This window comes from Rhyacophila brunnea, unplaced genomic scaffold (assembly GCF_057557595.1).
Source record: "Rhyacophila brunnea isolate RB1 unplaced genomic scaffold, BYU_Rbru_1.0 scaffold_22, whole genome shotgun sequence".
In the NCBI taxonomy this organism is placed as follows: Eukaryota; Metazoa; Arthropoda; class Insecta; order Trichoptera; family Rhyacophilidae; genus Rhyacophila; species Rhyacophila brunnea.
Genome location: NW_028232882.1, coordinates 6,885,588 through 7,462,303, shown reverse-complemented (window position 1 = coordinate 7,462,303; position 576,716 = coordinate 6,885,588). Strand labels below are relative to the sequence as shown.

Genomic DNA, 576,716 nt, shown 5'->3' with positions numbered 1-576,716 from the left:
GTACGATCTGAAAGATCTAGAACTCTCTATAGGATTTACAAAGGCACACCAGTTGGCACTCGACCTCTTGGCCGCCCTCGACGGAGATGGGCGGACAACATTCAAAGGGATGCGGAAAGGCTGGGGATAGTCAACTGGGAAGAGAGAGCGCTGGACAGAGATTCCTGGAGAAACGTTGTGCAGTCGGCCATGGACCTGAACGGCCCCTAGCGCCAGTTTAATAATAATAATAATAATTATAAAAAGATGTGTATCTATTTTGGCGCCAATTAATAAATATCGTCATGCTATGGTACTTATTTTAAACGTTTTATTATAAAATATCCTTCAATTCTATATATACCATCTAAACGACGATTAAACAGTAAAGAATACTTTAAATCAAAGATATTCTATAAAACCCGCCTTTTATGCTGATAAGCCATTTATAAATCTAAAAATGTTACTACGAGCCTGTGAATCGTATATCAAAAATAACTCTTCCGGGAAAATGTATTTCATGATATTTCATTCGCTTGATGTCTATGAACTTTCTTAGAGCTTTTTGCATACTGTTATGAATATAACAAATCTTTAATAGTAATATTATAGCATATTAATATGTTTACATGTTTTCTATTCCAAATACAATATGACAGTCGATTTATTAATAATTTTACATTTTCCAAAAAAAATAACCTGGACACAGGTATTCTGCAGGCGCGCAGTTCGAATTTCAAAAATATCAAATGGTGACATACCTAACACACAAACAAATAATTACAAGATAAAAATAACTTTTTATATACCACGTTTTTAAATTTTCTGTTGAATCATATAAATTGACAATTCTATTTATTAATAAATACTTTTTTTTGTACTTGATAGAAATGCTGAATAAATATAGAATACTGAAATGTCGTTTTGACATTTCATATTGATTTCCATAGTAACGCACGTATATATTAATAATTTAGTTGCTAGGACCCCCTTAGCAACCAATAATAGTGTTTTACTTTTTAGGATTTTTTTTCCGAAATAACTTTCCATACAAAATTAACTGAAAATGAATTCAATTCTGCTTAAAGATGGCCAAAATTATTAAAAGAATGCATTGTCGTCGTGTTCTGATATATTCTAAAAGTTTCAAATGTCTAGATAGTGGGGAAGTTAGTTAAAAATCTTCAATCGTCCAATACAAATCTTGGACAAACAAGAAAAAAATTGTACTGGACAAACAAGAATAGGAGCTAATAAAAACGTGGTAAAAAATAGACATGCTGTTATTCGCACTGAAAAAATAATTAATAATTAAATTATATTATCGCGATTAGTGATGGTTTCGTAAAATAATGCTGAACATTATTTTTACAAAGCTTAAAAAAATATTAGAAGATTAATTTAAAAGACATTTTAGACATTTGAATAACTTCATTAATTGTCATTAATTTGAAAATCATATTTTTAACAAACGAATGACCATTTCTTTGGCAGTGGTAAAATAAATTTATGATGGGATTACGTACCTCCAATAGCGTGTTCTTTGGTGCAGACGACGCAATTCAATCATTAAAAATATAAAGGGGCCTAAAAACAGTTCAAACCAGTCAGATAATTATTAAATCCTAATACATTTTAAAATGGTGCGTATTTCTCGCAAATTCAGTATCTATCTACCTATAAAGTATTATCTACCTAGTAAGTATTAGGGGTACATTGGTACGACCGCGTTACAAACACCCGAGTTTGTGAGCAGACACAACAGCCTTCGGTGATTGAAACTATCACGAAGAGACGCTTTACGTGGCTTGGACACGTATTCCAGATGCCGCCAAAGAGTGCGGCACTTCGTACCCTTGTGGCACAGCCTCAAGTGCTCCGTCACCGTGGCCGGCCCTCCCTCACCCTGCAGCGGTGTTACAAAAGCGCCCTACGTGCTGCAGGTCTGACATGGCAGGAGGCGGAATAGTTGGCGATGGACTGAGGGAAGTAGCGCCAACTTGTGCTTGCCCTATGCCCCAATGTTGGGACGTGACAGGGTGGAAGAAGAAGATGAATAAAGTACTTATTACCCAAAGCACAATAAAATCAAAAAGGCCTATATCATAACCACGGAAACAGATACGTTCTTCTATGAAAAACAAATAAACCACCTATATTATCATATCTCACCAATAGCATCTTCAATAACTTTTGATATAGAATAACAAGTAGTTGGAGTTATTGGCTTTTATTTTATTTTTATCGTGGAGGGCTTCAAAACCAATTAGTGTCTCGGGCCTTCAACTCTTTAAACCCGTGACTGGGCACCAACTTTATAAAGGGGAATTCAGGATTTTGATCCTTTATTTTATATAATTCACGTTATGGAATTACAGATACCTACACCAGTTCCTAATAGTTAACAAGAATTAATATATTTTTTTCGTATATCTTTGGATGGGATTTATACTTAGTTTTTATGATATAGTTTTAATGGTTGGGAACCATCGGTGTATAGAAAGAATTCAGATGGAACGCAGCCTTGACAAGTCTGCCATGTGTCTATGACGAATGTGTGTATACTTGTGTGCGAGAGAAACGCTTTTGTGTTGGTGCGGAGTTTCCAGACGTATCCGCATTGCGCGCGCATCATGTTTGAAAACGAATTTTCACTGGCTCCCAAATTATTTTTAGAAAACGTAACATCTGTTATTTATAAATAATTTACTATTGATATGAACTGAATAAGTGAATATATGTTTTAATGCATCCGTGAATCAAGCCCAGCAGATGATCATAAAAATTATAACTGATACTTTCCACACACGATGTTCTATATATTTTTGGCGTGAATCCTACTGACTTGGTCCCTACAACGGGGGGCTGACAGGGATGTAGCCTGGGGGCCCGGGACGGCAACGTGGCGGGTTGATCAGATAGGTTAGATGAACAGGAGACAAAAGGCAACTTTATAAAATATTCACTTCTGTTTTGTCCATCCAACGATTATTTTATTAGGCACATTGTTTAATCATGGTACCAACTTTTAGTTTCGTCTTTGTGAAGTATAACCATTTATAATACTATTATACTCTATCTTTTGCCAAATTAATAGTAAAACATTATACTGCTACGGCATATTCTTTCAAGTATATTAACATATAAAATATATATCATTCTTCTTCTTCTTCTTCTTCTTCCACCCTGTCACGTCCCCAACATTGGGGCATAGGGCAAGCATAATTTGGCGCCACTTCCCTCGGTTCAACGCCAACTCCTGCGCCTCCCGCCATGTCAAACCTGCAGCACGTAGGTCGCCCTCGTAGCACCGCTGCAGGGTAAGGGAGGGCCGGCCACGGCGACGGAACCCTTGAGGCTGTGCCACAAGGGTACGAAGTGCCGCACTCTTTGGCGGCATCCGGAATACATGTCCCAGCCACGTAAATCGTCTCTTCGTGATAACTTCAATCACCGAAGGCTGTTGTGTCTGCTCACGAACTCAGGTGTTTGTAACGCGGTCGTACCAATGTACCCCTAAGATTTAGCGGAGACATCGATTCTTAAAGCTCAAAAGCCGAGACTTTTGAAGCTTAGTAAGATGCCATGTCTCACAGCCATACAGGATCACAGGTAGCATGCACGCGTTAAACAAACGACATTTGGTCTTCACAGAATACAGCCTTGACCTTCATGCGACTCCAAGTTGGTTGAACACAGAGCCCGCCACACCCATGCGGATTCCAAGCTCACTAGAAATACCACCATCATCGGTAACCGTGGCACCCAAGTATTTGAATCCGGACACCAGCTCGATGGGCAGACCGGAAACCCGGAGAGGAGTATCGGCGTCGATGCATGCAGCATTGCACATGGATTTGGTTTTAGCCGCATTCGATGAAGACCCACACGTTTCGAGTTTGCGGTGAGCTTGTTCATGGTTACCTCCAACCGTTCGATCGTCGAGTCAAACACGACTGCGTCATCTGCATACTCCAAGTCGCACAGTCTTTCTTCACATAGATCGGTTGTGTCATCATGATGTAGGCGTATCCCACTGTCGGGGCAAACCGTCTTACGCATTATGAAATCCATCATGATGATAAAATGAAAGGGCGCAAGTACTCATCCTTGCTTGACCTGACGTGATTTCAACGAGGTCAGAGGATGTTCCGGCTGCTCTCACGCGACACTCTGTATTGGTGTAGAGAGCACTTATCACGACGACCAGTCTCAGTGGGACACCATAGCCTAGCATATCATACATAATTTTAAAATACCTCTGAGAAATACCGACAATTTACTTTTTGATGTAATGAGACTTATTAGCGCACGCGGTCGAAGGCGGTGAAGAGGCGAAGTCCATTTAATTTTAATATGTATATGAGAATGTGGGTTATATGTAAATTATACGTAAAACATTTCACCGTAGCACAGTTCGCCGTGAGCTTTCTTATCGGAAAGATTAGGTTAAATATGAATATTAATTCAATTTTCATAGCTAACCTAACCTAACCTAACATATAATCCAGTATATCAGCTGTTTTCGAAATTTGTTTGTAGCTGGCTTTCTGTAAACCGACAAGAACCGTGTTTTGTTTAGATATGAATATTATGTCAGTACTATACGACCCAAAGAAGATCTTTATTATAATATGGCCATATATTCTGATAAAACATTTCACAGTGAAATGTATATGTACAAGTTTCCGGACACGGAGACTGAAGCACTTTTATTAAATTCTGATTATATCGAAAAAAAAACAACAACCTTTTAAATGATATCAATATGTTATCACAGAAGTAATAATTTTTCGGTACACGATAAAAATTACTAAACATGTTTATCATGTTGTCAAAAATGAATATCATTCTCATTGGAATCAAGTCAGACGATACCATCCGAATTTTTCAAAGGTCGAGTGAGTTACCGGATTTAAAAAATACCCACACGAATTATTTATTTATGGTCGCTTTCATTTATTTTTTATGTCAAATTGGGACAAATTAGGCTGCCGATTTTTGTCTTACGTTTTGTGACGATAAATGTGTGACTAACAATAAATTTAATAATACATAATATCTTATATCAGGGTTGGTGAACCTTTTTACGCACGCGTGCCAAAATTTCCCATATAAAATTTTTCGGCTGTCTGACATGCCGAGCAGTTTTTCGTGGGGAAGAAAAGTTTTCAAGTGTTCTATTAAAAAAAATGATGATGTTCTAGGTATCACTCACAGAACATAGCACACATACAGCTTTGTCACTTTTTTTCAATTACGCCATACATTTCGGTCCACCAATTTTGAAACTGTCTACCAGAATTACTACTACTAGCTCCACCAATTTTTGTTTCTTATTTGATGCAGGATTTTTTGTAGGTGGAAATAATTAATAATTAGTCTGGTTCCTTACGCATATATTGACATCAGAATTGCTTCGATCAGATGAGGCATTCTCTCGTTACAGTGGTCTCCAGCGTTGTAAATGGATCAAAATTAAAGGTTCACGACGCAATATCCCCCGCCGCCTGATAACGTTAGTGCGATAATATTATATGTGAAGATTAAAGCCTAAGAACTGAATCATGTGATTTTATACTTATATGAAACGTATGATTATTCTTGAATAGTATTTGTCTGCTATTTTTCATACAATGCGATCTGTCATTTATTATTATTATCAGGTTTTTTTTCTCTTCAAACGCGTGGTGGCACGCGTGCCATAAATTCGCCACTACTATCTTATATCATTATAATATTAATTCGTTCGGTATGAAGAAGTTTTCCTTGTCATATATTTTCAAGATTCTGCAATACAACACGAAATAATGTTGTTACAAAACAGGCCGCGCAGGACAATTACGAAAAAAACACATGTTATTTAAGTGAATGGAATAATACTTGTTCTTCTTCGTCAGGACTTCATGACTGAGGATCGTGACCCAGATGATCTGGCTATCAAACAGCGTTCTCGAAGGGTTCGCTCTACTCTTATTGGCAGTAGACGTCACGCAAGGCGCGTATCAGTGAAAGACCTGTCCACTCATGGATTGATACAATCATTCAATCATTCTTACGTACATACTTCTCCATAGGTATCCATCCACACAGTGGAGGTTTTATGAGAAATGGATGTTAGCCATTTGCTCAATCTATTAGGTTTATACTCTGCGTATTCGGAGGATTCGAACCTGTAACTCACTACATTGATGGCATCTAATTTTTGGTTTAATATTCTGACGCAGCATGTCTAAATGATAAAACAGCGCGGTTGACACAAACAGACACTATTGATCCTAATAATTATTTTTAATTTAAAAATATAATATTAACAGAAGGCAGGTACTTACAAACTATAATATATTAAGCTACATCGCACATAGAAGCTGCAACACGTCGAATCTGCCAATGTGATTTTGTTGTCATTCATAAAACACGTGTAAGTTAACATACTAGCGCACATAGCGGCGGTGTAAAATTTTTGTAGAAAAGGAAAGCATTAATTATTTATTGCTTGTCGCGTGTAACAAATTTCACTCTACTTGGGGCGCAGGTAGAAAATCATAATGTCGCATCGGCGCATATTAGCATATATAGCTTCTCCTCCTTTCCCATTATTTTCGACTAGCCACATGACGTCACTTTCCCGACATGGTTTTGCCTATATGCGCGGTAAAGAGTTGCAACATTTCCAGAAACTTTTATTTATGGCCATATCCCATTCAAGACAATTTTCTAATCATCTCTGTTCTGGCAGAACACACTAACTGGAGAATACTAGTTTTGAGTAATTTGACTTTGAAGTTGTTAAAATGTTTGAAATGGTCTATCATGTGAGTTTATTAAGTAATCGTAAAAAGGATGACTTTAAAATAAAGACTGTTTATTTATTAAGAAGGTTTCCAGACGGTAAAGTTCGAAATAAGGAACATTTCATAACATACACAGTGATATCACAAGGCTACATGACACCCTTATTCAAACTGAAAATGCCGCTCCCTACTAAAAATAAAATTTCTATTTATATTTAAAATCATTAGAAATCATTTTGTATTATTTTTTTCATCTATGATATATAAACAGAACAATTAGTAAAAATCTTGAAATATTTCTCAGGCGTTTAGATCCAGTTAACTTTGCAGCAGACGAACTTACCCGTATTTTTGTAAAACGTTTTTATTTGTATTATATTTTCACTTTTTTCTTAATTTACCGCGTATTTAAGCCGGCTCTCACCTCATCTGCCGCACAGCCATAAATTTCTTCCTTCCTTCCCAAACCCTCCAAGAACGTCAATCCGACCGCGAAGACCGCGCACGTAACCTTCGAAACGTATAGATATTTGGATGCGGCGATCGGCGAGCCGGTATAGGAATGACCAATTCGTGGGTGTTCGTATGCAACTTGTCGATTGCAAAATTAGATTTGTTTTTAAAACTAAAAAGTCGCATTCCACCAATCTGCGGAACTTCATTTGGCAACGTGTGTTTTGTGAATAACGATGACGTAACATCTACGTATTCGACACGTTGCAGGTGAGACGAGTTTTGATGTGAGAGCCGGCTAACTGTGCCGCCCTTAAGTAACGCGTGGCCTGCCTTACCCCACAGAATTTCACTGCTTATACAACGTGTAATATGTTCGAAAGTTTCAGTACCCAAAATAAACAGCAATGTTATAATAATATAAACTAATTGCAATCATTATGCGTGATTTTAGATATTTGCGAAAAGAAATTCGTCGGTTTTATTTTTGCAATCTATAATAATTGTACTTACTTATTACATTTTAGTATCTGTCTTGTCTTTTGTGGAAGGTATAGATAGACCCTAACACTATGTCCTGTGTATCTATAAAATATACATATGTTTCACAACCTAAGTGTACATATTAATCGAATCATAAAACCGTCAAATTATTTGAATCCTTATAAGAAGACGAATTTATCTCAATTGTATTTTATAGCGAAGACGATTTTTCGCTTCACGCACCTAAAACCAATTCTTATGGTCTCGTTATGTTTTGAAAATTATTTTATATATTAATTTAAAAACAAAACATTTTTGGTTATAGCAAATCAGAAGTCTGGACGTTTACATATCATAATTATTGGAAATATTTGCCACGAATGTTTTCTTTTTCGAAATATGTTAATTCATCGCGACAATAATTCTATAAGTATATTTGAGGGATTTTGTTTTATTATTATTTAACTTTGTTGGTTTCAGTGAATATATTTGCGTTTATGCAGCATTAATCTTATACACCACTAAATTTAATATACAAAATAGTACATACATAATTTTTAAAAACACTTTCTGAAAAAATATATTATAACCAATAGAAAAAATCTTTTTGAAAAAAGTAAGCCACCCCGGCAGAGAATCCCAGTCCGTCATACTACATACTAATTGCGACAAATTTTAACTATTGGCCTTTTTAATACCTACTCATCAGCGTCCTTCTAAATCAAGCTAATTTGGCAATTGGTTTTTGTTTTTATTAATTGAATGGTACATTCTTAAATCTTGTGAATTATTCGTTGAATAAAAGAAATGGTTAATTACAATATAGTAGTAAGTAATGAACAGAATAACATGTAATTCATTTTCTAAATACTTAAACGTGTATGCTTTCTTAATACTGAAAATACCAATATTTCAAATTTTTGAAACCGGTATTTCGGTATCGATAAATTATTAAATACCGGTAATGCAATCCCTACTTGGGTGTACGATAAATTTAATGTGAAAAACGTTGCAAATTTCAACTTATCCTTTTTATTTTATATCGTAATTAAATTAGAAATATAAATTATATGCATTTTAATTGTGAGTTTTGTTTATTTTTTGCAAAACTCAATTTCAATTATTTATAGACAACTGCAAATACCATTTTGGGAAATACCTCGCGAATATTAAATGTACTTTTTTATAATTATTACATCAATTTGGTTCGATTACCATACCAGGGTGACTGACGCCAAAATGTTATTAAAAACTGGTTTTAATTAAACCATTTTGGACGACAACAAATAAAATGTCCAGATCTAGTCCCGAGACATAAAAAAAGTTTATATTTTCTACAAGCTAATTTATTATGATAACTACAAAAATTAAAATCAAACTCAACATCCTTGATTATTTCATGATATTTAAAATTATTCCAAAAACTGGTTTAAATTGTAAGAACCACAATAAAATTTAAATATTGATTAAAACAAAAAAAAATTTAAAAAAAAACAATTCAATATTTAATTACACAGCATAATTCTATAATTTGACGTTATATTTATAAAAGCATTAAAAACAAATGCCTTGACTCCAATAATTATTTAATTGTTGAACATACCTACATAATTTTGAAAACAATTCTAAGAAAATATATTATAACAAAAATAGAAAAAATCTTTTTTTGAAAAAAGTAAGACCCCGCAAGAATCGAACCTGCATCTCTCGGGTATCATGCCCACGCACATAGTCCACTATGCTAAATGAGTCATACCTATTGTTGTTTTTATTTAATAAAACGCAATTTTATGTAGTACTTATTCCACTTTTAATCAAGAGATTAGGACCGGTTTCGTCCGCCTCATAGGGACATTTTCAAAATGATTGAAAATGTCCTTCTGAGGCGGACGAAACCGGTCCTAATCTCTTGATTAAAAGTGGAATAAGTACTACATAAAAATTGCGTTTTATTAAATAAAAACAACAATACAATGCAGTTCCACCATGAATTGACAGTTAACAAAATAAAAGAGTCATACCTAATTACGACTAATTTTAACTATTGCCTTTTTAATACTCATTGAAGCGCTTCCCAAATTCAGCTACTTTATGCGATCTTGAGATGATTTAAATCTTGTGAATTATTCGATGAATAAAAAAAATAGTTAAGTAATTAAAAATTATTTAATTGTGCTATTTTTTTGATCGTTTTTCATCTAATATTCTATAGTAATTCTATCGATATAAAATATAACTAAAGATTTCAGTCAATAATAAAGTATTTGTCTTAAACTGACATAACTGAACTTATTACAATATTATTTATAATGAGTAGTCGATATCGAATCTTTTAATCAAGCAGTTCACAAATAATCTCCCAATTGAATAATCATTCCTCGCATACTGTGTTTTCCACAATATACGTAAAACTACCAATTTAATAAAGCATTACTATTAAAATAGACAAAATAATCCATAACAACAGTTCGTGTTTATTAATCAAATATGTATCCATATAAAAAATAATAAGCTTAGTACTTTGATGTAATACCAAATTAAAATATAATTGGTTAACGAACAATTACAATTCCACCACTGAATTAAAACTTCATCCAACTCATTTCGTTCTTCTTGGTCCTTCGTGCGTATGCTGGGTGGATACTTCATGCCACCTGTGCCTATTCCAGACCGACACACGAGGTCTGATAAAAAAGTTTTGGTAGTATCTGATTATATCTTCTTGTTCAGATAATGGTTCACATTTCTATGATATGTGTTTCAATTTTTATCCATATTGAATGCGTTGTTTGAAATATACAAGTAAATAAGTAAGACGCATTTTGGTGTGCTCACTGATTTTTTAAAATCTTACTGCAGAAAATTAAATTTTGTTTTAAAATCGTTTATTTTACCATTCAATATATTAATTATTTTTCGATTCAATATTTATTTATCTATTATGTGATATATCGACTATCTGTATAGAATATGTAATTACAAACCGAGCCAGGCAATATTTCGTAAACATATAAGTAAAGATTTTAACCCCCACATAAAAGACCCAATACCACTCGGATCGCCTTAGGGCGCCCAAGGCCTGAACAAAAACGAACCATGAGTGCGAATGAGAAAGCATTCTGCATGCTTATATCTCCGCAAGATGCGTTAGAGTAAGATATAATTTCTACGGCTGACTTAAATATTTTTTGAATACGTAGCCGGTAAATAGCAATTTGAATGATTACATTAATTTAAAAACTGCGAGCACGTGCTGCTGAAATTTATTGTTTTTGCGTTAAATATAAAGTTAGTGGTAATTATTTTGATTTAGTTTAGTAGAAAATATGTTTAACAATGTTATGTATAAATTTAGTAGCCGTAGTGAGATACAACATGATGGTATAACGTTTCATCAGTGGCAAAGGGTGACTTTTGGAAAGAGGTAGGCTGTGGAGTGTGGGATAAAAAGAGCACACTTGTCAGGTATACTTACAAGAATAGTACGATATTTACCACTAATGAATAGGTACACACTAATTCAATGAAACTTCAAAAACTCATTGACGACATAAAATGAGCGATGTGTTTAAATTACGTATTTTTCAAAACATGTGTACCCATCAAAAATCATTAGATATAATTTATTTTTATTTTTAAAAACAATCTATACTTACTTACTTATTTATTAATATTCGATTAAGCGCCGTTGAAATTATTTTTTTAATTACCTAATTATTATTGATTTTGGACAAAGTGCGCAGTCGTGACAACAATATTATGCGCGAACGTTTTAGGCTCTACGATAGGAGCTTACCTTATTTCATACAAATCAGCAGACTTGCTGAGGTTACGAGACGTAAAGTCCATACGAAAAAAAAATCAGAATTATTTCACACATAATTGGAAATTTATTTACGTCGGGATAGATGACGCGCTGTAGTATATTTTTTAATACCTTTGCAGATTGTTTTGTAAACTGTGTAAAACTGTAATACATTCCTAAATATACGACATCTCTCGTTTGCAAAATAAATTATTTTTATAGAACATAAAATAATGAAGTGATTAAGTATATAAATATGTCAATATGCAATTAAAAAATATTTTTCTTAAGAAGGTAGGCTTTAAATATCGCCTAGTATGGAGTCTTCGCCACTGCGTTTCGTAGTTAAGTTAATAATAATAAAACTGAGGTTCTGCTGTGCATTATACACCAGAAACAGGGCTTCATTTTGTTGAACAATAGCCTCTCTCTATATATTATTACTCCGAGCCTTAGATGTTTTTTTCTAGTCAACAAGGAGGACCACCACGTCTATACATTTTTGTAAGACTTAATTGACATGAGATGTTTTTCTCCAGTCGGCGTGATTTTCTTCGGAACCTCTCCTGTCTTCGGCATTGAGAAGGGCTTTTGGATCTCTACAATACTAGATATTGTTAATCTGCTGAGGTGAATTTATGAAACTCTACGAAATGTATAAAACTTCAGTTTTTTACATTCTTTGTGGGAGTAAATTCCTTCATTTACTTGTCTATAATGTACTTGTCATGGCGCATTGCATTGTAGTTGTATGATTATAGTAAACGTGTTCTCAGCTTCATAGTTTTAATTATTAAACTAAAGGTAAATAATTACAAGATAAAAAAAAACTTTTTATATACAACGTTTTTAAATTTTCTGTTGAATCATATAAACTTAACTTGACTAGCTTGAACGATCAAAAAAAATTGTACTTGATAGAAATAATACTGAAATGAAATGTTTTGAAATTCATATTGAACTCCATAGTCAGGCACGAATGTATTAATAATTTAGTTGCTAGGACCCCAGACCCCTAGCAACCAATAATAGTGAATTGGATTACGGATTTCTTCCGAAATAACTTTTCATACAAAACAGAATTAACTGAAAATGAATTTAATTCTACTTAAAGGTGGCTAAAAGTATTAAAAGATTGCATAGGCATCGTGTTCTGATATAAGAGTTTCAAATGTTTAGCTAGTCGGTAAGTTAGTTAAAAATCGATTGCAAGATTTTTACTAGATAAACAACCACCGGACAAATAAGAATACGGTCTAATAAAAACGTTGTAAAAAAAACACTACGCTATCAAACGCAATACCTGTAAATACAGTAAAATGATATATTTTTCGGAATTCATATTATATGACATAATATTTCGTTGCAACTTGTTATAATCAAATAAAAAAAATCGGTTTATCGAGTTATGTTGAATATATTAAGTGTTTATTAGTCATGGTTCTATCGTAATATGCATTGACTTTTTAATACTAAATAATAGCATGTCCTCAAAATATTTCTATAGTTTTCTGAATAACAATTCTTAGAAAAAAAAATATTGCGAAAATCCCAAAATCACATGTTTCATGCTAATTATTAAACAAGTTAACACATTCTATGTCACTCACGTAATAGTGGATGGAATAACATTAAATAATATCGACAGTGTTTAGGAAAAAGGGCGTAACCCTCACAGAACAAATTTTACAAGAGGAGCTAAAAACGTTTTTTGAATGATTTTGGTTTAATATTAAAAAAAATAGGCACAGACATTGGTTGCATGATGATTGATGATTTAGTGTAATATTTTTTCGATCTAATAATAATTAAAGAAGTTATTAACGAAAAATCATTAAAATTGAGGGTAAATTCTTTTAGCTCGATTAAAACCTGAATTTAGATAATAATTCAGCATTTGCGGCTTACTTCCTTTTTACAGAATGTTTATTTAATTGTATACATTGTTGATATCTAATAAAAGCAGTTTTCGAAAAATCGAGGGTTATCCCTTCTTTCTCCTAACACAGTCGATATAGAACTGTGGTGCCTGCAATACAAAATATCTGAACCCAACTACAAACAATAAAGTTCGAGTGCTCTGTAGGCACTCTCCAAGCTATAGCCCGCGTCGAGAAGACGGTCCAGGAAGATGACTATCAATAGTATGTTTGCAGAGACGTCTTTAGACAAAATTGCGCCCTTAGGCAGCGCCAAAATACCGCCCTACTTTTTTATACAGTAATTTTTATCATCTTTTCATAACTCCAATATTTAAGAAATGTGCAATATGGACACATTACTAACAAAATATATACCACTAAATCTAATTTAAATGCCATCTCTATTTCAATAGACATTATTGCGAATCCACGGTTTCAGATGCATTTAAATATACACCTGACGACTTTCGAAACTCGCGAGTCACTGGCAAAAATATTTGGATAAATTAATTATGTAACTATGTACCTACCTACCTATAATTCAAATATGATTCGCAAATCTGCACGTGTCATTTCTGGTCATCAAAGATGTGACGTCCAAGAAAAATGGAAGTAAACTAGACATCGCAAACCCGACAAAAAAAAACTATAGTCCTGTCAAACCTTTTATGTTACTAAGTTAAGGTACCTATTTCTATATATATTATATATATCTAATGATTATTCTCGATTTGCCGCCTTTCGAGTAACTGCCGCCCCAAGCGACACTCAATCTACCGACCCCCAAGGGACGTCACTGCATGTTTGGGTGCACGTGCGAAAAACATTTAAGCTTGTTGGCAACAACGTCACATCTGACCATCACAGCCGAAGAGGATCGACTGTCTGTATGGGTACCTGAAATAGCTTATGAGGGTCTTAAAAATGGATAAAACCAGAAAAGATTCTCGTACATGAAAAGCCTTCAACAGACTTCGAACTAAAGTAGACCATACTCAAGATTATGCGATTAAATGAGGGATCTCTGATACCCAGCCTGCATTGCGGTGAGATACAAATCATTAAACACCTGTTATCATGCAAGACATCACACTAAAATGCAACTTCCACGAGATCCTATACGCTGAGGAAAACGGGGTTGGTTGTACCTACTGTTGAAGTGACGTGTTATAGTGGCTGAAGATTCAGACTCAAAAAAGAGACTTTATAGAACTTGCAAAAAATGTCTGTATGGTGTTACAAATATAGTAAAATTGTGTCGATGGATTTCAAAATCAGCCAAGTCCATAATAGATGAATATGAGAAAAACACCTTTCTGTTTTCTCAAGTACATAGTCACAAGGGTGAAAGTTTATATTATTTCGATTATAGAATATTTAAAATTAATAAGTTCCACATTTTGATAACACAGAAATGTTAAAAAGTAGTAGTTCTTCAACAATTTACGAAAAAGTCAAAAATACCTAAAGGTGGACTTCGCTGATTTTGAAATCTAGCGCAAAAATTATGTTTTCAAATTTTTTGTACCTTTTTAAGATATACTTTCTGACAAAGTGCCACCAGTGTAAATACCGGTTGTTAAAGCTACATGTAACTTTGTGTAGCTGCCATATGTCTTTGCTAAATATTACGCATGCACTAGTACGACACCACCACGAACACTAGAGATAATCAATTGCGTCAGTCAATCAGTAGTCACGAAGAAAAGCCTCAATTGGTTTGCACCATATACTTGTTATCGCGAGATACATGAGACACGTAACTCAATATAGTTAAATGGCGCAACCTTGTGCCTGCTTTACGCTGTGAGACTTGAACGTGATATGGTGGGATAAGAATGTAGATAAAAAAACTCTAATGAATAACCATTAAATGTAAAAAGCAAGATTAACAAATAAGCTCGCATCATCAAATTGAATATAGAATCCAGGTTATATGTATCCATTATATATTAATATTTTGTCTTAATTTATCTGTCTGTAACGCAACGCAATACAGCGCAGCACACACATACTCCGTATCTACACATTGAGGGCATTGTCACTTAGTATTTTTTGTAATATAGTTTAAGAATATTTTTTATAAGTTATAAATTTTCAATAAAAAATATTCACATTTTTATTTTGACAGCTACAAAATAGGACTACCGAATTTTGGCGGCAAATTGTGTGTTTGACCTATGTGTAAGAGATGAACTTGGATCATTTTAATCCTCAGTTCCTCAAATTAGCTATGGCCATAGCAGTAATCTTAAATAATGCGATAAGCATCCACTTCTGTGTCGTAAAATTATAAAACCTGACATTTTATATGGCTAAGCGAGTACAATTCTAATACGCCAAGATGAACAATAATATCTGACCGCATCTTTTCGGTAGCTGGCTCTCTACATTTTTTTGCGGGTCTCCTTTCCGCATAACACAACAGACAATCATCGTCATCCCAGCCATTTTTCTCGCGTTAATGTGTTTCGAAATAACCTCTCGGCAAGGTAATGCCACCTCTTCGCCACCATAACACTTGTAGATAAGAGGAACGACGCGAGCCGACCCCGCAAAACACTTTCTCTAACGACATTTACCTCATCCGGCGGTCTTTAGTCGCCATTCGAGCTAGCGCGGCTGTCGTGTGCGCACCTCGCTATTTGCGGCCAGCTGTGTCCCGCGCGAAACAAACTTCCCGCTGGTTTTCCATTCGCTTTTCAAATTTCCCGCCCTGTCAAAATTACGTGGTCGGCCACAATTAATTCACTATGAATATTCCATAAATAATAATCACGCAGTATAGAGTTTTTTTTTCGTTTTTAAAAGTGGTGATTTTTTCACATTATTAATAATTAACAATATTCAGTGAATTTAATAATTATTATTAATATTGTGTTTTATTCGTGTTAATAATAATTATATGTGTTTATTTAAGTAAGTTTTTTTGTGTGAACGGTGCCATTTATTTTACAAAAGCAGAAATGATGAGAATAAGGTAAAAAAATACATACATAATTATATTTTACTATTTTTTTAATACTTATTCATAATATGGTCCACATTTTCGAATAAGAAAAGATATTTTGTGTCTGTCGGCTGTTTTTTTTTTTTAGTGAAAGTTGAAAAACCCGGTTCTATCGCAATGAATAAATTTTATATTTTAAAAAAATATTTCGACATACCTGTGCGAAATCTGGGTCTTATATCCGAAATTTGGTAAATCACCATCGAATTCAGCTTTACAATCCAATATGTATCTTGGGCAATTCTTGAGAAGGATGCTTACCTAATAGTTGTTTTTAAATAAGTGTTCGAATAATAGTAGTATAGTAATAGTGAAACAATCACTGAAACGCCCAGGCTTTGATAAAATTACATAAACATATTTTGACCCCACCGGAAATCACGCCCGGAGTGCTCGAATGAAAATCCATCGTTAATCAGTGGACTATGAAGGCAAAGGGTTGTTTATTATTAGGACCATACTCTAAATATAAAAACACATTTAAAAAAAAAACATGTGAATTAGCTAGATTATGAATTCAAATATGTGACCCATGACTTCAAAAGCAAACATTAAATTACAATCAATTTTATAAGTATAAAAATATTAGACACCTACATAAATAAAGCTATATCAATATTTTTTTATGTAAATAAATAAATCATTTACAAACTTTTATACCAGATGCTTTTTTATAAAACCGTAATAGATACCTATTTAAAATAAAATAATGATTGTTGATTAAAAAAGCTCGTCAGCTGTTATACAGGAAGTATGTACCCACAGTACGTAAGATAAGCACTTTTTCATCATTAAAAGTTTGAGTTTAGTTTGGTTTTTTTGTCTGAAATGACAATGCGGTTATACCCAAACTATTCGATAATAGTACATAATATCAATTCCTTTCTATTTCGTAATAAATTTTTAAAGCTATTATTTTTAATGAATAGCTAAATCATAAAAGTATCATTTAAAAAAACTAATAACCTCAGTTTTTAACCGCATTAAAAATATCAAATTACGTTCCTGTACTGCACAGAAATATTTTTATATTGTATTTAATCAAACACTTATATTATTATTCAGCTTTATATATTTTTATAGATAAAGATTTATAGATTAATAAATATTTATTTTCCGGATACATTTTATACATTTGAGATCATCAATTGAATATTACATCATCTATTCAAAATGATCTACATCTGGATGAAGACATTCAGTATATATTACCTACCACAGTTTCTACCGCCTATTATCACAAAAATCAATCAAGTATTCGATTCATATCCTTTCAGGATAATTATGTATCCATAAATATACATCTAGTGGAACATTGTATGATAGTATTTTTCAACTAACTTAACGATATACCATCTAATTTTCATCGTCACTCTAAGTTCTACAAGGTTCCACAGGTCTACAATCCGACATGGATCTTCAATGCTTCCAGAATATATATTCTTGTCATATACGGAAACAACAAGCCTTTTAAATTATTCAATTTTAAACCCTTAAACCAGTTTAAAAGTCTAATAAAGATAAATTTAGCAATTATCAATGAAATTCTACAATTTAATAATAAATCAACTCAGACATTTGCGTATAGAATTTAATAAATTACTAATTCCTGAATTGGTTATCTATTTGAGTTTAAGTACATTAAAAAAACACCTTTTTTACATAATTATAAAGAATGCAATAGAAATTCTACATCAAATGCCTCTCATCGTTAACTCAAAAAACAAGTAAGCATATAATGATTTTAACCGATGTTTTTGCAATTTATAAATACCTTTAACTTAAAAAAATAACATGAATTTTCCAGGCACAGAATTGATACAAGTTTAATCGACATAACTGTTTTCACATTCATCTAAATTTTAAATAAAACTTCTCGGGGTAAGATTCTAAATACTAATCATACTAACTTGATTTTTTTAACTTTCATCTAAAACACAGACTGAATTAATCAAATCTGTAAAAAAAAAAATAACAACTGATAAAATATTTTTCTAACGATTTTAATTTACCTGTTATACTGTTATATAATAAAACATTGTTTAGGTAGCAAAATAACATTGGACCTAATTTTACTAGATAGAATCAGTAGCGTGGAATATATTGATAAATTGTAGATACATTTTATGCGTACAGTGTACAATAAATACGTGTATAATGAAATCAATTTGCAGAAACTACTTACGTGTTAACAGACGTATTGAAAAATGCTTTTAAAACAAGTGTTATTTACATAAATATTTTAGAGAGGACATTTTTTGCTACAAACCGGTAATTCGAGAAAATTAACATTAATGTGCATAATATTCAGCCTCGAGCCACGAAACTTAATTAATTTTTCTTCACTTGCCGAGAATAAATATAAATTTACTTGACTCCTGTATTAAATTAACGCCAAAACTTGTTTTTAATTAGACTATCTAATTGTTTTTCACAAACATTCTGATTTCGCTTACTGATATTATTTAAATGAGTACGATAGTTCTGTCTTAAATTATCTAATAAAACGAATCTTAAATTTTAGTTCAAAGTGCTAACTATTTACTTTTGACCTCAAATTAAGCAGTCATATACAGTCATCATCATTAGCCGGGGTTGATCCACTGTTAGATGAAGGTCACCCCTAACTCATTTTACGCTCAGTACTTCCTTTCTTCGCAGACACTTACTTTCGACAAACTTAACGAATTCGTCGATACAGTGAATTTTAGGACTGCCTTGTGTTTGTTTATTATTCATTGCATACCTTAGTATGAATGCATTATTTATGCAGCAAGTATCCACCCATTGCCATTTTATCAACTCGCAGACCTTTTTAACATCACGTACATTTACCTACTTCTTTACACATTGCTTTATTTTGTGTTCAATTCATACTATGCCAAACATGCACCATTTTATATCACATTACGCTATTCTGATTAAAAAATATTGTATTATCTTAATAGAATACCAACTTCCCGGTACTGCTAATTATAGGAGACATTGTGATATACTGTGGGACTTGAAAATGGATTATTATTATCATCACTAATTTTAACTAGGTTCATAAAATTTTTCTTACGCCTACGGCTAATGACGAGCTTTGACACTCGGAGTCCCAAGGCACTGACCTATTTTAAGACACACAATGAAAAGTAAAATAAAAACCATAAATAACTAACAACGTAGGTACCTAGTAAAAATAACAATGTATCTATTCTCAATACAATTATTATTGAAGATGATAGTGAGATTTATAATAATAGTATTGGCTGATGTTTAATTTACAAATGCAGGATTTTTATAATAATTTGTGAAATATGTTATACCTAATTCGTGAGAATTAAGATTTTGTTGTAATTTAATAATTTTATGACTGATTCTAACCGTTTGGAGGTCCCTTTTTAAATCTTCTGATGTATCGATTGCGTTATCTGCTTCAAATAAAATCATAGCTGCCCATAACAGTGCCGCAACATTAACATTCTACATTTTTTACAACGTTTTTCTTAGCTCGTATTCTTATTTGTCCGGTAGAAATCTTACAATCGATGTTTAACTAACTTCCCGACTATCTAGACATTTCAAACTTTTAGAATATATCAGAACACGATGCCAATGCATTTTTTTTAATACTTTTACCCATCTTTAAGTAGAATTGAATTCATTTTCAGTTAATTCTGTTTTGTATGAAAAATTATTTCGACACCATTATTGGTTGCTAGGGGTCTAGGGTCCTAGCAACTAAATTATTAATATATACGCGCGTTACTATGGTAATCAATATGACATGTCAAGTACAATTTTTTTGATCGTTTAAGCTAGTCAAGTCAAGTTTATAATATGGTCCAATAGAAAATTTAAAAACGTTGTAAGTATATAAAAAGTTCTTTTTATCTTGTAATTATTGTATTTAAAATTATCTCTCGTTGAATAAAATAAAAACCATACATTAAAGAGTTACATACATATATCGGTTTTAATTAATATTATATGCCAAACTTTTAGAGTGTGTGATAATAGCTACAGGTATCAGTATATTATATTTTGCCAAATATATATATAACTCGGCTTAGAGTCATTCACCTTAAAGCAAACAAGGTATTAAATTATATTACACGTCGAATAAATTAGTGACGGAATTTTGTAATACTTAGAAAGATCCAAACGAATTAAGCGGTATTTCAAATTAAAATATTAATTTTAATAAATAATCAGACAATACAAATTTCATTAAATTTAATGAGCAATATTTTTTAATTATTAATTATCCAACCACTAAAACAATGCGTGATTAAAAATATTACCACAGGATAATGGAATATAATATTATCTTTACCTACGCACGTTTATATAAATAGTAGTCTTTATTCAATATAATATGATCTATAAAATTGATAATAGTATAAACAATCATTTCATGAAAGTGTATAAAAGTTTATTTTATAAAAAAATTTACAGCAGTTTTTTATTCTCGGTTTACAGAAAGAAATAATTAAAGATTGAAACTCATCTAATGAAAAATAAAAGTTTAGCACTTTTTATAAATTTAACATACATATCGATTGTGGAAAGGAAAAAGGGCGTAACCCAGACAAATCAAATTTTACAGGAGGTACAAAAACGTGTTTGTTATGGTTTTTGGTCAAAGTTAAAATACAAAATAGATATAAGTGCATGATAATTAATAATTTAATTTTTATATCCCTAATCTGATATTAATTATTGAGTTAATTATTAAAAAAAACCAGCACAATGTGTTTGTAGTCGTGTACAACGTTATTATGCAATAAAACTTATTTTGAAAAAACTGAGGGTTACGCCCTTTTTTCTTTCTAAAGTCGATATATTATAATTTGAAGGTTTTACGATCAGTTATCATTCAAAATTTATTGGTTTATTTAGATATGTCACCTCAATCGCTAATAGAGAGTAGTTTAATTGTTTGTAATCAGCGTTTGCATTATTTCCATGATAATTTTTATTTATTTTTCTTCTTTTCTTTTTTTAACACTACAACATGAGGCCCAAAAGGGGGAAGGTGTTCCATGTCAGCTATTTTCTGGTATTTTCGGAGGTTAAGCCTGAATCTTACGTAAGATTTATAGAAAAACTATTTATATAATTATAAAGCTTATTCATCGGCAAATATTTATGTTAAACATTTGATAACTGCATAAAGTATTTTTATGACGTAAAATAATATTCTTTGGAACCTTGAAATGTAATAATGGACAACGAGGCCATATTTTTGTGACATTAATGGACTGTGTTGATAACCGTTTTTTCCACTAAATATTATGTCAAACCGTTTATTATAGATAGTTTTAATGTTATCAAACATAATGTAGTAAAATATATTCAGTATAATTATAATATTTGCAGTTTCTGTTGGCTCTAAATCTAACGGAATCGACTGGATATTTTGTTATTAAAATATGCGATAATTATAGACATTCCAAATAATCTAAAGCTACGTATCAGAAGGGTTATCATTAATCATTGAATAAATGATGAAATATCTTGTTAAATATAAATTTATAATACTAAATAGATACATTTTAAAAACAACCATTTCACGAAATATTTGACCAACTCGATGGGACGTCAGACCGCCTGCAAATTTGGCGTTAGATGTATGGAATCTTTAGCTGGTGCTATTTTCACTTCATATGACCAAAAAAATACGCCAATCCACGAATATTGTATAAAAATATGTTTATAAAAGTGAATGCTACAAATTGAGCACAAAAATAGGTGATACAAACATAAATTCGGACAAATTATTCAAAAGGAAAACATATTTTGACATTTGAGGACAAAACAAAAAAAAATCTGAAGAAATTTGTATTTGCGTCAATTTTACGTTATGTCATACTAAATCATACATTACAATTTTTAACACTGTTGCAATCTATTTTGCCTAATATTGCAACATAGCAATCAGTTTTCTGTCCCTTTCTATAACTATCTCCCTCTACATTCAAAATAATTATGATTGTAGTAGGTATGTATTTTATAAATTGTGATAGATTTTATTTTATTTCAGTGAAATATATCAGGTCGTCCAGTATTGCCATATCTACTAAAATATTATTGGATTGATATTTTAGTAAATAATTGAAAGAAGTTTTTCACCATTTGTATCTACTATTAGTTTTACTATTTTTATTTAATAAATAATACACATGAGGTTTTACGAATTTCACATTTGTTATTAAACATACTTACATAATTTAGAACACCTCAAACACATCGCGAAGTAAAAATATCTATATTTTTTACTTAGCCAAATTATGAATCTACCTAGGTTAGGTACCTACTGATATTTATATTACAGAAAATTTAACTTTTACTAAATTATGAATTTGCGAGATTATAATAATACAGATGATTTTAAAGAATACTTTCATCAAATAACATAATAATGGATGCCTGTACTTACATAATATTTTCCAATGTAATTTTTTTTTTAAAAACTAACTTTAATTTCGAAAGTTTAGCCTGGCAATACTATGAACGTCATTTATTTCAGCGGGAATGCGAAATTTTCATCCTCGGTTTTTGACATAGGTACCTAACAATATTATCACAATTATTTATATCGATTGTACTTACAAAAAATGCCACGAACTCACTATCCGATGGCTGGAAGTTCCAAAACAAGGCGTAGGAGAAAAGATGGAAATACTAATACATTAAAAACACAAAGGCTTGAAATTATTATTTTATAATTTGACATAATCATACATAGTTGAAAAAACCACATTTCACAGAAAATTTTGGTTCACAATATTTATTTATCTTGCAAAAGGAAGTTTTGCGTATTACTTATTAATACACACAATTAAGTATAATGATCATTTGTACTTATATTTTTTTATATTATGTTTGTGCCACGTCTTATTCGAAATTAGTGTGTCTGTGACAAAAATTATAATCTGGTACAATAATTAATACCAGCTATACATTTTGTTTTCTGTTAACTATCTAACTATCTACTAAACTAATATTTTTGAATGTATTATAGTATTGATATATTGCCGAAGACTATGCCTGAGCATGGAAATCCTCAAAGCATACTACCTGAACCAGAATTTCATCCCACATTTGAACACGAACACGAAGAATTTATTATAGAAAATGAAATTGAAGATTCAAGTCCTAAATTCCGTGTAGAAGGCCGTAGAATTATAGACTTTTCATATTTTTTCCAACAACTTCAATTAATTAGCCACCATGATTCTCCATTTAATTGTAATTTATCACATTTAGAATTTTTTGGGGAAAATCGGGAAAACTTTAGTAGTACATTTTTTATCCAATGTAAACTTTGTGGTAAAAAATTAAAATTATATACCACTGAAATGAACGAAAACAAAATGAATCTGTGTGACGCATTTGTATCCAGTATAATCAGTATCGGCAGTGGATTTTCAAATCTGGAAGAAATGTGTTCTGCAATTGATGTACCATCGATTACAGCAAGAACATACAGAAAGAGTCAACAGAAGGTGTACGAGTGGTTTGAAGAAACCAAAAATAAGAGTATGGAAAACGCTGCGAAAGAAGAGCGACAACTTGGAATTGAAAATGGTGACGTCGATTCTTCTGGTATTCCCATGATATCAGTTGTTGCAGACGGCTGTTGGTCGAAACGTTCATACAGATGCAATTATTCCGCAGCATCTGGCGCTGCCACGATCATTGGTCAAAGAACCGGGAAGATTTTGTACATGTCAATGAAAAATAAATATTGCGATTTGTGCGCCAAAGCTAAAAATAAAAATATCCCTGCTCAACAACATAAATGCTTTTTAAATTACACCGGTCCGTCAGCTGGAATGGAATCTACAGCAATATTAGAAGGCTTTAAAGAATCTATTAATACACATGGATTGATTTATTCAAAATTGATTGCTGATGGAGATTCCAGCACATACAAAAAAATTCTTGATTGTCACCCTTATCCGAATGTAACTGTCGAGAAAGTTGAATGTAAAAACCATTTAATTAGAAATTATTGTGGCAAAATAGAGGCATTAACCAAAGACACAAGATATCCCTTGAATGTAAGAAAAATCATTGCGTCAAGAAAAAGACGTCTGCGGAAAGCCGTCATAGGTGCAATCAAGTATAGAAAACTACAAGATAGTACTTTCGAAGAAAAGGTTATCGCTTTGAAAAAAGATTTAATTAATGGACCGCACCATGTTTTTGGAGACCATACTTCTTGTCTACCATATTTTTGTACAAATGAACCAAATACAGAGGACATGCTTGATGTAAATTATGTACCAGCATTAAAAGAATGCAGTCTATTTTCTCAATTAATGATATATAATTCTCGTTTGGTGCTAAATTCAAAAAGTTTAATTTATAATTTTTCTACTAATATTTCAGAATCTTTTAATAACATGATTGCAAAATTTGTAGGCGGCAAGAGAATTAACTACTCTCAAAGACAATCGTACATGGGACGATGTGCAGCGGCGGTAATCGCATTTAATACAAATAAGTTACATTGCACAATTCAAAAACAAGTTTATAAAAATAGCCCAAAAGCCTTCATAAATCGCTTAGAATCAAGAAGGTTGAAAAAAAATAAAAAAAAAATAGGAAAACCTTGGCGAAAACCAATACATTCTGTTCCTTTATCTAATCCAGATTATGGAGAGAGTTGCCAAAAACCTGATATGGACAAAAATCAATATCAATTGTTAAAAGAAACTTTTTTGAAAAAACTCAAACTGACAAACTATGAGAGGAGGGATATAGAAAGACGCACTGTATTACAATCTGAATGTGCAGAATGGCTAGAAAGGCGACGAAACCTTCTTACTGCCTCTGTTTTTGGAAAGGTGTGTAAGCGGCGAGAAAATACAAAATTTGGGCCTTTGGTAAAACGTTTATTATATAGCCAATCATTAGCCAACGTGAAAGCGGTAAAATATGGTAAAGAAAATGAATCAATAGCTTTACAACAGCTTAGTGTACAAGAACGAATTAAGATTGAGAGATGTGGATTGTTTATCGATGATGTGTATGATTTTATCGGTGCAACGCCAGATGGCGTCAGCGATGATGATACAATTATTGAAATAAAATTTCCTTTCTCAGCTGCTGGAATAAGTGCAGATGAAGCTATTGTACAGAAAAAAATTAAATTTTGGAAAGTAGATAAAGACAGGAATATGGTAATAGATAAAAATCACGATTGGTACTTCCAGATTCAGGGGCAGCTTCATATTACTAAGAAAGATGTCTGTTTATTTGGAGTTTGGACGGGACATAATTTTCCTGTTAAAATAGAATTAATCAAAAAAGACGAGACATTTTGGATTGAAAAAAAGATATATCACTTTTATATGAATTGTCTACTGCCAGAAATAGTAGATCCCAGAACCAGTAGATCTATGAATATTAGAGAACCAAAAAGGCTGAATTTCTAAATTTTTATTTTAAATTTTATTATGCTTAATATATTTTCAACAAGTCTATATTACATCACTATTTTATAGTTCATCAAGATATATCTAATTTACTAATATAGTTTACTGTTACTAGACACCCACAACGAGTGTAATTTTATGAAATTCAAAATAATATGTATACTTACATCTAAATAATGATACCTAAAGATCTTGCTGGCGATTCCACTGTGCCATATTTTGTATAAGCATTCGTCTCTGCAGCCGTGGAGTTTGGTCCCGTGTAAAAATTACATTTTGTTCTCAAGGTCAAAAACCAAATTGGTTGTGCCAATGGCTTATAACCATTCCTCATAAATGATTATAACTGATATCACCTCATAACTGATCAGTGCCATGCACGAGTTAACTCGCGGGATCTTTTAAACATCATAACTTCTGAATGAACTGTTTGTGTATATTTTCTTAACAATATTTATCATTTTAGTGTAAAAATATTCACGTTAAACATGTTGATTTGGTAAATTTTCACAAATATTTATCATTCTATTCTTATTTCATATTTTTTAAGGGATTCATTTTATTCCAAAAATAACTGACCTACAAGTACCCACCTGGTAAAAATTGGATTTGGATTGGATGGAATTTCCTAGTAGATTTTCCAACTAAACAACATGACGCTTTCTATATATTATTTACTGTTAGTTTTGAAATTATTGTATTTGAAATAAATAATGTATCAATAATACACATAGAAATCAATAGATATATAAAATAGATATCACAATTTAAAAATCAGAAAGATCAATGCATATTACCATTGTTTATGTTACAATATAAAACAACATTTATCATTGAACGTAGGTACCAAGAAAAATAGACTTTATTAAAATGTGTCAATATAGTATATACCCGATATAATTTTATAAATTATTATATTGTTAATTACTCTGTGGGGTCCATATATATTATATACTGCTTCAATTGTAATTTAATTTTACAGTATAATTATTTATGTTAAGTACTTGATTTACTTATTATATGTACAAATGTAATATACTTACCTACTTATTAGGATATATCTTGGTGAATTTTAAAATAAGAGGAAATTAAATGGAGGTCATCGTGTCTAACTAGATATTTATACATTATTAAATTGTTTTTCTGTTTTTTATTAATGTAAAGACATGGCATGTATTCAAAGTAATAACAAATTAGCTGTGTACTATTTATTTAACTTATATTAAAACCCCAAGATTGATTTCGTCTTACGACATATTTTATTCTTCTAAGTTTTACTATGACATTGTAATATGAACCATGGATATAGTATAGTACTTAAAAAAATCAAAACTGGTAATATATTATTTCAATATTTAATTGTCAATTTTCATTTGAAGTCAGCATTTAATTACTGGTATAACACATAATTATTAACTGTTATCTACAACTTCAGATGGACAAATTAATTGATATATCATATTATCAGTTTTCATTTCCTTTCAACAATGTATTCATTCTAGCAGTTATTTTGAATATCTTACTAGTTTTTATGTCATGGCACCTTACAAAGGCTCCGAGCAACCGTATACTGAGCTTCGAGAACAGATGTTTACGACGGATACTGGGTGTGCGGTAATTTTAGAAGTAACGGGAGATAAAAGAACGCACCAAATAGCCTCCCATCACGCTGAGAGTGAATACGCAACTTTGTACCTGGCCCGGCCACGTGCTGCGGGTGCCTGAAGAGAATCCCAATCTGGTTTGCCTGTTCTTCAAGCCAACCGGATTCCGGCGTTCTGGATGGCCGCTAAACACTATCTATATAGCATATCTGGCAGAGTTACGGGCTGCTAGTATGACCTGGAACGATGCAAAAAAACTAGAGTGACAGATATTCTTGGAGGCGCCGCATTGTATCCATATGCTGCAACTAAGATGCGGATATAGCCGAAGAGAAGAAGTAATATACAGCATCTAGAAAACTTAAAGCCTTTGAAATGTGTGTGTATAGATACATGCACCTTTCATTGGTGTTGAAAAGACAATTTTTCTAATATCAAAGTGATATTGAGGCTGAAAAAGACAAGACTTGGAGAGTAAGCTCTACCAAATGACATACCTAATATGATACAAGTAACTGATATGCATAATTATATTATATTTTATATTATGAATCAAAATAGCAACTTTTATATCATTATCGATAATAAATTTAGTGCAAAAATGTTTTTATAAAATTGTTTTATTTTTTAAACATTAGTCACTTTATATTTACCTTGTGTAATTGTACTATTAAATCTATAAAATGGGTGTATATGCTTTATGGTCGACGTCATAAATCACGCCATGTTCGAATCGTACGCCGAAAGTCGGATTTATTTCATTATTAATTAAAAGATTTATTTCATTCCATCTTATTCATATGAAACCGTCGACAAGCAAAGATCTCGGTAGACATTTTCTCCATCTGCAAAAAACATAACATAGGAACTGTTAATAGTGTGATTTTTAATCTTTTATAGTTGGCGACTGTTTGAAGAGTGGTAATTAAAACGGATTAGTGATAATACAAAGCATCAAAAAAGATTGATTAACTAAAATAAAGTAATCAGGTAGGTAACATGTTTAATAACAACTAGAACGTCTTAGATTATATCAAACAAATATATATGAAATCACAGGTTTTATATAATTCTGGAATGAATGTAACTAACCTCAAAAAAAGGATTGTATTACGTCGGAATTATGAAACATTGAAAGTATGTATAGACTAAGAAAACAATAAATAAACACTTGAATAATATATGCAAAACACACAGAATACTACGATAGTAATAAATAACATAATATTGTACTTACAGATAGTGTTTCTTATTCCTGATATAAAACACAATTGTTTTAGGTACCTTGCAATTTGCAAACATAATATTTGACAGCAGAGCAGAGAGATTTTTCTACTAGTCTATGGCCAAAAATACGGATTTATTTGGCCGGCTAAAAAAAAGATTTTAAGATAGCAAGAACATTTTAAATATGCGACAAATAAATAAAAGTATATATAATATAGTTGTTAAAAAAATCTGTGTACATTATAAAATATATTTAATATTATAAATACATATATTTTTTAAATTTATGTTATAATTTGTAAACGACGAAGCACGTCAGCTAATACGCATAGTAAATGTTTAAACTTCGGTAAACAAATTCGAATGTGACAGAAAGAGAAAGAATAACTTTTTAATCATATTAGCATGCGTAAAAGAGATGTAACATAATATCACTTTCACTTTAAAAATCATACCTAGTATTCAATGTCATAGTTCAACTTTAAATGAAAAAACAGAAACTCTAGGTAAGCATGTGTGCCCTTACATAGTGGTCAATGCATGTGGGCGCCAATCCCGAGAGAATGGTGTTTTTAAATGATGTACATATGTTCAATAAAAAGAATGCTATATTTTTACATCTTGTGAATTATTCGTTTGAATAGAAAATATTTAGGTAAGTATTTACTATTTAGTAATAGAAGAGAAACAATCGCACACAGCCAGGCTTTGAGAAAATCACATAAATATATTGTGACCTCACCGAGGATCGAACTCGGGGCCGCCATGGTGTCTGTCTATTTGTTATAACTAAAAAACTATTCAACAAATACTGGTGTAACTTAAACAGCTTATAGACTACATTGTTTGTTCGCGAATTTCTCAAAAGAATCCGATGTTATAAAATTCGAAAATAACACACTCGCAATAAGTCGTTAAGAATGGTAAAAGTGCTTAAATAGCAGCGGTGGATTGATGGCGTGAGGCATGGGTAGAGAGGTTGGCGACTAGATTCAACTGCTGTATATATTTCAATTCTAAATAAATCAAATTCGACTATTTCTTTGTTTTATGTACCTACTTACCTATCGCCCCAACCATGCCAAAGTCACCAATGTGTAAAATAACACTACATTTTTGGGTGTTCATTATATTATACTAGGATTATTATGAGCCTAACAATTTATTGATTTAAGTATATAACAATATGAAGCGCCTAGTTTCAAAAGCCCCTAAAACGATTTTAGGCAGTTCTGAGAAAAATGAAAAAAACTATTTTAGGTAGTTTTGAGAAAAATGAGAGAAAATCATATCTATTAAATCTGTGAACTTTATGTATTTATTTTTTAATTTGTAACATTCTAATAAGTATTTTGGCTTTCCATTTTAGTGGTATTTGAAAAGCACACCCAACCATTTTAGCAGGCTTTGAAATTTACCCTAATTTTTGATCATACGTAATGACGGTTTTTGACGTCTTTTAATGTTCAATATTTGGCCATCATATAGGTAACAAAAATATCCATCTAATTACATATCTAACTCAAAAATTTTCAAAAACCGTTTTAGGGGCTTTTGAAACTAGGCGCTTCATATTACGTATTTTGGGTCTTGTTGTCTATTATATTATATTATCTTTAGCACGTCGAAAAACAGCATTGTTTATTTTTTGCACGAATGTGCCACATTAATGCCTTTGGCTAATTTATATTTCGTATTTAGGTGCGCTGTTTAGTGAAAAGTAGTGTCATTATGTCGCCCGTTTCAAGAGCCAGTAGCACTTCTGGTCTTTGGCATATTAAAATTATTTCTAGCATTTCCATGCACTTAAGTCAAATTAGCCAAAATGTCACATTCGTGCCTTTGGCTCCATTGGGACGATAATATTATCTGTGTACAGGATACTTTGGTATTTGACACAGACGAAGTTGCTTGCAATCGCTAATGATAAATATCACTCGTCATTCTAAACTATAAGCATGACTGAGCTCTATATATTAGTAATATTTAGTAAACCTTTTTACAGTAATAAAGTTAAATATTCATATTGTGGTATTACTAACTATTTTAATATGCATGTGGGCTACTTTTATTATTCTAGGCGTCTCATTGAGTCAAGAACTACGTCATAGTATGTTACCAATAATAATTACGCAATGATTCTGAATAACTGCAGAAATTTCTGCATTTTCATAGTATTTACAGTGGTTCTCAACAGAAATTTTCTTGTTGAAAATTCATTATATTCCATTATTTCAATTTTCAATAAAAAATATTTTTTAATCCCTTTAGATCATCAGATATTAAATTAATTTAATAAATATCTTTCAGAATATAATGGCAATACAAATAAAATTACAATAATTCTATTAAAAATACATCATTTTGAAAAACTTCATATTAAAAAAAAACCCGTAGAATAAAATGTAGGCATTGTGGTACTCTACTTTCCAATCTTTTACTGCCCGGAAAGTCACATTATTCTTTCAGAGATCAGTCTATTAGTTGTGTCATCATTAGATGTACTTCAATCCGCCAAAGTAAAGCGACCAGCTTTGTGATTAATTTGATTAACTGTCAAGTTTTCTAGATTGAATTTCGTGGGTCACTTCTGCTCATAAAACATTTTTGCCTACTATCACGAGGGATGGTTTCGAATCCTGGCGTCCTAAAGAAATTAAATTTATGTGCGCCTGTCAATTATTACCCACGAGGTAGCAGCCATGACCTAATCTGGGTCAGAACTGTTTCCTCGAGTCAAGCCTATCAAACACCATTAGCGAGGGGTGAATGAATCTAGAAATTTTCAATGATGTACTTTGAATTTTGTTTTTGAAACTTTATTTTATTGTGTAAAATTGTTTATGTTTTTTTATTATTATAATTTTTTTCTTCTTCGTGGGAGTAATATTTGTTATAATGTAAATATCATGCTGTGGACGTCCTAAATTTTGATTTGTTATTGCCACAATGTTTTGTTTGGTACAGTTCGGTTATGAGGAATACAGCGGAAAACACATTTTGAAAATACCCGATTTACTGGATTATTTATTAGTTTGGGTTAGTTTAGGTTAGGTAAGGTTGGGTTAGGTTAGGTTTGGTTAGGTTAATCTAACAAATAATCCAGTATATCGAGTATTTTCAAAATGTGTTTTCCGCTGTATTCCTCATAACCGAACTGTACCTTTTGTTTTTTAAATATATAAATAGGTAATAATATAATGGTGTCTACCTAAATGGGTAATTTTCCCGTGCGCGCGGTGGCCCCCATTTGCAAACCGCTGCTCTTCGATCAACAACATGGAGGTGCTTAGTATGCGGAAAGCCTAGAAACAATAATAATGAAAGTGAAACTATATCACGGCGCCTGAGTTGGTTACATCACCGTGCACGCGAGGCAATAGGCGAACCGCGTAGCGACTCAAATGTTAATTTTCGTTACACTTGCTTACCTCTGTCAATATGCTTCCGTTTTTTCTATGTCAATCGGATGTAACGTCGCAATACTAGTCACCCAGTCTCATCATCATCAGGATCTCATCCACCACCTGATTAAGGCCTCGTCTTACTATCTTCACTCTTTTCTTTCGATCGAAACACATGAATAGTGTGTCCTCACCGGGATTGAACCCAGAACTCTCGGGTGTAAGGCCAGTGCCTTACGCACTGCACCACAAGAGCCCCCCTTCACGTAACTTTGCAATTTGGAAAAGATTTTTTAAATCATTTGATGAAATTAGCCAATCAGTCGCCTGGCATTTACTAATACACTAATACGTGGAGGATACTATACTTCTACTAAACTTGTATATTTCATTTTTATTATATTAGATTTTTTGTAATGGTTATAATATATTTTTGTAATGGTTATAAAGTGTTTTCAAAATTATGTATGTTCAATAATTGGAATGTTACATACTTAAATCTTGTGAATTATTCCTTGAATAAAAAATAGTTAATTAAAAAATATTAGCAAGTTCAAGTAAGTTACAACAAAAAATCTTGGAGTGATCCGTGACGTCGGTTAGTAATTAAAGTAATAGGTACCTACTTTGATTTAAAATACAAAAGCCTATCGCCATTTGGAAAGCGCTTTGGTGAGTATTAAATGACATTAGTTAAAATTTGTCGCAATTAAGTATGGCTCATTTAGCATTGTGTTCAATGTGCATGGGCGCGATACCCGAGAGATGCAGATTCGATTTCAGCCGGTGTCTTACATTTTTCGAAAAAGATTTTATCCATTGGCTATATTTTCCCGTGAGTGTTTTCAGAAATGATGTTTTGTTCACATTATCGAATAACTCATAACATTTTATTTGCGTTCATGGGAAAGTTTTTGAATATATGAAAATATATTGAAATCACTATTCCAATTTATTCATGATATTAGCAATATTAACAAAATGCCCGTACACAAATGAAATGTGATAAGTGTGCGGCCGTGAAAGTGTACTAACAAAGTAGAAAGTCGTGCTTGAAAATGACGTAAGCGATTAAGTTTCGACGCACTGTGGGACGAGTGCCGCGGCTCACGATCCATTATTTTCAACATCCGTCACACGATTATTATTACAATTGTAATTTATATTCTGGACCGCCAACTATCCATCCTGTGACCTTGGCTTTTGTCATTAATGCATTTGCTTTAAAAAAAATTCTAATCTGCAGTCTGTATTAAAATCATTATATTTTATTAATCGTTTTAAATACGTCACAAGTGTAAATACTATAAAATAAACAATACAGATTGGCCTACTTATAGAACATCATTATCATCAGTCAAGGTCGATCTATTGCAGGATGAAGGCCTCTCTTACATCCCTCAACTCTTCTAAAACCCTAGTTTTTCGTTGCCAAATACTTTCAATGATCCTGGGTATACCTGTATGACTACACCTGTCCAGCGGTTATTCTCTCACCGACCGATAGCGATAGCGACCACTAAATTAGATTACGTACACTTATCAGCGCTCTTATCTATTCATTTATTTTGTGGTTTTTCAGCGATAGGCGCAACATGCATCTGTACATAGCGTCTTTCGCTACTTTTAATTTATCAAGCAAGGCCAACTTTGAGGCATTTGAAAAATTTGTTGCAACATATGGAGGACGGATTCTTCCTTAAATTCATCACTTTCAATTCCTCTTTCGGCAGAGTTTCAGTACACGGGTACAGAGGACACTTAATGTCATTAAAAATAAATTACAGCAGAGCAAGTCAAGAGTTTTTTTTTTTTTTTTCTAAACTCTTTCTTTAACCACCAAGGTGCATGGTTACTACATCAGTCCCGTGCAGCTTTATTTCGAGACAAGGAAGTGTGGCACTACAATCTTTTCATATTAACACGTTTATAGCGTCATGGAAGGCGGCCGTGCACAAATCGCGGCTGTAGCGGGTGGAGATGGGGTAACTCAAATCATTGTTGGATTTATTTTACATTACATGTTTCACGTACACAAGTAAACACATGTACCATACATCTCACGCACGTCTTCTTGCAGTCCCTTTTGACTACATTATTCTAATACTTGTATACATTCCATGGCAGTTCCGTTCGATTCTGCGAACATTAGAATTAAATTAGAGTATTCTGTAGGGACCAAATGCAGATGCTCAACGCGTGCATAATATAATGATGAGTTGTGGCATCTGATAAAAGCTCAACGTTCTCCACTTTTGATTTTGAGAATCGATGTCTCCGCCAATATCACAAACCTAGGGGCGGCAGGTTATATGAAAGTATGGTGAAGCAAGCTAGTATGGCAAAAAAGTATGGTGGGGCGGACTGGTAATCAATTTGTGGCAAAATTTGAACCTTAACATTATATTATATGGGTACGTTACAATGACCAAAGTAAATCCTCTGTGATGCCCTGATTTTTTTTATCGCGTCGCTATTTCTCGTAAGTTATCGGCTATTGTTGGCCTGCTTCATTCAGCTGTATGAGAAAGTCGATTCGTTTCCCCTCTTTTAATTTAATACCTCGATGTCACAAACAGTGGAATCTGTGAGGACTTATGTATGTATGAATTATGAATGTATCACGGATTTCGGATTCGTAACCGATCCTGCGTCACTCTACAAGTCTACAGTATTGCTACAATAACAATATAAAACACATTATTATCAAAATCTCCATCATTGCACGTACCAAATTGTTAACATCAAAAAATAAATGATGTAAGTACTCTTAATTAATATAAAAAATAATAAATAAACAATAACAACATTCCTAGCGGATTTTTAATATGAATACAACTTTTTAAAAGTTATTTAGTATTTAAAAATGCAGTTGGATAGGTATCGAAAGTCAACATTATCTTGAAAAGAAATACAGTATCGTATCCATCCTGTACACAATGATGTCTCTTTATATGACCCTAATCATATAAAAAGACGCCACTTTTGTTTCTGATGTCATTGGTTGTATGTATACACCTAATATGGTATGGAGAAGGTTTTAAAATTAAATACGATTTTAAACATGCGTTATATCTGTAACACCCACGGTGGCTGCGCGGCTTAAGCGTTGGACTATAACGCCGTGGCTCCCAGGTTCGAATCCTGGGTCTGTAAAGTACACATATTGTTTTTCAATTCGTGTATGAGTCGGGGTATGGACCTAATAGGTTGAGCAAGCGGCTGACATCCATTTCTCGTAAAAACAAAATCTGTCAATACAAACTTCTACTCTGTAGACACCCATATTATGATCCTATTAGGATCGGACATGGTCGGAATGAATGGAATACTTGTATTTATTATTGTATGAGTATTTTTTGCGTAGATATTTAAATAGTTTGGCATAAAAATTCGATAGATGTAGGTTTTGACACTAATATGCGATGAAGATCTGACATGTCAAGAAGTAGATACTGTAAGTATATACTTCGATTTTAGCGCGTGACATACTGAAGCAAGTACGCAATATCCCTTGCAACACGTGGTGGTATTGTATCTATCCCATCACAGCATTTATAATACTATGCTAATCTTTGCTATCTAATGCACGATCATAAGAATCATATAATATAAACATTTATGACTCACTGTTTATATGAAATGTAGAAAAATTTCCCAGATTAATTATAGAGCTATAGAACACTGTTTATCTGAGATTCTAAGGCGTCGTGTAAATTCCACGATGCATCAAATATTGGGAAATACACCATTGCCAACGTGCGGATTCTTATAATTATGATAATAAGAATATCATTGTCTTGTTGCTACACGAATCTTGGAATTTTTCGTGATCATCCTTCGGACATTACCGATGATTTTCGCATAGTTTCTACGATTTTTTTGTTGTTGACTGTGACTCTGAGATCACTCCGGCGATTTTTTAAAACAGGGGTCAGGCAGGTGTCTGTAATCTTATAAATAATGAATAACATATTATCATCATATTGGCTATAGTTATACAGTAGACTCACCATAATTCAATGCTACTCATAGTAGTTGTTTCCCATTACGTATGTGTGGCAATCATTGATATACTACTAGATGAGGAGTTCCCATACAAGTGTCATTTTAAAAATGTACCACAAAAGAAGATATTATTATTACGAATATCGTCTAATAATATTACCTTGTAGGTATAATGCGTTAAGACCATTAACATGGATTTCCGAATTTCACCCGTATTGCCCTGGCTGTAAAGCTTAATTTGCGTTCGTGGAATAGTGACCCTAAGGGTGCTGCAGCCCAAAGCTTGCAAGCTACCAAAAATTCATATCTGAGCGGACAGAGCAAGTCGTCATGCGCTGACAATTAGTTAGAGTAAGATGCAAGCTAGATCGGGCTTACTCATAATTATTGCCAGGTCGTTTTAACCGGTTAAGTGCCCAGAGCGTCTTTGCACGCCTTAATTACACCGATTCTTACGTTAATTACTATCAATTAACTAATTGCGGCATAGAAAGGATTAAGAGATAAATATTAAGTGAGCTTATATCGGGTTAAGTCCGCTGATATTAAAACAGTAAGTTTTAACACTGGGCGAGTCGCTGAAAATCAGGCGTCATTTTAAGAAGTATATGATTCATCCAGTAGTATATCAATGGTGGCAATCGATTCATTGAAAGTACCGACACCTTACTATTTTTCACAATTTCTGACAAGATTTTTTGAATCATTTCAACATCTAAACCAATCCGTCCCGCACCACAATCGGTCTTAATTGAGCATATCATAAGGCCCAACGTTTGATGAGAAGCACCAGCTGTTGTTTACGACTGGGAATGTCTCAAGAGCTAATACCCAAGTCACCACGCTCTCAAGTTAGCTTTGAATCGAGTTTACTGAAAGACATAATTTAATAAAAATTGCCATGGGAAAGAAAGGCACGGAGACTTAATATTATGGACAAACAAAAAAACTCGTTAAAAAAAATATTTTTTTAATGCAATATAATTAGCCTTTGTTGCCGTCCGATGGGCCCAACAGCTGGCTGGACCGACTTAAGCATCTCTTTCCTCTTGGACCACATTTTCGAACATTCCCAGATGCTGTGGTTTGCATTTTGTATTTCTCCGCCACATGGACGTGTTGGCCCATGGAATTTGAATCATGTCAATCTGATTTATTGCATAAAGGAGTTTTTCTTCATGTTTTTACAATACGTAATCATCATCACCATTATAACCCAATGTCAGTCATGGCTATTTCTTGAAACGTTTCCACTCCCTTTCGTCTGTTGCATGCTCTCTACACTAAATTATCCTAATGGATATTGTGTCCTCTTTTACAATATCCAATCAGCGCTGTGAATTATTGAATATATTATGTTACTATTTATGTACAGCAGAATAAAATTGCATTTTAAAAAATTCTCGTACGAATGCCAAAGATGTATAACCTCATGTAATAACAATTTGACTCGTGAAGCGTACACTTTGATTTCAACAAAATTAATTTACTGTTTGAATGTGTTTATTTGTCGGACTTCGACAATATTTGCGCATCTTGGAATGTTGCAAAATTATTAATATTTTAAAATAAATTATAGTTTTTTTTTTATTAAATGAAATAGTAAGGTTATCAAACGCTTAGTTTTCCAATAATTATAAATTTTATTACGGTTATTGACAGGAAGTAACTTTGGGTAATATATTAAAAAGATTCAAACAAAAGATATATTACTTATCTACTTTAGCTTTACCACAAAAAAAATCTATTAAAATTAAAACAATCGGTCTAATTACTGGAAGCCAGGCAGGCAATTTTCATGACCGATTGCAGCAAAATTCATGAATTCAAAAATGATAACCTAACCTAACCTAACAAATAATCCAGTATATTGGCTATTTTCAAAAAGCACTTTTTAATTAACTATTTTTTATTCAACGAATAATTCACAAGATTTAAGAATGTAACATTTTCAAATAGTTAATTAAAAATTATTAGCAAGTTCAAGCAAGTTACGACAAAAAATCTTGAAGTGATCCGTGGCGTTTTAGTAATTAAAGTAATATCTACTTCGATTTAAAATACAAAGCCGATCGCCAATGTTGCTCTATTTAGAAAGCGCTTCAGTGAGTATTAAAAGCCAATATTTAAAATTTGTCGTAATTAAGTATGACGCCTTTAGCATTGTGGTCAATGTGCGTGGGCGCGATACCCGAGAGATGCAGGTTCGATTCCTGCGGGTTTCTATTGGTTAATATATTTTCTCAGAAGTGTTTTCAAAATTATGTATGTTTAATCATTAGCACGTTTGTCTCGTGTTATTTTCAAATACAAAAAAAAACTACACATTGCATTTGTTCATGAAAACTGTATTTTTTTACTGTGGTAAGTACTAATTACAATTTATTACATTTAATAGCAATACCCTTACAGCTACTTAATTTTTTAATTAATACACTATCAGAGAGTAATTAATTAATATATATTTTTATTCTTGTTTTTCTGATTAATAATGCTAATTGAAATCAACTTTGTACTCCAAACGACAAACATTCTTTAGTATTAAAGTCAACTTGATTAACTAGTACCATATAAAAAATCAATTCATTTATTTTATATGTCCTTGATGGAGATACAAAAAAAAGTGGCTGCCTAAGTAGTCCAATACGTATGGAACTCACTTTTCGTACGGGGGGCTAATAGATCCATATTTCTTCAAAGATTATATGTTTGTTGATTGTTTTACTGCTAAAAATAAATCACATCCCCCTTTCTACTATTACACGTACATCTCAGTAGCGTAGGGTGGAGGTAGGCTGTTATGATCCGGCATCAATAGTGCACATTAAACTTTGTTAGTCATACACCATCTGTAAATTGTAGTCTTAGTTAAATGAAAACAAATAAGTATGACTGGCAAAGTTTAATGTGCACTATTCATGGCGGATCTTAACAGCCTACTTCCACCCTTCGCCACTGGACTACATCCCTTTGTGACCGTTTGTCTTTTCATGCCATGTTCAATGTATCCAGTACATCGGGCTAACTAGTAAAAAATACCACAAATTGTTTATTTAAGCAACCAGCTACTGTGTCAAGAGCGAGGTCAGTTTTAGAGTTCAAATCCCTCTGGGAAATACGTCCTTAGCCATTCTAGAAGCTCTTTTTTTGCGACAAACAAGATAAGATTTTATAGTGCCAGTTAGCATTATTTTTCAGGAAACGTTTTCTAAGAAAAAGTCTGTCATATTTTTTTTAAATACTCATGAAAAAATAATTTAAACTTTTGAACTCAGACATTAGGTAGTTCGCGAGCGTGGTTTAAATTTAAAATACCCATAGAGGTTTGGTTCTTTTTGCTAACCATAGCATTTTGAATAATTTCATTATACTATATGAAGTCAAGTAAGCTGTAACTGAAACTTGCAATTGATATTATATTTTTATCATTTATGATAACAATCTGAATAATAGAGAAGGTACTTTTAAAGTTTTATACAGGAAACTCAGAAATAATGGGAACTGAATTACATAAAGGTAAGGACTAGCAGGTAAGCAATATCGAGTAAGGAATAATTCGAGATAAACTTAAACACGTGTCAAGAATACGTCATACGTCGAATACTGACAACTGCTCTCGGTTTATGAATTGACGCTTATTTAATATTGGTTTATTACACACACTATAGTGCGTGGTTCATTTTCGTAGCATACTCACACATTTAAAACCCTGCGTCAAAATTTACTGTATCGGTATTTAGCCTATCGGAATTCTATTTATTATCTGTTTTGTGGTTTTATAATATAAAAAGGTACATATCTTATTGTAATTTTAATACTGACGTTATATTCGATTTTAATATAATTCATGAACACAAAATGGTTTAAAAATGTTAAGTAAAATGGAGGCTGTTTACACAAATTCTAATATCTGTTTGAGCTGAGTGGACGAGAATCACTTGTCCGGTACGAAAATCAAATATATATACTTACTTAATATGTTATGAAAAATAAAATAATAAACAGTTTTCATAATAATACAAAATAAATCTAAGTACATAATGAACATCGTCACTGTTATTCAGGTTTTGCGGTTCGCAGCGGATATGGAATGCTTTTATTATTAAATATGTCCGTCAGTTAGGGAAGGTGGAAAAAATTCTTAGAAAGATAAAGCCATCTTGTTTATAATGACGCATATTTTAAACTCTGGATTCCAAGATATGTCAGACAGAAACTGACGATGTCACGTTTTAAACTTAATCAGATAATATAAGAGTTTTATAATGTTTCATTTCTGTAATGAAATTATTATTAAATAGCAATAACTACATGTGTACAATGTATTATAGTGCATACCTATTTACCCCTAGAAAACTTTTGCTTTTACCTTTTCTTACCTAGGTGGTTTTGCTGTGAAACCACCTTTTATAAGTTTTGATTTTGATATGATTATAATCTGATTTTGGGGAGCCAAAACTATGTATTAAAAAAAAAAGATACAACATTAGATTTATATATATGGGTGGTTCACAATAATTATGGATCAAGTCCATCAAAATGGAACCTGAGATATTTGGTCCTAAAGTTAAAACTCCTTTTGTAAAATTCAGGAATGTTTTCACTGTATATATTTACCATGTTTTGATAATACATGGATCAATTTAAATAAATAGTAAAAACATAAAGTATATTCAGGCTTTATTAATATTAGCAAATTAATGTTGGCAAATACCTCTTTATACTGCTGAAGGAACTGTCAAAATGGACATGATTCACATTCAAGTTGATGTCTTATCAATACTAATATTGCCATTTATGCGGAAAATTGTAAAGTTACGATTGTGATATTAACACACAATATAGAAATCTGACGAACGAAAAACGAATTTTATGAAAATTGGACTTGATCCATAATTATTGTGTTTTTATTTAATAAAACGCATTTTTTTTGTAGTACTTATTCCATTTTTAATCAATAGATTAGGACCGGTTTCATCCGCCTCAGCTCAGTTGAAAATGTCCTTCTGACCGGTCCTAATCTATTGATTAAAAGTGGAATAAGTACCACAAAAGAAATTGTGTTTTATTAAATAAAAACAACAATACAATGCAGTTCCACCATGAATTGACAGTTAACAAAATAAAAGAAACCATCCATATATTATTATACCTTCGTCAAACGTTTTAAATATATGGTAAGCCGTTTTAAATTTTCTTTTATTTGAAGATCTTATTTCTTAAACTGAAAAGGGTTTAATAAAAAGTCATGCATTTTTACACTGTTATTTAGCATATATTATAATAGAAAAAAACACATAATCTTTGACGCAAAAATATAATAGTAGAAAAAACACCTTACCTGATAATTTAACATAACAACAATTGTTTTACCCTACTTTTATGTGATTTTTTAGTAAGTAAGTATAAATAACTGTAAGAATGTATTTTTTTAAATCGGTTGAGAATATCTTGCTCTGCTTAGTAGACGAAGCTTGTTTTTTCTCAGTTTATAAGATTTTTTTAAATGTTTAAACCCTTGTTATGAAAAATATCTATTATACAATTTCCATTAAAGATATTTATTACCTTTGGTGATTCTGCGTTACATATTGTATGCGTGGTACTAAAAAAATAAATACATGGCTTAGATAAGTATTATTCAATCAAACAACAAAACTACTTTGTCCTCGATTTCGCTTGATACAGTAACAGCTGTTTAAAAAGTACACTACTTATCCGAGAGACAGAATTGTACCAGTTATAATAATGGCTATTATAACACCATAGTCTAATAAAAAAAATGTAAAAAACCCCTTAAAGTTAAATAACGTCAAAATAAAACTGACCGGAACCGATTTCGTTGCTATGACAATCAACATGTGGCTCAAAGAGACAAGTGTTTTTTTAAAATCCGATGTCAAACATTGTCAAGAATCTTAATATAAATTTTAATAATAATTGTAACTTAAGAATAGCGCCATTTCCATCTGTCCATGCGCTTTGCCAGTCTTGTTCTTATGTTTTCAGTAACGGAAATCCTTACCACGCCCTGTACCTATTTTTAGATAACTGCATTTTTTCACACGACAGACGAACGTTTTTGTTTTTAAACATTCAAGAGAACACAAAGCTCGCGCGGATTTCAAATAGACCACAACCTTTTTGCGGCACACTTGGATAGGCGGCATATTTCTTTATAATACTGCAAAAATTCATAATATAACCACAGAAGTCGATGTCCAGTAAATACGCTACATTTTGATCCAGGGTTTTGAATGTGTGAGTGTCCTACAAAAATGAAACACTGATTATAATGTTTGAGGCTTTCACGGTTGTTTTTTATCGAAGTATACTTTTGGGTTTCCACCGTGTGTCTTTCTTCCTTCTTTACTCGACGTTTCGAGCTCGTTGCAGAGTTCATTATCAAGAGATGATATTTTTTATGATGAAGATGTAGTGTAGGTATATGAATGTGAACGTTCCTCTAAGAATGTCAAAAGGAATCCGATTAAACATAACAACGTATCATACGTAGTCTCAGACCTAGATTGAGACTGCTTTGTTAATAACTTTGACAATCGCTGAAGATCGGCATCTCAGGAGGCTGCAAGTGAAATTGGACGGTAAACAAATTTGAAAGTAAAAGTTTGTTATGCCTCTGCGAGAGTCCAATAAATTATTATTTGTCCTTTCTCCTCGCAGTCTTGAGATTGTACTCGGTTTTTACCGACAAAACGTGGACTCAGACGTCATACAGGGATATTATGAAATTGTTACTTACAACAAAAAAACTTTTATAAATAAAGTAGGTAACACATTTTCAAACTATTAGTCTTTACATATCGAAAGGTTAGTGCATGGACATTGCATATTAACTAGTGTGTGTTCGAGACGTGATATTATTTATTGAAACAATATATTTTGAAATAGGTACTGTGTTTGAACGTTCAATGTGTTTATACCATATATATGCATGATGCAGACAGCCTTTGTATATTTAACATAATAGCACTTCAAATATATAAGTCGAACCCGCGTCTACTGGATTATGTGCTTTACCAATTCAGTCACGTGTGTTATATCTAACTACGACGTAAGTAATTAGTATTAAGTATATTTTTACATCTTGATGATGTTAACAAATTGAGTTATTTTTGACAATCGATTTTTTTATAATATAATTATTTACCAACGCTTAATGAAATTTTACAGTTAAATAAGGAATCAACCTTAACAATCCTGTATAACAGTGGTTCCCAAAGTTGACTGGGCTCCGACCCATCTAATAAAAATTTCCAATCTTGGGACCCACCTCTTAGCTGTCTTAGAGAAAAGAGGGCATAATAGTAATGCTCAGATTCCCTAGTGGCGAGTCGTGGAACTACTTAATGCTGTCTTCTCTAATTGTTCTCTGTTCTAATTGAAATTGTATTGCCAATATGAATGAAAGACTGTTGAAATAAGAAACACAACTTAAATAAAAAAAAATATTACTTAAATACCTACACCTGCAAGGTTTTTTTACAAAGTTATTTCAATGGGAAATATCAAATTTATCACTTCCTATTTTTTTAAATTCATGTATACAGTGGCGAGGGCCCACTCAATATTCACTCGTGACCTACTGGTGGGTCGCGACCCATAGTTTGGGAAACCATGCTGTATAGAATAAAACCAATACTTAAGAGCGTACACAAGTGAAACGGCAAATAATTTTCAACTGTATGTCGAACAAAATTACGGCCGCCTTGCCATTCGGAAAGCGATAGTCGAGGTGTCTGCACGTCGATTCGTTTTGTCATGGTGTCAGATGAAAATATTCTTAAATCGTGTAAAGATGACTAAAAAACTTTACGTATGTACTTAAAAAAGAAAACATGTCAATGAATGTACTATTATTATTACGAATATAATAATAAACATAACATAAAAAGGACACATGTTGAACTTTTATGACAAATTATATTTCGTTCGGCTTGCGTCATTTGCACCCGCGACCCGCAATCCGCGCATCGCCTAACCACGATTTTTTTAGACTCAGCTGAGGTATAAGCTTTAATGGGCCATCCACATAATTTTATGCTCTACAGGAGATTTTACTTATAAGGCAAGCGCCTGACGCACTGCACCACGAGAGCTGCTTTCTGCGGGAAGTTTGATATAATGTGATAATTTATGACTGATTTAAGGATAAACATTAAAAAAAACTGTTTTTCAACGTTTAGGGGAGGGTGTCAAACATATGACGTAATATAAGTAGGGGGCCAAAGGTTACGTGACGTTAAAAAATAGACAAAATTGTTAAATTTAAAAAAATATATTTTAATTTATACTATATCATAATATTATAAGAAAATTAATTCAAAATAATTTCTGATATCAATAAATGACTCATATACCTTAGAATTAACCAAAACTGTATTTCAAAACCATTATAAATTTATCAGTTGTAAAATAATATACCTAGCCGTTGTAATACTGCTTTAAATTGTGTTCACTGTACCTACTGTGTTTATATAGATATAGTTTTTAGAACTGTCAATATATACCGCACAAAAATGCAAGTGGAAATAAAAACTTATTTCATCCTGTTTGTGTCTAATTTTCCGCATGGCATATAAAATTTTTGCGGTCATCGTGTACTCGATATTATATTTAGATTGACCGGTTGGTATTAATAAAAGTTGTCTGCCGCAATGGAGGCGAACAAAGCTTTCCTGTTATAACAGTCGACAACGAAATAGATACTTAGGATACTCTTGCACACAGACACAATGGTGAATAGACAGACGTAATTAATAATCATTGATAGAAAGTGAAAACGCGTTGTTAACAATTAACAATATCCAATGAATGACAGTGATTCAATACTAAACAACTATTTAAACTCACCTTTAACTGGTAAAATAAAATGTGGTTTTTTTTCAAACTTATATAAGAATATATACTTTCTTTCTTCATCTCGGCACTCTTAAGGCTATACCTCAGTTGAGACACGGTCTAAAAAGATCGTGGCTAGGCGATGCACGGATTGCGGGTCGCGGGTGCAAATGACGCATACCTGCATATAATTTGTCATATAAATCCAACATACGTCCATTTAATGTTCTGTTTATTGTTCTATTAGTAACAATAATAATATATTCATTGACATGTTTTCTTTTTCAAGTAAATGGGTAACGTTTTTAGTCATCTTTACACGATTTAAGAATTAATACCCCCGTCGCCACACGATACAAATTGACGTGTTTCTAGCTCAACGTTCTCTCTCCGAATGCCAGCGAGTCCAAAATTTCGTCGCGCCTATAGTTGAAAATTATTTGCCGTTTCACTTATGTATCGTCTTAAGCATCAGAGCTCAGTCAAGCGCCATGTCTCACGCCTCTTACGATATCAGACTTGCATAACGTAGATTGTTCTTCCAGCACTGCTTCTTAGTGAGATAGGTTTGGAAACGATGACAGAATCTACAAAAAACATAATTTTTTATTTAATTTGTATTTTAACTCATAATTAACGATACAATATATCAAAACAAACCATTTTGTATTGAATTTTCGTAGTAATTAATTATGAAAATTAAACACTAAATCTATTGTTTTAACTTATTTATTTAAATAGCTTTACAAAATACTTTATTATACATTATCATACTTATCCATTATTTAGATTATTTTTATGGGATTCTATTAACCTTAGTTCATGTTAGCTTTGACTCGTTGAGTTTTAATTGATATAGGTACAGTGATGTCCCGTGGGGGTAGGCAGATTGAGCTTCGCTTGGGGTAGCAGTTACTCGAAGGGCGGCAAATCAAGTAAAATCATTTGTAATATATAGAAATAGCTACCTACCTACACTTAGTAATAGCGAAAACATCTTTCCATAAAACAATTCAACTCACTGGTTTTGTCGGGTTCGCGATATCTAGTTTACTTCCGTTACTCTTCGAAGTCCTTGGTGACCAGAAACAACACGTGCAGATTTGCGAATAATATTTTGTTAGTAATGTATACATACAACACATTTATTAGATATTGGACTCATGAAAGGATGATAAAAATAATGTATAAAAAATGTGGCAGCATTTTCGCGCTACCCAGGGGTGGCATTTTATCTAGGGACGTCACTGTATAGGTATTACTCATTTTTGTTCTTGATAGAATATCTCGGCATTCACTGATCACTTTGCACCCCCAAAAATTCTCACATATTCTTTTTTAGTTGCCTTCATTTCACTCCAGTCCACTTCACATCATATATTTCATTCCACTCTTTTCACGTTCACTTTGCCTGTCTATTTTTTTTAAATTGTGAATTGTTTTCACCATTTTTAACGCCAAAATTTCTCTTACTTAAAGTGTGTTTGTGAGTCAAAGGAAATGGACAATATTTCAAATATTCGTGCAATGAATAGGTATTTATATTGATCGAAAAAAAATGTTTAAAAGTATAACACACCATTCAACCCCTTAGACTATAGCTATTTTTTTACGTTATAGTATTTTTATGCGGTCAAAATGCAACCATTAGGTAAAGATATCCATAATTTGAATTATTTTAAAGAAACACTGGGTCACTTGATATTAAAATATATAATAATATACAAATAAATTATCACGAACATGTATCAACTTACCTATGAAACGTAATACCATCTTCTTGCTTATCAGTATGGCTACCACATTTTAATACAACACACAGAACCATCTTTTCTACTTAATTAACTAAAAATATTTACCACTGACTTTATGTTTAACACAAAAATATCAATTTTAGCAACACGCGCTCGCAGGTTATCAACGCTTAGTTAAGCAACAGACTAAGATTTGGTGGCGACACCATAGCAAATCATCTCACACATCTGCAAACTTTTTATCTTACTCCAGCGCGTGTCGTAGAGATTATAAGGGTTCCGAATACTTTCTCACTCACACTTATGGATCGTTTTTGTTCAGGCCTTGATTCACCCCTTTTTTACTACTATAGGGACATTGTTTCTCTTTTTTTGTGTGTTAGAGTAAAAATGCTCTCTAAAAATGTGAAATTTACATAGTGTACAATCTAATCTCTGTATGAATTGAGTCCACATTTCTTTTTATTTCAATTATGCCTACTTCATTATTAACAAAACTTTAACGATATTTGCATGAATGTTTCGACATTAATTGCAAAGTGGGTAACTCCCAAAGCGATACAATATAATATGTGTTATGTCCGTATTGAATTCGGTACAAAAATAAATAAGAATTTCTCAATCGCTTTCTTTAGCCCAGGGCCATTTTCGCTTTTTCGCGAATAACTTTTACCTGTAATAAATTATTCCAAATTACTGTCAGCAGCAATGATCCTGATTTTGAGATATATGGTATTTCAAAACGTTTATTGAAATATACACGAAGAAATCAACTTCTTTTCTTTATTTAGGAACTATGTACACTCGCTAATTGCAAATATTATAACAACGATTCTGTTATATATTTGCCATGAGTGAGTGTACATCGTGCCTGCAGATGCCAAAGGAAAATTCAAATATAAAAGGACAAAACTAAAATCACTTAATATATTCGTATTTGTTTTTAGTCGAAATCTAATTTATCCTCAGTTATCTTCCTCCAATCTGAATCTATTTCATCTTATCAAAATACTTTATTTGATTAATTTATTTAACAATTGTATAAACATTTATATATGTATAAACAGGTATTTAACATCAATCAAATCAATTTTAGAAATAAACTGAGTTTGAATGAAGTTTGATTTATACCCATGTGTAAGTTGCCGATTCATTTTATTTTTTCACATAAATTAATAAAAATGAGAAAGATTGGAAAAAAATAATGCTTAGCAGTATAAACAAAGTAATTCCACCATGATCTCATACGTTTTACGGCAGTTTCATATTTGGCTGATTAATTAGATTTATGAAGCGGAAAGGCCATAAGTACACCATGATTTGCTTTACTATTTTAAATCTCGCTAACTCATTCATTAAGTCTTTACTATCAGAAACAGCAATCTCATATTATAATCACATTAATATTTATATGACAATATTATTTACTAAATTAAACTTATCAATGTTAATTGTAAATATAATAATTTTATATTAACAATGGAAAAAATGCCAATCCCGGGACCCGGGATTGTCAAACTGCAATCCCGAAATCCCGGGATTAGAATTTTGGCTGGTATTAGATTCCCTAGTTACCATATTAAGTAAGTTTCACAATAGACATATTTTATTTTACCTGCGATATATTCACACGGGCATTGCTTCAATGAGTACCTGATCAATAGATTTTTCACAAAGAATCATAAATATCGACCCCATGATATACATCACAATTTATTATTACTTCTTACAATAAAACTTGTGGGAACATGCCTACTCTATAAACTCTCACAAAAAAATTCTAATTATAATCGGTACTTATACTAAAAGGTATCCCTTATTTATTGATTGGAAAACGATAACCTTGCGATATCGACAATATTATAACATATTACTGTGGGAATCTGGTCAGTTATTGACTTACATTGTATGATCATCATCAGCTGGGGTTAATCCACTCCTGGATGAAAGCCTCCCCAAGCTTCTTCCAACTCTCTCGGTCCTGTGTCGTTCGCTGCCATGTATTTCCGCCGAACTTTATCAGTTCGTCAATCCAGCGGGTTTTAGGGCGACAATGTGGCCGTTTCGTGCCCCTTGTGTACCTACCATTGGATGACGGCATTTGTCCAGCGGCCGTCTTTTTGGCGAGGAAGGTGCCCCGCCCATCTCCATTTCAGCTGTTTGGTAACGTCTATTACATCGCGTACTCCTGTCTGCTTCCTAATCCATTCGTTTCTCTTACGGTTCTTTCGCGTGATGCCCAACATACACCTCTCCATGCCTCGCTCTGCGACTCTTAGCCTTTGGACAACTCGCGTGTTGAGTGTCCACGTCTCGCAGCCATACGTGAGCACGGGCAGCACACATTGGTTGAACACCCTACGCTTAAGACATAATGGTAGGTCATTCTTGAAGATATTATTCAGACGTCTGAAAGCACTCCATCCCAGCTTTGTTCTACTAGCAATTTCAACATGCATGCTTCCGTCTATGGGCACCTGCTGTCCAAGATAGACGTAGCTGCTGACTTGCTCGATTGTATGATATTAAATAATTATATTGGTTCACATCTTATTCATTATCTTACCTAATAATATTTCTTAACAATTTTCTGGGATATCACTTAGTAATTCATTTTCTTTTGGATTCCTAAGTAACATTAATTGTCGACTGTATTTGTCTTCTGATTTCTTTCCATATTATGTATGTAGGTTCGTAATAAATAGTTTTCCTTTTGTCAATCACAAACCAAAGTTATAAAAAGTTTTATGACAATAACCACCGATAATAATATAAATAGATAATTACAAAAAAGTTCTTCTTTGCGGTATTTTCACTTCCTATTTTATTGCGGTAAGATGATTTATACGTGATATTTTATATCATGACAGACTCAATGAAAATACTTTTATTTATAAATTGTTTTAACCATCAATAATAATTATATATGTTATGTTATTTTTAATTTTGAAGAGTGATTAATGATGATTAATAATACCAAGGTAATTGACTTTAACAATATAAAAAAAAAACTAAATTAACTTATAGGCAAAAAAAATATTTTCGCATTGTTAACACTGACAGTGAAACTCTGCCTATTATAGTCGCGCATCGACGTAAAGTTTTTATATAATATATTGCAAAATTATTCATCATAATAATCAATTATCTTTGAAAGTGATAAATTTATATCCGTCAAAGAGTTTGAACTATTTGAAATAAACATTTACATACATAACTTGAAAACAACTCACACAATATTATATCTACTAGAAAAAATAACATTTAAAAAAAAATACGACGTCCAACTGGATTTGAACCCGTATATCGGGTATCGCGCCAATATATGCTTTAGGTAATAAGCTACGGGCCTCCTACTTGATTACGATAATTTAAACAAGTAGGACCTACATAAAATGCTTATCAAATTGCGTTCTTTTTGACTATCGGTTTTTGTGTTTTAGGAATCATTAATTACTAACCGACGCCCGGCTCTCGCCAAATAATTAGTTATAACGTCTACTTGCTGAAAATTTAAAATAAACCAAGATTTGAAAATGTAACATTTATATATTGAACATACATAACTTGAAAACACCTCAGATATACTTTTTTTTTCAAATGCTTGTCCGCTTCTTTATCCATTGGTTTCATTTGTGATTTTATTATACAATATAATGTAATATTTTTGTTACCAAGACCATGGCTGAGCCAGTCCAACCCTATTTTTCTCTAAAAAAATTCTTTGAAGTACCACGGTGCATGGTTTTTACATCAATCCCGTATGGCTCCGTATCGGGATAGAAGAGTGAGCACGTCAAATCTTTTTCTTTCAGACACGTTTTATGCAGTATCCTGTATACACTGGATAGACAGTATTTAGTGGCTTTCCAGGACGCCGTAATCCGGTTGGCTTGAAGAACAGGCAAGCTAGGTTGAAGTTCTTTTCTGGCATCCGCAGCACGTGGCCGAGCCAGGTCCAACGTCGCCTCTTCACTCTCAGCATAATGTGAGGCTGCTTGGTGCGTTCTCTTATCTCCTAGTTACTCCTAAAGTCATCCAGTTCACAACCAGTATCCGTCGTAAACATTTGTTCTCGAAGCTCAGTATATGGTTGCTCTGAGCCTTCGTAAAATACCATGATTCGCTACCGTATAGTACATTATCATCTGAAAAAAATGTTTACATCGCAAACATCATAATATTTCTCATAAAAAAACTAGAATATTACACAGAATTTGCTTGAAAATCAATATAACATTGCCATTTTCTGCCGTATTAAAGAATTGTTAAACACAGTTTTAAAATGATGGCAAAATTTCGTACCCGCATTATTCTTTTAGTTGTATGACTTTATTAGTCGCGAAACTATGAAGTATTTAATCTTTGTTCGTGTTAAAACAATGTTAATAATTTAATTTTTCTTGTGAAATGCTGGTCTTTCAGTGTACTAGATTATTATTTTACATTGTATACTGTAAGCAGTGTAAGCTCTTTCGCGCGTGTCAATGTGCTTGAACTTTAAGTAAACAAAAGCTCGACGAATATATTATTATTTCTGCAAAATCATTAAGGGGGGACATGCTCGGCGTAGGTCAAATGGAGCTTTTATTGCATTTTCAAACCATGATCCTGGACATTCCTTAAACGTTGTAGATAATCTATTTATATAATTTTGAAGCTTTATTATTTTTTATATTTATTTTAAACATTTGATGACTGTATAAAGTATTTTTATTACATAAAATAGTATTCTTTTAAACCTCTCGCTCTAATTTTTTAGAATATAGTTATATTTCGGTACATGAATGTGCAGTGGTGTTAAGATTTTTTACGTTTATTAATTTTTAAACGCATTTATAAAACCATTAGTATAATTAATGACGAGATAATTTTAGTAAAATATTCACGATAAAAAATTATATTGATAATCTTTGTGATCCCAAATTTGACAAGAATTAGACATTTTTAGGCCTAAGTAACATTAAGGGCGGACGTGCTCAGCGTGGGTCAAAATGGAACTTTTTTTCTATTTTCCCAAATTTGACAAGAATTAGGCATTTTATTATTCAAAAAATGAGCAAGATTAATACATTTGCAGATAATTCTAAAGATACTGATTATAAGCTATGTCTTTGACCATTCAAGATTGATAAATATCCTACGAATATTGATTGCTTTATAATAATTATTGACCTAAGAATAAGGTAGTGTTTTTTTGAAATACGCCATTTCTTTTGGCATTCCCCAGTGGTTAAGCTACAACATACGGCCGTAGCCATAAATTGACAAACTATAATTAAAGTAGGGAGTAAAATTATGTTAACGCGCATATTTGAACATGTACCTAACCGATTTTTTTTAAACGGTACATGTTTCAGAAATCATGTTTCAAGAAATCAGTAACAATGAGAGAAATGACAAACCGCTTGAAAAATATATATAACCGGCCGCAAATATGTTTACCACGTACGGACAATAATAATTATTATTTGACATGTAAATAATAAGTTGACGTTAAGAGGTCCGTCCATAGCCGACCGCCGGTGAAATTTCTCATTATGAAATGGGAGAAATTCGCTTTCTTCGTAAATGTATTGGGCAACACTTTTACTGTCATGGACGCTATGTGGTAATGCGGAATTCTTAAATTAATTTATCATTATCATTTGACGCTATCAAATTATAACTTGCAATAATTACAAATTAGACGCATCAATTTAATTGGTTTATATTAATGAAAAACTTCCATCACTTTATTATTTTTAACATTTTAAATGCACAACTGACGTATTATAATAATAATTTTGTGATTGCAGAGAAAAAGTAAAGTAACAGTTACTTGTCAAAATTCTTTAAGAAAAAAAAGAACTTTATCATTTCATCAATCCAGCGGCCTCTAGTTCTACCTTGCGGACGTTTTGTACCTCTTGGATACCACTGTATGACTAAATTTGTCCCAACAATTGTCTCTTCTTTGAGCTATATGTCCAGCCTATCTCCATTTGAGGCTTTTAATGAACTCGCAATCAAATCGCAAACGATTGTCTGCTTCCTTATCCATTCATTCCTTTTTGTCCTTTCGCGTTATGCCCAGCATGCACCTCTTCATACCACGTAGTGCTACTCTAAGTTTCTGGATCACTCTTTTACTTAGGGTCCATGTTTCACACGCATTTGTGATTACGGGATGCACACACTGGTTGAACACTTTGCGCTTTAGGCACAGTGGAAGGTCTCTTTTGAAGACATTATTCAGGCGGTCAAAAGCACTTCAGCCTAGCTTTACTCTGCGAACAATTTCATCAAATATACATCCATCTATAGACACTTGTTGTCCTAGATAGATGTAATTTTTCACCTGTTCGAGCTGAGTGCCATTGATGAAGATCTCTTTTTGTGTGATACGGCGAACTGTTTACGTACAAGTTTCTGGACACGACTGCTGGGACTGTCTCAGCACAACTTTAAAGGGCGCCTAACATGCGATGGTGTAAGAAAGGCATACTTTCATGATAATGAAGGACAGGCTGCATGATTCATTATTACATATTGTGCTGTCAAAAAAGGACACAAGCCTACTTAGCTCATCCCACATATTCTGAATCAACTTCGCTATAGAGTTGATTCAATGCAAATTATATTATACATCCACACTGCATCCGGAAAGGCGGCACTGTTTTAATTTACGAAAACAAATTCAGACAGTAGGCCCATTTACGTCGTGCATTGTGATCAATTACAGTTACTAAAATGCTCTCATGTTTATATAAATAATATTTTTGCAGAGTAATGCAGGCAGCATATGATTTAATCACTAATATTAAGAGTCCACTTGCTATAGAAAAGTATAAAAGTTTATAGGAAATATTATGTCATTATTACTCAATTGTATCTCAATTTAGAAAACGCTTCAGAGAGCCATTTTAGTTAAAATTTGTCGTAATTAAGTATGGTACCTTTAGCATAGTGGTTTATGTGCGTGGGCGCAAATCCCGAGAGATGCAGGTTCGATTCCTGCGGGGGTTTTAATATAGTGTTTTCAAAAATGATGCATATTATTAATCAGTTCACATTAGAATTTTCAATTGATTCATACTTTTTGAGAAATTATAACATTTCGCGACCTATATTTGCCATGGTATAATAATATTATATTGTATAATATGATGATTTTATCTCAACTTACATTTGAAATCACCTTTTTCACATAGATATCCCCCAAACCGACTGATTTTAGCTTTTTTCTTAGCTCGTTTTCTTATTTGTCCGGTACAAATCTTGCTATCGATTTTTAACTAACTTCCCGACTAGCTAGACATTTGAAACTCTTAGAATATATCAAAACACGATGCCAATGCATTTTTTAATACTTTTGGCCATAATTGATTTCAATTTCAATTAATTCTGTTTTGTATGAAAAGTTATTTCGGAAGAAATCCGTAAAAAGTAAAACTATTATTGGTTGCTAAGTGGGTCCTAGCAACTAAATTAATAATATTAATTTATACGTGCGTTACTATGGAAATCAATATGACATGTCAAAATGACATTTTGGTATTATTTCTATCAAATACAAATTTTTTTGATCGTTTAAGCTAGTCAAGTCAAGTTTATATGATTCAACAGAAAATTTAAAACCGTTGTACTTATATAAAAAGTTCTTTTTATCTTGTAATTATTTACATAATATGGATAAATGTCATAAAACTTTTGATGAAAAAGAATTCACCAAACGTAAAACATATATTTAGCTAATTCGTATTACCTAAATATATTATTTACGCATTTACCACAAAAATGTCATAAGTATATACATCAACTGAGTTAAATTTCATTGTTTTCTCCCCCCAAAAAAATGTTGTGTTAAACATCGCAATAAAATGGTTAAGTATTTTAGCTTTTTTTGTATTGTCTACTTTTATAAGGCAACCCTTAAATAATTATTATTATTATATAATAACCACTATCCAATCCGCTATGTATATCACAACCGGTATTGATATATCATGGGTATTCATGAGACACAAAATATGATGGGGAAAATCTGCAGTGGTTTACGTCTGGTATATGGTTATGTACAAGTATCAAGAGCAACTATCCAAGACTTAGGTCACCACGCAATCAAGTATGGCTTTTTTTGTAAACGGCCAATAAAAGATTTTTATGCACTTACGTGAAAGTTGAATATTCATTTTTGAGACGATAGCAACACATTTGTAATAATATTCTGGTATTTGAATTGACGTAAACCTGAAACTAGAATTACCTGTTATTCACATAAATATTTGCAAAATATTCTTTATGTGTGTTTAACGTTACAACCAGCATGACGATTGCAGTGTTATTCTGTAATTTATCACTTTACGTTTCACTAAAAATAAAGAGATGTATTGGTAAATAAATCACTTTTATATTTTGTTGAAATATGTTAGGCAAACAATTCATGCTGGTTTTATAGCCTGACTACATGGCGCGAGTTCCACCGCTATTTAGAGCCGTTTCAGCCGTTTTCGAGCGGCTGCAGTAACACATAAATTAATGGGTGCATTCAGAAGGAGACACACGAGTGTCGCATTCATTTATACGTAAATGCGTTATTTCGACACACCGGTGGCTAGACACAGATGTCCCGTGTCAAACGGGCCTTACGCTCGAGTATCAGAAATGCCTTCCATATAGATACAGCGTTTCTGCGCGTTCCATTTGACAGTGAACTAGCTAGGTGGCGTAATTCATTTTTGAATCGGCATAAAAAACAAACGCAAGTGTAGAAAAAAGCTTGGAAACTCAATTGTGTTCCTCGTTTCTATGAGATTTTATATTTCGGGATAACTCGGCACTTTACAAGCTAGGTGACGTAATTTATTTCGGAGTAGCTGTAAAAACTATCGCGTTCGAGCGCCAGGCGGTCGTCATTCATTTTGGAATGGCTGTAAACGCCGCAATCCTTCAGAATCTAGCGATTGTCGCACGACAGTCGTCACGGCGTGAGTGCTTGTGAACGGCTCAATGAAGTCACATATACCTGGAGAACGCGCAATTTGCGCAATCGCGCGACAGGCTCTTAGTCACAAGTCTGAGAAACTACCACAATATGGTGATATACCTAATGGTAAAGCACACAACTTCATAAATCACAAGCCCATGGTTTCTTTCCCTAGCCACTGACGTTTGGAGACGTTTATCCTGTACCTATGCATTTGTTTTCCATAAAAAATTTCTGCTTTACTGAATTACAGCTCTAACAATGCCTCTGTATTATGATTTTGCGTTGTTTTTTTTTCTGTATATATTTCTACATTGTCGACTACACTCTTCCACCATACGAGTAAACGAATGAATCTCTTAATACTATTGTTATAATAATCTCGTTACTATGCTGTATAACCTCTATATTATGTATTGTTATTTCCATGTAACTTTTCAGTCTCGAGTTTTGATTAAAATGCAGACATGTTCTTATCTGCAAGACCACGTTGAGTAATTAAAATCACCTCCTGAATGGTAATAGCAGAGTTTATGTGATGCTATTGAATCTCAGAAAAGAACAATCCATCATATGTTTATTTTGTCACGTTGCCGAGTCACGAATCACTGTGTGTGCGAATGACAAGTGTGCAATTACTTGGCCACTAGTGTGGTCTTGAAATTCATGGAATGTTGAAACAGCTCTTTACCACTAAATTAAGCACACGAAAAACAAATAATTAAAATATCTACTACTTATTTAAATACTTCGTTAAAGCGTCGTTCAATTCAGCATTCAATACGTTTCAAGTTAAATTCCTACATCGTATTAAAAAAGCTACTTATCGAATTGATATTTCAACGTTTTTTAGGTATTCGATTTGTTGACTGTTAAATATGACGTATTTTCATCAAACTTCAGTTCAATTATTTTATAAGTATAATGTTATAATATGTCAATATGACAGTGGTAAAGGATGGAGGTAGGCTGTGGAGTTTTGACATACATAATGCACACTAAACTTTGTCAGTCATACTAAGTATTTGTTTTCATTAAACTAAGAATACAAATTGCAGATTCGCACCCAAGGAATAATAGTGACACAACTCAAAAAAACTTGTTTTTGCAGGAGACAGTTTGAATATTTTATTTTGGTGTGTTAAATCAATTTTTTTTTAAATTTACTTTATAATACCGTGAACTTAGCACACTTGAGTCATCTCATTTTGAATGTTATCCGCAATAACAATGGCACAATGATCATATTGCCACTATTTCTGCTTGAATTCAAGTAAAATGTTATAATATGATAATGACAAAAATGCTTTTAAGGCCACCATTATATTTTTAATAATTATGCCGCTATTTGTGCGGATGGAAATGATATCTTGGAATATTTCTGCATACTTAACTAAAAAATGACAAATTTGGACTTGTGCCACTATTATTCCCCGGGTGCCGATTGTACTGGTTAGTTTTTAAAATTCAATTAAACCCTACCTATACTAAACGATAATAGTAGAATTTCTGGTACTCTACGGAGATCCTAAAAAAATAAACCACACTTTGTCAGATATATTTATCTGTTTTCATCGAACTAATAATACAAATTGCAGATGATTTTTAAAATTTGATTAATCCATGTCTTAAACCAAACCATAAAATATAAAAAATATTTTCTATTTATATAAAATATCTAAAATTCTGTATATTTTATATAATTTATAGAAAAGAATATTTTTTTAGCCAATTTGCTTTAGGAAGGGTTTAATTGATTTTTAAAAATGATCAATACCAACTGCAATGTATATTCTTACATTGTAAAAGTGTTTAATGAAAATAAATACATAAGTGTGACTGACAAAGTTTAGTGTGTACTATTTATGTCGGATTTCCATGGTCTACCTCCACTCTTCTCCACTACCATATTATGATATTTCATCAGGGAACACATCAAAGGTTCCCTATCGATGACCCATAAATACTGGATTAATATCTGGTGATTTGAGGTAGGTGACAAAAAGCGACCATAATTGGCCCAACCACTTACATAGAAACAAATTGCCAAATATAATATCTAAGATAATTCAAAGGTAACGTGCGAGGGTCAAAATTATCACTGGGTTATAGGTTGTAAAGTCATTTAATAATGTAATATTACATAAACTATTTAACAGGTTATAAATAAAAATAATAATTTTATTTTACTTGATTTATTATTATGTACAAGTTCAAACTGCATTTTTGTGATTTTATTTTTTTTACAAGAGAGTCACGAGAAACTTATAGTCAAGATATTTTTTACTAAAAAAATCACGTCTTGTACAATTAATCAATTTAAAGTGTTGAGACTTCATTGCAAATTGGTGAATCTCTTAACGGACTTGCAAATTGTAAATTTAAAAAAAAAAACAAGTTAGTAGCAATAAATAATAGATTTATTAATATCTTGTGACTCTCAATTGCCTCATGGAAAAGTTGTTAAACACAACTTTTTAGATTCTGGATTCAAAGATGACTAAAAAAACTACATGTTAATTTATCAGACGTACTTACACAAAATCTTGTTATACGATTAAAATTTTATCTATCTATGATATCTCATAACTGTTTATTTATTTTACTTGGTTTTAAAACAAAGTTTTTTTTCCAAAGTATTTCGTACTATACCCAATTATCGTAGAATTAACAAAAAACTTTGTTTTAAAAACAATATAATTAAGTTCTATGACGTAAACGCCAGATAAATAAATAAATTATTAAATTCATCACTCTACAGCAGTGCATCTACTCTATACACAAGACTGCTATTGGCGGTTATCGAGGGTAGTCTATTATTGATTCTCTAATAGCCAATAATGTAATGAGAAGAATGAAACTGTTTTTCCGACCGTTCAAAAAAAAAGATTTTTTTTCGGTTAGGTACATGTTCAAACACGCGCGTTAACATGTTCTTACTCCCTATTTCAATTTTAGTTTGTCAATTTATGGCTACGGCCGTTTGTTGTAGCTTAACCACTGGGGAATGCCAAAAGAAATGGCGTATTTCAAAAAAAAACTACCTTATGCTTAGGTCAATAATTATCATAAAGCAATCATTATTCGTAGAATGTTTATCACACTGGAATGGTCAAAGACATAGCTTATAATTAGGATCTTTAGAATTATCTTCAAATGTGTTAATCTTGCCCATTTTTTTGAATAATAAAATGCCTAATTCTTGTCAAATTTGGGATCACAGAGATTATCAATATAATTTTTTATCGTAAATATTTCACTATAATAATGTCAACATAAATTATACTGATGGTTTTATAAATGCGCCAAAAAATTAATAAATGTAAAAAATCTTAACACCACTGCACACGTATGTACTTACTGAAATATGACTATATTCTAAAACATTAGAGCGAGAGGTTTAAAAGAATACTATTTTATGTAATAAAAATACTTTATGCAGTCATCAAATGTTTAAAATAAATATAAAGGATAATTAGGCTTTAAAATTATATAAATAGATTATCTACAACGTTTAAGGATTGTCCAGGATCATGCTTTGAAAATAGAATAAAAGCTCCATTTGACCTACGCTGAGCATGTTTAAGAGTTTTTATTGATATTCATAATTGAAAATGTTTGTTCACTTTTCGAGCAGAATCTTTAAGGCATTCGAATATGTCCGAATTAAGAGTGTAGTAAAATTTGCAGATTTCTTCTCGACGGTGCAATTCATGTATATTCAAATTTTATTTTTAAAATGCGTTACAATGTAGAAAAAAGTTAACTTTTTCAGAAATACGATTAAAGCTCGCGGGCCCCACTGAAATACTTGGCGAGACGTAGTTTGCCCAAGCTTGGTCTACAGTAACATTAAAAAACATTTTGAAAAATTATAGATTTTGAATTCTCATAAATTTGATATTTGAAAGTTCTTTAATATACAAACAGAACCGTTATAATTTCATACCAAACAAATTATTTTTAATTTTTATTATAAAAAGTCATAAGTAAACAATTTAATAATATTAACACAATAATTATTTAAAATGGCATTTTTATAGTTTAAATATGTTAATTTAAATGCATTAATTGCGATATTTCTCTTAAATTTATTTAACAGCTAAAAATAACAATTTAGTAATGCGTAAAGTTTTTGCAACCGAAACATGAAATTATATGGATAGGTATATATAGTTTATTTTCAATCTGTTTTTTCTTCATATTGCATAATATTGATAGTTGATATATAGTTATGTACACATTTCTTTAATATATGTATATAATATAATCATCAAGGCATCAATCCACGCAATAGCCTTAAGCGTCAATTACATTGAGCTTTTTACGAGCTGATTATTGGCAAATTTATAATCTGCCTGTAAATTCGCCCAGTGTAATCATCGAACAAGCTAATAAGCAGGTTGTAAACACTCCACCGAGAAAAGTTGAAAGCCGGTCAACTTTATAAGCTACAGCTACACGCCGGCTTGTGGGCGTATCGCGTCTGCGCAGTAGAGCGTGGTGGTGGAAAAACGAACTACTCATTTTGAAATTTACCTTTTTGACGTTTAATGGAAACATTATTATGGAGCGTAGCGACCTCCCGGCAAAAAAAAGAACTACGTTCCGTCAAAATCGCTCGCTGGCTTGTGGCTTATCAGCGAATGGAAAATTTTGTGTGTAATCATGAAATCGCAGTAGCTGAACCGCCCGCTTTTAAATTTGCCAATAATCAGCTCATAAAAAAGCTCAATGTAATTGACGCTTTAGTGACGTCCTTAGATAAAATGCCGCCCCATTTTTTATACAGTAGGTATTTTATTACAAAAATGTAGCATCAGCACACGTGCAGAGCAATTTTCTCTTTTTTTTCGGTTAGCTACGTGACGTCACTATCCCGGTATGGTCTCGCCTATGCGCATGGAAGAAACTTGCAATATTGTCCTAATTATTGACTTATTACCATATCCCAGTCAAGACGATTTTACAACGTTTTTCTTAGCTCGTATTCTTATTTTTCCGGTGGTTCTTTGTCCGGTACAAATCTTGCAATCTATTTTAACTAACTTACCGACTAGCTAGACATTTGAAACTTTTAGAATATATCAGAACACGATGACAATACATTTTTTTTATACTTTTAGCCATCTTTAAGTAGAATTGAATTCATTTTCAGTTAATTCTGTTTTGTATGAAAAGTTATTTCGACACCATTATTGGTTGCTAGGGGTCTGGGGTCATAGCAACTAAATTATTAATATATACGTGCGTTACTTTGGAAATCAATATGACATGTCAAAATGACATTTCAATATTATTTCTTTCAAGTACAAATTTTTTTGATCGTTTAAGCTAGTCAAGTCAAGTTTATATGATTCAACAGAAAATTTAAAAACGTTGTATATAAAAAGTTCTTTTTATCTTGTAATTATTTTATCATCATTTCATGACCCCAATATTTAAGAAATGTGTTGTATGGATACATTACTAACAAAATATATAATACTAAATCCAATTCAAATGGCATATCTACTTTAATAAGCAATATTACGAGTCCACGGTTTCAGATACATTTAAAAATACACCTGACAACTTTCAAAACTCGATTGGAAAAAATATTTAGATAAATTAATTACGAGTATTAGGTAAGTACCTATGTACCTACCTATAATTCAAATATAATTCGCAAATCTGCAGATGTCATTGCTGGCCATCAAGGGCGTGACGTCCAAAGATAACGGAAGTAAACTAGACATCACGAACCCGACAATAAATACAGTCGTATTAAAGCTTTTTTGTTAATTAACACATTTTGTTTCCAACCAGTGAGCTGTATTTTTTAATGGAAAGATATTTTCGTTATTAGGTACTAAGTTTAGGTGGCTATTTCTATATAGTGTACCTAATGATTCTTCTCGCCCTTCGAGTAACTGCCGCCCCCAAGAGACGTTCAATCTGTCTGCCCCCACACGGAACGTCGCAAGCCTTTTGTCTGACCTGGTGACCAAGACTCCTCCAGGGATGCTTACATTCTGAATGACTCTACGATGTGCTCCGTATTTCAAATCTCACCACACTCGCAGAGTGGAGACTCTTTCAAGCCTTAGTTATACATCATAATAAGATTATAAGCACACCTGGAATGCCCATAATGAATTCAGTTCAGACACACGAGCTTTTCATTTAATGGCTTGCTCCTTAAGAAGTCATTAAAGCTTTGGTCTATGGTGACTGTTCCAACTTATTGATCTGTTTGACATACATTGTGAAGTGTAGTGTAGGTATATGAATATAAATGTTGCTCTAATAATTTCAAAAGGAATCCGATTAGCTAAGAGCAAACGTTTCTCAGAGTAATGTGTCAATCGTTACGACCAGAGATACCAGAGAACATAATATCATCTCTTGATAATGGCCTCTGCAACGAGTCCGAAACGTCGAGTACTGAAGAAAGAAGGACACACGGTGGAAACTCAAAAATTTGCTACGATAAAAAAACAACCGTGAAAGCCTCAAACATTATATCTATACATTGTGAAGTCTGCTACAAATCGATGTGAAATGCGAAGTCACTCGCAGCTAATTTCATTACCTATTAGTCTTACTAACCTTTTTTCAGCTTCAATTTTATACACTAATGCTCCATCTATATAAACAGTAAATAATAGACTATTCTTGTGGGGTTGCTTCCAAAACGTGGTAAGTCGTTAATTGCGTAGTGTATTTTCAAAGTGAACTTATTCGAGCTTAATTTGAGCTTCGATGATGAAATAATGCTCGTAAATAACTGACATAATATTTACGCCAATTTATTGTCAATGATTACTTATTAACTTTTATGGCTTAAATTGTTAAACTATATTTCTATTGGTTTCACGTTTTACAGTATTTCCAATATAAAACTACTACAAAGGCCTATAATATTTCATAAGGTATGTTGAATAGCCTTGTGTTTGTCGCATGGTGTTGCATCATTGTCTTACATAGTCGCTGGTCTCAAAGAGACTTAAATACTCGAAATCGATTGGGCACGAACCATGAAGGCCGCAAAGGCTTCTTTTGTAACAAAAATCTTGACGTATTATCCAATTTCCAAATGGTTCTTAAGGCGCGTGCCAGTTTTATTCATCAGGACTACGACTCCCAACACACATAATTAATAGTAATAACTCGCTTATTGCGATCACGGATATAGCGAGATCTCGGATGTAATGAGGAAACATTCGTTGACATTTTAGTTTATGATTTTCTCCATACATTTATTCGCTTTTATAACGAACAACTTATCGGATATACCGAGCTAAAATATCGTCAAAAAATTTCTTAATGTGTCTATCGTTTAAAAAAATTTCGACCCTAAGCAATAAAATCCGACCAGACAGGATGCCGCCGGGATTACATTACGTTTATGACACTAGTTAAGTGTCTAAGTGCATACCTAATTGGTGTTTTCGCCGACAATATTGAAAAACTACCCACGCATATGATTGAAATAAGTAAAAAATCCAAGGTTTGTGAAATCAGTAGGTACCTACCAGCGCTCATTACAAAAAACAACTTTTTTTGTAGTTTATGGCTTCAGCATCAGGCTTCTTGTATCATTCCAGGTCATACCAGCATCCCCTAGCTCTACATAGCTATACACTATATAGATAGTATTTAGCTGTCTTCCAGTATACCGGAGTTCGGTTGGCTTGAATAACAGGCAAGTCAGGTTGAGGTTCTTCAGGTCCAACGTCGCCTTTTCACTCTCAGTGTGATGAGAGACTGCTTTGTGCGTTCTCTTATCTCCTCGTTACTCCTAAAATCATACCCACCGCACACTTAGTATCCGTCGCAAATATGTGTTCTCGAATCTCAGTATACAATTATTGCTACGTCTTACGCTTACAGTCAAGATATATATTTTCTTTAGACGAAATTTGTAATTTTTTCCTCCATTTTGAGTTTTTCTCGTGACACTATTAAATTTTTACTGTTTTAATATTAAAAAACCGTTGTTTTTTTTTGCTTAAATCATTAATCAATATATGTGTCTAAAACATTTGAATTTCACGGAAATAAAATTTATAGCTAAAGGTCTTTGACTCGAATAAAATTCAAATTTTGTAAAATATAATGTACGCAATGGAATTCGCTTTATTATAATATTTTTACAAGATACCATCTTTATGTTATAATTTTGTTTTATTTTATTTTGTAAAATGTGCTTTTTGTGTTGTTTCAAACATAAACGCCACATGTGCAACTAATTTAGCAGACATCATATAAAAAAGTCATGCGTCATATTGTAATCTTTGAGTTAGCGTAGTTTATATTATTATAATATGTTGTATGAATGAGACAATGGTTATAAAGTGGTCTTCTGAATAGTGCTTTATTAAAGACACTTAATGCAATGCCATGTTAAGTAGGTATCATTAAAGCAGTTGGTATTCAAAAACCAGTACAATAAATAAATCAGTAAAAAAAAACATTACCACTGACATTTTAACAAAAAGATGAATCTTTATTACATATATTTTTCTAACTGATTTCTATATTAAGTTTCAAGAACTGATTAATATAAAAAAATATTTAGATACTTTGCCAATAAATTGACTTATTTAAACACTTAGCGGTTTATTGGTATGATACTCGTACTTCCAATATCTCGATTAGCCATTGTTTTAATAAATTTTATATTTATACTTATTATGGGAGACAGGACTTTCATTCAAACCATCAATCACCGGAATAGGTTAAGTGGTTTTAGCATAATTTCAAATACAATGCGGAATTATTAGTTTATATATTATTTGTATTGATTTATATCCATAGATGATTTATATGTCTGCCTGTAACTCAGATGGAGAAAAAATAATCATATAATATGAAACTGTCCAAGAGAGGGAGAGATTTTTTCTTGGTTTTTCTAATATGTATTATTTCCATTTTTATGGTCGTATTCACGCAATTGTGGGTTAAATACCTTATCATTCAAGACCATTTATGTTATAGTGAAAAATTTCTATAAGTATTTGTTATACACTTGTTAAGTCGATTATAAAATTGTATTTTCTTTGATCGAATAATCTTGCACTACAACATATCTGTGCACTAGGCCATCGATTATAGAGACGTGATTACATCGCTTGCATAGTAAGCCGGGTCGCACATCTAAACTCACATCGACGTATTTAGCCGGTATTCATAAAATACCTATAATTTAATGTATCGCCGCACACAGCTTGATTGCTACATTTTAGTCCCCCCAGGTATAGTACAAAAATGTCGCACCAGCACACGTGCAGAGCAATTTTCTCATTTATTTCGGTTAGCTACGTGACGTCACTGTCCCGGTATGGTCTCGCCTATGCGGATGGAAGAAAGTTGCAATATTGTGCTACTTATTGACTTATTACTATATCCCAGTCAAGACGATTTTACAACATTTTATTAGCTCGTATTCTTATTTGTCCGGTGGTTGTTTGTCCGGTACAAATCTTGCAATCAATTTTTAACTAACTTCCCGACTAGCTAGACATTTGAAACTTTTAGAATATATCAGAACACGGTGCTAATGCATTCTTTTAATACTGTTAGCCATATTTAAGTAGAATTGAATTCATTTCAGTTAATTCTGTTTTTTATGAAAAGTTATTTCGGAAGAATCCGTAATCCAATCCACTATTATTGGTTGCTAAGTGGGTGGTCCTAGTAACCAAATTATTAATATATACGTGCGTTACTATGGAAATCAAAATGTCATTTCAGTATTCTATATTTGTGTGTTTGTTTGTTTTTTATTTACTTCATATCAAGTACAAGTTTAAGCATATTGAGCATAATAATTCAACAGAAAACTTAAAAACATTGTAAGTATATAAAAGGTCTTGTAATTATTTAATGTGCTAACTGGACTAAAGGTTTGCTATTTGGATGCCAAGGAATAGTCATGCTTAGATTAATTTGGATATATTATGATAATGGTATAGACCTCAAAGGACCACGATGCTATGCAGTGATCTTTAACGGGTTACAATGACTTATAGGCGTGATGTTTAATCGTTTGAGCGCGTGACGTGATGACCTTTCTATACAACCGGCATCCGGGTCGCTCGGTTGTGTCTCGCAGTAATATCACACTGAAGGATCCAACTAGACACAACTCCGCAAAAAATATATACATTATAAACAATCGACTTGATGATCAATTCGCTGCATTGCATTACCCTTTAAAATGTAAAAATCAAAACGTTCACAACATGACATAAATAATAAGGGTAAAAAATAATTAAATAAAAATACTGGACTTAAATCGATTAGAATTTAAATTCAAATTCCGTCAAGTACCTACTTACTCTCAGTCGATAGTATTAATTTTGTATATTTCGAGGGTATACTGACAGAAAGCATTAACTCATTAAAACAAGTTCTGAGATAATCGCAAAAATGACTTTAATTTTTTTTTCAAAGCGTTCTCCCACATAGATTTTTTTATGATTTAAAAACATTTTTTCTACATTATTAAGACTAACGTTTATGGCAAACACAATATACAACATGTTACAAGTCCTGTATTTTGTATACGCAGAACACATTAGGTCATTATCATGCTTTCTATCAGAATAAAAAAATAACAATATGATTTAATAATGTTCCTATTTTCTCACCATTATATCCTATGCCTTTGTGCATTTTACCAGGAAGTAGAGCGTAAAATTGTATACATTTTGGCATTTAAAACAGAAAAACACCACAACTGAAATAATGCGTTCTGTCAGTATACCCTCGATTTATAAGTATGTTATTTTAAAAGCTAATCTTACCAAATTATATAATATCAAGTATTAATATGAGATTTATTTTTACCATATTTTGTTGCAATCTGTAAGTTCTAAGCACAACCTTGAGTATTTTAATACATTATATTATGAAGCCAATAGCATCGTGGGTCCCAAGTTTGAATTCTGGATCTGGAAAGTACACATATTTGTTTTTCAATTTGTGTATGAGTCAGAGTATGGAGCTAATAGGTTGAGCAAGTGGCTGACATCCATTTATCGTAAAAACAAAATCTATTATAATTCAAACCTCTACTCTGTGGAGGCCCATATGTTCTTATGAGGATCGGATATGGTCAAAAAATATATATGAAGTAACCAAATTGGGTAGTTTTTTAGTTAATAATAATGAAAGTAAATCTATCCAAAATCATCGTTCTCTACATCGATTTGTTACTAGTTTATAATTGTAATTTTATTACTGAAAAAAAAAATAACCAAGCCTCACTGTGTAATAATAATATACAAGTTGGTCTCGTGATTTGACTAACTCGTCTTCAAATATCTCTTCCATTTACTAATTTGCTATAATTCATTGTTTTAGTAATAATCTCTTTGCTTCGGGCAAAACGTGTTTTGTATACTTTATTATTATTGAATTTGCTAAATAATTAAAACATGCCGTCTTTTCTATTATATTATTTGTTTTCAAATGAACTATTTAGAATATATTTAATATATCTACGATTTAATCAATGAAAACTTTTGTATTCGTGTAAGGATATAAATTAATGTTATTAAACTAATACTATAGATTTTTAAAACGACATAGCAAGCATTTTCTTTTTCTGATTCCCACCAAAATTTAAATTTATATTCAATATGGCTTGGAAAATCATTATACACAGCATACCATCGTCATCAGTCTGAATCTATCCACTGCTGGATAAAGGTCTCTCCAAGCTGATTCCACTTCTCTCTCGGTCCTGTGCATTGCGTTGCCACGTACTTCTGCATAACTTAAACATTGCATTGTTCCAACAGCTTCTAAGTCTACCTTGCGGACGTTTTGTACCTCTTGGGTACCACTGGATGACTGGATTTATACAGCGTATACAAATTGTTAAAATGTATTACAACTATAATGAAATTCTATTCGAGCAACGTTTCTGGCATTATGTGAAATTTATGATCAAAATAATTGACCTACAGAGCTTAATATACATAATTTAATTAGAAAATTCGAGTCAAATGGTAGTTTTTGCTATGTTAAAAATCCAACCCGTCAAAAACGTAATCGTACTGCTGAAAATATCGATGCTGTGAATCAAAGTGTGGATTAAAATCCAGATCAATCGATTACTCGTCGTTCTCAAGAACTTGGACTTTCTAAATGAAATATTATTCATAATTATTTGCATGTTAATGCGTATAAAATACAGTTATTACGAGAACTTAAACCTAATGAACATATGGTGCGTCGTAATTTTTCTGATTGGGCTTTGGAGCAACTTGAAATAGACCCATTATATCATGAAAAAATCATCTTCAGCGATGAAGCTCATTTTTGATTAAATGGATTTGTAAATAAGCACAATTGTCACGTTTGTAGTAATACAAACCCATATACTATTCTTGAAACATCTTTACAACTATAAAATTTAACAGTTTGGTGTGGTTTATGGTTTGGAGGTGTAGTTGGACGTATTTTTTTAAAAACGAAAATAGCAATGCAGGTTATTGTCAATGGAGAACGCTACAGAAACATGATTACTGATTTTTTGGCATGAATAATTAATTAGATGATTTTGATCTGGATGCTATCTGGCTCCAACACGATCACCCTATACAGATCGTGACGCAATTAACTTATATTATTTCAAATAAAAATATATATCTTTTATTTGATATATATATATTGCAGAATAAAATGCTGTTCAAATTATAAAGAGCATTACTATATTATTAAAACGTATATATTATAACAAAAACAATAGAGCATAATTCAAAATTAAAAATCGATCTCCATTTTGTTTGCTTAGTTCCAAGAATGGAATGTTTTAATAGCAAATATAATGTAGTTTGTTTTTTTAGATACTTCAGTATTGATCTTTTAAATGAATTACACTATCTAAATTGCAAGATACACTTATATTTTTTAAATAATTAATAATTTTAGTTAAATTATAAAATAATAAACCCAATAAGCGATAGAATTTAGATAGAAGCAAAGAAAACAAAAAACATTGCAGTTAAGTTAGTACAATAAGTAAAATTTCATCGTTTCTATATTATAGCCAAGGTCAATTCACCACAGACAATTAGTTATCCTTTCAACATTATATGACATTCTTTAACCTAACTTTGCTCTGGTTACGTGGAGGTATTTTATCGTAATGTCATATTGAGAAAAATATGTATCAAAACTATTTAATTTCAATCCAAAATCGGAATTAAAGTATTTCTTTTGTTATTGTATAGTGATTTTATGTATCTAGCAGTCATGTTTTTAAACGTCATATTGAAGCATTAATATAAAGCAAACAAAGAAATACCTAAGCATATTAGACCAATAACTTTATAAGTACTGCCATCATGCCTACCACTGTCTCATTCTGAATAAGTCTTTATAATGTGACCAACATAACAATGAATAAGTGTGGCATATGTAAACGGATGTAGTATTATTATTCGAATGTAATTTGTCAAACGTTCCCGTTTAATGTTAATTTAAAATCTCGCGCCAATTTGTGTTATCTATAAAAAATTCTTAAAATCGCCATTTATGGGCCGTATGAATAGTAAAGAAAAGGCAAAAAGTGCCGAGGCTACTTTATATTTACCATTTAGTATTTAAAAGTCTTTATACATACACGTTTTTTAGAACCACCTCAAACGCATGCATACGTGTGAGACCCAAACATTGGCGCTACTTTCTCGTCATGTATTTATGTGGTTCATTCAGCGTTTAGCGGCGTTACTTTAAAAACACCATTTTGTAAGGACTCTAAGCCATACCACTATTTTTTGAGGTGAGTAAGACATGCCTCATTGTGAAGCCTGTCTATATTTTAAATGAATGTATAACTGTGTAGTATCGTATGTATTTTTGTTGTAATAGTAAAATATATTTTATGAATAATAAATAATACCGTATGGTGTTTTACAATCTTGATCAAAATCGATATTTTACAGGAAACCTCAAAGATATATGACTCTGTGTCTAAATGTGGTAATAAAATTAGAAACTGAATTTGTAAAAGAAAAAATCTGGTATTACAAACGAAAGTACATAAATAAATAATATACCTACTGCTTTTTATTGTCATTGTAAAGTGTTCATCTTCCTAACATAGTTTTTTTATGATTTATCTTCACAATATTGTTTTTATTTATAAATAAGGGTGCCTCTTATAATTGGGGGTGTCTTGTAATTGATACAATACGGTAGATATGTTTTTTCGGGTCCTATACATAAATTCTAGATTCATTTTTTATAATTTAATACACTAACTAGGGAACTCAGAAATAATGGAAACTGAAATACACAACGGGTAAGGCGTTAGCAGGTAACCGACTCGAGTAAGGAAGAATCCGGGTTAAACTTACACATGTGTTTAGAATACGTTTTACGTCGAATATATTGAAAACTGCTCTCGGTTTATGCATTTACGCTCATTTAATGTTGGTGTATTACACACACTATTGCACGTGCATAATGCGTGCTTCATTTTCGTAGGACACTCACACATTCAAAAACCTGCTTCACCATGCGGTGTATTGAATATAGCGCATCGGTATTCTATTTATTATCTGTTCTGTGACACTAACCCTCCAGATTTAAATCTCGTTTTGTAGCTTTATGTCTAGTGAAACATAAACCTTAGTATAGAATTTTACATATAATTTGCAGTGAATTACAATATATTATATTACTATTAAAATTATTATTTTAAATATAGACATAATACTATAATATAACGTAAAGCATTAACGGTTTATAATAAATAGCATCTGTTTAATACATAGATATATTAGTAATTGATAAACAATGATTATTCTGACGTTAAGTCGTGAATAACCTCTTACAGTTTACACAGTTTATTGTAGAATTTACAAAGTTGATTATTAATAATGGATAGATTTTGCGCATGGCATAGGTATAATAAGTATATGTATTTAATAAGCATATATTATATATGACATAGTTACATACCATGCAAAACACTCATTAATTATTTGAATCCACTTTTCCTCACTATTACTCCCAATAAAGTAACTACGAGTATAAATGCAGTTTTTCCTTTTTTTTTCATTTTACGAAATAGAATTAGTAAAAATGCTCATGCTTTGAGAAAATTACATATATGTCGATACACCACCCCAGTTCAATAGGGGAACAACTCATAAAACCTTGTTCCAAGATAATGGTGTTTGAATTTTTTGCAGTAATTCTGATTATAATTTTAAAGCCTTGATTTCGTTGAAAGTGTATGTTTTTTCATATTTAATTTAGTGAAATTCATCAATGCACAATGAAATTATACATTTTAATAAGTAATTAACCAATAAATTTGATTACATAACGGAATTAATGATTTATCTCAGAAAGGGTTATTCGATTTTATGACACATTGAAGACATTTTTGATCATATTTTTTGCTGAATTATAAAGAGAAGACTTTTTTTACATCGAATGGCATCCTTAACTCAAAACCTTTAAATTTTGAGTTGTTCCCCTATTGAACTGTGGTATCGATGTATTCGTATTGTGACCTCATTAGTCACCGGGATCAAACTTGGAGCCTCTTTATGATACACCAGTGCCTTTCGCGTATATTATGCGAGATATATGTGTCAGTATATTTTTCAAAATGATGTATTGTCTATAATTAAGAATCGAACATTTTTTAATCTCGTGTGTTATTTTATGTTTAGTTACTGCCAAAAGCTGATAAATCTCGAAACCATGTTACGGAGTAATTGCAACTTAAAGTTTAACATACGAGTACCTTACCATTACTCTAAAATCAGGCATAATAACAATTTCTTTATGATTTATTTCCACGTTCTATATATCGGATGATTTTGATTTTTTTAGAATAGATACACATTTCGTTGGTGTTTTGTAAAAAAGGCGAATTAACCAAAATGCTATTTTACAGGAGAAGGATTTTTAGCTTTTTACATTTATTTATTAATTACCTGTGGATTCTTATAAATGTCTAACAAGTTTATAATAAAGCTTAGAAAAAATACTGTCTTTATTATAGGCATTATAATATAATATTTTAAAAGGCCTAATATGACACATTCGCTTTTTATTCGTAACAATAAATAAGTATTCTCCCTTACGATTAAGTACCTTCCTGTGGAGATACACATTCGCCGTTTTTACACAACAAAGTGTCATGTTATTTTATAACATAACACACTAAGTCAAGGAAGTCTTTACGAGGGCAACACTACGCAAAAGTACGACCGGATCGCGCCTGCGCACGGGATAGTTTGTACGGAGTTCGTGACACTATTTCCGGCGCTATCGGAGCTAGCGGGCTTTTGACACGTAGGCGAAGCGAGAGTCGATCTCTCAGTCTTGATCGTTCGAAGGAAGCAGACGTCTTGGCCAGTTCCGAGCCTCGGACCCTGGGCTCAGGGCTTTCGATTTCCTGACGTTTTGGAGACGAGGACGATGGCCATCTGAAGGACGTCCCCCCCACGCCAGGAGATCGGAGGAACTCCACGGTCCACACACGTTCGAAGACGCACTCCTCGATTCCGTCCTGGAAGGAATCGAGGGCAGCGAATAGGCTGGAGAGCCTTTTGTTTTAATTGGTATTTATTGTTCATTTATGTTACGGTCCACCGAAGTAGTCTTTGTTTCGAATTAGCTTTTGGGTTTTTGTTCTAATTTATTTAAATATTGTATCGCATTAGGTGCTCGTGAATCACTTAATAATTATACATTTTTATACACTGTAGCCCGAAAGTTATCTTATTTATTAATATACAATTGTTGAAATTTCTCTACTTGCTTTTCATTTAATTATCCTTCACTATTGTCTCTATGCATCATCATAGAGTGGCGCTCAATCCGAGATATTTATATTTATCCCATTTATTATGCCTTTTTATTAATCTAGGAACCTACACGAATGAGTATAGTAACCGGACAGGTAACTGAGGTCTTAGAGGTAATAAGTCAAACCACCCACGACCCTGCATCCCATTTCCCCGAGTCTCATGCTTATTCCTATATCCCCAAACCTATCCCTATCCTATATCCCGTTCCTGATCCCATCCTTCCTTAACCCCCCTTAAATCCTTTTTATATGACATTGGCACCCAACAAGCATCGTGTTTCTTTTTGAATATTTCTTTTCCAAAACACGATGACTTACCTCTTAAAGACTCGCGGTTATTTGTTTCGGATTATGAACTCGTTCGTTATTTTGTCCTAATGTTCTAAATTTTACTTGTTCCGATTATAAAACTTTAAATTTTGCTAGTCACGATTTCATACAATAATTGTTACCGTAACGGTATTTTGTTTTCAGAGTCATTAGTTCTAATTATACCGATTTTTGCCGGCTCACTTTTAAATTTTTTGGTTTACCGTCGTGGAGTTGCAAGCGAATCCGCACGGCGTGATTTTAGACGCATTTTGATATTTTTTTTATCAATAGTACTTATTAAACTTATAAATTAATTAATGACAAATTAAAACGTATTATTTGCGTAATATTTTTCTTAAATTTTTCTGGTTCGGTGGTCGTAACTATGTGTGTTATATTTTTCATATATTTATATAGTCTTTTATTGACTTACGCGGTACTTGCAAGAGACGTCGGACTAGTCTATGCGGTATGCGCAGGATGGCGATCTAAATGATAGAGATCAATACGTCAATTTTATCATTGTCCTTGTGGAATTTATTTAATTTTGTGTTGTAAGTTACAATTATTCCTTCGCAAATTAATATTAAGAGTGTTATATATGGTTTACACCTAATTTTGAAATACAATTTGCACATTTATCATCAATACATATTTCTTCTATAATTTATGTGATACCCACATTATTGGTATGGAAATGTCAATATTTGGGCATCGGAATTTGTGTTAACCATTGATTGTTTCAGCAAAAAGTTTGTTTAATGTTTAGTATGGTGCTATAAGTGATTTAATAAAGTTCCAAAGGAGAAGGAAGGATGTTAAACTAGGACGATATCGACATGAACATTTATATACCTACTGGATGACAAGAATTATTAACCTCAAATTTGACAGAACCATTGGATTGAAACATACTATGTGGATGTAACACCAAATCAATTGGACAGCTGGATGAACCTTATTATGGAATGGAGTTTACAAAAGGTCCTTTCGTTCCATTTCTATATTGTGAATAATTAATAATTTCTATATCTCGAATAAAATCATTATCGGGTCTTTCATTTTAGTCGGCAGTCGCGCTGTCATCGATTATTTGAGTGATTTATTTTCATTCTTGTTAAAATTTGACACTAAATTATTCTGAATTCATTTCTTCTTAATTATTAACTTTCTATTCATTTTATTTTGCTATTACAATTAATTATTTGCGTCGGTAGAATACATTTATTTCGGATAATATGTTTTTACATTGTTTTTTCTTACTTGTTTGACAGTTCGATATTAGTTTTTTCAAATCTGTTCTTTTTATAATGTAGACAATTGAAATTATTAATTTCGCGTCCATTATTGATAAAATTGAAATAACCTTTCGTTCATTGAAATAAATTTAGTCATTTTTAATTCCTATTCAATTATTCATATTCCAAATTGATTTCTGGGTAAAACTTTAAACGTCAAGCGCGCTTACATTTGCAGTCGATAGATGACACCTTCATAAGAATTTATTTGAAATATTTAATTTCAAGATTCTGTTCTTTCGTAAGAATGATTATTTATTATACATAAATAATTATTTTTACAGGTGAATATTTTTAATAAAATTTTCCTTCTTAATTCCTATATAAAAACTTCCGTCTACATATTTTTTTGAATCAATTTAATTTTTTCTCTCCTGTCAATCCTTTCTAATTTAAAGACATATTTTTTTTAAAGCTTTTTGATTTCATTCTAGATGCTTTCACTCAACTATATGCAACTTTCCGTCCTCTCCTAATTTTTTAAAAAGCATATAAGCTAACATTAATTAATATCTTTAAATTCTTTTTTTCTCTTTTCAAATCCTAGCAATCAGCTATTTATTATTCATAAACATTCAATTTACTTTCACTTAAATTATTAATTACATTCTTTTTGATTTTGCAATTTTTTTTGGATAAATAAAAAAAAAAAATTATTATTTAAGAATTTTCTATATACGTGTTGCATACATGTTAATTTTGAATTTGGTAAAATATTTCCATTCATGTATAGTTGTTAAATGATATAATTAAATTTTTCTTTGAGTATTAAAATATTTTTCTTTCAAATACAATCTTGAATGGATATTTAATTACATTTACATTTGAACTAACTAAATTATTTTTTCTTTCAATTTAACCTGAATTTAATAATTGATTAATTTTTTTTGCTTGTTTAGCATGCTTATTTTACTGGGCAATATTTTACAATGCTGATATTTAATTTATTATCAACTATGTTTGAAACCTTTAGGAGTTATCAAACCTTCATTCATTATGACATACACTCTGTCAAATATTTTTTCTTTTATTATTATGGAAAGGTGTGTTTCCGTGCTAGTCACACTCAACAAATTATTTTGAATTTTGTCAGGGCCGCATTTTAATAATGCCTATTTATTAATATTCAATTTTTTCGTGAAGGAATTTTGTACTGTTTTGTCTTTTGTCTATTACACACCTCAGATATTTATAAATTATAATTATTATTTTTGCTCTTTTACAAGCTTCTTTTTTGGATTGATTTTCTTTTTATCGAATTAATTATCGCAAATTTTATACATATATTATGTCATTGAGTAATATTTTCTATTATAAAATTCTATATTTCTTTATTTCAATTTCTTTGTGAATTTTTACTCACCTATGGTAAACTATTTCAGTTACTGACTTCTTTCCTGCACATGGCAATACACCCTTGTTCCGGTGAACGTCCATCGCAAAGGTGGTGGTTGCAGACCTTTCGGGAAGGAGGCCTACTCAATTCATACCACACATTCAGCATCTGGACCTACTTTTGGTAAACAAGCACAGTTCTAAATACTACCATAGTGCCAGGATGAGAGTTATGGTGTTCCCGGAAGACGCAACCGCTGTCTTAGCGTTTGGAAGGGCCTGTCAGTTTAGTTACCTAGTGATATAATATCTATATTTAAAATTACCTACAATTGTCTAATTAAGTACATCGCGCTGGTGATCGTGTGATCTTTATTTATACCAGTTGCCTTTGTACTTGATTTTGCGTGACGGTTTTGTTTGCTATTTTTATTATATATTTTTTTTTATTGATTGTAGTGATTGGTTATACTTGTTCTGTCAATGTATCTTTGTCGGTACAGGCTGCGGGGAGATTTTATTATTATTTGTTGGCTGCTAGCTCCTTGGAAGTCGTGGGAACTGAAGGTGTCTCACTTCTGTCCGGTGTGTTTTAGTGATCCGGGGTGCTGAAGATGTTCCTCGGACGCGTCTGATTTTTTTTCTCTAGCAGTCAACCCTCTTGGTATTTGGGTTGAACTATCGGTGCTGAAGACGGTCCCGTTAGTCCCCTCTCTTTTTGGCGTTGGAATCTGCCGCTGATTGTGTGGATTCCACCGCACTCTGATGTTTATGGTGGTGAGTTGGCAGGCGTGATGCGAATAATAGAAGCGATCGTCTGTCAACACTGATGATGTTGTGCAGCGGCCTGGACTGTATGAAGGAAATCAACCTACTTATCAAAATTCCTTGAGGGAAGAAAGTGGACGTTATAATACGATCTCTTTAGCCTTTCATTTTTTATTTTTTGCAGCCCCAACTTGAATGTCGGACCAGTTGCGAACCATGTTGTTCTTTTAATTACGTTTAGTTTCCGATGTGTTCATGGTTTCCTCGTCGTTGCCTGGCTTTCATGTGGTGCTCCGTGGTATTTTCTTTCTGTATCTGGGAGGTCCGTTTCTGATGGGTTCCGGACTCAGATCTCGCGTACCTGGGGCTGGAACACGCCACCGGAAGAAACGTACGTCACCGGAGGTCTCGGGTTTGGCGGGATTGAGTTAGTCCAGAATCTGCGGCGGTGTATTTCTAAGTAGTTTTAAGTGTGATATATTGTACATAATGTAATATAGTAGAGTAGTTTGAAGCGGAGCCGTATATTCTGGAACGGACGATATCTTGTTACACCATTGTAGACTTTAACGTAGTATACTAAAATCGATGATTAATTTTAATTATATATTTTGTACTAGGAATTCTTTTCTAGCTTAGTTTCCTCCTTGTTCGCGTTATTTTATTTGTGGGAGCGCTGCTTGGGATCCGGATCATGGCTTGGAATACCATCACACGTCATTTGTTTCCTACAGGCTTAACAGAGAATCCACATCACAGCTGTTGGTTGTTAGCCACACTGTTATTTTTATTCAGATTAGACATCTGAGAGTAGTATATTTTAGTAATGTTCTTTTTAAATGTTCGGACGGTGCTTGACGCACAGTATTTATTACTTTCCGATAGACTCGCCCTCACGCAAAACCAAACTGGCACTCATTGTTTATTAATTATTATGTTATTTGTTCGAACCAAGTTGGTGAATTTATTGTATTTATTATTTTGTATTATGTATACTTGCCAAAAACCACGGCATATACGATTGAGAATTTATATTTTTTGCTTTGTGCACTTTATAACTTTTGCCAACTATTAAAGGTTCATCTTTTTTTCAATAACTTAATATTATTCGAAATCAATCTATTAAATCATTCATTGATCTATTATTATTTTCAACTTAATTACTCAATGCTTATTACTATTATTACTCAAATTATGGAAGCAATTTTAATTTCTATTAATTACTTTATTATATTATACTATCTCTGCAATTTTATCAATTTAATGAATTGAATTAAATTTCTTGAACTAAAATATTAATTCCTTTATATACAATATATTAATTTATTATACCATTTCATATATTATTATTATCTGAGGTGCATTTATGTAAATTTTTTGGCTATTATTTCAATTTTTTATACTGATATCAAATCTTTTCAAATTAATAATTATTATACAACTCTTCCTATCTTTTTGGAAGCTTTATCTAAATCAATTTTTATATATTCTAAATATTGCAGTTTTACACTGCTGGGTTGAATCCCCACTATTTGTTATGATGTGAATTATCTGTGATAAATTATAATATTTTATATATTTCTATATACACGAGCTTAGGTGTTTTTATATTTATTAGATCTTTTTCAAAATTTATAAATTATTGGTGGACCGGTTAGGTAGGGTAAATCTACGAGACCTCTCCCAGCTCTTCACTCTTCAGCAAATAATCTTCTTCGTTTTTTGGATTCTTCATAAGCCTCTCCCTCTGTCACCAAATAACAGAGTGGAAATTTCATCTATATGTCTCCTTCGCTTCGCCTGTAGCCGCGCTATCTCTAAGCATGCCGTCCATGATGCCCAACCCCTGGGAGGATTGATGCTATCAGAAGACCCCCCCCGAGAAGTTGACAGTCGAAGTCCTCGCTATGGCTTGTCCTTCTCTTACCGAGGTTGGAGGTAATGTCATGTTATTTTATAACATAACACACTAAGTCAAGGAAGTCTTTACGAGGGCAACACTACGCAAAAGTACGACCGGATCGCGCCTGCGCACGGGATAGTTTGTACGGAGTTCGTGACACTATTTCCGGCGCTATCGGAGCTAGCGGGCTTTTGACACGTAGGCGAAGCGAGAGTCGATCTCTCAGTCTTGATCGTTCGAAGGAAGCAGACGTCTTGGCCAGTTCCGAGCCTCGGACCCTGGGCTCAGGGCTTTCGATTTCCTGACGTTTTGGAGACGAGGACGATGGCCATCTGAAGGACGTCCCCCCCACGCCAGGAGATCGGAGGAACTCCACGGTCCACACACGTTCGAAGACGCACTCCTCGATTCCGTCCTGGAAGGAATCGAGGGCAGCGAATAGGCTGGAGAGCCTTTTGTTTTAATTGGTATTTATTGTTCATTTATGTTACGGTCCACCGAAGTAGTCTTTGTTTCGAATTAGCTTTTGGGTTTTTGTTCTAATTTATTTAAATATTGTATCGCATTAGGTGCTCGTGAATCACTTAATAATTATACATTTTTATACACTGTAGCCCGAAAGTTATCTTATTTATTAATATACAATTGTTGAAATTTCTCTACTTGCTTTTCATTTAATTATCCTTCACTATTGTCTCTATGCATCATCATAGAGTGGCGCTCAATCCGAGATATTTATATTTATCCCATTTATTATGCCTTTTTATTAATCTAGGAACCTACACGAATGAGTATAGTAACCGGACAGGTAACTGAGGTCTTAGAGGTAATAAGTCAAACCACCCACGACCCTGCATCCCATTTCCCCGAGTCTCATGCTTATTCCTATATCCCCAAACCTATCCCTATCCTATATCCCGTTCCTGATCCCATCCTTCCTTAACCCCCCTTAAATCCTTTTCCATGACAAAAGCTAGTGAGATAGATAGATGATACATATTGTTTTATCGATTTCGCCAAAATGGTTGATTCGTCCTTTTAACAAAACACCGAACATTTATAAATAGACATATTATCAGTTGTTAACTCTAAATACCTAAATTGTCGACTTACCAACTTTTGGTAGTAATCCCACAATTCAGTATTGGAAAAAATCATTAAGACAATACTTCAGTGAAACGGCAAATAATTTTCGACAATAGATGCGACGAAATTTCGGATTGGCTGGCAATCGGAGAGCGAAAGTCATGCTGTGAACACGTCAATTTGTTTTATGATGGCGACGGGGGAATTAATTCTTAAATCGTGTAAAGATGACTAAAAAACGTTACCCATTTACTTGAAAAAGAAAACATGTCAATGAATATATTATTATTGTTACTAATAGAACATTAAATGGACGCATGTTGGATTTATATGACAAATTATATTTCGGTTGGCATGCGTCATTTGCACCCGCGACCCGTGACCCGCAATCCGCGCATCGCCTAGCCACGATCTTTTTAGACCATACCTCAACTGAGGTAGGTATAGCCTTAAAATTACAACAAATGAAACGAAGTTACATGTAAATTGTACGTAAAACATCACCGTGGCACAGTTCGCTGTGAGTTTTCTAATCAAAAACGGATGACCGTATACCATGAATATAATATTAATATTAGTATTAGAACAATAAATATAACATTAAATGGACGCAAATTGACTTTTTATTACAAATTATGTTTTGTTCTGCACGTTTCATTTGCACAATCTTCGCGTCGCGTAGTCACAATCGTTTTAGACCGTGCCCCAGCTGAAGTATAACCTTAAGTATTTTCTAATACAAGGTTATCAATAACAAACTTGATTAAGTTAGTAATATCATTTAACTTAATTTATCACAAAAGTCGTGATTGGTGGAATTTGAAGTAGGTGCCTCAGTTAAAATGTACTTATAATAAATATTTCATATGAATCATAAAATAAACGATAACTTCAAAACGAAGGCAATCAAAAAGACGTGAGTTCAAGTGCCACTCGGTCTAACTTTCTTTTCTGGAATGTTTTCTAGATTCTGATTTCTTTCATAATTATATATTTTTTAAATATATATTTACACCATGTGCTTATAATATCAATAATTTATTGTAAATTAGTAATATAATTAATTACCATAACTTTAATAAAAAGCAAATAGATATTTCATTAATGACAAACTCTCAGTATCACTAGTTAAGTATAATAATAATTAATTGATGTGGACTGCACTTAATAAATATGTATCTTGAGAATTCTTACGCAGTCAAAGTTGAAGGAAACCCGCTTTTAAATGTCGGTATGTATTGATACCTCATTATCGGTGCAACGATAAATCAAAATGATCGTTGAGTTGTACACATTTATTAATTTAATTAATTTAAATTCTAGTAGTAACCTCAGACATGTTTTAGTGGTACCCCGCAAAATATGATCCAACGCACAAATAAACAATTACATTGCTATAACCTGTCATCGTTTTTTTCTGATCATGATTTATCTATATACCTATGTATAGAACAACAATTACACAGTTTGACAGAATATATCTACTTTGTTGTTTTTTTTTTCAAATACTATTGCTTAGCCAAGGTTTGTGATCATCAGACCTTATTTGGATATGATTATTTTACAAAAAAAAAAAATCAGTGTGTGTACTTATGTACGCGCGTTAGAAGTTATACTACTTTGTCGTAACAAAACAAAAACAAAACTAATTGTGATAACCTAGATTTTTCGACTAGCTCTTAAATATCTTGTTAAATTACACACTAAAGAAAAAGGACCGCTTATTGGAACGCCGTTGGCTTATTTCTATACTTATATTACTAAATTATATATTGGTATCTCGTTGTTTTTATTTTTAAAGTACCAACTGTCACTCGTTGAACTCGCTGAAACAGACGTTTAATCGTTTGTTTACGTAAGGAATTGCAAACGGCCGACAATAATAAATTCACTGCCTAGGCAACGGAACAATTCTAAACTATAATATTATACTGTATAATCATCACGATTGCAGTATCATACTGTGGCGTGAAGGTAGTGCGTTCGGCTGATAACCGAACAATCGGTGGTTCGAATCCAATTGAGTGCGTTTTTTTCGTGTGAAAAAATATATTATGTGTTACATGTCACACGCCAAAAATACATTCTGATCTGATTTCTCAAACGCGCTTAAAGAAGTATAACAAAAAAATTCATGATAATACTTTCAACCATAAGAATGCTAAAGTCAAAAATACATTATATTCACATGAACCTACATGCTTGCTCGCTCACTTCTCCACCACCTACCACTTCTTTTAGTCCATATACCAGTCCTGCAATGCGTAGATTGCTTTTGTAACACTACTTCAGGGTGAGGAAGGGCTGGCCATGACAACAGAACCCTTGAGGTTGTGAAACAATGGTACGGAGTGTCGCACTCTCTGGCGGAACACATGTCCTAGCCACGTAAAGTGTATCTTCGTGATTACTTTAATCACTGACTGCTGCCATGTCCGTTCACGAACTCGACTATTTATACCGAGGTTGTACTAGTGTACCCCTATGAATTGATGGAGATGTCGATTCTCTGGTCTAAGTCTGGTAGAAGAGTCAATAATAAAAACTGACATCCTGCAAAAATATTGTGTCAATTAGGTACCTATTATTTATCACTTCCAAGCCAGTTAACGCATCATACATTAGATTTTGTAACTCAAAAATAAAGTTCTATCATAGGAGAAAAGTTCTATCACGCATGAGGTTGCTGGTGCAACGTGATATGAGTGAGGTGACTTCAGTATAGTTTTGATACATATTATCGTTACCTATTATTTTTCAATATGTATTTGGAGTCAGAGTATGGACCTAGTAGGTTGAGCAAATGGCTAACATCCATTTCTCGTAAAAATAAAAATATTTTAATACAAACTTCCACTAAGTGGAGGCCCATAATGATCTTCTTAGGATCGGAATTGGTAAAAAATTAAACAATATTATTGCAATTACATTTACGTAATTAAAATGAATAAATTAAATAGTATTTATTACTTCATAATGAATCCATGAATACACTAAAAGTTATCTAATAGATTATTGATAATCATACATTTTATTTATAGAGTCAAAATAATGATATCATTTTTCTTGGCATTATTTAAACATTAATCGACATGTAATATCTATAAATTCTACGAAGCCATATTGTTATAATGCACGTAGGTATAAATAGTGGATAATCATTGATGTATTTACACATTATGTATTTTTTTGTTTTTTGTCGAGTTCATGATTCGCTCAGTACTAAAGTCACAGTGTAAACTTGACTTGTTCGGTATTTTTTTTGTGTACGGCTGAGGCTCAAGGCAAGTATTTCTTTCGACATAAAAATAATCGAATAATAATGATAATATTATCATCGTGAGCATCCTAAATGCAAGATCGAATTACTGGTAAACGGTGTCATTAATTTTAACGATCCAATGGCATCATCTTTGCTTAGCAATAAGAATTGATGCTGAGATGGTATTGTTTATTTTCGATTATAGCAATTTTATGGCCGGAATATACAATCACATAGACTAATAAAAAAATTAAAAAAATCAGTTTACAAACATGTAGTGTTCGATGTGTGGGTTATGGTGTTGAGGATGATGATGATGATGAAGAAGTCGAAGATGTATACAGGAGCGAGTTTTATTTGCAGCGTAACGGTCGGTACGATAGTACAAATATAATGACAGTACATATTACGTACTGTTATGAGCCAGGTACTTAGATTCGAATGACATTTTCATAAATCAGTATTCGTAATTTATACAGTCAAAAGTAATCCCTAAACATTATACTCCAGTACATAATTATATTGAACGAGTCAGCGGTTTAAATACGAGTAGCTGTGAATTTTATTTATTATTACAGTCATAATATAATATGATACTATGGGTGATACTGCTGATTCAGGTAAACAGTTGTTTACCGGTATATGAGTCCCTTGGGGATTTATTATTGCGGTCGAATAATTTGATACATTAAAAATAGATATAATGATCAATAATTTACTGACAGCTACAAACATACTAAAAAAAACTCTAAACACCAAAAGGTCGTAAATTGGATGCAATACAACTAATTGTCAATCTGACGGTGATTAAACAATACATCGTCGTCTTAATTCTAACATATCGTAAGTCATTTTTCTTCAGATTTCATGCTTTAGTGATTTCGATTTACAAGTATGATAACGCATATATTTCATTCGTTTAATACGTTGGACGCTGAAGACGCATCTGGCTCGTAATGACCAGGCGGCCGATCGATGTAATTAACGTGCATTTTAAAGGTGGTAATTAAAAACCCATTATCTAGTCAGCAGCAAATGATTTAATATCCAAATATGCAAGTGGAAGAGAGATAGAACATTGTAAACTAACATAACGTATCTCAGTAGTGTCGTATATTATCTATGGTAGTGTCTCGACAGCCAGTCGAACATCACGTATGTCATAAGTTTGCAAGCTATAATTTCAGTGAGTTATCTGCGTTTGACTCAATAATAACACGTAACTCATACGCTTGATTGTTCCAATAACACGTAAGTCCTGTAGATACATTATAATTTAAAAAATATTTAATATTTTGTTTAAAGTATAATTCAGAATAGTGAAAGATTTTCCTACAACCAAAAAAGTATATGCATTTGATTCCGTAAGTTGAAATATTTAGTTTTAACTGCCTCCTGAACACTTAGGTTAAACTGACTTACGATGTGTTAGAATTAAGCCGACGACATGTATTATAGTAGTGGCGTGTGGTTTAAAGATGTTCTAGATACAGCGCACGCCTAGATATTCATATAAAATATGATAACGATAAAAACATAAAAAAAACCCTTGGAAATGAATACATATCATCATAATAATACAAAATTTTAATAGAAAAAATATTATACTAGACACTTATTTCGCTGTGATAGCGTGCGTTTTTAGTGTAACTAAATATCAATGTAATTTATTGTTTATATTTTTCCAAAACATGCAGTGTTCACATTAATTATACATACTTATATGGATATCCAATTCATGTATAGAAAGTTGTAATATTGAACTTGTCAATAGCTGTTTTGATAGATAAAACTAATTGTGATGAAGAGCATGTCCAATTTCAAAAGTCACCGCACACCACTGGTGTATAGGTAATAGAGAATTGCAAAATTAAAATAGATATATGATATGTGATAACAACAATAATAATTTTATTCAACGATTCTCAGTATTACACCTTTTAAAAATTAAGTAATTGATACAGTATATTATATAATGTATAATTTTACGTAATTAATCAAGTATGAGTTCCGAAATTTACATATTATTTCATTTCATCATCGTCATCAGGGGCGCGACAACCCGGTGTGGGTCCTGGCCTCCTCCAACAGCTCCCTCCACCTGTCCCTATCCAGTGTGGCCACTTTCCAATTCGGTACCCCAGAATACGGCAGTCACTGGCAGCTCCATCCAACCAGTGAATCATTGGCCTGCCTCTTCTTCTACGCGCTATTGGATTAGTGGACATCACTCTCTTTGCCGGTTCATTGTCATTCATACGATGCACATGACCTAGCCATCACAGTCTGCCAATATTAATCGATTGAACTGCGCTGCAATCTTCGTACAGCCTCAGTATTATTTATCTTCTCTCCAATTCTCTAATTGGTGCCGTGCTTGATCGGTCCATATATACGGCAGAGAATTTTTCTTTCAAAGATGTTCAGGGCTCGTTCATTTCGCAGAGTTAATGTCCAGGTTTCCGATGCGTAGGTGAGCACTGGCTTTACAAGTGTCTTGTAAAGAGTTAAGTCTTGTAAAAGATTATATAAACACAAAAGTAAGTTTAGGTTCTTTTCACGCTTAACAAAACCATCCGTAAAGATTAGTAATGAATACATTTATAAGTTATCATGCATTATGGACTTCCCATTAGTAATCGCTCTATTTCTTGGAAATGTATTTTTATAATCAGACAATATAATAAATCCCACGGTATATTTATTAAAAATCTAATGAAAAAATACTCACGGCAATTTAAAAAGTATATTTTAAATAAAATTCTCAATTATTACTTCTAATCACGTTCTATGATAAGAAACTTTTGATTACTATTATTTGCGTTTTTTAAATGAGACCATTTATTTTTAATGTCTATATTATGAATATATATTTATTTTTTATAATACATAAGTCTAACTTTGTTTATTACAAAGAAGAATATCCAAAAATTGCAAATAATTTAGCATTATGCGTTTTTTTATCAATCATAACATTCTATTCAAATAAAACCAATCATTAGATGTATAGTAAAATTAACATATCGCTACTTAGTTCTATTCAAATAAGGCTTTAAAACTACATTAATATTTGTATTTTTTTTTCAGTAGAGTAAACTTCAATAATCGTTCTTACTAAATATTATACTTTATAAACTATATTTTAATAAACTATTTCTTTTATTCAACGAATAATTCACAAGATTTAAGACTGTACCATTCTAATTATTGAACATACATAATTTTGAAAAACGCTTCTGAGAGAATATATTGTAACCAATAAAAAAATCTTTTTTGAAAAAAGTAAGCCATCCTGGCATGGAATCGAACCCTGCATCACTGGGTTTATGCCCCGTCCGCGCATTATCCTCTATGCTACAACGCAACGTACTAATAGCGACAAATTTTAACTATTGGCCTTTTTTAATACTTGCTCAACAGCGATCTTCGAAATCAAGCTACTTTGGCAATCGGTTTTTGTTTATTAAATCAAAGTAGGTACCTAATACTTTAATTACTAACCGACGTCACGGCTTTCACCAATATTTTTTTATGATGTAACTTACTTGAACTTGTTAATAATTTTTAATTAACTATTTCTTTTATTAAACGAATAATTCACAAGATTTAAGAATGTACCATTCTAATTATTGAACATACATAATTTTGAAACATACATAGCATGATTCCGAATAGCGCTGCTTAGCAGGTATTAAAAAAGGCCAATAGTAAAAATGTTTCGCTATTAGTACGTCGCCTTGTAGCATAGAGGATAATGCGCGGACGGGGCGTTAACCCAGAGATGCAGGGTTCGATTCCCTGCCGGGGTGGCTTACTTTTTTCAAAAAAGATTTTTTCTATTGGTTATAATATATTCTCTCAGAACCGTTTTTCAAAATTATGTATGTTCTGTATTATAATAAACAAATAATACACAAGATTTTATCATGTAACATTCTTTATTGAATAAAAATACAGATAAATACTTACTAGAATAAATATTTGAAAAATAATACGACGCCCGGCAGGAGTCTAATCTGCATCCACTAGATTCGCGCTAAGGTGCTTTACCAATTGAGACACGTGTGGCCTATCTAATTATAACGAAATTAACTAGCAGTTTCGCTAATTTTGGAAATTAACTTTTGTGGTTTATACGTATTAATTATCTTAATTACTAGCCGATGTCAGGATCTCTCCAAATTTAAATTATAACGTACTCGTACTTGTCTCGCCAGGCGTCATATTTATTCCAATTTTTTTCTTGTATATATATACATTATATATTATCTGTAGTATTTTTAAATTGTGTATGTTTATAAATGCTTCGACGTTTGTAATAGGAATATATCAATAATATAGTACTTACTTAAATAAATTCGCTAAATAAGTAGAACGTGAAAATAACGTAGAAAATATCTCGTATATGTAGCAATTGTTGTTGATCTTTAGTCATTTAAACCATTATTGTTTAAATAAATCATTCATATACTACTTTTATGTGTATATAAAACTCAAATAAGCGGAGAAAATTGATCGTTTGGTAAATCATAAATGACAAACAATTTATCACTTTTTCTATGTAAGAATGCCTCCATTGTCTTTCCACGGACTATTGAATAGGAAAATGGCCACAGATGTAACACAGAGATGTACATACGTACCTACTATCATCCATTTGTGTTGGTTTCACTTCCACAATCCGCATTGCAAGTATACGAGTTATTTACGTTTGCAATTTTCTAGTAAATACTATTCCATATACAGATAACGTGTTTTCAAAGCATATAAGCAAAGTTCAAAAAATATAAATAGGTATAGAATATGATACTATTAATTAAATGTATCACAAGCATCTACGTTTAATCTTAATATATCAACTACCTGCACTATTATTAGGTATGTATTTAGTTAAACTTTTAGAAAATGTTTAGTGTTACGGTGCCTACCTGTAATTGAAAAAGTAATTCTATCAATCATCATCCCGCTATGACTTCTTGCAACGGCATACCTATTTAATATTTTATTATTGAAAATTTCTCAAGATTAAATAATTTCAATTTCAATTTCAATTTCAATTTATTTATTTTTACATATTGTGGACATTACAAATTATAAGTTTAAGACGTTCACAACATGACATAAAAAAGAGATAGATAATATGTTATTAAACAGTAGAAATATGTACATACAAAAATATTAATTATATAGGTACATGGAAATACACCGGATGAGTTAAGCAGACCCTATTTTAAAAATTTATAAAATAACGTCCACCTATACTCATCCTCACGTAGGTGGAATATATCAACACCCGAAGCAATTTCGTTGAACATAGTTATCGCCCTCCCAATTGGCATTACCAGTGGCAGGTTGGTTCTGCACCTTGGGAGAATAAACAACTGATGTTCTCTATTTCTAAGATAGTTATCAGGGACACACAGGTCAACACTGCCCAGAATGGCAGAGTTCTCATTTATACCTCGTATAAGTCGAAAAAAATGCATAGCTAAATAAAGATTTCTTCTAAATTGCAAACTGCAGTATGTAAGCATGCCTAAGAGAAAGTCAGTTGGATAAAGCCACGGATAGTATCCGTAAAACCTCAAATAAAGGAGTCTCAAGAATTTCTTCTGAACCCTCTCCACCATAAGGCCATACTTCAACTGATGCGGTGCCCAAACAATAGACCCACTCTCAAGTCTGCTTCGAACTAAAGAATTAAATAAAAGTTTTAATACCGTAACATCCGAAAAGACCCGAGAAGTACTACTAACGTAGTGACTAACAACTTACCCCTATAAAATTATAATAGTCACTAATAAAAATCATTTCAATTTTAGATAGTATCTGCATCATATTGCATAATAACTTAATGAATTTGTCAAGCATCATTTAAACATTATTCTAAGTATTTTGCGCTACATTAATAGTACTGAACAAATATTGTATTTATCTAGCAATTATTAGATTGTTGATCAATATACCATCTATGGCCTCTACAAGGTGGGGGCTGACAGGGCTCTAGCCTAGGGGCCCGGGCTCAGGCAATTTTTTATTTGATTTCGAACACCATTTATAAAACGCCACTATCGAGCATCAGACTGCTTTTAACCTTAGCGATAGGTAGGGGGTCCCACCAAATATCTTAGCTTGGGGGCCGCTTCAGGATGTGGGGCCCATGTCCATGTCATCCTATCTGATAAGTTTGGTGACATATGTTAAAACATCACGTATTTTTGTTTGTTTCTTTACTAATTGATTAATCATAATGTCATTTCACGTCAACGCCAACATGATCTTTTCTATTTCAGTTATATATCTTATATGTGTGGGCTTTCATCAATTTATAGTATGTTCAAACTGATGTTTTCATTTGAAGAATTTTAAATTTTCCCATAAACTGGGGAACTATACTGTAATGTTAAATTATATGAAATTAACCATCAAATATTATCATTATTTCAATTGTTTCAATTGGCCAAAACAGAATAACTTGGAAAACTTATTGATATAAAATAATTCCATCCTCGCCCCATTGGTATAAAGCAATCAGTGGCGAAGGGTGACTTTTGTAAAGAGGTAGGCTGTGGAGTAACCAAGCTTATCAGATATATTTACGGGAAATAAGAAGATAACCCTACATTACTACTGATGAATATGTACACTAAATCGATGAAATTTCAAAATCTCAATTATTAGTTTGATATAATTAGTTTATAAATAAGCAATTCAATTGAATTATGTATTTTCCTAAACACTTATAAACGTAACATACGCTCAAAATATATTATCTATAATCTTTGAAAATATCTGTTGTTGTGTATAATATGTTCCATAACAATTTATAATTTAACCCGTAAAGTTAGACATTTTAAAATACTTCTATATTTAAAAAAACAGACTTAGGTATAAATAACTGGTAATAAAAATCGCGAGATAAATTATTTTATATTTTAACAACAATCAATATTTATATGTGATTGAATCCCTTAGAAATTATTTTTTAAATTATCTTCTTATTAATTATTTTCAATAAATGTGCAGATGTAAGCGCTAACTAAACATCCTATGATTTTGGAATAAAAAGCCAGACAGGGACTGACGTCAGTGGCGTCACGTGACTAAAAACGCATACAAACCACATCTTAAATTCCCATCGAATATTTCATAACATAGTTGAATCCATGCGGCAGTAGTTATGGTTATAAACCTTACTAATTTATAAAATAAAGCTATGTACGTCTGAATTTTGACGATAGATGACTATCAATTATCTTGGATTTTTCAGTGTATTTATTTTTTTTGATTTAAATTATTTGCTTGAAGATCTATTTTTCTTAGTAGGTAGGCTTTTAATAATCGCCTACTATGGAGCCTTCGCCACTGAAAGCAATATATAGCCAATGACGTTTTATATTAATAGTTTGCCGCTTACTTCACAGTAGACAAATTTGAGAATAGATAACAATTTTTATTAGTATGGGCATATTCATAAACTGCAAATGACAATTTTTAAAACCTTCGTATATATTTCAAAATTACCTACTTTGCATTTATCGTAATTTGACCAAACACTAAATAAATATTATTTGTGTAATTTATTAGTTAACGTCCGTATTGTTGGAATAATTAGGAGCATTTAACTTTAACTAATAATATACTTAATATCAGTCATATAATATTTTTATTACAGTATAACTATTGCAAACAGGCTGTATGCGTTCATTTCCTCGACAGGTTGAGTTAGTATGCAGTCGACGTACATAAAAAAAATGTTCATTGAAAATCGAAAGTCAGGGTTACGCCAATTAATTACGGGTTTGCTTTGACTGTAAAACATGTGTACGTTGTGTATACTTGTACATGTGTAACAATTACATACAATTTTAGTACAATTCACAACCTACCTAATTAATAAAAATATCATGGTAGAGGACACCCAATGAAATAAAAAAAAAACACTTATTTTCGCTATTAAAACTATATACCTCATACATAAGGCATTAATTAAATAGAATGTTATAATATGTACAAAAATAAATAAACGCAAACTTTTAAAAAAATACGTTATTTTGTTTTTATACTTCGTTACGTATATTGGTACCAAGGAATCAAAAGTTAATATGTTATAATAGGCATCGAAATTAAATCAAATTATTTCGTCTACTATTTTTAAGTCTCTGGATACACGGTCAATACAAAAAAAAATCCTGAGTCAGCAAAATATGAAAAATGTTTTAGAAAACTATGGGTTTGTCGCTGGCCCATGCGTTGAAGTTTTCTTTGCAATTTTTATAATAGTCAATTTATTTTTACAAAATTAGCACAATGCCAGTTAAACAATCATATTATATACACATAAAGTATACGCTATACCATTTTATGTATGTCCTGGAAAGTCTGTCTACTTTTTTTTAATGTCACATAGGTACCTACCTAATATGAAGCTTATACTGCATAGTCTAGTTTTCTCAAAATATCTATTATTTACTTAATATTCCAATGCAAGGACAGTTCCTATACTTACGAATATCATATGGTTTTGATAACATTTTTTAAGTGTATTCATTGTTTTTAATCAAACACTTACGTTTCTCTAGCTCTGTAATTCTGTACATATTATCAAATATACTATATTTACCAGTGGCGAAGGGTTACTTTTGGAAAGAGGTAGGCTGTTGAGTAACCACGCTTGTCAGATATATTTACGGGAAATAAGAAGATAACCCAATATTACTACTGATGAATAGGTATACTAAATCGATGAAATTTCAAAATCTCAATTAGTTTGATATACTTAATTAGTTTATAAATAAGCAATTAGATTGAATTATGTATTTTCCTATAAACGTAACATACGCTCAAAATATATTATCTATCATCTTTGAAAATATCCGTTGTTGTGTATAATATGTTCCATAACAATTTATAATTTAACCCGTAAAACTAGACATTTTAAAATACTTATATATTTAAAAGACAGACTTAGATATAAATAACTGATAAATAAAATTCGCGAGATAAATTATTTAATATTTTTAACAACAATCAATATTTAATGTGATTGAATCCCATAGAAATTATTTTTAAATCATCTTCTTATTAATTATTGTGCGGATGTAAGCGCTAACTAAACAGCCTATGATTTCGGAATAAAAAGCCAGACAGAGACTGGCTTCAGTGGCGTCACGTGACTAAAAACGCATACAAACCACATCTTAAATTCCCATCAAATATTTCATAACATAGTTGAATCCATGCGGCAGTAGTTATGGTTATAAACCTTACTAATTTATAAAATAAAGCTATGTACTTCCGAATTTTGACGATAGATGACTATCAATTATCTTGGATTTTTCAGTGTATTTATTATTTTAATTTAAATTATTTGCTTGAAGATCTATTTTTCTTAGTATGTAGGCTTTAAATAATCGCCTACTATGGAGCCTTCGCCACTAATATTTACATCCCTGTAATAATTTACTTATATATAAAATTAGTTTTATCTGTACCATAGATGAATGTGCACAGTACTTGAAAATAACGAAAAGTGAAACTGAAAATCGCTACAAATTATTCAAATGTAAATGTACTTATAAAGTTTAATTCAATTCGAACACTATCCATGATATTATTTTGATAGCTTATTGATTGTTTCGTTTGCTCAAAATTTATTAATATCCAATATTTAGAATTGTCAAAAATTACCGATAGCTTTTTTCTTCTCCATTATTCCTTCAAAACATCAATCGACTGACTGAAAATGCTCCATTACACTCGATAACCATCTGCCTCTCTCTTATTCTTTCAGTTACTTGATTTCAAAAATTAACCTTTAATTTTCTTCTGTTTCAGACCAAGCACGATGTTCGCTTTGCTGGTGGTGTGCCTGAGTATTGCACAGGTACAATCGGTGCAGCGGCCGCAAGGCTTCGACTTGAACGGATATGCGGCCGCCGTCGCACCAGCTGAGCTCAGGAGGGCTATCACGGCTGCTCTCACCGCTGAAAAGACCGACTGGTAATTATAAACAGTAGTATTTTAATATAGTACATAAGTATCGAGGGGGTGAGATCTATCTAACTTCATCTCGATCATTCAAGACTCAATTAAAATTAAAATAAAACCTAGTGATGGGGTCATAAACAGAATTCCGCGTAGTGCAGGTAGGAAATTATCTATAATAGGTTGAACTTACCGTATATTTATTATGTGAACGAATCGTTACAAAATATATTATTTCCTAATAATAATAATATTATACTTCTGTGATCTGTCTCCTACATATTTTTGATCTACGTCAGAAGTCATTAAACTGTCTACAAAATATAACTGGAACAATAAATACATATTTATACCAACCGTGACATTCAACATCCAATGAAAAAATTTACTCCCACATACAAATGTATATACAACGTGTTTGTTTTGATTCATTTTCACCACTCAATGTTTTCAGTGCCACAAACCGATGAATTTTTTTCTTTTGGTGTAATGTTTACGTTAGATTTAGAAGGCGTTAATTATTACTTACAATGGAGAACCACAATTTTTCTAGCTTATTCTAGCTTTTTGCTTGCCATAATGTATGAAATTGTTATTAGTATTAAAAATAGTGACACCAAACTCCATCACAAGTTTTTTTATTAACAGCAAACCAAACGTGTGACCCATTATAAATATTTAGGAATATGGGTCAATGAGAAATGGGAATCGAGATCGCAAGGAGTGCCCTTCTCAAAATAAAATGCTTCCATAGCAATCAAGACCTTAACCTAGGTCTGAGGTTGCGTATGGTACATTATTATCGTCACTGTTCCGGCAGAAGACACTAATTCGAAAAAATTACACATTGAGTTAGTTATACCAAAATGTTCCTTATTTCAAACTTGACCGTCTAGAAACCTTCTTAATAAATAAACAGTCTTTATTTTAAAGTCATCCTTTTTACGATTACTTAATAAACTCACATGATAGACCATTTCAAACATTTTAACAACTTCAAAGTCAAATTACTCAAAACAAGTATTCTCCAATTAGTGTGTTCTGCCAGAACAGAAACGTTATGATCTCTCAATTCTTTTCTCTGGTATTAAAATATGGACGCTAAAATAAGAGATGTGTCTGTATAGGACATCCTCAAAATTTTTTCAACTAACCGGGTGATAAGTGTTGAAGTTCTCAACCAAATGGAAAAGGACCGATAAATTCTGCGTAGTATCAAAACCAGAAAACTACAGTACCTCAGCCACATTATGAGCGGACAAAGGTACAACATTCCCCAAGATTAATGAAGAGCATAGCAGTGGATGACGCCACATTTCGTGGTTTAAGAACCTCAGTGATTGATACTGGAGTGCAGCCCACTGAACTATCCCGTGTGGCAGATGATAAAGCTAATATCGCCCCGATGGTGGCCAATCTCCGTTAGGGGATGGAACAATAAGAAAAAGAATGTATCATCACTACCCTGACCAGAAATACAAATTTTTACAAACGAATATGATAACAAAAATAAGCGGGACGCTACAAAGTAAACAAGATTTCTTCCAGTGGCATATTTTTTGCAATTGATTTCAATAATAGTATATTTAACTATTGACAGTTCATAGCTACGATCTTTTTGTGATCTTGTGTATCCTATAAATTCTTTTACACGCAAGCGACTGCTTGTTATAAATGTTTTTAAATTTTATTTTTCTGACCTCGTGACCCTATCAATTTTGGGGTCCTAGGCAATACCCTTTAGCTCTAGAGTAAATCTATATTTATATATTTGTATATTATATTTTCTCAGAAGTGTTTTTAAAATTAGGTAGGATGTTCAATAATTAGAATGTTACATTCTTAAATCTTCTGAATTATTCTTTGAATAAAAAAATAGTTAATTAAAAATTATTAGCAAGTTCAAGTGAGTTACGACAAAAAATCTTTGAGTGATTCGTGACGTTGGTTAGTAATTATTAAAGTAATTAATACCTACTTTGATTTAAAATACAAAAATCAATCGCCAATAGTAGCTCAATTTAGAAAACGCTTCAGAAAGTAGAGCCATTAGTTAAAATCTGTCACAATTAAGTACGACTCCTTTAGCATAGTGGTCTATGTGCGTGGACGCGATACCTAAGAGATGCAGGTTCGATTCCTGAGGGGTTTCTTACTTTTTTCACAAAAAAGATTTTATATTTTCTCAGAAGTGTTTTCAAAATTATGTATGTTCAATATATTTTGTATAACATTCGAGATTTTTTTTTTAATGGCTCTGATGCATATTGAGTTTAGAGACCACCACGTTTATCTATTGTTTTGTGGCAGTTTTTAATCACAGATAATAGTAATAAAATAATATATCTGTTAGACTTGATAGAAAGCCAGCGTGAGTTGATCATTATCTCAAGCCAAAGTCTCACCGCCTACTCTAAAATTTAAATAATACTAATAGCTGAGCAATTCATTTGACTTGACATTTTTTATCAACTCGATCCATGTCACTAGCGAATCTATTGTTTGCTGGCATTATTAAACTCATTCCAAAAAATACTAGATTTCATTATCAAGTTTATACATCTTTTGAAAGTCATTGCTGTATTTTGAAATACGTTTATTTATTGTCAATCAAAATTTAATTAGGTAAATCAAAGGCGTTGAATAAAACCTTCTCTAAAACAATCCTCAGCGATCTACGGGGTTATTATGGTTACGTGTAAATTGTACGTAAAACTTTTCCCCGTAGCGCAGTTCGCCGTGAGCTTTCTATCGAAAGATAGATGACCGTATACTATAAACTATAACAAATGAAATACTGATAAAACCCCGGAAATAATTGATAATAATAATTAGCTCCATATTTTGTCAGCGTTCGATAAATATTTCGAGTTTTAGTAAAGTATCTATATACCAAAATAACAAAAAACATAGTAATATGTAGATAGGTTCAGTTACATGTAAATTGTACTTAAGACATTTCACCATGGCACATTTCGCCATGAGCTTTCTTATTGGAAAGAGATGACCGTATACTATAATGTCTCCAATTTTATTAGATTCAATATGAACATTAATTCAATTTTCGTAGCTGATTTCGACAAAATTCATGAATTCAAGAATGAAAACCTAACCTCAAAAATAATCCAGTATATCGGCTATTTTCAAAATTTGTTTGCTGCTGGCTTCCTATAAAGTGTAAACTGACAAGTACAGACAATTTTTGACAACATCTTTCTTTAGATATAAATATAAATACATAATTGAGTGCAAAATTTTATCTGCATATTTCTGTTTATTTGCTTAAAGAATGTTGATGTGCAAGAAGGCGTTAAGTTTTTTTTTAACGAAAGCAGTGAGTCAAATATATTTTTGAATCTCTGATATAAATGAATAAAAAAATACTTTGACGACTAATAATTAAATAATATGCTTATTAATTTCTCTTTCTAGCTCATGTGTGGTAAATTTTAAGAAATAATTGTTGCCCGCATAATGTGTGAAAAACCGTAAGCATTTCAACATAATATTTTAGTCTCAGTCAAACAGTAATTTATTTATTACATTTCCATAATAATACATTGCCAAAATAAATACTGATACTTGAATTTGTAATGAACGAATGATATTACTATATTAAGTAGGTACTACATACATAGACCATCTCGAATACGAAAAATAGTGGACGTATAAATACCAATACCAAAACATTTACATTTTTTTTCAACCATGTCCGATCCTCATAGGATCATAATAATGATCCTATATTATAGGCCTCCATAAGGTGGAAGGTTTGTATTTTATTAACAGATTTTGTTTTTACGAGACATGGATGTCAATTATTTGCTCAAACTATTAGGTCCATATACTGACTCATACACAAATTGAAAAACAATATAATGTGTACTTGCCAGACCTAGGATTCGAACCTGGGACCCACGACCAAAACATTTATATATATGGTAAATATCAAGACAGATTGCTTTTGACCAGTGCTCCGCAACCGGTGTGCCGTGGCACACTGGTGTGCCGCGAGACGATGCTAAGTGTGCCGCGGCACATAGTGTCAAAAAATGCAAATAATTTTGTATTTTAGTATACAATACTTACTTAATGGCCAAATTTGCGTGCATGGCTGTTAATATATTTGAGCACCTGAATAAAATTAATAAAAAAATGCAAGGTCAGAATGAAAATACATTGATATGCTTCACTACCATAGGGATATTAAATAAATTCACTATCATTGAAAACAAGCAATGAATTTTGGGTCCGGCCCAAAAGCTTATAACTTTGCTGCAAAAGAAATTTCATCATTATTTTCATACAATCAATACGACTGGATTTGAAACCCTTTTGCAACCAATGCCGGAAATTCTATAGAAGCACTATAATTATATTCGTGAGGAATTTTGTTGAATTGAGGAACGACTTGACGCTAAAAATGAATTTCGCCGATGTTCCATTGGGTATTTTCTGGATTTTGGTTAATAAAGAATATCCTCGGATTTCCGACAAGGCTATCGCAGTTCAGCTCCCATTTTATACGACATATACCTATGTGAGCAACTTTTTTCAACTCAACCTATAATTAAAAATGATAAGCAGTCATACTTGACGGGTGATAAGAACTTCGGGTTTCGCTTTCGTCAGAGCTCTAGTCTGGGGGGCCAGGCTCAGGGGGGACGTGAAAGGGGGGATAAACACAAATTTTCTGTAATGATTAAAAAAAAGTCGCCTGCGGCGCTATATTACTACGCTGATACTAATATTTTTAAATATCCGATTGGGGAATGTTTGTATTAATAAATACACTACCTACTTTAGAGTATCACACTGCCTTTAACCTTAGCGATAGGTAGGCGGCCCGCTTCAGCATGTGGGGTCCATATTTTGATGTATAAATTGTTTTACCTGTGGTGTGCCGCGGAATTCTGGGAATACCTTTGGTGTGCCATGGGTGAGAAAAGGTTGCGGAGCACTGCTTTAGACTGTCAGTCAAGTATTTTGAACTATCAGTATTTAAAATATTTGGTTATATACAATACTGAAGTAATAAAATAGCTGTAAAATATTATTGTATGTACATTATTTAAAATGAATCATGAAATAAGCTGCCATGTTTATATATTGTGCCAACCTGGAGAATATTTTCAGTGGCTACCAATTTAACGACACTAAAATTGGTGCTAGTATTCTAATATTAAAAATTCCACTAAATAACATTGTGTTTTTCTATTTTATTAGGTCTCGTCAGCCACAGCAGTCTTGCACGGAATCAGGTGGTCCTCCATGCCCGCCAAGCAAGTACCGTAGCCCCACTGGAGAATGTAACAACGTGCGACACAGGTCCTGGGCAAACAGAGGAGACATTCTTTTGAGATTGCTCAAGCCTGCTTATGCTGATGGTGAGAAAAAAATAATATATATAAAGATTATTAATATTGCATAGTGTAGACTTTTTTGTGTCAAAAAATGTTACGTTTTGATAAGTAAACATTAGTGTTTTATTTAATAATAAAATTGAGGTCAGGACAGTGTAGCTCTATAAAGGTTGCTCTATAAGATATTTGGTATTATTTTTTTAAATCTGAAATTAAATAAAAATAATTTTAATTCGCTGCAAAAACCCGATTCACTTTACAAAAAGAATATTCCAATTATTAAACTACCAATCATTTTAGAAGTTAATTTATTATACGAAATAAATTATTACTTTGTGTGCACAGACGCCATATATGTATACACACAGCAACAGCATTATTAAAACTATAGATAATAATATATTATTAAGCAATTATTGTTATTACCATAGGGCATAGACAACAAAAATAAAAACAGTTTAGAATCCGCAGCAAATCGAAACTAATAAATAAGTTTAATGGCTCCTCAACTATACGCAATTAAATCGATTGTAATCGAAACTGACTATGATGTAATAATAAGAATTGTTATAATATTATAATCAATGAACGAAAAAAAAACTCCACTTTGACTCCAGTACTCGAAATGGAAAACATAACGAAACGGTATATTTTTTTACACAAAACCATCATTACACTACTCACAGTTGGATAAAAGCTTTCATTAGCTTATTTCACTTCGCTCAGTACATGTTTTTAATGCAACTCTGTGAATATTTAGTTTGCTTTGGTATAATTACATGAGTTGTATTACACATTTTCAGGTATTTTCATAAATTGACACTTTATAATATAATGTTGAATACCCTAGTTTACTCTGTAACACATTAATTGTAGTGTAGTGTTTGTTGAGACTAGCTATCCTTGCTATATTACGCCATCTTTCATTTTCAGGTTTCAGTTATGATTCATAGTTCGTAATATGCATTCGTATACTAAGTTAGTGAACTGAAAGCTATAGTATAGTTTATCTACACTTATATTCTACCAGTTATTACATTGCATTAAAGAAAAAATAACCGCATATTTCTTAATAGGTAACCAATCTGTCCATCAGGAAATACTATGGAAGTTAATGACCCCACTAAACCAAATCCGGTCTTAATCTAGCTTATCATGGGACACTAAATATACATATTATTATGAAATACCATTATTGTTTTTTATTAGGAATATTTATCCAAAACTGAGATCACTATGCACCACAAGTTTGCTTATACTCAATTTACAAGATAATGAGAGAGAGAGATTAATGAAAGATATGAGCACGTAGAGACAAATAATAAACAAAAGCTAATATAAAACTGTCAAATAATTAGACAAGAGCTGGTTTGACCGACTTGAGAAACTTTTCCCTTTACGTACACATTTCAGAACATTCTTAGAAAATGTGGTTTACATCCTGTATTTATTGGCTATAATGCACATGTATAAAAAAATATTTAAATATTAATTTAGATATTCATTATCAAACTTATTGATTTTAGATTTTATAGTTACCATAAGTTATGCAGATTTATTAACATATTGTTCCGGACCGGTTCTACTAGCTACAATTCCAGCCCTTCTTTATAAGTACCTAATGATGAGCTACATAGATTTATTGAGTTTTTAATAAACAGGTAATAATCACGAGGTGTGTGTTTTTGCGCAAGTATAACTAGTTTTTTTTATTATTTTTACAATTAATAATCATTATGTTGATAGTTGTCCATTACCTATCCAACAAGTTGTCTGTTTTTCATTCGCCATATCTTTATAACAATATTTAATTTAATTTTAAAGCATTATATTACTTTATTATTACATACAAATAATATAAATAGCATCATTATCAGCTGGAGTTGTTCATCCTCTTCCACTTTCAACTGTTTTGGGTCTTTACTGCCGCGTACATTCACCGAATTTTATAAGGAAATGAACTTCAGTGGTTTTTAGAACGTATCTGTTGTTGTTTAGTGCCCTTAATGTCGGCATTGTTTTTCCAGCGATTCTCCACTTGCCAACCGACACGTCCAGTCCATTGTCACTACATCTGCTTGACATCCTTATCCATTAGTTTCTTTTGTGATTTTTTCGCGTTATTCCCAAGATGCATCTTTCCATACCGACGCTATTCAACATTTTTTGATTACATGTTTTACAATGGAAAACTATACCTAACTATTTCTTTATCCAACAAATAATTCACAAGATTTAAGAAAGTAACATTCTAATTAATAATACAAAAGCCGATCGCCAATAGTAACCCAATTTGGAAAGCGCTTCAGGGAGTATGAAGAACCATAGTTAAAATTTGTCGCAATTAAGTATGGCGCCTATAACATAGTGGTCATGTACATAGGCCCGAAACCCGAGAGATAGGGATTCGATTCCTGCTGGGTGTCTTACTTTTTTCAAAAAACATTTTTTCTATTGGTTATATAATCTAATAATTAAAAATTTATGAAAAATTTATTTCTTTTCTTTTTCTTTCGACCATGTCAGAACCAAATAAGATCATATGGGCCTCCACAGAGTGGAGGTTTGAATTAACAGGTTTTGTTTTTACGAGAAATGAATGTCAGCCACTTGCACAAATTGAAAAAACAATATCTTAAGTACTTGTCAGACCCAGGATTCGAACCTGAGACCCATGACGCTATAGGTTGACGCTTAAGCCGCGCGGCCATCGTAGGTTTACAGCAAAAGAATTAATATTTCACAATAATTGTATTTACTACAAGAGCAGTTTCGTCTTTAAGATATTTTCAAAAATTTAAAAATATATTCATACTTTATTTTGATTCTTAAATTACTTTTCAATATTGTTATTCAATAGATACAATTAATAACAATATAATGTATAATCACATTAATATATATATATATATATATATATATATATATATATATATATAACCAGAATAGTAGAAGGCTATCCTTATTGCCTGTACCTAGGTACTTTATTACATATTAGTGTACGTAAATAAAATGGGAAAATACAATTTAACTGACCATGAACCACAAAACCTTTATAAACCTGCTCCAGGATGCAGTAAATTCTTCTATTGATATCTTACTGCTTGATCTCCACTTAATTATCAAGCGTTGGAAAAACAGAAAAATATACGAGACGTAAAATATAAAACATGCGGATGTTCCGATCAATGGAATAAAAATCCTTCCGTATTATGGTTCAATCAGTAAACAAATTAATAATGAATGACGAAATTTGTTTGGCGCAATAACGTTTATAGCACAAAACACCGTTTCCCAAATGGATTTCGGGAGGGTAATTGCTCATTTAGATATATTTTTGACGAAAGTATTGAACTAAAAATATTTCGATAACACCCAAAACTTGTTAACGCGGTCCCAATCTTAAATTGTATCAAAAGTCAAACATCACGGTTATAAAAATTTTAAAATATATTCAACGAATAATTCAAAAGATTTGAGAATGTAACATTATAATTATTGAATATACATAATTTTTAAAACACCATCATCATCAGGGGCGCGACAACCCGGTGTGGGTCTTGGCCTCCTCCAACAGCTCCATCCACCTGTCCCTATCCAGTGTGGCCGCTTTCCAATTTGGTACCCCTAGAACACGGCAGCTCCATTCAACCAATGAATCTTTGGCCTGCCTCTTCTTCTACGCCCTATTGGATTGCTGGACATCACTCTCTTTGTCGGTTCATTGTCATTCATACGGTGCTCATGACTTAGCCATAGCAGTCTCCCAATCTTAATTGATTAAGCTGCGCTGCAATCTTCGTACAGCCCGTTGAGCTCAGCATTATATTATTATCTTCTCCTCCAATTGGTGCCGTCCCTGATCGGTCCATATATACGGCGGAAAATTTTTCTTTCAAAAATTTTCAGGGCTCGTTCATTTCGCAGAGTTAATGTCCAAGTTTCCGATGCGTAGGTGAGCACTGGCTTTACAAGTGTCTTGTAAAGAGTGCTTTTAGTTCGTCGAAATAGTATGCGGGACTTAATTTTGAAAACACTTCTGAAAAAATATTATATTATAACCAATAGAAAAAATATTTTTTGAAAAAGTAAGACACCCAGCAGGAATCGAACCTGCATCTCTCGGGTTTCGCGCCCACGCACATATACCACAATTCTATAGGCGCCATACTTAATTGCGACTTAGCATAGCGACTTAAGCCGATCGCCAATAGTAATTCAATTTGGAAAGCGCTTCAGAGATTATTAAGAGCCGTTAGTTAAAATTTGTTATTATTATAAAATTAAAATTCAAACCCGCACACACGCATTCAGATATCAATAATTGGTAATTATTAGTAAGCATAACATTGTAATACTGATATTGTAAAATATTTTTGAGTGATAATAAAAATATTAAAATAAAAGGTTCCTCAAATCAAAATTGTTTACCACATTTTATTTATAAAAATTGTATTTTTTTAGAGTGGAGACAAAAAAAATCTTATTTATCCATAATATGATGACATTTCAATTAAAACTGCAAATATTTTTAATTAAATACATTCGTTTTGTATGTATACTTGTCGTGTTTAGGTTACATAATATTATCTTTATCGAAGTATACAATAGTCAATAATTAGGCGCACAGAATAAACATTTAAATTCTGTCCAGTGTTTACGTAAATTCATTTGACAAAACTGTTACAATTTTGCTTTCAAAAGTTGCCACACCTGCCCCAGATATCCGTTTACTTTGAGCGCCATTTTCACGCTAATTCTCGGTGCAATGTTGGCAAACCTTTTTCGCGGAAAACACTATTATTCTTACCAATGTAGACTAAATACAATAATACTGCCAACAGTAATGATTTTATATTTAACATATTGTCGAGAATTATTGCAGATAGGAAAAATGCAATAGCAATTGTAATAGAATTATAACCAGTGATATGTCAAGCAAAACAAAAATAATGCTTTCCAGTAATATATTAACGTACAGATCTGAATTATGAAACTCAGCAAACTCGTGAAGAAAATAGCATTTGGAGGATCGAGATATTATGAAAAGCGATAGTCACTTTAACGTCCAAGATAGCCAAGTGGTAATGTGTCAGTTTATAATATCGTGGGCCCGAGTTTGAATAATCATGCGTCTGGCAAAAATACTTGTTCATAACATCAATTCAGTAACATCAATTTTTCTTAAAAACAAAACCTTCAAAACAATTCCTTCGACATAAACTAGTACATAATACACAGTACCAAAATATTGAAAAATATTGAATAATTTCCTTTTAGATTTGGTGGCGGGGGAGCAGTAAAGTCCGTAAGCAAAGTTTGCCCTTAACACACTTAGGCATAAAGCCCATTGACGCAGCGAGTGGGGCGCTTGCGCAAAATTTCTACAAGTGGCGCGTTAATCGTCGAAAATACAACGTAATCAAATACGCCAGCGCCCACTGGATTTGACGACGCCTTGTGCCCGCGTGCCGCATGAGTCACCGTTTTTCGCTTCTCAGCGATACGATTTAACGAAAATACAACGGAGTCCATTTATTGAACACAGCAAGCAAAATCACGCTCCTCGAAGCGTCGTCGATAAGACGGGCGAGAAGCCATTATTAAGAACAGTGTACGCTTTGTTTAGTTATTGCGTGTCCGATATTTAATTACAAGCCCCGAGAAATAATATAATATTTTTATTGCTTTGTTATGAGAGACGCTGTAATAATAATTATTTTGTGCTTCTTGGGCCCCTTATTACATAGGTGAAGGGTAATGCGCGGCAAGAGGCGTGTGATTATGGTTATGAATATACGCTTCTTACGCCGACTGCGCCCGCTCGTCCGTCTTGATGGGCTATATGCCTTAGAATACCGCCCCCTTTCATTATTATGTCCTAATTGTATGCAAATTCATTAGACACCTACCTACCCATTTTATTATCTAGCTATCTTAAACAGACAAATGCGACAGAAATGTTGAAAAATTAAATATATTATATTATCACCTTAGATAAGATGATTAGACCATTTCTATAAAACCATTCAATCTACAGTAGTTTTAGGTAGGTACCCTGAAGCACTGACAAATTTGAAAGCCCTTTGTGATTTTTTTGCCCATACCATAAACCACCATGGAGTTTTGCGTTATGTACAATAATAGTTATGTTGATAGGTTATGTTATAATATTTACTTGTGCTTTTTTTAAACTAAGATAATCAGTAGGTACTCTTTGACCGAATCTTTTGCTTCGTGTAAAATCGGAACTGCTTTAAAAAACTGTAATATTCGTATTCGTTCCTTCATATGCTGCCTTTTATTGAGTACCGCCTCTAAGCAACGCATTCCCTGCCTGCTTACACTCGACGTCACTGTGGGGTAGATTAGGATTGACTTCTTTTTCGTCGTGTCGGGTCTTCAATAGCTGCAGTGTGTCGCTCCAGAAGTTGGCGAAGCCAACACTATTTTCCTCGGCTTGGAGGATCTCGTCGAAATTGCAGCTTACTGGGCAAGGCTTGCATGAAAAAAGGTGCTCCATGCTTTGCATTTCACCGCACTCGCAGGTTTGGTCATCAGAGCAATGCACCATGTTGTCTCGAGTGCGCCCTACCATGGTTCTCAGTCTGTTCAGGGCTTTCCATGTACGGTACCCGAGACTGGCTCTGGGTGGGATATGCTCTGCTAGCTTTACCAAATCTTCGAGACCGTCAAAGGCTAGGTTTGCTTCCCACGCAGATAGTCTATCTTCTTCGGGTGGGACGGTCAGAGGTATGGTTTGTCGCCATAAAGCTTCTTTTGGATTTTAGCCTTGTTTTGCACATTTGATACGCACGTCGTGTCGCGGGTCCCTCTCTTGGGCTGCCGTTTCAACTCGAGCTGCAGTTTCGCGTCGGATTGAGTATGGGGCGATTCCATTAAGATTGTAAATACCCAGCGACCCGACACAATTTTATTTAATACTGCATAATAATTGCAATATAATATTTATTACTCTGTATTTGACGGTACGTTACGGAAGTTAAGAAAGGTTAGATTATATATGTAAAAATGCTCTACACAATTATTAAATATGGCGGTCGAAAGCAAGTTACATGATCGTTTACGTTTATAATTATAACATGATTATATAATAGCAGTTCTGCGAATCCATCAAAATCCAGTAAGTATTGCCAATCAATCCGACATGCATAGAATGTTGCCATTACATATTAGCATACGATTAAGATACGGATTCATTTATATTTAAATGGCATAGATACCGATCCATTAATAATGATACTGTCAGTTTGCATCAGTTAAGTCGCAAATCTTAGAAACCCATTTTGGTCACATGCTTGATATCTAGGTAAGGATATTAGATTGTTTTATCATACAGAGGTTGGCAAACGATGTTGGAAGAAAATACATTTGTTACATAAAACCATAACTGCACATATCCATGTTTATGATACTGGTATAAGTACATTTCTTAAAACTGTATGTCTTTGTTATTTACATGAGATTGGTGTGAAAACCACTCTTTAATCAAATCTTGTACCGAAAATTGTTATATCATTATCGGGCATTGATTAGACAATTTTATCGAAGATTATTGTTTAATCAACATTTTAGATATTTTTATTAATACTGTTATGTTTTCGGCAAAGGCAATCCTTTCCAATAGGCCCCGATCCTTCACGTGGTCCAGTGGAAGGTGTACGTCAGTAATCAGACTCAATGGATTGTTAATCTTCAGAGATGTTTATTCGTCAATATTCTCAATTTACAGTTACATAGTGTATAAATAAAAGGGAAAGAAATTCTAATGGATTCAAGCTCTCTACTAATCCATTTATGTCGTTTTTTGCGACCCGGGTTACGCCTTTTGGCATCTTCAGGCGTCGTGTACACTCACCAAAGGGAAACACACACTTCATTGTGTGTTTACCCGGGTCGCAAAAAACGACTTAAATGGAATAGTACAGAGCTTGAATCCATTAGAATTTAAAATCAAATTCCATCAAGTACCTTCGGTCGATAGTATTAATATTAAAAGGGAAAGAACTCAGGAGAGTTCGATCCGCAGTGAAACAACTCGGTGAGCAGAGCTGAGTTAAGTTTGAACAAGTGGAATGGTATCAGAATCATTTACAATAGTATAAATGAATACGTGTATTAAATAAGGCTCTAAGTACCAAAAAGTAGTATTGCCTGTAGTTACAAAATACCGAGTCATTGCAGTAAAATTTCATGAAGCAGACCTTTTGAAAAATGTAGTTTTACAGTGTGAAGCAATCACGACAGCTTCTATAATTTTAGGTATTAATAACTCGCAAGTGTCAACACACCATCGTCAGCTATTTTATATTGAATGCCGTTGACCACTGCACTGCTACTTACACCATTATAAATAAAACACGCCAACGGACTTACAACGTCGACAGGTTTAATTATTTTGCTGTATTTTTTTGACTTGCATGAGGCACTGGCGTTGGCGTTGGTATGTAGAATATTTTTCTATAAAAATGTCAGTTTTTATGTTTTTGGTACTTAGCGCCTTAATTAATACACGTATTCAAATATGAAATAGTAAGTAGGTAATATTAGTGACGCTTATTTTATGTAAAAGGGTGTATATGTGTGTAGTAACAGCTGGATAGGGTGGATAAATTGGGGTTGATCAATAATATAATATTGAGTAGGTACATTGCAATAGTCGAAATCACACCGGTCGAATATTCTTACGTAATTAATAACTTAGGGTGTCGATGAATTAAACAAAAGACAATCTATTGTCATTGGGAAGATATCATAGAGAGGGGAGTTACTGATACAAAACAATAGAGTCTTCTTCAATCTTTCTACAATCACGTAGAGTGGCTGTTCGAGCCTGCGTTAAAATGCCTCACAGTTTATATCTAGAAATAATTAACTGTTGGAATACGCGATATTATAGTATAATATGCATTTTTAATTTTATTGATTTTGAAGATAAAGATTATATTGGAATAGTCATGCTGGTGTTTTAATGTTAAACTGGTAAGCACTACGTTATCATGTTTGCTATCTGTTAATAAATCATAAATATTAAAAAAATATATTTCTAAAAGGTTATAAATTTCTGCTTAACAATATTTAATAATTTTACTATCGATTTTAATATATGCGGTGACATACATAGGATGAATAGTTTTCCTTTCTGAGTGTTTTTTTTTTTGTTTTGTTGCTGTGTGAATGTATTTTTTGAAAAGACTTAGAAAACGAACGTTTGCATGTTTGCACTTCAGACGCAGAAGAAAGTAGGTGAATGATAATTAGGTACTAAATATTTTTGAATCATTAATATTAACAAATATAATACGAGATCTATACCTCAGAGACAGTGTGTCGCAAGTCAAATTTTTGCAGAAAATTAGTTAAATACAGATTTTGTATCCATACTATCATTCAGCGTCAACTCGCCTTTCAAGTAGATTAATATATTTATTTTTTTGTTTTTAACTTTTATATTAATTATTTCGTTTATTCAACGAAAAATTTACAAGATTTAAGAATGTACCATTCTAATTATTGAACATACATAATTCTGAAAACACTCTAAACTCCGAAAATATAGCCAATAGAAAAAATCTTTTTCGAAAAAAGTAAGACACCCGGCAGGAATTGAACCTGCGTCTCTTGGATATCGCGCCCTGTGCATTATAACTATGCTACGACTGATATACTTAATTGCGACAAACTTTAGCTATTGGCTTTTTTTGGAGAGCGCTTATAAGCAGGTATAAAAAAATTGGTCGCAATTAACCATGGCAGTCGTAGCATAGTGGTAATGCACAGGGTGCGAAACCCAAGAGATACAGGTTCGATTCCTGCTGGGTGTCTTGCTTTTTACGAAAAGATTTTTTCTATTGGCTATATTTTCTCATGAGTGTTTTCAGAATTATGTACTTATGTTTAACTTTATAGACGTCAGTTGCATTTTCATAATAAATATTATACACATAATGTGATTGCCTTACTAGATCTACACACTGTCTCATGTTCAAAAATAAAACTTTCAGAAAACTGCAAGTTAAGATTTTTCATGCATTTACAGCTAACGGCTTTATTGTTTTAAGAATTTCGTTTCTGTTATGAATATTATGAATAGACTTAAAATGTGACAGATATGCTAATTTTTATATAAAACTTGTAACTATTTAATTTTTAGTAAAATCGGACTCAATGCAATCTGGCTCTGACGTATAAAATTTACATTGCACTTTTTATATTGTGGTTAAAAAAATATTTTTTTTATATTACAATAAAAGTGGATATTCTAAATCACAGAACAGATAATAAATATAATTCCGATAGGCAGTACTCACACACTACTTACACAACATTTTGATGCAGAGTTTTCAATATATGAGTGTCCTCAGAAAATGAAACACGCATTAAGCACGTGCAATAGTATGTGTAATACACCAATATTAAATAAGCGTCAATGCATTAACCGAGAACAATTGTCAGTATTCGACATATGGCGAACTCTTGACATTTGTTTAAGTTTAGTCCGGTTATTACTTACTGGAGATCGGTTACCTGTTACTCTTTACCCGTTAGGTATTTCAGTTCCCATTATTTCTGAGTCCCCTGTTCCAAATTAACCTTCGCGTCTTTGTTATGTTCTGCTAAATTGTCCACTTATATTGTAATGTTATACAACATGTAAGGCTGTATCTTTTATAAGTAAATCGTACTAAATGACCATTCAACGTTTGTCTAGAATTCATTGAAGGATATAATATACCTACTTAATAATAAAATAGTTAAGATATAGAAAAAATATTTTTAATTTTCACAAAAATGTCACAGAACCCACTTTCAGTTTTGATTTACCTTAACGCTGCAAAATCTTATTGAGTTATAAACAGTTTTAGAACAATTGGTCGACACCTCATTGGTTACATAACATCTAATACCAATATATCGATCAATGAACTCAAAGCCTGTCTTATATGGATAGTAAACAAGTACCGCTAATTTTTAAACAAATAAGCAGGCAGCTTTTTTTTAACTGAAACTTGCTTTATTGATTTTAAGAAGATCATAGAGGACTACATCTGAAAGAAAATCTTTTTGTATATTTTTTTAGCATTAAGGCGATAATTCAGTGAAACGGCAAATAATTTTCAACTATAGGCGCGACGAAATTTTGGACTCGCTGGCAGTCTGAGAGCGAACGTCGAGGTGTGAATACGTAAATTTGTTTTGTGATGGCGACGGGGGTATTAATTCTTAAATCGTGCAAAGATCACTAAAAACGTTACCCATTTACTTTAAAAAGAAAAAAGGTCAATGAATAATTATTATTACTGTTATTAATAGAACAATAAACAAAATATTAAATGGACGCATGTTGGATTTATATGACAAATTATATTTCGATCGGCATGCGTCATTTGCACCCGCGACCCGCAATCCGCAATCCGCGCATCGCCTAGACACGATCTTTTTAGACCATGCCTCAACTTATGTAGGTATAGCCTTAAAATTACAACAAATGAAAAGAAGTTACATATAAATTGTACGTAAAACATCACCGTGGCACAGTTCGCCGTGAGTTTTCTTATCAGAAAGGGATGACCGTATACTATATGGTCTCCAATTTTATTGGATTCAATATGAACATTAATTCAATTTTATTATAGCTGATTTTAACAAAATCCATGAATTCAAGAATGAAAACCTAACAAATAATCCAGTATATCGGCTATTTTCAAAAATTTTCTGCTGCTGGCCTCCTGTAAAGTGTAAACCGATAAGTACCATGTTTTATTTAGACATGAATTTTATGTCAGTACTATACGACCCAGAGAGGTTGGACGGTCTTTAATATACGTCCATATATTTCCGATACAACATTTCAAGGTGAAGTGTGATACGGCGAACTGCATACATATAAGTTTCCGGACACGATGAAAAGAACGTATATGTAGTGTAATGCTAACCATCGGTCGTATTACTCGTAATAGATAGTCAATTCCACATTAGATTATGAATCCCAATAATTTATTAAAAATGAAATAATTGCATGTGCTGGCAGGTGTTACAATATTTTTTTATTTCTAATTTTCTTAATAAACAAATTGGCCCAAATTTGGCAACACTGTTTGGCAAAAAAGTTCATCAATTTTATTGTTTCTCGCAAATCGAATTCGCAATCGATTTAATTGCAACTAAAGTATGCGTATTGCAATAAAAGAAATGCAATTTGTTTCATAAAAGTTCCGATCGAAATGGATGCTACGGTTTTGCTTGAAATAGATATGACATAATCGACAATGTAGAATAATTATACGATGTTTATGTATAGACATGTTGGAGCGTTGCAATGTTGTTGTGTTGTTGTTGTTGCAATTGACATGCAAGACGTATTTAATATTCTCACCAACAATATGAATCATTCAAAATATTATTGTGATACCATAATTATTCTTCAACTTAAGCAAAATCAAAACACAGTTTCAAAGAGCTGTCTTTAACTTGAACTTTCAAGTTTCCTACCGTGAAAAGCTTTCTTTCAAAAGATTTATTTTTTTAATTAATACACCTTACTTAAGTACATATTTACATAATTCGTCACCTCAATGCTACAACTAGATAATTCTGATTTGGTAATTGTTGGGATAATGAAATTTAAACTATACTTTTTTATATTTTGATGTGTTTATTTTATGATGCCTATTGCTATGCTTTGTGATAAAAGCACGTCTTTTTAAAATATTTCGGTATAATTTAATAATTTTATGACTAATTTGAACTGTTTCAAGGCCCCTTTTTAAACCCTCTAACGAATCGATTGCGTTATCTGCTTCAAAGAAAATCGCCGCTGGCAGAAAGTTTAATTGTAGCCAATTAAAGAAGATATTTATATAATATACTACTAATAGTGTTCCGGCTTAGCCACCCCAGAGGAATCTATTAGTGAAGATTTCAGATCGATATGACCATCAACAATAAAAAATAGTGCATGGTGAACAGCCCAATTTTTTTGTTTTTAGACGCAGTAAACTTTTGTTATGCGGTGTTTAAAAATTATGAATTATACGTTTTATACTTTTTTTGCACTCTTCACTACACTGATACTCCTTATTGCCTGATTTACTCGCATAAAATTAGATCAAATGATATTCACTTGTATTAATATAATATGTAGTAATACATAAATACATATATGTAAACAAAATATTTTTGGAATATATTACATCATTTTCATCCTAGAGCCGGAGTGAAAAGTTATGAAGCGTATACTCTAAACATAGTTACTGATACAATTAGTTTTAGGACAGTTTTCTTTTAATAAATTAAGTATTCATCTTTGAATACTCTGATGGTGTGTTCTTGTTTCTTCCGTGTCTCGTCTCCGTATCACCAATGATGATAAAGTTAAAAATTGCCAGTATTGTTATACTTACTAGTCATCCGTTTATTGAACAGACTATTGCAATGCGATAGCCGATTTGACATTGAATGCGTGCCGAATGTGCATTGTGTGTTAATGTGCCACAGCGTGGAAGCGTGTTCGAATCCCATCGGCTTCGCTTTAAGAGACCTCGTGGGACAGTTGCCATTATAACATATTATTTAGTAGGTACACATCGGTGATGCATTGTTTAGATGTATTAGTTGACACCTGTAGTGAATTCATGATTACATTTTACGATATCAATGAAAGAGAAGAATTACACCGCAAACAAACCATAATAACAATAACAATTCATATTTCTTTTGACTAATGATATTTAAAACTGCCATTAGAGCAAAACCTTCTACCTATTCTACCGCCCACCATGAAAGCTGGAACGCCCAGTAGTGGGCGGTAGGAACCAGGTTGACTACCCCTCGTATAGATTAATAAATTTGTGACTATATAAATAAATAATTTTTGCATCTGCAGTACTGTTCTTAAGTTATAAATATAATGGCATAATTACTGCTCCTGATGTCTCACTTATGGTACTTTTATATGCTGATTACTTGAAAGTTATTTTTTAATTTACCGTATCACTACCGGCCAATGTTTACTGGGTGGACACTTGTAGGCCAGTTATTTTTGAAATAAAATAAGTCCCTTAAAAATAGGAAATAGGAGCATAATTATAAATATTTGTAAAAACTTACCAAATCAATATATTTCTCGAGTTTATCGTGAATATTTTTACACTAAAATGATAAATATTGTTTATAAAATATACACAAACGGGTAATTCAGAAGTTATGATATTTACAAGAACGCACGAGTTAACTCGTTCATGGCATGACGCGAAATACATGCTTTGACGAGTTAACTCGGCTTTGGCAGTGGTTGGTTTAATTAAATTAACCACTAAGAATCCCACGTAACCTGGTCGTATCTCTTGGTTAATTTTTCATCACCTTCCACCTGTTGCAGGAGAAAAAGAAAATTTATAAATCTCCGTGCTTTAAACTGAGGCATAGTTCTCCTTACCGTCGCACAGTTCTTATTATATTATCTGTTAACATTACAACAGGCATTGCGGCCCAATAACAGTAGTATAATCAAATAATATAATTGAAGTGAAACAATTATATAACGCCCAGGCTTTAAGAAAATCATATATATATGTGTGTATTGTAACCTCACCGGGAATCCGGGAGCCTTCTTATTTAAAGCCAGAGCCTTATTCACTGGACCACGGTGGGTTGGTTATGTTAGGTTAGGAAAGAATTAGTTTACCAATAGGTTTTATAACGTCATATGCCTTTTATAGATTTTTACTTAATTTCGTACACCCGATCCTCTTTTTGCACGGTTTCCAAATAACACGACTTAAAAAAAGTACCGATTATTTTTAATTATCTTTTATTTACACTGATTTTTTTGCTTTAATACGGTTTAAAAAAAACTAAAAAGAATAAAATTACGTAAAATGTATATTCATAGTTATCAAAAAATTGCGTTGCAATGGACCGCACGCCACTGGTGCATACATATTATGTTGTCATCCGATGCCACCCAGATATACATACGTACATACATGGCGACACTAGTGACCCATTTCGGGTTCGATACGAGAGACGCGCCGCGTGCTTCAGCGTCAGCGTCATTAAATATTTCCAGCGTTGAGAGTGATTTTTCGCCAGAGAAAAACAGCAGTAAACGGGCACTTTTATTGTCAAATAACGAGATTGAATGAATATATTTCTCTATGCTAGATTTAATTTAAATCGAAAACTATGCATTTTTATGTATACATATTTTAATGTATAAATAATAAATAAATTCGATTTATTTTTGAGTTCAAGGATTTTGTATTATGAGTTGATTTTAAGTAATGGAACCTATCTACCATTTTTGCATGGGTACCTTATCGTTTTTTACACGGTTTTGTTTTGCACGGCAGTCTTTGGAACGTATCCCTCGTGCACAAAGAGAATCGGGTGTATATATAACTGATTATTACAAAACGCTACCCAATTTAAATACTCAATATCATAAGTTATGCACGATCCTGTAATCTTAAACAATTTCCACACATAATTGTATTGTCTTTTCACTGATTTTTTTAGAGCGAAACAATAGAAAAAAAACGTTAGACACACACAATAACTATACTTTACTGTGAGAATTGTTTCTATTGATGAATGACAGAGGAAAAGTTACGCAAGAATACAATTCACACAGTTTGCGCGATTCTTTGAATAACAGCTGTTTAGTGCTTCCACTTACATCTTTTTCGAAAATGACCTTCGAGTCATTACTTCATTGTTAATCTTGTTAGGATTTTGAATAGTAATTAAACAATTGAAAGTTGTATTATATTCTATTAAAATAATCTGCGTGCGAAGTAGTCTGTCGTGATTCTTATATTTTCATTTAAATATTCTAATTTATTTGAATACGGGATTATTTTATAACTTGAGAAATAGATTCTATTCTTTCCAATGTATTATTATTTAATTTATTATCCAATTTTTACCACGTTTTTCTTAGCCCGTATTCTTGTTTGTCCGGTGGTTGTTTATCCAGTACCGATTTTTAACTAACTTCCCGACTAGTTAGACATTTGAAACTTTTAGAATATATCATCAGAACACGATGCCAATGCATTCTTTAAATACTTTTAGCCATCTTTAAGTAGAATTGAATTCATTTTCAGTTGATTCTGTTAAGTATGAAAAGTTATTTCGGAAGAAACCCGTAATCCAATTCACTATCATTGGTTGCTAAGGAGGTGGTCCTAGCAACTAAATTATTAATATATACGTGCGATACTATGGAAATCAAAATGACATTTCTGTATTCTATATTAAAATGTGTTTGTTACAAAATAGCAAAAAAAAATGATTTGTTGACAATTGCCTTATTTGTCCTAAATTATTAATACATAGAATTGTCAAGTTTATATAATTCATCAGATAATTTAAAAACGTGGTACATAAAAAGCTCTTTTTATCTTGCAATTATTATATTGTATAAACTAAATTTATTACATAATTGCAGCTTATATAATATCATCATTATGAATAATAATCAATCTACTACAAAACAATATAAATATATGATGTCAAATGATTTTATAAAATAGATCAATAAATTTAAGTCCCAATAATCTTTCATAAAGAATATATAATATAAAGTCTTAAAAGTGATATTAGCTACCCTGAACAATACCGTATCTGGAAACTTGTACGTATGTAATTCGTCGTATCACACTATCTTTATCGGGAAATGTTTTATCGAAAATATATGGCCGTATAGTAAAGACCGTCCAACCTCTTTGGGTCGTATAGTACTGACATAAAATTCATGTCTAAATAAAATACGGTTTTTTTCGGTTTACACTTTACAGGAAGCTAGCAGCAAACAAATTTTTAAAATAGCCGATATACTGGATTATTTGTTAGTTTAGGTTAGATCTTCATTCTTGGAGTCATGAATTTTCCCAAAATCAGCTCTAAAAATCGAATTAATGTTCATATTGAATCTAATAAATTTGGAGACCGTATAGTATACGGCCATCTCTTTCCGATTAGAAAGCTCACGGTGAACTGTGACACGGTGAAATGTTATACGTACAATTTACATGCAACCGAACAATACGGTAGATTCCTAAGATACGAAATGCGGCATTGTCCTATACGAATTTACCATAATCGAGTAATGTGTTCCATTTTTTAATATATTTTTACTACGACCAACTATCATAATTACCTATCTATTCTTTTCTGATTGACCATCGTGCAGGTCCTGTTGAAAAAATTTGCAATTTTTATGTGACGTTCCATCCTCTCTAATGCCATAGCTTATTTCAGCCTTCAGTGTTTCAAGGGTCAAGTCTCAAGGGATCGTCTTTTAAATTTGTAGCATTATACTAATAGATATACCTAGAGATTTCAAAACCGGTATTCAATTATTTATCGATGCCGAAATACCGGTTTCAAAAATCCAAAATACCGGTATTTTCTGTATTAAGAAAACATGGGTACACGTATATGATTGTTCAAAAATGAATTTAATTTTACTATATTGTATATTAAATTTAGTGTATTAATTTTTATGCTGCCAAAACGCCAATATATTGACTGAAACGAAAAAAAAAGTTAAATAACATTTAAACAAAATCCCTCAAATATACTTATAGAATTGTCGAGATTAATAGACATATTTCTATACCCGACATATATAAAAATTAGCAGTTCTAAAATATTATAATCTATACACATTTATTAAGGTCAACGTAGATAGGTACTTTAGGTTGTTATGAAATAGTATTTTAAATAGATTTTGATAGATATATTTATTGATAGGTACTTATTTGTTTCTATAATATGTTTTGACGAATATCGATATTAATACCAATATTCAATAAGAAATACTGAAATACCGGTATTGATAATATATTTATTCGGTATTGCAATCCCTATATATACCTACTGGAATTAATCCACAGTGGCACCGTGGGAAATTCACATGTGTATTAGTATTGCTTGCTACAATTTTGTTTCTATGTTAGCAATAATATATTAATAATAGTTCAGATGTGAACTTTATAATATGGGGACCATATTGTTTTTTTTTTTTCTTTATTTGGAAGCAATTGAGTTCTTCCCTGAATGGAAGGATATTCTGCTTTACAAAAGTATACATACACTTTTTTAACTACAGACATAAATAGTTACATTAAATAATACAGAATTAAATTTTTGTTCACAATTAGGGAATCCAATCCCGAGCCAAAATTCTGATCCCGGGATTTCGGGATTACAATTTGACAATCCCGGGATCCCGGGACTGGTCCTGGGATTGGCATTTTTTTCCATTGTTAATATAAAATTTTTATATTTACAAATAACATTGATAAAATCGGTCAAAAATAAATCTAGTATAATTTATACTAATTAATACATTTATTGTTAATATTATATACGTTCAATCTTGGAAATACACAAGTTTAATGGAGTAAATAATATTGTAATATAAATGATAATGTGAATTTAATATGAGATTGCTGTTTCTGATAGTAAAGACATAATGAATAGATTAGCGAGATTTAAAATAGTAAAACAAATAATCATGGCGTACTTATGGCCTTTCCGCTTCATAAATCTAATTAGTCAGCCAAATATGAAACTGCCGTAAAACGTATGATATCATGATGGAATTACTTTGTTAAAAGTACGAAGTATTGTTTTTTTCCAATCTTTCTCATTTTTAATAATTTATGTCAAAAAAATAAAATGAATCGGCAACCTACACATGGGTATAAATCAAACTTCATTCAAACTCAGTTTATTTCTAATGTAGTTATTTTTTATTAAAAGTATTTTTTCTGTTATATTTTCGCTTTTATTTTATTTTCCATAAAAATTGATAAAAAAATCAATCCCGAAATCCCGGGATTATGTTTATCAATCCCGGGATTCATAGGTATCGAAAATAGCTCGGGATCCCGGGATCCCGGGATTGGAATCCCTATTCACAATATTAGTTCGTCAAACTAGACATTTACGTTACATTTTTGAAGAAATTCATGTACAATTTTCATAACTGAAATATTTGATTTGCCAGGACGAATTAATCGTGAAAGGAAGGTATAACCTGCATTTTCCCAATTTATTCATTAACACCTCTATCTCCTGTCATAGGCATCACATTGCCAGACAATGTGGTTAAGATCTTGAGTGGGTTGCCCATACTGACACTGCGGGCTATCTACTACTTTAATTTTGTACAATGATTCGTTGAGACTGTAATGCCCTGTCCTGCTTCTAGCTATTGTCACTATTACATCTCGCTTTATTTTACAATGTTTATTAAACCAATTTTTAGGAGATCTACTATAATAATTTTGATAGTAGTGGGTTCCCTTTTTTTCCCAAGATTTTCTAAATATTTACCGTATAAATGCATTTAAGAAGTGGGCGGACAAGAGAAATATATAAGAGTCTAATCAATGATATATTATTGAACTTTATTTGTTTATATTAAACTATTTGCGCAACATAAATTAGAATGTAGGTAAGTATCTAAGCAGATTTCAAAATTATTTTATACATATAAATAATCAATATTATCATGACTTTTATTTGTCAATTATTTAAGTTTGGCGCCACTTCCCATTTGTGCATAATTTATTAATTAATTAGATGTAACCTTCATATAGGTTTGACCAGCACGACAAGCGGTTGAGAAATATGCATAATTATAATATTTTAATAATATCTCATTTCATATTTAAATTTAAATTCACCATTACAGGTTTGATTTTTCACAACTTAAAAAATGTTATCTCTAAACAAATATGAACTGGTTTTAAATGATAATTTGGTCACGTAAAGTCACATGAAATTATGCTATTGACAACGTTAATTATTTATAATAATACCAGCGATAGTTGAAACATTGAAAGCAATACAAATTATATGTATTAATTGAGTTAGCATTTACTTGGTAGAATTCCATTTTACAAGAAATGAAAATATAATTAATATTAAATTCTACAGGTTTTTATAAAAGGTTTGTCGATAGCTATTTCGGTTGTAACACCAGACTATCGATAATGTCTTATAATGGTGTTACAACCGAAATAGTTATCGACAAACCTTTTTTAAAAACCTGTAGAATTTAATATTAATTATATTTTCATTTCTTGACAAATTATATGGTTAAAATTTTAATTTATACAGTTAGGATAGCTTCGAAGACGTGTGTTTTAGCCCTTAGTTATCATTAATCATTCTGAAAATGAATTTATAACATGTAATTACTAATTACCTATGAGTGAAACATGTAAGAGCTCCTCAAGTCGATTCAATAAGCTGTTGGGCCCATCGAACCGTTCGAACTAGTCGCCATAAAGACCAATTTTGTTGCATTTACAAATTGAATTTGCGGCGTCGTTTTGTATTAGCTTTTATTACCTACTACATTTTTACAACGTTTTTCTTAGCTCGTATTCTTATTTGTCCGCTACAAATCTTGCAATTGATTTTTAACTAACTTATCGACTAGTTAGACATTTGAAACTTTTATAATATATCAGAACACGATGCCAACGCATTTTTTTAATACTTTTAGCCATCTTTAAGTAGAATTGAATTCATTTTCAGTTAATTCTGTTTTGTATGAAAAGTTATTTCGACACTATTATTGGTTGCTAGGGGGTCTCGGGTCCTAGCAACTTAATTATTAATATATACGTGCGTTACTATGGAAATCAATATGACATGTCAAGTACAATTTTTTTTTTGATCGTTTAAGCTAATCAAGTCAAGTTTATATGGTTCAACAGAAAATTTTAAAATGTTGTATATAAAAAGTTCTTTTTATCTTGTAATTATTTAATATCACCTCTACGTGTTCATCTCTCCCACGGGTACTCTTAACTTAAAGTCATGTAAATTCAATCAAAACACATTTGAGTACATGGTGACCTCAGTGTTGGGTAAGTACTCCTGAGACATTTACACTCATAAAAAATGATACTTCACATCCAATCGTAGGGTCCATTGTACGCCCGATTAAGACCGGGTGTAGTGCGGGGCGAGTATGTTTTGGTGGAGTTATTAACTTAAATGTCAACGTATAACTCAATAAACAAAATGTTTTTTTTTAATGCTTAAAACCTATTTTAATTTAAGCAGCTTACATCGCCGTGTGTCTTAGCCCTTAGTTATCATTGATCATTTTAAAAATAATTTTATTAACATATAGCTTATATACTAAATTCAACATATAACTCAAATATCGAAGAATTAATAAATACATTTTGTTTCACAACTGATTAATATTCAAATGGTTTATCTATTTTATTAAACCCTTAAAATAATGTATGATAGGATAACGTAACATTGCAGCTGCAATTTTTACAGTACATACAATATAATAATATGCAGTTTTAGTTGCACCATACCCCTAAACTATATTGGTTGTACTATACAAGGCAACAAAATTATGTTCTTCATGCATATACTCATTACAAATAAAACATGTAAGTATAATAAAAAATATAATTATATGAAAGTTGTAGGAATGCAATGTATTTTTTTTAAATTATCGTTTCAGTTTCCGGATGAAAAAATAATAAATAAATACATATTAATATTAACATACGTATCTCATAATATATAATTTTATTCTTACTTAATACGTATGTGATTTTATTTTGACAATCAACCTTTATGACAAAAAAATATGTCATGTCATTTTTTCAATCTTCTAATATATTTCGTCGGTTATTATTTGTCATTTAAATATTTTAGAATTTTTATTTGATTTTATCATAATATGCATTGCACAGGTGTTTTGATAGATTTGAACAAAATATCTACCTTTCTTTATTTTATTGAGATTTTAACCATAAAAGAAAAAGAATAACATCGGATTGATGCTTTAAAGGTGTGGTGTTCGAGGCATGTACCCATGGACACTAAAAACCTCAGCAGTTTTTGACAGAAGGGAAAACAGTAATTTAGATAAACTCATCGTCTGTAAAAATATCAAGAGGCGACGCGGAAAAATGCTTTCATTGAAAAATTAAATTCAATAATTTACCAATTTATTTTATAATTTATTCTGAATATTAAATGTAAAAATGCAATTATTTAAATCTTTAATTTTTAACATATAAACCGACTGGTATTTATATTACCTATAGCTTATTAAAAATCTCATCTTTACGATAGCTACTCCAAAATATGTGCTCTTTTATGTATTATTAATATATTTTAGTATTTCTTGTAATATAATATCACCCTTGTGCTGTACACAACTACCAGAATCTTGAATTTTTTAAATTAACAAAACGTTACTTAGAGGCCACTCATAGACTGAAACCGTATAATATATTTCTATGAACAGAAATCATAAATTTAGTATGTTACACGGTTTAACATTTCATGTAGGACCTATTAGTTTAAACTATCGCAAATAAGTAGGAAGCTAGTAGTTTAACTGTTTAAATCACATTGACGCGATACCAGTGATACGGGTTCAAATCCCGTCGAGCATCGTATTTTTTTTCAAATATAATTTTTTTTAGTGGATATATATCTGAGGTATTTTCAAGTTATTTATATTCACATCAATATAAATTATTAAAATCCAAATTAAATAAAGCACCTTAGTCGATTGGAAGTTCAATGTTTACTTATACACTCTCTCATCTTCTTCACAGCGAATAACTGCAACTAACTGATAATCTTTATTTGAAAATATGACAATGTGAATATTATTTGTTATTAATGTTTTATATATCTGTTATTTTTAGGAGTATCAGCACCCCGCGAGGCAACAGGATCTCACCATCTCGTCAGTCCTTCAACTGTAGCGAGGGCAGTCCGCCAAGGAGTCCCCCCACAGGACCATATGTACGTCAATACTTTGCTGGCTGCTTGGGGAGATATGCTACTCCAAGACTTGGTCCAGACCATCAGCCCAAACAAAGTAAGTCAATACAAGAGAAATAAATCGACACAATTAATTTATTAATACTTTGGACGCGGAAGACGCACACGGTGCGTAATGACCAGGCGGCCGATCGATGTAATTAACGTGCATTTTAAAGGGGGCAATTAAAATCTCATTAAGTCTTCAGCAGCGAATTAATAAGCAAGATACCTCATGATTGCGCGAACAAACGCTTCAATGAATTATAATTGATTGCAATAATTAATTTCCAATCATAACTAGGAAGAATAATTCGTTTGTTACTATTATTATTAGATATATATGATATCCGTTGTTAACTAATTCAAACACATCCGTGTGTAACACTTTCATACACGTACAAAGGAAGTAAAAACATCGAAATGGTTACGCCAATTTTATTTTATTTTCAGACCATAGGTACATTTCGCAATGGCTAAATAATAATTCCTTTTTGTGGTCATTATTTTTCACTGCTAAGGATCGCAAACTTCACTGAGCTTAGTTAAAGACTGTACACATATAATTTTACAACTTCTCACAAACGAGATCTTTCATGTTTTTTTGTAACATTGATATATTAATACTTTGTACCTTAAGATCACTTCTCTAGGGTTACATGTAAATTGTGCGTAAAACATTTCACTGTGGCACAGTTCGCTGCAAACTTTCTTATCGGAAAGGGACGACCGTATACTATACGGTCTCTAATTTTATTAGATTTATTATGAACATTAATTAAATTTTAACAAACTATAATCGACAAAAAATATTCTCCTATATATAAAACATCTGGATGGTTTAATGGCATAATTTTGAATATTTTATGGATAAACGAATATTTTTTTATTATTACTTACTATGGCTTGAATTAGGCAGGATTTAATTAAATTTATAAAAATTTACAAACACATCTACACACTGTTGTTTTAGTCCAATGAAAATAAAAAACGTTTGACAGACAAAGCTTACTTTGCACTATTAATGTCGGATCTCAACATCCTACTGTTTCTCAACAGCCTGCACCCTTCGTCACTGGTGTATATGATAATTATACAAGCAATATCAAATATTTAATAATTCATAACATTTGATACAGCAAATATTCTCTCTTTTCACTAGAAGTAATAAACTCCACAAACAACTCTGACGTAACGTACTTTCCTTTTCAAACCACAGCCGGCACAGCGTTTCTTACCATGATGAGTTTAATTTTTAAATATGCCGTCATACGATACTCTTTTTTCCATTTCTCGCGATCACGAGTTGCCGCGTTTTTTGCGTTGTCGCGCTTTTTTTATTCCATGTTTGAAATGCCTCCGGACTTCCGGTATTACATTATGAGACCGCGTGATGGCGTGAATTGCCAAAAAAGTAAATTGGCCACTCAAACTTTTTGCTTGTGTATACTCTGTCATTCTGTTTTAATGTATATTAATGCATTTCGTGTCAAATAAAAAGAAATAAAATTATCACGGCTTAAATGATCGTAATAGCCGAATCGTAGTTATGAGGGATTGTTGTTTAAGTAGCGTTTGATTAATCTATACAAAAATCTAATACTTTTGATTATTTACTTTACATTACCGTGAACCAACTTATTTACTAACATCAATATATTTTTCTGTATCAATTCAATATACCTTGTAGCAGTAGTGAAGGGTGGAGGTAGGCAGTTAAGATCCGCCTTAAATGGTGCACACTAAACTTAGTCAGTGATACATATTTATTTTCATTGAAATAAAACTACAATTTACAGATGGTGTTGGTTAGTTTTTAATTCAATTAAACCTGGCGAAAACCAAGCCATAATAGATAATAGTAAAAAAATACCCGTCTACCTATAAAATATCTAAAATTATGCAATTAAATCATACATAACTTTCGATATTTTATAGATAGAATAATATTTAGTATCTACTTATTATAGTTTGGTTTAATGAATTTAAAAAATAAGCCAACGATATATGCACTAAGTATTGATTTGAATTTAATTTCATTGCTTTTTTTCTCTCTGTGTATATGTAACCCAACGCCAGATGTTTGTCTTATAAATACATTCTAATTGATTTGAGTTTTTTTATTATCCCATTGGAGTCATTTTTTGCAACCCGAGTTTTGCCTTCCGGGATCTTCAGGCAATATGTAGCAAATACACACTGACAACGAATTAAGTTAATTCTTGTTTTTATACCAACAAAATGACTCAAATTGAATAGTACAAAACTCAAATCAATTATAATTTAAATTCAAATTCCATCAATTACCCTAGGTCGATAGTATTAACTTTATAAATACATATTGTGTCTATTTGAGACTGAACATTGCAATAAAGTCAATCATTACAAATGTTTATAAGCTTTTCTGGGGGGAAAAATACCCACTTTTGTGTTCAATCACTGTATTTAATGGTGCATCCTCTATTTATATCAGTTGAGGAGAGTATAAAACTACACTTGAAGACCGTGATCTTAAGAATAGAAGACTTAATTTAAAATTTAGTTCACTCAACTTGGTCATCGTGCAATTACATACCATTTGTCGAAAACTATTTATCTTCTATTATTGTTAAGTGTAAATTCTGGGAAACAAAAAATATGTTTCTGCAAAATACAATTTAATTATTGTGAAATGAATACGTGCGGGCAACTTGAACTCAGGCATCCTTCCTAGTGACAGAGACAAAATCATTGACATTAATATTATAATGATATAAACACACAAACTAAAAAGTTGCAGCTGCCATTTTGAAAGTGCTAAATAAATTACGAATAATAACAATTCTTTGTTTTGTCTTACACGCGGATAAAAAAATATCACGCGCTGCGACATTGAGGGCTTTTTCACCATCTGTTTTTAATCCGATAAATGCTCTATGCTCTGAGATTGATAACAATTAATATTAATTATGTTTACTCAACGCTTCATTTTATACCATCAATTCAGTTTTATTTAATGAATGATATTCACTAGATATGACGTATTTTTGCTGGATCCGGGTGTTGCCATCGTTTTTCCATCGAGTTATAGTACGCGGTCCCAAAAATTATAGTATCTCGGCAAAAATTTAACTTACGATAAAATTACGTAATCACGATGAAGTTCTTTAACAGAATTAGAGTGAGGGCTTGATCGGCAGATCCTCTTCTAAATGATAAGAGGCGATATGATAGCGCGAGTCACAGTCAAAGCTTCGGTAAAATCATATAAAAAGAAGTAATAATATACATTGACACTCGAAAAACAAAGTTCCTATATACTTACGATATATTTATTTAATTATATATGTATCTATAATAATATTTACAACTCTAAGCCTGAAACTATCACAATAAACTTACTTTTTAGCTACTTTTTACTCCACCGTGGATACAATAATCACGTGTATTGATTTTTTTTTATTATTTGATATACCGTGTACCTACATGCAGTTTTTAAAATATAATAAACGTTAATTTTAATCTGTAATAAATTATTTCCCGCGCAATAAATCTGACCGTTTGACAGGTCTACAATATTTCATTATTTTTTTTTCCTGACAGGAAAATCAAGATATTAATCAATTTATTTTGGACTACCGGTCACAATACTAACATAAATAAACATTTTGTTTCTCAAGCCAGTCTGATCAAAGATTGGATAAAATTTATATATGCGTGAAATAATAATATATATTATATTATATAGCTACATAATATCACTATCGCCAGCAGTGAAAGTTAACATATTTTATAATAATAGTTTACCCAAAAATAGGTTTCGTTTACAAAATTCCCGGCGTTAATATTTCTTTATTGACAACGAGACATCAACGCCGGGGCTTATTTAAACGAAACCTATTTTTGGGTAAACTATTATTATAATTATTTTTTAATATTGTATATTGATCTGGTATCATAGTCATAATAGGTATCAGTGGTGAAGGGTGGAGTTAGGCTGTTAATAGTCTACATAAATAGGGTTACATGTAAATTGTACGTAAACCTGCACCGTGAGCTTTCTTACGGAAAGAGATGAACGTATACTATACTGTCTCCAATTTTATTAGATTCAATACGAATATTAACTCAATTTTCATAGCCGATTTTGGCAAAATTCATGAATTCAAAAATGAAAACCTAACAAATAATCCAGTATATCGGCTATTTTCATAATTTGTTTGCTGCTGGCTTTCTGTAAAGTGTAGACCGACAAGAACCGTGTTTTATTTAGACATGAATTTTATGTCAGTACTATACGACCCAAAGAGGTTGGACGGTTTTTAATATACAGCCATATATTTCCAATACAACATTTCATGTTGAATACGGTGAACTGCATACGTACAAGTTTCTGGACGCGCATAAATAGTGCACACGAAACGTTGCCAGTCATACTTATTTTATTAATATTAATACTATTGACAAAAAGGGTACTTGATGGAATTGGAATTTTAATTTCATTGGATTTACGTTTTGTATTGTTCCATTTGAGTCGTTTTTTGCAACCCAAGTTTTTCTTTTTGGCATCTTCAGGCACATGCCCACTCACTAATGGTAAATACATACTGACAACGAATACAGTTAATTCTAACTTACATAACAAATTAATACCAACTATCAAGTCAAGGATCACAATAAAAAATATAACAAACAAATAATGAATAGTTGAAGTGTTTGTAGGAAACCATAATTACTAATAATACAATCAATAAATCCATTAGAATCATACTTATTTTGTTTTCATTGAAGAGCATTTGAGTGCATGGCGACCTCAGTCTTGGGTAACTGCTCCTTAGATATTCCCAGTCATAAAAAAATATGATTCACATCCAAACGTAGGGTTTCGTGATACGCCCGATTAAAACTGTGTGTGGTGCCGGGCGGATATGATTTGGTGGAGCAATAATAATACAATTTGCAGATGGTGCCGGTTAGTTTTAAAAATTCAATTAAACCTTGTCTACATCAAACCATAATAGTTTAGGTATGCTATGGCTGATCCGACAAAAATAGTGCATACTTTTTCTGATACTTATGATAATACTTTGAATTAAGAATACATATTACATATGGTATTAGCTAGTTTTGTTAAATTCATTAATCCCTCGCTAAGCCAAACCATAATCGATAAAAAATATTCTAAATATCTATACAATATCTAAAATTATGCCATTAAACCATGCATAATTTTATGTGACAATAATAATTATAGTCAGTGAGGTGTAATTAGGATTTTAACTTTTGTTAATTAAGATATTTCCAATGCTACTAAAACTATTGATTTTAAAACATACCTTATTTGCGAAGAAATTTAAAAATTATTAAGACACAATTTTTTGGCTAGTTAATTTGTTAACTCTATTTTGTAAATTTTAGAGATCTTTACCAATATATATTTCTCAATAGTTAATTTAACTGTTTTTTTATTGTTTCCAGGTTAAGTGTTGCCATAACGAATCATCTGACAGACAAGTACACAGCGAGTGTTATGTCACTTCAGAAGACGGATGTAAAGAATACTTGAGGACTATCCCTGGACAAGCTGTCGAGAGCTGCAAATTTGGTGAATACATACATATATTAATTTTAGAAGGTAACAGATAGATATGCCTGTCACTGTATTTCCGCTATAATTAATTCATACAAAATCATCAATTTCCTCAAAGTTAGTTGAATGCTTCAGATGCTTGTTTCCCATATATGAATCGGCATGATAGTTTTGCTGAATTATTAATTTGTACAAATGTTTTCGTGCAAATTACTGGATGTCAGATATTTGAAATCAAATAAGTTACTTTGGAAGACCGACTACATTCAAGCCGTGGCACTTAATTTTGAAATACGATGGTAGTGTTAGTTATTAATTATATTCCAAAGTAACGCGATAACATGTTCGTAATAGTAGCACTCGCGGTGCAGTGAGTTATGCGCTGGTCTTCCATCCGGGAGCTTTGGGTTTGATCCACGGTGAGAACACAATATATTTCTGTGATTTTCTTAAAGCCTGTGTGTTTGTGGTTTTTCAAAATTACTAACAACCACATTGTACGAAAAAGCAAGGAGATGGTTTGGTTATTCTTTCGACCATTTCCGACGCAAAGCCGCACGGCCATCGCTACGGGCTATTAAAAATAATAATAAAAAAACTAAATGATGATTTTTATTGCATATTTCGTTCAAATTATTACCATTTATTACATTTTTTTTTCTACAAACAGTTTATCATATCGCATTCAATGAATGAGCAATAACTCGGACTAATAACTAGGTCGAAGTTTATATTTTCATGCCGTGGCTTGACAATAGTAGGCCTTGGATAGGTACTTTATATTTTTATGCCTTATGTGTTTTCAAACATTTCTAGGCTCTACGCCGCGTAGCATATTGTCTACGGCGTAGATGATGCTACGAGGGTGGGTCAATAATTCCTTAGAAAAAAGCATTAAAACAGTTTTTATTTTTGTATTTTTTTTTTATTTCTCAACATAATCTCCTTGGAGCTCAATACACTTGGTCAGACGTTTCTCAATTTTTTTTAAACCGTCAGAAAAATAAGTTTTCGGAAGGTCCTCAAAATAAGCATTTGTCCGATCGATGACTTCTTCATTTGAAAAAAAACGTTGTCCACTTAGCCATTTTTTTAAGTTTGGGAAAAGGAAAAAGTCACTGGGGGCTAAATCTGGCGAATACGGTGGGTGGTCGACCAATTCGAACTTCAATTCTTCAATTTTAGCCATTGATCGTAAACATGTGTGAACACGGGCATTGTCCTGATAAAAGAGGATTTTTTTCCTGTTTAAATGAGGCCGTTTTTCTTCAATTTTGTTTTTTAGCTGGTCCAATAAAGATGCATAATAATCCCCTGTTATTGTTTTTCCTTTTTCCAAATAGTCAACGAAAATAATTTCACGTGCATCCCAAAATACAGTAGCCATAACTTTACCAGCTGATTTTACTGTTTTCGCCTTCTTTGGACATGGTTTGCCTTCGCAATCCACTGCTTTGACTGTTCTTTCGTCTCGGGAGTATAGTGGTGTATCCATGTTTCATCTACAGTCACAAAGCGACGAAAAAATTCATCCGGATTGCGTTGCATGAGCGACAACAGGGCTTTAGAGGCCACCACCCTATTGCGTTTATTGTCGACTGTGAGCAAACGCGGCACCCATCTTGCAGAAATATTTTTCATGCCAAATTTGTCATGTAAAATAGAAATGACGCTACCTTTTGAGATCCCTGTAACCTCAATTATCTCACTCATTTTTAATCTTCGGTCACTTAACACCATATCGTGGATTTTATTGATCATTTCTGGTGTAGTCACCTCTACAGGACGTCCTGAGCGTGGTTCATCCTTTGTTGATGTACGACCACGTTTAAATTCATTTAACCAGTTATAAATAGTTGCAAGTGAAGGAGCAGATATGCCGTGAACTAAATCCAACTCATTTTTTATTTCCTTTGCTGTTAACCCTTTTATATTAAAATGTTTAATAACAGCTCTAAACTCAATTTTCTCCATTTTCCATTTTTCCATTTTCCACAAGCAAATTTTTTTTTTAAATGTACGAGAAACACACAACAACCCGACCAATCTGATTGAAACTTCGCAGCATACTGAATCGGTAGTGCCGCTGCATGAAAACAAACCGCTTACAGTACTAGTCGCGCCACCTGTCGGCTTTTCTAAGGACTTATTGACCCACCCTCGTATTATATTTCTATTTATTAAAAAAAAAAAAAAAACAGTATTATGGCAATACAGTTATTAGTTAAAACGCAACAACACATAGTAAAATACAGATTATGCGATTATAAAACATAAATTAAATAAACGAAATACGGAATTACTAACTAAAAACCTAATATAAAACAGATAGTATAGTCAGATCTTTAGTAATAGGAAATTAGATAAACAAAAATATGTATAAACTTAGGTCACTTATTTAACAAATGGACTTAAAATAAATACATAGTCCAAGAAAAATATATTTACCTCTAATATGCTATTTATTATATAGGTTGGTTAACCGCACGATACACATAATCATACAACATAACATAAAATCATGTCTTGTCATAAAAGAGTAACATGGAAACTGTAGGGTAAAATATGATTTTGAGGTTTAACAATAATTAATCAGCATCATGGCCCCCACATTCTGAAGCGGGCATCCAGGCCAGTATCTTTGACGGGCCCACCTACCTATCACTAGGGTTAATGTTAGTGTGATGCTCTACAGTACTGTTTCCAAAATTCCATATGAGAATTATCATTGAAGTGTAACAATCATCATACCACATCAAATTGCAACGCACAATTACACATTTAAAATATTTAATAGCCCTGAAATAGAATAGCGCCGCAGGCGACTTTTTTACCATTAGAGTTAATTTGTGATGTGTGTTAATCTCACTTATCTGGTCGACCCGCCACGCCGGGTCCCTAGGCTAGAACCATGTCAGCCCTTTCTTGTGGGGGCCATGATCAGCATAATTATAATATACTATAACTATAACATAAGACTATACTTCAAATTGAAATTGAGTCGTTGGAGCAGTATAAAGCATCATACTCGTATCTAAGTATCTATTAGGAGCCTCGTAGCATACTTCAAATGGATAGACTATTATGTGGGTTACTTTAGTGTATCAGTTATGTTGAAAATATTATTTTTTCAGTTCTATTTCCACATAACCAGAAAGAAAACAACAGTTCAGAAATGTTCACCATCGATACAATATACTTTATTGTCCGATCTAAGGCCCATTATAATCAGCCCGCGAAACTATAAACTTCGATAGTAATACTAGTTATTACTCATGATTTTAATAAAATATAGTAAACTGTTTGTATAAAATAATGATTGTTGGATATTGAAAAAAAATGGTAATAATTTGAATGAAATATGCAATCAAAAGTCTTCATTTATCGCGAACAGGTTACCGCATTGCATTGGAAGATAATCAATAACTAGCACTACCATCGTAATTTATAATTCAGAACCACGGCTTGAATATAGTCGGCCTTGGTCCGATCAAGTGCATTGCACTCCGGGCTCAATATCTTTAGCTTTCCTATCATAACGAGCACCATAGATTCATTTTCTATACAAAAATGGTACGAAATAAATAGTTTACCATATAACTGAAGGCAATTCTGAGAAACGTAATATTGAACTGGACATAGCACACTATGGTGCTATTTTCTTATAACTGGCAGTCATTGCACGTGGCATATTTTAAATTTACTACGTTTTAATTCGACTTTTGCTATGTACATGACGAGCACAATTGAAAAGAGGGAAGAACCTAAATAGAAATAAAGATATAATAATTCTTATTTCAAAATTATACGGATTTTAGAGATAATAAATTAATATTAAGCAGTTTGCTGTAAATAAATTAACCATACAAAAGCACATGTACTTTCTTTAACCATTATTCTCAGTAGTGTATTTTCAGTTTTAGTTTTAGTAGCGAAGGGTGGAGGTAGGCTGCCCATTCACTGCGTCCAACGCAACTGGTGCGTTGTCCATCAGGTGGCCATTAGATATAATTAGCATAGTATTATTTAAATGTGGTAATTAAATATTAATAAAAAGGTCAACAGCTAATTAGTTTTAAAATCCACCATAAAAAGTTCACATTGAACTTTGTTAGTCTTACGTATTTGTTTTTATTGAACTAAGACTACAATTGTTTACAGGTGGCATTGGTTAGTTTTTAAAAATTAAATAAACCCTGCCAAAACCAAACCATAATAGTTTTAGTATATTTTGGGCGATACAACAAAATTGTGCATACTTTTTTTTTGTTGGATTATGAATACATATTGCACATATTGTTTGTTCATTTTTTTTAAATTCCTGCCTTACATAATAGATACAAAATATTATTCTATCCTTAAAATATCCAACGTTATGTATGATTTAATTGCATAATTTTAGATATTTTATAGATAGTCGAGTATTTTTCGACTATTATCTATTATAGCTTGGTTTTCGCAGGGTTTAATTGAATTTTAAAAACTAACCAACAACTTCTGTAAATAATTGTAGACACAGTGTGTTGTATTGTAGACACACGTAGATAAAACAAATACGTATGACTGATAAAGTTTAGTGTGCACCATTTATGGCGGATCTTAACAGCATACCCATCGCCACTGATATATTTAGGCTCTGTCTGCCAGAGAAGGTTTGTTTCGATATCTTTCACTAAAATATATATTCAATTTCATTATAACATTTATATAATTTTTATTACAGAACGTCGTGAGCAGATGAACTTGGCTTCCGGATTCCTGGATGGATCAGACTTATACGGCGCCACTGAAAAGGAACTGCGATCAATTCGTCTTTACGACGGCGGAAAAGTTGACCTCGCATCTTGTAAACGGTAAGACATATTTTTACATATTATAATAATATGTTTTTTTTTAAGAATCTTCAATAACATACATAAATAATATTCTCATTTTATATAGCTACTAAAATATAACAACACTACGTTTAATTATCGTTTATTACGGAAGGATTTTTATATTATATTATATTATAATTCAAGGTAACCATTTAAATAAAAATAACGACTATTTTTCCCATAAAAGGCAAACCGGGATATCTTCAGTAAGATTATGTTTGTTGATTCGCCTCTCTATGTAATCTGTGTCGCCAATCGCTATAATTTCTTTTGAATTGTTATGAAATCGGCTTTATAATGCTAAGTTTGACATTTTGTTGACAATAAAGATGCAAATACTTTCAACACAACATCCTGTGTTATACATTCAGTGGATTATTTCATCATTGGGTTTTAAATAAATAACACTCAGTATTTTCAGAGCACACAAAAGTGAAACACGTAAAATTGCAATGTTACGAAACACATGTTTTCATAACAAATAATTACAAGATTTTTTCAAGATTCTTTTTAGAACTTTTTATATACCACGTTTTTAAATTTTCTGTTGAATCATACAAACTTGACAATTCTATGTATTAAAAATTTAGGACAAATTAGACAATTGTCAACAAATCATTTTTTTGCTATTTTGCAACAAACAAACAAATATAGAATACTGACGTGTCATTTTCATTTCCATAGTAACGCACGTATATATTAATAATTTAGTTGCCAGGACCACCCCCTTAGCAACCAATAATAATGGATTGGATTACGGATTTCTTCCGAAATAACTTTTCATACAAAACAGAATTAACTGAAAATGAATTCAATTCTACTTAAAGATGGCTAAAAATATTAAAAGAATACATTGGCATCGTGTTCTGGTATATTCTAAGTTTCAGATGTCTATCTAGTTGAGAAGTTAGTTAAAAATCGATTGCATGATTTGTACTGCATAAACAACCACCGGACAAACAAGAATACGAGCTAAGAAAAACGTGGTAATAATAAAAAATATCTTATGAATAAAATAAATTATTAATTACTGTACGACAACATTATTTAGGCAACAACAGGAAGTCGCTCTTATCGCGTATAGAATATTTCACAGTGTTGTCATTTTTTGAGAAAACATATCCCGCGAAATTAGGTTTTAAGTTTATATCAATTCTATTCTCAGTAAGTTTATAAATACATTAATTTATAAGTCTAATTATTGTTCAACAAATATCAATAGAATTTTTTTTAAATAATTTCACCTCTTAATTATTACTATTATATTAGGTTAATTATTACAGCGTAATTATTGAATTTGGAAGGAAATGTATCATTGAACCCACATTAACTGATAATATTGCTGCAGGTATTTATTAATTAAATAACTAGAACACAAATTATGAGTAAAAAAGTAGAAGTGAAAGATATAACATATTCAATATTATATTGATGACCCAATCACATGTTTTATAATTTACAAATGATGTCTTTATATCGTATTTTTAGTAAAATTGTTGTAGAAACACATACTGTGAAAATAATTTTCTATAAATTAAATTATATCCACCTTACATAAATTTTAAAACAATATGTACCTACTTATCGGTTTAAAAATTAGGAAAAAATAGGACAATTCATTAACTAACTAATGATCATTTATACTTAATTATTATACGTCCAAAAATATTAATAAAATAGATTACGATACACATAACTTTATAATATACAAACATAATTTCCAGTATTTGGGGAAATATTTCTAGTATTACAACACTGAATTTTGACATACCTGACATGACAGGAACCCGTAAAATGGGCTTGTTGAAAGTATTGTATAGGCTCACCTTTTAAATACGACTCTTTTTCTTCTTCGCAATAAATCAAAAGTTTACTGATAATAATTCGAACATCATTTCGTACTGTGTTAGACATCTTTTGAATATAAAAAGCTTCAAATTACGTAAATTGATAGATGCGTCCAATACGAAGTGTCAAAAATGTAATGAAAAATTTGGGGGCGTTCCTAATTTGAAACCGGAAGTTCGATTAGCTGTACGTAGTTCACAGATTTGCCACGTAGCCAAGATGAAGTTACCGGACAATAATTATATGTATTTTGAACATACATAACTTGAAAACACCTCAGATATATTATACCCAATAGAAAAAATCACATTTTAAAAAAATACGATGCTCGACGTGATTTTAACCTTATATCCACTTGACTGGTATCGCGCCAATATGCTTTAACTAATTAAGATAAAGTTGTGATTGTATTGAGATGCATTTCGCGTACTGTCACGTTGTCATGGCGACAAATTTAGTCATGCTTGATGATTTCATCATTTTGCAGAATATTTTAAACGAACTTGATTTCTGTAAATTCAATGATGGATTAATCTAGTAACGAGTATCTGTATATTCAATAATATTTTGAACAGAACCCAACTCACAGACAACATTATTATATAAAATACACAGTGCCAACCGCTAAAAATAAAAAAAACACGCGATTTTGACATGAGTCAAAAAAAATTGTTTTTTGACCATGTCCGATCTTAATAGTGTCATATGGGCTTCCACAGAGTGGAGGTTTGTATTAACAGATTTTATTTTTACGAGAATGGATGTCAGCCACTTGCTCAACCTATTAGGTCATCATACACAAATTGTAAAACAATATGTGTACTTGCCAGACCCAGGATTCGAACCTGGGACCCTCGACACTATAGACCGGCGCTTAAGCCACGCGGCCTTTAGGCATTTAGGCATGTTAAAAATGATAAAAACGTTCATTAAGCTATGCAGGTGTCGATGCAGTGCGGTACGCGTGAGGTGACCTCATTGTTGTTCTAGTGATTGAAACTGACAATGTCCGATTAAAGGATAAAAAGGGATCATCGTTTATGTTCAATATATTATGGAATGTTACATTCTCAAATCTTGTGAATTATTTGTTGAATTGATATTATATTATATATTTATGAAATTTCATCCCCTTTATTTTCACATACTTACCAAAATATAGATTAAAAACATATCTAAATAAGATTCGTTATATATCTCACATCTTTAAAAAATTGTAGCAAACTCCATAATATGGAGGGTATTATATTGAGTGGAAATGTAGAAAAAATCACAAAAATATTATAACTTTTATCATTAAGCTACGAATCTAATAATCTCATTAAAAGAAGACGAATGGATGCGTAAATCAAATTATCAAGAAAAAACTACAAGGTCATTTCAATTCAATGATTTATCACGACTTCTTTATTATTAGATAGGCTGTAAAAATAAACGTGCATAAAAAATTGTTAGGTCCAAAAAGGTCATAATTATTACAACACTCTTCCCTAATTACGTTGTAACGTTTATTTTGACAACATTGCGTTAAAAAAATGTTTTTGTTTATTTTTTATCTCTAACCATACATAGTATTTACCAACTATTAATTGAACTGGCGTGGTATTAATAACTCCATTATAATGGTTTTGAAATATTTTTAACGAAAAAACTTTGTTTTAAAACAATTATTTACCATCTGCCCAATTAACTTAACTATAATATTATATAAGCAGATATTAAATAAAAAATACTGTTTACTTTTTAAAATTATTGTTAATAACGCTACTTAATTTTCGTATAAAAATATTGAGGTAAGTTTTTAAAAGTACCATATCGACTGCTTAAACTGCAAACTCCATTTGGGCTAATTGTTCTGGAAAGAGAAAAAACTTAACAATTTAACTATCGAGCGAAATTTAACAATTCAAAAAATACACTTGGAATTTTCAAAAAATAATCTGCACCATGAATTAATACACTATTTTAGATTCCCTTAACCTTACCTCAATACTACAACTAGATAACTCTGATTATTTGGTCATTGTTGGGAAAATGAATTTTAAACTTTACTTGATTAACATAAATCTAGGCTATAACTATTATTTAAAATAAAAATGGAAAATTGTGCTTTGTCTAATTGGGACTAATTAAATAATGTTCAAATTAAATGGAAAAATATTTTAGATATTTTATTTTATTTATTTAATGCATTTATGGTTTTAAAGTTATCTAATTTTTTCAAACATAAAACTAATACAGTTCCCATTAACTTCTGACTTACCTAGTTTTATCATTTTGTAGAGAAGGAAATCTAAAATCATATTCAATAGCTAGCTCAAAAACAGTGAAAATCAAGTTTTCTAGTTGTGGAATTAAGGTGACGACATATAAAGAAAAAATATATAAAGAGCGGAGTTGTTCCATTTACGATATTGGAAATTTGGCACCTGCTGTTGGGTGTTTTGTGTGAAGAACGATAACGCATTTATGTATATGTTTAGGAGTTAATAAATTAATTAAATAAATTAATTTTGTGTGAGAATAGAAAACATACTTTTTAACAAAATGACATCAAAATCTCATTTTTGTTCAAAAGTGCAGTTAGCTGGTTTGTAGATTAAGCATTGAATATTTTTTAATGACATTATATAATATGCGACGTAAAGATTTTACACGTAATAATAATAAAAGTATAAGAAAAATATTGTCGTTTCTTTAAAATTATGAGTCAATTACAAACTCTAATAGAAAGTTTTACTTAATATACTTGGTTGAAGTAAACGCTTAGTAAAAGGCTTAGTAAACATTAAATTTAGCGTATAATGCGTGTGATAACAAAATAATAATTTGGAAAAAATGTAATAACCGCGGATTTGTTATGAAACAAAATTTAGTTTTAATATGTTTAAAATAATATCTACTATTTTATAATATTTAAATAATATATTCTCTTACAGGGAGAAGAGGTCATCATGACATAATAATGTTTCCGAAAAAGTTAACAACACACCCAAATTTTCTGTCTGACCTATTTAGGATGTTTAGTCCGATGTGACTGCCTAACAAAGAGGTTTCTTAACCGATTTTTTACGAGATATAAAAATGATACTCTTGTTAAACCTATTAAGTCCATGCTTTGAGTCCAAAATATTCATTCTAATTTACAGTTTATTACCTGTTAAATAATTAATCATTATTTATTGTATTTATTCTTCGATACCAATTTTTCTTTTAAAATCATTTTTCTCACATTTTGAAGATTCACTCGAAATTGAATAATTTTGTTGTGACTCTTGGCTAAAATAATACAGCTTTATATCAACAGTGGGTATATTCTATACACAAAGCAGTTATCGGCGGCTATCGATGGTAGTTTATCATATTTATGTATTATAATTATTGTTACAATAAGTTAGCCGTTTAAACTGTCAAAACTGTCTAGCTCACTCTAAAAGTGAACACTGCCAAGAGAGGGACTGTTAAAAGTGGCACTTTTTGACAGTTTAGGCGGTCAACTTATTGTAACAATTAACCGCCCCAATACATCAAATATGATAAACTACCTCGATAGCTGCCGATAGCCGCCCATATATACCCATAGATTTGTGTAAAACATTTTTTACCGAGCATTATTCATTGAATAGGCAATAAACAATAGGTTGACAAATAACTAAACTGATTATCATTTAGAAGGGTAATATTACTTAATTACAAATGTTTCACTTTTTTACCTGTCTGTAATCAAAGATAATCGATCTGACATAATTGATTGACATCACGTCTTGCATAACCGTTTGATTTGGTTAACCCTTGTGAAAAAAATCTACTTTCTGGCATAAAATACGTCTAACTAATTGATGCGATAATTTCGTTACTCTCTGATTAATTTAGAATGGCAATAGATGTCTTAAAATAGCGTGAAATCTCTTAACTGTCCATCCATTGAAATACTATTTCTGAATAAAACAAGCAATAGACAATCTATAAAATGTCATATTTTGTAATTTCTTCATGCCTTTATTCTGTTTGGAGTGACATCTATATTAAGTCATTGAAGTTAATCCCTCCAAACCAAAACCCGCCACGCACCACACCCGGTCTTAATCGGGCATATCACGTGGCCCTACATTGGCGATGTGAAGCATCTAGTTATGTTTTAGGCCGGGAATGCCCTAGGAGGAGATACCCAGGACTAAGGTTGCTACGCTCAGAGTGAGCTCTGACTGAGTTTAAAGTTACTTTCTAATGCAAAGTGCCGGGGAGGAAGAGCACAGTATTACACATATATTAAGTCAGAACCAATTAATTAGTTAACACGTTTTTTATTACTGGTACGGCTTTCAATAACCGTATACCTCAGTGGCGAAGGGTGGATATAGGCTGTTAAGATCCGCTGTAAACAGTGCACACTAAACTTTGTCAGTAATACGTATTTGTTTTCATTGAAATAAGAGAACAATTTACAGATGGTGGTTAGTTTTTAAATTCAATTAAACCCAGCGAAAACCAAGCCATAATAGATAATAGTCAAAAAATACTTGTATATCTATAAAATATCTAAAATTATGCCATTAAACCATACATAATTTTGTATATTTTATAGATAGAATAATATTTTTTATCTATTATGGTTTGGTTAAGCGGGTTTAACTGAATTTTAAAAAACTATTCAACAAGTTGTGTAATATGTATTTTTATTTCAACGAAAACAAATAAGTATGAATGAAAAAGTGTGTACAATTTTGACTGTTCGCCAAAAGCACACCAAAACCATTATGGTTTCGTTTAGACAGGGTTTAATAGATTTTTAAAAACTAACCAATACATTCTGTAAAGTGCAGTCTTATATTAGTTCAATAAAAACAAATACGTATGATTAACAAAGTTAAATGTGCCAGGTTCGTACCCTGGATCTAACAAGTACACATATTGTTTTTCAATTTGTTTATGAGTGAGAGTATGGACCTAATAGGTTGAGCAAATGGCTGACTTCCATTTCTCGTAAAAACAAAATCTGTTAATACAAACCTCCACTCTGTGGGGGCCCATATGATCTTATTAGGATCGGACATGGTCGGAAAAAAATGAATCAATAGTGTCATCTGCATCAAAAAATATCTCTGGAAAGCCTCCAGCCTTCATTCAGCAGTGAATCGTAAGAAACTGAAATGATGATAATGTCCATTATATTATGGCGGCCAAGTACATGTGATTTATATTCACTCTGTGACAGTATCAATAGGTGAAACCTTGGTGACATAACTTCAAAGAATCACTAATGGGGCATCAACCTTCGGCAAATGGTGATGTGTTATATCTAAAAATAAATAATGACCATTCGACGACCTGGCCGTACGGCTGAGTTTTCCGTCGGTTTAAAAAGATTTCCGTGGTTGAATGGGCGCGAAGATTTCGAATTACCGGAGAGGCATCCGCTAGCCATGCGGTTGCAATACCTACCTAATAGCTATCATTACGATTGGGTACGCCTTACAGCGATGGCATTTTGTGTGAAGAAAATGACAAAGGGTTGTGCCAAAGAAAATGGCCATGTTGAAAATATTATATTCTAGTTAGACAGTGGCGCACCCAGGATTTAATATTGGGGGGGCCCAAGTTGGAGAATGTAAATTAGTCCCATAGGCTCTTTTCTTCTTCATATAATTATTTTTACATATTTTCACAATACACGGCGATATATTTGTACAGTTTCTCATAGTCCTAGCCTAAGTGGAGGCATAGTGGCGGTAACCGTTGAGCGTGTCATCAGCGACTGGCGGATTGGAAGTGACTAACAGCGACCAGCGGACATGTGCACCTAGTTTGCTAAAACATTTCTTAAAAATAATATCGGCTGTGCTACCCGCTTGGTCTAGAGCAGTGTTTCCCAAAGTGTGGTACGCGTACCCCCTGGGGTACGGGAAGAGTTTGGTGGGGGTACGCGCTGCACCGGGCTATGGCTACGCCTGGTGCAACAAGCATTAATACAACATCCATGCTAGAAGGCTTATCGCAAGCGGAAGAAGAGCAATTGTTGGAATTATTAGCTTCAGACTGATTCTTGCAAAATATATATAAGGAGTGTACTTAAACATCATTTAGGTTGCAAATGCAACATGTGTATCCAGTTTTAACAGAGAAATTCCTGAAATACATTGCTTTTTTCAACTTCATATCCATAAGAAATTGCTTTTTCAGCATTTGTAGACATTAAGTCAAAAAAAGGAACAGCCTTTGGGAGTGGAACCGCATTTCAGATTAAAATTAATAACCAGGGAACCAAATTATGATGATCTGTCGTTTCATTATAAATAATTTCATCCTTCTCATTTTTATAATGAATGTTATTTTTTATAATATAACTTTTATTTATATTTTATTATGAATGAATTTTATTTTTCGTTTATTATTATTTTGTTAATGTACTACAAAAGGAATATATAAATATATTTTGATTGTTATTAAAGTACTTATATGCATTTTTCTTTGACGAGAAGTACTCAGTGTTACGAAAATTATAGAAGGGGTACACAGATGTCGAAAGTTTTGGCAACACTGGTCTAGAGAGCTACAATATTTATGCCGAATTCCACCGAAAAAAATGTTTTTTTGATTTACACCACCGACTGTAGTGGGTGTAGTCGTTCTTTTCGCCGAATGTTTATCATAGATTTTTGGTTTTTTAATATTGAGGTTCCAAAATATTAATTAAAAATGGACAAACACAACCTAATATCTCGTTTATCGGTCTTTTGTCTATTGTGCTCGGTGTACCTACACCATGGCCCTCATATCCTGAAACGGGCTCTCAAGCTAGGGCAGTGGTCGGCAAACCGCGGCTCGCGAGCCACATGCGGCTCTTTGGCCCCTTGAGTGCGGCTCTGCCACAGATGCTCTCTCCCATATTTGACATGGCTACAAAGAAGAAGCAAAGAAAATGGAAGAGGATAACCGTAAATGCAATGTTGAATAGACCGAGACTTGGCGTTTATTCAAAACTTAAATGGCACCGACATGTATTTATGTGTCGGGAAAAATTGGCGCATTCAAATTTAGAGAGATACTACAACTAAAAACTCGTAATTTTGCACTAAATATTTTGTCGATGATGTAAGGAAGAAAGCAGCTGAGGAGAAGAGTCAAAACCCGTTACCGTTTTTAAAAAAAAATCCGTTAAGTACATGTTCAAACACGCGCGTTAACATCATTTTACTCTCTACTTCAATTATAGTTTGTCAATTTATGTGCTACGGCCGTATGTTGTAGCTTAACCACTGGGGAATGCCAAAAGAAATGGCGTATTTCAAAAAAACAATACTTTATTCTTAGGTCAATAATTATTATAGAGCAATCATTATTCGTAGGATGTTTATCACACCTTGAATGGTCAAAGACATAGCTTATAATTAGTATCTTTAAAATTATCTTCAAATGTGTAAATCTTGCCCATTTTTTGAATAATAAAATGCCTAATTCTTGTCAAATTTGGGATCACAGAGATTACAATATATTTTTTTATCGTAAATATTTCACTATAATAATGTCGATATAAATTATACTGAAGGTTTTATAAATGCGTTTAAAAATTAATAAATGTAAAAAATCTTAACACCACTGCACATTTATGTACTGAAATATGACTATATTATACAACATTAGAGCGAGAGGTTTAAAAGAATACTATTTTATGTTATAGAAATACTTTATGCAGTCATCAAAAATGTTTAAAATAAATATAACGGGTAATAAGGCTTTAAAATTATATAAATAGATTATCTACAACGTTTAAGGTATGTCCAGGATCATGCTTTGAATATAGAACAAAAGCTCTATTAGGACCTACGCTGAGCATGTACCCCCTTAAGAAATTTGGCTCTGTTGATATTTGGCTCAATTGACTAATGAGTTTGCCGACCACTGGGCTAGGGTATTTGATAGGCCCCCTATCCACCACTTAGCTTAGATTAAAGGCAGTGTGAAACACTACATTAACGTTTTTCAAATTGTGTTTTAGTTCAAATTGAGGATACTTATACAGTGAATTAATTATTGGTGATTTTCAATACATCTACTTTGATAATGGAGCTGTCGAGTATTTTTTTATTTCAATTTTTTTTATATAAATATTATGGACATTACAAATTATAAGTTTAAGACGTTCACAACATGACATTTAGAAACAAAAATATATAAAACAGTATTACATAAAAAAAAGAGATAGATCAGTAGATAAATTAGATAGGTACAAGGAAGTACACCGGATGAGTTAAGCAGACCCTATTGTAAAAATTTATAAAAAAACGTCCACCTAAACTCATTCTCACGTAGGTGGAATATATCAACACCCGAAGCAATTTCGTTAAACATAGTATCGACACATAATAATCAGAAAATATATTGGACAATTATATAATTTAAAATGTTCATAGTTATGAAGGATAATAGCGCCGCAGGCGACTTTTTTTACTATTAAAGCTAATTTATGTTGTGTGTTTATCTCACTTATCTGGTCAACCCGACATGCCGGGCCCCCCACAGCCCGGGCCCCAGGCTAGAGCCCTGTCAGCCCTCCCCAGCCATGACCTATACCACTCCGGAATTCAGGTGGACACCGAGAATTTCATTAGGTACGGTTCACTATACAGTTCATTAGGGAACGGGTTTCTCAAAAAACCCGACATTAGTGTTTCGAAATTTTTGTGTTAGAAATTAAAATCTAAGAAATTTTACTGAAAAGGATGCTGGAGAATTACAAATCATTTTTTTGCCGTGTTATTTGTCTAAGTATGGTATAGTTTATTGGCTTTCGATTTCAATGTGTAAAATCATTCTGATGATTTTAATATTTTGGGGGGGGCCAAGGCCCCTTGCCCTCCCCCCCCCCTGGGTGCGCTACTGTAGTTAGATATTCTTATAAATATTGAAAAACCTCAGTAATAACATAGCCAATATTACTACTATCGACCGAAGGTACTTGATGGAATTTGAATTTTAATTTTAATGGATTTAAGTTTTGTACTATTCCATTTGAGTCGTTTTTTGCGACCCGGGTTCAGTGTTGCCATCTTTTCAAAGTGGAATCATAGTACAGAGCCTCCAAAATTATAGTATTTGGGGAAAAAAATATAGTAGGCGTTGTTATCTGTTGAAAATGTATACGTTTTTTGTTTCTCAGAAAAAAAATGACGGAGAACTTGAGAAACTCCGAGACCCGTTTTTATTTAGGTACCTCTTCCAACCAAAAATGCGTATTCAAGAAATTTCATTTTTCGACCAATTTTTTTCCAAGTTCACCAAAACTTCTTATATTGCGAAATTATAGTACTTTGCAACAATTTATTTAACGGATATATCGAAATTTTAGTACTTTTTACATATTTTTTCCGATATTCAAAATTATAGTATTTTGGGCCTACTATACCTGTTTTATATCGTAGATAGTACGCGGACCAAAAGTATAGTACAAATAATATAATTATATTACGGATGGCAACACTGCCCGGGTTTCGCCTTTTGGCATCTTCAGGCACTGTGTACGCTTACTAAAAGGCAAACACACACTGACAACAAATAATATTGACTCTACCTTATAAAACAAATATATACAATAAAGGAGGTAAACTTTATCACCTACCTATTAAGTCAAAGAACTAATAAAAAATATAACAAACAAATTATGAATAGTTGAAGTGTTTGTAAAGAAACCCTTACCTTATCAATAATAATACACTCGATTAGCGTATATAAATCGTCAAAACCTAATAATAGATCATTAGTAATTATAAAAAATAAAAATACTACACTCAAGAGGTGTAAAATCATCCAATCTGGGATAAATGGTAACGTATAGGTAACGGGAAAAGTTTTCCAGCAAATCCACTATAGTCAAAAACCTGTCAATACTTTATCCGTATGTTATTCCCTAGTCAGAGAGATAAAATTGATTCGCCACTAACTAAATAATTTATATTGTTGGGCAATGTATAATATTTGAGCAATTCAAATACATATTATATTAATGATATTAAATGGCCAATTTAAAAACACATCCTTAAAACCCCTGTAGCATATGATTTTTGCTGGAAGCTGTTATTAAGCATTGATGGAATACCTTTTACAAATGTCCCCGGACGCTTTTCGCAATAAGTCTTATTTTAGTTTTCTTGAGAAAAGTTTATATGTAAATGGTCTCAATTATTGAGGTATGTATCACACCAAATTCTGTATGATCAACTATTATAAGTGCCTGCTTGCAGCGAATGGATGGTAACGTCTCCAATTACCATGAATCACTGGTTTGATTTATGAATAGGACATTTTAATTATCATTATTCATTATTTGGTATTTGTACTACATAGCAATTCAAATATATTCATGATATAAAATGGCCACTTAAAAAACACATCCTTAAAATCCCTGTGGCATATAATTGTTGCAGGAAATTCGATTGGATCATGTAATTATTAAGCATTGATGGAATACCTTTTCAAAGTATTCCCAGGTGCTGATTTTAACTATCTCTTATTTTAGTTTTCCTTGAGAAGATTTTCTATCTAAAAGTTCTTAATTGAGGTATGTATCACACTGAAATTATGAGTGCCTGCCTGCAATGGATTGATGGCAACGTTTCCGATTAACGTGGATCACTGGTTTGATTTATTAATAGGACATATTAATTCCTTGTTGAACCATACAAAACCGGTTCTCAACATTATTAATATAATTGGTACTTACTACATAAAGTATTGTACTATAATATAATATCTTTCAATTATGAATTTTGACCATTAGCTAATACCATCAAGCAGTGGCGAAGGGTGGGGGTGGGCTGTTAAGATACGCCATAAATAGTGCACACTAAACTTTGTCAGTCATATGTATTTGTTTTCATTGAACAAAGTCTACAATTTACAGCTGATACTGTCGGTTAGTTTTTCAATTAAACCCTAAGAAAACTAAACCATAATAGATAATAGTCAACAAAATACTCGTCTATCTATAAAATATCTAAAATCACGCAATTAAATCATACATAACTTTAGATATTTTATAGATAGAATAATACTAATAACAATAAATCTATTATAGTTTGGTAAGGCAGGGCTTAATGAATTAAAAAAAAATCAGAAAAATATGTAATATGTATTTCTAATTCACCGAAAGCAAATAAATATGAATGAAAAAGTGTGCAAAATTTTATCGGATCGCCCAAAATATACCAAAACTATTATGGTTTGGTTTAGGCAGGGTTTTATTGTTTTTTAAAAACTAACCTACACCATCTGCACATTATAGTATTAGTTCAATGAAAACAAATACGTTTGATTGACAAAGATTAGTGTGTACTATGCAGGTATGTCGGATCTTAACAGCCTACCTCCACCCTTCGCCACTGCCATCAAGATAACTAATTTCACCATCATAATTTATATATAGGGATATCGAATAAGAGTTATATATTTTCAATTTAGCTCGCAATAACTTGATTTTGTCACAATCTATTTCTGTGGCATGTTGCACCATCTTGTTGGAACCACAGCCAGAAAAAATCATTAATAATGATTCTGTAGAGTTTTCCATTAACAGTAGCTGCATTGCCATTATCGTTTTCAAAAAAAGTACGATCCTATGACTATAAACCACACCAAACTGCTAAATTTTATGGATGTAAAGGTGTTTCAAAAATAACATGTGCGTTTTCATCACTCCAAATGAGACAATGTACTTATTTACGAAGACATTTAACCAAAAGTTTCAAGTTGCTCTAAAGCCCAATCAGCAAAATTTCAATGCACCAAATTGTGATTCGGCTTAATTCTTGTGTGAATTGTATTTTATATGCCTTAAAATGCAAACCTTAAATATTCCATGTAGTGCCATAAGAATGTCCAAGTTCTTGAGAAAGACGTGTAATTGATTGTTCCGGATTTTCCTCCACACTTTGATTCACAACATTGATATTTTCAGCAGTATGTTTACATTTTTGACGACTTGGATTCTTAACATCACAAACATTATATTTTCAATCGAATTTTCTAATTAAATTACGAATATAATCTTCATGTCGATTATTTTTACCATGAATTTCACGTACCTAATGCCCGAAACGTAGCTCGAATAGATTCATTATTGTTGTAAGTTGTCCTGAACAAAAACGATGCATAAGTGCGAGTGAGAAAGTATTCGGTACCCTTATAATCTCTGCGACACGCGCTAGAGTAAGATAAAAAGTTTACAGATCTGGGAGATGGTTTGCTACGATGTAGCCGGCAAATCTTAGCTTATTGCATAACTAAGCGTCGATAACCGTGTTGCTAAAATTGCTATTTTTTGTGTTAAACATAAAGTCAGTGGTAAATATTTTTAGTTAATTAAGTAGAAAAGATGGTTCTGTGTATTGTATTAAAATATGGTAGCCGTACTGATAAGCAAGAAGATGGTATTACGTTTCATAAGTAAGTTGACACATGTTCGTGATAATTTATTTGTATATTATTATATATTTTAATATCAGTGACCTAGTGTTTCTTTAAAATAACTTAAATTATGGATATCTTTACCTAATGGTTGCATTTTGAACGCTTAAAAATATTATATAACTTAAAAAAATAGACAATTATATTTTAATTCTGAGCGTCTAGTGCGAGCACTTTGGGCGAGCACTAGCGAAATGGTCTATGGTCTCGAACATTTGTAGTTCGCGTTCGCTCGCCCACAAACCAAACGCACGGCACGCGGCTTCATTTAGCAATACAACGGGTGGCGTCTAGATGTATCTATAGTCTATGATTGCTGCAATAAGTTTTAACAATTTGTATACGCTATACAACTGTGTATCTTTTCATGATGATTTTCCAAACAATACTGAACACAAATGTCAATTTTGGTGGGAATCAGAAAAAAAATGGCTGCTATGACACTTTATAAATCTATAGTACCTACTCATTTGATAACCTTTTTATTACGTTGACACCAATAATATATATATTATTGAATTTTAACCGTAGTATAAAGGTTGTATAAACATCTGTTATTACAGCCTTTCCAGGCGAACAAAAACACTTTCCATATCATAGAAAATAGGTTCGGCATCACTGTCACGTGCTCAGTGCCATCTTCACAACAGATGCGCGCCGAGTACAATAATTTTCCTAAACAGTACTTGCTCACCTGTTGTACCTGAGAAGTAATGTTTGACATTACGTAAACGACGCTCGTGAACGCTAAATTAAAATACATTGAGGAAGGTTATTCATCCTTTCCAATTTATTGTCTGACTATCGCAGTGACGTTCCTAGTCACGGAAGACATTATGGCTCGTAATTTTATTCTTCTAGTATACACCACCTCACAATTTCAATGTGAAATAACACAATATGACGAGTGTTATTATGATAACCGGACAAAACAGAACATGAATAAACAGAACGCCAAGAATCAGAACAGTTGCAAAATAGAACAGCCAGGGGAAAAATAAGACATTCATATTTGTCGTACCTATATATTTATTAATTAAATACTTATCAAATTTAAGTTTATAAACGATATATATATAAATATTTAATAATATATATAATCACTGCATGTTGGCCATTCGGCGTAAAAACTTCAATTTATCTGCTTGATTTTGGTAATCATGCACAACTCCACAGAATTATTAAACTCATTATTCCATTGCACCTAGTCGCTCACGTATTTTGAACACATTAGATTGATTAAGATGAGATATACCTAGCTTGCCGGCAACACCGAGTTGAGTCCCGTTTAATTGAGGCTTTCCAGCGATTAAGAATGCAGAAATTATATAATTGGTTTTTTACAGCGTATTGAAAACTCGTGTTATTAAAAATCTACACAGCATATTATAGAGATACGAAAATTGTAATATTAAAGGTTATATTTTTCCTGAAAGGTCAAAGTTCTATTTATCGCTGTTCTGTTTTGTCACTGTTCTGTTTTTTTCATGTTCTCTTTTGTCACCATTCTTTTTATTCATGGAATCGGTATTATTGGGCTATTAATACCATAGGTATGCCTCATTACTGAGAGTAGTGATCTCTCAATTACTGACGTTGCCAACAATCTCTTTCCATCTAGATTGATTATGTGCTACTCCTGTTGCTTCAACCACCGTTAATGCATCTGCTTTTTAAAGACTTACAAAGTTGCCGTCGTAAATACCAAGTTTCAATGGCCAACCGGTCAAACTGAGGGTCGGACCGATTTGAGAAGCTCTTCCCTTTCAAGAACCAAAAGAATATTGTATTTCCGACCTTTTTTGTAGAAATTTTTATGATTATGTGTGAAATTTACTATTTAATCTACGTTAATTAGACCGATTTCTTTTCTCGTAAATTTGACATATTATTTAACTCATGTTTTTGTTGTCCTTCTGTACACATATAAGTAATATTTTCCATACGATATACCGTAATTTTCGATACAAGTATCGCTCTTAAGCAATCTTACTTGCGATACCTTCATGAGACACCACTGCTAATATCTAGGTAGCTCATATTATTATTTGTTTATCTATTGTACATCCGCTGTTGAGTTCACGGAACCTTAATTTAACATTAATTAACTTCTGGTCCTTCGCCCGGTTGGGATTGAGGCGAGAGGCCGGACCTCCGGATGTCGTCACGTGGCTCAATGAGCAGTTTTAAACTCCCGAATGTGCTATAATGATGATTGAGTTGTACCTAATCGAGATTTTGTCATCATACATTCTCAGTTTGACCCTTCGTATGGATACTTTTAAAAACATTAATTAACCAATTAAAATGTATTGTTTCTTTACAATAATTTTCTTATACAGATATATTCAAAGTCAATTTTCGAATGTCTATGATGCTAACGAGGAATGTATTATAATAAACGTGTACCAAAGAGAAAGAGTTACTTAAAATTGTTCTAACCTATTAGGCATCCAACCTCATTTCTACAAAAGCCAATTTAACTCATCATCATCATCAGGGGCGCGACAACCCGGTGTGGGTCCTGGCCTCCTCCAACAGCTCCCTCCACCTGTCCCTATCCAGTGTGGCCGCTTTCTAATTTGGTACCCCCAGAATACGGCAGTCACTGGCAGCTCCATCTAACCAGCGAATCTTTGGCCTCCCTCTCCTTCTACGTCCTATTGGATTGCTGGACATCACTCTCTTTGCCGGTTTATTGTCATTCATACGGTGCACATGACCTAGCCATCGCAGTCTCCCAATCTTAATTGATTGAACTGCGCTGCTATCTTCGTACAGTCCGTAGAGCTCAGCATTATATCTTCTCCTCCAATTGGTGCCATCCCTGATCGGTCCATATATACGGCGAAGAATTTTTCTTTCAAATATGTTCAGGGCTAGTTCATTTCGCAGAGTTAATGTCCAGGTTTCAGATGCGTAGGTGAGCACTGGCTTTACAAGTGGCTTTTAGTTCGGCGAGATAGTAAGCGGGACTTAAAATGTCCAAGCCAATTTAACTGCACGAAATAAAATGCAAGTTCTAGTTTGCTAGAACGAAGCTTTCATTCATATTTAACCTTTACTTTACTCTTTTCATACGATCATTCAAAAATAGTATCATTAGGCACACTTGAGCTTATTGTAATGTAATTCTTGGATAATTTCTATTGAGACATTCCCAGGCCTACAAAACTACAGATGTACTACACCAGGTTATGTTTTGGAATACGCCCAATTAAGAGCGAAGCCACACGGGCGTTGCGTACGCACTGCGTCGCGAGACCGCTTTATTCCGACTGCGAGCGGAAGTGAAAATGCACTTGCACACTCACTCCCACTCTAGAGGGGATGTTTTACGGGGTGCGTTTGGTTAGTAGATACCTACTATTCAATTGGATATCAGAATGAGCACGATTTAGCGGCGATTTCATTTGACGCAGATCGCAATCGATTTGTCAGAAGATTTAAAAAAGAGCCTCGAAACTGTTCAAATCAATCCAAATCAAGAGGCCTTATATTACATAATACACATATTATTACAAAACAACTTAAACGTTTGACATGTTCATTAGGTAGTTGAAATAGATAGTATTTATTTTTTATCGTGGGTATCTCAAAATCAGTCAATACCTCGGCCCGTCACGTCCTTAAACGCATCACTGGCATGACCTACACCAAGATGAAAAATTTCTTTCAATACCATACCCTATCGAATATCAGCCACCATTAGGGCTTATTTTGCTTGCCGTCTTACCATTAAATTTAATGATTTTCTCTACTACGCTTTTCATTGATTTTTCCCTGTATTTCTTTCGACCATGTCCGATCCTAATAGGATCATATGAGCCTCCACAGAGTAGAGGTTTGTATTGACAGATTTTGTTTTTACGAGAAATGGATGTCAGCCACTTGCTCAACCTATTAGGTCCATACTCTGACTCATACACAAATTGAAAAACAGTATGTGTACTTGTCAGATCCAGGATTCGAACCAGGGACCCACAGTGTTATAGTCCAACGCTTAAGCCGCGCGCGGCCACCGTGGGTGTCATCTCTGTATAATGTATCGGTAAATGGTGATTTTTTTCCTTTTTTAATATAGCTGAGGTACTATAGTTTTCAGAACTTTTTGGTGTTTTACCATTAAGTTTTGGATGTCAGCATTTGTCACCTTGTCAGTCTAAAGAATTTCGAGGATACGTAACCATATCTGGAAGGTCTTAACTCTTTGTGGTATGTCCTGGTTTAGCTAAGAAGAACTAGCATTACATAGTGATGTAAATTTAGGTTACATGCAATTTAATGCATTTATTTATTATTTTTACAAATTTTCTATACACAACATTGCACATAGCCCCCAAAGTTTATCTAATACCTCGTTTACACGTGCATGACAGTAAGTGTTACCCCAGCCATAACAAGAAAATGTATGAGTAAACATGTATTATCCTGCAGTTGCAAGCTTGCATGCACGAATAAAAAAAGTTTGGAAGCTTCTGAATTTCCATACGACAGTAGGGATTTTTTCGATATACGCCTGCACAGTAGAACGATAGTGGCGAACCTGTCGGCAAAAAAAAACGAACTACACTCATTTTGAGGATAACCGATTTTCACTACCTTTCAACGACAACTTCGCGTCTCGCTTACTCTTGAAGAATGAGATTAGAGAGACTTATTATCACGATAGTTTAAAATACGCACTATTGCTGCCAGTAAATCCATGCACATGTACAGGTGGTATTACTTAAAACCGCAACGTTTTTTTTTATACTACAGTCTTGTTATAATTAGCCAATTTTCCACGTGTGAAAATTTTCTTTACTCAGGTTTACAACCAACGTAATGTCGTGCGTGACATACGAACATATAATGACTACACTAAAGTACAGTGGAAATAATTATGTCATTACAAAAACAAATGACTATACTTAAAATACGGAGGTGTTTTAACATTAACAGTATACGATTTACGCGTTTTGTTAATAAAATTACACAACAAAATCCGTGGCCATTATTCCAGGAGACTTGTTCTTAACTTGATAAAAAAAAATAACATCAGAAGTCACCAATATCTTCCAGTACTGACCATGCTTTGTTTCCATCATTCGCCACGTCCAAAAGTCTTATTGAAAATATTATACTTCTTACTCTGGTGTTTCAAATTTTACACGTCCTTCAGTTATGTTCTGACTAGTCTTAATAGTCATTCTATATGAGAAGAAATAATATAAATGTACAGTACTCTCTCAGTAATCCACCACCTCATAAACCAGACAAGTGTCCAATTAGTGAAAGCGGCGGATTATAGTGCATACATACAAAATATGATAAAATTTAAAACAGGTATTTCGTATCAAATCAAAGTCAAGTATTTACTAAATTATACATATTTATAAACTGAGTTTATTAACTAAATATTAAACAGTAAATCACTTGATACAACCAGTTGATCAGTGAGGCAGATATTTTTGAATGGCTTAGTATTCCTGACTTTGGTGGCGAAACAATGTCACCGAGTAAGAACTGTGAAATCGAATTATTTAGAGTCGTTTTAGTTATTTCTATGTGCTCTTTACAATATTCAGAAATAATAAAAAATCTTTAGCCGTCGTCCTTGATAAATGCACTCAGTAATTGACATCAATTTATATTAAATATTCAACGATATTAATAATTAAAGCTTGGGATAATCTATCACTATTTTTAGGGGATGAATGGAGGAAAATTGGCATCAAGTGTAGTATGTGATAAAATAATTTAGAGTATGCATGGATTATGTAATCATTATAATATCACCTTGATTATCTATACGAAGTGTTAAACCGCATGGTGCATTATCTCGCCAAGTTTGGACGAGTCTGAAAGGTTTACCAACTTGAACGATAAAAACATCGAACTATGTGCAATTCAACCAAGGCTGTTTATTTTCTATCACAGCACCAAACTGCAATGTCCGGATTTTTTTTACTGTAACAAAAACACTTAGCTTTTCCTTCAGTCTATAAATTTAACAATGTTGTAACTATATATAATAAGTTTTTGCATACGCTTCTCAAAAAATACTTAAGTCTGTTGCGTAACTAATTGATTAGGTATTATTGTCCCAAATTAATTGTTTATTGAAGACACAGGTACTTGAATATTACATTAAGTTAATCATCTTTAATATATTTAATAGTGCCTAATATCATTCATCCTCAAACACCTCACGTAATACTAAACAACAAAACAACACAAGAATACTATACAAAATATTTAATTCTGGCTATAAAGAAAATTAAAGATATAGATGAAGGAACATAATTGACTGTACATCAATGTAAATAACCCTCTCAACCACCTTGTGTGAAAACGCAAGACCATGGTTATTTACATTCGTTAATATTACATTCGTATATTTAAATGGGTTTTTTTCAACGTCTTTGAATAGACTTATATACATATTATACTAGTATGGCTCCACCCCTTGGCCACCTTCGGCCATCCATTCGCAACACGCGCAAACACGCATTAATGCAATGTTTAAGCTCCATTATCTCAAAGCCTCGATGACATTGAGCTACTTTACAAGCGGCTTGTTGGCGAATTTAAAAGCGGGCGAGTCAGCTAGTGCGATTGTGATGATGACACACAAAACTTTCCACTCGCTCAGAAGCCAATAAGCTAGCAAGTTGAAACCGTCATTTTTGGTACTATTTTGACTGGACGTATTGAGTAGTTCGTTTTTTTACCGGGAGGTCGCTACTATCGCTCTACTGCGCAGACGCAGTAGGCCCACACGCCAGCGTGTAGCATGTAAAGTTGATCGGCTTTCAACTTTTCTCGGTAGATTGTTTACAATTCGCTTGTTAGCTTGTTCGATGATGACACTTGGCGAGTTTACAAGCAGATTGTAAATTCGCCAACAAGCAGCGTTTAAAGTAGCTCAATATCATTGAGACTTAAAAGTAAATCGACAGCACCCATTTTGTTTACATTTATAACTCTTTCTTTAAGCACTAAGGTGCATGGTTGCTACATCAGTCCCGTGCAGCATCGCTTCGGGACAAAGAAGTGTGGCACTAAAATATTTTCATTCTGACACGTTTATAGCGTCATGGAAGGCGGCCACGCACAAACAAACCCAAATAATTGTTTATATTTATATCTGGAAACTCTCCATGAAGAATCTTATTAGGAAAGGTTTCAAATCGATAATATCTAGAATAATAATACCGCATTAGCACATATATAGCGTATCTTTGCGTAAACTAAAAATAGGCAAACATTGCATGTGATCAAAAAAAACCCGAACAGGAAAAAATATGTAAAAACCTAACGTAACGTTGCTGATTTTAGCTTATCATTAATATTATAAAGTAGTAAGACAATATATGGATGATTTGGTAAAAAATATGGTGTTTCAAAGCATAACGCATTCTAATAATATGTATTTTTTTCTTCTGTACAGATGCAACGACAAGCAGTCAGTTCTCGCCCCCCTTTACACGTCCTTATTGACAGAGCACAACAGAATCGCGAGAGCCCTTTCCAAGTTGAATGCTCATTGGGATGACGTCACTCTCTTCCTTGAGGCCAAGAGAATCATTACAGCCACCCTCCAGCATATCACCTACACTGAGTTCCTCACCACCGTTCTTGGAGAGGTACTGTATACCTATAATTCTTATAAGTTAGCATTCACTTAACTTTATTAATACTCAATTTCACAACAATTATAAAAATTTTACAAAGAAAGATATTTTTTTTCTTTTATTGTGTTAAGTGTCAATATGGTGGAACTGCATTGTATTATTGATTAATTTAATAAAACGCATTTTTTTAGTAGATACTTATTCCATTTTTATTATTTAATAAATTTGGACCGGTTTCGTCCTCCTCAAAGGAACATTTTCAATTGAATAATATTCATAAAACAGGTATTTATCAAAACAAAATCATAAAGGCGCAGGGCTCAAAATGGACTGGAGCGCACCGGAGCGCCGTTCCTGTTCGTGAAATCGGTAAAATTATCGCTCCGTCTCGTGGAAAAAATAATTTGACCGTCTGAGCTAGATAGGCTATATAATAGAAAATCTAACACACATATTTTTATGAAATACACATCAAATTTGATAACTATGTCTTCTAACTATGATAACTATGTATTGTTCTTCAGAAAACTGTTGAGCGCTCCGGTTCGTAAACTTTTACATTTCGAACGCTGTAAAAGGCGACACAAATATCTACCAATACAATGTAGGTAGATAGTTTAATTGAATTTTAAAAATATCAAACTCTATCAACATATTGCAGTATTAGTTCAATGAATAATGTAGACCACAGGTTCTCAAACTTATTTCGACCACCATCCACTTTGAGATAAAAAAAATCTAGTGCCCCCATATTTTTTTATTTCCCTTTTTACATTACCATCTGTTGCGTATCTTAAAAACAGTTATTGCAAATATAACTTTTTTAAACATGCATTATTAATATGGATGGTATTGATAAGGTGAGACCCATATCCTTTTCTGAGATCAAAGAATGTTTCAATGAGAGGAAGTAAAACTCATGCTTATTTACAAGTATTTTTATTAACATTAAAAGAAGGCTTTCAATTTAAAACTTATCTAGTTTGAAGGATGAATCTGATGCATTTCGACGAGTTTGTTAATATCAAGTTCGGTAACTTCCAGCCGATTTCTCTTTTTAGTTAGCAATGTTGCTACAGCACTGAATCCACGTTCACACAAATACGACGATGGGAATGCTATCAGAAATCGTTGATCAACTGACCATAACCCAGGGTACAGTTGAGAGATTCGCTTCTGCAGCCAAAATTCTTGGTATCCATTCTTGAATTTAATTTAATTCGAGTAGTAAATCGCATCTCAAGCAGTGTCGTGTCTAGATTCCGTCGGATTTTTATAGAAAGAATTTATCTGCCGTCGCCCCTCTAGATTTCCTTAACGCCCCCTAATTTTTTTTGAGTCTTCTACTGCCCCCCTGAAAGCCTCCAGCGCTCACAAGGGGGCGTTATCGCCCACTTTAAGAAAGACTGTTTTAGACAAATACGTTTTACTGACAAATTGTAGTGTGCACTATTTATGTCGGATATTAATAGCTTACCTCCACTCTTCCCCACTGGCTGATGATGAATGAATCCACATCCAACTATTATTTAGTATATTATTATTTCAAGGTCGATTCATTACCGTTATATAAATGCTAAAATAATTAAAGAAAGATCAATTTTCTATTACAAAAATATTATTTTATAGTTAATAGCATTTGATTGCATCTTGAGCATTTCAATGCGTAACTAACTTAATAATAACACCGTCAAAAATGTTAATTAGTCGATATTATTTTGCAATGACATTATTCAAGATTTTAAAAATATTTTAATTGACGTGAGAATAGTTTATTAATTATATTTTTATAAAGAAGACAATTATAAATCATTGAACATTATAAATACCTTCCCAACGATTAAAATTAATTACCTTTCATTATCATTAAACAGAATCTTCACACTGTTTTTGTTAGATCATTCATAAAATGGTAATAATTAATGTTATTTTTGTCTAAGAGATATTCGTATCATTTCTCGCAATTATTTTATGGTTCATGATAACTTTGCAGTTTAAATACCTACTAAAAGAGTTGTATTATATTGCAATTTAAAGAGCTCTGTACAGACACGCGCTAAGCGGAGGTATTGGAGGTACAAAGTACCCGGGCGGCAGAATTTATTATATGAAATATATTATATTATAATATAATGAATATATCTATGGTCTAATCTTCTTTCGTCTTTCGACCATGTCCGATCATAATAGGATCAGATGGGCCTCCACAGAGTGGAGGTTTGTATTAAGAAATTTTATTTTTACGAGAAATGGATGTTAGCCACTTGCTCAACCTATTAGGTCCATACTCTGACTCATACGCAAATTGAAAAATAATATGTGTACTTGCCAGACCCAGGATTCGAACCTGGGACCCTCGACACTATAGACCGGCGCTTAAGCCACATTAATCTTAATACTTCGTATCTGACCTATATGACGAAAATTACTTTTTAACGTACCTACTAAAAACAATAGAAATACTGCATATCGACTGCGAAATTCCTATATCTGTAGTTATTCAAAAGACATTTTACAGCCATTTTAGTAATTTCCCTTATCTTAACATTACAGGAATAAACCTGTAATAGCCCATACCTTGCCTCTCTGCTGTCAAGCGTGTTGCATAACCTGTGTTGAATTATTCAGCTCCAAAATGCTATTATTTAAAAGGTAAAACAGTAAATAATATAACAAATTTGGATGTTTATCTTTATATATATATAATATCACATTTTTATTGGATGTTATCATTATATTAGGCGTTATATGCTTTGATTTACCACTTTTTACGTTACGGGCTATTGGCATGCTATATTATTACAACATTTGTGTGCTATTAACAGTCAAATACGGGATATTAAATATTTAGTTTTTTTAGCTTCCTGCACAATTTGTAAAATGTCATTTACGGGATATTAACATTTGCCCATCGATATCTGGATCAAAAAATCTATTAAGCCTATCCGCTATAATAAAAAAGATATATATTTAAATACAATATTTAGATACGCGAACTAGTATGCTGTCAAGTGTTTGAATTTGGAACGAAAATTAGGAGTGACATTGACATCCCATTGGCAGACAGATTCGTGTAATATAAAATGATATTTGGTAAAATTCCAAGATTAAAACAATAATTAAACATAACATTACATAAACTAAAATTTAAATTTAGGTACTCGTTCTAAAGCTCACCATATGGGCATAACATGAGGTGTAGTAAAACAATCTTTACATGTACATCACATGATATCAGAACCCCCTTAGGGCATGACGTTATAATTATAATAGTAGGTACGATCCCTAAAAATACTAAAACAATATTATTTCTCAACGAAACAACAGTTCCACTCCGTCAATGACTAACTACTATGTAAAGCTCATCTTCGCTGTGAGTTTACTAAGTAAATATTTATTAGATACATATTTACATTATACATTAAATGATTTTTTTCTCTTCAGGTTGCTATGTCCAAATCAGAACTTAGACCACTGACCCGTGGACACTTCCAGGGATACTCAAGCGCCAACAGGGCAGGAGTCTACAACGAAGTAGCTATGACCGCGCTTCAAGCATTTAAGACCATGTTCCCGTCTTCCCTGGTAAATACATATTTTATTATTTATATTACATTGATTATAATAATACTTAGGTAATCAATATTACAATTACATCACCATGTTCCATCCTAAGAGAACCATATAAGCCTTTGGCCGTCTCGTTAGAGAGACGAAACCGCGGTAGGAGGATGACCAGGTGTAGAGATGAGAAGCCAGATTGGTGTTTGCTCCGATTCATGGAGGAGCGAATTTTAATTGCGGTGTAAACAGCTTGTACAAAAATATGATACTGTTCCGAGGTCCGAGGCTCGGTGGATGAGATGCTGTGCGGAGCGATATAGAGACCGAGATACTGACCGTGCGGGAAGTTATGATCGAGTTGTATTCCCAATCAATTGTAATCCGCTATTTATCGACATAGGTACTCAGAATCAAAATATTATGTTGAAAAGAATATTTAGGAAATAACTATTAGATATAATTGAGGCAGCTACTTTATATCAAGTTTGCGATGATTGGACATTGGCTGACTTTATATGAGAAAACGGACATTAAGGAAACTATAATTGCGGTCAGCTATTTACCGATTTTGCAATAATTGGACACTGGTTGACTATACCGGAAATGGATATTAAGGAAATCATAATTGCGGTCAGCTATTTAATATCGCCGATCAATATCCTGACACGGCTTGGATTGTTGATCCCCATAGATAGACCTTTATAGAGTTGAGTTTGTATTAACAGATTTTTTTACGAGAAATAGATGTTGGCCATTTGCTCATCGTATTAGGTCCATACTCACATTAGAATACAACATATGAATTTACCAGACCTGGCATTTGAACCCGGGTTCCATGACATTATAAGCCGTCACGTTAAATAAAACTGACATCGATCAATCAATATTAAGTATCATTTAATATCCATCAGCAAAATTGATGATAAAACTATGTAATTGTCTCTACCTCTACATAGAAATTATTAGTTATTATAATGTGATTAATTTTTTTTTAAATATTTTTGAATGTATCATCATTAGCTAGATATAACATTATATTAATCGACGAATCTAATTAAAAATATATACTAATTTCTATTTTTAACTAACCACGTATGATTTTCTGCAGATTAACGAAACCGCATCTTTAGAAAACCTGTTGACCACCCCCGCGATGACTCCATCCCTCCACTTCCCTTCACCACAAGGTCTGCAACCAGCTACTTCATCATCATGGGACTTTGCAGCTCTGCTCATTCACCGCGGCAGGGACCACGGCCTGCCTCCATACGTCGAATTCCTCAACCTGTGCGAAGCCCAGGTCGATCCCAATGTAGATTCTCTCGGATTTGAAGACTTGGAGAAGGTTGGCATTGACAGAAATGGACAAAAACTGCTGCAGGAACTTTACAAGTGAGTAATTTTTAATATCATTTTGCATTAAAACCGCCAAATGCTCGCGATAATCATTTGTGAGTTAACATCTCACTAGTGGTGGCTTCGAGTTAGTTATTCATTGTTTGAATGAAATTGTAGAGTCTTTGTGTATAGGGAATATACTTGGGAAAGTGCGGAAGTCTGCAAATGATGCTATGAGGTAAAGAAAGAAGAGTAGCAATCAGAATAAATAATATTATATTCAGGATATTTTTTCGATATGTAGACCCCCAACCATTTTTTGTATGCGCGCCTTGTATAAATAATATGCATAATAATAAAATAATATAGTAGGTACAATAAAAATGACATACACTGGTAAATAATCAATCGTAAAACTAAAAACAGGAAAATAAAATGAATAATTATTACAGAATAAAAAGATAATAAAAGACATGTTGACTATGTACTTAACACAATTTTACTGTAGGTACTTACTGCTCGAGTGCTTGAATGGGAGTATTGAACATTTAAATAGACGTACTTTGAGAAGAGGAGGGATCCTTGAAATTGATAAATGCACGGAAATGTTTGATTTATAAAAATCAACCTGTAAGGCGTAAAACCCACTTATCGCAGCAAGTGGGGCTCTCGCGCAAAATTTCACAAGTGGCGCGTTAATCATCGAAAATACAACGTAATCAAATACGCCAGTGCACACTGTATTTGACGACGCATTGTGCCTGCCTGCCCCATGAGTCATCGTTTTTTGGCTTCTCAGCGATACGAATTAACGAAAATACAACGTAGTCCATTCATTGAACACGGCTAGCAAAATCACGCACCGTAGAGAGCGCACCGAGCGCCGCGTTGGTGGGCTTTATGCCTAATGGGTCACACTTAATTGTCGAATGAGGATACGAAACTGAATTATACCCACCCCACAATCTCGGTAAATGCCCACTGTTCGAAGCCTTGGTTGTGGTATATACAAATCTGTATTTAACAACTTACTACTTATAGAGAATCGTTTCTGCTTATTTAATAAATATTACTTTCATAAAGTATATTTACTACATAAGTATGAATTATTGATGTTAAATTGATTATCTATTTAATATTAATAAGCACAGTGCGAACAGTAAAATTAAAACAATATCTTACAAAGTAGTATTTTATATTTAACTACTAATAAACTAGTATGTATTTTATCTATATGAGTCTCGATTATCGAATATTTTATCAACCACATCGTATATATTTCATAGTATTATCACTATGGGTACCTATCTTAAATTCAATCCTCCAGTCTACCAGTATTGAACTACAGGTCAAAAACGTGGACATTAACCATCGGTGACTGGAAGAAAATGTTTGGCGGATTGCATCCGGCGACGTCAGTTTTTCCATGAGAGCTGAGAAACCTAATTTGCAAAGATACAACCATAGATAATATCGTCACTGTTCTTTCAGAAGACACTAATTAGAAAAAATGACATATTGAGTTAGTTATACCAAAATGTTTCTTATTTCAAACTTTACCGTCTGGAAACCTTCTTAATAAATAAACAGTCTTTATTTTAAAGTCATCCTTTTTACGATTACTTAATAAACTCACATGATAGACCATTTCAAACATTTTAACAACTTCAAAAGTCAAATTACTCAAAACTAGTATTCTCCAGTTAATGTGTTCTGCCAGAACAGAGACGATATACGATCGAAACAGCTACAAAATCCAAAATGCTGACAACTCTAGCTCAGAATATGAAGCTTTATGTACAGAATCTATTAAAGTTTATTAAATTTTCTTTCACTGTTAATGTCATTTTTCTGGTGTTTGTCGTCGTTTTTCAAAGGGATTTGAAGATCCACACATACATTTGATAATCAGGAGCTGGAAAATACGTATAATAAGAAGTAGAGATGTTTTCTCCTGTCTATTACACTTCTAGCATTAAAATTAAGCTTTGAATTTTAAATATAGTGTAATACGCAATCGCAGACTTTTTCTTTTGCGGCACAACCAGCGCATCTATTCTATACACAAGACAGCTTTCGGCAGCTACGGCAACTATCTAAAGTAGGTATATATCGTCGTTTTAGCACTTATTGTAACAATTACAATAAATTAGTTGTAATTGATACAATAAGTGCTGTGTTTTAACAGCACCTCTTTTGGCTGTGGTAAATTTTAGAGCGAGATAGACAGTTAATTGTTTAGACGGCTAACTTATTGTAATTGTTACAATAAGTGTTAATACTTCGATACAAACATACCCTAGAAAGCTGCCGTAGCGGCCGAAAGCAGTGCATAGAATAGATGCGCTGGAACTTTTCACGGCACACAATTTAACAGACACCGATCTAAGGAAAATTAAAATATTATTAAGAAACCTGCAGTGTACTAATACTTATACGTAGCAATGATAGGATATACATATTAATAATTAAATGATACGGCATTCCTACATTACCGATCCGACGTTAATATAAATAATTTATTGCGTATTCAAAGCTGTATTTACAATCAAAAAGTCCTTGCAATCTTAAATTATATTACTAGCGAAATGGTTATTGGCTAATTGTACGTAGCCAAAACCCGTTTAAAATAATTTATTACATTATAATAATTGTCAAGAATATGTTTATGTTTCATTGTATTTCTGTTTATTTTTTACTCATTAAAGTAGCGTAAATGCAACATTGACAACAATTTAATTTTCCAACAAGCGGTTCGCAGTTTTATTTTATATCTTTCATTATTTTTTTTCTTCTTTTGTACTACATCTACTCAGTGGGTAGGCTGTTAAGGCTATACCTCAGTTGAGGTATGGTCTAAAAAGATCGTGGCTAGGCGATGCGCGGATTGCGGGTCGCGGGTGCAAATAACGCATGCCGACCGAAATATAATTTGTCATATAAATCCAACATGCGTCCATTTAATGTTCTGTTTATTGTTCTATTAGTAACAATAATAATATATTCATTGACATGTTTTTTTTTTTTAAAGTAAATGGGTAACGTTTTTAGTCTTCTTTACACGATTTGAGAATTAATAACCCCGTCGCCATCACGAAACAGAATGACGTATTGACACCTCGACGTTCGCTCTCAGACTGCCAGCGAGTCAAAAATTTCGTCGTGCCTAAATTATTTGCCGTTCACTGACGTATCGCCTTAAGATCTGATATAAATAGTGCACAATAAATTCTATCAGTCATACGTATTTGTTTCCATTGAACTACGACTACAAGTTGCAGACAGTGTTGTTAAGTTTTTAAAATTCAATTAAACCCTGCGTAACCAAGCCATATTAATAGATAATAGTCAAAAAATATTCGTCTATCTGTAAAATATCTAAAATTTTGCCATTAAATCATACATCATTTTGGATATTTTATAGATAGAAGAATAGTTTTTTTCTATTTTGATTTGATCTATCCAGGGCTTAATGAATTTAAAAAAAACTAACCAACGCCTGATGTTATATGTATTCTTAATACAACGAAAACAAACAAGTATGATTATAAAGTGTGCACTATTTTACCCATAGTAGGTATACCAAAACTATTATGGTTTTTTTTTTATTGATTTAATTGTGATGTTTTAATAGATTTTTAAAACCTAACCAACATTATCTGCAAATTGCAGTTTTAGTTCAATTAAAACAAATGCATATGACTGATAAATTTTAGTGCACACTATTTATGTCGGATCTTAACAGCCTACCTCCACCCTTCGCCACTGCGATACACTCTATTAAAAACACTCGCCTTAAAAATCTGTTAATACAAACTTATATTTTTATTATTTACTTACTTATTTACTTAATATTGCCTTGCTTTTAACTGTCGGTTCTATTAATGTCGTATATTTAGCAACCGGTTCTCACAGGATCACTGAATGACATCTCTGAATAATATGAAAATATTATAAACCCGATTCAATAGAATCGCAAATTACAAAGCACATTCGCAAGATTTTGAACAAAATGACAGCCAGATAAACCTGTTTCACAGCCTTGGAAAATAATTCCGAAATGCATATATTGTAGAAATAACATAATGTCAACGTCATATCATAATTCCAACTAATTAACTACATCATTAATTTTTATAACAATGAGCGTCAAACCTCCTCCGACAATAAATTTGGGTAGTTAAATCTAAAACTCATAAATCGAAATGGCATTTAAATACTAAAATTATTTTGTAAGTATTGTAAGACGCAAACATAAATAAAATATAAAATACTAATAATAAAAGATATAATATATAATAAGGGTGGCATATAGCTAGAATATAAATTGTCATAAAATTAGTAATAATTATCAAACGTCATAGCAGCCTTTGTTTAATTTCCACCAAAATTGACATTTGTGTTCAGTATTGTTTGGAAAATCATCATGGAAAGATACACAGTAAGTTGTATAGCGTAACCAAATTGTTAAAATATATAGTAAATGTGCCGCAGATGCCGTCATGAGATTTTATAACTTTCTTTTTCGAACAAACCAAACCTAACCTAACCTAACCTACCCCAACCTAATATTACCTAATATAATTCTTGGTTTGTGATAATGATGCATCAAAATGTATGAAAATTTCAAGTTTTAAATTAACAATTATTGGATCAAAAAGCCTATGCGCCGACAGAAAAAGGTATTTATTATAATTATCTACGTGGAATAAACAGTTTTAAATATAAAAGCTCATGACGGCATCTGCGGCACAATTATTACCAAATATATTACAACAACAATAATGAATCTATTCGAACTACAGAGCTTAATAAGCTATATATTATTAAAATAGCTTATTAAAATTCGAGTCAAATAGTGATATTTGTGTTGTTAAAAATCCAACCTATCAAAAATGTAAACGTACTGCTAAAAATATCAATGTTGGGAATCAAAGTATAGATGAAAATCCAGAACAATCAATTATTACACATCGTTCTCAAGTACTTGGACTTTCTTGTAGTGGAATACTACATGGAATATTATTTACAAAGATTTGCATTAAAAGTCAGAATTTAGAGTCGCCACAGAAACATGTTTTCCTGAATAAGTATTTATTTTCATTCCTTCTTTCAGCAACGTACAAGATGTCGACCTTCTTGTTGGAGCAGCTCTTGAGAGGCCAATTGATGGAGCACTCATGGGACCAACCACTGCCTGCCTGCTGAAGAAACAATTCATCAAGTTGCGAAACAGTGACAGGTAAATAAAAAGATGATGACGATAAACCTGTATTACAAACGATAATTATTGAGATGTTAACTTAATCGACCAAGGCTACTTGATGGAAATTGAATTTAAATTCTAATGGATTCAAGTTTTGTACTATTCCATCCATACTGAAATGGAATAGAATATACAAGAGAAAAAATATAGCCAATAGAAAAAATCTTTTTCGAAAAAGGTAAGACACCCGACAGGAACGAACCTGCGTCTCTTGAGTTTCGCGCCCTGTGCATTACCACTATGCTACGACTGCTATACTTAATTGCGACAAATTTTAACTATTGACCTTATGAATACCTGCTCATAAGCGCTCTCTAAATTGAGTTACGGTAAGCAATCGACTTTTGTATTCTAAATTAAAGTACTCATTACTTTAATTACTAACCAACGTCACGGATCACTCCAATATTTTTCTGTTGTAACCTACTTGAACTTGCTAATATTTTTTAATTAGCTGTTTCTTTTATTAACGAATAGTGTACTATTCTGTGTATGTATGTTCAATAATTGGAATAGTACATTCTTAAATCTTGTGAATTATTCGTTGAATAAAAGAAAAATAGCTAATTAGAAATGGAATAGTACAAAATAAACAGTTTTCGAAAATATATTGACAATAATAGTCATTTAATATAAATTTGATATACCTACAGTCAAATCAAACATACTAATTTTGCTTAATTTACAGATTCTGGTACGAAAATGATCTTCCCCCTTCATCACTGTCTCCAGAGCAGCTTCAAGCCATCCGAAGAGTGAGCCTTGCTGGTCTCCTCTGCTCTACAAATCCAACGTTGACCCAGATTCAACCCAAGGCCTTTGTCATCGAAGATACATACCTGTACGTCACATTTTTTTATATATAAATATACTATAGAATAACTAGTAAATTATGAAGGAAAATTAATGATCTTGAATAATTCAAATAATTATTTATCCAGGAATACCGCCCAATCCTGCAATCAGCACCACCAATTGGAACTGTCCGCGTGGATGGATCAGGACCACATGAACATGGGAGAGATTTCAGGAGAGATGTTGATGAGTGCCGTTGAGAAGGCAAAGAAAGATATGGTTGAAAGGAAACGTCTCGAGTACGAGCTCTGGGAGCAAGGTATGTAAAAAATAATACTTCAATTAAAAATGCGAAACATATAAAATGCATGTGGATGTAACAATAAAGAATAGACTTGCGAATTTTATATGAACATATTATTATCAGTCTCTCATCGGATTCTTTAACATGATATCACTCCTTCAGCTCTTGAATTATTTGTGGATTGTCAGACTAAAACCTTCGCATCGCGTAAGCCAAAAAGTCTAGAGGTGTTAAATCGCAAGATCTGCATGACCAATAGACGTCACCAATAAAATTAAAAGTATAATATCACTATTTCTCTCACATGCAGAGCATAATATACTCTTCAACACAATGGAGATTATATTAACAGACGCTTTAACAAGGAATGGTTTTTAGCCTTTTGTCCCACTTATTTGGTCATTACACAGGATCCAACATAATATCTTATGTATGTAGAAAACAACATGCATTTTTTGCTAACCGTGGGATCGAACCGTGACCAACGTCATCAGAGCCGGACACTCTTCCAACTAGCCCATCATTAATAAACTTACTAAAATTGGAATGTACCTACTAAAATAAGCCCTGTCTTGATGGAACTACATATTTTCCACGCCTATAAGTCTTAATTTTGCTGTGTGTTTAACACATCCGATCTAGAGTAGAAACCCACGCGTTAATTTTGTATGGCTGAAAATAATTACTTGAATATCAAAATAAATGTATGTGTGCTTTACGCGTGCGTTAATCAAAAACGTTGAACGCATTAGCGAAACTTGAACGTCTTTTACGTTTTATTATGCATGTGCCCGGTTTCGGGTGACATTACGACGTGCAGCAAGAAAATACATAACAAAGATACATTAAAACATGTTATAATTTTACATATTATGTTTATTACAGCCGGAGGAGTGGATCCTAAATCTCCAGCCGGAACAGCTGCATCATTCTCAAAGGCTAACAAAAATGCACTCCTTCTTGCAAATACTTCCCTGTTCTTCGAGTACGCCACCAATGAAATCATGAACAGTCTTATGGGGTAAGTTAAAGTTATTCAGTCAATATGGTTGAATTTTTTGCAGTGGACTGTAATTTTAAGATGCTGGTGGATTACGGATCTAGCGGAGGGGGTTTAAACAGGATGGCAGAGACTGACCTTTTATATTGAGAGGGCTGGCGCACGCTGGAGCTGGTTTGGTGTTCACACACCCACGCACTGGTAAACAAACGATTCGGAATGCAACTCTCACGGTCACTCTTTGGGTTTTGGGGTAAATGATGACGACAAAATTAGAATGGATGATAGACGCGACGTTCGCTCAAATAGTATCAGATTTAGCGCAACGAAGGTTGAACAGATGCGTTTTAGATGAGTCACTCTGTGGTTAACACGGCTTCGTCCGTATCGCATCAGATAGAGCGAGATAGAGTCTTAAGCCTCAATTACATTAAGCTTCTTTATGAGCTGTTTATTGGCGAATTTAAAAGCGGGCGTTTCTCGGTAGAGTGTTTACAACCTGCTTATTAGCTTATAGATGATTACACTGGGCGACTTTACAGGCAGATTGTAAATTCGCCAATAAACAGCTCGTAAAGAAGCTCAATTTAATTGAGGCTTTAGCTTTAACGAGCCTAGACTGTCTTGAAGTAACTGAACATAACTTTAATCACGGTCGACTCATGACCCGTGACTGTGGTGGTCGTCTGGTCTTGCGACAATAAATAAGGATTTGAGGTAGGTGGGAAAATAAGGAACGATGGCCACCATAATTGGCCCAACTAGAAACCCTTCTTTTACACATAAAACAAATCATAATATCAAATTAAACTCTGAATCATCTAAATTAAACATAACAATGAATGAATATTAATTATATTTAATTATTTGCAGACAACGCAGACGGAAGCGTCAAATCTTCGATAGCAACGTGTTAGGCTTCGCGCCAGGCAGTGACTTCGCCGATGCCCTACAGAGCGTCGATGTCACCGGCTTCTTACAGCAACAGGGGGGACTCGGGGGCATCAATGGACTCGCCCCAAGGCTCGAAGCAGCCTGTGACGACCTGGAACAGGCGTGCGACCCTGCCGTACCATTCAGGACATTCACTGGCCACTGCAACAATCTGAGAAATCCAACCCTCGGCAAGAGTTTGACCACGTTCGCGAGATTGCTGCCGCCAGTATATGAAGATGGTAATATTTGAATTACTTTTACATCTACTAATAACATTTATCTCAACTGGGCTAGCGATGTTGTTTTTAGTGGTCTTAGTAAATAATATTAATATTAATTGTAATGTTAAGAATATTAATCATTAAACTAATAACTTTTAAAGACTGATATAGATATATCTCATTAATTACCAATACGTTACCATTGTTCCCAGAATGGACGATTTTACACCTCTTGAGTGTAGTATTTTTATTGTATATCTCTCTCTTCTTGGTCGTGCACTCATGGCTGAGGATCGTGACCACATTTAAATTTCGCCATCCTTTGAGCGACCAAGACTTTCCATCCTTCTCGATCTTCCGCTTCTCTCAGGGCAGAATAGATGGTGCCCCCAGTCAGCTCTTTCACTTGGTCGCTCCATCGCGCAGACGCTCTTCCTCTGCTTCGCTTTCCCTGGAGGCTACCCAAAACTATCAGTCTCTCCAGGTTGTCCGGTCCGCGCCTGACAATATGTCCAAAAAACTGCAGAATTCTTCTCAGACATATCGTCGTTGTTTATAATTAATTCCTAATGATATATTATTAGGTTTTGACGATTTATATACGCTTATCGAGTGTATTATTATTGATAAAGTAGGCGGTTATTTACAAACACTTCAAATAGGTATTCATAATTTGTTTTTTTTATTGTGATCCTTGACTTAATAGGTAGGTGATAAAGTTTTTACCTACTTTGTTGTATTGATTTGTTATATTAGTATCGTTGTCAGTGTATTTTTATCTTTTGGTGAGTTTACATAGTGCCTGAAGATGCCGAAAGGCGAAACCCGGGTCGCAAAAAACGACTCAAATAGAATTGCACAAAACTTAAATGCATTAGAATTTAAATTCAAATTCCATCAAGAACCTTCGGTTGATGGTATCTATTAATATTACAAATAAATATAATATTTTATTTTGATTTGTTCTGATCGTAATATTATTTATTGTAAGTATTTCTATACCCGGTTGGTACCCATTTATTAGTTTTTGTCACGATATTATTCACGAAAAAAATGTTCAAAACACAACTACTATACACTATAACTGATTTCAAACTAAAAGTATAGGTACCAATTGTATAAAAAGAGACAGTCAAGTTAGTGGGTAACAAACACAATAGGATTTTCAAGTCATATTATATTTCGTATTTTTTTGCTTACAGGTGTCTCCAGACCGCGGTCAACATCCGTCACAGGAACGCCTCTTCCCTCTCCCCGAGTGATCTCCACAGTCATCCACCCTGACATTTCCAACCTGCACACCAGATACACTCTCATGGTGATGCAGTTCGCGCAGATTCTTGACCACGATCTTACCATGACGCCAATTCACAAAGGTAATTATAATTTCATTTTGTTGTAGGTTAATACATACCTATCTCTAAGACCCAAGACATGCGGTGCTGAAAATTAACGCAGTCTGCGGTACCATAATGCAGGTCTTATTTGATTCCTAATTTCTGCAAGTTAGCGCCGAGTAATTTATATATCTTAAAAATTTATTTACCGTGGTTACTCTAAAGCAGAGAACATGCGATTCCATGGAACGGAGGATTATTCTTTAACTAAGGAATCGGTGTTACTGTTGTTAGGCATTCGTCCGAACTATTAGGTCATCACACTGGATTATACACGCGTTGAAAAACCAACATGCATTTATGCCAGATGCGGGATCGAATTTGCGACCCACGGATCTGACCACTAATAGTGGAGCAATTTAACTTGAATCAGCACAGATGCGGTTTCTTTCTTGCGTGCATGATTTATACAGAGTGAATTTTACTATACCCACTGGTGTGCTATGTGTATACCAATTAGGCGTCCGCATGTACCTACATTTATTATTATGTATCTATATTTAGTGGAATATAACTTTTCAAAGATGTTCAAGAAAATCTTACTTTTGGAGACAGATATACATACAATTGAGACTAATAATAAGGTTACTAAGTCTAAAGGATGATTTAGACTAAAATCACGATTAATAACAGTTCTTTTATGTTTATATTATATAGTTACTAAATCGACTATCTATATTACTAAAATGGGTCATAAATTGCAACCGATTTCGGTTCACTCAATCGTTTATTTAGATCTATTTGATACATTCGTTAGGTATATTATGTTTGTTAATGATTATAGTGTTTAAACATTTGATTAATTAAAAAAAAAACAATTTCACAGGTTTCCACGAATCCATCCCCAACTGCAGATCTTGCGACGCTCCAAGGACAGTTCATCCAGAGTGCAATCCGTTCCCCGTTCCTCGGGGAGACCACTATTACCCCGAAGTGAATGTTACCAGCGGTGAAAGACTTTGCTTCCCCTTCATGAGAAGTTTGCCAGGACAACAGACGTTAGGTGAGTTTTTAGATTCACTCATTTTCGTTAGCATTAAAGGTCATAGGTAATGAGACAACCCGGGTCCTGTGGCTAGCTCGGGATGTTGGTAGAACCCGGGATTCACAAAAATTAAATAATAAATAGAAATAGGTAGCAGTAAAATGAAAAAGTCTTGATTGTTTCGTTCAGAGAACGTGGTTTTTATATTTTGGATTCACAATATTATTCTTACACATTTCCGTCACTTAATATTATTGCTTAATCTCTAATTCGCTTTAACTTTAAACTTAATTCTCTATATCCGTTTCTCTAACTAATTTTTCACGTCCATGCGTGGTTATGTCGTTTCTTTTTACTCTCCGAGTCGTGGGGCCGATATTGCCTCTTTCAATGGCGACCCTCTACTGACTTTTTTCTATCGACCTGTGTTGCCATCCTTCCCTTACATCTTTATTATTAATTCCTTTGGCTTTCGTCTCTTTTATTCGGCAAATCACATTCTTCTCTGACATACTATTATTATAATAAGATACAATTCTTATGTGCTAAGTACATGTTGAATATTTTGACAGTTAATCAAGGAATTTTGGACGTACGTACGCCCATTGTTGACTAGGAGGTCAGGTGACATGGTTATACTTAATAATTAATTTAATCTATCAGGAGAGGCCCAATAATCATGGGTGTGACAATACCTACCTCATTTCAGTTTGATTTTACACTTAGCAATCAAATGTTGATTATTTGATTTTTCGTTTGTTTATGAAACAAGTTATTTTGCATAGGGACTGAGGTTAGTAAGGTTATCATAATGAAAATTGTTCAAACAATACTTGAATAACATAATATCAATGTGGTAATTTATTTGTAATTCTTATTTTAGGTCCCCGTGAACAAGTAAACCAGAACACAGCATTTTTGGACGGATCTATGGTATACGGAGAGAACAGTTGCATCGCACGCTCCCTTAAAGGCTTTAACGGAAGACTTAACTCCACTATCCACCCCGTCAGAGGAAAGGAACTGTTGCCAAGGAGTGACAAGCATCCAGAGTGCAAGACTGCGTCAGGATATTGCTTCATTGCCGGTAAACTAACTGTCAAACTCCTGTTAATAAGGATCTACTCAAAACGTTTCTCGACAAATTTATTTGCATCTTCGCTTCAAGACACAAATTATTACATTATTTCATTACAGATATGATAAAATAAAGTAGATATGTATCAAACAACTAATATATATCCATCTTTCTTGTTTTCAGGTGATGGCCGTGCCTCCGAACAACCAGGACTGACGGCTCTCCACACAATGTTCATGAGAGAACACAACAGGTTGGTAGAAGGTCTGCGAGGAGTGAACCCTCACTGGGACGGAGAGACTCTCTTCGGCCACGCCCGTCGTATCCACATCGCCCAGCTGCAGCATGTCACCTACAATGAATTCTTACCGCGCATCCTCAGTTGGAACGCTGTCAACTTGTATGGGCTGAAGCTTTTACCAGCTGGTAAGACTATTATGAATAAATATATGTTGCTATTATAATTAAGAAAGTCATATAAACTTAGTCAAAGCACACTTGGGTGTGGTGACATTCCAAGGCGTAAAAAAACACTGGTGCTTCACATTAAAACATAGATTCCCATGATACACCCGATTAAGACCAGGTGTGGTGCGAGGCGAATGTGAATTAGGCCATTAATTTCAATGTTAGAATTAGGATTCCACCGATGTGATTTCATCTATGAAATCCGTGACAGCAGTGCAGGGCCGTGATTAGTCAGGTACGGCGACAGCTGAACGCATGTTTCCTGCAGTTGACTAAAAGATGGTCATGGTCAACCAAATTTTATGATTATTAATTTTGCATATTTATTCAAACAGACGGATTACGTTGAAAAATACCTCAAATCACATTTTATTAAGGTTTACAATCCCAGATTCCACTCGATTTGTTGATTCTGAAATCTCTGAATCAAAAATGCTGAAATCCAGGTATTTCGGGAATAATATTGACATTATTTTCATCTGAAATACTTAACTATTTTTGTAAACACTGAACCTAACCTAACATGAACAAAATTACTGGTTTCTCATTAGGTATATAAATCTGTGTAATATGAATAAGTATAGGAAAACAGTCTTGATAATGGTGTTACAACCGAAATAGCGATCGACAAAAGCTTTTTTAAAAAACCTGTAGAATTTAATATTATTTATATTTTCATTTATTATACGAAAATTATTATTTAGCCTTTGTGCACACATTTTCTCAATATTTATTGAAAAAATTACATTCAGTTTTCGATTTTTGTCGGTTACTTGTCATTCGATTTATTGAAATTTTTATTGTAAACATTAAAGCACAAAAAAGCCTTCAACATATAGTGGCGGTTTTTAATGAGGCTGATGACATAGTCGCTTTGCCAGAAAGTGTCAAAAGATGCGAATTTTTTACAATCAAAACTATATCATATTCATACTATCGAACGAAGGTACTTGATGGAATTTGAATTAAAATTCTAATGGATTTAAAACTATATCAATGTGTGAAAAAAATCATAACGTTGTATTTTAGGACTCAGTGACTGTTTATCATACAAGCAAAATTTCGAAAGACGGCCTCCAATGACGAGCCTATCAGTCATGCCTCTACGTGTCTAAATCAGCCTCTGTTCAAATCCAAGTGTTATACAATATTATTTGATTTTATCACAGCGTTACTAATTCAATGTATAACTATTTTTATTTAGGTTACTACAAAGAATACTCCCCCACTTGCAATCCATCCATCGTCACCGAATTCGCTGCTGCAGCCTTTAGGATTGGCCACTCTCTACTAAGACCTCACCTTCCAAGACTGTCTCCATCATACCAGCCCATTGAACCACCAATTCTGCTCAGGGACGGATTCTTCAGAGTCGACATGTTCTTGCAGGTTGATAGATATATAAAAACTATTAATATAATATACATAATTAAAATGGATCGATACTTTTGAGATTTCGTGTTGTAAACGTTTTTTCTGGATACCTTGGACTGCCAGGCGTACCAACAAATACATCATTGAAGAACTAAGAACAAAATATTTATATTCTCCACCATTTATCCCAGACAAATTCTTCAGTACATGTGACTCAGATATGAGTGACAGCTTGGAGATTTGGCACCCACACAATGGAGCAATCAAAAATATGATAGAATCTTCATTTGTGTCGGCAATCCACTCCAAGGACAGCTGGAGAGGAGAAATGTACACAGAAAAGAAACTACTCATGAAAACCACGGTCAACTGAAAAGAATTTTCATAATTTTTGATATTTTGTTATTTCTTTCACTATTCCTACACTAGTTAATACATAATGAACATTATACATAATATGCCTCTTGTTTTCATTTCTAAAATTGCGTTCTCTTTACAGCCATCAATGACTGAAGAGCTGATCCGTGGACTGGCTTCCACCCCCATGGAAACCCTCGACCAGTTTATCACCGGTGAAGTGACCAACCATCTTTTCGAGGATAGAAAGATTCCCTTCTCAGGAATCGATCTGATCGCCCTGAACGTGCAGAGAGCTCGCGATCACGGAATACCATCATACAACAACTACAGAGCGCTCTGCAACCTTAAGAGAGCGTCTTCGTTCGAGGATCTGTCCAGGGAAATCCCACCAGAAGTCATTGCAAGGTATTTTATTTTATGTCATTAATCATTCTATTTTTTAATTAAAACAATTTGATATAAGTCAATCGTGAAGACAGCTTTTTGATTTTGTCTAAGAACGACAGTTTGTCTATGGACGTCAATTTCGGTTGAACACTTTACGCCAGTAGCGAAGGGTGGAGGTAGGCTGTTAAGATATGACATAAATAGTCCACAATAAACTTTGTCAGTCAAACGTATTTGTGTTCATTGAAATAAGTCTACAATTTACAAACGGTGTTGGTTAGTTTTTAAAAATCAATTAAACCCTGCTCAACCAAATCATTGTAGTATTGGTATACTTTGGGCAATAAGACGAAATTGCGTTGGATTAAGAATACATATTATTACACGTATTGTTGGTTCTAAAACTCATTAAGCCCTACCTAAGCCAATTTATAATAGATAAAAAATATTATTCTATCCATAAAATATCCAAAGTTATGTAAGTATGATTTAAATGCATAATTTTAGATATGTTTTAAATTGACTATTATTTATTATGGCTTGGTTTTGTACTCCACGGTGGCCGCGCGGCTTAAGCGTTGAACTATAATGCCATGGGTCCCAGGTTCGAATCCTGGGTCTGGGGCAAGTACACATATTGTTTTTCAATTTGTGTGTGAGTCAGGGTATTGACCTAATAGGTTGAGCAAGTGGCTTGACATCCATTTCTCGTAAAAACAAAATCTGTTAATACAAACCTTCTACTCTGTGGAGGCCCATATGATCCTATTAGGGTCAGACATGGTCGAAAGAAGAAAAGAAGAGAAATGCTAATGTGCACTATTTATTTTAATTTGCACTATTTATGTCGGATCTTAACAGCCTACCTCCACCCTTCGCCGCTGCTTTACGCTCTATATACGAGTCCTTAAATACAGTATAGTATCAAAGATTTTAATAATATCTCCGAGTACCTAAGTAATTATATTTAAAAATGTACATTATTTAACTTTCATTATAGATTGAAACGCATCTACGCCACTGTCGATGACATCGATCTCTTCCCCGGAGGTATGAGCGAAAGACCACTCCAAGGTGGACTTGTTGGACCCACTTTTGCTTGCATCATCGCCATCCAGTTTAGGCAGATCAGAAAGTGCGACAGATTCTGGTAAGTTCACATGAAAATTGAACTAGTCTAAAATAATACTAATCAGAACTAATGAATTAGTATAATACTTACATAATTTGAAAACACATTAGAGTAATATATAACTACATATTAGAAAAAGCTTTTCAAAAAAAATATAAATAGTCGCCCAGAGGGATTCACGCCCATGTGCTCTAACCACTAAGCTATGTGTGTCCTATCTAATTGCGACTAAATTAACTAGTAGTTTTTACAGTTCTCACTGAAGTGCTTTCTAAATTTCGTTATTGTTTGGCAGTCGGCTTTTGTATTTTTAGTGAATTAGTATAAAAAATATATATATTGATTGTTTGCATGCCGAGACTTGTTGGTAAAATTGGACGGTATTATGGCCACGCGGCTTAAGAGTCGGCCTATAGTGTCGTGGATCTCAGGTTCGAATCCTGGGTCTGGCAAGTACACTAATTATTGTTTTTCAGTTTGTCTAGGAGTCAGATTATGGACCAGGTTGAGCAAGTGGCTGACATCCATTTCTCGTAAAAACAAAATCTGTTAATTAACAATCCACTCTGTGGAGGCCCATATGATCCTATTAGGATCGGACATGGTCAGAAATTATACAACAAGGAACCAACCCTCAACATGTAAAATATGAGTTAGTGTTATAATGTGGTTCCCATAAGAGTCAATTTGTTAGGAAAAAATGCCACGTGTGTATGTGAACGCTACTGCCATCTACCGTTGTAAGAACCAACCAATATTCACCTATTGACTGTTTCAATTTTGCAACAAAGAACCAATCAACATTTTTTTGTTAAAAAATGCATTAATTTCCTCAGATAAAGCAAAAGTTAAGTAGTCAATATAAATAAATAATTACTTTCAATATTTTTGAACTCCCAAAATATTAGTTCATGAATACCACATTGTTTACCGACACATAAAACTTAAAGGTATTCTTCTCAAAAGTGGATTTTTGTGGATTGGTTCTTTATTGCATAATACCGTCCAATTGTACCTAATGCGAGTGTGTGTCATAGGGAAAAACCAGTGTCAGTTTTAGGTACGTGGAGGTCCAAGACGGACAGGATTGGAGCCCCCTTGTAAGTTTTTACCAAATGTGATAAACCACCATTGAGTGATACTTGGTCGACTGCTGTTATTGTTCGCAATTGTCATATTGTCATACGATTTCAATAGTTACCTACTGAACACTAAATTATTGAAGTAGGTAATATTGCTAATTTTAATGTATATTTTTATTGTCTCTAATATTCTTGGTTGTTTATGATATCTTAGGTATGAGAATGAAGATGCTGGTGCCAGATTTACCGAATCTCAGATGTCCGAGTTGAGAAAGACAACACTCTCAAAGATGCTCTGCGAAAACTTCGACATCCAATCTGACATTCAACGTGCTGCATTCGACTTACCAAGCAACTTCTTGTAAGTATCAACAATTTTATTACATAGTTGAGTATTGATCTACTATCTATTCAAAATTTAAACCGAAAAAGATATGAGTTACGACAAGAGCACTCACCCGGAGAGTAAAAGATGTGAGTTCAAGTTACACTCAGTACAACTTGTTTTAGGATATTTTAGGAACAGGCAAGTGTATCAAAATAATGCATTCTCAATTTAACATTCTTAAATCTTGTGTTCAAAATTTAATAAAAAATTAACTTTCAAATTCAAGACATAGGTAATAATTTTATTTTTTGATTAATATAAAAATATTAAGCACAGAAGGTACCTTGTATAATAACTAGTATTAATAAAATAATGTCGTGGGTCCCAGGTTCGAATCCTGGGTCTGGCAAATACACATATTGTTTTTCGATTCGTGTTTGGAGTCCAGAGTATGGACCTAATAGGTTGAGTAAGTGGCTAACATCCATTTCTCTTAAAAACAAAACCTGTTAATACAACCTCCACTCTGCGGAAGCCCATATGATCCTCTAAGGATCGAACATGGTGAAGTAGTAGTATGAAAGATAAGTAGTTAAATATGTTTTAAATTTAATCATTCAAAAGGTTTTTCAGGGAATTTACACCTTTTAGATAATAATAAAACTGTTATTAAATTGATATACCATATGATATACATATTATTATTAGTGTAATGTAATTAAATGTAACATTAAAAAATATTGATTGTCTTCTTTCAGGAATCCCCGTGTCCCTTGCCACTCACTGCCTCAGATTGATTTGTCAGCTTGGCGCGAAAGCACCGCTCAGGGTTGCCAGATCGCTGGAAGGAATGTTGCTGTTGGGAACTCTGCCTTCCCGACACCATGCACATCTTGTATTTGTACAAATGAAGGGGTGAGCTAATTTTCTATGCATTATCAATTATATTAATATTAAAATTTCAGTAACACAACATCAGTCATAGAGAAAGATAAAATATTGGAGTAGATGTACTGCGTATTATCAGTACAATTAAATAAAGTCAAGTTTTTAAAACTGCGATAAATTTTTTAATCGTTGGAATGTTTGATTATCAGGGTATTATAATTACTATAAACTAAATATAACCTTATTTTTAGGCCCAATGTGCATCGCTGCGTATAACAGATTGTGCCCAGCTTCAACGCGAGTGGTCCCGCGATGCAATTCTCCGTGACGACGTCTGCTCTGCCCAATGCGGAGGATTCGTTCTCGGATCCGGCGGACTGGCTGTCTCAGGATCGGCAATCACCGAAGACCTCGTTCCGCCACCGCAGAGACAGGGAAGACGAAATGCTTTCGCCGGATTTAAGGTCCCAGACCTAGCTCAGTTCATCGCCAAGTAAAGTGCTTGTTATGAAATCCATGGAAAGGACCATTGTGAAAATCATTGAAAGTGTATCATCTTACCTAGGTACCATAAAAGGTTCTGTTAATGTGTTTAATTCTCGATTGCTATCAACAAATTCTGTCTTGAACAAAATTTGTAAAATGTATCAAAACATATTAGCAATTGTTTCATAGTCATAGACAAATTACACACCACCTTTTATTATAATTTCAGTTTTCACATTCAAAAAAATAAATTCAAATATAGAATTAAAAATGATAGGTGTGTCCACAGAGAAATAATTTTCTTTCATGAGATTTTTTACGAATTGCAGGTCCAACTAATGACCATTGTCTTACATATTGTGAAATATATTATGTCACAGTGTGTGAATATGTGGTAATTATGACACATTTTGTCGACAAACAGCCCCTAAGACATTTATGCCTCAAGAGAAATGAATTAAATTAAATGCAATACAAAAAAGAGACAATTACTTTTCTCTAAATTTAATGTTTAATTTGAAAAATATATCATGAGATTTTTGAGCTGTGTATGTACAGCAATTTATTAATACAGTTATTCCATATTTTGATTGCAATAAATAAAATTTTAAGATTAATAATATACCTTGTAAATCAACAAACTTCTGTCAGAACAATGGCGATATTAACGTTGCATAATTAATGTCAAATTCAAAAATGGAATTCAATTATTATTAATGGCCAGTGGATTGTGCAAACAAAATACTACCAGAGACAATAAATACTAATAAGATTGCTTGGTACAATGATGTGAATTCAGACAAGCATTTGTATTATGATAATTAGTTGACTCGGCTATGTAAAATACTTCCAACATCACACAATATGTTCAACTAATATATTATGACATGATAACAATTGCTAATTTGTTTATCTTTCAAAAACACTGTTTTAATTCTATTCAGAATTGAATATGTTAATGGTTTCCTTTTGACAGCTGCTAATTGTATCTAAAGCCTCGATGACATTGAGCTACTTTACAAGCTGCTTGTTGGCGAATTTAAAAACGGGCGATTCAGCTAGTGCGATTGCGATGATGGCACACAAAACTTTCCACTCGCTCAGAAGCCACAAGCTAGCGACTATTTTGACAGGACGTAGTTCGTTTTTTTACCGGGAGATCGCCACTATTGCTCTACTGCGCAGACGCAGACCGGCCCACACGCCAGCGAGTAGTGTGTAAAGTATTTCAACTTTTCTCGGAACATTGTTTACAATCTGCTTGTTAGCTTGTTCGATGATGACACTGGGTGAGTTTACAAGCAGATTGTAAATTCGCCAACAAGCAGCTTGTGAAGTAACTCAATGTCATCGAGCCTTAAATGAGAAATGTCACACGTTACATTATTATAAATGTAAAACGCTTTACAAATTATGCAACGAGTAAATTGTAATGTAAAGAAAAATAAATTGTGTAAATAATACCTATATTTAATAATTAAAATTAGGTACTATCATTTTACTATATTGTCTGATAATATCAAACAAATATTTAGAGTTATTACTTTAAATATAACTTTTGTCTTGTCTTGTCTTGTATTGTAGATTTTTTCTACTAAAAGTAGAATATTAAATTGTTCTACCAGTTCTATCAGTTTCAGATCTGAAAGATTATTTTAACTTGAGGGCTCGCCAACTTTCTAAACAAGAAAGTCACTTGTTAAATTTATTACACTGCATTTCTATGTACTTCATGAATTTTAAGTAGTAGGTATGTATTATCCATTTCTTATGATTTTTTTTTTCGATGAGTTTCCATTAGTAAACAAGAGATGGAGTTTACTGCAAGAAAATTGTAGAATACTTCTGGAAGAATGTTTTAGTTATTGAAGAGGAAGCCAGTGAGCAAGCAACTGTTGTATTTTAAAATACAAAATCACAATGAAAGCAAAGATCTCAATACTTGTAAATAGATAATGAGGTTTTATATTGGCTTCAAGAACATTTTTACAAAAATATTGTGAAAAATAAAATGTCTTGTTTTCATTTATCATCCTTTTTATAATGATTACTACAAACGAATTCAACATGAAAATCGCTTTGATGTTATATGATTTAGGTTTAATTTTAATGTAATGTAAGAACAAACATCTTCATACGGAATGATCTGTCAATAAAGGTAACTGCCAATAATGACTGCCAGATACAACCGGCAACTGCCAGCTGTTCCGCTAGAGCTTGCAGGCGACATCATGCTAAATCATAAAGATTGAAATATTACAAGCCGAATGATTTGTCATATTATCAAAATCAGCTTTAATATGACAGCATTTGCCTTTTTACTCATTTGCTAAAAATGTGTCAACAGTATAATATACATCCTAATTCAAAGATAATGCTGCCCTGCTTCATTTGTTTCTGACATAATTGACAAATCAATATAAAATCATAATGATTCATGAAGGTTTGGTTTATTTGACACATGGTAACCCTTCACCTTCGGATGTCACAGACTGAATTATTGCTAGTGGTTAATAACACGGTATTTTTTCGTTTTTATGTATATTAATTTAAACTTTAAAGTCACAATAATAATCTTGTTATTTCAGCATGATGTATTATTATTATCATTATGATTAAATACTCGCAATATATACTACATTCATCAAAACTCAGCATCAATTTAGAGAAACCAAAACAATAATACATAATACCTTTTAGTGGCATAAATTAAATTCATATCGGCAATTACCTAGATTGATAGAGAGAACCTAAGTATATAAATTATTTTTATTTGTAAATAAAACCAAAATACTTTTAAAATCTATCGTGTCAAATTAGTTTTGGTTGGTAATCTATAATAATTATTATTACATCAACTACATACTGATTATACATTATTTTCCCAATCCCCTTAATAAACACTGCATTGTAATTGAATAGTTTGATTAAATATTAGTCATTTGTAAAGTTATAGGTTAGAATACCGGCTATCACGATGTGTGTACCTACCTATATGTATGTATTTACCTAATTATGACGCATGTTATTCCTTTATTTATTTACCCCTGGAATACAATTAAAATTGATTCTTTGATATGCTCGTGGAATATGTACTTTTGATACACCGTATTTGTAACTAACTTAAAGATAGATTATTACCGTATCATTTAGTTTGAATGTACCTATTCTAGATACTTAATTTTGACCATCTTTCTTTATTTTAATGAATGCATCCACACCACAACATCCCGATAGATTTAAGTTATACACTCAAATTGTTCACTTGTAATGACAACTTCTTTGTATATCAGAGATTTTATCTGTTTCGCCTGATTCATGTCAGTATATAAAAGAATGAATAACAAAAATACACTGCCAACTGTTATAACATACATAAATAACTAAAATGCGTCTAATAGTTTCAAAAGATGTTAACTCACGATTTCATAGTTTCAAGAAAAAACAACAAAGAATTTAACAAAATATAAAAATTATTATTTATGTAATCTAAAATCATCAGAAAACTTTCAAATACAGATGAATATACTGTAGAAACTTAGGTAACTTAAAGACAAATTACATAATTTCTTGTCATTGTATAGAGTGGAGTAGAACACCTCATATTTGAAACTCGGAGTTAACAATATTTGAAGATAAAAAATAGATTTTTTTAATTCAAGTGGCATTGTGAATTCAATTCATGCCAAAAGAGGAGTTAACAACTTTCGAAACTATACGATTCAAAACCTTTTTAGAATATCGATACAATTTCAATTTTGTTTAATTGAACACTGACTGGTGTTTTCCGTTATGTCTACAATCGAAAATTAACCATCTACTGATTTATAATACTAAATAATCTGATACTTGTTGAATGTTGTCAATTATTCATATCATCATATTAATTTGAAAAAACGTATGAATAATTCAGAGTGGAATCAAGTAATTATATGAATCGTAATTTTCACAGTGCCATCAATAAAAATTATACCATTGTCTTATTGACCACTGTTTTAGTAGGTAACCAATATTGTAAAACAGGTATTTTTAATACAATAAGTTGTAATTATTATTTTTGTATGCATGTAGAATTTATTTTTTATGTATGTGCGCACTATTATTTAGTTTGTAAATAAAATTAACATTAAAACGATGGATACTTTTCATTTTTCCCCTTCGGTTACAATAATAATTGAATTACAGTCGAACTCAGTTATTTACGAGGAAGATGGAACCAACTGGATTTGCTCGTTATAAGCGTTACTTGTTATATCAGAGAATAGGTATTTTTAAATGAGCGGTCACATAACACAAAAAGTCGAAAATAAAAAATCTGAAAACCATCATAAAAATTCCCGAAACAAGAATGGCATTCATAAACTACAAAAGAAGTTGTTTATTGTAATGAACGGTGGTACCTAGGTACCTACAGACTTCACAAACCTTGGATTTTTTACTTATTTCAACCATATGCGTGGATACTTTTTTAATATTGTTTCAATATCCTACAAAGTGTTCACTCAAACATACACCAAATTTACATGGCACACTAGCCCTTAATTCTTACATCAGATCATTTCACGGCTAGTGGACAGCCAGCCTTTTTTAGTAAATATTTAAATCAATTAAGATAATAAATTGTTGATTTATTTCATGTTGGCATTGAAGTAATGCATATTATATCATATCACAACACAAAAATGAAAAACATTATTTGTCTCAGTAAGATGTCTTTTATTTTTATGGAAGCATTTCTATAAAGTAATCATATTGTTACTGTATGTTAATTCCATGGTATATTTTTAAGTCATAATATTATTATGGACAGAAGTTTATCTAGAGAAAAACCATTAAAATTATTGCTTTTAGAATAGGTACGCGAATGTTCAAAAGGTAATTAATTATTCATTCTCAATATGTAAGCACACATTATCGTTTAATTGCAGTAACTAGGTTATTTTTTTTAAGTTTCAAAAGTCAACTTTCTGTTGATGTTAAGTGAATACATTGCTACATTGGAATACAATGACATGCCGATTGTTTACACCGATCGCGAAATGTCATTTTGAATCGTCCCCTAAAGTTGTGGCCAAAATAGAATAGTTATACTATCTTCCTCAGTAAACATACATATTTCATAGAACCTCATATATTTTCACTGTCCGGATGAATGCTCTATCCACTGAGCTACTGTCCTGATTGGTTCATGCGAATTAAATCTTATATATTCAAGCTCTTGAGGTATTACAGTTGCCTAGGAACCTCCATTTAATTACAAAACCGGCCGCTGTAACTTGGTGACAATTTATATATAAAACGTATATATAAGATTAAATTCACATGAATCATAGTCAGGCCAGTACCTCAGGGGTAGAGCATTCATTCAGACCAGTGGTGAACAACCTATTTGACAGAAGGACGGCAGTGGATGCAAGTGTTGAGAAATAATGATATATTATACTACACTAGAAATACATTAATTGTTTTTAATTTAATACATAGTTACATAATATCAGACACGGATTTTGGGCCGCAGGTTGTGCATCATTGATCCAGACAGTGAAAAGATGTGAGGTTCAACTCTTAACTTTATAACCCTAACTTTTTTTTAATATTATGTATGTTTACTAAGATATTTCAAAATTATATATTTTCAATAAGAATATAAAAGTCTTCTGTCCATTCAATATTGAATAAAAATATTATGATGTAAGAATGTTTTCTATTTTTCGTGCACGACTCAAGTCGACAATCATTGACAATTGGATTGATATTCTTGGTAATCGTCGACCCAACTGTCACTGATGGTCGACTGAGTCATGCTCGAAAAATAGAAATTACTCTACTTTGGCGACAAAAGGACCCAAAATGATATTTCACGATTGTAAACGATCACCGTGAGTCTCCTAGTGTAAATTTGAACGTTAAGACAGTGAGACTCTCATACCCCCAGAAAATGCTGTATGTCTTGGATCTACAATGTTTTCCAATTAATTTTAGTAATGGACCTTCTATATTTTTTACAACACAATGGAACCCCTTGAAACATTTTTAAGCTATTGCTAAGTACCCACAAACGTTTTTGCTCGACGATTTATGCTCATTCGAACATGTCTCAACGTGTGTACCATCTCGTTTGATGCTTTTTTGTTCGAAATCGATGTGAAAAAGATTCAAGGGCCGTAATTCTTGCTCGATGCTCAACAGAAATTCATTTGAGCATGTCTCAACGTGTAGCGCTTTGACTGAGCATCTTGTGTCGTGCTGCTCGAACATGTGGACGCAACGAGCATGCTTCCAAGTCAACATGCTTGATCGAGCGAAACCGTCGACCAAAACGTGCGTGGGTACTTAGCTTATCACATGACAAAGTGCTTTTATTTGAAATATCTTTTTCTTGCTGCGAATTACTTTTTACGTTTATGCTCAGTTTCTTCAAGAAATGGTCGCCACTTTAATTCATCGTCTAATACCTCTCTGAAGTGTTACCATATATTTTTTTATTTTTATACCTAAACCAATAATTACATTAAGTTTAATAATATGGAGTTTTAGAATACTTTTAATATGTACTTATAGAGTTCTTGCAAAGGACTTGATCTAGAAATTTACAATGTTTTAGTCATATAAAAAAGGCCGCATAGTTACCTATTTATATCAATATTAATGAATAACTAGCCAAAGTCTGTTATACATCCAACACTCAAACAGATCCTTCATAAAAACCATTTAAAACACGTTTTGTTATTCATATATGAACATCTTCATAATATATGTATTATTAATTCAATTCCTAGCGGATGCACTCAAAAATGTGTACATACAAAAAACAATTCTGTCTCAGCGTAGCAAAGACTGACAACTTACTAAAAAAGCTTGACTTTATATGAAAATAGTAAAGACCAAAGTATGGTTAGTGTTGAGTAATAAGATAGTTTGTCCCCATTCTTCCAGTATTGAATTCAATAGCAAGAACTATTACTAGAATGAAATTAGTCACAGTTACCAGTGCAATGCAGAGTACTGCTTTATCGACAGTAGTACCTGAGACATCTATTGTTCATGTAATGTATTAGCAGTGGCGAAGAGTAGAGGTAGGCTGTTTAGACCATGCGAAAACCAAGCCATGATAGATAACAGTCAAAAAATACTCATCTATCTACAAAATATCTAAAATTATGCAATTCAATCATACATAACTCTTTGAATATTTTATAGATAGAATAGTGTTTTTTATTTATTATGGTTTGGTTTGGCAGGGCTTAATGAATTAAAAAAAAATAACTAATATGTGTAATATATATTCTTAAACCAACGAAAACAAATAAGTATGAATGAAAAAGTGTGTACAATTTTATCGTATCGCCCTAAGTATACCAAAAGTTTTATGGTTTGGTAGGCAGGGATTAGTTGATTTTTAAAAACTAACCAATACATACTATCTATAAATTGTAGTCTTAGTTCAATAAAAACAAATACTTATGACTAATCCAATGTGCACTATTTATGGTGGATCTTAACAGCCTACCTCCACCCTTCGCTACTGTGTATTAGTGAATATTATGTTTAGTTGACTTATTCTCGTCTACTAAATGCCTCTTATAATGATATAATCAACCAGTGTCTATAAAGTAGATACATCCTTCTGACACCATCTTGTATAGTTAGTTCTTCTAATTTTAGGGCCTCAAAGGCCAATCGGCCCAAGCGCAAATATTGGTTTTGAATAAATCCAATTTATTTTAAAACAAAATAATCTCACTACATACAAGCTTTTTTCATTTACTGCATATTATGCTGTTTGAATTGTTTATTTAAAATAGAAATTAGAGAAGTAATCTTAAACAACTCAATAGTGTACAGAAGAGGCAAGCTAAAAATTCGCTGACTAAACGGATTTAATGATAACCACTGTATGCTGTACGCATGAAAGCGACCACTTGAGATAGGGACAGATGGAGAGAATTGTTGGAGGAACCAGAAACCAGGTCCCATTCCGGATTGTCACCGCTCCGTCTTTTCACATTCATCAAATTTTCAGTTTGACATTAATAATTAATGAAAAGTCAGTTTGCACCTGTTTTCTTTCATAAAAAACATTTGGTTTATGTATCATTCATACCTGATTTATAACAGGCATAGGTTCAACTTTAAGTTGGCTGTGGTCTACTATCCAGCATTAAATTGCCAATAATTGACATAATCGCCAATAATCGACAATAATCACATTCTTACCATTGTCGTTCTTCAACTTTATATTTAGCTGAGAACACTTGTCAGCGTCACAAAGAAATACTGAATTTCCCATGGCATAAAAATGGTTTAATTTTGGGAACTCATTACAATTTCAGTTAAACTATTCTCCTGCTGTGTAAAACTACATCTCAGTTTAAACACACACATTTCACATCGTCTATTTCTTTCACTCCTGCGGCAAATAAGATCACGCAGGCTTCCTCATGGTTAATTTGAAAACAACTTTCACGTAAGCTGGTAATAACAATAAGTATGATTAATGTTTTCCTTTCAAAATCACAATGAAATTCTATAGACATATGTGTATTAATTAAGGCGCTAAGTACCAAAAAATTAACAACTAACTTTTTTATAGAAAATGTTCTACGTACCAACGCCAATAACGTCAACTATGGTCTAAGTGCCTCAAGCAAGTCAAAAAAATACAGCAAAATATTTAAATCTGGCGATGTTGTAAGTCCGTTGGCGTGTTTTATTTATAATGGTGTAAATACCACTGCAGTGGTCAGCGGCATTCAATATAAAATAGCTGACGACGGTGTGTTGACACTTGCGAGTTCTTAATTCCTAAAATTATGGAAGCTGTCGAGATTGCTTCACACTGTGAAATCACATTTTTCAAAATGTCTGCTTCGTGCAATTTTATTGCAATGACTCAGTATTTTGTAACCGCAAGCAATACTACTTTTTGTTACTTGGCGCCTTAATTAACACACGTATTCATATGGTGTGATCGACCAAAATCTATTCCGCAATCGATCGGTCGACATGTTGGACATGTGTGATTTATAACAATTCTGTACCAGTGACATATTAATTAACAGAGAAAAATGAAGTAAAGATTTTGTATCTAAACAATCATACGTTTGAGAACCGATTCATATTTTTAGTCTATTCATAAAAGAAACCTTAAAAAGTCAATAGACATAAAGCGGCTGAAAAATCTCAAATTTTATTTTCCCGAAAGTTCATTTTGGATATATGATACAACGGCTCGGGTCTCAGGTAAGGAATTTTGTATGCACACATTTTATTTTATAGACTTCACATTTTTTTTTAAATCTGTTAAGCGGTAGATGTATGACAGACTATAATAAAATAATAAAAAAAATGTCTGGGAAAATTTTATATTTGATTCAAAATATTTTACACAATATTATTTCATCAAACAAATTGAGCCCAAAAACAATAAATAAATAACCAAGAATAATAATTTAATCGTAATTAATTACATATTTATGATATAAAATAAAGGAACTCACTCGAGAAACCCTTTCACACATGACATTGTTTTGGTACATAATAATTATCAACGCAACAGTAATTAAAAAATAATATATTGACACTTTAACAAGTGAATGTAACTCATATTGATACTAATAATAATTATGGTAATAACATATTCAAACTCGCGTCATATTGATTAAAATGCTAGCACAGATCGCTTGTCAAAGTCAATCGATATTGCAAATGACTTTTGTCATTCTTTCACTCAAAATACGTAAACATTACGTTTTAAACTATTTTGATCGGAAATAAATAAAAAAAAATTAAAACATAGAAAAAATAATAATAATAACGCATTTCGTTGTTTACATGTTGACTGGCGGCCTATAATCGATTAATACTTATTAATCTAAATAATCCCATTTCTCATTCACCATAATAAAATTGAGTATTAGGAATCCAAGAAAATTAAGTAAAAATTAAAGTATTCAATACTTTCATAAGCTTCCATTTCAATAAACAAGTTTTTTTTTTAATCATATCGTTCAAATCGTTTTTAAAAAAAATGTTTTTCATAGAACACGAAGCTTTAAAAAACGACATTATTTGATAATTATTAACACTTGCAATTTTGTAGAAAATTTGCTATATATTTTTTTTACACTTGCAACATCACAAAATAATATTTAATATTTTAACATTTACATGTCTCAATAAAATTATACACGTGGCGCAGCACTGGGAATCAATTATGTTTCAATAGTGTTTATTTTTTTTTAGTTTTTTTTATTATTTTTTTTTATATAGAAACTTTTGTTCTTTTTTTTATGTAATGTATTCGTAATGATACATTTTTTATTAAGTCGTCATTTCAGTCACGGAAATGTTCGTTTTAGGAAAAAATAATGCGATAAAAGACGTTTGGCGTGTGTCATACAAAAAAGTCCGTTTTGAGATAATTTTTTTTTTGTTTCTGGTCCCACATCACATAATTCAGATCACTCGTCGAGCTCCGCTAGCTGACAATCCTGTGAAAAAAATTAACAAAAATTGTTAAAACAAACATTATTTTTATCTACATATTGAGAAGAATGAATAGTTAAAATCAATTCAAAAGAGCCAAAATTAGATTGAGTTTGTGAGTAATTAAATTAGAGTAAGCAATAGACCATAGAATTTTGACTATAAATAAAAGGAGACTTACACGTTATTTCTGTTATGACATTTGAAATTACTTAGCAAACACGTGAAGCATGGTTAAGTTGATCAACACCACAAATAATAACATCACTCAGTTGCCATTCCTATATTTTCTTATTCACAAAATATGGTGGCCATTTTTATTGTTCATTGTGATCACTAACTCAAATGCAGTTATAAAAGGTTTCAGACAAATTTTACAGGATTTTTCAACTGAATAATAATGCCGAAGTATATTACTGGCTACTTATCTACTCATTGTGACATATTGTCTTTTTATGCGCCTTACAAATTGGCAAATAAATTTTATAGCAGTAGTGTGAAGTTCTTTTCAAATGAAACTGTAATGCAGTCATTTGTAGCTAACTTAATCAGTAAACCAGTGGTCCTTTTTGTTGCTTCAATTTCATACATTTAGGCTCTATCTCTATTATTATAGAAGGTGTTTGTCAACATCTTTGAGTAGAATTATACTTAACGTTGAACTCTATACATGCGGTCCAACGGGTATTGAGAAATGGAAGAGTAGGCACAAGATATTTCCAGCATTTAATAATATCGACTGTAGAAAGGAAAAAGGGTGTAGGTTTTATTGCATAATAACTTTGTACACGACTAAATACACGTTGTATCCAAAGGATGTAAGCTGCAAATACCGATTTATCTAAATTTAGCTTAACTCGATAATTAATATCAGATTAGGCATATACAAACAAAATTATTAATTATCATGCACTTCAAGGTTATTTCTATTACGTCGTGTCCAGAAACTTGTACATATGCAGTTCGCCGCATCACACTTCACCGTGAAATGTTGTATCGGAAATATATAGCCGTATATTAAAGACCGTCCAACCTCTTTGGGTCGTATAGTACTGACATAAAATTCATGTCTGAATAAAACATGATTCTTGTCGGTTTACACTTTACAGGAAGCCAGCAGCAAACAAATTTTGAAAATACCCGATATACTGGATTATTTGTTAGGTTAGGTTTTCATTTGTGAATTCAGGAATTTTGCCAAAATCAGCTATGCAAATTGTCCATATTGAATCTAATAACATTGGAGACTGTATATTATGGTCATCTCTTTCTGATAAGAAAGATCACAGCGAACTGTGCCACGGCGAAATATTTTACGTCCAATTTACATTTAAACCTATTTTGTATTTTAAGTTTGACCAAAAACCATAACAAACACGTTTTTATGCCTCCTGTAAAATTTGATTCGTGTGGATTACGCCCTGTTTCCTTTCCACAGTCGATGGTAAAATGTGAATTACACAAAAAAAAAAAACAAAAAAGCATCCATTCCATAAAAAAGCAAATATAATATTTACATCACTTCACCTATCAGCTGACAGGTAAGGGTGAAGTATTGAAAATAAAAGACTAGGTCTCGTATTGGTATTGCAAGAGGTTCAATTCATGTAAGAATTAATACAAGATTTTGTAGTATTTGTTGGGTCCTCCCTACTAACCATAATTGGTTAGCGATATGCACTTATATGCACAGAGAATTTTTCATAAAACGGAGATAAGTTTTAAAGTTTCGTTTCTCAAATAAGTAAGTACATACACAATCGACGTAATGTCTCTCCAGATTTTCAAAGTGACATCGATTAGTATTTCTATCCTAAAACTATATCTACTGCACAACATTGGGACATTGTTTAATAAAAGTTATCAAATTTCGATCGATCATTAAACAAATTTTATAATAATTTATAAAACACTTATATAATAATCGACGTTTACGTATTAGAACTACATTAATCATTTACATTGACCTCTCTTTTGTGCTATAAACCCATCTACAGTCGGTTATAGTCGACAGTTCCGAAGATGGGTATACAGCCAACAACGGCTGTCGACATAAATCACCCAATTAAAATACAAGTAACAATTAGTTTCATAACCATTACAGTATAACCTCATTAATACGAACACACTAAATTCGAAATTCTGTGTGAATCAAAATTTTCGCTGAGATATAATCTTGCCAGCGCAATTTTCAAATAAAACAATACGGATAATACAAAATACTTTTTGACCACATTGCAACGTTCCATAAATCAAAAAAATCTGCTGCAACTCCAGAACACATGTTTGTTTATGCAAATCGACAACGTCACTCATTAACTAATATTCACGGAAGACCTATTTTGAACATTGTATTGAAGGGTAGCAATAAAATTTCCATAAAAAAGCTAGCTAGCACCTACCATTGGAACCCGTAATGTCGTGGCCTAACTATAGAGAGCTATGGGGAAAAAAATCATAATGTTAAAACCAAAAATGCAAAATAAAAATAATTGAAATAATAAACCTCACACATAAAATAATCAATTGGCTGCAACCTCCTTCAAGCCGGTGGGCGAAGTTCCGTTGACGGGCGGGGTGTCGGGGGCAGAGAGCGGCGGAGTGATGTCCTCTGAGTTGTTGCCGGCGCCAGCACCCGCGGTGGGAGGGCCCGACGGCTGCGACACCGCACCGTCTGTGCAGCGCCACAAGCCGTAGGACTTGCCCACCCTCGTTTGCCACATGCGCACCGTGCCGTCCTCCGACCCCGAAGCGTACAGCTCCCCGTCTGGCGAGAATCGGATGCAGTGCACCGGCCCAAAGTGACCCTTATTCGATTCTAAACAAAGACAAATACATACATTCTATTGTTAAACACTGCAAATAAAATTTGATGACTCCTGCGAATTCTCCACTAAGAGCAATATTTTTGACAGAGATGTTGTATAGCATTTTTAGTAAGAGCAGTCTTTTAAAAAACACGACATGGTATATTACACTGCGTAAAATATTTTGTGAAAGTTAAGATTAAAAAATGGGCAACAAATGTATATTGGCTTGTATGCTTACGTTTCAAGTCTTTCATTTCTATTTTTGTAATCAAGTTGGTGATTATTACATTATTTATTATAAATGAATACAAAAAACTATTTTTGATTTTATATGTAACATAAGCCGGCTCGCGCATCAAAACTCATCTCGTTTGCAACGTGTCGAATACGTCAATATGACGTCATCGTTATTCACAAAACACATGTTTTCACATGGAGCTTTGTAGATTGGTCGAATGCGACTTTTTAGTTTGAAAAAACATCCAGCGCTGCTATCAACAAATCGCATGCGTCTCGGGCTGTAAGTCAAAGACGCCAGAACGTATACGCAAACCTATGAATAGATCATTCCTATACCGGCTAGCCGGTCGCCGCATCCAAATATATATATATGTTTCGATAGGTTACGCGCAACTGTACGACGAAACGAAACGACGTTCTTAGATGTATGATTTATGGCTGTGTGGCAGTTGAGGTGAGTTTAGATGTGAGAGCCGATTAAGTATTTATGCGTCAACAATAGACTAACGGCTAGAATGCTTCCCTTTCACTCAATAGGTCTCGTAGGTTCAAATCCTGTGGTTGGGATAAATTCATTTTATTTTGTCAATATGTAATATTTCTGTACATTCACCACGTCGACCCATTAAGTTGAGCAAATGGCCAACAACCAATCCTTATAAAGACCGTTACACTTCCAAGCCGCCAAAATACTCTACCATTAAGTGAAAAGCTTAATATAACATTATGTATAAATAATCAATATTGTTTTTTTGTCATCGTCTTGTGAAAACAAAAGAAAAATCTCTTACCAATTTCTTCTCCTGATGAGAAATCGAATTTGTAAACCTTCAAATCCTCTCCTCCACACACAAAGACATGCTTGTCCGGATGTAGAGAGGCGGAGTAACACTTTGTAGGGACAGTCACCTCACATATCTTCTCTAATGTTTCAGAATTCAGAAAAGATACTTTGCTGCCTGTAAAAAATATAGCGATCGAAATGATTAGTGCCATTTAAGTATATACATCTTTCTGAAATAATGAATAAGACGACGAAATCCTGGAAATATTATACTATATCCGAGTTATATTAATTGTTATTGTAAACTTTAATAAACCATAATATGCAATTTGATTGTAACCTACAGCTTCTCAATACAAAAAGGGACAGACATATAAATCGCCATGATTCCTTATACATAAACAGTAAAATGTTAAATAATTGTCGTAATAGATTTTTGGGTTGTCACAGCATGTTGTTTCATTTCGGCTCGTTGCAGAGGCCATTCTCAAAAGATCTATCTCTTGCAAATGGAAACGTTGAGGATACAAGAGATAACAAACAACCATGACAGTCTCAAATGTATCTCAAATGTTAATAACTGCTTACCGTGGTGTCTTCAGTAATGACCAATACGATACTAAACTGAAAGCTATTTATTAAAATTAATCACTTTGATTTAAACTAAACTAATTTGAGAAGGATTCTCGATATATAGTATTAAAAAGGCTAGAGAAAGAACACGTAGTTAAAATTGGACATTAAACAAATAGCAAAAAATCACAAGGTTTAAGCAAAATATAGCAGGGCAAAATATGGACATGTACATGATGTCTTGATGATGGAAGTTTATAGACACATGAATATTTCGAGTTTCTCTTACCGTGTGTGACAGTCAAAGTTAATCCATCTCGAGATACTTCTAAGCTATTTGGTGTAGACGGAAACTCTACTTTCTGCACTTCCTGTTGATCAAAAAATACATTTTAAATAAATCTTTAACATTTTCTGTTTTGGTTTTTTACGATCAAAAAAAGTATTACTTCTATTACTAATTAATCTGTCAAATAACTTATGACAGAACATTACTGAAAATAGTTATTATTCACCCCAACGTGAAATTTCCCCCAACGTCCTATTTTTGGTGTCATTTATTAAGTAACTACCTCTGGATGATAGTTAATAAGTTAATAAGTTAATCGCCATGGACCAAGGCTTTGAAGCTGGATTCGGTTTATTACTTTATGACAGTAAGGCAATAAATGCAAAAGACACCAAGTGCACTGAGTCTCCTCAAATATTGCTAATATTTAGTTAACATGACAAACTTTAATGCATATTATGATACAGATGTAACTATTGAAAATAACATAATATTCTTTAACACATATTTAAATTTAACTCACATTTCTGCATACTCGAGATTTAAGCTATGTTACAGCCTCACCCAGAAGGCAACCCACTTTCCATTATTTTTGTGTTCCTTTGATATATATTATATAATTTATTTACTTCAATATAAACTCCATTAGATAGATATAAATAAAAATGTGTTCAAATTAATTTTATTTTCTATAAAAATCAATGTTTTTTAAATAAAATAAAAAATTACATGCGGCCGCCAAGTGCGACAGAAGACAAACTCAATACATAACAACCAATAAAGTGCAAATTTACCACTTCAAACATATTAAAATATGAAGAAAACCACCAATAAATCATATTAATTTTAAGAAATTTGTAGAAAAATTCTTTTCTCTTTATTTAAAATCAGATTACATATTGTTGAGACCTCCGTCCCATATGCCTTGCCTTTCGTGGGGAACTTCCTGCCATCCAATAGACCAGATTGCCTTGGCATGGGTTGAAGCCTAAACTGTGGACCTTTGACTAATATGATTCCTCGTTTGAGTAAAATAATGAAGAGTTGCTTACCGATCCTGAATTTCTGTCCCATACTCTAATTGTGTTGTCTTCTCCCGCTGACACCAGCGCCGTGTCATTTCTCAAAAACATAGCGTGCCTAATTCCTCCCGCGTGCCCGGAAAACTTTTGAATAGCTATAAAAATAACAGTATGTATGAACATCGGGAATATCAAAATATTTTTCTAGTAACAAGCAGTGGTGATCATTTATAAGATAACCCAATAGGATCTTTGCACATACAGTCTAACCCCGTATAGTACGATTACGACTGAGATCTCAGATGTAATGAGGAAACATTCATTGAAATTTTAGTTTATGATTTTCTCCATACATTTATTCGTTTTTATAAGGAGCTACTTATCGTGGTCATCTAAATAAATTTACACCCCATTTACAAGTGCAAGGCTTTACTGGTGGCAGTACGTATTGTTGCGACTAGGGAATCCAATCCCGAGCCAAAATTCTGATCCCGGGATTTCGAGATTACAATTTGACAATCCCGGGATTGGCATTTTTTTCATTGTTAATATAAAAATTTTATATTTACAAATAACATTGATAAAATCGGTCAAAAATAAATCTAGTATAATTTATACTATTTAAGACATTTATTGTTAATATTGCATACGTTCAATCTTGGAAATACATAAGTTTAATGGAGTAAATAATATTGTAATATAAATAATAACACCCACGGTAGCCACGCGGCATAAGCGTTGGACTATCACGCTGTGGGTCTCAGGTTCGAATCCTGGGTCTGGCAAGTACACATATTGTTTTTCAGTTTGTGTGTGAGAGCAGGGTATGGGCCTAATACGCTAAGCAAGTGGCTGATATCCATTTCTCGTAAAAAACAAAATCTGTTAATACAAACCTCTACTCTGTGGAGGCCCATATGATCCTATTAGGATCGGACATGGTCAAAAAAAAAAAAAACCTGAATTTAATATGAGATTACTGTTTCTAATAGTAAAGACTTAATGAATAGGTTAGAGACATTTAAAATAGTAAAGCAAATCAAACTGCCGTAAAACGTATGAGATCATGGTGGAATTACTTTGTTAATAGTGCGAAGCATTATTTTTTTCCAATCTTTCTCATTTTTATTAATTTATGTGAAAAAATAAAATGAATCGGCACTATACTTACTCACTTATACACTTACACATGGGTATAAACCAAACTTCATTCAAACTCAGTTTATTTCTAATGTAGTTATTTGTTATTGAAAGTATTTTATATTTTCGTTTTTATTTTATTTTCCATAAAAACTGATAAAAAAAATCAATCCCGAATGTTTCGGGATTATGTTTATCAATCCCAGGATTCATAGGTATCGAAAATAGCTCGGGATCCCGGGATTGGAATCCCTAGTTGCGACCTATTATATTTATATAAAACATTTTATTAAAATGTAAATACAATAGGTGCTCGGTAATCCAGCACCCATATTTTTTCACCTATGCCGGATTGTCGGAAATGCCGGATTATTGGATTTCTATAGGAAATAATAAATAATCTGTCAAGGTCGGGCACCGAACTGCCGAGTTAATTTATACGCTATTGTTGCCAGTAAATCCATGCACATGTAAATGCACTATTATTGTATAATGTCCGTCGTTCAGAATGTTCATTTCTCTAGTCGTAGCTCACAAGTAGCTAGCAAGGTTTGAATCAGTTGTCTGGCAAATTTACATTTTGTTTTTTCAATGCCTGTTTGTATCCAGAAGATTGACAGAATTAAGCAAATGGCTAGTAACTATATCTGGTAAAAGACAAGGGTCAGAAACCTTTACAGGCGACAGCCGAGATCCGCATTGGACTGCAGTGCCGTTGATATTATTCATCTAAATAATGAGAATTTTAGTTTACCTATAGCTAACAACTATACTAGGGATTCCAATCCCGGGATCCCGGGATCCCGAACTATTCTCAATACATATGAATCCCGGGATTGATAAACATAATCCCGGGATTCCGGGATTGATTTTTTTATCAATTTTTATGGAAAATAAAATAAAAGCGAAAATATAACAGAAAAAATACTTTTAATAAAAAATAACTACATTAGAAATAAACTGAGTTTGAATGAAGTTTGATTTATACCCATGTGTAGGTTGCCGATTCATTTTATTTTTTCACATAAATTATTAAAAATGAGAAAGATTGGAAAAAACAATGCTTCGCACTTTTAACAAAGTAATTCCACCATGATATCGTCACCGTTCAGGCAAAAGTCACCAACCCTGAAAATGGCAGTTTTGAGTTGAGTATGTCACCCGAAGCGTAAAATTATGTTCTTTAAGATGCAAAACTCACCTCGGTGCATTAGTTAGTAAAATTTTGCTTAAATCCGAATTATTTGTTTTTCACTAAATGACTTTTGATAAAATCTTAACAAGCAAAAGTCATTATAGATGAATAGACATTATTGACTCTATAAAAAAAAAATCCTTCGTTATAAATATACAAGCAAAAGTCACTATACTATGGATGGTGAGTTTTACTGATGCTTCTTTTGGCTAACATTGTTCAGATTATTAACAAGCAAAAGTCACCAAACCATAATTTGAGCTACCTTGCCTCCTTTAAAACCTTCCAGATGTTTTAATTAGCATCAAAAAGTAAAAGTACCTTAAAGAAATTATTAAGAAGACATGAGAAAATAATTTAATGTAGATAAAACCTTAAAAACATTAAAATCTGATTTTTCCTGCATTTTCAAACTTTCAAATTGCGATATCTCAAAACTATGTTTTTAGGGTTGGTGACTTTTGCCTGAACGGTGACGATATCATACGTTTTACGGCAGTTTCATATTTGGCTGACTAATTAGATTTATGAAGCGGAAAGGCCATAGGTACGCCATGATTATTTGCTTTACTATTTTAAATCTCGCTAATCCATTCATTATGTCTTTACTATCAGAAACAGCAATCTCATATTAAATTCACATTATTATTTATATTACAATAATATTTACTCCATTAAACTTGTGTATTTCCAAGATTGAACGTATACAATATTAACAATAAATGTCTTAAATAGTATAAATTATACTAGATTTATTTTTGACCGATTTTATCAATGTTATTTGTAAATATAAAAATTTTATATTAACAATGGAAAAAAATGCCAATCCCGGGACCAGTCCCGGGATCCCGGGATTGTCGAATTGTAATCCCGAAATCTTGGGATCAGAATTTTGGCTCGGGATTGGATTCCCTAAACTATACATATTGAAAACACGGGTTGAACACGGATTGGGGTTATTTTTTAAATGATTTATTTTAGGGTTGTAACTAATGCAATGTGTTTTTATGTCAGTACTGCCTGGGTTAGGAAATAAACCAAAAAATATAAATGAATCTGCAATGCAAAATAATTTGCAACTATTTCAAACATTAGTCTAAAGGCCGGTTCAGATTAGTCGAGTGGGGAGAAATTTAGTAACTAAACGTGTACGGAACAGACAAATTTAGTCGAGTAATTTAGTAAAATCACAAGCCACGAGACAAGTCTGAACACGTTATCTTTAGTCAAGTTCATTAGTTGTAGAATTTACTCTCGAATTCTTCGAATATGGCCATTATAAATGAAGTTATTAACATATTTATTTTTTGAACATACATAATTTGAAAACACTTTGAATCAGGTTCATCATGCGGGTTTGAATCCTGCTGGGTGTCGTATTTTAATAAAAAAAAATTAAATTTTATATTATTTCTTTTTAATTATGTATGTTCATAAAAAGAATGTTACATTCTTAAATCTTGTGAATTATTCGTTGAATAAAAAAAATAATTAATTATTTATTTTTGCTTTGTTACGTTGTGCTCTGTTCATTTTGACACGTCACTCACTAATGTACTGTGTTCGGACACTTTTCAGTCACTAAATCATTTAGTGGTAACTAAATCACTCACCACTCGACTAAACTACTCGACTAATCCGAACCGGCCTTAATATGTAATGGCTTACAGTAACCTTTTTCAGATTCACTTTCACATATTAAAAAAAACTATCTGCATACAAGGTTTAACCACAATATCTTTGGATTAGTCGCAGTATTAAAATAATAATAATGATATGTAAATGCATCTTATCTCTAACCAAGATCATTCAGTCACTATAACAATTTCCCCTGAATCTCACTTCACTATGCACTGGTTGCCTCTCTCTTTCCTATTGGAGGTTTTATTAACAACAATATTACCATAAACACAAACCATGCAAATGTTAACTTTCATTTTATAAATTTACAGCTGGCTAATGAGTATGCATGCATACATTGAAACACAGAAATGAAATAATATATAATAAGGCAATTAATAAGATAATTGTTGTGATATTTTAATATTAATTGAAAGATTAAAATGTATTTACTTTAAGTCTTGGATTAATTTAATGCTGTAAGTAATATTTTTACATAATTAGAGTAATAATGTTTTTTGGATAATATCAAAGATCCAAATATAAAGCCAAAAAAAATGGTTAGGCCCATAATATTCTACTATAAAAGATATTTGACAATTTTTTTTTACCAAATATTTTATAGCATTTTTTTAAAAGCATTCTTTCATAAAATATCAGTTAAGTTTAAATAATTACAAGATAAAAAGAACTTTTTATATACGTTTTTAAATTTTCTGTTGAATCATATAAACTTGACTTGACTAGCTTAAACGATCAAAAAAATTTGTACTTTATAGAAATAATACTTAAAATGTCATTTTGACATTCATATTGATTTCCATAGTAACACACGTATATGTTAATAATTTAGTTACTAGGACCCCAGACCCCTAGCAACCAATAATGGTGTCGAAATAACTTTTCATACAAAACAAAATTAACTGAAAATGAATTCAATTCCACTTAAAGATGGCTAAAAGTATAAAAAAAATGCATTGGCATCGTGTTCTGATATATTGTAAAAGTTTCAAATGTCTAGCTAGTCGGGAAGTTAGTTAAAAATCGATTGCAAGATTTGTACCGGACAAATAAGAATACGAGCTAAGAAAAACGTTGTAAAAATGGACAATGAATATATGAAGTCTTTTATTTCTATTTTTGTAATCTGGGTGGAGCAAGTATTTTATATTTTTCGTATTTTACAATTAATAATTTTGTCAGTGAATTTCTTGTCGTCCTCCATTTTGAAACAAATTGTCACAAGTGGTCCAGTGATGTTTAGAATATGTCAGAAGGTTTACTGATATTTAATATCGCATTAACGGTCACATTTTCGTGATTTTTATAAAATTTTATGAAAATATAACAATAGCTTTGAAGGCAAATAATCTATTTTTCATTAAGGCTATTAAGGCTATACTTCTGCTGAGGCATGGTACTGAATTTTGAAAATGTCATCCAGGAACACTGCAAAACACTCTTTATCATAGACTAATATTTGATAAAAGGTTATGTTATGTACCTTTTATAAAAGACATATTTTTATTAATACAGACTATTATTAGATATTTGTCAAGATAGTCTAATACCGGCCTTAGATTATGCATTCTTTTATATAACATTAAAATGGTCACTGTAAAACTTTTGAAGAAATTCCATTATACAAAAGTATGTAGTGATAAAATCTTACCCGTTTCTGGTTGGTTGAGATCAAATACTCTTAAAAGTTTTTCATTGCTAGCAGTGACTAGAAGATCATCATTTGAGCTAAAGTTGACACTCTTCACAATGTGGACGTGGTCGAATGTGTGCAGGATATCACCGGCCACCGCGTCCCAAAGTTTAGCTACAAAACAAATCAATTTCATTACTTTAATGTCACAAGAAGCGAACTCTCTCAATTAAGCAAGTAAAATAGGAAACCGGAATTTAATGTTACCATTCTGTATTAGACAATGTTTGTAAATGTTTGTTCAGTACAGAATACCCTGAACAGATAATAAATAGAATTCCGAAAGGCAATATTCAATATACTACATTCTGATGCAGGGTTTTGAATGTGTGAGTGTCCTACGAAAATGAAACACGCATTATGCACGTGCAATAGTGTGTCTAGTACACCAATATTAAATGAGCATCAATGCATAAACCGAGAGCAGTTGTCAGTATTTGACATATGGCGTATTCTTGATACGTGTTTAAGTTTACCCCGGATTATTCCTTACTCGAAATCAGTTACCTGCTACTCCTTACCCGTTAGGTATTTCAGTTCCCATTATTTCTGAGTTCCCTGACCCTAAAGCATTGATGCACAACCTTTATATCAGCATGACGAGGGGCACAGGATAATTCACCAGATCCTTACTCTGCTGAGTTTCTAGTGGTTATATATCAGTGTTCTATGTTTAATCTTTAAATTGTACGCAATATCAAGAATTTTATCATATCTAAACAATACAAAGGAAATAAATAACAAACATCAATAAACCTCTAAGCTACAACAAGACTGACTTGAGAAATAATATTCTGAAGCAACAAAATCATTGTGTCTTACACTTAGGATTAATTTATATCTTTAGAAAGTTATTTATAAATATCAACATTTTATTATCTGTATCAATACATTGTGCACTGTCAAAATATGTAAATAATATAAAAGTCCTCTACTGTGGAGTCATTGCAGGAAACGCACAGCTTTCATGGAAATAATTGAAGGTGAACCTCTCCAATCAAGGGCCTGCAAAACAAAATAAGGAAAGGGTCCGCAGACAACACAATACACAGTCAAGGTCTGTCACATATGTACATATACAATGTGCATATATATATAATATATGTTGATTAATAAATAGCTAGTGGGACTTTTTGTTACAAAACAACACATGACATTAACACACCTCTGTAATGAGTATCATGGTTCATTGTTTTTTTGTTAAGGTAATGCTGATTTCAAGTATGTACAATATAATTTTAATTGCTTTCACATACAAGGTTTCTTGAAAATTCTGCTTGATGTCTGCAATAAGAAGTGTCCATTTCTGAAACCATGGGACGTGAGTTTAAATCCGGTGGCTGGCACAAACACACATTGTTTTATCAAATGTGTATTTGATCCAGAGCAAAAGCTACATTTATAATTTCCTACCATCAGTTTTGTGGAGGTGAGGTCAACGTAATATCAAAACTTTGTATGAAGGTTAATGCTAGTTACCTGTAAAATCTGCGGCTCCGGTAGCAGCATGCGTGGCTTGCCTGTTAAGAGCGACTCCCCACACGGCACCTTTGTGACCCTCAAATGTCCCAATCCAGTCCCCAGTCTCTCCCTGACGTAGCATTGGGTTTCCATCTGTATAAAATAATTCCAATGATTAGTTTACACCACTAAGATCAAGCAGATTTAAAGTATTGTGATACTAAGTCGCACGGACATTCAAAGATAACGTAATCTAAACTGAGAAATGCCAAGAAAATTTCATTTCCAACGGCACACACAGGCGTGATATTATCCGCGGAGCAGTATTTTTTGACCTTTTTATTTAATCAGCACACTTGATCACCTGTTAAAACTCCCATGGCACACCAAATATCAATATAATATTAAATAAATATGATGCACAGTGACTTGTTATTATGCTCATTATAGGTAAAACTTAAGAAAATTTCTCACAGCACACCAGTTGAAAAACACTGCCTGAGTCAAACATAACACATTCACTGCTGACTAGATAATTACTTTTTAATTACCACCTTTAAATAGCATGCAAATTATATCAAATGGCCACCTAATCGTTACGCGCTGGGCGTGTCTTTAGCGTCCAGATTTAAGCCACAAAACTCTTTTGACTACATTTTTTGTGCATTTCAATATTCAGTGGTCAAGAGATATAACACACATAACTTCTAAGATACTATTTTTTTTAGTTATTTGTACAAAATAATAAAAAAATAATACCACAAAGTATATTCTATGTTGAAAGTTTCACTGTTATATCTTTAAAAACAAAAAAGTTCAATAAATAAACGTTATTTTTTTTGTCACATAAAATCTTTGAGTGCCTGTTTCTCAGCATTATAATTTTGTGGACTGGTTCCCTTGACATCTACGGCGATGATATATGAAATAATAAATATGCAGAAATATTGGATGCATCTATCATTCAAAAATATACCAATGCAGTGTTCCAATTATTGGAAGTATATTTCGGAACATCTAGCATGAGTAAAAAATTATTACATTCGCCATTTCAACACAGCGTGGCCCATGAAACACAACAACAACACGTATGCCCGGTCAATATAAATGTGCATTATGACAGATCGATAGTGGCAACGTTTTCAAGTATCGGAAAGTGACATTACTGCTAAACTCCTTCCAACTCTGTTGCAAGTGCAAACAGGTGTCTTTTCAACAGACAATATTGTGTCGACAAGTTTGTGTATGCGAGGCCAGATTAGAAACAAATTTCTCTGTCACAGTAGTCAGTCTTTCTTTCATTACTACGCATTTTTTTTTTGGACTTATACAAGGTATAAATGAGAACTCTGCCATTCTGGGCAGTGTTGACCTGTGTGTCCCTGATAACTATCTTAGAAATAGAGACCATCAGTTGTTTATTCTCCCAAGGTGCAGAACCAACCTGCCACTGGTAATGCCAATTGGGAGAGTGATAACTATGTTCAACGAAATTGCTTCGGGTGTTGATATATTCCACCTACGTGAGGATGAGTTTAGGTGGATGTTGTTTTATAAATTCTTAAAATAGGGTCTGCTTAACGTACTTCCTTGTACCTATCTAATTCATCTACTGATATATCTCTTTTTTTTATGTAATACTGTTATATTTATATATCTTTGTTTCTAAATGTCATGTTGTGAACGTCTTAAACTTATAATTTGTAATGTCCACAATATGTTAAAAAAATAAATGAATTGAATTGAATTGAATAATTCGAAATAAATATGTAATTAAAAATGTATTCCTCAAGATTATACTGCGTGCCTGTCACATGTATTCCATGTAATTACAATAAGTGTACTCTTCATGTAAATACATAATAATAGTGTGTATAACATAAACTCCAATCATTTAATTTGTAATTACCTTCTTTTTAACGCACACACAACATTATCGAGCCTTTCCGATAAACACATGGTAATGTGTTCGTACAAGTTTCAAGTCTTGAATTACTAGAACATGGTAACAATAAAAGCAATATGTTTGCGATCATAAAATAATACAGCAGTAGATCGAATTATTTACACTAGACTTGAGGATTGGTTGTTAGCCATTCCATTGGATTCATCCTCTATAACTTAAATAACATGATTGCGCCAAGCTGCGACGCACATAACGAGAGCAAAGCATTCAAGCTTCTACTCCACTGTAGGCACACTATTTATTCAGCATGAGTTTATGCAAAATTATCAAATGTCACTGTACTAATGTGGTATGTATATAATACATCGATATATAGATTTGATGCATACACATTTTCTGATTGTTCATAAAGCATTCGGAGCAATTCATTGGTCATAAACAGTATGCAGCCAATGGGCTATCGCCTGATTATTGTAGAGTGGTTTTCAGACAATTGAGAAAACCAAGTCATAATAGATAATAGTCAAAAAATACTGATTTATCTATAAAATTAATACAAAATTATGCAATTAAATCATACATAACTTTGTTTTAAAAAAAATTTTTATCTATTATAGTTTGGTTTAGGCAGGGCTTAATGAATTTAAAAAAAACCAACAATCTGTGTAATATGTATTCTTTCAAATAAGTATGAATGATAAAGTGTGCACAATTTTGTCATATCGCCCAAAATATACCAAAACTATTATGGTTTGGTTTAGGCAGGATATAATTGATTTTTAAAAACTAACCAACACTCTCTGTAAATTGTAGTCTTAGTTCAATAAAAGCAAATACAAAGACAAAGTCTAATGTGCACTATTTATGGCAGATCTTAACATCCTACCTCCAACATCCACTATTGACGCTCTACATCCTTACACATTATATAAAATTATAACATTTTATAATAATATGTGGACTTCTCGGTTTTTGAAAATACAGTTGAACTCGGTTATTACGATCATGGATATAGCGGGATCTCGGATGTAACGAGGAAACATTCGTTGACATTTTAGTTTATGATTTTCTCCATACATTTATTCACTTCTATAATGAGCTACTTATCGGATAAACCGAGCTAAAATATCATCAAAATTTTCTTAAAACTGTTAATGTGTCGATCGTTTAAAACGGACAGGATGCCGCCGGAATCGGATTACGTTTATGACACTAGTTAACTGTCTAAGTACCTAATTCATGTTTCCGCCGACAATATTGAAAAAGTATCCACACATATGGTTGAAATTGCATGTAAATAATCCAAGGTTTGTGAAGTCAGTAGGTACCTGCCAGTGTTCATTACAATAAACAACTTCTTTTGCAATTTATAAAAATTTTAATTGTGTATTTTTGTTTGAATTACGACTTTTTGTATTATGTGACCCTCATTTAAAAATACCTATTCTCTGATATAGCGAGTAACGCTTATAACGAGCAAATTCAGTTGGTCCCATCTTTCTCGTAATAACCTAGTTTCACTGTATATGCTTCATATCCATAATTATATCATTTTAGTTTTATAATATAAAGTGTTGCTAACCCTCAGATAAATAAAATTGTAACTGGCTAGCAATTAATACAGTATGTGTCATAATAAAAACCATTATTGTAATATAGTCAATGAAAAAAGCCAACAGTGAATCCTTGAGAGATTTCTTGGCAGTATTTTTATAATATATTCCAATTGAAATGTTATAATCACTGAGCAGGTACGCAGCATAGGTGTAGATATTGAAAATCCATAACAGGTAGGTGCATTTATTACCTACCAACCCAAATGGCTTCATAGAAACCTACAGTTGGAACTAATAAAAATTATAATAACCATATGTAATTTATATTATTTATGAAGGTATGTATAGTCTAAGGCAGTGGCGAAGGGTGGAGGTAGGCGGTTAAGATTCGCCATAAATAGTGCACATTAATCCTTTCCACGCGGACGGCACACCTGTTGTACACTAATTAATTGGGCATTCGATATAATTGGCATGTTATTTAAATGCGGTAATTAAATAGTAATGAAATGCTCCGCGGTCAACAAGTTAAACTTTATTAGTCATACGTATTTGTTTTTATTGAACTAAGACTACAATTTACAGATGGTATTGGTTAGTTTCTAAAAATCAATTAAAATCTGCTTAAACCAAATTATAATAGTTTTGGTATATTTTGGGCGATACGACAAAATTGTGCACTTTTTCATTAATACTTATTTGTTTTCGTTGGATCAAGAATACATAGTACACATATTGTTGGTTCACTTTTTTTGAATTCATCAAACGCTGCCTAAGCAAACTATAATAGATAAGAAAATATTATTCTATCTATAAAATATCCAAAGTTATGTATGATTTAATTGCATAATTTTCGCAGGGTTTCATTGAATTTAAAAAACTAACCAGCACCATCTGTAAATTGTAGTCATAGTTCAATAAAAACAAATATGTATGACCAACTAAATTTAATGTGCACTATTTATGGTGGATCTTAACAGCCTACCTCCACCCTTCGCCAGTGGTCTAAGGCAGTGTTTCCCAACCGTTGGTCTGCAGATATTTTCGGTAGGTCCGTAAATAATTGTCCCATATATATATAATATATTTTACACCCACGATGGCCACGCGGCTTAAGCGTTGGCCAATTGCGTCGTGGGTCTCAGGTTCGAATCCTGGGTCTGACAAGTACACATATTGTTTTTCAATCTGTGTATGACTCAGAGTATGGACCTAATAGGTTGAGCAAGTGGCTGACATCCATTTCTCGTAAAAACAAAATTTGTCAATACAAACCTCCACTCTGTGTAGGCCCATATAATCCTAATAAGATCGGACATGGTCGAAAGAAAGAATATATATGAATCGACTTTAAAAAAGAAAAAGGAGTTAACCCTCAAATTTTTCTAAATAGGTTTTATTGGATAATAACATTGAACACAAGTAAATACACGTTGCGTCTAAAGGATGTGAGCTGATCCAATTTTAGCTTATGAGTGAAGTGGAAAAAAGACTTAACCATAATTTTTATTAATTTTCTTTTAATTAAGTACCTCAATAATTAACATCAGATTGAGAGCACAAAACATCAAAATAATCATCTTCATGCACTTTATGTCTATTGTATATTTTAACTTACCATAACAAAAACGTTTTTGTGCCTCCTGTAAAACTTTATTTGTGTGGGTTAAGCCCTTTTTCCTTTTAAAAGTCAATTCAATTTTAAAATGTCAATTCATACACAATTAATACTCGAGAATAAGAAAACATATTATACCATTTTAGTATCAAGACATAAAATACAAACATTGCTAGTTACAAAGACATTAAATTATCGCCCACATTTTCGAATACCTATTCGTGTGATAAGACTTCTTCGGCCGTGTCAGTAATAAAAACGAAACGGAGAAACCGAATGGATGTCAATGTAGTGCTACGTCTCTAAGAAACAATACTCATATTTTAGTAAAGATGCAAGAGCAGATTTCGCATAATTTTATAAAACTAGCTTTCTCAAAATTCAAGTTCTATTTATTAAGTAATAATAGAATTTTCATGTTAATTTTTTTTTGTATTCACAATCAGACTTAGGTATATTTAGTGTCGCTAGATTTCAAAATCAGCTAAGTCTACCTTTAGGTATTTTTTATTTTTTTGTGAATTGCTGAAGAACTACTGCTTTCTAAGATTTATGCATTATCGAAATGTGGAACTTATTAATTTTAAATATTCTATAATCGAAATAAGAAACTTTCACCCTCATGACTGTGCACTTGAGAAAACAAAAAAGCTGTTTTTCTCCTATTCATCCATTTTAATTGATTTTGAAACCTAGCGACACTGGGTGTTATAATATTAGATTTAAAAACTAATAAACAAAATACTATAAAGTACTTAAATCCTCGAAATATTTTTTCTAAGTTCTAAGCATTAATTTATATCCAGAACTCAGCCCTACATATTATAAAAATTCAATATTAATCTAGACATCTCAGCAGAATAGTAGAAGACATCAACGTGGAATTGTAATACCTATGTACTTTAATGCAATGTATGTAAATTCATTTTTCAACAATATACCATGGTAAATATATATTGTATGTGGCTATATTTAAACGGGCACATTAGCAGAATATGAAAACAATGCTATTGAGACACTAATTTTCAAGGTACAAGTCGGTTTACGGGAAGCCAGACGGGAACCTCGCTAATTTTCATAGCTGATTTTGGCAAAATTCATGAATTCAAGAATGAAAACCTAACCTAACCTAACAAATAATCCAGTATATCGGCTATTTTCAAAATTTGTTTGCCACTGGCTTCCGTTAAACCGACAAGAACCATTTTAAATATTCACTCTTACTGCAATGCAGGTAGAGTTCATTTTTTAACCACATTCACTGTATTATTATTAATGAAAGAATGTATGAGATGACGCATATGTCCATGAACAGGATTATTTACACACTATTGACAGTTCCGCTTACTCATAAAAGTATGATTAAATTGACAAGAAATTAAAAATTTTATTTTGGGTCTGGTGATGATCCGCTGACAGGTTCTTTCGTATGCACCCTCTTCACAATGGGCCAAGCGAAGCGTGCAGTCACAGTTGTGGGTGACATACATGTTGTATGATACATGGCTGGCAAATGTTTGCTGTACTTGGAATTGTGTTAGGTGTTCCTACACACATCAAAGAGTGCCAACATTCACAATGCTTGGCCCAGCGTGAAAGGAGCTTTACAATAACATAACATAGTACTAATGTATACCAGGATAACAAATCTGACGATAGCTGAAAATATTGTCGGGTTTTAGAAATCTCTGCATGAGGATTTGTAAGACCAAGGGGGAAATACAAACTGAAGAATAGTGATGTATGTGAGTACCAAGTAATGCAGGGAGAAGAGCAAGCGAGTAGGTATGTGAATAATTTGTAGCACCAAACGCCACACGTTGATAAAGTGTAAACTACCATTTTCGTTCCTAAACTGAACATATGGCCGAAGTAAACTGAAGGTAATAGTAACTATTTTTAAAATTAATGATTGTAAGCCATTCACCTAATATCGGTTCCTTGCTCTGGATTAAACACACATTGAAAAAACCACATGTGATGTTTGCCAGATACGGGATTCGAGACCTCCGGAGATAGGCATTTGACTTTTGCATATTTAAAAGTGAAACTATGGTTGGTTAAATATTAAAATTCCAATTATATAAATCCAAATTTGTTTCCAAAGAAAGTTAAGATTTTTTTAATGAAATACTTAACTTTTGAAACAAATTACTCACAAATTACAATTATAATTATCCTAATGGAGGTAAGTATCTGTTATTTATACGAAAGAAGACAAAAATCTGTCATTCATAAGTAATCTTACTTACACTTAGGATTAAGAAAAGTTTGTTGTTAATTTTAATAGGTGAAGAAATTATGTCAATTTCGTTAGACATTTTTGCAAGCAGATAATAATGAAGAAACCAAGGTAATTCTTTATTACCAGTCAGTGAATGCATATGTTATTACCGGCAAGGTAAACTGCCTTGATAAAAAAAAACAAATCGGTCAACTAAAATCAAGGCACTTCCTATTTGTCAGGAAACAGAAGGTCGAAATCTGTAGCCTCACCACACAAAAAAATGTAAACGTCACATGTCAGGCAATCCACAAATTGCATTAAATATGACATATTCGTGAATTAGGGGAAATATATTGTCAGAATAATTCGTGAGAGAATTTCTCGTTCGATCGCGATGGCCCGGGCTGAGTACACACTTGTGAGGATTCAATTAATCCAGGCCAAGGCGAACGGTCAACGCAGACAAGAGAGGTTATTCTGACACCACGTACCTTTGCACGCCGAAATAAGAAAATATCCACACTCTGTAACATCACTAAAATCTAAATGAACTACTGGCCTAGTGTGCCCACTGCAGTTAAGAGATATTTGTTTGAAGCTAGCCATATTTTGTTGAAAATTAAAACGGAATTTAGAATTGAAAGTTTAACTAAATACAAAAAAAAAGTTTTGAGTCTGACCGCACTCACTGTTGACAATCGACTAAATTTGCGGTATCAAAACGAACTAAGCATACCATGATACGGCGATAAAACAGTTATCTTTTTTTGTTCTACAAAATAAATAATCATAGACAATACATAAAATCTGTACTTTTTAGGTAAATATAATTTTTGATTGTTATGAATAAAATAGTATGTATTATGAGCAGTCTGATTTGGTATTGGTAATATCGCCAGCTCTATACGTCATAACTATAGCCTCTAAAAATATTTTGTTAATAATTATTATTACCTATTATCAATATTAAATTTAAAATATTATTTTATGGTCCTGATCCATTGTCAAATAACTATACCTACCATTCTAATAATTTATAATGTATTCACAGGAAGGGAATGACAGCCATGTTGGGCTATCATGTTATAATCCCTATAGCCTTGTTAACAGTCCTACAAACTTATTTGAAGAACAGTACAAAATGGAACTACGAACTACTATTTATATGGATGCTATATTGACAACGTCATTCGAATATCAGATTCTGTCGAGTTGTAATTCTTCATTGGGTAGTTTTCGACTGTGGCTCCGCCTTCAATTCTTCAGATAAGTTTGTAGATCTGTCACTTCTTGAACACAATATTCATTGTTGCTTTCCCTCCACAGATTGTTTAATTTTAATAGGTATAATATGTATGGATCAAAAAACAGGTTGGTTATTTGAACGTTATTTGAAAGCACAGTAGGTATTTTATTATTTTTATAGATGTTATCATATTATTATGCCAGAAGTAAAAAATTCGTTTCAGCAAGACAAGTAGTGGCATGCTATAAAAACTGAATTATATTGGAATAATACTGTAGGTAAACGAGCTCAGTAATCTGTTTTTAAGTGATGATTACAATACATTAAGTCATAAGCTACGTCCCCATTTAGTCACTTCAACGCCGACTTCCTCTTCAACTTTTAAATTCTGGTTTTGCACCGAGACGTTTTGTGCATGCGCAGAGGAGATGAATCCGTTTTACTGTCTACATTCGTTCATCACAGCTTAGTGCTCGTCCGTGGTGGTTAGGCGGGCGCGGGGCGGCGGCGGGGCGGGCAACTCAAACGTATCAACACGTCTCGACGTGTCCGTAGACAATGCGCGGGGACGGGTGTTCGCACGTGTTGTTTTGGCGCGTCTAGCTCAACGCAGGCAAGATCGTACATGCGGCGGGCTCTTCCCATATTGCGCGCATAGAGGTGTCCGCACTGAATGGACGGGCACCGACGCGGGAAACGAGCGAGTTGCGGGTGTCTCAAACCATCATGAGCTTACCGCGTGCGTCTGCTGTATTTATGGTATTATTTTCACAAAGCATAGATAGTGCGAAGTGATGTAAAGTAGGTATACGTTTTATAACGTTGCACTTTTTACTACACTGATACGCCTCTTTGCCTTATTACGTCGCATAAAATTATATCAAATATATATAAAAATTATATATTCACTTGTATTAATATAATAAATGTAGTACTAAATAAATATATATTATGTAAAAATAATATCTTTAAATTTCAATAATTCTTAACGCACATATAATATTGTATACTTATTTTACTTATAGTTATAAAGGTAGGTACATAAAAAAATGTTTTTTTTGTCTATAATTATTCAATATTCTTTCTCATTTATCTCTTTATCTAATTTCTCTGTATTTAAATTTTAATATGATTAACTATAATTATTATAATTTATATGGAAACTTTGCTTGTTGCAATATCTTTTTCTAGTCTATTTTATACATATTTGTAGTCTATGTAACTGTTTGTTTTCCTAAATAAAAAAATATAAACATAATAAAAATAAAATATATTAAGTAGGTACATCATTTCCATCATAGAGCCGGGGTGCAAAGTTACGAAGCGTACATTCTACACCTACATTCACACCATATGAACCGAAAAGTCTTTTTTAAACTTTAACTTACACATTATCTAATATATAATCAAATTATAAAATCGACCAAGGGTACTTGATGAAATTTGAATTTAAATTCATAAATATAAATTTACCAAATAAACAGGAATTAACTGTATCAGATGACAGTGTATATTCACCATTGGTGGTGTTTGAAGATGCCAAAAGGCGATAGTCGGATCGCAAAAAATTACTCAAAAAGAATAGATAAAAACTTAGATCAATTAGAATATACCTAATCAAATATTTTCTCATGTTACTCTTTTTCGAAAAACTTGTCTGGTTGTTCCCGCAGTTTCTTGTATAAGTTATAAAATTCTTCTGCTAAATTAGTGCTTTCCATATTGATTTCATTGGCCCCATATTTTGGTGCAAAGTTTTGCCATTTCAAATAGGAGTTTTCCAGTAAAAACTTTTCTGTGTTTATGGTTTCCTATCCCTGATTTGACGCTGAACACGACTATATAGATCGGAGGCAATGCGCGCGCACTGAAGATATGCTTCCGCACCGAAAAATGGCGGACGCAATACAAGAAACGTCAAAATGGATTTTGTAGAGCTTATATTATATAATATATAGAGGTTTTGTATAGATTATCAAACTGTTTTAAAATGTGGGTGTATATATTATTAATTTATGAAGAAAGAAACTGAAAAAATGGGACTAGTACGCGCATGCAAAGCCAATAGGTACGCATCGATGAACTGTCAAGTCAAATGTGGCGGTTCGATGTATGCGTGCGCTACATACGACCGCGTCACTTGTGCGTGCATGTATGAGTGCACCCTCGGCCGGCCATGACTTGTCATGTGCGGGCTCTCATTTAAAAACATTGCCGGGACCCCGGCCGGTTCGAATCGGTGTAAAATTTTGTGTCTGAACACAGATTTTCAATTCGGCCGTTCGCTCGATCGTCCATGCGCGGGGTTGCATTGCAATACCATGGTTACAACTCCTCGATTGTTGACCGTACGATAGGAAATCGTTCATGCGCGGTAGGCCTACCAGTGTTGCCATATTTTGAAAGAGGAATTATAGTACAGAGCCTCCAAAATTATAGTATTTGGAGATAAAATATAGTACGCGTTGTCATCTGTTGAAAATGAAAATTTTCCCGATTTTTCATAGTCGGCTTGTTTTTTTTAGGAAAAATATTTCGTCGCGGGCCGCAGGTTCCCAAATTTTCATGGTCGGCTCATTTTTTTTAGGAAAAATATTTCGCCGCGGGCCGCACGTTCCCAAATTTTCATGGTCGGCTTGTTTTTTTTAGGAGAAATATTTCGTCGCGGGCCGTAGGTTCCCGATTTTTCGTGGTCGGCTTGTTTTTTTTGGGAAAAATATTTCGCCGCGGGCCGCAGATAGACCACTCGATTGCGAAATGGCAAATGCAGAATTATAGTACTTTTATATAAAATTATAGTACGATTTTCAAAATTATAGTATTTTGGGCGTACTATACCTATTTTATATCGTACATAGTACGCGGACCAAAATTATAGTACAAATACTATAATTATAGTACGGTTGGCAACACTGAGGCCTACACTTCGTTGAGTCATAGATTATACATCGAAATAGATTCGCAGGTGATGAATAAAATTATTCACGGTAATACAGCGCCACCACGGAGCGTACGGGAAACGAGTGTAAAAAGTTAAAAGAAAACAGTAAAATTTGGCATAACAAATACTTAATTATATTAGTTATTTTTTTAAACTTATTATCACAATCATATTTGTAAAAAATAAGCATAATTGAGTGTGTCCTAACGACAAAACCAGTCATGGAACTAGTTTAGTGCCATCTATCGGTGCACTTTGTATTACATTAATGATATTTATTCTTGTATGGATATTCACCCTCGCAAATAAAATATTCTATGCCCGAACGTCATACGAATAATTCTGATTGTCAAAATAAATATTACAATTATACTAGGTATATTGTAATTACATCAATTTAAGTTGAAAAGATTTAAATTTAATGATATAATATATTTTTTGAGTACTGTTCGGAATAATGAGGGTAACAGAATCGAATGAAAACGTCCTTTTTCAGAACTTTACACGGATGTCAAAGGCAAAATGGATGTCAGCCACTTGCTCAAACTATTAGGTCTTACCCTGACTCACACACAAATTGAAAAACAATATGTGTACTTGCTAGACCCAGGATTTGAACCTGGGACCCACGGCATAATAGTCCAACGCTTAAGCCGCGCGGCCACCGTGGGCGTTATAGGTACATAATACGACACATCAATACTACAATATGTCATTGAACACCTACTATAACTAGATACCTACCTAATATATTCGATACAACACAACAGTGACTCGTATGAGAACCACGAGGGTTCATTTTTGCTAGGGCCCCAGCTCCACTCCTTGTTGTTTCCTTAGTCTTGTGGAGCTCCTTTGAAAAATACGAACTCAAGCTCTCAATTTTATTTTTAACCCCTATTATCGACATGTCATTTGACTCATATGCAAACCACGAGGGTTCATGCTTGTTGTCAGCCCCAGCGCCACTCTTTGTTTCCTTTGTTTTATGGTACTCCTTGGAAAAGTAGAACCGTAAACATTTTATTTTTACCCCTAAAACTGATATTCCAAATTTTCCTGCCAATAATATGTAGGCATCATTGCGCTTCAGTTTGTTCGTATAGTCTTTATGGTTATATCCCATAATGCGCAATGTGCCCTTACTCTCAATAAAATCCATTGTAATCATTTCAGTCGATATTTTGCAAAAAATCGTAATATTCCAATACTAAAATGCATCCAATATGATCAAATAGACTCAAATAAATACATTTATTGACAACGCAACTTTACTGACAGCCAAATGCACGAACGACCCGAATCTTACCGAAAAAATACGAAGCTGCTGGGGTGTTGAACAGAAATCCAAGCCGGTCGGATCGCAGTGCGTTAGTACTTTCATCACAAAATGGCGGCCATTTTCAAACCGATTTTAAGGTCGACGACGCATGCCCTGAGTTCAATTCGTGAGACGTATGGAAAAGTCCCGAGTGTAGACCCGGTAATTGAATAGGTAGGTACGTTGTCCATCGAAAAAAGAAAAAACATTACCGAACTTTACCCAACCTCCTACAATTATTATTGTCACTTGATGGTTTAACTGTCGCTTTTTTAAACTGTAAATTATTGTTCTATTTAGATTCGTATCACCTTAAATAAATTATTGTCTGACTTGCGTAACAATGGATCAGGACCATTATATTATCCAATTTTAACCAAGATAATGATAATAATAATATTGCCTCTATAATTTAATTTTTTTTATAATTAAATTTAAATAAATAGTCGTGGTTACTATGCATTAATGTTTATATAAAATCATACAATTTATTAATTGTAATGATTAATTATTTACAGAAGGATAAATAATTAAATCTAGGGAAGTTTATTTTTCTATTCTACCATAGATAATTAACTAGACAGTCGGCATAACTTCCCGGAGAGGTTAGGATTTCTTGTAGTGGATTTTCCAAGATTTTTACTAAAAACGTTTTGCTACCATGAATACCGTGAGAAATTTAGCAAAACAGAACCTCTCTCAGTGGAGAACATTCTCAAGATGGTAATTACTTATATATTTCAATACAATCTCAGAAAATTATGGCTAAAATGGTAAATGCTTCAAGTCAGATCATCCTTTCGTAAAAATTGTGCATAATAAATATTGTCTGTTTACAATTACAGCATTGTCGCCAGGCAAACGGCCGCAGCAGGAGTGGCCACACCTTCGTCGCCTCTGTTGGTTCCGCAACCGGAGGGTGCTGAAAAAGTGTTTACTCCAAAATTGGAGAAAATTGCCACTGACATATCTAGTTTGAATCTACTGGAAGTTAGCGAACTCAGCCAGCTATTAAAGATCAGATTAAACCTCCCTGACCAACCCATGATGCCAATGGGTGGCTTTGCAATGGGTCAAATGGCGGCTGCTCCTACAGGCGAAGAAGAAGCTGAGGCTCCCAAAAAAATCAAAACTGAATTCACAGTAAGTCATATAGGTCAAAGTCTGTTACTGCATTGAATTAAACGTAAAGATACAGTACTCCAAATTGATTTTGTGGTAGAGGTCTTTTGAGACCAAAAACGTAACAACCTACTGTGAACCCTAAAATTATTAAATACGTTGTGTTACGTTTAACACCCACGATGGTCAAGAGGCTTAAGCGTCAGCTTGTAATGTCGTGGGTGTAACGTGCAGGTTCAAATCCTGGGTTTGGCAAATACACATCATATTGTATTTCAATTTGCGTTTGGAGTCAGAGTATGGACCTAATAAGTTGAGCTAAATTGGCTAACATCTGTTTCTCGTAAAAACAAAATCTGTTAATACAACCTCCACTTTATGGAGGCTCATATTATAATCCTCTTAGGATCGAACACGGTGAAGTAGTAGTAGTGTGTTGCGTTTTGGTTTGTTTACCTAAAAGTTTCCAAAATAAACCCCGTTTCATCTGTGTTGTATACTTGTACGCAGCGGACTACTGAATTTGACAAACCTGCGAATTATAGAGCTTGATTTTGTGCTTTTATCTAGTAGTTGTCAGATAATCGAGCGTCGGATTACTGAGAGTGTACTGTAGCCTTCTTTCAATGAAAACAAATACGTATGACTGACAAAGTTTAGTGTGCACTATTTATGGTGTATCTTAATAGCCTACCTCCACCCTTCGCCACTGGTAGCAAGTACTGAAATTTTAACATTTGGGTGTCTGTGGCATGTTTTTAGAAAAAGTTTGGAACTGCTGCACTTGATTTGTTGACGAAGGCAATAAAGTTATCTTGTAAATCATTCTCTTGTCCGCAGGTTAAAATGACACAGTTCGACGAAAAGCAGAAAGTGCCCCTTATAAAAGAAATTAAAAGTCTCCTGGAAGGATTCAACTTGGTGCAGGCCAAAAAATTCGTGGAGAGTCTCCCGGCCGTCGTGAAGACCGATATTTCCAAGGAAGAGGCAGAGAAACTGAAAGAGGCCCTCACAAAAGTCGGGGCTGTCATCGAAATAGAATAAAGAGAGGGAGTTAGGAATAGATTTACGTAGTTTGTATCGTTATGAAAATGTGTTTATTTTTATGGTTATCGCGACAGTATGCATTTGATTGTATCCATTAAAAGATTTTGAGTTTATATAAATTTTGTTTTATTTGAATGAAATTATCACTTTACGAGGGTGGATCGACAGCCAATCGCTGGCCTAGCCTAGCCAGGGGGTTTTTATTGGGAAAACATGAAAAAGATTATTAATTTTGTAAAAAATACTATTATATTCTTTTCAATCTTATACAGTTTGAAAATGATGTAAATTTTACAGGTGTAAATGGTGACTTATTGACAATATTTTCTAGATTTATTTCATTGCAAATATTGGCAAAAGAGTGTTACCTATATATGAGTGACGAACATAATCGACCAATCACGAAGGAGCATTAATTACTCGTTTAACATTCATTCATTATATGTACACTTAAATAAAACAAAAAAGTATTTAGGCATTTCGTTTTATAAATAAAATTTTCAGCAGCATTTCACTAATAGAGAAACAAAGATTTTAAACGATAATACTTTCACCTAATCTAATAAAATAGACTCAACATTAAAAAAAATAATTTCTACATATAGTTATCAGACCGTGCGAATATTTTGCACAGGTGGAAAATTGTATATTATTACAAAACTAGGCGCGACAACTTTACGGTAAAAATAACATTCATGTGCCAACTTTATTTTGGAAACGGCAGTCATATGGCACACATTATAAATATATTCCAATCAATTAATTCATTATTGAGTTTTGAAAAGCTTTAGATACAAATTAATAAATTCCAAGAGAATTGACATTATTCTGTGCTATAACATACAATATTTAAATAAATACATTATTTTTAGACATGTACTCAAATTATGACTGATAAAAACTGATGTAATTAAGTATTTCTTCAGTGGAATGCTGTCTTGCTTCGGCTTTATTGTTTTTAATGCAATTGCTGAATATTTTTCTCATTTTTCTTTTCATTACAATGATAAAATGAGACAGTTTCATTTTATTATTAATAGAAAACTATGAGAAACAAAAAATATCCTATATATCAGACATGTCAATCGCGGGATGAATTTTGGTCAATCACACCATAGGAATTGAGTTATGAAAATGCAAGAGGTGTTATGATTTTATTAAGATTTTGAAAGGGAAGCATTAACCATTTCTAATTTTATGTGCTTAACCAGATTATCGATGGTCTAATGTTAATACCCCGTATATAACCAAAATGACTTTTTTCTAAAAAAAAAAAAAATACTGCCCAGCGACTTGCAAAATTCCCGTATCTGTAGTTATTTTAACAAAAATGATACAGCCATTTTAGTAATTTCCCGTATTTGAACATTACAGGAATAAACATGAAATAGCCCGTATCTTGCCGCTAAGCTGTGAAGCGTGTTCCATGACATGTGTTGAATTCAGCTTCAAAATGTCACTTTAGAATTATTTAAAAGGTTAAACAATAAGTAATGTAACAAATTGGATATTTATCTTTATATATACTCAATCACATTTTATTGGATGTTATCATTATTTAGGCGTTATGTGCTTTGCTTTATCACTTTTTACGTTAAGGGTTATTGGCATGCTATGTAGTTACAACATGACGTGTGAACTATTAACAGTCAGATATGGGATATTAACGTTATGCGAAACTTGTTTTCAAATTAACCACAAGAGAGTCCATGTGACCTCAACGTATCACTCAATTAGTAGTGAGAGAAAGAAAAGATGTGAATCCTCATGCTTACGCTTTACTGGGGCGTAGTTTCCTCTTACTTTGCACAGTGGGAGAATAGTTTGATAATAAGTGCCAAAAATTGAGTATTTCTCTATAATGGAGAAAGAAGTGTCAATTTGTAGGTCCTCAGTGTCCTAAGCCAAATATAATACATTTGTCCAATTTACAGATATTGGGAAAGTATTGCAGATCATTACCAGTATTGATACTAATAGATCACAGCTAGGGATTGCAATACCGGTATTTCAAAACCTGTATCCCAGTATACTTCAATACCGACTCATTACCTTCAATTTACTATGGCTGAATTTTTTTTCGGGTTACGCGATATCCGCTTTACTTCCGTTGCCCTTCCAAGCCCTTGGAGATCAGCAATGGCACGTGCTATAAAATATTAATATTTTAAAGAGCCTTTTATATAAATATGTATATATATTTATCAGTAGACACTTGTTTTTTCCATATATTTCAGGAATACCGGTGTTATTATTTTCATTCGGTATTGCAATGCCTAATCACAACCTACTTGAAGTTGGACATGCCTGACATAATAGTGCCTGTACACGTGCATGGAATTACTGTCGGCAATCGTGCTTATTTTAAACTATCATGACAATAACTGTTTACACATAAAAGTGCTGACTGTCTCTCCAATTTCATTATTCAAGAGTAGGCGAGACGCGAGGTTGTCATTTTATACTATTATCTGACAGGTCATATTGAAAATTGGTTAAGCTCAAAATGAGAAGTTCGTTTTTTTACCGGCATGTTCGCCCCTATCGCTCTACTGCGCAGGCGCAGATCGAAAATAATCTTACTTGCGCGCAATAAATCATCACAATTTGGAATCTTCCAATCTTGTATGATTTATGCACGCAATCTTGCCAACTGCAGGATAATACATGTTTTTGCATACATTTTCTTACTGTACACAGTACATCCATGCACGTGTAAACGGGGTATTATACTATGCTACTCAGTATGATTCATAATAATTATGAAACAAAACAGCGTTCCATTGAAAGACATTCATAAAAAGTTGTAATATACAATAAAGTTATTGCTAGATATATTATGTACATATAACCGTTTGAATAGAAATTGAATATATTTCGAAGCTGTTTTAACTATGTACTATAAACAGTAATGTAGATCAGCTGTAGTTTCAGTTGTAGATCAAGTGACATTTGCAAGATAGACATAGTGCAAGAACATAGCGGTCGGCGGCGCGGCAGTGGCGTGTGCATCTCAAACGTATAACCGTGTGTGAAATGTTCGTAGACAGTGTCTTTTTGGGCATATCACACGCAGTTATACATTTGAGTTGTACAAACCGCTGCCGTCTCGCTGCCCGCCCATCACTGTGGCCAAGCGCATACAATAGAACCTCAATTATCCGGACTAATTGGGGATAAAGGAATAGATAATTATACCGCCGGATACGTATTAGACAAATCAAGAAGAAACTTCCGTAATGAACATTCTTTGACCATCTTGTTGAGGTGTCGATTTCCAAAAACCGCACCAAATAATGATTAAAATCTAACGAAAAAATATCCAAGTAATATGATCAATAACTTTCAAAATGTGTCAAAAACCGATGAAAAAATTGTTGAAAACCTCAAGACAAGTCTTTACTTTGCTTATATTTATTGCAAATTAATGAAAATAGGCATAATTAATTTTTCTTCTAATTATAAATGTAACACAATGAAAAAAAAATCTTTAAATCAATCATTTACAAAAATTTTGAATTATGGATTTAACTGTATTTGTAAATAGACACCTCATTTTCGTGTCCGGAAACTTGTACATATGCAGTCTGCCGTATCACACTTCACCGTGAAATGTTGTATCGGAAATTATATGGCCGTATATTAAAGACCGTCCAACCTCTTTCGGTCGTATAGCACTGACATAAAATTTATGTCTAGGTAAAACACGGTTCATGTCGGTTTACACTTTACAGGAAGCCAGCAAGCTGCAAACAAATTTTGAAAATAGCCAATATACTGGATTATTTGTTAGGTTACGTTAGGTTTTCATTGTTGAATTCATGAATTTACCAAAATCAGCTATGAAAATTGAATTAATGTTCATATTGAATCTAATAAAATTGGAGACTATAATAGTATACGGTCATCTTTTTCCGATAAGAAAGCTTACGGTGAAATGTTTTATGTACAATTTATATGTAACCCCTCATTTTACCATCCATCTGTGTTCTTTCTGATCGTCATACGAAACTGAAAATCATATGTAAAGAAATCTGTTTAATCGGTTCATTCAAAGCTCTCTCTAAGGAATACGGATGAATATTTTGAACATATTTTTATGGGTGGGTCGAGTCAACCAGCACTTTTCATTAACTATAACTCATTTTTCTCAATATGTCACTTGAATTACAAAATCATTACCTACGCTGTTAGATTAATAATGTTTCTGTGTCAATTCTCCTCCATGAAATATACAAGAGAGTGAATACATCTTTATTATTTAGTTTATTTTAAACAATGATCTGTTGAGTAGAAACAAAAGTTGAATATCCACTTTACAAATTATAATACATTGCTAAGACTAAGAAAGGAGTTACATGAAGTCAAATAAAATTTAATACACAGACAATAGGTATGAAACTAATATGTAATGTATCTGTGATATGGAATAGTCACATTTGAGAATATTTTTACTCAATTTAATGAATAATATGACAACAGTTATATATGTAATAATCGATAGGTCAATTCGATAAATAATTACTGGGAATCATTTTAATTTTTTACTATTTTATTATTAGTATTTCTTTCACCGACTTTATTTCCAAAAATAAATTTAGAAAACTACAATATTATTAATAAACATGTTAGTCAAAACGATAATTTCAAAACTTCAAATAAAAAAGCTGCCATATATTTTCATCGTTATTCTAAACTGAACGGTACAATTTTTTATTAAATAAAAAAATGCGAGTCTCATGGGCGATTTGTGAGTAAAATTTTGAATCCGTCAACTTTTCTTGCACAAATTAAAAATGGACATGTCATTCATTTATAAATCATATGACATCTTCCTTTGATGTCATGTTTTATTCAAGAATTTCTCAAGGAACATGAATCAATATTTTTGACTATTTAAATTGAGATATTGTATCGCTTGATTTACAAATAGATAACAAGAATTCAATAAATTACAATAAAACCCTGTTAATACGAAAAAGGTTGATTTGAAATTTTGCTATATTATATCAATATATTCACTAAAATTCATTATATCTTCAATTTTCAATAATTTGATGAATGAACCATAATAATCACCACTGGTATTAATTTTAAAGTAATTGTATTGAAAACGGAACCAAGATTACAAAATTGCAACAATTTTTTTTAAATATTCTTGTCAAACATTTTGTATTTCGTAATTTTTGATTTTCGGTCCCATCGATTTCAAATTAACGAGGTTTTACAGTAATGTTATTTATTTTTCTTTTTTCTTTAGGTATTGTTTATTTTATACAATATGAATTTGATAGAGGTAAACATCATCGCCCAAATACAATAGTGGAAAAATTCATTGAATAATAGTATACAAAAATAACATACAAAACTCTAAATATTAGGCTCTAGCAATACAAATTTATTATCATACTTGGTAAATTTAAAATTTTTCGTGCAAGTCAAGTGTCTGAAACTTAAATAAAATTTTATAAACAGCTCTCTCTTAAATATAGACATTGTTACTAAGTAGAATCTATAATAAGTTTTTCTTTACAAAGTTTTATCATTGCGAATTACCATCCACAATCAAGGCACACGATTACGCACCTGGTTTTATTCTCCTATACTTATGGCCAGGATTAATTGGTAGAAATTGAAGAATCGGAGAATTATTAATGACGTCACTCACCACACTAATGCCTCCTATGTCACAGATAGACTCCGCGAATTTACTTAGTTTTGAAGATGTACACGGAGCGTGAGAAGAATAAAGCCGCGTTTCGGCATTATCAAAAATACATTTTGACAGCGATACACATTTACATGAAACTGAGATGGACGATAGCTCTTAATTTTTAAACTGTCTCACAGGAACATAATTATTCAGGTTGTTTAAATTTTTAAAGACTGTCTATTTTTGTAAAAATTGTTCATTGAGGAAAATACAAAGAGACCGTGTCAACCCTCATTTTGGTTAAAATTGAAGTACAGACCTACAATCTTATCTGAAGAATGGGATGGGGGAGCCACTGTCGAAAACTACCCAATCAAGACTCGTAACTGGACAAAATCTGACATTCGAATGAAATTTTCAAAATGGCATCCTATGGTAGTTTGTAGTTCCATTTTTGTAGATCTGTAAGAATCGCCTCAAAACCATTTGTTTAAAAAACAGAATTAAATCGATCAGTATCTTTTTATCCAAAAATATTTCAATAAATATCATGTCAGCCACAAATTACACACCTGCAACCAAATTTAGACATGTTTTTAAATTAAATCAGATTTGATTTATTTATTTACAAAGTTTAAACGTGATTTTTCTCATAATTAATAACATGAGGCTTCTAAGACGCGTTACTGTAATCCATTTAAAATTAGACATTAGGAAAGGCAACATATAAAAAAAATATAATATTTACATACAGCAGCATTACAGTCATAAATAGTCATTATTGAACGGATAAAACCTTTCATAAAGCTATAAATATAAACAATTATCCAATTATGACTGACAGACTTAAATCAAAAGTTATTTATTACAATAACAAAAATTATGACTTTAATGTTGCTGGATATTAAGAGTTTTTCTATAGCAATATTTTGAACGGATTATATTTGAATATAACACTCTTACAATTCACCCTGGCCATAGGATACTGACAAATTGAAATGTCAACTGCGCTTAAAAGCTAAATATAATATAAATTATTTACATTACGCTTAAAAAGGATCTGAACATTGTTCCGTCGAATCTATTTTAATATATTGGTAAACAACTTTAAAATAATAACTTCTCGAGGTGCTGGATAGCTTGATTTCCAGAGTCACAAAAAGTTTTTGATAAAGTGCCATCAAAATCTCTGAGGTCGATGAAGATTTTTTCTGTAATAACATTGATAGTGTGAATTTTTAAGTCATTGTTATCTACATGTTTTTTAAAAAAAACTATTAAAATTAAGAAAAACAGGTCAAAAATTAAGAATTTGTGAATCTATGTTTTGGTCCAAGCCAGAGCAATCCATTTTTTAAGAAAGATATTTGTGTTATTATGATACAGAATTTTTTGTTATCATATGAATCAACATTTTAATGATCACAGAAAATATTTTGATATTACTAAATTAGTAAGTTTTATTTTGTTGGCAGGTAAAATTTAGGATAAAGCTGTATTTAGTTTTATAAAATATCCGTGGTTATCACACTTTTTTGCTGTCAAATTTATCATCAGGGAACTCAGAAATAATGGGAACTGAAATACCTAATGGGTGAGGAGTAGCAGGTAACCGATCTCGCGTAAGGAAGAATCCAGGATAAACTTAAACACGTGTCAAGAATACGTAATACATCGAATACTGACAACTGCTCTCGGTTTATGCATGACGCTCATTTAATATTTGTGTATTACACACACTATTTCACGTGCATAATGCGTGTTTCAGTTTCATATGACACTCACACATTCAAAACCCTGCATCAAAATGTAGCGTGTTCAATATGGCCTATCAGAATTCTACTTATTATCTGTTGTGTTTATCATCCAAAAATGCGGGAAGCAGTACAAAAAAACTATGAAAAAACACGTATGAAGCACGGTTAAATTTGTGTGTTAATATTTAATATGGAATGGGACTATGCCATTTATAAAACAAGCGACATTTTAGCAAAGGTGAGATAATTGGGTTGAGCAATCCGATAGAACAGAAGAGACAGGCCAAAAATGCACTGGAAAGAGACTACCATGGATAGAGACATGTGGAGAGATATGTTGGAAGTAGTGAGAACCTACCCTGGATTGTGTTCTTGATGGTGATAGTTTTGAGTTCAATATGCATTTAAACTGCATGTCACATTTCAAAATTCTCTCAAAAAAACCTAGATGGAATTGTTTATTATTTAAATCAAACATTTGTCTGGGAATTGTCACTCAAAACAATTGTTGTATACGATACTTGATTTATAAGTGCATTTAATATATGATTTCTTAACAATGACAGTTAAATCTGAATAAATATAACCCCAATTTTACATGCCTAGAAATCACGTTACAATGCTATTTGTGTGTAGTTTCTGCAGTCCCATTTAATTTTAGTATATTTCATTCCCAGTTTTATATTATTATTTTCCACAATTTACATTGTATATTAAAAATTCAATTTATTTGTCATGCATTGAATTGAATTCTAGATGCAAGTGTGCGTTTCTATTTATAGACATGTCTGCAGTGCCCAAGACCAAGGTTACACAATGCGATTGTATGAGTTTTTATTGTTTACATTTGCACCCATTCAAATCATGTGTCAGCAAAGAAAAACATCTAGTTCAAAAGAAAACGATCATTCTCAAAAAGGTAAAACAACACATTGACATAATATTATGCTCCAAACCAATTTGTATGTTTTTTACTAAGAATTTTTTTTGACCCTTCACTGTACAGTTGCACTGTACTTAATATAAAATAAAACATTTGCTGAACAATTCATAAAGTTCAACAAGATGTATGTGAAGATATTACTATTCAGTTGTATTACCAATAATATCAATATAAAATAAGAGAAAACATTGTTACAATCCAACTAGATAAAAAAAATAATCGGCAAGTCATTTATTATTAACCTATCGTATATACATTTGATTTTATTGTACACTTGTAATAATAATATGAATTATAATATTATTTACGTCGGTATAATGTGAAACGATTGTATTCTATTGGCGTGATAAATAATTTATTAAAACCTACAATATTTCACGGAAACGACTGAAAACAAACTAGTATGTCGTATACTATACATTTTACTTACTAATATTCTAGAATAGCCATTCGTTTCTCGAATATAGATTGATAAGCAGCATCTGTAAGCATTTATTTGTGGCTATGCATATATATGTATAATACCTAAATTGTATAAATAAATGGTCTCAAATAATGCCCATCATTTGTATGTAGTGGTCATCGATAATTTTATCCATTACAATTTTACACATTGCTTACGGTATCACAAGGTTGTATTTTACATTTTTAGTAATGTTCTAAAATTGGATGCCGTCTACAGGAAGACTGGAGCCCAGACCGTAAGATCATGTTCAGAATGGCAAGAACCAAGAACAGGGTCTCGGCACTTGAATGCCACATCATACCTGTACTGGTCTACGGAGCTGAAAGGAGCAGACTTAGTAGACTGGATGTTTTTGACATGCGACTGTTTTGGAGGGTTTAAGATGAGCCAATAAGACAAGAGAACTTAATGCTTCAAATATATTATCATCACGTCACATGCTGTCACAGTAAGCTGCCGCTATGGGAAAAAATGTATAAAATCACTTTCTTGGTATTTAAAATGTTCAAATCAGACTGATGCTCCCATCCCGTAGCGCATTTTGAACCTTTAAACGAACATTGTCAGTTAGCAAAATCTGCTGAAAACACAAAACAATGAGGTCACCTCACGCGTATCGCGCCACAAGCTACATCATGATCCGCACTAGTCAGTGAACGTTTTTATCCATTTTCTGCAGGCCTACGTGTTCTTTGTTTTTAGTGGTTTTCTTTGTGGATTTTTTATTAAATTATTATTGATGCCTGGTGTTGACGTCTATTATCTATGGTCTGCTGATCAGGTTCTTGAAATTAGCATGAATAATAATTCAAAATACAAATACATTAGAGTTAGCACTCTCTATCATTAAATTTATATAGATAGCAATGAATATTCTGCAGAATAACGAAACTATAAGACTAAATGTGTCGCCGTGGCAGCATGTGACGTGATCATGCAATCGCCGCTTAAAGTTACTATCAAAAGCTGCATACTTCTGTCATACTTTCCGCAGTGGGAAGTATGACTTACTGATTACTACAGCTCATAATTTAGGGAGAGGTAGAAGGGTCAACATCCAACACAACAAGGTGTCGGTGATCTGATACGACTGGACAACCTTCGATAGATGACAGAACCAAAAGAAGGAGACAATGTTGAAAAATTGCTAAAAAAATTTCAGATAAAACAGTTTATTTAAAAATGCAGACCTTTCGAGACTTTACTCAGATAAATTAATTTTAGATACTTACAACCTTGTAACACTGAAGAAAAATCTGTATTGATATAACCCTTCATTCCTTTAGCTAGTTACATATTTGGAGGGCACAATTACTACTTAATTATGACCACTTTCAAAAATAAACAAACAGTCGGTGTCAAATGAATAAATACATAATATACCAATTAAAAGAAATACCAATTATTATAATCGTCTTTGTAACAAAAGTATTGCGCTTAATATTATATATTTACAAGAGTTCATTCAAAGTCAATTTAATACTTTATAATAAACTAAATATTTCTTACAATACAATATAATAATATATTATTTAATGTCACCAATGGTCCATTTTTCAACAAGCTATTTATTAATTAAAAAAGAATGAGATTTACAAAACAAAAATATGCAGATACTTCCTTTAAAACCATTATGCAGTAAAGTATTTAGTAGTATATATTATAGAATTTAATTTATCTTTTGTCATATCCAAAAGACAATGCCCACTTTTTGTGACATACACATAACTCCTTTTTGATAATACTTTAGTGGGGATTTCAGAATCAATATTTTCATCCAATTCAACAATACTACTTATACTGATATTGTTGTTGTACATAATGGACATCCAATCATTATAACACAACTATGGTGGTCTTCGAGAATGTTGATATTGGTGTAAGGGACATTCTTCACAAGCAGGTAAAACGCTGTGGGTTACCTACCGGCTACCGACCGCCTTAAGTTTTGTAAACTACTAGTAACAATCAAAATAAGGTGAGCGAAGAACGACCAAATCGCATTGACTGGCAGTGTATGTGATAAATCGACTGTTATGAAAAAATAACACGATGATGTGCATCTGCATTCGCTACAATTCTCAGTATTGACTAATTTTTTAAGACTATTTCATTTATCACATACACTGAGACTGATCACGCATAACGCAACTAGTGCATGTCGTAAAACATTTGTGTAGACATGCTGGTTACTAGAGGTGAGTTGGAAATACTGTCACAAGTTTGTGTACTTAAGTTTCGGATGAAACTACCCATACTAAGTATTTGTTGCCCAATAAACTTGTTTCAAGAAACTTGAAACGTATTAGATGTTCGAATTCGAACGCATTCGATAATATCTGCGCCGTGACTCGCTATTCAGCGCTATTGATATTAAATGCGCGCGAGCGAGATATCATGATACACGTATGTCTAGCCGTGATATTATACTCAACTGTCATTGTTCTCCCTTTCTCCTCTGTTGTAAAGTTGGCATAGTGAAGGACAGAAATGGTCACGTGTTCGTTTTATAGGATACTTTTGAGTTCGCCTTAGGGTTTTAGGTTTAAGAGTTTTTGGTTTTTTGTTTTAGTTGAGTATGAAACTTTATCGAGTCCAGGAGTTCGACGCATGGTATGAGATCTCGCCGACCGCTAGCTAGTTCGTAGTCTTGCCACGTATGAAATCATTGCCTCGGCGTCGCGACTCGCGTATGTTTAGTATGCGACGGGTTTTAATTTTAGTTTTAGTTGAGTAAGACATTTACATCGAATTGACGTCAGTCGCAAGCCGGAATAACGGAGTTCTGATAACGCTAACTGACTACGCGTTTATCTGGTTTCGTCACGTCAAGTTTCTCGATTTTTTAGTGTTATAATTGTAATTTGTAAACATAAACTGAATTCAAATTATATGCGTGATTGTATAAATGGATAACTACTGAAACATGAGTGACTAGCGCCACAGTTCCAGCTGTACCTGTCTCGAAAATGGGACATTTCAAAAAGCCGACGTATTTTTAACGATTCTATTAAAGCTGATATTTCAAATACTAGTAAGTATTTTGGAACAAGTTTAGATACCAAGTATTTTTTTATACTGGTAGTAAGTATACTTAGTCTTCAAAATCGACCAGTTTTCCCACCTCTACTGGTTACGAACCAATGGTTTTGTTTGACGGTGCGGTCGGTAGCTAATGAAACACGGCATTTTACCTACTTGTGATACATTTTGGCAAATATTAGTTGAGAATGTCATCTTTTTGGTAGGGTATTTAGAGAAATAAGAATCTTATTTCAAATTGCTCTAGTGATGTGTCAAATTGTCACGTACACCCTTTTGATTTAGTAGAGCAATATTATACATCATCAATGTATGCAATTGATAAAAGGGCACATGAATAAAGGTGATGTCACATTGTCAAAAAAATAAGACAAAACTTTTATACTTCTGAGAGTACAATAGATTGACTTCAAATGTGTCAAAGTGTAGACCGAACGTGACATAATACCTTTATTCATTCGTCCCATGAAAAGATATTACAGAAATGTAAATACGCCAACTGTAGCCAATCAGATCACACTGTTTACAGCATATAGTTAAAAATGAAGTACCCAAAAATTGTATACAAAATTTTAATAAATGATTAAAATCGTCTGCTCCGTCGCAGTGTCGCTAAAATAAAACATAAAAAAAAATTGAGGCGATTGCGAATAAAAATCGTAGCACATATTACTATAAAATAATGCAAATGTTTTAAAAAAATAACTATGTATACCCGTTTGTATGCGCAAAGCATAGTAATAACATATAATAAGTACTTTAATAAGATTGCAGGCATGATGTGTGTTCAAAACTGGCGTCAGGTATGTCACTGCACTTGGTTACTAGCACTGGGCACGTCGCGTCGCGTTTTTCACTCAATGTTTTTCACCCGCGCCATCACTTTTCCCTCCCACAGAGGCAGAATGTCGAAATCGTTGAATATCTCCTCTTGGATCGGCGTGTTGTTCAACTCTTCGCATTCGGTTTTGAAGAAATATCTTTAAAAATAAAATGATAATTATTTACAATGACATTATTAATGGACGACGCACTCGGTACAGTAGCTAGCAAGTAAATTCACTCGTAGCGATATTCGCACGTGCATAGGTAGACGTCACGCAATATCCATTATGCGATATCACGCATCGGGAATTTATAGCAATATCACCTTTATTGTAATGGCGTTAGAACAGTGTTTCTAGTATCAATGTTCGTTTGAGCGAATCCGTTGGAACCGAACCATTCGGCAGACCCAACAAAAAGCATCGGGAATTTATAGCAATATCACCTTTGTTGTAATGGCGTTAGAACAGATTATCCCATTCGGCAGACCCGACAAAAAAGTGAGTGTCATTTTTATTTCCAGATGCTTCGTCCATATTAATGTCATTGATTATTTATAATTGAGTGTTGCGGTTTCACAACTCACAATCTCCGTTAATACCTGTTGTGTATTGGTAAACAAAAATAAAAATGTGACGTCGGTTAGTAATTAAAGTAATTAATACCTACTTTGATTTAAAATACAAAAGCCGATTGCCAATAGTAACTCAATTTGGAAAGCGCTTCAGAGAATATTGTAAGAGACATTAGTTAAAATTTGTCGCAATTAGATAGGATACTTATAGCATTGTGGTCGATGTGCGTGGACGCGAATCCCGAGAGACGCAGGTTCGATCCTGCTGGGTGTCATATTTTTTTTTCTATTGGTAAATATTTTTTCAGAAGTGTTTTCAAAATTATGTATGTTCAAAAATACAACCGTTTTCTTGGTAGGTACAGTTTTAAATATTTTTTTTTTTTTTTTTGTGAATATTAGTAATGTGAGTTTTGCTGTGAGACAATGGAGATTGGTAGTTAGAAAATAAGCCATAAGGATAGTGTAAGTTTAACAACGGCAAAAAAACAAAAACTATCGGCCATGATAGTTCAATATTGCACTCTCAATCGATGAAATAAAGATTGTTAGTTTGTCGTGCTCAACCCTGTTAATCTTATTTATTACTCGTCTAAACTATCAACCTCTTACAATGTGGTACATTTATAATGCAAGTCATTTCGCATCGCAAATTCAATTGTGGCAAACATCAGAATCGGACTCTGATATTTATTTTCAAATGCCACATTGAGAGGTAAAATGAGGTGAATATTAAAAAAAATTGTCCTATAAGCCTAAAAGAATTTTTTATTCACTATTACAAGTTCGCAAATAAATCTCAGAAGATAACTGAAATTCGCCACAAATTAATCTGTAATGTGAAATGATTTGCAGCCAATTTAATCATAATTCTTAGAAAACCTTTTGCAGATTCACTTTCATTTAAAAAAAAAAAAAAAAAAAAACACCATAATATATAATAGGTGAAAGTTTCTTCAACATCTTTTGTTTGTGGCATAATTTGTAGAAGTAAATAAAGTATTAAAAGTTTTATTTATCATCCACCATAGCAAAAAGGTAACATTGCATTTTATTTATCAGGAGCTCACAGTTTGAGATCTGGCCGCGTCAAAAACTTAACTAATCGTCTCTCAGAATATTAATTTATCAAGTGGTATACCTGTAGTTTCCTTTCTTGGGCAGGTATTCTTTGAACTGCTTGAGAGTGACAGGGGCGGCAGGTATTTTGGTTCGGTATGGCATCTCCTCTTCCAGGAAAGTGAACACCACGACTGTGGAGACCACTTCTGAAGGCGGGAGGGCTGCCACAGCTTTCCCACTCGCTTGACCCAACCTAAAGATCAATCACAGATTAGCATTCATGACTGCGATCAAATTTATTTATTTACTTGGCAAAAACATATGAAATATTAAGTAAACAGTTACAGAATGCTTCTGTAACTATTGAGTATTGACACTTAGATTAGAGATAATTCTAGTTATGTGAAAATTAAATTATAATGCATAGCATGACTACAACAAGTCTGACATCTCGCTTGGCGAATAGACAACCGCTGGACAATAAATGCGGCTACTAAATGACCAGATCCGCCCTTAAACCCTCTGGATTGACAAACTCACCATAGGTAAATTTACAGGGCATCGAAGAAGACAGAAGAATTGAAGGAGTTAGTTATTAAGCACTGATTAAGTCGAGAGCATTTATGTTGACCACACTGGATGACCAATTTGGTAGCTGCAATCAAATCCAAAACTAATACCATATTTGAAACAATATTTTTTCAAAGCTAACCATTGCTTGCCTGAACAAAAACGATGCATAAGTGCGAGTGAGAAAGTATTCGGCACCCTTATAATCTCTGCGACACGCGCTACAGTAAGATAAAAGGTTTACAGATGTGGGAGATGGTTTGCTACGGTGTCGCGCCAAATCTTACTTTATTGCTTAACTAAGCGTCAATAACCGTGTTGCTAAAATTGCTATTTTTTGTGTTAAACATAAAGTCAGTGGTAAATATTTTTAGTTAATTAAGTAGAAAAGATGGTTCTGTGTGTTGTATTAAAATGTGGTAGCCGTACTGATAAGCAAGAAGATGGTATTACGTTTCATAGGTAAGTTGATACATGTTCGTGATAATTTATTTGTATATTATTACGTATTTTAACATCAAGTGACCTAGTGTTTCTTTAAAATAACTTAAATTATGGATATCTTTACCTAATGGTTGCATTTTGACTGCTTAAAAATACTATATAATGTAAAAAAATGTCTAGTGCGAGCACTTTGGGCGAGCACTAGCGAAATGGTCTATGGTCTCAAACATTTGTATACGAATGCGTTCGCTCGCCCACAAACCAAACTCACGGCACGCAGCTTCATTTAGCAATGCAATGGGTGGCGTCTAGATGTATCTGTAGTTTAAGACCGTAACACTACCATTGGATTCGGTATTTTTATATTAATATTCCTAATTCTGACATGACAACTATGAAAGTCTGCTTGCGTCTCTGAAAGCAAATTGTCTGACGGAAAAGAACTGTGTATTGTACGTCAACCAAATGATGTAGAATAGAGCGAGACCTTTTGGCGTGTCTGGACGGATGTGGGATGGGTGGCGGGGGCATGTGGTGCTCCAGCAGAAGCCTCCGGCGCGCCTCGTCCAGCTGGGTGGGCGTGTGAGGGGAGGGTAGGGGGGGCATCTGGGGATCCGTGGCCACTGGCTGCCCTGGCCGTTCCGTTGAACCACTGCGGCTGAATGATTGACGACCATACCTGCAATTCACATAACAATATTAGATTTTTTCCATCCATAATTTCTTTTTTAAGTCATTTAGCAAAAATTCGTCGCACTGAATTTATGGATTCCATTTGAGATCAAAGACAAGAGCTATTCTTTAGCTATTTTTGTTAAAAAAAATTGGATAATTTGACTAATTCTGTGTTTCAAATCAAGTTTTTTAAACTATGTATTCAGACCTAAATTTTTATTGTGAAAATATTGAACATATTTTTATCCTGGTAACATTTCTGAAAATTTATTTCTCGAGAATCGAGATTCATCTTTTCTCAATATTTCTCGAAACACGAAATTTCGATCACAACCTCTACCGCTAATGTAACCATTAGCCTTAGCACTGTTTTTTCATCTTATCTCTCATATTATTTATATATTGATTAACTGTGGATATTAAATGGAAAAAGTGCTTACTTATCATTGCTGGTGGCACCATCCCTTATCCAGTTGAGGATTCGAGAGTCAGGTTGCTGGGCGGAGAGGGACAGAGTGTGTATTGGAATATCCGATACCACTGACACCCCGCTGTCGGTCAGTTCCGTCAACGTCTTCCTGCTTTGCGATCTAAAATACATTCCAAATTTAATTCATTGTTTCTGATATTTTACACAATTGAGACATTTCATAGATCTCCATGGTTTTCGAACATTTTCATTTCAAGATTTCCCTAGTGGAAAAATATTACCTGACTACCAGACACAATCTATCGCTCAGTACACAGATTTTCAAATAAGGGAATCAAACTGCACACATCACACCTACACTAATTTCTCATACCGAGTTGAGTTGTGAGTGATATTTAGTTTTGATTAGCAGTTACTGTGAAAAATCACCTTTAACCCTTTATAGGTCATAAGCGAAAAACGGATAGTTTTGAGACCGGCAACATTAAGGTCTATATTTCTATAATTTTACAAGTTATAAACACCCTTATGGGTTTTAATCATTCTCAGATAATGCACAGCGGTCTTGAATCTGACCAATCGCCCTGAAGTTTGCACATATTGAGTATATTACGAAAAATGTGTCCCGGTCAGTTATCTGACCGGTGTCCATTTAGCGACATGATAGCTGCCAGTTTTTCAACAACAGTGTTTTTAAGTTCTTGTTTTTTGAAAATTGTGACTTGTTTACTAAAAACAAAGTATGCACATTTATACTATACATACAAATATATAGTTTTTTGTATTTCACCTATAAATTGTATGTGTTATAGTAAAATAATATCAAATTATTGAGTGGCATGTCGAAAATCTAACCTTCCTTTTTGATTTACATAATATAAACACTAAAAATAATTTCTAAACCACAATACATCTAATTTCATATAAAAATATAGTGAACTTTTACAATTAGTTAGTTTTTGTGGATAATTAGTCGCTATCGAGTTATTTGATGATATGTGTCATTCTTTGAAAAAATGTTTTCCATAAAAATCGCGGGTAAAAATAATTGTTTTTGTTTTCATTCAAACTGTAATATTTTTTTGAAATACATATCTCAGAATGAAATAAAATAGTTATGGAATGTTATATGTATAAGTAGAAGCCTATATTGCCGAACAAAATTTTGTTTTTATTGTCTGAGGATGGAAAATGGGAGAAGCGGAGGTTTCAGTGCGAAAGACCTTGAAGACATGGGTAAAGACGCATTCATGAGATTATTTGAAGGAATTACAGAATACCAATGTATGTTGGATAATGAAAAAAAACCTATTACACATCTTCACTTTAGAAACAAGTTGGCTGATCAGCTGATAGGATCTTTTACTTCACGAAAAAGGGTTGGTCGACCTCCATTTCCTGACGATATCAATTCAAATCATTATCCAGAAAAATGTACACTTTGTAGATGTGGTTATTGCAGCACTATGCTGAAAGTGATACGAAGCTCAGTAACAAATTGCAAAGTATCCCTTTGCATACCGTGTTTTATGCCGTATCAATTGTCTGAACAAAAGAAAAAGCCAACAAGGCCTTAGAAACGTTTATTATTTTGAGAAATTTCTATAAAATTGATAAAGTTATTATTATTGTTACAGAAATAAATGAAATTATAATTTTTTCCTAAAAAAAATTATTAAAAAAATTTTTTGTGAACAAATATTTTTTTTACCTAAATGGACACCGGTCAGAAAACTGACCGCTGGGAAATCGATAATTACGAAAAAACTATATACATTTCAAAAAAAAAAATATTTTTTCTGTTAATAATAAACATATAATAAAAAAAGTTAATGTTAAAATATATAAAAAAAATAATTAAGCACATATCTTTAAAAAAAAAAGTTGTCCTATAAAGGGTTAAAGAGGTAAGTCGTCATAAATAGGTACTAGGATTCGCTAAGCTTTTACACGAAACAAATAATATTCATTATTTACTGATAATACACATATACTTTAACCTTTTTTTCCATGTGAAAGACAGTTGTTGTCCGAGTTGGCCTGGTAATCAGTGATTGTCGGTTTGGCAGACAATGGGAGGGAAGTGCAATCATATTCAATTTCGACTCTATGCGAAATTACCTGCACGTATGCTAGAATCTATTACTGTGCCTCTAGCATTCGACGTGAAGTCCCATGGTACACACTTTGAATACTATTGTTATATCTTTATTCCTCGTTACATATTACACACACAATTGAAGAATGTGATCACTCAAGAATAGGTACTGCGGAACTCTGGATCAGCCTTCTCCAACTCTTCCTATTCTATGCAAGCATTATGGTGGATGCTATTGGTTTTTCAGTAAATTCCTTCACTCTGTCACTCCAACTCATCAGTGTTCACCCTTTGCACTTTTACCAGGCACACAAAACAATTTATCTTCACAATCAATCACTTCAATTTAAAACGGCTAAAATTTTAATCTAATACATGGAAATAATACAGACCTTCTGGCCTGAGCCTGCCTTGCGAACGGCGGTACTCCTTCACTACTGGACAGAGTGTCAGTGAAATCTGGAACGTTGACTCCCGAATCAGCCGAGAATGCTGATTGGAGATCGCGAGGTCTGCGAGGGTGGGAGTGGGGACGTGGAGGGGGTGGCGGAGGAGAGGGGGCGACACCTCCAGGGGATCTAGCCGGAGTTAAGTCTGACCATACTCGAGATACATGCTGATCTGCAATAATGACAAAAAATAACAACGTTAGTGTGTATTTTATCTTGCCACTTGAACTCACGTAGCATTGGTGACGCCAATTGAAAGGGCAATAACTGTGTTCAAATAAATTGCTTTGAATATCGATATATTTTACTTACGTGAGGGTGAGTTTAGATAGACATTGTTTTATTTTTTGTTATACTTACTTGTATGATTTCACATTTTTGATTAATTTTTTTTCCTATATAGTTCATGTCATGTTGTGAACATCTTGGAATTATAATTTGTAATGTTCACTTGTGTAAATAAGTGAATTTGATTTTTTCCATCAAAGTTAAAAAACATGAAATCTACATGATTAATTTTTTAACCCTTTAACAGCCACTGACGAGTGGTTCTCGTCATGGGCGTCTACTTTCGTGCGCCCGTGACGAGCGAAACTCGTCGCGCCGTTTTTGAGCCTAATATGAGTCATATATTTATTTTTTCAATTTTAATACGTGTATTGACATCTATGGGCAAGCTCTGCAGGCAGAAATGTTTGAAAAGTCAAATACATCGCGAGAATAAAGGGGATTCCCGAGAGGCCCGTTCAGGGTTACCGATTTCTTCCCATGTACTGAGAAATTTTTGACTCATTAGTTCGCACCGCTATCGCGTAATAATTGGTCGTCGGTATGATAGTCTGATTTGCGTTCTAATTGAAAGAATTTGCATTTTTTCTTATTGAAATTTAATTTGTGTTGAGTTACGAAGTGTTGTGAGTATTTATATTTATATTTCGCGTATGATTTGCGTATACAAGTGTTATATTTACGAGTATACTTATTGAATTGAAACATTTTCGATGTTTTCAGATTGAAAATTTTATTAGTGTCGAGTGACTAAGTACTGTGACTATTTTTATTTATATTTTGCATTCAATTTGGACAAACAAAAGTGTTATATTTACGAGTTTAGTTTACCAATTTTTCCAATTCAAAATGGATGAATATTGTGAAGATGGTGAAATTGACAATCTTTTAGAAACGATTGAATCTGAAGACGATAGTGATGATTCCGAAGTTGATGAAGTTGACGATACTTTGGAAGTTGAAGAAAATGAACCAACTACATCCGAAGCTACTGAAAGGCCGACATTTGAGTGGAAATCGGATTTATTTGACCCGCGCGCATTTTCATTCGATGATACTGAATCGGGATGCAAAGGAGATAGTTTAGCTTCGGATGCAATTGAAATGGATTATTTCAAGTGTTTTATCCACATTTCCTTTATTGAAATGATAGTGCGAGAGACAAATAAACAATTTAAATTTGCTACAAAAAATATCACGGTTCTAAGTGATCGTTTACGACGATGGATAGACTGCACAACCGACGATATATACACATTTTTGGGAGTGTGCATGCTCATGTCACGTAATTCTCGCAACAAAATTACTGAACACTGGTCTATCAAAAGACCGTTGTTTTCACCGTATTATTCCGAATCAATGTCCAGAAATCGTTTTGAGCTCTTGCATCGAATGTTGCATTTTAGCGATAATGAAACCCAAATTCCCGGAGATCGATTGTACAAGATAAGACAGGTCTTGCAAGAGCTGAAAATTTCTTTCAAACAGTACTTGTATCCTTATCAAAATTTGTGCATCGATGAGAGTCTTCTTCTCTTCAAAGGGAGGCTTTTATTTCGCCAATTTATCAGAACGAAGGCAAGTCGTTTCGGCATTAAAATTTTCGTAATGGCCGATTGTAAAACTGGTTTTGTGTTAGATATAATAATTTATACAGGGAAACAAACAGAAATTCAGAAGAAAAATTACATCGGAATATCAGGCAACGTTGTGGTGACATTACTTGAACCGTACTTGGAACGAGGACATACGCTTTTCATCGACAATTGGTACAGCAGCCCAACATTGTTCAAGTACCTGTATGACCACCGGACAAATGCCTGCGGAACCGTAAGAAGAAATCGAATTGGGATGCCGAAATTCGTAAAAAAATTGAAGAGAGGGGAAACCGAGACATTTCACACTGACGAAATGATGGCATTGGCGTGGAAAGACAAAAAAGACGTGACAATGTTGACCACAGTGCACAAGAATGTATTCAAACCGACGGGAAAAGTAAACTATGTGACAAAAATTCCTATTTCAAAACCCGAGTCCATCGTGGACTACAACAAAAACATGGGCGCTGTAGACCAAAGTGACATGATGCTTTCATCCGTAAACTCATCACGAAAAACCCTGAAATGGTACAAAAAACTTTTTTTCCATCTATTAGATTTATCATTACTGAATGCGCATATATTGTACCAACAAAAAACTGGTAAAAAACAGCCCTTAGGTGACTTTCAGTTGAACGTTATTGATCAACTGATTCAAAAACACAAGACACATCCAAAGACAAATTTGAAGCGGAAGGTGCCGCTACCCACTAGGCTTACGGAGAGGCATTTTCTGGGTAAAATACCACCCACGGACAAAAAAAATAGTGCCACCAAAAGGTGTTACGTATGTTATAATACAAAAAACAATAAGAAACGTAGGGAAACGCGGTTTGTGTGCAAGCAATGTGACATTGCACTATGCTTTGAACCGTGTTTCGAAATTTACCATACGGAAGAAAACTTTTAAAGATGTTTATGTGGACAGTGAAAATAATACTGATATTGCAAAAAAAAATGTGTATTTGTAAAATTTATAAATTTTATAAATTTTTTTTTTGAATTTTTTAAAAATATTTTTGAACTATTTCTTGTAAATTCGCAGTGTTGTGATAACCCTAACCTTGGTGCAAATTTTCCGACATTTTCGTGAAATTATGAATGAAAAACCCTTTCGACGAACTTCAAATGATGTCTCATAATATGTAAGTGCTAGATATAAAATTTTCCACTGATAATTTTTTTTTTTATATATTATTTAATTCTTGGGCCCTGGAGATTATACCTAGTATTATCAGCTGGGCTGCTAAAAGGTTAAGGGAGTGTAAATATTACCCAATTAAATTTCTTGTTTGAAATACGCCACGGTCTTTCTCGGTAAACAGCATTTATTTATCCTCAGAACATATACCGGATATCTGTAAAATCTACTTATTATAACACAACATTAAACACATACCGAGAATATCCTGATCATTGTCATCATCGACCTGAAGTTTGTCTCTAATGGCGGCGGCAAATAATCGTGGAGGAATCGGTTGACTCAGACCTTCGTCCACGTCATTCTAAAATACAATTTATAAAACATTAATTATTGTTGACAAAACAGTTAACTATAATCACATTACCATAATGATATCCACCAGATCTTGCGTGAAAATGCAATGCATGGAAACAAACTAATAACTACCAAATACAGTAAAACCTCGTTAGTAAGAACACTGATAATTCGAAATTCGCCGTAATTCGAAATGATTTCAGAGTCCCTGGCATATAAAAATATTCAATAAATCGTAATAAAGTACACTATTTCATGAGCCAATCATTGAAAATAGTGACAGACTTTTCTTAAAACATCAAAAATTACTTATTTTAAGAAGGTAATAAAAATAATCCTGACATTCTATGACCCAATTCGGTAGGCACATCTATGATCGGAAACGAAATTAATGAAAATGAAAATATTTTTTTTCTTCAAAATTTTAATATTTTTCCCCCATACATTTCATAATTTGTAATTCGAATTTTTTTTCGATTTTCGGTCCCATAGAATTCGTATTAACGAGGTTTTACTGTATTCATTTTACTTTGAGATTTTTGTACTGAAATTAATTAAATCTTAACATCTTGATGTTCTTTTAATTATAACCAATAATTAATTAATAATAATTTTAATTAGCATGTATTGCAATTTGTAAACTACAAATTAAATGAACATAACCTCAACTGACCTCCATTAATTTCCGATCAAGTTTTTCCTGCGTATCGCGGTCTCTCTTCACTTTTTCCAATTTCTCGATCAGCAGAGGGGCAAACTCATCTGGCTTCAATATGGCGCACTGCGGTTTCTGGTGCTTCAATGTCCTGGGCAACAACTACATGGCAAACGGCAAAAATGTACAAATTTATTAAGAAAAAAAATATCAACATTCATAAAATTTTACAGATTGAAATTAAATATCTGTGAACAGTTCCAGTCAGTTCAGAGAAGTCGTCATCGAACAGTGGATGAAACCAGAGACCAGTGATGATGTAAACTGGTCAGGTACCTACTTGGAAAGTTTGAACATACTTAGCGTTTATAAATTTCAAATGTTGATTTTTCACTTAACATGTACATGGACAAATATAATTTAGTAAACTATTTATTTTATTCAACGAATAACACACGAGATTTCAGAATGTAACATTCTATATATTAAACATACATAATTTGAAAACATCTCATGAAGCAAAAATATGACACCCGACAGGACTTGAACCTGTATCCGCTGGATTAGTGCCAGTGTGTTTTTCCAATTAAGACGATACATCAGTGAAACGGCAAATAATTTTCAACTATAGGCGCGACGAAATTTTGGACTCGCTGGCATTCGGAGAACGAACGTCGAGGTGTCAATACGTCAATTTGTTTCGTGACGGCGACGGGGGTTATGTTACCCATTTACATGAAAAAGAAAACATGTCAATGAATATATTATTATTGTTACTAATAGAACAATAAACAGAACATTAAATGGACGCATGTTGGATTTATATGATAAATTATATTTCGTTCGGTATGCGTCATTTGCACCTGCGACCCGCAATCCGCGCATCGCCTAGCCATGATCTTTTTAGACCATGCCTCAACTGAGGTATAGCCTTAAGCCACGGGCATCCTACTTAATTACGAATCCAGTGGACACAGGTTGAAGTCCCGTCGGGTGTCGTGTTTTTTCCATTAAAAGATTTTTTCTAGCGTGTATATCCATGAGATGTTTTCAAATTATGTATATTTAATATAATTTAGAACATATCTACAAAATTTTGTACCGAATGGGACTTGAACCCACAACCCGGGTAGTGAGCTTTACTGATTAGGCTTATGACTAAATTTCGGTAAAATGAAGGTAATAATACAAACTTCGATCCTCTTCAATCTCTCAAATATTTTATTTTTAACTACTTGCCACTTATCCATTCACCAATATTATTTATTGAATATAAAAATAATAATTGAAAAATATTTACTTGGGTTTGTAGTGAATGGTTGTCATACAAAAACCATTCAGATACATAAATAAAACATGGGCGTGTGTAAAATCTATAGATTCTCCATAATGCGTTGTTACAACTGTATGAGACACAGAGAAATTATTTTGTCGATTAGTCCATACCATATCTCGTGTGTGCGTGTCCCGGTTGAGTGTGGCGCTCTCTTTGATGGCTCGTAGATGCCGCGAGTGTTCCCGACGCGCCCCGTGACCAGGCCGCCCCACGCTCATTCCATCGCTACAATGTCAATTGACATTAGCTTTCATATCATATTTCAAAATCACAATACTCTTTATCATTTTATACATGGCATTTACTTGCAATAACAGAGATGAATCTAACAAAAATATGTAATTTCACACTATGTGTCAGTAGTGAAGGGTGGAGGTAGGCTGTTAAGATTCCCCATAAATAGTGCACATTAAACGCTGTTAGTGATACGTATTACATAGTATGTATGTTAATTGCATAATTTTAGATATGTTATAGATAGATGAGTATTTTTTGACTATTACCTATTATGACTTTCGCAGGGTTTAATTGAATTTTAAAACCTAACCAACACCATCTGTAAATTGTAGTCTTATTTCAATGAAAACAAATACGTATGACTGACAAAGTTCAGTGTGCACTATTTATGGCGGATCTTAACAGCCTACCTCCACCCTCCGCCACTGCAATGCGTGATGACACGTGTCAAAAACATAAGAAAAGAATGTTTAAAAACTTAACGACAAACAAATGCCGATATGTCCGGTATTTTATTTTGATTATATTTATTGCAGTGGGCATATTGATTTAGTAATAAAATAAAGAATACAGGTTTTGCTATCAAAAACATTCCTACTCAGTATAGCAACATTTTCAAGACTAATCGTGCACATTTGCGGGATTTTTAAATAACAATACAATAATAAATATTATATTATACAAACATAACGCACTTTTCATCAAGTGCTATGACAAACTCTACATAAAAAATATTTAATAAAGCAAGCAGATTTATTAGAGTAAATATAATATGTATAGTTTTGCCAATGAGTATTTAGTATGACCATTCACATTAAGGTGACGCATCAGTGAAACGCCAAATAATTTCCAACTGTAGGCGCGACGAAATTTTGGACTCGCTGCCATTCACTGAGAGAATCTCGAGCCAGAAGCACGTCACTTTGCTGCGTGATGGCGACGGGTCAATTAATTCTAAAATCGTGTAAAGATGACTAAAAACGTTACCCATTTACTTTAAAAAGAAAACATGTCAATGAATATATTATTATTGTTACTAATAGAACAATAAACAGAACATAAAATGAACGTATGTTGGATTTATATGACAAATAATATTTCGTTTGACAGGTGTCATTTGCACCCGCGACCCGCAGTCCGCGCATCGCCTAGCAACGATCTTTTTAGACCGTGCCTCAACTAATGCATGGCCTTAAATCACACATCACGTTAGTAAAAGATAAATAATTAAATTCAGACGGAAGATACCAAAGCTATCTTATTTATTTTATTATGATTGAAAAAGTTATATAGTATTATAGTATATCACATTTTGATATATTGCATATTCCGACAAAGGGCTTTAAACTTTATGGTAAAAATTAAAGCATCGAGAAACATTTAATATGAAGAATATTTTATTCACAAACATTTCAGGAGTATTATATGGATGATGACAACGTTTTTTTTGCCTCCTTCATGCACAAGTATCACTATTATAAAAATGAAGGTTTAGCTTTCTATTGATCTGCAACCATAAGAAAAAGTCAGTTTGCGATGTGTTATTTTACTGATAACTCATACCAAACTCTCATTGACGCGTCAACACAACACTTGTGATTTTCTTGAGATGATGTTCTTTAATTAATTACTTTAAATAATTAATAAAAATTTAATAAAAAAGACTATTTTTGCTTCTAAGCGGAGCATATGGGCCTCCACAGATGGAGGTTGATAGTTATTTTCACAAACCTTTCGGTCCCAGCTATAGAACAAACACACAGTAAAAAAAACTTCCGGTGATTTTTGCCAGATGCGGGATTTAAATCTACACCTATGGCACCAGACCGATCAAATATTTAGCAAAAATCTTTCTTGATTTATATTTGTAATAGCGACATCACGGTAACAAAATCATAGTGTAGCGTTTTCCCTGGTTTGGTTGTACTTACACGCTGCTGCCTGACATGGACAAGGCATCTGAGTCGGTTCTTCCGCTGCTCATAGACTGCAGTTCCGAGTCCTGTCTAGACACGGGGCAATACTCCGAGTAGGAGAGATGCGGGTGAGAGTATACTGAATAATTCCTTCTGGCACCTCTGCGCTCGTTCAACAATGCAATAACATCAAGCGCATGCCACAAACGAAGCGGGAACAATTCAAATTCGGAATCGGTCGTTCATTTGTTTCCGTTGCGTCAATTTTCAATTTGTTTGTTATTTATTGCATGATGATCAATATTGTTATGATGTGTTGTGAATTTAGCATTCAAATGATGATTGGTTGGAGATGTCGTTTTTGTTAATATCGTTGTGTAGGTGTCATCGGGCAACGGCAGGCGGAGAAAAAAATGGCGGCAGCCACACGACATGGAGGGAGAGGGGAAAAATAAAATATAAATTGAAATAAAAAAAAAAAATCGGATGGTGATAATAAACATAAAAACAGGAAGCAAATTAAATTAAGGGTTGTAAATTATTAACATGGGAAGAGACATTAGCCAAACATCGATTACTCATTGAAAAACTCAATGTAGTAAACAGGAGTAACGTGTAATTTTAAACGCTTTTTATTGGGTCATGTCTATTCGCAAAGATACATGGATAATTTTTATGACAATAATTTCTACAAATGGAATTTGAATTAAAATTCATACACAGATAGAATAACATATTCATATACAGTCGAACTTGGTTATTATGAGGAAGATGGAACCGATTGAATTTGCTCATTATAAGCATTACTTGTTACATAACATTTTTTGCGCCATGTTCTATACATAGAACATAAAAAATCTGAAAACCATCGTAAAAATCCCCGAAACATCATGGCATTCATAAACTACAAAAGAAGTTGTTTATTGTAATGAAGTGCTGAGCCACCAGCTTTATATGCAATTTCAAACATATGTGTGGATACTTTTTCAATGTTGTCAGCGAAAACACCAATAAGTATTTAGACACTTAACTAGTGTCATAAACGTAATCTGATCTCGGCGGCATCGGTCTAGTTAACTGCCCGGTCGGATTTTATTGCTTAGGGTCGAAAATGTTTTTAAACGATCCGACACATTAACAGTTTTGCTCGGTATACCTGAGAAGTAGCTCGTTATAAAAGTGAATGTATGGAGAAAATCATAAACTAAAATGTCAATGAATGTTTCCTCATTACATTCGAGATATCACTATTTCCTAATAATTCTTCGATCGTAATAACCAAGTTCGACTGTAATAGAATTATCTTTTCTTTATGGACGCACCATAAATATTATCCACTGTATAAAAATTATAGGGTAAAACAGGGATCTAAGCATATCATGCCACTCTAACATTGAACTACCTACTGTGACACTCTTTCACGTAACACTCGAAAGTCAATTCACCATATTGGTCTGGTGAAAAGACTATGTATTAACTAACATTGGACAACATCAATATGTATTCCTTGTACACATAGATAAAGAAAAGTGAATTTTAAAAATTATAATTTAAGAGGCGATTCAAAGATTGAAACAATAATATATATTTGTTATATGAGAGAACATATTGACTTTTGAAAGGCAAGTGATTTTTTCAGATTTTTTGTACAATTTCATCATTTCATTTGCTCTTGTGGTCTGACAAATCAGCATATTGAACATAACGTCTCTGTTCTGGCAGAACACACTAACTGGAGAATACTAGTTTTGAGTGATTTGACTTTGAAGTTGTTAAAAAGTTTGAAATAATGGTCTATCATGTGAGTTTATTAAGTAATCGTAAAAAGGATGACTTTGAAACAAAGACTGTTTATTTATTAAGAAGGTTTCCAGACGGTAAAGTTTGAAATAAGGAACATTTTGGTACTAACTCAATATGTATTTTTTTCGAATTAGTGTCTTCTGCCAGAACAGTGACGATAATATGCCTATGCTTATTTTGACATCTTTAATGACACATCACATGATTACAAATACACATTGCATTGTGAATTGATATTTTTGTTTTATTGAAATATTAGTATATCGTGGGGGTTGCGTTGCTACCAAAAGTTGGTATATCGTTAATTTAGGTATTTAGAGTTATTTGTCTATATATAAATAGGTATGCTAGAAAACAAATTCAATATTACAAACACATTATGACTGATTTTAGACTCCATGACATAATTTCGGGACTTACCAACTTTCGGCAGTAACCCCACGATAATCGTCACTCTGCCTTTCAACAGTCAATATTTTCATATCCAATTCAAATCAAGCAAATTTTGAACTGTTTCTATAGACAGTCAATGTGACAGTCAGTACCTGCCTATTTATGTATTGCTACAGTTACTGTAACAACATGATCTCAAAATCTCAAAGGCCTCGTAAGGGTTTATATCTGCAAATGATCTAAAATTTATGTGCTTCGTCTACTTCTTTATTTTATGACACACGTTTCATGCACATGGTCAGACACCAAAATTTACATTGAGTTTAAGTATGTCATGATATGATTATTATCAATATGTGTGTGTGTGGTAAGGGTAGAAAAGGAGCTATGAAATGTGGAAAAGGGATTGTTGATAAAATTTTAAGTATTAAGTAAGTAAGTAAGTTTTAAGTTTATAATTGAGTAGTGTGGTTGGAAACTCTAATGAGAAGATAAGGGAACAATTAGGGTTTAAAAAGATAATAATTACATTATATAAACTCAAATGTAAATTTTGATACTCGAAATTGGTAAAGCTCACCATGAGAGTGAATCACTAGTATTAAACCAAAGTTTTATGTGGCCAATACCGAGTGATAAACCCATTTTATAATACACTATCTATCATCATATAAATGCTAAGCCTCTTGAATTAATATAATTAATTAATAAGATTAATTTTAGATCATTATAATTAATTTACAATCGCTGACATTAATTTAGGGACTGTATTTCTATGCACAATAAAATTCTAACTACTCGGATGGGGGTAAAAAAAACATACATCTCGAATTGTGACATTTATTACGAGTAGCAAGCAGGGGTGAAAGTAAAAATTAAATTCATTATGCTGGTGAGAAAAGTAGATGCAACTGACCCGGAGAAGGTTTCTGGCTGAAGCCTCCGCTTCTGAGTGGCCATGAGGAGGTCTTTGGTGAGCCGGTGCGCGGAGGGAAAGGACTGCTGCTGCTGCTGATGCTGGCTTAGGCTCAACTCTTCGCCTTCGTGCAGCGTGGCCAGAGCTGGCGCGAGCGTCGACGCGCACAACTGAATCACAGGTCATTACACAAATCACAAGATGGAACACATCACAACCGTATGCATATCTCTTTAATTACGAAGTGAAATTATTCTTGAAACAGTCTAATGCAACTCCAAGCGAACAATTTGATCCGAGTTTGAAATAAATGATAAATCACACGAGAATCAATCAAAGTAATCATTATCAACCACAATAGAGCATAGTTCATCAACTAGCGCTTACTATCCATAAATTACAGGTTCAAGTACCAATGATTGCATTAAATTCATGTTTTTTCTGGATTTTTGTTTAACAATCCATCATCCCGCAGTCATTTTGGATGATCAGCTGATATCCGTCAATGCTTGGGTGATATACCCACTCAGTAACTTCAGGTATCTCGGTGGCTATTTTTAAAAATGATAGAATAAGTTTATCAGTCATGAAACTGGATATAAACATTGAACAAACCTCTTTGGAACTGGATGAGTTTGAAATGCTACCGCTAGATGGAGTGGACGAATTGGAGGAAAGAGAATGATGCTGATACTGGGTGGCTTGCGCGTGCTGAAGATACATGTCGGACCGGAGAAAGGTAAGGTAGGTAGACTCCTTTATTATCGTTTCTATCTGTAAACAGTAAACGAGAAACATTTCAGTTAATTTCAGTCAATAAACAGATTTCAGTTAATTTTTATAGTTGTGTAACACTTTATGTTTACCTCGTATGAAATTGTTTCAAATTTATACAACACATCGACGTTCAATCTCCAAAACCTCACAAATCCAAAACAAATGATCAAAACTGTGTATTTTTTTTTTACAATAGAATTTCAACATGTAAAAAATGAAAACAAGCACTATACAAAATGACATCGATTCCTGCACCTCCTTTCCATTATGTCCACCGTAAGTGGAAGTATCACATCAGGATTATTGAATTGTTATTATCTTGGTTGCTTTAAGCCAGGCGTGTCCAACTTCCAAGTAGGTTGTGATCAACTTAACAAACGTATTATGTTTGTAATATTAATACTATCGACTGAAGGTCTTTGATGGAATTTGATTTTAAATTCTAATGAATTGAAGTTTTGCACTATTCCATTTGAGTCGTTTTTTGCGTCCCGGGTTTTGCCTTTAGGCATCTTCAGGCACTGTGTACACTCAACAAAAGGCAAATAAACACTGTCAGTGCCGAAAGGCGAAACCCGGGTCGCAAAAAACGACTCAATTGGAATAGTACAAAACTTAAATCCATTAGTATTATGTTTGACTGAAGACACTAAGGTGTTACAAAAACAACATTTCTCTCACCATCACAAAGATATATTCAATTTCCCATTAATTGTAAAAGTTTTATGAGAATTTTGGTCTTCTTTTGGTCTCATTGTCAAACTATTCTCCTACTGTCCAAAGAGCCTATTGCGCAACGGTAAAAAGAATCTACACCACAGTATAAAGTATTGGGATTTACATCTTCTCTTTGTCTCACTCCAGCGGCAGGATGCAAGAATATTTAATACAAATCTCATTTTTGATCAAAATTGGATTTATGAATTTTACAAGATAGACTGATGATATATTGTTTCATTTACATTGTATCAAGAGTAGGTACTAATGTGTGATACATTCTTAATGAAAAAGGAAAAGAAAAAGACATCCATTGACAACCTGCCGACGTATGAATGAATGAATAATCCGTAATCAAAATAATATTATGACATGGTAAAGTTGTAAAATAAAAAGTTGTGTATGTTACCTCTGATTGCATAGAATCAAAGATGTCGGCTTCAAGAGGCTCCTCATCCTTGAGGCCCAGCTTGACTTTCCGCCGCACGTCGTCTGGTATCGTTAGCTGTGATTTTCGTAGAAATCTGCAAAACAAAAGCATTCTTAACAAACCGTAACAGTTAGTATTTTCTCCCCGTACTCACGCGTCAGTGTACCCGGCCAATTAATCGCAAACTTCTGCAAAAGACAATAAATACCTATTCACTGTGATATTGAAGAAAATTAACAATCACCTTGACATTACAAAGCAATAATTGTGTGTTCACTACAAATAATATTAAATAATAAGGATTGGTCTCATTTATATTTTCGATATTCATGGGCAAAAAACTAGTAAGTACAGCACTGGAAAACTGACGAGTCTTTCTCGAATGTAAAGCTTACTGATGACAGACTCGTTTGTTTGGCCATTTATGACACTTTCAACATCCACCGTCAACATGACATTTAAAATGCATTTAGTCGCTTGTCTTTCTCTCGCATTTACTTTCTAAGGTTTGGAGGCATATTATAATGTGGGTAGAATAGTGGCAGTGCAGGTGAAACATTTAGGTGTTGGTACTGTTACTCTCAAATGGCATTAACACCGTTCCAAAGTGATTTCGTCGTGACCGCAATACCAGAAGAATATGTCCTTCCTTCAAGATATTTTGTTTTATTATAATCAATATTACAATGTCTATCCACCAAGGATATTAACAATTAAAGTGTGTTAACACCATAAAAATGGAAGTCGGGGTTATTAAGGTTATATCTCACTTGTATATGGCAGAGACCATGGACTTGAGTCGCTGAGGGTCCTTCTGTTGTTTGAGTCCCTGGCAGGCAAAGTAGAAATCCAGGCGGTCGGCGTGAGGCGCCCCCGCCTCCCGGACAAAATTCTGGAATAGCCGGACTCCCTCCGCGTCCTAAAACAAACATTTATAAATCGCTATCCACAAGTTGCGAAATGGATTCTTAAATCTGTATGTACGAAATTCAAAATAATGAATGTTTTAAATCATTATTTTCGTGCTTAGACAAATCCGTATGCAAAAAGAAAAAGGAAACGAGGGTGTAATTAAGTGTAGTGCCTTCCTGAAAAGTACTGATTTTAACCGTTCACCTTTTATCTATTTGAAATATTGTGAGATATTTTTTTTTGAATGCAAGCATAGTTTTTAAATAACGATTTGTAATTTTGAAAAGTTTGTTGATGTCCAGAATCTGTGCTAGGGCATAGCACTTCTAACGAATGTGACAAAATGTCTCACTTAGAGATATTTTAAATATAAATAGTTTTGGCAAATTGCAATAATATGTCAGCTGTCTAATTTCTAATTATATCAAAAAACTAAATAGATTATGTTAGGTAATGCAAACTTTTGATATTTCATTCCGAAGATTGACTGATTGATGATCAGAAGTTTGAAAATATATTTAGTTTGTACTATTCAAAAAACATCTGTTTCAAAAAAAGAATCTTATTTTGAATTAAGCTAAAATACTGTAATTAATTATTGCTACAATGCAATTTTAACAAACATTTTCTTGGTAAAAAAAAGTGTATCAGTAATGACCTCAAGAAGGTCGCGCAGGTTGCGTGCCCAGCGGAGATAGGGGGGAGACCTCCCTCCGCCGTCACCCGATGTCCCCCCTCCTCCCACTCCACTTGTCCCCGTTCCCGAGGATGACCCTCCCATTGCGCCTGTCCCACTAGTGGAACGACGTGACGATGAGCCCTTGCTTCCATGATATCTGAAAACACAAAAATAATCATTTAAAATAATTTATACACATATTATATTATATTCCTTTTAAATTCGTGAGAGCCTTACTGCTTGTTTGTGGCATATTCTTTTTATCAACGAAATCGACTATAATATAAAAAAATTACAAGGTTTTTGTTGGTTGTTAATACCTGTGCAAGTTAGCGGGATTAGGATGTTCTTGAAAGAGAGAGTGTGGTCGGCCCCTCTCCTCGCCGGGCACAGGCGGCAGCGATGACCTGTCAGCAAGTTTGTTTTCCCAGCCTGCAACACAAAACACGTACTCATTTGTATCATTTCCACTTGAGATTACCAATTTTCTAAAGCTACTGATATTAAAAAATTTACTCAAAACACATACAAAACAATCATGCTGACTAAGTATCAATTATTGACTTTTTTGTAATATTAGTGTAATAAGAGAAAATCTTCAGACATTTAACGCAGTGTCCATTTCCAGTTTGAATATAGTTCCCGCACATCCAAACGCTGACCAAACCAGATTAGGAATCAGTTAATGCTAGGACGCTAGAATGGCTTTGTAATAACTTTGGAATATTGCCAACCGATGGCCAAAATGATAGATAGGTACATAACTTAATAAAGCTTCAGACAGGAAAATCTTAAAAAAAAACTTAGACCTTGTGGAATTTGAACCCACATCTTTAGGTTAACAATTAATTAACCGACCCAAGTAGTTAAATCACTCGCAGGACTAATGAAAAATGTGTTTGAATCCCACATCTTTCTTACTCGACCCACGCACGAATTTTTCTAGAATTTTCCAACACGGCTTGTCTTAGTTATGTAATTTCAGTAAAGAATGCTTCATTTTTAAATCTTGTGTATAATACATATATTATTTTATACAAATTTAAGACTTAATGGAGGTGTCAAATTAATACTTTTACATTTTTGGTTAAAACACTAATATAAATTACGTGCTAGTAATTTTGAAACTATCAGAAAACTGTTTTGGAATTGCGCATGCGCACCAAAAATGTCAAACTGACAGAAATAGGTTTCTGGTTTGCATGCGAGAACAAACCCTACCTTAGGTAAGGTAGATTAGGTATCACATAAACAGAATAAACTATGCATTGCAACACTAACTTCAAAATGTAGAAAAGAAAAAAGATATTACAGTTAAATAATAGTAAGATAGTTACAAACAAGCAAACAAAAAAGAAGATAAGTAGAGTTTTTGAAGGGTTTTGGTTAAAAAAAACCGATAAAGCATGCTTCAAAACAAAAAATCTTCTAAAATAATTCTGTACTTATACTGAATTTGCATTAACACCAGGACCAAAATGCTGCTTCAATATTTCTGCGGTCTTTGGTAAATCTATGATAAGTACAAAGCTGATACTATACAATCTCAGTTATACACCCACGATGGCTCGAATCAGGTGCGAGTCCTGGGTCTGGCAAATACACATATTGTTGTTTCAACTTGTGGTTGGAGTCAGAGTATGGACCTAATACGTTGGGCAAGTGGCCAACATCCATTTTACGTAAAAAAAAAATGACACCAATAAAATTAACCACAATGTGCTTTCTCTTTTTACCATATTGACCCATCCTAGTCAGCCAATTAGCTTTACTTTGGTTGAGGGAGAATTGCTTAGGCCGCAATATTTAAATATCTTTATGAAATTGCATACCCATTTCTAATTATCAATTATATACTTTATACTTATCATATAATATTTTAAACAGAAAGACCACATATCTACTGATTGATATATCCATACAGCAAAAGCAAGCTTTCTCAAGCATGTTGGTTAATAGACATTCAAGTACTCCTCACAAATAAAAAACTGCCTTTGAGAAGTGGAGTTTCAAATTAAAATAATCAAAACAATTCAAATCCATATCTACTGAAACACTACAGGAAGTATTTAATATAAATTTGAAGACCTGAGTGAAAAATATCCATGGATCAGTTTGCACCGAGATGGTGAGAGGCGCAAAAGAACCCACGGGAGGAATGTTGATGATGAGAATGATAAATAATAGAGGGTGGTGTGTTAACCTTTGTGCATGGTGTGGCAGAGATAGTTTTACCTTGCGGGAGACCGCCGACAGGAGTTTGGCTCATGGCGCACAGGCCCTCCTCCCACCCACCAACAGCATGGCGAGATAGACACTGAAACAAGCGACAACAGACATTACTTAGTATGACATCACAAATATTATACAAACAATTATATTACATATAAGCTTGAAGTTAAACAAGTGACATTTTGGCTAAACCTGAGTTCTTAGTTATGTAGCGAGACCTGTTGACAAAAGTAACAAGCTGAAATTTAGCTTTGAAATCGGCCGCTAGACTGCGAAATCTTTAACGTGAGACCTGGCAGCGGCGCTCGTGTTGTATCTTGTCTATGGTTTTCGATTTCGAAGTATTGAAAGTACTGAAACGCGAGAGGAGGGGATGTAGTTCTACAAGCCGCTGCCTATCACCGTAAAGATTTCGCACTGTAGAAACACGATTTCCGCTGTCGGTCACAAAGTGTCTACCTTTCATTGAAACTTAATCTAGTATTTTAGCTATACAACTGCGCTGTACGCTCGCTTTACGATATTCAGACAATGACTATTAATTTATTGTGTAACTTAATGTGAGTAAATAAATTAACAGTGATCATGGAAATAATGATTTATCTTTCATCCTATATTTATAACAGGGTCACACCCATTGACCAAATAACATCATGTCCAACGGATCGATTTGTAATATAATGGAATCCCATCCGAATAGTCTCTGATGACCAAATGCAGAGATTTCAACATTACGTTAGTCTAACTAAGGCGTTCAAATAAGAATAATAATAAACACGTCACATGTTTTTCTCAATTCACACGCTGATGTTGACGACATAAGGTTAAGCGTTGTTTAAGGCCACTTAGGCAATTGAATATGACTATGCATTTGACCCCAAGTGTTTTTTATAATACCCTCAAGACAGGTCGTCCATGAATCAAAGAAGTTACAAGTATCAATCGTTGATTCACTTTTAATACACATTACCTTAAAACCAATCACGAAAAATAATTATGTTGCAGGGAATGAAATTATTATTATAATATCATCAATTTGTTAGCTAACAACTTCTTGCGTGAAGCCGTTAGTTAATAAGTGATATTTCGAAAAGCATAGAAGATGCTTTTAACTGATAGGTTTTACACATTCATAGTTTTTGTCATTTCATATAAGGCAATTGGACCTACCCATAGGTATGAGACGGTATATAGTAGCCGCTGAAGTTTTATTCACTACTGTGCAGCTAACTTCATGAATGTCCTAACTGACAGCGGTAATGTAAGGCATCTCCAGTAACGATACTGAAGTAAAATCTCATTTGATTATATTACAATATCTATGTTGATTCTGCAATACCTACTGTATTACAATTTGACAGTTCTGAGTTACATACATTACCATATAGGTTATTATTTTCCTGACGCATTTATAATACTTATTATGTTTTTGTATCACCAGATTATAGAGAATAAATCAGTTTTTATGTGTTATTAGGGAAGTCTTATGAACTTTTAGTATTACAGCACTGATTTCTCAACATTTTTAGTTGGTTAAATTGGTATCCATAGCAAAAAATATTCTGTAGGTTGTCGCACTAGTTAGTCAATGCATGCAAACAATGAATACCATAAATTCCATGTCCGGAAATTTATACGTATGCAGTTCGCTGTATTACACTTCACCATAGAATGTTGTATCAGAAATATTTGGTTATAAATTAAAGACCATCCAACTTCTTTGGGTCGGATGGTACTGAGATAAAATTCATGTCTAAATAAAATAAGGTTCTTGTTGGTTTACAAGAAGACGGTGGCAAACAAATTTTGAAAATAGCCGATATAATGGTTAGGATCTAATAAAATTGGAACATTATTGTCTGCAATGCTCCACGAACAACGCGTAATTTTTTCACCTCGGTGCTATTATAGAGATGACCGTATAGTATACTGTCAGCTCTTTCTGAAAAGAAAGCTCACAGCGAACTGTGCTACGGTGAAATGTAATACGTACAATTTACATGTAGCCCATAAATTCATAACAAAGTTTCAACATTTATATTGGCAATATTTTCACGTTAAATGCAGCTCGCGTGGTGCAGTGCGTAAGGCGCTGGCCTTCCATCCGGGAGCTCTGGGTTCGATCCCAGTGACACAATATATTTATGTGATTTTCTCAAAGCCTCAGTGTTTGTGATTGTTCAAAATTACTAACAACAACCTTGTACAAAAAAGCAAGGACATGGTTCGTAATAATTAAAAAAAAAAATCTATGGAATTAGCCGAGTGAATTCAAAATCGTGATAAAATGCTTGCAGAATGTTCAGAACCGTGGTTACAGGTTGTGAAAAACCACATGTCACCGTTTTCAATGTGCATTCAATCCAGAATTATTAGAATAGCTAGCAACCAATTCCCATATAAAATCTGTTCCGAAACCTTCACTATGCCTATATCCTATGCTTACAACAGGCGCACATGGATAGTCAATCGTGGTCAAAAATGGTCAGAAAAACAAGCCCGCTTTCGGCAGGCTGTCATGTTCATACAATTCTCTCATTGAAAATATACAGTTACGTTTTTCTGGTTAGTATAAACGTTTTCTTGTGATTTATGTCCTGAGTATTAGAAGTGAAAATAGGGATTTATTTTAATTTTAAATACATAATATGCATTCAGTACGATGGTGGAATTATTTTGAATTTCACTCAAAATATTAATGTACGCTTTCTCAGATAAATATTCTACAATTATTTTTCATTCATATTTGGCCAGGTGATGGTGGTAAATGCCTACAAAAAAATGAATAATAAACAAGATTCAATCCATGTCCCACCATATTCAGCATATTTGTATTGAAACGTATACCCGTAGCGTACGATCGATGGATTTTACAAATGGTGGCATTATTTACCCTCGATAAAAATATATTCACAAATATGCATCCCATCCACGGCTTACAATTGCATATTATAAATTATTAGCTGAGGCCACTAATAATAATACAAAAAAAATCTTCCAAAAACTGTTTATGTTAGGTATTAAATATCTTATTTTTTTTTATAGAAAGCATTAGCAAAATATTAATATAATAACACAGAATTTATTATTACCTACCACAGGTATTGTATTAAAAGGAACATTGACCCTAAAGGTTTTTACTACATAATAGACATGAATGAACAATAGCAAAAAAAAATACAGGTAGCAAATCAAATGAAGCATGCATTCTTCATACATGTCATGTCCAATTATATCATAAAAATTTCCAGGTGAATGCAATCTGTAAATCATATTATTAATAAAACCAGTACAATACGAAAAAAAAACGCATTCTTTAGAAAATTATATTATTGTTAACGAAACATACACATACCATAGAATTGGCTTATTATTAATACTGACAATGACTGAAATTAATACCGACGTTAAAAAAGCGTTATCGATCACGTCACAGCAGAAAAAAACAAAGATAACCGTCAAGATCAGAGTCGGAATACCAAGTGAGTGATGAACGGAAACTGCGAAACCCAAATATTTGGGGGTGGCGGGCTCACAATAATTTGTCTATAGATGTAAATACAAACATATATATATATATATATATATATATTATTAACCACTGCTGTGATGCATAGCACCGTGCACAATATTTTTACCAAATGAAATGAATTTTACTAATTCTCTACATTTTTATGAGATAATTTTTTTTTTATTATCTCATCAAAAACTAAATTTAATGTAATATGTAATATTATGTTGCATGAGAAATGGTGATAATTTTTTTAGTAATAATTAGCATAATTAAGATATACCTACCTAATCATTTTTTTTTAACCAACTATGTGTCATAAACATAATTTTGAGGTAAAGATGATAATATATTATAACATGCGCTTTGTAAAAATTGAATAGGCATCACATAAATGAGTCAAGTGTTCATCTCAGAAAGTGTGGGTATGGGTTAAATCCTCGCATCTGGGTCGAATCACACATGATTTTTTTTCCTCAATCTGTGTTTAACCAGGAGCAATGATCCAATATGTTGGACGAGTGGTTTTTAGCATTTCTCATAAAAATTGATAATATCATTCTATAGTCTCTACTTTGTATCCCATAGCTCTGCTTAGTAGCGAGAATGGAGATTTCTTTTTTTAAATAACTACAGTACATATTAATAAACCATTTCTTTTATTCAACGAACAATTCACAAGATTTTGAGAATGTAACATTCCATATATTGAACATACACAACTTGAAAACACCTCAGAATATACCCACTAGAAAAAATCATATTTGAAAAAAAATATGATACTCGACGGGATTTGAACCCGTATAACAACTGATATCGCGCCACTGTGCATAGTGCTAGGGGTTCAAATCCCGTCGGGCATCGTATTTTTTTTTCAAATATGATTTTTTCTAGTGGGTAGGTATATATGAGATGTTTTCAAGTTATGTATGTTCAACTATAGTATTCATGAATTAGATAATGCACGTAAAGAGAGTAAATCACTCCTTTTTTGCAATAAGACAGCATTATTGACCTCTATTGTATGAAGGTATCGTAAGACATTTTTTACCAGAACCGATTGTTAAATATTCATTCAAAAATTATTGCCTATTTCATGGATCCAAACACATACTGATCAAAAAAACATGTAAATTTGAACAGGACCCTGAGACTCGAACCAGCAACGCTTACGTCGGGAGCCGACTGCTCGAGTCTCAACTCCACTGTGGGCGAACTGTTTTAACAATAATTTCATGTAGGTATAAGGATTACATATAGAAATTGTTTTTATTCGTTAAAATATGGAAACAGCTTTAAACCTTCTCATATTCATCAAATTTATTTGATACAATCATAATACTATATCCATCATTGTGAGACGATAAAGTTTTGCCGATAATCGTCAAGTCAACAATAAGAATCAACCCACACGAAGAAATATTCCCTGACATGCGTAGACATCTACAATGAAAGCAGTGTTGCATCTATTATGCAAGAAAAAACCGTTTTTGATTAAATTATAATTTACAGTAGAACTTGGATCATCTGGACAAATTCAAGAAGGTATGTAGTTAAGATTACAATAAAAAAAAAATTTTACTTCCAGGTTCCAGAATAAAAAAAACATGCCTATTTCTATGACTATGTATGTAATAAAGTGATATTATAATATCTGGATAATCAAATCTTTATAGAGTGACTAATTTTACGGCCGATACTTCATGAGTCGTGTATGAAAAGCAGGGGTTGGAGTAGAGATGTTCGTCAAATGGAAGGGGGATTTATTTATAGTAAGCAAGAGAATAGAGATGTATATTATATTAGATTTTGTTAGATTCTCAGCGGAGTGTAAAAACATTGTTCATTTTATTTACAATTTGAATATTTTTCTAACTATAAGATATTGCAGAGAATTCATTTTTATATCAAACGCAATTATGAACTGAATTTGGTGCTTTTTAGCTGGGAATGAATCAATTTGTCTGTAGTAAACAGAAGCCCCAGGCTTTTTATCAGTACATACTCGTAATACAAAGAATAATGTGCATTAAGCATAGGAAGATAGAAGACAATTATATAAATAAAAGTTACTTTCTACATACATAAATTAATCTTCGAAATGTGTATTTAAATCCGATTAAAGTGTGTATAGCTGACATTTTTTTCATATCTTCTCCTTATAAGATGACAAAAGCAGCTCTGACCATTTTTTTTAATTCTGTGGACTAAATACTATATTATAATTTATAAAAACTGTTATATAATTTGTATTAGATTCTGCAGATTGATATATTAGTCTAGCTAGAAGTATTATTCTCACACCGTAGCGCGATACCCTAAATAGCCAACAACTAATTTACTAATTTATAGAAATTAATATTTTTTTTTTTGTAATAAAGAATTCTAACTAACTTATAAAGTATATATATGTTTGTTTTCACTTTGCTTAACTGATGTCTCCGTACTGATTATTTTCGAACATGGCTGACTTTTAATATTCAGTCCTATCATTTAAACAAAATTAGTTATCGATCGGTCATTGCACTGATGTTGTATATCCAATTTTAAATGTTTTGAGAAAATCGAATGTGACAGATTCGAACCGATTAAATATTACAAGCAAAATAGAAATGTTATGTATTTGAATGAGACAATTATATTTTTGCAGCATATCGTCGTTGAAACTAGAAAATTGTGTAACTCCGTTTTAATCGAAAATTGACTTTGAATGCCATCTAGTGGCCGTTGATAATATCTATCCGTCTTGCAAATTTTGTAATTCCAGAAAAATTGTATCATTGTTAAATCATGGATGATTTCACTCCAAAACCATACATTTGTATAGGAAACCATAATGTTTTTTGTCTCTCCTGTAAAGTAGTGTTTTTGGAGTTACACAATTTTCTAGTTTCAACGACGATATGTATGATGCAGACGGACATTTTATGTATAATAACTTAATTACAATATAAAGTGGACATACAATATCTGTACACAAATCCATTGATGTGTACATTTGGCCTTCACTATTTATTTAATTGATTTAAACCATTAAAATTAGATTTGCTAATAATAATATCATCAATATTATAATACATTACAATATGACAATATTTTCTCAAATACCCAATGTTTGTTTTGTTGTGTACATTAACTCATTAAAAAAATTAATTGATGCAATTATGCAATATAATTAAGGTTCGAATAAATCTATTGTATTGATAAAAATTATGGGCCACACGGCTACACCCGTTGGGCGGTAGAGGAAGGGCTGCTTGCAGCTGCGCATGTCGCTTATTGATCGCCACTCATCTCTCGCTCTCGCACACTCTTAACATTTTATTATTATGACTCATGCCAACTGTTATGAAAGGTGGATTTTGACGAGGGTAGAAACGAAAGGCATATTATGATTCTACAGCAAATTCAAAAAATCATCAATCGATAATTGAGACGTTTACCTGATACATTGAAAATAATTGAACCATACACTATTCTGGTAGATTAACGTCAATTTATATTCGATGGAAAATTATTTATTTTATTGAATTAGAAAATGAATGCTTCGTTATCTATCCTTTTCTATGCCTCACGATATTACTATGGCAGTATCTAACAGGCCGCAGCTTTTTAACAACACAAGTTGAATGTAGGCCGTAGGTTTTACTAAAATCGCTGTAATACCGATAATTTGTGGCTTAGCACTTCATAATTATTCAAACAGATGTCAATGTGTGTTTATTTTTTTTAGTTTGTGCAAATCAATCGACAGTGGCTAGTAATTTGAGTTTAAAGTTGGACGAGATAACTCGAAAAATTTGTATGTGCGGCCTGTCGATCACGGCCTCATAGAGCGAGAATACTCACTAAAGGCATAGAACCGGTTAAGTTCTCAACGGAACAACTTTGTGTGAGAAAGCAAACGGGCGATAAGTAAGTCTATATTATTGAAAAATGAATTGTATAATATTATGCCTAATAAACCAAAATAGATAAATAAGAAAAAGGAAGAGTCGAATCAGCACCTCTGAATTACTAAATTTCATACAGAAACATCGAAGTTCCCATACAAAGTGGTCCAAAAATGAATCCTCTTTCATCAATTCTGAGAAGTAGTGATTTTAGACTTATGGTCTTTTCTCGTTTATCACATAGAATTAAGTCTCATTAATGCTTCATAAACCAATGCTTCTCAAGCTCTTCTGAGCTATACCACATTTTATAAATAATTAATAATTATTACTTAATGACGATTAAATCAAGTAACATTGACTTCCTATTTAATCAATATTTTGAAATACAGTTAATTCTTAATTGTAAAATGATATTACGTGACATAAGTTTGTCAGACATACGTTCATTTTGATTGCTACACGCGTAAATGTGATTTCGGAATGTGTTTTGCATGACGATATGGAGTAGGTGCTGTATATTTTGATGAATATTCATTGTTTGAAATGTCTGATTTAATACAATATAGGTAGGTACCTACTCACAAATTAAGTGAAGGATATAAATTTATTTTTAACCATTGCCCATGTTAGATTTTAAAATGGTTATCAATATTGCTTACAATGGGCTGAACACGCCACACTATCCATTTGTAACTTATGTGTACCTACCAAATGACACAAGACAAAACCAGTTAATGCTACAAACCAATGACATTATTAATGGACGACGCACTCAATACAGTAGCTAGCAAGTAAATTCGCATGTATAGGTAGACGTCACACAATTTCCATTATGCGATATCACGCATCGGGAATTTATAGCAATATGACCTTTATTGTAATGGCGTTAGAGCAGTGTTTCTAATGTCAATGTTCATTTGAGCGAACCCGTTCGAACCGAACCATTCGGCAAACCCAACAAAAAGCATCAGGAATTTATAGCAATATCACCTTTATTGTAATGGCGTTAGAACAGATTATGCCATTCGGCAGACCCGACAATAAAATGAGTGTCATTTTCTTTTCCAGATGATTCGTCCATATTAATGTCATTGCTACAAACACTCAAAAGTACATGGATAGCGTGTCGTGATTAACCTATAATCCATACCATTCACCCAATAGTCTACAATAGATGACAATGTTACTATAATGTGCAGCAGTGCAATATTACCTACTCGAGATTATTGTGTTAGTAATAAATCCAAATTATAAATAATTTGCTTGGGGTTATGAAGAATGAATAGGTGAATAAAACAAGTCTAAATTTGTGTTAGAATAATATATTAATTAATAAATTGACAAGCAGTGACGATGGTATAGTATTTTAAGACGATATTAACAGATTTGTGAAAGACTAACAATACTCTGAAAGGTTCGAAAGCTCGAATGTAGAATGTCATGGTGGTTAGAAAAATAACGAAAAAGTGTAAGAAAGCAAAAAATCGTGAACAAAATAATAATAAAAAAATAAAATAACAATGTAAGTACCCAGCATGAAATGTAATTCCATCTGAAAACAGAAATACGATCCTGTTATTGCGGCCGGACGCGCATTTTTTAGGTGTAAGAAATCAGAAATGCCATATTTTTTGACAGTTCTTCAATGCCATCTATCAAAGATCGCGGCAAAGCGAGATTCGAAACGGTGGGTATTGCAGGCGACGCTTTTATCGCAAGCGTCAGAGCACGGGTTAATTTCAAATTTGTATGCAAAGAGGGCTCTGCTATCCCCGAAAAACCTTGACACTTTTTATTTTGAATTTCGATAAACGATAAACAAAAAAACTATAAACAGATAACATATCTACTGCCTACTTACCTAGATACCTACTTAGTTATTTTGTCATTTTGTCAAGTATTCTTACAGAAAACGAGGATAAACGCAACTATCTATCTCTCCGGGGATAAAGAAGATTTGTGAAAGTCTTTCTTTTGAAAGAAAGAAAGAAAAGTTGAGGAGCTGGGTTTAATATTTGATGAATCCATCAGAGTGCTTTTAGTTGTTCGAGAATAAACGCTATTTATCTCTCGGTTTCTTTCAATCCTCTTGTGTTTTTTTTTTGTTCAAAGTTTAATGCCTTCCTCGAGCAGGATGATAGAAGAGCCGGCTGATAGTCAGTAATAAAGATAAGTACATAATCTAGCTACCCATATATTTTAAAACTTTTAACATAACTATGTTGCATTGGATGTTTATCATTTTTACAACGTTTTTATCAGCACATATTCTTATTTGTCCGGTGGTTGTTTATCCAGTACAAATCTTGCAATCGATTTTTAATTATTTCCCGACTAGCTAGACCTGCTAGACATTTGAAACTTTTAGAATATATCAGAACACGATGCCAATGCATTCTTTTAATACTTCTAGCCATCTTTAAGTTGAATTGAATTCATTTTCAGTTAATTCTGTTTTGTATGAAAAGTTATTTCGGAAGAAATCCGTAATCCAATCCACTATTATTGGTTGCTAAGGGGATGGTCCTAGCAACTAAATTATTAATATATACGTGCGTTACTATGGAAATCAAAATGACATTTCAGTATTCTATATTTGTTTGTTTTTTATTTACTTCATAATATTATCAAGTACAAGTTTAAGCATATTGAGCATAATAATTGAACAGAAAATTTAAAAACGTTGTATATAAAAAGTTCTTTTTATCTTGTAATTATTTTTAATTAGTAAACATGGGACGTTATTTAAGTTTATACCCTACCTACCTAAAGGAAATGAAAATTGGTTTGTTTATTCCAGAGCTCGAAATACAACCGGAGCCGAACACTGGAACCCTTTATTTGGAACCAGAACCCTTAATTCCAAATTTTGAGAACACCGAACCGGTTATTATTAATTTGAATATAGGTAATATTATATCTATATGTTACGCCGAATGTGCGAAATTGACTATTACATGAAATGGGCAAAATTTTGGCTAATTCATGTAATAGTCAAGCCTGTTGCCTTATTCATGAATTAGGTAAATTTTCTGCCGAGTACCTACATGAATTCGCCAGGGTATGGAATTCGACAGAAGAAAAAGTAAATTTAATACGGATGGTTTTATTAGTTATAATTGGACATAATATAATAATATTATTATTATTAGGTTAGGTTAGGTTTTGTAATTCTGAATTAAATTATTCAACTGAATGTCCATTTTGAGGTTAGCTAACAAGTGTCAACAAACTATCACAAACATACAATCGACCATTGCACGATTGATACCCAAGCACGAATCAAATCGCAAAAATACCTATCAATAAAATTCTTCCGTTATCATATTATAGTTCTAGATTTTTTTTGCGCATAGTAAATAGATATGAACGTCGTTGTTGATTGGTATATTTTTATAATATTATCAATGACATTTGACACATTTGGTTAGTTTGATTAGTTGCAAAAAACAACACCGGAGCGCGACCATCTATTTTGACCATAGATAATATACGTACATTTTGACCAATGCATGAGAATTTGACACATTTAGTTTAGTTGCAAAAAATACCACCGTAGCGCTACTATCTAATTTGTCCAATGCATGAACTGGGCAGAAAAATTACTGCCGAATTCACGCACTCGCCAGATATTTTGTCTAATTCATGAATAAGGCAACGGGCTTGCATTTTTCATGATTTAGACAAAATTTTGCCCATTTTAGTATAGTAATAGTCAATTTCGCACATTCGGCGTAACACATACGTACATATATACTCTTTAAATCACTGCAATACAACATGACATGGGCACAAATTACAGTTGTGTAGTAAATCAGTAATTTAGTAGATATTAGAAGTGAAAAAATTAAACACCCATGATTTGAGAAAATCATACATTGACCTCGCCGGGAATCGAACCCGAGGGCCTCGGATGAATGGCTAGTGCCTTACGCACTCTACAACTACAAAATAATATGTCGGGGATCCAGAAATTCTACTGTTACTCAATATTGTAGGTATTAATTTTGGTCATCATTTATTCATCCTGGATTCAGTTATTCAATTAAAAAAATGATATATTAAATAGGTACCTAGAGTCTGTATTCTATAAACTGGCGTACACGTCACACGGAAAGCATTGTGCCATCGCGTTCAACTGTTGCAATTTTCAATGGGAGGGAACGAGATGGAAGCTGAAGCGGGGTGAAACCGGCACGCCAGCTTATGGAAGACAGACTCTACCTAGCTCATAATAAATACTGACAAATTATGGTGTCCACGTCTCCGCATGCTCCACCCGGTAAAGATAGACACATACTTTCTGAGTTTTTAAATTATAATAACACATGCATAATTTTTCATTGCGTGGGTATTTACGTATAAATAGATAGGATATTGCGATTAACAACCGGAACCAAACCCAGAACCGAATCCCATTCGCCTTTTCAATTCGAACCCATCCTTAATTAAAACGCGTTCAAACAGCTCTGGTTTATTAATCCCTTGGATACATGACCAAGTTACGGCATTAAATTTCACACACATCGTATTGTCAAATGGCAACATTTTTACCATAAAATCAAAAATAGAAGGCTCACATTTAAATAGATAGGTAGGTACTTACATATTATTACGTATTTTAATTAATGTAAAAAAATCGTCTAAGAGAAAATATTGAATAAAGTTTCAATTCAATCTAAAAAGGTCGATTTATTATAAAGCGCGGTGTTGTGTAGTTTTTGAATCACGGATACCGTCCTTCGCACCGGACATTGGAAGTCGGTTGGTTGAAAAAATTGGTAAGTGGTTAAGATGAGCAGCGGACCCGTCGTGGAAATCCAAAGAGACACAATGGTCGGTATTTTGCATAGAGATATTAAATAAAAAGAGGGGCAAAGAATCGGCTTTCTCATACAACTGAATGAAGCAGGCCAACAATAGCCGAAAACTTACGAGAAATAACGACCCGATAAAAAAAATTCAGGGCATCATGGAGGATTTATAACGTACCCGTATAATAACGTGGAAATTTTGCCGCAACTTGATTATCAGCCCGCCTCACCATACTTTTTCACCATACTAGCCTGCTTCACCATACTTTCATATAACCTGCCGCCCCTAGGTATTTTGGGTACAATTGACGCCATGACCCCCATAATTGCCGAGTTATCAATACACAATTAAAAATTGCATCGCACAACTACTTTTTTTTTTCTTCTTTTAAACATTTTTTTTCGACCATGTCCGATCCTAATAGGATCATATCGGCCTCCACAGAGTAGAGGTTTTTAACAGATTTTGTTTTTTACGAGAAATGGATGTCAGCCACTTGCTCAACCTATTAGGTACATACCCTGACTCACACACAAATTGAAAAACAATATGTGTACTTGCCAGACCCAGGATTCGAACCTGAGACCCACGGCGTGATAGTCCAACGCTTAAGCCGCGCTGCACCTTGGGTGTAGTTTTTAACATTATTGAAGTGTAATAGCGCCGCACGCGACATTTTTTTACTGTTGTAACAAATTTGTAATGTGTGTGTTATCTCTAGTCGATTCGCCATGCCGGACCCCCAGACTATAGCACTGTCAGCCCCCCCTTGTGTCGGCCATGATTGTTGACGTTGCATAGAGATTGAAAGAGGTATCTTGTCTGCCAGTGCAAATAACACGTGAAAGATGAAAGCGACCTTTACCATAAACACATCATGAGTCTACTGAAATAAATTTCATTCGTAAAAATACAGATGAAAGTGGCTGTAACATCAATTTCACAAGCACCATTATTGCAAATCGGCATACTTCTCTTTACAGCATTATTATATTCTGCTAACGCGTATATAGCTGTCCGCAAAATTTTAACATACATTATGATGACATGCAGTTAAAAGAATAATGAACTCTACCTGCATTGCAATAGGGGTGGCTATTTCAGATTTGTTTATTCATTTCTTCGGCATAGTCTGTTACTAGCTTGTCTACTTTAATATTGAAATGTTGTAAGTTGATGATATAATAATTAAAATGGTTGTAGGTAGTACACCTAAGGGTGCAATAATATTTTAGATTTAGACAGTTGAGTCTTTTATCGTGCGTCATGAATAATATTGTGAAAACGATTGCCTACTTGGATGACCGACATCCGATCCTCGTAAAATGACATTATTTATGAAAATAGCAGGCTGGGTTGGTTATACACGGTCGATCCAACACAGCCGTGCTTTCATTAGGAAGTGGATTGGTAGAAACAGATAATGAATATTTCAATGGGATTCTGTCGCTGTGTAAGCCTCGTCGGGCCTGTGGAGCAAGACGAGATCACTTTGATGTGTATGCGCCGTGAGAAATGGGAGGTCACGGAATCAAAGTCAAACATCATTAAATGCAGCTTACAAGTCTTTAATTTCGTCTCAAAGGGCAAGTTATACGTCGCAATTCGCAGTTACCTGCCCCAGGACGATTTTCAGCGCCGATTCATTCCTAACATAATAATATTATAATATATTTACCTATACCTAAGTAACTACCTACTGACATTTATTCAATTTATACAATGTTTTAATACTTTTATAATAAGTCTGTAGGTCTTATCATTATAATTCTTTATTTCTCTGGAAACTATGGGAACCCCCCCGTTTATTTAGCAATATTATTAACATAATAAATTATCACGTCTATATCGAAATGAATAGGGAAAAGTTTATTCTAATTAATTCATAAGCATCCACAGTTAGATGTTGTGATAGAGAAATCTTATCTCGATAATTCTCGATAAATAATCATAAAATCATCTCGAATCTCAAGAAATTATTTTCCAGTAAATTTGAGAATTCTCATTTTCTCGAAATTCTCGAAAAATTGTCAATCGGTTAAGTTGCCAAACTCAACTGGAATTGGAAAGAAATTTATCAAGAAAATTTGATTTCTTAGTCAATAAAAAAGCTCGATTTTCATTATGAATGGAATTCTTTAATTTCCGGGTATTTTTTTTTGTCTAGAGCTCGACTGTCAATTTTATCAAAATTTCTATAAACAAGGTAATTTCGTAATAATGATAATTTCTCGGGAAGACAAATTTTCTCGATTTCGAGAATTCTTGACTCTAAAATGAAAAAAGTCGAGAAATCAAAATCCTTACAGTTGACATTTATGATACCCTGCGTTGCGGGTTCTATCTCGCGCCTGGCACAAAAATGCATTCTTTCCAATGTGTGTTCCCTTGATCCAATAATGGTTTGGGCAGAGTGCTAACAACACATCCTCGTAAAAAGTCTGTCATTCCGTCAGTCCGCATTCGGCGGGGGCTAAAGTTGTAATGGAATCCCCTGTTCAGAATTTGGATCATATCCGAGACGCACAAAGTCACCGATCAATTAAATACAACACTGTGACATTATAAAAAAGCTCGCTAATCTGAGTTGAAAAATTTTTTTTTTCTCTATTACTTGGTTTCAAAGAGATAAGTTTCGATTTAGATTGTTTTTGGAAAATTTATAATAGGTAGGTAGACAAAAAAAAAATGGTTATAGGTACTCACAGGACTTGTCTCGGAAAACAGTTGGCAACCTTAGATGATATCGACTGTGTTTAGGAAAAAGGGCGTAACCCACACGGAACAAATTTTACAGAAGAGGCAAAAAACGTTTTTTGAATGATTTTGATTTAATATTAATAAAAAAAATAGTCACATACATTGGATGGATGATGATTGATTATTTTCTGTAATATCTTTTCGATCTACTAATAATTAAAGAAGTTATTACAGAAAAATCATTAAAATTGAGGGAAAATGCTTTTTTCCTAAATTAAAACTTAATTAAAACTCAATTAAAACCTGAATTTAGATAATAAATCGGCATTTGTGGCTTACTTCCTTTTTAAAGAACGTGTATTTAGTTGTATACATTGTTAATATCTAATTAAAGCACTTTTCGAAAAATCGAGGGTTACGCCCTTTTTCCTAAACACAGTCGATATAGTCCGCTTACGAACGAACATGGTAATTTATTATTTTAAACAGATTCAGCGTTTATTTGGTAGTAATCCATGCTAATTTAAAAAAAAATGAGTAGGTATGCAATAATAATTATAACATTAGGTATGTAAGTACATAAACTCAAACGTTAAGTTCGATACCTACACAAACTTAATAAAATTCATTATGTGAACGAAACACGTGACTTAAAATAATCTTTATATGACATTATAATATATGTGGCGAAAACAATACGATAAATTCATTTTATAAATGATAATTTACTTTGTATTATTGATTTATCTATTACTTACATATTTTCGTTTCGTTAGGCCTTTTATATTATAACTAGGTAGAACATTTTAAAGAATAGTAAACGGATCACGGAAACTGAAGGTTTGAAAAATGATCCCGAATTTTTACAATAAAACCAGTTGAAAACGAATCATAAAGCAGAAAAAACGTTTGTGATACCTATGCCCATGTCCATTATTTTACCTTAAAAGAGGTGAACTTAAATCGTAGGCACGATTGCGCATTGTTTTTTGGAACCGAAACTCTTATCCTTTACTATCCTTTACTTGAGGTTGTATGGATACTATCCGTGGCTTTATCCAACGACTTTCTCTAGGATATGCTTACATACTGCAGTCTGCAATTTAGAAGAGATATTTATTCAGCTACGTATTTTTTTTCAACTTATACGAGGTACCTATACATGAGAACTCTGCCATTCTGGGCAGTGTTGACCTGCGTGTCTCTGAAATCTTGGAAATAGAGAGCATCAGTTGTTTATTCTCCCAAGGTGCAGAACCAACCTGCCACTGGGAATTCCAATTGGGAGGGCGATAACTATGTTCAACCAAATTGCTTCGGGTGTTGATATATTCCACTTGCGCGATGGTGAGTTTAGGTGGACGCTATTTTATAAATTCTTAAAATAGGGTCTCCTTAGCAAACTCGGTATACCTACTTCTTTGAACTTTTATAGATGTATAATAATTGTATTTTCAGAGCTTTTGTATGCTTATAATATTATGTTCTCTTTTTATATTTTCATTTTTATCGTTTTTATTACTTTACTTATTTGTAATAATGTTTCATGTCATGTTGTGAACGTATTCAACTTATAATTTGTAATATCCACAATATGTTAAAAAAATAATTCAAATTGAATCATTCGAACCACCAGCGAAAATGTTATTTTACAATAAATTACTTTTGGTGTGTGTCTACCTAAAGTGAAATTTCCGAGAAGAAAAAAAATACAGCAGGAAACAAAACGTTTTAAATAAAACGACGGCAGCAATAATTAAACAATAATCTTTGTGTACAAACGAATGAGACAATAACAATCTGTATAATAATAGGCCGAAATGTTTTAATTGCCATGTTCCTCCGAATTAATTCGATGCTGCATCACATGCCAATTACAAAACAAATTAGAAGGAATTTTGTTCACATGTAGTATGTTCAACGAATTTAAGACTAAGCGATGGTGCCCACAGAACGCGTCGGGCGCCGCACTCGCGCAAAATTTCTACAAGTGGCGCATAAATCATTGAAAATACAACGTAATCAAATACGCCAGCGCCCACTGGATATGGCGACGCATTATACGCGCGCGCCGCATGAATCATCGTTTTTTCGCGAATCACCGCTTCTCGGCGATACGAATGAAAGAAAATACAATGGAGTCCATTCATTGAACACAGCGAGCAAAAACACGCTGCGCGAGGCATCGTCGATCGACGGGCGGAAAGCAATTATTTAATTACAGAGAAGTCATTGTTTTATTTTATTGCGTGTTCAGTTTATCGCTGGTTGAATAATGTCGTCGTAAATTTTAATTACAAGCCCCGAAATAATATAATATTTTTATTGCTTTGTTATGAGAGGCGCTGTAATAATATTTATTTTGTGCTGCTTGGGCCGCTTACTACATAGGTGAAGGGTAATGCGCGGCGAGAGACGTGTGATTATGGTTATGAATAAACACTGCATACGCGGACTTCGCGCGCCCGACGCGTTCTGTGAGCGCTATCGCTAACATTCTCATGAAACTATAATATCGGTGTTCACGAGTGAAAAACAAAAAATATTTTTTTGGACAGTTGTTTTCATAACAAACATCATATGAATTAACCAATATAATTATGATTCCTCGAATGATATAATACATATCAGGCATGCCCAACTTCAAGAAGGCTGTGATCCATCAGACTGTCCCATTCCCATTCTACGATTTGAACGCACGTATTATATTATTTGACCGACGACATTGAGGCGTTACAAATTAAGCAACACTCGTCTTTCACTGTCACAAAGAAAATATTCAATTTTCCATTCGCCGTGAACATGATTTGGGCACTCATTGCTTGCATCCATCGTCAAACTATTCTACCCTGCTAAGTAAAAAGACAGTGTTTTTGGTTTTAGTGAAATGAGAACCGAAGTTTTAAACTACCTTTTCTATTATAATATTATGTAAAGTTATTGGATTGTTTTGACATAATCTCTAAATATACAGTATATTTACGTATATATATAATTTATATTCGTGTACCTAGTTAAGTTTGAAGTCTATTTACTCATCATGGATCCCTTTATTCCGCAAGACCTCAATTACAGCATTTTTTTTTCTAATAATATATGCCATTGATAACATTATTTACATAATACGAGCAAATTAAAATTTAATATAGATTCGATCAAATTGGCGATAAAGGTTTTATTCATCGATTCGAATTGTAGACTTGTAAATAAACAACTAACTACTAATATTAATAAATTGTTAGTTGTGACAATAGCATTATTTGTTACCGTTTATAAAATTTTATAAAAAAACGACCCCTCTCCAGATGCGACAGATTCGTATCGCTAACAAACAATGGAAATATCCATTGTTAGGCAGTTAGCGGTGAGGTTTTCAAGGGGTTGATTTAACAACAATGGTCGGTCGTAACATATGTTTCGCAAATATGCACGTAAAAAAATACCTACGACCTAAATATTATTAATGAATCTCCCCTCGATTGTTTACCTGCATACACCTGGTGCATTCAAAATGCATACAATAAAAAAAAACATTAATTTGAAAGTATAACGAAAGCAAAGTCACGGAGCGTATGAATTTGATTTGTATTGTCTTACCGTAGCAATATCATATTTATTTTTCGCGACTGAAATTATGAATGCAATATTCTTCTATTGAATATATAATAATTCAGAGCAGAGCCTCTGAAACTATTAGAAAACCCTTGAATCATAACAATTGAAAAGGTTTTGGAGTGTGTGAGATCCGAACCCACATTTACATCATGTCGGGCGAGAATTTTAAGCTTACCCAGTCTTCGACGAAAGAAGGATTTTTTTTAATAATCATGCAAGTATCTAAAACTTTGTTCCAAACTTTTCTATTCTTTCAAAGATTTATATTATTTAGAATATTATTACCTATCAGATCACCACCAGGTATTAAAACATTCGATAACTGTTTTCAATAGTGTTTCATTATTTATTACTGTAGGCATTGTTCACTGTTTTTTTTTTTTTTTTAATTAAGTCAAAAGCTAGAGAAACTGAAGCCATACATAACTTCATTTTAAATTTCCCAAACAAAGCCTAATAAATGCACAAACCAGGATTGTTTTCGGTGAAACATTGTAAAATGTCTTCATTTGATAATTATATTTAAATTTCAAATACACCTTTCAAATGCGCCTCCATAAATAATTTATTCATTGATAAACGTTGCGATCTAAATGTGTAACTTATAGCTTCGTTCGCGGCGCGTATAACGATTGTCGCGGGTTAAAATATTGAAGTTGAGTTACCGCAATGGCGTAATGCCTGGTGTGTAAATGAAAATAATATTTTCTAGACCTCATATTATCATTGCCAGAGACACTTGTGCCCTGTGCTCCTATATCCTGCCCCGAAAAATCACATTTTAAAATAACCCAACTACATTTAACATTGTCTTCCTAACAGGGTCCACCCGTGTTTTGATAGAGTTTTCATATGTGGATAAAAAATAATGACGATAATAATAATTACTGTTTCAATATCGTTTACGCCGATGTGTTGTGATGGTAATTTGCGCGGTCACGTCAACTCACGTCACGTCACGTCAAGTGGCAGCACCGAATGACCGGCACTCACTATTTCGTAATTGCAGGCTGCAAATAATTAATAATGGTGTTTAAATATAATTGTGGATCACATTTTCTTTTTGCACTACACTGTCGCCGATGGACTTAAATGTTATCTGCATGCATTATTATAGCAGGCATAATATGATTACAACTAACAACACCCAGGCAGAAAGCATGTAGAAGGCGGGGTAGCGAGTCTGTGAAACGTCCATCCACCGCACTTCAACGTTTAGTAGCGATATTGTGAATTGTTCGTCTTAAATTATTTCGGAAAGCATATCGGGGGCATATATTTTTTTGACTTTGAGATGCGCACTCAACCCCCATATAAACATCCTTCAAACGCAAACACAAAGCGACGTGAACCAACCACCACACGTAAGTGTGCGTGTGCGTCCGTATAGTATCTTGTATGGCCATAATGAAAACGGCTTGATTCCCAAGGTAAATGCTAAATGCAACGTTTTTCTTTTTAATTTTAAAAAGCCTCATTATAACAGCACCTAGCGAGCAAAGCGCATTATTGCAATGCGAATGTGTGGCGCTTGCATACACGGCATGTCGGTGTGTTTGGTGCCGCTTGAAGCCTTTTGATGTTTCCTTTTCGGCTGGCGGCTTTTTCATTTCTTCCTTTGAGGGGTATAAGCGTCTTTCGTCTCTCTCGCACAGTTTTTCTCAGCAGTCCGCGGATGGTGCACCAACTGTTTTTTTCAGTTCAAATCCCTTTCAATGCAACGTAGGAAAGAAAATTTTCACGGCCACGGTAAGAGGGGGTTAATTTATTCATCTTATTAGCTACCCGCTATTATGGAATAACAAAACCATATAATGGCAAATGATGTGTGTCGCTTTAACGCCATTTCAAAATATTAAGTCTATGATTACTTATCTTAATACAAATAAATATTAGTTGGATACTATAGGAGAGACACTACGACGTCAAATATTATATAGGAACAGGATGTTTTCTGTATTTATTTTACCAACGGTCTAGAAAAAAACGACTAATTAATGGAAATTGAAATTGACTGCTCGAATAATTAGATAATCGTCTGATAAAAAATAGTGAAAAGTATAATAATAACGAACAAAATAAATCTTCTTCTTCGTCGGGACCTTATGACCCGGATGATTTAGCCGTCGGACAGTCTTCCCCGTGGTCTGGCTTCACCCCTCAAGGTATTCAATGACCCGCAGAGCCTGTGTCAATAGAAACACCATGGCAATTTTTATTTTTTCTGTCCATCTTGAGGTCGGTCTTCCTCGTTCTTTTCGATCTTAATCACAAGAAATTCCAAGAGTTATTTCATCGCTATCATCGGTTATGTGACCAAGAAATTGGGGAGTCCAATGCAAGTAAAGAGGAGTATCTCTCGAATTTGGAACTCTCTGATATGGACTCAATTATCAGTTTGGCCATCCGCCACCACGAGTCAAAATACGTCTAATTTCTGTACGTATGTTGCCTTTACCACCTAAATCTCGGAGGCATATTACAATATATAAAATGATAAAACAAAAGATCCTACTATACGCATGTATGCAAGCATAATAAAATCATAATATTACCCAATTACATATATTCGATTGTTTGTGTTAATAGTTAAAGTTGTCTGGAAAATATTATAATATAATATGTACATATTAGATTCCCAGCCCACCGCTTGAGCGCTACGGTTGAAAATTTTAATGGTTACAGATGCATGTCTTCTGGCGGGAGACCAGACTAATTTTATTTTGCATTCGCGGTGTGAAAAATATTTAATTTGGTTCAAGTGATATGATTCACACCATCACGTTTTCTTTATAATTACCTTTAACATATCTGTTATCAGTGATAACTATCAAAATAGCGGGTACCTTCAGTTTACAATGTAATTAAAAAAAAAATGTTCCTCTTACTGTAGAAAAAAATAATGGCAAGAAAGTCATTACAAACGAGATTCTACTTTACACAATCTTAATTATACTGAATACCTAAGTATGTGATGTCAATTGTAACATTAAGACTTAGGTGGGTATAGCTGCTAAAGATTTTAATACATTATAAAATATGTATTAGGTACCTATGTTAATTTAGATAATATAAAGACACCTTCAAGACATTTTCTCTTCGGTTTGCTTGCGCGTCGGCCTTCCCATTTTTTGGTCAGAACCCGCAGGGAGGTTGACAGAAGGAAAAACTCGTGGTAGAGGGTCAGAAAGGACGAGATTCACGGACCAAATAAAAATTGTAAGGGTTTTTCCACTGACGTAGCCTCCGCGGGTCGCTGGTCGGTGAATACCTACGAGCGGCAGGTTATATGAAACTATGGTGAAGCAGGCGTGTTATATAAAAAAGTATGGTCAGCCAGGCTGGTAATCAATTTGCGGCTAAATTAACGTTAACATTATTAAGTATATGGGTACGTTATAATGACCAAACTAAATCCTCCGTGATGCCCTGCATTTTTTTATAGCGTCGCTATTTCTCGTAAGTTGTCAGCTATTGTTGGCCTGCTTCATTCAGTTGTATGAGAAAGCCGATTTATTGCCCCTCCTTTTATTTAATACCTATATGGTGAATACCGTGAGGGGTGGAGCCAGGCCATAGAGAACACTGCCCTATGGTCATTAGCCATATGGTTACAATCTATAGTGAATTTTATCATCGCTAATGGCCATCTACACGACCAAGTAAAACGTTGCAGGTTACCAACAACGTAACCGTCAATCTGAGCGCAGCACACAAACACTGGCTGATCACGCATGACGCAATGGCATGACACAACCGCTTGCCATCGCTTCCCGAGGCGTTCCGACCGCCGCCCACTTTTTAAATACCTCCTCCCGCGACGGACAAAACATTCGTGTATTGTGTATTGTAGGCAGGTTAATTTATTATAAATAAACCACTGGTTCTGACTGATGACGCGGTCGGTAGCGTGTGAATCGCGGCGTTTTACCCGCTTGTGTAGAATGGTCCTATGCAAACGCTAAATCTATTTTTAAAATACAATATCTGGTAGTAGGTAAGTTTGTTTGTCAATAATATCGTTAATTAACTTTCCCACTTTCCAGTATTACCTGAATAAATTCGAATAAAATAATTACTTCAGACATCCGCGGCACTCGGTTTTTGAATAATTCAATTACAGTCGCACCTCGTTTTCCACGTACTGGGGGAAACCTTTTATGCATTCTTGAAATAGCGAGGAATCGATCGAATAATAATCGACGACACTCAACAAGGAGTTTTCGCGGAAACTTCAAGTGGAAAAATGTGGTCGCGCCAAATTGACGAGGCGGCTGGGCCACACCCGCACTTGCGATACTTTCAAAACCCTCGAGTGGTTTTTTGCTCGGCTATTATTTTCTATGGCGGTCCTCGAGTAAGTAAAAATGTCCCGTCCGAGGAGGGGTTGAAATAAAAACATTGTTATTCCTCGTTCATCGCTAATGGCTCACTCTGAATAATGAAATGAAATGAAGTAACGAGGTTAGGTGGCTGCCCTGTGCGCCGTGCCGAGCGCGATCCCCGGTCGGTCCGCGGTGAATAAGTACCTATCCGAAAACAATTAAGCGCCAAAGAGATTGTTTGCTGTTCACTAGTGGTTCTTCAACATGCAAATAAATACTATACAATATATTAATCATTAAAAATATTCAATTTACACTACAGAAATATAATAATTCCTTTCTCATTCCCACGTATTTGTATAGTATGATTTATTTATTGCCAACTCAGTCTCTTATAAAATCGCGAAGACAAACTTACTATTGTTAGACATGCAGTTTATTATTATGAATAGCCGTTCGGGTAAATCTTCATTCAGACACCTATTATATATAGGTACATCTTCATAAACAAATAAATATAGTATAATAAAAACTGGTTACAAACATTTGTATAAAAACGCCTTTAACGTGTAATAATTGCCATGTTGTTTTGTATTCCACCGCGGATGGAAAACATGTATAAATCCAAAACTATTTATTTATTCTTGAGATTTGAAAACACCTCAGATACGAGTATATAGAAAAAATCTTTGAAAATAATACTACGCCCAACGGAACATGAATTCGCGCCCAAGTGCTTTCGGGAGTCGTATTTTTTTAAAAGATTTTTTTTTTGTATATCTGAGGTGTTTTCAGATTATATATGTACAAATTTATTGACAGACAAGAGTTGTCATATTTGCGGGATTTTTAACTGTTTCATCGAAAATAGCAATGCGTGATCTTGTGGAATTTTGATTAAATTGTACGACGTGGACTATCCAAAGCACGTTCAATTTTATAGCAAGATAGATTTCAAACAAAATTTTGTGCACGTCCATTTGGACTGGACTTGGCTCCTTGAACATGTTATACTATATGTAATAACATTCAGGCTTTAACTTCTTAACTAAATCAAAAATTTTATGACCAGTGTGGGTCTGACCCTGTATGCGGTATGGACATTTTAATTTTCACCATAACGTAATGTTATAACGTTAGTAAGCGATGAACCTTAAATATAGCAATGTCAAATTAGCATTTAGTACAGAAAATAGTTAAAACACTTGAAAATTGCAATTCTCTACGAAATCATATACGTAATTCCTACTTGAGGAGGTAGTAGTTTCCTATAATTTACGATGGTGCAAAGCAAGCTTAATGTTATTGAGTATTGACACTTTTATGGTATTGAGTATTGATAGTTGACTTAAAAAGTCATCAGTTTTTCCCACATTAAAAAAAATAACATCTGAGGATCACAGATTCAATTATTAAATAAAGACACGAAAGTAACGTTTTGAAATGTTTTATCCAACGACAAACTCCTCGGAATATGCCCTCAAATAAACCAGTGGGCAGGTAAAACGAAAGTAACAAAGCCAATTTGACGAATCTCGTCGGTTCACTATTCTGTAGACGTTTGAATATTGTTTTTGATTTGGTCTCCATTACGAATTTATATTATTCAATTTTATTATATGGTAATTCGAAAATAATAGAAGTGGGTACGTACTTTTCTGCTGATATTAATTATTATTACTACATTATGTATAAGATTATTGCGCAGAAATGTGGAAAGACACCATGTAGAAAATCAGCATCACAGACTTTTCACGAAGATTGGCTGTCGTCATTAAATTTGCACACCACCTTGGACCTCACGTATCCAAATATACGTACCCAGCTAGAATAGAACAAATGAACTACTAACCAGAAGCGCCATGCGTTAACTTTAGCTCCACGTTGGGAGCCCGCTTAACACATTTTTTTAAAATAACCAGTGATTATTATCACAATAAATATTATATTATTAAGATTGCTCAAATAATTCACTCTCAATTCATACGTATTATTTGAACGCTGCCAATATGAGTAATATTGTGTAATTTATACGTGTTTCATATGGAGAAATATGAATTAGTATATATTATAATATATACGCTAGTAAATATATTATACGCGGGTAGTTTCATCTTATAACCGAAATTCTTGGACATTTTGGCATTTTCAATAAGATAAAATCGCCACATGCTGCACGGCCCGTTGCGCGTGAAATCGACATGAAATATTGTTCAGAAAATATTTCAACTAGTATGCAGGCGAGCATATAGATAGATGGACGGACAGGAGGGAGACCATGGAATAAGTCAAAAGAGAAGGCAATTATCTTTGATGCACTGACGCACGGGGAAGTTTACAATAAATGCAGATATTAAAATTACTTTACGGTTTTATCTAGTATTAATACTAAGATAGTTTTTCAAGGGGAAAGGGGTAGATAGTAGTAACTTATTACCACGTTTTTATTAGCTCGTATTCTTGTTTGTCTAATACAAGTTTTTTCTTGTTTGTCCAAGATTTGTATTGGACGATTGAAGATTTTAACTAACTTCCCGACCAGCTAGACATTTGAAACTTATAGAATATATCAGAACACGACGACAATGCATTCTTTTAATACTTTTGGCCATCTTTAAGCAGAATTGAATTCATTTTCAGTGAATTCTGTTTTGTATGGAAAGTTATTTCGGAAAAAATTCGTAAAAAGTAAAACACTATTATTGGTTGCTAAGGGGATCCTAGCAACTAAATTATTAATATATACGTGCGTTACTATGGAAATCAATATGAAATGTCAAAATGACATTTCAGTATTCTATATGTATTCAGTATTTATATCAAGTAAAAAAAAGTATTTATTAATACATAGAATTGTCAAGTTTACATGATTCAACAGAAAATTTAAAAACGTGGTATATAAAAAGTTCTGTTTATCTTGTAATTATTTTTGTATCAGTTTTAAGAGTTAAAACATAATAATACTTTTATTAGTTATAACCCGATTAATTAAAATCACTTCACTTTGGTTGCATTTGAGCATAATAGCCTCTGTCCAAAATAATATAAATCTACGTATTTGTATGTAGGCACAAACTACTAGCTAGGTGTCCACAAATTTGTTAACATTTTTCCAGTTCTCTTCGTATTTTCCTGTAAGAGAGCGAAACTTCAGCAAATTGATACGACAATCTAAATTACATATGGGGTTTACGTATAGCTTAATAAAAAAAACATGCAAATGTCCATACTGATCAACACCATCAAAGAGGAAATATGTCAAAAGAAATTACAGTTACGAGGGTGGGTCAATAAGTCCTTAGAAAAGCCGACAGGTGGCGCGACTAGTACTGTAAGCGGTTTGTTTTCATGCAGCGGCACTACCGATTCAGTATGCTGCGAAGTTTCAATCAGATTGGTCGGGTTGTTGTGTGTTTCTCGTACATTTAAAAAAAAAATTGCTTGTGGAAAATGAAAAAATGGAAAATGGAGAAAATTGAGGTTAGAGCTGTTATTAAACATTTTAATATAAAAGGGTTAACAGCAAAGGAAATAAAAAATGAGTTGGATTTAGTTCACGGCATATCTGCTCCTTCACTTGCAACTATTTATAACTGGTTAAATGAATTTAAACGTGGTCGTACATCAACAAAGGATGAACCACGCTCAGGACGTCCTGTAGAGGTGACTACACCAGAAATGATCAATAAAATCCACGATATGGTGTTAAGTGACCGAAGATTAAAGTTGAGTGAGATAATTGAGGTTACAGGGATCTCAAAAGGTAGCGTCATTTCTATTTTACATGACAAATTGGGCATGAAAAATATTTCTGCAAGATGGGTGCCGCGTTTGCTCACAGTCGACAATAAACGCAATAGGGTGGTGGCCTCTAAAGCCCTGTTGTCGCTCATGCAACGCAATCCGGATGAATTTTTTCGTCGCTTTGTGACTGTAGATGAAACATGGATACACCACTATACTCCCGAGACGAAAGAACAGTCAAAGCAGTGGATTGCGAAGGCAAACCATGTCCAAAGAAGGCGAAAACCGTAAAATCAGCTGGTAAGGTTATGGCTACTGTATTTTGGGATGCACGTGAAATTATTTTCGTTGACTATTTGGAAAAAGGAAAAAAATAACAGGGGATTATTATGCATCTTTATTGGACCAGCTAAAAAACAAAATTGAAGAAAAACGGCCTCATTTAAACAGGAAAAAATCCTCTTTCATCAGGACAATGCCCGTGTTCACACATGTTTACGATCAATGGCTAAAATTGAAGAATTGAAGTTCGAATTGGTCGACCACCCACCGTATTCGCCAGATTTAGCCCCCAGTGACTTTTTCCTTTTCCCAAACTTAAAAAAATGGCTAAGTGGACAACGTTTTTTTTCAAATGAAGAAGTCATCGATCGGACAAATGCTTATTTTGAGGACCTTCCGAAAACTTATTTTTCTGACGGTTTAAAAAATATTGAGAAACGTCTAACCAAGTGTATTGAGCTCCAAGGAGATTATGTTGAGAAATAAAAAAAAAATACAAAAATAAAAACTGTTTTAATGCTTTTTTCTAAGGAATTATTGACCCACCCTCGTACCATCAAGTACAAAAAAACTGCAGACTTCGAACACATTTTATGCAATAATGTTAGTGGCGGGTGAGAGAATACATTCTTCTTATTGTGCCATCGTAGCGAAAGTCTGCATCAGAGCGATCTTAGCTATGTCATATGATACCCTGAACAGTTCAGTGGACCTGCACTTGTACCAATCACGGGGGTTCTTAAGTCACGAAATGCGGCGTCGTTCGCTGCTATGCTTACCGTTGATCTTTCCTTCGATGACAAGTTGGGGAATGCTGTAGTTTTGTCCTCTCATAATGTGGTCGAGGTACCGTAATTTTCTGGCTTTGATACTACGCACAACTTCTCGGTACTTTCCCATTCGATTGAGAACTTCTCGAGAAGGAAATCTCGAAAGCTTCAACTCTCCGTCTCCAAGTCAAACCTCCAGAATATAGTTATGTACTTATGTGCTTTTTTTCAAACTCTGTTGTTACTGTGTTATGCTTCAACACTGTAATTGAGCCAAGTGGCCTGTTTTACTTCTTTTTTCTTGGAACATTAAAAATTATCGAGAACGCGTTCGGACTAAAACTTCGTATGTTGGACTTCCGCACTTTTGCAATTAATCTTTTTGCTATAGCTTAAATAAAAAATGACTTAAATTTGACATCCACTCTTTCAGCTCTAAAGTATAATAATTGGACTACCGTCGTTTTAGAAGTAAGTATTTTGAGAACCATGTAACATTGGACTACCAAATTTTCAGCATTAATAGAACGTGAATACACAAGGATAGAAATGGTGATAACTGACAAGTTTTAGTTCCAGTTGAGTATGAGACTTATATCGAGTTGACGTCAGTCTCTACTACTACACTACTCTACACCTACTAGTTCTCGAGTTCTGATAATTACGCGTTTATCTAGTTTCGTCACGTCGAGTTTCTCGATTTTTTTTTGTGTTATAATTGGAACTTATAGAGTGAATTTAAATTTTATGCGTGAATAATTATATACTTAAAAAAATTGTGTAAAAATGGCTTCTAAAAACTCAAGTAAGCCAAACGGTCTATATAATATCCCAAATATTAGTAAGTATTTTGGAACAAGTTTCGATACCTACTAAGTATTTTTTTATACTGGTAGTAATTATCTAGTCTTCAAAATCGACCAGTTTTCCCACCTCTTGTCAGCACCTTAGTATTCATACAATGTCGTCATTGACTGTGTCCGAGCTTAGGCGGAAAAATGGCGAATTAAAACAAGTTATATCAAATCTGTATCTTATTAAACGACATGTAATAGATTGAAATCGTAAAAAATAGACCGGCGCAGTAGTGTGCGAGTAAAACGTATTCGCGCATCGTTTAAAATTGCATTAGGCGGTCCTCGGGCCGCGAAATTGGAAACCGGATAGATTTCTTCGAGTGAGTCACCGTGCGCCACGCGCGGGCGGACGCAAACAGGGGTGAAATTTTTCAATCCCCCGCAGATGTCTGCGCGATCACCTGATCATCTCGAAGCGATTCCACGACATCTCGCAAATTGACAGAAATCGAAAAAAGCGAATTTTTCTATTACGGTGTAATCGAATCGGCATTGCATTATTTCAATCTGAGAGATAGATACTTCACAATATAAGTATATCATCATCATCAGCCGGGGTCAATCCACTGCTGGATGAAGGCCTCCCAAAGCTTTCCCCAACTCTCTCGGTCCTGTGTCGTTCGCTGCCACGTATTTCCGCCGAACTTTACCAGTTCGTCAATCCAGCGGCTTTTAGGGCGACCCTGTGGCCGTTTCGTACCCCTTGGGTACCATTGGATGACGGCATTTGTCCAGCGGCCGTCCTTTCGGCGAGCAATGTGCCCCGCCCATCTCCATTTCAGCTGTTTGGCAACGCCTATACATCGCGTACTCTTGTCTGCTTCCTAATCCATTCGTTTCTCTTACGGTCCTTTCGCGTGATGCCCAACATGCACCTCTCCATGCCTCGCTGTGTGACTCTTAACTTTTGGACATCTCTCGTGTTGAGGGTCCACGTCTCGCAGCCATACGTGAGCACGGGTAGCACACATTGGTTGAACACCCTACGCTTAAGACATAATGGTAGGTCACTCTTGAAGATACTATTCAGACATCCGAAAGCACTCCATCCCAGCTTTGTTCTTCGAGCAATTTCATCGTGCATGCTTCCGTCTATGGACACCTGCTGTCCGAGATAGATGTAGCTGCTGACTTGCTCGAGTTGGGTGCCAGAAATACAGATAATCGCAGGGTCCGAAAAACAGTTCCTCATCACTTTTGTCTTTGAGACATTTATCTTTAGACTGACCGTTTGACTGACATCCGCGAGTTCTTGCATTCTACCTTGGAGGTCTTTCGGGTCTTGTGAGAGTATAACAATATCATCTGCAAAGCGCAGGTGACTGAGGTGCTCTCCGTTAATTGGAACACCTTTTTCCTCCCAATCAAGTTTCCTAAATAAGTCCTCAAGAGTAGCGGTGAATAGTTGAGGTGAAATGGTATCACCTTGCCGGACACCTTTGTTAATGGAGAATTTACACGACCGTTTGTGGAGTTTCACGCATGCTGTGGCATCACTGTATATACTGTTCAATATATTTATGTAGCGTCTGGAAATTCCTTGGTTGCTAAGGGCGTCTATAATTGAGAATTTTTTGATGGAATCAAACGCCTTTTCATAGTCTATAAAACCAAGATATAATGGCAGTTTGTATTCCTGGTAGAGCTCTATGATTTCCCTGACGACCTGTATATGATCCATAGTACTGTAGCCTCTTCTGAATCCGGGTTGCTCTCTTGGTTGGTTCTCGTCTAGAATTGTTTCGAGACGGTTTGAGAGTATTTTCGTGAAAAGCTTATACAGAATTGGCAGTAGACTAATAGGTCGATAGTTTTTCAGATCTTCAGTGTCTCCTTTCTTATGGAGAATAATTATGGAGAATGAATATAAGTATATATTAGGTGAACTACATTTAAAAAGAGATAATAAATGATCCAAGATTATTTTTTTATACTTACCATAAATCTTTTCAATTCTTCAATCAAATTCTTCAATCAATTCAACCAATGAATTCACAATAAACATTTAAGTATTTAAAAAAAAAAAAAGACACGTTGAGCACATAACAAATTATTATTTCAAGACGTTCACAACATTTGTCATTTAGAATAAAAAGTACAAGCACCTAAATCAATTAGAGAAAAAACAAGATAGAGGAAAAAAAACAAAGCAAAAAATAATTTTATAGAAAAGAAATAAAATAAAAAAACAATTTAAAAAAATACAAATTAAACAATAAAATAGAATATATAATGCACGGCTTAAAAACTCTACATCTCTATTGAGTGCATTTACCAGCCGCACAGTCCTCGCTATTGGTGCCTGGTGAGCCAGACATGAGGAAACAGCTTTCATCTAAAATAGGTCATGGCTGCGACCACGCATGTAATTGACGGGTGCATGAAAATTCAAATAATCCTGAATATCGGGATTGGAAGCTATACCACGTGAGAGTAGGGAAAAATGCTTTAAGAGCAAAAGTGACCTACGAGGTTCAAGAGAATGAAAGGAGAGCATACCTTGAAGCATTCAAAGCATACTTGATATCATTCAGTTTAATTATATTGTTCGGTAAATGAAATAAATTAAGTGTCCTATATGAATGTTTATTAATAAATGAGTTGTTATGAAATAATACAGACCTCGCTTGTCCGTGTCAGATTTATTTTAAAAACTAACTTCCACTGTTAAGTTGAATACAAAACAATGAAAGAACCGACAACCTATAGTACTGAAACTTAAAACAGGTGTGTATTTCTGCATTGAAAAGGAAACCTCCTTTTCATGGTAGAGAATTTATTTCGCAGGCTAAGCGATTTGTGAGGCCTCCTGCGCTGCAATGCAAACCGGTCGAAGCGTTTGACAAACTTCCTCGATTGATCTTTTTCAAAAGCAGGGAAAGGAAAGTAATCAAAACAATAACTAGTTTGCAGTTTTGTAGTTTAATCATTCTGAAAATAAATGAAATTCAAATGTACCTACGTTAAATACGTAACTGAAAATTGGTATTTGATCCAAACCGTCTGTTTAACTCCCGATGATAACGAAAAGAAAAACAAATACAGAGTAGTAATAATATCTACATTTAATAAATATGTCGGAACTGTGGTGGTAGACGATTATAACTACATTTTTTCACTTTTTAAGTTTTCTTCCATAATATGTTCCAAATTGAAAAAAAACTACTTTAATTATAGTTTGTCAATTTATGGCTATGGCCGTATGTTGTAGCTTAACCACTAGGGAATGACAAAAGAAATGGCGTATTTCAAAAAAACACTACCTTATTCTTAGGTCAATAATTATTATAAAGCAATCATTATTCATAAGATCTTTATCACACTTGAATGGTCAAAGACATAGCTTATAATAAGTATCTTTTGAATCATCTTCAAATGTGTTAATCTTGCTGATTTTTTGAATAATAAAATGCCTAATTCTTGTAAAACTTGGGATCACAGAGATTATCAATATAATTTTTTATCGTGAATATTTTACAAAAATTATCTCGTAATAAATTATACTAATGGTTTCATAAATGCGTTTAAAAATTAATAAACGTAAAAAATCTTAACACCACTGCACAGTTATGTACCGAAATATGACTGTATTCTAAAACATTAGAGCGAGAGGTTTAAAAGAATACTATTTTATGTAACAAAAATACTTTATGCAGTCATCAAATGTTTAAAATAACTATAAAGGATAATAATGCTTCAAAATTATATAAATAGATTATCTACAACGTTTAAGGAGTGTCCAGGATCATGGTTTGAAAATACAATAAAAACTCAATTTTGACCTACGACGAGCACGTGGGCCGTTAATTATTTTAATCGAAAAACAATATCACATGTCACGTTTTTACACTGGCTATATTATGTAGGTACAATACGATGTGAATTTCGGCAGCGTGTTTTGAAGGTTTCTCGTGCATCTTTACAGGGAATCATTATTAAATCATTATATAGGATAATTAGATCCATATGCGTATATAGCTAGCTGGTAGGTGAACGCAATCATGGAAAATAGGAAAATGTACATTTGAGTCGGCCATGGGATATGATCGCAGTCATGCCTCCCACAACCTAACCTGAAGCGGGCCCCCAACCAGGATCTTATCAGGCCCCCCTACCTATCGCAAAGGTTAAGGGCAGTTTGATTCTCTACTACTAAATAAATCCACTTAAATTATTGAGTTGTCGGCTCTCGATATCATCTCCTATATATTATTATCTAAAGAGATTTTGGAAAATGCACTAACAGCTCATTTAAGCGACATTTTATTGTTATTTTTACATCTTCACTTCGAAATGTGCGCTACCGATTGAATTGAACACATTTCAGAAATTTTCCATGATTTTACATGTACGTGACGTTTATATCCGATATTTTCTTATACACCGTATACAATCGCCATATTTACTGTTTACGCCTCACAGAATGACGTCTTCGTCGCTTAAGACCTTCTAATCCTTTATTTGACAAACGGATTCGATTATTTTTATTCAAATATCGTAATGTAGGCATTGGCGCACTTTTTTCCGGTGAAAAAACCATAATCTTGATACAATTCACTACGTATAATATCTTTTGACAGCGGGGTAAGCCACTGTCCGCTATTTCATAGATAACGTGATATTATGATATAACGTGGCTGTTCACTCAAATCTTTTTTTATTGAATAATTACCTAGGCTACTAATTTTCATAGATCAGATAGTCATATTAAACTAACAAAGTTGCCATTGCAAACAATGAAAGAAATTAATACGAATTGTTATAGTCATCAAAATGTGTGATATTGTATAATATCTACCTATTTTTATCGTCCCTATCATCACCAATCTTGACCTATCCACTGCTGGATGAAGGCCTCCTCAGCCTTATTCTACTCCTTACTTACACATGAATTGTTATATTTATCAAAATCAGTGATATTATATTATTATCTACCTATCTATATATAATGACATTATTATCACGAACCTCAATAAATCCACTGCTGGATGAAGACCTCTCTACGTTGATTGTATTCTTGACAGTTTTGAATTTCTATATTTATTAAAAATGCTAATGTTATTTATCTACATATTCATATCGTCATCATCATCATCAATCCACTGCTGGATGAAGGGTTCCGCAACGTGATCCTACTACTATCGGTTGAACGAATTTGTGATATTATACCTATTTCTATCATCCTCATCATTATCGACCTGAACCAATCCGCTGCTGGACAAAGACCTCCCTAGCCTGATTCTATTCCTTTCTGCCATTTGAATTTCTGTATTTATCAAAATCTGTGATAGTATATTTATCTACATAATATATACATATTATGTATATAGTCATCATCATCAACCAGGATCAATCCACTGCTGGATGAAGGGTTTCACAACCTGATTCTACTACTAGCGGTTAAACGAATTTGTGATATTATACCTATTTCTATCATCCTTATCATCATCGACCTGAACCAATCCACTGCTGGATAAAGGCCTCCCATAGCCTGATTATACTCCTTTCTGTCATATGAATTGCTGTATTTATCAAAATCGGTGATATTATATTTATCGACATATTCATATCGTCACCATCATCAACCACAATCAATCCACTGCTGGATGAAGGGCTCCGCTACCTGATTCTACTACTATCGGTTTAACGAATTTGTGATATTATACCTATTTCTATCATCCTTATCATCATCGACCTGAACCAATCCACTGCTGGATAAAGGCCTCCCTAGCCTGATTCTACTCCTTTATGTCATTTGAATTGCTGTATGTATCAAAATTGGTGATATTATATTATATCTATTTATATTGCCATTAGCATCATGAGCCTGAATCAATCCACTGATGGATGAAGGCCTTTCTAATTTGTTTGTATTTCTGTCGATCATATGAATTGCTATATTTATCAAAATTGCTGATATTATATTTACCCATTCATAATATCGTCATTATCATCATCAACCAAGATCAATCCACTGCTGGATGAAGGTTATCCCAACCTAATTCTACTCTTCTTAGTCACATAAACTGCCATATTTTTTTAATTAGGTAGCTACTTACTTAAAATTTAAGCATCGATTCCAACAATAATTGACCTTATTGCAAAAAAAAATCGAGCATTTTGACTTACTTCGACTTCGACCCAATCCATCGGCGGAAAATTGACCGTCGAAATCGCAGTATCCCATAGCCATCGCACGGGCCGAGAGTCGTGCCCAAAGTACGCCGCCGCGGCCCGTCGTAACTCGCAACGCGGAATGTAAGGCTTTCGATTCAAATGAAAACACTTTGAACTTTTGTGCCGCCGCACTTTCCCCTTTGATGTTTTGATATCAGAGCGTTTGCGCTGCGAGCCGGCCGCGCGCCTTCCTTTGAACCAATCTCATCTTTTGTTTTCGTACTTGTTACGAGTGTTTTTCCCGTTTCCCTTATATTTCATTTTTACTCCGCTACGGGAACGTTTTCCGGTGGAGGAAATTGATATACTAATTTAATTAAGAAATGTCGTACTTGCACTGAATAATGTAACCCATTTTACTATAAGTACATTAATAAATTAAATAGCCCCCAAGTTTTAACTCAGTCTCAAAAATTCTCACTTAATTAGAATACATAATAAATCAGATATTTCGATTTAAAATTAATACATGGTATTGGAGAAATTTTAAACAAATAAACGAAAACAGCCGAATTACAAACAGGAAACACGTATTTTATTCACCACTATTACAATTTATGTTATAGCTAGATAAAGAAGAATTGAGGACAGAGCGTGGCCCTCGTTCAGACGAAGATCACGCATCAACTCACCATACAATCGAGGATTTCCTAAAGATATTCATAGGAAGCCAAACTCCATCTACTCCCGGTGATATAATTACCTATCTAATAGTGCATGTTGTAACAATTCCATAGAATACTTCAATATAATATGTACCTACTAATCATAACATTGGTTGGTTATTAAGGGTGAACATAGCCATCTCCCAATTCGGCACCATTATGGTTGATTCTCACTCTGGGAGAACAAACACTAATTGATGCTTCAGATTTCGATTTCTTGGATTAACAATAGCACACATTTCTAATGCCGGCGCTCCATTGGCACGCAAGTCAGACGATTTACAGTCTTCGGACTTTTTTTCGCGTGGAGCACACCAGATCTGCAGACTTTTTAATCTGCAGACCAGGCTCGATTTCAAACATGTTTGATATTTTACTCTCCGAGTTGCCAGACTTCGTCCGTCGATCACTACGTAAATTCGATTTGACATTAATACGCAATCATTTGGACCGAAAAAATCTGTAATTGTTTTAAACATTTTTATTGATTAATTTGTTAATTTCCACATTAGAAAATGAGAGATTTATAAATTATTTTTTTATTTGTATTTATGAAATTCATAAAATAAAACGTAAAACTTGTGTTGTTTTCACTGCTATCTTATTTTATGCAAGTCTACATATAAATAACACAAAATAATACGATTATCGGAAGACATTACGATAATCGCAACTTTTGACTTTTGACAGCTCGACTTTTTTATTCGTTCGTTGATCAGTAGCAGGGCATAGACAAATCGGACGATTTATTGTCGTCGGACTTTTGGCTCGCCAATGGAGCGCTGGCATAAGGGCGAATGGCCCGAACCTGCGTAATTCATCAAACCATAACTGAAAAATTAGCACATTGTTGCATTCATGTGACTTTATTACTTATTATCTATTGGAGGTAATAATAATAATATATACCTAGTCAAACTATTAACTATTGCATATAAAATCTGACTAAACCCCAGTAACATTCAGAAAATCTAAATTAAATATCATTGGTTTCCTTGATATAATAAATACTTGAGATGATAGAGAGGTCGCATACATAGTATCACTACTATTCACGTCAATCATCGTCAATATTATAAAACTAACCTTGCATACAATATAATATACTAGAAATGCTTATTTCTACCTGCCGATATGATACGTACGCAACATACAAAGGAGTCACAGAAAGCCGACGACTGAGCAGCAAATAATAGCACACCGTCAAAGAGTGAAAGCAGGAGGCAGTGTAAATAATAGTGTCCGGTGCAACGATGGTTTTCAAACTTTTTCTTCTCGGGGCACCCTTCATGTGAACATACTTTCTAATGGCATCTTAAAAATTACCATTTCCTATAAAGCTCCACGTAGATTCTTACAGCATGTTATCAAACTAGAGACAGCCACCCTTAGTCATTTCTAGGCAAAGTGCCACCCTTAAGTAAATCTAAAAAATGCCACGCCATTCTCTGACATTACATACGTTAACACCGCCGGTGAAAAATTTGTCGACTCCACGGAATCTGCTATCAAAAGTTGTATTATTCACAGTCCCTCCTTAAGAGCGTACTTTAGTGAAACGGAAAATAATTTTTAACAGTAGGTGCGACGAAATTTCTCACTAGTCGCCAATCGGAGACCGACCTTCGAGGTGTCCGCACGTTGATTTCTTTGTCATGGCGTCGGATGAAAATATTCTTAAATCGTGTAAAGATGACTAAAAAACTTTACGTATGTACTTAAAAAATAATATACTATTATTATTAGTAATATAACATTAAATGGACGCATGTTGGATTTTTATGACAAATTATATTTCTTTCGGCACGTGTCATTTGCACAATCCGCGCATCGCCTAGCCACGATCTTTTTAGACCATGCTTCAACTGAAGTATAGTCTTAACTTACTAACTCCAAGGAATGCATGACTTCTTAGCCGCATGCGATATCACTACAGCTACCCTAATTTCTATCAAATCTTAATTCCATAAGAACTTCTACTATCTGCCTGAAAGTATATTTGAAACCAGTAATTAAGGTGAGATGTGCTGTTCAAAGTGGCCGGCCCTCCCTCACCCTGCAGCGGTGCTACAAAAGCGACCTACGTGCATGGCGGGAGGCGCAGGAGTTGGCGATGGACCGAGGGAAGTGGCGCCAACTTGTGCTTGCCCTATGCCCCAACGTTGGGACGTGACAGGGTGGAAGAAGAAGAAATGCTGTTCAAAAACAATTTTATATCGTGAAAGGAAACATTGGTCACAAACTGGTGTAACAATGGGATTGATTGAAATCGTGCGTCAACGCGTTGTATGAAGATTGTCTGGAATTATTATTATTATGATTTGAACAAAATGTTTTACTTGCTTACTTATTTATTTATGTATTGGTTTACAATCATCATATGAATATATAATTTTAAATAGCTCTCGGCGCACAGTTTGAATACCAATGCTGTATCAATAACCTCGCACATAGAGTTTGCGTGCAATTTTCAAATAACATTGTCTACGCGGCATTTGAGAAATTTGCAGCGTCGTATGGGGAGCGGGATAGTCCCGACTCTTCTGTAGACTCATCCATTTCAATTCGTGACACTCAGTATGCGGGTACACAAAGCGCTTAACGTCAGCGGACAGCAGAGCCAGTCCAAAAAAAAAACATTTTCTTTCTTAACTTTCTTCTTTAAGCACTACGGTGCATGGTTGCAGCATCAGTCCCGTGCGGCTCCGTCTCGGGACGGAATGAGCACTTAAAAATCGCTTCTTTCAGACACGTTTAAAGCGTCATAGAAAGCGGCCGTGCATATATGACGGATGGTGGTGGGCACTTTAACGTATGTCTACACTACATTAAAAATTTAACGACCTTGCAAACCGACAATCATCGTCAAATGCCTATTTTTTTTTAATAATACCAAAGCAAAATGTCACCAGATGAGAGAAACATACCGATAGCCTAATATTAATAGACCGTAAGTGACTTTATACAATAATTTGTGCAGGAAGCTTTAAAAAACTAAATGTTTAATATCACGTATCTGACTTAATAGTTCACACATGTTGTAACTATATAGCATTCCAATAACCCGTACGTAAAAAGTGGTAAAACAAAGCACATAACGCCTAATAAATATAATGATAACATCCAACAAAATGTGACATAAAGATAAACATCCAAATTTGTTATATTACTTACTGTTTTACCTTTTAAATAATTCGAGAGCGACATTTTGAAGCTGAATTCAGCACACGTTATGCAACACCCTTGATAGCTTAGAGGTAAGATACGGGCTATTAAAGGTTTATTCCTGCAATGTTCAGATACGGGAAATTACTAAAATGGCTGTACCATTTTTGTAAAAATAATTACAGATAAGGGAATTTCGCAGTCGATGGGCAGTATTTTTGTTGTTTTTAGAATCTACATCAAAAATTCATTTTCGTCATATAGGTCAGATACGGGGTATTGACATTAGACTATCGATACGACATAATACAATTCACATGTCGCAAATACGCAGTACCTACCTATTACAGTCAGCATAACAAATGTTAATTTTCTGTTCACACATTTTGGGAAGTAGTAAAGTATGCTAATACATACAGCACAAGGGAGCGATATCATGTTGCCTTCGGGATCAATATCATAAAAAAAAACTAAAAAAACACGCCGCGCTGTTTCCTGTGCAGTGTACAACTAGCAACGTCAGTGTACGATCTCGCTAAGTTTCTCCGTAGCGCTGACCATCGCAATAACAATGATTGTCCTCTCATCACTCTTGTCCTCTGACTCCTGAGAAGACATCAAAGGCAAAAAGACTTGTGAATGAAGGAGGACGACGGTCACTGTAGCACGATAACAAAGCGGGTACTAACACCGTCGGCCGCTTTTACTTACAGAAAACTTTAACAACGTTATGCATAAAAAACAACATTTATAATGACTTTTCATTTTAATGTAAGGAAATATTTGCAATTTTCAGCTATATTAATAATTTGTAACTTGATTGTTAATAATAATTATTATCTGGGTGAGGCTGTCAGGTTTAATTCTCGAGTGTGAAGAAATATGGAATAAGCTTAAACACGTAATCATGTCGCCTACTATCACGTGACGTCACAGTAAGCTGCCGCTACGGGAAAAAATGTGTGTGATATAATTTTTATTGATGTTTAAAATCAAGAAAAAAAAATTTAAGATCAGACTGATGCTCCCATCCCGTAGCACACGTTGAACCTTTAAACGAACATTGTCAGTTGGCAAAATCTGCCGAAATCACCAGAACAACAATGAGATCACCTCACGTTGAACTGCACTGCATCGACACCTGCATGATTCAATGAACGTTTTTATCATCTACATGCCTACACTTTTCGACTGTCATGTCAAAATCACGTTTTTTTTTGTTTTTAGCGGTTTTCGCTGTGTATTTTCTATAAGAATATTGTCTATTATCTATGGTCTGCAGGTTGGGTTCTGTTCAAAATATTATGTATGGATGTCATGTTGCAAGTAATTTTAATGCACGCACACGTAGAAACTGTTAAAATTAATTTAATTTAGCATGAATAATTAATAATAATTCAAATTACTAATACATTGTGGTTAGCACTCTTCACCAGTGAATTTACAGAGATGGTGATCGTTCAAAATATTTTTCAAAATGACGAAACCATAGACTAAATTTGTCGCCACGACAGCGTGACAGTAGGCGACATGCACCTCAATTTGATTCGCGCTTTAGTGCCCATTCATATTATATGAATAAATAACCGCATTGAATTAATATTTTATCTAATCGTTATAGAATATAGGATATAAATAAAGTTTATTCATGCAGTGGAAAATCTGTATACTTAGATGAAATTGTGATATATATAATATATACTATGACATTTCCATCTGTATGTTCTATAATATTATACAGAATAAAAACATACTCGTAGCATTGTTGAAACAACATTGGTTTAAGTTTAAACTAATAATACAAATCGTATGTAAACATTAAATTAGTATACATAAGATAGTTTATATCTCTTTTTTTAATGCATTTTTCATTCGCCTAAGAATTCAAGTTGAAAATTCGTGCCCGAAGTTGCCAAATCAAATAAACCTCTTTCGAAATTGGAAATGCTAAAACGGGCATGGCGGAAAAATCAGTGTCAGTCGAATGAAATCAGCCGGAGTCGAATAAAGCGAACCGGATGTCCGGAAAACGAGGTGCAGCAGCGGGGAAAACCCGGACCTCGAGGGAAATCGCCGAGCGCCTACCAGCCGGATTTCGATCCAATTCTGACCACTCAATCACTAAACGAAAAATAAATAACGAGCTGCATTCGGAAATATTCGTTGAATACGAGTATTTTTGGGAATGCTGCAATGTACGTGTGGTTTACTTACAACCACAACATAGTCACAAAATGAGCAGATACCAAATTAACCTTTACGGTTTAGACTATTTTAAAAGCTGTGCTCGGTTCTATACACTATACTAGTAGCGAAAGGTGGAGGTAGGCTGTTAAGATCCGCCATAAATAGTGCACATTGAACTTTGTTATTCATACGCATTTGTTTTTACTTGTAAATGTTTTATTTGTAAAACTACGATTTACAGATGATGATGGTTAGTTTAAAAAAATCAAGTTAACCCTACCTAAACCAAACTATAATAGTTTTGGTATACTTTGGGCAACACGACAAAATTGTACACACTTTTTTATTCATACTCTTGTTTTCGTTGGATTAAGAATACATAATATGTATTGTTAATCCAACGAAATATTATATGTATATTATACATATTGATTCATTTTTTTAGATTCATTAAGCTCTGCCTAAACCAAACCACAATAGATAAAAAATATTATATCTATAAAATATCCAAAGTTATGTATGATTTAATTGCATAATTTTAGATATTTTATAGATAAACGAGTATTTTTTGACTAATATCTATTATGGCTTGGATTTCGCAGGGTTTAATTGAATTTTAAAAACTAACTAACACCATCTGTAAATTTTAGTCTTATTTCAATGAAAACAAATAGGTACGTATGACTGACAAATTTAGTGTGCATTATTTATGCCGGATCTTAACAGCCTACCTCCAACCTTCGCCATGCACTACACAGTATTATAATTATTATGCCACGAAGACTGATTTGAGGTGCATTTATCAACACAAAAATTATATTATTTTATCGTTAGGTTTTATGTAGGTACTGAGGATTGCAATCCCTTTTTTTATAGAACCTACATAACTACAAGAGTACTATTATATAAGTTCTCTTCGTCCTAAAACATTTCCAGATGTCAAATAAATGATTACAATCGCAAACATTCTTGTATCTAGGTACTCGTTAGTCGCATACGGAAGTTTGCTATGGATTCGTCCCCGAGACGAAGTGAATTTACGAACAAGTTACATCCGAATGGATGTAACGGACCGTATCTCGCGTCCAGTTTAAACAGAGGGCCGAAGAATGTTAGAAGATAGAAAGGTTTGTCATGCGTGAGTGTCAATACTACGTGACGACTATTCACATAATGTAAAAGGTGAAAAAGGTTCAGTTGCTGCAATCAACGAGGACCATATTTAAGACTACATCGTACTTATACGCGGCGTAAATGTGAACTCTGCCATTCTTGGTGGTGTTGGCTTGTGTCTCTGATAATTTTAGGAATCGAGGGCATCCGTTGTTTGTTCTTCCACGGTGCAGAACTAACCTGCCATTAGTAATGCCAATTGGGAGGGCAGTAACCATGTTTAATGAAATCGCATCGGATATTGATATATTCCACTTACGTGAGGGTGAATTTATGTGGACGTTGTTTTATAAGTTTTTAAGATAGGGTCTATCAAAGTTCACTCTGTGTGCTTCCATCTACTTTTATTTTGTTATTTATTTTATTTATTTTCTTATTTTATTTCTTATTTTATTACTTATTGTATTATTAACTCACACTTCTCTGTATTTTTATTTTATGTCATGTCATGAACGCTTTGAATTTATAACTTGTTATGTTCATTATATGTAAAATAAATATATTTGATTTGATCGTAGATCTGTATTGTTGGTCTACGCTCCTACGGCGTAGAGTAGACAATCGCGCGGTAAAATAAGTTACGCAGCAAACAAATCAACTAGATATATACCAACCACGTATAAAAATGTAGTGATTAAATAAATTATTATTTTTATTTAATATTGAAGATACACAAGGTTTATGACCATGGCTCCCACAAGGAGGGACAGACATGGCTCTAGCGTAGGGGCCCGTCGTGACGAGTCGGCCATATAAGTGAGATAAACATAGATCACAATTTGGCACGAATGGTAAAAAAGTCGCCTGTGGTGCTTCGAGAGTGGTGGTTGTGCGATGCAATTTTGATTACTGTGTCAATACTACTTCATAATTCATGTGGATGTATTCATAAACATAAAACATCGCTAAAATACACTGGATACCATTAATTTAACCTCGAACACCATTTGGAATACGCTACTTTGAGTGTCACACTGCCTTTAACCGTAGTGATAGGTAGGGAGGCCGGCAACGAACCTAGTCTGGGGGCCCGCTTCAGGATGTGGGGCCCATGTTTATGACTGTTATATTCAGTAGATAATGAAAAATAAAATAACATTTTATTAGTTTTTGGATTTTCCGCTATAATTTTTAATGAAATAAATACTAACCGAGGGTTCATTTTCCGAGATATGAGCTTATCTAAGTTTTCATATTGAACTAGCTGAAGTACCCGGCTCCGCACAAGGTCACTTCATTGATCAATATACGTACATTAATCTTAACAATACAATTATAACTACATTATACAATATTAAAATATCTGTATCTAGGTATACAACATGTCAAAATGAAAAACAGCTAAATCAAATAAAAGAAAATATCCAAACTTTATCTTAAACTGCCATGAGAATTCAAAATTTGAATTGGCAGGATAGACAATGTGACCAAATAAACTTTGTATTTTTCATATATAAGTTGGGGCCAAGTGAGAAGAGAAACTCTAACAAACATATTTTGACTTTTTGTACCTTGTTCGATAGCCATTTTCCATGTCCACCAATGGTTAACATTTTCGAGACAGGCAGCTACATGTACGCTTTTAATCGAAGATACACCGATAGAGCAGGTCATGCTATTCAGATATATGGGGTAGATCTATTCAGCTACCAAGATCTCAATAGTGAAATTAAATAAACCTGCAACTATCTCAAGATGTCTACAGGACATTGGTTGGAAAACAACAGGTAGCAAAATAAGTATTTGTTATATTTATTAACCAGTGGCGGGTTTAGGGACTCGGTGGCCCGAGGCTGATTTTATTTAAGGTAGCAGGGATTTTGTTATGCTTTGAATAATATTTTATACTCAATTTGTGAGAAATACGCATATTTTTAAGATTATGGGATTATTTAATAATTGCATAACTGTTTCAAGCCCCCTTTAAATCTCGTGATAAATCAATTGCGGCATTTGCATCAAATAAAACCGCCGATGGACAAAACTATCAAACATAAGTAACCCTCTCCCCTATAATAATGTAACTCTATATAATAGTAATATAAGTCTGAGAAGTAAGTATGTAGACAGAGCGGAAGACATGCAAATAAATTCTGTCATTTATTACCCAACATTTTATTTCATTGGAATACAAGTGGATAAGAGAAATAAGGGTGTTATTCATTATGTTAACAACCGGTCCGCATCTTAACCTTTCCTGAATACCTTTTTAGCAAATCACACAAAACAATAAAAACACAAGATTGAACATATTTGCCCGTACATTGACGGCAATCCCGAAAATATGGTATAAAACCTAAAATACCGGTTGCCGTCCACATAAAACTAAATCCAGGCGGTAGCCCAGGCCATGAGATCAAGTCAGAATTGAGATGACTTTTGATAACAAAAAACCATCTCTACTCCATTCAATATGTATGACGGAATACTCGATGGAAAATGATCATAATATGCAACATTACAGCCGTATTGATCTACCTCCGCAAGTGGCTCAATTTTCAAGGCATCGGTGATCTCATACGAAGGGTCCAGGATAAAGATAAGTAGACGCTACCAAGTCAAGAAGTTAGCAAAAGCAACGGTAACACAGTTAGGCGTTCGGGAGGTTAGGAGTTCGGCCTACGTTTGACAAATATGCGTGTTGATTTTCCAATGTGTACATTCAGTGCATTGACCTAGTAACTAACAATAATTTCTCGTAAACAAAAATTGTCATTAAAACCTTCACTCGATATACGCCCACGTCCCTTGCTTTAGAGCAAAAATGGTAATTTAAATTTTGTATTGGTGATCAAAATATTCACAGCACGTACAATTGATACCCTAATAACTGTAAAGTTACATATTATATGCGTGAGATAGTATAAATTTTGCTGATTTAAAAAAAAGCATGCACTGGAGAAACATACATTTAAATAATGACTGATGTAGGTATATTCGTATACCAACTCGTAATCCACCTATTCAGACAAAATAATGAATATTTGATTTGTTCTGTGACAGCCAATACAAAACTAGCATTTCACGTGGATAATTTTTTAGACCGTCCCACTGCAAACAACCGGTTCGCGCGAACCGGCTGAATGACACCACCGGGTACGTGCGGATAAAGTTCGAGAGTGGTTTTAAATAAAAGATTAGCTTCGGCGAAGGCAGGTGTAAAGTGTCTCACGGTGGATTGTAAGGGGTGGCGTGGGGCTGATCAAATAGGCGCCGGTACACGGTTCTTCCATTAAATCTGACTGCGATACTCTCGCCGCTTCGGTTTTCTCTTAGATGTTAAGTGGAGCTCGGCCGTCAATAGTTATGTGCCGACATCATTTTCACGCTAAGTTAAAATATTAGACTAGTCGCGGTTAACATGTTGAGTATTGAGCGTAATCGCTGTCAGAGGTGGGCAGCTGAAATTTGGCAGAAATGCAGCCCTCAATCACTGTATCGAACCTGAGACCCACGGCGTGATAGTCCAACGCTTAAGCCGCGCGGCCACCGTGGGTGTCAATTTTTAATTTATTAAGGGGGGACATGCTCGTCGAAGGTCAAAATTGAGTTTTTATTGTATTTTCAAACCATGATCCTGGACACTCCTTAAACGTTGTAGATAATCTATTTATATAATTTTGAAGCCTTATTATCCTTTATAGTTATTTTAAACATTTAATGACTGCATAAAGTATTTTTATTACATAAAATAGTATTCTTTTAAACCTCTCGCTCTAATGTTTCAGAATATAGTCATATTTCGGTACATAACTGTGCAGTGGTGTTAAGATTTTTTACATTTATTAATTTTTAAACGCATTTATAAAACCATTAGTAAAATTTATTTTGAGATAATTTTTGTAAAATATTCACGATACAAAATTATATTGATAATCTCTGTGATCCCAAATTTGACAAGAATTAGGCATTTTATTATTCAAAAAATCGGCAAGATTTACACATTTGAAGATGATTCTAAAGATACTTATTATAAGCTATGTCTTTGACCATTCAAGTGTGATAAACATCTTATGAATAATGATTGCTTTATAATAATTATTGACCTAAGTATAAGGTAGTGTTTTTTTGAAATAAGCCATTTCTTTTGTCATTCTCCAGTGGTTAAGCTACAACATACGGCCGTAGCCATAAATTGACAAACTATAAATAAAATAGGGAGTAAAATTATGTTAACGCGCGTGTTTGAACATGTACCTAACCGATTTTTTTAAAAAAATTTTTCAAACGGTACATGTTCAAACACGCGCGTAAATATCATTTTACTCCCTACTTAAATTATAGTTTGTCAATTTATGGCTACGGCCGTATGTTGTAGCTTAACTACTGGGGAATGACAAAAGAAATGGCGTATTTCAAAAAAACACTACCTTATTCTTAGGTCAATAATTATTATAAAGCAATCATTATTCATAAGATGTTTATCACACTTGAATGGTCAAAGACATAGCTTATAATAAGTATCTTTAGAATCATCTTCAAATGTGTTAATCTTGCCGATTTTTTGAATAATAAAATGCCTAATTCTTGTCAAATTTGGGATCACAGAGATTATCAATATAATTTTTTATCGTGAATATTTTACAAAAATTATCTCGTAATAAATTATACTTATGGTTTTATAAATGCGTTTAAAAATTAATAAATGTAAAAAATTTTAACACCACTGCACAGTTATGTACCGAAATATGACTATATTCTGAAACATTAGAGCGAGAGGTTTAAAAGAATACTATTTTATGTAATAAAAATACTTTATGCAGTCATTAAATGTTTAAAATAACTATAAAGGATAATAAGGCTTCAAAATTATATAAATAGATTATCTACAACGTTTAAGGAGTGTCCAGGATCATGGTTTGAAAATACAATAAAAACTCAATTTTGACCTTCGACGAGCATGTCCCCCCTTAATACTATATTATTCCACGAAAAAATATTACTTAATACTTTCTTGTTTCTTTATGCTTATTACTTAATGTTTTTGTTATAAATTTATTAGTTGATTGAATTTATTGTATTACCGTTATGTAGATGGGATTATAATCCGAAACAGCTGTCAATACTTAATTTAAGTAAATCACCTTGTTTAAAAACCATTTTAATGTTTGAAATATAATAGCGCCTGTACACGTGCATGGAATTACTGTCGGCAATAGTGCTTATTTTAAACTATCATGACAATAACTGTTTACACGTAAAAGTGCTGACGGTCTCTAAAATCTAATTCTTCAAGAGTAAGCGAGACGCGATGTTGTCATTTTATACTACTATTTTGACAGGACGACGTATTGAAAATCGGTTAACCTCAAATGAGTAGTTGGTTTTTTTACCGGCAGGTTCGCCATTATTGTTCTACTGCGCAGGCGCAGATCTCACTTGAGCGGAAAAAATCATCACAATTCGGAAGCTTCCACACTTGTTTGATTCATGCACGCAATCTTGCCAACTGCTTTGTTTCCCCATACATTTTCTTACTGTGCACAGTAAATCTATGCGGGGTATAATATACGGTTGTCATGGAAATAATAATGACATTTCATACATTGCGAGTTTGTGACCGTGGATTATGGAATATTGAAATATATCGTCTATACTCTCATACGTCTATAAAATCATAATGGAAAACCTCAATCATTAAAAAAGGGCTAAGTATATTAAAATGGTAAAACTTTAACAAACATAGTGCAATCATCACCGATTTTTAGCATTTGGCATGAAGCTAATTATCTCAGTTTGGCAAAAAAAACTTTCGTCTGTCTATAAATGCATAATACCGTCCAACTAAAACAGATAAGGATACATGGACACACAAGTTATTTCTTTGGTGATATTTTTAATCAATCACTGGGCTTTCGCCATGGCTATATGGGATGCCAATTATTATGATTTTAATTTACCCATGTCGCGTAACATACACTATACCTACTAAGTATTATCCCCGACAGGTTAAATATAAATGGACATTTGATCTTTGATGTTTACACAATAACAGAGCCGTACTGGACGTATTGCCGCGACAAAGGGCCCACGCTACAAGCGCAACAATGAAGTTGATAATAATTAGCGGCCGGGAATATTCGATACTCCAGCGTTACCCAAATTTAATTTAAAAAAAAAACGGTAAATACAATTACGAGAATATTTGTGGAAAGAACATATTAGAGAAGATAGAAAATGCAGTTACACCGAATCGTGATGTAAATTATGTACCTATAGAGATATTACTATTATTTGAATACGACAACGATAAATTTTATTTATCTTTAAATGTAAGTATTCAATAAATTTATAAGATATTGTACCTGGATAAAAAAAGCAAAACTAGAAAGATAGAATAATTTGGCCACATGATACGAGATTCCCATAAGTATTAACTTCTGCATATTTTTATTCAGAAAGATGTAGCAAGTGTCATTTGTGTCACTGAGTTTCAAAACCCGCTATAACTCTTTTTCATTATGTTGAGAAAACCAACAAAAACTTTTTGAGCTAAAAAGGTTTTTGAATGTTTCAGTAGTGTTATAGCGGGATTTGAAAGACACATTGATTTTGTTTCATAAACGACAGTTAATCGTAACGACTTTTAAAAGAGGCGATAAAATTTTCATGTAGAGATTTTAATATCGAATCCAAAAAGTGTTATAGCGGGTTTTGAAACTCAGCGACACATTTGTCAAATTACCATTAGAATCTCTTCAAAAGATAAAATATACCTATATCTCATTAGTTAACTTCATTAAATTCCTAGTATTAACGATTTTAGACCTCTTCAATTTATTGATTATTAATTAATGATCTATTATTAGGGTTTGACGACGTATACGCCTATTGATTGTATTATTAGTGATGGAGGTTTTTTTTACAAACACTTCAACTATACATAATTTGTTGACTTAATAGGTGGGTGATCAAGTTTTTACTTACTTTATTGTATTAATTTATATATAAATTAAAATAGGTATATCGTATTCGTTGTCAGTATGTATTTACCTTTTGGTGAGTGGATATATTACCTGAAAATGCCGAAAGGCGAAACCTGGGTCGCAAAAAACAACTCAAATGGAAAAGTACAAAACTTAAATCTTAAATAAACTTAAATAAGTACCTTCGGTCGATAGCATTAATACTATTAATAGTATAAAATATGTGTTGGAAAAAATAACTAGATTGCAAAATCGCGACAGAATTCACGACTACGTTTACGTATTAAGTCATGAAAACTATTATTACTTTTAGGTCGTATTTTAGAATGGTTGAAGAAGCACTGGCATACGCCATTAATTTCCAGACCAAATTGAACATCGTGCCCGCAGCAAACCACGACAAATACCATTGACAATATTAATAGGCTTACGTAAAATTATCAATCGTCCCTAACAATCGGGTTATACATATTATGCATTAATATCGCACGAGTCCTGTTATCCACTGACGAATGAAGTAGACTCCAAACCGTTCACATCCTCGACTTATGCATCATATTTGTATTACCGACCAGCTATTTATTCTTTCGAGCTAGCGGCGAGTTGTTGCAGCCAGGGAATCCGATCCCGAGCCAAATTTTTGATGCCGGGATTTCGGGATTACAATTTGACGATCCCGGGATTGGCATTTTTCGATAGTTAATATTAATTTTAAATCGGTCAAAATAAATCTAGTACGAGGGTGGGTCAATAATTCCTTAGAAAAAAGCATTAAAACAGTTTTTATTTTTGTATTTTTTTTTTATTTCTCAACATAATCTCCTTGGAGCTCAATACACTTGGTTAGACGTTTCTCAATTTTTTTTAAACCGTCAGAAAAATAAGTTTTCGGAAGGTCCTCAAAATAAGCATTTGTCCGATCGATGACTTCTTCATTTGAAAAAAAAACGTTGTCCACTTAGCCATTTTTTTAAGTTTGGGAAAAGGAAAAAGTCACTGGGGGCTAAATCTGGCGAATACGGTGGGTGGTCGACCAATTCGAACTTCAATTCTTCAATTTTAGCCATTGATCGTAAACATGTGTGAACACGGGCATTGTCCTGATGAAAGGGGATTTTTTTCCTGTTTAAATGAGGCCGTTTTTCTTCAATTTTGTTTTTTAGCTGGTCCAATAAAGATGCATAATAATCCCCTGTTATTGTTTTTCCTTTTTCCAAATAGTCAACGAAAATAATTCCACGTGCATCCCAAAATACAGTAGCCATAACCTTACCAGCTGATTTTACGGTTTTCGCCTTCTTTGGACATTGTTCGCCTTTCGCAATCCACTGCTTTGACTGTTCTTTCGTCTCGGGAGTATAGTGGTGTATCCATGTTTCATCTACAGTCACAAAGCGACGAAAAAATTCATCCGGATTGCGTTGCATGAGCGACAACAGGGCTTTAGAGGCCACCACCCTATTGCGTTTATTGTCGACTGTGAGCAAACGCGGCACCCATCTTGCAGAAACTTTTTTCATGCCCAATTTGTCATGTAAAATAGAAATGACGCTACCTTTTGAGATCCCTGTAACTTCAATTATCTCACTCAACTTTAATCTTCGGTCACTTAACACCATATCGTGGATTTTATTGATCATTTCTGGTGTAGTCACCTCTACAGGACGTCCTGAGCGTGGTTCATCCTTTGTTGATGTACGACCACGTTTAAATTCATTTAACCAGTTATAAATAGTTGCAAGTGAAGGAGCAGATATGCCGTGAACTAAATCCAACTCATTTTTTATTTCCTTTGCTGTTAACCCTTTTATATTAAAATGTTTAATAACAGCTCTAAACTCAATTTTCTCCATTTTTGTAAACAAGCAAATTTTTTTTTAAATGTACGAAAATAAAAAACAACAACCCGACCAATCTGATTGAAACTTCGCAGCATACTGAATCGGTAGTGCCGCTGCATGAAAACAAACCGCTTACAGTACTAGTCGCGCCACCTGTCGGCTTTTCTAAGGACTTATTGACCCACCCTCGTATAATTAAATTTATACTATTTAAGACATTTATTGTCAATATTGTGTTTAGTGTTTACATATATTATATGAAATTGCTATTTTTGATACTAAAGACGTAATGAATGGGTTAGCGAGATTTAAAATAAGTAAATCATGATTTATGACATTTCCGCTTCATAAATCTAATTAGTCAGCCAAATATGAAACTGTCGTAAAACGTATGAGATCATGGTGGAATCACTTTGTTAAAAGTGCGAAGCATTGTTTTTTTACAATCTTTCTCATTTTTATTAATTTATGTGAAGAAATAAAATGAATTGGCAACACACGGGTAATAAATCAAACTTCATTCAAACTCAGTTTATTTCTAATGTGGTTAAGTATATGCTATTAAATGTATTGTTTCTGTTATATATGTTCGTGTTTATTTTATTTTCCATAAAAATTAAAAATCAATCCCGAAAGTTTCGGGATTATGTTTACCAATCCCGGGATTCATAGGTATCGAAAATAATTCGGGATCCCGGGATTGGAAACCCTAGTTACAGCGTCTTACAATGTCTTTAGGATCTAGATGACTAAATCTGTCTAACGATTAATAATATACACTATATTGTGATATAGGATATTTGGAAAGCCTTAAATCTGTTGGCAAGGTGTAATATTATTACCGAAAATAAAACAATAAAAATATTGCGAGAATTCTCAACATTTTGGCAAAGTTGCATTGGACAGATGAATGTTATTCTAATTGACGTTATGGATTTCTATCGTCTTGATAATGGTGTGACAACCAATAAAACTATTTACTAAAAATATTTTTATAGATTTTCACATATCCTCTTCGTTGGACGATTAGCCTTCACGACTTTTCTTCATCCCGTTAGGCGTTCAGATTTCGCCAATGTGAAACCTGTGGCACTTCTGATTTCGGAGGGAACTCTTCCTCGCCTTCTTCGACCATCATCCTTGACATCCTTGGCTTGACCAATTATCACGATTTTTTCCAAGTTGTCATCTTCTCTGCGGGAATAAAACCGAAGAGTCCGGCGAAGGCGAAGGCGAACCTTCACTGATAATGAGAGCCAATGATACGTTTGGTATCCAGCACCATCTTTCAAAAGCGTCTAGCCTGTCTTTGCTCTTAAGTCTCAGCGGACCTATTCTATATACAAGGCTGCTACCGACGGTAGTTTATAATATTTATGTATTGAGCGATTAATTGTTACAATAAGTTAACCGTTTCTTAACTGTCAAAAAGTGCTATGTTTTAACAACCCCTCTCTCGGCTGTGTTAACTGTTATCTCACATCAAAACTCGTCTCCCCTGCAACGTGTCGAAACGTCAATATGACGTCATCGTTATTCACGAAATACACGTTGCCAAATGGAGATCCGCAGATTGGTCGAATGCGACTTTTTAGTTTGAAAAAAACATCTACTGTAGCAATCGACAGGTTGCACGCTTCTCGGGCTTCGAGTCGAAGACGCCAGGACGCGTACAAACACCTACGAATTGGTCATTCCTATACCGGCTCGCCGATCGCCACATCCAAATATCTCTACGTTTCGAAGGTTACGTGCGCGGTCTTCATATGAAACACCGGATCGACGTTCTTGGAAGGTTTGTTTAATGGCTGTGCGGCAGACGAGGCGAGTTTAGATATACCTAAGTGCCGGCTTAGAGCGAGATACGACAGTTGTGACAGTTTAGACGGCTAACTTATTGTAACAATTATAATAGTCTACCTCTACCCTTCGCTACTGATACTTACCTATCTGGACTCGAGATATAAGACAACAGACTGAATTATCATAATTACAATATTTATCACTTTAGCCATCGATAGCCGCCTTGTGTATAGAATAGACTCACATAAGCATATAATATATTTAAATCAGGAAGACAAGAGCTCTTACTACGCATTTTAGTCATTTTGGTAAGCTATTTCGACATAGCATTTTTCTAATTTTTCTAACCAATTTACCTAAGTGTTGTAGGTACTATTCCATTTGAATTGTTTTTAGCGACCCCGGTCTTGCCTTTCAGTATCGACGTATCTGACCATGCAGAACCTACATTTCATTATAATGATATAAGAAACACTGCAAATTATAACGTAATATTAGTTGGCGAGCTAGCAGACACATACATAATACCTTACTCGTAGAAAGATCAAGCGATTCAGCATCAAACGGCTATCCCACGGGATAATAAAAGATAATGAAAATTGACGGGCTCCGTTCCAAATCACACATCTTAACAGCATCAATTTGCATTATAGTGGCATTTAATTAAGATAGCTATCAAAATTAAATTTATATTCTACTTTAATCTTTTATAATATGTGCTTGCGCCGTTATATGATATAAATTAATTAATTAATCAATAATATAGTAATAATAATGGGTAATGTCAAAATGCCCTGATAAAATCGTAAGTTGTCTATTATATTAACTGGATGGTCAAATTATAATCAGTTTTTTTTCGTGTGTGTTTATTGCATACGTGCAAATTATAATGCAAATATTTCACAAGACAACCGTTAATGGTGTATTTCAATGATAATTATATTATATACAATCAAAAGTAAGTACTTATATGTTTCTTCTTATCATAATGATAATTTGCTTTAAAATAAACGTGTTTCGTTCACATGGTGTGGGTTTAGTTTTAGTTTATGTAATGTTATTATCAGTGTGGTGGGGATAGAAAAGGAGCTAGGTATAGTATCATCCACATAACTTTGCAATTGTACACAGTAACAAGATTTGTGTGTAATACGCACTGCGTATTAGTATATTAGTAAATGCCAGGTGCCTGATTGGCTGATTTCATCAAATAATTCAAAATAATTCAAAAAAATCTATTCCAAATTGCAAGGTTACGTGGAGGGTGGTCTATATAATGTGGGAAATTGATAGTTTATAGATTTTTTTTTTAATAGTTATAATTATATTTCTCCAGGGAGTGGATAGTTTAATGGGAACATCGTGACTCGTGAGTAGGATAAAATTAAGGTTTAATATTTTTTTAAGTGATGAATGAATATGTTACATAATATATTGTCGTTAATATAATAATTATATTAGATAGTGATAAAATATTTTGTTTTAAATTAATGTTTCCTAAAAAGCGTACGTGATTGTCAGCCACAGCGATTGAGTCTGTATTTTTGAAATGCTATTTTAATAAGTAATGTTTTGAATTATATTTGTTTTCCTATTTCTATTTTGTTTGTCTTCTCACATAAATAAAAAAAATCATATTTTTTTGGAATATCTCAGTTTTTACACTAATTTTAGGATTATTACAGGTTTTTTTTTTTAAATTTCCCAATATCTCGAGAATTATTTTCTGGAAATCCCGAATCTCGAGAATTCAAAATTTCATCATTTCGGGAAATCCCGAATCTCGAGATTGAGATTTTCTCGGGAAATACCCAACTCTAGGTACATGGCCATTCATGTAGTATCAAAATTAGTCAATGGCTCCCAATTGAGACTACTCGAGCCCTAGATTGAATCCGTAAGTGACTTGCGAGCCGTAAGTGTTTCATCGTTTGATCTGAAGGATAATAAACAGTGGCGTGTTATTATAAACACTTTGGGGAAAGATCAAAAAGCGCGAAAGAAGAATGAATGCATGCATAGGCCGTGATGAGCTTTAATCGACAGAATACAACACACAATTGAAATAGCTTACGAACTTAAGAAAGTGGAGAGTACGTGAAAAAAATAGATAAAAACCAGATCTAACATCTGACACCCACATCCTACACAGTGTTGCCAACTGTCGTTTAGAAAAATATGCCAGACGGGGGACGAAAACGAGCTATTTGGCAGAAAAAACGCTAGATTTTGTGAAAAAAAAATGCAAGTAAATTTACTTATTCTACCAAGAACTAAGTCAATACCTTTGCTTTCGCGTATCGAAAAAAGTGTTATAATCGAAAAAATGTCAATACATGTAAAAACCACACATTTTAATAGAAATATATTTCAAAACTGACAACGAAATACCTATATTGTGTCAACAGCGTTCAAGTTTCGTTTCATGTCTGAATACGAGAGCTTCTTTCTTGTAGGACCGGACATAGATAATTAAAGAACACACCTTTTAGATGAATAATTATTGTTAAATTATTATTTTATATACGCGGAGATTCGAAATAATACCTATACAAAAACATTAAATAATAATCCACGATATTGTTTCATCGTGTTTTATTTCTCACTAAAATGGGTACCGACCTACCTGCATTAAGAATCCGATAGTCAGAAAATTGATGCGCATGAAAATAAATAAACTAAATTTCTTGCATTTTTTCAACACATTTAAAGCTGTTGGAGGCATCAAAAACGCTAGTAAAAACTCACAAGCCAGATGTGTTTTTTGCAAGGTAGATAGTAGATGCCTATCGAATAATGACTATAAATCTGGCAAGAAAAACGCTAAATTGGCAACGCTGATCCTACATCCCAATAAATTTTAAATAGATACGGTGAATTAATTATCAGTAGACACTAGACAGCCATACGTAGCTAATTTGCCTGTGTGAAGACTTGAAGTCATGTTTATATCTTATCGCAACGCGAATAATCCAAAGTATTTTAATGATAAGTGAAGGATGCAACATAATATTACCATTACCGCTCCAAGACGGAACATTTTTCAGTTCAACAGTTCGATTCATCCCTTATATTCAAACACAGATAGCTATCGATTAAAAACAATATGTGAATTTGACCTCGGCGCAGGATTCGAACCCGCGGTCTACGTAGGTATCCGTTTTAGGGGTTGAGTGGGGTAACCTCAGCTCCATTATTAAACATATACCCGCATTGGAATGAAAATTATTTGAAGTCTTGACAATACCTTGACAGCCAAAATAACTATCGACGAATGTTGAAATTATTCGTAAATTTACAATTTGTCAAGAGCATACGCAACTACTTATGGGTTCGACAGGGCGCGGCGACTAGTAAGTGGGCATGCCCACCCAGTGCTTAAAGCCGCAAGCTCGGTGTTTCTGGAATCTAGAATAGGAAAGTTCAGAACGATATCCGGTCAGCGGTGTTAGCAGTGAGGCGCGGTAAGATTTTAAATTTTCTTCAGTGAGTATTAAAACCCATTAGTTAAAATTTGTCGTAAATAAGTATGGCTCCTTTAGCATTGTGGCGAGATACACGAGAGATGGAGAGCTGCGCGCGCACACCGTTACGAACGTGCGCGACAGTATGAAGTTAGCTGCGAATCAGTCAGCTGTATACAAACGCGTTTGATAGTAGAATTGTTCCGTTGCCTAGGCAACGAATGTATTATTGTCGGCCATTTGCAGAGTGACAGTTGTTACTTAAACAACGAGAAATAATTATATAATTTAGTATTATAAGTTAAAGTGTGTAAAAATAAACCAACTGCGCTCCAATAAGCGGCCCTTTTTCTTGAGTGTGTAATTTAACAAGATAATTAAGAGCTAGTCGAAGAATCTAGGTTATCACAAGTTTTGTTTTTGTTTTGTTACGCCAAAGAAGTATAACTTTTAATGCGCGTACATAAGTACACACACCGTTTTTTTCTATTGGTTATAATAATATTTTTTCTCAGAAGTGTTTTCAAAAGTATGTAGGTACATATGTAAAATAATATCATCACTTTGAGAGTGTGGTTTCACAATAAAACCTAGATAAAACAAAACTACACAACAATTAATACGCAGGATGTATGTGTAGGTATATAATAATATTAACAAGACTATAACACGGGGCACGGGCGCAAGAAGTATAATCGCGATAATCGTGCTTATCAGAGTTCCCACGCGCCCGCACGCCTCCCGAAATACCTGTGATTATTTTTATAATAGGAGCTTTTAAAAAAGCTCGGAAGTAGCGCTTTAATCATTCTTTCAGCTTTTATCGCTGACGTGAAAACCAAGTTGCTTCGGAATGTGATTGTTAAGTAATAAACAAGGTTAGTCCATTTTATAACATTTAATACGTGTGGTTTTTTATCGGCGTTCGAACAGATTATGCTACAACTTCGCGATCGGTAGATAATATACTGTTAGCAATACTATGCTGTGCGGCGGCTCTCGTGGTGCAGTGCGTAAGTGCGTTTTGCCCGAGAGTTCTGGGTTCGATTCCCAGTGAGGACACAATATTTATGTGATTTTATCAAAGCCTGGGTGGGAGTTCGTGATTGTTCAAAATTACTAACAACCACCTTGTACGAAAAAGCAAGGACATGGTTATTAATAATTCAAAAAAAAAAACTCTGCTGTGAATAAAAAAATAGTATTATTGTTTAATATACTTTTAATATTAATGGAACTCGTTACCTAATCCATTGTCCATATTTGAGTGAACATGGTTGCGAATAACTATTTTCGTCGATGACTTATTTCAAATCGAAAATAAAAATATCGTTTAAGCTGCGTTGACACGGTCCAAGTACGATCCAAGTAGACTTGGATAGGAATAATTAGTATGAAGATGTCTCATCCAAGTACACTTGGACCGAGTGCCATCCAAGTGCACTCGTATGTGACATCTTCATACTAATTATTCCTATCCAAGCTACTTGGACCGCGTCCTACTCATCCAAGTTAACTTGGATAGGAATAAATAGTATGGAGCTGTCACTTGGATAGGAATAAATAGTATGAAGCTGTCACTTCGATGAGACATCTTCATACTAATTATTCCTATCCAAGTCTACTTGGATCGTACTTGGACCGTGTCAACGCGGCTTTAGGAAATAATGGTTTGACTGCAACATATGCCTCAAATTATCTTCAAAAAGTCTTCAATTACAAACCGCGAATACATAAATTGAGATATTAGAAGTCTTAGAACGAATAAAATGGGTAAAATCTTTGGATCCACAATACAGCGTACAGAATAAACATGAAAGAAACATGGGCTGGGCAACCTGGATTAAAAAGAAAATCATTAGTTAGATTTGTAAGATGGAAAGTTCATATTTAAGGATGTGGAGGAATACTGGAAACTGAAGAAGATTGTCGGAATCCACTGGAGAAACACTTACGGAGAAACTCAAAGAAGAAGACAGCCACACAATTTTAGTAGTTGCATAAGAAACATCTAATAACTATTTGATTAACAACAATACTGAGGAAAATGCTAATATTTTAAGTTATTATCAGATCATTTCTAGAGGTGGGTTTATAGCCCGAAACAGCTGTTAAAATCAATAACTCAAGAATTGTAAAATTAGATAACAAGTTTCAGATCCGTCATAATACAATATATACACCTAAACATCAGTTCAATCAACACATTTAGATACTAATAATCCTTTCATAACCAATGAAAATGGCCTTATCCCGCCATAGTCACGGTTGCCTCGAATTGTTCACCCTTTGCCGTTTGAATTTATTGTTCCCAGTCAGCAAGGAAAGTTTGCAGTCAGCACTTCGCTTGGCTCGACAATGTTAGAGGTGAGTGGACTATTAGTCGGCTGGCGTTACTAGGTGGGACTTCCTATGGGCGTCGTTAAGGGACGTCGCGAACGTCCGAAAGCACTGACTCAGCCAAATTAACATTGTTATTATGATCAAAGAACGAAACGAGTGCTCAGATGAGAAAATACTATTCTAGCCTGGCACTTGGATTATTAACTACGATACTACTAGAACAGAAACATTTTCAACGGCCATAATTGTAAAAATTTACGATTAAATAAATTTTATGAATTCACTCCGGAATACAATATAATATAGGTATAACACAAACACGCCCTCCAAACCAAACCCGCCCCGCACTACACTCGGTCTTAATCGAGCGTATCACGAGGCACTTTGATGTGAAACATATGTACAGTTGTTTACGCCTGGTAATGTCCTATCCCAGGGGCAGTTACCCGAGACTGAGCTCGCCACGCTCTCAAGTGAGCTTTGACTGAGTTTACTGATTTTACTCTAATGCAAAGTGCCGGGGAAAGAAAAGGCACAAGGGAATTAACAAAAAAGGAAGGAATTTAATGAATATAAAAAACCGAAGCTAATCATACGGACAGCAAAAATTATGTAAAGAGATCTTAACGCCCGCAGTAAGACGTCGCAAATTTTTATATGCAAAATAATTGGCCTTTTCGATCGAGTAGCGCCCAGTTGTCCCGGCACTGAATCCTAGACCCCTTGCGAAAGACTACTACATTTTGTGCAATGTTTCCACTTACCTGTACGGTCAAACATTCTCCATGAAAAGTAATATACATAAATATATTATACTGAGGATAGCAACACCGAACATTGGATCTGACCACACAGGCCAGCTACACAGTAGGTACTCTGATCTGTAAAAACAGAGGGAACTTACCTCATCGAAGCCGGCTGTGATTTCGAGTCATGGCAATCGTTTTTGTATGACGACAGTTCTCTGATACATCCGAACACCTCCGCAGCTCGGAAACCCTGTAATAAAAAAACAATATATGTTCAGTAATCTGTACTACAGATATCACTGATATCAGTGTGATATTATTTAGGGAACTCAGAAATGATGGGAACTGAAATACCTAACAGGTAAGGAGTAGCAGGGAACCGATCTCGAGTAAGGAAGAATCTGGGGTAAACTTAAACACGTGTTAGGACACTAAATAAACCGGTGGCGAAGGGTGCGTGTAGGCTGTTTAGATCCTACATAAATAGTGCACACCAAACCTCATCAGACATGCGTATTTGTTTTCATTGAACTAAGATTACAATTTTCAGATGGTGTTGGTTAGTTTTCAAAATTCAATTAAACCCTGCGAAAAAAAATCCATAATATACTCAAAAAATACTCGTCAATCTATAAAATATGTAAAATGATGCCATTAAATTATACATAATTTTGGATTTTTTATAGATAAAATAACATAAATGTTATCTATTATGGTTCGGTTAGGGCAGGGCTTAATTAATTTTAAAAAAAAAACCAACCAACATCATGTGTAGGTAAGTACCTATTCTTATTGCAACGAAATGAAATAAATATGAATGGAAAAGTGTGCACTATTTATGTCGGATCTTAACAGTCTACCTCCACTCTTCGCCACTGAAATACACTACATATACAGTTCTCTTCAGCTGGACTGTACAAGCTACAATGTGTCTGTTGTCATAAAACAAAAGTGATAACAATTACAACGGACCAATCTTTAGAGTTGAGACAGTAATCTTCCAACAAATATACCTACATTGAAAAATTTATTATGTATTAAATGTATTTATAAAAAAATGCATTGGCATCGTGTTCTGATATATTCTAAAAGTTTCAAATATCTAGCTATCGATTTATTGACAAAGATTAGATCCATAGTTGAGTTTGCTTCTGTCGTGTGGAATCCACGGTACGTTACATACATACATCGTCTCGAAGCGGTTCAAAAGCGATTTCATAAGTACGCCAATTGTAAAGCTTACTGTTATGATTTATTTAATTCTATTTCGACCACTGCAACTTTTATGGTACCATCTTTGGAAAGTCGACGTTCTATATCTGATCAATATTTTCTTTTTAAAATTATCAATGGTTTTGTTGACTCGCCAAACCTACTCGAAAGGGTGGGTTTCCATTGTCCATCAAGATTTAAGCGAAACCAAACTTTGTACCATATCAGTCGTAGCGGTTCTAATTATGCACAAAACTCTTATTCGGCGTTCTTGTTTAAATTATAATATGTATTTCTCCTCCGTCGATCATTTTAATAATTCACCTGTTTCATATAAACGCGCTATCTCCAAAATTTTGTATAAATAGATATATATATTTATATATATATATTTTTATGTTACTTTTTTGTATATAATTTAACTATTCATTATTCTTCCTCATTTTTCTCATGTAATTTTCTTATGTAATTTCTTTATATTTATGTTATTCTTAATCTCTATCTTGTTAGGCTTAACTATATTATACGTGGGTGGGTCAATAAGTCCTTAGAAAAGCCGACAAGTGGCGCGACTAGTACTGTAAGCGGTTTGTTTTCATGCAGCGGCACTACCGATTCAGTATGCTGCGAAGTTTCAATCAGATTGGTCGGGTTGTTGTGTGTTTTTCGTACATTTAAAAAAAATTTGCTTGTGGAAAATGGAAAAATGGAAAATGGAGAAAATTGAGTTTAGAGCTGTTATTAAACATTTTAATATAATAGGGTTAACAGCAAAGGAAATAAAAAATGAGTTGGATTTAGTTCACGGCATATCTGCTCCTTCACTTGCAACTATTTATAACTGGTTAAATGAATTTAAACGTGGTCGTACATCAACAAAGGATGAACCACGCTCAGGACGTCCTGTAGAGGTGACTACACCAGAAATGATCAATAAAATCCACGATATGGTGTTAAGTGACCGAAGATTAAAGTTGAGTGAGATAATTGAGGTTACAGGGATCTCAAAAGATAGCGTCATTTCTATTTTACATGATAAATTGGGCATGAAAAATATTTCTGCAAGATGGGTGCCGCGTTTGCTCACAGTCGACAATAAACGCAATAGGGTGGTGGCCTCTAAAGCCCTGTTGTCGCTCATGCAACGCAATCCGGATGAATTTTTTCGTCGCTTTGTGACTGTAGATGAAACATAGATACACCACTATACTCCCGAGACGAAAGAACAGTCAAAGCAGTGGATTGCGAAGACAAACCATGTCCAAAGAAGGCGAAAACCGTAAAATCAGCTGGTAAGGTTATGGCTACTGTATTTTGGGATGCACGTGAAATTATTTTCGTTGACTATTTGGAAAAAGGAAAAACAATAACAGGGGATTATTATGCATCTTTATTGGACCAGCTAAAAAACGAAATTGAAGAAAAATGGCCTCATTTAAACAGGAAAAAAATCCTCTTTCATCAGAACAATGCCCGTGTTCACACATGTTTACGATCAATGGCTAAAATTCAAGAATTGAAGTTCGAATTGGTCGACCACCCACCGTATTCGCCAGATTTAGCCCCCAGTGACTTTTTCCTTTTCCCAAACTTAAAAAAATGGCTAAGTGGACAAGGTTTTTTTGCAAATGAAGAAGTCATCGATCGGACAAATGCTTATTTTGAGGACCTTCCGAAAACTTATTTTTCTGACGGTTTAAAAAAAATTGAGAAACGTCTAACCAAGTGTATTGAGCTCCAAGGAGATTATGTTGAGAAATAAAAAAAAAATACAAAAATAAAAACTGTTTTAATGCTTTTTTCTAAGGAATTATTGACCCACCCTCGTATCTCCAAAATTTTGTATAAATAGATATATATATTTATATATATATATTTTTTATGTTACTTTTTTGTATATAATTTAACTATTCATTATTCTTCCTCATTTTTCTCATGTAATTTTCTTATGTAATTTCTTTATATTTATGTTATTCTTAATCTCTATCTTGTTAGGCTTAACTATATTATAATGTATATATGGCAACTTTGCTGGTTGCAATAACTTTTCATTATATTTTAAATTTTTGTTATCAATATGTAACTGTTTGTTTCCTTAATAAATAAAATAAAATAAAAAAATAAATAAAAATAAAATAAAATAAAAGAACCACCGGACACATAAGAACACGAGCTAAGAAAAACGTAGTAAAATATATAACCTTAACGTGCATGATAATTAATAATTTGGTTGTTATATCCTTAATCTGATATTAATCAATGAGTTAATTAAAAAAAAAACAACAAAAATTATGGTTAAGTCGTGTTTCCCACGTTACTTCATTCTTTTTTTAATTGCTAGCTAAATTTAGATATTAAATCGGCATTTTCAGCTTATATCCTTTGGACACATCGTGTATTTAGTCATATACAACGCAATAAAACATATTTTGAAAAAAACTAAGGGTTAGACCCTTTTTCCTTTCTAAATTCGATATGATTTTTGGCAGTTACCTACTAGATTATCAATGCTAGTTAATATTAATTATCGATAAACATATGACAAATAAAAACCATTAATAAATAACATAACATATGGTGTAATTTATAAAATTCAGAATGTGTAGTAAAACATACTTAAATTTCCCCGTTAACGAATTCGGCACGAAAATTGTATGTATGTTTTGGTAAGGGGGGATAAGGCTCACTACAGACTCAGGCAGCGGCGCAGGAGATTGACGGCAGTCCCACAAAAGAACCGATGGAGCATTAACGAAGTGTACGCCACACAAAGGAAAAGATTTGCGACAGTGGCGTACCTATCGACACTCACTCAACACATCCACTGTGTTTTTTTACTGTTTATGTTTATATAAATTGATATATAACTAGTATCAATTGGAATTTAAAGTCAATTTTCATCAATTGGGTATGGTCAGTCGATATTGGTAATATATTATTAGACTTATAGAACAGAATAAATAGGATCATGGGACACGTGATAAACAGGTTAAATATAAATCTAATTGAGCATAGATAATTTTGAAAACACTTCTGAGACAATATATTATAACCAATAGAAAAAATCTTTTTTATGAAAAAAGTAAGACACCCAGCAGGATCTCTCGGGTTTCGCGCCCATGCACATAGACCACTATGCTATACACAAGGCGCCGAATTTACATAAGATTTGAAAATAAAAAGGCTTAGAAAATTACAACAATGATGGTTGAGCCAAATTGTGGTCGCATTCATCCTTAGTCCACCCATACTTAAATCCCTTGTTTAGTGTTGTTACAATACCAGACCATTGGCTATTACGGGTCAAATACGCATTTAATTCCAAACAACATTCAGTTAGCTCAATAAATAGGCAGCATGCGGACGTGAGAAAGTTGTTAAACTTTGCCTGATACGGTTAAGTGAACATCCTTCATATATCATCCATCAAAAGTGCACCGTCAGTTAACCAGTGTGAGTGCGTGAACACCAAACTAGCTACAGTGCGCACCAGCCATCACCACATCTAAGGTCAGTGCCTGGAATTCGTGTTTACATCCCCCAACCCTAAATCCGGAATCCACCATCCACCTACAAAAATTACAGTCCACTTGCTAAAAGCGCCACCAATGGTATATATTGAACATATTGTTAACTTCAAATAAGGCTATTTATTTACCACTATATTTGTTAAATTATCAACCGAATCTCACTGTGCGACAATTCAGTGTTTTATACCGTCACTGGCTTGCGGCTTCTTTGCCCTCCCGTCAAAATAATTGTCCTTTGATTTATCGGAAGGAGGGTGGGTGAGTTTCATGGGGGTGGAGCCCTCTTGATCGGCGAAAAGAAAAACGATTCGCAAAGAAGAAGAAGCGCCAGAGTAAGAATAAAGTAGACGCTGGGAAAACACTCAAAGGGAGGCGGCGGTGGATTGGGTTTGCCAATGTATCGGGATCAACTTAAAAGTGAATTTTAAATCAAATATAAGTGGGCATATAAAATATATACCCAACGCCGGTTGGGGTGGTTTCCTTTGTTAAATAAAATAATACATACTTACTATTATATAGATGTTCGATTTCATATGTGAAGGGGTACTGATAATAAACAGAATAAGAGATCATATCCATTGCGGTACCTTTAGAGCAGGGGTAGTCAACCTTCTTATACCTACCGCCCACTTTTGTATCTCTGTTAGTAGTAAAATTTTCTAACCGCCCACCGGTTCCACAGTAATGGTGATTTATAATGTAGGGAAGTAACCTTACCTTATAAAATTTATAAAGCAGAGTTACAGCAAGCTAAAGCATATAATAATAATTACTTACCAAATACTTAATGTAAAACTTTCGCTAAGTTTGGCAGAATAAATCTTTATAAAACAACTTACTGTAGTTAAATATATATTTTTATTTATACTTTGCATACATATAAGCATGAAGTTTGATAAAATTACATTTAATTAAGTAATTAAATTATTAATGAGATCCCTGAGGCTGATGCTGCAAAACTGGATATCTGGCTCAATTTTTGTGAGGAACAAACGAAGGTCTCCTCTTTCGGAAATATTCAGGCGGTTTCTTTCTTTGGTCATAATATGATTAACAGCACTAAAGCCTGGTTCCACAAGATATGAGGTAGGAAAAAGTATCAATAAACTGAATATTTAAATTGTCACGGGGAATTTTATGAAAACATAATGAAAATGTTTTTAAAACCCCTACCGCCCACCATGAAAGCTAGAACGCCCACTAGTGGCGGTAGGGACCAGGTTGACTACCCCTGCTTTAGAGTGTAGACACAGTATACCTAGTCATGAATAAATGATAGTGTCTTTGAAGTGTCTTCCTTAAATAGACACTTTCCAATATGATTTTTTTTAAACTGACATGATATATTATGTAGATAGGTAGGTACCATGATTTCACGATAACGGTATCGGTCAAAGTTGAAGAAAACCTTTTTCAATAGAGATGGAGCATAAATGTGTAAAAATGTAGCGGAAAAGGGCTCCAAGGTTTACTGATTAAGTTAGCTACAAATCAATCTCGCAAATTTTCCAACAGACCTCCACTCACGACATAAATTGCCCATAACTTTAACATAAATTCTGCAACCCATAAGGAAGCTTGAAAAGTATACTACCAACATTAAATTATTTGTTTCTCAACAATTTTGTGTGTTATAGATCTACCATCGTAAATTGGCAGCCGGTCGAATTTGAAACTAAAATTGTCTATCGAGGATAAATTTGTCACAAACGCCATTTAATTTTACAACATGTTTCTCGAATTATGGATTGCGCCTGCGTTTATTTAGCTCTCATGGCGTCAAAATATCAAAATCACATTATATTTAGTGTTGCTAAATAAAATATACCTACCTATTTAAAAAAGATATCAACAAGTGAAAAAAGCTTTTTCCTTTTAAATAAGGAATGTACCTAATACATAATTTTATATTTGATATAGTATTTTATAATCGAATGAGTGTTTGTTGCTAATTTAGGTAGGTACGCTGTTTTTCTTGCTCGCAAGATTTTTATTGTTTGTACATTTGAAAACATAAAGAGCATTTTAGATTATTAATAAACGAATGTGACCTTTTAATATTTGACATTATTCGATAGCTACTTAGCACCAATTATTTGGTAAGTATTTAAAGTAAGCTATATTTTAATATAATCAACAACGAATTATGTCTCCACGAAGAAATTAATGTAGACATCCGAAAATAACTCCGGGCGATTGGCCGTTATGACAAATTTATTCCAGACTGAGTCAAATGTTTACATTTTGAAACGTCAGCGTGCAGGATTCGGGGTATATATTGTGTTATTGAAAATACAGAAGAAATAAGTATAGTGCATAATGGCAAGTAGTTCTAAAACAGTTCGTGGAAATGTCAGAGATATCATTCTAAAAGTACGGCAATTCTGCGATGACGAAAAAGGACAAAACGAAATGATTATTTATATCGATAATGGAATACAACGGCCAGTCGCCATGACAGTTGTTCAGTGTTACCAAGTTGCATTTATATTACAACGCAAGTAATTTCTTATTTTTTTTAGTTTTGTTCAACGTTATGATATAAATAAAAATTAATATCGGATAGCAATATAAATGAATACTTAGGTACTTATTATTTGTGTATGTAAACGGATTTATAAAGAAATTTATTATATTAATTAAACTGACATTTACAAGTTTGAATTCCATAATATGACCTCGACTGGTTTTATTTTCACTGTAAATGGTCCTAAGAGTGACACAGAATCGGATGATAGTCTATCTGGAATTGAACCATTATAGTAGTTATATAATTTCTACATTGTTTGTGTAATTTATAGTTATCGGGTTTCATTTAAAATTCCATTTATGTTGATACTATTTTACTGTATTTAGAGTTAATTTAATTTACTTTCTTACTTCGCTTTTTTATTATATTTTTTTCCATGACTAAAATATACACAATACTACCTTATATTTTCCAATTTCTGATTTTTCCAACTATGCATTTCTTCCTCATGGTTATAAAAAAAGTAACACGTTTTTATTTTGATTTGTGTTAATTTTTAACCAATAAAAAATTATAAACTACCATTTTTTTGTTAGTTATGGCAACATTCTCAATGTCATACTAGCGCCCTCGCTGAAATGCCAATTTATGATGGTAGATCTATAAAAGAAAATTATTCATGGGAAAATCAAGGCAGAAAATACCTATACTTATATTTTTAACAGTAGGTTAGGTATGAAAAGTTTATTTCTGAAAGAAGCAACGGCATACTAACTTTTAAAAGATAAAAAGTATTTTAGTACCTATATCTAGTAAAAACTCAAATGAATGATTATCTGTTTTAATACGAATTAGGCAACCATTTACGGATAAATTTTATAAAGTAAAACGTGGCCATTAAGTTTTTTTTATAAATTCTAGCACTTAGGTATATATACATCTACAAGATACAATTTGAAAACGAAATTAATTATAATTCATACAAATGAAATTATAAAGTAGGTATATAATAAAGTAAAATAAATTATAACATTTTGTACTATTCCATTTGAGTAGAGTATAGAGTTTTTAATTAACTATTTTTTTTATTCAACGAATAATTCACAAGATTTAAAAATGTAACATTCTAATTATTGAACATACCTACATAATTTTGAAAACACTATATTACTAGAAAAAATATTTTTGAAAAAAAGTAGGATACCTCGCAGGAATCGAGCCTGCATCTCTCGGGTATCGCGTCCATGCACGTATACCACTATGCTAAAGGCGTCATACTTAATTAAAAGCCATTAGTTGAAATTTGTCGCAAGAGAATTTGACATGTTATATTGGAACTCAAATTACATCCCTTCAAAGTTGATTTGGTACCTACAGCAGACTAACAAATATACACTTATATGATATAGTAACAATAAATTAAGGTCTTTCATGAATGTACTAATACTACCAAAAAGCTGCTAATAATATCAACACCCGAGACGAATCATCAAATAACATCGCATTGACGTTATAAAAAAATCTGACCATTAGAAATGTGGAGGGTCCACGGAAAGTGAAACCGGTCTTGCAGCACCTGCGAAGCGAAAGGATAGCGGCCGATGCTTTTTATGCCTTCAACTGACTTCAAAGCGACGAGACCGAACGGGATATGGGTACCTTACATTGAATTTATCTGACACATTAGGCTGCATTTACACCTGAGGCGAACCTAGTTCTGGAACACAGCTGCAAATATAATGGTCAGTCACTCAGTTTATTTGTAAGCCGTAAGTGAATTTGCTTTCAATTTTCAGATTTTAACGTTGTGGAAATATCTGCTAATAACAGTGATATTGTTAACATTGTTAAGAAACGCCAATAAGCACTGGGAACCCATGGCTGCCCCGAGGAGATGGGCGGATATCGTCAAGAGGGACCCAGAGAGACTGGATGTGGCCGATTGGAGAGAGAGCACGAGATAGAGCACCTGAATGGTCTATATTCCCCGCGTGTAAGTAACTTAGAAATTTGGAGAGAAAAGAATGGACCATACAACCACTCAGACTGACCGTCGGGACTGGTTCAACCACTTGCTATGAACGCCTGGAGTCTAAATCTGATCAGCCGAACGGATTACATAGTGTTTAATGTACAATTGGTGTAACACTATGTATAACCTCTTTAGGTTACTATGGCATTACATATTGGCAAGCGAGAGAGTCTTGAAGGTGCCGCTTGGTGGCCATATACATATGGTACGAATGTGACTGGTGAGAAGAATAAGTTTTTTTTTTTTTTGAATTATTAATAACCATGTCCTTGCTTTTTCGTACAAAGTGGTTGAAGAATTAGTTATCGCGTCGAAATCAATATAATAAGTTTCAATATCATTCACATATTACAATAGCATATTATGTAACATACATAATTTTGAACATTTTTGAGAAAATATATACCTACATAACCAAAGGAAAAAATCTTTTTTTTTTAAATACAACACCCAGCAGGATCGAAGCTGCGTCTCTCGGGTTTCGAGCCAACGCACATTGACCACACTGCTATAAGTATCCTATCGAATTGCTACAAATTTTAAATACTGGTCCTTACAATACTCTCTGAAGCGCTTTCCAAAATTGTGTTACTATTGGCGATCGGCTTTTGTAACATTTGTTACATTCTTAAATCTTGTGAATTATTCGTTGAATAAAAAAATAGTTAATTATATCATGTGTTTGATTAACTTAAGTACGAGTACCTAATCAAAACATACATTAACTTGTGTCATTGGGATAATAGCTCAAATTTAGGGGTAGATACTATCTCGGTCTTGCTCGCTCGTCTAACATTTAGTTTTTAGATTTTATTTGTATTTTATTAAACTCATCTTTCATTAAAGCCATCAAACACCGACCGAGGTTCACCAGTCTGCCCTTCCAAGGAAGAAGGTGGTAACTCGCAAAATTTGTGAAATTTAGTTATGATTGACATTCATTAGGTAATTTTGAAAGCTAGGTATATATTATTCTGTTCACTTTAAAATCAGTATTATCACTAAAATACCGTTAAAATCCGTAGTGAACAAATCTGCTAAAATAATACTTACACATTTATTAGCAAAGAGGCAATCATTGCACCTATTTATTGCGGTTATTGCTTGTTTATCATTATTTTGTTTGTATTTAAACATCCTACTAATAAAAAAGATTACCGTTTTTTTTTATTAATTCACAGTAGGTACTAAAATTTATCTCGAAAGTGTATGAGAGTCAGTTATTGTCTTCTTCCCTGGAAGGGCAGTAGTGGTATTCACATAATTTCAAGTACATACGTACAATACGATAATAATATAATATTTAAGTATTTGATAAAATAATATCGAATAATAATAAATTCAACATAACCCTAAATTAAATGAAATAAGCATTTTGTAAAGGCAATGCTTTAAGAATATGCAGCCTGATTGTGAGGATAGATACGAAGATGCAACACAAAGCAACAAAAGCAAACGATACAAAATGAATCGGAGGAGAGGGCGCTAGTATAACTCCACGAGGTCGGTTAATTATTATTGACTCAAAACAAACATGCTAATTAAAGTTAAGAATTGATAAAATGAAGCGTCCAATCTACGCGCTGCAGGTCTGGCATGGCAAGAGGCGCAAAAGTTGGCAATGGACCGAGAAAAGTGGCGCGAACTTGTGCTTGCCCTATGCCCGTGGTCGTGACAGGGTGTAAAAAGAAGAAGTAGATGCTAGTCACTTGCTCAGCATATTACGTTAATATTCTAGGTCCCAAATACTCATTGAAAAAACTACATATGAATTTGTCCGACCCGATATTGGAACCCGGCACCCATGACATTATAAGCCGACACGTTACCGTTCACCTGTCGCAGCCTGTCAATTTTTGAATTCATATTTGGCGTAATTTTGTAACAAGGTAGGTTCGAAAGTACCCCGCCATAGACGCCTCCCAATCGCAGACGGTTGTCTTTACTGATACCTCGACTTTTTCGACAGACATCGGGATATTCGTTCGGGAGATTAGAATGTAGACGCAACCATGTAATTTTGTTCGGGGGCTAGGAGGAATAGTCTGACATACTCCAAACACCCTTCTTGTAATTAAATTCAATATGTATAAGATGTGGTGTTGGCGTCGAATGCTTTGTATTTCTTGTACGGAACACAGGACGAACCAGTCAATCATCCAGATACTGAAGATAAAGGAACGGCTCTCGACAGTATGTCTAAGATGCATTCTGCAGTTTTTTGTACATATTGTCAGGCGCGGACCGGACAACCTGGAGAGACTGGTGGTTTTGGGTGGCCTCCAGGGAAGGCAAAGCAGAGGAAGAGTGTCTGCGCGCTCGAGCGACCGAGTGAAAGAGCTGACTGGGGGGGGGGGGGCACCATTCATTCTGCCCTGAGAGAAGCGGAAGATCGAGAAGGATGGAAAGTCTTGGTCGCTCAAAGGATGGCAAAATTAAAAAGTGGCCACGATCCTCAGCCATGAGTGTACGACCAAGAAGAAGAAGAAGTTGTTTTTTAACTGTACGTTATGTTTTTATTCTGTTTAATTTTAAATTTCGGTAAAAGTAAATACGGAATCTGCTCATGTAAGAATCGCTTGTTATTTACCACATTATCCTCAAAATTAAATCCGGATTCAGCCCTCTGCCTGTCTAGTGGAGGTTAACTAATAGTCATAACAGCTTATAGTAAGATATACATAGATCATGGACATGCTAAGACTGAGTAGCGAAATCAGATTATTATGAAATAAAAACAACCGAATATCAATTAGAATGTTAAGTGTTTCATTTACTACCCTGAAATAATTGTTTATTACTTTTAATCGTCAGGGTGTCATTTGTTAAAACAATAATACAATCTTTGTAGAAAGAGGCACTGAGGGTGTTATAAAGGAGCAACAGGCTGTCAAAGGTGCCGCGCAACGACTGTCGGTGCTCGCCTCCGCCACGCCGCGGTCGGTATGACAAAATAAAAACCGACGACGGCCAACAGTGAGCTTCGCAGCGTTCGCCTGGGAGCTTCGCTGGGGTCGATGAAAGGGGATTGCATTCTTAGATGCAACCTCCGATATTCGTCAGATCTTATCAAGATTATCGCAATACGTATTAGTTTATTCATTTAAATTACAGTATTGACTTTATACTGAGTGGCAAATTGAAGTTATCATTGCTAAAAAGAAAGCGAAATGTTGTTTTAATTCTTCGGCCATATCCGCCGCTTAGTTGGAGCATATGGACACCACGCGGCGCCTCCAAGAATTCCTGTCGCTAGCCAGTCTTCTTGCATCGTTACCAGCATCCCGTAGCTCCACCGTATACAACCCTCTATTGATAGTATTTAACGGCCTTCCAGGACGAAGAACAGGCAAGCCAGGTTAATAAGCTATTATTTATGTAGCATACATAATTTTGAAAACACTTATGAAAAAATGTATTATCACCAATAGAAAAATCTTTTTGAAAAAGTAAGACACCCGCAGGAATTGAACCTGCATCTCTCGGGTTTCGCGCCCACGCACATATACCACAATGCTAAAGGCGCCATACTTATTTGTGACAAATTTTAACTAATGGCTCTTAATACTCTATGAAGCGTTTTCTGTTACATTCTTAAACCGTGTGAACCGATCGTTGAATAAAAAAATAGTTTATCAATCGGTATAATAAATCGTATGGCGAAGAACACCATCATAAAAACAATAGTACCTACCGACACAAAATCAAAAAAAAATTGCCATTAAATTGTGGAAATCATTCTCTAATTTCCAGATATTTGATGAAAATGGAGTTCATTTCGATATTACAAATAATACAGTGTCAACTAGGGGCGGTAATGGTTTGTAATGCTGGATTCGTATATTGGCAGAAACCCGTGTTTGCCAGAGGCGGCCGAGGAGCTGGGCGAACCGCGACGCCCTCTAAGCTTCCTCCCGAGGGCGCTCACCGCACCACAAAGACCGAGCGCTAACCAAACCGACGTCTCCACCCCGATACAAATAAAATACAAAATATCAAAAGTCATCAACAAAGTACTCTTGAAGATGCCTTGTAAAGGGTTTGAGGTATTATAATATTGATTTGATAAATTACATTAATTGATTGTAAAAACGGAATATTATAAGAAATCAATATCAATTCCAATATTTGATTACAAAATATCACAGTGAAGTCTTCTAAGTCAATGTATAAGTATTCATCAATTTATTACAACGTTTTTCTTAGCTCGTATTCTTATTTGTCCAGTGATGGTTTGTCCGGTACAAATCTTGCAATCGATTTTTAACTAACTTCCCGACTAGCTAGACATTTGAAACATTTAGAATATATAAGAACACGATGCCAATGCATTTTTTAAATACTTTTAGCCATCTTTAAGTAGAATTGATTTAATTTGAAGTTAATTCTGTTTTGCATGAAAAGTTATTTCGGAAGAAATCCGTAAAAAGTAAAACTATTATTGGTTGCTAAGTGGGTCCTAGTAACTAAATTATTAATATTAATATATACGTGCGTTACTATGGAAATCAATATGACATTTTAGTATTATTTCTATCAAGTGCAAATTTTTTTGATCGTTTAATTCCTGAAAATTTTCAGGAATTTCCAAACCTTATCATTTTGTAACGCTTGGATTAGCATACGCATTCAAGATCACGTGAATATAGTATATCGTTTAGTTATAACTTATTCGGTGTACAGCCTGACGTGATTTTGCAGATCTTAGCTGTACTTGTACCCTTTTAGGTGTATTTTTGTGCCTACTACGGATACAAAGAAATTAAATTTAAGGTTTAGGCTTCCGCAAGTGCTAGAAGATTGAAAGCCAAGTAAATAACCACTAGTAGAAAGTAAGCATAAAATGTTTGACGTGAATCCTTCCATCATAGAAAATAAATATGGAGGGCTGTTTATAATATAATAATATATACTAAATTAACTAAGTAGGTTGCTAAAATATAATTATTTATAATATTAAAACTATCAACCGATGGTACTTGATGGAATTTGAATTTAAATTTTGTACTATTCCATTTGAGTCGTTTTTTGCTCAAACGACCCAAAACGACTCAAATGGAATTAATAGTACAGAACTTAAATCCATTGGAATTATTTATAAGCTCTGCGCATCTGTTCTATACACAAGACTGCTATAGGCCGCTATCGGCGGCTATCGAGGGTAGTTTATCATATTGTATTAAGGTATTATAACTGTTACAATAAGTTAGTTGTAATTGCTACAATAAGTGCTATGTTTTAACAGCACCTCTCTTGGCTGTGTTAACTTTTAGAGCGAGATAGACATTTTTGTCAGTTTGGGCGGCTAACTTATTGAAACAATTATAATACCTCAATATGATAAACTACTCTCGATAGCTGCCGATAGCAGTTTTGTGTATAGAATAGATGCGCAGGTTTTCGAAAGGTTTATGTATTGCAACCAATGACATTAATATGGACGAATCATCTGGGAAAGAAAATGACACGCACTTTATTGTCGGTTCTGCTGAATGGCATAATCTGTTCTAACGCCATTACAATAAAGGTGATATTGCTATAAATTCCTGATGCTTTTTGTTGGGTCTGCCGAATGGTTCTGTTCGAACGCGTTCGCTCAAATGAACATTGACATTAGAAACACTGCTCTAACGCCATTACAATAAAGGTCATATTGCTATAAATTCCCGATGCGTGATATCGCATAATGGAAATTGCGTGACGTCTACCTATGCATGCGAATGCGCGAATTTACTTGCTAGCTACTGTATTGAGTACGTCGTCCATTAATAATGTCATTGATTGCAACTTACTGATTTTTTAGAATTACCTGGTTACCTTAGGCGTTGATCGTTCTGAGAATAGGTAACGTAAATATACTTAAGACTGAGCTGAACAGGAACAAGGTCATTCATAGTTCAGTCAGAAATTAACCTCAGCGTTGAAAGGACGTCATTTTAATTTAGTCTAACCTCAAAAACCTCTAACCATCTGGGATTTATTTTAAGAAACGCAATAATTATTAATTACAATTGTCGGTCGAATGAATAATCATTATTATTATTAGTATTATTATCTTCAAACATAAAATGTATGCGACGTAACCTGATGCCGGCCGAAGGAATACAGGGCTGTCAAAATAATATCAATCTAATGGAACGTTTTAAAGAGTTACAAATTTAAAGTTAAAAATTGCTAGTAAGCTATTTTCTTATTATTCCATCTGTACAGATGGACTAATTACATATTTCCAAGCGTCAAACGGCATACAACATTCATTTAAAATAAGTATGGAAAGACAAGCTGATTATGTTATGTTATTTTTTGTATTGTTCTTATTTTTTTGCTTATCAAAATATTTCACATATTATCTGATGATGTGTATTTTGGGTATATCGTAATATGTATCTTGTATCATTAAAATTGCTATTAAGTTGATATAACATAGGAAAATCTGTAAATCAAATGTTAATTTCGTTATAGTTTTTAACTAAACCTGTGCAATTACATATTACATTTAAACACTGTTGTACTGTGTGACTTCTATAATATCAGATAGCCTTACGCGAGATGGGCAAGATAAAAAATAAAACTGTAGGATGTCGGCAGAAGAGTAAACAAAACCCAGCTTATTGGATAACCGAATGGTAAGCAACTGTATATATTATATTTTTCCGCCAAATTGCACACAATTAAAAACAATTTATAATAAAAGCAAGTAAGACGTCTTCTACAGCCCTGGGTGCTTCAATACTGTCGGTACCTTTGTCTTGTTCTCAGCGATCCGCTAACTTTGAATAAAAAAATAATCTGTGGGTGACTCCACGTTAATAATCATTTTTTATAAGTATAAATTATTTCTTGCATTGGCTTTACTTACCAACAAAATACAATAATTATTGTACCTACTAACTAAAAGTAAAATTGAGTTACTTGTTTGAAAAAGTGTCAGACTAAATTAATTAAGCTAATCGGGTAAGTAACAAAAAGTCATTAATTGAGTTAGCATTTTCTTGGTAGAATTCCATTTTAAAAGAAATGAAAATATAATTAATTATATTTTCACTTCTTTTAATAAAAAGTTACTTTGTTTTTATAATAAACAGACAACACTATATTCCACTTTTTTTTAAAATATGCATTAGAATTAAACAATATGTACCTATTTTTTAAAAATAATTATGTAATACGTCTTACACATTCAAAATAAATACTATTCATTAATAATGTTTTTTGGATAGCACATGAAATAAAAATGTAGGTAGATATGTATTTCAACATCCTTCGTATGTCTAGCTCTCGGACAATTTCAGGTTAAAACGTTATTAATATAATATTATTATTAAGTTTATATCGTGGCTATCCATCATATTGGTTGCAATATTATTTACTTTAGACCAAAGCATTGTCGGCGACCTTTGAATATTACCAGTAGAGCAACAATTCCGGACCACATGTAAAAAAATCATATTTTCAATTCTCAAGGGCAATTCTGTAGAGCGTCCCCTTAAGGGCCCGCTGAAGAGCCCGCCGTTCAAATATAATTCAGTATAAAAAGGACCTCGGCGTCGTAACTACGTCAATTTAAATCGATCTTTTCGCAAAAATCACTAATCATCGGAGATTTTATTTCAAGAAATATTATTATTATTACTGATAATTTCTGCCGCGCGGAGAATTATTATTATTTTATGAACACCTGCGAGATGAAGCCGATCAGAAAACAGGGCTGTCAAAATAATATTAAGCATTCATATTTTTTAAATGTTAATTTCATCATGGTTTTTAATCAAACCTGTGCAAGTACGTACTGATAACTTGGGTGGATTTTGTAGCAAACATACTATTGATATATATACGGGTATATTATTATTATAACCCAATTCAAATTGAACATAGGTTGATACTCAAATACTATTATAGTATGTTTATGATTTCGAGAAAATAATACGATGGTATAATTAATCCATATCAATTATTTGAAAACATTACATTCGCACTTTGCACAAAATTACAAACACATTCGAAGTTTGCCGCACACGTACAGACCACGTGATATTTGTTTACGCAAAATCGTCGCTTTTCAAAATGGCGAATTTGATTACCAGATTTTACTGCGATGAATCAGTATGTTCCTTTTTGTCTTTTTTTATTCGTAGGTTTGTTTACTATGTACACCGAGAAATTTCCATTTATAAACTCGGAAACGATTTTTACAGAAGAGTTTTGGAATATAATGCAACCAAAACTGGAAAAAATTCTATCATGGGTGTTGACTTCCTGAATTAGCTAACCCCAGGTCCATGCCACTACGTGAACCACAGTGGATATTAAGCCATTTCCACACTGGCAACAAGTTGCTGGCAACCTCATTAAATTTTACGATACTTACCATAATTGCTTAAGAAATTTTACAATAATTATCGTAAAATCTAACGAGGTTGCCAGCAAATTAACTTGTTGCCAGTGTGGACCCGGCATTAGGTGCACAAAACTTAAATAATATATATTATAAATAAAAATTTAAAATTATAAATATATATTATGATTTATGTCTTCCACAGCCCTGATGAAATAAATGTGAAATATGAGTCGGATCAGTCACAGAGCAAATTTATTAACACAAACAACTTTGACACGACCTTTTTATATTAACTAGTAGACCAGATATTATGGACCACATGTTAAAAAATCATATTTTCAATTCTCAAGGCCAATTCTGTAGAACGTCCTCTTAAGTAGTAGAATTAACAAAAAACTTTGTAACAAACCTACAGTTACATTTGGTTAAAAAAAAAAAACCTTGTTTAAAAATGTTGTGAACAACCGACACAACAGATAGACAGAGTTGACTGCAGTTAGTTGGCTAAACAACTTATATCGGCAAGGCGAATACGGCAAACCAAACCAAGAGACCGTTGGCCTCTGATAAATTTAATTTCGACGGCCCTTGAAAGAGATCCGACTGAGATGCGACGAGACCCGAACCGCGAACGTCCAGCACTATTATCAATTCGACATACTCCGAGGAAATCGATGCAGTACACGTATTTTACAGAGATTACACGAGTAATTATTAATTTATACATCAATTATTCTCTATAATACAGGGGAATATTAATATACTTTAGAAACGTTACGTAAAATTTGGAGTAGTTAATAGTTTACCGAATCAATCACAATATTACGATATAATAATATGTACTAGAATCTAAATCTAAGCGGATAATTCCAATAGGCAATATCGACACAGCGGCAAAGCGGCAGCAAGCAGCAACCTCCAGGGGGAATGATACAGTGGCATCATATTTGCAACAATCTACGATGAATACATTCATCAACAATTGTAACTGATAACATCATCATGGCGCCCACAACGGGGGACTGACAGGGCTCTAGCCTGGAGGCCCGGGCTTAGGAAGGGCCTGGCGTGACGGTTAAGTGAGATAAACACACCAAAATTTCTCTCTAATAGTAAAAAAAAGTCGCTTGCAGCGCTATTGCACAACTAGACTTTTATTTTATTTTTATATTTTAGTGTGTTTCCTGACTAAAACGACTATTTATCCAATATGACGAAGGGCCGTATGTTACTTGACCATCACAAAAGGGGGTCGCGATCAGTGCTTCATGATAAATGATACTGAGTGCGACAATTCAAGTTCATTTATCTAAAAATGACAAAAATCTCGAAAAATACACGGAATACCCTTTATTTTACACGGAACCCTGGAGTTCCGCAGAGTACCATTTGGGGATAACTATTGTAAAACATTACACGGCCCTTAACTTTAGCGATGTGTTGAGGGGCCCGCCAAACATATTCGCCTGCGAGGCCGCTTCAGGATTTTGGAGCCATGAACATCATCATCACAAAAATGTCAGATTACGAAAGGATTGTATTTAACACAATAAAAACTCCATTTACATAAAGCTCCTTAGATGCACCAATTGAAATTGAAATTACAATAACAAATTGTTATTAATTTTGACGGACGGGTGGTAAGATTAATAAGTGACATTACCACCAAGCAGCATACAATTTGCTTAATTGACAGATGGAATATTTCGAAATTATCCGTCTAAGACTCCAACCAAGATAATGGTATCGAAAAATTACGATGTTCACAAATGACAGTCATCACACGGTGGCGCCCATCCTATATATCTTTATAATATGCCGTCTACTAGTTGAAGGTTGACAGTTCTGACCTTTTATCGGACCACTGGCGGGGATTAGCCAAGACTATTACATGTCTTCTTTTCATCATGATCTTCCCTTATGGCAATTTGAATCAAAATATATTCCTCAAAACGGATACGATTTGTGAGCTTTTTAGAACCATTCTTTCGGGTAGCGTTTTTCTCCGAAGATATCTTCAAGAACCATTTATACAATAATTTTATAAATATTAACTAAACTTTGAGAGATTGCAAACTTACTCAAATTCATAGGTATAATGTTATATTTTCAATATAATAAGTATACTTTTCTAATAAAATATGTTTTGAATTCTAAAGGATTTAAGTGTTGTACTATTCCATTTGAGTCGTTTTTTGCGACCCGGGTTTCGTATTTCGGCATCTTCAGGCACCAAATGGCTAAAACATCTGAAACCGGGCTCGCAAAAACGACTTAAGTGGAATTGTGCAAAACTTAAATCCATTACAATTTAAATTCAAATTCCATCAAGTACTTTCGGTCGATAGTATTAATATTAAAAATATGTTTTATTTAAAATGTTCCTGGTGTATGTTTCTGATGTGTTTCCATGTTCAATAAATAATGTTACGTTCTTAAATCTTGTGAATTAATCGTTAAATGAAAAATAAGTTTATTAAATAGTTAGCAAGTTCAAGTACGTAAAGACTAACCACTAACATTTGGTGGAATTCGGACGCCGTCCTAAGAATCAAGGAAGATGGCTGTTAGGTATTTTTTACGTCGTAAGTAAATGGAATGCAGGTGGCTAAATTGTTAAAGCATATAAACCGCAATCCGGTGGTTGCGGGTTCGAGTCACGCCTGGCACCATTTATGTTTTCAAGATCTTTATGTTATGTTTCTGAGCTCTATTTACAAATTATTTATATACTCGTCTGTTTGGATCCAGTGCATCAACCCGATGACTGAGGCGAATAGGTGACTGCCGATCCTTGATGGAATTGATTAGGCAGGGTTTAACTGAATTTAAAAAAATAACAAACCCTACCTACACATTAGTCTCAGTCCAATGACAACAAATACGTTTGACTGACAAAGTTTAATATCCACTATTTATGTCGGATCTTAACAGCCTACCTCCACTGATCAGCCATGTAACAAACTCTAATACGTTTACTAAATTGTTTGGAAAAGTAGCAACTACAATATGTTTTAGGTTGCAATTCAAGATGAAAGAAGTATAAGTAAAAGGCTACCATAATTTAAAATTTCAATAAAGATAAGTTTATATTGTTTAGTTATAATATAATTACCATATAGTTGAAGAGAAATTCTGTTGAAGACACTGATGCCAGTTCTGATTTCGTCAGTATAACTATACCGATAAAGCAATTAAGAGTAAAACTCAAAAATTCGTAAATATACTTTAAATATTTGAACGTTTTACAACCTGTAATATAAATAATTATGAGCTAAGGTGAGACCGCAAGCCGTAATAAAAATGTAAAAACTTTACGCGGAATTAATTAACGTATGTAAGGGCCTCTCCTCCCGAACACATTTTTGTATTGATATGATAGATAGCTCGACGAGGTGAGAAACGACGAGGTGCTCGGCGTGAGGGAGGCAAGTCTCACTATTTCCTTTGATATCACGGAACTTATTCGGCCTACACCGGCGATACGCGGCAGAGCTTTCCCGAGCTTTTTGATAGCAGTGCCCTGCGCTTGGCGGGAATTCAAACACTTTTAAAGCGTGGCAATATTATCATATGATTATTTATTAATATTTTATACGTTACGTTATTTCAAATTGTTTATAATATTATATAGTCTATGTTATGAATTCGGCCCGTATGTTTCTCGCGATATAATATATTTTATTAACCAATCGTCAACTGTCGCACACCATATTGTAGTAAATTCAAATAAAGCGACAAATTATAATCGGTACGACTTCAATCGGATACCTTGAATAATTCGCCATATTGGAATCATATTTGTGCACTACGTTCACCATATACCTACAGTAATGTTTAATTTGAGAACACAACAATGTTTATCGTAAAATACTGCATACTGAACTATATTCACTCGAAAACTTTCATTTTTATAACGATTATATTATACGATTATAATGAGTGCCTATATTATCCCATATAAAAAAAACTGTGATTGAAATCATCAGGAACCATATTCACCAGATAAAAGTCTTTTTTACTAGACACCTGATATTATTACAGAATTAATACACAAAAACACCTAGTCCTAAAGTAAACTATATCACCAAAAAATAAAGTGCATAATATCATGTATTAAAGAGAACAGCGACGTATTAGCATTAGATTGTTAAAAAAATACGGTGAGCATCGTGTCATATTATAATTCCAAAATGTGGAATTGTTTATGAAGCTTCTTAGCATGTTACATAGAATTTTTCTTTTAGGCATAAAGCCCACCAAAAAAGCGCTCGGTGCGCTCACTACTGAGTAGGCCCCCTCCCACCCGCGCATTACCCTTCACCTATGTAATAAGGATCCCAAGAAGCACAAAATAATTATTATTATCAGCGTCTATCATAACAAAGCAATAAAAATATTATATTATTTCTCGGGGCTTGTAATTAATATTCACGATGACATCATTCTACCAGCGAAATATTGGACACGCAGCAAACTAAACAATGGGTTCACTGTTATTAAATAATGCCTTCTCGCCCGTCTATCGACGACGCTTCCAGGAGCGTGATTTTGCTTGCTGTGTTCAATAAATGGACTACGTTGTATTTTCGTTAATTCGTATCGCTGAGAAGCCAAAAAACGATGAATCATGGGGCAGGCGGGCACAATGCGTCGTCAAATCCAGTGTGCGCTGGCGTATTTGATTACGTTGTATTTTAGATGATTTACGCGCCACTTGTGAAATTTTGCGCGAGAGACCCACTTGCTGCGTTAAGTGGGTTTTACGCCTTAGTTTAGACCATTTTGACAGTTGAAAAGGAAACCTATTACTTTATAAGAATGTGTTTTACCACCATTCAGCATTATATAGCCATATTCACCAAATACAAAAAAAAAAATGCTGTAGATACGATACGTGTTTCCGTTTCGTTTTGAGCTTTATCGAGTATGATTACTTAGTCTTCAATTTACGTAATGTTCTACTTATTGTCAAAAATGTGTGGTGATCGAAGAAAAGGACAATATAATATGCAATGTGGGAAAAGGATACAAGTTACGTACAATTCATTAGTGGGGTGGAAATTTTTTATAGGAAAATCGTGAAGAGTGGTAGCAATCAATTAAGAGTTTAAAAGTTGGTTGTGAAAAATTAATTGTACTGTTCCTGTTAATACTTTTTATTTATTTCTAGATATTCTAACTAAACTGTTAATTTATAAACCTACTTTATTCTTGCGATAAAGATTTTTTAAACTACTATCTAATATATAAAAATTAATATTTGTGTGTTTGTTTGTTCGTATTTAATGCGCAGCCATACCGTTCATCCGATTGCGATAAAACTTTGTAAACTTATTGCTTGCACTTGCGGGAAGAGTATAGGCTATACTAATATATAAAAATGAATGTCTGTCTGTCTGTATGTCTGTCTGTCTGTGTGTCTGTCCCGTATGCGTTCCTATACCATTCATCCGATTGCAATGAAATTTTGGTAAGTGGTTGTATGCACACCCATGAAGGTTTCTGAATTAGAAAAATCCTCACTTCTTCTTCTTCTTCATTCTATTTTCTTTTATTTGTATGGTTCCTATACCATTCATCCGATTGCAATGAAATTTTGGTAAGTGGTTGTATGCACATCCATAAAGGTTTTTTAATTAGAAAAATTACCATCTTCTTCTTCTTCTTCATTCTATCTTCTTTTATTCGTATGGTTCCTATACCATTCATCCGATTGCGATGAAACCTTCGTCAGTTGTTGTGTTAACACCCGCAAAGGTTTCTGAAATAGTACAACTATCTTCTTCTTCTTCTTCTTCTTCTTCATTTTATCTTCTTTTATTCGTATGGTCCCTATACCATTCATCCGATTGCAATAAAACTTTCGTCAGTTGTTGTGGTAACACCCGCAATGGTTTTTGAATTAGTACAATCATCTTCTTCTTCTTCTTTTTCTTCTATTCTATCTTCTTCTATTCGTATGCGTTCTTATACCATTCATCCAATTGCGATGAAAATTTGACCAGTTGTCGTGCGCAAGCCCGCGAAGGTTTCTGAATTAGTACAACCATCTTCTTCTATTCGTATGCGTTCCTATACCATTCATGCGATTGCAATGAAACTTTGGTGGGTTGTCGTGCGCACGCCTGCGAAGGTTTCTAAATTAGTAAAACCATCATTTTCTTCTTCTATTCGAATGCGTACCTACATCATTCATCCGATTACAATGAAACTTTGGTGAGTTGTCGTGCGCATGCCCACGAAGATTTCTGAATTAGAAAATCATCTTCTACTTCTATTCTTATGCGTTCCTATACCATTCATCCGATTGCAATGACATTTTGATCAAGTGTTGTGCCCTTGCCCGCAAAGGTTTCTGAATTAGTACAATCATCTTTTTCTTCTTCTATTTGTATGCGTTCTTATGCCATTCATCCGATTGTGATGAAATTTTGACCAGTTGTTGTGCGCACGCCCGCGAAGGTTTTTGAATTAGTACAACCATCTTCTTCTTCTTCTATTCGTATGTGTTCCTATACCACCGATTGCAATGAAACTTTGGTGAGTTGTCATGCGCATGCCCACAAAGATTTCTGATTTAGAAAATCATCTTCTTCTAATATTCGTATGCGTTCCTATACCATTCATCCGATTGCGATGAAACTTTTGTCAGTTGTTGTGCGCACACTTGCGAAGGTTTCTAAATTATTATTATATAAAATACAAAGTTTGTTGTTTGTTTGTTCCATCCAATTTTGATTTTTTTTTTACTACATATTAATAACATTAATAACGTTTACATATTTTGGATTCGATTTTAATTTAGTGTTCTTATGTTTGACCTTTACTCCTATTAGAATTATTTTCATATTGCCATATTGTATTACACAGATATTTTAATATTAAAAAAATAATTAACTCTTATTATTTTTCAAATATCTAAGATAAATATAACCACGAAGTGACCCTGTGCGAAGCCGGGTACTTCAGCTTGTATTCAATAAAACTATGACCAATTTCGATTAAATGGCGGTTTGTAATAATATCATTTTGACGGGTTAATATAGAATTCAATATGCATCTGGAAAAGTTGGATGGTGTAGTTGAGTACTTAAATTTTTTTTTTTCAAAAAGATGCATCAATGCACATTTTTAATTAAAAAGGTGAAAAACTTTTGTATATTATACATATTTCCTAATTGCATGTGTGTCAGTACTTAACATATTATAACCCACAGTTGAAGCAGCTCTTATTCGAAAATACTGAAAGGTGTCGCGCATAATGACCTCTAGAGCGATGAATCATTGAAGCGAAAATGGTTCGGCAAACACACACAGCACACATCCAGTGATGGATGTTACAGAGAAGTAAGCACTGGGAGCATTTAATATTCAGGCATCAAAGCGAGAGAAGCTCCGAATTGAAGAGACAGACAAACCTCGGCATAATAATCTTAAAGCGGCAATACTTACAAATTAATATCGTTCGCATCGTTTGTAATTCGATTGATACGTTTCCCATCACAGCTCAAACATTATCAGATCTCTCGGTGTGTTATTATTATTAATGCTGGAGGGAAGTTACCCGCGTTTGCAGAAGTCAGCTTAACATATACTTCAAGATATGTATAGCAAACTATATAATATTCCAACGCTAACCTATCCAGTTATGTTATTTGCGAATGAAAACTATTAAAGTTATAGATACTCATAAGTAGTTTTTTATTGATAAAAATCATATGAGCGTGGAAAATATTATTTAACTAGTGTAAGTAAGGTAGGCAGTGGCGAAGGGTGGAAGTAGGCTGTTAAGATCCGACATAAATAATGCACATTAAACTTTATCAGTCATACGTATTTGTTTTTATTGAACTAAGACTACAATTTACAGATGGTAGTGGTTATTTTTTGAGCTAACGAGTAAACGAGCAAATGGGCAAATTGGCTGCCAATTATCATTGAAAATTATCGATTTTCAATAACGTATATCTCGGAAACCGTTGGGAATTCGACAAATATGTATAGAGACAATTTTATAGGAAATTTAATTAGCTTTCGTGTTTATTTGAAACATTTTTTTCCACATGCACCGTTTCCGAGATATAAGCGAAAAACCAAAAAATGGGACCTTTCGACCCCCTCCTGCTTTCAGCTCACCTTCCAGGGGTGGGGACTTTTAGTATGTTTACCTACTAACTACTCCTAAAAAAGGCCTGAAGTCAAAAATTGTGACATATTCCATGCACTCTACAATATATTCATTATATTCATTGACTGGACTAATAAGCTACTTACCTAAATTTTTATTAGTGTGATATCCTGACTGACCAGATCAAGTGTGTCCAGGTCATAGGTCGGATACTGCCCTTCGTTTTTATTCCAATGTACCCATCGCGAGTGGAATGTTTCACGGGATATAATATGACAATGTTTGCTAGGCGAACGAAACAGTTTTAAAGGGTGTTGTGTATAACTTTATTATTTAAACATAACAAGGGAATGGGACAACTGCGCGCCAGGACAATTGGCCGCCGCACTATCGAGTGAAATAAATAGACGTTCGTTACGATTTTATACATAAAGTAGACGTTCAGGAAATCAGGTTCTATCTACTAAAATAATTAAACACTTAGAAGTTTCAATTCATTTTTCTCTTAACACAATGTTTTTTATTGCGGATTAAAAATTATCATAACTGAGGCATGATATAAAAATAAAAGAACTTTCTTCTCGTTGGAACTTAAAAATATGCACAATTAAATCATTATTTACATGTGCATATTTAAATTACCACTAAGTATTAAGACATAATATAATAATTTAAGCATAAATAATAATATTATATAAATATTTTAAAAGTACTTACAATAATTAGAGTTGAGAAAATATCAATCTCGAGATTCGGGATTTCCCGAAATGATGAAATTTTAAATTCTGGAGATATCGTAAAAACAGACAAATTTCAAAAAAATATGATTTTTTTTATTTATATAAGATAAACAAAATAAAAGTAGGAAAACAAAAATAATTCAAAACATTACTTATTAATGTCTTAATTTGAAATTAACTAATTTCAAAAAACACAGACTGTCAATCGCTGCGTCTGACGATCGCGTACGCTTTTGAGACACAAAATTACCTGATATTTCAAAAATTGCGCTCATTTTGAGTCGACGTTGGCTTAATTGTGTTAAATGCCCCGATCAGTTTTTGAACGTTTTGTGTTTCTGTCCACTTTTTTCATATAGGAAATCGTTTTTTCAATTAATATTTGATAATAAAGAAATCCCGAATCCCGAGAAAAGATTCTCGAGATCCGATATCGGGTCGAGAAATGTTAAAAATATAAATTCTCGAGATTCGGGATGGAAAATCTCAAAATTTCTCGAGAATTCCCGTCGGGAAATTCTCAAAACCCACTCTACTTACAATTCACGGACGTCTATTTATTTTAGAATCTCATTCGATTGCGTGGCTACCAGCTGTCCCGGTGTCGAATCGCCCTAGACCCGTTTTAAAATACGAGGGTGGGTCAATAAGTCCTTAGAAAAGCCGACAAGTGGCGCGACTAGTACTGTAAGCAGTTTGTTTTCATGCAGCGGCACTACCGATTCAGTATGCTGCGAAGTTTCAATCAGATTGGTCGGGTTGTTGTGTGTTTTTCGTACATTTAAAAAAAAAATTTGTGGAAAATGGAAAATGGAGAAAATTGAGTTTAGAGCTGTTATTAAACATTTTAATATAAAAGGGTTAACAGCAAAGGAAATAAAAAATGAGTTGGATTTAGTTCACGGCATATCTGCTCCTTCACTTGCAACTATTTATAACTGGTTAAATGAATTTAAACGTGGTCGTACATCAACAAAGGATGAACCACGCTCAGGACGTCCTGTAGAGGTGCCTACACCAGAAATGATCAATAAAATCCACGATATGGTGTTAAGTGACCGAAGATTAAAGTTGAGTGAGATAATTGAGGTTACAGGGATCTCAAAAGGTAGCGTCATTTCTATTTTACATGACAAATTGGGCATGAAAAAAGTTTCTGCAAGATGGGTGCCGCGTTTGCTCACAGTCGACAATAAACGCAATAGGGTGGTGGCCTCTAAAGCCCTGTTGTCGCTCATGCAACGCAATCCGGATGAATTTTTTCGTCGCTTTGTGACTGTAGATGAAACATGGATACACCACTATACTCCCGAGACGAAAGAACAGTCAAAGCAGTGGATTGCGAAGACAAACCATGTCCAAAGAAGGCGAAAACCGTAAAATCAGCTGGTAAGGTTATGGCTACTGTATTTTGGGATGCACGTGAAATTATTTTCGTTGACTATTTGGAAAAAGGAAAAACAATAACAGGGGATTATTATGCATCTTTATTGGACCAGCTAAAAAACGAAATTGAAGAAAAATGGCCTCATCTAAACAGGAAAAAAATCCTCTTTCATCAGGACAATGCCCGTGTTCACACATGTTTACGATCAATGGCTAAAATTGAAGAATTGAAGTTCGAATTGGTCGACCACCCACCGTATTCGCCAGATTTAGCCCCCAGTGACTTTTTCCTTTTCCCAAACATAAAAAAATGGCTAAGTGGACAACGTTTTTTTTCAAATGAAGAAGTCATCGATCGGACAAATGCTTATTTTGAGGACCTTCCGAAAACTTATTTTTCTGACGGTTTAAAAAAAATTGAGAAACGTCTAACCAAGTGTATTGAGCTCCAAGGAGATTATGTTGAGAAATAAAAAAAAAATACAAAAATAAAAACTGTTTTAATGCTTTTTTCTAAGGAATTATTGACCCACCCTCGTATATCATGAATTACCCACTGTGTAAACTGTAAACACTGGAGGCCTTGTATATCAATCTTGTGAATTAGAGGGTTTAAATTTTAAACCAAATAAGTTTATTTTCCATAATTAAAATACTATTATTGTGGTTGATACTAGATACATTATTTTTTGTCTTCTTGTTATGCATAATATCATATCATCATACATCATATTACTTATTTTATAAACCATTTACGAAGTGAATTACATTGGAGTTGTTGTTAAAACTAAAAGTAATGCAGTCTATATAAATATGGCATCTCATTGCATTGTTGTTGGATCAACTTGCCCTTCGTTTTCTTGATGGATTTACAGTTGACAGAGCAATGGAAAAACGGGTTCGTCTCAAGCTCACGCCAGCGGTTAAATGTCACGCTGAGCTCCTCCCGTGTCCAGGATTCCTCCCGTTGCCTGTCTGACAGACACGTTACGTTTATCAGGAAGGCATAAAAATGTAATCGTGCAGTAGGATACCTATATAATATTCTATATTGAATAGAACATGTTCACCTGTCATCGTCAGGCAGTCGGGTTTTTTTTTAACAATAGAAAACAATGTAGTGTAAATGACGTTTCTACTGCTCGTTCGAATGTGTACAATACGTTTTTGTATGATTCAATTCAAATATTTGTGAAAGAGACAGTAGACTACTCGAAACATACAACGAATAAAATAAAATATAGGTATAACAGAAACATTGACATATTCGTCAATGTACACTGTACAAACATCAACGTGCCCAACTGAATTGTATTTCAATTTACTGTAAAACTCTGAAAGAGATTTATACTACAGATATTCGTATTATATTTACGAAATGATAATATCCTCTTCTTCTTTCACTCTGTCACGACCAAGCGTCGGGGCATAGGGCAAGCACAAGTTCGCGCCACTTCCCTCGATCCATCGCCAACTCTTGCGCCTTCCGCCATTCCAGACCTGCAGCGCGTAGATCGCTTTTGTAGCACCGCTGCAGGGTGAGGGAGGGCCGGCCACAACGACGGAACCCTTGAGGCTGTGCCACAAGGGTACGATTGCACACTTTGGCGGCATCCGGAACACATTTCACAGCCACGTAAAACGTCTCTTCGTGATTACGTCAGTCACCGAAGGCTGCTGTGTCTGCTCACGAACTCGGGTGTTTGTAACGCGGTCGTACCAATGTACCCCTAAGATTCGGCGGAGACTTCGATTCTCAAAGCTCAAAAGCCGAGACCTTTGAACCTTAGTAAGATGCCATGTCCTACAGCCATACAGAACTATAGATACCTCGCACGCGTTGAACAAACGGCATTTACATAATATATATTACATTAAATGTTACAGCTTGGTTTATTAGTCGATCGATATTTCTATGGTCACACCGTTATCAAGACGTCCAGGTAAATGGAAAAACCTATGGATTAAACATTAAAACATAGAGAGAGAACCATAGAGAAGTTAGTTATGCCATGGTATTAACAATAGGTACGAACTAAAATGCGTGTTTTACATAGTGACCACAAAACAGAGTAATAAATAGAATTCCGATAAGCTATACCCCAGTACACTACATTTTGACACAGGGTTTTGAATGTAAGAGTGTCCTACGAAAATGAACCATACATTAAAGATGTGCAATAGTGTGTTGCAACCTTCAATACACCAATATTCAATGAACGTCAGTGCATAAACCGAGAGCAGTTGTCAGAACGAAGTACAATTGTATTCTTTACACGTGTTAAAGTTTATTCCATATTCTTCCACACTCGAGATCGGTTGCCTGTTACTCCACACCCGTTAGGTATTTCAGTTCCCAATGTTTTTGAGTTCCCTGGTAGTGACTGACACGCCAGTATTATGAAGGATATGGGATGTACATGGAACCAAAGAGGCATCTGTAGTTAACAACGACGGTGAAATACGTGAAATAAGAAATTGGTTGTATTTTTAGTTTCAGGTTGCTATCATGTGTCGACCAATATATATACTGTATATAATATACACATAAATTCTAATTGGTTAAGTTTTGTACCATTTTGAGGCATTTACAGTTAATTCCCGCTTATATAATACAGTAAAAGAATGTGGAAAACTTATTACTTAGTAAAGAAGCAAATATAAAAACTAGTGTGGGAAATTTGAAATATTTTTGAAATCTGTAGTACATTAGATAAACGCTGTTCATATTCAGGAAGACCACTAAAATGGCATTACTCATTATATAACATAACCAATGGAGCTAGGAAAGAAAGTGTTAGAAACTTAATAAAATCGATAATGTAGAGATTTCTCACTAACTTACGAATTTACCACGAAGTGAGTTACCCGAGTGAGTTTCCGTAGGTACATTCAGATATCAAGCTTTCATATCTAGCATCTTAACTCTTGAGAGAGCATTCGCCGTATAAGTGAAACACGATTTGCAAAATCACATTTGTCTCGAAAAAGATAAACATTATACGGTACGGCAAAGAGTATGCATTCAGTTCGTGCCGCTACCTACATAATAAGTAAGTTATCCAGCAAAGTAAACGACGTAGGAGAGAGCGAGGGAAGTATCAAAGTTTCGCAGGCTTCGAGAGATGATGAGGATGACTAAGTTTGGCTGGGTGTGGGCTCGAGGTGAGGGTGAAAGTGCAAGAGGGTCGACGTGACGTCACATTGCGATCAAACGACAGGGATGAACGTTTATATTTTGACAATATATGGATGTGGTGGGCAATAATAGGACCCGCATCGAGGGGTAAGTCACAATCTGCTGGCATGCTCGTATTTGCATTAAGTACTCTAATCAGTCTAACCAGTCTTGCTGTCATGAGTTTGGACATACCAAGAATTGAAGTGAAATTTGGTTTACGTCTTAATGACGGTCATCGGGTAAGCCCATAAACCAAAAAAATACAAAGCCTGCAGAATGTCTTCAAATATTATCAATATTGAAATGAACGTTCCGTTTACGTGACAAATTTTGATGACACAATTTTTTATGAGTTTAACTTTAACCTTGTTACAGCCTCACCCAGAAGGCCCACTTCCAAATATATTTATGTTCAAATTCAATTTCCATTTTCTTTTTTCATGTTACCGGATTTGTCAAAAATATTTTTTCCCTATTGTTCACAATTCACGAATTCAATCACCAATTTTGGTGATTTCATGAAAAAAGTATCGACATGTATCATTCCAAGTAAAAAAATATTTTATAAATATCACTTGGTACATATTATTATGTATCACTTGGTATTCACCAAATATAAAGAAATACGACATGTTTCGCTCACGAGCTTAAGTGTGAGTATCGTACTTTATGTTTATTATAATAAGTGTCAATATTACATGGGGTGGGTATAAAAGGTGAGAAAGAGACAACTAACAACTATGTAACTGCTTTGTATGGAAAAGTATAAGTTTTTTTCAAGCGGTTTGATTGCATACAGAGACTTACTGTGTGTATTCTACGCAATACGTGAATATTATATTTTAAAACATTTTTCTTCGCATGTTTAAAACATAATGATATGATTAGGTCGGTACTAACTTTATAGAAAGACATTTCCTGGATTTTTACATGAGGTACGTTTCTACATTATAATATATGCCAGTATAAAGATTCTAATAATCAACAAAAAAATTGATATTATTTCGTACATCGTTGGATTAGCTTTCCATCTAGTCTCTCATAGTTAAAGAATATTAATCAATAATGAATAGGTAAATGAGTGATGGTTCTACTTTTAGTTTGAAATTGTAACTGTCTGTAAAAATTTCAAGTATTATAATAAATTTTACAATATGGCAATACCATCAAACTGTCATACTTATATCAATATCAATCATAATATTCAGCAAACATAATTTTGTTTTATGGCATGATAATATTATTGATAAATGATGATTAAGATAACAGCTCAAAATTTATTGAATGACTTTGGTAATTTTTTCTCTACGGTAAGTAGGTAAGCAAATTAAAATTATTTTATATGGTCCATTTTCGACAAAATCTATCTAAGGTCGGTATTAGACTATCAAAGATCTAGTTATAAAATCGTATACAGTGCAATAGCCAATATTTTATAAAATGTCTTTCATAAAAGTTTTTTTATAAAAAGATAAACTACGACATTACCCTTTATCAACGTTTAGTCTACGGCAGGCCTGGGCAAACTTTATGGATGAAGGGCCACATTAGGAATATAAAATTAGAAGAGAAAAAATGAAATTCAACATAAAAAAATAAAGGATTCTCTAATAGCCAATAAGTTTATGAGAAAAACGAAACTGTTTTACATTTTTTTTTAAATTTCAGGTGTAGTTGAGATTCTTAAAACTGCTGGTAGTTCATCGGTGATGCTTGATCGTAAAGAGTTTTTATTGATATTAATAATTGAAAATGTTTGTTCACATAATATGTTAAGTTGATCCAAAATTAACCAACCTTTTTCGAGCAGAATCTTTAAGTTGTTCGAATTTGTCCAAATTAAGAGTGTTGTAAAATTTTCAGATTTCTTCTCGACGGTCCAATCCATATAAATTAAATATTCAAATTTTATTTTTAAAAAAGCGTTAGAATGTAAAAAAAGTAAACTTTTTTCAGAAATACGATTAAAGCTCGCAGGCCGTAGTTTCCCCAGACCTGGTATACGGTACAGGGTGTTTTGCAATTTTACCAAATGACATTTTCAAAACTCAGTAGATTGAAAAAAATGTATAAAATGAACAATTTTACTCGAAGATTAGACATTCAAAGCAAGCTATTGTTATAATCTCACAAGTTAGTATCTTTAAAATCATGCAAATGTGATATTTAATTTCAGTAAACTTGGTTTGACAGCTCATTACACGACAACAAGAAATAAAATTAACGAACCAAATTGTTGATCGTAGAACACGAAAAATATAAAATGCTTTATAATAAATAATCTCCACTATAGTGACGTGACTTCAAAAAGACACCCATAGATGGCGCTGCCCACTGACTGGACGCCGCAAGCACTATATAGACGGATTAGGATTTAACTCTATGTAGACTCCGTAATTGATATCTCTCACAATCTTACAGCCAGTCAGTTTAGTCTGATTAGCTCTGACCCTTTTGATCAGACAGGTCCTCTATTTTGAGATTAAGCACCTTACACTATTTAGATTCGTTTCTAGTGATAAGTGCGGTATCTAGTTGTCAAATGTGATACCTACCTTGTCTGAACTAATCCTTAGGCATATTCATCTAGTTATTTGGTCGAGCGAGTCATCTTGTCTTGTTAATCTGTTTTCGTGTATCGTTTGAAGTATTCTCTGTTATTATTGATTAAATCTCTGTGAACTCACTGCACTCTGAAGAAATACTAAGGGTTTCTATTTTATAAATACGATAACATACATTACAAGAACTGGCGACCAACTTGTGCCGAAAGTGTCTCTATGTTATTGTTATAAATAAAAACCATCCTATACCACCCAAATTTCAAAATACTGAAAATATAATCGAACAAGCCAACATACATTTTACAACGTTTTTCTTAGCTCGTATTCTTATTTGTCCGGTGGCTCTTTGTCCGGTACAAATCTTGCAATCGATTTCTAACTAACTTCCCGACTAGCTAGTCATTTGAAACTTTTAGAATATATCAGAACACGATGCCAATGCATTTTTTTAATACTTTTAGCCATCTTTAAGTAGAATTGAATTCATTTTCAGTTAATTGTGTTTTGTATGAAAAGTTATTTCGACACCATTATTGGTTACTAGGGGGGTCTGGGGTCCTAGCGACTAAATTATTAATATATACGTGCGTTACTATGGAAATCAATATGACATGTCAAAATGATATGTCAGTATTATTTCTATCAAATACAAATTTTTTTGATCGTTTAAGTAGTCAAGTCAAGTTTATATGATTCAACAGAAAATTTAAAAACGTTGTACTTATATAAAAAGTTCTTTTTATCTTGTAATAATTTTAAACTTAATTTCTAAAAAATATTTAACGTATGTACCTAGCTATAAAAAATGATAAAATATATTATTAATACTATCGACCTAAGGTACTTGGCGAAATTTGAATTTAAATTCTAATGGATTTAAGTTTTGTACTATTCCATATGAGTCGTTATTTGCGCTATTATATAGGTAGGTAGATTGGTAGACTTGATAGGTAGGTAATGGAGTTTTTACCTACTTTATTGTATTGTTTTATTATATAAGCTAGTAAGAGTTAAGAGTGTTCATTATCAGTGTGTGTTTGCCTTGGGTGAGTATACACAGCGCCTGAAGATGCCGAAAGGCGAAACCCGGATCGCAAAAACGACTCAAATGAATACAGTTTTTGCACGAACATCACAGAAATTATGGACTCAAAAGCACGTAAATCAGAAAAAAATACTATGTTCAGTTATAGCAATAATCAGAAGGTACCCAATAAGCAACATGACAGTAATAAATAGGCACGGCTTGGCGAAAAGGTAACGAATAAGCAATCCATCCATGCAGCATGGAGTTACTTCAAATAAACCAAAGTCGGTTGACATTAGTGCCCCGTTTTATATCGACAGAACGTAAAAGCTGCGATCCCATTCGCTTGACACAGTAAGTTGGTACAAGTCGGAGTGTAGTTAGCTCGTAACTAGGACCAACTAAAGAAGAATCTTTGTCAGGGGCGGTGCCGTGATTTAGTCATGACGGGGTTCACAATTATGTCATATTTTTATTGAATAGAATCAAGGCCATATAAAATGTTTCGAGCTAAAATTTCATATAGTCTTATTTCGTAGTTGTCAAAATCAAAAATAACATAATAGCGCCTGTACACGTGCATGGATTTACTAGCAGCTAATGCTATTGTGCGTATTTTAAACTATCGTGACTATAACTGTTAACACGTGAAAGTGCTGACTGTCTCTCCAATCTCATTCTTTAAGAGTCAGCGAGACGCGACGTTGTCATTTTATGGTACTATTTTACAGGTAGTGAAAATCGGTTAACCTCAAAATGAGGACAGTTCGTTTTTTTGCCGGCAGGTTTGCTACTATCGTTCTACTGCGCAGGCGCAGATCGAAAAAATCTCTACTGTCGCATGAAAATTCAGAAGCTTCCAATTTTTTTTTTGATTCATGGATGCAAACTTGCAACAGCAGGATCATACATGTTTACCCATACATTTTCTTGTTATGGCCGCGATAATACTTACTGCCAACAGTAAATCCATGCACGTATCAACGGGGTAGGTATAAGTAATAATATAGATTGAAAATAATGTAACCATAGTGTATGTGTTATTGTTAGGTATTATTTAACCACGTGAGTTGAAGTACAAATTGAAAGTATTTATCGTAAAAACTAGTTTATAATAATATTGTTTCTGAAATTATACATAAAGTAAAGAATGCATAACGGTGTTGAATCTTCTTTCTCATGGAGCTTTCAGTAGTTTTCCTATAAAGATGTTTTCTATTACTGTTTTCTACAATGATTTTGACATTTATTATTACAAGTGTTTTTTTTATCTTGTCTTATTTGTTCGAATGTTTTTACTTTCCGTGATGTGTTTCAAATTCTCTTACACAATCCATAATTCTCCGCCAGGCGGAGTAAGCACAGCACCCACGTGTTCACGGCTTACCGTTTAATCTAATCTTTATCTGATTATTAGTTTATTCCTTTGAATAGATAATAAGCGCTGCTAAACATTTCTAGTTTAGTTCTAATCTCCTCAATGCGGTCCCATTTGTTGATTAACTATATCGACTGCTAAACGAACTGCAAGCCAAAAGGGTGTAAGTAACATTTTGATTATTTTGAGTTAAATATGAGGTTAGGTTTACAAAAAAAATATCTACAGACTGGCAAAAAGGGCGTTCTTCATAGACGATTGCAAACAGAGTTACGATTTTCCAATTCGGGCGTAAGTCATATGATAACTCTACAGAAAGCCATTAAGAATTAACGTAACTACCATTAACGTAACGTAAGAAAATTAAAATGATTATAATAAACAAATAAAACATAACAGAAATACAAACGAAAAATTCAGTATTTTCTTTATGAACTTTGTATTTTTTCTTGGACAGCCAAAACGAATTAAGTGATTTAAAAATTCTAATTGCAAATAAATAAATAAATTTACACTAAATACTCCAAAACAATATTATTCTACCGTAAATTAAAGAGGAAAAAAACTCCAATACCAAGAAACAACTTGTAAAGAAACGAAGTTGTTCTCATTAACATGAAACTATTTCACTCTTTTTGCTCTCCTGAATAGTAGCGATTGTCACTAACGCCCTTTTGGCTTGGAAAAGTCGATATACCTATATATGGCCAACTATGTGTATCGTTTCACAATAGATTAATCAGCTCATCACTTCGAGTAATACACGCCAATGAGCTACGACTTTCGAATGTGCGACACATAATTTTGAATGTATGTACGTGTACAATAATATAGGATGGCACTGCCAGAGTTCCCGTCAAAGATGAAAGAGACTCGACGCAAAGATTCGCGCTCTGATACAAGTAGCAGCCCTGTGTGGGAGCGGGGGCGCCCTGAGACGACCTCAAACCCTGCGACGCGTCGGGAAATCTCGTAATTATAAGGAAATCCTCAGGTGTAATAAATAATGTCTCGTGCGGAGAAAAACGTGATCGCAGGACGAATAACGGATGAGTACGGATGACTCGATATCACGTGACATCGTATGCTAAGATTCTATTAGTAAAATATATACAGTGGAACCCCGATGTCCCGTTCCCGCAAGGATCGTTCATTTTTGAAAGTCCCGCCAAACACCCATAAGAACAATGTTAAATAATCCCGCATTAACCGTTGTCCGATTTATCGTCTAAATATTATGGTCCCGTCACAAATATTATCCCGATTGACCGTTTTTGTTGAATATTTTTCTATTCGCTTTCGTAGAATTGTTTATGATACATACGGACCTTTCAGTCGCGTCGCTTTGTTTGTACAGGTCGGTCGGCGCTCACGCTTGCCTCGCATCTCGTATCACAAATTTTTATAAGTCGCAACTAAAATGCCCCCCATGAAGAAAACGAGAAACTGAAAATAATTCAAGACGTCGAAAAAAATCCAGGAGAAAATTTTTTAATTTCTTTTTATATTTCCCACGTTCATCGTTTTTTAGGGTTTCATGAAAACCGTAGAATCGGGGTTTCACTGTAAACAAACAAAGCGACCCCAATCCAATTTTAAAAATCTCGTAATGAAACTAAAGAATCACACTGTCAAATAATGGTTCGGGGGAACGACTGGCGACAGACAAGCTTGCGTACTTGCTCCGTTTCTCTTTATGAGCCTGTTCGATGTTACACTACAGAAGGTACCACTCAATACCACCCGAGGCCTGAACAAAAACGAACCATAAGTGCGAGTGAGAAAGCATTCGACACGCTTATATTATCCGCAATATGCGTTAGAGTAAGATAGGGTTTCTACTGCCGAATTAGATATTTTTTGTCACGTCGCCGGTAAACGTTGGTTTGAATGACTCCATTCATCCAAAAACTGCGAACATATTGTATTGCTGAAATTTATTGTTTTTGTGTTAAATATAAAGTTAGTTGTAATTATTTTTAGTTAATTTGGTAGAAAATATGGTTAACTATGTTGTTTCAATTTGGTTCTACTGTGCATTATACGCAAGAAACACGGCTTCATATAGCTGAACAATACACACTCTCTTTATATTATTACTCTGAGATACCATCTGTGCTGATGTATAGCTGTTACGTTCACTGTCAAGTTGTGTGACCTGAAGTAGGCCGATAACGCTATACATATTTGACAATTTATCGGGACCATTCAAAAGACAAACGACAGGCTACATCATCTCAAGCTTCAAGAGTCTCAACCTGACCTGTCTTTTCTTCAAGGCAACGGAATTTCAGCGTCCTGTGAGGCAGCTAAATACTATGTGCATTGTATGTACAGGACCAAGGATACTGGTAGTGGTATGGCATGATATTACGCAGGAAGACTGACGAGAGATAGGGATTCTTGCAAGTCGCACGCATGTTGTTCATAATTTCTACACCTAAGCAGCAGAAACGGCTACAGACGAAAAGTAAGAATAATTGATATAATTTATAAAACGTATTTATTACTTACGTTATCTCGCATTGGTTATATCATAAATAAGGTTATGAATACAACGTGATAAATAGCTACCTACGTTTTATAAAATAACCGAAAGTAAGTTGAAACGTGAAAATGTCAAATGCAAGTAGGCACAAACTAAACATACGATGTATATATAATAGTATAACAGATAGAATATAGATAGACGATTGTCATTGCAGCCTGGTACAAAGCTATGTTATTTACTCCATTCAACAAGAAACTGCGAGTAAAATTTTTGAATGTCCTCCACCAAAGACCCTGTGGGCTTTTCTCGTTCGTGATCTCCAACGTACGGCAACTTGGTGTTGGTTATTCTATCTAGTCTACGGTACGTAGACCAATGTATTATGCATAATGTATTTACGTGTCTCCCCGTCACAATAAAATTCCTCTGTTATTATTCCAAGGCAATATCTAATTATTGTAGAACGATGAATTGTTTTTTTTCTCCGCCACCCGCTACTTCTGCACATCAGTTAATTGGCACACGTAGGAACGTAAAACGCCTTTCAAATATATGATGAGAAAATCCGAAGAATAACCTGATCAGCCATATATAAATTACTTTGGACAGGACGCGCATTTCTAATACAATAACTGTAACCGATAGCCAGTGAACATACATTTATATCTAAAAAGAACCCTTTTAATATTTTTAGCCGATTGGCGTTTGTGGACTTTTTGTTATAGAAATATCATGTTTTTGTAATGAATAGACTTAAAAGGTGCATTGGCTCTGGAAAATATGGTTTAAAATATGTATTTAATTTTAATTCATCGTCTGCAAACGTAGATACGTCATATTGGCTCTGAAGTACAGTTATATTATCCTACATACCATTTTTAATGGTAGACTTCGAATCGAACCTCGGAGTTTCCTCGTACAAGTTCAATGATTTCCCAACAAACCATAAAGCAAACGTAAAATAGTATAGACACATATACAATGTTTAAACGTTCAGATTATAATAGTTATATTAAACACGCGTACTAGATAGCAAATGCTTTGATATTATTTCAACATTTTTTCTACTTTCAGACGTGCGTTAAAAATAGTTCAAGGATGCCCGCATAAGAGTGAAAAATATACAGAGGTTTAATAGATATACCGATAGAAGTATATATTACACAATATTGAATTTACACTCAGGAATAATCCTCAGTGAAAAATAACAAAAATATCAAAACACGAATCTAACCACAAATCAGATTTCCAAATCACAAATTTATTATTAAATGCTCTTTTTTATTATTAACTACTTATTTTTATGAATCAAGATACAAATTTCATGGACTCCAGTTAATATCGGTTTAGTCGTAAAATAATGTGCATATTTTTTTACGATGAGAAATGGCAGCGAGCCAGAATCGTCACTTTTTTATGCACACACACTCTTGGGAGAATAATTTATTCTTTGCACTAATTTCTAGAATATTTTGGGACATAGCCACCTCACACGAAAACACCGAATAAAAACTTTCACACGCGGGAGACATTAAATAATTTGAAAATAATAATTAATTGTCGTGGGAGACAGCAATGCTTATTTACTGTTATAAATAATATAATATAAGAGTCGCCACCGGGCGCATCGAGGTGATACTTGCTTCAATGAAATCGCTTAGTCACGTTAGCCATTTCCTTGACCGTGATATATTGAAACTACTCAGCCACATTATGAGAGGCAAAAGTACAGCATTCCCCAATTTGTCATTCAAGGATAGATCAATGGTTAGCGTAGCAGAGGACGACGCCGCATTTCGTGGCTTAAGAATGTCCGTGATTAGTACGAGTGCAGCTCCACTGAACTGTTCCGGGTAGCAGATGACAAACCTAAGATCGCCTTGATGGTGGCCGACTTTCGCTAGGGGATAGCAGAATAAGAAGAAGTATATTGAAATAATAAAAATCAACATGAATTTACAAAATAATACCTACTGACTATTGACCAACCCTATCCTGGATAAACTAGTAACCATAAAGTAAGCAATTAAATGGGGGAAAAAATCTGGAATTAAAATATATCGCTTTCAGTAATTAATAATTATTCTTGCGGATAATTTTTCATGAAATATCTGTGGCGTGTTTAAAATGTTGCATCTTAATTTTTGAGGTCCTATGTCAAGGAAATTCCCAAAGCTTAGGTGACTCAAGTGACGCTAACTCAAGAGCAGAGAACAATCCAAGAATTGTTAAAACCATGGCACGAGGAGCGTCCATGATAAAAAAAAAATAGCGCGTTGAAACAAGTCCGAGAGCATGTTGGGAGTTGGGGCTTGTCCTGGGATGTGATGTATGCTTGCATGCATAGTGCGAATTTAGTATTCGAAGTGACAATATGACAAGCGGAGCCCGATGTGAGCCTACTAAGAATTACTACGATTTGGATTAAAATTTCTTAGCAAAGAATGGAAGACGAAGAATATCTTTGAACACATTGTGATCGTTTATGCGGAGTCTGTCCCTTCTACGAAGTCAAACTGTGGAGTAAGCATTGATGTGGAGTAGATAGTATACTGAATTAGACTCACAGTGGATAAACCGTGAAGGTAATATACGAAAAAATGTGTGAGATATTCAAAGGTTTTTAATTTTGGCAGATTGGGGATGAAACATGGATGTATCGTATCGAGACAAAAATGAAGGCTATATGTCAACCATCCCTGAAAAGTGCAAGGTAGAAAATCTACCGGGAAGGTTATGTCAACTATTTTAGAGGATGAAGAAGTATTTTTACTCATAGATTTCAAGACACACAACACAACCAAACAAGCAGAAGAGATTTAAACACGATGGCCACTTTGAAACACACATTCTAGAATCTAGGATAACGTTTTTCAAGCGAAGGAGAAGTCAAGGAGGTGGTAATGAGATTTGTATTAACAGATTTTTGTTTTCTTTCACGAGAAATGGATGTTAGCCACTTGTTCAATCCATTAGGTCATACTCATACACAAATTAAAAAAAACAATATTTTTTGTACTTGCCAGACCCAGAATTGAATTGAAATATTGGCGTGACAAAAAACGGCTACATATATACATAATACCTATATCTGTAAATATATCCCTGATTTTAAGAAAAGTAAAAAAAAAATATTAAAATTATACCCAAAATAAAATTGGATACATGAAAGCTAATTAGGAAACAATTTGAAGTGTAGTGGGATTAACCAAAACATCTTCATTGAAATATTTTCAGTCCATCGCACGGCTCCGGTCCACCGAGAGAGCTAATAGCTTCTATCGTCACTCATTTTGCTAATGTAATATCAAACGGCGGAGAAACAGGCGGGAGGGGGAGCGCGGAGGGCGCCCCTCCACAGCCGCCGCCGAGAGTGGGCGGCGGCAACATCAAAGGGATATCAAAAGCCGCGGCGCGTTTGGATGTAGTCGGGCAAACTGTTAATTAAAATACGCTTAATTGTTTCGGGGTGTGGGTGTGTAGGTGTGTGCGTGTGTCGTGTCACGCGACCCGCCCGAAGAGCGACTCAACTTCGCTCGGAGACGGTTTCGTTTATCAATTTTTGCTATCAGGACATGGGATTACCTTAAACCAGGTATCAATTTGCGATATCTATTATACGTAATATGGATGAGAGATGTTCGGGGAAAATGTTCGACTGATTGATTCCGTTCACATATCCGATCGTCAGCATTTCGGAATGTATAATATTATTCTGATCTAATATTTTTGTTCTGCGAATCCACGCTGGGTTTCATTTATTCAATACTCAATATAGGTACATACACAAGATAAAAAGATCATTAGGTATATTATGTACTTTCAATAAAAATATTCCATGTTCAGTTGGCTCTACAATACGATGCGGATCTTGACCGCCTCCCGAAATGATGTTAGAAACTTACTCAATGCATCATTGTCCATGCTGTTGATACAAAACAAATATTTAAAACCACCTTGTGAATTTTCCAGAGGATTTGACAAAAGAATTTTACACTCATAAATGTTTAGTGTGTATTGAATAATTAGCTAGATGCTAGGAAACATGACTAAAAAATCTAAAAGACTACTTCTGACAAATCTCTTTAATTGTAAAATAAATTAATAGCATCTCGACTAAACGTGATGGATAAAAAAATAATTAAAATCAGAATAATTCCAATCCATCAAAACCATATAATTTTTAGATTTATATATAGTACCTAATAATTTTTTTTTTTTCTAAGAATATATTTTTTGAAGGCTAGTAAGAGCGAAAATTGGTTTAATATAATACAATAATTACGGGATAACATCTACTGAAGTTCAGTTGCGAATTGTTGCGGAAGCTGCCTTTTTAAACGGAGATAAACGATGGAATAAAACATTATTTAAAAAAATATATATTACTTAAAGATTGTTAAATATTGACATTGACTATTTTTTTTTTTTATTTCAACGAATAATTCACAAAATTTAAGAATGTACTATGCAAAGTATTGAACATAAATAATTTTGAAAACACTAACTACTTTTTTCATAAAGATTTTTCTATTGGTTATAAGTTATACCTAATACATTTTCTCAGAAGTGTTTTCAAAATTATGTATTTACATTGACGATCGACTTGAATAACTAGTCCACTAGGTTAGAGCAGGGGTTCCCAACCCCGTGCCCGCGGGCACCATGGCGCCCGCGGAACGATTCGTATGTGCCCGCCACTATTCGACAGAGACAGAATTTTCAAGCTAGCCTGACACACGCAGAAAACCCAACTATTTTTGACTGGTGCCGATTGTTTGTTTGATGGATTTTCTAACAAACGTGAGATTGTCTCAGCAATACAAGACTTACAGTTGTCAAATAACACCGTCACAAGAAGAAAACATGCAATTTCAAAAGACATACAAACTCAGTTAAAGACTGCCTTGGAAATATGTGACTGGTTCTCGCTACAATTTGACGAGTCAACAGATATATCAGACACCGCACAGTTAGCAGTTATGGTGAGAATCGTGTTTAGTAACTTCACAGTAAAAGAGGATATGTTGCAAATATTACCTATGAAAGGACAGACATGGGGTGAGGATATTTATAATACATTCAGAACATACGCCAAGTCAATAAATATGCCTTTGCACAAGCTCTCTGCGATAACCACCGATGGGGCACCAGCAATGGTAGGTAAAAACAAAGGATTTATTGCCCTCTGCAAGAAGGATGAATCATTTTCAAACTTTATGTCCTACCACTGTATTATCCACCAGGAAGCTCTGTGTTGTAAAATATTGCCATTTGAACACGTTATGAAAATAGTTACAAAAATAATCAATTCTATTCGAGCAGCTCCTTTGCAACACCGACTTTTCAAGGCCCTGTTAGAAGATACTGAAGATAAACAACATGATCTTATTCTGCATACTGAAGTACGTTGGCTCAGTAAAGGAAAGGTTCTTACAAGATTTGTGAGTTTAATTGAAGAAAGAAAAACATTTAAGTATAAACGATAAAAAGGAAAATTGTGATGAACTAGCTGACTCTCGCTGGGTGATTGATTTGGGATTTCTCACAGACATCATGGAAAAATTGAATTCTTTAAATTTAGAGTTGCAGGGGAAAGACAAAAACATATCTGAAATGATAAGCTCTGTAAAGTCATTTAAAGCTAAATTGGATTTGTTGATATCACATCTGCAGATCAATTCTCTCGTGCATTTCCCAAATATGAATAAAATGCTAGGGAACAATGAATTAAACGGGTCATTATTTATTAAGCATCTTGAAGAGAGATTTTTGCAGTTTACAGATATCGAGCCAATTGTTTCCTTCTGTATCAATTCTTTTACTTGCCAAATAAATGTAATGGAAATGGCCGCATGTATTGCAGATTTTGTTCAAGGTAAGACAGAAGAACTAAAGTTAGAAATTTTGGAGCTTAAGAATGATATTTTGCTTAAATCCTTAATATCAGAGGACTTTTGGAATACAGTGGACAGAGAAAAGTTCCCATTTTTGAAAAAAGCGGCATATAAAATTGAATCATTTTTCGGTTCGACATATTTATGCGAATCATTGTTTTCAAATATGAACTTAATAAAACCAAGATATAGATCTCGACACACCGATGAGGATCTTTATGATTGTTTACTAACAGGATTATCGTCATACTCTCCTAATTATGAGGCACTGGCCAATGATATGCAATGCCAAAGATCACATTGACATATTGATATTCTATTTTTTTATAAAATGTTTTCTTTGTATTTGTGTTTTTTGTTTACTTTGTTTACGTTTTGTAAACACATTTCTCTGTGTGTATGCAATTTGAATAATAGTTTTATTATTTTGAAACATTTTTGTTTATTATTTATTAATAAATTATGAATATAAGAAAATAAATTATGGGAAAATGAGAAGTTATGGAAGGAGTTTGTCGATTAAAAATAGGTGGTGTCCGCCACCCTACCGATATTTTAGAATGTGCTCTAGAGTACAAAAAGGTTGGGAGCCCCTGGGTTAGAGTATACGTTTTATAACTTTGAACTTTTTACTACATTGATACACCTCTTTGCCTGATTACCTCGCATAAAAATAGATCAAATGATATATATTTTTTCAGCGGGGGTCGATCCACTGCTGGATGAAGGCCTCCCCCAGCTCCCTCCACTCTTCTCGGTTCCTTGTTTTTCTCTGCCACGTACTTCCATCAAACCTGACAAGTTCGTCGATCCAGCGGGATTTGGGGCGCCCGTGTGGCCGCTTAGTCCCCCCTCGGGTACCACTGAATGACTGCATTCGTCCAGCGGCCGTCCGTTCGCCGTGCGATATGTCCGGCCCACCGCCATTTCATCAATTTGGTGACCTCTATCACATCTCTCAATCTTGTTTTGTTTCTTATCCATGGGTTTCTTCTGCGGTCCTTACGCGTTATGCCCAACATGCACATTTCCATGCCACGTTGCGCAACTCTCAATTTTTGGATCTCTCGTGTGTTGAGAGGCTATGTTTCGCAAGCATACGTCAGCACTGGTAACACACATTGGTTGAACACTTAACGCTTCAGGCATATTGGAAGGTCGCTCTTGAAGATATTACTTAAGCGCCCGAATGCACTCCAATTTAGCTTGGCTCTTCGAGCAATCTCGTCATATATGCCTCCATCTACAGACATTTGCTGTCCGAGGTAGACATAGCTGTTGACCGTCTCGATTTGATTGCCGTTGATGAAGATCGCTTTTGGATCAGCGAAGTGGTATACACTTCTATTAATATATTTAGTAATAAATAAACAGATAATATATGTTATAAAATATATTTTTAGAATATATTATATCATTTTCATCCTAGAGCCGGAGTGCAAAGTTATGAAGCATATACTTTAGTATCATGCATTTCCCATAAATCAAATTATTGGCCGAAAAGTTCATAAGTGTGATATAAACATAATATCACATAGCAAGTTTGATAGTTCTGACAGAAAATATGACGTAGTTAGGACGATGCCGAGCGAGAGAAAACGATGCAATAGGCTTCTTCATGCAAGAGCAGTCGGAAATAATAAAACGGTAACAACAATTAATTTTACTCTCCGTAATTCGTGTGCAGTAGAAAAAATCGAAATGTGCATAATTTCAAGATTAATTGTTGTCCCACTTCAGTAATAATTTATTCGATTTGCAGTATCTATAGTATAGTATTGTGGATGACACATATCACTAAAAAATATAACATAAGTTTTAAAACAATACAACAAAATATGTGGTGAATCACTAAGACCTCTCACTGGCTTCCATTTACTATAAAAACCCTCAATTATAGACACCATGACAACCAGTGACGTCCCTAGACAAAATGCCGCCCCTAGGCAGTGCCAAGATGCCGCCACATTTTACATACAGTACTTTATATCATCCTTTCATGACTCCAATATCTAAGAAATGTTTTGTATGGATACATTACTAACAATATATATACCACTAAATCTAATTTAAATACCACCTCTGCTTTTCAATAGACAATATTGCGACTCTACGGTTTCAGATAGGTAGGTACATTTAAAAATACACTTGACAACTTCCAAAACTCCCGAGTGACTGGGAAACATATTTGGATAAATTTTAAATTAGGTATGCACGTGTCATTGCTGTTCACCAAGAACGTGACGTCCAATGACAACGGAAGTAAACTAGACATCGCGAACCCGACAAAAAAATCTTGTTAAAACTTGTATAGTACCTACCTAATTAATACATTTTGTTTCCAACCAGTGAGCTGAATTTTTTAAGGGAAAGATATTTCCGTTATTATTAATATTTATTATTCCGTTATTATAAGTTTAGGTAGCTATTTCTATATATATAGTGATTCTCCTCGATTTGCCGCCCTTTGGGTAACTGCCGTCGCCAAGCGACGCTCAATCTGCCTACCCCCACGGGACGTCACTGATGACAACCAAGGAATCTTTAGGCGCTATATAACATACTAGCAGTATCACACGCAAATGCGATGTAAATGTTTACGCCAAATCATCAGATTACCTATATGCAATCCGTCAGAGCTGAAAATTGCACATAGGGTGAGTCTCGCTGAGCCTTTTTGAATAAAATTGGATTCATTATAAAATTTGGCAGCATTGCGTCGCCCGCGCCGCGCCGGCTCGGTTGGCTCCCTACCGATTAGTGATTCTAATAACACAGTTATTTGCATCTAACTTTGCCATTTGACATCCGATAGAGCTGAAATAAACACAAATATTTTTTTAAATGTACACATTCTAGCGACATTTTCTATAAAAAAAATAGGGGTTACAGCATTAACTTCCGCGTTTCCAGGACCTGTACCCGGCGGCTTTTTTCGCAAAAATCGTAAAACTGTCCCCGGGGTGCAACGGGTTAAATCTGAAATTCGAGACCCCAACCACGCACTCCGGCTCGTCGGCCTCCGTCTACCCTCTAAATTTTGTCGAAATCCGACTGCGCGTGTGGATTTGTATAAAGAAAAACCGACGCCAGGACGGTAGGTAGGTACATACAAATATCCAAATATATTCTTCAATAATAATAAAATAGAAGATTTTTGACTAATTCATAGTTTTAATATTTTTATATATATTAAAAAAAACATTAAAAATATAAATAAAAATGATTTCAAGTTTATACATATTTATATTTTTATAAAAATATGTATACCATTGCGGGCGTGCGCACAAGAACTCACCAAAGTTACATTGCAATCGGATGAATGGTATAGGAATGCATACGAATAGAAGAAGTAGAAGATGGTTGTACTAATTCAGAAACCTTCGCAGGTGTGCGCACAACAACTGATAAAAGTTTCATCGCAATCGGATGAATGGTATAGAAACGTATACAAATAGAAGATGGTTTTTCTAATTCAGAAACCTTCGCGGATGTGCGCACAACAACTGACGAAAGTTTCATCGCAATCGGAGGAATGGTATAGGAACCATACGAATAAAAGAAGATAGAATGAAGAAGAAGAAGCGGGTTAAATCTAAAATTCGAGAGATAATAAAAGATTAGTCGTATTAAAAAATCATTCACTGTGTAATAAAATATAAACAACAAACCGGCAGGATATAAAAGTAACCTTCAATTAAAATAGTCATCCGCAGACGTTGGCAACACCTCATTGAGGTGCATATGCCTTTGAGAAAGAGTGTCTTCCTTCCACCGCCCGCACCTCGCAGTCAAAGCAAGACGTTTCTTTGCCAGCCGCCAATATAATATCCTGGTTTGGAACGGGCGGCGCGCCTTTCGCTCCCATCTGGCCTGCCGTCAGCGATCCTACTTCAGGGTTGCACTACTGATACGCTTTACGACTCGCGATCATCCAAAATTTAAGACAACCTACTAAAGCATTGTGTCAATTACCTGTCATTTGTCGCCACCTTCCAAATCACTAAAATAAAAAAGTGATATGGGAATCAAAAATTGTAAATTTAACACGTGCGAGATGACCTTAGAGTGGTTCTCATACAATTTGTCAGATTATTAACTGCTATATCTGCTGTATCTATAGTCTATGACTGCTACTATCCGTTTTTGGTTCTAAATATGATACGGAATAGGAACACCCGCTGATAACATTTTAAATACAAAGAAAATCAATATTGCACACAATTTTTCTACGTGGTGCGAGCTTACCGTGTGGTCACGTACGCTCACGTGACGAGGTAGTAACGTGTTTCTAGTATAAGAATCCCTGTCACTCGCCAAACGTCTTGCGTCTTTCCATTTCATGCCAGCATCCCGTAGCCACGTCGGTTGTTTTTAGCGGTTTCCAGGACGCAGGATCGTTCGAAAAAAAATACACTCTCCTGGGGCATCCGCAGCAGTAACGTGTCTCTAGCATAAGAATCCCTGTCACTCGCCAGACGTCTTGCGTCTTTCCATTTCATGCCAGCATCCCGTAGCCACGTCGGCTGTTTTTAGCGGTTTCCAGGACGCAGGATCGCCCGAAGAAAAATACAACCTCCGGAGGCATCCGCAGCACGTAGCCTACCCTTCATCGTCGTACCTTCCCCTTGATGTGACGACAGGCTGGATGGCAAAGTCATACCACTCCACACGCAGTATTCATTGTAACCATGTATTCGCAAAACCCTCCTTTGTGAGGTACCATAACTCGTTATGTAAATAAAGCAGCACCGTGGGAATACAAGGGTTGATCAGGTGGCATTTCGTTCTGATCGAGTACCACTGGGAGTTCCAGACAATCCGCATCTACGTTTATATTTGCAGATATTAAAAAAACCAGAGATTATCATATACATATTATGTACATATCAATATTGTGACGGTTTCCATTCAAAGAAGTTCCAAGGAATAATTATTACAAATATCACCACCGCAACCCTGCAGTCTTGGGAGCACCTAAATGAAAATACGGCAGCCTGCGCCACCCTGCCCATCCCCGTGAAATCCTCCCAACCCAAACAACGTCTATGGAGGACCACCTTCGCTCCTTTGACTGGCTTTTGCGATTGTGATTCTCTTATTAGTTCTGTGTGATTTTTCATCCGCTTTGACTTTGTGCTGCAGATGTCTTCTACATCGACAGGAGTCGTCTGTGACATCACACACCCAGTTATCTCGCTCGCCGACAGACTCAGATATTCCGGTGAACTGGGTTATCTCCCATTATGTGACAAAGTAAATTTATCTTCCAAGACTGCACTGAGATAAAAAAAAAATACCTTGCATTAGTAACACAAGCGTAACACAAGTTTTTCATACAATCGAACCATCATTATGTAAAATATTTAGTTGAACAGTTTCAAAAAAAGAAATGCCATATTGTGTAAAAATATGCCACCAGTGGGTTTATTCTATACACAAGGCGGTTGTTAACAAGTTAACACAGCCAAGAGAGGGGCTGTTAAAACATAGCACTTTTTGACAGTTTAGAGTGTTTAGACGGTTAACTTATTGTAACAATTAACCGCCTCTATACATAAATATGATGAACTACCTTGAATAGCCGCCGATAGCCGCATTGTGTATAGAATAGACCCACAGAAATGGCAGCTATAAAATACTATAGCCGCTAATGCAGGAATATAAATTTCTCTATGGTTATTAATTCAACCACACTACTAAATATAAAACTGCCAAAGTTGTAGGTATTACAAAAAGTTATTTGAGTACGTCCAGTAACTAGTTATTCAAATGTATTTATTTATTAGGTATAGTGAGCTTTGTAAAATAAAAATTCAAGATGTTCAATATAACAAATGTAACAAGTATTAATAATATTTAAAGAAAAAACAAAGTACCTAATTACATACACACAGGTATCTACACTGAATGAGCTAAGTAGACCCTATTTTAAAAAAACAACGTTCCCTTAAACTCATCCTCACGTAGTGGACTGTCTCAATATCCGAATCTGACTTTCGAAAATGACTTTCTCTTAGGCATGCTTACATACTGCAGTCTGCAATTTAGAAGAAATCTTTATTTAGCTACGTATTTTTTTCGACTTATACGAGTTATAAATGAGAACTCTGCCACTCTGGGCAGTGTTGACCCGTGTGTCCCTGATAACTATCTTAGAAATAGAGACCATCAGTTGTTTATTCTCCCAAGGTGCAGAACCAACCTGCCACTGGTAATGCCAATTGGGAGGGCGATAACTATGTTCAACGAAATTGCTTCGGGTGTTGATATATTCCAGCTACGTGAGAATGAGTTTAGGTGGACGTTGTTTTATAAATGCTTAACATAGGGCCTGCTTAACTCATCCGGTGCACTTCCTTGTACGTATCTAATTTATCTACTGATCTATCTATTTTTTATGTAATACTGTTTTATATATCTTTGTTTCTAAATGTCATGTTGTGAACGTCTTAAACTTATAATTTGGAATGTCCACAATATGTTAAAAAATAAATAAATTGAAATTGAATTGAATTAAATTGGATCGATTTAGTTGAACTACAGTCACTGCCCTTTCAACTGGCAGCACCAATGATACCTTGAGAGAAAATCAACTGATAACCCCGATGTCTAACATGGTTATCGGGGATACACAGATGAATACTACACAAAATGGTAATCAAAACTCTTTCATTGAGACGTATTGATAAGTCTACTACCATGATATTAATTTTAGAAATTACAATATTAAACGATGCAACCTGAGAGAAACAACATTTTATTCCCACTTTCAGTGCATATTTAGCGCATACATAAACAAAATGTGTGCCAACAAAAGATGAAATCTCAACAGTTGGCGGAGAAAAAAATATATTTGGCAGTTTATATTGAATCTCAGCATAAAAAAATAAATACCAAGTTCATTCACCGCCAAATCCAAGCTTGTCAGACTGTATCCAGCGTTTGCGTAATATCATTAGAGACCTTACTACCGCCGAAGTTCATTTGGGAACGATATGCAAATCATTTCGTCTTAGCATTGTTATTTTGACATTTCTACCCACAAAGAAAAAACACAGAAAGATCTAAAGATTTCATTAAAAGTTTCTACTAACTTGATAATATAGTACCCATTATTAATTTTTACTGTTATTCCTCGGTGAAAAGACAAGACGCATAGTTTAAAGAAAAATAACAACACTTATTATTCTGACAATGTCGTAAGACGAAATCGTCCGTGTATTTTATAAAAATAAAGTAATGATGTTTAAAAAAACGTTCTTCTCTAGATATGTATGAAATTGAAGCAAAAAAAGACCTCTGCCCGGTTGACTCAAGTTAGGCTCAGGTGACTCCGCAATGCAAGTTAATTTGAAAAGAACGTAACACTTATATAATTCCAAATTCAACCAATTAGTTAATTACATACATGATTATATGTATAGATATTGCAAAAATAAGCCTCGCATACTTAAATTGATAGGATAGTGTACAATTAAATTCGACTTCAGTTTGACATTTCACGCACCTCAAATATTGCCGTATCAATGCAAATATTTGAATACTTATAAAATTTAGTAATAATTAACTGGAAAAACATACCAACTTATAAAAAGCAAAATTGGCCATTATTTTCAGGATGAATAATCACGTAAAATACTTACAATGTAAACAAAGTAACAAAATTCAAACCAGAACGCGAGTCGCCATTTTGTTTTTGAGGCTGCCATAAAAGTAGAAAAATAATGAATTTGTTAACTATACAATTACTAATTAACCAATATGTTTAAAAGAAAGACTTCTTCTATATAAAGTCCAAATCTTTGCCTTACAACATTAGTTTATTCAATCCACTGACCTGCACCTCATACTTGTATGTTAACACAATTCATTTTTTTAAATGTGTAAATTATATTATTAAATATTTTATAAATATTCACTGCAAACTTGAAAACCTATTAAAACGGGAATCTGATACAACGATTCTATTCAAAGCTTACATTTTTCTGATTACAGGGTGGATGGCGTTTTAAAAGGCCGCTTTTAAACGTATTAGGAGCAACGGCGCAGGGTAGCATCCGTCTGCTGATTCAATAATAATAAGAAGCGGGAAAGAAAGTAGGCGGCAATGAGGGTATAAATAGGATAGACAGGGTGGTAAAGGGGCTTCCCGGAGTGAGATAGTGTCACTCCAATTGACATAACGTAAGTCTGATTTCAAAAAAATAGAAAATTCAATAGGAACGCTATGAGCAATTAAAATGCTAGTGCCCAAACGTTGACAATTTATCGGTTTTTCTTGCCAGTTTTAGCATTTTTAAATAGGCATCTAACGTTAAATTTAGCATTTGAGACACCACAGACAGCTTAATTAAAATATATTAACAATTATTTTAATGAATAATTCACAAGATTTATATATGTTAAAACATTCTTTTAACATACATCGTTTGAAAACATTTGAAATACCTACATTTTTTTCTGATCATGTCCGATCCTAATAAGATCATATGGGCCTCCACAGAGTGGAGGTTTATATTAACAGATTTTGTTTTTACGAGAAATGAATGTCAGCCACTTGCTCAACCTAATATGTCCATACTCTGACTCATACACAAATTGAAAAACAATATGTGTACTTGTCAGACCCAGGATTCGAACCTGGGACCCATGACGCTATAGTATATATTGATTACGCGTTTTATAATGCCGCTGATCCCAGGTTCGAATCCCGGGTCAGGCAAAAATTCACATTTTTTTTCCAATGTGCGTTTAGACCTAATAGGTTGAGCAAGGACTATCATCCATTTCTTACAATTTTTCGTGATGCGACCCAGATCCACATATGATTGTAGAGACAATACTATTGATACCTCCACGTTTCTACGTAGATGGAGGATCCCTTAAGGGCAAAGTACGAGCGAAGATATGGATGCCACATTCATGGTTCTTATAGTCCGCCAAGCCAAAGTTCTTCTATCGCCGCTCTATGAATAAGATGCTCTGTATTTATTAACTAAAAATGTAAAAAAATACTAGATGATTGAGATAAAGGTTGGTCACGTAGGATTAATATGTATAGTCGTTTTCGAATATTTCAAAGACCATACCTAATGCTGTTCCTTTTGAGCCCAATTCCCCGAATTCAGTAAGACGGCTACCTGGCGGGGAAAAAACCCATGGCGGGTAAAAGCCGAAGGTACCCGCCGCGGGCGAGAATGATAGAGAGGGGTGAATGTTCGGGGGTAGATTGAGAGGGACAGCGATAAAACCAAAAAAAGGAGACATGGCCGCGGCACGCGGTAGGTGTCCAGGCTGGCAAGGCAGTAAGATCCAGCCTTCGACCCCTGACGGGCTTCGTGACCCGCTTAGAGTCGACTTTGTGAAAAAAATATAATTTGTGCTGTTTACCTACTTTCTTTTAAAACGATTTCTGTATCGACAGGAATCTATCCGGTTAGTCAAAAGTGATCGAGTACGTACCGACTTCTCGTATCAGTTAAGTGACGTGGCTCGCGATTTGTTCATTTTTCGTTGTCTACACAAGGCGCCCATAGCTGTCTGAAGAATTTAAAAATCGAAGAAATTAACTCAGATAACCCTTCTATAAATAATAGTGTAGCCGAGCGAACACTGTGAAAAAAAATATGAATGAAAATCGACCCGTAAAAATTTAATTAATATTCAGCGATCTTTTGACCGACCTTTGATCTCAAATGTGCCTGTAACGTTATAAACTGTGAAAACTTAATAATTGTGTATTGTGTTGCGTATGTAACTTTTTGTGAACCCTAATTAATAATAAAAACTGTTGACCTTTGCGTCAATTAATTGGTGCGTTCATCATTTTTATCACCCCGACGTCCTATATTTACCCCAACTGTCAAGACCTACCGTACACTGAACGTGCTCTACCGAACTAAAAACCAGCTTCTATTGACCGCCCTGAACTATTTAAATCACTGAGCTAGTCGAAGGGTGGAAGCTGGTCGCGTGACTCACTAGTACCGACAGAAAGCACGCTACCAGGGCGACATTGACGCCCGGTCGACATTGACGCCCGGTCGACCGGAGAGTTGAGCGCGGAGGTCGGATCGGGCTGTGCGGCCCCGACTCCCCTCCCTACCCGGACTTCCGGGGTGTCACTATTATATTTACGCATTAATGAAATTTGCATGGGCAGCCTCAGATGCAAAGGCAAAACTGTTGGAAAACACTACACCTGGCGATTCATGACAGCCACCCGGTTCCACGACTCGATCGTCTCAATCAAAATACAATATATTATAATAAACAAAACAGAATAATGAAAAATTCGTCAGATCACCGTGACAAGTCAGCCGATGTGACGTGCGTGTATTGCCTTCAATTTGTCGATCACGCCGTGCTTTGGCAAGCACCCAAAACCACTCGTCGACAAAGAGATACAATGCGAAACAATAATAACACATTTTCCGCAACAGCCGGTCGGTCAGCAATCGGACGCCGCAAAACATTTCGCGGCGACACGCAAACAGAATCCTACTCTGCGGATGGACAGAGTCCGATAGAGATAGGAGACGCAGCCATAATTTATTTAATTAATTAACGATACAAGCTATTATTAATTTTGGAACCGAAATGTTATGACTCGTTATGAGTTTATGACTAAATGACGGAAGCTGATATCGCAGATATAATATATTATATATGTTACGCCGAATGTGCGAAATGAACTATTTCATGAAATGGGCAAAATTTTGCCTAAATCATGAAAAATGCAAACCCGTTGCCTTATTCATGCATTAGACAAAATATCTGCCGAGTGCGTGAATTCGGCAAAAAAAATCTTCCTAGTTCATGCATTGGACAAATTATAGTCAATTTGTCATTGTCAGTCAATTTGGCATTGTGGTGTTTTTTTTTTTGCAACTAAACTAAATGTGTCAAATGCTCATGCATTGGTCAAAATGTATGTATATTATCTATGGTCAAAATATATAGTCGCGCTCCGGTGGTCTTTTTTGCAACTAATCAAACTAACCAAATGTGTCAAATGTCATTGATTATAATTTAAAAATATACCAATCAATATCTACAATGACGTTCATATCCATTTACTAAGCGCAAAAAAATCTAGAACTATAATATGATAACAGAAGAATTTTATTAAAAGGTATTTTCGCGATTTGATTCGTAGGTACTTAGGTATCAATCGTGCATTGGTCGATTGTATGTTTGTGATAGTTTGTTGATACTTGTTAGCTAACCTCAAAATGGACATTCAGATGAATTCAGAATTACAAAACCTAACCTAACCTAACCTAATAATAATAATATTATATTATGTCCAATTATAACTAATAAAACCATCCGTATTAAATTTACTTTTTCTACTGTCATGTTGACAGTTTAAGAATTTCATACCCTGGCGAATTTACGCACTCGGCAGATAATTTACCTAATTCATGAATAAGCCAACGGGCTTAACTCTTACATGAATTAACCAAAATTTTGCCCATTTCATGTAATAGTCAATTTCGCACATTCGGCGTAACATATACATACCTATAGCAGACCCCACAATGGGGGGGCTAACAGGGCTCTTGCCTGGGAGCCCGGCGTGGCGAGTGGACCAAGTAAGTGAAATAAACGCACACCACAAATTTGCCATAATAGTAAAAAGCAGTGGTGAAAGGTGGAGGTAGCAGTGGCGAAGGGTGGAGGTAGGCTGTTAAGATCCTCCATAAATAGTGCACATTAAACTTTTTCAGACATACATATTTGTTTTCATTGAAATAAGACTACAATTTACAGAAAGTGTTGGTTAGTTTTTAAAATTCAATTAAACTCTGAGAAACCAAGCCATAATAGATAATAGTCAAAAAATACATATCTATCTATAAAATATCTAAAATTATGCAATTAAATCATACATAACTTTGAATATTTTATAGATAGAAAAATATTTTTTATTTATTATAGTTTGGTTTAGGCAGGGCTTAATGAAATAAAAAAATTAACCAACAATATGTGTAATATGTATTTTTAATCCAACGAAAACAAATAACTATGAATGAAAAAGTGTGCACAATTTTGTCGTATCGCCCAAATTAGACCAAAACTATTATGGTTTCGTTTAGGCAGGGTTTAATTGATTTTTAAAAACTAACTAACACGATCTGTAAATTGTAGTCTTAGTTCAATAAAAACAAAAAAAATATGACTAACAAAGTTTAGTGTGCACTATTTATAGCGAATCTTAACAGCCTACCTCGACCCTTCGCCACTGGGAGGTAGGCTGTTAAGATCCGCCATAAATAGTGCACACTAAACTTTGTTAGTCATACACATTTGTTTTCATTGAAATGAGACTACAATTTACAGACGGTGTCGGTTAGTATTTAAAATTCAATTAAACGCGTAAAGTTGATGCAAGTTGCATGGTCTTGTCTAAGCCCTACGAAGCAAAGTGCGACTACAAAAGCATGTGTCACAATAAGACAGTATTAAATTCTTTCAATAGATGTCATAATAGCGATTCTCAAACCATGTTCAGGTCACCCAAGGCCCATTTAAAGTCAGGTCGTCACACGAAACTAAATGGTAGTGCTAGTTATTGCTTATACTTCGAATGCACCGGATGACCTATTTTGGGTGAAGACTGTTTCCTCGTATCAGGCTCACCGGGGCTGTGCGGCTGGTCAATGGACTCCCTAGAGATGTAGGAGGATAGTTATATATTATGTATTTTGTTTTTAAAATTCTATTTTATTGTTTATTTTGTATTTTTATTGAATTATTGTTATTTTTTTTATTTTATGTCTTTCGCTATGAAATTATTTTTTCCTTTGTTTTTTTCTTTACTAAGTTAATTTACCAGTACTTTTTATTCGAAATGTCATGTTGTGAACGTCTTGAATTAGTAATTTGGTATGTGCTCAATGTGTCTTTTTTAAATAAATAAATAAATAATTAAATAAATAAATATGGTAAAGTGTAGAAAATGCTGATTATTGCAAATTAAGATAAATGGTAATAATTTGAACGAAATATACAATCGAAAATCTTCATTTATTGCTAACAGTTTTCCACCGCATTACATTCGTACAAAATCAATAACTAGCACCACTATCATGATTCCCAATTCAGTGCCACAGCCTGAATATAGTCGGCCTTGCGGTCAGCCGTCCGAACGACGAAGGTGACACAGCTCGGGATTCAACTTTCCGAAGGAGCAGTAGGTACCTACCACATTGGATAATATTTACGGTAAGAATAATTAAATATTATATTGTATACTCACATAGCAGGTTGAGTCGAAACTTAGTCATCAGGAGAGACGCGGCGGTGGTGGAGGCGGGCAAAGTTCCCCGAGTCAGGCACAAAGTTTCGTCAAACATTTCACGTCACTTTAGTCGCTGGCAAATCACATTAAAGCTTTGCGGGGGAAGATGGAAAATAATATATGGCGAATATATTAATATTATATGTTTACATGTTACGCGTACACCGCTAAGAGTGCTCTATATAGCAGAGACACATCGCCAGATGAGGAGAATCTTATATCACAAAATAAAAAAAAATCACAATTTTATTTATCAACTGAATTTTATACTGTGAAAATGCCTATCACTTTAAATTGTGTTATTTTTCAATTCTTGGTAGAATGTCATTGTATCGTAACTGTACAGGCCAAGTAGTGTAACCCTCAAATATCAAATTGTTCAGGAAGTGAAAAAACTGTGGGCATTGGATTTACTTATTATTTTATATAACATGTAGGTATTCATTATTTTATTACAAATTGAGTGGCTTGCTCTGTACGTACCCTGTGGCTTACGTTTAGAGAGAGTTACAGCATTTGGCTGTAGTATTTTTTAAGTGTCAAATGGCTTATAAAATAGTTTTGAATTATATTGATATGAAATATTTTTTTGGGATTTATAATTAAATACTTGGCCAATTCGTGTAAGAGTATGCAATAAGTCCATTACCATCAAAATGTCACTTTGGTGAAAAGTGAGGGTTACGGCATTGGCCGTACAGTGACGGTATTAAGTAAAATAAAATACAGCATTTACATTAATCCCTTATGTAATAATCTGGATCGGTGTCATATTGAAGTGGACGAAACCGGTCCTGATCGACAGTAAATTATGTGGATGAAGTATGATAATTTGTTTTGAGACAATAACTATATTACGATTTCATGTTTTCACATAGGCAACTAATGCTTAGTAATCCAACTGTTTATAAAGATTATAAATCATTCGGATTTCACAACATACAACAAATATTTAATATCCACGTATTTCGCTAATGATAAGTATAAGCCAATTGAATAACCTATGTGAGCGAAACACGTGCCGTATTAAATTATATTTTGTAGTGGATAACTAATATTTATAAATTATCATGAATTTCCTCTAAGTATTTAATTAATTAGGTAAGTAAAGTTGTCAACATGGACAATTTACTATCAATCATGACATAAAAATATAGAAGTACACAATATACGCATTTAGTAAGATTGTGGATCAAGTTGTCAATGTGGACACGGCTTAATTAGCCGGCGTACAAACACCGATGGTTTCCGTTTGCTCTAACTCTACGACTCTACAAATCTTGATATTCTGATGACGACTGAAATATTGACACGCTTTGATAACATCTCCACTCCTCGTGAACCAGTGCCATCATTGTCCACTAATACTATGAAAATAAAGAAAGATCCATATTTAACCGCCTTCCCGTGGTGCCAGATAAAAATTGTCCACCTTGGCAGAGCATTACTTTTCAGTTTGAAGGACGATAAATCGTATTCGGACCATTATTGATGATCTGTCCCATGGACACAGCACGAAATTGTGAATTTAGATTGTAGTGTCAGGTTTTTGCTTCGAATGCAGTAGGTTTGGTTAACAATTTGTAGGAAATGATTAATATGTCATATCGTCAGTGTTTTGTAAAAAGGGCGAATTAACCTAAATGCTATTTGAGGAGGATTTTTAACTTTTGACATTTATTTGTTAATTACTTCTGGATGATTATAAATGTCTAACGAGTCTATAATAAAGCTTAGAAAGAATACTGTCCTTATAAATAGGCAATATAATATTTTAAAAGGCCTAATATGTCACATTCGCTTTTTATTCGTAATAGTAAGTGGATATTCACCCTTACGATTATCGTTTTTAAGTACTTTCATGTAGAGATACAAAATTCACTGTTTTTACACAACAAAGCTAGTGAGGTACCGACATAATATTGTTTTTTTCACAAAAATCCTGATTCAGCCAAATTGGTTGATTAGCCCTCTTTACAAAACACCGACGATATTGACAAAATGTTAACACGTTAATTAGTTCAAACGAAATATGCAATCGAAAAACTTCACGTTTACGCAATGCATTTGAAGTATAAGCAATAAGTGGTAGGTACTACGATCGGAACTCGCAAGTTTGTGCCGCGGCCTGACTATTTGGGTCTGTCACGTGTGCAACATCAATGGCATGTTAGAAGTCAGTAAACTAAGGGCGCGGCCATGAAGTTTATAGGTTACATGTAAATTGTACGCAAAACATTTCACCGCGGCACAGTTCGCCGTGAGCTTTCTTATCGGAAAGAGATGACAGTATACTATACGTATACTATACGGTCATCTCTTCAATTTTATTAGATTCAATATGAACATTAATTCATTTATAGCTTTTTTTGGCAAAATTCATGAATTCAAGAATGAAAACCTCACCTAACCTAACAAATAATCATGTATATCGGCATTTTCAAAATTTGTTTTTGCTGCTGGCTTACAAGTGCACTTTAAGTGTAAACCGAGAAGAACCGTGTTAGACATGAATTTTATGTCAGTACTATACGACCCAAAGAGGTCGGACGGTCTTTAATATAAAGAAAGGTGGATAAAGGATAATAATTCAACAACACCATTTGCATGGGAAACGTAATTACCGGTTGGATATTATCATCAATATTATCTCAAAATAATGTAAATGATTTTTTTCGCCTGCAACGCTGAGGCTGAGAGAAAAATTGAAAATCATTCTTGACAACTTGGCAATGTAAATGATGACTTGTTAAATAGAATTCACTTACTGAACAAGCAAACAAATTCGCCGCAAACATAATACGGAATAAAGTCGACTCGAAACGACATCAAACGGCGGGAATTCCTCGAAGATGTAAGAAGCCGCTCATTCGAACAGGCAAAAGACGATCCTGGAAACTTGTTCGGAAAAGCAAATATGTCACTAAATAATGTCTCCGCCCAAAACCGACATCAAACGAATATGATTCCCGCGAAAAATAAGCTCATTGAAAGTGAGGACACGCGACACGGTTTGTCGCGGGAATACAAACAAATGTATCTGCGTAACATATTCACGAAACACGTGTAACAATCATTTTGATTTGTGAATGATATTAGATTGTAACACTACATTTTTTGATATGTTGTACGATCAACAGAGGAATTAATACGAATACAGAATTATAGAAATATATAATCATCAGATCTGACCTGATTGAAAGAATAAAAATGGACCAGTAAATCAACTTCAAAGTTAAATTTTCATTTCGTCAGAACGATAGACATTCTGATGATTATCAAATATGATACATACTATGAAAAGAAACAAATATTTATTTTTGTTTATTAGTGATTTTTAGGGTGTAAGTAGCCAAAAATATTCAAATGAGATACGACGTATATAATAACAACACTGTTTAAAGTAGAGTTCATGGAGTTATAGCGCCTGTACACGCGTATGGATTTACTGGCAGCAATAGTGAGTATTTTAAACTATCGTGACAATAACTGTTTACACGTAAAAGTGCTGACTGTCTCTCCAATCTCATTCTTTAAGAGTGAGCGAGACGCGATTTTGTCATTTTATGATACTATTTCGTACTATTTGACAGGTAGTGAAAATTGGTCAACCTGAAAAATCGTTCGTAGTTCGTTTTCTTGCCGACAGGTGCAGATCAAAAAAATCCTACTGTCGCATGAAAATTCAGAAGCTTCCAAACATTTTTGATTCATGCATGCAAGCTTGCAACTGCATGATAATAAATGTTTACCTATACCTACATTTTCTTACTATGTGCCGCGATGATACTTAATGTCAACAGTAAATCCATGCACATTTACACGTGTATGGATTTACTGCTGACAGTGAGTAATTCAGAAGCTTCCCAACTTTTTTGATGCATGCATGCGATCTTGCCAACTGCAGCATAATACATGTTTACAGTACATTTTGTTATGGCCGCGATATACGCACTATTTCGGGCAGTAAATCCATGCACGTGTACGGGCGCTATAATTCAAAATGATATTTTTTTATTTATAATAGGTAACTTGCATTTCTTTAATGCTAAATCCCTGCTCCATAATTAATCACCTGTACAAAACGCGATGACAGTAACATAGCATGAAGCTATTTTTATTTTCGAAAACGTAATGCCAGCAAGTATGTATTGATGAAAACCTCACCTGGTAGATTGGCAAATGAGAGTATGTGCATTTAGATATAGATCGAGGATTTTTTTGCAAAACCAAGATAATTAACTGTTATTTTTTCTTAAATACATAATACGCAATCGGCTCAATAGCGTACTGTCTTAACTGGCGTATGCATATAACAGCAAACTGCATTCAAGCTATTTAATGCAAATTTGCATGCGTAAACCTAAATAGAGTCCGTTGAATAGTGACGTCACGTCGCTGACGTAATACGCGTCATGCCGTGACTAATGTTACCAACTTTTAAATTTTGATTCCCCGATAATTAATTTAAAATTTTGAAATTGTGAATAGGTGTAAAAATGTGCAAACGGTACCGTATAAATTTAATAATTATAAATGAATAATTATCATAAACTTTAAATAATTTATTTGTTATAATATCATATTTATTTTATACTTAGGATAAATTATACCCAGTAAACATTTCCATAATATGGCAATACGGCTTCGCGGGCTCATTGACAATATTGACATTTCCATCGATCCTCGATATCTGTATACATTTTTACCATCATGAATCCATCTATAGCCCAACGACGACGGGCAGTTAACTTCAATCAAGACGAACTAAACCTACTAACGCTTGTTGTGATGAACTCATTTTATTAGACGTATATTAAAGTGACACTGACAGATCGCCACCATTTTAAATTTGATGCGCATTCCTGTACGCATCTTCGTGACATATGCATTTTTTATAGTTTTCTTATTCGGCCGATAAACCACTAACTGCGTTGAGTGCGGTTCAAGACTGTATGAATACGGCTGTAAAACTCCCATATAAAATAAATAAGGATATAATAGTAATAAATTAAGTACTGATGTTAATTTCTTTAATGAAGTGACTATATACTTTTTTATGCACGGTACCTACACGAAAATTCCCGGAAGAGTGAATCTAGCTGTTCTGTAATAAAATACTGTTTGTGTGTGTGAAAAACTATGATTTTTACTTCGTTTATCGAGATTCGAGATATAGAAATCAAAGGTGGCGCACGACCATTAGCGAGCGCGCACGCTGCCGATTGCGCTATTCCAGGCGTGGTATGAGTGTTATTTTTTTTACGTATATTAAGAAGTAAACTATTGATGATGAGCAGTGAATTACCGATTTTTTAATTTAAAAGTACCTACTACGTGAATAAAAAAAATCAATCGGGTACATTAATTATACTGCAATAAATAATGAATTTACTATTTGGTACGTGGTTATCAATGAGTCCTAAAATGGTTAACAAAACACATTTTCATTAATGCTCGCTACACACATACACATACGCTCATTGTATTATTAAATTAAATTAATAATTATATTAAAAATTTGATTTTCATTCATAACCCATTTTCTTAAATGACGCTTGATCGACAAAAATAATGTTTTCCTAACGCGGTTTAATTTTTAGAATTGAAGTCAACTAATCGTTGAATAAGGCATATATTATTAACAAAGAGTAGGTTTTTACTATTAAGTACTATTTTCAAACCTCATTAAAAAAATTCAAATCAAATTATATTTTGTAAGATACATTTTTACTAAATAGGACATTGCATGCTTTATTTATGTTATGAATACATAATCAAAAACTCGCATCAAAAACTGAAATTCTTAAATAAATTTTGAAAAAAACGATTAGAATTCTATATTTTATTAAAGTTCATAGGTACATGAAACAAGTTTCACATAAATTATAATAATACCCACATATTAATTTATTACTAATAATTTATATCAAAGTGAAATGGATTCAATTTGACCACAAACACACACGGAACCTACCCACTTTAATAACAAGTGGGCAACAAATCACAAATGTTTCCTTCAAAGATAATAAGTACTTTTCACAAAACGTTCGAAATAATTTAAATTTCGAAAACAGCAAAATATCCAGACAACTTCGGACACGCACGAATTTTCAGAGTTTCAATAAAATTTCGGCGGGAAATCGCGAGGAAACGCCGTACTGAGGCGGCGTCGGAAATGACACTGGACTGAAAATTTCGCCGACGAGAGGGCGAGGGGTTCCTCTTCTCGCGTGCCGAATGCCTCCGTCCCCAGTGTTGCCAACCACCGTTAACCAATGCCACCCGAGGGATGGAAAAATAATCTATTCGGCCACAATGAACATATTATGTTAAGTACCAAAATAAGATACATTGTATACGGCATGGTTTCCCAAACTATGGGTCGCGAACCACCAGTGGGTCGCGGGCGAATATTGAGTGGGCCCTCGCCACCGTATACATGAAAAAAAATAGGAAGTGATAAATTTGATATTTCATTCAGCTATTTATAATTCCTAAAAATTGAAATAAACTAAACCAACTAGTATGTCAACAAAAGCTAGTGAAGAACTCATTGATTTATCAGAAGATACGTCACTGAAAAATAGTTTTAATCGTAAACAGTTAACGAAATTCTGGCTCTCAGTTGCTGATAATTATCCTTGCCTGTTCGATGAAGCTATGAAAGTCATCCTCCTCTTTACTACCTCATATCTATGTGAGGGCGGATTTTCGGCTATGGTTAACATTAAAACTAAATACCGAAATAAATTGGATATATCAAACTCACTGCGATTAAAAGTAACTAAAGTTGAAGTTGATGCTAAAACTGTAATGAAGAAAAATAAGAAACAAATACATCCTTCCCATTGAAATAACTTTCTTGCAGGTGTAGGTATTTAAGTAATATTTTTTTTATTTAAGGGGGGACATGCTCGTCGAAGGTCAAAATTGAGTTTTTATTGTATTTTCAAACCATGATCCTGGACACTCCTTAAACGTAGTAGATAATTTATTTATATAATTTTGAAGCCTTATTATCCTTTATAGTTATTTTACACATTTGATGACTGCATGAAGTATTTTTGTTACATAAAATAGTATTCTTTTAAACCTCTCGCTCTAATGTTTTAGAATATAGTCATATTTCGGTACAGAACTGTGCAGTGGTGTTAAGATTTTTTACATTTATTAATTTTTAAACGCATTTATAAAACCATCAGTGTAATTTATTACGAGATAATTTTTGTAAAATATTCACGATAAAAAATTATTTTGATAATCTCTGTGATCCCAAATTTGACAAGAATTAGGCATTTTATTATTCAAAAAATCGGCAAGATTAACACATTTGAAGATGATTCTAAAGATACTTATTATAAGCTATGTCTTTGACCATTCAAGTGTGATAAAAATCTTATGAATAATGATTGCTTTATAATAATTATTGACCTAAGAATAAGGTAGTGTTTTTTTGAAATACGCCATTTCTTTTGTCATTCCCTAGTGGTTAAGCTACAACATACGGCCATAGCCATAAAATGACAAACTATAATTAAAGTAGGGAGTAAAATTATGTTAACGCGCGTGTTTGAACATGTACCTAACCGAATTTTTTTTTATTTTTTTTTAAACGGTACATGTTCAAACACGCGCGTCAATATTATTTTACTCCCTACATCAATTATAGTTTGTAAATTTCTGACTACGGCCGTATGTTGTAGCTTAACCACTGGGGAATGACAAAAGAAATGGCGTATTTCAAAAAAACACTACCTTATTCTTAGGTCAATAATTATTATAAAGCAATCATTATTCATAAGATGTTTATCACACTTAAATGGTCAAAGACATAGCTTATAATAAATATCTTTAGAATCATCTTGAAATGTGTTAATCTTGCCGATTTTTTGAATAATAAAATGCCTAATTCTTGTCAAATTTGGGATCACAGAGATTATCAATATAATTTTTTATCGTGAATATTTTACAAAAATTATCTCGTAATAAATTATGCTAATGGTTTTATAAATGCGTTTAAAAATTAATAAATGTAAAAAATCTTAACACCACTGCACAGTTATGTACCGAAATATGACTATATTCTAAAACATTAGAGCGAGAGGTTTAAAAGAATACTATTTTATGTAACAAAAATACTTTATGCAGTCATCAAATGTTTAAAATAACTATAAAGGATAATAAGGCTTCAAAATTATATAAATAGATTATCTACAACGTTTAAGGAGTGTCCAGGATCATGGTTTGAAAATACAATAAAAACTCAATTTTGACCTTCGACGAGCATGTCCCCCCTTAAGTTGTGTTTCTTATTTCAACAGTCTTTCATTCATATTGGTAACGCTTATAAAAAATATTTTTTTTTATTTCAATTAGAACAAATAAGACAGCATTAAGTAGTTCCACGACTCGCCACTAGGGAATCTGAGCATTACCAATATTTATGCCCTCTTTTCTGTAAGACAGCTAAGAGGTGGGTCCCAAAATTGGAAATTTTTGTTAGATGGGTCGGAGCCCAGTCAACTTTGGGAACCACTGGTATACGGTATTAGTCGCATCTACTCTATTTTGAATAAATATCATCATATTTCTAATATATGATTCGTATGTAATAAAAACAATTTAACTCTCATAGAGCTTTACAACTCAAAAAGTTTCAAATTATTAATGTGAATACAGTCAATAAGTAATTGAGTCGCTTGGAGTCATAACTCACATATTGCAATTTTAAATTCTAATGGATTTAAGTTTTGTACTATTTCCTATTCCATTGTACATTCCATTTAATTTACTAAAATGGAATAGTACAAAACTTAAATCCATTAGAATTGAAATTCAAAATCCATCAAGTAGGTACGAGGGTGGGTCAATAAGTCCTTAGAAAAGCCGACAGGTGGCGCGACTAGTACTGTAAGCGGTTTGTTTTCATGCAGCGGCACTACCGATTCAGTATGCTGCGAAGTTTCAATCAGATTGGTCGGGTTGTTGTGTGTTTCTCGTACATTTAAAAAAAAAAATGCTTGTGGAAAATGGAAAAATGGAAAATGGAGAAAATTGAGTTTAGAGCTGTTATTAAACATTTTAATATAAAAGGGTTAACAGCAAAGGAAATAAAAAATGAGTTGGATTTAGTTCACGGCATATCTGCTCCTTCACTTGCAACTATTTATAACTGGTTAAATGAATTTAAACGTGGTCGTACATCAACAAAGGATGAACCACGCTCAGGACGTCCTGTAGAGGTGACTACGCCAGAAATGATCAATAAAATCCACGATATGGTGTTAAGTGACCGAAGATTAAAGTTGAGTGAGATAATTGAGGTTACAGGGATCTCAAAAGGTAGCGTCATTTCTATTTTACATGACAAATTGGGCATGAAAAATATTTCTGCAAGATGGGTGCCGCGTTTGCTCACAGTCGACAATAAACGCAATAGGGTGGTGGCCTCTAAAGCCCTGTTGTCGCTCATGCAACGCAATCCGGATGAATTTTTTCGTCGCTTTGTGACTGTAGATGAAACATGGATACACCACTATACTCCCGAGACGAAAGAACAGTCAAAGCAGTGGATTGCGAAGGCAAACCATGTCCAAAGAAGGCGAAAACCGTGAAATCAGCTGGTAAGGTTATGGCTACTGTATTTTGGGATGCACGTGAAATTATTTTCGTTGACTATTTGGAAAAAGGAAAAACAATAACAGGGGATTATTATGCATCTTTATTGGACCAGCTAAAAAACAAAATTGAAGAAAAACGGCCTCATTTAAACAGGAAAAAAATCCTCTTTCATCAGGACAATGCCCGTGTTCACACATGTTTACGATCAATGGCTAAAATTGAAGAATTGAAGTTCGAATTGGTCGACCACCCACCGTATTCGCCAGATTTAGCCCCCAGTGACTTTTTCCTTTTCCCAAACTTAAAAAAATGGCTAAGTGGACAAGGTTTTTTTTCAAATGAAGAAGTCATCGATCGGACAAATGCTTATTTTGAGGACCTTCCGAAAACTTATTTTTCTGACGGTTTAAAAAAAATTGAGAAACGTCTAACCAAGTGTATTGAGCTCCAAGGAGATTATGTTGAGAAATAAAAAAAAAATACAAAAATAAAAACTGTTTTAATGCTTTTTTCTAAGGAATTATTGACCCACCCTCGTACATTCGGTCGATAGTATTAATATGCATATTGCAATTTTGTCGTTTTTTAGTTACATATGGCAAGTGATTCTAAATGCATTAATCTATACAGAAAAATAGTCGGGTATCAAAAGTCACTTTACACCATGTGAAAATCGTTGACAAAGTTCAATGTTGGTGTCATAACTCACCATATTTCTAAGAATAATGTGAGTTTTGTCACCAAGGCCTTTCTAACCAATCAACAAGCTTTATTTCTCATAGTATGATGTATGTCTGCAGCGTTAGTAGTACATATTATATATATTTAAAAAATAATGTAAATCGACTCAACTACTCATTAATATTCAAGGGAGTTCAATACTTTTCTTCTAATTACAAAAAAAGCGCTCTGGTGGCTTTTTGCGATTATCTCAAAACTTGATTTTTGGAATATGTGAGTTACGACTCTAAGCAACTCACTTATTCTAATACAATTAATTGTAGGAGTTCTGTTGACGTTTGAATATCGTCGATAAAATTTAGGCATACTTACTTGTGATAATATAAGAAGTACAGAATGTACAGAACGTTGAAAAGGTGGAATACTCACTTCATGCGGACATTTTAAATAAAAAGTTCTAAGTTTGACAATAAAAACACTAAATTGGCAACACTTTGACCGTCTGGTCCCCGCCTACCTACAGCGGCGCGCACGTGGTCGGCGGCCCCCTCCGCACCCCGCGCCATACACAGCCAGACAAACGTCAAAAACGTGTGACGGCCGGAAAAGCTCGAAGGACCGCCGATTTACCCATTACGCTGTGCCATACCATCGTTCAATTTTATTTTACATGGTCTTAAAAAGTAGAAAGCTACGTACATTTTGTAGTTCTTAAAAAATTTAAACAACCTCAAAAACATATACGCATATATTTTTTAAATCCTCGATTTTGTTATACCGAATGGAACTAGAACCAACGAACCTACATCGCAATCAGGGCGGTAAGCAATACTGAATATACTTCCAAAATCTTATCTTCTAAAATGCATTTATTTTTACATTTTTTACATGCATTCTTATGTATTTTTAATGTGTTATTTCAAATTCCGTTAATATTAGCGAATGGTCAAAAATTACTGTAAAAAAGAACTAAAGAGTTCCATTTAAAACACATCAAATGTTTGACAAAACATTGATAGTAGGGTAAATTTTCAAATTCATGGGTGTAGACTGGGCATGGCCACCACATTCTGAACCGCCCCCCCCCCCCCAGGCTAGTATCTTTGGCGGCCCCCTACCTATCGCTAGGGATAAATTCGGTGTAATGCTCAACAGTGGCGTTTTCCAAATGGTGTACGCGGTAAAATTAATGTGTATATTTTGTGTTTTTTTGTATATTTTAATACATCCATTTGAATTATGGAGTTGTCGACTAACGATACAAAATTTAAAATTTTATCGTACAACCACATAATTTTAAATAACATTATTTTACTTTTTTATCGTTATGTGTGTTTATCTCACTTATCTGGTCGACTCGCCTCGCCGGGCCCCTTCTGAGCCCGGGCCTCCAGGATAGAGGCCTGTTAGCCCTGTGGGGGCCATGAGAATGGTTTGTGGGTGGGTGTAGCTGTGAATTATTATCTTAGCAATATAACGCCTATAAGCAGTTACAAATCGCCGTCCTTTACTGTATGCAATGACATTATTAATGAACAGCGCACTTAATACAGTAGCTAGCAAGTAAATTCGCGCATAGCGACATTCGCACATCTATAGGTAGACGTCACGTAATTTCCATTATGCGATATCACGCATCGGGAATTTATAGCAATATCACATTTGTTGTAATGGCGTTAGAACAGATTATGCCATTCGGCAGACCCGACAAAAAAGTGAGTGTCATTTTTTTCCAGATGCTTAGTCCATATTAATGTCATTGACTGTATGTAGCCCAATGACATTATTAATGGACAACGCACTCAGTACAGTAGCTAGCAAGTAAATTCACGCATAGCGACATTCGCACATTTATAGGTAGACGTCACGTGACAAAATTTCGCAATTTCCATTATGCGATATCACGCATCGGGAATTTATAGCAATATCACCTTTATTGTAATGGCGTTAGAACAGATTATGCCATTCGGCAGACCCGACAAAGAGTGTCATTTTTTCCAGATGCTTCCTCCATATTAATGTCATTGATGTAGCCTCAATTTGTATGTAATTTCATTACCTTATGCATCGTATTGTTTCTTTGTAGCTATCTTCAACGTATGCATGCAAAGAAATTAACACAATCATACATACATAACTTGAAAACACCTCACATATATACCTACCGACTAAAAAAATCATATTTGAAAAAAATACGATGCTCGACGGGATTTGAAACCGTATAACCAATGGTATCGCGCCAACTGTGCATTAACCAATTATGCTACAAGCATCCTATCTAATTGCGACAATTTAAACTAGTAGGTCATACATGAAATGCTTATCAATTTGCATTGTATTGACTATTATATACTATTGTTGACTAAATGAATGAACCTGATTTTTTAGACAGAAAATTAAGCCGACATAGTAACAATTGAAAAAACATAATTTGACAGTCTATTAATAATACTGAAAAGGATATAGTCTGATGCGAAGAGTCAACTAATTAATTTTAAAACGACTTACCTAAAATTAGTAAGGCAGGATTTTCTAAAAAAAATCTTTTTGGTGGTTTGTGCATTCAGTCAGTCTCGCAGTTTAAGTCACAGCCAATCTGTAAAATAGAGAAATATTTCGTTATTAAAAACAATATAATAGTTATATGTAGGCAAGAGATTGATAATGGGTGATGTTAAGTGAGGACACTAGGGAGACTGTATCGCAAAAAGATGGCCGTATTGCATTAAGAATTTTAAAAATCGCGTTGTTCCTGGGTTTTATTGGTTTTTAAAATCTAACCAACACTATCTGCAAATTGTAGTCTTAGTTAATTGAAAACAAATACGTATGACTGACAAAGTTTAGTGTGCACTATTTATGTAGAGTCTTAACAGCCTACGGCCACCCTTCGCCACTGATAAGTAGATATTATACTGCAAGACGATAAATATAGCCAGAGACAACAATATCTACCAATCAATATTATTTAAGTTATTTTTCTCCTGGAAGTCGCTATGCGGAAATGTGGCGTAAAAAATTAAGTGCCTGTTGTCTTTTCATATTAAATTTTATAAGAATAACAACACGCCTGAGCCGTTGATGGAGAGCTATGGAATATTAAATTATCTTTCCGGTGGGAAAGACAACACACTTAATTTTTAACGCCGTTAAAGTTTTTCTATGAAGATCGAAGTTGTAATTTTTAGTGTTCCTCCTCACATCCTGGGTTATAGGATCAATTCGGTTCTAGACAAGACATTATTACGACCTGCTATCCGAAGAGGCGCAAGAATTAGAATTGTCAGAGGCAGCGTTAAGGAGGAGCGTGTTGTGCAATTAAGTTTCAGTAACGAATGCACCCGCAAGACACGCAGCAACACTTCTTTGTCGGCGACTAATTAATCAAGCTCCCCCTCATTCTCGAAAACAACACTGCAACCGTTTTTATTTTCGTCACACGTTTTTATGTGATTCTCAAAAACTTTCATCGAAAGAAAACAATGTGCATATTGTCAGTAATACAATAAAAGGCGCTAAAAATGATGGGCTTTGTCTTGCGTACTTCCCGGTCTTTTCGGATGTTACGCTCCTTTCACATTATACGGTTTTGACCGCACGGCAAAAAAACGAACGGTGACATTCTTTTAGTGGCGTGAAGAAGAGCGTGGCCCTTTTCAGATTGCACGGCGACGGTTAAAAACCAAGACGGCGCCGTATGAATGCACATGCGGGCACAACCATCAAGAAGCTGAACACGTCCTCTGGAATTGCCCGTTGATGGGATCCGACCGAGCGGAGCTGTTTGCCAGGGTCCGTCCACACACGGGTCCGATTGGACACGCCAACTTGATATCAACCAAGGCCTTGAAGGCATTTGAAAAATTTGCTGCGTCATATGAAGGACGGAATAGTTCCGATCCTTCCTTAGATTCATCACTTTCAACTCATGACTCCTCTGTTTCGGCAGAGTTTCAGTACACGGGTACAGAGGACACTTCATGTCATTAAAGATAAATGACGGCAGAGCAAGTCAAGATTCTTTTTATTTTCTTAAACTCTTTCTTTAAGCACTAAGGTGCATGGTTGCCACATCAGTCCCGTGCAGCATGGTTTCGAGACAAGGAAGTGTGGCACTAAAATCTTTTCATTCTGACACGTTTATAGCGTCGTGGAAGGCGGCCGTGCACAAACCGCGGCTGCATATACATGGCGGGTGGAGATGGGGAAACTCAAATCAGTCGTCCATTCCCACTGTATTCGCGACGCTCGGACGGCCACCGATGACTCTGTGGTGTACGTGACCTAATTGCACGCTTTCACATTACACGGTTTTAAATCGTACGGCACAGCACAGTAGGTACTCAACCACAAACTGAGCTTGTGACGGAAAAAAACCGTGCATAAACAGTATATGTGTGAAAAGAGAATGAGCTTGTTGCCGATTCGGATTTTTACCGTTCGAATTTTTCCGTAAGTACGGTTAAAACCGTATAGTGTGAAATAAGTGTTACGGTACTAAAAATTCTCTATAACTCCTTAGTTAGAAGCAGACTGGGGGAGTGGGTCTATTGTCTAAGCCCCGCATCAGTTGATATACGACCTTACGGTGGAGAGGATCCAGAAGAAATTTTTGAGACTCTTTTACTTTTGGTTATATGGATATTACCCGTGGCTCTATCCGACTGACTTTCTCTTAGGTATGCTTACATACTGTAGCTTATAGTTTAGAAGGACTCTTTACTTAGCTACATATTTTTTCCGACACATATGTGGCGTAAATGGAAACTCTGCCATTCTTGGTAGCATTGGCTTGTGTGTCTCTGGTAATTATCTTAGAAATCGGGGGCATCCGTTGTTTGTTCTCCCAAGGTGCAGAACTAACCTGCCATTAATAATGCCAATTGGGAGGGCAATAACTATGTTTAATCAAATCGCTTGATGTATTGATATATTCTACTTCCTACGTTGTTTTATATTTTTTTAAGATAGGGTCTATCAACCTAGTTCACTCTGTGTCTTTCCATGTACTTTTATTTTTATTATTGTATTATTTACTCATAGTACCCTGTTTTTTTTTATTTATATAATATATTTATAAATTAATAAAACCTACTTTTTCATGTCGTGAACGCTTTGAATTTATAATTTGTGATGTTAAAATAAATAAATTTGAATTTGAAAAAATGGTCGATAGTAAGATGATAAAAAGGGTTGATTCTTCTTGCGATCTTGTGATATTGTGTATGCCTAAAATATAGTTGCGAGCTACCCACCAAATTGGCACAATGAAAAATAACTATCAAAAACTAATAATTAAAATGGTTACCACAGTGTGCAATTTAGCCTTTCAACTGTCAATAACACACCGTGTAAAAAACACGACAATGTATACAAAAATTTATTTGATAAAATGTTTTAAATAAATTTTACACAACAAAACATTGATGAAAATTTAAAATTATACCAACAATACTCATACTTATTAAAAACTATGCCCATGTTAGATGTAGAGGGAGAAAAAATATCACTTTTAAAATATGTAAGTACTTATTGAAATCTCTATTTTAAAATTATTATTGAAAATTATATTAAAACCTTATACTTATACAAGTTTCGGTATAAACAGAGAGAAAAATAATTCGTTTAAAATATTGAAATCTATTTTATAAAAAAAACCCAGCATTGCTAAGGAATTTTTTATTTAAAAAGTTTTCGTTTTCAAGTGGTTGGTTTTTTCCAGAATGTATTTATTTGCCCTATTCACATTACTCTATATCCAATAATTTAAAATAAGAATTAGCTTTATTTCCGGTTAAAATTTTCTTCGTTTTACTTTTAATAAACACAGTTAAAATTGTAGGCACGATGAATACGTCTTTCATTTTGGAAAATTGGAACATGTTAATATTATATTATTATCCTGCGATTATGAAAGATTCTGTTGCACTTAGTTTGAGATGCAGCGCCGCGGGATTGACATGGCAACTGTCGCCTTTATTATTTCAATGTTGAATGCATTTCTTTCCCAGTACGTACATAACCCGTTCCATTTACTTGTATTCGAGTAAGTATATCGCTTCAAGTAGGTAAGTTTCGAATGTATACAAATACTTTGATGATGTGTATACCAACCTAGAAAAATAATATAAAAATAGTTTTTAAGACCAGTATGCCAGGGATTACAAAATTAATGAGAACTGGCTTACCCTTCCGGACGTGGTATAACGGTGTTGAGAAATATGGGATTAACTTAAACACGTGATGAAGAATAATGTTATTTTCAATAGTTAAATCTGTATCAAGGTAAACGTCGTAAGCGAAACGCACATTGTGCCTTTGGGTTATACGGCTTAAAAAAGAAAAAAAACGAAACATGCTTGAAAATCTTGGTCCATTTCGACTCTCTTTCACATTTCTATGTTATTAATCTGATCTGCCCTTGAGGGCAGGCGGTAGCAGAATATCTGCCGTGGGGCAAAACATATTGTTTTTAATCGCATAAATCACCCTCGCACGCAATGACAAAAAGTTTGTACTACGTGATCTCAGAAAAAAAATTGACTAAAACCGAACGGAAATAAGTCATGCGTGTACTTGAATAAAGGTGACTTTTCAAGACGTCGTTATATGACGTCATTTTTTAGTGGTTGTGCTATGTTATTGATTGCACATGAGGTTATCGGCGATGTAAGAAGTATTGTGAAAATTAATTCTGCATTATCTATTGATATTATATATAAAATGTGCCGTAAAGTATCTACATAATCATAACATACACGCGATATTCACACATAACCATGAGAGTAATTAATTACTAATTGGACGATTGTTTTTTTTATTATTATTAAAATGTGTATTTGGCATGTACCTAATAGGCTGAGCGAATGACTAACAATAATAATCCTCGTACAAGTCAAGAAAAACCTGCCTCTTCGGAAGGCGTCTTAAATCTTTGCCGGATTGAACAAATTAAATATAATATATTACGAGGGTGGGTCAATAATTCCTTAGAAAAAAGCATTAAAACAGTTTTTATTTTTGTATTTTTTTTTTATTTCTCAACATAATCTCCTTGGAGCTCAATACACTTGGTTAGACGTTTCTCAATATTTTTTAAACCGTCAGAAAAAAAAGTTTTCGGAAGGTCCTCAAAATAAGCATTTGTCCGATCGATGACTTCTTCATTTGAAAAAAAACGTTGTCCACTTAGCCATTTTTTTAAGTTTGGGAAAAGGAAAAAGTCACTGGGGGCTAAATCTGGCGAATACGGTGGGTGGTCGACCAATTCGAACTTCAATTCTTCAATTTTAGCCATTGATCGTAAACATGTGTGAACACGGGCATTGTCCTGATGAAAGAGGATTTTTTTCCTGTTTAAATGAGGCCGTTTTTCTTCAATTTTGTTTTTTAGCTGGTCCAATAAAGATGCATAATAATCCCTTGTTATTGTTTTTCCTTTTTCCAAATAGTCAACGAAAATAATTCCACGTGCATCCCAAAATACAGTAGCCATAACCTTACCAGCTGATTTTACGGTTTTCGCCTTCTTTGGACATGGTTCGCCTTCCGCAATCCACTGCTTTGACTGTTCTTTCGTCTTGGAAGTATAGTGGTGTATCCATGTTTCATCTACAGTCACAAAGCGACGAAAAAATTCATCCGGATTGCGTTGCATGAGCGACAACAGGGCTTTAGAGGCCACCACCCTATTGCGTTTATTGTCGACTGTGAGCAAACGCGGCACCCATCTTGCAGATTTTTTTTTCATGCCCAATTTGTCATGTAAAATAGAAATGACGCTACCTTTTGAGATCCCTGTAACCTCAATTATCTCACTCAACTTTAATCTTCGGTCACTTAACACCATATCGTGGATTTTATTGATCATTTCTGGTGTAGTCACCTCTACAGGACGTCCTGAGCGTGGTTCATCCTTTGTTGATGTACGACCACGCTTAAATTCATTTAACCAGTTATAAATAGTTGCAAGTGAAGGAGCAGATGTGCCGTGAACTAAATCCAACTTATTTTTTATTTCCTTTGCTGTTAACCCTTTTATATTAAAATGTTTAATAACAGCTCTAAACTCAATTTTCTCCATTTTTCATTTTTCCATTTTCCACAAGCAAATTTTTTTTTTAAATGTACGAGAAACACACAACAATCCGACCAATCTGATTGAAACTTCGCAGCATACTGAATCGGTAGTGCCGCTGCATGAAAACAAACCGCTTACAGTACTAGTCGCGCCACCTGTCGGCTTTTCTAAGGACTTATTGACCCACCCTCGTATATTATACGACAAGCAAAATCGCAAAAGGTTCATGTCACTTAATTAATTATACCCATTACACGCATGACAACCGAATAATTCCAACGAAGAAGAAGAGGACAACTAGACAAGAATAAGGGGTTGGCGGAGGAGGTGAGGGGTTCGCCTAAAACATTAAATTACTAAAAAACTTTCGACATCATAAGACGACATCAAAGAGCAAATCCGTTCGCCGTAAACTAGATTTTAAGTTTTCCAGAGCAAAATAAATAAGAGGAGACGACTGGCAAAACAAACAATCCTAGCCGGGAACTAAAATAAAATATGAGTAGTAAGTACCTACCCACTGTTCGGGGTACAATACAATTCTATCGCGAACAAGGAATAAAAGCATTTATTTTAACAGGGCGATCAGCAAAGTATTACAGTATCTATTCTAATTAAATACATATTATTATTTAACATACATAATTTTGAAAACACTTCTGAGAAAATTTATTATAATATAACGAATAGAAAAATCTTTTTGAAAAAAGTAAGACAGAACCTGCATCTCTCGGGTTTCGCGCCCACACATATAGACTACTATGCTAAAGGTAGCATACTTAATTACGACACATTTTAACTATTGGCTCATATAATACTCTCTGAAGCGCTTTCTACATTGAGCTACTATTGGCTATCAGCTTTTGTATTTTAAATAAAAGTAGGTAAGTAGGTATTACTTTAATTAATAACCAACGTCACGGATCACTCCCAAGATATTTTAGTGCTGAAGCTTCCTTGAACTTGCTAATAATTTTTAATTAATTACTTTTTTTAAACTTTACATTCTTACATCTTGTGAATTATTCGTTGAATAAATAAAGTAATTAATTAAATATTATTATTTACACCCGCCCACGGTGGTCGCGCGGCTTAAGCGTTGGACTATAACACCGTGGGTCCCAGGTTCGAATCCTGGGGCTGGCAAATACACATATTGTTTTTCAATTTGTGGGTGTCAGGGTATGGACCTAATAGGTCAAGCAAGTGGCTGACATCCATTTCTCGTAAAAAACAAAATCTGTCAATACAAACGTCTACTCTGTGGAGGCCCATATGATCCTATTAGGATCGGACATAGTCGAAAGAAGAAGAATTTACATATACTTCTTTTTGTTGCCATCTTCTATCGAATATTGGCTACCAACTTGCAGTATAATCCCTAACACTTCTTTACTCTGGGTCAGTCATCCTAAGATGTCCTCAATCCTCAGTCCGCTAGATTCTCAACGCTTTAGACATCGGGCCACTTAAGCGACAATTACATTGAGCTTCTTTACGAGCTGTTAATTGGCGAATTTAAAAGCGGACGATTCAGCTACTGCGATTTGATGATTACACACAAAACTTTCCATTCGCTGAGAAGCCACAAGCCAGCGACTATTTTGACGGAACGTAGTTCGTTTTTTTACCGGGAGGTTGGTACTGCGCTCTACTGCGCAGACACAATAGGCCCACACGCCGGAGTGTAGCGTTTAAAGTTGACCGGCTTTCAACTTTTCTCGGTAGAGTGTTTACAACCTGCTTATTAACTTATTCGATGATTACACTGGGCGACTTTACAGGCAGATTGTAAATTCGCCAATAAAAAGCTCGTAAAGAAGCTCAATGTAATTGAGGCTTTACGAAAGTTGCGTGCACTTGCGTGCGCGCCCATACCCAACTATTGTCTACTTATAACCTGTCTTATTTCGTAGAAAACATAATTTTCTTCTGGAATATGGCGTTTATTTTATGGTGATTCGTTAACAATCTAATATATTTTTTAGTTTACTTTTAATATTTGTAAGCATTGAACACATAGGTACTTCAAATAATTGTCATGTATGGCTCGGAAACCTGGTGCATGACCAAAAACACGGAAAAAGTACGGAGCTCATTTGAGCGGATCATGCTGCGTAGTATTTTTGGAAACATCAATGACAGAGTAAAGTTTGAGACGGAGATACAATAATGACGATTTGTACAAGGGTCCATCAAATCGGACGGCATTAAGTGGTTGGGTCATGTTGTTACAAAGAATGGATGATTCACACAAGACAAAAAACTGAAATTTAGATTACTCATATTCATGTTTTTAGTATGGTGATGTTTTTGTTACAGGTACCGATATCAATTAACGTTATAAAATGCCAAACACCCAATCAAAAATTCTGTAATTCAATTCAGGTGTGAATTAAAAATGGGACTACGCGAAGAGTTAAATTATTTCTGAACCACCGTGTAAATATAACACAAGGTAACCCAACAATAAAAATGAAATCAATTTCCCACTACTGTATAGGGCTTCATTGGATTTATTATTGTAACCCCCCCGCCCCTTATAAGATAAGGATGGGGGGTCCTATATTGTCAGGCTTATCATAATAAATCCGGGGCAACCATTCTCTTATAATGGACGAAGCCATATTTCAACAGGAAGGAGAAGACGCCGTCTTCTGCTTTGAAGATAATCTCCAAAGCGATATTGTAGTAGTTGTTCCTACTTCATCCTCCTAGGCTGGTTATTGTTATTTCTTTTTAGATCGCATCCGACAAAAGATAAATTCACTTAGAAAGCTAGCTTAATGAAATATTACATTATAAGTAGGTACGTACATAATATTATATATAAAACATTATTATTATGAAAATATATCGTCTGCCTAGTGAGGTCTATTGTGTTTTTAATAGAATATTGCCAAGGGGGTGGTCTATAATCCTGCCGTACTGAATGTGCAATATATTATCTTTTCTATTATTACTAGGGATTCCAATCCCGGGATCCCGAGCTGTTTTCGATACCTATGAATCCCGGGATTGATAAACGTAATCCCGAATCTTTCGGGATTGATTTTTCTATCAATTTATATGGAAAATAAAATAAAAACGAAAATATAACAGAAAAAATACTTTTAATAACAAATTACATAAGAAACATCAGAACATTAGAAATAAACTGAGTTTGAATGAAGTTTGATTTATACCCATGTGTAAGTTGCCGATTCATTTTATTTTTTCACATAAATTAATAAAAATGAGAAAGATTGGAAAAAAACAATTCTTCCCACTATTAACAAAGTAATTCCACCATGATCTCATACGTTTTACGGCAGTTTCATATTTAGCTGACTAATTAGATTTATGAAGCGGAAAGGCCATAAGTACACCGTGATTTACTTTACTATTTTAAATCTCGCTAACCCATTCATTAAGTCTTTACTATCAGAAACAGCAATCTCATATTAAATTCACATTATTATTTATATTACAATATTATTTACTCCATTAAACTTATGTGTTTCCAAGATTGAACGTATACAATATTAACGGTAAATGTCTTAAATAGTATAAATTATACTAGATTTATTTTTGACCGATTTTATCAATGTTATTTGTAAATATATTTTTTTTATATTAACAATGGAAAAAAATGCCAATCCCGGGATTGTCAAATTGTAATCCCGAAATCCCGGGATCAAAATTTTGGCTCGGGATTGGATTCCCTACTTATAATTATATAACTAGTCTATTTTTATTCAATCTATAATCTGTCTATGTTTATTTCCGTATTTCACTCGGACGAACTATGGGGGCGGTTGAAATATAAATTCAGTAAATCACGACGGAATAAAAAAAAAAATTAGTGTGTGGCAGTTATGCAGGAGAAGGCGAAATGTATGCAGGTCTGGTGTCTCGCATTTATTTGCGATCCAATCTTGGGTCGGTGGAGTCGCAGGTATTGTTTGCATTGGGTGGCTGAGGGTGGGGCGGTTGTATGCACCGAGATGCGCCGGCGAACGAATGCGGCGGGCGAGGCCCCCAACAATTGGGACGACAATGCATTATTCCGGAATAAAAATCGCGAAATATTTGTACGGGGTGCAGGCATCGTCTACCCGAAAACAAAATAATTAAATCGGTAAAGATAAAGAGAAAACGACCATATACTATATGCAGTATATACTATAACGGTATACGAGTATATATTTCCGATACAACATTTCACGGTGAAGTATGATACGGCGAACTGCATACGTAGAAATTTCCGGACACGAACTAAATCTAGTCCAGTATCTAAAAAAACTGTACACACAGAACTCGACTTAACTTACTAGTCACCAACAACCAAATTAATACAATTTTTGGTCAAATGAACTATGATATTACACATACGACGTTGTTGTTTTCTCTGTGTGTACACAGTTAAGTTGTGATCAAATTGAGATGCATGTCACGGCGACAAATTTAGTCTATGGTTTGGTCATTTTGCAGAATATTTTGAACGATCACCACCTCTCTAAATTCTATTATAGAGATTGCCAACTCTGATGTATTAGTATTTTGAATTATTATTAAATTATTCATGCTAACTTCAATTAATTTTAACAGTGTCTACGTGTGCGTACATTAAAATTACTTGCGATATTATATATATAGATATTATTTTGAACAGAACCCAACCTTCAGACCATAGATAATAGACAATATTCTTCTAGAAAATACATAGTGCCAACCACTAAAAACAAAAACGTGATGTATAATATGATAAAAACGTTCAAAACGTCATGCAGGTGTCGATGCAGTGCGGTTCAACGTGAGGTGACCTCATTGTTGTTTCGGTGATTTCGGCAGATTTTGCCAACTGACAATGTTCGTTTAAAAGGTTCAAAATGTGCTACGGGATGGGAGCATCAGTCTGATAACATTTCAAGCACAGATTAAAACGACATTACACACTTTATTCACTTAGCGGCAGCTTGCTGTGACGTCACGTGATAGTCCGCGACATGCACCATAATATATTTAGTTGACTTCAATTAAATACACTAACCAGAGCATAAAAATATCCAAAAGTTTACCACCGGGGCGCCGAAAGACGTCGCGCCGCCGAAGCAGTCCCGCGCCGCGGCGGAAGACCGAATTTTATTATCGCGAGCCAAACAAACCGGAGCCGCACCGGGAAGAATGGTAAAAAGCTGGAGCGAGAATGCAAACCAATCTAATAAGCGGCCCCCTCACCCCTCCAACGCGAATTCAAATTCAAATCTTGCGGCATTCCGCGAAGCGAACCCTTCCGCCAGTAAATCAGATGAAGAAAACCGAAATTGATTCGTAATGTTGCGCCGAATTCAATTTACCTGCGGGAATAATATTTTGTTTTGTTTGCAGATATTTTACAAAGTGTCTTTACATTTATTAGACGCTAATCATTTTATTCATCGGCTGAGTAAGAAGCTTTAAAAAAACCGCGAAAATAACAGTGTGGGGCTATATTCTACACAGCAAATGAAATACTGATAAAAACCCGGAAATAATTGGTAATAATAAGTACCCACATATTTTGTCATTTTCAAAGTCTTTCAAATTATTTAAATTTTAGTAAAGTCTCTAAATACCAAAATAAAATAAAACATTATAGATATGTAGATAGGTTCGGTTACATGTAAATTGTACTCTTATCGGAAAGAGATGGCCGTATACTATACGGTCTCCAATTTTATTAGATTCAATATAAACATAATTCAATTTTCAAAGCTGATTTTGGCAAAATTCATGAATTTATTCAAGAATGGAAACCTAACCTAACCTAACAAATAATCCAGTATATCACCTATTTTCAAAATTTGTTTGCTGCTGGCTTCCTGTAAAGTGTAAACCGACAAGAATCATGTTTTATTTAGACATGAATTTTAATATGTTAGTACTATACGACCCAAAGAGGTTGGACGGTCTTTAATATATTTCCGATACAACTTTTCACTTTGAAGTGTGATACGGCGAAGTGCATACGTACAAGTTTCCGGACACGGATAGGTTCCATGCTTTATTGCTACGAAACCGATCACTGTATTTTTTTTTTTAAATATTCATGATTTCCTCATACATTGTAAATGTCAAATACCGATTTATGCGGTTACATGTAAGTTGCACCTATGCAGTTCATCGTGGGACACTTATTCGTGCGCAGCAGTACGTGAAACATGAGTTCGTATAACATTTTATCAAATCGTTGAACATTTCACCGTGGAATACATTTGTACGTATCTTACAAAATGCTGCGATAGTTTGCAAATAGTACTGTTCCAATTAGATTAACCCTAACCTCATAAAATTCGCAACATGTTGTAGCATACATACAAATATACTCCACGGTGGAATGTTCAACGAAGAACTCGTCATTTTTAAATGTTACACGAACTCATGTTTCACGTACTGCGGCGCACGAATAAGTGTCCTGCGGTGAACTGTTTACGTACAAATTTCCGGATACGGATTTATGCTTGGTAATTGGTAACTGCGAATGCGAACAAGGAGCATAGTTTTCTTTAATAAAAGTGGTTTTACTACGACGTATTATAATCTCATTGATTCACAAACTAAACGTAACACAATGAATTATATTGTACAGTTATTGTTATATTACAATAACATTGATAACAGAGAGCTTATAAAGGCTTAGTAGGTAAGTTGCCTGTCCGTTTTAAATAAATCACCCTGCTTTGGCATAAGGGAAATAATTATTTTTTAGCGAAACTTTTCTACATTTTCGTTTTACTAAAATGCTATTATCTTGTTAAAATAATATATTTCATGAGAAAAGTATTTTTATATTTATATCTATACATGCGTGTTTCGCTCTTTAGTTTATTTTAAATGCATCATAAACCGCCCGATTAATATGTGTAGCGAATTTGCGTAATACTGTTTAAGGGCAAATGGGTAGTAAATTCTGGCTAATAGCCCGTTTACACGTGCATTGATTTAGTGCTGACAGTACGTGTTATCGCGGCCATAACGTATAAAATAAATTAAAACGTATTATCGTGAGAGTTGCATAATTGCATGCATGTATCAAAAAAATTCAGCGGCTTCTGAATTTTCACGCGACAGTTGGAACTTGCCTGCGCAGTAGAACGATAGAGGCGAACCTGCCGAAAAAATTCAAACTACACCACACACAGCATTTTGACGTTTCTCAATTTTCAGAATAAGTCAAATAGCACCATACAATGAGAACGTGTCTTGCTTACGCTTGAAGAATGAGATTGGTCAGACAGTCGGCACTTTTGCGTGTAAAAAGTTATTATCGCGATAGTTGAATTTACACATTATTGGTGCCAGTAAATTCATGCACGTATACAGGCGCTATAATGTTTTATTGGAAACGAATAGTCTCTATTGAGTGGAGGGGGGTGGGAATTTTTATTGGTAAAATCGTCAGGAGTGGGGAACAATTATGTTTATTAATGTGATGTGGCTGTAAGTATTTGTATTTACATAATTCTAATAAACTTTAAACATTTACTTTGTACCGTGAAGGATTATGAAATTATCACCTTTAACAAAATATAAACGATATCTATTTATGTTAATGACAAGTTGACAATAATAACAAAATGTTAATATAAAATAAATTGTACTGATTAGTGTATTAGTTCATAGGCTAATTAATTAGTACGATAGTTAGTAGACATCGTCTTGATAATCAACATGTTCATGTAATTTGACAGTATAAATTAGTGAGAGTTACCAGGAAGAAGACAATAATTGATGATATCTTTATTACAGTATTTTTTTTAAATGCTCACATCCAATAAGAAAAAGAACAATAAAATAAAATATAATAACAAATCATTCCCCTGGTGTTTGTTACCTGTAAATTTTTTATCGAAAGACATTGCATTAGTTACATTAAAAGACAACATTTATGAAACAATAAATTATTCCAGAGCGTTAGAGTGGAGCTCGGAGCAGAAGCACGGAGCACTGGAGCAATGGGATTTTACCCGGAGCAGGAGCGGAGCCGGAGCACCGAAAATTTGTAGTCCTCCACTGCTTCTGGTGTTTTTTTTTTATTATTAAATTTTCGTCCTAAAATCTTATGAAAACAGTATATTTTGACACTTTGCAACACTGGAATTATTTGAAATATGGCAACACTGCCGAGTGATAAATAACCTCACTTTTTCGACAGAAGAGGCAAATAATGAGAGACGATTTGCTGTCGGTAATTTTCTTTAATAGAATTAATATTGAACATGGCGATTATTTTAAAACTACATACTTATTTTTTTAACATTTGTATATATATATAATACTTATTAAAACTTTTATCCCGGAGCGGAGCAGACCCTTGAGCGGAGCTGGAGCAAGTATTAGGTCCCGGAGCAGAGCTGGGGTGGAGCAACTCAAAAAAGGGTCCGCTCCAACGCTCTGAATTAATCCACATAATTATTGTAAAAATGGTATTTTCGCACTATTGCGAAAATATGAACGATGAGTAAATACCACCCCCCATTCCGACGACTGCCGGCAACAGATAACAGTGTCAAAATACTCCGTCAATGGAAAAGGATTTGGGAAACCGGTTTCCATTATACATTTTCACCCACAATCATATTCACAATGGCGTGAAAATTAGGCTCCAACTCGATATGATACAACCTTATGGCTTATAATTTATTTAATATAATATATTATAACGCGTTTATTAGAAGATTATTCAATTAAAAGCCACGAAATCGTAACTACGTATAGCAGTGGCGAAGGGTGGAGGTAAGCTGTTAAGATCCGATTTAAATAGTGCACACTAAATTTTGTCAGTCTATATGTATTTGTTTTTATTAAACTAAAACCACAATTCGCAGATAGTGTCAGTTTTTAAAAATCAATTAAACTCTGCCTAAATCAAATCATAATATTTTGGACATGCTATGGATGAGCCATCCGATAGAAATAGTGCATACTATTTCAGTCATACTTATTTGTTTTCGTTGAATAAAGAATACATGATACAGTGGTGTTCGTTAGTTTTTTAAACCACAATAGATAAAAAATATTCTTCTATCTATTAAATATCTAAAACTATGTGTGATTTAATGGTATAACTTACGATATTTTATAGATAGATTTACTATTATCTAACTATGGCTAGGTTTACGCAGGGTTTAATTAATTTTAACCAATACAATCTGCATTGTAGTCTTAGTTCAATGAAAACAAATATGTACCTACTACTGACAAAGTTTAATGTACACTATTTATGTCGGATATTAACAGCGTCAACCTCCACCCTTCGCCAGTGACGTATATACTAATTTGATTTTAGATAACTTTTAACTCTCCATGTTACGGAATTACGTTAATCCAATTCTAGCAGATGGAAGGTGCATCCAAAAGTTTGTCTCGAAAACAAGTATATATTAGGTATTGACAATGTTTAATGTGCGCTATTTATGTCGGATATTAACAGCCTGCCTCCACCCTTCGCCAGTGACGTATTATAGTATTCTGTACTAATTTGATTTTGCGTAACTTTTAACTTTCCATTCCGAAGGAAAAATATGCAAGGGTTACGGAATTACGTTAATCCAATTCTAGCAGATGGAAGGTGCATCCAAAAGTTTGTCTCGGATCGCTTGCGGGACGTCCCGAATTACCTACAAACTAAGAGCCCGCCTCGCAACGCGAAAAGCCCATCCGATGGAATAATGCAGAACTGCATGCGGCGAAATTTGAAAAAAAAAATGTTTCAAACTTCACGGAATCGAACGAACGTATGGAATGGGAGTAAAAGCGGACAACTTTTCAAAAACTTTCGAGAAAAGTTTTTCGCATTAATGCTACTCACTAAGCGGGTCAGACAAACATAACATACAATTCAGAATACGAACAAGATACACAAGTGTTAAAAGAATTATTTTTAGCCACAGACACCGGTGGATTGCATTTCCCATACTATTTAACTATAGCTATCCGAAGCAACTCTGCATTCCCGGGAATATTACCTACGCAAACACTACACTGTGGAGGTCGGCTGTGGAGATCTGACATACATAAATAGTGTACAGTAAACTTTGTCAGTCATACTTATTTGTTTTCATTTAACTAAGAATACAAATTACAGATGGTATTGGGATTGGTTAGTTTTTAAAATTCAAGTAAACCCTATCTAAAACAAACCATAATCGTTTAGGTATGTTGTAGAGATCCGAAAAAAATAGTGGACATTTTTCAATCATACTTATTCGTCTTTGTTGAACTAAACATACAAATTGCAGATGGTATTGGTTAGTGTTTCTCAAAATTCATTAAACCCTGCCTAACCAAACCATAATAGATAAAAAATATTCTTCTATCAATAAAATATTTAAAATTATGTATAATATTCGATTATGGTTTTGATTCTCGTAGTACTTAAGATTTAATTTAATAAAGTTTAATTAAATTTTAAAAACTATCCAACGCCATCTACAATTAGTATTCCTAGTTCAATGAAAACAAATAAGTATGTCTGACAAAGTTTATTGTGTAATATTTATGTCGGATCAACACAGCTTATCTCCACCATTCGCCACTGCAAGTTGGATGGTCATCTACGTCGTACGAGTCACACTCGGCGGTGATTATTCACACCATGTAAGACAGAGGGCGGGTGAGGTTTCTTCGGTAAACGACAAGCACTATTTCAGATGAAGATGGTGAGACTTCAGGGTAGCACCCTGAATTAATGATTGCAACCATTGACGTATTATTGTAATATGGACCGAAGTGTATGAAAAATAAAATGAGTACAAAATTATAGTGTTAATAAATTATATTTTTATTCTTTCGTAATAAACAAATAAATACGGATGAAAGTGACAAAACAACGGACTATACTTGGATTGTAATAAGGGTAAATTTTTAAAATGTGTTCATTTTTTAGGTACGTGTTAATTTTACAACGTTTTACTTATCTCGTATTCTTATTTGTCCGGGGGTTTGTCCGGTACAAATCTTGCAATCGATTTTTAACTAACTTCCCGACTAGTTAGACATTTGAAACTTTTAGAATATAATATCAGAATGCCAATGCATTTTTTAATACTTTTAGCCATCTTCAAGTATAATTGAATTCATTTTCATTTAATTCTGTTTTGTATGAAAAGTTATTTAGACACCATTATTGGTTGCTAGGGCTCTGGGGTCCTAGCAACAAAATTATTAATATATACCTACGTGCGTTACTATGGAAATCAATATGACATGTCAAGTACATTTTTTTTTTGATCGTTTAAGCTAGTCAAGTCAAATTTATATGGTTCAACAGAAAATTTAAAAACGTTGTAAGTATATATAAAGTTATTTTTATCTTGTAATTATTATTAATATTAATTTAAAATAAAATAATTAAATTTTAAGGGGTATCTATTAATAAAGAGAATTTTTATAAATGCATGCTTATTATATAAAATTGAATTAGACGGATGAACTTTTTTTTTTAATTTACAACATAATTAATACAATTAATTTTTATAACAATACAATATATAATTTAATAAGCACCCGATTCGCGGTTTAGGCGAGAACTGAAGGAAACCGTATGTGTAAAGCTCCCGGAACTATTCGGTCATTGGGGGCGGGTCGACGCCCCGGACACAATTGCATCACTTTTGCAGAACTCACGTAATATAACAGGAATCCGATTCATTGCATCTGCAATCTGCACTATCTCAAATAGGACGGTGATGGTTAACCAATTGTTTTCGAACACGGTGTACCTAGTACTATTTTATTCGCAAGCTGAATGAACGATTTCTGGACAGAGGATTAGAGCCAATTTGGAAATGGGTATGTACAGACAAATTTCCCTATGAATAAAGTTAAGAGGATTATTTTTTCGTTGTACTGTATGTATCCAATATCTACAATAAATAGCCAATACTCAGGGGTGCCAAAAACTGTTCGAAAAACATAACAATGTAAATACGAAAATAATATCTCCCGAATGATCTAAAACTAAAAGTAGGTTGATACTCGCTATTACCTAAATAAAAAATACAATTAGGCCAAATGCTCCACGGATAACGCGTCATTTGGTGTCAATGCTATTATACTGCCGTATGTTACCGGTACAAAAGCTCACGGCAATAATGTATTCGGTAAACCGCATAAGTACGTATAATTCACTTGTCAAATACGCCGACCAGCAGTGTTACCATGTCTACTGAAATTTCAGTAGATCTACTGATATTTTTTACCAATATACTGAATTATTGTTTTTTTTCGAAATTCAAGAAATCTACTGATATTTCTGATTTTGTCGATAGGAAATTTTTTGTCTAATAAAAAGAAAAAAGGAGACGTTAATTATCTTTGGTTATGTAAAAATGGAATTATTTGACTTTGTCGATACGGATTTCTGTCTAATGCGTCATTACATTGAGCTACTTACTTTACAAGGTGTTTGTTATTCGAATTTAAAAGCGGGCGATTCAGCTACTGCGATTGTGATGATGACACACAAAACTTTCCATTCGCTGAGAAGCCAACAAGCTAGTGACTATTTTGACATAACGTAGTTCGTTTTTTACCGGAAGGTCGCTACTACGCTCTACTGCGCAGAGGCAGTAGACCCACACGCCGGCGTGTAGCGTGTAAAGTTGCTTTCAACTTTTCTCGATAGATTGTTTACAATCTGCTTGTTAGCTTGTTCGATGATGACACTGGGCGACTTTACAGGCAGATTGTAAATTCGCCAACAAACAGCTCGTAAAGTAGCTCAATGTAATTGACGCTTTAATAAAAGGAGATGTTAATTACTTAAGTCGGCTCGCACATTGGAACTCGTCTCGCCTAAAAACGTGTCGAATACGTCGATGTGACGTCATCGTTATTTAACGAAACAACATAACACGTGTTGCCAAATGAAGCTTCGCAGATCGATCGAATGCAACTGTTTCGTCTGAAAAAAACATCTGCCTGTTGCATTCGACATGTTGCATCCTTTTCGGGCTCCGAGTCGGAGGGTCGAAGTCACAAAGAAACACATACGAATTGGTCATTCCTATACCGGCTCGCCGATCACCACATTGAAATATCCATACGTTACGAAGGATACGCGTGACTGTCGCTAGATAGATGTGCGAGTTGTGTCATGCAACACTTGCCGCCCGTTCTCGGAAGTTTTGATTTATGGCGGTCAGGCACACCAGGCGAGTTGTGATGTGCGAGGCGGCTAAGGTGTAAAAACGGAATTACTTGATAGGAATTTTCGTCTAAAAAAGGAGACGTTAATTGCGCTTCGTGTAAAAACGGAATTTATCTGAAAAAAGGTCTCATTAATCACTTTTTCCAAAATCTACTGATGTTTTATGGAATCTACTGAATTTTTTGTCAAAATCTACTGAAATTTTAAATTTTGACTTGGCAACACTGCCGACCAGTGAACAGCCCCAAATGCTTTAGTCATAAATTGTGTAGATTCGAAACAAATCAATGTAAAGTCTATCCTATATGGTGAATCAATGGTGTGGCCTAACTGTGGCGATAACATCAAAGTTGGAAATATATTTTATATTTTATTGTGACAGGGGAGGGGTAATTTACCAACATAATACCACATTTCTTTTTACTTCTTCGTGGGTTCATTTACAATCCGTATATACTGGCAATTAATTTTCATGTTCCCACCAATATCACTCGTAACTCTACGCCGGCTCGCACATCACAACTCGCCTTGTGTGCCTGACGGCCATAAATCAAAACTTCCGAGACTGCCGGCGAATGTTGCATGATCACAACTCGCACATCTGCCTAGTGCTGCTAGCTCTAGTTCTGCCAAACGCGGCGACAGTCTGGAGAGAAATAGTCTGGAGAGAAATGGCCGATTCTGCAGCTGTGTGCATGCGCGGAGTCGATATTGGCCGGACATCGACATGCAGGCTTTGGCCAATGCAACTCGACGCATGTCGCAGAGTCGCAGTTGCATCGGCCAATCTGCGAAACTCCATTTGATAACGTTTGTTTCTTGGTTTACGATGACGTCACATCGACGAATTCGTCGTAAGACGCATGCGGCGTGTTCTGATGTGCGAGCCCACCACGGTCTTCATGATACCTCGTCGCAGGACAGATGTTATGTTTCATGATGCTGTATATCGTGCAATTAGCTTATTTGATGGCACCATAAAGGTTGATTTATTTTTTATTAAGGGGGGACATGCTCGTCGAAGGTCAAAATTGAGTTTTTATTGTATTTTCAAACCATGATCCTGGACACTCCTTAAACGTTTTAGATAATCTATTTATATAATTTTGAAGCCTTATTATCCTTTATAGTTATTTTAAACATTTGATGACTGCATGAAGTATTTTTGTTACATAAAATAGTATTCTTTTAAACCTCTCGCTCTAATGTTTTAGAATATAGTCATATTTCGGTACAGAACTGTGCAGTGGTGTTAAAATTTTTTACATTTATTAATTTTTAAACGCATTTATAAAACCATTAGTATAATTTATTACGAGATAATTTTTGTAAAATATTCACGATAAAAAATTATTTTGATAATCTCTGTGATCCCAAATTTGACAAGAATTAGGCATTTTATTATTCAAAAAATCGGCAAGATTAACACATTTGAAGATGATTCTAAAGATACTTATTATAAGCTATGTCTTTGACCATTCAAGTGTGATAAACATCTTATGAATAATGATTGCTTTATAATAATTATTGACCTAAGAATAAGGTAGTGTTTTTTTGAAATACGCCATTTCTTTTGTCATTCCCTAGTGGTTAAGCTACAACATACGGCCGTAGCCATAAAATGACATAAAATGTTCAAACACGCGCGTTAATATCATTTTACTCCCTACTTCAATTATAGTTTGTTAATTTATGGCTACGGCCGTATGTTGTAGCTTAACCACTGGGGAATGACAAAAGAAATGGCGTATTTCAAAAAAACACTACCTTATTCTTAGGTCAATAATTATTATAAAGCAATCATTATTCATAAGATGTTTATCACACTTGAATGGTCAAAGACATAGCTTATAATAAATATCTTTAGAATCATCTTGAAATGTGTTATTCTTGCCGATTTTTTGAATAATAAAATGCCTAATTCTTGTCAAATTTGGGATCACAGAGATTATCAATATAATTTTTTATCGTGAATATTTTACAAAAATTATCTCGTAATAAATTATGCTAATGGTTTTATAAATACGTTTAAAAATTAATACATGTAAAAAATCTTAACACCACTGCACAGTTATGTACCGAAATATGACTATATTCTAAAACATTAGAGCGAGAGGTTTAAAAGAATACTATTTTATGTAACAAAAATACTTCATGCAGTCATCAAATGTTTAAAATAACTATAAAGGATAATAAGGCTTCAAAATTATATAAATATATCATCTACAACGTTTAAGGAGTGTCCAGGATCATGGTTTGAATATACAATAAAAACTCAATTTTGACCTTCGACGAGCATGTCCCCCCTTAACTATATAATGTTTGTGGACGTGTTAAATAGGTTAAATTTATAATTGTATATATTATCATGTTTCTTTAATATTTACACATACACATGCTGTCTTTTCTACTTTCTTGTTATTATTAGTTGTTATTTGTAATTAAGATATTTTTATAATTTTGTATTTATTTTGTATTATGGCGCATTGGCCAATCGCTGTAATACTCCTTTTTTTCTAAATACATAATAATATTTTTTTAGGTACCTACGGTTAATTAACGTGGAAAACGTATGCACCTTTTTTAACAGAATATCTATATACCTATATAACAATTTATATTCATTACCTACATGGTTTAATTTCATAATTTTTCATCGCCAATTCCTGGTAACTTCGTTATACCACTCCTTACAATCGATGCGACGATCTGAATGCGTTTACATTCATAAAATGTTTTGCAAAATTCAGAGGGCAGTGAGGGACGGAGGGGAGGCATTGATTCGCCACACACGGCCACTCCTCCCACGATGTATTTTTAGACTGCATAAATAAATAATCGGAATCACTACACAATGTCTGCAGATAAAGGTGCCGGTCATGTTTACGGTATGGTTACCAATAAGGGCTATGGCGAAACTATCCTTCCAAGATCGCGAACATGATGTAATTATAATTTCTCCTTCCAAGTTCGAATTCGAGATTTTTTCCACTTAAGTAATATATGGTGGAGACTTTAGAGTTACAGAACTTTAAAATGAAATAAAACACATAAAATTGTGGTATTGGCTTTATTGGAAAGATAATTTTATGCCATTGGGCGCGCCTCGGTTGGCTCAAAGAAGGCGCAATTTGGATGTCCAATAACGCGGCGAATGTTGGTTTCAAGTCGTCTATCGTCTCTGGTTTATCGGCGTAGACCAGCGACTTTACATATCTCCACATCTCCAAAGGTGTTAAACCACCAGATCTTGGAGGCCAATTCACGGCTCCATAACGCGAAATTATGCGCTAATCGAATGTTTCCTTCAATAAATTGATTGTAGCGCGCGCTGTGTGGCATGTTGCACCGTCTTGTTGAAACCACAGCTCTTCCACATCAATGCCATTCAATTGCAGAAATGAAAAAGTCAGTAATCATGGATCTATATAGCGCTCTTCATTGACTATAACGTTCAGGCAGGCATAATTTTTGAAGAAATATGGACCAATGATTCCACCAGCCTATAAAGCACACCAAACAGTGACATTTTGTGGATGTAACGGCGTCTCAATAATTCAACCAAAAATGATTCTCATTGCTGAACAAAATTTTGTCAATGTAGCGTACGGTAAGTTTCGCGAATGAACCACGATTTTCGAAATAAATTTGCAAGCGTTGTTCTGGCGAAAGTCCATGGTGAAATGGCAAACCAAACTGAACACAAACTGCTGTCAGCTGTCAATTTGGCTATTTCTTCAAAAAAAAGTTGCCAATTCGAAAAATAAGCCTCTAAAAAACACCTTTATATCCTTCCAGGACCAAAGTTGACACTGTTTATATTTTTGTATCCGAGAATTTTATTCTCACTTATCTGCCATTTTTCTTAAAAATGAAAAGCTATCCGCGAAGTTGTAAAATTTCTTGATTACTTTTGAAAAGGAAAACAATTCACAAAATGGACGATGGTCGTAGGATATTAGTTTTATATTTGAAAGAAAGACATGTGGGAAAGAAAATATTATATAAATATTATTTTATTACTTACTTTGTAAGTTCATCGCTTCGCGGAAAAGCCGACAAAGCAACCGATTGCAGGATTGATACTTCCGACAAAATAAACTAATAAAATATCAATAGGACACTTCCACGTATCGTTATAACATACGTATAACATTATATGTACGTATACAAATGTAGGAGATCAGTTTTATTGAGGTCTTTTTTTAAATATCCATGACATGCATAATAAATGTGCAACGTAATCTATTGCCTTTCTTAAACAGGAATTCATAAAGGCGGCACATTACAAACATTCGCGATAGTTCTAAATCCGACATATAAGTCACTATTACATACAATGTCAATAATATTATCTCAACTATATTATTTAAATATTTAATCGAAAGCATCGCGTATTTTTCAAAAAGTGTATGAGAATAATATCAACTATAACAAAGGAAAGCAGATACCAGAAAACCTGGACTGGAATGAGGCTATAAAGAAAATGGGCCAAAGTATGTGGATAGATTTTCACCATAGGGCATCATTAGAAAAGGTGAAATGGAGTAAGTCTAGTCTACCATCACTACGGGAGGTGCCCTGGTTTGTCTCCTTTGACGAGGAATGATGTCCTCATGGGAAGAAGCGAATCGCAACTCTGCGATGAATGTCCAGTTTTAGAGGACATTGTACATATAGCACTACAATGCCCTAAATACGATCTTCACAGAGTACAGCTGCGAATTGCGGATATCTATGAGAATGTCGACGAATTGAAAGGTGTCCTGGCGGTGGGTAAGACGGAAGAGCTAGGCAAAATTGTAGATATTTAACAGAATAGGAGTGAGGACCTGATCGGCGGATCCCCTTCTCCCCTTCAGAGAAGAGGCGATATGACAGCGAGTCGCAGTCAAAGCCTCGGTAAAATTACAAAAAAGGATAGCAGCTAACCCAGTTCCCAACCTAATTTTCATCAGGAGGACATCTATAATAATTATGTAGTAAAAAAAAATGGAATGGTAGGCACCTTTTCCAATGACACATAACTTAAAGTACATATTATTATATATATGACACATAAATATTAAGTAGTTATTTTTAAAACATTGTTAAATATTATGATAATGAGACAGATAATTAGAAATATGTAAGTATATTTTTAATTAATAAAAACATATTATTATTTTATTACATGAACGTCGTATGCAAAAAAATATAAGAAAACGGAATAACATATTAATTAGTGAGATTTTTGTTATTGGATTTCATCAATCCTATGACTGTGGCCACTGGAAGACTTGTGGTACTCACGAACCATCTGGGGCATCCAATGCTTTTCTTTGCTTGAATATTCTGATGCGGCATGTCTGAAAAACAAAACAGTACTGAAGACACAAAAGGACATTAGTGTACAGGCGTTTATCGTTACTTAAAATGAGGAGTGTCTGGGTATGAGGAATGTGCACGAAAAAATCTAGGGGAAAAAATCGCGTTTGAAGCGACGAAAAGCTAGAAAGTAGTAGATTGTATGACCCCGCGTCCTTCTACCGCGCTGAAATCAATATGAGATTATAGATATTTTTTTCGAAATGGCCCCCACCAAACCATTTTTCTGTATGCGCCATTGATATACTACTAGATGAGCAGTTCCCATACAAGTGTCATTTTAAAAATGTACCACAAAAGATATAACGAATATCGTCTTATAATATTTCCTTGTAGGTATAATGCGTTAAGACCGTTAACATGGATTCCCGAATTTCACCCGTATTGCCCTGGCTGTAAAACTAAATTTGCGTTCTTGGAATAGTGAACCTAAGGGTGGCTGCAACGCAAAACAGACAGAGCAAGTCGTCATGCGCTGACTATTAGTTAGAGTAAGATGCAAGCTAGACCGGGCATACTCAGTAAGTTTTAACAAAGGCCGACTCGCTGAAAATCGGGCGTCATTTTAAGAAGCATAAGATTCATCCAGTAGTATATCAATGGTATGCGCGCACCTAGTTATTTCGGAACAAGAAAATCCAGATATAGGTACAAAACATACGGATGAATGTTATCCTAATAGGTTGGGCAAGTGGCTAACATCCGTTTCTCGTAAAAACAAAATCTGTTAATACAAACCTCCAGTCTGTGGAGGCCCATATGATCCAATTAGGATCGGACATGGTCAAAAGAAAAAGAAAGAAGAACAAGTAATTAATATGAGAAACATTGTGGTAGTTGGAGACAAGAATGAAGATGTCGTGTGGGCGCATATGTCACAACCACAAAGCCTGCGGGGAAGTTGAGGAATCCAGCATAATCTAACTAAACCTTTAAAATGCCAGGACAGAAACTTTTTGATAGGGAGGTGTGCTGAGAGAACAATATTGATGTGGCTGGATCGCGCGGCCCAGGAAATTACTAACGGTATCATTGGCAGATTGAATGATTATTGTGGAGGGTAGATAGGAATGGAGACGATGAGGTTATGGTTTCTTGCGCCACAGATGTTGTGAATATTTTTCCACTAACAGTTGACAGAAATCATCATTAAACGTATTATTATAATATTGTCATAATAATCGATTTACGTGCTGTCGTACCCGTAGCACCTGTATCCTGATCCTGAAGCCTAGTCCTGATCCAGATTTCCCTCTGATTAGCGATGGACAAAACATCGAGAGCGTCGACAGCTTCAAGTAGCGAAGCATGGCACCTTGCGAAGGCTGAGAGCAACCATATACTGATCTTCAAAAACAGATGTTTGCGACGGATACTGGGTATGACTTTAAGAGCAGTGAGGAGATAAGAGAACGCACCAAGCAGCCTCTCATCACGCTGAGAGTGACGAGGCGACGTTGAACCTGGGTCGGCCACGTGCTGCGGATGCCAGAAGAGAACCTCAACCTGGCTTGCTTGTTCTTCAAGCCGACCGGATTCCGGCGTCTTGGAAGGCCGCTAAATACTATCTAAAGAGCGTATACGGCGGAGCCACGGGATGCTGGTTTGACCTGGAACGAAGCAAGAAGACTGGCGAGCAACAGGGATTCTTGGAGGCGCCGCGTGGTGTCCATATGCTCCAATTAAGGGGAGGATATGGCCGAAGAAGAAGAATCTATTCACGTTACTAGTTGAATTGCCGATTTCAATCGCGTACGCTTTATTTTTAAACAGTGTTTAATCGCACCTTTATTTAACGGACAGGTAAAATTCCAAAGTACGAGGGTGGGTCAATAATTCCTTAGAAAAAAGCATTAAAACAGTTTTTATTTTTGTATTTTTTTTTTATTTCTCAACATAATCTCCTTGGAGCTCAATACACTTGGTTAGACGTTTCTCAATTTTTTTTTAAACCGTCAGAAAAATAAGTTTTCGGAAGGTCCTCAAAATAAGCATTTGTCCGATCGATGACTTCTTCATTTGAAAAAAAACCTTGTCCACTTAGCCATTTTTTTAAGTTTGGGAAAAGGAAAAAGTCACTGGGGGGGCTAAATCTGGCGAATACGGTGGGTGGTCGACCAATTCGAACTTCAATTCTTCAATTTTAGCCATTGATCGTAAACATGTGTGAACACGGGCATTGTCCTGATGAAAGAGGATTTTTTTCCTGTTTAAATGAGGCCGTTTTTCTTCAATTTTGTTTTTTAGCTGGTCCAATAAAGATGCATAATAATCCCCTGTTATTGTTTTTCCTTTTTCCAAATAGTCAACGAAAATAATTCCACATGCATCCCAAAATACAATAGCCATAACCTTACCAGCTGATTTTACGGTTTTCGCCTTCTTTGGACATGGTTTGCCTTTCGCAATCCACTGCTTTGACTGTTCTTTCGTCTCGGGAGTATAGTGGTGTATCCATGTTTCATCTACAGTCACAAAGCGACGAAAAAAATCATCCGGATTGCGTTGCATGAGCGACAACAGGGCTTTAGAGGCCACCACCCTATTGCGTTTATTGTCGACTGTGAGCAAACGCGGCACCCATCTTGCAGAAATTTTTTTCATGCCCAATTTGTCATGTAAAATAGAAATGACGCTACCTTTTGAGATCCCTGTAACCTCAATTATCTCACTCAACTTTAATCTTCGGTCACTTAACACCATATCGTGGATTTTATTGATCATTTCTGGTGTAGTCACCTCTACAAGACGTCCTGAGCGTGGTTCATCCTTTGTTGATGTACGACCACGTTTAAATTCATTTAACCAGTTATAAATAGTTGCAAGTGAAGGAGCAGATACGCCGTGAACTAAATCTAACTCATTTTTTATTTTCTTTGCTGTTAACCCTTTTATATTAAAATGTTTAATAACAGCTCTAAACTCAATTTTCTCTATTTTCCATTTTTCCATTTTCCACAAGCAATTTTTTTTTTAAATGTACGAGAAACACACAACAACCCGACCAATCTGATTGAAACTTCGCAGCATACTGAATCGGTAGTGCCGCTGCATGAAAACAAACCGCTTACAGTACTAGTCGCGCCACCTGTCGGCTTTTCTAAGGACTTATTGACCCACCCTCGTAACAAAACAAAATTGAGCAAAAAACGTGCCTGCATAAAGTGCACGCGGGACAGCACGCGCGCCCACACACGCGACATATCGACGGCCGGCTGTCTGCGGAGGGCAACGAATATCGAGGTGTCTGCCATCCCATCAGGTATGCAACTCCACCTTTTCTGTTTGTTTTTTTTATTATATAAATAAGGAGTTGAGTATTAGCGAAGTTTTTTTACGTCGGAATCTTTGAAGAAAGATAGCGGGTATGAATGCGATAAATTATTGTGTTATCATTATAAATACCTTGCCAAGCAAGAGTTTACGTTTGCGTCGTTCTGTTACTAGACTCGAGAACAGTTTTGAGATCACCAATTAATATCTATGTATACTTAAAAAGGATTCAAACATATTGTAATTGTCAATCAGTCTTATATGTTTTTTTAATCTGAATTTAAGTTATATATGTATGTATCAGTGACGAAGGGTGGTATGCTTCTAAGATCCGATATAAAAAGGACATTCTATACTTTGTCAGCTATAAGTATTTGGTTTCATTGAACTAAGACCATAATTATTTACATAATATTATGTTGGTTATACCATTCGATTGTGTTTAGGAAAGGGGGAGTAACCCTCGATTTTTCGAAAAGTGCTTTTATTAGGTACCTATTAACAATGTATACAACTAAATACACGTTCTGTAAAAAGGAAATAAGCCACAAATGCTGATTTATTATCTAAATTCAGGTTTTAATTGAGCTTTAATTAAGTTTTAATTGAAGGAAAAAAGCATTTAACCTCAATTGTAATGATTTTTCTGTAATAACTTCTTTAATTATTAGTAGATCGAAAAGATATTACACCAAATCATCAATCATCATGCACCCAATGTCTGTGCCTATTTTTTTTATTGATATTAAACCAAAATCATTCACGGTCGATATTATGGTGTTGGTTAGTTTTTAAAATTCAATTAAACCCTGTGAAAACCAAGCCATAATAGATAATAGTCAAAAAATACTCGTCTATCTATAAAATATCTATAAGTATGACTTTAAATCATACATAATTATGGATACTTTATAGAATAATATTTTTATATATTATGGCTTGGTTTAAGCAGGACTTAATATTTTTTTTAAAAACTGACTAACAACATGACGTGTATTCTTAATTCGACGAAAAGTATGAATGAAAAAGTGTGCACTATTTTGTCGAATCGCCCATAGCATACCTAAACTATTATGGTTTGGGTTAGGCAATGTTTGGTTGAATTTTAAAAACTAACCAGCAATATCTGTAAATTGTAGTCTTAGTTCAATGAACACAAATAAGTATGACTGACAAAGTTTAGTATGCACTATTTATGTCGGATCTTAACAACCTACCTACAGCCTTCGCCACTGATATGTATGCGTGTGCGGAATTTTCGTGTCAGGAATAACCAAGTCGTAAAAGACAAAATAGCCAAAGTAATTAATACATAATATATATATATACTTACCTATTAATTAATGATACTCCGAATGCATGATCAAACATGCATGCAAACTGTATTCTTGAAATTTCCATGAGAATCGAGCAATCTACGCGGTTGGCCGGCCGATTTGAAATCGAAGCAATCCACTTCAGCAAGTAAAGTAGTTGTGTCTACATTTATGGTGGTACGCTACGATGTAAACCGAAAAATTGTTGATGGTTTCGGGTATCACCTTAGCCTTAGCCTATCCGAAAGCGTTTTTATTTTGTTCAATATTCTAATTGGCTATGACGGTTTTTCGTTACCCACCCATCAGCCGTATTCACTCTACTGCCGAAATTGCTATACCTGCCGCATGTAATAATGCCGGGGATCAAGATACGACTGAACGCCCTTTTTCCTAAACAGAGTCGATATAATAATATACATACAGTCGAACTTATTTATTACGAGGATGATAGGACCGACTGAATTTGCTCGTTATAAGCATTACTCGATATATCTTCATATGACATTTTTCGGGCCACGTTCTATTTAAGCATAGAACATAAAAAATCTGAAAACCATCGTAAAAATCACCGAAACAAGCATGGCATTCATAAACTACAAAAGAAGTTATTAATTGTAATGACGTGCTGAGCCGCCGGCGCTGGTAGGTACCTACCACTACTGACTTTTTTACACGAAATTTCAACCATATGCGTGGATACTTTTTCAATGTTGTCGGCGAAAACACCAATTAGGTACTTCAGGGGAGGCCAACCTTTTGCATACCATGCGCCAATTTTGTTCCCAAACAAGTTCAGATGGGCCATACAACTCAAGCACATTTTCTACCTTCTTACGTTCACAGTTGAGGTTGGAAAATATTGATAGGGGTAGGATCTGCTTCGCATAGGGGAGGAAAAGGAATAAACTCAATCACGCAATTAAATTAATTAATTTATGCCAGTTTAAAAAAAAAAACACGTTTATTGGAGCATAGTCAGAAATCATTTATTGGACGCGAGGGTGATCGCTGTCGTGGACCCCGCTGATGGTGGTACAGCTGCCGGAGAGTCTTGTTTGGTGAAGATTGGATTTCGCTAGTCTTTCAATGTTTGGTGTTAAATTTGTTACTGAGAGCAGCAGAGAATTCTTCAAATCTGAATCAGTTATTCGCTACCTTGTTTTGCTTTTAATCAAATTCATGGATGAAAATTCTTGTTCAAATCTGTTGTTTTTAAACAATCGACACATTAACAGTTTTGCTCGGTATACCCGAGAAGTAACTCGTTATAAACGTGAATAAATGTATCGAGAAAATAATAATCGTGTCAAAGAATGTTTCCTCATTACATCCGAGATCTCGCTATTTCCGTGATCGTAATTACCATGTTCGACTGTATAAGTATTAAATATATATTTTAAAAGTACAAGATATAAAAGTATAAAAGGTATAATAAAAATCAAGAACGTCTATTTATTTTCGAATTCCATTCGATTGCGTAGCACCCAGTTGTCCCGGCGCCGAATCGTCGTAGACTCGGCGATGAGCTCTGTGAACAAACGTAAGTATCGAAATGTAAAACATTTCACTTCAAGAAAACTATATGCATCCCTCATAGAATTAAAACAAAATAATATCTAAGGTAAATAATTGATTGTAATACCATGAAGTGGGAGATAGGCGGGGGTTGAGAATAAAGCAGGAAGGATATGCCATAAGTGCAGCCGCTAAAAGCCAATCCTAAGTTTTATTGATACACATTGTATTGCGACAAAGTCAGCGTCGTTTCTCAAAGACAATATCTGAACGTCAAAGGCGGCTGCACTGACGGCTCGTGGTGCAATTGCGAAATAATTTCATGCCTCGTATTTTCTCAATATTATTTTATTTTTAAAATACATTTGTCTCATAAACGAATCATGATACGTACCTAATAAATAAGTAATATCTATATATTTTTGGTCGCCATCGTGAGTGGTCCCAAATGATTTTAGTACCTATATTTATTGAATAGCTGGTTCCATATTCATAAAGGTAATTCAATATTTAATTTAGTCATACGTAAATAAATGGGCTTATGTGCTATGCATGTAATCAATTTTTTGGCACAAGACACATACGTACTCTCTCAGTAATCCGCCGCTCGATTATCTGACAACTACTATAATCCGCCGTTATTTTTATTAGTTAAATGCACAAAATCAAGCTCTATAATTCGCCGGTATTCGTATGTCAAATTCAGTAGTCCACCGCGTGTCATGTCAACTGGAATTCCGATGGATGCAATAAGCAGAGAAGGGATCATTTCCAAAACCTTATAGGGAATTAACATAAAAACGTCGTATTTTAATGTAGCTGAGGCATGGAACAACCTACCGGGACATAGCTAGTACAAATTTCTGAATAAAAACTATTTTTACGAAATACCTGTTTTAATTTTTACCATATTTTGTATGCATGCACTATAATCCGCCGCTTTCACTAATTGGACAGTTGTCTGGATTTTGGGGTGGCGGATTACTGAGAGAGTACGGTAATGCATAATAAGTGACAGATATCAAGTGAATACGTGCCTAATGTTATATACGTACAGAAATCAAATAATTACAGTATTAAATATAATGTCATTTACTCCGACATACTCCACACTAATCGCTGCTGATGAAAGAGAACTCACAGAGCTGCTACACCGGGTAGAGGAAGAGAGTCGCAAATACGGCCTCCTTATTAATATGAATAAGACCAAGTTAACGGTTGTTGATCGGGCCAACCTTCTACCAACACCAAATACACTCCAAAACCTCGAAACAGTCGACGAGTTTGTATATCTTGGATCGACCATCAGTGGAAAGGGCGGATGCGAAGCGGAAATGAGAAGGCGCACACAGATTGCAAAAAATGCGATGACACGCCTTACCACTATATGGAAGGATCGGGGAATTTCGATTGCCACAAAAATGATGCTTGTGCAAACATTAGTGTTCTCGATATTTCTACACGGAGTCGAGTCGTGGACCCTGAAAGCAAGAGAACGGAAGGCAATTGATGTCTTTGAGATGTGGTGTTGGCGCCGAATGCTTCGCATTTCTTGGATGGAGCACAGGACGAACCAGTCAATCATCCAGAGACTGAAGATAAAGGAACGGCTCTCGACGATATGTCTGAGAAGAATTCTGCAGTTTTTTGGACATATTGTCAGGCGCGGACCGGACAACCTGGATAGACTGGTAGTTTTGGGTAGCCTCCAGGGAAGGCGAAGCAGAGGAAGAGCGTCTGCACGATGGAGCGACCAAGTGAAAGAGCTGACTGGAAGGATGGCGAAATTTAAATGTGGACACGATCCTCAGCCATGAGTGCACGACCAAGAAGAAGAGAACTACGACATAATAAAATGGTATTGAGAAACGAATGTACGCGCAAACACGAAAAACTATCAGTAGCAGTATTAAAAATGTCTTATTATATTATTCAAACTTTAGTATGCATGTGTCAACTGGCGTAGTGTTACAATTATTGTAATTACAGTAGTTGTGCTCAAATGCTAGGGACACTGTATCCGCGAAGCATGTATTTATTCAAATATACAACCGACAAAACAACAATATTAGATCATTAAAAGTTTATATCAATTCCTAATCGACGATTATTCAATTTATATAGTTCAGCTTTCATAATTTTATCAGTGTAATCATTTTAAAAAAAAAAATACGGAAAACCGTAATTTAAATATACTTTAAAAATACACTTTCAATCGCCAAAAATGACGTTGACACAATACACACTTTATGTCTTGGTAGACTTTGAACTATGCGTAGTGTCGATAATCAGTTAATTTTACATAACGTTGACTTTGCATTTGGCCCATAACCTCATGAACTTGTAGATGTAGATCAACCCAGGCAGGGTAGGGTTATGATCAACTGACTAATTCTTCCTGAAGACTACTACAATAATTAATTGTTCATGACTACGGTTACATTGAAATTTTAATAAAGAATCACAATCTCGTATTATTTTCACGAGTCGACACCGATCCAATGCTTTTAAAAATTAAATTAAATCTCCAATCCCTAAAGACTGGTAAAAGCATCGGTTTACATTTTAAATGTATCTGATTTTTTATTCAACTTATTTTGTGACCATAATCGCACCATGCCTATTGATTCGATGAGCAGATATTTATCCAAGGTTAGATAATATTCTTCCTTTTCTGACTTTATTCACTATAATAGATGTGCATTTTTATTATTCATTTTCCTCTATTTGTGCGGCAATAAATATTTGTGAAATGTTTCCAATTATGATAAAATATATTTGATTTTCATGCGATAGGCATTTCAGCAGTAATGCTATTAAAATAGTTCGACTTGATCAGGGTGTGAAGCCTGAAATAATTTTCGATTGATTAACAAATTTGTACAACTATTGTAAACTGGAATGAAACCAAATGCCAACTCAATTAATAAATGCATATTGGGTTACGTACATACGAATTGAACAGGCGCAGGTGAGCCATTCACAGAATTCCTCAAAGCAAAGCAAAACCGCAGAAGAACCTAAACCGAACCATGAGCCGAATAAGTAGAAGAAGAGTCAAACAGTTCCCGTGCCTCGCCACCCTTTGGCAAACCACACCGCACCACTGAGTGTGGAGGGAGTGGGACAGCAGGATGACACGTCACAGGGCGAAGATCAAAGGCGCAAAAAGTGTGCGAGAGAGACGGCGAAGGATGTCTCAAGGAGGGGGAGGGGTGCACAAGGCAAATTTTAATAATTGTCAAAGCGGCGGCACCGATCAAACAAAGACATGGCTTCACCGCGCCACCTACTTTCGTCCCTCTCAAACTGTGGGGCGGGGGAGGACGTGTGGCGGTTACCTGAGACACTGTCAAAAGATACGGTTATAATGAGATCATGTGCCAAGTAGACGAAATAGATAATTGAAGAGGAGACATAGGGCCATCAAGAGGTCGCTGTTGACCTTAAATCCTAAAGGATCTTAGACATAACTACTTCGATATTGTGTATTATTATAATTCAAAGATGAACTATACGCTGATACTGGACCCCCTAGCTAGATTAAGCGGTTCCCTCTAGAGACATCAACATTTTCTATTCTTATTGGTACTACAACTGAAAACAGGAAACTCATCGACGGACTCATGAGTACCTATTATCTAACTACAGAACAGATAAAAATGTGAAAGCCAGTTGCTATGGACCAAAGTTATTATTTTATGACATAAAACCCATGGAACACAAAGCGCGCCTACTGCCATCAAATTTAATATTGAAGGCTTGTTTTGTTACGTATTTATTGAAAATAACATAGTTAAACACTATTGTTTAAGTTTATTCCATATTTCTCCACACTCCAAGAGTATCCTTACCCTGTTATATCACACTCGATAAGGTAAAGCAGTTCGCATTGATTTTGTCTCCCCTGAATTAAGCCTACACATATATTTACAATGTAAAAAATAATAATATGCATTCAATAATTAAATAAACTCCGCTTTTCAGGAATTTTAGACAATTCAGTGGGCATCAAAATAGTTATTAAATATTATTTATGTGCCTATGTTTATTATACGGTATCAGCGAAGTTTCAATTCCGGTTCGACACCGATGAACTAAACAACGAAATGACAAAGAGAAGATTTTTTAGAAGGCTCTGGTTCGACGGAACGGTTTAGCAACAAACGAAAAATAAAATACTCATTATTATTATAGGGATTATCAATAATCGATAAGCATCTTCTTTCAATGTTGAACACTTCAATGATAGTTAATGTTACTAATTGAATTTGATTGAAGTCATCACGAAGAGACGTTTTACGTGGCTGGGACACGTATTCCGGATGCCGCCAAGGAGTGCGGCACTTCGTACCCTTGTGGCACAGCCTCAAGGGTTCCGTCGCCGTGGCCGGCCCTCCCTCACCCTGCAGCGGTGCTACAAGAGCGACCTACGTGCTGCAGGTCTGACATGGCGGGAGGCGCAGGAGTTGGCGATGGACCGAGGGAAGTGGCGCCAACTTGTGCTTGCCGTACGCCCCAATGTTGGGACGTGACAGGGTGGAAGAAGACTCTACGTACACTTAGTAAACAGTAATGCTATTAATTACTATTGTAACCTTATGATTTCCTTCCCCTACCTACACAGAAAGCCACGAAGCGAAAATCCGATTTGTGTATTTAATAAAAAAACAATTTTCCTTTTACGCAACCACGACAAACGTATTAATTTTTAAATATAGATTTTACTAATTAACAGAATTAACCCTGTAGCCTGAGTCTCCTGGGTATCCAGAAAAAATAAGAGTGGTGATTTAGATTATATACCTATTATATTATGTAATATATTTTATAATAACACTTATTGAATGCTCAGACACCGTTGTTATAAAAATATCATAGTCGCATAAAGAACCCCGGAGTCGTTTGACTTTGTCGATCGTTTGAACAGACATCTATCTATCAGGAGTATATAAACTTTTTACGTAAGTATTACAAAACATACATTACTGATGTGGTATCATAATTTCCGTCAGAGTATTTGCATATTTGATATAGTAAAAAGCTATCCAAGAGTGCCAATGTCAATAAAAGTGCATGGTGTTATTGCATTGTTATAATTTAGAAGGAGGGGAAATTCTTGTTAAATCGTTTATTGTACGAAATCAAATAGTTGAGAAACGCTAACCCAGAGAGATCAGAATCAAGAGGGGGCATGGGTGGCGGTGGGCTAACGGGGGTTGAGGGCAAAGGCGTCACGAAATCACTCTGTGATGTTCGCGAGTGAACGTTTTCGATCTGTTTGTCATGTTCTGTTCTGATTCATATTTGACTTGTGTACCACAATCTCTGCGATTAAAATATTATTCATTGAACTGATTTTCATGTTTAAGGACGCAAGTTGGTTGCCTTTTGAACGTCTGGATTATAATAGTCACAATCGGGTTGATCCCGATTCCTCCGTAGAATCGTCATCCATTCAAATCTTGATATTCAGTACGCGGATACCAGTGGCGAAGGGTGGATGTAGGCTGATAAGATACGCCATAAATGATGCACACTAAACTTTGTCAGACATACATAATTGTTTTCATTGAAATAGGACTACAATTTACGGATGGTGTTGGTTGGTTTCAAATTCAATTAAATCCTGCGGAAACCAAGCCATAATAGACAATAGTCAAAAAATACTCATCCATCTATAAAATACCTTAAATTATGCAATAGTTAGAATAATATTTTTATCTATTTTAGTTTGGAGTAGGCAGGGCTTAATAAATTTAAAAAAAATGAACCAACAATATCGGTACCTAATATGTATTCTAAATCCAATGAAAACAAATAATTAGTATGAATGAATAAGTGTGCACAATTATATACCAAAACTATTACGGTTTGGTGAGACAAGATTTAATTGATTTTTAAAAACTAACCGATACCATCTGTAAATTGTAGTCTTAGTTTAAGACTATACCTCAGTTGAGGCATAGTCTAAAAAGATCGTGGCTAGGCGATGCGCGGATTGCGGGTCGCGGGTGCAAATGACGCATGCCGGACGAAATATAATTTGTCATATAAATCCACCATGCGTCCATTTAATGTTCTGTTTATTGTTCTATTAGTAACAATAATAATATATTCATAGACATGTTTTCTTTTTCAAGTAAATGGGTAACGTTTTTAGTCATCTTTACACGATTTAAGAATTAATACCCCCGTCGCCATCACGAAACAAATTGACGTATTCACACTTCGACGTTCACTCTTTGACTGCCAGCGGGTCCAAAATTTCGTCGCGCCTATAGTTTAAAATTATTTGCCGTTTCACTGAAGTATCGTCTTAATAGAAACAAATATGTTTGACTAACAAAGTTTAATGTGCACTTTTTATGGCGGATCTTGACAGCCTACCTCCACCCTTCGCTACTGGCGGATACAGAGGGCACTTAATGTCACCAAGATCGGGCTGAGCCAGACCAACCATTTTAATTTCCCTCCAAAATCCTTTCTTTAAGCATCGCGGTGCATTGTTGTCACCAGTCCCGTGCGGGTCCGTATCGGGATAGAGTGAATGCGTAAAATCTTTTTTACGTTAGACACGTTTTAAGCGTCATACAAGAAGACTGTAGGTACATACATGACGGGTGGCCATGTGAGCCTAAATTTTTTTACTCAGATAGTTTACTAAGTATCTATGGAGTACCACTATTGACCTAGTAATGAGGCGAAAGAAATCTTAACATTCGCGAAAAAACCCATATTATATCCGTCGAACCATAATAATATGAACCACAAGCACAGAACAGATTAATAAAGTCGGATGTGGTTTATTATGTAATGACGGTCATGTCATAAATCGCAAGATTTACGAGTGTCCTCAAATATTACCAAGATTGTTTCATCCTGATCAATTTCGAATATGTGACACCCGACCTAGGGATTGCAATACCGGTATTTCAGAATTTATCGATACCGAAATACCGGTTTATTCGTTATTAATAACACATTGACTGCTGACTAAATAATTACTTTTTAACTACCACATTTAAATAGCATGCTAATTATATCGAACGACCACCTGATCGTTACGCGCTAGGTGCCTCTTTAGCGTCCAATGACAACGAATTTAATGTTTGCAATGTATTTGTAAAAATCAATAGTTCACCATTATTAAATGTCAACAGAATATTACGTAGGTACTTAGATACTTTTCATATATAATATCTAATATCAATGTTTTAGCGAGATTTTTATAGCCATATTTTATTCATAAATAGATACCTCTGTTTCTTTCCGTGTTTTAACGAATACCGGTATTCAATAATAAATACCGAAATACCGGTAGGTGTTAAATTCTCATTCCCGACCCTTGACCCGACCTTTGGCGTTTTATGTATAGAATAACATACGTTATATCAAAAGAAAATGTACCGATACTTCATATAGGTAGGTATCGTATCAAAAGAAAGTATCGACAAAGATATCAGTTTCGAAGAAAGTTGTATCGTATTTAGCCGTGATATCATTTTAGGTCTATCCAAATAGATAACATACTAAGTAAGATCAAGCGTATTTTAGCCTCTCAACACCAAAGTATCTAAGTATATATTATTACTTGTATAATAAAATACATATATCTAATATCTTCTGTGTTAATAAAAATACGACCGTAAAAATACATTTAAAGCATCCCCACGCGCTCTGCTGGATGCCGTAAAACTTCCCAGATTTAGTTGTTTATCGTCAGGCCATCCCTCATGGGTATTAAAACAAAGGACGGCGAGCTGGTCTTCGGCCCCGAGGCCTCGAGGGCATCCACCGACGGCCGACACAAAGCCCGCGCTCAATTCGCGATACACTCGGCGAGAAGCGATATGACTGGACCAGGCAATGTCGAAATGTGGGTCGGGAAATTTAATCATTTTCATCTAGAGCGTGTGAAAGTATTTTTCTAACGAAATCATTGCATGGACTAGTAATTTCTTAGAATTTTGTTGTACCTGTAATATTGTATAATGTTTTATCAGTTGACGATGTTCCACTGCAGCGGACGAAACCGGTCAGTTATTATTATACTATGTAGGTACACTAAGTACTCAAAGTGATAATATAAATTAAATTAAATTATAGAGGCTGTTTTTAACTTGATAAGTATTTCGGCTGTAGCACGATTATCAAGAAAAAAACGCAGGTTCGATTTATTTTTTACAAAAAGATTTTTTCTATTGGTTATAATATATTTTCTCAGAAGTGTTTTCAAAATTATGAATGTTCAATAATTAGAATGTTACATTCTAAAATTTTGTGAATTATTCATTGAATAAAAATAGTTAATTAAACATTAATTTCTTAATTATTAATCTAAAATTAATTAACTAAGTAATTCATTGTTTCTGTGCGTTTCCATGGCGGCAATTAGGCATTACTATTATAAATAATAAAATAAATTAACTTTACATTAAAGGACTTAACGGAATATAAGCAATACACATATAAGCATTCTTATAAAAATCATTAAAAAGCTAATTTAGGCGAGAATTTTTCTTAAGCCCCGTTTACATGGTTCACTTTTGACGATCATCGCGGAGGAATCATCCGCAGTGACCCGTGTAAACGCACATTCATCCTCGAATCATCGAAAGTGATCAAGCGGAATCGAAATCGAATGAAGTTGAACAGTTCTACTTTTTGATCACTGCGGTGACTGCAAAAGTGGCGCGCATGCGCACTACTTGATACTGTCATCATATTATTTACATAAGTACGTAAACCGTCTTTCTGAATAGAAAACAAACCGGTTACATAAATACCCTTATAATATTACGTCGCATTACCCATGGTTTTATCCACCAGCGCCTCTTCTTCCTATTCCTCTTTCTCTCCATGAAATGTCTGCATTCGTATAACAAAAAATCACAAATTGTTTGAGTTCCAACCTGCACCGATATTTCATTTGACGCCATTTTGAAAGGATTTGAGTATTTCACTTTCGATGACACGTGTAAACAAACAATATGCAATTCCCTGCGGATGATCATCCGCAGTGACTCGTGTAAACGAGCCTTTAATCTAGAAATGCACGGCGCGGTACTATTCTATTTCTCGTAAAAACCTTTTCGTAGTTAATACGTATGCATAATAAATAACTCGATAAATGAAATTCCATCAGGATTTCCACAGCACTAAGAACGAACATGGTGTTTAAAAAAAAGCGAAACGAGAATGAGTGTTCAAATGTAATGTGAGTAGGGAAAATGTCATATTCTGAAGGGGTTCACAATAATATTATATTGAGAAGCATAATGCACCGTAGTGCATGGCGGGGAGGAAAGCTAGTGATGAGGTGTCCCCGTGGAAAACTTTGCCAATAGAAAAGTGGTAAACGTCACATGAAAGCCGCCCAGTCAGTTAGTCATGGCCAGGGGCACTAAAATACTATTAGAGAAACCTAATATAACCTAATAAAATGATAAATACAATTATAAATTTAACCTATTTAACACGTCCACAAACATGATATAGTAAATCCATGCATTCTATCAGTAAAATGCTGACGATGAAATGAACCTCGAAACTCAGCTTCAAGTCCCGTAAGTACCTATAACTGTAATATTTTTTTCCCGGATACCCATAGTTTGCATTCCTCTAACAGTCACTCCTCGCAACTGTCACTACATAATAGTACCCATTAAAGTGATACACAGATCGTTCAATTGTACCTATAATATATACATTTAAAAGGAAGGTGTGATAATACAATAAGTAATGGAAAAATTGCGATACAACAAATAATTCCATCCCTGGCAGTAAAAGGTTGAACTATTTATTATATTCGACGTGGAATGCTAGTGGACAGAGAATCAGAGGATCAGCGACAAAACAGAGAAACAGTCAAAGACTTCCCTTTGACAAGAGGAGAGTGAATGTGTAGCTTTCGGTGGCGGAGGGTAGGTAAATTAGCCATGATCGACCGAATGAGCTTTTTCGAGACGACACTTTATACACGTACACGACCCTCTCACTCGGTCGCTGGCGAATTCGCAACCCGCACGTTTACATTTTAATTTGATTTTTCTAATATATTTTTTTAAATGCATGCATTGTAAAAGAGTCACAAGTAATATTTACATAAGTAATATTTAGTACATAATGCCTCTTAATTTAAAACCGACCAGGATCGTTTTCGTCCGCTTCTATAGGACATGCTCAACTGATACAAGAATCCAATCTTATTTAATTAATGCTCATACATTAAATAAATTTAATTGTTAACACAAACTGCAAGAATGCGCATATTGTACCAGTTAAGAATGTCATATTTCATATTATTGAAACCAACGGAACTGGTCCTCGTTTTCATTAAATTATATTGAATAAGTACATACACATAACATTGTGGTTTATTTTAATTCCTAATTGCTATTAATCTAAATAATTGTTGCGAAGGTCTCTAAATAAAATAGTAGTGAAATTTGTTTAATTTGAAATTTATAGTGTCGAGGGTCTCAGGTTCGAATCCTGGGTTTAGCAAGTACACATATTGTTTTTCAGTGTGTGTATGAGTCAGAGTATGGACCAGGGAACTCATAAATAATGGGAACTGAAATACATAACGGGTAAGGTGATAGATAGCAGGTAACCGACTCGAGTAAAGAAGAATCCGGGTTAAACTTACACACGTGTCAAGAATGCGTTTTACGTCGAATACTGAAAACTACTCTCGGTTTATGCATTTACGCTCATTTAATGTTGGTGTATTAGGACACTCACACATTCAAAACCCTGCTTCAGGACGCGGCGTATTGAATATAGCCTATCGGTATTCTATTTATTATCTGTTCTGTGGTATCGACCTAATAGGTTGAGCAAATGGCTGACATCCATTTCTCGTAAAAATAAAATCTGTTAATATAAACCTCCACTCTGTGGAGGCCCATATGATTCTATTAGGATCGCACATGGTCGAAAAAAATAAATTTGGTTATCTTACATTGTTCTTCAATTTAGTCTGAATATATTTTTTTTAATTCCAAGAAGTTTAAGCTAAAAAGGAAGGTAGAGGAAGGGCATATTCTGCTGGCATTGCGGCCACAACAAAATCACGTCAGAATTGTTCTAGTGTCATTTAAAAGTAAAGATACCAACACCTAAATGAGTCGCCAACACTGTTAGAAGAATCTGACACGATTTTACATACCTATGTTATAATTATCAAGACAAATAGTTTTAAGAAAGCCATATCTGTAGTTTTTAATTAATTTATTATTCTTCTTCCTGGCGCTACAACCCTGTCTGTCCATGTCTGTCCAAAGCCAAGTCTCTCTAAATGAGGTCGACCAGGTTTTCGTTTGCCTTACAGCTTCACGAAAGTCAGGTTTTTTGACATTCGTGACTCGTCCATTCTATGTACACGGCCCGGCCATCTAAGGAGGCCCAATTTTATGGACTGTACAATTTGCGGCCCCCGTACAAAGTGTAAAACTCGTAATAATTGTATATTCGTCTCCACCCCAACTACTGTGTGTCATTCATGAACGGATTCTAAGAAGCCCAACACTTTTTCCATGCGTTTGGTCAGGCACCAAGGGCCTTATGTTAGAACTTGCGAGTTGAAGTCGCCCGGTCGAAATGACGTCATATGACATCATTGTGACGTACTACCGGAGTGATAATAGCATTCGAGAAAATAACGCTACTAAAATACTGGCGTTATCCATTGTCCCCATACACAAATAGGTGTTTCAGCATAATAATATCTATGGTGAGCAGTGTGCGTTGGGCGGCTTGCCTTGAGCGTGTACTGGCTTATGTCACAATTACGTCATGTCGTCGGGTGACATCGTATCACCAGTTATAACAGAGGCCTGCAAGTCTCCAGGCCATATCGTCGGTGTTTTGTAAAAAGGGCGAATTAACCAAAATGCTACTTTACAGGAGGAGAGTTTTTAACTTTTGACATTTATTTGTTTTTTACCTGTAGATGATTATAAATATCTAAGAAGTTTATAATAAATCTTAGAAAGAATACTGTCATTATAATAGGTATTATCATATAATATTTTAAAAAGCCTAATATGTCACATTTGCTTTTTATTTCGTAATTTTAATTAATTTAATTTTAGTCGATTATCGTTTTTAAGTACTTTCCTGTGGAGATAAAAATTCGCCGTTTTTACACAACAAAGCTAGTGGGGTACATATTGCATTTTCATTAAAATCTCGATTTCGCCAAAATGGTTGATTCGCCCTTTTTACAAAACAACGACGATATATGAAAACTGGACGTATTAGTGTTTTTTTTTTCAATTTAATTAAAAAAAACTTTACAGGCTAATTTAAAATCATCGAGCACATGTCAATCAATCATCTAAAATATGAAAGCGTTTCTCTGGTATAAACTACAGTCCATGGATGTACAATATCAATTGCATCCGTTTGAACTACCAAAGCCACCACGTAAAACTTTCCTCCCTTTGTGTGAAGGGAGGTCCCGCCACTGGGCCGGGGACCCGTCCTCTCTAGGGGACGCTAATGGGACAAAGCAAAAATGCGTTCACAAGGACCTCTTTATTCGTGTCCTCCCTGTGTATCACGTCGACTTCAAATCTGTTTTTGTTAATTACGCAGCCCGCCTGTGAACAAGGAATAATGGTCAATTATACTGTATTGTACCAAAATCAAAACAACACTAAACATGTGAAATCAGCATTTATCTAATAATTCAGGGCAGTGGCTCTGAGTTTTTCTTTATGGAACTGCCATTAGATTTGATAAAAAAATATCTACAATATAGTAAGATAGGGTATCGTTAATTACCTAGTTAATTAATTGGAATCTTATGGCATTATATTATTGATTTAATGTAATAAAACTCAAAAAAGTAGTATCTACTTACTCCACTTTTAATAAATAAATCTGGACTGAGTTCGTCCGCCTCAGAGGGACATTATCTACTGAATAAGATTTATAAAACAGATAGTAACCAAAACAAATTCAAAAGGCGACACAAATAATCTACCAATAGGGGAGCAAGGGGGAATTGGAGCCTACTAAGGAAATTGTTGAAAAAAAGTAACAAAATGTTCTAATCGTTTATTATTGAAATGACTTGAAATGAGACCTTTGGTTACATAGTAATAATATTACTGCAATTTCCACTCAAAAATTTTATAACTAAGGTACCAAAAAAATGTTTTCCCAAAAAACACATTTGGCTCCAATTACCCCACATGTAGGGTAATGAGAGCCAAAAATTTACCAAATATGTAATGGGAGCTTCATATTTTAATATGCTTACAAACACTTATACACATTATAACAGACATAGGTACAATAAAATGTTAAATATTTACTAATGTAATTCAACAAAAATATGCTCTAGTACTAAAAATATCAAAAGAATCAATACGTCATGTTATGGAACTAAGCAAAAAACACAAATTTAATCTTTCTGGTTTCGGATGGCATTTTCCAACGAAGTCACCGTCCAACCAGCCTTGAAAGTCGTCAGCTTTCTATTTCTGGGCATCTGGAACAATTAAAATCTTGTCTACTAGTAAAAGAGGTGTGAAATTTATATAGGGGTAATGGGAGCCACCTAGGCTCCAATTACCCGAATGTCAACCACTTTGAAGGTTGATAAATAACGTAATCAAACCATTTTAAACCTTGATTCTGAAACTACTAAACAAAAATACATGTATCTGGCTATACAATGGACACAAAATATGATGAAATAAGTAAAATTTTAAGTGCTTACGTTCATGTTTATGTATTGTAAATTGATATAAGCACCTAGCCCAAAACACACTTCCACTCACCACGCGCGTGCACGTGCTACTAAGCAGCCGACAGCGATCGACGGGCTTAGCCGACGATTGACGAAGATGTTTTGGTTATTTCCGAGTCATTTTAGTGCTAGATGGTACCTGTTTTGCAGTCGCTCCCATTACCCGCAAGCTCCCATTACCCCTTGCTCCCCTACACTGAACTATCCGTCCAATAATACCTTGTCAATAACAATTAAATTTAAATTAAAGAAATTTGATATTAATATTTCATACTACTTATATCATTAATGACACTAAACAAAGTATTCTAAAATTATTAACATAAAACAAAATATGAAGCAATAAGCACTTACAATAATATTTCCTTATATCACCAAACAGATATTTCGCACCCTCGCAACTAAACTGCCACAATCCAAAAATCGTCAAACAGAGAAACTCAGCTTTGAAGTTTTTACCCTTCGCATTTTTTTAGTGTTTTTGAAATATGTTGAATATATATATAGAATATAATATATTCAATAGATATTGAATGAAGTTTTGACTTGAATTTGATGACTTAGAGATATGAAATTTTCGGTACATATAGGTAGGTACTATAAACGATAGACAATGAAACGTAGTAATTTACTCAAAACACGTATATTTGGACTTGTGGCGGTTTAGTTGCGAGTATGCGATTTATGATTAGTCAATATTTAAAAACACAATAAAATTTGATTAATAATTTATTTATAAAATTTACAATAAAAAATAATCAATATTACCACTTGATGAACAAATAAATAATAATTACGAATATAAATGAAAATATGAGCCAAAATAAAAACAATAAAATAATGTACAATAGGGTTAAATCGATAAGATAATCCAAAACATTATATAGGATACAATAACGGAGATGACACAAAATTCAATTGAAAAATGAAGAAAATTGAAAAAGAACGCGTTCTATTAAATTAAATCAGTAATACAATGTATTTCCACCATGAATTGACAGTTAACACAGCAAAAGAGATTATGGCATTATATCTACATCTAATAATAATGCCTGCCAAATTTAGTGTCAATACTTGAATCGGCATGTCCTACACTGGCCGATTTTGGGGTCGTATTTAGAATAATAACGATCAAGCGAATGCCCGTTTGGACGTCCATAGTCGTAAGCCAAAACTGACAATGACGGTAAGTTTATCGAGACGCGTCTGTGTTTTGCGGTCGCAGTTACCGCAAACTGGGTCCTAATATAATTTAATTATTATTATTCACATTTAGAATTAATTTCCTTTTCATAAACAATTTTTTGAAATTGGTTAGGTAATAAATTGTATAACTTAAATTTACAGCACTTCATACTGAAAGCTAAAATTGATTAGCACCCCTCTCCAATGTATTTACTATTTTTCGTACGTCTATAGAGTTTTTTCATTGCATACACAATATTTTAACGAAATTCGAGAAACAATTTAGTGGGTATATTCCTATTTTATATACAAGGCGGCTATCGACGTCTAAAGTGATAAATATTATCACTTTATCATAATTGTAACAAAAACTTAACTTAAAAATTGTAAAAAATAACTAACGCCTTCTAAACTGTCAAAACTGTCTATCTCGCTCTAAAAGTTAATACAGTCAAGAGAGGGGCTGTTACAACATAGCACTTTTTGACAGTTTAGATACCGCCTCAATATATAAATATGACAAACTACCGTCGATAGTCGCCTTGTGCATAGAAAAGCTCCGCAGATGTTAGAAAATTTCGGAGTGATTAATATTTATTGCATGGTTGCTCAATTGATAAACTCAGAATGCGATGGATGCGTGTGCAAGCCCCGCTCGGTACATATACATGCATATACCTACATGTTTTTTTGTAATATTGGTATTTAAGTTCCCACTTTTATCAAACTGTTAGTGTAATAGTATAATATTATATAATATACATACATCTCTTATCAGTTCGGTAAGCATAGCAATATGCAGCTATATACATTTCCCACATTGAAACATTTCTTGGACAAAACTAACATATTATGATAAAAACTGCACATACGACCGTTTGACTTGACAATAGGTGGCCATATACGTACAGTTTTCGTAACAGGTTGAACATGGCACAGACAATAACTGTTCAATAACTGTACGTTAGTGGCCACACCACAGATCAGTTTAACTACCCCATTTAAATCTGTCCAACTGTCAACAGACGTGCCCATATACGTACAGTTATTGTCTGTGGCAGAGCAAGTGTCAAAAACTATGGAGGTTAGGTTCGCGGAGATATTATACAGGGGTATTGTTTCAATTAGTTTTAGGTAGGGTATACTTGAACGATGATACACGAATAATTTTACTTTGAATTTATTATGGTTATAATTGTTTTTATTAGAAACAAATTGACATAAAATACACACCTATGATGTTGGTAAAATAAATCATGATTTCGCTAGTGGATTGTGTATTTTATCGATTCACCGAAACAATATTATACACATTCGTGTAAATATAAAATATAATCTTTTCTTTTGAATAAATTATTCCCTTTAATGGACAGTATTAATTAAGTAAGAAAACGGTAATATTTATAAAGGTATTGATTTTATATACAATAAATTTAAACATGCCACAAAATTATATTTACATCAATCATCAGTATAATAATTAATTACTATGATATTATTAAAATATATACTTAAATTTTATTTAGATTTAGCGACATTGTCATTCACAATTAGGTATATTAATTTATGTTGTGAACGTCTTAAATTAATAATTTTTAATATTCACTACATACAATAAATAAAATTTGAGTACTGAGTTATTAGTCTATATTTTCACAATAACTTAATATTTATAATGCTCTCTAAAATTTTAACATTTATATTATATTGTATAAAATAATATGTTTACATAAATAACTATTACCTACTTTGTTTTACTCTCGTAAAAATAAATAAAATATAACATTTATATTATATTGTATAAAATAATATGTTTACATAAATAACTATTACCTACTTTGTTTTACTCTCGTAAAAATAAATAAAATATAATATTTTCGATCTCCGCGTACATAATATTACATTTTTAATAATAAATGAATTTGTATTTTATAACAAGCAACACCAGCCGCAATTGTATCGCGCGGTATATTCTACTTTACGTTACCAACATCTAACGTCACCCGAAAACTTTCGGCTAGTTGAAATTCCAACAGTTTTACAAAAACACGGGAGTGGGGGGTCGCTGGCAGTTTGAACATGGCACACATCTGACAGGTCGAAAAGTGTCCGTCTAAAGGGCGCAGCAGATTATCTACCAAAGATAACTGTATGGCCGCCATTACGTATTAACTGGCATGTTCAACCTCTTACGAAAACTGTACGTATATGGCCGCCTAATACCAACATACTTAGCCCTCACTAAGAAAAACTACATTGATATTTAGTATGCACTGTGCATTAAACTGAGCTAGTGGGTACTTAACGATTGATAACCAATAAAATAGACCTATTATATTATTTGCATCAATTTAAGGATATGTTACCTTCTCTGGGCGTCATAAATCAATACAAATGAGGAAAATGGTAAGTCAGTGTTTGAATTAGCAATTGGCGTTAATATAAAAATGATTTCCGCGAGTTACATTGTATGCTTTGGAAATCAATACTAATTTTGGATAATGCAATATGTAATTACATAAATATTAACAATAAATACGTTGACATGATACCTACTTTGAAAGTGTCGTGATTTTTATTTTTTTCGGTGCAGTCTGAGTGGAAATCGCGCGCTCCGTCTCAAGACCGCCGGCATAGTTGGGTACCGCGAAAGAATAAGTATTTTCAAGAATATAAAGATCAACAACTTGTTTGTAGCTGAGTCTCAAGCCCAACGTTTCCAGCTGAAGAATAAATTACACCGCCGTCGGAATCCGTACCAGATTGTTTTTCCATCCAATTATCGTTTTACATGCATACAGTTTAGTTTTTCTGTTATGCGATAATATATTTGCCAAGCGCCAGTTTTACCGTGCAACACCGATATTTTTTTAAGACGTCATCACCAGGTTTGTTAAAATTTTAACGCAAAAACTAGGCTCGAATAATCAAATCACTACATTGAAGTCACTACCTAATTTAAATACGCACACAAATTATGGTCAATAAAACCAAGGTTAAATCTTAAATAATCGTTTAAGACTTATGAGAAAGGCACCAAAGAAACAGTTTAATACTTACAGGGGTTCCACGAATAAACGGAACCAGAACCCAGAATAAATAGAACTATGACTTCAGGAAAAATATAACATTTAAGTAATATTGAAATTATCGTATCTCTATATGTTGTATAAATTGTTAATAACACAGATTTTTTATCTGCTGTAAAAAAATCAAATTAGGTATATAATTTCTGCATTACTAATCGCTGGAAAACCTCAATTAAATGGGACTCAACTCGGTGTTGCCGGCAAGCTTAGGTATATCTCGTGTTAATCAATCTAATATGTTAAAAATACTTGGGTGACTAGCTAAAACGAAATAATGAGTGTAATAATTCTATGGAGTTGTGCATGATTATCAAAATCGAGCAGATAAATTGAGCTCTCTACGCCAAATGCAGTGATTATATATTATATTAAATATTTATATATATTTCCTTTATAAAATTAAGTTTTATAAGTATTTATTTAATAAATAGATACGACATAAATGTATGTTTTATTTTTCCCCTGGCTGTTATGTTGTGTCACTGTTCTATTTTGTCACCCTTCTGTTCCTTCGTATTCTGTTTTGTCCGGTTACCACTTTTACAGGATATAATATCTGATATCTGATCTAATGATGGGAATCATACCCGGACGGTAGTTACTGTAAGTAACTGCACAATGCATAATGCAAGGGCATAAACATTTTATTCCGACGTCAATTAATAACATTGTCGCATTTTTATGTATGCGGAAAATATCTCATTAAGGGCCGTCACCGGTGTTGGGCGTGTTAATTGCGTAGCTGAAAGCGGAAACGATGACACGCAGAGTGTCAACTGTGGCGATGATGATGATGATTATAAACCAACACGTCGTCAGAGAAGACAATGGGACGCGGAGGTGAGGAGATAAGGAGTTGAACCAGCGATGGAAAATCACATGTACGAGAAACATTCGAATACATTCTACTTTTCAAATATTTTATCATGCCTTCATAATTATTGATCAAAGTATATGGAAGAAAAAAGTAGAAAATACCGGTGAATCTCAGTCTATAGACATGGACTGAAACGTGTAAATATTGTGATCACAAAAGGCAGGAAGACTAATTAGTATCATACAAATTCTCAAAATGAGAAATCTATGTTTTGTATATAAAAGTGGCTCATACGTCAAACTGAAATTGCCATAAGACATCAGTGGCGAGGGGTGGAGGTAGGCTGTTAAGATTCGACATAAATAGTGCACACTAAACTTTGTCAGCCATACTTATTTGTTTTCATCGAACTAAGAATATAATTTTGTAGATAGTGCTGGTTTTTGTAAAATTCAAATCATAATAGGAGGTAGAGTATACGTTTTACAACTTTGCACTTTTTACTACACTGATACGTCTATTTGCCTGATTACCTTGCATAAAATTGGATCAAATGATATTCACTTGTGTTAATAATATATTATGTGGTATTAAGTGCAAAGTTATGAAGTGGGACTCTACGGGACGATCCGACAAAAATAGTGCACACTTTTTCAGTCATACCAATGAAAAATATGAATTTCCATTAATTTCCAATACGTTACCATTGTTCCTAGAATTGACGATTTTACACATCTTGAGTGTAGCATTTTTATTGTTTATTAGTACTAATATTTATTATTAGGTTTTGATGATTTAGTATTATTATTATATGCTTATGAGTGTATTACGAGGGTGGGTCAATAAGTCCTTAGAAAAGCCGACAGGTGGCGCGACTAGTACTGTAAGCGGTTTGTTTTCATGCAGCGGCACTACCGATTCAGTATGCTGCGAAGTTTCAATCAGATTGGTCGGGTTGTTGTGTGTTTCTCGTACATTTAAAAAAAAAATTTGCTTGTGGAAAATGGAAAAATGGAAAATGGAGAAAATTGAGGTTAGAGCTGTTATTAAACATTTTAATATAAAAGGGTTAACAGCAAAGGAAATAAAAAATGAGTTGGATTTAGTTCACGGCATATCTGCTCCTTCACTTGCAACTATTTATAACTGGTTAAATGAATTTAAACGTGGTCGTACATCAACAAAGGATGAACCACGCTCAGGACGTCCTGTAGAGGTGACTACACCAGAAATGATCAATAAAATCCACGATATGGTGTTAAGTGACCGAAGATTAAAGTTGAGTGAGATAATTGAGGTTACAGGGATCTCAAAAGGTAGCGTCATTTTTATTTTACATGACAAATTGGGCATGAAAAATATTTCTGCAAGATGGGTGCCGCGTTTGCTCACAGTCGACAATAAACGCAATAGGGTGGTGGCCTCTAAAGCCCTGTTGTCGCTCATGCAACGCAATCCGGATGAATTTTTTCGTCGCTTTGTGACTGTAGATGAAACATGGATACACCACTATACTCCCGAGACGAAAGAACAGTCAAAGCAGTGGATTGCGAAGGCAAACCATGTCCAAAGAAGGCGAAAACCGTAAAATCAGCTGGTAAGGTTATGGCTACTGTATTTTGGGATGCACGTGAAATTATTTTCGTTGACTATTTGGAAAAAGGAAAAAAAATAACAGGGGATTATTATGCATCTTTATTGGACCAGCTAAAAAACAAAATTGAAGAAAAACGGCCTCATTTAAACAGGAAAAAAATCCTCTTTCATCTGGACAATGCCCGTGTTCACACATGTTTACGATCAATGGCTAAAATTGAAGAATTGAAGTTCGAATTGGTCGACCACCCACCGTATTCGCCAGATTTAGCCCCCAGTGACTTTTTCCTTTTCCCAAACTTAAAAAAATGGCTAAGTGGACAACGTTTTTTTTCAAATGAAGAAGTCATCGATCGGACAAATGCTTATTTTGAGGACCTTCCGAAAACTTATTTTTCTGACGGTTTAAAAAATATTGAGAAACGTCTAACCAAGTGTATTGAGCTCCAAGGAGATTATGTTGAGAAAAAAAAAAAAAAAAAAAAAAAAAAATTGTTTTAATGCTTTTTTCTAAGGAATTATTGACCCACCCTCGTATTATAAGATGAGGGGTTTTTTACTAACACTTCAACTATTCATAATTTGTTTATTATATTTTTTATTGTGACCCTGACTTGATAGGTATGTAATGGAGTTTTTACCTAATTTACTGTAATGATTTACTACAGGAGTACGCTATGTAATATAGGTACATTGCCAAAAAGCTGAAATGGAGATGGGCGGGGCACATTGCTCGTCGAAAGAACGGCCGCTGGACAAATGCCGTCATCCAATGGTACCCAAGGGGCACGAAACGGCCACAGGGTCGCCCTAAAAGTCGCTGGATTAACGAACTCACAAAGTTCGGAGGAAATACGTGGCAGCGAACGACACAGGACCGAGAGAGTTGGAGGATACTTGGGGAGGCCTTCATCCAGCAGTGGATTGACCCCGGCTGATGATAATTATGACTATATAAGGTAGAGTTAAGTGTTCGCTGTCAGCGTGTGTTTGCCTTTGGTGAGTATACACAGCGCCCGAAGATGCCGAAAGGCGAAACCCGGATCGCAAAAAACTACTTAAATGGAATAGTACAAAACTTAAATCTATTAGAACTTACCAATACTTTCAATTGAAATTATACGCGAGCGGATTATGTTTACTATGTAGTAATTTTGTTATATATTTACAAAACTCTATTTGAAACGGTTTCGGCAAGCGCGAGATTATAGATTCACCATCACTGATGTTGCGTTCCCAGTGCACAAGGAAGTAGAGAGCACGCCGCGGGCAGGAAGGACGATTGAAGATAACATCAGCGACTTGCCGCGAAGGTGCAAGAAAGGTGTCTCGCACCAGCTATTGACTTGCATACTGCTGTCAGTGGGTGTGTGCGTGATTACGCCTTTGTATTCGACGATACGATCAGTAAAACAGCAATATTGATGGCAAGAAATGCAGCACTTTGATGACTATGTAAGTTATCTACACGCGTGTGAAGACTGCAGTGTAGCAATACAAACATAATATTTGAGTATTTCTTATTCTGTAATGGTATGATTTCCTTTACCGTACATAATAACTTAAATGTACTCAAAATAAGACTTCAGAATTGGAATCATACCCTTACAGAATTAGAAATAGGTACTCAAATATTATGTTTGAACCTAGTTTTTTTCCGACCATGTCCGATCCTAATAAGATCATATGGGCCTCCACAGAGTGGCGGTTTGTATCAACAGATTTTGTTTTTACGAGTAATGGATATCAGCCACTTGCTGAACCTATTAGGCTCATAACCTGGCTCAAACACAAATTGAAAAACAAATTGTGTATTTGCCTGACCCATGATTCGAACGATATCTACGTTTCATTTCCGTATTTCACGCGGGTCATGCCGCGGGCTATCGCTAGTTGGAAATAAAATAAGACAGCGCACACTTGAATACCGCTGGGCTAAGCTGTGCATTACATCGGAATGATTCAATAATTGAAGGGCGCAGCGCGATAGACAAACGGTGTCTTTTGAAGAACCTTTCGCAGACTGCCATTGCCAAAAGAACCGCTTTCCGTCTCCGAATCGGACGCCAGCTGTTTAACCTCAACCACAATCGACGAGACAACTCGCCCGAGTCAGACATGCATACACGCCGATGTCTTTTGACGATGGTAAATGGAGATTTGAATAATAAAGGTATGGGTTAACTTCGCATTCGCTTAACTTTCAGCATATTCTGATAAAAAAAAAATATATATATTAAGTAATTTAAATCAGCAGTTAATGAACACACATTGACTGTAGACATGAAAAAGGAATTAACCGTCAGTTTTTAGAAAGAAAGTTTGAGTACCCGATTAAAATTATTCGAAGAACTTATGTGTAGGTACCTCTCACTCAATTTTGACCAATGTTACAAGACATACTACCAAACAAGCAAAATATCACTATAAATACTCCACATATTTAATAAATACAGACTTTTTACATAAAAATACTTCACAATTCAAGTATTATTCCTTCGCGGATTTATACTCTTTCTACACGCCCAGCTATTGTAGAATTATTCATAGATTATAACAAGATTATGTTTTCGAGCTCAATCGACGTGAATATGCATAAACCATCCAAAACGGTTGCAAACTGGCCAGTAAGTATGTATCTAGTATACAGAAAGCAGATATTAGGCGTCGTCCGTTTCCAAAACCCGATAAACCAACATATTATTATGTACAATGGTCAAAAACTAAAAAAAATCTTACTTAACATCTAAATAATAACATCCTACACCCTCCCCCCCAAAGCTACGAAAAAATGTTTAAAAACTTAAATTAATTACAATGACACAAATAAATGTCTAATCGCTTCCTGAAAGCAACAGTGGGTAAGTTAAAAATACTAGTTTGAGACTATAATATATTTATTTTGTTTTTTTCTGCGGTTTATAATTATAGATGATAATGATAAAATTTTATGTATATCATTATTATTAACAATGGGTTACTTCAGTTATTCCAGTGTTGCCTTGAAGTTACAGGACATTTTTATACATCTCAATGATTCATTATATTATATAGCTTTCAGCTATAGATTGGCATACTTATCTTAAAATCGACCTTTTCACTTTACCTTACTATTGCTTTCAGGTAGCGAATATGAAATTTAATTTTACTGAATTGATTTTATTCATTGTAATACAGTTATATTGGGCAATAAAATAGGCACACTGTTCTTATTTGAAAATGCAATACAATAGAAAAAAGTTAAAACCACAGAACAGTCGTCTCTGTTCTGGCAGAACACGCTAACTAGAGAATACTAGTTTTGAGTAATTTTGAGTAAGTTGTTAAAATGTTTGAAATGGTCTATCATGTGAGTTTATTAAGTAATCGTTAAAAGGATGACTTTAAAATAAAGTCTGTTTATGTATTAAGAAGGTTTTCAGACGGTAAAGTTTGAAATAAGGAACATTTTGGTATAACTAACTCAATATGTCATTTTTTCGAATTAGTGTCTTCTGCCAGAACAGTGACGAGATAATAAATAGAAAAACGATAGGTGATATTCAATACGCCGCAACTTGAAGCAGGGTTTTGAATGTGAGTGTCCTAAGAAAATGAAGCACGCATTACGCACGTGCAATAGTGTGTGTAATACACCAACATTAAATGAGCGTAAATGCATAAACCGAGAGCAGTTTTCAGTATTCGACGTAAAACGTATTCTTGACGCGTGTGTAAGTTTAACCCGAATTCTTCCTTACTCGAGTCGCTTACCTGCTATCGCCTTACCCGTTATGTATTTCAGTTCCCATTATTTATTAGTTCCCTGGTTAAAACTAACCATTTACGCTAGAAATACAAAAATGACGTTTACCACAAATTTTTAATGTGGACTTATCGATATTTGAAAATATACGCCTCACGTAAGTGGTAAGAATATAGGTAGTCACCGAAAACCTCAAAGTTTAAAGATACATGTTAAATTATTTCGCAGATAAGCAAATACATACAACTAATTACTTATCAATCTCACCACAGGAGAGCGCTGTGAAAGTGGTCGGGGAGCCGGCGTAGAAGCCTGAAATAGACAAAAACCGCGCCAACAAAAGTCACTAAATGACGAAAGTTGTGTCGCGTCTTGTGTTTGACACTGCCGATTCGGATCCACCCCGCGCCCAACCGCGGCGGTCCGCCCGTAGCGCGCTCCCACAGGCCCGTGTGCCCACAGCGCGCTACCCACACCCCGCATACATCAAAGGCGCCGACAAAACGTTTGATGTCGCGCAACCCCCACCCGCCACCCTCAAATCCAACAGGGGTTTCTCAATATACTCAGACCACGGCTAAAGGTTTCGCATAATTAAGTTATTCTTTGGCTTCCGTTGAAAGTTTGCCATTGGAAAAAATGTGTAAGTAAGTAAAAATACAATCAAGATAATTAAAGCTGATTCAAAATCACTGAGACTGAACGGAGTACTTGTGATCAACCTAATATAGTATTAAGTGAAATACGTCGATTCCATACAACAATTTAATAAGCCACAACATCCATCCATCATCAACCGCTAGACATACTTGGAAGATTAACGTTGAAATAGACAAGCGATTTCTGGAAAAAAACGACATCACAAAGATTATTCATATTCAATAATAGAATAATAATAATTTATTTAATGATTATTTGCCTTGATTCAATCATAAGGCTGGTTGCCTTTCCTTGGCGAAGTTTAGAACAAATCCAATAGTACAATTACTCACAGGTAATCAATTCGCATGAGAGATGAGAGGTGGATAAATAGCTCGAATTTTGAAGACTTTTAATTTTCAAACCAAACAATTGTACAACGTTATCTACAAAAAAATGTTTTTTTTTTTTTTTTTGAGATAACGTTATTTTACATTTTCGGCTATGATAGTCAACCAACGTTATGTCAATCTTTTCTAATTTCTTCTTAAATCGTCAGTAAAGTTTAACGTTAACTACATACGTTACCCTTGTTTTCATATTTTTTTTAAACTATTCCTATAAATTTTAACATCATCATAAGCAAGATAAATGTACAATACACAATGAATTAGAAAATATGAACATTAGGTTTTAAATAAACATTTCCCTTGTTGAGTTACAAGAATAAAAAAAAACGATTTTTGGCTCTCATGTAAAGTTGTACTTTTGTAGATAGTGTTGTTTGACATTAAGACCTCGAAACAAGTACATTATTTTTCTTCTTCTTTTGCCACCGAATAACAATAGTGATTCGCGTTCTGGTTTCAAGTCTATTGCTTTGTTTATATAAAATACATACGCAATTCACCGTGTTCTACGTGATTATTCAACTTAAAATGGTTAGTGTATTACTTTGAAATACCTAGATACAATTGACATGGAACTATCTTTTTACATGTATTAATTTATAGCTATATTTTAAATTAAAATAACTGCGTTGATACGGCAATACGTGAAATGACAAATATAAGTCGAATTGAATTTAAGACGATACTTCAGTGAAACGGCAAATAATTTTTCCACTATAGGACAATTTTGGACTCGCTGACATTCGGAGAGCGAACGTCGAGGTGTGAATACGTCAATTTGTTTCTTGATGGCGACGGGGGCATTAATTCTTAAATCGTGTAAAGATGACTAAAAAAGTTACCCATTTACTTAGAACAATAAACAAAACATTAAATGGACGCATGTTGGATTTATATGACAAATTATATTTCGTTCAGCATGCGTCATTTGCACCCGCGACCCGCAATCCGCGCATCGCCTAGCCACGATCATTTTAGATCATGCCTCAACTGAGGTATAGCCTTAACATACACAATACTAAATTTAAGTATGCAAGGCTAATTTTGGCAATATTCGCACATTAAATCATGGTGATTAATACCTAATTTGTTGAATCTGAAATTATAGTGTAGTAGAAGTGTGAAGTTTTTTTTCAAATGAACCTGCAATGTGAATACACTTGGAGCTAACTTAATCAGTAGACCAGAGGGCACCATCTCTATGGAGTATAGAAGAAAGTTTGGTACAAGTCGGTTATGGGGAAGCCAGCGGTAAGCGCATTTTGAAAATAGCCGATATACATACTTACTGGATTATTTGTTATATGTTGGGTTAGTTTAGTTAGGTTAGGTTTTTATTCTTGAATTCATAAATTTTGCCAAAATCGGCTATGACAATTAGCGCGGTTCCCTCATGGCTTCCTTCCCCATAACCAATGACACTATTAATGGACGACGCACTCAATACAGTAGCTAGCAAGTAAATTCGCGCATTCGCATGTATAGGTAGACGTCACGCAATTTCCATTATGCGATATCACGCATCGGGAATTTATAGCAATATGACCTTTATTGTAATGGCGTTAGAGCAGTGTTTCTAATGTCAATGTTCATTTGAGCGAACCCGTTCGAAGCGAACCATTCGGCAGACCCAACAAAAAGCATCAGGAATTTATAGCAATATCACCTTTATTGTAATGGCGTTAGAACAGATTATGCCATTCGGCAGACCCGACAATAAAGTGAGTGTCATTTTCTTTTCCAGATGATTCCTCCATATTAATGTCATTGCCCATAACCGACTTGTACCGAGAGTTCTTTTTTCAAATTTTTTGTATAAATCTATAGATAAAATAATATAAAATACCTACACCGTATTTAGTTATATTAAAAAAAAAAAAATTCTTATCACGGTAAAGGCAAGATGATTGAAGAGCTTCGCTTCAACACGATCATCGACGCCGCATCGACTTAAAACGCCTCTGTCCCGCTTACTGCCACTTCAAAGTACACTACAGCTCTCCACTATACTTGGGGATGTACCCACATAGGTGTAAGATGAACCGAGGGTTAATGTAGGTATATAGCTAGTATTATGAGTGAAACGTTAGATGATATTGTGATGAGTTTCCAGGAAACTGTAGGATTAACAAGAGACATTTCTTTTCACCATTATAACTGAAATCGATTAAACACAAATGATTACGTAAGTAGTTGTTTGATAATATCGCCCCCTAGGTGAGACAAATGACTTACAAAATATATTCAAATACATGTTTGCAAACATATTCACAAAAAATAAATCTTTCTGATTTCAAAAACAACCTACAATAATTATTGATTTGCAGAATTGGATCGCAAAAATTAGTAGCTAACATAATATTATTCCACCCGCTTATTCAAGCGTTGAAGAAACTGAGACTATAATATTATAATCATTAAGCGGTTAAAACCTGCGATATGACAGATTTATTTTAATTTTGTATATACTTACTATAAAAAATACGACGCCCAGCGAGTTCAAACCCGCGCCCATATGCTCTACCAACTAAGCTACGTGCGTCCTATCTAATTACAGATTTCTATACTATGAAGTGTTTCAAATTATGTATGTTCAATAAAGAATGTGACATTCTTAAAAAATTTATCGAATAAAAGATTTTTTTATATGTTCCCTGTTCGCTTATATTAGACCGCATAATTCAGTAAAAACTCCATTGATATACCACCAAAATTTAAATGTAGCTCACAAATTATAGAAACATCTTACATTAATAATACCGTAATACCTACTTCCAACGAACCTAGGTAGTCATCACATTGGAGACTTCACAAGCACTCAATGATAACGAGCCTCCACTGCAAGTATATTATTTAGATAAATCAAGTTAATCAGAAAATTAGGTATAAAAAAATTAAAGTCTATCTTCATTGTTGTGCTTATAAAACAGTTATTTGTAGGAAATCCAATCCACGATTTCGATACCTATGAATCCCGGGGTAGTAAACACAATCTCGAAACCTACGGGATTGATTTTTTTTTCAATCACAATCGATTAGTATGTGTACAAAAGTATGTTAGTGAAGCGTATGTACCTGCACATGTCATGTGGAATCGCCGGATGCTCACGGATAATAAATAACCATTTTTTGTTGTCACACGCAATCATAAGATCATCAGAAAAATAATAACTTCGTTCATTTAACCAGCTAGACGCCACTGACGTTCTGGCACGCGAACGGCGTCTAACCGCCAGTGCCACGAACGTGCAGGCAGGCACTTGTTTCTACGCCGAAGTTTATGAATGTTATCTTTTCTTAAATACATATAAAAAAAACTATGTTAATTTCACATTATTATCTATACATATTACAATATTATTTACTCCATCCATCAAACCCATGTATTTCCAAAATTGAACGTACACAATATTAACATTAAATGTCTTAAATAGTATAAATTATACTAGACATTTTTGACCGATTTTATCAATGCTGTGTATAAATAAAAAAAATATTAACACAATTACTGTGTACCTTTAAATTATTTTTTAATTACCGCATTTAAATAACATGCTAATTGGATCGATCGGCCGCTTAACGGGAACACGGCAGCCGTGTCATCCGCGTCGAATGATCGCCGGGATCGTCAAATTGTAATCCTGAAATCCTTTGGCTCGGGATTGGATTTCCTAGTTATTTGTCTCTCCTATACTTACAATTATTTTTTTTATTAATCATCCATCTTCTTCCACGGCGCTACATCCCGAGGTGGGATTTGGCCTCCTCCACAACCGCTCTCCACTCACTCCGGTCTCTCGCCACACTTCTCCAGTTACCGGGTTTTCATATATGAAGCCAGTCCACTTCTACGGCGTCAGCCCATCTCCTTCTTGGACGGCCTCTGGGTCTCTTCCGTTGGGGTAGCCACTTCGTCATGATCCTTGGCGCTCTAACTTCAGGCATTCTCTTCACATGTCCCGCCCATCGTAGTCTTTGGGACTTACAGTATCTTATGATTGTTTGCTGTCAGCTCTTCCAACTCGTGGTTCATTTTTATTCTGTAGTTCCCATTTTCCAACGTGGGTCCAAAGATTTTGCGGAGTATTTTGCGCTCGAAGACAGCTAACTTGTTTTCCTCGTTTTGAGTTAAGCACCAAGTCTCACAGCCATAAGCGACCACTGGCCTTATAATTGTTTTATAAATTAGAAGTTTACTTCTTCGGCCTAGAATTTTCGACCTCACCAGTCGCTTGCAGGCATGCCAGCATTTATTCCCGGAGATAAGGCGGATTTTTGATACGTGAACTTGTCCACCCCTTCATATGCATGCTGTCATATGTCTATATTCTGCAGCGGTACCTGATCGCGTGTGCTGACCATATACTTATTAATCATCCATCTTGTATAAATGTAATAACAGTGTATGTATGCATATATTGTTAAATAAACCTCAGCTGATACTTCGTAGTTTATTAAAAAAAAATTTGGTGTCTGCCTGCGGTTCTTGAATAATAACAAATTAAATAAACAAAAATTACCCCACACGCAGAGTGCACGGTGAGAGAATAAACACATAATGGCGGCGATTTACAGGCATTTAATTTAAGCGAACATCTCATTTGAAGAATAATCACGACAAAGTTCGAGACGTCAGGTCACGTCGCGGCGTGAAGCAAAACGCCGCCGCCGCGGGATTCGAACGTGACATCGCTGCATACAAAGTCTGAGTCGTGTGCCATATTATGCGTTACAGTCAAACCAACCAATACAGATAGATATTATTATTTATTATAAATAATCACACGCAATAATCACGAATCTGAACAAATATACTAAACAGACATTTTAATTAACGAGAGTTTAAGATATCTACAATATCTATCGTATAATAATTATTATGACAATTTACAACCTACTTCTTCTCGATCGATTTTGTCGTTTTAAGTACGGGTCATTTAAAATCCAGAGATACTCAACCAGTAAAATTAGTTTTTAATAAAAATAAATATGACTTTATGTTTATGTTATTTCCTTTAATTTTAATTAAATCTGAACCAGAACGTAACATTCTAACGAGGCTAGAGAAATTTACGAGACGGCGTCGCTGTCCTTCGGGGATTTTACGAGCCGGTAACGCCATCCTTGAGGTTTTTACGAACAGGAATCGAGAATTTTAGAGAATTTTACGAACCGAGACTTCGGTGCTTTCTGGTCCATCTGGTCCGAGCGCTGATTATGTATAATATACAATACCATATTATGTATAAAAACATAAGACTAAAAAAGTCAGAAAAGCGAAATCCGGGTTGCTAAAAGTTAACCATGTGAAATGTTACAAAACTCTCAAAAATCTAAATCCAGTGTCCATCAAATACCTTCAATCATGGTTTTTCATTTAGAATTTACAAACCACTTAATCGAAAACAATCATAACATTGTTAAATATAGAAACTTAAATAATCGCACGAATAAAATATACTTAAAAATTAATACCCAGTTTAGAATTTATAAAAATAAGTAAAAATATTCTGTCTTCAAAATTTCTATAACTGACAGGGTGACAAATTTAATGTTGACGTCCTCAAGCAATAATTGGGAAAGGCCGAGGAGTTCTTTATAGTATTAAAACCAGAAAACTACGGTAACTTAGCTACATGAGAGGACAAAATACATGATTCACAAACTAGTTATCAAAGGAAAGATCAATGGTAAACGTAGCAGAGGATGACGTCCCATGTCATGGGTTAAGAACCTCCATGATTGGTACGAGAGCAGCTTCACCGAACTGTTTCAAATTACAAATAAATAAGATAGTCTTGATGGTGACTGACTTCCGATAGGGGATGGCACGGGAGGAAGAATAGCAAAACCAGATAGATTACAAAATGTCAAACCATCACTTTCTCACTATAAAATCCACCCCCTCTACTCAATTATAATTTTAACTTTACCAACTAACCCATTCCCAAGTAACCTAGCGCGTTCCTACTCCACTACACAATATTCAACTAACACGTAATTTAGTATTTACTAATTAAAAAATCATCATGTGATCGAAACACGTATATTAAATGACAATATAGTAAATACCTGTGATAAACTCATTTTCTAAAATATATAATTCAAGTCATTTATAATTGTTTTAAAACCATATTAAAATGATTGTAGTACCCTACATAAAATCCAATTCATAATAATATAGGTAAAATATGCCCAAACAATGAATATTTCAACACAACAGTGCAGTTTTAAGTCCAATTTCTTCTTACTTACATTGAATTTAACATTCACTTATATCACTGTAAGACATTCATAACATCTAACATGAATGCATAAAAATCTATAAATAATAAAAATATAAGTACGCTCAATTGGTAGGTACTCTAGTACGTTCCTACTTGAAAAGCTCGCGGTAATACAAAACATGCCATCGAGTTGAAATCGTTTGATTTCACCCCTTCGACACTGTCTGCGTTTATCATATAACAATGCACCTACTTAAATGGGGGTTGATAAATACATACGATCATAGCAGCCAGCGAAATAAAATATGACAGAGTCGGGTTGGGTAAAACAATTCGCACCATGGACATCGTAGTGATTTGACTTCGCTTTTCACAACTACTGTTATAGAAAATCATGGAGACACCAGCGATAATTACTTATAACACAATAAACTAGTGTGGAATAAATCTGCCATAATAAAATAAATAACTGATTGTTTTAAGATAATCAGTGTAATCAGTAATCACTAATCATGCACCATTACCATTGTATTTAAATTAATCTTTCGTTTAATATAATATAAAAAATCTGCATAATATTCTGTTTCTTCAAATGTCTACCTTTTACCCTTCATATTAGGTATAAGTAAGAGGTACATAATATATATTTTTTTAAATCATAAATATTGTTTAAATTAATGATTTAAAAAATTATATTATAAAGCAGTAACGTAATGCAAAAAAAATCCCAACACATAAAATTCTCCAATGCCCGGACAATTAGTGTAGTTTATTACGAACTTCTAAGCTAATAAGTATATCAGTTGTTTATTTATCATGTATGGCACATTGCATGAAGATCCCGAAAGTAGATAACCCGGGTCGCGAAAAACAATTCGTCTGGGTACAAAGCATACGTCAACTTATTAAAATTCACCATGTACACTGGGTCGATAGTACAGTTTTTTTTAATATTCAATACTGAATATAAATTTAATGTTCATAATTTTTTAATAATGTTCGATTCTTCATTATAGAAAAACTTAATTTTGAAAAACCTCAGAAACAGAATTGTGATATTTTTTGTAATAATTATGTAAGAATATACGAGGGTGGGTCAATAAGTCCTTAGAAAAGCCGACAGGTGGCGCGACTAGTACTGTAAGCGGTTTGTTTTCATGCAGCGGCACTACCGATTCAGTATGCTGCGAAGTTTCAATCAGATTGGTCGGGTTGTTGTGTGTTTCTCGTACATTTAAAAAAAAAATTGCTTGTGGAAAATGGAAAAATGGAAAATGGAGAAAATTGAGTTTAGAGCTGTTATTAAACATTTTAATATAAAAGGGTTAACAGCAAAGGAAATAAAAAATGAGTTGGATTTAGTTCACGGCATATCTGCTCCTTCACTTGCAACTATTTATAACTGGTTAAATGAATTTAAACGTGGTCGTACATCAACAAAGGATGAACCACGCTCAGGACGTCCTGTAGAGGTGACTACACCAGAAATGATCAATAAAATCCACGATATGGTGTTAAGTGACCGAAGATTAAAGTTGAGTGAGATAATTGAGGTTACAGGGATCTCAAAAGGTAGCGTCATTTCTATTTTACATGGCAAATTGGGCATGAAAAATATTTCTGCAAGATAGGTGCCGCGTTTGCTCACAGTCGACAATAAACGCAATAGGGTGGTGGCCTCTAAAGCCCTGTTGTCGCTCATGCAACGCAATCCGGATGAATTTTTTCGTCGCTTTGTGACTGTAGATGAAACATGGATACACCACTATACTCCCGAGATGAAAGAACAGTCAAAGCAGTGGATTGCGAAAGGCGAACCATGTCCAAAGAAGGCGAAAACCGTAAAATCAGCTGGTAAGGCTATGGCTACTGTATTTTGGGATGCACGTGAAATTATTTTCGTTGACTATTTGGAAAAAGGAAAAACAATAACAGGGGATTATTATGCATCTTTATTGGACCAGCTAAAAAACAAAATTGAAGAAAAACGGCCTCATTTAAACAGGAAAAAATCCTCTTTCATCAGGACAATGCCCGTGTTCACACATGTTTACGATCAATGGCTAAAATTGAAGAATTGAAGTTCGAATTGGTCGACCACCCACCGTATTCGCCAGATTTAGCCCCCAGTGACTTTTTCCTTTTCCCAAACTTAAAAACGGACAACGTTTTTTTTCAAATGAAGAAGTCATTGATCGGACAAATGCTTATTTTGAGGACCTTCCGAAAACTTATTTTTCTGACGGTTTAAAAAAAATTGAGAAACGTCTAACCAAGTGTATTGAGCTCCAAGGAGATTATGTTGAGAAATAAAAAAAAATACAAAAATAAAAACTGTTTTAATGCTTTTTTCTAAGGAATTATTGACCCACCCTCGTACCTACTTGGTAGAATTCCATCTAAAAATAATGATAATATAAAATATATTAAATTCTACAGTATGAATTTTAAGTCAATAGCTATTTCAGTTGTAACACCATTATCAAGACTGCTTTTCATCGTTGTAAGATTGGTTTGTCGAATAGACCAAATATCAAATGTTCAGGAGACGAAAAACAAATTTCATTATCCTATATTTAAATACATGGAGGTATTTAAATTGTTGTTTTTAAAGCATATGAATGCTGTTTTCATTACAAAGCAATTTAAAGAAAACGATGGTTCTGGTCCATCTAGATACAAAAAATCATTTTGCATTGAATGCTCGATTTCAACAAAAACGGATATTCGACAAACCAATCCTATAGCGATGTTTTGTCTTGACTAGCATGTTGATAATAGTGATACAACCGAAATAACTATCAAAAACACCTGTAGAATTTAATATATTGTCATCATTTTGTGAAGTGTGTATATCTATGTCTGAAGTTTTTCAAACTTATAGTTTTTATGTACCTAGTAAAATATTTAATTCAGATAGGGAACGATTTCTTCCACTTAATAATTACATCATGTTTTACACTTTTAGTGGATGAAACCGGTCCTGATCATAATTGAATAAAGTACTATATTGTTATGTGCACTCCGAACTACATAACTGTAAATGAGTCAACCGTATCGTTTAATTAATATCTTTTAATATTTACTACTCATAACAATATAATGTAATTTATTTAATCTAGTCTTTCAACTAAGAATTGGCAGTTAACACCAATAGAGATGACATATTATATTCTAATGGATTTAAGTTTTGCACTATTCCATTTGATTCATTCCTATCTATCTATTCTATTCCCCAATCAAATGGAATAGTACAAAACTTAAATCCATGAGAATTTAAATTCAAATTCCATATATTAGAGATGACATACTTACGTCACATCGAATTGTATTCACATCAACACAGAAAATGTGAAAATTGCATGCCTATCCAATACTTTTGTAAAGTAAGGGCGCTTTACTCGGTACGCTCCCTCCCTCAAACGGGTTCGATATCAATCAAAGCCCTCCAAACACCTCCACAAACGCCTCGCGAAGAACCAGAAGCCAGATGGGGTGGCCCTCGAGTAGGTTATTCAGTGTGTACGCATAGTTTAACGCGAATGGAAATGCATTCTAAAGAGGCACTCTTTATACCTATATGTTCAGTGTTAGGTGCTCGCGTGCACTCAAGTAGAAGTCCAGATATTCAAGCAAATATATTGATTCGTATGACAGCGTATTCATGATTTTTCAACTATATTCCGCTAATTCGATGAAATCAGTATCTATCATTTAAGCTATCAACGGGTGTAAATCTAAAACTGAACAATCGGTCAACTCCGTAGGAGCGATATTTCATGTCCGGATTTTTTACGTGAGTATTGATTGCAGTTGGCAGTATAGTACTGAAATTAAATTCATGTCTAAATAAAACACTTAAAAAAAAAAAAACACCAGAATACAAGGGAAAAACAGGAGAAACGAAAATTGGTAGGTAAGTAAATTCGAAATACGGTTAGGTACCTATATCGTATACATTTATATAAAATTATGGTAGGTGCCGGGGTCGATCCACTGCTGGATGAAGGCCTCTCGTAGCTCCCTCCACTTTTCTTGGCCCCTCGTTCATCTCTGGCACGTACGTTTAGAACTGTATGAGTTCGTATATCCAGCGGGTTTTAAGGCGTCCCTGTGGCCGTTTAGTACCCGTTAGGTACCAATCACCAATGCATGACGGCATTTGTCCAGCGGTTAATTCACATTTCATATGGCGTACTCTTTTTGCTTTCTTATTCATTGGTTTATTTTGTGGTCTTTCCGCGTTAATACAAACATGCACCTTTCCTCCATGTTTCACACGCATATTTTATTTACAATCACAGAACAGATTAATAAATAGAATTCCGATAGGCTATATCCCAATACAGTACATTTTGACGGAGGGTTTTTAATGTGTTGGTATCTTACGAAAATGTACCACGCATTATTATAGACATGCAATATTGTTTGTTGAAACCTTCAATACATCAATATTAAATGAGCGACATTGCATAAACCGAGAGCAGTTGTCAGTAAACGACATAATATGACGTATTCTGAGCACGTGTTTAAGTTTATCCCGTATTATCACATATCCACACTCGAGATCGGTTTCCTGCTTCTCCACACCAGTTAGGTATTTCAGTTCCCATTATTTCTGAGTTCCCTGTTTACAATATTTCCATATTTTAAATATAACATTATATACATAATTTGAATACACCTCAGAAAATATATAATCACTTGAAAAAATACGGCGCCCAGTGGGATTCTGACCCACCCCCATGTGCTCTACCAACTAAGCTATGTGCGTCCTATCTAATTGTGACGAAATTAACGAAGTTTAATTTACGTGTTTTCAAAGTATGTATGTTCAATAAAATAATGTTACATACATTCCTAAATGTTGTGAAATATTCGTTGAATTCGTTTATTATAACTAGGGAATCCAACCCCGAGCCAAATTTTTGAACCCTGGATTTCGGGATTACAATTTGACGATCCCGGGATTGCCATTTTTTCGATAGTTAATATTAAAATTTTATATATTCAAATAGCATTGATAAAATAGGTCATAAATCCATGGTATCTATAATTTATACTATAAGACATATTTTATTGCCAATATTGTGGATGTTCAATCTTGGAAATATGTAGGTTTAATGGAGTAAATAATATTGTAATATAAATAATAATGTGAACGTAAAACAAGTACCTACGAATACAAGTTATAAATTATCTAATAACATAACAATATATTTTCAGAGGGCAGCACTAAAATAATCACTTGCATCGGTAATAACATTTTTAATTTATATATTACTGAGTCATGATTGCCTCTTTAGGTCATTACGTGTAAATTGCTTCGTGTAGTTTTTCGCAACATGCATTTAAGACAATGATGGCAATAATAGCCGCAAAGAGTGCAATTAACCGACTTCCTTCACACACCAGCCTTGTGTTGTGATCCGAGAAACACTGTTTACTCTGGAGTCGTGACATGCACGCGGCTTCATGCCACGGGCGAGAGATTACAACTCCATACCGGCTTACGAGTGTCGCAACATCAAAAGAAAATTACAAAAACGCGTGAATATTAAAATAAATCAAATTGTCAGATTATAATCGTAAAGTTTGGATTGCAAAAAAAACTGCGTCCCAATGTAAGATTCGACCACCCACTGGTCACTTCTATATCGGAGGCCAATAATTTGTCACGTAATAGGGATTTTTATGATAAATATTTATCGAGAGAAAATAAACAGTTTAGTTCGTAGCCGGACACGGTGATTTTGTCTCAGGCATAAGGCCATGCACACACGATAAACTCGATAATATATTGCAGGATTATCGAACCTTTTTACGTACGCGTGCCAAAATTTCACAAATATTATTTTTTGACTGTCTGACGTGCCGAGCAGTTTGTAATGAGGATTTTTTTTTTAAATGATGTTACGACTCACAGAACATACCACACATATAGCTTTGTCACTTTTTTCAATTACGCCATACATATCGGTCCACCAAGATTTTGTTTCTTATTTCGTGCAGCCATTTTTAGTGGAAAGAAATGAAAATTTTTGTTAATGTATTAATTAGTATGGTTCTTTACGCACAAATTGACACAAGAATCGCTCCGGTCAGATGAGCCATTCTGTCGCTAGTCTTTTCTAGCATTGTAAATCGATCAAAATTGGAGGTTCGCGGCGCGGAATCCCCCGCTGCCTGATGAGGTTAGTGCAATAATATTAGATATATATGACGCATCAAGCCTAAGGACCGACCGATGCAATTGTATTTGCATTAAACGTAATGCTTATTCTACAATGCGATCTGTCATTTATAATTATTATAGGTATTTTTTCCTCTTCAAACTCGTGCCATGCAAAATCATCTCGCGTGCCATAGGTTCGCAACCACTGGTATATTGGGTTGCGATAAGACTCAATCAATGGATTCATAGTAGAGCATACCACAGGTGGATATAGTGGTAGGCACTGTATATGAGACCGCGGTATGATGATAGGTGGTGTCACCCACGGACGGTGTGCGACGTCTCATACAAACAATATGGAAAATTAAATCCGCAGCATATTGTTACGTTTAGTGGCTGTGGTTAGTTGTTATTCATAGTTGTGATAAGATGCATGCAATCACACAATTTCCCTCGGTAGAACGCCACGTCCTCCGCTTCTTTCCCAATGGATTCTACAAAGCGTACATCGCTCCCACAGAATCACAATGCAGCAATGCATTGTGATGCCTGGTCCAGAACAAGATACATACGTGCGTGAACAGATGAACATTGTATACAAACTGTTCAATACTAAACTTTTATAAAACTGTTTACGAATATTCTTATAATCATGTTTAAAATGTTTTTGTACGTTTTGTATTTCGCAGCGGATAGAAAACAGTTGTTACGTACCTACAATAATAATTTTTCTTGGGCTGAATGAACTAGGGACGAGGTTTACTAAAACCTAAAACTATTGCATAGGTACTTGTCATGTTGTATATTAAGTAAATCCTTCTACATTGAAGTTATGGCCCTACTAAGCCACATCAGTTCTTAACACATTGAGTAGATAATTACTTTTTAATTATCACATTAAAAATGCATGCTAATTACATCGATCGGCCGCCTGATCGTTCTGCGCCAGGTGCGTCTTCAGCGTCCAATGACTTTTAATCGGGCAATCGCGGGACCTTACATTTGTTGTAAAGCATTTTTTATGACTGGGGCAGTTTCCCAAAAAGGAGGTCGCCATGCACTCGAATGGGCTTTGACTGAATTTACATGACTTTAAATTAAGGGTGCCATGGGAAAGAGAGCACATAAAGAAAAAAATTAAATTAACAAAACCTAATATGTACAAAACTGCCGATAAATCATAGTGAAGTCGCTCTACAGTGTCAGCATTGGCAATTCGCATGTGCGTTTGTATTGTTTGCTACAATGCATTTTTCAATGCCAGCAAATAACACCAATGCAACTTCGAATCACTTTATCCGCACACACGGTCCCACTACTCCCACTGTAGAATGATTTACCCACCTGCATCCAACCGCGATATAAGTATATAGGTAAATTCCTATCGGATAAAATGTGCTTGTCATTAGCAACGGATTTAATTTGGCTTTAATTAAACCGTTCAATAATGACAACTAAAACAACTGACATAATAACATATTCTCTCTCACTCCAAGTTGGGGTTCGTCCTTTGTGTACAATAGAAAAGTGTGTTTATTATAATTTGATAGTATCTGATGATGGTGTGTGGAGACGTAGACATGGTTCAGGGGAGAACTTGGTTAGTTAGGTAGCCAGCTATTTCGTATCGTATAAAGGGGCGCGAAAAATGGCATAAAAAGCGACGGCCCCGTCAAAGCTTTTTTTCTACTTAACGCCTCGAATACCAAGCACGGGCTTTATAAATATTAAATTAAAATTGGTTTCAAGATGGTTTCAAGTGAAAGTTTGAGGCCGATCAGTTGGATGACGAAATAGTACTTTCGGCATATTATAAAAAAAAAACAAGTAACTATTGGTGACTGTCCACAGAACAGATAATAAATAATTCCGTAAATTTTGACGCAGGGTTTTTGAATGTCTGAGTGTCCTACGAAAATGAACCACGCATTATAGACGTGCAATAGTGTGTAATACACCAATATTAAATGAGCGTCAATGCATAAAGCGAGAGCAGTTGTCAGTATTCAACGTATGACGTATTCTTGACACGTGTTTAAATTTATCCCGTATTCTTCCTTACTCAAGATCAGTTGCCTGCTTCTCCTTACCCGTTATGTATTTCAATTCCCATTATTTCTGAGTTCCCTGATTTTTACTTTTGTATTATTATATTATTTTGAAAAACCTCAAAAACATACCGATTAGCAAGAATGTAAGAAGAAGAAGAACTTTTCAACAAAGACATAATTACAGTGACCATATTTTAGAAAAAAATAAAATACAGATCTCAAAAAAAATATTCATTAAAAAAACACATAAGTGTAGGTAATGTTTGTTCTCATTCAAGAATAATGATGTGTGACACTTAAAATGAAACGATCTGATAAAAAAATAAAATTAAACGTGATGTTCGAAGCAGAAAAATGCTTACTTCCACGATGGCCCATAATATGATCCTATTAGAATCGGAGATGGTCAACAACAAAAAAATGAGAAACCCATTCAAAGGCGATCTGTTGTCTACATAAGCAAAACATATTAGCAATAAAATCGTATAAAATGATTAAAAATGCATAAAAAACCTGTGGAATTGCTTTGTAAATTTTATGTAACTGAACATGCGTCGAATTTATAGACTTTTCGTCACAGTAAACCTTGTGCATGAGTTATTAAGCAATTTTTCGTTACTTAGTTTAAATCGCAGTCTCGAATAAAGAAAGTAAGTTTTTAACACTCTAAAATAAAGGGCTGTCCACTATAATAAAGTACGTTTGTTCACTGCAAATATAATACATTTCAGAAGAGCTGAATCGAAAGCAGAAATAGCATAATTGCTAAAATTCCATAAACGAGAAATTCGTAGTATAGACTAAAATTGTTGGTACCTACCTACATAGACAATTATTTATAATCTATACTATAATTTCTTATATATAGTATATTTTATTATAATATTTGTTTGTACCGTCGTGTCGGTTTTTCCTTATACAAATCCACACGCGCAGTCGGATTTCGACAACATTTGGACAGTGGACGGAGGCCGCCGAGCCGGAGTGCGTGGTGGGGTCTCGAATTTCAGATTTAACCCGTTGCACCCCGGGGACAGTTTTACGGTTTTTGCGGAAAATGCCACCGCGTACAGGGCCTTGAAACTCGGAATTTAATGCTGCAACCCCCATTGTTATTGAAAATATCGCTAGGTGTACATTAAAAAAATATTGGCGTTTATTTCAGCTCGATCGGAGGTCAAATGGCAAAGTTAGATGCAAATAATTGTGTTATTAGAATCGCTAATCGGCAGGGAGCCAACCGAGCCGGCGCGGCGCGGGCGACGCAGTGCTGCCACATTAGATCGGAATGTTTCACTCACGGACAATTGTATGTAGTGGCATCAAGAGTGGGGAGTAGTAAAAATCTATATATTTTGGCACCAAATGGAAAAGCCACAAATATTGTTTATCGAAAAACCCTGGAATGATGGATTGGATATTTATATTATGGATAGATATTTATATTATATAGAAAAAAGCCTTAAAATAATAAATTGAATATGTACTACTTTTTAAGATATTTAAATGCATGTATAAAAATATGCTAATTAAAAATAAAAATCTTTAATGTTATATTTTTTTACTTTTTTAAATTCAATCCTTTGCACTCTACGTATAAAATTTAGAATTTTTATTTTCAAATATTAAACCATTACACTCCTGGGCAGAGCCGGGTGATACAGCTAGTTATTATAATATATAAATAAGAAATGATTGACGCTTTAAAAAAATAATTAATACGACATGAATATTATAATTTGTTTGTTCTACCAGGGTGCAGAGCTAACCTTCCACTGGTGATGCCAATAATTGGGAGTGCAATCAATATAACAAAATATACAAGTAAATAACCTGATTTTCGAAACAACGCTGGTGGCGGCAAGTGTTAAGAGGCTCTCGCAACCTCTGCTGCCGCCCACTTGGCTTTGGCCACCGAGCGTCTCAAAGTCGAGTGCGACCAGAATACTTTTTCGTCGTTTTTGCATTAACCCTTTGATCGTGCGAGGATCGTTACTGTATCCTCTCTCTCTGTTGCATCTTTGTACACTCTTCTTGCCAATTGACCGACTGTCACTGATGATGGTGGGGTTTGAAATGTTTAATAATGCAACACCAGTGTTTGCTGGACAAGTAACATCGTAAGTATATTAACAATTACAGTGTAATAGCGCCTGTACATGTGCACGTTTACTTGCACCAATAGTATATATTTGAAACTATCGCGATAATAACTGTGTACACGTAAAAGTGTCGACTGTCTCGCCAATCTCATTCTTCAAGCGTAAGCGAGACGCGATGTTGTCATTTTATGGTACTATTTTACAGGTCGTGAAAATTGGTTAACCTCAAAATGTAGTTCCATTTTTTACCGGCAGGTTCGCCACTATCGTTCTACTGCGCAGGTCGCATGAAAATTCAGAAGCTTCCGAACTTTTTTGATTCATGCATGCAATCTTGCAACTTGCGAGATGATACATGTTTACACGTGCATTTTCTTGCTATGGTCACGATAATACGTAATATCTGCAGTAAATCCATGCAGTGTAAACGGGGTATTGGTATTATTGACAATGTTTAACTGGCGTTATTGAAAATGACAGTATTATTTTTCTGATGTTGTATCCGTGCGATAAATTTGCCTAGGGCCTACTAGACTCTTCCCAACCATGCCTCGTCTTTAAACATAATATATATTATATCACCGATGGTGCAGTTGGCTGCTGGATGCAACGAGCGGACATACCAACATATGTTCCATAGTTTCTTCGGTGCGACACTCGCAGTTTGAAGAACCATCGGAGTATACCCACTTCTTCATATTGTTTTTGTGAATATAATATGACATTATAAGAAAGTGCTTATCAATAAGGGGTATTCTCCTACAGTTTCGGTATACAACCCGCGGTCACACAACACATGTCTTGCTACCGCATCCTAAGTTACTTATGTTGCGTTCGTTGGCCATGTCTCAAGGATTAAAGACACCCAATTACCAATTATTGAGACCAGAAACGAAAATGACGGTTAGCTTGCGACAGTCATAGGAGAATGGATACGTTTCATGGAGCTGGTCAACACCCACATTGGATTGCAGTGCCGATAATGATGATTATCACAGCAGACAGCAGTACAGTATGTTTTCACTAAACCCCAAGTACCAATTTCAGCTTTTTCCTGAACATGACTTCGACAGGATTCCGCGCAAATTAGTAAAAAAAATATCTGATAAAGAACAACAAATCCGAGAAGACAATAAATTTGCATTTCTGTTTTGTTTTCAAACACTTTTAATAATATCGAGAATTGATTTTTTACAGACACCGTAATCTGACACGACCGCCTGCGGAGTTTTTTCCCCGCGATGTTGCCATACGAGCCTCTACAGTACGTTCATAGAATATATAACAGACCTAACTAAATAATAAGTACGTGTATACATATTTAATAATTATATACGATCGATGGCCTGCTACATCTAATCACGATTAGTTTCTCTTTTTGCATGACGTTGGCAAAAGCTTTTCTTGGATCCTCAGAAACACACGCACATATTCCTATAAGAATCTTGGACCACGTGGGATTCAAATACACGTGTTTCGCTTGGTGGCGAGTAGTTTTTAGCTAGACGTATTGACATATGTACTTACTTATCGTATTTGCAGATTTCAATAGGTGGATGTCATCTATGAACATCGTTGTAGCATTATTAATTAGCAAGACCTGTGACCACTGTCAATACTACCCACCCAAGTAATTTCCTTGCAGATTAGTTTAAATTTTAACGATCGAAATAATACCCAGATATTATCAACTCAATAACTGGGAATGTTTAAACTTCCGTCCAATAAATGGAAACCGCCTTATTATTTATTATCAATGCCAAAATTGAGTTACAGAAGCCAGATCAGATCAGATTTGCTTCAATATTTTTGGTGTAACGTCTGCGAATGTGTTAAAACATAATATATCAATTTGTTATAAAAAACAATGATGTGAAGCTACATTATTCTTGAATACAGACAGCAAACATTTATATCGTTTACTAAAAAGGTGTGCCATTATTTCTAGCATACTTTACCTAACAGTGACGCATGAGTATGTATAGTGAAATTATCGAGTGGCGACCTTAAAAAGCCAGAATTCAGCTATTTTGCCTAAAAGTGGCATGTGAACGAGATTTGTTGTATCGAGAAATAATCACTCATTTATCGATTTTTTTATTTAAAAAAAATGATATTCGGAAGTGGCGTTGTCAACTTCGAATCAAGGTGGATTTTTTAAAAAGATAATTCACGAAAGATTGTAAAATACTAATATTGCGTAATAAAGATTCTCGATAATACTCGAGATCTCGATAAATAAGTAAAGCAATCTCGAATTTATTCTCGAGAATCGTAAAAGGTCGAAAAATTACAATCTCTACCCGCATCTTGAATAATGAATAGGGTTTTAGGGCAGTCGATATACGACACGTTCAATTCCATGTCCGGAAACTTGTACGTATGCAATTCATGGAAATATATGGCCGTATAGAAGACCGTCCAACCTCTTTGAGTCGTATAGTAGGCACTGACATAAAATTCGTGTTTAAATAAATCACGGTTCCTGTCGATTTACAGTTTAGGGCTTGCGCAGACAGAGAGCGGTCGGAGTTCTGCGTTCAACCGACCGTTGACCGCTAACGTTCAGGGACAGCAGACAGGTGGCGGTCAACAATAAGCGTTCCATTTGTATACAAACGTTGTAGTGACACAGGCGCTGCATAATGCGAGACCACTATATTCCGACTGCGAGTGGAAGTGAGAATGCACCGCTGTTGCGTACTCACTCCCCCGTGTGGTTTCGCTCTATGTTGTTTGACTGCTCAAATTCCTATGACGGGACTGGACGGGAGGTACGGCGTTCTTTGTAATTCCGGGAATAGAACTCTAGAACGCTAGCGTTCCAATTGACCGGCGCGGTCTGACCGCCGGCTGTGTACCCATACAGTACAAAGAACGCCGAACTCCGAACGCGGAACGCAGACCGCCTGACCGCTCTCTGTCTTCGCAAGCCCTTACAGGAAGCCAGCACCAAACAAAATTTGAAAATAGCCGGTATAATGCATTATTTGTTAGGTTAAATTAGGTTTTCATTCTTGAATTAATGAATTTTGCCAAAATCAGCTATGAAAATTGAATCTAATAAAATTGGAACATTATTGTCTGCGTATAGTATACGGTCATCTCTTTCCTAAAGCTCACGGCGAACTGTACCATGGTGAAATGTTTTACGTGCAATTTACACGTAACCGTTCAATTCCCATTCACAGAGCACCAATTTTAAAGGAGACATGCATAGTGTTTAGATCTAATCAAGTCAAACCAATATTAACCGCGGATTGCAGGCTTAGACATAAGAAAACTTCCATTTTTTGTAACATCAAAATATGCAGATTATCTAGTAACTGTTATCGATATAATATAACCAAAATCATTCTAAATACTACTAAAGATATGTCCATAGCATCAAATATAAGAAAAATGAAAGGGAAAAAACTGATAAAATTTACTTTTAAGTTGGGGAAAAACACAGTGCAGTTTACAGTCGATATCATTATTATTGGACCGCCGTTAACTTTTACAAAAGAATAAACTTGAAGTATTTTTTTTTTAATCTCCGTGTGAATAAGAAAAGAGCGTCAGGCAGTTTGCGATTAAACCGTGAAAAGGCAGTATCTACGTTGAGGCTCGGAACAGCCGTAAAATGTATAATCATTATGCAATTAAACGTTCAACTCCGCATAAGGATGCCCATTTTGCCATAATTATAATAAACACGGATACTATTCAATTCACGTAACATAATAAAACACAACAAGTAATAATAATTGAAGACATGGAATCTAAAACAATCAAAATATACCAAAGTATTACTTAATTATTGCTGTAATGAAAAATAAACTTCTCACGAAAAGAGCATTTCATTAAGAGCATACTTCAGTGAAACGGCAAATAATTTTCAACAGTAGGTGCGACGAAATTTCTCACTAGTCGCCAATTGGAGACCGACAGTCGAGCCTAGAGGTGTCCGCACGTCGATTTATTTTGTCATAGCGTCAGATGAAAATATTCTTAAATCGTGTAACGATGACTAAAAATCGTTACGTATGTACTTAAAAAAGAAAACATGTCAATGAATATACCACTATTATTAGTAATATAACATTAAATGGACGCATGTTTGATTTTTATGACAAATTATATGTCGTTCGGCACGCGTCATTTGCACAATCCGCGCATCGCCTAGCCACGATCTTTAGACCATGCCTCAACTGAAGTATAGCCTTAAAAACTCTATGTGTCGACTTTTGTAATTTATTCGAGTGATGTGAACCTATCATAATATCCATATCTACTTCCATGAATCGACAATAAATTTACTTTTTCATAGTGTCCACACTGAATGAAAGCGCCAATGCAGTGACATAGTACCCGAAGATGCAGAAAACCTAAACAGGGGTCGTTGAAAACGACACACATCTTTAATTAATGAATCTTAAATTAGAATTTAATTATTTATTGTAATAAATAATTAAATTGTCTGTCTGTCCGTTAGTTCGGTTGTAATTGAAAAACTACTAAATCAATATCAATGGAACTTTCACAGTTTAGAGACTACTACACTATTGGTACCTCAGAGTAATAATATAAAGAGAGTCGGTATTGTGTGGCAAAATGAAGCCGTGTTTCTTGCGTATAACGCACAGTAGAACCTCAATTTTATTATTATTAATTTAACTATGAAACGCTACAATTACACCATCATTTTGCTTCTCAGTACGGCTACCAAATTTAAACACAACATATTTTCTACTAAATTAACTCAAAACAATTACTACTAACTTTATATTTAACACAAAAACGATAAATTTCAGGAACACGTGCTCGCAGTTTTTAGATGACTGTAATCATTCAAGTCAATATAACCGGCGACGTGTACAAAAAATATTTAATTCAGCCGTACAAATTCTCTCTTACTCTAACGCAGCGATTTCCAAACTGGAAGGAGTAGGGAGGCGCGGAGAACTTCAAAGGGAGGCGCGAAAAGTTTAATACAATAATTAATATAGCCACAAGTTTGCAGTTTGCAAATGCACAGTTTATAAAACGGCCGCTAGTTATAAACTACATAAAAAAAAACAGTTCTATAAAAGGTTGTTTGCAAACCTGTCTGAAAATATGAAGACTAATTTTATAATATCTCAGTTCTATACTATTGTGAAGCGCGCTGGCTATCTCGTGAAAAAATTAAATAAAAAGGTCAAATTTAATCATAATGTTGAAATTTGAAGCAAATTTGTTTAGGAACGATAATTTTGTCGTTAAACTTGTCTATTTGGTTGAAATTTAAAATAAAAATGAGTGAATAAATCAATGCAAGGATTACTAATGCATTCACCAGACTATAAGCATTCACTGATTTAAAAAGACAGAGTGAAGGCATTCATAAAAAATTGGAGCTTTGGAAATCAAAATTACAAAAAAAATAAGTTCAACACGTGGAAACACCTTTCAATGGTTTCTGCGCCAGATATATTGAAGCAAACAAAAATCTATTTACTGAGTTCTTGGTTAGTTTGCTAATGCACTTTTCACATTAATAGCACAAAAGTCGCTGATTTGTTTCAAGACTATTGAATATTTTAAATATGTGGTTGTGTGTTGCAATTTGATGTGATACCTATATGATGATTGATATACTTAAATGATAACTCCCGTGTACAATCTAGGAAATACTACATTAGAGCACCACACTACCCTTAACCTCAGCGATAGGTAGGTGGGCCCGCCAAAGATTCTGGCCTGAGGCCCCGCTTCGGGACGTGGGGTCCATGATATAATCTATTTGTCAATGAACGAAATGATGATTTGGATTGACTACTATTGAAATTGATTGGTGCTGTTGTGTGTTTAGCACATTTATCGTATGGAAAACAAATTAATTTAATATAAGTAGTAAAACCTTGTTTATTTTTATATATTTTTTTTTCATAGTACATTGTTGACTATTTAAAAAGGTGTCTGTATTATTTAAGGAAATAAAGGGGGGAGGCGTCAAGATTAGATTTTTTTAAAGGGAGGCGTAGTAACATAAAGTTTGGAAACCACTGCTCTAACGCATATTAAGGAGATATAAACGCGCGGCACTCTTCCTCACTAGCACTTATGGTTCGTTTTGGTTCAGGCCTTGATTGGCACCGATGTATTAGTAATAGGACCTTCTATGCCAGGGATGGCGAACCTATGGCACGCGTGCCACCAGTGGCACGCGAGATCATTTTGCATGGCACGCGAGATCATTTTTCATGGCACGCGAATGTTTCATTTTGAAGAGAAAAGAAATATTACTATTTTATGTATAAGTAGATATTAAAAAAATGACGACATAGCCGTGCGTATTTTCTTCGGTTTTATGTTTTCATATTATGTTTAGGTACCAATCGATGCGGAAACGGAAACGACGTAATACATCCATAAATAATGACAAATCGAATTGTATAAAGAATTGCAGGTAAATCATTTTAAAGAATATTCATTACGTTTAATGTAAATATACGATTGCATATGTCGGTCCCTAGGATCGGACAATTAAAAATAAAAATATTCAATCAACAAACCTTAGGTACTAAATTAATTATCGGCAGTCACTCAAATATAATAACTGATCGTTATTTAACCTCAAACATAATCTCTAAAAATGGAAAACCGCTCAGTGATGGAGAATATAATATGAAAGAAGAGTGGTTCAAATACTTCCACGGCCTCTTCGAGTGATTTGAAAACAAGGAAAAAATATTCAAAGAATAAAAGATATGCCTTCGGCTAGAAATACGGTGAAAGACAGAATATCAATAACTCAATTGTAAATTTTTAAACCTTTTTAACAAGGTTTGCCATCCCTGTTCTATGCACTATTATACACTTGAAAATATATGAGTTGCGGCGCGTGCCTATAAACCGAGAAATTGATACTACGAATCAATCCATTTCTTCATTACGTATCTGTCTACTCTTTCAGTCAACATTTTACGCCGAAGATGTCGTGTGATATACCTACAGTGTTTTAAAAAATAACTAATCGGGAAAGAGGAGCGCAATTTTCCAACATTGCCCCGATTCATTTCGGCGTCGCGCCAAACTTTGTATACCTACTGCAGGCACAGCGTACAAATGTGCCAAATTAGATGTTAGTAGGTACTTAGCGGCTCCGGCGCACAAAGTTGCATAATACGCAGGCCGGCTGTCGAGGTATGGGGTATAGTGTCGCGACTCCAGCCTTCCCGAGCCAGCAGCCCACCTGTGCGGATTATTACAACTCCGCCGCGAGCGTCTCATTAGTGCGCACTGAGCACACAAACAAACGCCAAAACTACCCTTTCACAGCGAAGGGTATGCGAAAGAGGCAATTTAGGCGCGTGGAATGTCTTCGGCCGACACTGTGCCTGTTTATAATATTCAAGAAATATTACAATAATAAAGTAGGAAGATATAATAATATGTCTTGCGATTGTTTAGTTACCAAAAATCCAATTGCTCTACTAAAGCTTATCTACTGTGTACGGTAACCCAATTATCGACTACTACTGCTAAATCAGAGATTTAGGTTAATCCCGTCAATCGAATCTACATTTCCCGTTAATTCCACGAGTTATATTCAAAGCTGTTAGAGCAACTATTTTTAATAATCCAATTCTAGCAGAGAAGTTACTAGGGTTTCGATTTAAGCTCATTAAAAAGCAATATACGTATTTACAGGCAGTGGAGCTTGGAGCAGTGGAGCAACAAGGTTTTCCCCAGAGAATTTATAATGCTCCACTGCTCCGGATGTATTTTTGTTAAGTATTCAATTTTCGTCCTAAATTTCAATGAAAATATTATATTTTGACACTTTGCAGCACTGGAATTATTCGAAAAACGTCAACATTACCGAGTGATAAATAACCTCACTTTTTTGACAGAAAAGGCAGATAATGAAAGACGATTTGCTGTCGGTTTTGTCCAATAGAATTAATGCTGAAAAGGACAAACAATAAACCTTATTTCAAAACTACTTATTTTTTAAATATTTTTATACATACAAACCTTTTCACACGGAGCGGAGCAGACCCTGGGGCGGAGCAACTCAAAAAAGGGTCCACTCCAACACTCTGGTTACCAGTAGGTATGTAAATAAGTGGACGTATTCATTACATCTACCTAAACTACACTTCATCGATATTTGCATGTTTTCAACCACAAATTTACAACATTGAGTTCACGTTATTAATTTAATTTACTAGATTGAATTAGATAAATCAATTATGCATTCAAATTATTTTTTATAGATATACCACCATAATTCGTCCAGTGTTCGAATTTAGAACTAAGTTCATCGCGGTATAAAAATATTGAATGATAATATGTCAAATGTTAGCATGTGACATGCGCCCCTACTCAGTGGACAACTTATACTGGTGGGTCCTATAGTAACTTTTCCATAATATTCCGACCATGTCCAATCCTAATAGGATCATATGGGCCCCCACAGAGTAGAGGTTTGTATTAACATTTTTGTTTTTTACGATAAATGGATGTCAGCCACTTGCTCAACCTATTAGGTCCATACCCTGACTCACACACAAATTGAAAAACAATATGTGTACGTGCCAGACCCAGGATTAGAACCTGGTACCCACGGCGTTATAGTCCCACGCTTAAGCCACGCGGCCACAGTGGGTGTCACATAATATGCAGAATTCCATAATATGCAGAACTATTCTAACTCACTTACTCAAATTTGAAATGTTTTACAATAGTGTTTTTTGAAACATCCTATTGAATTTATTTATTAACTATTTTTTTATTCAACGAATAAGACAAGATTTCAGAATGTAACATTCTATATACTGAATATACAGGATTTGAAAACATCGCATGCATATACATGCATGGGATGTTTTCAAATTATGTATATTTATTTTCTATTAATGTGTCCCAAGGCCTGTGTATTTGTGATTGTTTCACTTCTATCACTAACTACGCTACTATCATTGGGCCTCATGGCCTGTTGCTGTAGTGTTAAAAAAGAATTTATATGTATGTTTATTACTATAGTATTAATTACTGAGTGCAATTATGTAAGTAGGTACTGAAATAAGATATCTATTCTAGAATCAAAATATAAGTTACTCTTGGTTTAATAGGCATACTCCAAGGTTAAAATCAGACATATAGAAGATTATGGTATGGTTATGTTGCATGTTGGGGTTTGAGGGTGGGAACAGAGCACCACAAAGCAAAAGAATTCTACTTCTCAAAGGCTTATTGGCAAAACAGCGGCTGGTATTATCGCCGCGGTCCTATCTCGGGAGTCAAGTGAACGAAACAAAATAATCATAATATAAAAGAAGCGAAAGAAAAACACACACAAAATGGAAACATCCCGCGAAAGGGAAAGCGAAAGGGAGTCGAACAAAGCGTTTAGTCATATCTGGCCCAGTGTCGCAGGATCCTTTTGAAATCGTTTTGCGTTGCCGCAATGACGCGTCGAGCCAAATAAATATCCCTTTGATCTGAGGCAGCGATGAACAACGCGCGGCAAACGGGTCATCATGCCATCAAACAATACTGTATCTAGTATGAAGAAGAAAATAAAAGATTTTTCGGTACATTAGCACGAACATAGCAATAACAATAGATTCGAATAGAGTAGATGCCGGATGAATTCTAAATGATTTTTAAGTAGATGAAAAGTACTCGTTATTAATTACCGCTTAAGCGTCGTGGGTCCCAGGTTCGAATCCTGGCTCTGGCAAGTACACATACTGTTTTTTTCAATTTGTGTATGAGTCAGAGTATGGAACTAATAGGTTGAACAAGTGGCTGACATCCGTTTCTCGTAAAAACAAAATCTGTAAATACAAACCTCCGTACTGTGGGGCCCATATGATCTCATTGGATCGAACATGGTCGAAAAAAAACTATCAAATACTTGTTACGAATTAATGTTGAATATTATATTTTAACTTAACTGGAACATCACAGAATGTCTTGATTTTTTAATCTCAAACAAATGGCAGGTGTTTTTAAAATTCATACAAATTACCGCTCGGCGAAATGCTAGTCGAACAAAATGTCATCAACAGGGTATCTACAAATGTTTTCGGTTATAATGTATTCGTAAAAATTACATATTGTAACGCTTTAAAAGGGTATTCGCGAAAATATGATACGTTATCATACGTTGGCCACATGTGACGAATCAATTAAATTCTGCACCTTATCATTCAATGGAAATATTTCCGGTTATGTCCTAGCAAATAACTTCCTAGCTCAAGAATTTCAGAGACTGATTTGAGCTCAGTACTACAACCTAGCTCAAGAATTTCAGAGACTGATTTGAGCTCAGTACTACAACACCGAGCACCGACATGGAGGGAAAAGATGACTAAAATAATCACTGACGTGCGCGATAACGAATATGGCACAGAAATAAGATTCGTCAAGTCATATGGAGATGCCAGACCTACACGAGTATAGGTGAATCACTTAAAAGGATAAAGTTTGATAATTGTGGCATAGTAAACACACGAACTAACTGGTGTTCTGATCGGTGTTACAAGAGCGACCTATGCTCTGACTGAAGCATTGTCACCACAGAGATCGCTGCATTTTACAAACCTGTATACTGTTTCATAAGTGTAATTTATTATCGACTCGTTCGCAGGGGCCGAGCACACTATATGCCGCAGTGGTGTGCAGTCCATAGATGCGATGGATGCGGAGCATCCCCAGAACTATGTATTATCATGTGTGTGTGCAATTGCATGGTAAATTTTACTTAACTATTTTTCCTCTAAATGATTTGTATTGGACCTACATTATTATTTTAGACTTTCATGGTTGGATGTTATTTTTGGGTGATATGTTATGAATATGACGTAAATATGTTTACAGTATAAAATATTGCAAAGCTTTCACATACAATACCACATGCCCGGCAAGATTGATATTATGTTGATATATTACAAATCCTGACTAAATAATAAGTAGCAAATAGTACGTAGGTATATAGAGTAGCGTTGTGTAAGTTTTACTTGTAGGGATGCTGTTGAATAAAAATCATATTATCAACTTAGAGTTTTGTAACTAATTTAATCTTGCCAGATGAAGTACTATAGTGTGTGGTATTGCGGTATGATAGCTCTGAGATATTCAAATAATACTTACGTATTATATTATAACCATTATTATATAGTAGGTACTTGCTTCGCATCCACAGCATGTATGGATCGCACGCCACTGAATTAAATACATGCTATCTAGGAGTATAATATTATTATCACTAATCACGTATTTAATACTACATATTTATCAATATTATGGTCTTGAGATTGGTGTTGTGGTGGATTCCAAGATGCTAGGGACCAAAACTGGCAAAAGTTGGCCATCCACAGCTCCCAAGGATAAATATCAGAATACGGGAAACCTTATAGGGGCGAAGGAGAGCGCCGACACTCAGATATAGAGATGGGGCGCACACAAAGGTAAGAGAGATATATAAGAAAAAAGAAAACAAAAAAGCTACAAAGGAGAAACAAACACAAAGATACGGTTATCTTTTATCAATCTCATATCAAAGGTATCTCGCTTCCTTTACGCTTTTGTGTGCGCCACACTGGAGAAAAAGACGACAGGCGTGCTCAAATCGGGCACATTGACATCACGCACTGCTTAATTCGGTTTGGCTGGCCGAGTGATATTGATCCCGATAGATATAAACATAAACGACTACATACTGACTGGACTGGTCACACTTCAGATTGGAATGATTCTGAGAATCTTAATGACGCCATTAGTATTAATCGATCAAATTTGAAACAAACGGAAGTACGCTAAAAATTATATTTACCACGCGCACACGATAACCACTTGTCAATCCAATAGGTAAGCATGGTTACTGGAGACCAGTAGATTGAGGCTTAAGACGGTACTTCAGTGAAACGGCAAATAATTTTCAACTATAGCTACGACGAAACTTTGGACTCGCTGGCAATCGGAGAGCGAACGTCGAGCTGTGAACACGTCAATTCGTTTCGTGATGGCGACGGGGGGTATTAATTCTTAAATCGTGTAAAGATTACTAAAAACGTTACCCATTTACTTGAAAAATAAAACATGTCAATGCATATATTATTATTGTTAATAATAGAACAATAAACAGAACATTAAATGGACGCATGTTGGATTTATATGACAAATTATATTTCGTTCGGCACGCATTATTTGCAAAATCCGCGCATCGCCTAGCCACGATCTTTTTAAACCATGCCTCGCACATATTCGGACCGCCGCTGATAGCAACGACTCGCACTGTAAACCTATCTATCCAAAGAGGCTGGAGACAGTTTTAGTGTGATTGGCAGCCATAGAAAAAAATATTCAGTATGTTGGCGGGTTTTCAACCCGCCGCTATAAACTCTTCCTGCACATCTATTACATACACAATACTGCTATCGGCCGCGATCGGCAGCTATCGAGTGTAGTCTATCATTATGTTTGTATTAAAGTATTATAATTGTTACAATAAGTTAGCCGTCTAAACAGTCAAAACTGTCTATCTCGCTCTAAAATTTAGCACTGCCAAGAGAGGTGCCGTTAAAACATAGCACTTATTGTAACAATTACAACTAACTTATTGTAATTGTTACAATAAGTGCTAATACTTCGATACAAAAATATGAAAAACTACCATCAATAGCTGCTGATAGCGGCCAATAACAGTCTTGTGTATAAATAGAATAGATGCGCTGGCTCGCTTTGGTGTTTCATTATTGATTTTTGTGAGTGTAGAAGTGCTTGCTGTTTTGACAGGCGATAACAGTGCGAAGTTGCCACAGACAAATTTGTAATGCGAATAAACTTGCAGCTAATCTAATCTAATTTTTAGTAAAAAATTATGTTTTCGTACTGTATTTCGTCACTGTTCTGGCAGAAGACACTAATTCGAAAAAATTACATATTGAGTTAGTTATACCAAAATGTTCCTTATTTCAGACTTCACCGTCTGGAAACCTTCTTAATAAATAAACAGTCTTTATTTTAAAGTCATCCTTTTTACGATTACTTAATAAACTCACATGATAGACCATTTCAAACATTTTAACAACTTCAAAGTCAAATTACTCAAAACTAGTATTTTCCAGTTAGTGTGTTCTGCCAGAACAGAGACGATTTGTTCACCCACCCTTAATCGACCGTATCACGAAGTCCTACATTTGAATGTGAAGCATCACCAGTTGTTTATGCCTGGGAATGTCTCAGGAGCAGTTAGCCAAAACTACGGACGCCACGTACTTACGTGTGCTAGGATGATGACATCTAGGTACTGCAATTCGATCGCCAACCTTCGATAGAAGACGGCGCCGAAAGAAAAAGCACCTTACGACATTAATTTATTCAATGAATTAATAAATGTTATGAAATGCAATATAACGCAATTTGGCACAATATGTCAAAGTAATATTCAGGAAAATGTCTAGTAAATATCTATAAATAAATACCAATAGTGGAAGGAGCTAGTGCTAGGCGATTGGAGACGGTGATGATGACCTATATTCTGAAATAAAAATATGTGTGAGGGTTTAAAGCGCCTGAATTGGCAAGAAGTCCTCCCGCGAGATAACGGGTGACTGGTTATTCGCGACTAGTACTGACTGTTCTGAGGCGCCACAAACGATTTCAGTCCAGCCTACGACAAAAAATACACTCGCCTACTGGCTTTCACTATTATATAGGACGCAGGTACATACCTTGACTCCTCCAGGAGGAACCACCAAGCAGGCATAGAACAGATTATTGTATAACTTGTTAAATCATACAAATAAATATTATGGTCGGTTAATTAGTTACTTAAGGGGAAGTTTTATGCTACTAGGGGCATCCAACGACAGAATCAATACGAACATTAAAAGAATATAATACAAATTAACTAATTAATAAGTAAGTAGGTATAAAAATTGTCTCGTTTGCGAGGGCAATTTGAGATACAATCGACAGGTTGCATGACAGCTCATCTCGTGTTGGATTGAAAAGCAACGTGAAGAAAACCAACGTTTTGTGTAATAGCACATGTCCTGATCCAGATTTCCCTCTGATTAGCGACGGGCAAAACACTAAGAGCGTCGACAGCTTCAAATACCTGGGGGTACACTTCACGGGAACTACACTTCAACAAAAACAACACTACACTTCACTGCAGAGAGAGCTCGCTATCCGAATGGGAATGGCTGGAGCAACATACAACTCGATACGGAGTGTCTGGGACTCACGATTGTACTCGGTCAAAACCAAATGCCGCCTGTTCGACGCGTGCATTCTGACGGTGCTGCTTTACGGTAGCGAATCATGGCACCTTACGAAGCCTCAGAGCAAGCGTATACTGAGACAGGAATTCTTGGAGGCGCCTCATGGTGTCCATATGCTGGTTATTTACCGCCGACGTGAGACGACTGTTTTTGTGTGCTCTCCTCTTATCCTTAAAATTGACTGAATTTAATTCATTTCAATTTAGAAATGTCGACTGTAAACAAAGCAGTTCAGTGTAATGGTGAAGATCTCGTGTCTGCTGCACCAAATCGTGTGTTAGTGATTGTGGAATTATTGCTAAAAAAAGTTGAAAAATTAGAAGAACGGTTGAATAAAACGTGTACCTGTCAGTTGGTGTGCTCCCCTCCGGCCCCGCGCGATGCACCGCCCGCCGCTTTACCGAGCAAGCCGAAATCCAACAAATCGGTAATTAGCGGTAATGCGCCAATTAAGGAATCGAGTGTCAAACAGAAATCAACAACAACTGCGACTCTATCTAATACGATAACGTCCCGAATAACCAGGTCACAGAAGGTTTTAGATAACATCAGTAAAAAGTATACGACCGAGATCTCGAAAACTCGGGAAAGTACTTCTGATCCAGAGCGTAACGTCATAGACATTTCGGCTGTTGGACGATCTACTGAAGACGGAAAACGGTCTACAGTAGTGAAGAAGAAGCGACCAGCGGCTGTCCGTGGCATCTTAGGCGGAGGAGTGAAGGGGAGCGATGTATTTAAAAACTACCACTTCTACCCCTTTCACCCAGAGACGTCTGCTGCGGATATGTCTGATTATTTTTAAAAAAAACTTGCAAATTGTAACGCCGAATTTACAATTGCAAAGCTAAAGTCAAAAGGGGACTACGCATCTTTTAAGATAGGGATCCCTGCAAGGCCTGAACAAAAACGATGCATGAGTGCGAGTGAGAAAGTATTCGGTACCCTTACAATCTCTGCGACACGCGCTAGAGTAAGATAAAAGGTCTACATATCTGTGAGATAGTTTCCAAAACTATCGCCATCAAATCGGGGCGAAACGCTTCACATAGCGTCGATAACTTGCGAGCTCGAGTTGCTAAAATTGATATTTTTTGTGTTAAACATAAAGTCAATGGTAAATATTTTTAGTTAATTAAGTAGAAAAGATGGTTCTGTGTGTTGTCTTAAAATCTGGTAGCCGTACTGATAAGCAAGAAGATGGTATTACGTTTCATAGGTTAGTTGATACATGTTCGTGATAATTTATTTGTATTTTATTATATATTTTAATATCAGTGACCTAGTGTTTCTTTAAAATAACTTAAATTATGGATATCTTTACCTAATGGTTGCATTGTGACCGCTTAAAAATACTATATAACGTAAAAAAAATAGAAAATTATATTTTAATTCTGAGCGTCTAGTGCGAGCACTTTGGGCGAGCACTAGCGAAATGGTCTATGGTCTCGAACATTTGTAGGCGAATGCGTTCGCTCGCCCACAAACCAAACGCAAGGCACGCGGCTTCATTAAGCAATGCAACGGGTGGCGTCTAGATGTATCTATAGTCTAAGGATCCCTGTTAAACTGAGTACGTTGATTCTAAAGCCTGACAATTGGCCACGTTACTCATTCATTAAAGAATGGGTGTCAAAAATTGAAACACCACGGCTGCCAACCAGCTGACTTAACAATGAAAATAATAATTGCCCAAGGCAATTATTGTTCTACTACCAAATTGTACGTGGCTTAAGGGCCCGCTGAAGAGCCCGCCGTTCAAATATAATTTAGTATAAAAAGGACCTCGGCGTCGTAACTACGTCAATTTAAATCGATCTTTTCGCAAAAATCACTAATCATCGGAGATTTTATTTCAAGAAATATTATTATTATTACTGATAATTTCTGCCGCGCGGAGAATTATTATTATTTTATGAACACCTGCGACATGAAGCCGATCAGAAAACAGGGCTGTCAAAATAATATTAAGCATTCATATTTTTTAAATGTTAATTTCATCATGGTTTTTAATCAAACCTGTGCAAGTACGTACTGATAACTTGGGTGGATTTTGTAGCAAACATACTATTGATATATATACGGGTATATTATTATTATAACCCAATTCAAATTGAACATAGGTTGATACTCAAATACTATTATAGTATGTTTATGATTTCGAGAAAATAATACGATGGTATAATTAATCCATATCAATTATTTGAAAACATTACATTCGCACTTTGCACAAAATTACAAACACATTCGAAGTTTGCCGCACACGTACAGACCACGTGATATTTGTTTACGCAAAATCGTCGCTTTTCAAAATGGCGAATTTGATTACCAGATTTTACTGCGATGAATCAGTATGTTCCTTTTTGTCTTTTTTTATTCGTAGGTTTGTTTACTATGTACACCGAGAAATTTCCATTTATAAACTCGGAAACGATTTTTACAGAAGAGTTTTGGAATATAATGCAACCAAAACTGGAAAAAATTCTATCATGGGTGTTGACTTCCTGAATTAGCTAACCCCAGGTCCATGCCACTACGTGAACCACAGTGGATATTAAGCCATTTCCACACTGGCAACAAGTTGCTGGCAACCTCATTAAATTTTACGATACTTACCATAATTGCTTAAGAAATTTTACAATAATTATCGTAAAATCTAACGAGGTTGCCAGCAAATTAACTTGTTGCCAGTGTGGACCCGGCATTAGATGCACAAAACTTAAATAATATATATTATAAATAAAAATTTAAAATTATAAATATATATTATGATTTATGTCTTCGACAGCCCTGATGAAATAAATGTGAAATATGAGTCGGATCAGTCACAGAGCAAATTTATTAACACAAACAACTTTGACACGACCTTTTTATATTAACTAGTAGACCAGATATTATGGACCACATGTTAAAAAATCATATTTTCAATTCTCAAGGCCATTTCTGTAGAACGTCCTCTTAAGGGTAAGCTCTACAGAATTGCCCTTGAGAATTGAAAATATGATTTTTTTATATGTGGTCCGGAATTGTTGGTCTACTAGCAATATACAAAGGTCGCCGACAATGCTTGTGTCAAATGTAAATGGTCTCTAAATTAAATTTAAATCATAAACACGGTCGACGTGAAGACAGAATGGGGTGACCAAAAAATAATATCTTCTAATATAGGTAGGTACGTAAATGTTACTAAATTCAATTTGTTAATCAACTGTTTGGGAGAAAGTATTGAAACCAATATGATGGTGACATTTTCAATTATGTGGTTACCACAATATAAACTTAATAATATATTAATAACTTTTTAACCTGAAATTGTCCGAGAATTAAACATACGAAGGATGTTGAAATGCATATCTACCTACATTTTTATTTCATGTGCTATCCAAAAAACATTAATAATGAATAGTATTTATTTTTAATGTTTAGGACCAACATATTAAAAATAATAGGTACTTATTGCGCAATTTTACTTTTATACAACTAGTGAAACAAAAGGTAGGTAGTACCTACCATTATTTATGTAAAGCCAATGGACGAAATAATTTATATCATGAGTGCCTAAAAATAATTATTAACATACAGTCACCACACACATTTATTTTTTATTCGCCAGTCGGACTGGCAGGCAAAAAATAACGTCAGGGCTGTCGAAGACATAATTATTTTGAACTTTTTAAGTTTTATTTATAATATTTATATTATTTAAGTTTTGTCCATCTAATATCCACTGCGGTTCACGTAGTGGCATGTACCTGTTTTTCTGGGGTCAACTAATTCAAAAAGTAAACACCCATAATAGAATTTTTCCAGTTTTGGTTGCATTATATTCCAACTCATTTCCGATTTTATTAATGGAAATTTCTCGGTGTACATAGTAAACAAACCTACGAATAAAAAAAGACGGGAAGGAACACATTGATTCATCGCAGTAAAAACTGGCAACCAAATTCGCCATTTTGGAAAGCGACGATTTTGCGTAAACAAATATCACGTGGTCTGCACGTGTGCGGTAAACTTCGTATGTGTTTGTAATTTTGTGTATTTTATGTTTGTGTATCATGCATTGTCGGCCATATTTTCCGGCCTTTCTGATTGCCGTGATTTTTTATTCGTAGAAACAAACAGCATTTTTTATTAGTTATATAAAGTCAACTTTGAGCTTTGAGCCGTGCTCACTCATGAATGTAATTCTTCATTTAAGTAAGTCTATATAAATTTTGATGTTATCTTGCAGAGAAAACAGTTATCTGACCTTTTCACTATATTATATACATGCAAATATAATGTTTTTAAATAATTGATATGGATTATATAATATATTCCATCGTATTATTTTCTCGAAATCTTAAAGATACTATAATAGTATTTGAGTATCAACCTATGTTCAATTTGAATTGGGTTATAATAATAATATACCCGTAGATATATCAATAGTATGTTTGCCACGATATCCACCCAAGTTATCAGTATGTACTTGCACAGGTTTGATTAAAAACTATGATGAAATTAACATTTTACAAATATTATATTATTTTGACAGCCCTGTTTTCTGATCAGCGGACACGTGCAGCTGTTTATCAAATAATAATGTAAGATTGTCCACAATAATAATAATGTAGAAGGTCGACAATAGTAATAATAATATATTTTTTAAATAAAATCTCCGATGATTAGTGATTTTTGCCAAAAGATCGATTTAAATTAACGTGCGTACGACGCCGAGGTCCATTTCATACTAAATTATATTTGAATACCGAGCTCTTCAGCCGCCCCTTAAGGGGGGACATGCTCGTCGAAGGTCAAAATTGAGTTTTTATTGTATTTTCAAACCATGATCCTGGACACTCCTTAAACGTTGTAGATAATCTATTTATATAATTTTGAAGCCTTATTATCCTTTATAGTTATTTTAAACATTTTATGACTGCAGAAAGTATTTTTGTTACATAAAATAGTATTCTTTTAAACCTCTCGCTCTAATGTTTTAGAATATGGTCATATTTCGGTACATAACTGTGCAGTGGTGTTAAGATTTTTTACATTTATTAATGTTTAAACGCATTTATATTAGTATAATTTATTACGAGATAATTTTTAGCCATAAATTGACAAACTATAATTAAATTAGGGAGTAAAATTACGTTAACGCGCGTGTTTGAACATGTTCAAACACGCGCGTCAATATCATTTTACTCCCTACTTTAATTATAGTTTGTCAATTTATGGCTACGGCCGTATGTTGTAGCTTAACCACTGGGGAATGACAAAAGAAATGGCGTATTTCAAAAAAACACTACCTTATTCTTAGGTCAATAATTATTATAAAGCAATCATTATTCATAAGATGTTTATCACACTTGAATGGTCAAAGACATAGCTTATAATAAGTATCTTTAGAATCATCTTCAAATGTGTTAATCTTGCCGATTTTTTGAATAATAAAATGCCTAATTCTTGTCAAATTTGGGATCACAGAGATTATCAATATAATTTTTTATCGTGAATATTTTACAAAAATTATCTCGTAATAAATTATACTAATAGTTTTATAAATGCGTTTAAAAATTAATAAATGTAAAAAATCTTAACACCACTGCACAGTTATGTACCGAAATATGACTATATTTTAAAACATTAGAGCGAGAAGTTTAAAAGAATACTATTTTATGTAACAAAAATACTGTATGCAGTCATCAAATGTTTAAAATAACTATAAAGGATAATAAGGCTTCAAAATTATATAAATAGATTATCTACAACGTTTAAGGAGTGTCCAGGATCATGGTTTGAAAATACAATAAAAACTCAATTTTGACCTACGACGAGCACGTGGGCCGTTAAAGACAAAAGCTGTCGATTTTTTGAGAAATGTTTTGGCTGACGACTATGATATTGTCATAGGGTTAACTGAAACATGGCTCAATGACAGTGTTTTTAATCGCGAATATTTTGGAAGTGAGTACTTGGTCTTTAGGAGGGATCGAGATTCCGGCGCAGGCCACAGGCAGGGTGGAGGCTGTCTTTTGGGGGTTAGTAGCATGGAGGGGTTGAAGGCCGAACGTGTCCATGCTTTAGAGACTCCAAATGAGGACCTTTGGGTGAAACTAACCTGTGATGGAGTCACTATTTACGTTTGTGTTGTATATTTTCCTCCAGCCAGTGACGTGGAGGTGTATAATTTTTTTGTTGAGAATATGCTATCTAGTGTCAACTTGATTGATGACAGAAGTATTATTGTGATGGGAGACTTTAATCTAACTTCAGCGCGCAACGGTGAAAGGGTCAATAGTGACCTGGAATTTATGTGCGCTGTTTTTGGATTTTCTCAGTACAATGATATTTCTAACTCTAGTAATGGGCTTCTGGATAGGGTATTCAGCAACATCAATTTGTCAGTTTCCCGATGCATGTCCCCTCTTGTACGGGAGGATGACTATCATCCTACTTTGGTTTTTGTGCTCAGGTTTCGGTCGATTCGCCCGCTACGAACTGAAATACCCTCACATGAAACCGATCGGTGCAGGGGATGGAAGTTTGAAGGTGGAAACTTCAAGCTACTTTACTCATTAATGAGTGAAGTGGATTGGAGTGAGTTGCTCGGGATTTGTGATGTAAATGAGGCGGTACAATTCTTTTATAATACTGTATATAATGTGTTTGATGAATGTTTTTCAAGGAGGTCGCCATGTCGTGGTGGAAGGCGATACCCGAGATGGTTTTCTCGAGAGATTATTGGGGACATTCAGATCAAGCATTGCTATCACAAAGCTTGGAAGGCTGAGCATGGTCAACGCGACTATGAAATGTTTAGCCTTTATCGCTTGAGAGTGAGGCAAGCTGTTCGAATGGCGTATCGAACATATTATATGGAATCGGTAGAAGATTGCATTCGTGAAAATCCCAAATCATTTTGGGATTATATTAAATCATTAAGAAGGGATGGCGGGTATGCCGATGAGTTGGAAAGGCGAAGAGGTGACCGGACATGGAGTGGCAGAAGCATTTGCTGGTCACTTCAGGTCTGTCTACGCAAGTAGTATTCCTTATTTGGATGTTGCCTCCACGTCGAGACAGCCATCATGCGGTGCCCAGTCCATTGATATTTTTCCAGTTGATGAGAGTGATGTGTTAAAATTTATTAAAAAACTAAAAAATACTCACTCTTTGGGACCTGATAACGTCCCTACATTTATTTTAAAGGGGTGTGTTGATTTTGTCAAAGGCCCACTTGCATATATATATAATCTTACAATGGAGACAGGTATCTTTCCGGAAACGTGGAAGATTTCGAAGGTTACTCCAATCCATAAGAGTGGTACAGAGTCATCAGTGGAAAATTACAGGCCGGTAGCTGTTCTCTCTGCACCAGCAAAAGTTCTTGAGATGATCATGCACAACATGATTTCTCCAAAAATTGAGTCATTTATAATAAATGAACAGCATGGATTTAGAGCAGGCCGATCAACGGAAACTAACCTGATGATATTTACCAATTATGTGTCATCGGCCCTGGATAGAGGCCACCAGGTTGACTGTTCTTACAATGACTTCTCAAAAGCATTTGACAAAGTCGATCATGATGTCCTGATGGAAAAACTCCAACTTATTGGATTGTCTGATCGATTTTTGAAGCTATTCGGGAGTTATTTTAGGAACCGTCAACAATACGTATCGTACGGCCTTTATCAGTCACAGAGCTTTTACACATTTTCTGGTGTCCTTCAGGGCTCAAACTTAGGGCCGTTGCTGTTCACGATTTTTATAAATGACATAGCGTTGGTAATAAAAAATGCTATGTTTTTGTTGTTCGCTGATGACTTGAAACTCTTTTTGGAAGTTGTCACCTTGGACGATTGTCGTCAGCTCCAACTTGATACAGATAATATATTAGATTGGGGCAGGCGTAACAAACTAGAATTCAATATTGATAAATGCAATCTTTTGTCGTTTACCAGAGCCTCAAAAGTGTTGTTTTCCAATACTCGATGCATGGCAGAGTTCTGTCACGAATATCATCTGTAAGGGATCTTGGCATTACGTTTGAGAGTAAACTGACATTTATTAGCCATATAGTTACCATTTGTAACAAGGCGCTTAAAATGTTGGGCTTCGTCATGCGTACTTCCCGGGTCTTTTCGGATGTTACGGTATTAAAACTTTTATTCAATTCTTTAGTTCGAAGCAGACTTGAGACTGGGTCTATTGTTTGGGCACCGCATCAGTTGAAGTATGACCTTATGGTGGAGAGGGTTCAGAAGAAATTCTTGAGACTCCTTTATTTGAGGTTGTACGGATACTATCCGTGGCTTTATCCAACTGACTTTCTCTTAGGCATGCTTACATACTGCAGTTTGCAATTTAGAAGAAATCTTTATTTAGCTACGTATTTTTTTCGACTTATACGAGGTATAAATGCGAACTCTGCCATTCTGGGCAGTGTTGACCTGTGTGTCCCTGATAACTATCTTAGAAATAGAGAACATCAGTTGTTTATTCTCCCAAGGTGCAGAACCAACCTGCCACTGGTAATGCCAATTGGGAGGGCGATAACTATGTTCAACGAAATTGCTTCGGGTGTTGATATATTCCACCTACGTGAGGATGAGTATAGGCGGACGTTATTTTATAAATTTTTAAAATAGGGTCTGCTTGACTCATCCGGTGTATTTCCATGTACCTATATAATTAATATTTTTGTATGTACATATTTCTACTGTTTAATAATATACTATCTATCTTTTTTTTATGTCATGTTGTGAACGTCTTAAACTTATAATTTGTAATGTCCACACTATAAAAAATTAATAAATTGAATTCAATTGAATTGAAAACTAAGGGGCGGATATGGCAGAAGGTATAAAGAAGAATTTACAATTAAAAAACCGTAATCAAATCTGTGTTAGTTGAACAGTCTACCCTTATGATAACCCATTTTATTACATGGTTATTTTTATCATTAAAATTAAGTTTAACAATTTATTTCAAAGGTCGAATTGTAGATATAACTTGAAATCTTTTTTATTTATATCGAATCGACTTTCGGTATGTTCACAGTAATCACAGTACTGAAGCTCGATTGTGACGATTGTTAGAAGAAGCCATGTGACGAAATTCCATTAAATGGACACTACTAGGAACTGTATATTATTATGTACGAATAGCAAGCAGAATCAAATTCTCCCAATATGTGTTGGGGAGTTATTCAAACATACGCACTGCTAAAGAGAAATCGATACCATATTTCAATAGGGAAATAACTCAAAAAACCTTGTTCCAAGATAATGAGCGTTTGAATTTTTTTCAGAAATTCTCATTTTAATTTTAAAGCCTTGATTTTTGAGGAAAATGTAATCTTTTTAAATTTAGTTTACCTAGTGTAATTCAGCAATACACAATGAAATTTTACAGTTTAATTAAGAATTAAACCCAGACATGTATATAAAATTATAGTTAGTATATAATTATTGAATTAATAATTAATCTCAGAAAGGGTTTTTTGATTTAATGACACATTGAAGAAATTTTTGACTCTTTTTTGCTGAATTATAAAGAGAAGGCATTTCTACATCGAATAGCATTATAACTCAAACCCTTGAAATTTTGAGATGTTTCCTTATTAAAATAGGATATCGAAATGTGGCATCTGCACGCGCACTGGTGGAATATAATTCAAAAATCTTTCAGTTTGTTTACCATTGGTAATTTGTTCAACTACTAAGTTTTAGTTTTGATATATGGATAAATAGATTGATAGACATAACTGTTTCTATTGTTGTTTTATCGTACGCACTTGTACACTGTATTACATTTTGAGGATGTATAGGTATATTTAGATAATATTAGGACAAACACAATATGCGTGGAACGACTATTCATTTAATTTAAATGATAATTTTAAACCGCTTGATTGGAAGGTTTGATATCGACTGATTCATAATATTATGATGTCCGAGTGACGAGTAATTAATTATCGTCTGAGCTCGTTATTTATACTTTATGTTGATAGATGATACTATAAAAGTACTCCTCTGCAGGCATCTTAAAATAAATAAAAAAGGTGTGGATAAAGAATATGGGAGCTTTGCCTGTCGCCAGAAATGCTACCGTGTCGATCCCGCTACAAATCCGAGTTTGATCTTTTTTACCCTTTTTAAAGATAGATTTTTTTATTAAATTATTATTAAGGTACCTGCTTGAGAATCTCGCGGGCGTTCGTTGTTTCAACAAACATCAAAACATCACGGATTTCATGTAGCTATCTTTTATTACGATCGTTTTTCAACGGATTTTTAGTTCCCAGGATTTTCGCGATGACGTGTCGGCCATAATATTATAAGTTTCCACGTTTTCAGTTTCCAGTTTTCCAGTTGAAAAAAGTAAGACCCGCAGGAATCGAACCTGCATCTCTCGGGTATCGCGCAAACGCACATAGTTCACTATGCTAAAGGAGTCCTGCGGAGAAGATTTGAAGAAGTTGACGTTGAAAGATGAATGCATCTTTATAATAAATCTAGGTTCATTATTTTATAGTTAAGTATTGTTATTTTTTTCAAAATTCAATTAAGCCCTGTGAAAACCTAGCCATAATAGATAATAGTCAAAAAATATTCCAGATCTACAAAATATCTAAAAGGATGTCAATAAATCATACATAATGTTGATGTTTTATAGATAGAATAATATTTTTAACTATTATGGTTTGCATTAGGCATGGCTTAATGAATTTAAAAAAAACTAACCAACACCATATTGTGTAATATGCATTCTTAATTCAACGAAAACCAATAAATTTGTACGAAAAAGTGTGCACCTCTGTTTGGTTTAGGCAGGGTTTAATTAGTTTTTAAAATTTAACAACATCATCTGTAAATTGTAGTCTTAGAATGTCTTAGATCAATAAAAACAATGACGTAGGTATGACTGAAAAAAAATGTGTGCAGTATTTATGTCGGATCTTAACAGCCGTCCTTCACCCTTCGCCAATGCTAAATAGACAGTGTCTATTTACTATATCCAATAATTTTACATAATACCTATAAGAGAAAAGGTGGTTTAAAACTTGGGTTCTCATTTCGATAAAACAAAGAGCGGCATGCACAATCTAAGATTTCGATCCTAAGGATAAGTCGCCGAAAAGCATGACTTAACTATAGACAATCCTGAGTATAGAGTTAAGGAATCCTTAACCATAATATACTACTTTTGTTATGAATACGCCCCCTTCTGTATTAACATTTACCACTGACAGCTGCTGTCAAAATAAATTCGCATGTCTATAAAACAGTCCATACAATCAAATTCATTAAACAATGTATCTCAATATTTATATTGATAGTGTTAATTCGTTTGGCATGTACTTACAGAATATTATTTTACTTTTATACGCCAGCCCGCAGAAATACAAGATGCCAGATGATAGAATGACACTTGACGCTAGTGTTACCATGTTAAAAAAATATCTTGCGGTGCCTGTGGAATCACGTATAATGACTTATGACGGAAACATAAGAGTATTATAATTAAATATTAATATGTATTTATAGTTATTGCATTTATAAAATTCAGTTGTCATATTTTTGTCATCGTTTAACAATTATAAAATAATTTACCTAAACTATAGAAAAGAGAATTTTTAAATATGGTATTATTTTCAATAGAAATGATCTTAACTAAGGACAATGTTTCTGCATAGTGTTTTCTGCTATAGTAAATTTTAGTTATGACAAATGTTTCTGCATTCCGCTCTAAAAACACTGTCTTTTTACTTAGCAGGGCAGTATATGGGTATCTCAGAAAAAATGTTACAGATTTAAGCTTATCTTTTTATATTATTATAGAGTAAATAAACACTGAATTTAAAATACATACTTACATATTATATTACATAAATTGTAAGAACGTGCCCACAAAAATAGATATTATATATCTGAGATCAATTATTTAAGTAGTAGGTATATGTATATGGAAAACAGTTAATAAATTAAATCATACACAAATAATTTTCCAACTTATCTAGAAGTTTCTCGTATACGCACATAAGAAGAATATTTAAGTAAGTAGATACCAATTAGCAATAAGCAAGTATACTAGCACAATTTTGGAAAACATTTAACAAGTAGGTAAGTAAGCACTCACTTAGTCAAGTCATCTGAGAAATTGGCAAGAAAACTAACTTTGATAATACGTATGCGAAAATCATTACATTACAAATATCAGTAATGCCGTTAGTTTCTAGAGAAACATGCCGAGAGAAATTCGCAAATAGGTCCCCGGCATAAACACTACAAACTATACAGTTAACATGTGTAGGAATATTATTTAATCTAATTTGCACAGAGCAAGTAAGTAGGTGGGTACGCCACGGTTCGCTTTGAGTAGTAATTTTCCCCAGCATAAAAGCTAAGTACGCCAAATTGACACTTAGTATCGACAGACGTGCTCAGCTTTCTTTAAAAGATAACATATTATTAAAATCGAGGAAGACAGCATCATAATTATTTAGACTTATAGCAGGCATAAAATTTGAAAAGAGATCCATAGATGGCGTTGCCCATTGACTAGACATCGCACGCGCTATGTAGACAGACTAGGATTTAACTCTACTTTGACTCCGAAATTGAAATCTCTCAAAGATGTTTCCCAGATCTCCCACAGCCAAGTCAGTTTAGTCTGATTACTTTTGTCTACGGATTCCAATCCCGGGATACCGAGCTATTTTCGATACATATGAATCCCGGGATTTTTTATCAATTTTTATGGAAAATAAAATAGAAACGAAAATAATACTTTTAATAACAAATAACTAAATTAGAAATAAACTGAGTTTGGATGAAGTTTGATTTAAACCCATATGTAAGTTGCCGATTCATTTTATTTTTTCACATAAATTAATAAAAATGAGAAAGATTGGAAAAAACAATGCTTCGCACTTTTAACAAAGTAATTCCACCATGATCTCATACGTTTTACGGCAGTTTCATATTTGGCTGACTAATTAGATTTATGAAGCGGAAAGGCCATACACCACGATTTGCTTTACTATTTTAAATCTCGCTAACCCATTCATTTAGTCTTTACTATCAGAAACAGCAATCTCATATTAAATTCACATTATTATTTATATTACAATATTATTTACTCCATTAAACTTATGTATTTTCAAGATTGGACGTACACAATATTAACAATAAAAATGTCTTAAATAGTATGAATTGTACTAGATTTATTTTTCACCGATATTATCAATGTTATTTGTAAATATAAAAAAAATATATTAACTATGGAAAAATGCCAATCCCGGGACCAGTCCCGGGATTGTCAAATTGTAATCCCGGGATCAGAATTTTGGCTCGGGATTGGATTCCCTACTTCTGACCCTTTTAATAATACATGTCCTCTACTTTGAAACTAAGCACCTTACGCTATCGAGATTAGTTTCTGGGGTGATAAGTATGGTATCTAGTTTTCAAATGTGATACCTACCTGACCTGAACTAATCCTTTGGCAAGTTCGGACGGTTATTTGGTCGAGCGAGTCGTCCTATCTCGTTAATCTACCTTCGTGTACCGTTTGAAGTATTCTGATTAATCTATGTGAACTCGGAATAAATACTAAAACCGGAAGTGTTTCTATTTTATAAAGAATACAACATAGATACCTACTATAACTGGCGACCAACGAGGGCCCAAAGTATTGTTATTGTTTATAAGTAAAACTTCTATAGACTCTATATACCATCACACTAATGTAAGAGGAAGGACTGATTCTTCTGGCATTGCGGCCACGAGAAATCACTTTGGAACGGTGTTAGTGTTATTTGAAAATAACTATACCAACACCTAAACGAGTCGACTACACTGTCAGGAGAATCTGACAGCATTCTACTAACTGTGAATGATCACTAATTAACCCATTGGATTCAATCGACGCCAATGTTGTGCCGCTGTTACAGGATCCAGGACAAATGGTGAAAATCAAACATTTGTAATCCTATTTTGATGTTTTTTTAACATTAATAGATGTAGCTATCATTTTATGATGTTAGTTACTTTATATAGTCAGATATATTTTTTTAAAGAATTGTTTCATTTATAAAATCTACTTTTATTTAAGTTTGTCAAAATAATGACCAGTTCGTTAGGTACGGGGTGTTTGAGAGAGTAAAATACATATAACGGCCTTCCATCTTCTAAATACCTTGAAGAGTATTATATTATTCCTAGCTCCAGTTTTAGTATATCTTTCTTTTATACGAGGGTGGGTCAATAATTCCTTAGAAAAAAGCATTAAAACAGTTTTTATTTTTGTATTTTTTTTTTATTTCTCAACATAATCTCCTTGGAGCTCAATACATTTGGTAAGACGTTTCTCAATTTTTTTTTAAACCGTCAGAAAAATAAGTTTTCGGAAGGTCCTCAAAATAAGCATTTGTCCGATCGATAACTTCTTCATTTGAAAAAAAACGTTGTCCACTTAGCCATTTTTTTAAGTTTGGGAAAAGGAAAAAGTCACTGGGGGCTAAATCTGGCGAATACGGTGGGTGGTCGACCAATTCGAACTTCAATTCTTCAATTTTAGCCATTGATCGTAAACATGTGTGAACACGGGCATTGTCCTGATGAAAGACGATTTTTTTCCTGTTTAAATGAGGCCGTTTTTCTTCAATTTTGTTTTTTAGCTGGTCCAATAAAGATGCATAATAATCCCCTGTTATTGTTTTTCCTTTTTCCAAATAGTCAACGAAAATAATTTCACGTGCATCCCAAAATACAGTAGCCATAACCTTACCAGCTGATTTTACGGTTTTCGCCTTCTTTGGACATGGTTTGCCTTCGCAATCCACTGCTTTGACTGTTCTTTCGTCTCGGGAGTATAGTGGTGTATCCATGTTTCATCTACAGTCAGAAAGCGACGAAAAAATTCATCCGGATTGCGTTGCATGAGCGACAACGGGGCTTTAGAGGCCACCACCCTATTGCGTTTATTGTCGACTGTGAGCAAACGCGGCACCCATCTTGCAGAAATATTTTTCATGCCCAATTTGTCATGTAAAATAGAAATGACGCTACCTTTTGAGATCCCTGTAACCTCAATTATCTCACTCAACTTTAATCTTCGGTCACTTAACACCATATCGTGGATTTTATTGATCATTTCTGGTGTAGTCACCTCTACAGGACGCCCTGAGCGTGGTTCATCCTTTGTTGATGTACGACCACGTTTAAATTCATTTAACCAGTTATAAATAGTTGCAAGTGAAGGAGCAGATATGCCGTGAACTAAATCCAACTCATTTTTTATTTCCTTTGCTGTTAACCCTTTTATATTAAAATGTTTAATAACAGCTCTAAACTCAATTTTCTCCATTTTCCACAAGTTTTTTTTTAAATGTACGAGAAACACACAACAACCCGACCAATCTGATTGAAACTTCGCAGCATACTGAATCGGTAGTGCCGCTGCATGAAAACAAACCGCTTACAGTACTAGTCGCGCCACCTGTCGGCTTTTCTAAGGACTTATTGACCCACCCTCGTAATTTAACTCTATCATAGACTTTTTAACCTCTGTCATTTGATATAAGAAAAGGCTTAAAAATTATATTTTACATGTTTTCTTGACACACAATTAACTTAAAATATAGATAAATAATAGAAGAATTCAATACCTATAAATATTTAAAGGATTAATTTTAATTACTTAATCGAATTATAAATGAGTTATATCAATTTTAGTAAGTAACCAGTATGCCTTTTTAAATGAAAATGCAAAATCTACATTGTCTTTTTGTGTTAACTGTAAATTTATGGTGGAACTGCATTGTATTATTGATCAATTTAATAAAACGCAATTTTTAGTACTTATTCTTAAGGCTATACCTCAGTTGAGGCATGGTCTAAAAAGATCGTGGCTAGGCGATGCGCGGATTGTGCAAATGACGCGTGCCGAACGAAATATAATTTGTCATATAAATCCAACATGCGTCCATTTCATGTTCTGTTTATTGTTCTATTAGTAACAATAATAATATATCTATTCATTGACATGTTTTCTTTTTCAAGTAAATGAGTAACGTTTTTTAGTCATCTTTACAAGATTTAAGAATTAATACCCCCGTCGCCATCACGAAACAAATTGACGCGTTCACAGCTCGACGTTCGCTCTCCGATTGCCAGCGAGTCCAAAATTTCGTCGCACGTATAGTTGAAAATTATTTGCCGTTTCACTGAAGTACCATCTTAGCTGTCCCTATGAGGCGGACGAAACCGGTCCAGATTTATTAAATAATAAAAGTGGAATAAGTACTATAAATTTGCGTTTTATTAAATTAATCAATAATCTACATTGTCCCTAATGAGTTAAGGAAATGAGAGGACAAGCCACAACATTTAGTTATGTACCGTAAAATGGTGTCACCTCTGCAAACTTCTGGAGCCACACGCTGTATCCATTAAAGACAAACACGACGAAGAAGAGGATCACACGAATGGCGGATCGTTGTCCATTAGTAATGAAAAAGAAATAGCTTTCACAGTAATGTATGTACCTATCCGTAGAAGAAAAAAGAAATAATGATGTGCAAATAATGTGCGACCGTATTCACTGAGAAGGGGTTGTAGGCAGGCACGCTTTGGATGACGTCCTGCCGGAAGCGAGCCGGCTCCGGTCACGATCCACGGATCACGACGTCTGCTATTGAGGAGTGAGTACACTCTTTGTCGTGAATGGAAATAGGCAGGGGGGCACTTAAATTGTCCGGCTGCGGAGAACGATCCCGAATCCATTGTCACGGCGAAGGGTGCAGAAGTATGCCTAGATAATATGTATATATTTACGAGTATGTACATCAGTGTTACCGTAACTCAAAACTATTATTGTCTGTATACAATTAGCCTAAAGTTGTATTGATGTCTCAAGTGTCTAGAACTAACCCGATCCATGCTTTTATTATTGGTAATTAGTTAATGTCAAGTTTTCATTATGTGTCCACTGACGTTTCGGGTCGTTTTGAATTTTGATAGCACATCTCGTGGTTTAATTCGGATCGGCAATTAATTAGCACAACCAATCTTAAAACTACTCTAATATCTAAACCTATATATGAAGCGCTTAGTTTCAAAAGCCCCTAAAATGATTTTAGGTAGTTCTGAGAAAAATAAGAAAAACGATTTTAGGTAGTTTTGAGAAGAATGAGAAAAAATCATATCTATTAAATCTGTGAACTTCATGTATTTATTTTTTAATTCGTCACATTCTAAATAGTACTTTGGCTTTCCATTTTAGGGGTATTTGAAAAGTACACCCAACCATTTTAGCGGGTTTTGAAATTTACCCTAATTTTTGATCATACGTATTGATGGTTTTTGGCGTTTTTTAATGTTCAATCTTTGGCCATCATATAGGTAACAAAAATATCCATCTAAATACATAACTAACTCAAAATTTTCAAAAACCGTTTTAGGGGCTTTTGAAACTAGGCGCTTCATATTATGTATGGGCCATATGGGCACCCGAATCATAATTTCTACGCCAATATAGAGCATTTGTTCGCAAGCTAATAAAATGTGGTGGTGGCACCGAGAACTCCAAATTCCTTGGACAGGGTGTTTTACACTTTTAGGTACAAGTCGGTTTACAGGAAGCCAGGCGGGAACAGCGCCAATTTTCATGGCCAATTTTGGCAAAATTCATGAATTCAATAATGAAAACCTAACCTAACTTAACAAATAATCCAGTATATCGGCTATTTTCAAAATTTGTTTGCCGCTGGCTTCCTGTAAGAGAACCGTGTTTTATTCAGACATGAATCTTATCTCAATAGTATACGACCCAAAGATGTTGGACGGTCTTTAATATACGACCATGTATTTCCGATACAACATTTTACGGTGAAGTGTGTTATGGCGAACTGCATAGGTACAAATTTCCGAACACGAGGTAATCCAATGGTCATCATATCTTTTGAAGATCCCTATTTTGGCGTCCGACCCGATGATTTGTCACTTGTATGTATAAAAAGACGATAATCCACGCAGGAATGGTTCGAATACCGCCGCATACCCGTACATAAGCGGATTAGCACGTCAACAATAATTGATCGGCTTACAAAGTACCGAACTATAAGTATCTACTTTAAAGGGTCGTTCGTTTGACACCAGGATGTCGTTTATTTATAATTCAACTTTTTTAACGACAATAATAGGATTAATCTCTGCCGGCTACCGTACGCGCTACGCACTCACGAGGGGTTTCATATTGAAATTGTATTGTAAACAAACTGGCGACAAATTTGCATACTGAGGGGTTCGCTATGGGGCGTCATCATGAACGTCAGTGATATCGTGATACAATAATAAGTAGGCACTGTTGCTTTACGATAGCGAGTCATGCCAGCGTTGCCAATTTAGCGTTGTTCTGGCCAAATCTAGCATTTTTCGATAGGCTAGCTCTAGCTTCTGGCTTGTGGCTTTACTGGCATTTTTTATCCCTCCAACAGCTTTAAAAATGTGCTGAAAATAAGCTAGATATTTAGTTTATTTATTTTCATGCGCATCAAATTTCTGACTATCTGATACATAAGTACTTAATGCAGGTAGGTCTTTACCTATTTCAGTAGCGTGAGAAATAAAACAACATAATTTAACACGTTGAAAAAATAGGAGAATTCATGGCCTCATCCTCATAGTGAAATGGTATCATATAAATGTGTGCTTGGGTATGTGACATAGGTTTGCCGATTATCGGAATGGCATGAAACGAAACTTGTACGCCGTTGACACAATATAGGCATTTGTTGGCAATTTTGAAATATATTACTGTTAAAATGTGTGATTTTTACACGTATAGACATTTTTTTCGATTTTTGCACTTTTTTCGATACATACACGAAAGAAAATGTATTGACTTCGTTCTTGGTAGAATAAGTAAATTTACTTACAATTTTATTTTCACAAAATCTAGCGTCAAATACCTTGTTTTCGTACCCCGTCTGGCATGTTTTTGTCAACGACAGTTGGCAACACTGTCATGGCACATTACGAAGGCCAAGAGCAACCGTATACTAAGCTCCGAGAACAGGTAGCTGTGGCGAACACTGGATGCGCAGGGGTGGGTATGTATTTAAGAGTAACGAGGTGATAAAAATGAAAACCATTCAATCTCTCGTCATGTCGAAAATCCATAAATGATGACCTGGCTCGCTCGTGTGCTACAGACGCTTGAAGAGATTCTCAACCTGGCATACATTTTCTTGAAACCAATCGGATTCTGGCGTCTTGGAAGACCGCAAAAAATACCATACACAGGGTGTATACGACGGAGTTCTGACATGCCCTCGGAAGACAGAAAGCGAGCAACAATGATTCTTGGAGGCGCCGCATGATTTCCATATAAATAGGTATTCGATATAAGGAGCGGACATGGACTAAGAAGAAACGATATCTCAAGAATATAATTCACTTCATATTTTTGTATGGTACTAGTGGGGCTACAACTTACAACTCCCCGCAAAAACAAAAGAATTAGTTCCATTATCTCGAAAAGTGGATCGACAAGACCCATGTTTTAGTATAGAATAGTGAACATGATTTTTTATCTTGTATGAAGATTCTGCGTTTATTTGGTTTTAATTCATGATAATTTATTATAAGCATGTATGTACCTTATCATTTGGTTCTACCCATTATATTAGTATGTGGTGAATACCAGGTGAAAGATGTATTTTATACTGTTTGTAATTCAAAATCAATTCTATCTACAATAAAGACATTTCTCATAGTGCCTACTTCTACCCTATGGCAGTATGTACCTAAATAGTACTCGTGTAGTTATCGTCCCCTCCGGCACCACAAGGGGGCTGCTGTCAATCAACAGGGGAGAATTAAAATTGCCTTCACCCTCGATAAAACACGTATTTTTGTATTCAAAACATCACAGCGGGGTGTCGCGATTCTTTTTACATTGCCCAATAACCATTATTTACATAGGGGCGGCGGCATACATATAAAAGCTGTTATCAAATATTTATTTTGATACCTAGCTATTGTTTATTTTAATAGGATTATCAAAGATGTGAAACTTTGCGACATGTCCGGCGTTCTGGTCTATATTGTTTCACTCGCGATTTATGAAATTGGAAATAGCATAATTTGAAATACATAAAGATACTTATTACTTACTAATTGATCAGTAATTACCACATACAAAAAATGGTTTACGACACGTTTTTAGCTAATATTGTGACCTTTATCAAGTACATGTAAATAGTATTTACTAAATACAATTACATATTAGGTAGGTATATGGGTACGGCAAAAGCAATTTACAGTTGAATTAGTATTGTTTGCTACCATTGGAACAGGCATTGCAGCAAACAATTCCCATCCACTTGCAAATCACCTACATATACTGCCCGTAAAATGATTTATCCAAAGAATTTGGACTATATGTAATAAAAGGAGTCTTGAAGTATAAGCATTGTTAGGTTACCTAACTCCACAAATATTAAAATCGCTAAGTTGCCGTTCCGTTTTTCTTACAAACGCAGTGGCGGCCATTTTTTATGTTTTTTTTTCATTGTGATTATTATCAATTAAGTGCAGCTATAAACGGTTTTACATAGGTACATTTAACATGGTTTTTCAACTAAATAATAATGCCGAAGTATAGTATTATTGTGACGGATTGTTTTTTTTATACGCCCTGCAAATTGGCAAATAAATTTCAAGCAGTATGTAGTGTAAAGCAAGTGAACCACCAATGCGAAGTCACTTGCAGCTAGGGAATCCAATCCCGAGCCAAAATTCTGATCCCGGGATTACAATTTGACAATCCCGGGATTGGGATTTTTTTCCATTGTTAATATAAAAAAAATATATCTACAAATAACATTAATAAAATCGGTCAAAAATAAATCTAGTATAATTTATACTATTTAAGACATTTATTGTTAATATTGTATACGTTCAATCTTGGAAATACTATATTTACAAATAATATTTTAATATAAATAATAATGTGAATTTAATATGAGATTGCTGTTTCTGATAGTAAATACTTAATGAATGGGTTAGCGAGATTTAAAATAGTAAAGCAAATAATGGTGTACTTATGGCCTTTCCGATTCATAAATATTATAAGTCAGCCAAATATGAAACTACCGTAAAACGTATGAGATCATGGTGGAATTACTTTATTAAACTTTGCGAACCTTTATTTTTTCCAATCTTTCTCATTTTTATTAATTTATGTGAAAAAATAAAATGAATCGGCAACTTAGGTACACATGGGTATAAATCAAACTTCATTCAAACTCAGCTTATTTCTAATAAGTACTTTTTCTGTTATATTTTCGTTTTTATTTTATTTTCCATAAAAATGATCAATTCCGAAAAGTTTACAGATTATGTTTATCAATCCCGGGATTCATAGATATCGAAAATAGCTCGGGATCCCGGGATTGGAATCCCTACTTGCAACTAACTGAATCAGTGGACCAGTGGTCCTTTTTTTGGTTCAATTTATTACATTTAGGCACCATCTCTATACCTACATATATGAAGGTTTTCTTCAAAATCTTTACATTTGCCTCTACGAGTACCTACATAGGCAGGCCTGAGTTTATGTATTTATTTATATGAAGTACTTATTGTTGATACGTACTGGGGATAGACAGCTGATAAATTTTGCAAGGTACATTTTTGAATAGAAAGGGTTGAAATTTTTAACGGTAAAATCGTAAGAAACAGGAGTTTATAATTTAAGTGTTATATCAAATCTTTGATTTATAATTTATATCCTTGACTGTGGAAACTAATTAGATCTGACATTATTAGTTAACCTAAAAAACTGCACTGCAGCCGCAATATGCGGTCGATGCTGACTAGGAGAACAATAATAATATTATCGCACTTATTTATGTTCGAGATTATATTATTATGAAAACGAGATTCTTGAAGGCAGTCGTGTTTTTCTGGACGTCGTTTTTAGACAGGCAGGTGTGTGTCAAGCCTAAGCTCTAAATATTCAGCATATGAACGGTCTTTCTTGAAAAATCGTTATTTCATCAGCAATGTCTTTCTTTGGCCTTACGGTCTTGTTTATTTTATACGAGTAGATAAAATTATTGAATAATATGACAATAGATGTTATTTTACAAATTCTACAAACGTACTTACAATATAATAATAAGTACATAAGTAGGTATATATACTATGTTACATAGATATGATATTGAAAATATGTATAACTATACTTACCTAGCTAGAAAAAAGTACCTAACTGGTAAAATGCGAGACGTTCTTTAAAAAGTTAAAAGTTTGAATGAACTCGAAAAGATGTGGGGGTGTCAATCTATCTATATACGATATTATGAAGTTTATACGTTAGGCCCGCATATTTTGGTAGTTTTTAAGTACCCACACGGAGAGTTTCCTTCGCTTTGAATTCTTTCAATAAGAAGATTTTACATTGGGCCAAACTTTCCCGGTCTTCGAGTGAAATAGGTACCTACTTCACATCTATTTTCTATCGACGATTGAGCGTGTAAGCGCTTTGAAGTTTTGCTAACATAAACACACGGAGTTTGACGTATTTTGCAAAGCCAAATTAGCCATAAAATCCAAACCGTGAAAGCACAAATTCAACTATTTTGAAAGTTTATTACTTTTATATTTGTTACGTGCCGCAAAGACAAGACAAGCCGTGTAATAAATTTCTGTGTATACCAACATAAAAAATATCCACAAGGTGAACCTAACCTTACAAGCGTTTATAGTGATGTTAAAATAACAAAAATGAATAGATTGCAAAATCACGTAAACACGATCATCTTCGAAACCAAACAAATGTTTCATACTGTCATGTCAGCACGGTGTTAGACGGATTTACACATTACAAGAAATGGTTAAATATAGAAGTTTGTCGGAATCTTCAAAGAAGCTTGCGACTTCTTACCTCAGCTGCACCTGATATCCCAAAGTAATCCGAGGAGTTCAAAACACAAATTACACTGCTAAACACTTATAAATCCTTGCTAAAAATACACAACTATTCAACAAACTATATACTTTAATTCCCTTAATTAACTCACAATATAAAAACACCAATAAAACAATATTGTCAATACAAAACAAAAAGAATTCACGCACTTGACGTCGCCTTCGCCATGGTGTTGATGTATGTTAACGCTATCTGGCGTTTTATTTTGTAACTACGTTTTTAAAGTACGTACGTTCCAACAATCCGAAATGTTAAAACATCAAATGTTCCAACACTACTCTAATCGGCTAATCAATCATGCACAACAAAAATTAATTAAACCTGATTTTTCAAGTAAAAATAATTGCGAAAGGTTGTTACAAAAAAATATAAAATTTTAAATTTTTAAAATCCAATTACAATCCAACAATTAAAAATTGAAAATTATAATATTTTTAGGGTTGCATGCATTCCTACAAACTATTTTATTTGTATAGGTTCCTAAACTATATGCTATTGTAATAGCGCCTGTACACGTACATGGATTTACTTGCACCAATAGTATGTATTTTAAACTATCGCGATAATAACTGTTTACATGTAAAGTGCTGACTATCTGTCTCTCCAATCTCATTCTGCAAGTGTAATTGAGACGCTATGTTGTCATCCGATTGGTGCTATTTCACAAATTCATAGAAGTTCGTAGATAGTAGGTAGACGTCAAAATATTCGGTGCGGTGTAGATCATGTTTCTTTCGGCAACTTCGCCACAATCGTTCCACTGCGCATGCGCACCGCCATCATCATCATCATCAGGGGCGCGACAACCCAGTGTGGGTCTTGGCCTCCTCCAACAGCTCCCTCCACCTGTCCCTATCCAGTGTGGCCGCTTTCCAATTTGGGACCCCCAGAATACGGCAGTCACTGGCAGCTCCATCTAACCAGCGAATCTTTGGCCTCCCTTTTCTTCTACGTCCTATTGGATTGCTGGACATCACTCTCTTTGCCGGTTCACTGTCATTCATACGGTGCACATGACCTAGCCATCGCAGTCTCCCAATCTTAATTAATTGAACTGCGCTGCAATCTTCGTACAGCCCGTAGAGCTCAGCATTATATCTTCTCCTCCAATTGGTGCCATCCCTGATCGGTCCATATATACGGCGGAGAATTTTTCTTTCAAAGATGTTCAGGGCTCGTTCATTTCGCAGAGTTAATGTCCAGGTTTCCGATGCATAGGTGAGCACTGGCTTTACAAGTGTCTTGTAAAGAGTGCTTTTAGTTCGACGAGATAGTAAGCGGGACTTCAAATGTCTTAACAGACCAAAGTAGCATTTATTCGCAGACATGATTCTCTTGTTGATTTCTTCTGTAATATCATTATGTCGAGTTACAAGAGATCCAAGGTATATGAAACTGTCGACCGTATGCACCAATATCTAACTTTGGTGCGACTTCTCATGATGTGACATGGCAGGCATGTATTTAGTTTTTGCCTCGTTTATTTGTAAACCCATTCTTTTGGCAGAGGCTTCTAGTGCTGTGAATGCCTTTTTCAGCGCCAATGCTGATATGGCAATGATGTCAATATCATCGGCATACGCCAGCAGCTGCACGGGCTTAGTAAATATCGTGCCGCTGCCACGGGCATCAATCTTTGCATCCCGTATCGCCTTTTCTAGCGCAATATTGAAAAGAAGGCATGCCAGAGCGTCACCTTGCCTTAGGCCATTCAGTGATACAAATGGCTCGGATATTTCCGCTTGAAGCTTTACCCGGCATTGTACTGGTGTCATTGTCATCTCTACAAGTTTAATTATTTTCGTCGGCATTTCAAATTCTCGCATTGCTTCGTATGGCCGGTATCGATTAATGCTATCATAAGCTGCCTTAAAATCGATGAACAAGTGATACGTGCTAATTTTGAATTCAGTGGTCTTTGCGCACCGCCATGCAAGTACCAATTATTGCGTGGAAATTCATAAACTTCTGAACTTTTTTGATAGATGCATGCAATCTTGCAACTTGCACAATAATACGTGTTTACACATGTATTTTCTCATTATGGCCGCGATACTACGTACTGTCAGCAGTAAATCCATGCACATGTAAACGTGGTATTGTGTTAAAATGAATGGAAACTCTGATGAAAAATTGCGATAGTAAAGTTACTAACACACAAACCGACTCATTCGCAAAATCCGATTTGGCATCAACTAGGTGGCAATGATCGCAAAAAATGTCAGTTAGCCAGGACCCTCTCCGGGTATCATGTCACAGCGTCGCTGTAGGATTGGTTTGTCGAATAGACCAAATGTTAAATGTTCAGGAGACGAAAAACAAGTTTGATTATCCTATATTTAAATACATGAAGTTATCTAAATTGTTGTTTTTACAGCATATGAATGCTGTTTTCATAACAAAGCAATTTAAAGAAAAGGATGGTTCTGGTCCATTTAGATACAAAAAATCATTCTGCATTCAAAGGTCGATTTCAACAAAAACGGATATTCGACAAACCAATCCTATAGCGACGATAGGTTGAAATGATAACACCAAGCAGTGTCTTTTAAATCAAAAATTCTGGTGTTCTAAAGAATATTTTTATATGTCTGAATTGAATAATGTCTGCGGAGCTTTGATTTTATTATGAAATTTCGGGACATTTTTTATTCATAAGTAATATTGGAGGGTTTGTTCAAATATATTATTGTCATAATAATCATGCATGCTTACTGCATAAATAAAAAAACACTAATAGAAGAAAAATTACTTTATTTGTCAGAAAATACAGAAAATAAACAAAATAAATTTATAAACATTGAGAAAAAAATAATATAATTCAAGTTGTACATAATGGGTACATAGATTATAATTGTAATACTTTAAATAGTCACTTTTACTTTGAAAAAAAAAAAAATCTTTTCGTAAAACTTGACATTGAATGCCAATTTTATTTGTATTGCTTGCTTATAAAAAGGCCCCAATTAATAAGATAATTTTTAATGAATTTGACATAATTTTTATTGTATAAATTTTGAAAGAAAAAATGAGAAAAATTAAAGCCAATAATTTTGTTCATGTACTTTAATAATTTTTAACATAATATTATGTATAAAATTCAAATAAATACAAGATTCGTAAATAGAATAATATTATGAACATAGAAAAAAGCGCACACGAGGTTTTAAAAAAAAAATAAACTTTAAATTTAAAGTTTTAAATATTTTTTTTTATTTTTCACTGGTTCTCTCATTTTTCGAAAGATAGCAAAGGGCCATCATTGATAATGAAATGAAATAAAAGAAACCTAACCTAATACTTTAATAAATAAATCAGCAAAAACAATTATTTTTAATAACATGTTAATAGTATTAACATATTAATGAAACAAAGAACAAAAATTTCAAACCTAGCAAACCAAAAATGGCTTTTCTATGAAGATTTATTTATTCAGTAGAAATGGCACAGTGTACATTCATTTAAAGAAATATATTATGGACAACATACAATGAATAAATTTTAAAATAATCAAATGTAGATAAAAATTTAATTTACACAATAACTATTCCTATTATCAGAAAATGGTTTTGTATGGTTTGATACTACATTTAAGTTGGAGTAAGAAAAAACAGTTGGAAGAAAAGGAAGATTACATTGGATTGACTTTGAGTTACCTAGAGTATAGATGTTTTATCTCAAAGAGCACGTCAAACAAATTACAATTTATTTGTAATTAAAAATATTGTTATTGTGTCTGCATGTAAAGTGGGGATGACACTCTGTAAGATAAACACATTTATAATGTCATCGATAGAGGGACTGTCTGGACAAAATACTTGCAGGAGTGTGAAGTTCACTTGTCTCATTCCGAAGTAAACAGCCAGGTCTGTTAATAAGGTCATATTTTCATTTATGAAAGGAAGAAATAGGAAATCTTTGGCAGTTGAATTGATGTCGGAATTTTTTATTTTGTACGATTTTTAGACATATAATAACAGGTCACGCAATAAACAATAAAATATACTGAGTCATCTATTTCCAAATTTAGTAAATACGAAGTAATGTTTATTTATCAACTTTTTTAAAAATTAACATGTTTCCGAAGTAAAGAATATAATAGTGAGAATGGTCATTGGGACAGTTCACTGGATCAAACACACATTTAAAAAACAACACACATTTAATGTGCACAGCCGTGAGATCAAACTGTCGACACACAGAGGTGCAAATCAGTTGGGTGTTTGTTAATTTACATACTAAATATGCCAAATCTCATTTAAAATAAAATGTGACCATTAGTAAAAATTATTGATGCTTGTGGGGGTTAATACATTTACTGCTGACCAGTAATTACTAACTTATCCCAAGTCTTAGTCGGTACAATATAAGGTTACAGTTCTTTTTGAAATCAATTTTAATATTGTTCTGACTAATATCTTGCGCTGTATCATATAATGCAGGGGTAGTCAACCTTGTCCCTACCGCCCACCAGCTCCAGGTTCATTATGTTTTCATAAAATTCCCCGTGACAATTTAAATTTCAGAAAATATACTATTTGTATCGCCCTCGCATAAGTTTAGTTCACGTTAAGTAAGTGATACTAAATGGCGCTATAGTGCGACCACAAACAAAAGAAGAGCCTCGTCCCAGAATAGCATTACCGTGGAACCGGTGGGCGGTTAGAAAATTTTACTACTAACAGAGATACAAAAGTGGGCGGTAGGTATAAAAAGGTTGACTACACACATCATGTACATCATATACACACTTAGTATATTAAAAAAGGCATCTTATTAAATATAAATAGATTTTTAGAAATTGTAATTGACTGTTTGTTTACAATAAGAAAATAGTACATATTCTAATAACATGGGAAGCCTTACATAATGCTTTTTTAGATATAGACATTAATTATTAAAATAAAATACACTGTACATGGAAAATGGACAGTATCATTTTTAAATGTAATTTGTTCAAACCTGTAATAATAAAGCCAAATCAAATAATTGTAAGTGAAGCAACTATTTATGAGATCTGTTCAAAAAATATTTGACCTTTGTCCAGGAGAAACACAATTACCCACTTGGAGGTCTGAAACCCTAATACCCCTCAAAATAGACCCTTTAGGAATGCACACACTACTCCCAGTGATCTCGTCTTCTTGGGAATGTAGTAAAACTGGGACAATTTATTAAGACTACAATAAGGTAATTTTCTAAACTTTCAGACAGATTTGCTTTTGTTGCATCTCCCGACACTCTCCGCAAGGCCGAATCTACACTTGAAATGGAATGTATCACGCCTGCAAGTTATCAGACGGTGATACAATGGTCCTGCACATGGTCAACGACCTTGTCAGTTTGGCTCGAGTGATTCTCTCTCCACTGACATACAGTCGACTGTACCATTCTTAAATCTGTGTAATGCCTGTGGGATCGTGTTGAATCTTCCGCTTGGGTATCGTTAAGCTCGATGCAATACCACTGCTTAAGTTATGTGAGTGGATGGTGGGTGGGTGCAGAGTACACTCCCTCACTCACAGGCTGATTGCCAGCAACTGATGCTCTCTGCAGACGGGAAAAAGTTTACACATGAGCACGAAGTTACCTACCACTTACTACCTTGTTTCCGCGTTCAAACAGAAGTCAGACACTTTTTGAACAGTATTTGTATTTATTTAACCAGGATATTATTGTACCTAACATATTATAATATTATCAGTTACAATGTGGAAGAAATGAACCCTAAAAGATTTTTAAAGACCCGTCAAAACTGGGTTACGAAAATATATCATATTTTTTAGAATTCCATGGACGAAATCGCAGCGGTGCTGTCCAACTCACATGAATATGAGGAATATTGGAATTTGCTGGCAAGGATATAAAAAATTATTTCGAAAAAGTTCTCCGTAAAACTCTTATCACTGATTATTAATTACTTACTATCACTACCAATATTGAATAAAAATGGGATATTTTATTGCTAGGATTTTATAACATGAATTTTATTTATGAATTCTCATATGACAGTCAAAAAGTAGGTAGGTACTTATATCAGAATTAACTTAATAAAATGTTTTGCGAAGCATAGAAAAGGAAAGAGTTTTTCGTATTGAGTGTATACAATGGTGTTGTGCTTCGATTTGGAGCGAAAATGTTAGTTTCCTTTTTTTCTAATTAGCAAGTAACACAATGAAATAAGGAAAAGCACAGTTAAGCATTAAACGGAAGGACCACAAAATAAATCAACACGTTATTCCAAAAATTGCCGGACAAATTTAATGGTCTTATAGTGGGTACCTGATACATGGAAAATGCATTGGATTGGCCAATCTATCAAGGTTGACGGAAATTTGTGACAACAAATAGAACAGAGAAGAATGAAAGAAGATATGTAGGTAAAGACTTTATCTTGCAGTGGAAAAACTCTGGCTGATAACGTCTAACAATTAAATCTTACGATATCAACTAAAATCTTAATTGCGTAGACCTTTCAAAGCATTTTTATATACATGGAAATAAATAGTAAATAAATAACATACAAATCAAATTATTAACTATTTTTTTACAATTTAATGAAAATGAACACTACAGTTTGAGAAGATTTGACATGGACATTGCAGGATGTATTTTATTAATGACCATAATATACAATTATTGTGAATAATAATTTCGTAATTTTCCATTATATAAATGGTTATTAAGCGACTTTAAAAAAAATTATGAATGCCATTTTGTACTATAACTTTCAAACTAGAAGAGAAATTTGAACAGACAAATGAGCAAAGCCCACAAAATGTGACGACGACCTCACCGACTTGCGAGCGGTACGACCTCTAATCCAAAATATAATGTGATCTAATACAGCAGATCCCGCTAAGTTTACGCCGTTATAGTATCCACAACATAACTTGTCACTTCGCAAACACGAATATCATTGTTGCTTTCCCTCCACTGATTGTTTGACATAACATTTATGGACGTAAAAAATAGAATGGGAGATCGAATATTTGTTTCGGTACGAGACATGCTATAAAAATTTGATTACAGAGGATTTGTTAAATGGTGACGGCACTTACGTTATTCACATATCGTCATTGTTATCAATCAAAAATTTTCGCCAATTGATTTTTACGATTATCGAAACATACCGTTCATCTACTTCCTGAGATAATCGGATGCAAACACTACATCGTTACTAAAATAGGCAGTGTGGTAACTGCTTTTTGAGCAATGCCTTGTAAACCCATCGCAAATTCAACACTTCTGTGGCTGTAAAATTGGCTTCTGTAAAATTTTAAACAATTACATCAGTTCCGCAAAAACATAGCTTGATCTATGTATGCATCACGCCACTCAAACATACCATCATGTTTATTTTAAATAATAGTTTGAACCACAGATGCTAAATATACTAACAGAGAAATATGTTACAGAATATAGCATAAAATGCTTAAAAATTTTCATTTTATGGCCCTTTTTGACTAGGGTTAATAAAAACAAAACTTATTACATTAAAAAATCAATAATCGAACAGAAGAAATTTCAAAAAGCATTTTTTTGAAATAATCTAAATACAGTAGAACTTTGATATAACAAACAGAATTCGGATATAACAAACAAAATATTCAAACTTGAAAATTATTAAAAACATCTGTTAATATTACATATTATGTTTAAATCCAAGTGTCACCGCTTGTAAACAATGTTCTGCGCATGATATTCTAATAACATTTAACAATTATTTGTCGGAATACGATATTCAACTTATATTACACACACATTTTTGTAATTTTATAGAATTGATAATAAAAAAAAAGACTTCAAAAGTGCAAACAAAACTTGATTCTTTTTTCAAAGAAAGCACAATTACCGAAAGCAAGCACGTCGACACTGAACATTAATTAACCTTCACAAGGGGTGTGTCTGAATATATCATCTGAAGACGAAGAAACAGGATTTTGTTTGTGTTTTTATACAACGGATTTTCATCTTTAACAGACGTCCCCTCACTCGCATTAGTCTGTTATATCGAAGTTCTGCTATACTTGAATATTAGGCAGAAAGGAATCATCTCACAAAAAACGAAAAAAACAACTATATAGATCTGTTTATCGTCAATACGGAAGATGTAATAATCTATTTTACGCATCTGTCTGAAAGACATTTGAGAGAGAAAGAAGTTAGTGGTTTAACACGTTAACAAATTGCAGATCGGTTCCTTTCCGTGCAGTGTCGTCCAATTGATACATCGATAATCAAAATTGCATGTAATGCAGTTATACTTTGTTCATCTCTTTGGTTACATGATGTTACATGACATCAGTTCACCCAAGTTTGGCGTCGGCCTAATATTACAAAAAAAAAATCAGAAAATGTTCAACGTGAATATAGTCATATTGCATGAACAAATCTATAAAAATATAATAAATGATTATAGTATAAAGAATTCTAAAACACAAATAACTATTACCTACAACTTGTGACAATATTCAATAGAAGATATTAAATTCAACTGCGTAATATCTTACTTTGGTCAATTACAAATTTTGTATTCCCATTTTTAAAATATTTATTAAGTAATATTTATCAATAGTTTGAACATAGTAGATATGAGGCGTGTATTTTCAAAAACCGGTAAGTCCACCAAAAAATCTATCGAAAAATATATAACATACAATCGAACTTGGTTATTATGAGGAAGATGGGACCAACTAAATTTGCTCGTTAAGCATTACTCATTATATTGTTTTATAACATTTTTCGCGCCACGTTCTATTTAAGCATAGAACATAAAAACATCTGAAAACCATAGCAAAAATCCCCGAAACAAGCATGGCATTCATAAACTACAAAAGAAGTTGTTTATTGTAATGAAGTGCTGAGCCGCCGGCGCTGGTAGGTACCTACTGACTTCACAAAGCTTGGATTTTTTACATGCAATTTCAACAATATGCGTGGATACTTTTTCAATGTTGTCAGCGTAAACACCAATTAGGTACTTAACTAGTGTCATAAACGTAATCCGATCCCGGCGGCATCGGTCTAGTTAAATGTGCAGTCGGATTTTATTGCTTAGGGTCGAAAATGTTGTTTTTAAACGATCGACACATTAACAGTTTTGCTCAGTATACCCGAGAGGTAGCTCGTTATAAAAGTGAATTTGTATGGAGGAAATCATACACTAAAATGTCAACGAATTTTTCCTCATTGAATTCGAGATCTCGCTATTTCCGTGATCGTAATAACCAAGTTCGACTGTATTATAAAGGTAATTTCACACAATATGCAAAGATCTATATCTATAATTTCCGAAACACATCAAAACCATACAAATAAAAACTTTTTTAACCCTTTCTAAGCGTTACGAATCCCGACTTAGTACAACAGTGCGCGTTGTGATTTCAAGCATCAATAAATCGTAATAAATGTCAGTCAAACATACACAAATAGAGTAGTAAAAAATCGGAGTCAAGTTCAAAAATGATTATGACAGAACCTAATATTTTATGTGACTCTAAAAATAAACATTCGTCGCCTAAATCTGATAAGAAATCACGAACAAGACTTCTTCATTGAAAAAATGCCAGCTTACTCGAGCGGCGCCATGACACTTACGAAATGGTGCTGGACTAATGCGTCGATGACAGATTAACAAGTGTAAGAACAGTTCAGTATTCTTATAGTCTACCGGCTACCATTTCGACAAATATGTCATACACATAATGAATAATAATATGGTTTATGACTTTTATGAGCATTTTTGTTGAGTGTGTTGAAAAAATATCAGTCATAAATAACTCATTTTTATAGCATCCAGGACATCTCAAACTGTGTAACTTTTGTTTGAACTCGCATACACATTGCAGCACTGCAGGCCGAGTATAAATAAATCATCCTTGAGAACTACTGGCTATTTGAGAGTGATGTACTTACCACCAGTGCCTGGTTTGTACCTACCATTGACCCCGAACTGAATGGAATCGAATGACACATAGTTTATATAACAAAATGGTTTATTTTTCGAATACCTATTACAATTCGTAAAATATTAAATTTCAAACACTTTTTGCACTTCTAAATGCTTTATAGTCACCACAATTTTATTTTCAAGTTCATTTGTTTTTTTTTTATTATATTACTTCAATAACCTGGTACTAGAATAGGTAATCTCTTATTTTATTATAATGACGTGATAGTAAGTAACTCGAGTTATTTTCGACTATAAATATAAGAAGAATTCTACATAAAAAAAATAGTAGTCATGAATCAAACCCTTTTGAATAGTATTACGAAAAAAATAATTCTCAAGTGTCTGTCTCACACCAGCAGACGATGATTTGCCGCGCAGTGTATAAAAATTCAGTAGCGCGGGACCTGGTGTTTGCGTAATACGACAATTTCCGCATTTATGCGGGAACGGGCGTCTGAGTGTTCGTGTCTTTTCTTTATAAATGGCTGATAACTAGGGTAAATAAATAATTTTTGTCTGTTTCACCTAATACTATAACCAGAAAATAGTATTTAAAAATGTTAATCAATGATAAACAAAGAGACATATTAAATCGCGGACTTTTAGGTATATTTAAATGACACCTGGTTCAAATTATTTTCCGAAACTATAAACTCGCGGATAATATACTGGCAGATAGGCGAATGAATGCAATCTCCAAAAGCATTCCTTTTGTAAAAATATTTTGTAAATTCACTTTGATCAATGTAACTTTCGAATATTCTATTTAACAGTTTACGCACCAAATAGTTTTTCAATCACTAAAAAACAATATAACTTATTATATCGCAAACTCGTATCGTTACAAACACGTCAGTCAAATGTCTTCGGCGCACATGCACTAAGAAGCGATAAGACACTATATACGCGGCAAATTTGAATTGGCCCGATGACTGATATATTTTTATTCAAGACACGCTCCCGAAAAATATTTATTTAAATTAGATAGAACAAAAGTTTAGGCTATCCATTGACAGATGTCAAGAGAAGGATGATTTTTGAATAAATTAAATCAATATTCGAATTATTCGCGCCTGGCGGAAAGCAGTACTAGGCAAACGAAAATCGAAATGACTTTAGTCAGCTGACGCGCGGATGACTCGCGCGTATAGGCTGACTAAAGTCAGTTGCCGCGTTAGAAAGGTTAATAATAAAGCTACAACTTGTATTCATTGCAATCAAGGGTCAATCGGCTAATGTTCTAATACATTGGAAAAAAGACACTAATGATAAACTGAGTTGTATAAAAGCAAAAACGCCACTGTCCACAAATATTCGAAAATGCCATATGAATGTACAAATAAATATTCTCCATATTCTTGTGCATGTGTACAACTTAACAGATGAAATGCAATATCCCCAGAAAACCATGAAAAATTAATTTATAAATTAGGTTTTGGGTTTACATGCAGTCGCCACTGTCCGCATGTAGTGATGTCATTCAAATCCACCATTGTTTAAACTAGCCAATTAGGAGACAGCATAAGAAATTAGCGAAATGGCCACCATATAATATTACTTAGGAATGTTGAGATGCAAACTTACCACTATCCATTACCAAATCATTAAATTTAGTCACTTGGATTATATTAACCCTTTACTGCATGATTTTTTTTTTTGAAAAATTTTATTTTTTCTTGGTGTCAAAATGTCTTGTGAATGAAGGAAAAATAATAAAAAAAATATTTTTCAAAAATTTCATTTAACTTTGTATGTTACTGCGTGGTGTCGCAGATTTACGACATTTGGAAATCGTACATTTTAGTATGACAAAATACAAAACCAAATGAAAACAATTATAAAAAACTAATGTACACACCTTATTTGATGTGTAGATATTTTTATTCAATTAATTTCAATCTTCTGTATATTTTTTTTTATTTATTTACAAATGCGGATTTTCGCGTACATACGAATTCGTCAACTGTCAAAGCAGAAATGCAGAGACTATAATGCAGAAATGCTTTATTTCTTGAAATGTCCAAACAAAATCGGTAAAGTAGGATGTTTATGGTAAAACAGTTTTCTAGGCATCGAAAAAGGATATTATTTGATAATTTACACAGATGGCATTGGCTATATCGAAATAGTTTGAAATGTCGCAAATTTGCGACATTAAAGGGTTAATTCAAAAAGTATTTATGTCTGCACCATCTATCATTCCAATATCTATAACAGTTCACATGTTTGTATAAAGTATTAGCATTACCCCAGCATCGGTTTTATTTGATTTCTCAGAATATGCCGTTTAAGGACAATGGCGTTTTTGCTTTTATACAACTCATTGCTAATCATTTATTCTTGAAACACAAACAGTCGTTTACCACAATTAGTATTAAATTGTGGACTTATCGGTATTTAGAAATAGATGCATCATATTATAAATACAAACATATACATAAATCTCATGTTTACATTACAACAATCATTTTTAAATGACATCTTTGCCATTATTGCTTCCAAATCAATCACAATCATTCAATTATGCCTCTTACATCTCTATAGATAAGGTGGTCAATTCGATACATAATTATTAATATTAAGCTCTTTCGATACACTGTATCTAATCTCAATTTAAAGCATATATCTTTGTGAACAGAAATGATGGGTGAATAATATTGTAAGAAATCTTTTTGGCATTCTACCGTGTCATGGAAATGAGTAATTTTCAAGGAAATTCACTCTTTGTATTATGCATGGATTTACTGGCACCAATAGTGTGGAAATTAAACTATCACGATAATGCCGGTTTACACACAAAAGTGCAGACTGTCTCTCCAATCTCATTCTTCAAGCGTTAGCGAACACGTTTGTTGTCATTGTGTGGCTCTATTTGACAGGTTCGGACAGGTTATAAAATCGTTAAACGTCAAAATGCTCTGCGTAGTTCATATTTTTGCTGCCAGGTTCGCCACAATATTTCATGCGCTGATATCGTGCAGCAAGTTGCAACTATTGCGTGAACTTTTTTGATCCATGCATGCAATCTTGCAACTTGCAAAGTGATACGTGTTTACACTTGCATTTTTATGTTATGGCCGTAATAATACGTACTGCCAGCAGTAAATCCATGTACATGTAAACGGGCTATTAGTGCAGATATCATTAAGCCAGAGGGACTTCACAGTATCACTATGTGGGGTGATAAGAATTAAAATCTATTGTAAAATACTTTTTTAATTTTTCAGAACATTAAAATTACTATTTTATCTTCGGAAGGGCACATAAGAGTATTATTCTATCAAGATCGCATAGATTAAAAAAATCACCGCAATCACTTTAATGCAGTGATGTTCAACTTGCAGCGGAAACATTTATAGTCAAAACTACCAAATTTTCATTCACTATTCTCACAAGATTTGTTCGATTTTGACTCACATGAGTACAGATATTGTACACAAAATACCCATCTGCATCATACATCAAAGTAAGATATTTGAAAAGACATGGTCTCATTCTAATACGTAATAATATTTCCACTTCGCTATTGAATTCTAATCGATTTGAATCTTTCAAATTTGATTTTATCATACCTACTCACGCTATAATCCATTATTTTATAATTTTAAATATTTTTATCTCCGTATTTTGTAAATTTGGATTGAAAGTGGCTTGTTGTAGTTTTAAATGATAAAAGTAGCTGTTAGTTTCAAAACAAATGAACAACACTGGTTTAATGCAAATACTAATAAGTGTCTCATTCAACACAAGTCTCCAACAGAAAATCTTATATTGATATGAAATATTATTTATAATAACCATTCAATCTAGCCTAATATTATTAATACGCATAAATCCATTTAAAATAAGTTGTTTTGATTCTCATTGTCTCTAGACTAGAATAATGTGATGATGGTAAGAATACTAATTTACATGACACAGTAGGGGGCCAAAAAGATTTTGGTTTTATACTTCTACTCGGGTGCTGCGAGAAATCGTTAACTTTTAATTCGGCCAGCTGATAACTTATATCGGATATATATTTATCTATACAAGAAATCTTACTCTACTGACAAATATATGAACCGTCGATGGAACATGCATTTAAATTATATGTCATTTGTACTCTACTATTACTGGTAACGGAGTGGAAGAAAAGAAATTGATTATGGTTGCCATGTTTGGTTACCATAAAGTGCCAATATAACAGTACAAATTCCAAGATAGTTACTGTTAAAAATGATAAAACTGTATTGATATTTATTTCACTCCGTACACAACCATAGACGTCAGCATTCAAACGAACATTCAATGTTCTATAATGCTGTTCGTATTATGTATATCTACACCACAAGAAATATAAAAACCTTCATACAAATAATTCATTCATTTCTTCGACAGATTCAAAACGAAATTGTTCATATCATATTCGGACTCGTATTGCTGGTCATCCCACAAGACCGGCAGGGTCTCCAGGATACTTTTCATGGAGACGGGGCCGCCAGATAGATTCTGCGAAGATGACGTGGACGCCGAGTGATTGGATCCCGTTTGAGAGTTTCCCTTGCCGTTGTCGGACAGCTGGAAAAGGTCCAGCAGGTTGTCTGTGGCCATGGTTTCCAGGGAAGCGTTTTCGCTGCTAATCACCGTGCTCGCCGTCAATAATTTGAACTTTTGCAGACTGTAAAATAATCAAAACAAATGAAGACTTAATCCATCAAGATAAGACAGTTGAGGGTAGAAAACGTAGCTTCTTTCGAATGTTTTTATTGTGGTTGATTTGGCAACCACAGCGAAACTAATATTTTATATGTTGGCGGATTGAAATTGAAGCATGACAACTTGTTTATAGCTGACTGTTCATTACAATATGACATTTGTGTTCGACATTCTCTAAATATCTTGGCAATGTCTGCACATGTTTTGCTGAATCTTTGAACGAGCCTTATACGTGAATAATTATGACCCATCTCATATTGAGAGGCTATTTAATGATTCATTTTAGGATAACCAGTGTCACAATTTTACTCATCATTGCCACTAGGGAATCCAATCCCGAGCCAAAATTCTGATCCCGGGATTTCGGGATTACAATTTGACAATCCCGGGATCCCAGGACTGGTCCCAGGATTGGCATTTTTTTCCATTGTTAATATAAAATTTTTATATTTACAAATAACATTGATAAAATCGGTCAAAAATAAATCTAGTATAATTTATACTATTTAAGACATTTATTGTTAATATTGTATACGTTCAATCTTGGAAAGACACAAGTTTAATGGAGTAAATAATATTGTAATATAAATAATAATGTGAATTTAATATGAGATTGCTGTTTCTGATAGTAAAGACATAATGAATGGATTAGTGAGATTTAAAATAGTAAAGCAAATAATCATGGCGTACTTATGGCCTTTTCGCATCATAAATCTAATTAGTCAGCCAAATATGAAACTGCCGTAAAACGTATGATATCATGGTAGAATTACTTTGTTAAAAGTGCGAAGCATTGTTTTTTTCCAATCTTTCTCATTTTTAATAATTCATGTGAAAACATAAAATGAATCGGCAACCTACACATGGGTATAAATCAAACTTCATTCAAACTCAGTTTATTTCTAATGTAGATATTTTTTATTAAAAGTATTTTTTGTTTTATTTTCGCTTTTATTTTATTTTCCATAAAAATTGATAAAAAAATCAATCCTGAAATCCCAGGATTATGTTTATCAATCCCGGGATTCATAGGTATCGAAAATAGCTCGGGATCCTGGGATCCTGGGATTGGAATCCCTAATTGCCACGTATCATCATGTTATGGCACTTAAAGTTAAAACTACATGGATTCGACAACTTCAATAAAAATAATACATTATTATAGAACTGACTGTTTCAGTGAATTTTAAATTATGTTGAAATTGCTTGCAGTTTTTGTCAGATGTACATGAAAGTAGTAAAGTTTTCTACTAACGAATCTGAAATACGAAATGAATTTCAACAATACTCCTCGAGTTCTTTTTTCAGTTTCACTTTCATATATTTAGACTCCATCTAATAGACGGGTTTCTTTAACAAGAGGAGAAGGTGTGATAATAAGCCAACAAACAGACCCCATAATCTTCTCTTCCAGCGTGGCTTTGGTGATGAGGCGGTAAACGTTGACAACTCTCTTCTGGCCGATGCGGTGAGCCCTGTCCATGGCCTGCAGGTCCTTCATGGGGTTCCAGTCGTGCTCCACGAATATCACCGTGTCTGCTCCCGTCAAGTTCAATCCCAGACCTCCAACCTTAAGACAATACATTCAAAAGGTTTAGAAACAAGCTCATTCAAGGTAGACTGTTGCAAATATTAATTGTCTGCATTGATTTACTGTCGGCAATAGCGCTTATTTTAAACTATCATGACAATAACTGTTTACACGTAAAAGTGCTGACTGTCTCTCCAATCTCATTCTTCAAGAGTAATCGAGAAGCGATGTTGTCATTTTATAGTACTATTTGACAGGACTTATTGAAAATTGGTTAACCTCAAGATGAGTAGTTCATTTTTTTACCGGCAGGTTCGCCATTATCGTTCTACTGCAGAGGCGCAGATCTTACTTGCGCATTAAAATTCAGAAGCTTCCAAACTTGTTTGATTCATGAATGCAATCTTGCCAACTGCAGGATAATACATGTTTACCCATACATTTTCTTACTGTGAACAGTAAATCCACGCACGTGTAAACGGGGTATTATTTCCATTTTCAATACAATTTCTTCGAAATTATTTATTATCAGTGGTGACTATAATGGTACTTTCATCGAATCGGTCGAAATCGCCACATAAACAGATTTTATGAATTTTACCGAATACTTTGATCAAGTGAGAATTTCGAATTAACCGTATAATATATTTCTCTGGTTGGTTTTCAGTACAGAACAGGTAAGGATAAGATCGAAATGTAAAAGCCATTGCCACGGACCAAGACATTGAAGCAGGGTACTTTATGATGGTCAAGCCATAAAACCCAGGTAAAATAAAGCGCACCAACTGCCCTCAAAAAATATTAAATGCTCGTTACATTTACATTACAAACTTTAATGCACATTATTATGACATAGAGATTATAGATGTACAGTAAAACCTCGTTAGTAAGAACACTGATAATACGAAATTCGCCGTAATTCGAAATTTTCCCGAAAAAAAAGTCCATTGAACATTATTTTCATATAAAAGCATACCTTTAATTCGAATTTCGTAATTCGAAATGATTTCAGAGTCCCTGGCATACAAAAATATTCAATAAATCGTAATAAAGTACACTATTTCATGAGCCAGTCATTGAAAATTGTGACAGACTTTTCTTAAAAAATCAAAAATTACTTATTTCAAGGTAATAAAAATAATCCTGACATTTTATGATCCAATTCGGTAGGCACATCTATGATCGGAAACGAAATTAATGAAAATCAAAAAAAAAAATTAATATTTTTCCCCCATACATTTCATAATTCGTAATTCGAATTTTTTTTCGATTTTCGGTCCCATGGAATTCGTATTAACGAGGTTTTACTGTAGCTATTGAAAATAACATATTCTTTAACACGTGTTTAAGTATATCCCATTTTTCTCCACACTCGAGATCTGTAGCCTATATACCCAATAGGGTAAGCCAGTTCCTATAAATCTTGTGTGGCTATTTAAATGGCATATTATTGCTATTGGAAGTGGGGATTGGATGGATTCCTGCTAGGTGTAAGAATAATGGCAATATGTAAATATTGGGTAGATTTCCGTGTGAACATACCTGGGTAGTCAAAAGCAACACGTCAATACTGGGGTCATTATTAAAGCGCTGCACGAGATGTTGCCTCTGTCCGGGTGGAACGGACCCGTCCAGTCGGAGGTAGGAGACCTGCGGCAGTAGCGGTCGTAGCAGGTCTTGCTCCACCACGTCCAGCATCCCTTTCAGCTGACAGAAGATGAGAGCGCGGTGCTGTGACACCACCGATGTCGTGTCTGATGAGGGACATCCTATTCCGCAGTCCTGCAGGAGTTGTCTGGAAAATTTGCGATGAAAGATAATGAAAAAGAGATATAATGGATATAATATTGAGGTTTTCTTTGGTGATAAATATATATAAACTGCTCTCCCCTTATCAAATGCATTACATACCTACAACATCAAACTCAGATATGACTTGAGTAAGATGACAAATGTGATTATGAAGGGAAAATATTAAATTGGGAACTCAGAAAACTTAAAAAAAAACCTAAACCAAAAGCCATTCTGAATTGATTGTTATGAAGATAAAAAAGGACAGGTACGACGCTAAAAATTATCCAAAGCACAAACGCATAGGTACTATGTTTTTCTAGAAATACTATTTAAGACACTATGAAAAAATGTTTATACACAAAAAGCACATTTAATCGGGAAGACAAAAATTATATATTTTTGAGTCATGTGATCTCACGTATCTTTGTTTTAGTGGTTTGGAAGGGGGCTACAAATGACAGGTGATTGACACAATGTTTTTGTAGGTTATCAGTTTTAAATATTGAATGTTCTGATAGTTCTAGCATATAAGTTTGTGTGATATTATGTATATTGCATGTACTATGATGCTGCAATTGTGTTGTCGGTGCAGTGCCGTCAATAGTAGGCAAAACACAAAAATAGTGCTCTATGCTGCCGGGTGTTGCCATCAATTGCCTATACTTGTTGGCAGAACATGTATATATATATATCAAATATTGAACGCAATCAAAAATGCGGCAGTAATGCAGAAACATATTTCCTTCTCGCTCTGCTCAATATGTGAGTCTCTGTTTGATTTGCCACCGGCCTATCTAATCCCCACCGCATCGAAGTGACAGCCGATCCGACAATATTATAATTTTTCGCCATGTTATCAAATGGTGTTGTTATTACTAATCGCAAATCACACTTTGTACATTAAATAAATGGGCTAGCGACAGGGTATTAGAGCTTATTAATGAGGTTCATTCTTGTTCTGAGCTATAGGACGTGGAAGCCAAACTATATAATGATACAAATATGAAAACGGCAACTTTACTGTCAAAGCAGCAAGAACTAATTCCTGGCTTATATTACTTATTGTTTCATGTTTATTTAAGTAGGGCCGGATTGTTTTAAGTGATTATTTAGGACGATATATGCTGCAGAAATCAGAACTACTTCATTGTCGGCCATTGTTAATTTAACACAAGTTACGTGTATGCACAAAATACATCGCTCTCACTTGCCCGGCACTAATGCAGGGTGATACATTGCCCAGCAACAGTATTGCCGGATATGTTTCCGGGTAATTTATTGTTCCAGTCATTTTTCTGGCAATAATGCCGACAATGTGCAATTTTTGATACTCGTTTATGGGCCCCTAGCAACTTTTGTTTAAATATTGTATTCTTACATTTTACTTTTGTTTTGTATTATAAAAACTTTTGCTTTTGTTGAAAAGGGGACGGTAAGAAAAACCTACTTTAATGCGGGCAGCTTGGCCGAATGTTGTATATCGTTAAGACTGGTATTCTGCTTCGTCAGCTCTTGGGTGATACTGGCATACTGGGGATGGTTTGGTGTGAGCACCAGCTTGGGATGATTACACACGTTCTGCAGGTAACGCAGCGCCTGGAAGACGTGCTGATGAGGATGGGGGTGGGAGGCAACGTGCGCCTCGTCTAGGCCGCGTGGCATGTGTGCTCGGCTGAAATCTTCGTAGAGGCGACGCTGAAGGGGACTCAGTTCACAGTAGTAGTCCTGCGTGATCTTCGGTGGCAGCTCCGTTAATACATCCTCTTTCATGCGCCGCAGGAGGAAGGGCAGTACCTGTTAGTAATTTAACATCACTGTAAGTTTACTTTTATCTCTACATTCGATTTGCAGTAAAAGAACATTAATGATAATATTACAGTCATTCAAATTCAAAATGATTAAATTAAGGCACAACCAAAATAGTTGAAGATTAGATAGAAAGAAGACAGGAGGCGTCTTTGATACTTTGAATACCACTGACAAAATCAATTAACTTTGTGTTCATACCTGGCGATGCAGAGCTTCCATGGCGAGGGCCCCAGCCTCTTGATGCTGAGAGGTAGCTCGAGGATCTCTGGCGGCCAGGATAGGCCGAGAATAACGAGCTGTAAATTGACGCTCCGTGCCCAGCAAGCCAGGCATCAGGAAGTCAAAGAGGGACCACAACTCCAACACATTGTTCTGGAACAAAGCATTTATTATAAGTCTTTAAATGAAGAATATAGTAATGTTTATTACATACACCCATATGGCCTAGTGGTAACTTATCACTTATAATGTCGTGGGTCCCGAGTCTGACAAATTTATATGATAGTTTTCAATGTGTGCTTGGAACCAGAGTATGGACCTAATAGGTTGAGCAAGTGGCCAACATACATTTCTCATAAAACCCAAATCTTTTAATCGCCACTGTGTAGGCCCATTTGATTCCCTTAGGAAGTAAATTATTAAATACATAACTTGGAAAAGCTTCAGAAAAATAATTGTTCGTAAAATTCTATAAAAAAATCTTGGACCGAGTGGATTTGAAACACATCTTCACCTTGCTGAGTGAGTAATCTAACCATTAAGTGTCACGAAAGTGAACACGAAACTTCTAGTATAGAATTGAAATACAATACCACTGTATGTACTACAACAGTAAAACTTCATTAACTCGAAATTGACAGGACCGAAAATACAAAATGTATGGCAACAAACAGTAAAACTTGAAAATGTTTTTTTTTTTGCAATTTTGTAACATTGCTTCTGTTTCTGATACAATTTCTTTTTGTGGTTACAATCAGTGGTTACAATTATTGTGGTTCTTTCATCGAATCAGTGGAAATAGATGAATTTTAGCGAATATTTCGATTTACCAGATTCGCTGCCACCATATATAATATAGAATTGACCCCATGTGCCAATCCAGAAAACGTAAAAATTAGGTCAAGGTAGATGAAACCAAGTGATGACTATATTCATAATATTTTTTATTAGTCGATAACATGTAAATACGTCAGTAAAATATGATGTCACCGCTCTGAGCCCGGCGGCTCCGCCACTTGAACTGTATTTGTTATAAATAAATTATGTTATAGCAAGTCGTAAATTATAAAATTTTCACAGTACCTACACATTGAAAACATTCAAGTGGGTTTTGTGAATGTCAAGTCAGCCCTTGTAAAATGCTCCAAAATATTATGTTGAGCAATTTTGTTTTATGGTTTTTTTATGGCCTGAGATAAGGAAAATTTATTGGTTCCCTAATTGCTTTTATGGGATTTGGTGCTCACTAAGTTATGAAAACTATTAAATTTCAAAGCAATCCACTTAAGTAACACTAATATGAAGACCAATTAATATTTTCTTTGAACAGTGACGTGCTTGACTAAAAATTTTTTTATCTTTATAAAATCATACCGAAAAATATTCTAAATAACCTAATGCTGCCACTGCTGAACATGTGATAATTGATAATGATAAGTGGTATGTAGGTAGGACCTTATAAAACACAGTGCCGAAAAATGTCTATAAAAAATCTAATTATGATGCAAAATAAAAACCAACTAGCGAAAAATATCGGTAACATATTCAACTAGGATGGATGCCAGCTAAGAAATAAACCACTCAATGGTAATGTCAGTGAAATAATGACATTTTCGTGATTACTATATAGGCAGCTCCGATCGGATATGGCAGCACCGAATATGAATGGCCACGCGGCTCCGATCGGCACCAAACCTGTAACTCGTATTAACGCGGTTTACTATATTAACTTATAATGAAGTCTTACAAATTACTTAAATATTTATCTATAAAATATCAACCTGAATGGGCGTTCCTGACAGTATCAACCGGTGATTGGCCACCAGAGTCTTGATAGCTTTGGACGCCTTCGTCTTCCCATTTTTAATGATGTGTCCCTCATCTAGGATGCAATAGTTCCACTTGATAGTTCCGAAAAAATCAATGTCCTTCCTGACGATGTCGTACGATGCCACCACCAGGTTGTGATATTTGATTCTTCTTCTTAGCTTCTCCCGCTCAAATGGAGTCCCCATATAATGTAGTGGGTTCAGATACCGAGTCGGTAAGAATTTTGTCACTTCGTACACCCAGTGACCTATAAAAAAAAAAACAAAGATAATGAATTGTCATTCTTTAATATGCTCACCTATCTATTAGTTATACCTATATTAGACATACAGCCATGGTTGGTTAGTCTCTGATAAGAAAGTTGGTGCGCACAATGTTCTGAATTATTTGATTTACGACAAATCAGTGTCATTTACCTGTAAGAGTAGGCGGACAAATAACTAGAGATGGCAATGGCATTGAATCGACACTTTTGTCTAGTAAATATTTATGTTCGCGGTTGTAATGGTCTCCGGCCACCATGCAGATGGATTGAAGAGTCTTTCCAAGTCCCATATCGTCACACAGCACCCCGTGAAGCTTGTATTTGTTGAGAAACGCCAACCAGTTGACACCGGCCTACAAAGAAAGCCATATTTCAATTTATAAATTATGAAGATGAGATGTGAATTCTTAGTTTTATTTATTGGTTACTTTCATCTAAAGATGTTGAAGAAAATCTTCTTGAATATAGATGGAGCCTAAACATGAACAACTAAAGTGAACAAGAATAAGGACCCTTAGTCTACTGATTAGGTTAGCTGCAAGTGACCGCATTGCAGGTTCATTCGAAAACAACTTCACATTTCTACTAAAACATTTAATTACCATTTACAGGGTGTATTAAAAGACAATCTGTCATAATGAGTAAATAAGCAGCCAGTAATACAACATTTTGGCAGTATTATCGGTTAAAACATCCTATAAAATCATTTATAACTGCACCCGAGTAAGTAAACAATGATTATACACTGGATATTAAAAAAAGTGACGGCCATTGCTTAAGTTAGGGTCACTCGGTTTATGCTGCTAGAAGTTTGATTAAGCGGTAACACCACTCACACCACTAATTGCCTATCTTTTTTGTTATTGGTCCTATCGATTTGAAATTTTCACGAATCAATTATTTATGGTGGACTCCCAGATGGAAATGTAAAAAAAATATGCCACCAATCTACTTTCTGAGATAATGAAAGCCAAACTTCATTACTATCATAGACAGTGTGGAGAGTTGTTGTGTGCATTGAGCAATGTCTCGAAAACAGCATGTAAATTCCACAGCGCCATGCCGCCTCCTGTGGGCTTTCTGCCTTAGAAGATTTATAATTTGATAAACAAATGAGCCTAAAGTGTCGTGATTTCTCTGATTGGTGCAAGGACCCTGTTAAGATCCGTTACATAAAAGAGTTCAAATAAAAATTCCAACCTGTTGATAGGTTCTCAATTCAGCAGATATGGGAACAGGAACTTTGTAATCAGAGATGCTTTTTGGGTTGAATAGCTCTTCGAGGAATATTCTGTCTCTGATTCGTTGCGCTTTGAGCTCCGCCGAGAGGGATTCCGGTTCTTTGATGGCACCGTCAAGTGGCATCAGTTGTATTAAGAGGGCGAAGCAGTGTGTGGACATCAGTCTAACAGAATCGTCATGGTCACTCATGCGGCCTACGAATTATTAAATAATACAAATTTATTAAATAAAAGTAAGGCACCATTTTCACTCTGGGCATAATATGGGCTTTAATTATATCAGTTATATTAAGAAGGAATGGTTGTAAGCTATTCACATCAACCCAGTGAGACCTTGCTCTGGATCAAATACACGTTAAAAAACAATGGTGTAATATTTGACAGATACGATTTTGAGCGTGCACATACTTATTATAGTTTTTTTTAATCAGCTCTACATTCCGATGTGGATCTTATTAACTACCTAAAATTTTGAATAAAAATTATTATTTAATAATAAATAAACAATATATAAATCTTCTTCCTTCTATTATTTCAAGTTCATTGCAGAGGTAATTCTCAGGATAACTGCTTCCAACGACACGTGTGAATAGGAATGTGCTCACAGAAATAAGTGTGTGTTGAAATATTAGGGTTGGTCTATCGATAAAAAGGTTGTGCATCACTGGTCTATGCGATCAGATTACATTATTATTAAAACGATTATGATAAGTCTAGTTTTAAATTTTAATGGATTCAACAAGCTCTGTATTATAATATGCTGAGTGTATTGTTATTAATAAGAGTTTTTACTAATTAGGTTTTTTACTGACCCTTCAACTATTCATAATTTGTTTATTGTATTTTTTGTGACCTTTGACTTGATAGGTAGGTAATGGAGTTTTTACCTACTTTATTGTATTGATTTATTATATAAGCTAGAATAAAGAGTGTTCGTTGTCAGTGTGTGTTTACCTTTGGTGAGTGTACACGGCGCCTGACGATGCCGAAAGGCGAAACCCAGGTCGCAAAAAACGACTTAAATGGAATAGTACAGGTTGAATCCATTAAAATTTAAATTCAAATTCCATCAAGTACCTTCAGTCGATAGTATTGATAAGTCTAGTAATAAATAGTATACCTAGAAGTGGAACGACCAGCAAAACAATGTACGGAACAATATTGATTTGCAGTTTGTCGACGATGCATGCCAAAGCCTCCGCAGCTCCCTGCCGCCTTCTGTCACATTCTACTCCGCCCAACATGGGGACTACCTGAAAAGATGAACATTCAATCATCACTTGAAGTTATGTTGCATAAATTGCTCATCGGATCCATATTCCATAAAGTACATATTATTCAAAGATTTCTCTGGACATACTTCGCTTCATCACCATTAAATTTCTTCCTTGCCCATACAGACCTTCAATGTCTTTTTTTCATGAAAGAGAAGTACAGTACTCTCTCAGTAATTCGCCACCCCGAAAACCAGACAAGTGTCCAATTAGTGAAAGCGGCGGATTATAGTGCATACATACAAAATATGGTCAAAATTACAACAGGTATTTCGTAAATATAGTTTTTTTTAAGAAATTTGTACTAGCAAATTAGTTTTATTTATAAGCAAAATCAAGTATTTACTAAATTATACCTACATATTTATAAACTAAGTTTATTAACTAGATATTAAACAGTAAATCACTTGATAGAAACCAGTTGTTCAAAGGAGAAGTTTCCAAAATAAACCCGTCCGTCTGCGTTGTATACTTGTACGCGGCGGACTACTGAATTTGACAATCGAATACCGGCGAATTATAGAGCTTGATTTTGTGCTTTCAACTAGTAAAAATAGCGGCGGATTATAGTAGTTGTCGGATAATCGAGCGGCGGATTACTGAGAGTGTACTGTATCAAACATTCTCAAAATAAAATCTTCTTTCCAGCCCTTGAGATTTTATCATAATTTAATTTTTATGAAATAGTAGAATTAATAAGTAAATTACCATATTTGCTACTAAGTGGATCATATGGACGTCAACCAAGAAATGGTTGTTAACCATTTTCCCAACCTATTGGGTCGTTGCATTGGATCAAATACATTGAAACCTCTACCAATAAGATCACAGTGAATGGAGATTAGCACCAGGAGTTTTATTTTTATTATGCATTCAAATTACATTCTGGTCCCAATACAATAATTTTTTAGATACTATGCATGGCCAATTTATGGGTTTGCTTTTCTGTAATTCAAATAAGTTCACAGTATGGAATCGAGGCATATATGTGTGGTTTTGCTTACAGTTAGTTGTATGGTTCATACATAGTATTGATTTAACCCGACTCTAAAATTTTAACCAACGTGTTTCGTCACGACTAACAAAAAGCGTATTTTTTAATTATTGACTCCTCCGCAGTATTGCAATTAGACTGACAATATATTGTTATAATGAGGCTGCATTTTTGCAATCATTCCATGCAGTTTGTATGCATATTATCGGAAGCACAATCCTAGGATAACTATAGAAACTATAAATTTTAGCTACATTACATGCACCCCATTGTCAGTATGGACGATTTTGTAGAAACATTATTCATGAATTAAAATAAAGATATTTTATTAAGTAACTATTCTACTGAAATGATTCATAGAGACAATTTAGAAATAAATACCTTATCTACAATAAGCTGCATGACGATAGGCGCCGCGATATAAGCGATGGCCGCCAAGCACCTGGCCGCCATGTGTCTGACTGCCTTGAACTGGTGCTCCAGTAACTCAGCCAGCCGGTCTAGCTTGCTGAGGATCTGTGGCAAGAGAGGTTTGGCAATGTGCGGAGACACCACTTCCAGGATTTGAAGACTAGATATTACCTCTTCGGCAGCGGAAAACGAGTCATTTTCTGCAATATACAATAAATCTATTAGACTCAAACCCACCAACATACATAACGTTACTTTCTCAATGTTGAACGACAGAAATATTATGATTGTAAGGACAGGAACACATTGTGATTAGGTCAGGTAAACTCATATTCTTGAAAAATCTTTATTATGTTAATTTTGTAGCACCTTTCCAAACCACTAAAACAAGGGTATGTGTGATTATGTGACTCGAAAATGTATAAATTTAAAGGAAAAAAAACATTGTATCACGCGTGAGATTAGCGGTATATCATGATATAAGTGAGGTGACTTCAGTGCGCATTTAATACAGTTAAATACCAAATAAAACGACACCTTTTGCTCGTGGTGCAAGCTTACTGTGAATTCACATGTGCTCACATGACATGATACCAATCTGTTTCTGCCTTTAAACACGTCGATTTTAACATGCACTTCGATTTCAAAGACATTAGATAGGACAAACATGCATCTTAAAATCAAGGCAATACGGTATGTCGAAAGAATTGTGGAAGTGTCCAATCATTGTAAGATGTTTGTGTGCGTGAAGACCAATAATCATTATCAAATAGATATGCCATCTAACCTCTAGAACAGGTAGATCACTCGATTTCAAATCATTTTTTTGACATTCCGCCAAGTATCCATAATCGACAATAAGTCCTACGTACAACGTACTCAGTGACTTGCATTTTTTTATATCTATCCAATTTGAATAGAAAATATCTGGACGGACAGAATGTATCAAACTGAAAACGACAGTAAATTATGTAATATCTTCACTAACCAAAGTGTTGTGGGTTTTCTGTTAACGGCAACATGATAAGCTCCCAAAGTTTTGGCAGTTTCTCCGGTAACTCTTTTCCAAAGTGCAGCGTCAGACTGGTAAACGCGAATGACGCGCCACGCCTCTGAATTCGAGCCTGTTTTTGAGCCTAACACAGAGTATAAAATATTAATGAGGGGCTGAGGACCTAGAGCGGAATGCACAATCTAAGATTTCGTTCCTAAGGATAAGTCGCCGAAAAGGATGACTTAACTATAGACAATCCTGAGTATAGAGTTAAGGAATCCTTAACCATAGACTACTTTTGTTATGAACACGCCCCCTTCTGTATTACCATTTACCACTGACAGCTGCTGTCAAAATAAATTCGCATGTCTATAACACAGTCCATACACTCAAATTCATTTGACAATGTATCTCAATATGGATATTGATAGTGTTAATTCATTTGGCATGTACTTGCAGAATATTATTTTATTTTTATACGCCAGCCCGCAGAAATACAAAATACCAGATGAAGAATGACACTTGATGCTAGTGTTACCATGTTAAAAAAAAAATCTTGTGGTGCCTGTGGAATCACGTAGGAATGACTTATAACGGAAACATAAGAGTATTATAATTAAATATTAATATGTATTTATAGTTATTGCATTTATAAAATGCAGTTGTCATATTTTTGTTATCGTTTAACGATTATAAAATAATTTACCTAATTTACCTAACGAGAATTTTTAAATATGGTATTATTTTCAATAAAAATGATCTTAACTAAGGACAATGTTTCTGCATAGTGTTTTCTGCTAAGGAAATTTTAGTTATGACAAATGTTTCTGCATTCCGCTCATAGTGTATGAGTAGTTGAGTAAATTTGCTTTAAAGTTAAATACCACTAATGATAAAAACAATACCTTGTATGTCAGACAACACAAATTAATCAGGAGATAAAAACTGTCTATAATCACTATGGATGCATCAAATTTTGTATTCAATAATAATAAAATTGTTAATCATCATCATCAGCCTGAATCTATCCACTGCTGGATGAAGGCCTCTTCAAGCTGCTTCCACTTCTCTCGGTCCTGTGTGTTGCGCTGCCACGTACTTCCGCAGAACTTTATCATTTCATCGATCCAGCGACCTCTAGGTTTACCTTGCGGGCGTTTTGTACCTCTTGGATACCACTGGATGACTAAATTTGTCCAACGATTGTCTCTTCTTCGAGCTATGTGTCCAGCCCATTGAATTGTTAATATTAAACATATTTCTTGATAGTGAAACATAAAAAATATACAGAATTTGATGCATTAATAGTGACCATAGAGATCTTTTTTTCATCTCAGAAAAATACCAAACAAGAATTATAAATATTGGATTACACGGAGGTATTGATATTCCAATTCCAGAGTCTGCCAAAAATAAAGTCTTCTACTTTGGATGGACAAATTCGCGGGAATTTTTTTGACAGAAGAGCTAAAAAAGGTGTCCTAGGAGAAACGTTTAGGCGGGAAGACCTAAATTTTTTTTGAGAAAAGCCAATTTTGTAATCGACAGTTGGAAATACTATTCCTTGCACTGAATCAAATGCACATTATATTTATTTTGCCAGTAGTGGGATCGAATCATTGAAAATGAAAGACACAGACAGTTATTACAATTGCCTGAAAACACTTAACATATTTTATCGAGACAATATTAATCCAGAATTACTTTCAAATAATATTTATGTAACTCACTTCATCTTCAATGGGAAAGAGTTCTTCGAGTGGAATATCAGTGGCAGGCGGTCTGCCCGGTCCCCGATGTCCCGTGCTCACTCCGGTGCTGTTGACGCTTTGAGATCTCCGCAAAGTGCTTCTGTCGGCTATCTTTTGTTGCATGCAGAGCGTCAGTATACCGCTTTTGCTGTCATCTAAAAGTTAACAATGCGATTACCATTTTTGCTCATTGGTTCAATTAAATATTCAAGTAGACAGCATCCTGAATTGTCTATTTCTTGCTAGGTAACCAGTTGAAATATGTACAATGAAAAAGATTTAAAATGTGGGTCTATGAAAGAGTTTTTCAACGGTCGCAGACTCTCTTGAAAATAGGTATCACGTGGAGTGAAGTATACAGTTAAATGCTTGACGACGTCATAAGCCAGTGGTCGTCATCCGAGGTAGAAAGCTGAAATATAGGTAGGAATATAGCTCTCAAACTCCTAATTGTCCAATCAATCCAAGTGGATTTAATGATCCTGCATATCATCACAAACACATTTAAGATGTTCTTGAATAGTGAAATAGGAATTCTACTGCAAATCTGCTCCATTCTTCTTTTGACCATGTCCAATCCTAATAGGATCATATGGGCATATGTGGAGGTTTGTATTTTTTTTCTTTTACGAGAAATGGATGTTAGCCACTTGTTCAACTAGTATGTAGGTCCGTACTCCGGACTCCAAACACAAATTGAAAAACAATATGTGTATTTGTCAGACTCAGGATTCCAACCTGGGACCCACAAGCCAACGCTTATGCTGCTCGGCCATTGTGGGCGTCAAGATTAGATTGGGTTAAATATTTTACAATCAAGTTTACAACTAACCAATACCATCTGCAATTTGTATTCTTAGTTCAATAAAAACAAATAAGTATGACTGACAAAGTTTAGTGTGCACTATTCATGTTAGATCTCCACAGCCTATCTCCACCCTTCACCACTGCTTCCAAATTGGTGTCTCCATAATATACTCCAACTGGTAAGGATATTTTGAAAAAATAGCACGCGGTTTTTGAATCCCGTAATAATAATAAAATATCCATAATATACCTATAACTAGGTAGGTATAAGTGGGTAGATACATCAGTAAAGAACCTTAACCAAACCGCATTTGGTTGAAAGTGAACTATTATTAAAATTGAGGGTTCAACAGGTTGTAAGACAGAGTGATTGACTGTGTCCAAGCTATAATTGGTTCTATATCAGACACAGCAAAACACATTCAGATTATTTTAAAATAAACTTACTGGTATTATTCTTGGTGGGCAGAGGCATCTTGGTGCAGTCCAAACTACTCTCCCCGCTGCCAGAGTCTGCGCACCAGAGCGCTTCTTCGCAGGCAGATTGGATCTTGGGCGTGAAGCTGCTGTCGGAGCTTAGAAAGGTGCACAGGTTCACCAGAACTTTGACATTGGGGCACGGCTGCCTCTCTACGCACTGTGCCAGCAGGACGGCCAGGTTGTCCGCTGATATCTGCTGGAGTTGCTCATTTTCTTCTTTCTTAATTGACTCCATCAGAGGTTTGATGACAGGGTTTACCTTGTCCGGTAAAGCGTAGAGATTCGCACAGGCTCCAGCTAGCGCCGCCAAGGTTCTGGGTAAAAAATATTAATTTGAATACGTTATACAAACAACAGGGCTGAGTACTTGCCGCCCTTTCTTCATAATGTGTAAGACAGTTCGCCCCGAGAGTGGGATATACTTACACCATGATGACGAAACAGAAGTATGTGAGGAAAGACTGTGATTTGGAGTACATAGATGACGCAGTCAAATTTGACTGAGTGGTTGGAGGTAACCGTGAACACGCCCGCCACGAGCTTGAACCGTGTAGGTCTTCACCTGAATGAAGAGAAAACCAAATCCATGCGCAGTGTTGTATGCATTAGCGCCGACACTCCTCTATGGGTTTCCAGTCAGCCTGTCGACCTGGTGACCAGGTTTGAATACTTAAATGCCACAGTTGCCGATGATGACAGTCTTTTTAGTAAACTTGCATGTGAATTCGTATGGGTGTGGAGGAGGGTCTGCATTTCGCCAATTTGGAATCGCACGGAGGTCGAGGCATTCTGTAATGAACAAATGTCGTTTGTTCAACACGCGTGTGCTACCTGTGCTCTTGTATGGCTGTGAGACATGGCAACTTATCAAGCTTCAAAGGTCTCGAGCTTTGAGAATCAATGTCTCCGGCAAATCTTATGGGTACATTGGTACGACCACGTTACAAATATTTGAATTTGTGAGCAGATACGGCAGCCCTCAGTGATTGAAGTAATCAAAAAGAGAGGCTTCACGTGGTTGGGACCAGTGGCGGCCGGTAGTCTTCAGAATAGCATTTTCTGGTAGTGCGCAATGGTTTACCTTCTATACCCAGCATTGGAGCATAGGGCAAGCACAAGTTCACGCCACTTCCCTTGGTTCAACGCCAACTCTTGCGCCTCCCGCCATGTCAGACCTGCAGCACGTAGGTCGCTTTTGTAGCACCGCTGCAGGTTGAGGGAGGGCCGGCCATGGCAACGGAACCCTTGAGGCTGTGCCAAAGGGTACTCAGTGTCACACTCTTTGGCGGCATCAGGAACACTTGTCCTAGCCACGTAAAGGTCGTAAAGCGTCTCTCCATGATTACCTTAATCACCGAAACCTGTCGTGTCAATAAGCTAAGATAATATCAAGATAATATCAATATAAGTTAGATAGTGTAAAAAGACCGAAATGTTGAACTTCTCAGAAGGTAAATTAAATATGTCTTTGTTTATTTATTATATTTCTTAAAAAGAGTTTTTTAAACAGTTCAAATGATTTAATATCAATAAAGAAAAATAAATGTCACGTGTTTACGACTTTACGCTCTGGGCAAACAATGCTTCAGCCAAATAAATAAAGTGTTTTTTTGTTTATTGAATGTATTTGAGTGGTTTAGAAATAAATGCGGTAGTTTGTATTTTCGTAAAAGTTTGGCGATTCATTAAATCTTAAATGTGAAATTGTTAAAAATTAACTCACCAACATTTTTATAAAACAGAAACTGGCGTTTTTGTTTCTAGAGTCCTAATTTCGTGCGCTGATCTAAAAGTGCGTAAAAAATTCTACACAAACGTCATTACGGGAACATTCAACCACGGTTTAAGAAGTATATAATGACCTCATTGTAATCCTGTGCAAACTGAAAATCTGTTTGGATCATAATCGCATTGCGCACGAACGGAGTATTGTTCATAGTTCGCGAAGTGAGTGATACACGTATGAATAACAATGAAAAGTTGAGCGATGTCTTCAAAGATGCAGGCGGTGCGTAGCACTTGGATGGTATTAGAGGAGCCGCCGCTGGTTGGGACATGTGTTTTAGATGTCGCCAGAGAGTGTAACACTCCGTACCTTTGTGGCATAACTATATGGCAGGAGGTGTGAGATGTGGTGACAGAAAATCCAGATAGTTGAGGTCAGGATAACCAAGGTTCTACCGTATCATAATATTATTGCATGTCTTTAAAAATCAAGGTGAGCGTTAAATGTTAAATAATTATTTTGCTATATAATGTTTGAGGCTTTCACGGTTGTTTTTTATCGTAGTATATTCTTGGGTTTTCACCGTGTCTCCTTCTCTTGATAATGGCCTCTGCAACGAGCCCGAAACGTCGAGTAAAGAAGGAAGAAGGAGACACGGTGAAAACCCAAGAATATACTACGATAATTATTTTGCTATCGAGTATCGCAATAATTGGTATCTTTCAAGGTAAGGGCTAAAAAATAATCACCTAGTGAGGTGTTTTCACCACTGATATTATATTAGGTAGATGCATTGTTTTTCAATAGGAAATATTAAGTACAGGAAGTAATTAATTATCGTGTTATTATATTTTCAATTACACATTGAAATGAACTTCCAAGAACTTGATTTCGAGGAAGCAGATTTAGGTATCGCAGATTAGTAATTAAATATCGTAGAAAATACATTAGATTACAACCTCCACTATATGATCCATTTAGGATCGAACATGGTGATATTAAAATATAGTAATAATTAACTCACGATATATTTAAAGTATTCTGTTCGATGGAACACTGAACAGCAGCCGACGATATGCTTTTCCTCCTCTCCTCCAAGGATTGGGCAATTCTCGGTTTCAATTTTGACTTCATAATCAGATCTTGCCCAAATGTCCCGGTGAAGTGTAATACCTATAACACATTTACATACTGCAGATTCAACAAAATAACATGGATAAAAGAGTCATTTACTTTAGCTAGGTACTACAATGCAATTATACAGTATAGGTGTACGCCAAATGCTGACAATGTTAGATAAAAATCAGCAAACTTTAGAAACTACTGATATATTTCAATCAAATTATAAATGTCTGCTATCACTAATCTACCAAACACAGTTATTAACATCTTTAGCTTCAAAAGACAAGCCTATTCATGGAGGACTTAAGATTTTTGGTACTATTTACGACCCATTTCTCTCACCGCTATATTGGAATGTAATTTACCATCGTACTAAAAAATTGACAGGGCCCATATAAACACAATGCAGTGACACACTGGGGAGTTTAACGGATAAAAAATATATACAAATATGTAAATAAAACTATATAAAATGCATTTGTGAAAAAATATGAATATAATTTTTATTGTCAATTCATATTTCAAATTATGATATGTATATTCAACCATCGGTTCATAAAATTTTAGACCAAAAACTGTGTACCGAATTTATAGCGCCTGTAAACGTGCAGGGATTTACTGGCACCAACAGTGTGTAAATTAAATTATCACGATAATAAGTGTTTACACACAAAAGTGCTGACCGTCTCGCCAATCCTATTCTTCAAGCGTAAGCGAGACGCGTAGATGACCTACTGCGCACGATGTCCTACTGTCATCAGCATATTGCAAGTTAGTATAGCAAGTTGCAACTATCGCGTGAAAATTCAGAAACCGCCAAACATTTTTGATCCATGTAATCTCGCAAATTGCATGATAATATGTGTTTATGGTTGTGACGTACTCCCGCCAGTAAATCCATGCACGTGCAAACAGGCTATTATCTTGTATGGCAAAGTTTATAGATATAGATACGCCAATGTAGTGTGTGCTGTTTGTAACGGTTGGCTACTGTATTGTGCCCCAATAACAGCAGCGGTAGATAAAGCTAAATAAATACTATTAAAAGCCCTTTCAACTATGTCATGTAGCAGAGTGGTTAACTTACTTGTTCTAAGTTAATTATATTTATGTTCTCCTCTCCTTCGAAAGTAAGTTTATAATGGCGCATCATGGCAATGAAATCTCTTGTGTCTTGGAGAATCCTAAAATATAAATGAATTTGTATTAGGTAACGAAAGTTAATACGTTATCGAAACGTTACAATAACGAAAAGAATACTTTACCTGGTACAGGAGACAGCAATCTCGTCAAAGTAAATAAGCTGAGTGAGGCATTCGTGAATTTTGGAGCACAAGATCGGCGGGCATGGCTTAACGGTGTGGTCCAGCTTCGCCCACGAAGATATTATCAGGCCCACCACTAATCTTTGCAGGGCACTCTTCGACGACAGGTAAACCAGTAGAATCTGAAAGCATCACATAAAAAGATCTAAGGTTTTTTATTTTGTTAAAAGAAAACAAACGTACTTCTTAGATATTATATTCTTCATGAAGTAACTAAAATCATGGAGCCTTATAAAATTGTTGTAGGTATGTACTACAGCTTGTTTCGGGCTTATTTAAGCTGTGCCTTGTAGCTAGTCAATTGAAGAAAAATCATATATTTTTAAGAATTAGCTAATCTTTATCTGTCGCAGTTGACATTATGTCAATATTCCAAATAATTAATAGTTCCATTGCCCATTTTCTTTCTAACCATGTTCAATCCTAAGATGATCATTTATGGGCCTCCACGAGTGGAGGATGTATCAAGAGATTTTTGTTTATTTACAAGAAATAGATGTTATAGTCCATACTCTAGGTGCAAACACACATCGAAAAACAATATATGAATTTTCCAGACCCGGGATTTGAGCCCAAGACCCATGACATTATAAACTGATGCAGTAGCCGCTCGGCCACGTATTTATTGATTCCCGTACAAGTCAAACAATTCCAGTACATTATATTGAAATCGTCATGTATGCAGTAATTAACAAAATAATATATATACATAACGAATGCAAGTTTCAAGGTTTGTTATGACAATAGCAGCCGCACATTAAATAATTGATGGGTGTTATATTATAAACGCTTTCGGTTTCTGGCAAATGCAGGTGACAACAGTGTGGTGTTCTATAAAATGAATTCACAATGCAAAATGACTTCCAGCTAGTTGAAATGATAGTTTTTTTCCAGCTACACTCATATACTTAGAGCCTGTCCACATGGCGCGATTCCCATCGCGATTTACGCTCGAGAACCAGAAACGTCTTCCGTCCAGATGCGGCGTAGTTTGCGCGTTTGAAATAATTAGGTGACGTAATTCATTTTTGAATTGGCATACAAAAACAAACGCGAGTGTAGAAAAAAGCACAACAACTCGATAATGATAGTCGGTTTCTATGAGATTTTGTATTTCGCGATTACTTTCAATACCTATTCTCGGCACTTTACAGCCTAGGTGACGTAATTTATTTGGGAGTAGCGATAAAAAGTCTCGCGTTCGAGCGCCAAGCGGTCGTATTTCATTTTGTAATGGCTGTAAATGCCGCGATTGTCCAGAGTCTGGCGTTTGCAGGCGATCGTTGCGCGAGAGTCGTCACGCGCGAGTACTTGTGGACAGCTGAATTGGGTCACATGTACCTGGAGAATGCGCGATTTGTCACTCACTCGAAAAAACACGCCATGTGGACAGGCTTTTAGGCTTCACCTTATAGTGATGGCTTTCTTTAATGCCTTTGGTAGTGATTGTAAATGCAACTTACCTTAATATAACAGTCTATAGGACTATCCACATCTTCGGTATAAACGAATCCTGGTGCTGGTTTGACTAGATAACATGATAGAAGACCTGAAAAAAATTAGATAGATACCTAAAACAATTATTTTATTCAACATTGTTGAAATTTGAACACCAATTTCTAAAGATGGGAATAGAATAACATTACATATTTCAATTTTACTGGCTACTTGCTGACGATTACCAATCGTATCTTGTTTTTAAGTAAGAGTTGTACAGATAAAAATGACAAACGTCTATCTACCTATCATTCTGGCTGCAATGCATCTGGAACGTATCACGTTGCCTTCACGTATGTTCATTGATGTTGATTCGCTTCCTCCGACAAACCACTTCTGGCTCAGCATTAATACTCCGTTGTTTTGTATGGAAACATCACCGGGGAGAGCTGATAGATTGTCAGACATTATTACTGGATTTGGCCTCTTTTCCTAAAAAAAAATGAAATGTTTCAGCAATTTACTTATTATAATCGTGTTTCAATGTTTTATTTTAGAATTTGATTTTAGAAATTAATGAAATTTATGTCTTCGTCTTTATGTGCCATTTTCGAAATGAAGGTTAGAAATCATTGTTTGAATCTCTGCCCTAACCACAGCTGCATCACAAATTATTCAGCAAGAAATGCATCCTAGATGGATCCTAAATGTATGAAATTGTAGAAAAAAAGGACCACTGGTGCACTGATTAAGTTAGCTACAAGTGACTTCACATTACATGTTCATTTTCAGAGTGTGCAAAAAAACAATTTGTCACGATGAGTAGATAAGCACCTAATAATACTACACTTTGTCATTATTATTTAGTTGAAAAATCCCGTAAAATTTGTGAAAAACCATTTACAACTGCACTCGAGTCAGTAATCACAATGAACATAAAATAATGGCAGCCATTGCGTGTGTCAGAAAATCAGAATGCCAACTAAGCAATGTTAATATTTGTGGGGTTTACCAACTCAAACATGCTTCATTGCTAAATAATTTAAAATGTCATAACAGTGGTACAGAAAAAAGATTATAAACACAGCTCTTAGCACCTACACTGGAATCATTCTGCCATGGCACTGTGTGCGTTTCTTTGGACAATGCCTGTTTCAATGGTAGCAAAGATACAAATACAACTGCGAATCACTTTTAATGTGCATAGTACCCATGGTGACACTATAGAATGATTCCAATATACCCAAGCGCGGCCTAAAGTGTAAGTTTAAATGACAGTTGCACAGGACTTTGTTAAACTCGGTGAATGCATTCTCACTTGTTTAATCGGGCATCTAATTTCTATGTTTAGTTCCCAATCTTGATTAAATACATCATCGGCAGTGCAAGAACTCACTAAGTGACATTTTGATTAAACCCAAGTTTTCAGTCTACAGGTATTTTTTCCATTATTCTCCAAGGCTCTCAACGAATGAAAGAAGTCACTAAGTGTTAAACATAGACTCAATTTTTAAAACACGTACATAAATGTCAATATCTCGTATCGGAGAATTATGTCATAGTGAAAGAAATCAATATTATAATCATTATCTTTTCGTTAGTTTTATATAATATGCAATATATTCTATACATGTCCATTTGTAATAAATAATAAAATAAATCGATAAACTCTTACAGTATAAATACCACAACTAGGTAATTCCGACATCAATTACCTTCACATTAGTGTATTAAAAACTAAATATAATAGTATGAAGGTTTGATGAAAATCTTACGGTTGCAGCTGTTTTCGACTGTATCATTTGCATGGGATCGAAGGCAATCTTGGCGGGCTGCATGGTGAGGCAGATCCACGTGGATACATAAGGACAGGCAGCCGCCAGCAGGAACTCTAAACTCGAGCACTTCACCAGATTAATCCAGACCTGAGAAAACATATTAATATACAATTAAGTTACGGGGAGATGCAAGAAAACTGGCAAGCGACATGGATTCTTGGAGGTGCCGTGTGGTGTTTATATACAACTATACAACAGCTAAAGAGCGGACATGGTCCGACAGGGAGAACAAGTTATGGGGATAATTGTCAATTATTTCATTACGAAAGCTCAAAACAACAAAATCAACGTTTATTCAAAGATGGTGAATAAAAACCTTCTTTTATGGCAGCGTTTAATAAATAGAAGTATACATACTCCTAGTGGGACGCTACTAATTTGAAGGGCTACGTTGACCCATAATTCGTCAACAAAAGTGAGGTACACTATTAAAATTGATGAGTCTAAAGGGGTTCTGGCATGCAATTTTGGGAAACATTACTTAGGATGCCCGAGGACGTGACTGGGTAGAGACCGACAAGTTTAACGTGAGGCTCCGCGGCGTAGCTGCCGGGTTGCCGCGAAGCCTCACATTAAACTTGTCGGTCGTGGATCGAATCCAGTGTAAGCATCCCAGGTGTGCTTATATGATGCATGTGGGGCTTGAAATAATCTCCATCTCGAGAGTGTGTTGAGATTCAGACCACGGAGCACACCATGGAGTCTGTAGTATGCCTTCCCTGGAGGAGTTTCAGTCATGCACCAGGTCAAACCGGAAGCTATCATATAGTCTTGTCGGTTCCACTTTGACTAGTTCTGTGATGTCTTTTTCTTTTTGAAGAAAATGTTTTACTTCTTTATTTTTTTACTATTGCCACATGATTATATAATTATGATAATGGAACCATTGAAAATGAAAGTGAATCTGATATATAATACGGTTACTAAGGCTAATGATTAAATTAGCATTCAGAATCAAAGTCATTTTGCATGGCAGGATAGAAAACTTCACACTCATTCTCTAATATTGACTTACCAGGACCGCCAGGAAAGATAAAAAAAGCGAAGTATATTTATATAATGAACCATCATTATTTAAAAGAACAATCACAAATAACGGTACGTAAATAACCAAAGCCTTAAAGAATTTACCTCTTCGACAATATTCTTTATGTCTTGTACATGCTCAATGAGAACCCGTTGAAAGACATGACGGAGCGCATCCTGCAGCAGCTGTGGACTCCATTCTGAGTAATCATCAGCATCAGCCTCATCTGCAGCTTCCGCGCTCACCAGCTCTTCCAATACTCCAAACTCCTCACTCCCGCCGCCATTAGTCAAATGACAATTTTCATCTGCACAATCGGGCTTAATTTCCACCTTCGACTCATCACATTTTACATTATCTTCTATTGATTCTTTTTTTGGTATAGTGTTTCCATTATTGCCAGATTCGTGATTGTCGCTTGTTTTTAAAGGTTCTTCTGCCTTTCTGTCATTTTGAAGTTTCTCAGTTTTGTCAGAGTTGAATATGGTTCCAGGGCACCGAGTGAGTGTTCGAAGAGTCTGCAAAGCGGCACGGCGGACTGAGCTGGTTGGGTGAGAGAGGTACGGCCACAGGCGGGGGATGACCGATGCCATATATTTAGGGCTGTGGTAACATAACAGAAGCATGAAATTTCATATTCGCAAAAGTACAGTACATAAACAGTGGAATGTCAGTCTATCAGAAGTCAAACTGATCGACTCAATGATAGGTTTTTTGCGATTATCTCAAAATGGCGGAATATGGAAGTTACTGACTTTGAAACGATCTCAAATGAAGCTTATAATTGCCTATAAAAGAACAGACCACATCAAATATTGTACATATAACGGCAACCATATGCAATGTAGTATAATTATTTAGAAAATTGAGATGAACATCCAGAAAATTGTCATATATATTATATTACCGAAAAATCAACTGCTGAAAGTTGTAACCATAAACAATCCAACCATGTTTCAATGCGACAACTTCTTACAAATCTTACAAAATTCATAAAGCCCTCTCTATGAAATAGTCAAAGTTTTTTATATATTGAACATACACTTTATCTCCCCTTTCATATAGCTTATATCAGTATTACTATATTTTTCTATGCTGATTGCTGACAAAGGTGTAAAAATTATAGTATTTCTGAATAAACAATAGTACAGGTACAATAACATTGTTCGTACAGAATCCTTGTATTATAATTTATTATTAGAGTATCGTTGGCAATTAATACTGGTTTATACCAAATTTATAAACTTTCTTTGTGTCCCATAATAGATGTAAACTTTTCAAATACAAGATAGTGAGATAACAATGAAAAAACCAATAATTACCCCAGTAAATAAGCGGCCCCCGGTTCAGCGATCAGTGCAGCCAAGAGAGCCATAAAACATCCGCAGGCGGCGGCCAGCTCGTCGTGAGCCCTCAACAGTTTACGGAGCCTGGCCACGGTAGGCGGGAGGGAGGCCGGGGCGGTGAGGAGAAGGGCTTTGGTAGCAGGAGCCAGGGCAGCCGCACCTGCTGCTGCCACGTCATCCACCGGATCCCACAGGGAGCGGACAACCGCCGGAAAAGCATTCGCATTCTGGCCTAGTTCCTGCAATCAAGTCATTACCACAGGTTTTAAAACTACCTACCGATAAACTATAATCAAAAACTTATTTTTTTCATTACAATGAACATCGAAGAAAATTAAGCCTTTTTTACTTTATCATGCCTCGAGAATTTTCAAGAAATAATCAGAAAAGGCCAATCTCAAATTTAGAGAAATAAATTTTCCAAAATTTCCAGAAATTATCATTAGGCTAAGCTCGAAAATCTTGAGAAAATGAATATTCTTGATTTAAAGTCTCGAGAATTCACAAGCTCCTCCACATAAGAATAAAGTGTATGAAAATAGTGCATTTTATCAATGGTTCAATCACTGGATGGGAATGTGAAATATTAAAATCTACAGAACACTATTTATACCATTGATAAAACTGCTTTGTCGAAGAAAAACGATAAGCAGAACAAAAATGGCGGATATTAGTGGTGTGAGCTAGTCATCTATGGGCATAAATCAATTATTAAATAAAGGCAGAAATTAGAGATACAGCATACACCATTCCACACAATATCTGAACACAAAAGTGGATACCTTTTCTTTTAAGAGTTATAGACACCTGACAAAAATCTATAAGAATCACACTTATTTCAATATAACATGCAAGTAGAACACAATTTTAATTACATACAATATTATAACATGAGCATTCTGCACACATTAAAATATATTCGACTTGGTGTCGACTTCGTCTATTTAATATGTCAATGATTTATATAGCTACATGTATTTAAGCCCCTGCTAGTCTATGACACTCTTAAAGAGGAGGGGGGAGGCACTGGCGATAGTGTCATTTTAGTTGTACATACCACTGATCTCCTTCTTAACCTTTCTAACGCGGCAACTGACTTTAGTCAGCCTATACGCGCGAGTCATCCGCGCGTCAGCTGACTAAAGTCATTTCGATTTTCGTTTGCCTAGTACTGCTTTCCGCCAGGCGCGAATAATTCGAATATTGATTTAATTTATTCAAAAATCATCCTTCTCTTGACATCTGTCAATGGATAGCCTAAACTTTTGTTCTATCTAATTTAAATAAATATTTTTCGGGAGCGTGTCTTGAATAAAAATATATCAGTCATCGGGCCAATTCAAATTTGCCGCGTATATAGTGTCTTATCGCTTCTTAGTGCATGTGCGCCGAAGACATTTGACTGACGTGTTTGTAACGATACGAGTTTGCGATATAATAAGTTATATTGTTTTTTAGTGATTGAAAAACTATTTGGTGCGTAAACTGTTAAATAGAATATTCGAAAGTTACATTGATCAAAGTGAATTTACAAAATATTTTTACAAAAGGAATGCTTTTGGAGATTGCATTCATTCGCCTATCTGCCAGTATATTATCCGCGAGTTTATAGTTTCGGAAAATAATTTGAACCAGGTGTCATTTAAATATACCTAGAAGTCCGCGATTTAATATGTCTCTTTGTTTATCATTGATTAACATTTTTAAATACTATTTTCTGGTTATAGTATTAGGTGAAACAGACAAAAATTATTTATTTACCCTAGTTATCAGCCATTTATAAAGAAAAGACACGAACACTCAGACGCCCGTTCCCGCATAAATGCGGAAATTGTCGTATTACGCAAACACCAGGTCCCGCGCTACTGAATTTTTATACACTGCGCGGCAAATCATCGTCTGCTGGTGTGAGACAGACACTTGAGAATTATTTTTTTCGTAATACTATTCAAAAGGGTTTGATTCATGACTACTATTTTTTTTATGTAGAATTCTTCTTATATTTATAGTCGAAAATAACTCGAGTTACTTACTATCACGTCATTATAATAAAATAAGAGATTACCTATTCTAGTACCAGGTTATTGAAGTAATATAATAAAAAAAAACAAATGAACTTGAAAATAAAATTGTGGTGACTATAAAGCATTTAGAAGTGCAAAAAGTGTTTGAAATTTAATATTTTACGAATTGTAATAGGTATTCGAAAAATAAACCATTTTGTTATATAAACTATGTGTCATTCGATTCCATTCAGTTCGGGGTCAATGGTAGGTACAAACCAGGCACTGGTGGTAAGTACATCACTCTCAAATAGCCAGTAGTTCTCAAGGATGATTTATTTATACTCGGCCTGCAGTGCTGCAATGTGTATGCGAGTTCAAACAAAAGTTACACAGTTTGAGATGTCCTGGATGCTATAAAAATGAGTTATTTATGACTGATATTTTTTCAACACACTCAACAAAAATGCTCATAAAAGTCATAAACCATATTATTATTCATTATGTGTATGACATATTTGTCGAAATGGTAGCCGGTAGACTATAAGAATACTGAACTGTTCTTACACTTGTTAATCTGTCATCGACGCATTAGTCCAGCACCATTTCGTAAGTGTCATGGCGCCGCTCGAGTAAGCTGGCATTTTTTCAATGAAGAAGTCTTGTTCGTGATTTCTTATCAGATTTAGGCGACGAATGTTTATTTTTAGAGTCACATAAAATATTAGGTTCTGTCATAATCATTTTTGAACTTGACTCCGATTTTTTACTACTCTATTTGTGTATGTTTGACTGACATTTATTACGATTTATTGATGCTTGAAATCACAACGCGCACTGTTGTACTAAGTCGGGATTCGTAACGCTTAGAAAGGGTTAAATTAATCATAGTCTAACTGCTTGGTGGACACACAATACAATCTGAAGAATGTTTACCTGTTGCACGGCCAGTAGATATTTCAATCCTAAGAGCGCACCATGTCTCGCCTCCCAATGCGGCTGTCGGGCGAGAAGTGAGAGTGCATGAGAGACTCGAGACGCCCCCGATGCGCCCATCAGAGAGGCCACCACGCCCAAGCATTGTGCACAGGTCTCACGGACTGGGGCAACCACCTGGTTTTCATAAAGATTTTAAAACTCAATTTTATTTTCTCATTGTTTATGCCGAGAATTAAGTATTGATGAACTAACAATTCGTATTTACAATAATCAAAGAAAAGTGTCTTCCTTCCTAAAGTCTACAATTTAGGTATTTCGAGTTAACAACGGTTTATGTAGGTGACATATAAATATGTATGTAAGAAAAAAAGGTAATCTGATATACAGAACATTGAACAAAGAAATTGGCATTATGCCTGATTTTAGAAGGCATGTCAAACTTCAAATTTCAATTACTCCATAACATGATTTCGAGACTTACCAACTTTTGGCAGTAACCACACAAATTATATATTATGCTAATGCATTGCACGTTATTCTAGGCAAGGATTAATTAATTATAGTACCTATATGAATTCTTTTCCAGCAAAGTGATATTTTACCTGATCGGACACAAAGTCTCCAAATCTGTCAAGTGCTAAAACGCACAGCAGTCGAAGGGATATGTCTTCCAGCCAGCCTTTATGCATCTCATCCATCTGAAACAACAAAAGGTTAATAGTCTTTCACGTTTATAGAAGAACATTTGCATTACCATATATATACAGGAAGATTATTTACTATTTTAAATTTCAACAAATATTTCATCGGTGAAATGCAATGAATTGTCTCTGCCAAAAATACTTCTAATTTAAATATCTCTTCTAACTAGACTATCCATCTAGGTTACATGTAAATTATATGTATTACATTTCACCGTAGCACAGTTCGCCATGAGCTTTCTTATCGGAAAGAGATGACCGTATACAATACAGTCTTCTCTATTTTTATAGTCGATTTTGGCAAAATTCATGAATTCAAGAATGAAAACGTAACCTAACCAAACCTAACAATTAATCCAGTATATCGACTATTTTCAAAATTTGTTTGCAGCTGGCTTCCTGTAAACCGACAAGAATTATGTTTTATTTAGACATGAATTTTATCTCCTATACGACCCAAAGAGGTTGGATGATTTTTAATACAAAATTTCCGATACAACATTTCACAGTGAAGTGTGATACGGCGAACTACATAAAAATGAGTTTTTTATGGCTTTCTATGTTATGGCATCTAGTAAAATAAGCCATAATTTAGAAAAGACTCGATATAGGTACTATATAGACACATTATTATCTATTAGAATTTTTTTCGATTGAAAAAAATCCATAGTATTATTTTGTAATAATTTAAACAACTTGTGATTATACCTGGGTGGCAGTGGTTCCTCTTTCTTTCCCCGCCCCGGCTCCGTGTGACTTGAGAAGGTCTCTGAGAGCAGTGGCGGCCCCGTGTCGGGTCTCCCACTGGGAGCTGAAGAGATCGGCTGTGAGGGCGCTGGCCCAACCTTCCAGAGGCCACCACTCCACCTCCATTCCCCAATTGCCCTCCTCATCTGGCAGCCATTCCCCTGAAATGCAATCATGATTGTTAAAGGCAAAGGCAAAAAACAGGGAAGGCAAGCAGCAAAAAGGAAAACTAACATTATTATTAATTTGTTTCAATGTTATATCTTGATATTATCAATCTTCACGTTCTTACACATTGGCATTTTAGAAACGCCATAAGCGCCGGGCTGTTTATTTATACACATTTAGATGTGACACATACATACTTGACAAAAAAAAATGGCGCCACGCGTAAGCTGGCTAGTGCTAAAATTCTTTAGCAAATCGCAAAAGGTGCGACAATAGCTTGCAAAGAGGCCAATACACTCAGGTACCATCACGAGAGAGTTAGACAAATAGTGTCTCGCGCTCATACAATAACAGGAAGGTACGTTAACACATCTCCATTTTTCATAGCAGTTGATTTCGGGTTATATGTATGTAGTTAGGGACTAAGATTTTGTAAGTAGATATCTACCTATAACTTTAGTGTCGAAGTGTGTACCTACTATTCTTTTTGGTTACGCAATACGTAAAATGTTGGGCTTTATCTTGCATACTTCCCAGATCTTTTCAGATGGTACGGTACTAAAAGTTCTCTATAACTCCTTAGAAGCAGACTTGAGAGTGGGTATATCGTTTGTGCCCCGCATCAGTTGAAGTACGGCCTTATGGTGGAGATTCCAAAAGAAATTTTTGAGACTCCTTTACTTTCGGCTGTATGGATATTATCTATGGCTCTATCCGACTGACATTATCTTAGGTATGCTTACATACTGTAGCTTAAAATTTAGAAGGGATCTTTATTTAGCTACATATTTTTTCCGACTTATACGCGGCGTAAATGTGAACTCTCTCATTCTTGGTGGTGTTGGCTTGTGTGTCTCTGATAATTACCTTAGGAATCGACGGCATCTGTTGTTTGTTCTCCCAAGGTGCAGAACTAACCTGCCATTAGTGATGCCAATTGGGAGGGCAATAATCATGTTAAATGAAATCGCTTCGGATATTGACATATTCCACTTACGTGAGGGCGAATTTAGGTGGATGTTGTTTTATAAGTTTTTAAGATAGGGTCTATCAATAATTCACTCTGTGTGCTTCCATCTACTTTTATTTTTGTTATTATTTTATTTTATGTCTTTTCTTATTTTATTATGTACTTATTGTATTATTAACTCACATTTCTCTGTACTTTTATTTTACACTTATTTTATGTCATGTCGTGAATGCTTTGAATTTGTTATATTCATTATATGTAAAATAAATAAATTTGATTTGCTTTGATTTGAACCAAACAGAGAGTCTTCACCGCGGAATTCCACTATATATTATAAATATCCAAAAACTTACCGTATATTGGTAAATTGTCATCAGGTTTAATGGCAGGATCGATTTTGAATCTCTTTCTCTCAGGCTCCTCGGAATGTGCCGATGCCTCGCTGGCATCCACACTTTTTTGCTGCCGAGCTTTTCTCCGTGCCCTGTTCATCTCGCGTGAACTCAGTTGGCTGCTCTGAGGTATTAATTCGTTTACAGGCTTCTAAAAGAAACAAAACAGATTGGTAAACATCGCTGTGAATCGATAACCGGTTCAGTTAATTTCAAAAGTGCAAGATAGTCCCCCATCATAGCTAAGTGGCAGGCACTATAGCTCTTTCAATCACCAAATATGAAACATTAATATTTATTGCTTATAGAATAGAAATTCTCTTTAATGTATTCCTTTATCTTTTGTCGCAGCACATCTATTCTATACACAAGACTGCTATCGGCGGCTTTCTAGGGTAGTTTATCATATTTCTGTATTCAGGTATTATAATTGTTACAATAAGTTAGCCATGTCACTGTCAAAACTGTCTATATCGCTCTAAAAGTTAGCACAGCCAAGAGAGGTGCTGTTAAAACATAGCACTTATTGTAACAATGACAACTAGCTTATTGTAACAATAATACCTCAATACATAAACATGATAAACTACCCTCGATAGCCACCGATAGCAGTTTTGTGTATAGAATGGATGCGCAGGGCGTCCCCGATTTTTTTAAAGGGCTTTGTTCCAATTAAAAATCGAATTGAAAGGCCAAGTTAGAGATTGAACAAAGTGTTGGCAAAGAGAGTACAAGATAAATAAATGTGTTGCATTAATGAATGAATTAATGAGTTCTCAGGGTTCGCCTCCGGTATAATTTCGAGCTATGGTTCAAAATATGTGATTTTCTATATATCGTCGCTGTAGGATTGGTTTGTCGAATTGACACAAATGTCAAATGTTCAGGAGACGAAAAACAAATTTCATTATCCTATATTTAAATACATGGAGGTATTTAAATTGTTGTTTTTACAGCATATGAATGCTGTTTTCATTACAAAGCAATTTAAAGAAAACGATGGTTCTGGTCCATTTAGATACAAAAAATCATTTTGCATTTAAAGGTTGATATCAACAAAAACGGATATTCGACAAACCAATCCTATACCGACGATATGGCAATGGCCGTGTGGTAGCCTATCTGATTGGTAAGTCGTGTGTCTTAGGTTAGAGCCCCAGGCCTGGCAAAATTCACATGTTAATTATTAGTCATTTCCCGGAAAAAAATATATTACAAAAACTCTCCGTGAGGTGCCAAGAGCCACATAAAGCTAATTTGAATAGAAATATTTAAAATAATTGTAAATGTCAAATCGTTTCACCTACCCTAACGACAGGTCGAATAGCCGGTCTGGTATCATTTGGCAGATCAGGTTTTGGAGCGACGGGAGTCTGTTGGGCCAACAGGTCTTCGTTGGTGAATATGTCAGTCATGTCCATGCCCAATTTAGAGACCATGTCCAGGCCGAGACGTGCGTTCAACAGCTGGCGCTGTCGGGCCAACTTTTCACGCATGTCTAAAAAACAATTATTTTACCTTAATTTTATGATAAACGGGTTCGCTATGGCTCGAATGATGTATGCTAATATCAATTAATAGGTAGGTATACACGAATTTTTTTAAGATCAAACTCTCATGTATATTAAGATACAGACTTTGAAAATATTAAATTCTTTAACATGTGTTTTAAGTTTATCCCATATTTCTCCATAATCCAGAACCGTAGCCCGTTATACGATACCTGATAGGTAAACCAGTTCTCATTAATTTTGGGTTCCCTGATTAGGACAAATAATATGACGACATGTACAAATTGATAGTAAGAAAGTCCCAGAATGAAATTCCGCCTGGATATCATGTTGATTTATAAATAAACATCTGTATCGTATAATTAATATGCATTTTCCATTCCTTTTTTCCCACCTTCCAGACAGGGATGGGTGAAAAGTGAATGACAAATTAGAAAAACAAATGTCGGGATATGTACACAAAGAGTATTGGCGATAGAGTTAACACGCAGGCTCCGAAAAGTGTAAAAGAAACAAAGAGAGACTCGGCTGTTCATGGTAATGGTATAGCTTACCCAATCCTGGAGTTGAGTCATCTTCCAAGTCATACTCCTTCCCCTCGGAAGCCATAAGGTGAGCTCCCTGCGCCAGAACCTTTTCAATGTCGAATGTGTCAAAACGGAGCCGGCCTGACTCAAAGCAGGAAGCCTCTCCGGTGGTTTCCTCTGAAAGATTATATGAGATTAATTAAAACCTTCTGAAAAGTGAATTACTATTACAATATATTTGAAATCTGGGTAATTAATCTAATTCAATATAAGCGTTTTCTGCTAAAACAATAATACAATCTATGCAATCTCCATCTGACCTAAACTCTTGAGTTTGTATCGTGAGAACCGATGTCTCTGGTGAAATCTAAGGATGCGCTGGTACGACATATCACTCAGTGGCGAAGAGTGGAGATCCGACATAAATAGTGCACACTAAACTTTTTCAGTCATGCGTAGTTGTTTTCATTGAACTAAGAATACACGCCCACGGTGGCCGCGCGGCATAAGCGTTGGACTATAAAGCCGTGGGTCCCAGGTTCGAATCCTGGGTCTGGCAAGTACACATATTGTTTTTCAATTTGTGTGTGTCAGGGTATGGACCTAATTGGTTGAGCAGGTGGCTGACATCCATTTCTCGTAAAAAACAAAATCTGTCAATACAAACCTCCACTCTGTGGAGGCCCATTTGATCCTATCAGGATCGGACATGGTCGGAAAAAAAAAAAAATTAATACAAATTGCAGATGGTGTTAGTTAGTTTTTAAAATTCAATTAAACACCATCATCCAAATCATAATAAATAAAAAATATTCTTCTATATGTAAAACATCTAAAATTATGTATGATTTAATGGCAAGACATCAACATGACTGACAAGTTTAGTGTATACTTTTTTTGTTGGATCTCCTCGGCCTACCTCCACCCTTCGCCACTGGTGTCACTAACATTTGAGTTTACAAGTAGAACTGTCAGTGCTTGACGACTGGCTGTTGGTATTCCAAGTGGAATTTGAAACTGAAAAGTGTTAACTCCTAATTAGTAAGGTTGTGAAATCCTTTGTGTGTATGCTTACCATTCTTGATTTCACTCGGTGCAGGATCCCATTGTGGTACATTCTTCAAAATTGCTTCAATTGCCTGTAATATAATATTTCTGATTTACTTAACGGAATTACATTATAGATGTACCACTATATAAATAAGGTTCAATAGTTTGGACTAGAAGTAAAAAAGAGAGGGAGGGGCGGTGCGCGAGATAAGCTAATACAACAGGCACGATCTGAACACTCAGCGATACCAACCTTATACAATAAACACATTAGCCATGTCCACTTTTTCCTCATGAGAAAAATAGGACTCCGTAACTTAATTGTCAAAGAGTACCACTCCCATTAATTGTAGTTTGTTTGTTCACATTAGCAATTTAAATTCTTAGTAGTTTTGTTATTTTTCAACAAATGTGTGTTTCTACCCAGAGGATGGACCTAATAGATTGAGCAAGTGGCTGACATTCATGTAAAAATCAGTCTACCCTGTGAAGGTCCATATTATGTTCCCTTATGATCGCATAACTATCAAAATATCACGGATTTCTTCAAATCGCTTCGGATATTAATATATTCCACTTACGTGAGGTGAATAGAGGAATTGAGGTGAGTTTAGGTCGACATTGTAATAAACGATTTTAAGATAGGGTGGGTCTACCTAATTCACTCGGTGTGCTTCCATGTACTTTTATTTTTATTATTTATTCGTATTACCCTGTTTTTTTACAACGTTTTTCTTAGGTCGTATTCTTATTTGTCCGGTGGTTGTTTGTCTGGTACAAATCTTGCAATCGATTTTTAACTTGTAACTTCCCGACTAGCTAGACATTTGAAACTAGAATATATCTGAACACGATGCCAATGCATTTTTTTAATACTTTAAGCCATCTTTAAGTAGAATTGAATTCATTTTAAGTTAATTCTGTTTTGTATGAAAAGTTATTTCGATACCATTATTGGTTGTTAGGGGGTCCTAGCAACTAAATTATTAAATAATATATACGTGCGTTACTATGGAAATCAATATGAAATGATATTTCATTATTCAGTATTTCTATCAAGTACAAATTTTTTTGATCGTTTAAGCTAGTCAAGTCAAGTTTATATGATTCAACAGAAAATTTAAAAACGTTGTATATAAAAAGTTCTTTTTATCTTTATCTTTATTGCAATATTGTGAACACTTATTTTTTACATCGTGAACGTTTTCAATTTATAATTTGTCATGTTCATTATATCTAAAATAAATGATTTGAATTGAATTGAATTGTCAGTTCATAGCCATGGCACATACTATGTTGTTTCATCATAATCAATTCTAGGAAGGTAGATAATTGAGACAATTACCTGTCCAGCGGCAATTCTGGTCTCCCAGGCAGGCGAGCGCAGGTGATTGTAGACCCTGGCCAGAAGCCGGTGCAGCTCCCTCGGCCGGAGCTTCTGGACTTCGCCCAGCTGCTGAGCCGCCGCCCGCCGGGTCACGCTCGAGGAGCCCGACTCCAGAAGCACAAACAGCCGTTCCAGCCTAAAAAGAAAAAATGCAATCTTTTAATCCGTTACACAACATGAATTCATATTGCATCATTTTGTACATTTTTCTCAGGACTTGGTCTAAACCAGTGTCTCCTCCCCAACTCATTTATGGCAAGCCAGTGATTCTGTAGACCGTAGGGGGTCGTGAAATGTTTCAGTAGAACTACAAATATTTAATTATGAATATATTTTACAATTATATATCGACTGTAGAAAGGAAAAAGGGTGTAAACCTCAGTTTATCCAAAATAGGTTTTATTGCATAATAATGTTGTACACAACTAAATACACTTTGTGTCCAAAGGATGTAAGCTGCAAATGCTGATTTATTTTCTAAATTTATCTAACAATTGAAAGAAAAAAAAAAGGAAGTGGCGTGGAAAAAACAACTTAACCATCATTTTTTTTTAATTAACCCAATAATTAATATCAGATAAGAGATATAAAAACCAAATTATTAATTATCATGTACTTTTTATGCAGGTTATGACTACAGTACACTCTCAGTAATCCGCCGCTCAATTAACGCCTTCTGATCTGTTGCACGAATTAAAGGAAATACGCAGCCATGCCATGAGCATTCACCACAGAATACTAAACATACAAATAGCTGCCCTGAGAATTGATGTTTTTCGACTTATAAACATACTCACGCCATACACGGAAATGTTATATCAATCTGTGAAAAAGATCATACATTACTTTATTTCTGTTCATTACATAAAAAGTGCTCTAAAAATATTGTGATTTTTTTTTGGTTTTACTACAGTTTACTCTCGGGACACTCACCTGGAAGACATATTGATGCTGCTTATCCACCGCCAGCTGACTCGTTAAAAACATTCAGTTGATTTCTGAAATCAAAAAGAATATATAAGAAAATAACTTTGATTTATTATTCAGTACACAAATACAATTATAAACAATATTTATGGCAAGAATTCTTGGAATTCAGATATCTGGGATCACTGATCACTTCACAAAATGGCATCAGCCAAATGGTCAACAGAAGAATCACAATTAATAGCCAATGAATCCTACTATAGTTTAAGGAAACAAGGTGCATGTTGAGCAGAATGCGAAAAGATCACAAAATAAACCAATGAATAAGTAATACGTAAGCAATAATATGTAATAGAATAGAGGTCGCAAAGCTGATGTGGCGGACATGTCGCTCTTTGAGTGGACAACCACCGGACAAATGCATTCATATAGTAGTACCCAAAGCATTAATCGACTATGGGGCATCACTAAAATCTGCTGTATCGACCAACTTTCATGTTGGTTGATTTTTGCATACAAAAGTGGCACTTTTTAAAAGTGGCACAGCGATTTTTACAAAAAAATCACAGGTATGAACTTTAATAAGTAGATTGTACTTAAATGCATGTACAGTAAATGGGTTTAATTGGGACACATTCAGAAAAGGAAAAGACACGTGAGCAAGACAGAAATAACGTATGAGTGTGAGATTGAAAGTGACAGTTGATGACTGTGAGCTATTTATTGCGCTTGTATTTTTTATGTGTTTTTAGCATTATCCTGCAAATTCGTAACTGCGGTGACTCGGATAATGAGGACCCTCGGTACATATTATGTATCTGAATAAATAATGTTTTCTTAAATTAATGTATGTATGTAGGTCCAATTTATTTTTACCTAACGGCTAAGTTTGTCAATTTATGGCTACGGCCGTATGTTGTAGCTTAACCACGGGGGAATGCCAAAAGAAATGGCGTATTTCAAAAAAACACTACCTTATTCGTAGGTCAATAATTATTATAAAGCAATCATTATTCATAAGATGTTTATCACACTTGAATGGTCAAAGACATAGCTTATAATAAGTATCTTTAGAATCATCTTCAAATGTGTTAATCTTGCCGATTTTTTGAATAATAAAATGCTTAATTCTTGTCAAATTTGGGATCACAGAGATTATCAATATAATTTTTTATCGTGAATATTTTACAAAAATTATCTCGTAATAAATTATACTAATGGTTTTATAAATGCGTTTAAAAATTAATAAATGCAAAAAATCTTAACACCACTGCACAGTTATGTACCGAAATATGACTATATTCTAAAACATTAGAGCGAGAGGTTTAAAAGAATACTATTTTATGTAACAAAAATACTTTATGCAGTCATCAAATGTTTAAAATAACTATAAAGGATAATAAGGCTTCAAAATTATATAAATAGATTATCTACAACGTTTAAGGAGTGTCCAGGATCATGGTTTGAAAATACGATAAAAACTCAATTTTGACCTACGACGAGCATGTCCCCCCTTAACCTTCGAAATTCACACATTACTCAAAAAATTGCATTATTTCGACATTAGCGATTTTTTGAGTTAACGCGAAAAACCTTCGGAACGAATTAATCACGTAAGCCGAGGACTTACTGTATTGTAAACATGAGAAGTCTGCAAAATATTTTTCAACATGAGAAAAAAATTTGAAGAGCAAACATGATTAATTCTATTTATTTAATCGATTATCAGCTGGTACTGGATAAAGTGAAATAATATATCATCATGTTGATTTCCTTTAAAGCTAAGGATACATTGTAATGTGAATTCAAAAGACTTTGAGTGACATCCAACACATAATTTCTTTAAAGCAGGGGTTCACAAACTTTTTCGTCAAAGGGACAATTTTGAAATCAAAAATATTTGGCGGGCGCTTTCTTTTGTAAATATTTTCTACAAGAAAAATAAAAAAATATTCATTGTGTAAACTTATATTTTTAACTAAATATACATTCTTATTACTCTTATAACAGGTGAAAAGCTACATCTATCTGGGACAACATGTGTCTATAGATGGATGTATGTTTGATAAAATTGTTCGCAGAGTAAAGCTAGGCTGGAGTGCTTTTGGCCGCCTGAATAATGTCTTCAAAAGTGACCTTCCACTGTGCCTAAAGCGCAAAGTGTTCAACCAGTGTGTGCTTCCCGTGATCACATATGCATGTGAAACATGGACCCTAAGTAAAAGAGAGATCCAGAAACTTGGATTAGCACAACGTGGTATGGAGAGGTGCATGCTGGGCATAACGCGAAAGGACAAAAAGAGGAATGAGTGGATAAGGAAGCAGACAAGAGTTAGCGATGTAATAGAGTTTATTAAAAGCCTTAAATGGAGATGGGCTGGACACATAGCTCGAAGAAGAGACAATCGTTGGACAAATCTAGTCATCCGGTGGTATCCAAGAAATACATAAGTCTGCAAGGTAGACCCAGAGGCCGCTGGATCGATGAAATGATAAAATTCTCCGGATGTACGTGGCAACGCAATGCACAGGACCGAGAGAAGTGGAAGCAGCTTGAAGAGGCCTTCATCAATCAGTGGATAGATTCAGGCTGCTGATGATGATGATGATGATTACTCTTATTAATATACTAAAAAATAATATTTAATTTTTTCACCATATTGTGATTTATGCAATTGTTTGTTTGAAACTAAATCCTGCAATCTAGGCTCAAATTTTGTGGTGATAAAGATTTAACATAAATCCCGCGGGACACATTTTGTCAACCCCTTGCTTTAAAGGTTCAGTTCAGAAATCGCAAAGGTTTCAGTTATGTTAAAATAAATATGTTCCAAAGGTTTGGTTACTATTATTAAAAAAATAATTATCTCCCAACCAACAGAAAAACTTTCGAATGTCTTCAACAATTTACAAACTAGACTGCGACAAGTATAAATGTAAGTAAAAATGTACCATTATTAAAAAAATGATTTTTTTTTCAGTTAGGTACATGTTCAAACACACGCGTTAACATGATCTTACTCCCTACTTCAGTTATCGTTTGTCAATTTATGGATATGGCCGTATGTTGTAGCTTAACCACTGGGAAATGCCAATAGAAATGGCGTATTTCAAAAAAATACTACCTTATTCTTAGGTCAATAATTATTATAAAACAATCATTATTCGTAGGATGTTGATCACATTTGAATGGTCAAAGACAGCTTATAATCAGTATCTTTAGAACTATCTTCAAATGTGTTCATCGTGCCCATTTTTTGAATAATAAAATGCTGATTTCTTGTCAAATTTGGGATCACAGAGATTATCAATATAATTTTTTATCGTAAATATTTTACTAAAATTATCTCGTCATAAATTATACTAATGGTTTTATAAATGTGATTAAAAATTAATAAATCGTCACCGTTTTAGCAAAACCATCTATGTGCACTTTCTCAAATTGTGCAGGAGAAGGATAAAACTGAATAAAAAAATAATGTTACATTTAAACATTAAAATTATGAAGAATGCTTTATTATAATCAGAAAATGGTCTAACATTATTATTTTGTTTACAAAAATCTTTTATTTTTAATACAAAAATAATAAAAATACAGTTTGTGATGTCACATAAGTTGTTTTGACCGTTTTGTAAATACACATAGTTTAATTTATTCATCAAAATGTGAATAATAATAAATTCATGAAAAACTGTTACATAAATAATAGTTGAAATATACATAGTGGGTTAGTGATAAATTGCAATATCAATTTATTAATTATTAATGCAATAGTGAGATGATATTTTATTTATAAGTTCGTTTACTTTCTATTAGCAGGTTTAAATGTTAGGTTATCGTAGAAATAGTGGTGATCTTTCTCTATTACACTTTTTAATTCCTGAAGATGTATGTATTTCGACTGCGATATTGGCAATGATTCATTATATTATATATTACAAAGGCAGTCAAACGGTCGCACTGATAAAGTTGAGTTTGTAAAAGATTGTTCCATCTGGTAGATACTGTAACATTTTAATATCATATACAACAGGATCTCCGATTCGTTTTCCTGGTCTGATTGAACTTAATCCAGATTTAATCTTATCCATAATTCTTAATAATTAAAAATCAATGACATTAATTTTATAAGATTGTGTTGGTCTTGCTAGCCGCATACGTGCTATATAATCAGATGGTGAATATATTGGAGGCTTAAAATACTTTTCTTAGGTGGCATGTGCACTATCGGCCTCTATCATGGTGTGGCCTTTTTCCAGAAAAAGCTGTTGAATCTCGATGTTTTTTCTCTCTAAAGATATAACTTAGAGCAGTAGCGAATAATTTATTTCGGTTTTGATATCCACACCCATCCGATATTAGAATTATTTCATTGTATTGTCCTGCTTTCGATGAGATGAGACAAATTCATTAGAAGATACATTATGAAGAATGTATATGGTGAAATTGTGTAGTTGCAGCTTTTGTTTATAATACATTTGTGCCTGTGTTTTGGACATAGCAGCACACTTTGGGGATCCATTGTGATTACTAACCGTCCACGTTCTGGTACTTCATTTTTGGTCTTCTAGCATCTTTTTTTTTTTTTTTAATAATGTGGCTATTGTATTCCATTTCTGAAACATTCTTCATTTTATAACTACAGCAGATGGCAGTGATGGCACACTGATCTTTACGTGGTTGGTGGATACTGATTTTTTGGTGGTAAATATTCTGCTGCTTTATGACCATTTTCCAGAGACCATTTTTTATATTCATCATGCATTTGTATTTTGGATCGGAAACACGATTCCACATACACTCTGGAGGTATTTTCTCTGCAATAATGGCTGGGAACTTTGGAATTAGATCCAACCATAATGTAAAATCCAAATTTCCACAAATCTCTCCGTTTTGATTTTTGGTTGCACTACCAATTATTTATCTTCAGTCAGATTCTTATTACCTGTCATTGTTGCTTTCAATTGGCCACTGTCATCGAGACGTTTGTAGTTGTTTATCCAACTTTTAAATTAATTCTCGCCTATACCCTATTGACCATGTAGGCATCTTCCAGAAATTATTGAATATTTCCTGTCTCTCTTTTTGAGAAAGCATCTTTCAAACCGTCGTGCAAGACCATAATGCATAGCATATAACATAGAAACAAACTATGTGTAGCCAAACTGTAAAAAAACATTACACTCTCGATATCAAAATACCATCTATATGTTACTATAATATACACATAGTTGTTTTTGTGAACCGTGGTTTTTGAACCTTACACATAGCTGTTTTTTATTTTTTGAAATAACTTCGGAGCGAGTTTACCCAACACATAGATCATTTTACTGGCCTATAGAGAAAAAAATAAGGAATGACTTGGTATTTAAAAGTCATTTTTGATAAAAGTGACACATAGATGGTTTTGCTAAAACGGTGACGAAATGTAAAAAATCTTAACACCACTGCACATTAATGTACCGAAATATGACTATATTCTAAAACATTAGATCGAGAGATTTAAATGAATACTATTTTATGTAATAAAAATACTTTATGCAGTCATCAAATGTTTAAAATAAATATAAAGGATAATAAGGCTTCAAAATTATAAATCTATTATCTACAACGTTTAAGGAATGTCCAGGATTATGCTTTGAAAATACCATAAAAGCTCCATTTTGACCTACGCACGTGACTTTGCATGTGGGCCGTTAACCGATACCGTTAAAATGACAACATCGCGTCTCACTTACTCTTGAAGAATGAGATTAGCGAGACAGTTGGCACTTTTACATGTAAACAGTTATTATCGCGATAGTTTAGTATACACATTATTAATTGCTACAAGTAAATCCATGCATATGTACAGGCGCTATTATAACTTAATCAATATTCATCTTTACCAATTTTATATAATAAGTGCAGATATACCAAAGAGGGTAAATTATGTAGATTCTTTTTTGCAACGCGGAACAAAATGAATGATATTTTTCTCAGTTCATTAGAAAGTTATATTACTTTTATTTTAACTCAACTTAACAACTCCTAATGAATACCTCACAAATCAAATATTACATACCCAATCAATCACAATAAAAATTATTGGATGCACATTACAATGTTGCAGTTGCACTGTTGCAATTTAGAAAGAAAGGAGTAGGTAGGTAGTGAAATAAAAATGGAGTAAGTATTCAATGCATGCAGTTTGACATGTTTTGATTTACTGAGATAAAATTGTACAGTGAGCATGTCACATACTAAATATGGTATTGTACATTTTATATTTATAAACAATATCACTCTAATGGGTTAAAGATAAAATCGAAAAAAGAGTCAGTATTTATGTTTCTAACCCATTGAAAACAGATTTGATTTCGCAGGATCAGTTACAAACGCATACCGATATACTAATTTTGATATAATTTGTTAACTATACATTTGATTCAAATATTTTTTAGGTATTGAAGTTTGTTTATTATTATTCATATTTTAAGTTCACTGTGTGTATCAGAGGAATCAAGAAAATAATGCAAAAAGTAAAGATAATTATGTTAATACAGTTTCTAAAAATGCTTATTATTAAAGTATTATTAATTTTGGAGTGAATATGACGGAAGACTGTGCCTCTTTGAATAAACTACTCAAATAGAAACAAATGGTTTTATCTTTGTAGTTTTGATAATGGAGTTACATCAAAAAACCAATCTGCAGAGTTTACTATAACTTATATTACCATTGTATAAAATGAAATTCAACTAATAAAATGATAATCATAGCACCTCAATTATCCGGACTAATTGGGGGCAACACCCACGATGGCTTAAGTGTCGTGGATCCCAGGTTCGAATCCTGGGTCTGGCAAGTACACATATTGTTTTTCAATTTGTGTATGAGTCAAAGTATGGACCTAATAGGTTGAGCAAGTGGCTGACATCCATTTTTCGTAAAAACAAAATCTGTTAATACAAACCTCCTCCGAGGCCCATAATATGATCTTATTGGGATCGGACATGGTCGAAAAAAAATTGTATGGAAAAGGAGATTAATTGATATCATACTTTGAAATTTTATAGAATTAAAACATGTTAAATGAGCTAGGCCATCGTGGGTGCAATTATTTATAAAAATAAAATCTTAACAGTCAATTACCGAATTTTGAAACTAGGTGGATTTTTTTCAGAACAAATTGTAATGATATATTATAAGTAGGTACCTAATACGTAGCTATCAATGACATTATTAATGGACGACACACTCAATACAGTAGCTAGCAAGTAAATTCGCATGTATAGGTAGACGTCACGCAATTTCCAATATGCGATATCACGCATCGGGAATTTATAGCAATATGACCTTTATTGTAATGGCGTTAGAGCAGTGTTTCTAATGTCAATGCTCATTTGAGCAAACCCGTTCGAACCGAACCATTCGGCAGACCCAACAAAAAGCATAAGGAATTTATAGCAATATCATCTTTATTGTAATGGCGTTAGAACAGATTATTACATTCGGCAGACCCTACAATAAAGTGAGTGTCATTTTCTTTTCCAGATGATTCGTCCATATTAATGTCATTGGTAGCCAGTGTTGCCATCTTTTTCTGTGCTGATTATAGTACAAAGGCGTAAAAATTATAGTATTTCTCTAAAAAATATAGTACAGGAAAATTTGTTGCATTGAATCCAATGACATTATTAATGGACGACGCACTCAATACAGTAGCTAGCAAGTAAATTTGCGCATTCACATGTACAGGTAGGCGTCACGCAATTTCCATTATGTGATATCACGCATCGGGAATTTATAGCAATATGACCTTTATTGTAATGGCGTTAGAGCAGTGTTTCTAATATCAACGTTCATTTGAGCGAACCCGTTCGAACCGAACCATTCGGCAGACCCAACAAAAAGCATCAGAAATTTATAGCAATATCACCTTTATTGTAATGGCGTTAGAACAGGTTATGCCATTCGGCAGACCCGACAATAAAGTGAGTGTCATTTTTTTTTCAGATGATTCGTCCATATTAATGTCATTGATTGAATCCTTTAAAATTATAGTATTTAGGCATATTTGGCGTAAAATTATAGTATTTTACATTTATCGCGAAATCAAAATTATAGTATTGTACTATAATTATAGTACGGTTGGCAACACTATTGGTAGCTATCATAAATGTCATATTACATATTATTACTATGACCTGGATACTTGATTTTTATCTAAAATAAATATTCATTGAATATTCATAATGCTCAACAATAATAAATAATGATATCAAAATGTTTAAATCTACATAACATTTTCAATAACAAATACTCACTGGCCAACTAATGTACATGCTAAATGACCATTCCATAGAGAATCAACATTATATTGTTATAGGAATAAATATAAACATTATCAAAAAGGTCATTATTAAATTCTATACATAGATCAAAATACATAATAATATTGCCTTAGCAAACTACCAATGGTCAAATTAGAAAAAAATCATCTATAATTATTGTTTTAACCTTTTCTATTGCCTACAGTGAGTTTTCTCGCTATATGAGGCCGTGATCGATAGGCCGCACATACTAATTTTGCGAGTTATCTCGTCCAACTTTAAACTCAAATTACTAGCCACTGTCGATTGATTTGCACAATCTAAAAAAATAAACACATAGTGACATCTGTTTGAATAATTATGAAATACTAAGCCACAAATTATCGGCTTTACTCTACTCATACAATTTAATCGTACAATTTGGAACAACCTCAAAAACAATCACTGTTATCCATTTCCATCTTCACTTCTACTAAGGTTCTAATCTTCGTGACATATTTGCATGTGTAAAATACAAAATAGCCAAAGTAGGTAATATCGACTGCTTAATCTTCATATCAGCTGGCTCCGCTTGGACAAATTGTTCAGGAAGGATAAAAAAAACGTAATAATTTAACTATCGAGCGGAATTTAACATTTCCAAAAATACACTTGGATTTTTTTTTTTACAAATAAGCTGCACTTTGAAATAATACACTATGTTAGCTTCCCTTTTATATATAAAAAAATTTATATAAAGAGCGGTGTTGTTCCATTTACGATATTGGAAATTTGGCACCTGCCGTTGACTGTTTTGTGTGAAGAACGATAACGCATTTATTTATAGGTTTAGTTGTGTTAGCATAGAAAACATGCTTTATAACAAAATGCCATCAAAGTATCATTTTTGGTCAAAAGTGCAGTTAGCTGGTTTGATAACTTGTCTTTGATGCTATCAATGTATTCCTAGACAGTATCCGAATCTTTACAAATTATAGTTTTAATTACTCACACTACTAATAATTTTTAAATTAAAATATTGTCATTCAATGATTAATACACAAAATTCTGTATGTTCAATAATGTGAATTTTTATTATAATTTGAATAAAAGATTAATTAAACTAAAAAATTATCAGCGGTTTATTTTACATTTTTTATCAGTAATTTTCCTGTTATCACTAATTCGTATCCTATCATAAAATGGATGGCAATTATATGCACATTGAATCAAATGGTTCGCTCAAAAATATTATCTAGAATTTAAATACGGACAGTTTTTGCATTGAAAAATATTATTAATTCTCAATATTTATTGTTAAGTTAGGTTACGATAGTTAATAATCTTTTTCAATATGAAAACTAACCAAAAATAAGTTATTGATATGTTAGAATGATTAATTTGAACATTCAAAAAAGCATTCTTAATGTTGGACGTACTATTAACCGTCAACATGAAATTAAACGTAGTTTATGTGGCGACTCGACCTCTGGGCTGCCACCAGAGGAGATGGACGGATAACGTCAAGAAGGACGCAGGGAGGCTGTGTGTGACCAACTGAAGAGAGGGAACTTGGAATAGAGATCCTGGAGGACGATTGTGCAGTCGGCCATGGACCTGAATGGTCTGTAGCGCCAGATTAAGTAAGTAAAGGAAAAAAACCATGAAAAGGAAAAACGGTAAATTTTATAAAACTAACATCATTATTTGAATAATTTTGATTGACCAATTGAATTGGTAAATTTGTTTATCTATCTCAAAATTAAATTTGTACTTATTATAATTTGACCAAAGATCACAAACATCCCGGTCAACCTGGATCTATTCACTGCTACATGAAGTCCTCTCGAAGCTGATTCCATTCTTCTCGCTCCTGTAAGTTGCGTTGTCACATACTTATACATAACCTAACTATCTAGATTGTAGTCAACCCAGTCACCTCACTTCTACTTTTCATACATTTTCTCTCTCGTCTTTATATCTCGAGCAACATTCCTGCCCATTTCCATTTAAAGTTGTATTGTATTATATTGCGAACACTTTGTTCCGTTGCCGGATTATTTATTTTTTGTCTTTACATTCCCAGCTTGTACCTTTTCATACCACTAAGTGCTAATCTGAGTTTCTGGATCTCCCTTTTATTGAGGATCTACACTTCACATCCACGAACAGAGAGTACACACCGATTACATAGATTGTATTTCAGGCATAATCGGAAGGTTAGTTTTGAAGAAATTATTCACGCTGCCAAGAGCAGTCCATCCAGCTTGAACTCGAACAATATTATCATATTATATACCTCCTATAATAGACTAGTGCATATACCAAAAAATATAGATATAAATATAAATAGAAGTAATCTTATACATTATTTCTGTTACGACATTTGAAATTATTTTGCAAGCGCATGAAGCATGGAAATGTTGGTAAGCTCCACAAATACTAGGATCATTTAGTTGCCATTCCGATTTTCTAACATGCGCATCGTTGGCCATTTTTATATTCCGACTTTTCAACTAAATAATAATGCCAAAGTGTAGTATTATTGGCTGCTTAACTAATCATGACAGATTGTCTTTTTATATGCCCTATAAATTAGCAGATAAATATCAGAGCATTAGTGTGAAATTCTCTGCATATAAACCTACAGTGCGAAGTCGCTCGTAGCTAATTTCATGTGAACCATTTGTCATTTTGTACGTTTTTCTTAGCTCGTATTCTTATTTGTCCGGTGGTTCTTTGTCCGGTACAAATCTTGCAATCGATTTTTTACTAACTTCCCGACTAGCTGACATTTGAAACTTTTAGAATATATCAGAACACGATGCCAATGCATTTTTTTAATACTTTTAGAAATATTTAAGTAGAATTGAATTCATTTTCAGTTAATTCTGTTTTGTATGAAAAGTTATTTCGACAATATTATTGGTTGCTAGGGGTCTGGGGTCCTAGCAACTAAATTATTAATATATACGTGCGTTACACTTGACATGTCAAGATGACATTTCAGTATTATTTCTATCAAGTACAAATTTTTTTGATCATTGTAGCTAGTCAAGTCAAGTTTATATGATTCAACAGAAAATTTAAAAACGCTGTATATAAAAAGTTCTTTTTATTTTGTAATTATTTGTTTCAATTTCATACATGTAGGCTCTATCTCTATAGAAGAAGGTTTCAACATCTTTTGGTCTGTACACATGTTGTCCCTGATAGATGTAGTTCTCCCTCCACCTGTTCGAGCTGAGTGCCTTTAATGAGAATCTCTTTTCGGTCAACAAACTAGTTAAACATGACTTTTTTGATAGTTATTTTTAAGCCTAATTTGTCACTTACTTCAATGAGTTTCTGCACGAGACCTGAGTCTTATGAGAAGTACTCCAATACTTTAAATGTGTCGTTATTGAGCAACCGACTATTTCGCTAATAATATTTTTTTTGCTTTTGGAGTCATTTATCCCAAGTCCCAGGATTCTGCTTCCCACTTATAAGTACGCATTGAAAGAACGCAGTCATTTAATTTTCAGATATTGCAATAATTAGTGTGTAGTGTCGTCTGCATATCTAAGGTTATGTCACCCTCCCAAATTTTACCATTTGGGTGAGATCTCCTCTGGATACCTATTAAGGCCGGAACCATTTTCGGGCGGACTCATAATAGTATAGCAGGGTGGATTGCAAATGGATCAATTTCTAGTGTGTACAAACATTTTATAGCCACCCTTTGACAACTTAATTAATACTCATAATTTTTAAATTATAGTCATTCGTACTTAATATTTAAGGCTAATAATAATCAGTAAATGTTTCTACGCCGGTCTTAGGAAGGAAATATCACATGTCCTTTACCGGCCGATACTGTTAGCAGATCAATACTCTTATAGATATTTTTCAAATATTCATATCACACGTTGCAGCCAGATGCAGTTTGATTTTTCGAGAAAGATTTTGTGAAGCGTCTTATCAGATACCCCCGGCCGTTCAAACTGTTAGCACGGTCCATCCCGTGCACATTTTTATATTTATAATTTTATTCAAAATGCAACAACCATAATTGTATTCGGAAATAAACCTCGCCGTTTTCTTTAAGCCGCCATTTGTGGTTTTTTATCGCTCCGAAGACTACCAAGTCACGGACGATGTCTACTGACGCCCAAAAAATCGGGAGGGAGTACCTACACATTTTTCCCTCTTAAATTCGACCAGAAGTGATAGTTTGATAGTCTTTTTCCACCTATATAAACACGTTCTTTCCAGTTCATGCACATTATTTACACTCTACAGAGTATGCACCCTTGTCTAAAACCTTTTCGAACTTCAAACGTTTGAGACCATATTAATGCAGAGCTTTGATCGTATAGACTTTGCATTAAATAAAGTGTGAATTATATCTACATTTTAATTAAATGTTTATTGTAAACGTGGGTGTAGTTGTCCGAGTAGTAAATTTTGTAATATTGTTTAAAAACTAAATATAGGTAAGTACATTGCACTTCATATCCATTTGATATTGATTTATAAGAAGTTAAATTGCTATATTCAATGAATAAATAAAAAAATATACTTAAAGGCTATTGTTTAATAGTTTCTTGGTAATAATAATTATTCTTACCTTTGCCATCTTAATTAAAACTCCATGCTTTCAATAATTTTTCAATGCAACTATTTCAAAGGTGGGTCAAGTCCATTGTGTTAGACTTATATTGTCATTATCACATTACATTCTAAAACTGCATTGACAGTCATTAAAAAAAATGATCAATTTAATATTTAATTAATACTTTTAGTATGAAATGAAGTTACTTTTTATTTATGGAGTAAAAGAACAAATTGCAAAATTGCTAATCAAATCTTTTTCGACGCGAAAACTATCGATTTTGAAAGTTGAGATGTGTCAGTGTGATCGGATATGCACTTAATATCAAATCTGTGTCATGTCATATTAATATTGACATATGGACAGGCCATCTAAATTAAAGCCTAGCAATCACAATGATCATTTCGCTATCCTGCATACATAAATGGGTAAAAAAAATGGCAAATGGATTCGTAATGGCTCAAATTATATTTATAATCTCGAAATCGATCACGGCCCAGATGTAGCATGACAGCTCAACCATAAAATTGCACAAATTAGTTTTTAACGTATAATAAGCTACTGACCTTTTATTGCGCTGGAATAACGCCTAACCGACTGCAAATGCACATATCCATGATTTTTCTAAATAATTTTCGCGAATTTCGTCGAAATTGAACAATAACAAACCAAAAAGTAAAACCGTGTCGATAAGAGAGCGCATCGTTCAAGGTGCAAATTTATACTGACAGCCATACTGCTGATGAGTCCGAATTTATGGGAGCATTTTGCTCCCATTGGTGTTTTTTCGACAGCAAACTATTTTAAACACCAATCGCACGAGTCTAGCTAAAAATAATATTTGCGCAAGTTTGTTTTGTCTAATAATCGGGTTAAAACTTTATTACCATAGACTTTTAAAAGTCTTGTTAGGGGTTGTTACGTCGTATGGACGTGCCTTTATTTAGTTTCAAGGAGTTGGTTCTGTATCAATAAAAACTTATAAACCAATTTTATTTATCAAGAGTCAGTATTATTAAATTCTTGATTTTATATACGAAAATACCCTTTTACATCAATAATATTATTATTTCAAAAAATATTTATATCATAGACAAATTTGTCTATTTTATTTGGGGAAGATTTTTTAGTGTGTACCACTATACGAACACGTGCGACCTCGTGCAAACCCTTTTGTGTTATGCCAGCGCTCCATTGGCACGCAAGTCAGACGATTTACAGTCTTCGGACTTTTTTTTCGGGTGGAGCACCCCAGATCTGCAGACTTTTTAATCCGCAGACCAGGCTCGCTGGATTTCAAACATGTTTGATATTTTTGCCAGACTTCGTCAGTCGATCACTATGCGAATTCGATTTGTCATTAATACGCAATCATTCGGACCGGAAAAAATCTGTAATTGTTTTAAACATTTTCATTGATTAATTTGTTAATTTACACATTATAAAATGAGAGATTTACAATTAATTTTTTTATTTGTATTTATGAAATTCATAAAATAAATCGTAAAACTTGTGTTGTTTTCACTGCTATATTATTTTATGCAAGTCTACATATAAATAACACAAAATTATAGGATTATCGGAAGACATTACGAGAATCATAACTTTTCACTTTTGACAGCTCGACTTTTTTATTCGTTCGTTGATCAGTAGCAGAGCATAGACAAATCGGACGATTTATTGTCCTCGGACTTTTGGCTCGCCAATGGAGCGCTGGGGATAGTTAAAGTTTTGAACTTTTTTCAACTTTATTTTTCTTCGATACCTAGGTCTGTCATACGATAACATTTATTGTTTAATAATCATTCACAAGCTTTTCCGATGGTAGGTACCTAACATTAACACACATTATTACCAATTTGCTTAAATGAAAATACTACATACCTACATAAATTTTAATTTTTCAACAACGTGGGTATTATATTATTTAAATATAATAGACCTGACAATATTAGTTCTACAATCCGGTAGGTATGGGCTTAGGTCACCTCTGGAAGCTCTCAACTGGTTTCTGAGAGGCAGACGTTCACTGAAATAGTGTGTAGTCATATAATTATTAAAAACATGTGAATGGTTCACAGCCTCTATAGGTACTTTCTCCAACAACTTTGGTCCTATAAAATACACAAAACTTTCTTATCCCATCACGTCATGTGTTATGAAAAAACTAAATTGGCAAGATCGCGCTTGCTATTCACGTAAGTAATGAAAAAAAACATACATGGCTAATGAAACGAAATACCAAATCCACGTGTACTGAATTATAACCTGACAACATCACCCGATACTCCTATAGAACTGCCACACCAAACCCAACCCGAGTGTTCGGAGATAATATAATATAATACTTACGGAGACTGTGCCCTGTATTTTACCGGACAATCCTTTGGATTTAAAATTATGTTTTCTATCTTTTTAAAAACCAGCGGTCGTCTTTCAATTAGAATCTTTTTCCTTTTGTTAGTCCACTGCCATGGATTTGGATTGTATATAGAGTAAGGGAAGAAGAAGAAATCTTTCAAACACTGAAAATAATATAGCCACCGTGATTCAAAGATACCGATGGTAGTAAATTTAAGTTTTTTCATAAATACAGGCAACACTACACCATAGATAATCACTACACCATTGGCGGGAAAAGCTTGCAAACGTGATCTGTCAGATTGACGTTTCCTAACTGATAATAATTCATCATACTAGTGAAAAGGACATTACTGGTCCAAATGAAATGTCATCCTATAATCTTATCGCCGTGTAGGTAGGTCGTGTTTTGTGTGAATTTCTTTCATCTCTAGTTTTCTCTAACCTTTCCGTGAGTTCGACACGAATCACAATATATTTACATATTGATTGTGTAAAAATCAGAACATAGTTGCGGTTATAAACAGAATAAACCGAACGTTAAAAATGACAAGAACTGGTAGAGGCGCGTTGATTGTAATCGAAGGTTGTGATCGCTCCGGCAAGTCAACACAGTGCCGTAAACTGGGTAAAATATATTCATTTTATTATCATTAACATTTTATTTAATTATTATAATTTCTCTACTGATAGAAATGTATGTTTTAGTTGCGGCACTGGTGGAAAAACAACTCAGAGCCAAATACATCAATTTCCCCGACAGGACGACAACTATTGGCAAAGTGATTGATCAATATCTGACATCTAAGGTAGTTCATAATATATACCCCTATTTACACTTGCATGGATTTACTGCTGACAGTACGTATTATCGCGGCCATAACAAGAAAATGCCTGTGTAAACACGTATTATTATGCAAGTTGCAAAATTGCATGCATGGATCAAAAAAGTTCAGAAGCTTCTGAATTTTCACGCAATAATTGTTACTATTTACCTCTTGTTTATGCTTGTCAATCGAATCGAGTGTATTTAAATTTTCTCAGGTACCTATGTACCTACGTAATTATATTATTTGTCACCGTTGACGTATTTATTATATGGACGAAGTATGTGAATAAAATGATACCAACCTGACCAAACCGCTTACATTCTAATTTCCACTTAGCTAATTGGACTTTTTAAATATTATTGCAGGTCGAATTGCCAGACCAAGCCATACACTTACTGTTCTCAGCAAATCGTTGGGAATCATTGTCTAAGATAACATCGCTACTCAACGAAGGGATAACGTTAATCGTTGATAGATACGCATTTTCCGGCGTAGCTTTCACAGCTGCAAAAGGTGTAGTATTACATTGAGTTAATATTTATTTTATTCATTGAATTGACGTACTATCTAAATAGGATCAGAGCTTATGGCTAACCTAACAGTCACAAAAGGTAGAAAGAAAGCAATGGGCTTTATTAGCAGGTGGGAAGATAGAAATTGTTAGGATTAAGTCGGATGATCAGGACAAGTTAGCTTTGTGTGTCACAAGAGAATGGTGACATTACACTTTATTTAATTGACCATAGACAATAAAGTAAATGTATGGCAGATGAGTGAATAAAGTTATGATTATATTGAGATGCATGTTGCGTACTGTCACGCTGTCACGGCGATAAATTTAGTATATGGTTTCGTCATTTTGCAGAATATTTTAAACGAACACGATCTCTGTAAATTCAATGATGGAGTAACCTAGTAAAGAGTCTCTGTAAATTCAATAATATTTTGAACAGAACCCAACCCATAGACCATATATAATAGACAACATTCTTATAGAAAATACATAGTGCCAACCTCTAAAAACAAAAAACACACATTTTGACATAATTCGAAAATGTGTAGCATGTAGAAAATGATTAAAAACGTTCATTGAGTGAGTTACAGTGCTGTACGCGTGAGGTGACCTCATTGTTGTTCTGGTGATTTCGGCAGATTTTCCTGACAATCTTCGTTTAAGGGTTCAGAATGTGCTACGAATGGGAGTCTGATAATATTTTAAACACCAAGAAAAACAACATTACACTTTTTTTTCCCATAGAGGCAGCTTACTGTGACGTCACGTGATAGTACGCAACGTGCATCTCAATATAGTCACAACTTTAAGGGTCGCATCTCGTCTTAGTTTCGTTTGACACTAGAGACTCAATAGTTTAGTACAATGTTATTTTTTGAATGATCTGTCCTACATTCAAACAGGTGTGCACTGTTGGAATGTCTGAATTGCACTGAATTACACTGACCTAGGTACCTCAAGTATGTGAGTCACTGCTCTGTGCCCAAAACAAGGAAGGACATTTTTTGGCTCAATCATCAAATCTTTGTGTAAGACACAAGTTAAAATAACATTAATTTGTGAATCTAAAACAACATTGTGGACGCTAATATAAATACCTGGACCAAATATAAATAAAAATATATTTGTATTTCTTTTTAAATCAGGTTACGATATTGAGTTGTGTAAGGCGTCTGATGTAGGTCTCCCCCAGCCCGATCGAGTGTTTCTGTTGACACTAAAGCCCGAAGAGCAAGCGGCTAGAAAAGGCTTTGGAGAGGAAAGGTAAAAAAATCTATCAGTTAATATTATTGCTTGTTGGTGTAGATTTGTTTATTGCCATCCGATTTTTCTTCAAGTTTATTGATGTTTCAAGAGATCAGGCCAAATATTTAAATTACATTAAGTAATTAAAATAAAAAACTAATAATATATTCTTTATTCTTCTTTTTCTTATCTCTACAACGGGCCATGAGGCCCAATGATAGTAGTGTATTTAGAAATAGAAGAGAAACAATCATAAACACCCAGGCTTTGAGAAAATCACATAAATATAATGTAATCGCACTCGGAACTCCAAGGCCAGCGCCTTACGCACTGGACTACGAAGGTTGTAATACATATTGTATATTTTGTTATCAGATGATGTCACATTGAAGCGGATGAAACCGGTCCTGATTAATATTAAACTAAGTGTAATGAGTACACCATATTTCTGTCTTATTTTAATTAAAATGTACTATCAAGAATTGAAAGTTAAATCTATTAAAGAAAAAAGAAATCAATATTATGTAAGCACGTTGCTATATACACATCTTCATGAGATATAAATCCAATGTATGAATAAAATCATTTCATATAAAGCAGTTATGTGCATGTTTTAATATTTTTTCAAGCATAAATAGGTATAATATGACGTGAAGACTGATTATCGGACTCTATCGAACTCATTTTTGAAGTAAATATTATTTTAGGAGTGATAGGAAAGTGAATCCAATTCAGTTGTGTAACAAAAGAGCCAGACAACTTCATTTTCAAAATTCGCATACGTCAGAGTACATTATACATGTGCAACTTCTCATGAAGATGTGAAATATAGTTACCAACATAAAAACGCCATACTATTGTCGAACAGGAACTTCCTGTCCACATGTTAAAACTGTGAACTAACAATACCCTCCAGTGCAGTTAATCGCACTTCCGTTTTAAAATGAGGAATGCCCCCAAATATATCATTTCATTTTATTTTACGCTCTTGTGGTGTATGGATCTATCAATTTACGTAATTTGAAGTTTTTTATAATAAAAATATATCTAAAACAATCAGCGCATCTATTCTATACAAGACTGCTATCGGCAACTATCGAGGCTACTGTACGACAACATTATTTAGGCGACAACAGGAAGTCGCCCTTGTCGCGAATAGAATATTTCACAGTGTTGTCATTTTTTGAGAAAACATATCCCGCGAAATTAGGTTTTAAGTTTATATCAATTCTATTCTCAGTAAGTTTATAAGTACATTAATTTATAAGTCTAATTATTGTTCAATAAATATCAATAGAATTTTTTTTTCAAATAATTTCATCTCTTAATTATTACTATTATATTTGGTTAATTAGTACAGCGTAATTATTGAATTTGGAAGGAAATGTATCATTGAACCCACATTAACTGATAATATTGCTGCAGGTATTTATTAATTAAATAACTAGAACACAAATTATCACTTAAAAAGTAGAAGTGAAAAATATAACATATTCAATATTATATTGATGACCCAATCACATGTTTTATAATTTACAAATGATGTCTTTATATCGTATTTTTAGTAAAATTGTTGTAGAAACACATACTGTGAAAATAATTTTCTATAAATTAAATTATATCCACCTTACATAAATTTTAAAACAATATGTACCTACCTACTTATCGGCTTAAAAATACAAGGACAATTTATTAACTAACTAATGATCATTTATACTTAATTATTATACGTCTAAAAATATTAATAGAATAGATTACGATACACATAACTTTATAATATACAAACATAATTTCCAGTATTTGGGGAAATATTTCTAGTATTACAACACTGAATTTTGACATACCTGACATGACAGGAACCCATAAAATGGGCTTGTTGAAAGTATTTTATAGGTTTGCCTTTTAAATACGACTCTTTTTGTTCTTTGCAATAAATCAAAAGTTTACTGAAAATAATTCGAACATCATTTCGTATTGTTTCAGACATCTTTTGAATATAAAAAGCTTCAAATTACGTAAATTGATAGATGCGTCCAATACGAAGTGTCAAAAATGCAATGAATAATTTGGGGGCGTTCCTAATTTGAAACCGGAAGTTCGATCAGCTGTACTGGAGGGGATTGTAGTTCACAGTTTTGCCACGTAGCCAAGATGAAGTTGCCGGACAATAGTTTTTCATATTTTTGTATTACAGTAAGTTTGTTGTAATTGTTACAATAAGAGCTATGTTTTAAGGCGAAGTCTTCACTGAGCCTTTTTTAAAGAGGCACCTAGCGGAAAAAAATTAAGCTTGCAATTTGAGACATTTTTTTGATAATTTACAATTTCAACTGTATTAATGAATACATATGTATCTGAAAACATTAAAAAGAAAAAAAAAAATTATTTTAAGTCAAAGACAAACTTACAATTGTAAAAAATGTAATAAAATGTGAATTTGTTGTATCGGACCGCACCCTATTAATACATATATTTTATGGTCATATTTATTATTAAAATTTAGTTTATTAAGTTTTCTAAGCATCACCTAAGCGATTTTTGACTAATTCATAGTTTTAATATTTTTTATATCTATTTTAAAAAACATCGATTTTTATAAAAAATATAAATGTGTATAACTTGAAATCCTTTTTATTTATATCAAATCAATTATTTTTATAAATATAAATAAAATATTTGTATAAATATAAATAAAAAGTGCCCCTCGGGTACCACTGAATGACTATTCGTCCAGCAGTTGTCCGTTCGTCGTGCGATATGTCTGGCCCACCGACATTTCATCAATTTGGTGACATCTATCACATATCTCACTTTTGTTCGCTTCTTTTCCATTGGTTTCTTTTGCGGTCCTTACGCATTATACCCAAAAAGGCTATACCTCAGCTGAGGCATGGTCTAAAAAGATCGTGACTAGGCGATGCGCGCGGATTGTGCAAATGACGCGAGCCGAACGAAATACAATTTGTCATAAAAATTCAACATGCGTCCTTTTAATGTTATGTTTATTATTATATTTGTAATAATAATAGTATATTCATTGACATGTTTTCTTTTTCAAGTACATGCGGAACGTTTTTTAGTCATCTTTACACGATTTAAGAATATATTCCTCCGACGCCATCACAAAACAAATTGACGTGCTCACAGGTCGACTATCGCTCTCCGACTGGCAACACGGCCGAAATTACGTCCCGCATACTGTTGAAAATTATTTCTCGTTTCACTTATGTACGCTCTTAAAGCGCCCGAATGCACTCCATGCTAGCTTGGCTATTCGAGCAATCTCGTCATCTATGCCTCCATCTACAGACATTTGCTGTCCGAGGTAGACATAGCAGTTTCTCCTCTCGATATGATTTCCGTTGATGAAGATCGCTTTTGGATCAGCGAAGTGGTTTATTATTACTTTTGTCTTTGAGACATTAATCTTTAAACCTACTTTTAAGCTTTCATTTGCGAGCTCTTGCATCATGCCCTGAAGTTCTTCTGAGTTTCCGCGAAGATAACAATGTCGTCTGCAAAGCGTAGGAGACAGGTATTCTCCGTTGATGATGATTCCTCTTCTCTCCCAGTCGATACTTTTAAATATATCTTCGGTCCACTGAAGTGGGGGAAGAACAAACATTTGTTCGCTTGGTCTAAATGTGGCTTAACACATTGGAGTTATCTTAAAACGTTGTAATGCTGTTATTTAATTGGAATACAGCGACGGGAGTCCTTTTCTTTGCTCTTTCATACCACTTGGCACTATCTCTATAGTATTGCCGGCCACAGACGGACAGTTCTCGTAACAGGTTGAACATGCCAGTTAATAACCATACAGTTATCTTTGGTAGATAATCTGCTGCGCCCATAGACGGACACTTTTCGACCTTTCAGATGTGTGCCATGTTCAAACTGCCAGCGACCTCCCACTCCCGTGTTTTTGTAAAACTGTTGGAATTTCAACTCACCGAAAGTTTTCGGGTGACGTTAGCTAGCTGTGTCGTAAAGTAGGAGTAGCTGGCGCGATTTGGCGGCAAATTTTGACAGTTCTGTCATAATCTTCTAAGCTCGTTCGATAAGAAGTATATTATTTTTGTTGCGTATTCTTTTGCTACTCATATTATATAATTACGAATATTGTGAAGTGTCAACAAGGTACCGCAAACAATATTTATTGTGTGTTGTTAATATGTCTGTACCAAATTAATATATTATATTATTCAAAACCAATAAGTAAATTGTTTTGGTGATTGAATAAAACATATTACATAAATTTAATGTATATAACCCTGATTTAAATAAAACAATACGTATGTATTTTATCTTAATTAAATTTTATTAAAACAACAATTAGTATACTATGAATAATTTATTCAAAATAAAAGAATCTGGACATATATTTACACAAACAATAAATTGTAAACATAATAAATCTAACAAAGTAAAAATATTCGTAGATCAATCGTTCGTTCAAGTATACCCTACTTAAAACTAATTTAACACATGGTACCCCTGTGTATGATCTCGGCGAACATAACCGCCACAGTTTTTGACACTTGATCTGCCACAGACAATAACTGTACGTATATGGGCACGTCTGTTGACAGTTCGACAGATTTAAATGGGGTAGTTAAACTGATCTGTGGTGTGTCCACTAACGTACAGTTATTGAACAGTTATTGTCTGTGCCATGTTCAAACTGCTACGAAAACTGTCCGTCTATGGCCGCCTTATGTGTATCGTCAACATTTTTGTCGATAAACTAAATTTGAATTGATGTTACTATTTATTATCAATGGTTTATTTATTTTTTTTAATAAAATTTGCAGGTATGAAGTATCATCATTTCAACAAAAAGTAATGGACACTTACGATCAACTTAAAGATGAAACATTCGATGTCATAAATGCCAACGGGTAATAATAATTATGTATTTTAATACATTGATATGTAACCAATTAGTTTAACGTAACGTGATAGTACGCAACGTGCATCTCAATATAATCATAGATTATAAACTTTTGACTATTGCTGTCTGTTTTTGTTTCAGAACTGTAGAAGAATTGCACTCTGAATTACTTACGAAAACTTTAAGTCTCATCGAAGATGTTAAGGAGAGAAAGCTGGGCGAGTTATGGCAGACAAAACTAAAATAAATATATCATTAATTAGCACCGACCTCTTGATCCATCGCATCCAACAATATGAATGCCACATTTGATTCTTCGCATTCAGTGTTAGTACAGATGTCCACTGGTTATCTCTCTAGCAGTGGCGAAGGGCTGAGGTAGTATGTTGAAATCTGACATAAATAGCGCACACTAAACTTTGTAAGCTATACTGATTTGTTTTTATTCAACTAAGAATACAAACTGCAGATGATGCCGATTGGTTTTTAAAAGTTATTAAGTAGTTTTTTTTGGTCTAAAATAAAAGGTGACATTAATTACTAACATCTGGATCTTGTCAAAAAAAATGAGACGTTAATTACTTTACACAGAATTTTTTGAAAATGCAGATCATTCAACGGGTACTATATTTTTTGCCGAAATACTATAATTTTGGAGGCTCTGTACTATAATTGCATTTTGAAGGTAACATGAATTTAAAAAAAAATAACCATCTGCAATTTGTACTATTAATTGAAAACAAATAAATATGACTGACAAAGTATACACTATTTTTGTCAGATCTCCACCGCATACCTCCATTATGATGGTTTGGTTGGTTTAGGCAGGGTTCAATTGAATTTAAAAATATAATCAGCAATATCTGCAATTTATATTGTTAAGTATGACCGACAAAGTTTAGTGTACGCTATATTTGTCAGATCTTAACACTTACCATTATTTTTAGAAGAATTTTTTACAAATATAACACAGGTTGCTAATGGAACTCATAAACTGGCCAATGACTAATGCTTAGCGCACGGCGCTACTGAAACCCACTTGCAACAACAATCTCATAACCTCAAACTGTCATTGTCTTTCCTACTTCATTCTAGGCGTTTTCCTTAATACCTTTACGGGAATATTCTGGCAGCCTGTAATTGTTACGATGGCCGCGTGGCTTAAATGCCGGCCTATAGAGTCGAGGGTCCCAGGTTCGAATCCTGGGTCTGGCAAGTACACATATTGTTTTTCAATTTGTGTATGAGTCAGAGTATGGACCTAATAGGTTGAGCAAGTGGCTGACATCCATTTCTCATAAAAATAAAATCTGTTAATACAAACCTCCACTCTGTGGAGGCCCATATGATCCTATTAGGATCGGACATGGTCGAAAGAATTTGTCAACTTCTGCCCCAAATTTTAAATTAAAAATCGGTTCGCCCGTCTTCTTTTAATGTCTTGACTTACCTACGTTATTGCTTGTTCAGTTCAGTGCTACCAATTTTGGTAAGAAAATATGATTTTTCATCAAATCTACTGATATCGGCACCACTGTTTTATGGGAGACTGGAAACTGAGAGAATATCTATCTATGACACGTCTCATCAGTTTAGTAGCGATCATTTTGAAACAGATATTCCAGTCTTGCCTCGATACTGGCTGGAATTTTAGTTTCAGTATAGTCTTTTTTGAGTATTATCGTGAGTGGAAGGTTTAAAGCAGCACTGTCAGAATGAGTGTCAAATAGATGGCATTTGTTATACAATGTTCATGCACAAATGTGTTTTGGTCTGGACAGGGAAAATATGTTCAGTGTTCTCATTAATTAAAATATATAGATGTAATTAATTTTATAATACATTCTAACCAAGACCGCTGTATCAGAACTTAACAAAGCTGCCTTATTTTTGTGTTCCCTCAGAGTAATAGACAGAATACTGTCAGTCAATACATAGTTCGAATGAACGTGTTGAGGTGGATTGAGAGAATGGTAAATATTTAACAACGATATGTAATTCTGTTTTATAATTACATATTATCTCTTGCAGAGATTGCATTTGTCCCTATCCAGAGTGGCACTCAAGAATTGTTTGCGAAGCATAAGACTGTCTACATTACCATAGTATTATAAGACTGTCTCTGATTTGACCATAATATATTTATTATGATTATGGGAATAGATAATGTCGTCACCGTTCAGGCAAAAGTCACCAACCCTGAAAATGGCAGTTTTGAGTTGAGTATGTCACCCGAAGCGTAAAATTATGTTCTTTAAGATGCAAAACTCACCTCGGTACATTAGTTAGTAAAATTTTGCTTAAATCCGAATTATTTGTTTTTCACTAAATGACTTTCGATAAAATCTTAACAAGCAAAAGTCATTATAGGTGAATAGACATTATTGACTCTATAAAAAAAAAAATCCTTCGTTATAAATATACAAGCAAAAGTCACTATACTATGGATGGTGAGTTTTACTGATGCTTCTTTTGGCTAACATTGTTCAGATTATTAACAAGCAAAAGTCACCAAACCATAATTTGAGCTACCTTGCCTCCTTTAAAACCTTCCAGATGTTTTAATTAGCATCAAAAAGTAAAAGTACCTAAAAGAAATTATTAAGAAGACATGAGAAAATAATTTAATGTATATAAAACCTTAAAAACATTAAAATCTGATTTTTCCTGCATTTTCAAACTTTCAAATTGCGATATCTCAAAACTATGTTTTTAGGGTTGGTGACTTTTGCCTGAACGGTGACGATGTGTATGTATATATTGTATTCTTGTACCGGTAGTCCCAGAAGTACCCGACCTGACGTATAGATAGCAGTTGTTGTTTAAACATAGTGACCATGATAGAAAGTACCAACCTTACAAAGCCTAAGTTTGAAGTTTGACGACGCTACGTTGTTCAGTAATTATTTGTCAGCCATCAACAGTGAACGTTCTCAGTGAATTTGTAAAAATGGAAAAAATTGGTCAAATTTATGTGATACAATACTTTCATTTGAAAGGCTTCAGTCCAACCAATATCAAAGCGGCGCTAGATTATACTCTGGGGGTGTCTGTTCCTTTGTTTACAACAGTAACATATTGGGTGGGTGAGTTTAAACGAGGCTGTATGGGCTGCCAAGACGAACATCGCAGTGGTCGACCAAATGAGGTGACCATGCCAGAAATGGTGACGAAAATCCACAAAATGGTATTGGATGAACGTCGACTGAAATTGCGCGAGCTAGTAGACATGGTAGGTATTTCAAAAAGTGCTGTACATCACATATTGACTGAAAATTTGGACATGAGAAAGCTGAGAGCAATGTAGCTGCCGCGATTACTCACAATGGAACAAAAACAGTATCGTGAGGATGTTTCAATCGAGTGTTTGGCGAAGTTTCACAGCAATAAAGCAGAGTTTTTGCGTCTATTCATAACCATAGATGAAACATGGGTCCATTACTTCACACCTGAGACGAAAAGAACAGTCAAAACAATTGACTGAAAGAGGAGAATCGGCTCCAAAGAAGGCGAAGACAGTTCCATCTGCAGGCAAGGTAGGAAAATCAATCAACGGCGTGGCGTGTATTATGCAAACTTATTGCAGCGTTTGAGTGATGAAATCAAGAAAAAAACAACCGCATTTGGCGAAAAAGATAGTTTCGTTTCATCAGGACAAGTCATCAGTTCACACATCCGTTATCGCGATGGCCAAAATCAATGAGTTAAAGTTCGAATTGCTTCCTCATGCACCCTATTCGCCAGATTTAGCCCCCTCGGATTATTATCAGTTTCCAAATTTGAAAAAATGGCTCGGTGGTAAAAGATTTGCCTACAATGAAGAGGTGGAGTCGGCGGTTGATAGCTATTTTGAGGAGCTCGACGATTCCCACTATAAACAGGGTATCAAAGCTATTGAACATCGCTGCAAAAAGTGTATCGACCTAAAAGGAGACTACGTAGAGAAAAAAAAAAAAAAACCCAAATTTTTTGTGTTTTCTTTGTTAGGTCAGGTACTTCTGGGACCACCCTCGTAGTATAGGTATAAGAAATGAGATAATAAATAGAATTCCAAATATTTAAAAACCGTGTTTTAATATAGTAGGTACCTAATGTTGTACAATAATAATGTTATATAGAAATGTTAATAAAAAGTTTAGCCTTTTAGTTTGTTAATCAATATTTTAGCTCCCGCTGTAGTTTGCTTCTTGAGTATTTTCGAAACGGGTTGGAGGACGTCTTTCAATGATTTTTGCACTTCTGCAGAATTGTTTTCAAATAATGCAATCAGGAAAAAGCATCCGCGGTTCGTGGTTATCCAATTACTTGCCTGAAAATATAAATAATGTCAATTCATTTTTAAATGGTCTTGCACATGATGGAAACAGTAGATGGATAACAAAGATATTATACATTAGCCTTGCACAGGACCCGCCTACAATGCACTGTTCATTTTGTTTCTGTCAAAGCTAACATCAACATACGTGTTCCCTGTCCTGTATTACATTTCACCGTAGCACAGTTCGCCGTGAGCTTTCTTATCGGAATGAGATGACAGTATACAATACGCAGACAATAATGTTCCAATTTTATTAGATTCAATATGAACATTAATTTGATATTGATTGGTTTCAAATATCTGATAATAACACTATCATTATTGTTATCAAATATTAAATTTGATATGTTCGATTTGATATTTTACCTAACCTAACAAATAATCTAGTATATCGGCTATTTTCAAAATTGTTTTGCTGCTGGCTTCCTGTAAACCGATAAGAACCGTATTTTATTTAGACATGAATTTTATCTCAGTACTATACGACCCAAAGAGGTTGGACGGTTTATAGTATACTACCATATATTTCCGATATAACATACACGGTACGGCAAACTGCATAAGTACAAATTTCCGGATACGTAATTGGCCGGGATCCTTGAACTTGATTTGCATCTGTATATGTGGAGGCGGATGTCGGTGACTTTCACATTACACTGCCTTCCTCCTTGGTGGTAAAAAACTGTACATGAAGAAGTGGACATTACTTCTAACAACGCTGGGTGCAGCGCTGAAGATTTAGCAGATGTGGGACATCTCCACGAAGGGCAGGCACACATTTGTTTTTCCGTAATGTACAATTTGTGATTAGAGATAACCTCACTGACTTCTGACCACTATATCAGTCAATTTTTAAGAACATGGTGGCTTCGTTGACAAGCTCAATGAGCTTTGACTTGTTACCCGACGGAGACAAGTACAGGATGAAAATCACATCCTCTGTGAATGCCCTGAAATGTATACCGAAAGGGAAGAACAGCTCAGTCAGTCCAACTAGCTGTTGGGCCTATCAGGCCGGTCGCAATGAAGGTCAATTTTATTGCTGTGTCATACTACAAATGCGAAGATCTCTTCACTTAGATCATTTGGCAGTTTGATTCATATTCATTAATTTTCGTCTGTTCTCCACTTTCACATCAAACATGATAACGCACAATTAACACCGTGTGTGGTGCGGATTAGGTTAGGTTAGGTTGGAGAGGTCTATATATCAAAGCTAAAGTTACAACACAGTAATGTATGTATTGCTATACTAATTGTTTTCAAGTGTCATTGTTGTAGCCATTAGTTTTGGACTTGTGTTAAGATAACTCACGTATCCAATGTGGTTAAATCATTTACTTACCTTACTGCTTATTACTTTCTGTATGAATTTAGTAATTAACCCCTCAAGACCGCAATGTCAGATAGGGTTCCCCGATATTTTACAAAATGTTCTGACAAACAAAGAACGCTGCAAATCAGTAATCTATATAAATGCACTTACAATCTCTTCGTTCAGTTGTTTAGTGACGGCTTCGCCGAATGTGTAAAGTTGTTTCTCCGTGCTGACTTTATCATGCTGTGCGATTTTTTTTAAACACAAATGTATTCCTGCGTGCTCAATACCGTTCACTTCCTTTTCATCCTCTGTAAGTTTCCAGTCCGCCTGACAAATTACTTTACTGACGCAGTCAAGGTTATTTGTCAGTGACTCTCCAGATGCTAGAATTTAAACCAAAAGAATAAAATAAATACATATGTATTGCTTTACAGCCCAGCGAGAGTTGCTGGTTTTTGTATGGTGTGATTTTGGCAAAGGGATTGAAGTAGATTTGCTAAAAAATATGTAAATTTCTAACTGATTTACATAACTTGATTTGAACATGGTTATCCAAAATTGCATATTATCTTGCAAACGTATTCACAGGATAGCATAGATATTAGTATGTGTATCACTTTTAATGCGAGAAATAAAACATTTTTACTGTCTCATGTTGCAATTTTCGATCTCAGTTGTTGGGCATAGTATATAAATATTTTTTCCTGTCTACTGCTTGTTTTTACATCGTAAATGTTAAATGATTCTTTAGTACTGAGTCTTTGCCACAGGTGGAGACACATTTAATAAAAAGTGACATTTTACAGTGGTTACGAAAATTGTACCGAGGCCCAAATGTCATACATCATTAATCAGGTTCAATTACAACACACCTGCTTTTATGATGGACACTGTTAGGAGGCCAATACTCCCATTGTTAAGCCAGAGACTTGAATCGTCCTGAAGACTTCTGCACAGCCCGGGGAGAGCGACTTCAAGTAATTCAGCCGCCCTCACATTGTTGGGTTTTTTAGAGCTTCCTTGGGACGCTCCTGTAGTCAGCCATTGTACCAGTGCCGGATGGAAATAGGCTTTGTCTTCAGGGGCCACTAACCAAAGCAGAACCTATCATAAAAACGCATTACAGTTACTTCCGTTTTAGATTGCATCAATATAGAATTAAACATGATATAAAGTACTTGTACTTTATAAATTTAGATGGATTACCTTCCTGCCCCACTCTTCTTTGGCAACGGTAGCAGCCTCTTTGAGCAGTGTCGACACCAACACTTTTCCGACTAGCACGGTGTCGTCTACTGAGCTCAGTATGGACAATATTAACAAATGACCGTGCTCATGGGTGCTCAATGGAATGACATGTTCTTTCACCACTTTGAGAATCACCTGCAAAAGAAATACACACCGTGCTCTTAATCTTTTCTGTGCCGCAATAATTAACGTACAATTAGTAATTAAATTGACATGATTTATTATATACTGAGGGTAGCAACCACAAACAATCAACCCGAATTCAAGATGCGTAATTCAATGTGTAGAGAGTCTGGTAGATATCTATTTTACCCTTAATTGCATGGTGTTGCCTTTTAGCAACAAACTGTTATGAAATGTTATTTTGAAGTTTACAGTTCTCCGCAGTTGAAAAAGTGTGCTGACAAAATAGTTATAGTTTTTATTCAGTCATTTTATATTAATATTAAGCATTAAATGTGATCGATTAGAAAAGTAATATGTAAATAAAAGGGTTGCGCCATCATGCATTTATGGGTTAATTAAAAATAATAATATGTCTCGACTCGGCAGAAGAAAATATATAATTATCCAGGACACATTGACCCTGTAATAAGATAAATTAGAAGAAAATTATGACTTACCTTTTTGTCTTTGTTGGTTCCATGCCAAACGCACATTGCGGCGGCCTTCACTCCCTGTTTAGAATTACTTAGCGGAGCTACGAGTGGACTAAGCGTAGTGATTAATTCTGATTTGTCATCACTGGAACATTCTTTCAGAAGATCATATAACACATCATGTAAAAGGCTGAAAGCAATACATAAGGAAATTTACTACCTTCACTTGTAAGGAAACAATATGCATATTTTGGCCCATACGTCATGATGGACAAAAGTTATTTCACCTACTCTCAATTTATATTAATCTTTCTTTTGGTACAGGGATCCTCGCAGTTACAAATTGACAGGAAAATATAAAAAAACTACAAAAAAACAGAAGCGCAACAGTCGACAACTGTCACTTTCAATATATTAATCCCACACTCCTTCACTAATTCTGTCTTGTTCACATGTCTTTTTCTTTTCTACACGTGTCCCAATTAAACCCATTTACTAAGTAAATTTGGTCTCCATTTTAAGGGTATTCGCTCTAATACATGGATGGCCAACCTTTTCAGCAGCCGGGCCAGATTCTAAAAATGAGATTTCCTACCGGGCCGCACAACCGATTTTTTTTATTATACAAAACAAAAAAGAAATATATATTATAATTATATCTTAATAAAATAAAACAAAAATGAGAATCAAACATATTTATTAGATTAGACTTTTTCTAAATAATGAAAAATAAACAAAATAATATAAAAATAGTAATTTTTAGTGAGAAGTTTGATTTTGTGTGGCAGAACTAAGTGCATCAATATCGATATCGAGTGAGGTTGTTCCTACACACAAACAGTTTTCCAAATGCACATCAAGTGATTCGTGTTCTCACTCGGGATTTGATATGCTACATCCGACTAAAAAGCTGTTCACACGTGTAAATGTTTCCAAATGGCGAAGTCATCATTAGAGCATGTTTGTAAAATGGAGGATATTTCTCCTTGTCCAAATATTTTTGTAAAACTCTTCCAAACCAACCTGATGGAATTTTTCTAGTAAAGACTCGGTATAGTAGACAAAATACTCAGTTATGGCAGCTTGTATTCTTATTAATATTATGTATTTAAAAGTTGATCTGAAAACCTCACGAGGCACGTAGCGATAACGCACACAGCGACCACACCTCCAATAGCGTTGCAAACTCGTCAAATATTGGCTGATGCTTAGTGCCGCGGCGCGCGGCATGGTGGGGGGAGTATGTGCGTGTTCGCGCGCGAATTCAAATTCGAGCGAGCCAATATCAAATCTCAATTTGCCAAATTAGCACGTCTAGCGGCAGCAATTGATATTATTTTTATTTTCTCACTGCTCCGCGGGCCACAAGTTGACACCCAGCCATTGCATACATAATTTTAGATATTTTATAGATAGAAGAATATTTTTTATCTATTATGGTTTGGTTTCGGCAGGGCTTAATGAATTAAAAAACTAATTAACACTATCTGTTATATGTATTCTTAATTCAACAAAAACAAATAAGTACGACTGAATAAATGCGCAATATTTTTGATGGTTCACCCATTCAAACCTAAACTATTATGGTTGGGTTTAGGCAGGGTTTGATTGATATAAAAAAAATAACCGGCACCATCTGCAATTTTTATTCTTAGTTCAATGAAAACAATTAAGTATGACTGACAAGCTTACCTCCACCCTTCGCTACTGGGAAGTATATTATGTTGCATGTATCTTGTGAATGACATAATCAAATCGACAAATTCGACATGCTGCAGTCGAGACGAGTTTGTATGTGCAACCAGGTTTAAAGGCAAGAACGGATACAGTACATAAAATTATAACTGCTGAAGACTTACCCGCAGTCGTGTACATTTTTATTCAGGACTCTTAATATGTTAGCCTTTGTTGCACCGAGCATGGCTCCTTTCATCTCAGGAGATTTCTTATATGTATCCGCAAGACATTGCACTGAATCATCTTTATTCTAAAAATACAATTAGAACATGTACACAAAAATATATTAGGTATAATACTTTGATCGATGTGACTTCAGAGCTGAATAATACTTACAGTCTTATAAATATCACCGTAGAACTCCTGCTGGAAGTATTGTTTCTGTTTCTTCGAAGCAATTTCTGTGTATGCATAGTCTAGAATGGGTGCACTCAACGCATGAGACGCCAACTTCACAATGTTCCCCTGCAAGGCGTCCAAGACTCCCACGCGGACGGCTGGGCATCCATACTTCAGGATCCTCTTGACACAGTTGCGAGCATATTTTGACTGGATCATCTCTACGATGAGGCTTATCAGCTCTCTGGAGAGCTCCTCACGCACTTTTGGCGAGCTGAACTTGAGCAGCCATTGGATGATTCGAGTTGTGTCGTGGGCCAGGGCAAACTTCTTGTAGTGCCCTTTCTTGTGGAGCATGTCGTGCAGTTCGTCGGTGAGCTTTGCACGTTCTTCAACGGTGCCTTTTTTCCTACAAATTTACCATTCACAATGTAAACATTAAATAGTTTTGAATGATCTTACCATAAAATTGTCGACATAATTAACTAAAAATAAATAAATCAAACTAAGGAATATTTATCCCAGCATAAAAAGAGTAACAGGAAACCATCAAGTAGGTTGTGTTAGGTTTTTAGTCTCAAAAGACTACAATCATAAAAACGATATGAAGTACTTCAGTTATACATATCCTAATACAGTCGATCATGGTTATTACGAGGAAGATGGGACCCTCTGAATATGCTCGTTATAAGCATTGCTCATTATATCAGAGAATAGGTATTTTTATAAATGAGCGGTCACATAACACAAAAAGTCGCAATTCAAACAAAAATACACAATTAGAATTTATTTACACACCCGTTACACACATATTACATTTTGCTGTCAATCCATTTTTCTTATAAAATTTTAAATTGATTATTGTTTCATTGTTTTCACTCTCATTGTTTTTAAATTTACCCTCAAAGAACTCAAAATTTTTTCGTGTCCGTGATGTTCTTTTCCAATGCAGAAAAATAAACATTCTCATTTTTCTCACAATGTTGATGATGATAAAGAAAACTTTCTGGTACCTAAATGTGCTGCAGCTGCTGTCATGAGATTTTATAACTTTCTTTTTACACCAAACCAAAGCTAACCTAACCTAATATTACCTAATATAATCTTAGTCTGTGATAATGATGCATCAAAACGTATGCGCCGACAGAAAAAGGTATTTATTATAATTGTCTACATGGAATACTGTTTTCGTAAAAAAAAATCATAAAAGCTCATGACGACATTTGCGGTACAATTACCAACTTTTTACAGATGTCAACATTTTTCGCGCCACGTTTTATTTCATGAATAATTTCCACCTTTTTACGAATTGAGACACTTTCTCTCGTTAGTAGACATGTTTATAATTCGAGGGTTAGTTTTTAACTGATCTGACATTCCCCACCTCGTAATGTTTATTATGTATAGTCCAGAGTAAGCGAAAAATCTGGAAACCATCGTAAAAATCCCCGAAACAAACATGGCATTCATAAACTACAAAAGAAGTTGTTTATTGTAATGAACGCTGGTTGGTACCTACCAGTGGCGAAGGCTCCATACCACGCGATTATTTAAAGCTTACCTTCTATTTTCAAGTATTTAATTTAAATAAATAAATATCTATATTGTTTAGGACTAGGTTATAATAAAAATATTGATTGTCATCTATCGTCGGTATTTAGAAGTAAAGCGTTTAATTTAGTCAAGTTTCGAATCAAAGATAAATGACGGAACGTCACAACATGAGTGCTATTTTTAGAATTATGTCGATCATAATCGAAGCCGAATTTTCTAGTTTCAGTTGCCAACTTCATACATGTCTGCGTTTTTGTTCCAGACTTGGAAGCGTTACAGGAGAAGCTTACGCGCTATGTTGATTCATTTATTGTCTAGATTATCTTTTTAAGCAAATAATAAATAATAACGATGATTAAAAAAAAATTAACTACATATTGTGTTCGATCACATATAATTTATCATAGTCATAGACAAACAAAACATGCTATTCACAGTTCATGTCATATTGACATTTCAAAGTGGTGATAAAGTTTTATTTTATAATACAAAATTCAGTGTGTTGTACAATTGTGTACAAATTGTGTACAATTGTGTACAAAATTATCTCATATTGTACCGAAATCACTCGCCAGTGCTTTAAATATATAAGTATTTATTAAATTGTGTAGTGTCCCGATCGAAGATGTGCGAACGATTGCATTTAAAAAAAATCATTCCCGACTTTGACGTTTCTTCAAAAATCAAAAATTATCAAAGCTTGACCTTCCAAGGGTTCATTTAGATTTGAATACAGCAAAAAAACTTATATTAGACATTTTCACAACAATTTATATGATAAATATTTGTTTTTAACTGGCAGTTATACATTAAACAAACTTTTTTGTTGGCGATGCGTATTGTTTGCTAAAGAAAAGTCTGCGTGGAATTCTACTGCCATAAGTGATTTAAATAATTTGTCAAATTCAGCGGTGAAACCTATGACCAGTGTGTCGTTGTCATCAGTGTGCGCCTATTCATCAGTAGTAATATCGTAAGTATTATCTTCTTATTTCCCGTAAGTTACCTGACAAGTGTGCTCTTTTTCTCTGATCTCCACAGCTTACCTCTTTCCAAAAGTCACCCTTCGCCACTGGTACCTACTGACTTCAGCTTGGATTTTTTACATGAAATTTCAACCATATGCGTGGATAATTTTTCAATGTTGTCGGCGAAAACACCAATTAGGTACTTAGACACTTAACTAGTGTCATAAACGTAATCTGATCCCGGCGGCATTGGTCTAGTTAACTGCCTGATCGGATTTTATTGCTTAGGGTCGAAAATGTTTTTAACGATCGACACATTAACGGTTTTAAGAAAAATTTTGACGATATTTTTGCTCGGTATATCCGATAAGTAGCTTGTTATAAAAGTGAATAAATGTATGGAGAAAAGCATACACTAAAATGTCAACGAATGTTTCCTCACTAACACGTAATAACCAAGTTCGACTGTATTATTAATATTTCACAACAGTGAGGAGTTTCCAAATTAAATACCAATATCGAAGTCGAAGAGATTCCTATAATAATCCATTGAATAAACCAATCCCAAACAGGGAACACTATATTTATTAAACCAACCTGCGAAGCTTTTCGCTTATGACTTTGGCTCTGGCAATGACATCATGAGTATCCGGCTGCGCTTTCGATATTCTCCTCGTTTCACGGAGTTCTTTTTTCTTCTTCTTAAATTCCACCCAGTTTGGAGGTTCCAGTTTCTCGCCCTGCGTCGTACTTCCACTTTTTGTGCCATGCGTATTTGGCTTGAATGATTTTCCAAACTTCTTATCACCATTTACATTCGGTTTAAAGGGCTTGACAAATTTCTTGTCACCATTCGGTTTGCCGAATTGTTTTTGTTTGTTGTGAGGACTGCTGCCTTTGAAGCCATCGGACTTTCCTGCTGTCTTATTCTTATCATTAAATTTCTTTACTTTATTGGGCGAGGATTCATCGCCAGTTGATTTAAAAGGTCGCTTTTTGGTTTTTTCCATTGTGAACGACTGCAGTCAGAAGTTGAATCAACCGATTTAACCTAACAAAATAATCGAGCAAACCGAACAACCGCACGTGTATAATCTACAAATACGAAATGTCAATTATATACATAGACTATAATATATAGTATAGTATATTAGTCTATGATTCCACATGTCAAAGAGTTATTTTTGCAATCCCAAAACAAATACAATAACAGAAAATTCTCACTGAAAATTGACGATATCAATATAACTGTTTAGACCTTATTTATAATTTTACTCTATTTATATCATGAAACTGAATATTTTTATGGGGAATATATTATATTCGCACAATTGAATAGACTGTTTTCACAAAGCGCTGACAACATTTAAAAAGATGTTCGTCACATAGGAAATGGATGATATTCACAAATCAACTACAACTCTCAAATGATCGATTTGCACTAAGGAAAAAGTAGTCTTCACGTATCAATATACTATTGTAACTAATTAATCGTAAATGAACACAAACACTAAGAAAAATAGGTTTAATGATTTTAATCAATATTTTGGCAAAACATAAGTATATATTAGGTACCTACTTTCAGATTCAAATAATACTATAAGTACCTATTTAAAAAGTGACGTTAATTAAAACTTAGGTAATTGTGCCGCATATGCCGTCATGAGCTTTTATGTTTTTTTTTTACGAAAACAGTTTATTCCATGTAGACAATTATAATAAATACCTTT

General features: G+C 34.2%; 8 protein-coding genes and 1 long non-coding RNA gene across 14 annotated transcripts in view; 4 read left to right on the top strand and 5 right to left on the bottom strand.

Moving 5' to 3' along the window:
- LOC147070000 (uncharacterized) overlaps window positions 1–5,493 on the top strand; it is an 8,152-nt gene extending 2,659 nt beyond the window's left edge. Inside the window, exon 2 of the mRNA XM_085949893.1 lies at window positions 5,429–5,493. Coding sequence (XP_085806019.1) covers window positions 5,429–5,493 — 65 coding nt within the window. The remainder of the gene's footprint in view (window positions 1–5,428) is intronic.
- Window positions 5,494–16,042: 10,549 nt separating this feature from the next.
- Window positions 16,043–178,463, top strand: LOC147069998 (uncharacterized). Its single transcript, XM_085949343.1, has 24 exons — window positions 16,043–16,416; window positions 92,340–92,504; window positions 97,716–97,876; window positions 120,595–120,770; window positions 126,170–126,296; window positions 131,005–131,134; window positions 152,901–153,096; window positions 156,529–156,669; window positions 157,757–158,040; window positions 163,103–163,228; window positions 163,941–164,093; window positions 164,194–164,366; window positions 165,237–165,372; window positions 166,225–166,526; window positions 167,711–167,884; window positions 168,732–168,908; window positions 169,774–169,977; window positions 170,152–170,394; window positions 171,641–171,825; window positions 172,310–172,575; window positions 173,558–173,707; window positions 174,986–175,132; window positions 175,858–176,014; window positions 176,239–178,463. The coding sequence occupies exons 1-24, from the start codon at window positions 16,403–16,405 to the stop codon at window positions 176,482–176,484; spliced, it is 4,233 nt and encodes a 1,410-aa protein (XP_085805469.1). The 5' UTR covers window positions 16,043–16,402; the 3' UTR covers window positions 176,485–178,463.
- On the bottom strand, window positions 27,036–28,786 carry LOC147069999 (uncharacterized). The gene is made up of 3 exons (XR_015070964.1): window positions 28,722–28,786; window positions 28,138–28,329; window positions 27,036–27,722 (listed from the first exon to the last, which is right to left on the bottom strand). It is a non-coding gene; the product is annotated as an uncharacterized LOC147069999 (long non-coding RNA).
- A 7,359-nt stretch (window positions 178,464–185,822) lies between the features above and the next one.
- On the bottom strand, window positions 185,823–207,820 carry wmd (serine-threonine kinase receptor-associated protein wmd). Of its 2 annotated transcripts, none has more exons than XM_085949348.1 (8): window positions 207,608–207,820; window positions 199,828–199,962; window positions 198,307–198,462; window positions 192,710–192,834; window positions 191,658–191,739; window positions 190,803–190,970; window positions 189,473–189,779; window positions 185,823–186,966 (listed from the first exon to the last, which is right to left on the bottom strand). In XM_085949348.1, the coding sequence occupies exons 1-7, from the start codon at window positions 207,720–207,722 to the stop codon at window positions 189,484–189,486; spliced, it is 1,077 nt and encodes a 358-aa protein (XP_085805474.1). In that variant the 5' UTR covers window positions 207,723–207,820; the 3' UTR covers window positions 185,823–186,966; window positions 189,473–189,483. The 2 variants fall into 2 exon arrangements, with proteins under 2 accessions (XP_085805474.1, XP_085805473.1); XM_085949347.1 differs by having other exon boundaries at window positions 189,499–189,779.
- A 5,393-nt stretch (window positions 207,821–213,213) lies between these two features.
- On the top strand, window positions 213,214–216,332 carry mRpL12 (mitochondrial ribosomal protein L12). Its single transcript, XM_085949349.1, has 3 exons — window positions 213,214–213,347; window positions 213,470–213,767; window positions 214,587–216,332. The coding sequence occupies exons 1-3, from the start codon at window positions 213,286–213,288 to the stop codon at window positions 214,788–214,790; spliced, it is 564 nt and encodes a 187-aa protein (XP_085805475.1). The 5' UTR covers window positions 213,214–213,285; the 3' UTR covers window positions 214,791–216,332.
- Window positions 216,333–226,182: 9,850 nt separating this feature from the next.
- Window positions 226,183–489,164, bottom strand: Axn (protein axin). 3 transcript variants are annotated; one of them, XM_085949346.1, is made up of 19 exons: window positions 488,926–489,164; window positions 379,682–379,769; window positions 309,332–309,426; window positions 250,140–250,253; window positions 248,257–248,368; window positions 247,916–248,093; window positions 247,116–247,264; window positions 246,325–246,439; window positions 245,037–245,195; window positions 244,422–244,591; window positions 241,325–241,471; window positions 239,267–239,381; window positions 237,839–237,982; window positions 237,067–237,172; window positions 233,725–233,953; window positions 231,245–231,394; window positions 230,617–230,808; window positions 229,195–229,368; window positions 226,183–227,634 (listed from the first exon to the last, which is right to left on the bottom strand). In XM_085949346.1, the coding sequence occupies exons 4-19, from the start codon at window positions 250,147–250,149 to the stop codon at window positions 227,508–227,510; spliced, it is 2,277 nt and encodes a 758-aa protein (XP_085805472.1). In that variant the 5' UTR covers window positions 250,150–250,253; window positions 309,332–309,426; window positions 379,682–379,769; window positions 488,926–489,164; the 3' UTR covers window positions 226,183–227,507. The 3 variants fall into 3 exon arrangements, with proteins under 3 accessions (XP_085805472.1, XP_085805470.1, XP_085805471.1); XM_085949344.1 differs by having other exon boundaries at window positions 250,172–250,253; window positions 488,926–489,143; XM_085949345.1 differs by lacking the exons at window positions 309,332–309,426; window positions 379,682–379,769; window positions 488,926–489,164 and adding an exon at window positions 259,106–259,214 and having other exon boundaries at window positions 250,172–250,253.
- Window positions 489,165–500,851: 11,687 nt separating this feature from the next.
- On the bottom strand, window positions 500,852–553,787 carry Hel89B (histone acetyltransferase 1). The gene is made up of 31 exons (XM_085949337.1): window positions 553,625–553,787; window positions 540,173–540,237; window positions 539,198–539,375; window positions 537,878–537,941; window positions 536,830–536,979; window positions 536,072–536,262; window positions 534,726–534,915; window positions 533,196–533,395; window positions 532,389–532,484; window positions 531,784–531,960; window positions 528,821–529,083; window positions 527,603–528,101; window positions 526,409–526,558; window positions 524,939–525,125; window positions 524,660–524,745; window positions 523,137–523,318; window positions 522,959–523,055; window positions 521,774–521,922; window positions 518,991–519,337; window positions 517,716–517,891; window positions 515,980–516,127; window positions 514,962–515,191; window positions 513,433–513,565; window positions 512,272–512,507; window positions 511,223–511,424; window positions 510,758–511,053; window positions 508,956–509,129; window positions 508,396–508,742; window positions 506,697–506,949; window positions 505,018–505,193; window positions 500,852–503,585 (listed from the first exon to the last, which is right to left on the bottom strand). The coding sequence occupies exons 2-31, from the start codon at window positions 540,181–540,183 to the stop codon at window positions 503,291–503,293; spliced, it is 5,883 nt and encodes a 1,960-aa protein (XP_085805463.1). The 5' UTR covers window positions 540,184–540,237; window positions 553,625–553,787; the 3' UTR covers window positions 500,852–503,290.
- Window positions 553,788–555,677: 1,890 nt separating this feature from the next.
- Window positions 555,678–566,960, top strand: LOC147069993 (thymidylate kinase-like). 3 transcript variants are annotated; one of them, XR_015070939.1, is made up of 7 exons: window positions 555,678–556,047; window positions 556,128–556,228; window positions 556,615–556,762; window positions 557,909–558,026; window positions 562,823–562,909; window positions 563,044–564,058; window positions 564,280–566,846. XR_015070939.1 is itself a non-coding variant. In XM_085949342.1 (6 exons), exons 1-6 carry the CDS (start codon window positions 555,966–555,968, stop codon window positions 563,147–563,149), a joined length of 642 nt encoding a protein of 213 aa, XP_085805468.1. In that variant the 5' UTR covers window positions 555,678–555,965; the 3' UTR covers window positions 563,150–566,960. The 3 variants fall into 3 exon arrangements, 1 of the variants encoding a protein (XP_085805468.1); XR_015070940.1 differs by having other exon boundaries at window positions 555,735–556,047; window positions 563,044–563,229; window positions 564,934–566,846; XM_085949342.1 differs by having other exon boundaries at window positions 563,044–566,960.
- On the bottom strand, window positions 566,958–576,099 carry peng (Pumilio and CPL domain-containing protein penguin). Its single transcript, XM_085949341.1, has 8 exons — window positions 575,584–576,099; window positions 572,462–572,873; window positions 572,248–572,375; window positions 570,413–570,578; window positions 569,748–569,924; window positions 569,414–569,645; window positions 568,707–568,924; window positions 566,958–567,211 (listed from the first exon to the last, which is right to left on the bottom strand). Exons 1-8 carry the CDS (start codon window positions 575,994–575,996, stop codon window positions 567,038–567,040), a joined length of 1,920 nt encoding a protein of 639 aa, XP_085805467.1. The 5' UTR covers window positions 575,997–576,099; the 3' UTR covers window positions 566,958–567,037.
- Between the last annotated feature and the right edge of the window lie 617 nt (window positions 576,100–576,716).

Bases quoted from the DNA above. Each gene is read 5' to 3' on its own strand.
- LOC147069998 (XM_085949343.1), top strand. The intron at 131,135-152,900 runs GTAAGACATATT...TCTTCTGTACAG, and splicing joins GACCTCGCATCTTGTAAACG to ATGCAACGACAAGCAGTCAG. The intron at 176,015-176,238 runs GTGAGCTAATTT...CCTTATTTTTAG, and splicing joins GTATTTGTACAAATGAAGGG to GCCCAATGTGCATCGCTGCG.
- wmd (XM_085949347.1), bottom strand. From the start codon at position 207,722: ATGGCTAGCTTCAAACAAATATCTCTTAACTGCAGTGGGCACACTAGG. The intron at 190,971-191,657 runs GTAAGAGAAACT...TATTTTTTACAG, and splicing joins AACTTTGACTGTCACACACG to GCAGCAAAGTATCTTTTCTG. The intron at 189,780-190,802 runs GTAAGAGATTTT...GTCTTTGTTTAG, and splicing joins CTCATCAGGAGAAGAAATTG to AATCGAATAAGGGTCACTTT.
- mRpL12 (XM_085949349.1), top strand. From the start codon at position 213,286: ATGAATACCGTGAGAAATTTAGCAAAACAGAACCTCTCTCAGTGGAGA. The intron at 213,348-213,469 runs GTAATTACTTAT...TTACAATTACAG, and splicing joins TGGAGAACATTCTCAAGATG to CATTGTCGCCAGGCAAACGG. The intron at 213,768-214,586 runs GTAAGTCATATA...TCTTGTCCGCAG, and splicing joins AAATCAAAACTGAATTCACA to GTTAAAATGACACAGTTCGA.
- Axn (XM_085949344.1), bottom strand. From the start codon at position 250,205: ATGAGCCAAACTCCTGTCGGCGGTCTCCCGCAAG. The intron at 248,094-248,256 runs GTATTAACAACC...TTGTGTTTTCAG, and splicing joins AATCCCGCTAACTTGCACAG to ATATCATGGAAGCAAGGGCT. The intron at 229,369-230,616 runs GTCTCGCTCTAT...ATTGATCTTTAG, and splicing joins CCGTCCAGACACGCCAAAAG to GTTGGGTCAAGCGAGTGGGA.
- Hel89B (XM_085949337.1), bottom strand. The intron at 511,425-512,271 runs GTTGGAATTTTT...CTTTCTTTGTAG, and splicing joins AATTGAGAACCTATCAACAG to GCCGGTGTCAACTGGTTGGC. The intron at 511,054-511,222 runs GTAAATGACACT...TTTTTTTTATAG, and splicing joins TTGTCCGCCTACTCTTACAG to GTCACTGGGTGTACGAAGTG.
- LOC147069993 (XM_085949342.1), top strand. From the start codon at position 555,966: ATGACAAGAACTGGTAGAGGCGCGTTGATTGTAATCGAAGGTTGTGAT. The intron at 558,027-562,822 runs GTAAAAAAATCT...TAAAATTTGCAG, and splicing joins AAAGGCTTTGGAGAGGAAAG to GTATGAAGTATCATCATTTC. The intron at 562,910-563,043 runs GTAATAATAATT...TTTTTGTTTCAG, and splicing joins GATGTCATAAATGCCAACGG to AACTGTAGAAGAATTGCACT.
- peng (XM_085949341.1), bottom strand. From the start codon at position 575,996: ATGGAAAAAACCAAAAAGCGACCTTTTAAATCAACTGGCGATGAATCC. The intron at 572,874-575,583 runs GTTGGTTTAATA...GTAAATTTGTAG, and splicing joins ATAAGCGAAAAGCTTCGCAG to GAAAAAAGGCACCGTTGAAG. The intron at 567,212-568,706 runs GTAAGTGCATTT...TTATATTTTCAG, and splicing joins AACAACTGAACGAAGAGATT to GCAAGTAATTGGATAACCAC.